Source organism: Pogona vitticeps, chromosome 2, assembly GCF_051106095.1.
Source record: "Pogona vitticeps strain Pit_001003342236 chromosome 2, PviZW2.1, whole genome shotgun sequence".
Classification (NCBI taxonomy): Eukaryota; Metazoa; Chordata; class Lepidosauria; order Squamata; family Agamidae; genus Pogona; species Pogona vitticeps.
The window spans coordinates 48,415,943-48,992,658 of record NC_135784.1 but is presented as its reverse complement, the minus strand read 5'-3'; the positions used below and the strand labels follow the sequence as shown (position 1 = coordinate 48,992,658).

Here is a 576,716-nt window from a genome sequence, read left to right as displayed (position 1 = left end):
AAAATCAAGTAAATACATTAACACAGTTAAAAGCAACAAATGTTACAGTGAAAAACTACACAGCAGGACATATAAAGTGGTCATGGGGAAGCCACTAAGCTCATTAAAGCCAGGTAGGATACATTTGGGAATTGGTATACATGAGCCTCAGGAACTTCCCTGACAAATGAGCCTTGGTGTAGTTTAAAACTTCTTCAGTGTGTGAAGTTATGTCCACCACCATTTTTTGAGAAGGTCCTCACAAGGGGAGGGACATCTCAGCATTGTAATCTTGCTTTGTGGCTTGTTAAAAAAAGTCTTTAACCTTCACTTATTAGTGTGCATATTGTCCTCAAATCCTGTTGGGAAGGAACCTTGTATTCTGGATGTGTCATTTTTCATGTGCAATGTGACGCTGATGGCTGATGTAAAAATCATTTTTCCAGCAACTCTAACAGAACATATGGTGGCCAAGGTGTATCTAGCACTTGGAATAGATGCAGATTGTATTAGCAACAGAGACCATGAAGCTCAAGGCTTATCATGGTATCATGCTTTCAGCTTTGCTACAGATATGTGCTTCACTTATTTCTCAACATTTCTAAAGTTCTATTTTCTCCAGTTAATTCAGCACATTCTATTCTGACTGAAACAAAAACTATTTTAGCAGTTACAAAAGTGGGTACAATGTGGGACATCTTGTGAGAACAAGGCTTACTCTCTTTAGTCAAGGAGATCTTTAATCAAATAGAATGGTTGAACCATTGGTTCAAACAATTAAATCAGCTCTCCACAAAATTGTGGTAAGAGAGTCTTTCTTCCGAACCGGATCCATGAACACACCTGTCACACACACCCAGCTCCTCTATATGTTCTCCCTAACAAATAGATTTGCCTTCGGGCATGACAATTTGTCTTGTCTCCACTTTCGCTGCCACCAGAGGAAATCCTTCCTCAATTACCAATTAGGACCACAGAATCAATCGTGTCAAATTTAACGTGTTTATTAACAGATTAACATATTTAAGGATCAAGGAAATCCTAGGTGGTATTGTATTTGATATTCATTAAACTTCATTTAAATTAGAAATATGCTGGTTACTTTGTATTTAGTTTCAATCACTTTATAACAGTTACATTCACTTCTCTTATACATTTCTTTTCAAGTGTTTCTTTCCATACCAATTCTTCAAACTACTTAACTCTTTCCCTAACTCCTGACTAACTGTCCTACCTCATGACTAACCAACGTCCCTGACTCCTGGCTAACTGAAATCCTAACTCTAACTGAAACTCTAACTGTCCTCCATTCTCTTCTTATATTTCCTGGTTCCACCCTCCTGCGCAACCATTGGCTACTGAATCAGTATTCCATTGTGATGGACAGGTGTGGTTTTTGGCCTGTCTGTCACAACACCCTTGGCTAACTCCAAAGTAGTTCCAGCATTGTAATCAGTTTAATATGTACTGAGAACACATTTTCTACGTGTACGTGTAGCCTTTCAGCCTCATGGTCCCCAAGGAGCTCAATTCCAAGTAGGGCAGCTAGAAGAAACTATAAAGAAGATTATTACTAGACAGTCTACAGAGCTGCCAGTCCTCAGATCCACTCTGCGTGAAGATATCAGGGACTGAAAACCAGCAAGGATAACTGTGTAGCACCATGTCCATGTTCCAATTATATTGGAACTCTGATAGGAGACAGGTGTTAGCACAGCAGAACATACCTGAGGCTAACTAAGCAACCTTGACACATTCAAAGCAAATAGCAGATTCTGAGACATAAATAGAAACTGAGCCTCAAGCCCAACAGGTCAGCGGCAACTACAATGTCTCCTGTGACTCACCTTGCCCTGCAGCCACTGGAATCAAATACAGCATGCATCTCCCCGCAGAGGATAATGAACCTGGAGAGCTCCTTAGAGACTTACTACGGTGCCGGTAGTAAAATGCATATTTCTGAGCCGCCTAGGCAAAGACTCATCATTGCTGCAAGACAGCTTGCTACATAAAATGTTATTCTAGTGTGCTGAAGAATGAAAGGACAGAGATGTCACATGTGTTTCTGTTCCTTTAAGGATAACTCCCAGAGAGACGATAGTCATGTAGCTGAAAAGTGGCAGAAAACTGCAGTACAGTCTGACGTGTACAATACAGTTCATCTGAATTAATCAGCTGCAATATTTCAATTAATAAACAATGACCAGCTTGCTTCCATAATTGTTTTCTGATGTTAAACCCACTGTCTATAAACTTATATCCTGCATAATTTGGGTTTTTATGCCGTCCAAATCTATGTAAATTTACCCAGATGAATCAGAAATAAAGGCATATTTTCTGTCTTCTCCCCTGACTCTGTTTTATTGAGCACTTTCCTCTGGTCTCCTGGTGCTGAATTATAGATCACAAACTCTTCAGGACAATTTGACAGGGACCACCCATCCTATACTTTAAAAGCTACCCATCCTAAACCTGCAGCGCGAGGCAACTTTGAGGGTGTGTATTTGGGATTATTTTATTTAATTAAAATCTGACGTTAGCCCACATTATCACTGGTTCAGTCACTAGGTGACAGATCCCCTCCAAAATTATGATAAAGCTCCTAATAATTAAAGGAAATCCTCAAAAGTAAGGCATCTTCCCAGGAGCAGGGAGTCTTGAGGTTTTGTATAAATGCTTGCTGAAGGTTTGGGGCAGGAACCAGAGAATCAGGTTATTTAATTCTTCACCCTTGGTATTTCTCACTCTTTGAGCTTCCACTTTTCTATAAGCCAACCATTTGGTAAACCTGGACTTGCTTTTGTTTTCAAGTATGCGTACATGTGTACACACTTATCAAAGGGGAAGAAATAAACTACTCCTTGATACATAAGGTGAAGTGAAACTGGGAAATTACAATGGCTAAATATAGTGGAGGAAGAGGGGGGGAAATAGTAGAAGGTACAGTTGCCATGTTGCTCTGCTAGATGGATTTGACTTCGCTCTGCTACCTGGTAACTATTTATGCCATTAACTGGCCAGGATTCCCCATTTCACTTACAAAGAATATCAATTGAAATAAATGCTAGTCATGTGGTTGCTATAAAATAAAATGTGAATGCAAAAATAGGCAATACCTTTACAGACCACTAAAAATCATCAAGCTTTTGCGAATTAAAAAGACTACGTTATTAGGTGCGTACTGGTATGGAGACCTATAAGACCAAAAATTCACAGCAAGATGGATTTTGCCAGGCGCCTCTCTCTTAGAGATAGGTCAGGAAATATTACAGTTGTTTTATGGAATATCAAGTTATATCTACAGTTTACAGTTAGTTTGCTTTCCTATAATTTTGATCATTATGACTCTATCCTAAGCAATCAGGATATGTTGTTCTTTGAGTTATTTATTTAAAATATTTTTACCCTGCCTTTCTCCTTGAAAAACCCCAAGGTGGCTTACAATAATGAAAGACAAAAACAATGAATGTACAACAGTGATTAACATCATTAAAAGGCAATATTTAAAACTACAAACAATGAATAAAGAGGCACCTTACATCATTAACAGGCAATATTAAAGCAAAGATCAATAAGTATAATTTTTTTTTAAAAAAGTCACTCTGAGAAATAGAAAACAGATGTAGTACTAAAAATCCAGTCAAAACAGTAATGCATAACAAACTGTCTTAAAATCATACACAGGTAGCTGGTTACTGAGGGAAGGCTTGCCTGACTAGAAAGGTCTTTGCCTTCTTGTGGAACAACAGCAAGTATGAGACCAGTCTGGCCTCTTGTGGGAGGGAGTTCCAGAGTATGGGAGCAGCAACAGACAAGGCTCTCTCCTGTGTCCCCATCAGATGCACCTGTGAAGGTGGCGAGACCGAGAGGAAGGCTCATAATGGGAGATACAGTCTTTAAGATAGTCCAAATCATATCAGATAATGTTCAGTCATGACAATGGAATTACTGAAAGTTCCTCTACGCCCAGGTCACCGATATCTACACCGGTACAGAAGACTATGTCTAAAGTGTGGCCTGGGGCAGGGGGCAGTTACCATTTGGGACAGACCCATGGTTGTCGTGGAGATCATGAAGTCTTGGGACACCCCTGAAAGAGCTGCCTCAACATGGATTTTACAGTCCCCCAGCATGACAAGTCGAGGAGATTCCAATACCAATGTTGAAACCAGCTGGGTTAGCTCTAGACAAGATCTCTGTTGCACAGAGAACTGGTGGACAAAGTTGAGTGAGGTTAACACCCCCAGTCTCGTTGTACCAGGTCTCTGTAATGTAAGTAAGGTCAGCATGTTCATGCAGGATCAGGTTCTGCATGGCTGTTGTTTTCCCATTCACTGACTTAGCATTTATTACCATTATTTCCAACCCTGGAATCTTGTCATCAAGGCTACCCAAACAAACTGAGTTTGGAGAATGCTTAGGGGCAACCAAAACTCTGTTGTTCATCCATCTAATATGGTGCTGAGGTTGATTACGCATGGCATATCTTCCTGTTCCCTGAACAATTCCAATGGGTACTCCCTCATTGCATCCATTACTCTTCCTCCCATAAAAACACATTCTTCCACAAGCAGCCCAAGACACAGTTACAAGTTTGTATACTGCTACCAGCTATTCCTCCTGCGGCTCCAAGTGTGGTGCACTTAGTGCAGCACTTCATGTGTGCACAAGTTACTCACAAGACGCCAAGGTACCCTGAGGAGAGAGGGACTGAGATTAAATCAGTTGAAATCTACAGTGTGGTCAGAAGTTCAGGTTATTTTGAAGGTTGTGGGACAGGGGAGTGGACTCCTCCCTGCAAAAAGGATTAAACGCTTCCCCAAATGGTTAAAATGATGCCACGACAAAGTGATGTAAAACTGATGTTCCTGTGCAGTAGAAACACAACTCATGTCTTTGGCCCTCAGAGAATCCAGTATTTCAGCCCAAATCTGTAATTGCTACTTTGCGACATTCTTCCTCAAGGAAAAAGGAAACCTGTTGCTGCTTTCCATTGAGACAATCAGTGAAGTTACAGCTATCACATGTTGAAGACTTAGAGAGTTGAATTTGCACTGGTGCATGAACCTTTGCACATGATGTTGCAGCTTTTCAAAAAATCATCATTATTAAACCCTAAACTGACAGTCTTCCAATGTGAATGCTAGAAAAGCCCAAAGGGATGGTGGTGGCTTTTTCTATGTTATAACTGTGTTTAGTTTTTTTGCAAGCATTAGGAGTTGAGGACTAGGAGAGAGGATAATGTGTGAGGAGACATGGAGAAGCAAGGAGAGAGAATGGAATTAAGATGAAGGCCACCTTTATGCATTTTGACAGAAGTCATAGTATCATAGAATCGTCATAGGGTTGGAATGGACCTTGGAGGTCTTCTAGTTCAACCCCCTGCCCGAGGCAGGAGACCTAATACCATCTCAGACCTCATATTATCCCAGACAGATGGCTGTTCAATCTTTTCTTGAAAACCTCCAGCAATGGGAGACCCACAACATCAGGAGCCAAGCTGTTCCACTGATTAATGGTTCTCACCATCAGGAAATTCCTCCTTATTTCCAGGTTGGGTCTCTCTCTGATGAATTGGTTCTTGTCCTACCCTCAGGCGCAATGGAGAATAAACTGATGCCCTCTTCCCTGTGGCAACCCTTCAGATATTAGAAGACTGTTATCATACCTCCCCTCAGTCTTCTCTTTGTTGAGATAAACATACCTAGTTCTTTTAGTTCTTTTAACATGGAAAAGACTAACACAGTTGTTTCTTAGGAAATTGGTCACTTTCTAGCATCACTTTGTTTTCAGGCTGAAGTCTGTCATATATTCTTGAGTAAGTGCCAATGAATTTACTACTATTTTCTCCAGAGTAGTCACATATAGTGTTGTGCCATTAAATGCCTTTTTAAAGAGAAGGTGCTTTGCCACTCTCTCTTGGTTCATCTGTTTTCACACATTGCTTGGTGAAGTTCTCTTGAGTTTAGAAGCATTTACTACTCAGAAATGGCTTTTTGTGGCAGCTGTTCTTGTCCACGTCTTGAATAGCCTTTGTGTGCCTCAAGCAAGCTGAAAGCCTCAAGAGTCTGAAAACATTTTCCAGGTCTGAAATTGGCTATCAAAACTTATATATTTTCTCAATACAAGGGATGCAGTATATACTGAATATCTGCACTTCCTACCACTGTTACGAGACCGGAAACCTCAGAAGCAGAACATATGGCAAAGAAAAGAAAAAAAAAACACCCTGAGCACAAGTCAGACAACCAGCAAGGAACTGAAGGAACCCCAACCTCCTGTTTCTGAGCTGTCAAGTACTGTACTGGTTCTTAACCTTTGTTACTCAGATGTTTTTGGACTGCAACTCCCAGAAGCCTTCACCATCAGCTCTGCTGGCAGAGGTTTCTGGGAGTTGCAGTTCAAAAACACCTGAGTAACAAAGGTTAAGAACCACTGAAGTACTGTATCATTGAAAGAAGTCCCTCTAAGTGCAAATTAGGAGGAGACAGTTGCAAATGAGCATTGATGGGCCCACTTCAGGATGTGAATAATGACCAAATAATTCACATAGTATGAAAATCTAGCCGCCTGGATTTGGGAAATAGAATATGGCAAACTCCTTTCACCTGGTAAGGGTGGAGAGAAGAGTCAGGAGTTGTGAAGACTCAAGGGACAAAAGGAGAGAGAGAAAGACCAACAAAAAATAAAAGTGTGGGAGGAGAGAAGAAATAAGTGGAAAGGAAAAGAAGTAGGGGGTGAGCTGATAAATTACTAATCTATGTGAATCTAGTATAGAAGAAGTACCAGGGCCCAGAATGATATGTACTGGAGAAAAAAAAGGCGAGAAAGCTCTGAGGTGGTGGTAGTACTAGTAGATTTTTAACATGAGTGGGTCCTGTCATTATTAGTAATAATATTTATTTCATTATTTTATTTTATTTTATTTTGTATACCACCCATCTGGCTGGGAGCCACGCTGGGTGGTTCACAAGAGAATACAACAATAGACAGCAATTATAGTAAAACATTGCATGATATCAACATACATTACAAATTAATATTTAAAAAAACTAATTAAAAACTATTAAGCATACATTTCAAATTAATATTAAAAAACTATTAAACTATTAACTTTAAAAACAATACAATAAAACATTCAATAAAGTAGTAGCAACTCTTCACTGCATTCAGCCCCAAAAGGTGTCCATTGGCTTGAGCCTAAATTCTCAATTTCAACAGATCGCTTTGCAGATAAAGGTGTCTAAATAGCTCTGCAGAGATAGTGCAACGATACTGGTGAGAATTATGCAACATCTTTTATCTTCATATACACAGGAAAATATTCCTTTTGAAAAGAGAAACTGTAGCACGGAAGGGCCCCTGTGTACCAGCTACATAATCCCAAGTCATTGTAGCCTTTCATTAACAGCACAACCATGTTCTTGGAAGGTTTTGAGTGTCCCCCAGACACTTTGATAAATGCCCTTATGCTGCATACATTCGAATAATAAAATATTGTAAATCAAACTCTCTCTCAAAAAAAATCTTTATCCAGTTTCTCAAGGTAAGAAATATCGGTGGTCTTTTTCAATCAACCTACGGCAGCTTTGCCAAGTTTTTCCCCCCTTCTTTTTTGTCTCTGTTCTTCAGCAACTCCTTCCATATTCATGTCAGCACAGAAGCTTGCAGTGGAGCTACTGGTGTATGAATAAAATATTCTTGTGTGTTAAAATATATAGCAACCCTTCACCTCCTTAGAGAGGAAATGCAGAGGGCAAGAAGGGAAGGAGGGGGGAAAACAGCAGCCAAGAGATTAAAATTTTAAACTTCATCCCCCATCATTTCACACACAACATCAAACAACGTTGAGTATTCGCTTAGCTTCTGCTGACATACTGCCAACTATAGTTTGTGTCGTTCAATCCTTTTCTTACTCTTGATTGGTTCCATCTGAACGATCCAGGAAAGGCAATATTTATTTTTTTAAAATTAGGAGGTGTTACTTTCTTCATCATTTCTCTCCAATATAAAATGTCCTTCAAACAAAGGTTTGCGAAAACAGACCTCTTGAGAATCACTTTCCCTGCAGGTCTGCCTATTTTGCCTTCAGGGTCACAGTCAGATGGGTGCATTCCAGGCTTCCCTTGCCACTCGCCTGGCTTGCTTTCCGACCTGGAACTTCAGGCTGAGTGGCCACAATTGCCAAGACGTTGACTCTCTCGCTATATCGCTGTTGTAGATCCAAGAAACAGTGTTGACGTTTTTAGGTAGAATCCAATGACTTCATTGCATGGCATGGCAAGGAAAAGAACTCCCTCATTGTCTTCTCTTTTTGCAGGTTTCCAGAACCAATGAAGTTACATTTTAAAATATAAAATAGTATAGACTTCATTATTACATCCAACCACCTCTTCTGGTATGTTACTTAAACTTTCCTCTTTTACCAGGGACAGAGATTATTTCTTTCCAGTTCCAGAAGGTGTGGTTCCATACTTTTAAGCTTGTTCCAAAGGTCCCTTTGGTACAATAGAACCAATTTCAAATTTTAATGAGATCTGGGCATTTGCCTACCTTGGAGTACTTTCATCATTTCTGGCATTTTATGCTGACAATTACAGACTTGTAAATTTGGCCCCATTTTCCTGTTGGTATAAACTGGTAAAATATTATGCTATAGGTATTAAGAATCTTTCTCAATATTTTTCCTTCTATCAGATTATTTTTCAATGTTTATTTTTTTAAAAAATATATATCTTGAAATAGCAGTTCTTGAAAGTGGTTCCAGATTTCTCTTGGGGAGATCTTTCTTGGGAGAATAAGTGGACTTTGACCACAATTGTCATTTTGCTTAAATCTTTCTATTTATCCCAGAATAGCAATTTTAATGACATTCACACAGAATGTAACCTTTTAAAAAGCAAATATTTTTCGAACAAAAGCATGTGTGACTTTGTCATGCACATCAAATACACGGGGACATTTAATTGCATCTAACAGTAAACAATCTGTAATTTTAATGAGCTGGACAGAGATAAAAATGCTGCCAAGAAATAACTCTGTGAGATCTCATCTGGAATACAATGGGAGTAGTATACGATAGATTAGATTAACGAACATCCAGGGTGATGAATTGTCATCTATTAACAATATCACATTGTGCTAAATCCTACTTTATACATTCTCCCCAGGCTTCTCAGTGCTCTTCTTCATAAATTTAATGTCTTTTTAAAAACTGGATAATGAATTTTAAACAGTTCGGTTAAGCAGTAAAGCTCATAGAATGCATTGGTTTTGTGATAGCAAAGCTAGGGCCAGGGAGAAGATGGTGAAAAGAGACCCATCCTGAGGGCAGGTGGCAGGAGAAAGAAAAAAAAGACTGAAAATGAGATAAAGAGACAGGCAAGAGAGCGGCACAAGGAAGAACACATGAAAAAGTAGAGGGAGAGAGACAGGCAGGTGTCAGACAGATAGAGCTGAAAGAGAAATTCTCCCACAGTTCAGTGACTGGGTACTTCATGGTAACATTTCCCAAGTTCTGAAGTTATTTGAAGAGAAACTGATTGAAAGGCTAACTGTGCATGTGGAGAGGGGACCAGAGTTCAATACGTGGGGAAGACGCACACACACTATCAAGCTTTGGTGGAATCAAATGTAGCCAAAGCTTTAAGGGTTACAGCTGAAGAGCCTTGATGCTGTCTCCCTGGAGGACAGAGTAGAGTTGCCATCATTCATAAAACCCACTGAGGCCTATCTCTTTCTTCTTATCCACGTGGGAATAAATGACATAGTCAAGAGGAACTATAAAGAAATCGTAGCAGACTTTGAAGCTTGGGGAAGGAAGCTCAAGGATTTTGTGGCCCAAATAGTTCTCTTGCCTACCCTACCATTACTGAAAAGAGGAAAGGAAAATACAGTGGTGCCTTGCTAGATGATTGTAGCGGAACCAAAAAGATGATGTCATTCCTGCATGTCAATCAAGGGATAGAGCAGGAGGGGCGGAGTCAGAGTGGCAGTTGGACAGTGGGAAGAGACAGTTAGGGGGTTGGTATAAGATAGGGATAGAGAGAAGTAGGGGCAAGAAGATGTGGAGAGAATGCTAGGGTTTAGGAATAGATAAGAAGGGGTTAAGAAAGGGAATTGAAAGATTGAAACATGTGGAACAAGCAGGAATGAATCTATAAACATAATATGAGAAACACCACTGAATTAATACATGAAACAGTTATATATTTAATTCTCCTTATGATTTTGTTCATTAATAAAAGAATGTTTGATTAAACCCTTTGATTCCTAAATTATATGATTGTGTGTGGGATTTGAATTGGTATTAAGAGAATACCTGGTGGCAGCGAAAAGGGCGTATTTACCTATTTACCTTTGTAGAGCCCAAAGATATAAAGGGCACAAGGCAGATCGCCACAACGATGATAATCTGTTCCACTGAAATCGCTGTTTAGCGAAATCATTGTCTAGCGAAAAGCATTTCCCCATTGGAATGCATTGAAACCTGTTTAATGTGTTCCAATGGGGAAGAATCATCATTGTCTAGTGAAGATCGGCCATAGGAAAGCCGCTTTGCGAACTGCCGATCAGTTGTTTAAATCGCTATCTTGCGAAGCTTAGGTCCCGAAAACACCTGTTTGCGAGTGCAGAGGGAGCTGTCAAAATCATCATTTAGTGAAAATCGGTTTGTGAAGCAGGAACCAAACATTGTTCAGCGAAATTCCCCCATAGGAATCACTGTTTTGCCAATCGCTATAGCGATTGCAAAAAGCCAATGTCTAGTGAAAAAATTGTCATGCGGGGTAACTGTCTAGCGAGGCACCACTGTACTTCATGTGAGCAACTAGCTATGAAGATGGTGCTGATGTGAGGGATTTGGATTCTGGGATCACAGGATATGATTCCTACAAAATGGACTGCTGGCAAGTGATGGGTGACACCTCACATTGTTTCAGAAGAATGTGTTTGGCCACAGCATGAAGAACTATACCAGGGGGGCTTTAAACTGAATTGGGGTATGTACACAAGTCAGAGGTAAAGACATATGAAAGCTTATGCACAATAAAAGGAAAAGAATGAGCAGCTCTTACAGGCCCAATAATAGTCTGCATGAAAATTGTGAAAAAGAAATCAAATGCACAGTTACGAGATGGGGACTATTTAGCTCAGTAAATCTGTGAGTGAGAAGGATCTTGGAATTGTTGTAGATCACAAGATGAATATGAGCCAACAGTGAGATGTGGCTGAAAAAAGACCAATGCTATTTATGCTAAATTAGCAGAAATACTAGTTCCCCTTTATTTGGCACTAGTTGGTACTAGTTCCTCTCTTTCTGGCACTAGTCCAATCTCATCTTGAGTACTGTGTCTAGTTCTGGACACTGCACTTTAGGAATGATGCCAATAAACTGGAATAACTTCAGATGAGGGCAACAAGAATGATCAGCCTGATGAGGAAAGACTGAAAGATCTGGGTATGTTTAGCCTTCAGAAAGGAAGATCGAGGAGACATATGATAACACTTTTCAGCTACTTGAACAATTTTCATACAGAGAAGAGGCAGGATATGTTCTCAATCATAACAGAGTGCAAAACATGTAATAATGGTTCAACTTACCAAAAACCATGTTGTGTTTGAATATTAGGAAATACTTTGTAACTGTTAGAGCACTACAACAGTGGAATCAATTCTCTCAAGTGGTGGTGAACACTCCAAAACTGGAAATATTTAAGGAAGACGCAGGTGCCACAAAGGTGAACACCGCAACCCTGAATTGTACCAGGCCTCCCATCAATCTCCTAGGGGTTCAGGTTCTTCAGGAGGATCTTACTCCACCTGGAAAACCTTGTTGGCGTCTTTAGGGCTCCATCTTATTCTGCTTCCTCTATTACCATGTCTGGAAAAAAGTCCCCTGTCTGGACCCCTTTCCCATTCTCTCCTTCTCTCCTCCCAATATCTTCTCCCCCTCTGTCTCCAGGATTTTAGACAGAGAAGGTACATCTCACGCCACATGTCCATGGACAATTATGCTCCCACCTTACATTCTCCAAGTGGCCTGGGTGGTACAAACTGCCTTCCTGAGATCAATATGCTAAACATCTAATACAAACTTTGTTAAATTATACCTCTTGAGTTTTATTAGAACTTTTAAATGCCCGGTTGTTGTAAATTCTGATTTTCCTCATTTCCCCTGATTTTCTGTCAATCTGGCTTAAATAATAAGCCAGTCTTCCATATGGAACGAGTTCATTGTATTAATTTAGAAATATCTGAAATCAAAGAGGAAGACCTATTGCACTATTAACTCACCGCTCTTCCTTTTTCGGTGAGTAACATAAATCCAACCTAATGCTATATTTTTAATTTTATAGCTTTCTCTTCTAAAAAGATTGCATTACTGACTGAATTAATTTGGTAATCATTACAAATATTGTAGAGATCACTGAATCCATTAAATTTACACTGGCTTGTCATATGTACTACTATTGTAATTTCATTTTAATTTAACTTTATTTAATAGGCTCTTCAATGATTTCTGCTCTTAAATTTAATAGGAGAAATCTATCAATATTTATAATAGAAAACTTTTCAGCTTGTGTATGTATACTATGTTAAGAAGCACTGGGGTCATGCAGACCAGTTTTCTAGCTTTTAAAAAGAGGAAGAAAGAATCTGCATATTTTGCCGAAAATAAACTTCAGATGAAACTTCAGGCCAAATTTAGGATCAAGAGCTGATTGAAATAGTGAACATATAAGTTCTTCTCAGCATGCCTCCCTGAAATAAAATGAACTTCCTCCAAAATGACAAGACAACTAGTTAAGAGTCATGCCCTCTAACATTTCAAAGAGGGGAGGTTTTTTCTATAATGAGTATGAGGATATATCTGTAGTCATTTTTTGAAACCAAAGATCACTGCTCATACAAGTCAGCCGTCACCTCTGTTTCCTTTTAATGAATACAAACATTAAGGAGCAGTGTTGAGACTTCCATCTGAACATGCTTAAGGAGAAATTGGGACTAATAATTTGTCCTCTCCATCTAAAAATGCCTACACATCTCTTGTTTTTTAAAAAAACCTAACAACAACATTGTGGCCAGGTTATGCCTGTGCAATGGGAACAATGTTATTACTAGCGGTAGATTGCTGTTGATAAAATTCATTTTTCCATTTGGAGATGCATTGGATTTCATCACATTGAAAGAGAGCTGTACAGACCCCAAAAATGAAAAAGAAAGTCTTTAATCAGCAACAGTCTGCCAATGATGTTGACATCATTCCTGTTGCACAAGTGGAGCTGCACAATAGGACTGTGCCCAATTTATGGCCAAACTAGCTGTGGTGTCAGTTATCTCAAGAATTTTTTTTAATTTACAAACAACAACAGCAACAACACACAAACCAAAACCCAGACACCATGCTCCAGCCTTATCTTGGCTTAGATTACTGTGCAATGAAGAGATTCTTTGAGCCATTGCCCCTATTGTGATCCTAACTCTGATTGCCCACAACCTGAGGGTCACTATTTTGAGTCAAGAAGAATATTTCCATTTCAACCAGGGAACCATTGCTCCCAAAGTAACCAAAACCAAGAGCAGGCACCCACAGAAAGTAGGAGAGCTGAAAAATGACATCCTTTCTCTGTGCCATGGTCCCAGTCCCAAAGGCCTAACGAGTTAGTGTAGTAAGTTGCATTAGAGTAGGCCCATTGAATCGAATCCCCACTGATTCAATCAGCCTACTCTAGTGCTGTTTATTGTTCAAAGCAATAGGATTTCAGCTTCTGTCTAGAACAGGAATATGCCACAGATCTCTCTCTCTCTCTCTCTCTCTCTCTCTCTCTCTCTCTCTCTCTCTCTCTCTCTCTTTCTCTCTCTCTCTCTCTCTCTCTCTCTCTGTGTGTGTGTGTGTGTGTGTGTGTGTGTGTGTGTGTGTGTAAATAATCCTTCAGGCTACATGCCAAGCAGGGACTGAGGCCAGTAGTGAGATAATAGGATAATGATATAACATGAGATTGTTTCTTATGTTGTGATTTCCAAGAATTCCAGCCCAGTTGGAATGACATAGCTTCAATAGCCTTTGGCATTGACAGTAAAGATTGCTTCAGTGACCAAACTCAACAAACATTTGCTTTTGAAAATTAAAGGTGGTTTAGAACCAGAAACCAATTCTTTCCCCACACAAGTATCATACAACCAATTATTATTAGGGAGCCAAAAGTTGCAAAATTCGCACTATGGCAGGAGTCATATCCTGCAAGCAGTTCTGCAGATGCAGTTGTGTAGCCAGTTGCTCAATCAGTTGCATAAACCAAATACATAATCAGGCACACAGATGTAGCATCATAGTGAGCCAAGCATAATAGGATTTCTGCTGGGCTGTTCTTTAGATTGAAACCAAGCCAAATTGGGTCCCTTCGGACTCATTTTGGACAGGCTCTACAGTCTCCAACAGAGTTTAAAATCAGGCCAGGTGTAGAGGATGAAGTAACACACTAGGACCCAGAGCTGGGCTGAAATCCCCACTTCAACATGAAAGCTCATTGAGGGTGGCAGTGGCTTTCCACTTATCTTTACATTAGTTGGAGTTGACTTGATGGCACATAGCTCACAAAGACACACAAAGCCCAAAATTAATTTGATCTGAATTAAGGTGTGTTTGCACATACCCTTTCAACCAACAATAATATGTTTACTGTTTCTTGGTCATTGTGAACATTGCTGAGAAATGTGCTAGTTTTTCTCTCCCTATGAATCAAACAAGTAGATACCTTTAGATCAGGAGAACGGCTAAGTCAACGAAGATTTCCAATTCTTTTCCTGTCATGGCTTTTGTGCCATTAGCTGCGTGACAAGCAGAAATTCAGAAGGTGGTTATTTTTCCTGTTCTGCAGCTGCAGTATTTCAAAAAAAGCCTATTCTGATGGATTTCTGTCTTTGAAACAACTAATAAAGCTAAAAATTCATGCCAGGGACCTCTTTAGAGCTTTTTATAATAGGGATCTGAATTGACATCTGTTTGGCATTTATTCACCTTTCTCTTAAAAGGTGATACTCTGGTTTGGATTGCCTGAGTCTAACCGAAAAACCACTAGATGCTTATTTATATGAGGTGGGCAGGGACCGTTATGTCATGCACACCTATCCATGCTGTGTTTGCTAAAAAGATACTTCTTACTGCTCTCATTGGAAGCTTTCATTTTGACAGCAAAAAAGAAAAAAGAAAAAAAAAGAAAATGCCCTACAATCAAGCACTAATCACAGTTACATTTGTAGGAAAGCAGGGGTATAAGTGGACTTAGTAAAATGGTTATTGACAAATTTCTTTTGTAAATAACCATTTTCTTTTTCAGAGGTTTGTTATCTAGTGGAGGGAATTCTACCTATTAAAAAAAGAGGCTGTAGTGGACCTTTGTCAATTCCTTTACCTCTTCAGTCTTCTGTTTCCCTCCCCTTCATAACTGCTCTGGAGGATTGGGGAAAAGTGGCATTGATGGCTGGGAATTACCCTGGGAAATCTCCCATTGGCAAGCAAAAGCATTCTGAGTGGAATTTTGGCTGGGGACCCCTCTGCTAAAGGGAACAAAAGCAGGCTCAGTCTAATGTTCCGTTAGTTGATTGTTCCTTTTTGTGAAAGGAATGGAAGATTGTCCCTTCAATAGACACAAAATCAAATAAATAAATAAAAAATAAATAAATAAACACAACAACATGCTAACATGGATTGTAACTTACATAACTTTAAGTGTTATAGACTTGTATTGGTGACACTTGAGATATTACTTGTTTGTTTTCTCTGCAATAATTAACATTTGATTAAACTTATCACTTTTATCACACCTGTGTCCATAAACCACCCTGTTTATTGCCTCCTAGACAGTTGGTCGGACATGGTGGTGCTGCGGGTTAAACTGCAGAAGCTTCTGTGCTGCAAGGTCAGAAGACCAGCTGAATTCACGCAACGGAGTCCCAGCTCCTGCCAACCTAGCAGTTCAAAAGCATGCAAATGCAAGTAGATAAATACGTACCACCTCTGTGGGAAGGTAACAGCGTTCTGTGTCTAGTCGCGTTGGCCACATTACCATGGGAACTGTCTACGGACAAAAACTGGTTCTACGGCTTGGAAACGGGGATGAGCACCTCGCCCTAGAGTCGGACACGACTGGACTAAATGTCAAGAGGAATCTTTATGTTTACCTATGTCCATATGTTTCTATCCTTCTTTCCATAAGGAAGGACTTTGGGAGAGTACTCCATTTGTCAGGAACCAATGAAGCCTGATCCTGAACTCTGACCAACATCCAAAGGGAGTGAAGTCCGTTTGCATTATGCTTGAAGAGGGTAGAGGAAAGTCGGTAAGAGGCACAAGAGGCAGAAAAATCCCATGATGCTCTCCCTAAATCACTGGCTTTAAAAATACTGTGATATCAATTTAAACACCTTATCATTTGCTGCCCTTTCATGACATCCAAAAGTTGCTGCCTGAGGCAACTGCTTCACTCTGCCTAATGGTAGGATCAGCCATGACTTTCCTTGTAACCTTGTGTCATTCTGCACTTTGAGTATGTGGCAATGCTGAAGAACAATAAAAGTGCTTTTATGCTTCTTTAATATGTTTTTGTTATGCTTTTACATTAGTTATATTGCTAACATAATTGGCATTCTACATTTTTCTTGCAATTCAGATTTCTTGCAAAAAATGGTGAACAATAGGAAAAAACATAGTAGATGAGACCTTTTTGATATGCACTGTTTGGTCCATTACGAGCAGTTTGCTTCAATTGTGTTTTTGATTATCCAGGAAAAGAACCCTCCAAACAGACAACCAAATAAAGAAAATCACTTTATTGTGTTTATTCTTGATAGTTTTTGAACCGCCAGAGTAACAATACTTTTCCAAGTACAGAATGATAATATAAGAGTTGAGATAAATAGTGAAATATTCATAGCTATTCTATTTTTGCTTTCTTGGCTCACCAGCACATTTTCTTCCAGCTGTGTATTAAAGACAGTGACCATAATATCTTACTCTTAAGAGCTTCTAGACTAGCGTAGTAATTTAGTTATATAGCCCCCAGTGAGTTTAATAGCAATGTAGTTGCATTTGTCAATTGGCGATACATACAACCCTCTAAGAGGAAACTAACCTCATATTTTAAACAAACACACACACACACACACACACAGAGAGAGAGAGAAAGAGAGAGAGAGAGAGAGAGAGAGAGCTTCCTGACATTGTACTTTTCTCAGTCTATCCCAATTTTACAACCAATTTACTCTACAACCTGATTAACATACTAATAGCATTCTCTATAGCTCCCAGGAAGAATTGCAGTTAAGGTTATCCATTAAACCTACCATGATAGTGTCTGCTAGTCTTACTAGGGAAAGCACTAACTTGTTAAAGGCTTTTTTTTTCCTTATTTAGCTTTAAGTACAAGCACAAATTGGAGGTGTTGTTATTCTTATGTGCTCTCAAGTTGCCTCCCAATTACACAACCAGACCTATCTCTCCAAAATGTCCTGTCTTCAACATCTCTGCTCAGTTCGTGTAAATTCAAGGAGATAGTTCAAACTTGGTTTGTTCTAGAACCCACTTTGTCTTTCAGGCAGTCCAGGGTATCCAAAAAAAAAAAAAAAAAAAAAAAAAAAAAGCTCTTTTCCAGCACCATATTTCAAATGAATCAATTTTCTTCCCGTCAGCTTTCTTTACTGCTCAGCTTTCACACCCATTCATGGTGATCAAGAACATAAGAATGTGGGTGATTTTGATCTTGGTCTCCAGTGCACATCCTTACACTTGATGATCTTTTCTAGTTCTTTTATTGCCGCCCTTCTGCCTCTTAGTCTTCTTTTGGTTTCTTGGTTGCACCAAGGTATACCGCCTTCACCAATGAAGGCTGAACCATGGTATACAAAACCTTTAACAATTTCAGTTTTTTTCATTGTCATCATTACAAGTGTGTAGTTCTTCTGTAGTCATGATTTGGGTCTTCTTAATGTTCAACTGCAGCCCTGCTTTGATACTTTTTTTCTTTCATTTTCACTAAAAGACATTTCAAGTTGTTATTGCCTTCTACCAGTAAATAGTGCCATCTGTATATTCTAAATTATTGATATTTCTTGCACCCGTTTTCACTTCATCTGAATCTTGTTTGACTTTCTGTTTATATATTGAACAGATAAGGGGATAAAATGCACTCTTGTCCAACACCTTTGCCTATAGGAAACAACTCTGTCTCTCCATATTCTGTCCTAACGGTAGCTTCTTGTCCACCATACAAGTTACGCATCAGGACAATCAAGTGCTGAGGCACACCCGTTTCTTTCAGAACAACCCTGACAATAAAGCTCAAACTGGCAAATAAGAGAGTCTCAAAAATAAATCAGTTCCTCTCATTGAAATCAGTTGCTGTGGGATGGCAGTGCAGAAAAAAAGCAAACTCCAGCCTGGAAGCCTAAAAATAAAACTTGAATTGCCAAAGAACAGGCAGAGGGGCATGAAGGAGTAAAAAAAAAAAAAGACCCTACACACACACACACACACATACACACACACACACACACCTTCTCAGCCAGGAGAGATATTTTAGGGGGGAAAAGCTAACACAACAATCACTTAAAGATACTCTCCCCAGCTTCACTAATTACTATCTTATTCCATGGGCTGGCTAAGATTAAGAAAGTCTTCTGTTCGCAATGGCTGCTGCAAAAGTGAAATGCCTGCCATGCAGCTCCTTGTAGAAGCAACTCCCAGAGAGCACTTGGAGCTCCATGTTCAGCTGCCTGACCTGACAATCAAATTTTCTCTAGGTCCATCCCATTATTGCTTAGGGAATTTGATTGACAGCAGACTGTCTGGCCAGGGGGCTGAACCGCCCCCAAATGATCCAAACGAATCAAAAAAGAGTGAAAAAGTTCATCGGTTCCATTTGTTGTGTTCCCCGAACCAGCAACAAAATGAACTGGCAAGCAGGCTTTATTTGTGGGATTCTTTTGCTCATTGTTTTTTTTTATAATGTCCATCTCCAATCACAAACAAAGGGGCGCCTGTGTCAAGGGGAAAAAAAGAAAAGAAAGAAAAGCACATGGCACATGGTAAGCAGACTTTGCTGAGCAGAGCCTCTTTGCCCTCCCTCCTGGAGTTTGCCCAAGAAGAGTAAATTGCATTTCTGCAATCCAGGAGGGGAGGAGGAAGAAGCAGCCCATTTATAGCTGCTCCTTCCCTACATCAGCCCCTTTTGAGGCTTGCAACCTTCCCGCCAAGCCTCAGTTTTAATGGGAGTCTTACTGGTCACCTTCGGGGGCTGGATAGGAATTTTTGACCCACTTCCTGATTGGCTGGTGGGAGTGGAGCTTTTTCACCCATCCCACATTGGTAGAGGGCATCAGGGATGCTAGTTATGGGTGGAGTTTGTCTTCAGTCACACTGAAGTGCAGAATGCAAATGGATTGGTGAGTTTCCCTTGGAGCACAGGGCAGGTTATAGCCTATCCAAACTTCCAGCGCTGCAGATTGTGCAGTGCAGGGGGGGGGAGGATGGGCTGGGGCCACCTGTAGGCCAATGGCCACCAAGAGGGCTCAGGGCCCAGAGGTGGTCAGATCAGGGCCAGCCAGGGCTGCACTGTCTTCAGGACTGGGTGACCTCGGGGCATGGGACTCGCCTGTTTTTAGGAATAGGGGTCCAATGAGACCTCTGCTGCACACCTGATTCCGCACTATGGCTGGCACCTATTTTGGTTGGACTCTGGCGTTAATAATATGGTTAATGCTTATTTATTTATTTATTTATTTATTTATTTATTTATTTATTTATTTATTTATTTATTTATTTATTTATTTATTTATTTATTTATTTATTTATTTATTTATTTATTTATTTATTTATTTATTTATTTATATATCCCGCCTATCTGGTCATTGCCAGATCTTTTACATCGTCGGAATACCTCATACCTCATTTGAGGACCCACATGAAATGACTTGTTTTTTTAATATTGAAATTATATTTTAATCTTTTTGTATTTTGTATTTAACTCAGCATTTTGGAGAATGTACGTATTTGTACTTTTTAATCTGCTAGCATTGTGTCTGTTCAGCTGGCAACATGCTTGTATATATATTGGATGACCAAAGTGGTCAAAACAATATACTCTAGAGAGAGTCTATTGTTTTGACCACTTTGGTCATCCAATATATACATTAATATTAATAAATGTTTACCCCTATTATTAATATTAATAAAGTGTCACCCTAGTTTACCCCATCACCTGTGTCTCGTCCCATTATTCTGGGATGAGATGGGGAGGCAAAGGTGGAAACCTTAGAGAGATTCCTTTTGGAGAGAGGGCCTTTGCTCTTTGAGGGAGCACCTCCAATTCCACCTATCTCCTCAAGCCCACTTCTTAAAAAAGGAGGGGGAAAACCCCTCCAACAATCTTGCATCATGAGTGGGTCAGGAGGGAGGTACTGCTTGCCTGCCATGAAAAGACTGAAGAGAAAGCTCCTGAGGGGACACTGCACATTTCAGGAGCATGCCTAGAGTGGGAAATAACCTACATGTGAAAACATGTAAATTAGAGAGACCTCCATTTGGTGGTAAGGTCCATGCCTTGTATGCAAAAAGATTCTGAATTTGATCCATAATGTCTCCTGAATGGGTCAGATAACAAATGGCATGAAAGACCTCTCCCTGAAACAAGAGACAGCCACTGCCAATCAAAGCACACAAAATGGATCCTTATGAACAAAGCAATACATTTTTGGCAGCCCTTAAACAAGAGAGGGAGACAAATGAAAAATGATTTGAAAGGGTTTGTAATCCCTTCCATGTGCGCTGCTCCTCTGCGCCAAATCACTCTGTTCTTTTTCCTTCTTTGACAGTATTCCAAACATATACATTTTCTAGCGCCTTCAGAAACACCTGATTATACAGCTGCTTGGCACCCCAGAGGTTTATTGGAGGGGGTGGGTTGCAAACAGCTGGGGAGACAGAAGTGCTGCAACTTGTTGCCTCAACGTTTCCTAGGGAGAGAAAATGCCATCACATCTTACCACAATCTGCGGCATGATTGGAGGCCCCAAATCTCACAAGCTGCATGATTCCCTGCCTTCTCACTACCCTGGACAGCCAGATAGCTTTGATTTGCTCCCTTTCCATCTTAACAGGAAGCATGGCCACCCACTCATTTTTAATGACTTGGTGCTCCAGGCATATGTTGGTCATGCTCAAAGGCCAGAAATAATTTTTTTTCAGGTCTACTAGATTGGAGCCTAATAGTATGCATGTTTTTCACCTCCCTTGAGGTACTACTACTATTCACTCCCTCCATTTTTGTTTGTCTGTCTTTTTATTTGTTTATTGTGATGGTATGCACAGATTGCGTCCTGCACCCATTATTTACAGTATTAGTTCCTTGTTACTTCATTGCCTAGTTCTCATTGCTCATGATAAGAGGGCAGCAATGGGATTGGGGAAGTCAGTATTAAGTTGAGCAACTGAGTCAGTCATGTTAACAGGGACAGATGCATAGGAGCAAGCTTGGTAGTGGCCAAGGCTTTAAAAATAGCACTAGGTCTCTTATGGGAGAAGACTGATAAATCCATTGGCTATGACTGACTTACTTCCAATATATGGTGTTGAATATGTTGCATATTTGGTGCCCTCTTTCTTCCATCCCTGTTTTCTTCATGCTTGCCTTTCTGGTCTCAACAATATTGTTTACTCTACCCAACAGAGACTTCCGCACATCTCTTTTGCAAACCCCATGAATTATTACAGCTAACTTTAATACTAAGCATATATAGTATTATATAGACACTCACTTGTATATCTATTCCATTTTTTGTTCCAGATAATGACTCCAAGGTGAGAAATAAATAGCACCTGTTTAGTAATTTATCTGTTCAAAACATCTATCTATCCATACAGATAAAAAATGTTCTAGACAACATGAGTCTATTTTTTTAATCAGCTGTAAAGACGTTCCCTGGGAGACTATTCAACAGAATGAGCAGCAGAGCTTCATGTAATAAATCCTTCCCACACAACCTTGTTCCCTAATGGATCTCCTTGTTGACTTTCTGACATTATTCCTCATGGAAAGAGAGAATTTTTCAAAGGATAATCTACTGAGCCTTGTTTCTCCAGCACTATCAACACTAAATGTGGTGGTCATTATGTCAGACCAAGTTAAGCCAATTTTGAAAGCTGACCCTTGCACCATACACAGCCTGTGTATGGTGCAAGTCTGTCAGCCATGTCTGTTATCCTCATGTTTTTGGAGAAAAGGTGGGCAGATCCATTGTCACATAAATTAATCCAAAGGCTATTGATTCTCCTTCCCCCTTCAGCTATCTATAGCCATGCTCAAAGTACAAGTGGGCAAGGAAGAAAGGAGTAGGCCACTTAATCTTTATGATAGTTCACCTGGCCTCTTTTAGTTTCCACTTCAGTTTCCTACTGCCGACAGTGAGTCGAGTGAACGGGTGATGACAATTTCTCCAGACAGCAGTGATCATTAACACTGGGCCATCACCCTGAACCCCCCCCCCATTTTTTTAGGTTTTTGCATCTCATTGGATATGGATTCCCACATAATACAACATTCATTGGATATCAAGGAGCCTCTCAAAAACCTGAGTTCATCCGAGTTGTGTAGGTCTTGTGGGGAGACCAAAGCACACAGGCTGGCAGAACGTAAGAGATGGGGGACATTAGGTTCTCTCCCATTGCTGTTTTAGAAGCTGAGCATCCAGATCCCTCTGCAATGGACATACCTGTGATGTTCCAGTGCAGCAGGGGTTGAAGGTGGCTGCAGCAAGCGGGGTTGCGGGGTTGCAGGTAGCTGCAACAAGCTTGCACATGCAGCAGGAGGGAGGCAGTGTTTCAAGAGGGAGAGATACAGTCCTAGCACAGGTGGACATGGCAGTTCCAGGTGAGATAACTGCTACACTGGGCACAACACAAGTAGGTATTTGGCCTCAGACCAAATGCTGATCCCCACACAAGTGCCTGTAGGCCAGATGCCACAAGCATACTAGCCAGGGAAAGCTTCAGCATGATACCCACGCCTGGGAGTGCTCAGCAGCCTGGTGGAATGTTAGGATTGGATAGAGTGGTCAATAGATTTATTCCTGATATAAGTTACAATGTTGTGCCTCGCCATGCACTTCCTGAGGGTGATCAAGCCTTGCCATTAGGTGATCACCTCCTTCTGGCCACAACTGATCAAAAACTGAAAGGGAAAGTATGTAGATGTTTTGAATTATAGAATAGGAAGCTGGAAGAGAAGAACAATGACAAAAAGGAGGATAGGAAAAAGGAACAAATGTGTAAGCACAAGCCGGGCCAATTGGACAGAAGCACAAGCTGAGCCAATTGGTTGCCGACCTTTTTTATTTAAAAAATAAATCGTCCTGCCCAATTTTGGGAAGAGGTTCAACAGTGGCCACTTGGTGCAAAATGTTCCCAGTCCAGCTTTTACTGCACTTGGTGGGACAGGTGGTTTATTCCCACTTAGTATGCTGGGAATTTAACACCCGGGGATCTTGTAACTGACACCCCTGTATGTTTCGCCACCAATGTGCCATATGTGGAGGATCTCATGCATCGGCCACATGTCCTAGGGGAAGACCAGGGGGAGCTGGAGGATGAGATAGTGGAGGTAACCAGAAGATGGCTCCAGGGTCTGCCAACCCTCCAAAAGGGCCCCAGTCCAATTAAGGTGGAGGTTTTGACAAGTGGCATCGAAGTTATCCAGACAGAGTGGTAACCAATTATGTTCCTAAAGGGTTTTAAATTTGGAATGACATCCCTGCCACGGGGGTTAGGGTGGCCACTTTACTGGAAATGTGATGTCAGTCAAGGGGCAGGAATTAGGTGCTGTATGGTTATGGGCCAAAACATGGGCCAACTTGGTGATGGCCTTCTGGTGGACAACCAGGTAGTTGTACACATAGTGAATTCACTCACATTCAGATTCCAGAGGGTAATGGGCCTGGTTAGGGCCCTTACATTGCATTACCTGCAATTCAGCATAGTCTTCCATTCCAGGCATGTCCCGGGGGTTGACAACACACTGGCTGATGACCTGTCCAGTCAGCAGTCGACCTCTTCAGGGTGTTGACACCAGGGGCAAGGCTCAACCGGAAGTCCCCCAGATGAGGTATGGAATTTGGAAGGAAGAGGCCAACAGAGCCATGAGCCTGCCGTGGCCTCTGGCAGTTGTAGTAATTTTGCTGCAGCATGCACCTTTTTTTTCTCATTTCGGCAGGAGGAAGAGCTGCCCCAGGGATCATTTGGTGTAATTCTGTGTTCAACTGAAGTGAGAGGCACCCAATGCAAGGGAAAAAATGACATAATCAGCATTTTTATGCTAAAACCCAGAGAAACCAGGACACCACTGGGCCTTTTCACATTAGAAAGATGCTGGAAGAATTGAACAGGGAGTGGACTGGGGCCAAAGACACACACACACACATACACATTTCACCAGATATATTAGTCAGGCTTGGTGAGGTATGGTGAACGGTGTGCTCTGATCATTTTGAGGCATGCCTTTTACAGCAGCGGCTTTTTGGGGGCTCTCTAAATAAGTGAGCCGGTTGCAGTGAGCAAAAATGCTATCTCTCTATCCTCTTTGCAGAGGAAGGATGTGTGGGTTGCTGAGGAACAAATAGTGAGTTAATTGCCCCGAATTATACAGGGGGGATTGGGTGTGTTTGTCAGAGTCAGCGCTAGATTGGTACCTCCAGGATTTACAAGGAGGCCTTAGCGCCAAAATTTTCAGCTTGGTGGGAGGCCTGGGTCATACAGTGTAGCCTCTAGGCCATAGCAGATAGTGCGAAGCAGGATAGGATCATGGGAATATCAGGGGAGACACCCAGCAGGTGCTAGAAACTTCTTCTCTCAGAATTGCAGTAAAGAGGTGTAGCTGAGGGGAGGGAAAAACAGGGGACCCCAGGGGATGCTGTGCGCCAGGGGTCCCGAGGCTTGCCTTGAGGGCAGCCTCCGGTGTGGAGGACCAAGAGGGTGCTGTGCTGGAAGACAGCACTTTTTCAGCACAAGAACTCACTGGGAATAAGTCTGGACCAATCAGGAAGGATTGACGCTGGTTCCAGACCCGTTTTGTATTATGGCAGGCCCCCTTGTAATAGGGGAAGTTAAAGCATTAATAAGTTAATAAAGTTCTGGCCCCAGTTTAACCCATACATATTGTGTCTCATCTCATTATTCCAGGCTGGGCAGGCAAAGCCAAGTATCAAAGTAATAGAGAATAAATCCACTCCAAAAGCAGGCAACAATAATAAGAAAGAAAAATCATCACCAGACCTATGTAGCCATTAATGTATATTACCACATGCAAATGGCTCCTTGGTACAGTGGCACAGTGAAAAAGTCCATCCTGCTGGTCCATTAACACTCCCCCCACACACACAGAAACAAAGAAAGTAATCCCCCCAAAAAACTCAAGAAAATATACACTATTAACAAAATAAGTGCACAGTGACTGTGAAAATGAGTGTGAGACTTAGCAAGTTAGTCTATCAGCATTCAACTGTTGAGTGGTGATTTTATTCATTATTGGTGTGTCTGGAGATAGGAAGATGGACTGATTTTCCTTCAAGATCAATTAATCCAAAAGTCAAAGTAGATAGTGTGATCTTGTAAATGGTTCTTAATTGGAACTTCGTGCCTTAACACATTTCATGGGATTTGAAATCTTTAATGTTTAATCTTCTTTTGCATGAACGGAAATGCTGGCCTCTCTGAGATCTATGAGAGTTTAGTCATTGGCTCCAATGGACTCAGCAAAGTCTCTTGTTCTTGGCCCTAACTAATGTGTGCTGCATGCTAATAAAGTTTAATTAAATTGATTATTTAGTGCATGCAGCTGCCTCTGTTTAGCAACCCAGTTCACAGCATCTGCAGCATGATTCCATGATACATACAACAGAGAGTTGTTTGGGTAAAAAACCCATAGGAACCAGAATTTCACTAGGTGAGTCATATGGGAATAACCAGCTTGTAATTAAAAGAGATAGATATCTTCAAGTCAAAGGAATGTAGGCTCATTACTTTTCTTAGTCTCATGTGTAAAACAGTCTCATTTATCTTGTCGTGAGAACAATGTAATCCACAACATCTGCCTTGTCTTGTGAAAAAGATACTTTAAAGGAGGACATTCAACTTGGGAAAATATATATATTTTCTGCTAAAGTTATGGGTTTCCTCTAGATGCCCTGAAAGGGAAGCCTATAATTGTCTAAACCTGTTCTCTACTTCAAAACTTGTCTGAAAGCAAAATCCATTCGTAGGTGATATGGAGCAGTAAGATTTTCTGACAGAAAAATGTGAAAATATGATTATTTCTTTTCATATATAAAATGCCAGCCACAAGCAAGACATTAATGATGTGCATGGCTACTTCTAGCTCATATCTCTGCCCCAATTTTCATGGTAAGATCTTGTAAAAAATGTTGTGTGATATGACATTGTGGTACTCAGTGTCTCTCCCTTGGAAGTAGAAGTCAGTGATGTGTAGTAGAACAGTGAAGTAAAACTATTAGTCCAACAGCATACAGTTATGCCTGGATCTGGGGTTTGACAGCAACAGCTGTGTATCACCCTAATATATAGTTTGGGCCTGAATGAAATGCTTTTCTAAATGTTGCTTCTTTAACTAAGATACTACAGAGTTCTGCTTCTATCAGTATAATTTGTTAGTGATGGGGTGTTGTAGGGAAGCCTTTCACATTGAAAAATCAGCTCCATATCACCACTGGCAGTCCTGATCCAGTGGCAGGACCACTGGAGGTGATTTTCAAATATGGAAGTTTCCCTGTCCCTCTTCCTGAAGCTCCTCAGGGCTTCCTCAGTACACAAGGGATTCCTAGGGCATCATAGAACCTGAAAGGGGGTGGAAATATAAATTTTCAGATTAAATGAAGAGCAACAGGATTTCAGCTATGATGTGAGATTGGCTTCTGTGAGCACTAATTCAGTGTAGAATTATATTCTTCTACTTGCCTTATTACAGACCAGCTCCTATTACTTTGTTTGGTAGGCCTTGGAGAAAAAGCAAATACAAAGAAATTATGGCTTTCCCAGTTTTTAGCAAGCTGTCTTCAAAATGCAATAAAGATTTGCTTGACTATTCATTTCTACTTTAATTTCTTGCTTTGTGCTACAAGTCATCTTTTTTCACTTCTTTTTGTATTTTCAGGATATGATGAGGCTCAGTTGACATGTGGGAGCTTCTCCTGGTGGCTTGGTGAGGCTCATGACCATATTCATTTCTTTGTATTCTTGAGGTCCAGAGACCCCAATGAATACAAAACAATGAATATAACCCTTTTATGTCCATTCCTTCATTCCCTATTATGCGCTCGTGGATCAACTGTTCCAGAGTGGGGCATAAGCAGAGAGGTATTTTCCCTTCCAGCTGCTTGTTGAAGCCTGCCTGAAGGGGCTGGGGGATGGCTTGGTTCCTCTTTCCTCCTCTTCCTATGCCTGCGCAGCACACCCAGCTTCTGTGCGATTGTAGGGCTTAGCAAGAGGAGGAGCAAAGGGATCAAAGTGCTGCAGGGTCGCTTTGATCCCTGCATTCCCCCTTCTTTCTAAGCCCTGTGGGGTTTAGCAAGTGGAGGGGGAATGGGATCAAAGCAGTCCTGCAGCCACGGCTTCACAATCGCTTTGATCCCTGCTTTCCCTGCTCTTGCTATGCCCTGGGGCACAGCAACAGGAGGGAAAGCAAAAATATATATTTTTTTTAAAAAAATGACCCTCTGAACGATGAATTGATTCATTGTTCCTTGAGACATGAGGGGCAATTCATGGTTCATGGCTCATCAAGTTTGAGGACCCATGAAGCAAGACAAAGTGCTGTTTTGGTGCTTCATCCCCATCTCTAATTGCAACCCATGGCCTAGTAAATAATTCAAAAACAAACATAAACTTACTTATCAAAGATCTGACAGCTTTAGAGCATCACAGATCAAGTCAACCATTAGGACTGGATTCCAAATGTCGATTAAATACATTAAAATATAGATGGGCAAAAGCTCATAGGTTACCCCCTTTTTTTTGTGGCACAGATCCACCACCACCCCTTGTGCAGAATCATCTGTCATCATTTCCCACTAAAATATATTTCCTCCATTTTCTTCCCTTTCTCATACTTCAGGAATGCAAGTAGATGTTGTGGTCAATGGTCTCGTGGGCCTTTGTGTACTGGGAGGATGCATTAGAATTCTGCTGCACCACAAAGAATGTCTGTAGTTGCCTCTAGATTTCATCATAGGATAATTGAGTTAAAAGGGGCCTATAAGGCCATGGAGCCCAACCCCCTTTTCAGTGCCAGAATCCAAGCTGAAGTATACCAGACAGATGGCTAGTCTAATTTTCTCATGAATGCCTCCAGCACTGCAGCATTCACCAGCTCCTGAGGTAATTGATTCCATTGCTGTACTGCTTTAAAGCTAGGAGTTTTTTTTTCCCAATATTCAGTCAAAATATGGCTTCCTGTAAGTTGAGCCCATTATTTCATGTCCTGCACTCTGGTTTTACGGAGAAAAGATCTTATCCCTCCACTGTAAGACTGCATCATATCTACTCTCAGTATTCTTTTATTTTGGTGCCACATGCAAGGGAAGCACCAAAAGTAGTGGTGATGTGGGATTAAAATTCTATTTTAATTTAGTTTTAAATCTTGATTGATGTTTAATTGTTTTAATACGGTTTTGTATATTTTAACCTGTTATTACTCTACAGTATTAATTGTGAGCCAACTTTGGTCCCCTATAGAGAGAATGGTGGCAGATATATATTTTGTTCATTCTAAGGGGTCTGGGTGGCATCATGGAACTCCCTTGTTGTACAAAGTTGTCCACCCCATTCTAAAGCAAAAGTAGTCTAGACAGATCTAGTCTGTCAAGGACTCTTATTCCCAACTTCATAGTTCTGAAGATAATGTCAGAATGAACTGTACTATAGAGTTAACAGTGTTCCATAAGAGAACTACATCAGATGAAAGCTCAGAGGTTACTGCTAATGTTAACTAATCTGACCATGGGGAAAGTGATAAATAAGCATGCTACAGACATAAAGTCAGACCACAGAACACAATGAACAGCAGTGTTCACACAAGGGAACGGTATGGATGAAAGGCATGGGAACAGGGCATGACTGTCAAAGGAATGAGAGTGAAACAGCAACGATAGAAAAAGGGTCAAAAGACTGGAGACATAGGGCAGGAAAAAAGGGTACAGGATAAGACCATAAACTACATCTAAGTCTAGCTTTAAGTGAATGTTCTCACCCTAAAGAGAAACAAACATTCAAATGCTATGTATATGGTAAACACATCTTCTCTTGCCACTGGAAAATTCTGGAAGGAAAAGCAGTATTTGATGAGGTCTTTTTCTGCCTCAGAATCCCTAAAAATGTTACCTCACATAAAAGAGCTGGCCTTACAAAATTTCAGTGTCTTCAATTAAGGACATTATTAAATATGGAAATAATTCCATAGACATGCTCAGATCGAGTCCTATGTGGCAACAATCACATGTCTTAAACATTGTGTTACTATTCATAATTCTTAGGTGGCAACAATCACATGTCTTAAACATTGTGTTACTATTCATAATTCTTAGTAAAGATGTGCTTCAGATTTGGAAAATATACAGAATCAGAAGCAAAATTGAGATATTTATCCACTTCTGAACCAATCTGATGTGAACCGAGGAAGCCCAATGTGGTGCTCGAATCAAATGGAGGTTCTCCAGAGACACTTTCATGGATACTGGGGTTTTAAAAAACCTGATTTTTTTTTTTAAGGACCTAGTGGTGGGAGCAATGGAGGCAGTACTGTTATAGAAAAACAAGGAACCTCAAAGCAGAAGGAGAGATTAACAGTTCCTGCACCAATAATAAGGCCAAGCTGTCTTGGAAATCACAGAACTCCCAAGAGAATTCCTCATCCCTGTGATTAGTAGTTGTTTTGGATAGCAAGGATATTAAAGAAAAAAGAGAGGTTGCTAAAATCACTTTGAATTTCAGGAGGTAAGCTGGGTGCGCATTGCAGAAATTTTTCTTCTTTGCTGTTTGGCAGCTGCAGATTTCAATCCAATCAACTGGGTGCCTGTGTGTGTGAAATGTCTACTATTATGTGGAATTTGAGTTGAGCAGCAATAGCTACAGGACCTAAGGCCTTGCCCACACAACCAGCCCCCACACCTGTGTTCCAGACAGGGTGGGTGGCACCCTTGCTACCCAAGGTAGCAATCAGGTATGCTACTCAGTGGGATAATGAAGATCCCATCCCCTTCATCATTTTTTCCTGAGTAAATTAGAGTAAATCCCATGGCTTCTGGTGGGGGTGGGAAAGGAAGAAAGGAAGGAAACTATTGGGAGCTTTGCGTGAACATTGGACATTGAACAGTATTTAATGGCATTGAGTTACACGGAGAAGACAGACACATACACACACATAACAGAAACGTCTTTCAGGTTAGAGCCCTTTATTAATTTATTTTCCATTTTCAATTTTCCCCCACGATTTGGATAAATACAGATATTTACAAATATTTTGAAATATTTGGTTACAAATCAAATTGGATGTGCTAGAAGTCACCTTGAAACAATCAGTTGTGATGGGTAAGACAAACTGTTTAGTTTTAATCAAAGTGGATGGTATTTGCACACCTCTCATTCTTAGAAATATTCATTGTGATATAGTGGGTAGAGTGATGGACTAGGACTCTGGAGAACAGGGTTCGAATGCCCGATCAGCCATGTGAACGGACTGGGGGAGTGTAACTGGTAAAACCATTCCTTAGGTAGCTCATTTACTTTGCAAGCTCAGTTAGGGTCACTATAAGTAGGTTCCGACTTGACAGTACAAAACACACAATTCTTAGAACTATACAGAATTGATCCTTAAAAAGATTCCCAATATGCTTTGTTTATTCTTAACAAATCCAGAATCTTTTGATCAATTCTGTAATGCCTTTCAGGGGGTGTGACCTAAGGGTTAAAAAAAAGGGGGGTGATAGAAATATAAATACATTTATGAAGCTCAGATTAGATTCTATTAATGGTTTTGCACTGTGGGCAATATATGCAGAACAACGAGTCTTTCATAGCATTTCACCTTCATGTTCAAGGAGATCAGTGTATTTCTTTTTAAATTAGATTGTTCTGTTTGATTTTATTTATACTGCAGATATAATATCAACTTCTAATATCACTGGCATTATCCGTTTTTTCTTTACATAATAGTAGAATTTTGTATGAGATCAGTTTATATTTTACTTTTATAATTCCAGTTCTCAGTGCTCTATTCAGACCCATGACATCCCAGTCACACTAAGTGTGATTTAATTGCGTGCTCTGGGCAGATTTCTTTCTTTTAAAATTTCATTCCACTGAATTGCTCCAAATCTATGTTTCTATGGCAATGAGGGTGGTCTCTATTGTTTTCCTGTGTCAATCAACTCAGCAGTGTTTGTGTTGAAGGCCTGTGTAACTCAGTGGGAGAGAGGAGGTAAGACCAGGATATTTTCACAAGGCTGGAAACTTTGGATTCAAGAGAAGGGATGACTCAAGACTAAAAAGCAAGTTGCCATAGTAACAGAACTTGTGCCTATTGTTTTCGGTTTGTCTGTCATCCTAGTAGTGTGTGTCTTGGGAGGAAGTGTGAAGATTGTCTTGCCGCTTTTTAACTCGGAGTCCAGAATGCCAGTTTTTCAACTTCCACAGTAAATATAGGCTTCGGCAGCCTTTTGCGACTCAATCTCTCCCTGTAGGTGCTATATATGTGTTCCATTAGTTTTTGTTCCAATTACAAACTCAAACATACTTCAAAAGTATTTTACAGTTGCCATAATATGGGTCTCCAAATCCAGGTAACATTATTGGTATCATATGCAAGTGTTCATATTACAGTATGCAGATGAAACCATATGCTTATTTTTTTTTTGTAACAATGTTAGACATGGGTGACTAAGCTCACGTACTTACTTAGTCTCAAAGTTTACTTGGTATCTTTGAGTCAATTATTATCTCTTAGCCAAACATATATTTTGGGGTAAAATTCCAGGTGTGTACATTACTGGTGCACATAAATAAAGAAATGATTACATTTCACCACACAGGGGCTTCTGGCAATACTCTTTCAAAATGTTTGTAGGTGTTTGTTTTTTTTTTTTTTTTTTGCCATCAGTTCTTATTATTTCTGTATGTTATTGAAACCAGATTTTCTTTGGTTTAAGCTGTGAAATTACTATTTTTCACTTTGTGACTGGCAATGGTCTTACCCAATGTTAGCAGAACTTTGGTGCCTGTATCTTGTGATAGTCTCAACCATTCCACCCATCTTGGTACTATACACTTGTATGGTAATTTTAAAAAACAGCCATCCTCAAAAGATGTAATGTGCCATCACTTCTGACATGCCATGAGTATATGAGACAATGAAATCCTCAAATGCTCTGCTCAGATCTTGCAAACCAACAGCATATCATATTAGATTATTCTCCTTTCCTAGCACTATTGTCTTTTCCAGTGAGTTTTGCTCATGTCTTGCAAAGTGACAACTGTGGATTCCTTTAGTAAGCCAACTCAATTCATGTTAGGTCTTTCTCTTTTCCCACTCCCCCCCTTACCACCTTTCCTAAAAATATTGTCTTTTCTGGTCAGTTCTGTATTCTGATTATATGTGCAAGGTAGGAGGGACTCCATTTATTCATTTTTCCTCTAGTAAAAGTCAGGGAAGGGGACTCGTGACTCACAACTTGCGACTCACTGTCAAGTCTGACTTAAATCACATCTGTGACTTGACTCAGAGTCAATTTGGGCCTTTTTTAAAAAAAGACTCAGGCTAAACTCGCAACTTGGACCCATTTTTATGAGTTGCCCTCTCGAATCCCACACCCTCCATTTCCCTCTCTCCTTCCCAACAATCAAGAAACAATACATGTGGGGGAGGCGATGGGGGACAACATAGAGGAACACACTCCCATAGTTACGCTCCCTACTCCAGAGTCCCTCCTAGCTCTTCATCAAGGGCCCTGCACCCAGACCCATGTGCATAGGCAGCTTCTACAGCAGCTGTGAAGGGACATAGAAGTTCAAGATGGCAGCTGCTGTTGCTGGTGCCCCTAGCAGCAGTGGTTCCTCCCCAGGTGGTGTGGAGAGTAGCAACTGGGTCAGCATGGAGGTGGACTCAACCAGTAAGGGGAGAAAAGTTGCACTGGCAGGAGGGACTTTTCATTTGAATTTCTTGGCTTCTTCCGTCAGCATTGCCTAACGTGCTTTTTCTTTTTTCTCTTTTCTTTCTTTCTTTCTTTCTTGCTCCCCCCCCCCCCAATCTTTTAATTTGTGGAAGAAAATTTTTTTTCAGGCAGTGAATTGCCAAGGAAGGGATGTAGCTTCTAACTTTACTGGGTATTTTTGGGACTATAATTTCCAGAATTCCCCAGGTACAGATTTGTGACTTGGACTTGAGACTAGGGACTCGGACTCTAAGACTCAGACCCAAAGACTCAGATTTGGTCTTGGGACTCGGACCCAAAGACTTGCCCACATCCCTGATGAAAGTTCAGACTTGATTTGATTGAGCACCTGTTTTTCTGCCTTTTTGGCTGTCTGTTTTGGGCATCTGTAAGGCTCTCATCCACCACCAATTTTCAAATGACTTCACTTCCCCTCCTTCCTTCCTTCCACTGTTCTGCTCACTAAACAGAGCACTTGAGGGGTGGAACAGAACTCTTCTCCCTTCCTATCTTACTACAACCTCTCATAATTTAGATCCAGTATCAAATGTGAGTTTTCGTGGAGGAAAATCTTCAAATAGCTAAGCATGCAAAATGGGGGAAAGAGCAATTTCACTGCCACCACCTTGTTACCCATTTAAGTATAGAAAACAACCCTCACCTTCAGCTGTTTTCTTTGTGTTTTTATTTTAGCCAAATGAGCTAATATGTGTTTAGCAAACATGCAGTCTCTGATTTGGTCCTCACTTTCTTTCAATAACACACACATGCTCTTCCTAGTCTTTTCCCTAGTATCACTTTTCTATTTTCTGCAACATCCTTTCATTTACCTTCTGCTTCTTTCTGTTGTGAGCCAAACTGCTGTTGATCAGAGAGATAGAAATGTCATGCTATGACACAAAAAAGGCTTTTGCCCCCTTTGATGGCTCAATGTAGAGGGTTATAATGCCTTCAGCATAGACTCTTGTGCTGTTGTTGCTGTTGGTTTTTAAAGAAATATGCACAAGTAATTTGAATACATGAAGTGGGTGCTGTTTTATTTTTTTAGAAAGCAGGTACTTAGCTGTTCATTTTCACATTACAAGGGGCTGCTGCTGAAAATGTTTAAGTAAATATTCATCATGGCTGAAATCCTGTTGCACAACTGACCACATGATGTCATCAGTTGCATATATTAATTTTTGTTTTAAAGCTTCCTATCCTCCCTTCCCCGATCCTAGTGGTGGTGATTTGCGGGCATTAAATCCTTCCCCAGCCCCCAATCCTGAGATTCCTAAAGGCTTCATGAGGTGTAAAAGGATCCCTAGGGAGCCTCAGAACATGGGAAAGAGGCTAGGAGGCTTTAACATAAAGATTAAGGTCTGCAACTGATGACATCATCAGGAGTTATGTGCATGCAGTTTTGCAGCAGGATTTCAGCCATTGCGTTATTCCTAAGGGCTAAGATGAAGTATCAGAGGCTCCTGTTGGACAAGAATCCTGTCTGGAGCCAATTAAACTTCTCCAGGTACCCTGTTACATTACTTAGGAGTATGTCCAAGAGCCGTTAGTTAAGCAGGTCAGTGGGTTTATTTTATTTATTTATTTGATTTATATCCTGCCTATCTGGTCTACCTGACCACTCTAGGCGGCTTCCAGTATAGGATAAAACAATAAAACACAAGAACATTACATAATCATTTGATACAGTTACAATAAAATGGAATGAGAATAAAATAAGAAGGAATAGAAAAGAAATCAGGTATTCACTGGAGGGAAGGCCTGGATGTACAACCATGTTTTTAAATGGGTTTTAAAGATTCCCAGCATAGGGGCCACACAAATCTCTGAAGGGAGGTTGTTCCAGAGGCGAGGAGCCACCGCCGAGAAGGCCCAGTTTCTTGTCTTTTCCTTCCGGGCTTCTCTCAGCATCAGGCTCCTTAGCCTCACCTCCTGACTCGCGGGGGTGATCCGGGTAGACCTTGGTGGGAGCAGGCGTTCCGCCAGATATCAAGGTCCTAAACCGTTTAGGGCCTTGTAAGTAAGCATTAAGACTTTGAAGTCGACGCGGAAACAAATGGGCAGCCAATGCAATGCAGCCAGAGTTGGAGAAATACGTTGGTATTTTCTCACTCCAGTGAGGATTGTGGCCGCATTCTGCACCACCTGAAGTTTCCACATCAGCCTCAAAGGCAGCCCCACGTAAAGCGTGTTACAGTGGTCTAATCTTGAGATTACGAGCGCATGCACCAAGGTAGTGAGTGCCGCCATGTCAAGATAGGGCTGCAGCCGGGCGATCCGCCAGAGGTGGAAAAAGGCGGTGCGGACTACCAACGCCACCTGGGTTTCATCTGGAATCACTTTTCATGGTGAAGCAATGAGTATGTCCAACATGATATAAAACTGATATTTAGTAATCCACTGAAAAGATCCAGAAAAGCAAGACATGAGTAACATATAAATGAGAAGCAGGATAAAGAAACCCTAGGTGTTAAAAAAAAGCAAAGTAGACCAAAATCAGTGGCTGAAATGTCCAAGGTTGTGCAGAAGTCATTGAAACTGAGCATAATAGATGAGGATTCCAAAGGATCGAAAGGCAGGGCTGGGAACCAGAGAACTTGGATAATCCTTGGAGGGAGAGGAAAAGCCATCTGGGGAAGTTTTCATTTGCAGGAACAGCTCTTCGCTGCTTGATTAAAGCATTTCCCTGAGAAGCCCAGGCCTTCATACTATGGGAAGGGATATCTCATGCTAACTACTAGTATCTGCCTCTATAAAACAGGCAGGGGTTGTTCTTATATCCACCATGTTCACCTAGCACAGTGTTAACTTCTAGATATATATTCCCATCCACTGGGGGAAGAAAAATCAAAATTCTATTAACAAGCTCTGTCGGTGTAATGATGAAAAGTATCATCTGTTTTACAACAGATGGTATTGTTCTTGGGGGCATGATTCATTGTTCACTGCTTTCTGTGTCACCATAATATAGAGAAACTGTATGGTATCAGCAGGATTTACTAACTTCATTTTTCTGTTTCTTTTGAATTTGGCTGCTTTCATATTTCAGCATGAATTCCTGAACAAGACAAAGTGATGTCTAGGTGGCATAGCACAGAAATGAGGAGACCAGAGATGGAATAGGCAGAATAAATGCCCTCTATTGTAGATGTGAAGAACAAAAAAATATATCTTTGGGCCCAGTTAAAGGATGGGAACGTTACATGCACAACAGGGTTGTTTGAGGAATTTTGTCACTGGTGAGGTGCTATCAATAAATTAAAATAAGACATTGTGGCAGTCTTATGGAAGCACAGCAAGGCCACAATATGTAGGAGAAGCATGGTGAGACATGTCTGGATAACAAAAATATGCTTTTTAGCTTACAGGCAGAGGAACAGGAAGCCAAATGTGGAGACTTGTTAGCTATAGCTGCCATGGGAAATTACTTAGGGTAACTTACATATTTTGCTCATGGCAGAGACCTGGTACTGTTGCTGCAATATGTCTCTGGACATAAGAACATTAAAGTTGGGTCCAGTCACCTGAATCAAGCTATCTGGTGTCCAGGAGCATGGTGCAGTAGTATCCAGACTCACTCTGCAGAAGAGATTAGTAGCAGAGGGTCCAAATAGAGAATCAACCAACATTGGTAGAATGAAAGCTAGGGAACCTTCCTTGCTTGCTTCATGAATTCTTATAATCTCTCGAGTTTTCTGCATGTTTTGGAGTTCTGAATGATGTAGTCCTGCTTCTGAAGTGAAACAAAGGCATCAGAAATTTTCTCCCAACTTTTTCTTTGTTTCCAAATGTTGCACATAGCATTTCATGTTTTGTTGTTCGTTATGCTTTCAAGTTTTGTCTATCCATGCTGCCATGAGTACTTTGATAAAACAATACAGGGAAAAAGGCAAGTTTGATGTGATTCCACAAATGATTGCATCTGGATTCCTTTGTACGGTGTCCCATGAATGTGTGTGTGCACTAGAAACCATCACTTTCATCTACCAGGATGTTTACAGAGTTGTACTGAGGCAGTTGTGAGGTATTTTCCATGCTAACTCCAATACACTGAGGATTAACAAAAAGATTAAAATAAGGCTCAGTTTGTGGTTAAATTTTCATGCCTTTGTCTATTCTTTCCTGAATTCACATCCAGTGTCCCTCCTGAGTGAGACCAGTGTTATATAAGTTAACGGTTAACCAATTGCTGTTCCCAGTTCTCCAAATCACATTTACATCATTCCCCTTAACATCTTAAAGAAATATTGACCAACAATCTAAATGCTCCAAATTGTTTTCCAAACCATGTGGCATATTTTAATAAGGCCTTCCAATTTTCAGTGAATTTAATGTGCCTTATTTCTCCTCTTTATAATCTAACTTTATTAGTCATTTTTTCCATCAACATTGTATGCCATATCTTATTTGTAAATGCTTGTAATGAGAGATCTTGAGCGTTTTTCCAATTTCTAGTCATCTCAGATCTTGTGGTGCCTATAAGATTTGCAATTAATTCTTTGCATCTCTATCCATCTAATTACCTCGTGCCAGAATGCTTCTATTTTGGGGCAAGAAATCCACATATGTTCCAAAGTTTCTTTTTGTCCACAGTTCCTCCAACATTTATCCGATATATCTTTATTAATTATATATAACAATATAAGATGACAGTTTACTATGTTAAGCTTTGTATTTTATTATTTGCAATATGACAGATTATCTTTTCTTTAGAAATATGAGAGAGAGAGAGAGAGTGGGGCCAGTGTACTAACTGGTAGGGTATGGTACTTCTGTTCCTAATTCTACTGAAAAACGGATTGTGGAGATCACATTACATTACATTGGTTCACAGAAGAAATTGTTGAAGACAATGAAGAAAAACAGGGACTATTGGGTGGTATATAAGTTAAATAAAGAAAATAGATTAACAAATGACATTTAATTATATAATCACCACACATCAAAATATAATCACCACACATCAAAACTGACCTGATGGTACAAAATATCTTTAGGGTTTTTCTTACTTACCAAACACTTGTATAGGGACGAGTTGAATTGTTAAGTCTATGACATGACATAAATGCCAGAACTCTACCAATATCACCTAAGACCATTCCCAGTCACAAGGCAAAAAACCCCCCACAAAAACAAAATCATAAATGTGTCAGCTTCTGAATATTTGTTCTCCATTCCTTTTTTAATATCTGTAAAAATATTTTACAGCCATATACAGAATCCATTTGCAAGCACAAATCCCTGTTTTGGCCAGGAAGGAGTTAAAAATTCAACTGGGTCCTGATTGTCAGATTCAGAAGTTCAGATTGCTTCATGCCTGGAGCTGATTTCCCCTTTGAAGACTGGTGTCAGAAGCCTAGTTTCAGAGATCCAGACAGAATGTTTACTGAAAGCACTCAAGACTGGGACAAGCACAACTGCTTGTGCTTTTGTAATGCACATGCCTTACAAGACTGTATGCTAATTCCCTGGAGAAACATGGCAAAATATCCCCCTTTCTGGAGGACTGTTTCCTTTAAAGCAAACCCATTTTTAAATAATATCATCTGTCTTGTAAACCTTACCACACATGTTCAGATTATAACAAAGTCACTGTTTTCCCCATATGAAATCCTCTTTTGAAGATTAATATTTCAACCTATGCAGCCTGGATTATTTCCAAATAAAAATAGCAGATGGGGCCAACTATTCTCTTTCAACATAAGCAAAATTGGTATTTTCAATTTATATGAAATATTTTAAATCTCTTTGCAGCTCTTTGGGTCTCCTATTTCTGAGGGACAGTTTTACTTTTTAAAAAATCGTAACTCAAAAACCATATATCAATCTTCCCCAAATTGGCACAGAGCAAGAGCTGACTGTTGGCTATACCTGTGGCAGATTTGGTGCTAATCCAAAGACCAGTTTCAAAGTTATAATTTTTGTTTGGGCTACTGCCATTTTTAGAACTGCCTTGTAAAATGTTGTTTTGTTCTGCTGCACAGTAACATACTGCAGCTAGAATGCAGTGAAATGGGAACTGTAATACTCAAATACCACACAAAGTAAACATAAGACATTCACCAGTATAACTACATCCAAAATGTTTTTCTGTATTACTTTATCATTGTGCATGTGTGCACAAAGAGGAAACTGGAAATTCTGGATGAACGTGACATGCTCTGATTCTATTTTTTTTTTTTTGTATTTTCTAAAATGTTTTATTAAGTTATAAAATCAGGTGTAAACAACATCAAACACATATCAATATTTATAGAACAACAACCATGGAGTAGTTCTTATAGTTAACACTGGAGCAAGTTAAAAAAAATATTCTTGGAACAAAATTTAGTGCTGCTAATTGCCTTTTTAAAGACACCCATTTAAACTAGAATTCAAGAAGTCCAATGCAGAGCATAGAGAAACCCAATCAGTCTTGAATGTTCTCTGGAATCAGGTGATCAGATCATCAAGCAGTCAGGGTCATAACCCCTTGATAAACAGTCTTCTTCTTGTCTTCTTCATGTGCTCATCAAGTGCTTTGGAATGATTCTAATGGTACCCTGAAAAAAATAGTAGCTGCTAATTATACCTTGAATCTCCCCAACACACCCTTTGGGGGAAATGGGGTAGTGAATGTAGAATGTCAACTGAACCTTGTCATGACTGTCATGTAAGTGGAATATTCCATATTTACAAAGCCATATTTCAAATCATTCCCCAACATGATCTCTCTGAGGGCTGTGTTCACTGTAACTGTTTTTCATTAATTAGCTACCTCAAGGCTTGTGGGGTGATGTTTTATGTCAACTTGTGTGCTCATTGCTTGAATCTGAGAGCTTTTTCTGTTCTAAAAATGCAATGTCTCAGCTCCTGCTGAGTACACTGTGAGGGAAATATATTCATACTTTTTCCCCTCCCTCCCTCTCTCAGCTGTACATCTTAACAATTATTCTGAGAGCCAATGAAGCCAACTGTGGGGAGAAGAATGCATGAGCTATGTTTTACCCAAGCTGCTGGTCTCATTTTATGAGGGAATACAGAGTATATTGTGCATGAAGGTGGCTTGTAGGTGTAGGATCTGCTCATTTCACAGTTGATTTTCCCGTCACTGCCTTTCGCCCTCCTCCCCCGCCCCCTGCCACAAAACCACTGAGGATATTCACAGAGGACAGAACTTTTGCTGTGGATAAGAATTTATCTCGGAGTGAGTTTCTTCATTTCGGCAGAATTGGGTTGGGGAAAAAGAGAGGGTGGCAGCATGACAAAAAAGATGTGTGGTGGTGGAGACAGCAGGGAAGAAAAGAGCTACAAAATAGTTCTTCGAAATGCAAAAGAGAGAGCAAGCAGATTTCTTAATGCATGTTGGAGCACTGAAAAAATAGCAAACCAATGTCGGCAAGTACTAACAATGAAAACTGTATAGGATATACATAGGATGAAATCCAACACTGCATTGGATATCATAAACAACAAGAGTGAAATGCAAGAGCCTTTCTCTCTTTTTTTAATGGGCATTCTCCTCTTCCTTTTTTCTTAGGGAAGCTTGTGTCCCCACCTCGGGGGGGGGGGCAGGGCATTTGCCCCAGGTGTCAAGGATTCTAGCTACTGTGACAAACCCAGACCTACTGGGATCTGCCACACGTTAACTAAGCTGCCACCAACCATTCCCTTTAAGAAGTCACACAGACCAGGGATGGATTTTTAAACAAATAAAGAACAAGGTTTATTTAAAACACACACAGGGAAAATAAAATGATCAGGTGAATAAGATATAGTAACGTGGCTTAGTTTCACTCATACATACACACAGTTTGGTTCACACAGAACCCTTAACTTGAAGCACAGACCCTGAACCTATCAGTTCTGGCTAACCATACAGACACCTGAACCTATCAGGTTGGTACTCTGACACACAGTAGTACCCTGTCTGACACACAGACTCCCACACCAGCTTCTTCTTCCCAGCTGCTGCTTCTTCACATCCCAGCGTCTCCTGAACTCTTCACACACGCTCCACATATATATACAGTACAGCCCCTCCTCCTGATGTCCCGCCTTCCACTCTCCATAGGATGGAACTTTCCCTCCAAACCCATGACAGACAGGTAACATCAGTGCTGTATGTAACACCTCCCCTCTTTATAAGTTGTTTTGTAGGGGGAAAGCTAAGGTGCTTTTCACCAAAAAACAACCTGGATAAAATACACAAAACAGTTATACATACAATATCATACTTACTTATACTTACATTCTAAGTTAACCATAGCAATTAGGCATTTAAACATTTACCATATACATTACATCAATTTACCTTTATTCATACAAACCAAGTTCAAAAAACAGGTACATTTTAACTTTTTGTCATCAATATATATACATAGTCCATGTTTCTTTCGCCGTCTTCATTCTTCAGGTCTTCTTGACAAGGCGTCAGCAACACAGTTCACTGACCCTCTGACCACCTTCACTTCAAAGTCATAGTCCTGCAGGTTTAAAGCCCACCTCATAAGTTTGCTATTGTGGGTTTTCATCGTCTTTAACCATTGCAGTGGTGAATGGTCAGTGCACAGAACAAAATGTCTTCCCCAGATGTAAGGCTTGGCCTTCTGGATCGCGTAGACTATGGCCAAACACTCCTTCTCCACGGTTGCCAAATGTCTCTCACCTTTTTGAAGTTTCCTACTCAGGTAGGACACTGGATGCTGGTCACCATTCTCATCCTCCTGGCACAGAACTGCTCCTACCCCGCTGTTAGACGCATCGGTGTAGATGATGAACTCCCGGTCGAAGTCTGGAGCACGCAGCACTGGAGAGTTGATGAGCGCCTGCTTCAACCTCTGGAACGCCTCCTCACAGTCGCTGGTCCACGGGATGCGGTCATCAGCCTTCTTCCTCGTCAGATCAGTCAGCGGAGCCGCAATCTCGCTAAACCTCGGGATGAACTTTCTGTAGTAGCCCACCAACCCAAGAAATGATTTGACTTTTTTCTTGGTGTTGGGTCTGGGCCAATCACGAACAGCTTCTATTTTGGCCTCCAGGGGTTTTATCACTCCTCCCCCTACCATGTGACCCAAATATTTTGTTTCTGGGATACCCAGCTGACACTTGCTCTCTTTACAGGACCTAGGCCAAAGCACTTCCTCCCCTGGGTTAAAGTGCCTCTCCCCGGCTCTCTGGACACACCAGGCTTTCTTTCTGACCTTTTGAGCTTGCAGGGTCTCTGCTGCTAGCTCTAGGTTTCTCTTTAGGTCATTCATCAAGGTGTCTCTATCTGTCACAACGTCTTGTGGGTCATCCTGGGTGATCTGCTCCCAATTTTGTTTGATTAAATCAAGGGGCCCTTTCACCCTTCTCCCAAATAAAAGTTCAAATGGACTGAACCCGGTACTGGCTTGTGGCACTGATCGATAAGCAAACAAAAGGGATTGCAGCTTCTGGTCCCAATTGTTTGGATTCTCTGCCAAGTAAGCCCTAATCATGCGCATTAGAGTCCCATTAAACTTCTCAGTTAACCCATTACTTTCAGGATGATAGGCAGTGGTTTCCTTGTGCTTAATTCCACAGATTTGCCATAAGCGCTTCATGAGCTTCGATGTGAACGATGCTCCCAAATCTGTGATTATTTCTGAGGCAAATCCCATCCTGGACATATACCCCACCAAGGCATCTGCCACTGTGTTAGTTTCAATGTTAGTCAAGGGTATGGCTTCAGGGTACCTCGTGGCATGGTCCACAATGGTGAGAATGAACCTGTTCCCCCTCTTTGTGGCCTTGGGCAAAGGTCCCACAATATCCACCCCTATGCATTTGAACGGAGTGTCAATCACAGGCAAAGGGCACAACTTTGCTTTGGTCCTGTCGCGGCTATTCCCCTGCCTTTGACACACATCACATTGTTTACAGAACTCCCTGATCTGCTTCCCTATGTCAGGCCAGTAAAAATTCTGTGTGATTCTCTGCTGTGTTTTGTTCACCCCTAAGTGTGCAGCAAACATGTCAGAGTGCCCCCTTTGTAAGATCATGGGGCGATACTTTTCAGGTACCACCAGCTGACCTCTGATCCCATCTCCCCCTTTTGAGATATTCCTCAGGGTCTCTCTATATAAAATCCCCTTTTCCTCCAGAAATCTCACTGGGGTTTCAGGTGTTAGCTGGGCGTCAGTCACCTGTTCAAAACACTTTTGGAGAGTGGCGTCTGCCTTTTGCTCCTGTCCAAATCTGCTGTCTGTGGTTAAGGTTTCCACCACAGCTTCTGAACTCCCCCCACCTGCTTCCGTCTCTGGCTCATCAGTACCCCCCTGAACTGTCCCCGTGGTGGCTTGTGAACGTGTAATCACTAGCACCCATTTCACATGTTCAGCCAGGTCATTTCCCACGAGCACGGCTGCTGGCAGAGTCGATGAAATTGCTATCCGCCAAACTCCCCTCCAGCCTTGAAAGTTGACAGGTACCTCCGCGACTGGCAGTGAGATCACCTGCCCCTCAATCCCTGCCACCTTCATGCTCTCATTTGGGATTAGATATTCCCTAGGAATAATATCTGGATGGCACAGGGTCACCTGGGAACAAGTGTCCCGCAGCCCCCGATACTGACGGTCAAGTATTCCTACGTCCACCCCTGCTGTCTCAAACAACTGAGAATCTGTTCTCACCAGTAGGCAGCGCTTTACCTCCACAAGAGGACCATTTTCCTCAGCCTGATCAGCAGATGTAACTGTTCCAGATTGAGTAGCCATGGCAACAGGCTCCCTCAGTGACAATGAGCCTTGCTCTTTCTGGACACAGAACACAGCTTTTGGCTTGGTCCCACTCGAATCCTGAGGCACAATTCCTTTTAGCTGCTTTAATTTCTCACACTCTGAGATTAGATGGCCCTTTCCCTGACAGAAATAACATTTTCTGGTGTATTTTGAGTCTTTCTCATCCTGTTTTGGTTTTCCCTCCAAAATCTGAGGTCTTGGTTTCATGTCTGAGGGCTTCCCTGCACCATGGGCCCCTCCCCCTTGCTGGTTTTTTCCTGGTCCCTGAGAGTACTTGCTGTAGGTTTCTTTGGGTTTACCTACAGATTTCCCCTCACCCAAGGGCTTTCTTATTTGGGAAATAAAATCTGCGATCTCGGCTGCTTCTGCCACAGATTTTGGTTTCCTTTCCCTCACCTGGAATTTCAGTTCCCCATGCAGGACTGAATAGAACTGTTCCAGCGCTATCAAGTCTTTGAGCTGCTGAAAGGTCTCTGTCCCCTCCTGAGATAGCCATTTCTCTAGCAGCCTCACCAATTGGGCCCCCACTTGGGTAAAAGTCTGCTCTGGTTTCTTTGTGAGGGACCTGAATCTTTGCCTCAGCTGTTCCGCATTTATCCCATGTCTTGCAAACACCAGTTTTTTAAACTCTGCAAAATCTCTCATCAGTTCCTCTGGCATCTCTGAATAAACCTCAGCCAGGCTACCACTGATTAAAGATCGCATGATGGTCATCTTCTCAGTTTCCCTCACTGAGAAGTCCACAAACGCTCTTTCCACTAAGGAAAAGAACACCTCAGGACAATCTCCCTTGTGGTACACAGGGAATTTCTTCAGGTCAGCCTTAGACAATTGGCCTCCCTCAGAATCCCTATTGTTATTATTGTTCTGGTTCATCATTTCCAATTTTCTTAATTCAAACGCCATTCTTTCTTTTTCCAGAGCAATTTTCTCTCTCTCTAATCTTTCTTCTTTCTCCATTCTCTCTATTTCAAATTGTCTTTGCCTTTCCCTTTCCTGCATTTTTTCTCTCTCTAATCTTTCCTCCACTTCAAATTGCCTCATCCTCAGTTCATGCTGTTGGGCTATGAGCAATTTTCTGAGTTCTGGGTTCTGTTCTCCCGTGCTGTCACCTTGCACTGAGCCAAATTCATCCTCAGAACCTTGGTCTATCTGGGGGTCTTTCACTTCACCCATTTCTGCTACTTGGCTTCGAGTCAAGGGCATAATCCCCCCCCCCAGAACAGGCTGCTTCCAAAAAGTCAAGCCTCAAAATAAAACGACCACTTTTTTTTTCTTTTGCCTCAGAACCAGCTTTCCCTATAGATTGCTGCTGTCCTTTCAGCACTAACTTGCAACAGTTGCGAGCTAGAGTCTACCCCCCTCTGCTGGGCCTCTCAGCAGACAAGCTAGCTCACTTCTACTTTACAATTTTGCCTCAGCTTTTTCCCGCCAAAACAGGCTGCCTCAGAGCTCCCTAATCTAGTCCCCAATCTGAGGTTACACGTTCTTCTACTAGTGCACCCCCCCGTGAGGTACACCTAGAAGATTACCTACGTGCTCTCAGATTGTCCCTGACTAGACCCCCCTTGCTCTGGGCACACTTGCCAAGGCTTTGCTGGACCGCTGGACAACTGGACCAGTCGTATCCCACACGCTGGACACCAATCAATGTGACAAACCCAGACCTACTGGGATCTGCCACACGTTAACTAAGCTGCCACCAACCATTCCCTTTAAGAAGTCACACAGACCAGGGATGGATTTTTAAACAAATAAAGAACAAGGTTTATTTAAAACACACACAGGGAAAATAAAATGATCAGGTGAATAAGATATAGTAACGTGGCTTAGTTTCACTCATACATACACACAGTTTGGTTCACACAGAACCCTTAACTTGAAGCACAGACCCTGAACCTATCAGTTCTGGCTAACCATACAGACACCTGAACCTATCAGGTTGGTACTCTGACACACAGTAGTACCCTGTCTGACACACAGACTCCCACACCAGCTTCTTCTTCCCAGCTGCTGCTTCTTCACATCCCAGCGTCTCCTGAACTCTTCACACACGCTCCACATATATATACAGTACAGCCCCTCCTCCTGATGTCCCGCCTTCCACTCTCCATAGGATGGAACTTTCCCTCCAAACCCATGACAGACAGGTAACATCAGTGCTGTATGTAACAGCTACAAACCTTGATCCACACCAAACTTGGCCAAGGGATATTTCTTTCCCCTCCTCCATCTTAGAAAACCCCTTATCAGATAACTTGTTTTTCCAAACTATGTGTATTAACTATAGAGCTGTGCTAGAATGAAATGTGTGGTGGGGAGGGGAGATCACCAGGCAAATGTACTCTTCTACCATCTTCTTTGAGTCAGTATAATAAATCATGCACATTCTAGTGTCCATTGAAAATAAATTGGGGTGTGGGGGCACTGAAGCCCTTGCAAAACATGACCTTTAGAGTGCACAAAGGAATGGTTTGAGCTCCTCAAAATGTGTGGTGGTTTTTTTCCCAACCAAATAATATGGAGGGTAAGGGTTCCCAGGAGAACTTTTGATTGGAGACTTTTTTGGGCCCCCAGGGAGCTATTTTGCCTATCCCTGCTCTAGTAACATATTGAGAAGAACTTAACAAAATTAAACGTAAGTCTTAACAGAGGAATTCATATGAGTTATAAAATATTTTTGGTGACAGATGCTGAAATTTGATCATTGCAAATGAATAACATCAATCAATTTTGTCATTAAAACTACACCTCACATTTTCTTTCTGTAGCTGCTTAGTGATAGAGGGTCAGGACTATGCCATTTAGAAAGAGTTGGAAAATATTCATAAGAACCATACCTGAACATTCAGGGCCTCAAAATCTTCCATTTACCTTACATGTACCGTGGTGCCTCGACTTACAACTGTCTTGACTTGCAACCAATTTGAGTTACAACCAGCTCCAGTCACAACATTTTGCTTTGACTTGCAACCGGCGCTTTAAGATACAACCGGAAAAAAAGGCCTCTTTTCCCCATTGTTGCCTCCCTCCCTCCCTCCTGTCCTGTCCTTTTTTTAACCTTAGAGGTCATCTTAGGTTAAAAAAGTTTCCCCCTAGTGGTAGTGGATGGATTAACCACTTTTGCATTAGTTCCTATGGGAACTAATACTTTGAGATACAACCAAAAAACAGCCGGAATGGATTAATTGCTTTTCAGTGTGTTCCTATGGAAAATTGTGCTTTGAGTTACAACCAACTTGAGTTACAACCATTATCCAGAATGAATTAAGTTTGCAACTCAAGGCACCACTGTACATCGTACACATGTACTTTTCTTCCCAACCCCCCACATTTCTGTAGCCTCCACAGTTTCTAATGAGCAATTCCTGCCATTATCAGATTTGGCCTTAATGCTACACATTAATGTTTTCCAGCTTAAGTCTCATGACCCCTAAGGGGGTTGAAAAGTGTTTTCTGGGTGTGTGTGTGTCCTACATTGCCTTATATGTGTAGCCCTTGTTAAATAATTTCTTCTTTGACCTTTCAGAGTGGGATATTAAAGTTCGTATGTACCGTATATGTATGTATTAGAAGTAGCCTCTACCTTCTCAGAAGAGATTACTTTACCCCATTAAAAATGTATCTTGATGCAAATATGGCAGGGGTGGCAGGTTACTTGGCTATTACAGAAGGGGCTCATGATTCAAAAAAGGATTGGGAATTACTTCTATACATCATCCAGCATGCTGGCACTTGGCATGTAATGTATACATATTCCTCCTATAGCCATATGTCATTTCATTTCTTAATGAGAGATGGGCAACCTGCAGCCAACTTAAACACCAAGGGAACCCTTGATTGCTCTGGGCTTATTTTCCCCCACTTCCCTGCTTATTAGCTGAGCAGATGTGGAGGGATTTCAGTTCTAATTCTGCTTTTAATAGAAGTAGAATAGCAACCTTACTGGCGAGTCCTAATGAAAGCATCTCTTAATCAAAGTGATGCTTCCCCACCCACACACACAAAAAAACTGCTGCTTTCTTATCACTTCTAGTAAAGCAGAGGCATTGATGTTGGAAACACAGACCTAGATTCAAATCTCACCATCCCCGTATGTCGGGATTGTGTATGTGAGAAAAAGAGACAGAGTTTGCATGCAACCTTTGGCTACACCATGTTCACTTGATGTGCCCCTTGCGGCTGAAAAGGATGCCCACTCTTATCTTAAACTTGTTCTTCAAACATGGATGCTCTTTGCTGATTGTCAGAGCATCTTTGCCCAGCCAGCCCGGAATAACAAAGGAAGACACAAGAGGTGGGTTGAAAACTGAGCCACACTTTATTAATTAACTGAAAAACAACATCCCCTTAACAAAGGGACCTATGGAAGTGTGGAATCATGATTTGAATCTGGGGCCAGCCTTACCCCAGACCCAGATCTCCTCCTGTTGAGTTCCCATAATGCCGGGGTATCTGCAGAGCCCAGGCTGCCCGAGGCTGCTTATTCTAAATCACTGGTTCTTAACCTTGGGTTACTCAGGAGTTTTGGACTGCAACTCCCAGAAGCCTTCACCACCAGCTGTGCTGGCTGGGGTTTCTGGGAGCTGCAGTTCAAAAACATCCGAGTAACAAAGGTTAAGAACCACTGCTCTAAATGTTCTGAGCCCTGTAGATCCCTTTGCTCCTCCCCCTCCCAGCCCGAAACCTCCTGATCTTCAAAGCTGAGAAGTGGACCGGCTTACACCCCTCTCAGGTGCCCCTTGTAACTCACCTAAAAACACATGCCTGCCAGTGTGATCAAATAGAATGCTTGATGAAACAAGAACCCTTTGACAAATACGTCAACAAAAACGGGATGGCCGAAAACATACCTGCTCCCCTTTAAGCCAATTCAGGGGCAGGTCAAAAATTCCTATCCAGCCCCGAAGTGACCAGTTACTTTTGTTCTTACATGGGTGGATGGGTGGGTGATGCTTCAAAGAAGAAGGGGCAACGCGCTGGGTGAGCAGCCTAATAAAGGCTTGCTTTCGTGCTTTCCTCTTTGGCCTCCATACCGGCTTTCCTGATCCAGCCATGCCCCCGCAGCCACAAACGGTCAGTTGTCAACTCTTCATGGAGAAGTAACATCATTACTACCCACCACCAAGTGAATGTTTTTCTAAGGCTTATTCTTTAGCACTGAAAGATCACAGAGACATGTTGGCATAGGACTTGCACACTGTATGTCCTTTCCAACTGCATTATCCTACTTTCTTTATCAGGAACAAAGTGAGACAATTTTCAAGTTACAAAATAATTATTTCCTACTATAAATAAGCAAATGCAGCCTGGGCCATCTGAAATTTCAATTAATTCCTTTGGAAATCCTTGGATACTCTGCCTGCGCCTTCATATTTGTCTTGATATCTTTCCCGAAGTTGTTTCATTCATCTCTCTTTCCCTTTTTTTAAAAGGGTTTTTTTTCCTAGTAATAAAAATATTGGTATGTTTTATTCACCCAGGAACCTCTATTTTCATTTCAAAACTTTGCTATAGGCATAATTCTCTAGCAATTCTAAACAATCATGGAAAGGCATATTGTTGTATTGTTTTTCTATGCTTATTTCTGTGTCAGCCTGAAATTATTTCTGAAGACTAGGAGAAGGATTTCTATGACATGTCATATTTTCCCCGCAACCTATGTTTGACCTTATAGGTGGGTTTGAAAATGTTTATGAGTAATCTGGTGAGAAAGGCCAGATTATTCATAAACATGTGTGAACTTTCTTATGGGTTCAAATGCAGGTTTCAGAGGAAATGTGAAATGTTGTGGAAATCCTCCCCTTACTGATGACAGTAAATTCAGGGTGTGACTACACTGCATTATACTCAAGGTTTTTTTCATCAGAGTTGGCACAGTTAAAATGATATATTTTCTGTCAAGCACATGATGAAAAGCTAAACACGCAGAAGGCCGGTGTATTTCTACAGAAATTGTTTTCTTTTTGGAAAGGTGGCAAGGAGTTGTTTATATTGTGTAGATTCCCCTCACATCACCTTTTTTTTTGTCTTTTCTGGTGTGAACAATTGCCTGCCTTGGTCCAAGAAAAGTTCAGTAGTGTCCTATGGTTACATTGACAGTAACATATTAAGTGAGATGTACTATATCATCACAGCAGTATAATTCCCCTCAAGTGAATGCCCATGTCCTCTGAACATTATTCCTACTTTTTAAAAAAAAACTCTGGCTGTCAAATGTAGCGCTGTGTCAGATAAGTGCCAAAGCTACAGTGCTGAGGCTGCCTTGTTTACTCGTCAGTCTGATTTCTTCCTGTGCCTGGTCTTTCACTGAGACAGTTACAGTGTCTATCCTTCTTTTATATAGAGCCTCGTGGCACAGTGGTTAAACCGCTGTACTGCAGCCAAAACTGTGCTCACGACCTGGGGTTCAAATCCCAGGTAGCCGGCTCAAGGTTGACTCAGCCTTCTATCCTTCCGAGGTCGGTAAAATGAGTACCCAGCTCACTGGGGGGGCAATGTGTAGCCTGCATAATTAACTTGCAAACCGCCCAGAGAGTGCTTGAAGCGCTATGGGGCGGTATATAAGCAGCACGCTTTGCTTTGCTTTTTGCTTTTACCTTCCTACTTTTAACAGCACTGTTCTTAGTTCTTGCGGGAGGCTGATAAACATTTCAAAGTAGATCGATGTCTGTTTGAAAAAAAGAAAATTAAAAAAAAAGATTCCAGACTGTTTGGAACAGACTCTTACACATGAAGGGTAAGGATGAAGGGAAGGGGTGTGGAAGAGGGCAGCTGGGGAATGCACTGTGGAATCCTGTGAACAGCAACAGCAATTTGGACAGTGGAAAATAAGAGGGGCCCAGTTTTAAAACATGTGAACTTAGCCAACTTAATCTACTCTTCTTTCCTTGCCTAGTCACCCCAGAAGATTCAGTTTTTAAAAAGTTTCAACCCTATTGGTTCATTAAAGACTGTATTCATTCCTTCATACAAAGTGTTCCATTAACTAAATGGTAGCTTGATGCATGGATAATTTTACATAAGTATATACAATAAAATGCAATCCAACCATTTAAAAATAGTTATTTTTTTCTTTGTTTTGTTTGGATTTCTATTCAATCCTGATTATTGTAGTAAACAGACATGACAGGGCCCATGACAGGGCCAGACCAAGATGCTTTTGATGCCTTCCCCATCTATGCTTATCAGCAGAGGGTAGACAATTATATAGTTGTATCTCAGCCACTGATAGATCTTCTCTGAATCTAGCTAAACAATATTCAGACCCTTCAGTACCTGCAAGGAATGCTCAGGAAAAAATGAGACTGCTGTTTTATCTTTCTGGGTGTCTTGCCACAAAGGCAACTACTGATAATGTGTGTGTGTGTTTGTGTGTGTGTGTAAAGCTCTTGTTTTAACTTTCAGGGACACAGACTTTAATCATAGCTCTGAAAGTCACTGTTTGTTTACACTGTCTGTCTTCCCTTTTTCCTACCAGATTATTAGGCTGTTCCCATGAAGGCCCTGGTGATCGAATCCTCCCTGCTTCCTATGAATATTAATGTCTCTGTTTATCCTGAGGGTGTGCTGTGTAATCACTTCAAAAGAAAATTCATAAAGGACAAACCCTCTTCCCCAAAGAGGCTAAAAAGTACATGGTGCAGAAAACATCAGAACAGAAAGAAGACCATATAACTTCAGGAGGAGGCAGATAAGGGTGACTGGGGAGTGACTACAGATTAGAAAGACAAGGTCACTGTATGCCATTTGGGAAGCTGAATGATTTTGTTCACAGACAAGAAAAGGACATGTCCCTCTTCTGCTGTATAGATGTATAGTACATGGAAAGAGTGGGTGTTTGTCATAGGACTTAGATAGTTGCTTCATAGTTTTTCCTGTACTGCTTCTTGCACAAGTAAGTGGTAAGATAACATCCTGCTATTCTCACATAGAAGTAGGGATGCTGTTTTGTACAAAATGGAAGCTTTGTCTGATGTCTTTCTTTCCACTTCTCTCCCTAAATAGGCTACTGTTGAAACATTTAGGAATAAATTATTTGTAGTTGTTGTTTAGTTGTTAAGTCATATCCAACTCTTCATGACCCCATGGATCAGAGCATGCCAGGCCCTCCTGTCTTCCACTGCCTCCCAGAGTTTTGTCAAATTCATGTTGGGAGCTTCAACGACACTGTCCAACCATCAAATCCTCTGTCATCCCCTTCTCCTCTCGGTTTCAACATCAGGGTTTTTTTCAAGGGAGTCTTCTCTTCTCATCAGATGGCCAAAGTATTGAAGCCTCAGCTTCAGATCTGTCCTTCCAGTGAGCACTTAGGGTTGATTTCATTCAGAATGGATAGGTTTGATCTCCTTGCAGTCCAGGGGACTCTCAAGAGTCTCCTCCAGGACCACAATTCAAAAGCATAAATTCTTCAGCAGCTGCCTCCTTTATGGTCCAGCTTTCACTTCCATACATTGCTACTGGAAAAACCATACCTTTAACTATGTGGACTTTTGTGGAAAGGGTGAGGTCTCTGCCTTTTAAGATACTGTCGAGGTTTGTCATCGCTTTCCTCCCAAGAAGCAGGTGTTCATGGAGTCCAAGAAGGTAAAATCTGTCACTGCCTCTATATCTTCCCTTTCTATTTGCCAGGTGGTGATGGGACCAGTGGCCATGATCTTAGTGGGTTTTTTTATGTTGAGCTTCAGACCATTTTTTATGCTCTCCTCTTTCACTCTCAGGGATGAATTCTAGGAAGGAATAAATCCTTTACAGATTTGCTTAGGATGATATTTTTGTTTTAACTAACTGTGCCGCTTTCTGAAGTTAACCCTAATGTGCATACCAGAAATGAAGAATGTTGTCTGGCAACAAGTTTCATGATCCCCCATTACTGGCTATAAGATAGAGGGAGTGGCAATGCAACAATACCCAATAGATCACACATTCCCTGACCATCATGTAAGCCACATATCTATATTGAACTGCTTCAACCTCCTATAGCTTGTTAAAATGATGAGGAAAGTAGAGTTCTGGATTTCGTTGAGAGAACTCATATCTTCCCCTTCTATTTGCCAGGAGGTGATAGGACCAGTGGCCATGATTTTCATTTTTTTTATGTTGAGCTTCAGACCATTTTTTGTGCTCTCCTCTTTCACCCTTATTAAGAGACTGTTTAAGTCCTCCTCACTTTCTGCCATCGGAGTGATATCATCTGCATATCTGAGGTTAATATTTCTTCCGGCAATCTTAATTCCGGTTTGGGATTCCTCCACTCCAGCCTTTCTCATGATGTAATCTGCATATAAGTTAAATAAGCATGGGACAATATACAGCCTTGTTGTACTCCTTTTCCAATTTTGAACCAATCAGTTGTTCTATATCAAATTCTAACTGTTGTTTCCTGTCCCACATATAGATTTCTCAGGCGATAGATAAGGTGGGTCAGCCACTCCCATTTCTTTAAGGTCTTGCCATAGTTTGCTGTGGTCAATGAAACAGAAGTAGATTTTTTTTTCTGGAACTCTCTGGCTTTCTCCATAATCCAGTGCATGTGAGCAATTTGGTCTCTAGTTCCTCTGCCCCCTCAAATCTGGCTTGTACTTTTGGGATTTCTCAGTCCACATACTGCTGAAGCCTACCTTGTAGAATTTTGAACATACCCTTGCTAGTATGTGAAATGAGGGCAATTGTTCAGCAGTTGGAGCATTCTTTGGCACTGCCCTACATTGGGATTGGGATGTAGACTGATCTTTTCCAATCCTCTGGCCACTTCTGAGTTCTCCAAACTCTCTGATATATTGAGTGTAGCACCTTAACAGAGTCATCTTTTAAGATTTTAAATAGTTCAGCTGGAATGCCATCACCGCCACTGGCCTTGTTGTTAGCCATGCTTTCTAAGGCCCACTTGACTTCACTCTTCAGGATGTCTAGCTCAAAGTCAGCAACCACACTGTCTGGGTTGTCCAGGACATCCAGATCTGTCTGGTATAATCCCTCTGTGTATTCTTACCACCTCTTTGATGAGGTGGGGAACAGTCCTTATATAGCCTACCATTCCCCCTTGTCCAAAACCTCTCTCACGAGATACCAGCACAGCTTCGTGTCATCCGGGGAATCTGGGCAAAGGTAAGCAGTGCTGCGGAACCCTTTGCAGCTACTTCATTCTTGCCATCTCCTGTTTGACCACATCCAGCTTACAAAGGTTTATAGATCTTACATTCAGGGTTCCTATGCAGTATTTTTCTTTGCAGTATCAGACTTCCCTTTCACTTCCAGGTGCATCCACCGCTGAGCGTTCTTTCAACTTTGGCCCAACCACCTCATTAGCTCTGGAGCTACTTGTACTTGTCCTCTGCTCTTCCTCAGTAGCATGTTGGGGGCCTTCCAATCTGAGGGGCTCATCTTTTAGTGTCATACCTTTTAGCCTTTTGTTTCTGTCCATGGAGTTTTCTTGGCAAAGATACTGGAGTGGCTTGCCAGTTCCTGCTCCAGGTGGATCACATTTAGGCAGAACTCTCCACTATGACCTATCCATCTTGGGTGTCCCTGCACAGCATAGCCCATAGCTTCTCTGAATTACTCAAGCCCCTTCACCATGACAAGGTAGCAATCTGTGACAGGGGAGAGAACAAGTAGCAAATAGGAAAACTGGTTATTCATCAAAATGTTAATATTTTTTTTTGTTTAAGATTGCATCCTATCTGGATAGCATTACACTCCACCTGCTTTTCAGAGAATACTCATCCAAAGGCCCAAGTAGCTACACAGACACTGAATACCTTTCAGCAGCTTTTCCTAGTTCACTAGCTATGACTTTTCCTGGGAAGAGGTAGTCTATCCACAGTGATCCATACTGTGGTAATCTCCCATATGGGTTATTTGCTCTTCAAAATAAATGAGAAGACCCAGATATTTTAAAATGCTAGAATTTTAATTGATGATTGAAACAGGAGATCAAAGGTCATCTAAAATGTTTTTAATAAATAAATAAATATATACCATTACAGAACATATCATCTCAGACAATCATGGTGCCCACTGCTGTCAAGACTTCCTTATAAGAGTAGTCACCAAATGACCCTTTGTCTTGACATGTTTGTGCTACTCTGAAATTTTTTCTTGGTTTTTTTAAATGAACTCTTCATTGAATATGACTTCTGTATAATTTGTATGAAAATGTAGTGGACAGTATTATCCAGCCTGATCTCACCAGAAGCAAGAAAGAAGTGCTGAATCAATGTACTGAGTGAATGAAGTTGTTTCTATGGTTACATTCAGGCCTTCTCCAATTGGCCCCACATTGGCAGCCATTTTCACTTTCATACAGTTTACCACAAACAATACTATGTGTTCAGCAAGCTTATGTGTGAGGTGTAATTCATAGCTGCTTGATGCTGCTTTTAGATTTATAAAAGTTAAAGTGAAGATATTGGCTATTAAACAACAACACAACAACCATTCCTAACTGGGAATTACTAAGTACCAACATACAGAAAAGTTAATTAAATTACTCCCTCCTCAAAGCAATTACTAACCTTCCCACTTCACCTTTTTGGAAAAGAATTATTCACTAAACATAGAGGAAGGAAGATTTGCACAGCACAAATAATTTTTACATTCTAGTTTCAGTTGTTCCTCAAAAATCAAAGTGTAAGACAAGAAAAAGAACATTCTGAAAAATTTAATTTGGAGAAAAATGAAAGGTAATCCTTCTGTAATAGAAAGATGAAGAAAAGAAAAGTAAGGTATGTCAATGGAAGGTTAATTTGGGATAAAGCATATATAGAATTCAGAATCTTACAAGTGGAAAAGAAGCCAATACTATAAGCATAATTTAGAACAACATGATGCCAGCAAGAAAGACTGAAAAAAATAATAATAAAGTTTCCACTCAGTGTTAATAAAACATGCTTTATGGCCATATGGTGCAAGAACCTTGAGAATCCAAGGCCTCCAGGAGATAGCTATGATAATTTATTGACAGCAGAAGCAGTCCTTAATAAATAATTAGCAGGATTATTTGCCTCATTGGGCACAGGGGAGCTTGAGGGATAGATGCCAGAACTGGGTACACGTTTATCCAGGACATAGCAGGAAGAACAATATGTGAGCGTATAGTTGGAATATGCTGTCAATGCAGCTTTTCTCATCTTGTTAGTTCAAATTATAACATAGAATATGAGAATTGTGGGATGCTTTAAAAAATCAGGAATATCCCCACATTAGATCTGAAGAGGTATGACCTTGAAGTCTACCACTTTACTACTTTATAATAGTTATTTTCAGACACTGAGAAAAGTGATTTTTTTAAGGGTGTGATATTTATGCATCCCTGGAGTCCCTCCAGGAAACCGGGAACCTGGAAAAATGTGGGTCATAAATGACTGGGTCACTTCCATGTCTTCTCAATGGACTGAGGACATCCTTCACTTTAGAAAGCTGAACAATAGAGAACAATAGAGAAGGGCCCCAGCATGATCTCCATTTTCATGAATTAGTTGTAAAGGGATTTTGAATAACTGAAGGGGTCTATTATATTGGCTAATTGTTACCACTTGTGGCAAACAACAGCCATTGAAGCAATGCATTATGTAAGTTCTTTAAACAGTAGAGTAGAGAATGATCCTTTCTTGTCCTCTATCAAGCAACTTGAATTTGACTTCAGGGGAACTTCCCCACACAAACATTTTAATGTGAAAAGAAAGAAAATATGTATTCCCGAAGGCTTTCATGGCTTGGATCCCATGGTTCTTGTAGGTTTTTCAGGCTCTTTGGCCATGTTCTGAATTTTTTTCCTCCTAATGTTTCACCAGTCTCTGCGGCTGGCATCTTCAGAGGACAGAAGTTAGAACTCTGTCTGTGTTCTAGTGTACTGTGTGGGATAGAACAAAATGGTTGTTCCATTTTGACAAATACGCAACTATCCCACACACTACACCAGAAGAAGCTTAGAAAATCCTGATAGATTTTGTGATTCTGACTCTTCAATCTCCACATTCTGGGCTGCCCAAATCAACTATGATGTTCAACATTCACATTTCAAGAATTTGCAGTAAGAATTGTACGCGAGTTACTGAGTTACAGCTGCCTTATAATGGAGCAATAGTTAGTAATTAATTAGTTATAAAGAAAACACAAATCATTATGAAACAAAAATAACAACATACAACAAGGTGCATTTTGTTGCACAACTTTTCACTTATCTAATACGTTTGAAGATCCTTCTGCTCCCCTCCCCTGCCTAACCCTTATTTCTCTCACTCCTTTGAGCTTCACCAGCAAATCATTCAAAAGCTGTTTGAAGGCATGACCTCCTTCTGCCTGTAATTGTTAGCAAAGGCACTGAGCAATCTCATAAAAGATAACTCAGAACACAGCAGCCATTCCAGCTCCATTCTCTTTCTTCCATTTAAAAAAGCATCTAAGTTGTGCTGTGTCTAGATGTCATTCAATAATGAAAAGCAGGTTAGAAGCTGTGACTTTCAAAATCAGCAACCTTAAGGCTGAGGAAACTGACAACATTTTTTTTAAAAAAATCCAGTTTCTAGCTCTGGCATGGTATGTTCCTCTTTTTAAAAAGCTGCTAATACTGGAAAAGTGCATATTTGAAGCTGAGTGCAGTATGACTAACCCAAATGTTCACATGTTTTGATTTTTCCATGCCCTCTCATTGCAATAAAAATCGCATGGCAAGTTAAAAAAAAAGTTGAGATTTTGATGTGAAAATGTATTAAATATTAATGTTATATAGTTAATGGCTGATTTTACTTGAGTCACTGTACTGATTGTGTGGGTATCAAGGATTAAGACTTAGTGTTGTACAGCTGCATACATGATGAAACTTGATGTAACAGAAAATGAAGTAATGTATTTTCTGATTGGTCACAGAACTGTACATAAGTCATGTGTAAAATGAACATCTTACTCTGCTATAAGATCACTTTTTCCTATGCTGCGTGTTGCTTCATGTCATGTTATGCTGCCAGAAGAATGTCTATTCTCTATGTGTATATGTAAATAGATTAAGTTGGTTTTACTCTCTCAGTGTCATAGTTTCATAAGTATCTCTGCTAACCAATATCTCCTTACTCTGCTGATGTTATGAGAATACATGTTATAATCAAAATTCTCAACAGGGTTATGTGCCCAGAGGAAATTGTTTTTCTAGCAGATAAGTGATGAATGTCTGGGAGGAAGAAACGCGTAAAAGCTAAGGCTGAATTTGGAACAGAGCTGAGTCTGACTGTGCTGAAGTAACTGAGAATGGAAGTACTTCAGAGGACGAGGAGCAGACTGTAACAGCAAGTTCCATGATGCAACAGGCAAGTGGAATAATGTGTACAAAACTAAATGACACTAATTGCATGTCCTGGTCTTTTAAGATGGAGATGTACTTGAGGAGAGAGTCACTGTGGCAGTATGTTGAAAATCCTCCTGATGATGATGATAATAATGATGATGATGATGAGGGACATGTAAACAATGATAAAGCGAGAGCTGCAATAATATTGTGCTTGGAAGATTCGCAACTGACTTATGTGAGGAATCTGAAAACAAGCCAGGAGTGTTGACAGGCACTCAGGAATGTCTATGGACGAGATATAGTCAGGTCCAAAATGGCTGTGGCATGTAAGCTATATTGCAAACGTTTAATGCCTGGAGAAGATGTTTCTAACCATATTAAAGAGATGTTAGATTTATTTCTCCAGCTGCAGGAGCAAGGGATGGAGTTTGAGCAGTCACACCAGTGTTTCGTGATTTTGAGCAGCCTAGATGACAGCTGGGAGAATCTGGTGATAAGTTTGGAAAACATGCCAGAGAAAGGCCTGACAATACAATATTTGTCCAGGAGACTTGTGGGGGAGGACCAGAGGCAACATGATAAGGCAGCAGAGAATGTCATTTATCAGCGTAAACTGAGAGGGTCCATGGATGATGACTTCACAGCCAGACAAGAAAAAGTTTCAGCTGTTAAATGTTATAATTGCGGATTTACTGGACACATTTCTAAAAACTGTCCCAGATGTGATGAAGTGGAGAAAAGAAAAAAGATGTTTAAAGAGCAAACGTGGAAGCGTGAAGGTTATTTGGCTATCGTTAAAGCTTGTGAAAACACACAAAGTAATTTATGGCTTTTAGATAGTGGAGCTTCTCAGCATGTGTGCCAGAGAAAAGAGTTGTTCACAAACTTAACCCCTTCAGCTCAAAAGATAGTGAAGCTAGCAGATGGAAAGTCAGCATCTGTAATTGGAACAGCTTCTGTGTATGTAAACTGTTTAAAGCAAACTCTAAAAATGTATTGTGTGTGCCAAGCTTAGAGAATAATTTATTAAGTGTAACAAAATTAAATAAAGATGGCTACGCTATAATTTTTGAGAAAGGCAAATGCAAAATAATGAAAAATGGTGCAGAGGTGGCAAATGGTTATCTAAAGGATCTATATGTGATGACTCAGAGCCAAAGGAATGAAGCCATAAATGTGGTTAAGAACTCAGAACTACATGAAAAGTGTGTAATAGCCTACATAGAAAGTTAGGTCATGTAAGCTTTGAAGTTTTAAACAAAACTAAAGAAGTAGTGTCTGATCTTTATTAAAAACTGTGAGAAATATTTAGGTTGTAACATATGTTAATTAACCAAGTCAAAGTCTTTTCCTGTGAGGAAGAAAAGCAAAAGAGTCAATGAAAAGATTTTTCATTTGGTTCATCTTGATGTTGACCACTGCAGCCCACAAAAGGTGGTAATAGGTTCTGTTTAACTATAACATATGACTATTTGCTTTCAATATCTTCCTTAGTTAACCTAAAATCAGTTTTTTTTTACCAAAGCAAGGTTTATAGTGGCAGAATCCTGCAGTTTCTGAGGAATCTGCAAAATATTGCTCAACAAACCAAAATTAACAGATTTTAACAAACCACCATGCTGAAGTCACAAGGCAAAAACTAGAGTTAAGGCACATGAGCTCATTTTCTACAAAGGATCTCCAGCAAGCATGAGCATAACTTAACATTCTGAAACTCATGTGGACATCTTATTGCGCTTTTCAGCGTCTACTTTGGCTTTGTGGTAAATAGGAATAGAGCTTCTCCAGACCTGCATTTTCTTTTTAGCTTTTCTGGGTCTTCAGGAAGCCCCCCCCCCCGAGACTTGAAGTGTCCCTAAGGGGCACAGGGTCATGAAAAATCCACAAGCCCCTGGTAGCAACCTTGGGGGGGCGCAAGTGCCCTGGTCTCTGCAAAGAGCTGAGATCATGTGCAAAAGGTCCCTGAAATCCCCACTGTGGAATTTCAGCTGCAGGCGGCCTAAGGGCTTGCCGAGGCATGCCCTACGGCCAACCCTTTTCTAGTCAAACCCCTTCAGCCTTGCCCAACTTTCTGCAAATTACAAACAGGTCTTTAAGTTGCAAGCTTTGTTGCTGCACATTCTCAAGTGAAACCCTTGGGGTATATTTGAGTTGCTGAAATGAGAAATCCTAGTTTTCTATATAACACAAGATTGAACTGTAAAGTGGAAATCATGAAAAAGGTTTATACAGCTATTTCATAACAGAAAAGGTTTGTTTGTTTGTTTGTTTTAACCATTGCTTTAAAATTGTCACCTATTTAGAAGGTCTAATTATTTAATTTATTTTTACAGTATAACAGAAGGGCCTCAAAATTGAAGGGCCCCAAAATCATTCATAACAGAAGAGGCTTGTTTTTTAACCATTGCTTTAAAATCGTCTCCTATTTTGAAGGTCTAATTATTTAATTTATTGCTACAGCATATCAGAAGGGCCCCAAAATCATTCATAACAGAAGAGGCTTGTTGTTGTTGTTGTTGTTGTTGTTGTTGTTGTTGTTGTTGTTGTTGTTGTTGTTGTTGTTGTTGTTGTTGTTGTTGTTTTTAACCATTGCTTTAAAATTGTCTCCAATTTAGGAGGTCTAATTATTTAATTTATTGTTACAGCATATCAGAAGGGCCCCGAAATCACCGCTGTGGAATTTCAGCCTCAGGTGGCCTAAGGTCATGCAGAGACATGCCCTACGGCCACCGCTTTTCTAGCCAAACCCCTCCAACCTTGCCCCATTGGCCTACAGGGCTGTGGGATGGCACTTCCCTTTGGAGGGCCAATCCTGAGGCCAGGCTCTGGTCACGGGGGATCCAGAACTCTAGGAAAACCCCTATAGGGCCACGGTGACTTCCACAACTGATTACATCACCCCTAGACCCACACCTTCTGCTGGAAGGGGCCAGGGTTGATTCCTGACCGGAAGACCTGAATGCTAGTCCCTTATACTACTAAGATGGACTGCCATTACTCATATATACTTTAATTTGGATTCCTGAATGGATCAGGGAGTTGGACTTCATGACCATATAGGCCAATTCCAACTCCAGTTCTATGGTTGCATGGTTCTCTATCTGATGACCAGGTAGCTGATCTTGGAAAAGACCTTCAACTGTGTCTATTGGGAAGCATTTCCAGTCAAAATAGACAATTTTAGGCTGAATGGACAAATAGTCAGATCTGATCTAAGACAGCCTGTTATATTCCAATTTAACTTACGCTAAAATCAAAAAGCTGCAAAAACAACTTTTAATGCATTGGGTTACTTCTCATGTAGGAACTCTATAATCTGCAGTGATAAGAGAAGTGGTGGAGAGAGATATTGTGATGGATTCCTATGATGCATAGTGTAGTGGATAGAGTGTTAGACTAGGACTGAAAATACCTGAGTTCAAATCCTAGTTCAGCCACAGAATCTCATGGGAGTGTGTGATACTGGTAAAAACTGTTCTTTAAAATTTTTGTACATACTTGGAATACCTCATGAGGGTCAGCATACCTTGGATGAAGCTTGACAATAAAAATATACCGCATTTCTTTCATTGACAAATTATCTTTGTACTGTACAATTGACAGCTTAAAGAAAGAAATCTAATGTGGAGCTGTAAAATGGTTTCAAAAAGTTGCTAATACGAGAAAAATGTATGTTTAAGTATTCATGTGGCAGGATTAAACCATGTGTTTCTGAGTTGTGATTTTGTCATGCTCTTTGATCAAGGTATTTTTAAAAAGTTATATCTACGCACTTTTATAGGAGCAGTTCTACAGTTTTGGGGCCATATTCTCTCTTGAGAATTTATACTGCCTAGGTAAGATATTCAACCAAGACTTTAAAAACAAGTTTTGGAAACATCATAATCTTTGCCCCAATTAGATGTCCCTGCAGTGATTTGAGGTAGAAACCCTTTTTTTAAAAAAGTAGAGCATGAGGGGGAGGAGAGAAATAAGGGGAAAAAAGAGAGGTAGTATAGTAAAGAAAATGTGGTTTTTGGAATTAGTGGTTAGTCTATGCTATTAAATGGTAAAATCCGAACAGAATCTGGTTCGAGTGGATTGTCACAATAAGAACTCTGATGTTTATATGGCCTCATATTACAGATTGCAATTTGCAACTCATGCAGATTCCATGGCCAGCCATAGCTGAGGAAGACAGAGCAGATCAAGGGTGTGAACCAACATCATAATTTCACATTCATCAAATTATGGCTTCCACGGTGATATTTATTTTTATTTATTTAAAATGTTTTTATCCCACCTTTCTCCAAGGATCCAAGGTGGTTTACATAATTAAAAAGACAATATTCAAAAGCTAAAAACAATAATTTTTTTATAAATTATATATAATTTGTATATATATTAGGCAAGTATATTAAAAGTGGTAAAAAGTGGTAAATAAAATTAATACAAAATACATTTTAAACCATAGAGAACAACAGTCCATTTAAAAACCCTTCTCAGACCATCATGAGCCTCCCTGAAGAGAAAGCCAGATTTTAGCTGAATATCAGGAAAAACTTCCTAACTGTTAGAGCAGTATGGCAGTGGAACCAATTACCTCAAGAGGTGTTGAGCGCTCCAACACTGAAGGCATTCAAGAGAAATTTATCCAACCATCTGGCAAATATCCTTTGATTTGGATTCCTGCACTGAGCAGAGGGGTGGACTCAATGGCCTTATAGGTCCCTTCTTACTTCATTATTCTTTGTTTCTATGACCAAATGCCCAGTTATGTGTTGGAAGCCGCCTAGAGTGGTCGTTGACTAGATAGGTGGGATATAAACGCAATAAATAAATAAATAAAATAAATAAATAAATAATTATCATGCTGGATGGGAGATTCTTGTAGGTTTAGTTTAATTTTTTCTCTCTCCCATCTCTGGTTGCCTGCTGCCACTGATATTCTCTGACTTGACGGCTCTCTAGTGTCTAGAGAGAGCATATTGTGGAAGAAGCTAGCTGTGGTTGCCTGTGAATGACTTGGGACTGCGTTATTTCTCAATGCCTTATCAGAAAGCTGGAAAAAAGGAACATTTCTATGTTCATGCTCTGTCTTACTGAACTGTGGACCAAACAATGGAGATGAAGTTGGGTGAGAAGAACTTGACTGAATACAATGGTCAAATGAATTCACCTGAATAAGTCTTTGGATTTCACGAACCCTTCATTGCTCGTGTTGCAGACTGAGGACACTGATAGCTAAATTACTTTAGTTCACTGAATGAAATATATGTACTAATGACACTAGTGGATGATATCTTCAGCTCTAGACTGTATATCAATGGGAAGACAGCTTTCCATGTTGTTTCCTCCTGACTAACAAAGATTTGTGCTGCAAGATAAGAATCACTTATTTTACCTATGGCTGGATCCTAGTTAAGATTTGCTTCTTAGTGTAACATATCTGTTTCAAAACATTTTAAAAAAGAGAACTGTTCACACTTAGCTACTTTAAATATGAATTATGTAAGAGGTGCTGAAATGCCTCACAATAAGCTTTCTACATAACAACCCCACTGGGACTCCCACCAGGCCATGGGGTACCACAAGGCTGTCATGCTGCTTTGTGTCTTGCAGATGCCTCTGTATTTTTATTATGCTTTAATTCACAAGTTGCATGACTTTATGTCATACTCTGGTTAAGTGGCTGTGAGTTGCTTTAAGGGTCAAACTGAGTGATAGCTCTTGGCACATTTAAAGCATATAGTGAAAGTTTCTCATACCACATGCTACTACTCAAACTGTAGTTTCCATTCAGCAATGTTTTGTTTCTTGATTGGTCACTGGAATGTAAACTTGGGCTTGCTTTGCAACACTGACTGTTGAGGCATGCATTTCTAAGGAAATCTTACTACAGGGAGGAAAGCATTATGAATGTCTCTAACTATCTACTTTGAAGTGGAGATATGCCCATGATTTGCAAAGGTGGGATATACAAAGCAATTGTGCACACAAAGGGGTATCCTGCAGACCATCTTGACTACTGGCATGGGTGTCATCAACATTATGGCTGCCCTTTGCAACATATTGTACAGCAATATCAGGCAATTCTGTGACATTTTGAATCATGGACACAAAAGCACAATATTCCAATCCATAAACCTGAGGTTTTTGTCTGGTTTTTTTTTTTAAGAATTGAATTTGTTCAATTCTCTAATAATGCTTACTGGATTTCCTTCCACATTCCATGAATTGTACAGTATTTGTACTGGATAGTTCGTGTCACTCAAGGCCAGGCTCACTTTCTGTTGGAATTCTACAATTTCACCCTTTTCTCTGAATCACCCCCTCTGCACCTACAGACACCAAAATTGCAGGGAACCTTCCTCTGACTCTCCTCCATAATCTCTCTAACCTTAGTGAAGATTGGGTTTCCCTAAGCCAGATGCTAAAGGTCAGTTTCCTGGGGGGGGGGGACACATTTTGTGGGTGTAATACCTGGATATCTGAAATCCAATCTTCAACAAACTTGGAGGGATTGTAGAGGAAGCATATCTGTGGTTTTGGTGTCTCTAGGTGCCAGGGGGGATATCTTGTAGGGTTTTTAAGTCAAAGTTACACCAGCTGCTCGGGAGATTTAGGAGGTGTCCAGGGAGCACAATGACACCCATGGCTGCCAGGCTGCCTATCCAGGCACAGATCTTCCTTGCATTTCAAATATATACAACACTGTTCCAACACTATTTTCTCAATAACACCAGTTCAGACCTAACTGACTCTGGTCAAACTGAAACATGATACATGTCATGTTTCTTCATCAAATATTGCATCAGAGAGTGTCTGATGCCACTTTCAGATAATATCTAAAAATGGTCAGTTCTTCATTTAATATAAGGATGCTGCAACTGCTAGAAAAGCATTTCATTAGCAAGGATAACTCAGGGGAACAGTGGCTGCTTCAGCAACACTACAAAACATTGTACATCCTTCACACAGATTGACCATCAGCTACACTTTGGAATCCTCCTTGGCAAGCCAGGATATTCTCTACTCTCATAGATTCAGGTAGATTTTAGTTCCAATCCAGACAATACTGTCTACATTACTTGGGACCCTGAACACTTTTTGCTTTACATCAACTATTGTTGTGGCGAGGATTCGGGCAAGAGATCTCTTCTTCTTGGTTGGGAAATATTTATGGAAGTTTTCCAAAACGACTTGCAAAATTCAGTTTCCCTGTGGAAACTGAAAGCACAAGGGGGGGGGGACACCAAATAGAGACACTTGCATAGCAGCCAGATGAGCAGAAGCTTGAAATTAGTCTCCTCTCTCTAAGATTGCAATCCAGGTCAAGAATGGTAAAGGCAACAGGCTCAGCATACAAGCATACTTTGTGAGAATCTGCATTCCTATTCTGAAATCAGTTTTTGAGAAATTCAGAATCGTTATTACTCTTGCATATTGTTACTCTGCCATAGGAGCAAGCCGTCTGGTAGATAGCTGCCATGTGTCTCAGACATTTGCTTTTCTGACTAGGGCTTGAAGAAGCTGCTCTCCAAAATATCTTTTGAAAAGTGACAAGTTGGCCATCCCTGTTCTTATATCTCATTTCCCACATACATGCTCCAGTTCAGATACTACTGCTGTAGATCTGCATAACGTATTTTAATGGTTTAATATTGAACTCTGCAGTATATTTACTGGCAAGAGCACAGCACAAATACCTACTGAATTGGAAAGCAACATAGACAGGTCCTGTTCTGCATCTGGCATGCAATCCAAGTGCAACTCAGTTAAGCCAAGACTGCGGGCATTGGGGACATCCTAATTTATGTTCTTACTGTCTGATCTCAGTAAGCAGAAAGAGAAAACTTCACCTGCTAGGCAAGTCCTAAAACAAATCATTCCTGAATGACTGCAGTATGACTAGAATAACTTTGCAGTGTTGATTAGAGAAGCAGCCAAAAATGGGTGGCCATTTCACATCAAGCTTACAGCTTGGCTGTTGCTGCTGCTCTTGGATCTCAAAGAACAACTCAGCAACAAAGCATACAGTGGATGCTGCTGCTTTTCTCTGTGAAATTAGCAATTTTAGCAATAGTTTGTGCCACAATTCACCTCTTGCTTCCTTTAAACACCTAATTACGCACAACTATTTCTATTAGCAGAAGGATATCTTTCCCCTCCATCCTGGAGGTTGGGACGTATTTATGGGTGCATCCCTAGGACTCTGGGAAACTAATTTTCCATATGCAACTGACTAGACTTCCCAAGATCTCTGTACCCCGGTTATACCATTTTGTGAGGGGAGATTGTTACCCATATCAATTTTATGGTGGAACCATATTTGTAATTTGAAGATATATACATGTTATAAATTGCTTACCCACTTCTAAGAAGTTAACTAATGAGTCACATATGTTACTTTCCCTCAGTAGCTGAATCCTCTGAACCAACTCACCAGCAGCCAATCATTACCAAGGGCTCTCTCTGCTACACAGCTCAGCAGGAGATAGACATGTCTACTTACTAAATATTCATAACACAGAGAAATCTACATCAAATGGCAGGTTCCAGTTCTCTAGATATTATGAGTGTGATTCAGACACTGAAACATTGCCCATTGAACTTGATATATGATATTCTTCTGAGGTCATTTTTTCTAGAGGACCAACACTGATGGACAAAGGCATCACCATATTCAATAAGAAAACCAAGGCATAGTCAGTCTACTGGTTGTAAATGCAACATAAGCTCAACTGAGCCAGTTATTTCTTGCATACTTCCATTCTTCCTGTGCTGTTGACCCTCCCCTAGATCTTGCAAAATTCACATTTTAGGCTGCAACATCCAGTATTCCCTTGCCAGTGTAGTCAGCACTGTGGTCAGGGAATTCTAAGTGGTAAAGTCCAAAAAGTATTTTTTTTCCCCCTTAAGTTCGTCCCTCCAGCCTGTCTTGCAAAAGGAAAATCTTGGTCTTCAGTTTTTATAGTACATTTTTCCAGTTTGGTGGTTTGTGCCAGTTTGTTTTTCAGCTCAGCAGGTATTTGGCACTTTATAGTCCTGCCTCTGGTGGGTGCTCACTCAGAGGCAAGACCCCAACTTCCTCCCCCACCTCCTCCAGGTGCTCCCTCTGAGTGGGTGCTCACTGGAGAAGGCGTGGCTGGGAAGCTCTTAACACTTGTTCAGCCAACAGATGAACACTACAAACTGTTGAACCCATCTCTACGCTTTTCCATTGCGTTCCCAAGCATACAAATTCCTTCACATGCATTATTTTGTTGTAAACCATGCTACAATAGTGTTAAATAGGATATCATTCTTATCCCTCATTTTGCTGATAGGGGAACTGAGGCTGAGTAAGGCTGGTCTGAGGCTCCTGTATAAGGCTATCCTCTACGTTCAGACCAATTCTAGATTCCTAACCAAATCCACTTGACTCTGCTTTGAAGATGGTATGAACTGAATCAAAATCACCAGAAAGCAAAGTGAATGTACAAATCAGTTCATATCCAGAGCTCAACTCAAATGAGATGGGACACAAAATGCTTTAATGTTTACCTTGCCTTGCCTTGCCTTTCTTTGAGAAATGGCAAATTGAAAGATACTTTTTACACAAGTTCCTGAAGCTAAGCTTCTAGAAAGTGGTAGGTTTAGTTTCCTTAGGTTTCATGTATATCAGCACACACAAAAATAGGATGTTGCAGCCATTTGGAGAGGCTTTTAAAAAAAACAACAGTTGGATTAATGGCACAAATCAAATTGGGTGAAGTAAAAACACTCCAGATGGAATCAGAACACATTCCAAAGTCCCAGCTGGCCCCTACATTGAATCCAGTACTGGGATACTTCTTCCCCTCCAACCAGCCATCCTGAAAATTATACTACTATTCTAGCTACTGTGATTTGATGCCAAGCTTCCTTTTATAACTCAAGAACAAATGTATTTTTTTAAAAGGGGGGTTGGAAGCAGCCAATGTTCTCCCTCTTGTGCATAAAACACCAGAAGTAATAATAATTAAACACAATCAGATAACAAGATTTTGAGTCAGTGTTTGATGCTATCCAGAGAATAGAAGTGGGGGCATTCATCCACAATCTCAGTCAAGTAGGTAACCAGTGTGGTGTAAGTGGATAGAGTGATGAACCAGGACTCCATTAGTTGGATGGGTAAAATATCTGGGGAGTAAACATATGCCTTGGATCAGAAAAAAGCTAAGTGCTGCTGTTGCTGTTATATGCTATCAAGTTGGAACCAACTTAAAGCAGCCCAAATGAGTCTTTCAAGGTAAGTGAGATAGTCAAGAAGTAGTTTACCAGTTCCACTCCCTCAGTGAGTTTCCATGGCTGTCACCAGAGTCCTGGTTCATCGCTCTATCCATTACACCAAACTGGTTATTTCACTGAAGTATAAAACCCATCATTAATGTTTTGGCTTATTATACAGACTGTTTGGAGACGGTAATTAATGAAATGAAATGACATCTACAGGAACACAAAACATCCAATGATTTCTTGCCTTCTTGAGCCTTTCCAATCAAAAGACAATGCAGTTACAAAGCCATGACATACAAGTCAATAACAGGGGATGCTATGGCTATTTGCCTCCTGAGTGATTCCAGGAAAGTTGCTTAGTGCTGTCTGCTGAAGCTCTAGTCCTAGTCTCCCTAATTAGTCCTCCTGTGCTATTGCAGGCCTCTCTCTTAAAGATGCTATCAATCCTCCTTCCTCCTATTCTTTGGTTCCAACAGTTTGATCCTAGGGGAACAGATTGCTGGTGAACACAGAAATCTGGCTGCCTCATGTTTGTGCAAAACCTGGGTATTTGATAGCTATATGGGTTTTCTTATGCTTGTAAGTAGCTATGCAGTTATTAATCAAAACAAACAGACAACCTGAGCTTAAATCAGATCACAGCTTCTTTGCTCAATCTCTACAAAGACTTTCTATAAAGATCTATAATCCCACCTGCTATTTTAGTTTTCAAAAAGAAGAAAGGAAGAGATGAAAGGCTAGATTTAAGTTCTGGCACTTTGCAAATGGCCAACAGGGAATCAGAAGGGCAAGGTGACTAGGGCACGGAAATTTGAAACACAGACGTGCATCTATTGGAAGGTGCTAGGAAAATACATGGCAATACCTCCTGGAACTATACACTTTCCCTTTTCTGAAAGCATAAACTTTCTATTTCTTTTTTAGTGGGGGACTTGATGTTCTTGTTCATATTCCAAGGCGGAGTTTATATATACCCTCAGGGCAAAATGGGTAGGAAATGGTGCCACTTGCCCCAGCCACCAAAATTGCTAGTTATGGCTCTGATAGCCAGGGAAGCAATGTAAAGTTCAGTCAAAGAAAACATTTCATTCAAATGGGAGTATCCTTTCTTAATCATTTCAAAATTACACCACATTTCCCAATAAAATGTGTGATGTGCTCATTACATACTTCTCAATCATCCCTCTCCTCCTTTTAATTAGTGTGGTTGAAAATTGAGCTAAGAATATTTTACAGGAGAGGCACAATTTACATGGCTTTTTTTATGGAAACAAAGAGCCTCTTCCATTTCCGGGGGAGGCATGTTAGTAATAATAATATTAGAACTGCAGAGCTGGGAAGGACTTTATGGGTCATTGAGTCCAACCTCTGTCAAGGATGAACAGAGGAGGATCAAACTCCCAACCATACCTAAACCTCTGAACTATCCAACAGTTCTTCTGCTGATGCAAAAACTGAGAAGATTATTGAGTTAATTAGGTGCTGTTATGTCAGAACTTTGACCATCCAATACTTTGGGTATCTCATAAGAAGAGAAGACTCCTTGGAAAAGACCTTGATGTTAGGAAAGTGTGAAGGCAAGAGGAGAAGGGGATGACAGAGGTTGAGAAGGATGGACAGTGTCATTGAAGCTACCAACATGAATTTGACCCAACTCCAGGAGGGAGTGGAAGACAAGAGGGCCTGGCATGCTCTGGTCCATGGGTCACAAAGAGTCGGACATGACTAAACGACTAAACGACAACGATGTCAGAACTGACTTATAGCAACTGCAAATGGGCGGTTGAGCTAAGTGAGATACTTAAGGAGTGGTTTTACCAATTCCACATCTCCTGTTGAGTTTCCATAGCTGAGCAGGGATTCAAACCCAGTTCTCCTGGCTGTAACCAATACATGCCAGGCATGCTTTTCCAAGACATAAATGCATGGGCACCAAGCCCCCAAATCATTCCCACATAGGGAAGATGCAGCACCACATGCTGCCCAATGGACGAAACTGTGCCATTAATCATGATGTGTCTTCGTCACTCCAGGGTTTCGCCACCTGAAATGATATAAACATCCTCTGCCATACGTTAGGTAGTGTTCTGATATATTTGTGGTAGCAGCCAGATGACCAAAATCCTAAATGCTTAATTTGTTCTGCGTTACCCCTCGTGGCAGCTAATGTTGAGGCATCCTCCATCCTAAAGTAAGGTGTTCCATATCTCATATTTCAAACCCCTACAATTTATATATACTGTATATGATACGGGTAGGGCTCTAAATATAATGTATTCTGCTCCCTCTCTCCTTGGGTAATTCACTAATCCCTCCTCCCAGTTCTAATTCAAATTGGCATGGGTCCCCTTTCCCTGAACACCACTACCCCCTTCCAATTTCTTGTTGGGTCCCCCTATCTTGTTTTGCTGCTGTGTCCCTGCTTTAAAGCAGGTGATTTTAGGGTGCTTTCCCCCACATGCAAGGCAGTCATGGGTAAACCTGCATGGGGACCTTGCGTAGGAACCTCTGTTATTGAATTTGTAGCAAGGCAGCCGAGGCTGGCCCTCCCCCTGACGGGTATCAGTGGTCTCTGTAGATTTTATGTTCAGATGCCCGCTATCAAATCTATCACCTAAATTGCTTTTGGCGGGAGTCATGTGTTGCAACCAAAGCCCCAGGTGTGTCTCATCCCATCTCAGCTCGGGCCTGATTACGCTCCTCATTCTAAGTGCTTCGTCGTAACGAAGCCAAGCCAGGCCTTCAAATTCTATTTGTGCTCTACGAATTATGTCAAAATACTGGAATAGAGCTGATGCCCTCCAAGGTTGCATTTTAACCAGTACCCCCGAATATATAGTAAATCCCGTGACCCAGTTGGTCCAATTTCTATCGGGCCTCTTTCGCCTGTACTTCTCCTTCAGCTTTTTATCGTCCTTATCGATCACCTTGATCTCAAACTTCCGATTAAGGAGCTCATAAAAGTCAATGTATTGTTCTTTCCAAATCTTCTCCTTCACCGGGGTCAGATGATCCCCCAATGGCGTACTATAGTCTGAATATGAAAGTGCCACTATCGGAACTGTATTGTAACCCGTATCAGGCACAGAAGGATGTTGTTTCGCTCCAAAATTCTTACCCTCGCTAGCCTGTGCTGCTTTAGTGGCATTTGCATAGGGCATGCCCCATCCAAATCATTGTGGGTTTATTGGGGGCCAAAAGACACCAGGCCACGTCATGGGAGGTGATGTACAAGGATTGGGTGAGGCAAACATCTGTTGTAAGCATGCAGCCCACGGCCAAGTGGCCAATTGACCCTGCGTGTTGTGTGTGGCTTCGTACTCACCATACGTGGCTCCAGATGTTTCTGGAGCCTCAATAGCATCTTGCAAACTTGTAGAGGGTTCATCAAAGGGCTCATGCCCATATGAAGTTCTCTCTTCAGCATCCTGGCAATCCGCTGCCTCCATCCTCTTGCATTTCTGCCCTCCTGTCCCCATAGGTGCTGCTGTTGATCCTTTATCCATCTTCTGTCCTTCCACCTCGTGATCCTGCTCAGATTCAAGGGCATCAAAACACCTCATTAAATCTTATGTAAGTGCTCTCATTTCAGCCCTACGTCTCCCTTTCGTATCTCTGGCAGAGCGACGGGTCCCTAGGTGCCTGCCTTTCTAACTTTTTAGCTTCCAAGTTTGCAACTTTTGCCTGTAAATCCCTCAGCATAGTCCATGATTCCTTGTCAGAAGATGATTGAGGCGGAGACACCTGTGGAACTTGTTTCTTCGCAGGGGCCTTGCCCTTCTTATTTCCGCCTCCTTTCTTGGGAGGCATTTTAATTACCTAAGACCCCGGCGTACTATTATTCCGATTCCTAAATGTCCAAATGTCTTAAACCGGCCGAGGGCTAACCCCCATGGAGCCTCCTCTCCCAAGGGGAGCTTATTGACTTTTAACTCTGTTTAGTATAACCTTATGAATTATGAATTTTTATTGCAAATCCAGTAATCTGTCAGGTCTTTGATTAGCCCTAATGAATTTTAATTGAAATAAATCAATTCTGAATTTTTTAATTAATTAATTCATTTATTCTATTAATATTTTTATTGTTATTATATATTTATTCTTCAATGAATGTAAATTAAAATATTCCAATCCCCTTTTAAACTTAACCTATCCCCTATACCCTAAAACGGCCTTATTGTTTATCTAGGTTTTATTTATTTATTTATTTATTTATTTATTTATTTATTTATTTATTTATTCATTTATTCATTCATTCATTCATTTATTTATTTATTTATTTATTTATTTATTTATTTATTTATTTATTTATTTATTTATTTATATTTTTATTTTTTAATAATTCCCCCCATTAGCCTAGAACCCCCACTTTGACTCACCAACCCCTTAAATCCTATCCCCCTAGCTGGAGCCAAACAATTATACCAAATCCCCCTTCTTTACTGTTACTTACTTATTTATTCAATTTATTCTTATATGTATATATTTCAATTATGCTTTAGCAAAATGGCTGACAGGGCTAAGCAAGGCGTGCTTCAAAACAAAATGGCACCTGCTTGAAAACACCACCCCCTGATCAGCTGCACAAGCAGCTCTGCTTGAAACAACACTGTGGGGAGAGAAAGAAAGAATCCCTCACGATGGGGGGTGGGGCTAAAGGGAAAAACACCAGCTAAAAGGAACCCCCCACGTCTTGCAAAGGAATCAATAACAACAAAGGTGAGGGTGGAAGGAAAATATGCCAGCAAATGAAACTCCCCCCGAAACTCCCCTCTCTCACTATCAATCAGCCCAGGAGGGCAACTGGACGCTTCGCCTGCCTTTCCCCCTTTGCCTCAAAAGACCAATCACCCTGGCTAACTGGAAACGGAGCCCCACGGGAAGCCCGGAAACACAATCCCTGCTCAAAGAAGCATAATTCACCTGTGAAATGAAGGGGAGACTCGGCTGATGACTCTTGGCACGCGATGGGGCACCCGCGCCTGCCATGTGCTATCCTGCTTGCCCTCCTTGCTCCCTTATTGCCTCCTGTTCACCCTAAATTCCCCTCAATCAGCCACCACACAGTCCTTAATCCACCAAATAAAGAACTGGAAGGGAGCACAAGGCTACCCCCCCTCAAACCGGCACTCCAAAGCCTTGACAACCAGCCAAATCCGTCCGTTTCTTTTTGCTGCCAAAAGCAAAAGAGGATAAACAAAGGGCTGGCCCTTCCATATAAGGGCCAGCCTTCACCCTTGTCACGTGGCCAAGCTGGCTTGCTTCTTCCGGGGCCGGGAGAGCAAAGCTGCTGCTCCATTCGAGGGTGTGGCCATGCCCCTCCTGCATGCGAAACCTTCTCCTGATAAGGGGAGGCAAATCACACAAATGCCCATGGCTGGTTTTTGCCTCTTTGAAAGACATGCTCTTTGAAAGACATGCACTGGTGTATATTAGTTAGTTATGCAGCTGTTGTCTTTATTGCTAACTTGCGCTGGATTACGGAGAAAGCCAGAGAGTTCCAGAAAGATATCTACTTCTGCTTCATTGACTATGCAAAAGCCTTTGACTGTGTGGACCACAAAAAATGATGGCAAGTTCTTAAAGAAATGGGAGTGCCTGACCACCTTATCTACCTCCTGAGAAACCTATATATGGGACAGGAAGCAACAGTTAGAACTGGATATGGAACAACTGATTGGTTCAAAATTAGGAAAGGAGTACGACAAGGCTGTATATTGTCCCCCAGCTTATTTAACTTGTATGCAGAATACATCATGCGGAAGGCTGGACTGGATGAATCCCAAACTGGAATTAAGATTGCCGGAAGAAATATCAACAACCTCAGATATGCAGATGATACCACTCTGATGGCAGAAGGTGAGGAGGAATTAAAGAACCTTGTAATGAGAGTGAAAGAGAAGAGTGCAAAAAACGGTCTGAAACTCAACATAAAAAAAACTAAGATCATGGCCACTGGTCCCATCACCTCCTGGGAAATAGAAGGGGAAGACACGGAGAAAGTGACAGATTTTATTTCCCTGGGCTCCATGATCACTGCAGATGGAGACAGCAGCCACGAAATTAAAAGACGCCTGCTTCTTGGGAGGAAAGCGATGACAAATCTTGACAGCATCTTAAAAAGCAGAGACATCACCTTGCCAACAAAAGTCCGAATAGTCAAAGATATGGTTTTTCCTGTAGTGATGTATGGAAGTGAGAGCTGGACCATAAAGAAAGCAGACCGCCGAAGAATTGATGCCTTTGAATTGTGGTGCTGGAGGAGGCTCTTGAGAATCCCCTGGACTGCAAGGAGAACAAACCTATCAGTTCTAAAGGAAATCAATCCTGAGTGCTCACTGGAAGGACAAATCCTGAAGCTGAGGCTCCAGTACTTTGGCCATCTAATGAGAAGAAAAGACTCATTGGAAAAAACCTTGATGTTAGGAAAGTGTGATGGCAAGAGGAGAAGGGGACGACCGAGGATGAGATGGCTGGACAGTGTCTGCGAAGTAACCAAAATGAATTTGACACAACTCCGGGCGGCAGTGGAAGATAGGAGGGCCTGGTGTGCTCTGGTCCATGGGGTCACGAAGAGTCGGACACGACTAAACGACTAAACGAACGAATGACTTTGTCTTTAATTTAATCAAATTTAATTTGAGTACAGTTTTATTCTGCCCAACTAATGGTGAATCCACTACTTTGGGAAGCTAACAAAGCAAGGTCAAAATAACATAACATAACATAATAATAATAGAAGCAACACAAAAAAATCAAAAAGGCATCATAATGTTCTCCCTGAAAATATGATATTAGAAAGAACAATAAAATTATGAATAATAGACAGCCAGCACAGAGTACTACTACTACGACTACTATGACTACTACGACTACGACGACTACTACTACTACTACTACTACTACTACTACTACCACCACCACCACCACCACTTATCTTGGGCGTGGCTATGAAAGGCTTGCAAGAACAGCCATATCTTAAATTGTCTCCTAAAACCAAGGAGACATGGGGGCAGTCACACCTCTCGTGTGAGAGAATTCCAAAGTGATGGGGCCACCACAGAGAAGGCCCAGTTTTGAATGACAGATTTCCAGGCCTCACTTGGCGTGGCCACTCGAAGCATACCAGTATAAGAGGGGTGGGTGGGACATGTGGATGTTTTGAGGGAGAGGTGCTCAGACCACAACTGATCCTAGGAAGGGAAACAGCAATCTTTTGCAACAGTGAGTTCATCAGCTTATAACTCTAATTTTACACTGTTGCTTGTTTTTGCCAACCATGTTTACATTTATCCCTCTTAATTCTAATTGGTATTCAATATCAGACCAATATGACCTTTTAAATTATGATCACAATTTCATTGTTCATTACCCAGTCTTTAGTCTAATTCATTTGATCCAATCTCTGTTGTTTCTTCATTGAATAAATTTCCCACATATTACCTGTTCCACGTGTAATGAAGCCGTAAGGAAGATTTATCTGAGCTAGAATCCTTATTAATCCTAAAAAGTTCTAATTCTTATATTGATCTTTGTAACATTTTTCTTCTTTTCCTGCCAGTATTCTAACACATATCCACTCTGCCTTCAGTTCAATTGCCCATTAAATACTTCCTGCTTATTGCTCAGATCTTTGCTTTCCTATTGTATCATTCTTCTCTCCTGTCCTTCTGTCCTTGTTAAGCTCATAACTTTTAGCTTCAGAAGTCTTATCTACCTCTTGTATTCTATATGCTTCTCCTTGGACTTTGTACCCTATCATCCTTGCTCCCAGTTTGAATCCATTTTCCCCTTCAGCTCCCCATCACCGAAAGGTGTTTCCACCCAACACTGAATCTTCTTCCTTTATTTTAACAGTCAAACAACCTCTTAAGATGAACCTGCTAATCCCAGCTTTCCACGTTAACTTTCCTTGCTTGCATTTTGCCTCATTTGCTCATAGAGGTGTTTCCCCCCTAGGTATAAATTGCTAAATTTGAAAATTAGTTGTTAAAGGGGGGAATTAATTATTGTCATTAGCACTGGGTGGAGGTATCAGTTTAACTCATTAAATTGTTGCTTGATTCATTAATCAAGGAAAGACCCTCTGCGACATACACAAATGAAATGTGACCAAAGAATGTGGATGTGCACACAACATATGTATGTGGTGATTGAAAGAAGACGTATCTGTAGAATATTAGTTTTTCTAGATGTTGAACCTTGTACATCATTTGGAGTAAAACAGTATCATATGCATGAAGAGCTATAGAGAAAAAATTATTGAGGATTCACATATTCTCAAATCCCAATATAGGATTTACAACGACTGCCAAGGCTCAATCTAAGTTTTTATATTTATTGGGTCATCTAGAAAACAAGCTTGTTAGATATGAAGGCTATAACCCTATACTATAAATTAATGGACTAGGAGTCAGGAGGGCTGGATTCAAAATCCCACTTAGTTTCACTGGGGATACAGAACTGTTAAAACCACTCCTTCAATATCTAACAACTTGAAAGCCCTGTTAGGGTTGCTATAATTTGGTTCTGACTTGAAGGCACATATAAAAGTCCCACTCCATTCAATGGGAGTTACTTCTGAGTATGCAAGTATATTACTGTGCTGTCCTTCCACACACTTTTTTTAAAATGAAAGAACCAGACAGAGACACGGCATCTCTTTTATCCTTTGCCTCCAAAATCTTAGGATCTGGACGTTATATTTAAATTGATTAATAAGAAGGCAACATTTTATTCTGTACACAGATATTCAGGGAGTTTTTAATACTGTACCTTAAAAATAACACCATATATTTGTAGTGTGTAGGAAACAAGAATCAACTACTTCTAAATGTGGCAGCAAACATCCAAGAAAACAAGCAGGGGAGGTTCTACAGCATGCATGCAAGTCTTCTGTACTCAGCCACAATCCATTCCAAATCAAATCACAGAAAGAATTTCAATTTAAACCCCTGACTTTTATCCACCATACTAGTTTTCTGACTGCAGAGTGACTTATTTCAATCCTGGATTGTAATACAGTATGTCAAAAGAAAAGGCCCTTTTGGTTGGAAACTAGTAGAACTGCCATGTCAAAATAAAATTTTAACAATAGCATAGCTAATGATTAACAACTGATGTGGGGGAAAAAAATTCTTAATTCCATACAAAGGTTGTTAAAATCTTGTTAACTTTATACAGAGATCATTAGTTAACTCAAGTCATTAATTTCATGCACAAATAGTTAATGTACTTTAAATAGAGTTAAATTGTGAAACATATGTCCCCTTAAGCTAAAATTTAATGGATTAAAAGTAACAAATTATTTTGAGGCTTTGTCCCCCTACCCCCCAAAGTTCATTAAACTGGATGATACTTTTATCCTGTGCATTCCAAAAGCTGTCACAGCCTGTGATTCCGTATCTTGCATTTAGTGCACTTTGCTTTGTGATTGGTCATCAAAAGATACAGTAAGTATGGACGAAACCTGCATGTCTGCTGATGTGATTTAGGAAATCCTATTGTGGAAATCTGTGTAATTGTTGGGTATATGCATCCCTCTAAAAATCTAACTTGACCATTGTTTTATTTGGGGGCAGAGTTGATAGCTTATTTGGTTTCTTGGTTGGTTGATTCCTCCTTTGTGCTTTGCCTAAGCTGTTTAACAATCTGAGAAATTGCATTTATCCCTCACTTGTTTCCATATTCTCATGGGCTACTGTTGACCTCAGGTGTACCATTTACTTTTCAGGCTCAGATCATAGTTCTTGTATCAAACTTTAAAGCTCTAAATAGTCTGAGGTTGAAAGAATATGATCATTTCCATAATCTCTCACCCCATCTGCAATGTTTCCAATTAGTATTGCATGCACTTTACAGTGCTGATTTTCTATTGTAAGATACATATTTTATGGATAAATTTAAACTTTTTAAAGGGTTTATTTTAAATTGTTATGTGTATTTCATGACTCTATAACTTATTCATTGCTTTACTACTTTTAATTCAGCCTCCCACAGTTCATAGCACATGTAGGTCAACCGGTGGAGAGCTTCGAAGTTCATAATTTCCTGGTTCACAAAACAAATTTGGCTGGTTCATCTTATAGCTGGAAGAAAATCAAGGGCTGTTTCTTAGCACCAGTAATATTTTTAACATGCATGAAAAATAACATAGATGATGTACACAAGATGTTAGCAAATGAATTGAATGAAGGCCATGTTTATTGTTATAGGCATGAGTATGCAAAGGAGTGTCAGTGTAAATGCCCTAACATTAAAAAAAGCAACTGTCCTGATGGTGAGCTACTCCCAGGAGAGGGATCGAACATCAATCACCTCTCTGTTGGCCTCCATTAATTTAGGAGTAATAAGACCTTCTCATATAGCTCACTTCTATAGTCTTAGACTTCTAAGTAGCTCACTTGATTGGTCCCAAGAGTAATTTCTTCAGACTCATTTGTCCCACAGCCCTGATCAGTCAGCTTCAGGAATTATCAGTCATTGTAATGGAGCCCCTGGGTACCCACCAGTTTTTTAATCCCTGAATCAGCAGCACATATATGCCAACTGAATATGATCAATGCAACCTCATAGATTCAGCCAAATTAACCTATCCAAGACTCCCCAATATTGTATTTGTGGGCAACAAGTGCTGGGCTGTTTATACAAAATTACCACAGTTACTGAAATAGTGGCCATCAGTGTCTGTGGGTCAAGCTGAAAAGTCTGGCGCAAATAACTCATCACCTGAAATCACAGAAACAAGTTATCAGACATCCCAGGTTGTAAATTGTTCTGGGGAGCCCAGGAAAGGCAAAGAGGGGCACATGGGAGATGATGAGTTGTCCTCCCACGTGTCCGCAGAGTCTTCAGAATTTATAGCTCTCGGTATGCCTCACCTGGGTGTTCAACTGTTTCCAATCAGTTATCAAAAGACCTTGAGACACCTGTTGCTGCTTTTTCTTGAATCTTCTTATAATCTTACATCTCAATGGCAGATCAGGCCGCTCTTCAAGGGCCCTGGCAGCTGGGCTACTGAATCCCTTCAATTTATTTATTTAAAATAAAATAAATAAATAAATTGGCCTCCTCTGGCTGCAAAACATCCTCTTCCCCTTCTGAAGACAGCTGATCAAAGTGAGGCAAGACACCCAAACTTTAATTTTACACAGCAGAGACAGCAAAGGAACCCAACCTGACTAATCCCATGACAGGCCAAGAAACTCTACTTGGACCTCAACCAACCCTCAAAGTGCATGCTGAAAGATAAAAAAGCGGCGGGTGGGAACTATAGCAGGAAAGAGGCGGGGACAGGCTTACCTGTCAATCATCAAACCGAATGTTCCCTTCGGTATACAGCTGCAGCCCTAAGGTTCCATCTCCTTCTTCTCCAACCACAATCTCACCCCCTCCCCTTGCAGGTGTACATTGGAGAAGGGCCTTATTGTGTTCAGTGGTACATTCCCCCAGAGGACAACTGCTTATGTGGTAGAGGAGTTAATTTTACCCGCATCCTTGGTGATACTCGAATTGTTTACTCTAAAACTTATATGAAACCCAGAAGTACTAGCTTACATTGATGTAAGGTGTATTTATAGTAGGGATGTAAAAGAAATCTGATTGGTCTGCATTTCCATACAGAAACTGACAAACTCTGGGGATTGGCAACAGAAGCAAGCATATATTATTTCATAAATCTGTTTATTTCCAAGGTTTGATGTGTCATGGTAGAAAAAAATGTGCACAGATCTTGCATGCATTTGGGAAAAGCAGTGAAAAGGGGGCTGATTTTCACATTCCAAGTCCTTACCTCATACCTAACTACATTTCCGGCTATAGACATTTTCTTGAGTACACTGAAAAATGTACATTTTTGCTATGAACTTGGGAAACGAAATTTCTAGTTCCCCTTGATTCAATACATTGAAGCAATAGTAAAAGGCAAATGCAGAGCCTAGACTTACCTGGTTTCCTGAGTTGTGCCCAACATGGTGGGTCTACAGTGAAAGTTACTGTGTAGTCAATGACTGGCAGCATGGCAGCCTCTGAATGAGCATCCTGATGTAGTCCAGGGAATGCTGGGATGTGACCTGCTGCAGTGGCCACCCCTTGGCCTCCAGTTGGTCAGCTGTGGCTAGGAGGCAGGGAGTGGGTGCTGGCAGACCACAGTAGAGCAGGAAGCAGGTGTCATTCCATTCTTTCTGCTCGCTATTTAAGAAGATGGCAGTTGTGCTGCTGGCAGAATCCTTCCTTTCTCTCATCCTGCATATCAGTTATTGGATGACGTAAAGTTGCATTTTGTTGTTTATACAAGTTTGTTGTTGGATTTTGCCAATCATAGTATAATTTCTGTCACAATTTGGAGTGTATAGTTAAGGGGCACTGGGTAGGATTGGAGGGGTGAGGCAGAAGATGTGGTCCATGCCCCTTTGATATCTGGAGAAATCTCCTTAAAGAATCAGAGGCACTGTCATCTTCACTCGGTAGCAGAAAACCCAGCTCCACCCTTAGGGGACAGTGAGACACAGAGTGGCCATACAATGTGGTCTCCATTGGACTGTCATTCCTAGATTGACCTCACTTGGTTGCTGAAGTGATTGTTGCCAGCAGAGAATTGACACCTGGGCATTCTGATTGTATGGATCCAGTCCTAATGATACAAGAGGAACACTGTTGTAACTAATAAAATTGTGGGTTATTTCCCCTAAAATATCTTGTTTGTGTTCATTTCCTTTTATCCTATGATTGCGTGGAGCTTACTAAGCATCAGAAGCACAACTATAGTTCTCAGGATCAGATGCTGAAGACTCCATGAGCAGCATATGTATTAGAGCAATGGCTCCCAACCTTAGGTCCCCAGATGCTCTTGGACTAAAACACCCAGAAGGCTTCACCACTAGCTGTGCTGGCTAGCATTTTTGGGAGTTGTAGTCTAAGAATCCGAGCTCTCTAATAGTTGCCTCTCTCCCATTAGCACAACCCACTATTATTCCTGTCCCAACTTCAAGGATAATATGCAGGGTGAGGGAGGATCAAACCTATGATAAATCCAAAGTCAAAATGTTGGTGGGGGATTGGGTGTGCCTATAATAGGTTTGAGTGAAATGGGCGACTTCCCAATACAAATTCCTAGGGCACAATTCCTAGAGAAAGACATTTTTTAGATCTCACTCCAAGTAAGTGTGTCTAACATCGCCATCTTTGCAGAATTATTTATTTATTTATTTATTTATTTATTTATTTATTTATTTATTTATTTATTTATTTATTTATTTATTTATTTATTTATTTATTTTATACCCCGCCTATCTGGCCCACCGGAACACTCTAGGCGGCTTCCAAATATAAAATCAAATAATAAAACATAGACAAATACATAATAATCAAACAAGAACAGCAGTAAAGATAAAAAGGAAAAGTAAGAAAAAAATCAAGAGTTGGCTGGAGGGAAGGCCTGAATAAACAGCCATGTTTTTAATTGTGTTTTAAAGGTGCCCAGCGTGGGGGCCGCGCGAATCGCCAGAGGGAGATTGTTCCAGAGGCGAGGAGCCACCGCCGAGAAGGCCCGGTTTCGTGTCTTCTCCTTCCGGGCCTCTCTGGGCGTCAGGCTCCTCAGCCTCACCTCCTGACTCGCACGGGTGATCCGGGTAGACCTTGGTGGGAGGAGGCGTTCCGCCAAATATCGAGGTCCTAAACCTGAGTTTCCATGGTGAGCGTCGGGTCCAAATATATGCTGAGGCTGCGGACCCCACTCTTCGCGGCCAAGGTGGTCCCCCCAAATGTGAGAGAGCCACCCAAGCCACCTACCACGGGGGCACCCACCCTCAGAACTTCCGTCTTATCCGGATTCAGCCTCAGTCCGTTCTCCTGCATCCATTGCAGTACGCCCCCCAGGCAATGCTGAAGGGAAAGGACAGCATCACCTGCACTTGGTGAAAAGGAGATGTAGAACTGGGTGTCATCGGCATATTGATGACACGAAGCCCCACATCCCCTAATGACCTCACCCAGAGGCCTCATATAGATGTTAAACAGCAGGTGATTGGACAATTTAGTAAGAATCCCAGGCCATGGTCACTGATCCATAATAACCAAGCATGAAATGAAACCTTGTGAATGGTAATGGAGGTTGATTGATAATAGGAATGTCTAGACAGTGAAGGGATTACTTAAAATAACAAAGCGTGTTTGGTCAAGTAGTGAAGATTGGTAGGTAACTTTCAGTATATTCTCAATGATGATGATGCTACAGTGGCTATCTTCCTTGATCTCTTTCTCCCTCTTTATGGGATAATTTCTGAAGCATGAAATGTTCCAATACTCAAGGAATTTATTATTTATTGGCAATGTATGTTCTTATGTACTTAAAATCTTTGTATTACATGCTGTAATAACCTCATAATTACATCATTCTGCCAGATAATTGAAGAGTTTTTTTAGGAGGGGGTCACCACCTCCTTGTGAGCAGTGATTTAATTTACCACATACAACTTGATAAGAGATGATAACAACTGCAATTTACAGGAACTGATGGGAAAGAACACAGGACTCTTAAAGTACCTTGAAAATACAGCTGAATCTTCTTTGAGGAAATTGGGAGGTTGAAATATCCATCATCAATCATATGTTATCTTAAGAATATAAACATTATGTTCCTGATTTTACACACTTAACATGAAGCAGAAATGTGACTAGGCCATGTTCTACTTTCAGCTTGACATGTTGTCAAAGGTTTAGATAGTATATAAACTGTTTGCTGTCCCTGTGAAGCATTTGGAATTTATATTTTAAAAGTATAGAAGCCCAGTGCTTTAACATGTGACTATTAAGGAGGAATAACTATGTGAGCAAATAGTTAACATTTTATGGAACTACTATGGAATAGTTAAGAAAAAAGGTAAAATGCTTTTGTTTATTTCACAAGAAGTTATTTAGGGATGGCAAAGTAGGAAAAGATGCCTAAACCCATTACAGAAGACCCCAGGAAATTCCTTTTTTGCTTGCAGGGTCTGCTGTTAGCCATTATGGAGAAACCATCTTCTGCTGCCTTTATCTGCCTAGGAGAGACTGAAGAAAAAGTTACAGGAAACCTAAGAGTACCTGCTTTCTGGAAAAAAGGAGGGTGAAAACTTCTTGGTCTATCTGGCTGTCTTTCTGTTTTCCCTTTTCACTGCCACCGGTCACTTGTTGCAAATGCTGACACTGTTTCCATCAACCATGCCATGTTTCCAATCCAAAGGAGTCCTTGGTGCATCTAGTAGCTGCACCAAAGAACAGCTATAGCCTCATCCTTTGGCCTGTCATGTCAGAATTTTTAAAATAAGAACCATCCACAGTTCTTTCTAGGAGTAGCCTAGAGCAGGGGTCAGAATACAGCTCCACAACTCTGAAAAAAAAAAGTCCATCCCCTAGAAAAGTGGGACAGAAGTGTGGATGCTCTCAGGGACAGTTGAATATATTCTAGGAAATAGTCATAGTGTTGACTTCCCTTCATTTTGCATTAGTTGACTGAAGATTCCTTCACCTCTTAAAACCAAACTTTGTTTGCAGCCTCTCATAAAGAATTGTTCAAAGATAGAATAACTGAGTTGGAAGGGGCCTATAAGGCCATTGAGTCCAAATAGTCGCTCAATGCAGGAATCCAAATCAAAGCAGATCTGACAGATGACTGTCCAATTTTTCTTACATACCTCCAGTATTGGAGTGCTCACCACCTTCTGAGGTAATTGGTTCCATTGTCATACTGCTCTGACAGTTAAGACATTTTTTATGATGTTTAGCCTTAATCTGGCTTCCTGTACCTTAAGCCCATTATTTCATGTTTCCTGAGATTACTAACCACAGGGATTGAGAAAAAGGAATTTCCACAGGAATGGAAAAAAGGTATTGTGTCACCTCATACAGCAGGTAAACGGGATCCACAAATCCTGCAAATTCATCTCCACAAATTCATCAGAACTTCACCACCCCTTATTCCTTAAAACTTTGCCAAAAACACTAACTTAGTCATGTTTCTAGCAGGGTTTACCTTAACACGTCAATAGTATCTGAACCGCAAATACATATATTTGCTCAAGTGTTTGAGTTTAAGGAACGAGAGTGTAGGGTTTACTGGGGACTTAGGCCGCAGCCCATGAAAATGTATGCTAAATAAATAAGCAGACAGATAAATAAACATTGTTCATTGTTAAAGTGCCTCAAGACTGTGAAGGTTTTGCTGTAGCAAACCACAGATTAGTAGGGCTAGCCCTCTGGAAAATCCATGGCATAGTATTCAAATTGTTCAAGGAAGTACAAACAAATGCACCTTTTAAAAAATATTATACCATAACATTACAAATAACTATGTCAAGTGATATCAATTCTGTGAGATTAGCTACTGTAAAAATATTCAGTTTTTTTCTTATGCTGTCTCAAGAGCTGTCTATACTTCTAAAGCACTGACTGTGTTTAGAATATTGGATTCATAAAATCAGCTGTGCAACAAAACTATTTTTCATTTACAGAACCCACAACCAAGAATGTACTGTAGAAAATTTGCCACTGACTCTCCCTCGATGGGAGAACATGGACACTTTTCATTACAGAAAGTATTCCTACATGGACCTCCAGAGTCAGATGCAATGCTCCGAATTTCGGCCATTTAGCATTTATAGCAAGAAGGCACTCCTGGAGCCCTTGGGAGATCTCTAGATGAATTGCAATGCAACAGGAAGGATTCATGGCTTCCAATTGTTTAAGAATAGCAGCAACACAATTATTTATCTTGACTCATTTTAAATTATACTGGTAAAACAATGAAACCTTAGGCCATGAGAAGTATATACTTTGCCCACCCTACATGGAAATCAGGAGATGAGACAGAGGTGATGGGTTTAACTAGGCCCAGAACTTTATTAACTCATTAACTATTAACTTCCCACATCTTGCAGAGGGGCCTAATGTAGTGTGGATGCCTGAGGCAGGTTTTGAGGTACCTGTTTAACCCTGCCCTGACTCCCAAGGTGAGTTCTAAGCCCCAAGTCCATGCAGTCCTGTTGACAGCCCATTCCCAGCCTGCTAATACCCGTATGACCCTTCTGGACACCAGTTGCCCAAGCCTTGTGACCTTAGGTGCTCTGTGGCCATGATTGGCCACTCATGCACCACCACCCCCATTCTGATAACAGAATCTCAGGATCTACTATGCTGAGACATTGGTTGCAGAACCACCCCCATGTGACCCTCGGGAATTCCCCATTACTCACCTGCCTATCCACACTAGACACTATTGCAGGGGGCAGCCCTCAGTAAGCTTCCTGCCCCCCACCAAGCTCTGAATCCCAGCTCGTAGGTCCCATTGTAGGTCCTGTAAAAGCATGTTAATATGAAAGTCAGACAAATGTAGCCCATCACCACAATATAGTTCGAGATGCTCTAACCTAATGTCCGGGTGCTGAACTACTGAACTCATCCAGCCAACATAGCCTTAGATAGTTCCCTATTAACTACACTTGGTGCCTCATCAATACACCTAGGACCACACCCAGCACTCCTGACCACCTGGGATATAATGGCTGTCCAGACTATCCGGGTCCCCAGCCATCTTTCCTTTCTGGCTTGCAGGACAGTTACCACTTACAGGGTAAGTGACTTGCCCTTTCTCTGGCATTACCTCCAGATGAATCACCAAGAAATCTGATAGCAAATCCACATTACCTTGAAAAACCAGGGACAGCAAAGTAGGTCCCATTTTCCTTTACCTGTTGGAGCACCAACGACCATCCTTTTAGATTTCTTCCTTGACATACACCAACAGAGCCAATGCAAAAGCAATGTGCTCCGAAATGCCAGCCTTGAATTCCAACACTTTGGAGGGCCCTATCAGTCACTTTCCAAAATTCAAATCTGATCATGGAGCGCCCCCTGTGTGAATAAATAATGGTCCGCTCCTCCACCTGCATGTAATGAAGCATGGCACAACAAGGCACAGACTATCTACAGAAAAAAATCCCAAAATAATATAAATGCCCCTACCACATTGGTCAATCTTGGGAGTGGCGTAAATGGAGCTGCACATTGGTGTCAGTGATCATAGCATCCACGAACATTAAGGCCCTCCCTGAAGTGTCTGGTTGTGAAGTGAATACAAATTTGCTGGCAAGGAAAGTTCCAGAAAAGGCCACAAATGTGGCTGGTTGATTTATGGTGGCCTCATAATCATCCCTACAGACAAAGCGCCAGGTTTGTGCCAATTTTTTTCTAATATAGCTGGGGAAATAAAAGTTGTAGAGCACCCTGTTCCCTTGACCAGCCTTCAATCATTTCACAGCTCTATAATCACTCATGTTACCAGCCAAACCATGTGCCTGGCATCCTGCCCTGTATAGATTGAGGAGCCAAACCTCTACAGTGAAAATGTCCACCATTCTGTATGAGGTGATCAATCAGAGCAGGCTTTCTGGTACAGACATTCCCAACACAACAGTTGGAGTTTAACAGTCTGCCTCACAAATATGTAGGATGTGTTGGGTGGTCCACTTTTTGAATCAAGTACCCATTGTCAAACCACTCTCCAAGCACCAGTCAAGCAGGAGGTCATGATTTGAAGCTAAAATAGCGGGTTCAGTTCACCCCACCTCTAGGTAGGGTATATGGCAACATGCATGCAAAAATTCTCATCATAAATGAGTGAGACATGTCCAGGAAAATCAACATAGGCCCTATATATTATGCCCAGATAACCAACGAGACCACCTGCCATGGCTGCACCTTAAACAATAACCCTCATAAAGATACGAAATATTGGGAGCCAATCAGCCCAGAACTGATCCAGTTTGCACTGCTACAGTGTTTCCTTGTCCCTCTCCTCCTCCTTATCCTACTTTTCTGCTACCTGGTAAACAGACTAAACATGTCAACGTACATACCTCACCAAATCTTCTCCTTTGTGGCTGGCAATAAGTGATCACCTAAAGTTAAGGAGTAATTCCAGATGGCAAAGTGTGAATGGGAACTTATTTATAGCCATTGTTAGAAAGTGAAGGGCAGGGCCATGTCTGCATCGACTACTGTGAATCGACTACTGTGGCCAGGGAACGGCCACTGGGGGTAGGGCAAATTACAATTTGTCATTACAATTGCTTTGTGTTTTGTGTGGAGTAGTAGTAGACTGATGAAAAGAGGAGTCAGCTTCTGGGATTTGTCCATGCTTGATGTCGAGCCAGATAAATGCATTGGCAAAGCAGCTACCATGCTCTCTAAACTCACAAAGAGAGTATGGCTTGATAAGAAGCTGATGGATGCCTACAACCGGTGTCAGTTTGTGAATGATGCCTGAGCACTAAAAAGTATCCTGTAGACCAGGGGTCCACAAACCCAGGTCCGCAGCCCGGTGCCTATCCATGGGCTTCCTGGAACTGGGCTGCAGAGATGGATCTCCACCCCCCGCACGCATGCACAGTGGGTGTGTTGCCCCTCCATGAGCACGGCATGCCCCTCTGCAAGTGCAACACACCCACCCGTGAGTGTGACACACCCACCCGTGAGTGCATGGGTGGCCCTGCCCTCCCCACGCATGGAGTCCACACACCCCAACCAATCCACAGTCCCAAAAAGGTAGACCACCTTGACTTCTGCCACTGGTGTTGTCAACTTTCAGGCTGCTCTCTGCTATGTAAAGTCTGAAATCCCTTTTCCTGCTTGCAGCATGTGTAGCAATAATGGACCATTTTCTGGTGTTTTGAATCGTGGGTACAGGAGCAAAATATCCCACATTCATAACCCAGAAGGGTATTTTTGTTTGTTTATTTTGTTTTTGTTTATAATAATTGACTTGAAATAAAAGACAGATGCATCATGGCAATCCTGTGTGAACTGAAGAAAAAAATAGCACTAGTAAATTCTTCAGAGGGCTTGAGGGAAGAAACCTGAAAACCCCACTGTAATATTTGTGGGATTGAAATTTTTGAATGGTTTATTAAGCATGCAGTTTTTCAGTCCTAAAGGAATTTTTTTACTGAGTGCCAAAGTCATCTGTTTCTCCCCCCTCCCCCCCTTATTTACCTATTAGATATTCCAGAAGTTTTTATTAATGTGAAATTTATGTTGGGAAGCCTCAGAGACCAGAGACATACTTGATATCTGGGAATTTAAGAATAATAGCAATAATAAAAAGCAGGAGATACTAGTTTAAAATCTTATGGAAATGCTGCTACCCTACAATACTAAATGTGCCTCTTGCAGCTGTATCTTGTTCTCCTCAGCTCCTACGGCCCTACTTATTTCTGCTTCCAGAGTCAGTGCAGGCTTCCAAAATGAAAAAAAGAATCCCAGCAAAGGTTAGGACTGTGTGTGTTCTCTCTGCTTTACATGCATAGAGTCTGGGTATATCAGCTTTCCCAACTTGTATACATTCAGGCTATGGATAAACAGGAAAAAAATATACTTTATTTACCATTAGAGATGGGCAAGAACCGAACCACCAACCAGAAAACCTGATGAACCGGGCTGGTTTATGGTTTGTTATGGTTTGCCAAAGCAAAATTAAGTGCCAAACCTTTACACCCCCCCTCGGAGCTTCGTTTTGTTTCAGCAAAAAAAGATGCCTTCCTAGCACCTTCCCGCTGCCCTTGTTGCCTCACCATCTGGCCCTGCCACCACCGCCACTTCCTCCTTTCACCACCACTGCCATCTTCATTGACAGCGGGCTTCCCTTCCCTTCCAGGATCTGGGCCCACTGCCTCTGTCCATGCACCTGGTGCCCAGCTGATAGGTGGGCACATGCAAAGAGACAGCAGCTGGTGACAGGAAGGGAAGCTGGGCCGGCCGCCTCTGTCCATGCACTGACTTATCCGCTGGGTGGCAGATGCATGCTCATAGGAACAGCCTCGCTCCTGGAAGGGAAGCTAGGCCCACTGTCTCTGAAGATGGCAGTGGTGAAGGAGGCATGCATAATTATTTTTAAAACTTAAAATACCATTTTTATTTGTGAAAAGTCAATAGTACAGCAGAGCAAGCAACCAAACAAGTTACCTGACAGAGTTACCTAAATGTGGCTCACTTAGAAGAAGGGCCTGAAACAGAAGGCTTTGTGGCTTAGCTAGGCCTAGTACCACCAAACTTCCTGTTCAAAAAGGAAGCTTCCAGCTAAGCCTCAAAACCTTTTAACTGAGGCCTTTTCCCCAGCTGAACCACATTTAAGTGTCTGTCAGGTAGAACTCCAAGAATGGACAATTTTTGGATCTGTAGTCCAACAAAATCCAAACAGCCAAGCTGGTGATTTTAATAGCCTGGGGGAAAATAAAATCTTTATTTTTAAATTGACAACAAACTAACCAGAATTGGTAGCGCAAAGAGATGCGTTCAAGGAAATCAGCGTGAGGAGTAAGGCTCAATCTTTCCCTTGAATTGCAACATTAATCTGAATCCTTTCCAACCCAGTTAGTAGAAAAAGAAGGCAGGGGAGAAGGAAGGGAACTTCAGTTATGAGATTCATAGAGGTGGCTGATATGAAGTGCAGTTTGATCTCAGGTTTGTGTAATGTCTACCATAGATGGTACCCGTGCATGGTTCACATATGACACACACACCATACGGTATCACAGAATTGCACATTGGGTATTTTCCTTCATCAGTTATAGGCAGAGGCTTTTTTATTAAGGCTTTGTCTACTTTAAAGAGTAGACAAGTAGCTAATCTTTCCCCATTCCAACCACAAAGCTCCCACTGGTGCCTAGCTAACTTTTTAAAGTTAGCTAATTAGCAACAAAAATGAAAAGTTTCACAGCCTCCTTAAAATTTCAGTTTTTAAGCAGCTGCAACAATCAGCTTCAGGAAGGGAGTTCTAGTGGGAAACTGTTGAAAGGTTATCTTTATCTTTTGAAAACATATATAACCTGGTTTGTGTGTGTGTGTGTGTGTGTGTGTGTGTGTGTGTGTGTGTTTATGTATATTTATATGTGTATGTGTATGTGTATGTGTATGTGTATGTGTATATGTATATGTATATATATGAAAAAAAATCGTTCCAGTCATCTAAGGAAGTGTTGCAAGAATTTATCATTTGATTCATAGCCACTGGGCTATTAAGGCTATTAGAGTTAGTGATAGCCTCAGTGAAGAAATCATGACCATTTTTACAGCAGTAAGTATCTGTCAGATCCAAAGTTTAAAATATGAAATGGGGATTTCACAATGAGGTTTGAGTTCCGAAACAACTGCTACCCTGCAGGGTGGTCACTAATCAGCTGTTATTATTTTGAGCTCCGGCAGTATCATTAATCACATTAAATGTTAATCTTTAACACTCTGAGCTCCAGCTAGCAAATGGGACAGATGACAAATGGCCATTTCAGCCGAATAGGGTTCAACTTTCTATCAGCTTTATGTAACTGATTTGATATTGTGGAAGCTAAGAAGAGACAAATGCTTTACTGCAATGGAACTCATTTACTTTTGGATAGCCAGTTTTGTTTTTTAAAGGATTTAAATAAATGTATTGGATTGTAGATTATATTTCTGAAATTTACATACGTATGATAAGTGACTATGGATCGTTTTAAGGTGCCTGAATCAGAAATCATGCAGGGCAGACTGTTACTTGGTTTTAGGCATTTTCAAGAAGAATCATGGAAATTGTCACTGCGAACTGCAGCTACTTCATGAGGTCCTGGGTTCAAGGCATACATATGAGACCAGGCAGGTGGCCATTTTAATATTTCCTTTATTGTCTGCACTATAATGTTTTCTCAATAGGATATATTCTATATGCTGCAAACATCTAAGATGCTGGCACACATGTTTTTCTTGCAATTTATTTTCTTCTATTTTATTTATGAGTCCAAAACATGAAATGTGAAGATGACTGTTCCAAGGTCTTGTAAACCATTTCATACTGGTTCAAATCATATCAGTTGCCAAACAGAAGATTTATGGTAACAATACATCAGTTGAACTGTATACTGGAAAAGATGACTCTGAATCAAAAATAAGAGACCAAAGGGGATAATTAAAACTTTGGATTCAGTTATTAATCAATCTAGGGCTAGTCTTTAATGAGGAAAAATTCCTAGCAGACCCAATAAGGACAGAACAACAAGGTGTTGTATCTTCTTTTTTTTTCAGATGTCCAGTCCCATCTGATTTATGGCTATCATATGAATTAATGATTTCCAAAACATCCTGTCAGTAGCAGAAGTGTTGCAAACTATATGTCCTGAATTCTTTTACTGAATCGATCAATATAGGCAACACCAATATGAATACAGGAAAAAGGTTGAATAGTGTGCAAAACAATAAATACGTAGAGGAATTGGGAAAATAGCACTTCGTCTTGTTGCCTTGTGTGGCTTGCTGATTATTTTTGGCTAAGATTTCTTTCTGTTTTCTTTTTCTCCTCTTTGGGGAGATTACCTGCTGAATGGTTTCCACAGCACAAGCTGCTTGTTAGAAGACTCAAAGGCCATAATTGGATTTTGTTTTCCTTTCTCATACTTTTGCATGAACTGAAGTTTGGCTTTTCAGAAACCCTGTTTCCTTTAGTCTTGAGCATTCTTTTCTGGAAACTATTGAAATGTTTTATTTCGAATTTTTGGCACTGGCTGGCATCAGAGGAACTTCTTGCACCTCATGCTAGGTAGAATAGTATTTCCACAACTTCTTTGGGAATCTTTTGGTTGCACTCCTGCGCATGCTTGAATCAAGAGAAGTCCCAAAACCATTGCCCTAAAGATAGTTAATATATTACAAGTGAATATTTTTCAAGCAATTTTAAAGGTCTTGCTTTGTCAGGCAGTCCCTCTACTAAACATACCTTTTCTAGGTATAAAATCTAATAAAGTGTGTGTTGTGTGTTTAGTCGTTTAGTCGTGTCCGACTCTTCGTGACCCCATGGACCAGAGCACGCCAGGCCCTCCTGTCTTCTACTGCCTCCCGGAGTTGTGTCAGGTTCATGTTGGTTGCTTCGCAGACACTGTCCAGCCATCTCATCCTCGGTCGTCCCCTTCTCCTCTTGCCATCACACTTTCCCAACATCAGGGTCTTTTCCAGGGAGTCTTTTCTTCTCATTAGATGGCCAAAGTACTGGAGCCTCAGCTTCAGGATCTGTCCTTCCAGTGAGCACTCAGGGTTGATTTCCTTTAGAACTGATAGGTTTGTTCTCCTTGCAGTCCAGGGGATTCTCAAGAGCCTCCTCCAGCACCACAATTCAAAGGCATCAATTCTTCGGCGGTCTGCTTTCTTTATGGTCCAGCTCTCACTTCCATACATCACGACAGGAAAAACCATAGCTTTGACTATTCGGACTTTTGTTGGCAAGGTGATGTCTCTGCTTTTCAAGATGCTGTCCAGATTTGTCATCGCTTTCCTCCCAAGAAGAAGGCGCCTTTTAATTTCAGGGCTGCTGTCTCCATCTGCAGTGATCATGGAGCCCAGGAAGATAAAATTTGACACTGCCTCCATATCTTCCCCTTCTATTTCCCAGGAGGTGATGGGACCAGTGGCCATGATCTTAGTTTTTTTGATGTTGAGTTTCAGACCGTTTTTTGCACTCTCCTCTTTCACTCTCATTACAAGGTTCTTTAATTCCTCCTCACCTTCTGCCATCAGAGTGGTATCATCTGCATATCGGAGGTTGTTGATATTTCTTCCGGCAATCTTAATTCCGGCTTGGGTTTCTTCCAGTCCAGCCTTCCGCATGATGTATTCTGCATATAAGTTAAATAAGCTGGGGGACAATATACAGCCTTGCCGTACTCCTTTCCCAATTTTGAACCACTCAGTTGTTCCATGACCAGTTCTAACTGTTGCTTCCTGTCCCACATATAGGTTTCTCAGGAGACAGATAAAGTGGTCAGGCACTCCCATTTCTTTAAGAACTTGCCATAGTTTGCTGTGGTCCACACAGTCAAAGGCTTTCGCATAGTCAATGAAGCAGAAGTAGATATTTTTCTGGAACTCTCTGGCTTTCTCCATAATCCAGCGCAAGTTAGCAATTTGGTCTCGAGTTCCTCTGCCTCTTCGGAATCCAGCTTGTACTTCTGGGAGTTCTCGGTCCACATACTGCTGAAGCCTACCTTGTAGGATTTTGAGCATAACCTTGCTAGCGTGCGAAATGAGTGCAATTGTACGGTAGTTGGAGCATTCTTTGGCACTGCCTTTCTTTGGGATTGGGATGTAGACTGATCTTTTCCAATCCTCTGGCCACTGTTGAGTTTTCCAAACTTGCTGGCATATTGAATGTAGCACTTTAACAGCATCATCTTTCAAGATTTTAAATAGTTCAACTGGAATGCCATCACCTCCACTGGCCTTGTTGTTAGCCAGGCTTTCTAAGGCCCACTTGACTTCGCTCTCCAGGATGTCTGGCTCAAGGTCAGCAACTACATTGTCTGGGTTGTCCGGGATATCCACATCTTTCTGATATAATTCCTCTGTGTATTCTTGCCACCTCTTCTTGACGTCTTCTGCTTCTGTTAGGTCCCTCCCATTTTTGTCTTTTATCATGTTCATCTTTGCGCAAAATGTTCCTCTAATATGTCCAATTTTCCTGAACAGATCTCTGGTCTTTCCTTTTCTGTTATCGTCCTCTATTTCTTTGCATTGTTCATTTAAGAAGGCCCTCTTGTCTCTCCTTGCTATTCTTTGGAAGTCTGAATTCAAGTTTCTGTAACTTTCCCTATCTCCCTTGCATTTTGCTTCCCTTCTCCTCTCTGCTATTTCTAAGGCCTCGTTGGACAGCCACTTTGCTTTCTTGCATTTCCTTTTCTTTGGGATGGTTTTCGTTGCTGCCTCCTGGACAATGTTACGAGCCTCTATCCAAAGTTCTTCAGGCACTCTGTCCACCAAATCTAGTTCCTTAAATCTGTTCTTTACTTCCACTGTGTATTCATAAGGGATTTGGTTTAGATTATACCTGAGTGGCCCAGTGTTTTTTCCTAATCTCTTCAGTCTAAGCTTGAATTTTGCTATGAGAAGCTGATGATCAGAACCGCAGTCAGCTCCAGGTCTTGTTTTTGCTGACTGTATAGAGCTTCTCCATCTTTGGCTGCAGAGAATATAATCAATCTGATTTCGATATTGCCCATCTGGTGATTTCCATGTATAGAGTCGCCTCTTGTGTTGTTGGAAAAGAGTGTTTGTGATGACCAGCTTATTCTCTTGACAAAACTCTATTAGCCTTTGTCCTGCTTCGTTCTGAACTCCAAGGCCAAACTTCCCTGTTGTTCCTTTTATCTCTTGGCTCCCTACTTTAGCATTCCAGTCCCCTAGAATGAGAAGAACATCTTTCTTTGGTGTCAGTTCTAGAAGGTGTTGTAAATCTTCATAGAATTGTTCAATTTCAGTCTCCTCAGCAATGCTGGTTGGTGCATAAACTTGGATTATTGTGATGTTGAATGGTCTGCCTTGGATTCGTATTGACACCATTCTATCATTTTTGAGATTGTATCCCATTACAGCTTTTCCCACTCTTTTGTTGACTATGAGGGCTACTCCATTCCTTCTACGGGATTCTTGTCCACAATAGTAGATATGATAATCATCTGAGCTGAATTCGCCCATTCCTGTCCATTTTAGTTCACTGATGCCCAGGATGTCGATGTTTATTCTTGCCATCTCCTGTTTGACCACCTCCAGCTTCCCAATGTTCATAGATCTTACATTCCAGGTTCCTATGCAGTATTTTTCTTTGCAGCATTGGATTTTCCTTTCACTTCCAGGCACGTCCACAGCTGAGCGTCCTTTCGGCTTTGGCCCAACCACTTCATTAGCTCTGGAGCTACTTGTACTTGTCCTCCGCTCTTCCTCAGTAGCATGTTGGACGCCTTCCGACCTGAGGGGCCCATCTTCCAGCGTCATATCTTTTAGCCTTTTGTTTCTGATCATGGGGCGTTCTTGGCAAAGATACTGGAGTGGCTTGCCATTTCCTACTCCAGGTGGATTGCGTTTAGTCGGAACTCTCCACTATGTCCTGTCCGTCTTGGGTGTCCCTGCACGGCATAGCCCATAGTTTCTCTGAGTTACTCAAGCCCCTTCGCCACGACAAGGCAGCAATCCATGAATAAAGTAGAAATGCTATTTCAAATTCATAGAAGATATTTATGACTCTTGTCCTGATTTGTAATTCAATTTCAACATACAGTACATTGAAACAGATGATGGCTTACCGTACCATCTCGTTACTGTATGTGAGATCAGTGAATTTTAAAAAAATAAGGGGGGAATGGCAGTGCCATTTAATTCATGCCACATAGGCTCAAATTAAAATGACATCAGTATTCTCGTACACAAAACTGTGTTGAATTGAATCAGTTTTAGAAGCAAGATCTTTTTAAAAAGCACCTGCCAGTCAGCTGGAAAAACTCACTTTGTCGTCCATATAAATCGATTCCACCCTTGCATCAAGTTAGATTATAAAATCTAAATCTATTTAAATGATGCTTAAATGCAGTTCATATTGCCAGCTTGACCTCGGCTTTATTCTTAGGAATATAATGGGGGTGTAGATGCTGGAGACTGTACATTTAACCTGGGGGGGGGGGAAATGCTAAAATTGTTGTGAGGAGATGCAGAAACCATTCATAAGCATGTATACCATTCCTGTTGTAAACAGTTTTATATCAAGGAGTAATACAGAATCAATCAGTTAATTACTTTTTACAGGTAACCCCAATAGAAAATGAGATTGCCACAACCATACATAGCATTCACAGATGTAGGATGTTTTATACATAGTGATTGGGATGGGTATTTTCAGCTGAGAATACACCGTTCCCATCTTTAGTGAAGCAGGAAGAAGTATTGCTGAGATATCTAACTGCATAAAAAATATTGCCTTTCAACCGATATTCAAATCAAGCACAGTGCACACTTTTTCCTGATTTGGGGTATTGTAAATCTCTGAAACTTAGTGGGAAAACTTCTAGCTAGAAGAAATAAATCCATCCAGAACTCCATAAACCATGCAAAATAGATTCCTACTGCAGCAGATCGGAAGCTAAATTTATACAACTTTGAGCACGGTTAAATACAATCTATGAATATGGAGAGAATAAATTGGCTAGCATTCCAGTTAGATACCCATTCCCTTCACTTATCAATCAACACATTAGTGCTGTCTTAGTTCTAACTGTCAAGTGGAACCAGTTTGTACTGCTTCAAAGCAAAGGAAGAGAGGATCTGGGAGGGTGAGAATTCATGCGACTGAATATTCCGCACTAAAAAATTCATTCATATAGAAAATTAAATGTCAGAAAGAAGAATTCCAGGTTGCCTTTCCCCTTTCCCCTGACTAGTTGTCTGTTGGTAGAGTCCACCCCACCAGGAAGGATTTGGCAATGCAGATCTCTAATCTGTCTCAAAAGCATTGAGATTATCTCTTTAATGGGACTGTTCCAGCATCTCCTCCATTAGTCCCATGCTTTGGATGTTGGGCAAAGACATGAGTTTGATCTTACTCAATTCTCCGTGTCTTCTCTGTATGTTTAGTGTATGAACCATCTTTGCTGTATCTTCATATAAGCCATTTGTGTGATGTGACTATCGAAGCCGTAACTAGCCATTTTGGTTTTGAGCATAAAACGTGCCCTCAATACAGAAGGCTGACATTACAACCCCAGCAGTGCTGCTACCATGTAGGTAGTGCAGGGAGAGAAAAAGGCAAAAAGAAAGGGGTGGAGCAGAAGAAGGCAGACACTGGGGTTAGTGTTGGTGGGTAGGCTATCATGACAAGGTGGGTCTGCTCTCAGAAGAAGAAACAGACAGGATAAGAACAATAACAATAAAAACAGCAGATACAATAATAAAGGAAGGGTGGGGAAAAAACAGCAGTCCTAAGACTCACACTCCTTATCAGAGACCAGATCTGCTGGATCTTTACTCAATACTGGGCAGTTCTTGGTCCATTTGCTCTACCTAAAGAATTCTAGTCAGATGTTCAGAATAATACAAAAATGTCTTGGGGTGCACAGAGAGAGAAATAATCAGTTTTTTTTTCCAAATTAGTTTTTTATGGTTTAAATATTGGCTCACACCCATCCTTTGCCAGTTGTATTTTTTGTTCTGTCAATTCATATTCCATCCTTTCAACTAAATTCTCTGTTTGGGGGGAAAAGACAGTTGATTTTTTAATTCTTGATTTAATTACCAGAAAACCTTGAGGTTTCATTTTTTAAAAATTTAAAAACCAAACAAACCACAAAACCTATTCCTTAAGTCAGATTTATGATTGCACTGTCCACATTTTAAAACAGGATGCAGCCCAGCCAATGTCAGTTATAGACTGGTGAATGTTTTGACTGTCATGTTCATTGTCTCCAGTGTCTTACAGGACATCATCACACTCAAGGGCAGGCTGTGTATCTCTTATGGTGTGCTGAAGTTTGGGATGAGAAAATATGTCAGTTTCACTTTACAAAGCATTCATCTCTTTGAGTTCCTTTAACTCTCCTTAAAGATAAATATATTTGTGAATGTAGATATATTCCCTAAAACCAGTTTTAAATTTCTTTCAATTCAAAGAAAATTCTCCTGTGTTTTCTATAACTGCTTTCAACTGTTTGTCAATTTAGTTTAATTTAGCTTAAATTTAATTGCATTTTGATTAATTTTAATGTTATTGTGATCATTGTGAATTACCTAGATTTACCTTCACTCAGATGAGAGATACAAAAATAAAATAAACAAACAAAGAAACAAGTATATCCAACATGGAGAATCTACCTGCTGTACAGGCTTTAAACATGAGGAGCCTCTTGCAAAAAGGAAGGAAGGAAGGAAGGAAGGAAGGAAGGAAGGAAGGAAGGAAGGAAGGAATTTCTTATTCAGTCTTATTATGAGGTGGATAAATATTTAGTTTTCAGTTTTTTCTCCCTTAAGGTTTTTCAAATCTCTAGCTTTCCCATCCCAAATGTGAAAACAAAAACTTATTTTGATTATACTTGTTGAATTCTTATCAAAAACAAATTGAAACATAATTCTCAGCCATCCCTAACTGAGGAATAATGAAGTTGCAATTACATGCATAGACAGAGGACAACGTTTTTGCTTTTCTTATTTTATTTTTGTAGATATTTGTCATTGGCTTTGATAATGTTCTTTGAATCTCATCAGGAAGAAAAGACCATTATTAAAAATAAAATAAAACAGATAATAGTTAGAATTCCTATCACAGGGTTAAATACTCTTGTTATTAAAATATAGTACAAACATAACAATCAGTTACTCTGATAAGGCTAGAAAACAGTGCTCAAAGGCTGTTATGTTGATCAACCCCCACATGCTTTTAGAACCGTAGCTAATGTACATTTTATTTGCAACTTAAATCTTCTAAATGCTTTTGTGTTGGGATACTAATGGTTTATCTTTTTTTCTCACCACCCCTACAGTGGCTCTGAAGCTGAACAGACTTGTCATTAGATCACCTTGTACACCAAATGTCATCTCAACCCAAGGAAGCCAGTTGACTGAAAACTAAATTTCTCCTTCCATGTCTCTCCTCACCCCCCACGGCGACAGTGATGTCTGAATCTGGCAATTACATTTGCAATGTATTAAGTGAGGAGTGGAATTCTGCGTACTCAGACGTGCCCCATTTCTTCCACCAGAGCAGCGTGGGAAATAATTATAGTCTTGGGGTAAGAAGGGAAATTCTTCAGATACTGTATTAAAACTTTTCTGAAACTCTTTGACAGCAGTGGGGATAAAGTGCACATGAAAGGGTCTTTGCAGAATTCCAGGGGGAATCTATCAGGCCTGGCTTTTATTAAGTTTAGCACCAACTATATTTCTTAAGGAGTTATTCTCTTCTCCAGGGATAATTTGTCAGAATCCGACAGCCTATTCTTTTCCTTCCTGCTTGTAAATACCCTGTATGTTCTCCATCACTTGCTGACTGGTCCAAAGTGCAAAGGAGGATCATAAAAATGAGCAAAAGCCTCATTAAAGGCCAAGGGACACTTGGGGTTCTCCCTCCCCACCCCACAGTATTTCACAACACCAACTGGGTTCCTCCTCCTTCTCGTTTGTCATGTCTGATTGCTCAAAACGCAGCCATCCATTTCACTGAAATGTAACACTAATTCTGTGAGATGTTGACAGTCCCGATAATGTAAAATATCTGACATAGTTGATATTATGGAATGTCCCAGCAATAGAAATCCATTTTCTGGAGCTAGATGGCATTGTCAGTTTTACTTTATAAGGATTATGAAAAAAAAAAAGGAGCCATCATATTCTGTCTGAGAGGCCCAGAGATGCTAAACTACCTCACAGACCCCAGGAAAACTACAAAATAATTTGCTCACTAATGAAACTGACAGGCGAGGCATATTTGGGCTGATGTGCTGAGCTGAATGCACCACCTTTTGTTGCCTATTGACTCTGGGTCAGTGTAGCCTGCTTTTAAAAAAAATTCCAGCCAGATTCTTGACAAGTATAAATGTAGAGGCCATTGTCTATACTTCATACCCAATCACACAAGTTTTGAGTTCATAGTGATTTGGATGACGATTCCAACACTTTATCCAGAGAATAACACTGCATTTTTCTGCATCACTCGCAAATGTCAGACGATTAGAAGCGGAAAGTTCTTCCACTGTTTATTTAGCCATTGTTTGTTTATACCTTAGAAAAGGATATGTCTGTAAGATTCACAGTCAAAATTATATCTAAGCTTTGCTGTCAGATTTTGCTAAGTCAAAGAATTCTTTAGTGGAAAAAAAAAGAATTCTTTACTGGAAAAAAAACATTTGGAGACTTTAGTAAATTATGGTCCAAATCCTCCTATCTAATTATACAGCATAACTTTTTGAGGTGAATTACCATAAGTTAAGAAAACATTATAGACATTATCACTTGTCATGTCTATGGTGATTTCTTAACTGGGGGCAATTTACCTTCAAAACCTATGCCTTTTGTGTCCCTACTCAAAAGTGGTGAATGATGTCACTGGCAGTGGCAGACAGGTGCTGATTAAAGGCTTCTTTTTGTAATTTCGGGATATGTAAAGTCTGCATACAATGCGACAAAGTTGCATGTACCCCAGAATTGCAAAAAGGAAGACAATTAGTGACAATTGGTCACTACTGCTGACGTCATTCCCATTGTGCAGGCATGGTTTAATTAGTCATAAATATAAATTTGAGAAATACACCTTACAAAGTTCCTTAGACATTTCTCACAGTTTCAGTACTGTGAATTAGCTAGTTATTTGTCTGTAGCTTCCCCCCCCCCAACTAATTAAGACATAATTATATCAGTTGTAACTCAGGGCTTAGTTGTAACTAGAGCTAATTTCAATTCATTTGTGGTGTACTTCCAGTTTTAAAAACTACTTTTACAGGCAGGGGGGTTCTGGCTTCACTCCTTGGTGAAGTAGGAATACCACATGGTTCAGCTTCTGTGTCTCATGCTGTGTTGTGAGTGTTCAGGGAACAATGAAGTGGACAGGAGGATATCAGTAACACATAACATTCAGGGTTTTTAAAATATCAATATAAAAAAAACTAAAAGTAACTTTACAGTTACTTTACAGTTACTTTTGAGGACAATGAAAGTAAAGATTTACTTTTTTAAAAAATATGGAAATAAAATGGGAACTACGTTTTTGAGGTGCTTGGAACTATAAACATAACTGATTGCTTTCATCTTGACCACCTCACCATGTGTTCTCTATTGCCACTAATATATGGCAGGAATTCTTTCCTAGCCAAAGATAGCACTTTCATAACCCAAATTTTACTGCAACACCTTTGATTACGTGATCGCTCCTTCCAGCTGAATCACTGATACTAGCTACTAAAGAAAGTTAGAAAGGGTTAGTCTCCAAATTATATGCCACGTTGAAAGTTTGTGATTATGGATCCGCCTAAGCAGGTAAGTTTACATGTGAAAGTGATCTTAATCTCATCACTGACACCTGTTGGAACTCTTAAGTGAAATAAACTCCTCTTTAAATGTATTTCTGCCAAAATTAGAGATCATATGTGTATCAACATATTACTTGGGTATCAGTGGTATCTCATTCCAAAATGTCTCAGGTGTAATACTGGGTTCTGACTATGACATAGACCCCTTTATATCAGGTAGAGGAATAAGATTATGTTGTATGTAGACATATACAGTATATTATGTTAATATATGTTATGTTCGTGTATGTGCACGTGTGATTTTTATTGGAAGGGTTTGTGTTCTTCTCTAGTAGAATCAAATGCTGTTTTTGTTTGAGTAGAATCTGCAGGCATCATGAAACATGGATGTGGTAGTAGAAATAAGCACTTAGGGATGTTTGCAGGAATGCTGCCTGAACCCACTGTAAAAGCTTCTACTGAAAAGAGTGGGAGAGGAAAAAGATAGTCTACAGCTGCTATTATGGGCCTGCCCGCAAATAAGATCTGTCACCCAGTTGCCTTGTTCAGCACTGACCATATGAAGGAGCAGCAGGCAGCAGTACAGGGTATGTGTGTATCTGCCAAGAAGGTGGCAGAGCACCCTCTGTTTTAAGGTCAGACAGATATGAATGAACATCAGACATGTTCCAGTGACGTCTGCAGCAAAGGCAGCAAGAGTCCAAAAGAGATAATAAAGAAGGCATTTTTCTCCCAAAGATCTGATGTACCACGTGGTAATTTTTTTAAATTATATTTTTAAAAAAGTTAAAATCCTACTGGTGTTCACAGAGGGATCATATAATAATTAGCCACAGCTAATAGTGGCTAATGAGCAAGTGTTGTTCACATTCCTGATGATGTGCCCCAGCCTCTCACCAAGTAGTTACGATTAACTGCAACAACTTAACACAGTTCCCCCACTAACACTGTTATGATTTTGGCCAATGGTATGTTTATTTTTGTTTTTAATCTAAGAAAGTCACAAACAATACATACAATACGGCCATTCATAAGATGAACAGATACACCATTAATTATTTTTAAACTATCATGAGGTCATTCAGAGGAAGATACAGCATTACATCAATTGATTGATACAAATATAATTTTTACCTTTCCGCATGATAATGCAACCACTTGGTAATGCCATTACCTGTGTAGTTACACTATCGAGGCTCAGAAATCTATAGAAATCTGTTGTTTAAAAAGGATGACCAGATGGTTTTCAATAACCCAAGAAGTCTCAGAGTACCAGCTGAAATATCAGGGAATTGCTATGCTTCCTCCGGTGTATAGATGAAAGATAAAACTCAGGGTGAGAGAAAGTGGAGAAAGCGATAGTTTGATTTTTATTTGTGAAGTGTTTTTAAATGCTGAACATACACGTCCATCCATTCCCAGCTGATGCAATGGGTCACTGTTTGTAAGGGGTGAGTATATATATTGGGCTTCTAGAACAGAAGTGCATCAAATGGCCAAGATTGGAGGGAAGGGCCATTGGCCATTGGAGCAACTGTATAAGTTGTCACAGCCAATTACAACTACTTGGTGAGGGGCTGGCACACATAATCAAGAATGTGAACACGTGCTCATTATCTCATCGATTAGCCACTATTAGCTGTGGCTAATTATTATGTGATCCCTCTGTGAACACCAATAGAATTTTAGCATTTTTTAAAAATACCATAGCTGTTTTACTACAAGAGTTTGGATACATGAACAATAAAGATAGTGAATGAAAAGGTTACTGAAACTTTCCATAAACCCTTCAATGACAGGATGGACTACTTTGCCTTCCGAGATTTTTGGGTTGCAGCTCCTATAATCTCTCCCCATTAGCAATGCTAACTAGGACTGATGGGAAATGAAAACCAAGCACATCTGGAGGATCGCAACTGGTCACTTTGCCATTAAATGCAGAAAATAACAGAGAAAACTCTGTCAGAACCCGTATAAGTTGCTTGGCTCCCTCAGGAGTCCTACAGAGATACATGGACTCTGTGGGCAAAGATCGAAAGCCTGTTGTCCATCACAGCAGGCATTTATCCAATTAAGGGTTAATCCCAGAATGAAATCAAATAATCACAATCATATCAGTGTTCATCTGATCATCAAGATATAAGTCTTTTCTCTGTTTCCATAATTTTAGGCAACACCAGCTTGCCTATCTATCAAGCTTTACTTATATTGTTTCTAGATTCCGTATGCACAAAATTACTTCAGAGTTCTTGTAGCATCCCAAAGTCTTACAGCCATTTAACAGCTGTAGACACATATGCTTAAAAATATATGAAAACTGAACTTAATCTTTAGGCAGATACTTAAGTCAAAAATACAGGAGCATCTCTTTTAGAGTAAAAAAGAACAATGGAAGTATTTCATGTTACATTATAAAAATGCAAATGTTTAATAGCCCATAATGACAGAGAATACATCTCTAAGTAGTAACATCAGTAAAAGCTTAAAAAAGCCTTATTTAAAAAGCATGGGGAAATATCAAAAATTTTAACAATGAAAATATATAAAGTATATAAAGTCGAAGCCCAGGTCGCCTTGTGGTACAAGGAGATGGCCCGGGCGGTTGACACGATCGCACCTAGGCGCCCTCTCCCTGCCCGCAGAGCCTATAAGGCTCCATGGTACACAGAGGAGCTTTTGGCCATGAAACGGTTGGGGAGACGGCTTGAGCGCAGATGGAGGAAATATCGCTGTGACTATGACCAAACACAGCTTAGAGCCCATTATCGGGCCTACTCTGTGGCAATACGGCTGGCGAAACGCCAGTATTTCTCCAGCCGTATCGCTTCCTCGGTGTGTCGTCCAGCAGAGCTATTTCGAGTGGTCCGGGACCTTCTTCAACCTAATGGTTCGGTGGAGGTCCTGGACTCCTCAGTGGCTCGCTGTAACGAATTTGTTACGCACTTTGAGGGAAAAATTGCTCAGATTCGCAAAGATTTGGACTCCACTGTTGATGCAGAGCCCATGGTTGTGTCCAGTGCTCCGGACTTATGTCATAATTTATTGGATGAGTTTCAGTTGTTGCGACCTGAGGATGTGGACAGGGTGCTTGGATTGGTTCGTGCCACCACTACACAACTCGACCCTTGCCCATCATGGCTAATAAAGAAATCTGCCAGGGGAGTTTGCACCTGGATCCTGGAGGTCATCAACTCCTCGTTAAGAGAGGGAGTGGTTCCTGCCCCATTAAAGGAGGCAGTGATTCGCCCGCTCCAAAAAAAACCTAATCTGGATCCAGGTCTAGTGAACAACTATCGTCCAATAGCAAACCTCCCTTTTCTGGGCAAGGTGTTGGAACGTGTGGTGGCTGAGCAGCTCCAGGCTCTCCTGGATGAAACGGATTATCTAGATCCATTTCAATCGGGTTTCAGGCCGGGTTATGGGACGGAAACTGCCTTGGTCGCCCTGTATGACGACCTTTGCCGGGAGAAAGACAGGGGTAATGCATCCCTGTTGATTCTCCTGGACCTCTCAGCGGCTTTCGACACCATCGACCATGGTGTCCTTCTGGACAGACTGGCTGGGATGGGAATGGGAGGCACTGTTTTACAGTGGTTCCGTTCCTACCTGGCTGATCGAGTCCAGAAGGTGGTGCTGGGGGACAGTAGCTCTGACCCATGGCGGTTGCGTCATGGGGTTCCTCAGGGCTCTATACTGTCCCCCATGCTGTTCAATATCTACATTAAACCGCTGGGGGAGGTCGTTAGGAGGTTTGGGCTGAGGAGTCAGCAATATGCTGACGGCACCCAGCTCTACCTCTCATTTTCTACCAATCCAGGTGTGGCAGTCACCATTCTGAACTTGTGCCTGGACTCGATAATGGTCTGGATGAGGGTCAATAAACTGAGGCTCAATCCAGACAAGTCTGAAGTGCTGCTGGTAGGTGCCCCGCCAGATAGGTTAAAGGGCCATCTCCCTACCTTAGACGGGATCACACTCCCCTTAAAGGATAGGGTCCGCAGCTTGGGGGTGCTCCTTGACCCCAGTCTGACCTTGGAAGCCCAGGTGGACTCGGTGTCCAGGGGTGCCTTCTTACAGCTGCGGAGAATATATCAACTTCGCCCTTACCTGGATGAGCGGAGCCTGGCAGCAGTCACTCATGCACTGGTAACAACCAGACTGGATTACTGCAATGCGCTATACGTGGGGCAGCCTTTGAAGACGGTCCGACGACTGCAACTGGCACAGAACCGGGCTGCGCGGCTGGTAAGTGGTGCCGCCGCACGGACTCATATCACGCCGGTTCTGAAAAATTTACACTGGCTGCCGGTTGCTGCTCGGGCCCAATTCAAAGTGCTTACTTTGACATATAAAGCCCTAAACGGCTTAGGACCTGGTTACCTAAAGGACCGCCTTCTTCCATATGTGCCTGCCCGTCCTTTAAGATCAGGCCAGGAGGCCCTTCTGAAGGTGCCATCCCTGAAAGAGGTGAAGGGGATGGCATGTCGGAATAGGGCCTTCTCGGTTGTTGCCCCCCAACTTTGGAACACCCTCCCTAGAGAGATCCGCCTGGCTCCGACACTCTTGGCCTTTCGGCGCCAGGCAAAGACCTTTCTGTTCACTCAGCATTTTAATTAATTACTTTTAATGTTTTAATTGTTTTAAGAAATATTTTAATATATGGTATTTTATACTGTTTCTTAAAATGTTTTTAATGTTTTTAGGTTTTGATGTTGTATGCCGCCCAGAAGCCACTGGCAATGGTGCGGCTGAAAAATATTGTAAATAAATAAATAAATAAATAAAAAACATCCCTTAGCTTCTAAGCATATTAAGAACATACACAGAAAAACATTTTCTCACCTAATGTAAAATCCATTTGGAGATTGTTGCCAGCATCTTGGGGGGGGGGGGGACAACTACTGCTGAACTGCTATATCTTCTTTAGTGGCTACTACCCAAAGTGGTGTGGGGTTGTGATAAGTGTTGCTATGAAATGTTCATTCATTTTGTTTCTGCCTTATTGCCATTTATAATTATTTTCAGTTGTTTTTATTTCTTCTTATCTTACTTTGCTAACTTAGGATTTTTAACTTGTAGGAATTCTACATATCCTCGTTTAATACACATCTCCGTCAACTCAATTCCCATTCTGTTTCCTAAAGTTGACAAAATTATTCACACAATATTCATTATTTAGACTGTCTTTTAACTTTAGGATAATAGTAGCTTCGTTTTTGGTGCTTAACGCATTATTGAATTTTCCAGGGTTCAAATATTTATACTTTTCCAAAAAAAGGCCCTTCTTCAATAAAAGATATACAACCATTTAGCTGTCATTGTTTATAAATTCTGTAACCTTGCTGTGTGTTCAGTTGTTATGGTGTACTCAGAGTGTTATGAGATGACTCATAGTAGCAGTTCCAAACTGTAGTTTCAAACTGCACTTTACTTTAAAGGCTATTTTTTTTCATACACATACCCCTCCCCCATGATCTTTTTAAATTCTTAGAGAACAGGAATTTTCAAATATTAACAACTTCACCTAATGCCTGAAGGATAAAAAAAAACCCACTGGTACTGAGTGAGCACTTAAGAGGAGACTGGGCTAAAGATGTTAGTCCCCATAGAAAAGAAAGGTTGATTTCTAAGGCAAGGATATTTGAGAAAGAGTTCAGAGGAAAATCACAGCTGGAAATGAAAGTGCTTTAAATGCATTCTATTAAAACACAGTCATCTGATTTCTCTGACATGATTAATTCTCATTTTCAAAGTACTACTATAATTTAGACTGTCATATAATAAAGGGGAGTCTTTAATTCCTAGTTTTGGATGAATCAATGTAATGCATATTCAGAGTGACATTTCACCAGCACTGCATTGATCTCTGCACTTTTCACAGCTGGTTTTACCTAGACTGACGCTGTATTACTTGCTTCATCTCTAGGCTCTGCTAAACTTTCCACTTATTTTTTTTCCTGAATCTCCTGGGCCAGCGTGCCCTGCTGCCAGTTTCCATTGCTTCAGCTTTTTTTCTTCTTAGCCTTTGATGGCTTTATTGGCTTTAGAACCTCACACAAGAGAGAAAATCCCAAGCAACCTTTTTCTTGCCTATTTAACAGTTTGAATACGATAGAGCAGGGCCACTTAACTGAGCCTAGGCGCTTATAATGGATTGCTGCAGGGAGAGGGGGACACTGGGAGGAAAGGAACACTGTTACCAATCCTTCACTCTAGTGAGCTATGAGGTATTTGCTGAGCCCATAAGAACTCCAGTGATCTGAAAACTAGCAATAGGATTACATTTAGGGCTGGAATTATGGTTTAATGTCCATGTCTTGCCATTTTAATGGGGGCAATCCATTCACATCCACTAGAATATCCACTTTTCTCACCACTATGATTCTGCCTCCTCCTCCCTCCCACTCAATGGCTTTGGATAATTTTGTCTCCCAATATATTACATTGGCTAGGACAACCAACCAAGAACCTAAATAGGAAAAATCCAATAGAACGGTAGGGACAATTTTTGTCCCAGTTTTTTTCCTCAACGAATTGTACATGGCAAGTGGCTGAAGATTGAGGACATTATTTACAATTCTTCCAGTGACAATGTTGCAGAATGATGTAGGGCTAATACTGTATGGATTTTTCAATAAAATGTGACATTGGAATCTAATGTCATGTCCTGGTACATGACTTAGTCTTGCTTTCAAATAGCTTCACAATTCTTTTCTTAAAAAAGAAGATCTGCAAACTATTTCATTCGTATTTGCAATGATAAAAAGAATTAGTTTGTTAGTTAATACTTTAGTCAATTGATTGAATCACAAAATTTAAGAATATAATTTAGAGATGTGGATACACTGAGAAATCTTAAGACAGCATTATTGTACATTTACCAACAAAAAACAGTTCTCAAATGTTACGAAAGGGTGCTGATAAGTACTGAGCCTTTCCCAGAAAAAAATGAGCTAGGAAGCTATAAATTGCAGGTTGTATTGGTCAATTTGTCTGTATTCAATGATGCAAAAATCAACTACCTATGATTTTAACTGAACTTTCATTTTCCGGTCCAAAGTGAACATGGCAGCACCTCCAGAAAAGTTCAATGTGGAAGAGCATAGGACCATAATCAATTTCCTGTTTCTCCAAGGGAAAGGTACAAAGCAGATCCATGATGAAATGTCACAAACTATGGGTGACAGTGGCCCTTCATATGCAACAGTTAAACGTTGGGTTGTCAATTTTAAAACTTGCCATTTCGGTGTGGAAAGTGAGAAACCCAGTGGAAGGTCTGTTTCTGTCTCTGTGCCTGCAAGTGTGAAAGCCATCCATGACATGATCATGGAGGACTGCCAAATATCAGCCAAGAGTAATGCTATATATCTGAGAAAATCACGTGAGAGAGTTGGTGCCATTATACACAACGACTTGGAAATGAGAAAGCTGGCAGCAAAGTGGATCCCCAAACTTTTGACAACCGAACAAAAGAGGAAACATGTGTGGAGTCATCGGTGGCTGTTTTGGAACACTTTGCAAGAAATGAGTCAGATTTCCTGGGCAATGAGATATGGATCTAGTGTTATGGTCCTGAGACAAAGGAACGGAGTCTACGGAATGGAAGTTCGAAGTGCAAAGGTCGGTACAGAAGCAAATGGCAACATTTTTTGATAAGAAGGGAGTTTTTGTTTGTTTGTTTGTTTGTTTGTTTAACTTATATGCCGCCCACTCTACCCAAAGGTCTCTGGGCAGCTTACAACAATTCTGCTGGTGGACTACCTCCAACAGGGTTCACCCATCAATGCAAAATATTACTGTGCTTTATTGACGAAGTTGAGGCAGAACATCAAGGAAAAATGTCAAGGAAAGCTCTCCAAAGGTGTCATTCTGTTGCATGGCAATGCCTTGTCACACACTGCAGGTGAAACAATGGCAAAACTGACATCCTTAGGCTTTCAAGTGATGCCCCATCCATCCTATTCTCCCAGCTTGGCTCCTTCTATTATCTGTTCCCCAAACTCAAAATACACTTAAAGGGACAATGATTTGGGAGTGTTCTGGAGGCAACTAATGTTGCAAATGAGTGGTTATACCAGCAGTCAGAAGAATTTTATTTGCAGGGACTTAAGAAGCTGCAGGACAGATGTCGCAAGTGCATTGACTTCCTGGGGGAATATGTAGAATAGTGTGGCAGTTACAACTTCCTAGCTCAATGTTTTCTGGGAAAGGCTCAATGCTTATCAGCACCCCTTCATAATGAGTCATAGTAACAAATTAATTTTTAACATAGTGTACTCAAGGTTTCTTTTGTCATACCAATACAGAATCTGCCCCTTGTTATTGAAGGCTGGAGCGCTGAACACAGGATAGCAATTGGCTTGGAGGTTGTTCTAGATCTGCCACTGAATCATGGATCTAGCCTTCCCAGGAGCATCCAACTCCTCAAGAATAATTCATTTTTACTAGTCCTGGGAGTTACAAAAAATGTTATATACGCAACAATGATATAGACGTACACGCACAGAGCAGCTGCTACCAAGTATTACATCATATTTTGGCTTGGACTCACACATTTTGTAGCATTGTTGTTACATATTAGGGTGTGTGTAAATACTATTGACTTTGATTCAGTCTGAATTATTTGTCCCACAAATTGCTGCCAATTCACTTCAAACTGTTTTATAGCTTGTTGGATTTCATTTGTGTTGTAATGTCAGTCTGTAACATGCTTTCTCTTTAAGGGTTAACACTGAAAGAACCTCATGTGTTTCCTGTGACTAATTAGGCTTATAAAATCTAGTCTGTTTTACCCTCTTTCACACCCTCTATCTTGATGGTGCAAAGCTACGGAGCGAGGCAGAAGTTTTTGTGTTTGCCTAATTATCGGCATTACCTAAACTGCCGTTGCTTACTCTGTTCAACTATTTTGGTATGTAATATAGTTTTAGTGCCTTGTTTATTTCTTAGGGACTCCCGTTTACCCTTCCCTAAGAGATCTAGATAAAATATATATCAGCCTCTTATCTCAGTGTCTCGCATCCTCATTATTTTCCCAACAATTTGTACAAATATTCCAAAGCATTTTTATTATCTGAATGGGTAGCGCGTGCGCGAAGGGCGCTGTTTTCGCGCCATTGAGCCCCGCGCGTTGTTTGCTCCCTTGGCCCTGGGATGACGCAGGGCAGCCTGGGTCTCGCGTTGTTTGAAGCGAGATCAAAGGGGTTTTAAGGGAGCGTTGAGCTCATCCTGTGCCCTTTCGGTTTTGGCAGAGAGACAGGAAAGATGGAGTTGGCTGGCTGTTTCGCAAGGCTTGGATGACGGTTTGAGGGGGGTAGCCTGGAGCTCCCCCCCTGTTACTTATTGAATTTAGTCTGGGGCTGTGTGAGGACTGTATTGATTTAATTGTAGATTGCGACCAGGTGGCATTAGCTGTTTAAGGAGAGCGAGGGTAGCTCACGGTGCGTGCGTGCATGCGCGCGGGCGCGCGTGCCCCGCCCACACACAGAGTCAGTGGCTTAGCTCGTTACCTCCCCTCCTCCCTCCATAGCGTGCTTCAGTTCCTTTAAAAAGAATAAGGGAGCAGTTTTTCTGGGCTTCCCCCTCCTGTATGTGGGGGGGAATAGAAGGAGACAGAGGCTGGGAGGACGATTAGGCGAGGCGTCTACTTTTCCCCACCGGGTCTATCTTGCAATTAACAGAGCTTGTTACCTGGATTGCTGGTGGCTTAAGCTTGGGGGCTGGCAGTGGCGTCGCTTCTGTAGGGACATTGGGGAGCTTCAAGCCCTGGCTTTATTTTTCTTAAGCACCTCCCTGGTTTTTGATTTCTCTCCCCCCCCCCATTGTTGCATATTCCACTGCCGTTTCGTATCTTAAAGGGTTAGAGAGAGAGAGAGAGAGGGAGATCTACGGCAGTTCTACTGTTCGCTTGGGCAATTGGTAAAGAACAGTGGGGGAAAATTTTTTTAAAAAAAGAAGCAACGGGGATTGCATAGCTTGGGGCTCTTGGAGCCGAGGGACTGCAGGCAGGTAGGGGGGAGTAGTAAAAGGACCGGGTGTTGGAGGGCAGCGGGCTGTTGCTCATCTCATCCCCCAGCCCGTTTGATCGGTTCTTGGGGGAGTAAAGGGGGTGAGGTTTTATATTACGTTTGCCTGGCCTCAAGTTGTTCTAATTTTCCTGCCCCCCCCCCAGAGTTAGGAGGAACGGAGTGAGGGATCGTCCCTTAGCTGGCCGGGTCTTTTCCAGGCTGGGTTTCAGTTCCTTGAAATAGAAATAAAGGTTGGCTAGAGGCGGCCATTTTGTGAGCCATCGGGGAAGCCACATGTGGTAGCTCCGGCGGCCATTTTATGTAGTGGTTTCACTTTTTAAAAAAATAAAAAATAAAAAATAAAATGTGTGGGTGCTTTACTAAAACTAGGAGGTGAATTGGGCACTTGGAGTTCATCTGCCTTTAAAAAATAAATAAATAAATAAATAAATAAATAAATAAATAAATAAATAAATAAATAAATAAATAAATAAATAAAATATTGAATTCCATTAGGCCAATTGAATGCGGGCTTATTTGGGGAACTGATTTAAATATAAATTATATTTTTTTTAAAAAAAAAAATTCAAGTTAAGGAATTGATAAGGCGGCATCGAAACAAAGGGGGTAAAGGGCCTTAGAGAGAGGTGGAGGATTGATTATAGGGTGGGCATTTGCCTGCTGACCAGAGATTTGAGTTTTATTTCACTGGGCTCGCCTTGGTTGTGGTAAGCAGTGTCTGGGTAGGTTGGCAAAGTAGACCTGGGGTATTATAATTTAATAATAATAATAGTAATAATATTAATAATATTAATAATTCAAGAGTAAGAAAGTTTCTGGTGGAAGAGATGCCTCTGAAAAAAGGAGGGGGAAAGAAGAAGGGAAAAGCGTCAGTGAGGAAGCAGACAGTTTCCCAGCTGCCCCCCTCGCATTCATCCTCTGATGAGGAATCCTGGGCCATGCTGAAAGAATTGCAGGCCAAAGTGGCAAGCCTGGAGGCCAAAAAGTTAGAAAAGCAGGCCCCAAGGGGCAGTGCTGCTGCACCACGCCGTTCTGCTAGGGAGACAAAGGGACAACGTAGGGCAGGAATGAGAGCCGTTACACGTGATTTAATGAGGCATTTTGATGCTCTTGATTCTGAGCAGGATCACGAGGATGAAGGACGAGATCTGGAGGAAGATTCTACAGGAGCACCCTTGGGGACTGAGGGGCAGAAACGCAGGAGGATGGAGACAGCAGACAGCCAAGATGCAGCAGAGGGGTCATCAGGCAGGTACGGCCCATATGATTGTTACGCCCAACAATTTACCTTAAACAAGAGATCGAGACACGAAGGCTATAAAAGAAAAGGAGGTTTATTTTTCTTTCGCCTGCTGCAGAAAGCGGGGAGAAGAACATTCCTTGCCAAGTGACATAGGAAGCGGTTCTCCGAAGGCGTGGCGTTTTTACATACAGTTTTTATAGTTTGTCCTTTCCGGGCAGTCCGGTAAGGCTCACAGTCCCCATATATGGGCATTGCATAGGCTGGCAATACATGATTGGTTACAGAGAAACAAGAAACTTACATCGCACCGGCGCAACAGTATCCTTCCCATGAAAAATTCCACCTCTTACAAAGTTGCAAGGAAACGAAACTTAAGTTTGAGAACAATGCCCGCTTTTACGGGGCTTCACACTGAATAAGACAAACCGGTTTATTCTGGTTATCCTATCAATTCCCCCCTTTTCTTTTTACACAAACTTTGTCTTATTCACAACTTATTAGTGACCTCATACTCTTGATCAGTTTCCGGAATTATTCTATATTTTATTTCGGGAGCCCTAACAACCATTTGTGTTTTTGGTATTGCCGCTTCAACTGCTGAATTAATCATATTTCTTATTAATGGTATGACACAAGGCAAAATCATTAAGCCCACCATGAATATAGTGAAGAAAAACAACGCCTGTTTCCAGTTATTAAAGATTCCTCCTAACCAACCTGAATCGTCCAGCATTCCAGTCCATTTCTGTACTGGAACATGAGCAAGTTTCCGCATTTTTCCAGTTATTTCAGCAATAGCTTCCTGCGTATCCCCTATTTCCAAACAACAATTTGTGAGGTTGAATTTCCCACATACTCCTCCCTCCGCAGCTAGCAGGTAATCTAAAGCAAGTCTATTTTGATATATAGCGTTTTTGATTTTCGTATTTTGTTTAGCTAAGAGTAGCAAAGCTTGTTCATTCTCCCTAGTAAGTAATTCTACTACAGCCTGTAATCTAATCAGTCTATTAAGCATATAAATTGGCGTTCTATATCCATACGCACCATCTTGCGCCCACGTGGCAGGGTCATAATAAGCGATGATGCGTTCCGGCGGCCATTCATCATCTTTCCAGTTTCCAATTTTCAATTCTCTTTTTTCTCTTACCATTTCTTCCCCCACTTGGCCCAGGGTTGCTCCTTTGTCCAACGGAATCATGAAAAAGAATGGCTTAAGATGTCCCAGAAAACACGTTCCAGTCCAATTGATTAACAAATACGAATAGGCTACTTTACCGCATATCCAATATAAACCATTTGGAGCCATTACTTCATTTTTCATGCTACCATTGTGCCAAAGGTTGGATACTTCCCTAGTCAAATTCATCCAAGGGTTGCCTGTTAAATTTCCCCAGGTACTCATACTTGTACCATTTATGACTCGGACATTTTGACAATTTGAATCCCCTATGGGTATTGGAGCACTTAACCTGTCAGGAGTCCTTTGAATGCATGCTGTTCCTACCAGATTGTTAGAGAGGTCCCATCTGGTTCGGCCTGAATGTTCAGGTTGCCCTGTTAAATTATACGGGGTAGTAAAATTCCACTCGATAGCCTCCCAAGGCCACTGGTCTCCCAAAATAGTTCCACCACAGATATAACAATTGGAAACATTCAAGGTGGCAGCTATGGTTTGGGCCAATTCTATAAACAAGTTCACCGTAGCGGTAGTTAAGGATTGCTCCCAAGGGTCCGTGACTACTTCCTTCCAAAAATCCATATACCGCCTCAGGTCTTCTCCCACTCGATATTCTTTCACTTGGACAATTTTAACGGGCGCCCCAGGGTCTTTTCCTTTACCATTAATGAGTATACTGAACGTCTTATCCCACATAGATTTACCCCATTTGTCTTTCTTATCCCACTCCTCGGGCTGTAATATGGTAAAGTTGACGAGATTACAGGAGCCCCAGGTGCAATCCGATTTAACGGGCACTTTTCTTAGGATGGCGGTACGATCTGTGGTAGACCATGTGGCCCATCTTACACAACTCCACGCGGGAACAAACAAATACGTTCCAGACCCACACTTGCTACTATCCCCCATATACTTGTGCTGTACCATATAATGGTGGACCCACTCTATCCCACCGCATTTAATTTTAGTCCAGTCCCCATGGCTGATTGCTCCACACGCATCAAAAATTAAAGAAAGAGGGCGATTTCCTTTGCGTTCAACCCGTGTTATTAGCTTACCATTAACGCGAAGTTCAACCCAGATCCTCTCAGGGTTTTCTTCCGGATCATAACAAATCGGGTCCTGGCCGTTTATTCTACAGATCTTATACTCTGTTCCATTAAAATGGCAACCCTCAATAGCTCCCTGACACTTATAGGTAGACTTATAGACAAGGGTCTGATGTATATAACTACCTCTTCTAGTGGTAGTGGTACATGGGCAGGTGGTACTGGCCACCACTGTCAGTGTGAACATAAATCCAATTATAGTGACCATTTTGCCGTTAACCCTTGGTCTGCCTGCCAATATTTGCCAAATATGTTTCCAAGACACCAAAGGGGTGGACCTTACCGTCGTTGGTAGTGGGCGTTCCATTCTTCGTCTTCCGAGTCGGGACCGGGCGTGCACCAAGGACTTCCGCTCTTGCACTTCCAGCAGGTCTCGTGGTGCACCAAAGATGCGTCGCGGATCCATTCCCCTGATACGGGTTCAGCCACTGAAACACTATGAGAACTTACTTTCCACTTAAAGCTTGTCGTTGGCGTTTTTACAGCCCACAAGCTCTCGGTCCACAGCTCCTCAGGGTACCCCACTTTCAATACGTACCACCTTAGTGTCGGACCTCTGTCAAATTTAGTCACTCTAGCACACCAATGATAAGGGCAAAATGGGTACCACAACAAACAGTGTATCTCAAAGGGGTTTAGTCCTGTCAAGGGATCTTTTAGATTTCTTATATCTCCTGGAATCCCATACTCATGATTAGGGGGTGAGAGTATTAGGGTGGAAAGGGTTTCCTCTGACTCAGCCAGGATCCGATCTCAATCTCTGCCAGCCCGACCCTTATAGCTTCAAAGGAAACGCCTTCTCCAAGGCCCACTGAGAGCCCGAGGCACATCCACACCCGTCCTCAGACTCTGAGTCTGAATCCCCAGACTCTTCACAAAGACGGTAGTCTTTGGTAATTGGGCAAACTCTACAGAGTATGGTATGCCACCACCAGGGGTCCTTCAGACCAAACACAGGGCCATATAAGATCCTTTCCACTAGTGGCTTCTTATGTGCTTCTTTTTCTTCTACCACTACTTGGTCTCCAATCGAATACCCCTTATAGATATACAAGTCCCTCCGGCTTCTTTCTGGTTTCACTACAACGTACCACACCTGGATCAGGTTAGTTACTTTCCTTATATTCAACTGTACTTGAAAGAAAGGGCAACATTTGTGTATTAGCCACTCATCGGTCATCACTTAAGTTTCTTAAAAACAGTTTTCAGGCCGTTTCCCGATACTGGCGTAGCTTCCCAAAGTTCCTCAGGGTCGGCGGCGTGTTTGGCACGAGTATGATGTGTCCAACCTAGTTCTTTAGTGCGTATTGCAGTCTCTGTTGTAAGGAGTATCTGGAAGGGTCCCAGCCACCTCGGGGTAAGGGGTTCGGTCTTCCACGTTTTGATGTATGCCCAGCCTCCAGGTTGAAAGGAATGTACCGCTACCTCCAAAGGTGGCCTCTGCACAGAGATCCCTTGCTCCCTAATGTCAGAAAGGATAGAGAACAGTGCCAGCAAATACTTTCTTATAAAGGCATCTTTAAACAGTTCCAAGTTGGGGCTAGCTTTTTGCACACTCACGTCCCAAATTCCCATCCCATACAAGCTCTCAAATGGGGACAGTCCTGTCCCACTATGTGGTTTGGTTCTGATTGCAAAAAGGGCAAGAGGTAATACCTTTGGCCAAGGCAATTTGGCCTGCTGTATTAATTTCATAATTTGCTTCTTTAAGGTCTGATTCATCCTCTCAGTCTTTCCGGAACTCTGCGGATGCCACGGGGTGTGAAGTTTCCACTTAATACCCAGGACATCCGCTACTTTCTGCAATACCTTCTGGGAAAAATGTGTACCACGGTCGCTATCCATGGAGTATATTATCCCGTATCTACAAACAATTTGTTCCAACAGCAATTTGCATACTACACCGGCCGTTGCCTTGGCTGTAGGGAAAGCCTCCACCCATCCCGTTAACTGGTCTGTGATTACCAAACAATGATTCCAGGGACCTGATTTCGGCATGTCTATGAAATCACACTGTAAATGCTCAAATGGATGGATAGCCAGAGGCCGTCCTCCCATTTCTGCTTTCTTGGGATTATTCTTGTTCACTTTCTGGCATGCAACACAGTGGGCCAAAATGGCATTGGCATGTGACCAAACCTTCCTGGCTGCATACTTCTGTAGGAAAGCTGCAACCAAGGCCTTAGCTCCCCAATGTCCTCCCTCATGTAGGGCTTTAAGAATTTCTCTGGCTGTGCCCTCGGGCAGCCACTGCCTTCCATCTTTCAGTTTTAGAATACCGTTTTCCATTGTGGCTCCCTGTGACTCCGCCATTTCCAATTCTTTTTGTGAATATGCCAGAGGAGCAGTAATTTCCCTACAAGTTGGAATCAGAGCTGCAAGACGGGCAGTATCAAACTCTCTTTCAGCTGCTCTTCTCGCCAACTCGTCAGCCAGACGGTTTCCCACAATTTCTGGGGCATTCCCCTTTTGGTGTCCCGGAATATGTATTATAGCTACCCTGGAGGGAAAACTCAGCGCTTCCAGGGTATCTAATACCAACCGATGATGGGCCAGATTCTTTCCCTGTGAGGTCAGGAGGCCTCTTTCACTCCAAATTTTTCCAAACACATGCACCACTCCACAGGCATATTTCGAATCGGTCCAAATATTCACATTCTTTTCTTTCCCTATTTCTAGAGCTCTTTTAAGAGCATATAACTCAGCAGTTTGTGCTGACATTGAGGGAGGGAGAGGGCCAGTCTCCACTTCTAGACCCCCGTCCTCTACAATGGCATATCCAGTAATCCTTTTCCCATTTACTACCCGGGAGGACCCATCTGTGTACAAGTTCCATGCTCCTTCTATTGGCTCTTCCTGAAGGTCTTCCCTGAATTTAGTTTGCAGATCGGTAATTGCAATGCAATCATGTTCATTGCACATCTCTTTTCTGACTGCCTCTGATAGGCCTCCTGCTGGACCATAATGGTCGGTGGTGGTTAACAACAAATCAGGCTTTTCTAGTAATATCGCTTCAATTTGCAAAAGCCTGCTGTCAGTCATCCACCGTCGAGCAGTGTGAGTGAGTATAGTTTTGAGCTGGTGAGAAGAATGCAGAACAATCGCCTCAAAGGGGTACAGCTTTCGAGTAAGTTTAACTAATTCGGCCGCCGCCGCACACGCCTGAAGACATGTGGGCCATCCCAACACTACCGCATCCAAATGTTTAGATAAGTACCCAATAGGTTGGTATTGTCCTGCTTTCTTCTGAGCCAATACCCCCTTTGCCACCCCATTTCTAGTGGTGACAAAGAGATGGGTGGGCTTGTTTGGGTTTGGAAGTCCCAATGCTGGGGCTGAAACTAGTATCTTTTTGACTCTCTCAAATAGTTTGTAATCTGCTTTTTCCAAAACCAATGTTTCTGGTTCTTCCTTCAACAACTTCTTAAGGAATGGCTGAATTAACTCGGAAAATCCCTCAATCCACTGTCTACAAAAGTTAATAGTGCCAATGAAACTCCTCAGTTGCCTTTTTGTCTTTGGCATTTCCAGATTTTGAATTCCCTCTAGCCTTTTGGGATTTATACATTTAGTTCCCTTCTTCAAGATAAGTCCTAGGTACTTGACCTCTGGTTCACAAAACTGTAACTTATCCAGAGATACTCTAAGCCCCTTCTCTCCTAGGAAGTTCAGAAGACTTATGCTAGCTTTCCTGACCTGTTTTCCTTCTTCTCCACTAATAAGTAGGTCATCCACATACTGAGTAAGGAGTGTCCCCTCTGGTGGGGACCATCCCTGGAGTAATTCCTCCAGGATTTCTCCAAATATAGTGGGGCTCTCACAATAACCTTGACATAATATTTTCCATTGAAAACGAGTTAGTTTTCCCGTTTCTGGGTGTGGCCATTGAAATGCAAATATCGGCCGGGACTCCGGGTCTACCGGCACACTGAAAAATGCTGACTTTAGATCTATTACTGTGTACCACACATGAGTATCAGGGATTCTTCGCAGAATCGTATGTGGGTCTGGAACTATTGGGGCTCTCGGAATCACTACCTTATTTACCTCCCGCAGGTCTTGGACCATGCGCCAAGTCCCATTGGGTTTCTTTACTGGCAAAATAGGTGTGCAGTAAGGTGAGTCACTAGGTTCGATGAGCCCATCGTCCAGCAACTCCCTCACAACCGGTTTGAGTCCTTCCTCAGCCTCTGGCCTGATCGGATACTGTGGACGGTAAACCGGTGTATCTGTTTTCAAATGGATTTTAGCTGGTGTAACATTCATGAGGCCGGGATTCCCTGGCTTTGCCCATACAATTGGGTTAATTTTCTTTTCATCCTCCTCCCTGAGGACAGCCAACCGGACTTCACAAATGTTTTCTTTAAGAAATATCTGTATGCCTAATTTAGCCATTAGGTCCCGGCCCAGCAAGTTCACACCAGCATTCGGGGTCCACAAGAAATCATGCCAAATTTTCTCCTTAGTGTCAGGTTTAACTACTACTAGGGGTTTCAGAATGGCTACTTGTTGGGATTGGTTCTCTATCCCTACTACGCTAACACGACCTTCCGTAAGGGGAGGCTTTCCGGACCAAATTGACTGACTCAGGGTAGACCGGGTGGCCCCTGAGTCTACCAAAAACTCTACCATAACTTCATTGGTGCCCACCCGCAAAGTTAACAAGGGCTCCGAGCAGGCGGGACTTTTCAGCAGGCAGCCCTGACCCCCCTATTCATCCTCATAACAGGCGGCTAACCGGGTCAACTCCTCCTGATCATTTCTCCTTGCATTTCTGCATTCTCGCTTCCAGTGGCCAACCTGGCCACAATTCGCGCACACATCATGGGGTAGCGGGGTCCTTCGTGGACCTCCCACCTGATTCTTCCCATCTCCGTCTCTTCCCCTACCTCTCGCGTACCCTCCTCTACTTCCTTGGTTCCTATACCCACCTCTGTCTCCTCTACCAAATCCTCTTCCCCTGGGTCGCTCCCAAGAGGGGCCGTTGCCTGGGACTTTCCTCTCCACTACCTTCTCAACCATTTGAGTCATTAACTTCAACTTCCGTTTTTCCTTTTCATCCTCTCTTCTTGCAACAACTTTCTGAGCCTCAGTCAATAATTCACTCATAGGTTTTGTGGTCAGGTTGTCAAATTTCTGTAATTTCATTCTTATATCCGGGTAACATCCGGATACGAACTCCAGCCGCAATAGGTTTAAGTTGGCCGGGTCGTCTGGATCTAATCCAGTGTACCTCCGCATATTGCGTTTCAGCCTCTCCAGGTATTCTACCGGGGTCTCATCTTTTCCTTGAGGTTGCCCAAAGGCAAGCTTCATGCTAACAGTTTTAGGAATTATTGCCTCAAATCCCTTCAGTAACAGCTGCATCATTTTGGCGCATTGCTCTCTGGTATTGGGGTTTTGGAAGTCCCAGTCCCCAGGAGTAAGTTCCGGGAACCTCTCTCTTGCCTGGTCTTCTGTTCGTGCCGCTCCAACAGCCTGCCCACGCCACAGCTGGCGGGCTTGTTCTAGCGCTTGATTAGTATATGTTGCTCCTGCCAGCTGCCTGCAGATATGTAGAAGCTCTGTGGGTTTATAAATCATTGTTCCCAGAGCATCCCGGAGACCGGTGACAAATCCAATAGGATCTTCCGGAAGGCTGGGGAGGTTCTGCTTTATAATTCTTACATCCGAATTTGTTAACGGAACTTCCACGTATCCAACAGCAGAGCCCATAGGCACCTCTCTTAAGGGGCATTGGAACACACCTGGACTTCCCTCTCCTAATTCTAGCATTCTACTTCTGGACCTAGTGTTCGGTCGGGGAGGGGGCGACGTGCTGTAATCTACAGTACGATCGCTGCTAATGGGGGAAATAGGACCTACGGATTCTTCACCTACTGCCCCTTCTAGCTGCCCTTCTCTCAGGGTTTGGTCATATGTTGGCGGCTGTAAGGCTGGGTAAATTTGGGGTGTCTCTGTTTCTGGCGCATTCAATGGAGGAGCGGTAGGAACCTGTTGCTGCTGTTGCACAGGTGGCGGGGGAGGAGGTGGCTGATAGTTAATAAATTCCAGGGGGTCAAATTTAGACATCTCCTCCCCCGTCAGTTTAGATTCCACCAAGTTCCTACTTACAGCCAATCTCACTCCTTCTCCGAATTTGATCAAGTACCAAAACCAAGAGTCTACATACACTGATCGGAGCGGGTGAGAAACATAAAAATCATCCACTAGTTTAATGTCATCAAAGTCATTGGAACCAAACTGTGGCCATTTGGGTGTGATATTAAACTGAGGCCACACTTCTGTACACATTCTAACCATCTCCTGCTCTGTCTGAAAATCCTGCACTTTCACGGAAGCCCAATGAAGTAACAGCCTTGCCAACGGGCTATTACCAGGAATTCCTAACTCATTACCACCCCTAGAAGGGCCTGGAGTCGGGGCGTCCCCCTCGAAATTCCTCCTGAGGTCCCCACCGGACCTTTTGTTTTTCTTGCTTCCGCCCCCACTAGGCTTTCTTTCATTCCTCGATGTTTGGTTCCCCATCCCGCGGGAGACAAAAACACTAGGGAAGGGGATTTGCGCCAAGAGTAAGGGGTCTCTTGGACGCGGACACGTGAGGATTACAGACTGTCACTCGCAACGACCTGACCCAGGCCACCGGATCACCCAACGGCTGGCGTAGGGAGCTGCAGGTCCAAACACTCTCACAGTCACTCAACAACGACCACCCAGATTACCCAGATTATTTCCCCAAATAATATACTCACCAGATCTGTGGTCGTTGGTCGGCCGACTGAAGAAACCTCCGCGTTCGTGTCTCCCTCCGGGTTCTTGATGCCAAACAACCAAGGCCTCGGCACAGAAGCGGCTGTCGGAAAATAAACGACAGGGGCCCCCCGGTTCACGTCGTCGCAGCCGTTGCTTTGTTTGGCCTCAACCGGACCGAAGCTGGTCCCAACCGGAGACCCTTTAAGGATCCCGGACGAGCCCCCAAATTGTTACGCCCAACAATTTACCTTAAACAAGAGATCGAGACACGAAGGCTATAAAAGAAAAGGAGGTTTATTTTTCTTTCGCCTGCTGCAGAAAGCGGGGAGAAGAACATTCCTTGCCAAGTGACATAGGAAGCGGTTCTCCGAAGGCGTGGCGTTTTTACATACAGTTTTTATAGTTTGTCCTTTCCGGGCAGTCCGGTAAGGCTCACAGTCCCCATATATGGGCATTGCATAGGCTGGCAATACATGATTGGTTACAGAGAAACAAGAAACTTACATCGCACCGGCGCAACAGTATCCTTCCCATGAAAAATTCCACCTCTTACAAAGTTGCAAGGAAACGAAACTTAAGTTTGAGAACAATGCCCGCTTTTACGGGGCTTCACACTGAATAAGACAAACCGGTTTATTCTGGTTATCCTATCATGATGAACCCTCTACGAGTTCTCAAGGGGCTGTTGAGGCATCGGGAACAGCGAGGGCAGTTTCCGGTGAGTATGGGGGTGCACACAACGCGGCCAGTCAATTGGCATCTTGGCCATGGCTTGGAGGCTTGCAGCAGCCATTTGCCTCACCAAATGCTTGCACAACACCTACTATGGCCTGGCCGGGCGGTTTTTGGCCCCCTATGGGCCCACAATAGTTTGGTTGGGGTATGCCGGTCGCCACCCCATTAAAATCAGCATCAGCCAGCGACGGTAAGAATTCAGCAACGCAGCCGCACCTGGTGGTGCCCAATACAGGTTATAATACAGTTCCGATAACTGCGATTCCGTATTCAGATTATAGTACGCCACTGGGAGATCATTTGACCCCGGTGGTGAAGGAGAAGATTTGGACTGGACAGTACATTGATTTTTATGAACTCCTTAACCGGCAGATTGAGGTCCGGGACATAGATAAGGACGACAAAAAAATTAAAGAGAAACACAGGCGAAAGAGGCCTGATAGGGATTGGAATAATTGGGTCACTGGATTCACTATATATTCAGGGGTACTGGTTAAAGCACAACCCTGGAAGGCGTCAGCTTTATTCCAGTATTTCGACATAATCCGTAGAGCACAAGCTGAATTTGAAGGCCTGGCTTGGCTTCGATATGACGAAGCGTTTAGAATGAGGAGTGCAATCAGGCCTGAGATGAGATGGGACGAGACACACCCTGGGCTTTGGTTGCAACACATGACGCCCGCCAAGTGCAATTTGGGGGACAGATTTGACTGTAGTCATCTGAATATACAATCTACAGAGACCACCGATGCACAGCAGAGGGAAGGTCAGCCTCGGTGGCCATGCTATGAATTTAATAATAAAGGTACATGTGTAAGGTCCCCATGCAGGTTTAACCATGTCTGCATTGCATGTGGGGGAAAGCACCCTAAAATCAACTGCTCTAAAGCAGGGTCGCAGCGGCAAGACAAAATGGGAGGACCCAACAAGAAATCAGAAGGGGGTACTGGTGTTATGAGAAAGGGGAACCATGCCAACTAGAATTAGAACTGGGAAGAGGGATTAGCGAGTTTACCAAGGAGAGAGGGGTGGAATACACGATATTTGGGGATGAAGCAACACCGGTTATCATAGGGGGTAATGCAGAACAAATTAAGTAGTTCAGATTTTGGTCGTTTGGCTGATAATACAAAAGTATCAGAATACTAACTAATGTATGGCAGAGGCAGTTTGTATCATTTCAGGTGGCGAGACCCGGGAGTGTCGAAGACACATCATGATTAGTGGCACATTTTCATCCATTGGGCGGCACGTGGGGCTGCATCTGCCCATGTTTAATGATTTAGGGGCTTGGTGCCCATGCATTGGAGGTTTTGGAAAAGCATGCCTGGTATGCATTGCTTACAGCTTGGAGGAATGACATCTTTGAAAACGGGCCTTCGGGCTTTTTGGTGGCACATTTGGATGGCAGTGGTTGGCGCAGTTCACCAGTAATGGCACTGATGTCTGGTTATACTGGAGACTGACTGAGTCTATTGTAAGGCAGGTTTGGACATCTGCTGGAAGATGGAGGGGGCCTGGTTTTTGAGCTTGGCGGCTCGGTGGGAACATGGGACATAGCTATGCTAGTCCTCATGCTTTGGCGGGTAGTGCGGGAATAACTGGTTGTCACGGTGTCTCCCTTTGGTAATTTGCATAAAATAAACAGCGCTCCAGTCCTGACGGCACTGAGGATCGTGCGGTCACAGGGCCGAAGGTGATTGAGACGCTTGACCACTTACGGGCCAAAAGGTCATCAAATGCGATGGCTGGAGGTCCGGGGTGTTAGTGAAGGCCTTATAGGTTCCTGCTGTCGTTATCATCAGCCACAGTGTCCTCCTTCTTGAGTTTGGTATTGGGGGCTCTGTTTTGCAGTGGCTCTCATCTTTTTTGTGTTGCATAGAGAACATAGTACTGAAAGCTATGGTTTCCATACCATGGTCTCTTACAAATTGCATCCCATAGGGTTGTGTTCTCCTCCACATGATTGAACTTCATCCAGGAGGAGTCAACTGTGAGATGTCATTAAGAGCTTTGGAACGACACGTCACCAAGATACTAATGATTCTCACTTATTCCTGGTCCTTGTGACTCAGCATCAAGAAAACAATTCCTGATCCTTGTGACTCAGCACCAAGAAAGCAATACTCTCAGATGCTGTTTGAGCTCTATAATAGTCTGGATGATGGTTAACAAGCGGAAATTAAATTCTGACACTACTGGTTAGTAGAAAGCCTGGTCTGGAGATTGATCTAGAAGGAATTACACCAGGAGCATTTCCATCCAAAGCATATCATTGATCTGATACATTTTTTGGCAGGTGACGCCTAGCTTGGTCCCTTTCCTTCCACCTGACCAGGCATTCCCCCTCAATCACGGTGTGACTACAGTGGCAGCCCATTGTTGAAAAGGTAGCGTTGCTTTCTGTTATCTGCTGCTGACATGGCATATGAAGGAAGGTAGAAAAGGAGGTAGGAAAACGAGAGGTCCTGATGCAAGCACCATCAGTACGGTACTCTGGAGTGGCAGCATTTGGCTCTCTTTTAAAGTCTAAAGTCCTGCACCGATCTCCCTAAAACATATTGTTGTAATTATTAGCAATGTACAGAATTACACTTCTTAAATAGGAGATACAGTATATCACAGAAGTGTGTGTTTGGGGTCATTATCATGTTGGAATACTGTTCTACATCCCAGTCTCATGCCGTGCTTCAGTATGTCACAGGACATGTTGGCATTCATGGTTCTCTCGATGAAATGTAGCTCCCCAGTGCCTGCAGCACTCATGCAGCCCCAGACCATGACAGTCCCACCACCATGCTAGACTGTAGGCATGACACACTTGTCTTTGTACTCCTCACCTGGTTGCTGCCACAGACGCTTGACACCATCTGAACCAAATAAGTTTATCTTGGTCACATCAGACCACATGACATGGTTCCAGAAATCCATATCTTTAGTCTGCTTGTCTGCAGCAAACCGTATGCAGGCTTTCTTGTGCATCATCTTTAGAAGAGGCTTCCTTCTGGGATGACAGCCCTGAGACCAAATTGATGAAGTTGCTGGTGTATGGTGTGCGCATTGACAGGCTGACCCCTGACCCCCTTCAATCTCTGCAGCAATGCTGGCACCACTCATACATCTATTTCCCAAAGCCAACCTCTGGATATGACACTGAGCATGGGCAGTCAACTACTTCGGTCAACCATGGTGAGGCCTGTGCTGAGTAGAACCTGTCCTGCTGTTTGGTCTTGGCCACCGTGCCGCAGCTCAGTTTCAGGGTTTTGGTAATCTTCTTACAGCCTAGGCCATCTTCATGTAGAGCAACAATTCATTTTTTTAGATCTTCAGATAGTTCATTACCATGAGGTGCCATGTGGAACTTCCAGTGACCAGTGTGAGAGAGTGAGAGTGATAACACTTGCTCCCCCTTCACATCTGAGAGTTGTGACACTGTCAGAATCACCTCTTCATAAAGAGATAATGATCTAGGTTGAGGAGTTGCTGTAGGTGCAATACTACCACTTTTTGTGCCTGGGTAGGTTCTTTACTCCCCAGAAGTGCATAGTCCTTGCCCTATGAACAAGGACTTAACCCAGTAGAAAACTCTTGCCTGCTTACAAGGCAGTAAATCACTGACTGTGTGCTTCCTTAGATAGCACAACAGACTGGTTAGGTAGGATGTCTCTGTTATAGTAGCAATGAATGACCTTTTCAAATCGCCACTGGATTTAGGTTTATATCCTGCTGTTCAAGATACAAGCCCTTCTAGTAAAGAATAATTTTTTTATTAAGAAAATAAGTAGTTTTATTAGAATACAGTTGTAGCATTAATAAGGCATAAAACATTAAGCATTTCCAGCAGTCACCATGATTCAAATAAGGTTACTATTCCTAGGTAAAATAAGAAAAACTGGAACTATGCTAAGTAATCATCTTTGCTCTCTCTTCATAATAGCTCTCTAGAGAAGCTGAGCTAACTCTTTCTCCCTTCTCTTACCAAAGGCAAACCTCTCTCCTCTCACATTCCACAACATCCACAATCACCATAATCTGTCACATACATGAATACCCATATTTCCACATGTCTTAGACCTCCCTCTTTCTGACACCTTCCAAGTTGTCATCCAATTAGGATCAAGTGGGTGTAACACAGTCCGCTCCCCTATTTCACATTTAATCTTCCAGGTGGCTTATCTTGTCCCAATTAAGATGTATGTATTGTTTCGGCTTCCCCCCTCTTCGGCCTGCTTTTTATCTCTGTACCAGGCAGAGAGAATTCTGAACAACAATCTAATGAGAACACTTCAGTGCTTTTAAATCCAACTTACACAGAACCTGACTCCATCTTTGTATGACTACAAGTTCCATTTTCCTTTTATTTCCTTATAGACACTAATGGGTCTCATGACACTAGGGAGGGAAAACAGCTGCTTCGGCCCAATTTGGACATTGTCACTTAGAGGTGTACTCACTTTGTTGCCAGTGGTTTAGATATTAATGGCAGTGTGTTGTGTTATTTTAAGGGGACAAAATAGCTCACTCCTTTACATTGTAGCCAAGTGTCATTTCTTCTGTGTTGTCACATGAAAAGATATACTAAAATATTTATGAAATGTGAGGAGGTGTACTCACTTCTGTGATATACTGTATCATTTCTCTGTAAGGTTTTTGCCATATTTAAGAAGCCACTGTTGAATCTCAACTCTGTTCTAGCTCTGGTGCAAAAAGAATAGGGCCAACAATTTGTCCTGGGAATCCTTGCATCAGGCGAAAAGGCCAAAAGAAATCCTCTGAAGCTGAGGAGAAGTTTTTTTTTATGAGGTTAGAATAGAAGGGATGAAACTTTATATTGACAGAATTTAATTGAAAGGACTGATAGTAGAAGTTCTACAACTGGATCAACAGTGTTGTTAACCCGGAGGGGTGGGGATAATTATGTCTCAGCTCGGCAGTGGTTTTCACAAAACTTTCTCCCAATATGATATAGATGAGGGTAGAACTCAAGAAACAAGAAATAAGAAATTAATTCAATTAAAGGCAACATGGGTCCCAAGATGTTTTGACATAACTTTTTCAGGTGCTCTATAAATATTGGTAAATACATGATACAATCAAAGTGAGAGCACCAACAACGACCAGTATAAAGTAACACTCACATTATATATATTGATAACTTACCCATCCTTCATCCTTCATTTTAAATGCCCTCACACATCAAAGAACAAATGTGTTTAAAGTTACAAGGGACTGCACAAAGTTTTATCATGACAATAAGGATTTTCTTGAAGATTAAAAAAAAATCTGTGTTGCTGATTTTTGTTAGAGTCTTAACTTAGTGAATCATAGTGAGTCACAGTAGAGTAGGCCTATTTGAATGGATGGAATTTCTGGAGGAGTTATCAAATCCTCCCAGCTTCAATTGCTCTGCACTATTGTGATTTACTACTCTCAGCAGCAGGATTTCAACCAATGCCTAGAACAGTCCCTTTGAATTAATGAACTTGTTAAGTCAAAACTTATGTACATTGTATTCGCGAAGGCTTTCACAGCCGGGATCTAATGGTTGTTGTGGGTTTTTCGGGCTCTTTGGCCATGTTCTGAAGGTTGTTCTTCCTGACGTTTCGCCAGTCTCTGTGGCCGGCATCTTCAGAGTCCTCTGAAGATGCCGGCCACAGAGACTGGCGAAACATCAGGAAGAACAACCTTCAGAACACGGCCAAAGAGCCCGAAAAACCCACAACAACCAGTTATGTACATTCCAAAAATAAGATAAAAATACTATTGTTGGGACTAAGAACTGGATTTAGCCCATGGATATTGTAATCGTCTGCTGAGAGATTATAATAAATAATCATGTCAAGTTGATTCTGACTTTTGGTAATTCTTTTCACGGTTTTCTAGCTGTAAAATACTGAGACGTGTTTTGCTATCCCCCCCCTTTTTTTTTGGCAGGGTACTCAGGGAGAACATGGCTTATTCAGAGTGACAAAAGCTGATTTTTCTCCCAGGCAGCATGATGAGGAGCTAAGTACTCCTGATCCTGCGCTCTGTAGCCAGGTACTCCAGTGAGAGGAACATAATTGCTCGGAGGTAAATATGTATACAGCTGCAGCCTAAAAATCCTAGAATACTTTTAAAACAGCAAAATGAAGAGAATGCTGCAAGATCATTAGACACAGAGCAAAGACAAAACAATGGAGCAGTAGTGGAGTAGGAAGAGGAATGGTTACTCTCTTTTTTTTTCAGTGCTAGCTGTGGGTTTCTGGAACAGCAGTCCAAAATGTAACTCTTCCAAGGATCTGAGGCTGAGGAAGGAATGAAATTAAATTAAGGAGAGGAAAAATAAATCATTGAAATGTGGCTTAAACAAGCAAGAAGGAGTGCAATGCCTGACCAATAGAACTGAAGTGTATAAGACATAGGTTAATCAGCTAACAAAAGGAGAAGGGAAAAATTGGAAAAAAGAAAGGAACTATATATAAAATGATATATATTAACAAATTTCTTATTGCATAAGTATGCAACAGAGTAGCAATTAAGGCTTCTGGAATAAGCAGAGCTCTGTTGTCTCTGTTCAAGGGTTCCTAATCGAGCACCTTGAGTATAGCAGTGGCCAGCCAGAAGTTCTATGGAAAGCGATAAGAAAGGTATTAAGACAATAGCCTTCCTCCAGTCTTTGCCTATCTTTTATCCACATACTGACTCTGAATATGCCTTCTCAAAGACTGCCCTAAGCTTAGTTGTGACCAGCAATGAACTAAGTTACATATGAACTGTGTAAAAAAAGTGACAAGGGGATGTTTATAGTATATATAAAGTCAATTTTGATTTCTTCCTCTTTTTCAAAAGAAGATTCATTCTTTAAATTTACTGGGAAAGCTGACACTAGGGGTATTCCACAAAATTCAATAAAATGGAATCAGTTTACCAGAAGCTTAATATAAAATGTGGTTAAAGCACTTACAAATATTACATGTTTAAAATTGGATAGGTACACACAAAACTTAATAAAAGAAAACAAGAGCTGAGTCTCTGAAAGCACAATATATAGTTTTTAAAAGGCAGGAAGCCAGCAAGGAAAGGAGATGAAGTTCCATACATAATTCTCTGTCAACTGAGGCTGCAGTCCTGTGTATCCCACCCCGTTAAACACAGTGACACTTACTTTTGAGTATCCATGCATTTAAAGTTGGTGCACGGCATAATGGGAGAATTCTCCAATCCGTCCTCTGAGCATAAAGCATTTGGCAAGTGTTGAACAAAATGCAGAGGTGGATGAAGAGAGACTAGGCAAGCCCAACCCACCAGGAGCACATCCTCTGAACACTGTCAGTTTCATATTCATTTAGAAAGGATTCTTCACACATACACAGACATCCTATGCATGAGGAGAGACCCTTGCCAATCACGGTAATGGTGCATAAGATTTTGTTTGGGTAAGAATTTAACAAACGTTTCAAAAATTCTTCACATTTTGGATGGAAGGCACTTAAGATTTTTAAAAACTAAATATGGGGGCAGGAGACAGAAGGGGTAGGTTTGTCCAGATTGGGTCCAAGGCTTTGGAGTGCTTAACACTTAAATGTCTGAGTTTGAATCCCTGTGTATTCAGCTCTGTGACTCCAGCCTGTGTATTCTCTTTTACAGATGCAACCTCTTTTTTTTTTGACACACTCCCCATCTATACATTACACTGGAGAAAGACAGTCCTTTCCATTCTGAAAATAGCTTGTAAGTATTGCACGTGACTGGCACAAACAGGAGAGATTTCATATATGTTGTACTTTGAACAATTTACCCACATTTACAGTGGGGTCTCGACTTACGAACTTAATCCGTATTGGAAGGCAGTTCTCAGGTCGAAAAGTTCTTAAGTCGAATCTGCATTTCCCATAGGAATGCATTGAAAACCATTTAATCCGTATCTGCTCTTTTCGTCCATAGAAACCAATGGGAAGCTGCTATTCCGCCTTCTGCCACTAGAGGGGGATATTTTTTCTTTTAACCTAAGATGATTTAGCTTAAAAAAAAAGGGAAAAAAAGAGTTCGTAACTCGAATCTAAGTTCGTAAGTCGAGTCCGTATATTCCTATGAGAGTGGTTCGTAAGTTGAAACGTTCGTATGTCGAGCCGTTCGTAAGTCGATACCCCACTGTACAATTGTCATATGTGAGGTTTAAAATACTGGATGACAACTGCCTTCCTGGCTAGCTACCTTTGCAGTATTCTTTACTGTTGGTCTTGGGGCAGCTGATGGCTTATGAAAATCCTTTTTACATCCCTAGCTGTCAACATGAATTTCCTTTGTGTAAGTTTATGTTCACTAAAATACATTTCATTTGGTCAAGATTCCTGAAGGAAGCCTTTCCCTCCACCTCTTCCTTCACACTGCTCATTACCCCCTAATTATCTGTTAGATTTCATACTTACTATCTTGCTCTGTAGTGTGAATTCTAGTTGAGCGTTTATTAATGTGGCTTTAAATAACACCCCAAAATCATGGAGCGATGGACCTCTTTGTATTTTCCCTTAAACTTCTTATTTACATGTTTTCTCATTTTACAGTATTCTCTTTGGAAGTCAAATAAGACCATGTTGCAGTTTCCTGGCACTTATCCATTTACAATTAAATGAAATAAATTTTATAGTTTTCCAGTGCCATAACCCCTTCTACACAGTGGGATAGATACACTGTGGTCATATGATTCTCCTCAAATAAATATAAATTGTAACACTGGGCACAAAGTTATCCTAGCACCCATTCCTTCTAGAAGGCATGAAAATAGAAACCCACCAGTATTTATCAATTAAGAAATCTACTTATGGTTTGAGAGGGCAGAGCTCAAAAGTTACATGTTTGACTACAATTCCTAGAAACCACCCCCCCCAGCTCCCAGGGCCAGGGGAGAGAGAGGATTCTGGGACTCCATGGATTGTGGGAAATTTCAGTATTATTATGCCTTATTATTGAAATGGATGGATAGCTCAATAGGTTAAGTACCTAGCTGCAGAGCCAGAAATGTGAAGTTCAGTTCCCACTGTAAATCCCAGAAAAGCCAGCCTGTGTGGCCTTGGTCAAGATGCACAGTTCCACAGTGGCCACAGAAGAAGGGAATGGTAAACCATTTCTGAGTACTCTCTACCTAGAATACAGTACCATGAAAAGAATGGCCATAAGTGAGGATTGACTTGGTGGCACACAATTACTATGTTTCATTACATCTAGACTAATTTGTTTGATTGATTTCAAACAATTGTCTCCTTTTGGTGTTTCTGTGTAATATCAGCAGTATTTAGATAAGGAGTGAGATCATCATAGCTCACAATCTGCTTTTTAAATTTTTCTGTTGTATTGTTTTTAGTTTAATTCTGAAAGTTCAGCAGTGATAACACCACCCCACTAGAGGGTACCATGCTCATTTAGGGGTCAAAGAATGAGCACATAAGTTTTGACCTCTGAGGGAGGGAAGGACCAGTAGATTGAGGAAAGGCTGTATTTCTTTTAGCCATGTGTGGACTTTCTACTCATGTAAGGAGGCCTGGACATGTTCACTGACCACTTGACAAAATGTGCCATGAGGACCCAAATACTCATAAGAGAAGTTCAGTTCTACTATTAAGTAGTTAGTCAGTGGTCTCAGGTAAAAGATGCTACTGCTATCCAGCAACTCCCACCTGAGACCTAATAGTCAACCAGTCAGAAGATCCTTACTTGAGTAGAGTAGAGAGTCCACGCACGGCTGAGCAACTGAATGGAAGTAAATGTAGGATTACAAAAAAAGAACATTATTATAAAGAATACCATTAGACTTAGTAAAGGTGAGCTTCAAGTAGTGAGCAAAGCACTTTACAACTATTGCTTCATCAATTTTCCAATTTTTTTGCACATGAGGGGTTCCATGATATAACTCTCATCCGGCAGTGGGCATCTGAGCTGGAAAGATGTAAATCCATTATTTGAGCCTGACTCTCCTTTATGCCCAGGTGACATGATCTACCAACTATAATACATCTGTCCTTATATTAACATGCAGAACAGAATTCTTAACATCAATAGTCTTGTAGCAGGGTCTGGCCCCATTCATTCTGAATATAGATAGCTTTATAAAAGAGTTGTTGTCTTTTTTCATTTCCCTTTTTAAGATAATTGTAACTGTATACAAAATTTAGAAACTGAGTTGTTCTTGTATGCAGCTCCTCTTGATTACACCTTTAAAAAAAAAAAGGAAACGGAAAGACATTTAGGAACACAGACAAAAATGGAATCACAATAGACCGGTTTGAAAAGGTGTTCTATTTGTGGCGCCTTTCCACTGCTACCCAGATACCTCACAGTATATCTTATTTTTAGAAAGGATGTTAACAATAGGCATAAAAAGCAGACACTGCACAGGTGAGATATCAAGTGATATTCCAGCCAGTACCTGTTTTTCTCATATCAGGCTGCTTTCAGAACAGATTTTTGTTATCCACCTTTATAGTATCAAAGAGAGAGAGAGAGAGGTAACAACAGAGAAAGAGAGAGAAGAAACAACAGAGAAAGAATTATGGCCACACAAAACATGAAGGAATTCAGAAGTGCTGTGAAGGGAAGGAAGCAAAAAAGAATACTGAGGGATAATTTGAAGTTGACAGCTCTTTCAGCCAGTTCTGCCTTGAGAGATATTCACCATGGTTCTGCTTTAGCACCACTGTAATTCAAGAGCAACTTCACTGCTGGTGAAGTAAGGGTAAGAGAAACAGAGGCGAGGTGAAACATTCTTAATGAAGAAAACAAATCTGGAAACATACAGCCTTGCATACAGAAACCTGCACCTACTGTGTTTCCCCGAAAATAAGACATGGTTGCTGCACAGTGGTGGAGGGCGGGGTTTCACTTAACTAGGGCTTATTTTTGGGGTAGGGTTTATATTACGAGCATCCTGAAAAATCATACTAGGGCTTATTTTCAAGTTAGGTCTTATTTTAGGGGAAACAGAGTAGTCTGCAGGGGGCTGGCCTTACTGAATGCTTCTCCATACTAAGAAAAGAAAAGAATCTCCACACCTAGAAACCAGCATGTTAGCAGAGAGCTAGACTAAAAGCCTTCTTCCTGACGTACAGTTTTCTGTATGAGTAAATGTTTTAACTCCTTCATGGATTGCTGCCTTGTCGTGGTGAAGGGGCTTGAGTAACTCAGAGAAGCTATGGGCTATGCCGTGCAGGGACACCCAAGACGGACAGGACATAGTGGAGAGTTCCGACTAAACGCAATCCACCTGGAGTAGGAAATGGCAAGCCACTCCAGTATCTTTGCCAAGAACGCCCCATGATCAGAAACAAAAGGCTAAAAGATATGACGCTGGAAGATGGGCCGCTCAGGTTGGAAGGCGTCCAACATGCTACTGAGGAAGAGTGGAGGACAAGTACAAGTAGCTCCAGAGCTAATGAAGTGGCTGGGCCAAAGCCGAAAGGACGCTCAGCTGTGGACGTGCCTGGAAGTGAAAGGAAAGTCCAATGCTGTAAAGAAAAATACTGCATAGGAACCTGGAATGTAAGATCTATGAACCTTGGGAAGCTGGAGGTGGTCAAACAAGAGATGGCAAGAATAAACATCGACATCCTGGGCATCAGTGAACTAAAATGAACAGGAATGGGCGAATTCAGCTCAGATGATTATCATATCTACTACTGTGGGCAAGAATCCTGTAGAAGGAATGGAGTAGCCCTCATTGTCAACAAAAGAGTGGGAAAAGCTGTAATGGGATACAATCTCAAAAATGATAGAATGATGTCAATACGAATCCAAGGCAGACCATTCAACATCACAATAATCCAAGTTTATGCACCAACCAACATTCCTGAGGAGACTGAAATTGAACAATTCTATGAAGATTTACAACACCTTCTAGAACTGACACCAAAGAAAGATGTTCTTCTCATTCTAGGGGACTGGAATGCTAAAGTAGGGAGCCAAGAGATAAAAGGAACAACAGGGAAGTTTGGCCTTGGAGTTCAGAACGAAGCAGGACAAAGGCTAATAGATGGTTGTTGTGGGTTTTTCGGGCTTCTTGGCCGTGTTCCGAAAGTGGTTCTTCCTAACGTTTCACCAGTCTCTGTGACTGGTATTTTCAGAGAACAGCAAACTGAGAGCACAGTTTGCTGTCCTCTGAAGATGCCAGCCACAGAGACTGGCGAAACGTTAGGAAGAACCACTTTCAGAACACGGCCAAGAAGCCCGAAAAACCCACAACAACCATTAGATCCCGGCCGTGAAAGCCTTCGCATACAAGGCTAATAGAGTTTTGTCAAGAGAATAAGCTGGTCATCACAAACACTCTTTTCCAACAACACAAGAGGCGACTCTATACATGGAAATCACCAGATGGGCAATATCGAAATCAGACTGATTATATTCTCTGCAGCCAAAGATGGAGAAGCTCTATACAGTCAGCAAAAACAAGACCTGGAGCTGACTGAGGTTCTGATCATCAGCTTCTCATAGCAAAATTCAAGCTTAGACTGAAGAGAGTAGGAAAAACCACTGGGCCACTCAGGTATAATCTAAACCAAATCCCTTATGAATACACAGTGGAAGTAAAGAACAGATTTAAGGAACTAGATTTGGTGGACAGAGTGCCTGAAGAACTTTGGATAGAGGCTCGTAACATTGTCCAGGAGGCAGCAATGAAAACCATCCCAAAGAAAAGGAAATGCAAGAAAGCAAAGTGGCTGTCCAACGAGGCCTTAGAAATAGCAGAGAGGAGAAGGGAAACAAAATGCAAGGGAGATAGGGAAATTTACAGAAAATTGAATGCAGACTTCCAAAGAATAGCAAGGAGAGACAAGAGGGCCTTCTTAAATGAACAATGCAAAGAAATAGAGGAAGATTACAGAAAAGGAAAGACCAAAGATCTGTTCAGGAAAATTGGAGATATTAGAGGAAGATTTTGCGTAAAGATGAACATGATAAAAGACAAAAATGGGAGGGACCTAACAGAAGCAGAAGACGTCAAGAAGAGGTGGCAAGAATACACAGAGGAATTATATCAGAAAGATTTGGATATCCCGGACAACCCAGACAATTTAGTTGCTGACCTTGAGCCAGACATCCTGGAGAGCAAAGTCAAGTGGGCCTTAGAAAGCCTGGCTAACAACAAGGCCAGTGGAGGTGATGGCATTCCAGTTGAACTATTTAAAATCTTGAAAGATGATGCTGTTAAGGTGCTACATTCAATATGCCAGCAAGTTTGGAAAACTCAACAGTGGCCAGAGGATTAAAAAAGATCAGTCTACATCCCAATCCCAAAGAAAGGCAGTGCCAAAGAATGCTCCAACTACCGTACAATTGCACTCATTTCACACGCTAGCAAGGTTATGCTCAAAATCCTGCAAGGTAGGCTTCAGCAGTATGTGGACCGAGAACTCCCAGAAGTACAAGCTGGATTCCAAAGGGGCAGAGGAACTCGAGACCAAATTGCTAACTTGCGCTGGATTATGGAGAAAGCCAGAGAGTTCCAGAAAAATATCTACTTCCGCTTCATTGACTATGCGAAAGCCTTTGACTGTGTGGACCACAGCAAACTATGGCAAGTTCTTAAAGAAATGGGAGTGCCTGACCACTTTATCTGTCTCCTGAGAAACCTATATGTGGAACAGGAAGCAACAGTTAGAACTGGTCATGGAACAACTGAGTGGTTCAAAATTGGGAAAGGAGTACGGCAAGGCTGTATATTGTCCCCCAGCTTATTTAACTTATATGCAGAATACATCATGCGGAAGGCTGGACTGGAAGAAATCCAAGCCGGAATTAAGATTGCCGGAAGAAATATCAACAACCTCCGATATGCAGATGATACCACTCTGATGGCAGAAAGTGAGGAGGAATTAAAGAACCTTGTAATGAGAGTGAAAGAGGAGAGTGCAAAAAACGGTCTGAAACTCAACATCAAAAAAACTAAGATCATGGCCACTGGTCCCATCACCTCCTGGGAAATAGAAGGGGAAGATATGGAGGCAGTGTAAAATTTTATCTTCCTGGGCTCCATGATCACTGCAGATGGAGACAGCAGCTCTGAAATTAAAAGACGCCTTCTTCTTGGGAGGAAAGCGATGACAAATCTTGACAGCATCTTGAAAAGCAGAGACATCACCTTGCCAACAAAAGTCCGAATAGTCAAAGCTATGGTTTTTCCTGTCGTGATGTATGGAAGTGAGAGCTGGACCATAAAGAAAGCAGACCGCCGAAGAACTGATGCCTTTGAATTGTGGTGCTGGAGGAGGCTCTTGAGAATCCCCTGGACTGCAAGGAGAACAAACCTATCAGTTCTAAAGGAAATCAACCCTGAGTGCTCACTGGAAGGACAGATCCTAAAGCTGAGGCTCCAGTACTTTGGCCATCTCATGAGAAGAAAAGAGTCCTTGGAAAAAACCTTGATGTTAGGAAGGTGTGATGGCAAGAGGAGAAGGGGACGACCGAGGATGAGATGGCTGGACAGTGTCTGCGAAGCAACCAACATGAACCTGACACAACTCCGGGAGGCAGTAGAAGACAGGAGGGCCTGGCGTGCTCTGGTCCATGGGGTCATGAAGATTGGGACACGACTAAACGACTAAACACACACACACAAATGTTTTAAATTTAAAATTATGAAGGCTGTACTGTGGGCTGAGTTTTAGGTGGGACTGCTTCATTTATTAATTAATTACTATATTTATACTCTACATTTCCACTAAAAATATATTCAAAGTATATAATAAACAGAGAAAACATATCTAATCTGTAGGTCTAATTTAGGGACTCCGGGACTCTTTGATGAGGAATCTTTAAATCCCACAAGATTTCTCACCTCCAGGTATGAGCCAGACAAGAGGTGCTTTTTAAAAACCTCATCAAGATCTTGATAATTTGTGCAAACTGTCCCTGTGCAAAACTGGTGTCCCTTCCCTTTGATAAACACAATAACCTCCTTTGTGCACTTGTATTTATGCTTGTGTATGAGAATGAGTGAGTAGAAGGCTGTATATATGAAAGAGAAGTGAGTTCATACCTGTGTGGTAATCGTACAAGGAAAAATCTGAACATAAAGTACATACTCATAAATGGGATGCCACTGATTATCCTGCATGCAAATTATTATAACATTTCTTTCGATGGCTAAACAAGTGTAATATGAACTTACAGTATTATGTAATTATATCATTGTAGTAAGGATGTATATACTATCATGGCTGAAATCCAGTACTAATTCACAACTAGAGTAGGCCTATTTAATAGGATTTAATGGCCTACTCTAGTTGCAATTTTCTACTGCATTTCAACCACTCTCTTTCTCGCTATGTAAGGAACTGGCAGTAATGGTGTCTTCTTACTAAATCTTGCTACTTTTCTCTCCTGCTCCACATGTAATCCTGTACATGTTTGCTTACATGCCAGTTTTTGCTCTGTTCAGAATGACTTGCTGCCAGATATGCTACATCTCAATCTCCAAAAACACAGAATTTCATTTGCTTGAGAGATCCAATAGAACATCTGGGGACCCCAGTTTGAGAGCCACTGTGCTAAGAGGTGAATTTGAAAAGTTAGGGAAGCCATGAGGACTAAGAAGCACTGAGTGAGTGTGTGCCTCCACACAGATGGGCACACCCTAGAGATGTAAACCTTCATCTGTTTCCTCCTTGAAAGTGAGGATGAGAAATTGCTATCTTCTCTTCCACATCTGCGACAACCAGCCAAGATTTCCTGGTCCTCTTGAATCATCTCTGTAATTGCATATTTTTGCACAAAACCCAACAATTTGTGCAGATTAATTAAGCAATCTAAGAGTACCTTAATTTGGGGCAATTTGGCAATTACAAGTCTTAAACTTGATTTGATCCTTTCTTAAAAACAACCAATACTTCCCTGCTTGCTGTGTCTGTATAGTTTGGTTTTTATATGGAAAATATTTTATGCCGTTGTCTAAAGAATGTAGATAGAGACCGAAAGCCCACTGTCTTGCTATCAGTCGGATACGAGGAGCTGCTAATGTAACACTTTAAAGTTCTGTGAGGCTATTTGCTTACTACTGATGAATCTTACAAACACAATTTGACAAAATGAGTTTCTTCTTATTTGTAGCTGTACATACAGGCAATATGAGCAATTATAACAACAACAAAACTCCACAGTTTGTGCACCCAAATCCTTGACAACAGCACCAATCTAGGAGTTGCCTGTAGAATTTGCGAAGTGCAAGTGTCCCTTTGATTTCAAGGTCAGACAGAAATCCAAGATATCTTTCTCAAGTTGGTTGGTTATCCGTAACACAGGAGAACCTTCAAGACCCTAACATCAAATATCAGTACAATTGTATGCAATTCATGAATTCACAATGTGAATGCATCTCTCCACCGCAAACATCTCTCTACCACAAAGCTTTTACTCACAGCCCATCTCTTTCTTAGTCAAACCCCTTTGGCCTAAATCAGTATTTCATAGGGATTACACTAACAGCTGTCAAATATCTTATGGGGGCACCCTGTTGGATCAGGACAGCCAAATAAATATGGGGATGAGCAATTTTGTGAATGTTCTTTGCAGGCCCCGTGCTTGTATGTGTGCACACACAAGGATGAAGGGAGAATGGGACATTTTGTGATTTGCCCGTTTCTTTGCAGCACCCATTGCAGACACAAAACTTCTTCCAAATTCTAAGGCTCTTGCCTTAACAACGGGTGCAAACAAAACCACCTAAGTCTCCCTTATTCCAATTCCAGCAATTTCCTCCTTGATCAATCAGGGTGAGAATGGGCACAAATGTAGAGTCTGCACTTATGTAGAGACATGGAAGCATACTGCTATAATTTTCCCTTCTGTTAGGCAATGAGTTACAACAAGCCTAGATCCTGAAGCTGACGTTCCAATACTTTGGCCATCTCATGAGAAGAGAAGAATCCTTGGAAAAGACCTTGAAGTTAGGAAAGTGTGAGGGCAAGAGGAGAAGGGGACGACAGAGGATGAGATGGTTGGACAATGTCATCGAAGCAACCAATATGAATTTGACACAACTCTGGGAGGCAGTGGAAGATAGGAGGGCCTGGCGTGCTCTGGTCCATGGGGTCACGAAGAGTCGGACATGACTGAACGACTAAACGAATGAACAAGATTTTCTAGATACTTCCATCTCTTGTCCTTCTGGGTCTGTGCCACTTCCAGACCATGTCATCTAAACAGCAATTGCCACTGAATAGCTTGTTGTACTACATAATATGGCAATTTAGGTATGCAGCTCTTTAAGAAGTTAAAGCGTTGTGAGAAATCAGCAGCATGTACAGCCATTGAATAGGCCCCCACAAATGTATCATCAGGTAATTATTCATTAAAAAACATTGGAGCAGATGTCCACTAAATGAGTAATTTGCTGCTTGCCAACAGATACTGCTGGCAGGTTGTTAAGCAGGTAAATAGAACGAGGTTAAAAACATGAATAAAACATGAACAGAGCAGCTTAAGATACTTTGATCCTTACATAAATTTGAAGGATTTATGCAAGTGAGGCAAACGGAACAGGATGTTTTGTGACAACTTGAAGACTGCCAATGGTCCTGATCAGGGGGGAATCTATTCTATCATCTGTGCATTTCTGCAAGCACTATTTCCTATGCCGAACAATCACTCAAAGAATAAAGAAAAACATGGTTATTACTGATAGAATGGTCACCTTTTGCTCCAGGTTCCCCCCCCCAAATGTCAGGTTTATACCATTGTCCCACCAGGCCGGAATAAAGAGGCAGACACAGATTGTTGGGTTAAAAACGTGGGCCACAACTTTATTAACTATTTAAATTAAAAAAACTAGTCTACAAGGAGGCCTACTGTAGTGCAAGATTATCTCCAAATCCGCTGTAGCCTTTGCATCTGGATCATTCAAGAGCAAGGCAAGTTCCTATTTCTAAATTGTGCTGTCATATGTATTGAGTGGTCTTAACTGACCAGATAGGCGGGATATAAATAAAATAAATAAATAAATAAATAAAATAAATATTGAGGTGCCTGGTGATAGGGTTACTTCCCAATGCTCCAGCCCACTGAGACTCATGACCCTAGGTGAACTGATGCCCGGGAGGTCTCCCTGATGGGTACCTCTGACTCCTTTCAGCCAAAGCCTGCCATGGCACAGCCAACCTCTGGCTGCCGTAGTATCAGGCCTGATGCCCCTTTCAGTGCTGATTTTCACGGTCTGATGACCATCGCCTGCTAATTCCGTCAAAGACAATCTTGGTGTTGCAGAACCCTCCTTCCCTGTTGCACACTCCTTTTTTTAAAAAAAGCTATTTGTGACAACATTATATCAAAGAATTAAAGAATGAGATATCTCAACCATTAATTTTAGGCTCTGCTAAAAATGAACGCATGCCCTCAAGTGCATTGCAACTTATGGCAACCTTTCCAGGGCTTTCCAGGTGCAAGTACTCAGAAGTGATTTCCTGCTTCCCTCCCCTGGGGGTTGCCACAGAACTATTGTGCAGCCCGCCCAAGGCCAAGCAGGCCAGTTCCACTCTCAGGAGGCCTCGTGGGGAATTGAACTCCCAACCTCCGGCTCCCAGCCAAACTTTAAGCCACTGAGCTAGCCTTCCAGCTGGCTATAGGTTTTAATATTATTATTATTATTATTATTATTATTATTATTATTATTATTATTATTATTATTATTATTATTATTATTATTATTATTATTATTATTATTATTATTATTATTATTATTATTATTATTATTGTTGTTGTTATTGTTATTGTTATTGTTATTGTTGTTGTTGTTTTGTTGTTTTGTTGTTTTGTTGTTTTGTTGTTTTGTTGTTGTTATTGTTATTATTGTTATTATTATATACAATAATAATAATATATATATAAAAACCCAGGAGGAGCTCAGGCGAGTCCTTAGAATTAATAAAGCACACTATATTTTAGCTCCACCTTCTTTTTTAAAAAAATGCGAATTAATCATACCAGTTATTTAACAAATAAATCTAATGTCTCCTTCCTACCAATTGTTCTCTCTCTCTCTCTCTCTCTCTCTCTTTTAATCCACTCTACTGAAAATAAATGCATTCAACAATTATAATGAATAATTGATAAGTCACCCCCCTCAGGCTTCCCTTCCGGATGTGACTAATTATTAAATATTTCCTCTCTTTTTTTAAAAAAACACACAAAATTGCCAGAGGGCAGACTGTAAATCCACAAAGACACTACAACAGTTAATAAAAATTTTAAAAGGGGGACATCCAGGGGTCACACCAATGTGCGACCATAAAAATCTGAGGCTTCCCTTTCTGCTGCGTGCAGGGAAAGCGAAACCCCTCCTTCAGGGCAGCATGGCTTCCCTCTTGCTCAGCCAATGCAAAAGAGACCGGGCAAAGAGGGACTCTTATTTTTAAGAGTTCTATCCCTCAGCCCTCCTTGGGGGCGGCCTCATCAACCTGATACGATCTCTGGATGGGAGGACAAAGCACTCCTGCCACAGCAGCTTTGCGCCTGGCAGAGCAACCAGACTTGTAGCTTTGCCTTGAGTGCTCCGGCCAAAGGAAACAAGGACCCATACAGTGGTGACCCCTGCCTTTGCAGCAGCCTTTCTTGAGAGGCTTGCCTGGATGCTGTATTTTGTCAGTTCTAGGCAAAGGGCTCTTAATGTCTCCAGGTCTCACAAATAATTGATACTTTTTAAAAAAAACTTTGGTTCCTCCATTCTTGCAAAAAAAGTGTTTTAGTATCAATATATTTGCGAAGGCTTTCACGGCTGGGATCTAATGGTTGTTGTGGGTTTTTCGGGCTCTTTGGCCGTGTTCTGAAGGTTGTTCTTCCTAACGTTTCGCCAGTCTCTGAGGCCAGAGTCTTCAGAGGACAGCATTCTGAACACGGCCAAAGAGCCCGAAAAACCCACAACAACCATGTTTTAGTATCATTTTTAGTTCTAGTAGTTATTGTTATACACTGCATTTTAATGTTATGCCACCTAGTGAATCACCATAAAGATCTGTGGCTTAAATCCTGTTCCCACATAGCATAAGACTGGTAATGTATGTACATATATATATAGGAAAAACTACCATGGCTGATGATATCATGTGTGTGTGTGTGTGTGTGTGTGTGTGTGTGTTGTCAAGGGGTAAAGTCCTCATGGGTTCTTTTTTATATACAGTTTTTATTTTTTGTAATAACTTGAGATAGGGTAAGGGGTACAGAAGGTAAAGGGGGATATGAAGGGGAAAAAACAGAGGAGGAGGAGAAACACAGAATGCACTGACATCCAATCTGTTCATATTACAATATCAAATCAACTTTCTGCTTTTCTATAATTTTATTGCTCTCCAGGTTTTAACTCACACTTACATCCTAATTTCAATCTATGTTACTCAAGAATTATCTGGTGATTCAAGTCATTTATATAATAAATTCCATCATTCAGTTGCCTTTTGTATTGGACAATCTTTCAACACTTCTGATAAGATATCCTTTTCTACCACTTCCCGTATCTTCTCAATAAGTTCCTCTTCTTTTGGTATCATCAATTTCCTCCAATTCTTGGCATAAAGAATTCTGGCTGCAGTGACTATATATATATAACTAAGCATTTCTTTGTCTTGTCTGTATTATCTGGTATAATGCTCAATAAAAAGAGTTCTGGGGTTAGTGGAAACACACAAAGCAATTTTTTGTGACAGAGTATGTACTCCTATCGAATATTGTTTCGCTATTCAGCAAGAATAGAGCAGGTTTTGGTCTCTCAGATTGGGTTTTGTTCTATAGAGCCTGTGTATTAGATTGGATGAAGGAATTGATAACTTTAGAAAATGATAGACTACTCAAGTTGGAAGGACATGATTTGCAGTTTGGTTGGCATGCTTTTCTATGGTACAAAAAAAAAGATAAAAGAGCAGAAATATTTCAACTCGAATATGATAAGAAGAGCCCTACTATGGACTTGGAAAAAGACTATGCAACAGATCTACCAAAAACACCAGTCTGGGTATCACCTATAAAGGCCTTTACACAACCTAATCTCATGACGGAAGCAAAGTCCTCAGGGTTTCTAACTGACACATGCATGAATCATGATAATTATACCCATAAAACAAAGTATTTCAGACTTCTTCATGATCTGGACTGGAGAAGGCTATCAATATTGCTGTCACAGAATTTCAGAAATACAAATACATTTCAGTATACAGACAACTAACTACTTTTTAGACAAGCAACCGCAAGCAAAGCTGATTAAAGAAACATGCTTTAAGTGTGTATGTGCATGCACACAATTATTATTCAGTGTAAGTGAATGAATCTTACCAATTGCATGATATTAGTTTCACTTAATGGGACAATTATAAGGTGCCTACTAAGATCGTAAGATTGAATCCATGTGATGGAGTGAGCTCCCATCGCTTGTCCCAGCTCCTGCCAACCTAGCAGTTCAAAAGCATGTAAAAATGTGAGTAGATAAATAGGTACCACCATGGTGGGAAGGGAACGGTGTTCTGTGTCTAGTTGCGCTGGCCACGTGCCCATGGAAACTGTCTATAGACAAACACTGGCTCTATGGCTTGGAAATCGGGATGAGCACCACCCCCTAGCGTCAGACATGACTGGACTAAATGTCAAGGGGAACCTTTATCTTTACCTTACTAAGTCCCATCTCAACCAGAATCTTATGCCATTTTGCAGTGCATGGAAGGGAAACTATGAAAGCTATTGAAGCTGATTGACAAGGTGCCATTTCTATACTGGCACATGACAAGACACACAACAAGCATGTGACCTACAGCATGACAATCAGCCACAGTAGCTTCCTTGTTTTCCCTTTTGGGAGAACAAGGATCCCATAGCAGAAAGAATACCCATTCTGGCTTTTCTTCTGCAGTATGTGCATTAAAAAAAACTACGAACAAACCTTGAAAGATGTTCTGCTAAATCTCTCCTATCTTTGAGTTGCTACTGTATATGCAAATGGAATCATATTGAGGGAGTTAAAAATATGGTAGAAAACTAGCTTTTTAATACATTAGATTTAATACAGAAGGGATAATACAAGGACTTTCAGCCTCAGTAAAGCCACTTAAATGACAGTAAATAGTTCAGATGTTGGTTCTAGTCAATATCATAGAAAGAAAGCTGAAACAAAACTTTTCTCACAAAGGCCAGGCTTAGTACATTCAGCATAAAATGGAGAGAAATGTGACTTACAAAAATAGCCAGCCTACAATCATTAAAGAATCTTCAATACAAATGGGATATTCATGTTTGTCTCCCAGGAGAGATGAATACAAATATCACTATCAAAGTTTTCTTGGCCCATTTGATCCTCACACCAAAAATTACTAGTCTGCTTGCCACTTGCAGCATGGCATGTGCATATCTCCTCATTCACACTACGCCAATCACAAAGTAGTCTGGCTCATGCTTCCCAACCTCCCTGCGCTGCTGGTCACTTATCCGCTGAGCAGGGAGACTTGTCATCCTGCCTCCTTGCCAGAGTGGTCAGTAGTGCAGGGAAGCAGGAAGCCCTAGCTGGTCTACTTCCACTACTGGCCCGCTGCAAATGAGGACAGCCGTGTGTGCCATGCCACAAACATTAAGTCAGCTGGCTGGTTCTGGGGGGAAGGTAAAACGGGCCAAGACACCTATGGCAACAAAATTTGTATTCATCTCCCCTGAGAGATGAAAACAAATATCCCATCTCTAATCTTCAATTGTCTCATTGCTTGTTGGTGAAAGTTTTATTTTTATCTCTTTTTGTGAACTGTTTCACCTTTTTCTTTACTTGGCCTTCCCCAAGTAGAAAATACATGAGGCATGAAGGACAGACACACCTAGAGTGACTAGAGTTAAGGTCAGGCAGGTCTTCTTAGCTCGCGACTCCTTCAGCGCTGGCTCCATAATTTTAATTATCCTCTTGGAAAGTGTATTGTCAATGGGCTTAGAATGGATAGGATTTGCTTGGAACAGGTTGGATTTACCTAGATTACGTGGGATTTACCAATCAAGAATTATTTCATACCACTTCTGATATTTTTTGTGTTCCAAGCAAGGTAAGATAGATGGACAATGGTAGATCCTTTGATAACCTTGGAGCCTGAGAAAATGGGTCAGCCTTAATACCTTCTGGGCCAATTTCTAACCCTGGCACAATTCTAATTCAATGTACTCACTAAAACTATCAGGAGGTCCTGAGTCTAAAGCCCACCTAAATGTAAGATAAGGCCATCAAAACACATTGTGGCTGTTATATGCTTACTTAAACCTTGACCTCCAATTACTATTGAGTACTACTGAGTTACCTGAAAGTGTATCATACAGCTTTATTTCTGAATACAGTTTTATCAGGAAGTGACATATAAATGTTGTTGCCATTACTGTACATGGACTCAATTGTGTAATTTCAGATGCCTCAAAATAGGATTGAAAACACTGTGGAATTTCCACCTTTCCTGGGAAGACTTCACCTGTTAAATATCTGCATTCCTTGCAACCATTTAAGGTTTAATGGTTTGAAGAGAAAAGGTGGTAAAGAGAAGGATTTGTCAGAATTCTACAAAACACCTTAGGCTGGAACTTGTTCACCCATACATTATAAGAAAAGAAGTTAACAAAACCCTACTTTCTATAAAGCAAATTTTAACTGACTGCTTCTGAGCATATGTGGATACATATGTGGGTGGGTGTGCTAGCCAACCCTTTCATTATCCACTGTATGATTTGCATAATATGCAAATTTGGCTGAATTTGGGGAAGTAGTATATAGGAAGCTTCAGGGACAAAAGCCTAATGAAGCCTAGTAAAGTAAGGGAGGACAGCTAAGAGGTGAAAAAGCTGAGTACCATGTTTGGAAGGAGACAGAAAGAATCAAGACAGAAAGAGTTGAGTGGGGTGAAATGAGGCAATAGGTACTGGGTTGAATATGAGATTAATGGGTTTTTAGGCCAGGCAAATGGTTTGCTAGTATCTCTATAGCAAGAAGATAGCCACTCACAAGTGTTCTATCATTTCATTTCCATCTTACATTCTTTAATAAAGACAGATTTATTTTCTCACACCTCACAACAACAAAATGCTTTGACACATAGTATGAAAAGTACAAAAATATTTATAGTACAAAGAAAACATAGGTAAGTTTTATATAATGTAAAAAGATAAAGATACATGCAACAAAACTTTAAAATCAATCTCTGTTTTTATATACAGTACATAAAACATAAATCAGTTACAAGGGTGAAAAAACTATGTGGGTCTACACATCATAAATGCGTATGATTTAGTTATATCCCAGGGCAAATTGTTGGTGCACATAATAAGTGCACAACAGGCATCCAGGTAATGTCCCATTGACTATATGATTTTCTTCAAAGGCCAATCTTCAACTAACCATTTTCAATCCCCAGTAGCTATGAAGCCATCACTTCTAGTCATACAAGTATGTATTCTCTTCTTCTGGTTCCTACTAGCTTCCAAGGAGACAGCAATACTGACTGTGGAGTCAGATAAAAAACCATGTTTATTTTCCCAACATTTATCCTGTTATATTTCAAAAATCAATGACATTCACACACACACACACACACACACACACACACACACACACACACACACACACACACACACACACACACACACACACACACACACCACACACACACACACACACACACACACACAAATCCCTTCAATCTGAAATAGGAAGTTATATCTCATTGAAAATAAAGATTTTGGACCCATATCAATTGTTTTGTTTTATTATATCATTTTTAGATTATTAGATCAATTGCTCTCAAGGCAAACTCTGAATGTGGGCACTTTGATGGAACCTTCTTATACTTTAATTTCCATTCCCCCTGAAGAGCAAAGCACCTCAAAAGGAAGGAAATTTAAGCTCCAATTCAATTCCAATAGGAAATTCTTATCAAGAGCACATTTACAGTCCCTGCTTCCACCTGAACTTCCATCTTAACTAACATAAAAGGTGTGTCCCATTTTTTAAATATTATGATTATTGTAAAATTTACAGATACATATGTGTTCGTGTTTTGTATGTATAAAAAATTGTCATAAGGGGATAAAGTGAGTTGTTCATAATACAGTAGCACAATCATCAGCACACATTTCTTTGCCTTGCTGAATGTGTCTTTCATGAGAGGAGGTTTGGCTAGAAAGAGAAAGAAGCAGATAAAACAGACAGTAGGATGGACTCTGAATGGTTCAGGGTGCAGTCCTATCTGGAAGTTACACCATGTTTACAAGTGAGATCCTATCTATCTGTCTTACCTAGGACTAAGCATATTGAAAGCACAGGGAATTCCTTTCAACAAATATATATAATTTAGACTGGATTCATGAAGATGGCCTAACTATACATAAGATTATACTACAAAACTACTGTCTGGAGATACTGATACTATCAAAGTCCATGCATTAATTCTGATCTTCTGAGTGATGCCCACTGTGTAAAGAGTGGGATACCTAGTGGAATTATATTATGGTGTTTACTAGGTGTGGAAGTTAAAGGAGAAGAAGGATTTATCAATGTGCTTATACGGTAGGTTAGCCTGAGAAACAACTGATCCAAATTTCCTTATTTTGGGCCTATCTTTCCAAACTATAATATCCAATTTTAAACAGAAGTGCGTTTTTTTCTTTTGCACTAGGAATAGTTTATATGACAGATATTCATGTCTCTCTAGCCTGCAATATTGAATGCATGTTGTTGTTTAGTCATTAAGAGCCTCGTGGCGCAGTGGTTAAAATGCTGTACTGCAGCTAAAACTGTGCTCACAACCTGGGGTTCAAATCCCAGGTAGCCGGCTTAAGGTTGACTCAGCCTTCCATCCTTCCGAGGTCGGTAAAATGAGTACCCAGCTTGCTGGGGGGGGCAATGTGTAGCCTGTATAATTAAAAATTGTAAACCGCCCAGAGAGTGCTTGTAGCGCTATGGGGCGGTATATAAGTCCAATAAATAAATAAATAAATATAAATAAAGTTGTGCCTGTCTCTTTATGACCCCATAGACCAGAGCACGCCAGGCCCTCCTGTCTTCCACTGCCTCCCATGTTGGTAGCTCCAATGACACTGTCCAACCATCTCATCCTCTGTCCCCTTCTCCTCTTGCCCTCACACTTTCCCAACATCAAGGTCTTTTCCAGGGCGTCTTCTCTTCTCACGAGATGGCCAAATTATTGGAGCCTCAGCAACAGGATCTGTCCTTCCAGAGAGCACTCAGGGTTGATTTCCTTAAGTGTGGATAGGTTTGTTCTTCTTGCAGTCCAGGGGACTCTCAAGAGTCTCCTCCAGCACCACAATTCAAAAGAAACAGTTCTTTGGCAGTCAGCCTTCTTTATGGGCCAGCTCTCACTTCCATGCATTGCTACTGGAAAAACCATAGCTTTGACTATGGTGACCTTTGGCGGCAAAGATGCTGTCAAGGTTTGTCATCGTTTTCCTCCCAAGAAGCAGGTATCTTTTAATTTCGTGGCTGCTGTCACCATCTGCAGTGATCATTGAGCCCAGGAAAATAAAATCTGTCACTGCCTCCATATCTTTCCCCTTCTGTTTGCCAGGATGTGATGGGACCAGTGGCCATGATCTTCATTTTTTAATGTTGAACTTCAGATCATTTTTGCTCTCTCCTCTTTCACCTTTGTTAAGAGTTTCTTTTATTCCTCCTCACTTTCTCCCATCAGAGTGGTATCATCTGCATATCTGAGGTTGTTTATATTTCTTTCAGCAACCTTAATTCCGGCTCGGGATTCCTTATGATTGTGGGGAAATTGTATGCCTTTAAAATGTATATATCTATGGCAGTAGCAAATGTATATTATAAATGTATATAAATGTATATATCTGTATGCTAGTAGCAGGCATCATGCCCTAGCTGCAAGACACGTACATAACTGCTAACTTCCAGTAACGGATAAATCATTAACCTGCTCTCTATTGTCTCTGGATAATGTAGTTAAAGTGTTCGTGTATTCAGGAACTTGTCTGTGTATTTGGATGGTATCTGTGTCTGTTTACTATTAACTGTCTGCTTACCAGCCTGTCTGTTTACCAACCACTCTGTTTACTGATGCCTGTGTATTCAGGAAATTAGTTACCTCTGTATTGATTAACTAGAGCAAATGTAGTAGGGGGATACAATAAAAGAAGAGGAGGCGGGGGAACAAGAGATTCCGCCTCTGAACAGCTGCCATACACTCGAGTGTCCCGTCTTTTCTTTTCCCCCCTTGCTGGTCAAGGGGAAAGATCCCTGCCCTGAGGCTTCATCTGCAAGACCCCTACTTCCCCTCATCTTGCAGATCCCGACAAAATGGTGCCCTCTCTGAGGTAATTCACCTCTCTGAGGTCCACTCTCGAAGACCACCTACTCATCACGCCCGGTATGGAAGGGCTACAGCGCGCGCATGCATCCTCTGGATCCCGATGAGTAGGACTGAGGTCAACTTTCGACAATTCGCACTCATCTCGCCTGGCACAGGCCCCAAGACGCGTCAGTCATCCGCAAGGATCCCTCGGGTGAGTGGAATTTGTCAAGTAAGACACCTAGAACCTACACCTTTAGCAACATGGGGACTTGTTTATCGAGTCTGCAAGAATATGTACAGGACCAGGAATGGTCTAAAATAGACAACTACTTTCATGAACAGACAAGAGTTCAAGCAGAAGTGATTTCTGAACAGCCTAGGAAGACTTCCTGGAAAAGCCAGGATGCCTTAAAAGCATTGCCATCTCAAGCAACTGAGATTGATAACCATCCTTCAATGGATACAACAGGTGCTTGTTCAGAAAATTGTCCAGAAACTGGCTGTGCAATTTCTGCTGTCATGCAAGAATCTGCCATAGCAGTTCCTGTTGGATCTGAACTGCCCCCATCTCAAGGCATTCGCAAAATGCAACTCAGTCTTAAAGACACAGAGACAGAGGCTCTCCCAGACTTCTCATCCGTCCAATGGCTTGTCTCTAACGACTGCAAGGCCTTGATAAAAGATTTTTTTCCACCAGCAGAAGGACTCATTTGCCCTAAGCAAGTGGACATTAATGCTGGTGCATCCCCTGATGGTCCTCTAATGTTTATGGGAGGAGCTGCATTTGCTACTGCTGTTCAGCAAAGCTTCATGACAACAGCTCTAACTCAAGCAGCAGGAGTATCTATAAACGCATTCCAATCAGCAAATCAAACTGCATGCCTGACTCCCTTCCTTGCTGGTCTGAAAGAAGCAGCAGCTACCTCAGTATCTCCGCCGGTTCAGCCAAAGTTGCATTATGTCCCAGTGAATTGGGACCCAGGCCCAGATTTCTTTGATATCATAGACTGGGGGTACAAAAGCAGCTTTACAAGCATTAGATGCATCATATAAGGAAGGGGAGGAAGAAGCGAATCTAAGGGGGGTAACTGCTACACCCAACATGAAGCTTGTTTTGAACTGCTTTTTCCATGTGCTAATCCTGTTTGAATGAAAAGTCCTACTCAGCTGGACATGGCAGTTATATAGATCACCAAAGAATGCCTCCCACCTGGACAGTAGAGAGACTAATGCTGCATATTGGGGTGGGAGGAGGTGAACCAGAAAGTTTTTCCCCATCACCTTCCAATTTGGAGAAAGCATTGTTTACACTCAAGCCACTTGAAAGGATCCAAATGATGTCCTGCACACTCTAGGTTCCATGTTCTTAGAACTACAAATCCTATCACACCTTGCATTGCTGTGAGCATATGGGACTTCATACAAGCCTGCATTCCTGTCTCTGCCTTCCAGGAGTAACAGTGTCACATCCCTGAGAAAATGTTTGTTGCAAATGCTGTAAATTGTCAAAAAAGTTTGTTTTTCTTTCTGCAGGATAAGAGTGCATGACATGTGTTTCCTCTGTTAGCCAGATCTTAAAGTATTGAATTTTAGAGAAGCAATTCTTAGTTTTATGCTCAGAATTAAATGCAGTTTTAGCCTTTGAGTTTTTCCTAATATGAATGTAATTTTGTTGTAGACACTGTATGTTTATTCTTTTACATGTCACAGTTTTCCTTGAAAATTATTTTCTAATGTAATATGAAAACTTTGTCTGTTTATCCCTGAGACAGAGAAGCATATTATTCCCTACAAGTAGGCCCCACAGTAGGCAATTTTGTACACTGTGATGCTGATCCATCTGATATGCTTGCCTGTAGAAACGCATTTTCAGTCCAGGGGAAATTTAAGGGCACTAGCAGACAACGTTTTTTAATTCAGTCAGTTGTACAGTTTAAAAACTTTGCCCCGAAGCCAGGCAGATGCATACAAGCACCATTCTTTACTACTCATCCCTCAAAATAAGTTGCTGTTCTGTTGCCAAGCTCTATATGTATCTCTCCAGTCAAGTGTCATACAAGAAATTCATGGTGTGTGTGTCTTCAGTGGGGAAGTTGTCTGTGTCACATATTTCTATGCAAAAAATCTGTATACCTTAAAGTTTTTTGCTTTTGCCTCTTAGCAGTATGTTGTGCTTATATATCTGTATAATATGTTTTCAATATGTTTTCTTTTCCTGAAAATTATTAGGTACTCTTGTTATGCATATCTTATTATAATTGTAATTTTAGCTATCCAATATTGTGTTTTCTTTAATCTACACTGTAATGTTGATGTCATCAGAATATGCCATCTAATTCTCTTGCAAGATTCCAGGTTTCATTCCATCTGAACAATGTTTTAAAGTTGTAAAGAATGAGTTTTGCCTCTCAGTGCAACAAGGAAGCAGGATTGGCTATTTAAATGCTTCCCTTATTCCCAGTGGCCTGGAACATGCTATGCCACCCTCTGCTGAAGATGAACCAGACTTTCTGCTATCATGCCTGCACCAGAACCCCCTGGATTCAGATTTTTCAAGAGTCTACAACAGCCTTTGTCTTCAACAAAATAAATAAAAAACGGTTGGGATGTGGGGAAATTGTATGCCTTTAAAATGTATATATCTATGGCAGTAGCAAATGTATATTATAAATGTATATAAATGTATATATCTGTATGCTAGTAGCAGGCATCATGCCCTAGCTGCAAGACACGTACATAACTGCTAACTTCCAGTAACGGATAAATCATTAACCTGCTCTCTATTGTCTCTGGATAATGTAGTTAAAGTGTTCGTGTATTCAGGAACTTGTCTGTGTATTTGGATGGTATCTGTGTCTGTTTACTATTAACTGTCTGCTTACCAGCCTGTCTGTTTACCAACCACTCTGTTTACTGATGCCTGTGTATTCAGGAAATTAGTTACCTCTGTATTGATTAACTAGAGCAAATGTAGTAGGGGGATACAATAAAAGAAGAGGAGGCGGGGGAACAAGAGATTCCGCCTCTGAACAGCTGCCATACACTCGAGTGTCCCGTCTTTTCTTTTCCCCCCTTGCTGGTCAAGGGGAAAGATCCCTGCCCTGAGGCTTCATCTGCAAGACCCCTACTTCCCCTCATCTTGCAGATCCCGACATATGATGTATTCTGCATAAAAGTTAAATAAGCAGGGAGACAATATGCAGCCTTGTCGTACTCCTTTCCCAATTTTGAACCAATCAGTTGTTCCATATCCATTTCTAACTGTTGCTTCCTGTCCCACATATAGGTTTCTCAGGAGATAGATAAAGTGGTCAGGCACTCCCATTTCTTTAATAACTTGTCATAGTTTGCTATGGTCCACACAGTTAAAGGCTTCTGCGTAGTCAATGAAGCAGATGTTTTTCTGGAACTCTCTGGCTTTCTCCATAATCCAGCGCATGTTAGCAATTTGGTCTCTAGTTCCTTTGCCCCTTCGAAATCAAGCTTGTACTTCCGGGAGTTCTTGGTCCACATACTGCTGAAGCCTATCTTGTAGGATTTTGAGCATAACCTTGCTAGTGTGTGAAATGAGTGCAATTGTACGGTAATTGAAGAATTCTTTGGCACTGCCCTTCTTTGGGATTGGGATTTAGACTGATCTTTTCCAATCTTTTGGCAATTGGATGTATACTTTTTGGTATTAATAATTATTCTTGTTATTTAAATAAATGGAATCCACAGTGACATATTTCAATTACCCCCAGAGTGTAAAGTCAGATGTTTCTTCATTCTAATACCACTTATTTATTCTGAACTTTCCTAACTGGCCTATGTCACCAATAAAGTAAATAGAGAAGAAGACAGCAGATAACCTTCAATGACAACCATAGACTTTAGAATTATGCTGGATACACAGAAAATCACTGCAGTTAAGGGGCTCTTTGAAATCATGTGTGCAGGTTACATCGATTTGCTACCAATTACTAACAGCTAACAAGAAACATTTAATGACCTGCCACCCTACCCACTGTGCAAAAAACAGCATTGTTTGTGTAAGAGGGAAAAGACCCAGCAAAGAGTGAATGGCCAGGCTGTGTTGAAAACTCAGATTTGGCATGCTGCTAAAGGGCTAGCTGGATAGCTCAGTGAATTATATACTGTATCTGACTTCAGAGCCAAAGCATAGAAGTTCAATTCTCCAATGTGCTGTCTGGGAAAAGAGCCATCCTGTGTGGTCTTGGGCAAGCAGCACAATCCTAAGGACAATGGTAGACTACTTCTGAGTAAAGATGGGCACAAAGTACTTCCTGTCCCTTCATCATAAGTTGTCTGCATGGCAGCACTGTTGCTGCACATTTCTTCCTTTCCCCTCCCCGCTCACCAGCATATCCACTCGCCAGCCGGCACATGCTGCTCCATTCCTACATGATCTTCCAGTCTAAGCAGGAGCCTGGACTCCTCTGCCTCCTCCAGCAACTGGCCACAAAGGCAACACTGCAGGAATCCCTAACCTGCCTCCTTGGCTGAGTGGGCAGCTGCTGGAGGGGGTGGAGAAAGGAAGTCCAGGCTTCAGCCCAGGTTGATTGAGTGACTGGGAGGGATGGAGCAGCACATGCTGGCTGGATGAGTGGAGGTGCCTACGAGTGGGGAGAGTAACTCACAGCAGCTGTTCTGCCCCGCAGACAACTTATAACAAAGGACCATGAAGTACTTTATGCCCATCTCTATTTCCTAGTACTCTCTACCTAGAAAATCCTGAAAAGGGTCACCATAAGTCAGAATTGACTTAACAGAACAGAATTATTATTTTATGCTGCTAAAGCATAGGACTACATGAGACTACTTTTTACTGAGTCACATAATTGATCCATTTAGCCCAGTGTTTTCAACACTGACAAGCTGCAGCTTTCTGGGAATCCAGGTGGGATCCATTCCTATCTAAAATCATTGAAATAAAAAGGAGCCATGTGGTCAATACAAAATAAAATACAAACAGAAGAGGTGATATTTTTATATGCCACTAAAAAAAATCATCATGTAAAACATGAGCTTTCACGGATCAACACCACTTGTACCAGGCTTGTACCAGTGTGCCAGGAAAGTTCCTCTTAGATGTAAAGTGCAACAGTTCTTGGCAAGACATATTTCATGAGGCATGTCTTTCTTAGATGTAAGTCAGGAGAGGTGCAGGAAGCAGTATGGTTGCTGTTTCAAAGTTACAGCTGAGGCACTGGGTTTCAGGCCCCAGTTTTTCAAAGAATGGAGAGATGTGAATACACACCTGGCTTGTGCTTCTTTGTTCTTCACACTGGTACAAGCCTGATGAAGTGGTGTTCATCCACAAAAGCTACACATTGTATGATTACTCTTTTTTTAGTGATCTTTAAAGATATTATCTCTTCTTGCTCCTTAAATCAGGTATTCGGAATGATCATGTGGCAGGGTTGGGGTAATTTGGAATGTATTTTCTTGGTGAAAGAACTGTGTGCTATTGCTTCAGTACTACAATGACTGTAAACTCAGAGGACAAAAAAAAGGTGTTCAAAGAGCCCTGGTTTCTTAAGAAGCAGCACCCATCCAGACAATATATTTTGTTCCCATTATAAAGGTATTGTCTGTGACTCGCTTAACTGAACATAGAAATGAAGATGGCATATTAAAACTGGAGGCCTGTTCTGGCCTTCCTCTGGACTCAGGGGCTGACCTTGAACAGTGGCTTGTTTTTAATTTCATTTTCTCATCAATAAATGGGAGGATAGATTTAGTAATGACATCCTTATGTTATGAAGACTACCAATCTGTATATGTGCTAACAGTTAAAAAAATCAGTACAGTGGAAATTACTGTACAGATGGGAAGCAAGGATGCAAAGATTTGAGCTCATGTAGTGGGATTTTTGACAATTTTCTTTAAACAGCAGCCTCCATTCCTTCTGTTATACCACAAATCTTCTTTGACCTTAGTATAGTTGTGAATCTCACAGCCTCTCACTTTTGGAAACAAATAGAGGCAAAAAAATCCATCTCCTCCCCTCACAGTAAAATGATTTCTCTGTGCAAGATCCTCCTCTCTCCCTAAGAAATCTTGCAGGAAATCTTAGATTTGTCACATTCATTTTATGTTGTTGTAGTTCAAGAAAAAAAAAAAGCTACGGAGGATTATTACAATTCCTGTACAGAATGTCACCTTTCCTGTGCAGAATTCAACAAACATGGGCATTGTGAATTTGGCAGTTTACTGCACAGAAGAAGGAATGTAACACCACTAAAAGGGTGGGGGAGAAATGAGATTGGGTCTTATTTTTGTGGGAGACCAGTAAATCTCACAGATACAAGCAAGATGTCATCTTAGGGAAGATAGCATGGTAGCTCAGTGCAAAGAGGGCAAACCAAAGATGACTAGCCCATATGTAAGGACAGCCAGAAGAAAAGCATATCATAATGAGTTTTGGGCCCCACAATCTTGCCATGAAGATGTGATGAGATGAAGATGTGATGAGATCTGGCGAGATTTTTTCACTGGCATGGGCCACCATTAACCCCTTCATGAGCAACCAGGAGGGGGGGAGGAGCAAAGCATCTAATGAGAGTGCCCACCTTCTTTTGGCCTCTTCGGTCACAGTCCACCTGCCCACCCTATATACTAGTGTGAGTTTTTACTGGTCAGCTTTTGGGGCTGGATAGGAATTTTTGACCTGCTTCCTAATTGGCCTTTGGATATGGGCTTTTTTTTTGGCCTATCCCACACTAGTCAAGGAGTGTTGGCATATTGATAGGTGGTTATATTGGTCACACAGGTGCATACTGTGGATAGAACAGGTTTCAGTGAGTCCCCTCACAAACACAGGTAAAGTATAGCTCATCTGATCTCCCAGTGGTGTGGATTGTGCAATTACAGTGCTTGGGGGAGGGGGAGAGAGCCAATGGGGCCACTCCCAGACAACAGACAACAATGAGGAGGGGATTGGAGGGCTGGGGGTGGTCAAATTGGGGCTGGCCAGGTTCTTGCTGTCTTTGCAACCATGAGTACTTGGCGCTCATCCATTTTTTTGGTAGGGGTCCATTGAGATCCCTCTGCAGAACCTGATTCCGCACTACCGCAGGACCTCCAATTTATTAATGAATATTTAATAAAGTGTGGCCCATGTTTGATCCATAATAATGGTCTTGCGTCTTTATTCTGGAGTAAGGGTAATGTCCCTTTAAAAATGTTGGTGTAGCTGCCAGCTTCCCAGTTTCCTATGCAGCCTGCTGGTTTCTCTGTTCTCTTTGCCCACTTTTGACTTTGTTCCACAAAATGCTGCTTGCAAAGGAAAAGTGAGGACAAAGAAAGGAAGGGAAGGAAGTTGGGGAAACAAACTGCTTGACTGGTCATATCCTCCCCTTCTCTCCTCCACCCAGGGAATCACTGGAGTATTCTTAGAGCGACATAAACAGATTCCTAAAGGGACAAGCAGCTTTAAGAGCAGACCTGCCTTCTCCTGCATCAATCCATCCCTCCTTCCTTCCTTCCTGCCACCTCTCCCACTGCTTCCACTGACTACCCAGAGGCATTATTTGCAGCAACAGAGGGGTGTACATATGCAGAAAAATGGAAATAATTCAAGTTTCATGTGGGTGCTAAATTAAACAACCCTCTGGCAGAACAGCATTTTAACTGGCTTTCCAAGCAGAAAAAAATGCTTCCCTGGTGAAATAATCTGTTTTTCTGTTTACTTCATGGCGACACTTTATTTTAAACCTTTTTTAAAAAGCAGAACATGGTACAAAAGTGTTCCTTTTTGTCAGTGGGGTCAAGCCCAAGTTATTTTGTCAGTGGGATCAAGTCTAGATGGTGAGCTTTGTCCCCGTTGGAGTTTTTGGTATCTTTGCTCCACTCATGACTGTCAGAAGCAGACATTTACTAATTATGTACAGTAACTGTCAGATATAAATGATGGCTTCAGTGAAAAATGAGTGGATGATAGTAGTCTTTCTTTCCCATCAGCACATAATATCTTGTTACATGCTTCATTGCAGTTAAGAGCAATTATGAAAACAAAAGTCACTGGCAATTTTGAAAGCAGTTTCAATTTTTCTCCAGAACAGTGAGCATACTGAATGATTTCCACATCTTTATGAAGTCTATGAACTCTCCCCCTCTTCCTTTTCAGCACTTAAAGAGATTAGAACTTTCTCCCCGAACAATTCCTCCACAATTATGATTTTTTTATAGTTTCACATTTTTCTTACAATAATAGTTGAGGGTTGTACATACCATACAGACCTCTTTCTTTCTAGGCCAGCCAATTCTACTGTTAAAAATCCTGGGTTGTAACACTATGGTATTTGGTGTGTATCCATCTTTTTGCAGTCTGACTATTCCTATAAAAGTGTGAATTACCAGGTAACGTTATAACAAACTGTAAGCAGCCTCCACGCCCCACTCCATGATGACATGATGAGTGCTTGCAGACGCAAGCTCTTCATTAGAGCAACGGAACTCTTTACAAGGACAACAGGGCCAAACAACACAACTTAGTACCTTTAGGATGCTAGAGAGTTTATTTATTTCAGCTGAGGCTGAACCCGGACAAGACGGAGGTACTAAGGGTGGGCGCCCCCACAGTCTGGAGCTTGGGAAACTCCCTCTCTTTTGGGGGGGTGACCCTTCCTGCTAAGGATGGGGTCCGCAGCTTGGGGATCCATCTGGACCCGGCGCTCACTATGGAATCCCAGGTGGCGTCGGTGGTCCGAACCGCCTTCTACCATCTTAGGCGGGTAGCCCAGCTGCGGCCCTATCTCGATGTTGGGGCGCTCACCACTTTGGTTCATGCGCTCGTAATCTCAAGATTAGACTACTGTAATGCGCTCTACGTGGGGCTGCCTTTGAGGCTGTTGCGGAAACTTCAGGTGGTGCAGAATGCGGCGGCCAGACTCTTCAGTGGGGTGAAAAAATTCCAACACATCTCACCCACTCTGGCCGCATTGCATTGGCTGCCCATCAGATTCCGCATCGACTTCAAAGTGTTGACGCTTACGTACAAAGCCCTAAACGGTTTAGGGCCTCGATACTTGGCGGAACGCCTTCTACCACCAAGATCTACCCGTGTCACTCGCGCGAGCCAGGAGGTGAGGCTGAAGAGCCTAACGCCGAGGGAGGTCCGGAAGGAAAAGACAAGAAATCGGGCCTTCTCGGCGGTGGCTCCTCGCCTCTGGAACAACCTTCCCCCTGATATTCGCGTGGCCCCCTCGCTCGGTATTTTCAAAAAGCAATTAAAAACATTGATGTTTCGGCAGGCCTTCCCTCCTAGTTAATTCCTGATCCCCTTCTCTTTTCTTTCCTAATGTTTTAACCCAATTGTTGAAAGTTTCTATTATGTAATTCTGTTGTTTTTATAGTGCTATCCCATGTTGTAAGCCGCCTAGAGTGGTCTGTCGACTAGATAGGCGGGATATTAAATAAATAAATAAATAAATAAATAAATAAATAAATAAATAAATAAATAAATAAATAAATAAATAAATAAATTTATTTATTTATTTATTTATTTATTTATTTATTTATTTATTTATTTATTTATTTATTTATTTATTTATTTATTTATTTATTTATTTATTTATTTGATTTATATCCCGCCTATCTAGTCGGTTAGGACCACTCTAGCCGGCACTCCTAAAGTTCTTCGAGGAAGAGAAACTCCTTACCAGTCTTTCACTGGGAAGAATGGAGCTCCACCTCCTCTGCCAACTCAAAGACACCTCTCAGGTAGGCCAGACATGGAGTGTGGCGACAGGGGTGCTATTTACTAGCAGACAGTTTTACTGGGAGGTTACTGGAGTGTACCAAGAAATTTCAGAAGAACAGTCTATGTTTTGTAGTTTTCATGAGAAGCAATGGATTGTTCTGAAAGAAATTAGTGTGCTCAGCACTTGATTGTCCTCTGCATAATCTGTATTGGGGACAAGAAGCTACCATTAGGACAAAATATGGAGACACAGAATGTTTTTTTATAGGCAAAGGTGTTGGATAGGGGTGCATTTTATCCCCTTCTCTGCTCAATCTGGTCAAAACAGAACTGCAATCAAACATTAAGAGGACAAAAAACATGACTACAGAAAAACTACTGAAAGTTAATGTTGAGAATAAAGAAATTGAAATAGAGAAAGGTTTTGTATACCTCGGTTCAGCCATCAGTTCAAATAGAGACTTAAGCAAAGAAATCAGAAGACTGAGACGAGGAAGGGCAGGGATGATAGAATTAGAAAAGATCATCAAGTGTAAGGAGGTACCACTGAAGACCAAGACTGAGAACATCTATGTTCTTGTGTTTCCAATTACGATGTACAGGTGTGGAAATAGGACAGTAAATAGCAATACCACATCTCTGTGTGTAGGCTAACAATATTTCCCCCCAATATTCTTTTTAACACAGAACCAAAATTGAACCATACCTGAGACAATTTGTGGTGTATTTTTGTGAGAACTATATTAATCAGCTATATTGCTCAAAGCCAGTCCCTCACTACAGCTCAGTTTACACCAAATTCATAGGGACAACAAGCAGGATTCTTATCCTTTGGGGGAAGAGCAATCTTATCCAAGCAAAATACTACTTTTCCTAACTGAGGTGCCACATAACTAGAAAATTTATACCTTGTCTATTGGCAACATTACCTTTCAGATATATGAGTTTGTATCATAGATTTGAATCAGATATAATCATAACAGAAAAGCTAACCATCATAATTTGTAATTTATTCACTGAGTTATGAACTCAACACTAAAAACTCAGACTAAAGATTATGTTGCAATCACTTTGATTTTTTTTTGCATATGCATTACCAAAATCCACCTTGGAAGCCTGCCATTCATTATATTCATCATACTATTCATGATTTATGCTCCATCTTAAAATGGAATGAATGCCCAGCCATGAGTGAGAAACACTGAACAAGAGGCTGGTACAAATCAATATGACAGTTTTCTGAGAAGTGATTGGGTCTTCTGTGGTTTTAGATCCAGACTTCTAAATTGGTTTCTCTGACAAGAAGCAACTAAAAGATTAATAGAGAAAAGCAGCTGCGTGTGATTCATCCACTGAAGCAAAGTGCTAGTTTGAGTAACACCTTCACTAAAAAGTTACAAATAAGATGTGCTTTCAAGTTCTCCTGTATTCTTTCACAGGCAAATGAGCTAGAAAATTCAGAGAATGTGATGCCCATGACTCTTGAAATAAAACTGCAGGCAAGGTCAGATGGGGTTTTTCATATTCCACGTGAGACGTACCCATTGAAGTCTTTCTCTCTACAGACAAAAGCTTTGCTTGGACAACTGTAGTTTTGTCCACTGCCTTAAGATAAGGTTCACAGATCTCTTTTTCTTTTGAAAAAATCACATGGGTATGCTTGTAGTGCACCAACAAACTGCACTGCAACTGGAAGTGCACATAGATGATTGACTATGGCTGCTGAAGTCATGCTTGCCAATTATATACAGACACAGAAATTATAATTTACAAACAGTATTGGTTTCAATTATTAAAGTGTTAAAGTTCACTGACTCAAGATCAGGGGTCACTATACCTTTGAGAATAAACAGACTCAAAACTATGTTTCTCATCAAACCACCACAAACTCACCTAGTTTTGCTTGATCTTGGAAGCTGGGCTGGGTTAGAGCAGGTTAGCAGTTAGATAGGAGACCTCTAGAGAAGCATCAGGGATTGCCAAAGGAAACTAGCAAAGAATCCTATATAAAATTATCTGTAGAGCTTCTGCCAGTCACAGATGGCAATATGATGCTAGATGGACAAGCGATTTGACTAATTATAAGGCAGCTGCCTATCGTCTTAAATTTTCTTCATTTCAGTGATATAATTCGGCATAGACATGTGGGAATAATTACCATTCAGATGAATGTCTATAGAATAGTGGTATTAATTACATATTTTTTTCACTGTCTTTCCCTGCTTCTACTTCCTTGGATCCCACAGTATTGGATAATTACTGGCCAACCTCTAATGTTCTATTCTTGGGTGAGCTGCTGGAGCAGGTTGTAACTTATCAGGTCCAGGAGATCTTGGGTGAGACAGAATATCTAGATCCATTTCATTCTGGCTACAGACCAGCTTATAGGGCAGAGACTGCTTTGGTCATCTTGGTGGATGACCTGTACCAGGAAGTGGACAGGGGAAATGTGTCCCTCTTAGTGGCTTTTATGACCATCAAGCAAGGTATCCTTTCTGGAACGCAGCTTGAGGCACTGTCTGGGGGACTTCTGATGGGCACCCAGGCCATTGGCCAGTAGTATCCCTCAGGATTCTGTTTTGTTCCCTGTGCTATTTAATTTCTACATGAAACTGCCGGGAGAGCAGTTTTGGGGTTCAGTGTTGCCAGTATTTGGTTGCAAGAGTGGTCACAAGACCAGATAGGCGGGATATAAATAAATAAAATAAAATAAATAAATAAATAAATAAATTTGGATGACATTCAACTCTATCTCTCCTTTCTGTCTGAATACAAGGAATCTGTTTCAGCTCTAGATCTGTGTTTAGTGTCAGTAATGGACTGAATGAGGGTGACTAAACTGAAACTTAATCCAGACAGGACAGAGGTGCTCCTGTGCCAAAAGGCAGATCAAGAAATAGAGATTCACCCTGTGCTGGACAGGGTTACATTCCCTCTGAAAACACAGGTGTACAGCTTGGGTGTGCTTCTGGATTAGTCTCTGAGCCTGGATGCCTGGGTTTTGGTGATGGCCAGGAGTGTTTTTGAACAGTTAAAACTAGTGCACCTGCTGTGCCTGTTTCTGGGAAGGTCTGATCTGACCACAGTGACACATGCCGAGGTTAATCTCAGCTAGATTACTGTGACATGGAAAGTATTTGGAAAATTCAATGGGTCCAAAATGCTGTAGCCAGATTGTTAACTGGGGCTGATTGAAGAGATCACATAGCTGCCCTGTTACAGCAGCTCCACAGGCTGCTGACCCATTTCTGGCCACAATTCAAAGTGTTGGTTTTCATCTATAAAACTACACAGTTTGGGTACAAGCTGTTTCAAAGATTTCATCTTCCTTCATGAGCCTGACTGGCTGTTAAGATCTCAAGGGGAGGTTGGTTATTGCAGTTCCACCATCTTCATACATGCGTTTGTTGGGGATACAGGAGAGGGCATTTCTCTGTTGCTGCTCCCACACTCATAGGAGGCCAGCATAGCCCCATCTTCCCAGTCCTTCTGCAAGCAGACAAAGACCTTTCTTCTCAGGCAGGCTTTCCCTTAGTGATTGGCTGTCCAAGAAGGATTTTAAAATGCATTGGTTTGGCATTTTGTTGCTTTTAAATCTGTTTTAGTTATGTTTTATCTAATATTTTAAATATTTGAATAATTTACTATTTTAAGCTTTCAGTATTGTATTTTTTGATGAAAAAAGGACCCCACCTTGGGTCCTTTTTCAAAAGAAAGGTTGGTAAAAATATTTTTTAAAAATACTTCATGTATGTATGTATGTATGTATGTATGTATGTATGTATGTATGTATGTATGTATGTATGTATGTATGTATGTATGTATGTACGTATGTACGTATGTACGTATGTATGTATGTATGTACAGGAAGTATTTTATTTCATGTATATATATGAAGTAGGATATGAACACTCTCTGTGTATATATACACACATACTTATGAAGTAGTATCTGAACTAACCCAAAGTTTGTATTTTATCTTTCTTTTTTCATTTGAAATCAGTGCTTAAAAGATTACAGCTGCTTTTTAAAATTAGAACATTTCCTGTGCCATCTAAAAATAACAGATAGCTCAGCTTACTAGAGTTCCAAATAGATCGCTGAGAGCTGATAATGAAGTTTGACAGTCATGTCACAATTCTTAGTGATAATATTGGAAATGTGCCAGCAGTAAAACATGGTCAGAAAAAAAGAGAGAGAAGAACTTGCTCTTTAGCTGTAGCAGCCTATTCATAGTGCTCCAAAGTGAGTCCAGCTACAATACGAACAGTGACACAACTCCTGTAATACTCATTTCCTGTACAGTATTTTAATCTTCCCATGGTAGAGCTAGAAAAACGAGGAGACTAAGAAGGAATTCAAACTGGAATTTGAGCTAGTTATCATTAATATTTTCAACATTTCCTTGAGATTTTCAAACCAAAATACTTTTTTTGCAGTAAATCATTCCCACAATTTATGTGTTTACTCTGAACTGGCCAAATATTCAACTTGGAAAGATACTTTATATAGGCCAGTATATTGTTGTGTAACTCTGCCTGTACTTTGGGAAAAACATAATAATCAATAGCAGAGTGCTGTTGATTTAAATTCTTCCTTGTTCACTTTTGGATGTATTTCATTCAAGCACCCCCTTCAGACAAGAATCCTTTCATACAGTCAGATATGTAGTATTTACTGGTCTTTTGCAAGTTAAGCCCCCATTTATTATATAATAAATATCCTTTGAATCTGAGATCATGAGACTTTTTCTGATTCTTCTCTTGGCTCATTTCACTCCATCTTTTCCATTCTTGAACATAAGTAAAGGACAGAGGTCACTTGAAAGAAGTGTTGTTCTCTTCTCCTTCACCTTTCTTCCCAGCTCAATTCTTTATGAACCCTAAGTGAGCAGAGCCTAAAGACCTTGGAGACTTCAAGCACCAATGCTCAGCTCAGCCTCCTTGACTGGGAAGAAAAATCACAGGAAAGGGAATTCCAGCATTAGGAGAAATTTGAAATACGGTAGTAGAATCTGTTCAGCAGGGGAACAGACTACCACAGGATATGTCAAATTCTCCTTCATTGGAAGTTTCCACAAAGATCTGAATGGATATTTCTCTGCAGAATTTCTCTTGATAATTAGGCAAGCACTATGAGAATTAGACAAGCTAACCCCTGGAATTATTTCTGATATTCTGCTGAATCAGGCTTCTTTCAAGGTCTGACTATGAACCGCTATGAATTGTAAGTCTATGCACTATGAATTGTAGGTCTTCCTTTTAACCTTCTGCCTTTTCTCCTGTTCCACATGCTTTCTCCTTGTGAGTCTTGTTTTTCCTCCAGTTGGCCTATCTCTCCATAGAGATTCAGACATGAGATGTGATCAAATGTAATCTCAAAGCTTCTGTTTTGCAAATGTAATCTCAGTGATTATCTGTAATCTTTGAAAATTAGAGAACAGAAGTCCCTGAAGTTAAATGGAGAAAATGTCAGCCCCACCTTCAAAAAGGAGAAAAAAGACCCTGGTAATGACCACCTGGTCAACTTGCCATCAATACCAGGAATGTTTCCAGAACAGATCATTAAGCAGTCAGTCGATGAACAGTTAGTGTGACTTCAAAGCCTGGGTAAAGTAATATGGAGGATAGGCTGTTACCCAAGCAGCAGATCCTACCTCTCCACATTGTTGAAATGGTCCAATGGAAAGGCAAGAGCCAATACAACTGGTTCCAGCAACATCGCAGGAGTTGGCAGAACGACGTGAACTGCCTTCGGGAGTCCAGCTCCGGATTTTGCCTCTAGGTTGACTCCTGAAGCCTTTTCCATGAGTGGACATAGCCACAAGGTAGTGGAGGTTTGAAATTGGAGTTTTCCTTCTTCTAGATGGGCTGCCTTCCATGGCTGATAAGCTCCACCTACTGTACTACCCTGACAGACTAATAATTGAATAATAGAGTTGGAAAGGGCCTATAAGGCCATCAAGTCCAACCTCCTGCTCAATGCAGAAATCCAAATCAAAACAGATCTGACAGGTGATTGTCCAATTTTCTCTTGAATGCCTCCAGCGTTGGAGTGCTCACGACTTCCCAAGGTAATTGGTTCCATTGTCATACTGATCTAACAGGAAGTTTTGCCTTATATTCAACTGGAATCTGGCTTTCTGTAACTTGAGTCAATTATTATGTGCCATGTACTCTGGAACAATTTAGAACAGATCCTGTCCCTCCTCTGTATGATAAACTTTTTTTAATGAAGTGGCTAGTTTTATAGATGAGGGGAGTGCTGTGGATATACTATATCTTGCTTTCGTCATGGCTTTTGGCAAGGTCTTCATGATTCTTGCAGCCGAAATGGTAAACAATGCTACTGTTAGGTGAATCTGCATCTGGCTCACCAGCTGTAACCAAAGAGTGCCCACTGATGGTTGGAGAGAAGTGGGAAGTGGAACAAGCTTGTCTTTTATAGTTCCTAAAACTCACTGTCAGAGCTGATTGAGAGTGGAATGGACTGCATCAGAGGGTGGTGGACTCTCCTTTAATGAAGGTTTATAAACAAAGGTGATCTGTTGCCCTATTAGGGATGCTTTGGCTATGGATTTCCTGCTCTGGCAGGGGTTATACTTGATGGTTCTGTCCAGGTGTACAATTCTGTGATTCCTCCTATGGCTATATGGCCCTCCATAGACAAATATGAAACATTTCATAATTATAGAATGTGCTGTTCAAGTGTCTGTCCTGCCTGCTCTTCATTCCCCTCAGAGTTTTAAAGGATTCAGTCAGACAAAAATACAAAGCTTTATTTTGTCCCTTTTAAAAGAATTATTATTCAGTGCTTCTAGGAAAGGCATCCTAGATCCTTGATTGAAGGTTCACATTTGCATTTAGTCATTAATCTTTCAATGTTTTCAATATTTCAGGCTTTCAACGAATTTGGGGGTGGGGTGGGGTGGAACTAGCATGAACCAAGGCTGAATCAGATGTATCACACACCAAACATCAGATGCCCGAGGCTGCTCGTTGCTGTGAATTTAACAAAGCCAGAACATATTCTTTCAAAAATGACCTTATCTCGAATGCTAAGAACAATCTTCTTTTTTTTTCTTTGATGAACTTGCTCACTCTAGGTCATGTTACATCAGACAAAAACATGACCAGACCTTCAGTGAATATAAACAGAATGCTTCAGAGTAGTACAGAATTTGGAAAAGTTTTTTTAATGAGAACTCCCAGAATATCCTAGTCCATATAGTCATCCCAAGAAAGTATTCCAGGATCTGTGTGGCACAAGCACCAATATTTCTGGAGGCTTTTCTGGCATTTTAACTACTTTTTCATCTAGATTTTAAAAGCTGTTACAAGATTGGCATATTAAGCAAGGCCATTCTTTCTTGAGTTTAGTTAATGGTTACAGCAAATTTATTGCCAATCTGGATACAACATCTGCACTGCTAAATGACTTGTTAAAGAAAAAGTCATTTTGTCTTTCTGCCAGAGTTTTGGGTGGCTTAAAGAAAGGTTTAACATCTGTACAAAAAAGTGTGCAAGTCTAATTCTTGTGCTAGCAAATTTTAGGAAAACAACAGTGCAATGTTAAGCAGCCCTATTGAGTTTCATGAGGCTTCCTCATATGTAACCTGATAAAGGACTGCAGCCTACATTGAATATTGAAAAACATATATGAATATGGATTCATCAAAGAGCAACCATAGATAGCCACTCACTTGCACAAGCAGATGGCACATTTGCCCATTTTTTCTAATTGCTCCATTTTGCTGCTAACCCTTAACAACATGTCCCTGTAGCGGATAGCCCAGACGTCACCTGTCCATCACTGTGGAACCTTGATGGGAGAGCCAATAGAGAGACCAGAAGGCGGGGCCAGAGGAGAGTTTGAGGGGTCGGGAAGAAGGAGAGAGTGTGTGCTGGAAAAGGGTTGGAGAGCTGTTGGCTTGGGAATTGGACCAGGAGGGACATAGATAGATATATAAAGTTCAAAGAGTGATTTGAAGGAACCAAACCTTGTTTAATATATGTGATTTGCTTCCTGTGATTTATACTGCAATTTCCAACTGATTATTAACCCCACCCTGTTCAATAAGCTGATTGTATTTGGCAGCATAATTGTCCAGTACTTAACTGATATTCAAGAAATAACATCTGGTGGCAGCTTGAAGAGGAGGAAGGAGTGCAAGCCTTTGTGAGGAAGGAATAAAACAGGGGCTACAAGGGCAAACGCCACAGTCCCATTCTGATCTAGGAATAGAAGCTCAGAGAACTATAGTTAAGTATGTACCATTAAGTAAATTCTGACTTATGGTGACCATTTCTAAGGTTTTCTAAGTCAGGAATACTCAGAAGTGGTTCCACATTCCTTTGCATTGTGGGATTCAAAACCATTTTCTTTTGAGCAAAAGGAATCCATTCCTTTAGAAATGTACAAGCTGAACACAGGAGAAAGTGGTTCACTTTTAGAAAGGTGGTACTCCTTTCCAATGGTTCAAAATTGGGAAAGGAGTACGGCAAGGCTGTATATTGTCCCCCGGCTTATTTAACTTATATGCAGAATACATCATGTGGAAGACTGGACTGGAGGAATCCCAAGCCGGAATTAAGATTGCCTGGAGAAATATCAAAAACCTCCAATATGCAGATGACACCACTCTGATGGCAGAAAGTGAGGAGGAATTAAAGAACCTTGTAATGAGGGTGAAAGAGGAGAGTGCAAAAAACGGCCTGAAACTCAACAACAACAAAACTAAGATCATGGCCACTGGTCCCATCACCTCCTGGCAAATAGAAGGGGAAGATATGGAGGCAGTGATAGATTTTACTTTCTTGGGCTCCATGATCACTGCAGATGGAGACAGCAGCCATGAAATTAAAAGACGCCTGCTTCTTGGGAGGAAAGCAATGACAAACCTCGAAAGCATCTTAAAAAGCAGAGACATCACCTTGCCAACAAAAGTCCGAATAGTCAAAGCTATGGCTTTTCCAGTAGCGATGTATGGAAGTGAGAGCTGGACCATATAGAAGACTGACCGCCAGAGAACTGACACTTTTGAATTGTAGTGTTGGAGGAGACTCTTGAGAGTCCCCTGGACTGCAAGGAGAACTAACCTATCAATTCTAAAGGAAATCAACCCTGAGTGCTCACTGGAAGGACAGATCCTGAAACTGAGGTTCCAGTACTTTGGCCATCACATGAGAAGAGAAGACTCCTTGGAAAAGACCTTGTTGTTAGGAAAGTGTGATGGCAAGAGGAGAAGGGGACGACAGAGGATGAGATGGCTGGACAGTGTCATCAAAGCAACCAAGATGAGTTTGACACAACTACGGGAAGCAGTGGAAGATAGGAGGGCCTGGCGTGCTCTGGTCCATGGGGTCACGAAGATTCGGACACGACTAAACGACTAAACAACAATGACGACTCCTTTCCAAAATAAGACTACTCTCCAAAAACAAGAAGATTGCTTTGGGTAGCTATCCATGAGAAATAAATATCTTGAGTTTCTCTCCGTGGTTAAATTTTATGACCTGCATTCAGAGCAGGGCTGAATTTCACATTAATCAGCATTCATTGCAGGTGCCCCTAAATGGAAATCATGTGGCCGATACCACTATTATTTAATTTATGAAAAATGTCCTATAGATTTAAAATCTGTTCTTTTCCTCATTTGCACAGCAATTTTCAGTGTGTGCTCTTCATAAATTACGTTACATGCTGCCTAATAACAAAATGGTCATTGTACGGTGAACTCAGACTAACAGATAATGCCTTACCCAAAACACCTCATTAAGTTCATTGCTCAGATGTTATTAAATGATGACTAACCAATTCCACATCCAACATTATATCATTAGATGTCTTTAGCTTGGGGTCAGAGGAGTTTAGTCTTGAGAACATGTGCATAAGATTGGTGTTACAAAAAGGTAAATCTCTAGGATGTAAATCATAAATAGGCTAATGATGCAATCTAGCCCAAGTGAAACAATTTTTAAATCCCATTGATTGCAATGGTGCTACTATGCATGTCCTTATTTATTTTCATTTACCCATTCATTCATTCAATTTCTATCCTGTCTTTACCTCCAAAAGGAACAAAAAATAACAGTATCCAGAAGACAATATTCAAAAGCTGAAACAGTAAACATCCTTAAAGCTTTTCAACGGAGAACAAATTTGTTCAAATTGCCACTTTGACTCAACCAAGTGGCCAACCAAGTAGTCATTTTTGCTTCTCCACTGGAAACATTTTGAGAGAAGGAAATGTACAGGCAATACATTGCATTTATCAATGTCCACTATTCAACTGCTTTTGGACATCCTAAAATTTAGATGATTTCACTCTGTGGTGGTGTGGGTTGGTGTCGTCGTGGATTGCTGTCATTGTGTTGCTGTGCTGGAGTATCCTGGAAGAAGCTGTGTCTTCGTGCTGTATATCGGAAGAATAACTCTGGCTACTGGACTGAACATATGGTATTTGACTGCTGAACTAATTTACAAGGACTTTGACTCTGATTTATGCATTGAACTCTGTGGAAATGGCTGTGTATGACTTCGGGACTGGAAACAAGGACTAAGTTGTACATGTATGTATATATCCTGTAAATAATTCAACTGCTTTTGGACATCCTAAAATTTAGATTATTTCACTCCCCTTGGATAATTTTTAAAAGTCAAAAGGTACTTATTGACCTTATAGTATTTATCTATGTGGAGATGTTGCAAATTATGCACACTCAATGTCTCCGTACTGAGAATACTATTTAATATATATATGTACCCATGAACTGTTGCATATATCTCCATACTATATAGTTTTTTTATAGATTAAAATGTTCTATATAAAACCTGGAGAACCAAGGTCTTTTATGCATTAGGTTATAAAGCTACTAGACATTTTGTTTATGTATTTGTATGTCATTGAACCAGAGAGAATTTCAGAATAATAAATTAAATTCTAGATATAGGGTACTGAAATTCCAAATTAAATAACTGGGTGGGCCATATCTTGACTATTGGTGCTGGATGTAGGATTCTAGGCACTGTAGACCCTTACTGTAGACACTTATTGACCCACATCACTCAGAGCTAGAAATATTTTGCAAAGGGAAAGTAAAAATGATTTTTCCAGCTTAAATAAATTAGATCTTGGTTGGTTATGCTGCCTGAGACATTCTAAGAGGTACTTCTTGGAATTCTCTCATCCTAAAAAACCTCTGAAAAATGTAAAACCTAAAAGTAACAAAATTCTGCATGGATGTAACTGAGGTCCACAGCTTAATAACTAGACAGCTTACATCACAACTGGCCACATGGGTTGGGGGAATTCTGGGCATGGCATTCCAAATGAGGTATATTTCTTTCTCATGAGTGCTAGGTTGAGTACCAGACTGACTACTAGAGTAGGAAAAAAAAATATTTTAAAAGCAGGGTTGGAGCATAAAGAGAGAGGGACTATATGCTAAGGTCAGTGGGGGTGATGTGTTTCTGACCCTGGTCAAACTGAATAAACCTCAGGGGGAGGAGGAGAGAGTGAGCTATGGAGAGAGAGAGAGAATAGTGCTAAAAATTAATTTTGGTTGATGGAAAGGGCATCAATAAGGTTGGGACTCATGAGTTTTTAACCCAGGCACAGCCAGGTATACTAGCTGGTACTGATATAAACAGTATCTGTAGCAGCAATGTAACCGTCCAATACATAATTGCTTAGAAGTAAGCCCTATTGTGATAAGTGGGAATTGGTCTCAGAGAAATTTCAGGTTGGGAACATTTGTTGAACCAGCTTCAAACACATGCTTGGGACTTGATTCTCTCAAGATGAATTTGGACCATTCACTATTAGCCTAACCTATCTCACAATCCTTCATGGATTGCTGTCTTGTCGTGGCGAAGGGACTTGAGTAATTCAGAGAAGCTATTGGCTATACCGTGCAGGGACACACAGGATGGACAGGTCATAGTGGAGAGTTCTGACTAAACGCGATCCACCTGGAGCAGGAATTGGCAAGCCACTCCAGTATCTTTGCCAAAAAAAAAAACCATGAACATAAAAAAAGGCTAAAAGATATGATGCTGGAAGATGGGCTCCTCAGATTGGAAGGAGTCCAACATGCTATTAAGGAAGAGTGCAGGACAAGTACAAGTAGCTCCAGTACTAATGAAGTGGTTGGGCCAAAGCTGAAAGGACACTCAGTTGCAGACACACTTGGAAGTGAAAGGAAAATCCAATGCTGCAAAGAAAAATACTGCATAGGAACCTGGAATGTAAGATCTATGAACCTTGGGAAGCTGGAGGTGGTCAAACAGGAGATGGCAAGAATAAACATCGACATCCTAGGCATCAGTGAACTAAAATGGACAGGAATGGGCGAATTCAGCTCAGATGATTATCATATCTGCTATTGTGGGCAAGAACCCTGTAGAAGGAATGGAGTGGTTCTCATAGTCAACAAAAGAGTGGGAAAAGCTGTAATGGGATACAATCTCAAAAATGATAGAATGATGTCAATACGAATCCAAGGCAAACCTTTCAACATCACAGTAATCCAAGTTTATGCACCAACCACCACTGCTGAGGAGACTGAAATTGAACAATTTTATGAAGATTTACAACACCTTCTAGAACTGACACCAAAGAAAGATGTTCTTCTCATTCTAGGGGACTGGAATGCTAAAGGAGGGAGTCAAGAGATAAAAAGAACAACAGGTAAGTTTGGCCTTGGAGTTCAAAACGAAGCAGGTCAAAGGCTAACAGAGTTTTGTCAATCACAAACAATCTTTTCCAACAACACAAGAGGCGACTCTACACATGGACATCACTAGATGGGCAGTACCGAAATCAGATTGATTATATTCTTTGCAGCCAAAGATGGAGAAGCTCTATACGATCAGCAAAAACAAGAGCTGGAGCTGATTGTGGCTCTGATTATCAGCTTCTTAGAGCAAAAGTCAAGCTTAATCTAAACCTTATGAATACACAGTGGAAGTGAAGAACAGATTTAAGGAACTCAATTTGGTGGACAAAGTGCCTGAAGAACCATAGTTGGAGGCTCATAATATTGTACAGGAGGCAGCAACAAAAACTAATCCAAAGAAAAGGAAATGAAAGAAAGCAAAGTGGCTGTCCGATGAGACCTTATAAATAGCAGAGAAGAGGAGGGAAACAAAATGGAAGAGAGACAGGGAAAGTTACAGAAAATTGAATGCAGACTTCCAAAGAATAACAAGGAGAGACAAGAGGGCCTTCTTAAATGAACAGTGCAAAGAAATAGAGGAAAATAATAGAAAGGGAAAACCCAGAGATCTGTTCAATAAAATTGGAGAAATTAAAGGTACCTTTTGTGTTCAGATGGACATGATTCGTTCAAAATTGGGAAAGTAGTACGACAAGGCTGTACATTGTCCCACTATTTAACTTATATGCAGAATACATCATGCAAGAGGCAGGACTTGAGGAATCCCAAGCCAGAATTAAGATTGCTGGAAGAAATATCAACAACCTCAGATATTCAGATGATACCACTCTAATGGCAGAAAGTGAAGAAGAGTTAGAGAACCTCTTAATGAGGGTGAAAGAGGATAGCGCAAAAATTGGTCTGAAGCTCAACATCAAAAAAAAACTAAGATCATGGCCACTGGTCCCATCACCTCCTGGCAAATAGAAGGGGAAGATATGGAGGCAGTGACAGATTTTACTTTCTTGGGCTCCATGATCACTGCAGATGGTGACAGCAGCCACAAAATTAAAAGACGCCTGCTTCTTGGGAGGAAAGCAATGATAAACCTAGACAGCATCTTTAAAAGCAGAGACATCACCTTGCCGACAAAGGTCCGCATAGTCAAAGTTATGGCTTTTCCAGTAGCGATGTATGGAAGTGAGAGCTGGACCATATAGAAGACTGACCGCCAGAGAACTGACACTTTTGAATTGTAGTGTTGGAGGAGACTCTTGAGAGTCCCCTGGTCTGCAAAGAGAACAAACCTATCCATTTTGAAAGAAATCAACCCTGAGTACTCACTGAAAGGACAGATCCTGAAGCTGAGGTTCCAATACTTTGGCCATCTCATTAGAAGAGAAGACTCCCCTGAAAAGACCCTGATGTTCGGAAAGTGTGAGAGGAGAAGGGGATGACAGACAACGAGATTGTTGGGCTGTGTCACTGAAGCTACCAACATAAATTTGACCGAAGTCCGGAAGGCAGTGGAAGACAGGAGGGCCTGTTGTGCTCTGGTCCATGGGGTTACAAAGAGTCAGACACGATTTAACGACTAAACAACAACAACAACAAAATCTCACAGGGATTTATGAAGATAAAACCAGTGAGAAAATCAGAGGAAAAGTGATAAATTATGACCAAGTCAGGAATAACAAGTTGTCTTATATTATGTTAACTAGAGCCATGAACCTACTGAATGTTAATATAATAGGATATGCAATAATTAAAAGAATGTGCTGGATATTATTAATGTGGGAGTAGCTGAACAGTTATTCTGGAATTTGGATGAGCAATATTCTTCCACCAATAGGAAACACTATGACAACTATGCACTCCTGGGAACACTAGATAAGCCCACAAGTGTTGGGTAGTGAAACAGGTTATTCTCCAAAGGTGGTATCATGCCCACCCAGGTGCTATGACTCTCAGAGGAAGAGGCCTAAATAGCCCTCCCAAACTCCGTCTCCACCAAGTATTAGGAGAGGCAGACTAATGCATGGTTCAATCTGAAATAGATTTGTGGGCACATATTAAATTCTATTAGTCTCAAAATAGATCTAAGCCATACTCCCACTCAGTTTGTGCCGAAGCTCTAATGGTGACTAAATAAAAATCTGAAATATAAAAGCAAGAAAATTGCAATTTTTGGATCCTGGATGATGAGTTCTTTCAGTTTTCTATCATTTTGTGGAGATGGTCAACAGCACCTAGAAGATACCACAAACATAAAGATCTGGCACCTGGATATCTCAACTAGTAATATAGCCAACTAAGAGAAGTATATATTTGCATAAACCAATGGAACCTAATTCTGGGTGCACATTATCAAGATAATATAATCAGTATAATTGACATTGTATTTCTCGCAGTGGTCAAGATGCTAGTAGTATTTAATTAAACACACACACACACACACACACACACACAAACTAGCGAAAGCCATTTTGGGACAGCTTTGTTTTAAATTGCATCATACAACAACATCGTTTAAATCAACCAGGTGTCACTTGAAAGAGGAAAAGGATTTTTCTGTGCTTCAATATCTGAAGCCTCTTCTTTTCTTGGCAGCTGGGAGTAATTGAGTTTTAATAGAGAGAAAGAATGGGAGGGAGAACACACAAACACTTTCTTGCTTAGCTTGGCTTCAGGTGCATTGGATGTTCTTCGATTTCAATATATAAAGCCCTAAAGCTGTTTTATTTACTCTGTTCTAGAAGAGCAATAATAACAAGATGTTGCATTATTTGCCAACCTGCTGCTTCTGCTTGTTATTACAGAAATGTGATTGCAGCAATCATTACTGTTTGTGAATAGATGGCAGGGCTCCTTGTTGCTCTCTTTATACATACTTTATGTAGTAACACAGGAGGCATGTTTTTTCCTCCTTGTCATGCAATGTCAGACTTTGTTAACAGGCTGGAAAGAGAGGTATCAGGCTAGAATGCTTAAAATGTAGACCCTCTTTTCATCACTTATAGTTGTACAGAAGGTACACCCTTGGTTTGCCATGTAATCTCAGACCTGTTAGCAAAAATTTTAGAATACAATGAGCTGAATCCAATGGCAGCTGGTGTCTCCAGTTTTGGTGGTAGTTGCTGTGATTCCATTCTAGATTTTAGACTGCACTTCGCAGCAGCTATCCCAGGTGCTGAATTCACTCCGCAAAATAGGTCCAGCACCTCAGATAACTCCTGCAAGTTGCAGATTAAAACCCAGAATAGATTCACAGCACCTCTGAAAGTGGGATTATTGGCCGCCACTCCTGAATGAGGGTAAGCAAATTGCAGCCCTCCTGACATTGTCAGAGTCCATTCAGCAACATTCCCCCAGCAGTTCTCATTGTGGATTACTTTGCCTAGAGCTGATGAGACAGTTCTAGCCCACTAGCATATGGAGAGCCATACTCTGCTCACCTCTGCTCTTTGCCTGGAGGACGCCTGCTAAATTAACGGGATTTATCAATTATATTCACAATTAACTGACATTCCATGAATTTTAGTATGTCTGCTCTTGGTTGGGCAAAGATAGGATTTAGCACAAGACTCTGAATTACAGCCTATATTATGAGTACTTTGAGGAGGCAAAACTTACTAAACAAAGTGGGTCATTTTCTCCCTACCACAGTGCAAAAGACAACAGGAAAACACATTCTGGGACAATAGTGCTTAAGCAGTCTGAGTGGTGAAATTGGCCCTTGCACTCAGACAGCTTCGCATATGTTTGACAATCACTACGTGGTGTGGTCAGGAACATAAGAAGTTGATTTGTACAAAGGCATCAGTCCATCAGTATTCTTGATACTGTACAATAATTGAATCTTGGAAAGGTCATCTGTTTTTTAATTACTCCACCTCAAATTCTTCAGCTTGCATGACTACTGGCAGTTGAAGTTCAATGAGTTAACTTTTGCAAGCTCTTACCCTACCAACAGTCCTGGTCCTCCAGGATAAAGGCAGGGGTCCTTTTCAGCATTATCAGAGATACTAGAGGCTGAACTTTGTATCTCTGTCATGAAAAGCATCATTCTAAAACTGAGCTTTCAACAAGGTACTACAATGTGTCTTCCACGCAGGAGCCATAATATGTGTATATTAAAATACTTGGAATACAAAGTTTTCAATAGAACTGGTACTGAGAAGCTATTTTAAAACTGCAAGAAATCTGTAAGGTGCACGTAGGAAGCTTTCACAGTACAGGCAGTTTGCAAAAATCTTTTGTGAGAACACCATCTGATCAATAAAATACTGTGGCTCTTAGAAATGCTGGTGATTCTTCTTATTAAAGTTTGGTAAAAAGCAGCTGCAGGGTAGTCTAGCATGAATTAAGCCATAGCATGTAAGGGTTGCTTTCCCTATGAACCCTTTTCCCAATTAAAATCACCCCCTACTCTGCTAGTACAGAAAACATGCTGCTACCAAATTATCAGACCAGGCTTCTAGAGTATAGCTGCTGAATTAGGAATCCATCATCCATCTGTTCATGCTTTCTGATGTTTGTTCAGTATATGCGCAGTTTGCCTCATTTTCCAATTCACAAATGTTCTTTCATGTCCCAATATGCATAGAGCATATGCACCCCAATTAAATCACAGCATAAAAGGGAATCTTCCTTGATCGCATTAGGATCCCTTATTTTCTCCTGTGACCGAATCAGTATACATATAGAAGAGAAAGATACTGAAAAAAGAAGAAGAAATCGCTTGTTAAACCTCCTCCTAGAAAAACCATTTTCAAAGCTGCTACAATAATGGGAAAGATCTTAGCAGAATTACAGAATCCGTCTGGCTGCAATGCCACCACTGAAAAGTCTCTTTACCTTTTACCTAGCAAAAGATCGTTGGTTCTTTCCCTCAGGCAGCCCCTCTGTTTAACATGAACATTGGAACTTTTATTCAACTCCACTTCCACCAGGACATCTTTGAACGGGTTCAACGGTGTCAAATTAGGCAACAAGCCATCCTCAACAACATTTAAACTCTGATCAAATTCCCATGGTGTTACAGGCAGCAGACCCCACATGGTCCCCTCGGCTCCCTCTGAGGAGGTGGGAGACTCCTCATTGCGCAAATGGTCCCACAGCATTTATGTCTATACCACCCTCTTTCGTCAGGACCTTCGTGTTCTTCAGCTGTCAACCATTCACGTTCGCGTTGTAGCTCTAATTCTCTGGGTGCCACAATCACATTCCATTCCTTTACCAACTTACGCAGAGTAGTCTCTGTCACACTTGGAGGACTGGGTAGCAGGCCACCTTCTTTCAAATGGGGAAAGTCTCTTAGCAACCCCTGGGTGCGGACCTTCTCAAATGCCCTACGTCTTTCCTCCCTCTTCTTTCTCTCATAGTCCTCTACCACTGAACTAAACCACACTACCCCCTCCTCGTTCTTATAACCCCCTCCAACTGTCACTTCAGACTCCTCCCACTCCTCGTCTGCCAAGCACACTTCTACTTTCACCTCCCCCTCTTTCTCTTCCGTCTCCTTTCCCTTTTCTTCACTTTCGCCACTAACTCATCGACTCTTTTTTCCATCCTTTTTTTCCATTTTTACTTCTGCGGACGGCACACTCTTATTTTCTGCACTTTCACAATCATATTTATGTTAACGATCAACCAGAGAACAAGAGTTTTAGATGATGACTTAAGGGCTCGGATTGGTCCATATGGATAGGTGTTGGTGTCCTCAGCAAAAGATTGAAAGCACAAGTAAGTTAAGAGGAGCTTGAAGAGGTGGGATGCTAACCAGTGTAATATGCATGAATTTCATGTGTGCCGATTGTCTTACTTTATTCTAGGAGCACCACAAGGCTCCTCCCACCATATTAATTTCATACATGGAATTGTTCATGGGTGTGTTTATTCATACGCCCAGCTGTATGGAAGCTATTCTCTGAAATAGACACATTCACAAAAAACATTACTTTAATTGCTACTTACTCTAGTATAGTAAATCAGTTAGAGTAGGTGCATTTGAATCAATGGAACTTATGGAGGACCTGACTCACCAAATCCTGAGCATGATTTACAGTAAGCAACCATATTTTTAAGGCCATGGACTATGACTATGGAACAGGATTGTATACAATGAAGAAAGCCATTTATGATTATGAATTATGAGAACCTGACTATTGATTGACTAAATAGCATATTTGTCCAAGGTACAAGCCCTACAGGAGATGCCAATCTTCCCAGAATCATGGATATAGCTATTGGTGCTTCTCCCTAGTGAAACAGGAGCATATTGCTGTTCCTGGTGTCATTTGCTCTTGTTACACCACTAAATGCTAACACATAACTGATGAAACACCTCTAAATCGCAAGGAGATAAGGGCATGCAGTTGGTGCTAGGAAGAAAGTCTGCCATATCTTATCCCCATAGAGCTCTATTGGCGAGAAAATAACACCTCCTTGGCACCATTCAGTACACCCCAAATCCTAGTACTAATTATTGACACTGATACGGTGTTCTTCTCTGGCTACAAAACGTATGCATATTGAGCTCTGGCATTTATGCACAGGAATACTAAGCATGCCTCTGTCTTCCTTCAAGGTGAAGTGCTGCATAGACAGACAGATACAGAGAGATTGTCGCCGCTTTTCACATGGGTGCCACATTTATTCAAAGAAGAACATTTATTGGCACTACGTTGAGTGGGTTTTATATGGTGGTATAAATATGTCAATTAGTATTTCATTTAGCATCTGTGACTAATGCTGCCCACGCTGAAAAGTTATAGCATGTGAGTTTCTTGCTGGAGGGCATCTTTATTATTCAAATAGAATGCCAGTGGAAAATTTCAGTAGCGGGGAATAGGACAGAAAATTACAGGGTTTCTTTCTGTTAGAAGACCAAGGATTGGTTAAAAGCCTTTAAGTGGAAGCTTAGATCTTAATTCTCTTTACAGTATGGAATTCAACATCCCACTCTGCATTTTGTATCAACTCCTACAATCTTCTGCTTGTGAATTTTGTACTGAAAAGGTTGTTTTGTCTTTTTTTTTTAAAGCAATACTTATCATGGAGCTCAGAATACAACAGCAACAACAAAAACAACAGCAGCAGCAGCAACAACAACAAAAACAACATAACAATCTTAGAACTGTAGAGCTGGAAGGGACCTAATGGATCATCTAGTCCTGACCCTGTCAGGGAGGCACAGTGGGGTATCAATATTGGTTTATTCAGAGGTGTCCCATCCTATTCAGTGTGTAGGCCCTAATTAAGTATGATTGAAACATTTGTAGAAATAGTCATATAAACCAATGTGCAATTACCACTTCAATTATAATAATCAGGGATTAAATGTATTTAACTTACTGTCTATTGAAATATACAGTCACTGAGGAAATATTGTCCTTCACCTCTCAGATACTGTACTACATAATCGGGTACATGAGAAATCAGTGCTAGAGCCATCTTACAGGAGCACTGCACAAAAACTTATCACCAGAGATAATGGCGGTTCCATTGGTGAGGATCCTTCATCACGTAGGGCTTGTTTGCTCTTCCTCCTGGGATAGCACAAGATATGCTGATCTTGCAAATGTGACCTGGGAGGGAAAGGGGAAGGAGTGCTGTACACCAGAAGACTCAACATGTGCCTGTTTGGGCTGGGCGGCTGCAGCGGCACCACACACACACACACACACACACACACACACACACACACACACACACACACACACACACACACACACACACACAGAGGCAACACACACACACACACACACACACACACACACACAGTTTGGAATAAAAGGGGTAAGCACCTAGGTGTGCTCCCTGTAGCATTGGATGGCTTCAGCAATTTAATAAAGAATCTTTTAAAAAAAGAAGGGAAAAGGAGGAGGAGTAAGGACTCTAGTGGGGGGTGTTTTTGGAGGGGTGGGTGGGCCTTAGATGCTGGACCCCTATCAGATAGGGCTCCCCCCTTAAATACAGAAATAAATAAGTAAATAGAATAAATATTTTTTAAAAAATACTAATAATAATAATAAGTAAGCAAGCAAGCAAGCAAGCAAGCAAGTAAGTAAATAAGTAAAAGAAAATAACTAAGTAAACAAATTATAAAGTTTGAATTAGTGGAAGGGGTGACGGAATAGAACTCCCCCAGTAAACTCAAAGGTGAGGCATCAAGGGTTTAGGTCTCTTGCTGCTACCAGAGGTTGGGAGTTCGAATCCCCACTGGCCCTCTTGGCTGGGATGGGATTGATGATCCAGAGGATCCCTACAGCTCTCTTGTTCAATAGGTTATTGTTAGCACACACTTCTACACACCCACACGCATGTGCGCAAACAGCTGCACATATACTATTGTTGCAAGGCGGTAGATTAAAAAATAATATTAAAATTAAATAAACCTTTTTTAAAAAAAACTGGAGGACACAATTCACCATTGGTAGCAGGTGGGCTACAAAGGGCAGGTACTACAAGAGCCTTGGGCTCAGTAGAAATTGTTAAAAGACATGGTTCCCAAAAAAGGGCAGGGAAAGAGAAAGGGCAAGCAACCTGCTAAAAGGTGCCCTGTTCACCATCCCTCACCATACCACTCATCTTTGAATGAGGAGAGCTGACTAATTTGGGAGGAGCTGAGAGCAAAGATCACTGCAATGGAGGCAGAAAATGCCTTACAGGCTCGGTCAGCTTGGAAAAAGCAACAGCCACAACGCTCTGCCAGGGAGTCAAATAACCGCAAACGGGCAAAACTTAAAAGTTTAGCTGATTATCTTATGTCTCGTTTCGCTGTGCTAGAGGCAAGTCAGTCGTTGGCTCCACGGACTTCACAATTTGAGGACAAATCACTGGTGCACGGGCCCCTGCACCAAGTTCTGGAAGTGATGTGACTCCTCTATGGCAGGGACAGCCAGTCCACCAAGACGTAATCGATAGACATGTAGAGAGACAACAGTGGAGTTGAACCTCATGAGTAAGGCAAGTAGACCAGTCCAGGAGGCAGAACAGGCAGGGACATCAGGTGAGCTAGCAGTCGCACCTGACACCTACCAGCCTATGGTAGCATGGCAATGGGCTGGGATGGGGCAGATACTTGCCTCCAAGAGCTACACTCCAAAGTACAGAAGGGAGTGAGTTACATGCTAGCCAGTGGTCAGTTTGCAGGACATCATCAGGGAATTGGACTGTGCATTACCTACAGGTGTCATTCCAGCCCCAATTGTCTTAACAACAGGAGTGGGAGTATAGCCCTACCCATCTGTCCCTTATACAGGTTATAACTCTGTTCCTTTGAAAGCTCTGCCTTTCAGAGATTATGCTATGATTCTAGGGGACCACTTGACCCTTGTTACTAAAGAAAAGAATTGGAGGAGTAATTACATTGACATTTTTAACTGTTAAATAGAAAAGTGGATAAGAAGGAATTGGAGAAAGAAGATGACAGGGACAAGAAAAGACACAAACAACAGAAGCTTGAGCGATCTTGGGACAACTGACTTCCGGTATTTTTTATCTAATGAGGGTCATAATGAAGGCATAGAGAGCCCACTTGTGGTTCAATACCTGGACCTGATTTACAGGGTGTGCATAGACTACTCAGGGCATGTGTGGTTTCTCTATGACAAATCATTTTGTATGAGAGCAGCAATTCACTCAAAATTGCATTGGGATGAGCCACAGCCTGGCCTTAGGCTTCAATATATGACCCAGGCCAGACCCAATCTAGACAATAGATTTGACAGCAAACACGTCATTCATAAGGATGGTCAGAACTTTTCCCCTCGTATGAATACGGGCAGGTGGTTCAGCCCTGCCTGCTCTGTTGGGAATATCATTCCTGGAAACTGTGTTTGTGTAAGGCATGTAAATGCAGACATGACTGCACCTTATGCTGCGACCAGGAGCCCAGCGTGAATTGCTTTGGAACACAGCCACAAAGATGTTGGAGGAAGGACTCCACCAGAAATAAGAAGTTAGACAGGGGACCAGGAGCAAAAAAGGGCCCAGTCCAATTAAGATGGAGGTTCTAGATGGTTGGTTGAAAGTTAACCCCCCAAAAAAGGATGCCATGTATGTAAGGGGTGGTTTTCAAGAAGGTTTTAGGATCCCAGTAGTAGGAGCAAAGGGCATAATTTGCCCAGAATCTAAAGTTGGTTACAGGCTTGGAAGTAGTTAGAGCAAAAATTGATAAGGAAGTTAGAGAAAGACAGGTATTGAGGCTGTATAAGTCCCCTTCCTGTACAGTGGGGTCTCACTTACGAACTTAATCTGTATTGGAAGGCAGTTCATAGGTCAAAAAGTTCGTAGGTCGAATCTGCATTTCCCATAGTAATGCATTGAAAACCATTTAATCCATATCTGCTCTTTTCCGTTCATAGAAACTAATGGGAAACTAATGGGAAGCTGCTATTCCGCCTTCTGCCACTAGAGGGGGGATATTTTTTCTTTTTTTCTTAGGTCAAGAAAAGTTCAGGAAAGGAGGGGGAGGCAGGGAACAGTTTTAAAAGCACTTTTGAAATCTTTTTTTTCAACGAAGCCAACTTTAAAGTATGTTTTAAAGCATGTTGTGCTGATTTTTTCAGCACAAAGACACACAGGCAGGCTTTTTAGGTGCTGAGCAAGCCTCCCCAAGCCTCTTCAGAGCCAGCCGATCAGCTGTTAGGCGGGAAGAGGAGGGGGCAGGAGCAGAGAAAAGCACAAAATGGCTGCCAGGCTCCCTTCTGGGTGTCAGCTTTTATCTGTTTGCTGCTCTTTTTCCTGCAGTTTGGGGGCTACCAAGGCCTGGTAAGTGACTTTCTTTTATTTATTTTTAAGTTTCTGACCTTTTTTCCCCTCCAGAAGCCTCTAAGGGGGGGCACTTTTTTCCTGTTCATAACTCAAGGGAAGTCCGTATGTTGAGTATGTAATTTCCCTATCGGGCGGGTTCGTAAGTTGAATTGTTCGTAAGTAGGGCATTCGTAAGTCAAGGCCCCACTGTACCTCACCTTAGGATGTCATCATTGGGGGTGGTCCCAAAGAAAAATAAGGGTGAGTAGAGCCTAATTTATCATACCAGGAGGGCGATTCAGTAAATGATACCATACCACCTAAGTTATGTTCAGTGCAATATACCTCTTTTGATTCAGCTGTTTGCACGTTTAGGTCATGTGGCCTGGGAGCTGATATGGTTAAATGTGACATTAAGTCAGCTTTCCATCTCCTTCCAGTCCATCCAGATGACTTTGACCTACATTTTTATTTTCAAGGAGCGTACTACATCGAACATAGGGTGTGGTTTAGGAGTATGTCCCATTATTTGGATGACCTTTTTGCGAGAAAAAGGATCAGGGTGCTGCAGATTCATTCTGGAGTCATTCCAGGCAATGGCCATAGAACTCGGGTTACCGCTAGCTGAGAAAAAAATGGAGGGTCCTTCATTCTCCTTGACATTTTTGGGAATTGACATCTTCAGGCTTTTAGATTGCCAGACATAAAGCTAAAGGAACTTAAAACAGTGCCTATGTAATATGATTTGAGTGAAGAAAGTTTCACCCAAAGACTTGCAGGTTATAGTGGGGCACCGAACTTTGCCTGTCAGATAGTGGCACCAGGCAGGCCCTTCTTACATAGGATATGTGATGCCATGCATGGTATCAGAGAGTGACCTCTGACATGTGGCAGGATTTATAAGTTTGGAGCCAGTTCCTGGAAGGTTTTAATGGGATCTCATTCTGGAGGTCAGAGTTGTACCTCCTTGGTGAGTTCCAAAGAGAAACAGATGCAGCTAGTTCATCAGGTTATGGGATTTATTTCAAAGGACAGTGGTGTTTTGGCATCTGGCCTGAGGCATGGCAGCAGACAGGGATCATCTGGGATTTGACATTCCTGGAATTCTTCCCTATTCTGGGAGCACTCTGGTTGTGGGTGTATAACTGGACTAACACAGTTGTGCACTTCTGGTGTGACAGTCTAGCCAGTGCCCACATCATTAATAACCTTACATCGCGCCTTGAGTGTGTGATGCATCTGGTGTGAACCTTTACTTTACGTACATTACAGTTTAATGTTATGGTTCAGGCTAGGCACATCCCAGGGCTAGACAATAGTTCAGTGGATGCACTATCCCATCAACAGATTGAGCAATTCAGAGAATTAACTCCAGGAGCCAATGAATTCCCTGAGATACTACCTCCTGAGGTTTGGCTAATTGGTGGGATAACTCTGAAAGAGCGATAGGCTTGGCATTGGCCCTTCGGATGCACAAAGGATATGTGGCAGTGAGTATAGAATTCCAGGAGTTTAGAAACCTAATAGACCTGGACCGGTTATGACTGCCACTGGTAGAACATCTTCAGCAATAGGTGGTATACCTTCACAGGAAGGGATCTTCACTGGGTTCAGTTCAGAGTAGGATGTCAGCCTTGCCATTCTATGCTAAGATTCATGGTTATCAGAATTTCACTTCTGACTTCCATATTCAGAAGATGATAGAGGGCTGGGGCAAAGAAAGGGTATGAACACAAGGGCGCCTTTTCTCCCAGCAATTCTGGAAAGGATTAGTACACTATGGGGTATCATATGTAGAGACAGTCGTGAGACGACCTTATTGAAAACATTGTTAACATTGTTAACATTTTTGGGAACATTGAGAATAAGTGAGGTAGTCGCGAGAAGTGGGATTCCTCCCTGATCGCTGTACAGAGGCATGACATGTGGTTAAATGATAACACTGTAGTGACGCATGTATGCAGGTCCAAGGCAGATCAGAGTGGTAAGGGAGTCAATATCACATTGGCCCCTTGTTCTATTGGCTTACTTTGCCCCGTCACCTTTGGCTCAGGGGGGATCAGCAGGCTTATTTCTTTTTGCATGAAGATGGTTCCTCCTTGATGAAATGTCAGTTTTGGAGGTTGACGGATCAGGCCCTTCAGAAAGTGGGGGTTCAGGGATGTCATTTTGGAATTTATTCCTTCAAGATAAGGGTGGCTTCCACTGCAGCAGCCCTAGGCCACTGTGCTTCCAATAACTGTAAGAGGTATGTCAGGACCCTTCCACCAGTTTTAGGTTTCTGCTGGCTGTGTTCTTTTGTTGCAGGTTCTGAGGTTTCAAGGAGGCAGCTGCATATCCTTTTGGGCATAGCTACATATTCTGGGCTGCGTGCTATGCGGCTAGAACACCTTGGGGCTCCAACCTGGGACTCAGAGCCAGTTTGCAAGTTGAGTGGAATGGGCACACAGGCATTTTATGGGACGAGTTCCATAAAATGGTTCGCCAGAGTGCTTCCTAGCCTTCCAAAGGCCTGTTAATCCATTTGGGTGTTAATGACTTGGCCAAACACAGCGGCAAGTCTTTAATCATTGATATAATCCACAACCTCCAGTCAATGAAGGCTGAGCATCCTTCCATGGATATTTTATGGTCCACAATAATTCCTCAGATGGCATGGAGAGTGGATTGTTCCCCGCAGTGTATTAACCCGGCACGGAAGAGAGTGAAAAAAGAAGTTTGCTGCACAGTTTGTGGTGGTCTGGGGGCAGTTATTGGTCACCCTGGCATTAGAGTGGACCACCCAGAACTGTTTAGAGTTGATAGTGTACACTTGTCTGACCTGGGTTTAGAGCTGTTCTTTGGGGATATAAAGGGCCTGCTTTTGGAGGTTCAATGAGTGTTGACAGGTATGGGACTTAGTGGCTATTCTCAGTGCTGTGGCAGGTAATGCAGAAAAAAATGGCTTGGTGAGTCCCCTGGTGAACACAGTGAAAGCTAATAGCTCATTCGACCTCCCAGCGCTGCTTATAGTGAGATCACTGTGTATGTGTGGAAGGATCTGCTGAGGCCACAATGGTGTCCAATAAGATGAGGGCCCAAAGTCCAGTGGTGGTCAGATCAGTGCTGGCCGAGGGCCTGCTGTCTTCAGGACTGTGAGACCTCGGGGCATGGGACTCATCCATGTTTGTTTGATGGGGTCCCGAGAGACCCCAGTTGCAAATCATTCCACACTACGGCAGTGGCTCTCCTTGATTTCAGGCAGGATTCTTGCTTCACTCTACCTGGGGATGCTGTAGACCTTCTGAATGCAAAGCCAGTGTCCTGTCACTTTAGTGGAACTCCCCCTGTGTCCCCAGATACATGACTGTACATAGAATAAAATGAAATGAAATTTATATATTCCTTCAGAGAGCTTCCAAGGGCTGGGAAAAAATGGACAGGAGCTTGCATGCAGACAGTAGATCATGTGAGTCCCACCTTTGTTCCAGTGCTGCTTCATAGCACTACAGTTATATAGAAGTATTTCCTATGAAGTTCTTTTTGGGGAAACAAATAAAATTTCTCCCACTTTATTTGCAGAAAGTTTGTCTGTTCCTATTTATTGTTTTGCAAATGTACTTACATACGAACAACTGAGACAGAGCCAAAATACTGCTAGTTTGGGAAGAATCAGATCTGAAATGCTTTGTATATCTCATCTTCTTTTCTCATTAATATAATCAGGCCAGTAGAGGGCAGAAACTGTTAAAATACATTATTATAGTAAAAAAATGTTGATAATACAAGCATTTTCACAGTGACTAAAGGCAAAGAGTAAACAAGCTTTTCACATTTGTCACAGGAAAAGAAAATTCTATGGAATTTGGCTACAGTGATTCAAAGCTGATAGTCTCAAGAAAAGTTTTTCTCATAATTTTACACTTTTTGAACTTGATTCACTCTGTATGTATTAAGGAATGTGTTTATTAAGGAAGGTTGTTTGGACTCTGGGACTAAATTTAGGAAGGCTAATAAATAAATGTTAATTAGACCAATTAAAGTAAAAGCAATTACTTTTGTTATTTCAAAGCTATAAAACGCTCAAGGGCTTGTCTTTTAAGTAATGGTTATTAGAGCCACTCAGTGTTAATAGCTTTTAGCATCCAGAAGTGAAAAACGGGAACATTGACTCAATCAGAAATTGGGACGATAGTGTGTCCAACTGTGTAACTTGAGCCTTTCCAAGCATAAAAAGTTTCCAGCAGTGAATGTCTTCAAATGCAGCCTTTCTTCTTCCAAACGATGCATTCTCAATACACTTGGGAATAAAACACAGCATCAAATGAATTCCAACAACTGGTTGGCTATGAAGATTTCTTGCTTGTCTTGGAGAGGAATAACTGTAAGTTGTTCCACACTGCATTGTTGTTTTTCTCCTAGTGATGTTGATAATGACAATATTAGAAAATTGTGCTATCCAGGAAGTGTGACTTGATATCACTCACAGAGAATGTGTATCAATATATGGTTCTCTCTCCAGGAACATAGAAACTCTGGTCGACCCGGGTATTCCACATTCATGCAGAGAGCCTGAATAGCCTGTCCTTGTACTTCTGAACACATATAGGTTTGCTTTGATGCAGATCAAATATTACTGCCCGACAGTCCATTCAGATGTTCATTGCCCATAGGTATGGAAGTCATGAATAATATAGCCTCACACCATAGATATTTAAACAGCAGTCTAATTATGTATTTGTAGTTTAAAAAGTTTTAAAAATTGTAATTATTAACCAGACATATCTTGATTGATTAATAGCATAATTAAATTGCATATGGGCATTTAAAAAGGTTCTAAAACACAATGTTTGAAATCCAGTGGCAACTACAAAATGCCATTGAATTTATAGAGGAACTGTCCCAGCAAATTCTCACTGATTCAATGGACCTGCTCTATTTTCTGCTTACTATTTTCAGGCAAGGCATGCTTTGTTATCGGATCACAAACACACGTATCCCTGTAATTGCCATTTTACAATTCTACTGTGAGAAACAATCAAACAAACAGTTGCTATGATCTGTTGTAAGATTGTTTTCCTAAATATCTACTTCCAGATACTTGCGTGCCATCAAATCACATCTGGATTATGGCAACCCTATAAATGACTGATCTGAAAAATGTCTTGTCTTCAACAACCCTGCTCAGCTCTTGAAAATTCAAACCTGTAGTTTCCTTTAAATAATCAATCCATCTCATATTTGGTCTTCCTATTTTTCTACTGCCTTCAACCCTTCCCGGAATTATTGTCTTTTCCACAGAATCCTGCCTTCTCATGATGTGCCCAAAGTAGGACATTTAGGGAACCAAATTCAGCATATTTTCAAGTCTCATAAAGTCCAACTAAAATGCAAATAAACCAGCTAAAATTCTTTTTAAATGGAATTACTTTTGTTTAGAGCTTGTTAAAATTAACTTATTGGATTTGAGTCCTTTTTGTTCACTGACATCATGAAAAGCATACGGAGTTAAACTGTGTTCTGGATCAGTCTTTGAAAATTGTGCAACTCACTATAAACTAATAAGCCCATCTTGGCAAAGGAAGAATGGTACATTACTCTCCAGCTATCCCTATTACATAGAATAAATTGTAAACTTCCTCCTTATTTCATGATTGTGGTTGAAGCAGATGTAATTCAATTGATTTTGATGATGTTCCATCAGCAGGATTGGAGAGCTACAAAGGGTAAATAGGCCTCAAAACTGACAAAAATAACACCACCACTGCATTTTATAAGTATGTTGTACTGTTTACTCTCACTCAGGTTTTAAAGGACACCAAGTGTGATTTATTAAGGGCTTAATTGCCAGTAAAAAAATAACCCAATAATTAACATGAGAAGAATGTAAATTAGGACATCTTTTCAACAAATATGGAGTAAGTACAGCAACAGGTATGTACTCTTTTAAAAAAAACGTAGGCCAATGTCAGTAAACATTCAGAAATAATCTGGTGCTTTGGGGGGCAGCAAAGAACATATTAGCATACCAATGAAGCTGGAGATGCTGTTTCTTAACCAGCAGCTTCCTGGAAAAAATGCCTTTCAGAATCATGGAACAAAGTGAGAAAACCTGAGACGTCTGCATTGGGTGAGCCATATTGATAAGGTTACATGGACATTTTGACACAACTAAAAATACAAACATCTTCCCAAGCAGTCTTAACCAAAAGTAGGTTCAAATCTTTCCTCAGGCTTCTACTCCATTGCAAGTAGTGTTTATTTAGGAGATGTGTTAAAGTAACCACATGTCTTTTCTTATGGTCAGTGTTCCTTTTGGAAGATTGCTGGAGAACAATCCTCATTTTGAAGGTGCCTCCATTGCAAAGGCTGTCCAGTCAAAATCTGATTTAAAGACTATAAAAAGAGGCATTAGGATCCTTGAATTGCCCCATCTACAATTAGCAACATTTGGCCAGCAGGTTCGCACTTCACCTGATCTTCTCACACCGACCAAGAGAGAGAGAGAGAGAGAGAGAGAGAGAGAGAGAGAGAGAGAGAGAGAGAGAGAGAGAGAGAGAGATTATACCTATGCATATGTGAGGAAGACAGGGGCATGAACATCCCTGTTGGTATGCTGTTGCAGTCCAACCAGGGACCCGAAAATTTCATGTCCTGGCTGAGCCTTGTGGCGCAGTGGTTAAACCTCTGTATTGCAGCCAAAACTGTGCTCACGACCTGGGGTTCAATCCCAGGTAGCCGGCTCAAGTTTGACTCAGCCTTCTATCCTTTCGAGGTCAGTAAAATGAGTACCCAACTTGCTGGGGGGGGGGCAATGTGTAGCCTGCATAATTAACTTGTAAACCACCCAGAGAGTGCTTGAAGCGCTATGGGGTGGTATATAAGCAGCACACTTTGCTTTTGCTTTTTTTTTTTTTTTGTCATAGGAGCCAAGGGGCAATTCTAAATAATTGAGGGGAATGGGTATGCTCCTGGAGGAGGAGAAGAAGAAGGTAAAGGAGGATGTGGTGAACAGGCATACTCCAGGGGAAAAGAAGTCCTTTCCTCAGAAGGAAAAATATCCCCCCAGAGAAAAAGGAGGGACTAAAATCCCAGACTAAGGCAGAAAGGTGGAAGTCTGAGCATCAGGAGGGGTACCCATTTTTTTTTTTTACCAACAGAGGGAGGCATATATCTTTAGATTGAAAGAGAGTCATCAGAGAGGGCAGCCTGTCTGCCCATTCAGGAAACTGAAGCCCAATGTAGAGGGACCAAGGAACGATGCGAGCTGAGATACGACTAGGTACTCCAAACAGAAGAGGAGTGGAGCAGCATTCTCAAAGAGTGGTCTAATAATTATTGGCTGAGGAATTCTCAAAAGATGAGACCCCAGGTGAGTGGGAATATATACATTAGGAATATCCATGGCAGGTAGTATGGATCCAAATAAGGGTGCCTAAAGGACAAGCCTCCCTTTCACGGATTGCTGCCTTGTTGTGGTGAAGTGGCTTGAGTAATTCATTTTTAAAAATTTTTTTAGAGTTTTAATTGTCTTCATCCTTTATTTTTTCTTTTTATTAAAACAAAAACAATTACAACAACAAAAATACAAAAATATAAAAATACAAATAATACTGCTGTTTGAGACTACATTCTAACGTGCACCCCATACCGATGGGACCCAACTGAACAATTTTTATTGCAAATTTCCTTTCCAAAATTGTATGGATTGTTGTTTAGAGGCTTTCCCCTTTCCTTTCACTAATACAAATTCAACAAATCTACCCCAAAATGCATAAAAAATATTAAAACTTATTTCCCCTCTTTTAATCTTGAGTTCTGTAGTCAAGTTATCATTTAATGTGATGTCCCATACTTCACTGTACCAATCTTCTAATTTAATATCATTTTTGTCTTTCCAAAACCTAGCTGTTAATATTCTAGCACTTGTCATAAAATTGTTGATCAATTCTTTCGAATAATAATCCAAATCTGCATTGTCAAAAATTGACAATAAAGCAATTTTAGCATTAAATTCGATATCTTTTCCAAATATATCACGTTTCCATAAAAATTAGTTTCCAAAATTTCTTAACATTTTTGCAATCCCACCACATATGATAATAGGTACCAATTTCCTCATCACATTTCCAACAAGCTCTAAGGTATGCTGAATTTATTATATTCAATTTTACAGGGGTCAAATACCATCTTAAACATATTTTTAAAAAGAATTCCTTTATTCTTATTGACATTAATCTTAAAACTCTCATCCTCCACATTTTTATCCAGTCTTCTGTTTTAATTTCTGTCTTTAAATCATTTTCCCAAATTAATTTCAAACCTTCTGTTCCCCATTCTTTTTTGTCTTGTTCCAAAATTATGTTATATATTATACTTACTACTCCCTTAATAATTAGCTCTTTCTGCATATCTTCATGTGATGGCAGAAATTGTTCATACTTAGTACATTCTCTACATTTACCATTAATTTTCAACCAATCTTTTGTCCAAGTATCTAACTGAATAAAATTGTACCATGATAATTTATTAGTTTGAAGTTTAACCATAATGAACTCCTTCGATCTCATTTTACTCATCCAGTCCTTCAATCTTGCAACACTTTTGTCCTTAAATAATTCTAATAAACCCTTTAAATTTGTAGGAAAACTTTCTATTTCAGTCACTAATTTTAATGGTAAAGTTGAGTGACATAGTTTCTTTTTATATTTATTCCATATATTTAACGTATTTCTTAAAAAGGGGGGGTTTCATCTGATTTATTGTATTTCTCTTTACTACATTAAACAAGTACCTTTCAACATTCCCATTTATTTCAGAAGATTCCATTTCCCACCAAATTAATTTTTCTTTATTATATATAATGTCTGCTATAAATCTTAATTGATTTGCTATATAATAATTTTTTTTAATTAGGGATACCTAAACCTTATTTTTTTAAGCCTTATACCAATATCTTTTATTTATTCTAGATTTTTGCCTTGATTACAATATCCATTAATTAATCCCTGCCAGTACTTAAAATCTTTTTCTTCTAATTGTATTGGGAGCATTCTAAATAAAAAGGTAATCTTTGGTAATATTTTCATGTTTGTTATAGCAATTCTCCCAAACCATGATAATTTCAATTTAGAATATTCTTGCAGTTTATCTTTAATACCATTTTTTTTCTTGTTGTGGCGAAGGGGCTTGAGTAATTCAGAGAAGTTATGGGCTATGCTGTGCAGGGACACCCAAGACGGACAAGTCATAGTGGAGAGTTCTGACTAAACGCGATCCACCTGGAGCAGGAACTGGCAAGCCACTCCAGTATCTTTGCCAAGAAAACTCCATGGACATAAACAAAAGGCTAAAAGATATGAAGCTGGAAGACAACACTGTTAAGGTGCCACATTCAATATGCCAGCAAGTTTGGAAAACTCAGCAGTGGCCAGAGGATTGGAAGAGATCAGCCTACATCCCAATCCCAAAGAAGGGCAATGCCAAAGAATGCTCCAACTACCGTACAATTGCACTCATTTCACACGCTAGCAAGTTTATGCTCAAAATCCTACAAGGCAGGCTTCAGCAGTATGTGGAACAAGAACTCCCAGAAGTACAAGCTGGATTTCGAAGGGGAAGAGGAACTAGAGACCAAATTGCTAACATGTGCTGGATTATGGAGAAAGTGAGATAGTTCCAGATAAACATCTACTTCTGCTTCATTGCCTACGCAAAAGGAGAAGCCTACTGGCATGAATGTAAACCAGCCTCTCAACCCTCCTACTGAGGCGAGCAGGGGAGAGAGGAGAAGAAGAGGAAATATGGTGATCCAGTGTCCTCCACAAGTAGACACTGGCAGAAAAGGAAACGTCATGACTCTCAACCTCAAGAAACAAGGAAGCCCATGTAAGCAGCCCCTTATCTCCAAGAAGATTTATGGGGGTGCCGGAGACTGGGATGAGTACGAAATCCAGACAAACCTCTAACTGCTGAGCAGAGCCACTTAGTTCCCAGCCAGGTCTTGTCTAAATTTCTTCCTCAAAAGCCAATCCAGACGAAATCCAGACAAACCTCTAACTGCTGAGCAGAGCCACTTAGTTCCCAGCCAGGTCTTGTCTAAATTTCTTCCTCAAAAGCCAATCCCCTTTTTTTAAGAAAGTAACACAGACATAACCATGAGATATACTCAGATTAATCTGGGCTCTAGAAATCTTTGGTAGCGAACATATAAGGCCAATTAATATTCCTCAGCTAGTCTGAACAAGAAACAATGCTTCTAGATAGAAATCAATCATTACTGTTTTATTAAAAATAATTGCTTTAGAAAAGGCTTCAGTTGATAGTAAAATAGTTCAGTAGGTACATTTTCATTCAAGACCAACGGAACACTCCACTCCCCCCCACTCCAGCTGAAAAAATAAAGAAATAGAATTATGCTAACTAACAAAAAGCATAAATGATCCATCTCACGTGTCTTGGGTCTTCAAAGGCTGATGTTAGATGAAAACCTGTTGACTTCCATCAGTCCAAGGTAGGAAAAATAGTCCATTAAGGGAAAAGCACGTGTCTGCCCCTTTCTCAGGCAAACTCCATCTTTTTCTCCTCCTCACTCACCCTTCTTCTTCCCAGAATGCCTCCTGGGTCTTGTTGTCCCGCCTAACTTTCTCATGGAGCTTCAGTTGTTATCATTCCTTGTGGCAGAATTATTTTGACTATGAAAGTCTCTGCTCTCTACTCAGCTTAGCAACGAGATAACCAGAGAGCGAAGCTTCTCTGAAACAGCATGTAAAACTTTCCTACTACAGAACAGACTTTAAATCAAAATGGATGCTATTGGGACAATCTTAGGACTACATATCACATTCTAAGACACATAAAAACACAAATCATCACAGCCCATACCATGTGAGGGGAAATATTACCATACCTGTCCTCCGTGTTGACATATCAGCCCTTGCTCTCAGGAGCAGCAGTAAAGGAGAGGAAACTTGATCTTTGAATTGAGTATATTGACAAGACTGGCAGTTTAGTGAGTAGCACTGAGTTCTCTCAAGGAGAACCAGAGAATGGCCATCTGCTAAAGAAATAATGGGAGTAGTGGCAACTGGGAGTAAGACTTTGCATGTAATGGCTTGTTATCCTGTCACCCTTTCTAAGTTTCAATAAACCTTGTTGAGTTTTATTCCTTGTCTCCTTATTGTATGGATATAAGGTGGGAAACTAACCAAAGATCCTAAGGCTACTGGGGCTCACAACATATAAATTAAACTGCATCATTTTAAGCAAATTAGCATCTTATTTTGTTCTCCTTTTGTGATAGTTCAATTGCCATCCTAGAATATATAGATCATACAGCATTCAAAATTAGGTAAACTTTTCACCATTGCTTACTAGATGAACTATGGAAAGGGAGATTCTTTTGTCATTTCTTCACTGTCTAGTCTTTGTATAACAAGATATGCTAGCGTCAATAGGCAAAGGCAACTTGTAGCTATTCCGGTGTTGGCCAGGCATAAATATCAGTGTAGCCTGGGCCAGTGGGAGTTTCAATACAGCACAATCACTAAGACTGCAAGTTGCCCAGATCTGTAGTAAATCCACTGCCACTAATAGTTTAACCATTAATAGCTATAACGAATACTCCGATGCCACTACTGAATTCCTCTTTCAGACACAAAAGTAGCTATTTCCAATCAAAATTCATGTTATTCAATGGGATAAAGTTCCAAATAGAGTACTCCTAGAAGGAGCTGGAATTTTTAGCATGTATACATTACTGAAACAGTGACATCTGTGTTGGTTCGGGCATGTCATGAGAATGGCCTCTCCCAATTTGAAGAGACACTTGTTCAGCAGGCTAAGGCAAAGAGGCAGTCCCGAAAGCAGCAAAATCAGGGAGCTGGACAGGGGACAGATTGTATTTGTCTTCAGTGCGGAAGGGACTGTCACTCTTGAATTGGCCTTCTCAGCTACATTAGATGTTGTTCCAAGACCTGTATTCAGGGCACGTTACCATAGTCTATTGAGACTGGAGGATGCCTACAAGTGGGGTTGATTTTAAGGAAGGGGCCATAATATTGATGGAAACTGGGATAGCAAAGGAAGCCAACAGAAGATAAACTATGTGGTAGCAGAATGGCGGGGGACGCGCATAAAAAATATAAGCTTTTATGTAGCAAAGGTTGCTATATATAAAGGTGCAGCTGTAGTCCACTGATATGAATAGTAACATCCAAATTTCCACTTGCCTCATGTAGATTTACATTCTGCTCAGTAAGCAAAATCCAACTGAGTGCAACTGAATTTCTTGTCATACAACAGGGCTACCTCTTCTTCTCTTTTACCCAGCAGTTCCCATATTTTCTAGAGCAGGTTTTGAGTGTGTCTATTCCTCTCAACTACCATATTACACATAGAAGTTATTCCATCAGTAGTAAACGTGAGACCTGCAGAAATGATATTTAGGAAGAAGAAAAACTAAATGTTTATTATCTTTTGTTGTTGCTGCTGTTCTCATCACTCTCCAGAGTCTTATACTGATAATATATCCGAAGCTTTTTACTTTCAAGAACATGTTTTCACATATCATAACTTTTAGACTGCTTTTATTAAATGTTACTATTTTTGTGTTTTATTTATAAATTTATAAGGTTTCTAATTTATGATCTTCAATACCTTTTTTCTTTTATATTATTTTGATGTCTATTTTATTTTAGTTTAATGTTGTTTGTTATAGCTCTTTTTTTGTAAACTTCACAGAGTGGCCTTGATAGCCAGATGGGTGAATAATAAATAAAATATATCAACAAAATAAATAAATATATACATTTTTAGTGTTACATTGTGGCTATGAAAAGAAGATTGGTCTAGCACTTGTTTATATATAACAAACCTAGTCATTTACATGTACTAGTTTTGTGTCAAGTGAATTTTCCTTGACTTTATGTCTAATTACCCAGAAAACTGCCTATTGTTAGTTTTTGCTTCCTGTTTTTCTTCCCTGTGCTGGAAAGTAATCTAGACTAATTTTTTCTAATTATTTATTCTCTCTGGCCATTTTCGAAACTAATTACAAAGGAAAAAAGTACAAGGCAGTTTACCACCACTACATATATGTCAATACTGGATGTTCAACATTGCAGTCTTTTGTTAATCTAGGCAACATATTAGATCCAATAGAGAGACAAATACTGCAGAAAGGCAATCCATTGTGCACACGCACACACACAAAACAGAATTCTGGATGAGGGAGGGAGAACACATTAAACAGAGAGTAGCTAATACTAAAAATAACAGTCTGTGTACTTCCACATACAATGAAAACTACAGCCTAAAACCCTAGAAGAAGAACAAAATTGATCACATTTGAATGCCTAATATCTACCGATTTCCACATTAAGCATTCAGAACCTGGTTTAAAATTACACAGTTTGTTAATAAAGAAATGTTGAAATAGAAGAAGCAAAAGGCATAAAAACTTATCAGTGGTGGTTATTTCACCAGTCATTTATCTGATATCCAAATAACCAAGAAGAAGAGGGGAGGGTGTCAAAAGATAGTGCTATCATCCTCTCTCCTCTTACAGTCCCCTGATTGCTTCTAAATTTCCATCTAACAGCCCATGAAATCATTTCACCATTTTCATTTATTTTTTCGTGTGTGATTTCACAGTGTCGTATATCAGTTTTCAGCATATAGCCTTCCTGGCATCTTCTTTCTGTAACAAATTCTGCTGCACATTATTCCAGCCTTTTCATTTATTTTTATGGTAGTCACCCTGGCCTGATCTATGGGCTGTCCAGGAAGGTCATTTCTTCTAGTTCTGCTCTCATGGATTAGTAGCACCTCTGAAAGTTCACAAATCTTCATTGGACCAGCTATTGGATCATGGCATTGGAAGAGTACAGAGAACTAGTGATCTATGCAATTATTTGATGCTGCACAGTTTACTTTTAAGGTCACACTACAGTGGTGCCTCGACTTATGACCGTCCCTACTTACGACCATTTCGAGTTACGACCAGCTCCACCTTCAAAATTTTGCTTCTACTTGCAACAGAAAAAGGCACGGAAGAAAGGCGGGAAACTTAAATTGCTAACTGTAGGTGGTGACAAGGCTGCTTCTTTGTAGCTCTTTCGCCCCAGCAGTTAGAGAGTGTGCGATCGAAGGAGGCTGCCTGGTAAGGTAAGGTGCTGTTTTCTGTTTTTTAAAAACTGTTCTGGGTGTTTTTGTAGCATGGTTTGGGGCTGGGGGGTTATGTTTCTGTGCTGTGATGGGTCGTCTTGGGGGGTTTGTTTGTTTGGTTGGTTTTCCCCCCATTTCTGATGAGTCTTGGGGGGTTTGGTTGCCCCCCCATTTCCGATGGGTCTTGGGGGTTTGTTTGTTGGTTGGTGCTTTGCTTTTTCCCCATTTCTGATCTGTCTTGCATGCTTCACTTGCTTTTTGCTTTGCTCTTTCCCTATTTCTGATCTGTCCTGCATGCTTCACTTGCTTTTTGCATTGCTCTTTCCCCATTTCCAATCTGTCCTGCATGCTTCATTTGCTTTTTGCATTGCTCTTTCCCCATTTCTTATCTTTCTTGCATGCTTCACTTGCTTTTTCCATTGCTCTTTCTCCATTTCCGATCTGTCTTGCACACTTGATTGCTTTTCTCCCCCCCCCCCTCGTCCAGAAGGGATTAATTGGTCTTGCAGTGATTTTTGTGTGTGACTTTTTTCTTTGCCCGGAATGGATTAATTGCATTTCAATGCATTTCAGTGGGAAATGGTGCTTTCACTTACAGCGATTTCGACTTATGCTCATCTTCTGGAATGGATTAAGTTCATAAGTCAAGGCACCACTGTATACAGTATTTAATATAGTTTATTGAAGTCACTTATGGTTAATCAAAGGTATTACCAGTTTTAAATATATTATAGATTAGACCTAAAATAATTACTATTATGAAAGACACCCACTGGAGAGACTCTGAATGCATAATTCCAAAACTCTTAGTATATGGTGTTTAAGATCTAATTCTATTCTCTAATATCTTGCTCTTTTGAATAAGTCAAGGAGCATGTATTGGTTTATTCCTGTAGTTATCACAGACATCAGAAAGACAGATAGACCAGAAATCCTTCAGGTTAGGTAAAGCTGATAGTTGAGCAGCCATGGAATAGGCCAGTGTTTGGTAATGGGAGAGTTGAACCTGATTAGTGTGTCATTCAAATGCACATAGTACTTCCAACAAATCTTTCAAGTAAAACACAGAGACTCTCACTCTGCCATTTTTCATCACATTACAAACGAGCCAACCAAAAATGCCTATCAGCATTCAGCTGTGCATCCAACATTCTATCACCTTTTTGCTAATCATACTAGCATTCAATCTATGTATGCTTACCCATTATGCATTCACATCTATACACATATAGGCCTGTAATCAAACTATATGCAAAGCTAGAATCAGCACACAGTTACTAACAAAACGAAATGTTTTATTACGGTCATAGACCAGCTACACAGTTACTAACCAATTTTACTGTAGAAGGGTACCATAGCTTCTGTGAAGATGTTTTCAGTTAAGATTATCCTAATTATGCAATACATTTTTCTTTATTTTGTATGTATTCTATATTTTTGTGTCTATTTTTCCATCTATTATTCACCCAGCTATTTGTTTTACAATGATCAGACTGGAGAAAGTGAACTTGTTCTGAAACTTGTAGGATTCACTAGTATCTCTTGTGAAATACTCTTCTTGCACTGAGAGGATAAGTTGTGGAACATGATTTCATTTAATGCATTAGACTAGATACATGGGCTTTCTTCTGTTCTGCTTGCTGAGAAATTCAAGATGAAGACCATTCTCAGCAACCAAACTGTTGACATTCCTGAGAAAGTTGACATTCTTCTGAGGGGGCGGACAGTTATTGTGAAGGGCCCCAGAGCAAGTCTACAAAGAGAGTTCAACTATATCAATGTGGAACTTTCTCTTTTGGGAAGGAAACGCAAGAACCTGCATGTTGACAAATGGTGGGGAAACAGAAAGTAGCTGGCAACAGTCCGCACAATTTGCAGTCATGTGCAAAACAAGATCAAAGGTTTCACATTGGGCTTTCGCTACAAGATGAGGCCTGTGTATGCCCATTTCCCCATCAATGTAGTTATACAGGAGTGTGGTTCACTGATGGAAATCTGTAACTTCCTTGGGGAGAAGTATATCCACTGGGTACGCATGAGGCCAGATGTAACATGTGCATTATCTCAATCCCAGAAGGATGAGCTGATCCTTGAAGGAAATGACATTGAATTGGTATCTAACTGCCTTGATCCAGGAGGCCACCCCAGTCAAGAACAAAGATATCAGGAAGATTTTGGATAGAATCTATGTTTCTGAGAAGGGAACTGTCCAACAGCCAGATGAATAATAAAAACAATAGATTCGCGATGACAACCTGGGCTTCAGTACACATCCTACCTTCAGGCTCCATCAACTTCAATGTTATATGGAGAAAAATAAAACCATCTGACTAGATACATGGGATGCATGTATGATTAACTTTGCTCTCACCAAACTGTAAAACAAGTGAAATTCATGGGCAGTATATATCTGTGAGGATTCTCAGTCATCCAGGTGAGGATCTGGAAGATGAGTCATGGCAACTGGACTTCTTTCTTATTAAGTTGAAACATTTCACTACTCATCCAAGTAGATTCTTCAGTGTGAAGAGAGTTGGTAGGAGACCCCTGATATATCCTCCACATTGGTTTTGCTTCCCCCTTCATAGACAGTATGTTTCAGTGCAGTAAACTTCATCAACTTCCAGCTGCCATGCAGGCTGTGCTAGTTGTAAATCATTGACACTATTTATTTGTCTCATGTTTGGTTTAATCTCAGAATCATTAATTAAAAGAAGATAGTAACAGCATATACTCTTGGGGATTTTTTTTTGGTTGATGTCCAATGGCAAATGAATGACAGCAGGGTTCCTTGAAAGATTCTGTACACTAGGAAGTGCATCACAGACTTTAACTTGAAATATTTGAAATTGAAATATTAACTGTTTGTCTTGTAAGACTATAAAAAATTCTCAAAATTAAGATGTAACCCTGCAAACTGTCATACAAATTGCTATCCTCCAAGAGTGTAACAACACTTGTAAAATGTGTCTGGATAAGGAGAAAATAGATGTTCCTTGAACTGCATACACAGATGCAGCCACCTGACCTCCAGCATGTGTACCCATTATAGCTTTAGTTGCTACCTCATTATTCCTAGACATAATGAAAGCAAAGACAACATCAAATTCAAAATCTACATCTCTCAAGAAGCTTTATGTCCGAGATTAGTACTTGAATATTTAAATTCTCATTTACTACAACCAACATCAACATTTTTTTTACTTCCAGCTGAGCATTTTCAAATTGTTATTAAAAATGCCTCTTGCGTTGTACTTATGCTTCCCAGAAAGAAGCAGGTATATTGGAGAAGTATACAAATATGACAATCACAAAATCCTCTGATGTAATCTCTCTAGGATTTACCTTTTCATTCCAGAAGCTTGCAAATCTCAGCCCTCCAAATACTGCTGGACTACAACTGCCAGGATGCTATTGCCTGTACCAGCCAGAGGTATTTAAGCTGGATTCAGAAAAGAAACAGGCATTAGAGATCATACTTATATGTTGGTTACTAGAGTGTACCAAGGAATTTGAGGAGTAAATCAGTTTCTCCTAGAAAAATTACATCAAAGTCTTTGACTGTGCAGTGGATCGTGATAAGTCATGGATCTTTCATGAGAAATAAGCTTTCCACAACATTTGATTATCCAGATGTATAAAATATATTCTGGACAAGCAGCTACAGTTAGGTCAGAATATAGAGAAACAAAATGGTTTCCCACTGGCAAAGGTCCCATACAATGATGTATTTTATCCTCCTCTCCTGTGTGTAGAACAGCTTTCTTTACATAGAAACAGTAGCAATTTTGAAAGCCATGTTTTCACCAGACTTTTCATGTAATCAGATAAGGTTAGTACAACCCCATCCATTCCCATCCCCATGCAGGGTATTAAGTGAAGTCCTTATCTTAGAATATATTTTTTAAAAATGGAGATGGAATATATTACATGCACATATGTATGCAATGCCTTGTTTAGTTTGGCCCATGATGGCGCAAAAAGACCAGCTATAAACCTCTGATATGCTATCCCTGAACAATTTTCCCTTTCCTGCCAGGGAATTGATATCTAATAAATCCTGGCACCAGTCTAATTTTGTTCTCCTTCTTGCCAATATCATGTGGACCTTGTCAGGATTTCCAGTCCAGTGTCTATTATCTTCTAGCTATTCAACATCGTAACTATCCTGACACCTGAATTCTGTCCCACTCAGCTTTTCTGTTAAGCCTTCTTCTATAGCTCATTCTACTGTATCTCTATATCTGTATCAGTGATACAGTTTCATTTTTATTGGCCTAAATAAAAGTATCACTTCTACTTTTGAATTGCGTAAAACTGTTGTTTACTTTCCCACTGTCTTTGAAGAAATGAAAAAAAAAATACTATCAAAGTTTTCTTCAATTTCAGTTTATTCCAAGATTTCCCAGCAGAGATTCTGTTAACAGCCACAATCAAGAGTGCAGATTCCAAGGTATTTTCCCATCGCCTTTGAAAATCTGAAGGCACATTAGGACAGATTTTAAAAACACAACAACCTTGAAACTTAGATTATGTCATGACTACCCATATTGAATTTCACAGCCCTTATCATCAGGCTCGAGGGAAATATCCTCTTTCAAGTGACATGAGAAGCTGTGCTTGAAAACAAATTTGTGGATTGCATCCTATTTGTACTTTGAATAAAAGTTATGTACTGAAAGCACTTATCAAGTTCCACCTACGCTACTTTGGTCAGGAGAGATATCCCATTACAAACAAACAAATAAATCAGCTAGAAGCCTTTGAATACCCGTGTTTACGCTGAGCTCTTACTTCTCTTGGTTGAAAAGTGAATCTTGTGTTTGCTTAAATATAGAGATCTCTCAAATGTGAATGATGTAATGCATTTTAGTACGGATGAAAACATCAGAAACTTGCTTGAGGGAGTATACTAACTGGCAACTACAAATGGCACAACCATGTGTGTAATAGCAGAAGATATTGAACAAGAAGCAGTCAGTACATGAAGTATGAAAAGAAAGACCATGTATTCTACTTGCAGACAAAAATAATAATTAATGTTCTTGTAATGGCTTTATTGACTACAGGAAAGCCTTTGACAAATACAAACATGGCAAGCTGATAGAGTTGTTGATAAATAAAAGTCTTGATTCAGAAAATACTGTATTTGTATGATTGGCAACAAAAAGCTGTAGTAAAAGTTGAAGAGCAGGGGACACAGAAGTACAATGAGGGGTTCAAAAGAGATGTACGCTCTTTCCATGGCTTTTCAATTTATCCTCTGAGGAGGTCTTTAAAGAAGTACTGTTCTTATTCAAACAGCAGTATCATTTTCAGTGGATAAGTTACCAACAACATTCAACATGCAGATGATACAGTATTGGTAGCTAACAATTCAGATGGCCTTGAATAGCTATACAAGGAACTCGATGGAGGCTATATGAAGCAGTCTATTCGGAAAAATCAAGTGTAGGATTAGCAACAGAGTGAAGATGAGCAGCTTCCTTAAGACAAACAATGTAATGTGCCGCAAAAGGGTAGAGAACATAATTTATGTGGTGCTATGTATATTCAGTTCTACTATGTAGCATGGAATCATGAGCCTAAATTCTGTTGTTAGTGCTAACTAGAGAAGATCCATGGACTCAGTTGTTGAATGGTGAAATACAATGCTGCTATAAATTTCATTGATTCAGTGGTTCTGCTCTTGTTGTGACTATCAGTAGGATTCTGGCCACTGACTTCAACATGGGCTACCATAATAAAGACAGAAGCAGTTGAAATATGGATTAATCACATTATGCTAATAATTCTAAGCTTAAAAGGAGGACCATCAAAGAAGTACTGAATTTAATAAAGACAAATAAATCATATAATATTTAAAATGTAGAAAGCTAGGCTACTTCAGTCATGTAATGTGAAATGAAAAGCAGAGAATGCTACGTGTGATCATTCAAGGTAAATACATGGCAGAAGAAATGCAGGAAGGAGAACTTACAAGCTAAAGGACTTTGGGGACTGGTTTCCATGTACCTTAAACAACACTGTTTAGAGTGGCCTTGTTCAAAGTTAGAAATGGCAGACAATCTCAGCTAGAACACAAAAAGAAAAAGAATAGCTCTCCAGGAAAGGAAAGTATCAAAGAGATGTTTTTTTAAAAAAAACCCAAACATTTTCTAGTTTTAAAGTTGTTATGGAAAATGAGGGAAAATGAGATAACTTGAACTAAATTGCAGGTACGCCTTTACCACCAAATGCCCAGCCAATGAATCATTTTGGATCAGGAACACATCTAGTAAGTACACTTTTGATCTTTCCTATGCATTGGCTTCATAGATCTCACAAAGGCCTTTGATTTCGTTAGCAGGGATGGCCTTTTTAAAATACTTCCCAAGATTGGATGTCCACCTTGACACCTTAACATCGTCAGGGCCATTCATGAAGAAATGAAGGGCACTGTAGTTTTTGATGGCTCAATATCAGATCCCTTTGACAGTGGAGTGAAACAGGGCAGTGTCCTTGAACCAATCCTTGTTTGGGATCTTTTTTGCTGTAATGCTGAAGCATGCCTTTGGAACTGCAACCGAAGCTGTCTATCTCTGGATTAGATCAGAAGGAAAGCTCTTTAATCTCTCTAGATTGAGAGCAAAGACCAAAGTCCAACTGAAATGCATGTGGGACTTCCTCTTCGCTGATGATGCAGCTATTGTTGCCCACTCTCCTGAAAACCTCCAACAACTCATGAATTGTTTTAGCAAGGCCTGCCAAGACTTTGGATTAACAATCAGCAAGAAGAAAACACAAGACATGGGCCAGGGCATGGACTCATTCCCTCTATTACCATCTCCACACAAGAACTGGAAGTTGTTCATGACTTTGTGTACCTTGGCTCAACGACCTCTGACACTCTCTCTTTAGATGTTGAGCTGGATAAACGCATTGGCAAAGCAGCTACCATGTTCTCTAGACTCACAAAGAGAGTATGGCTTAATAAGAAGTTGATATACCAGGATCCAGACTTATAGAGCCTGTGTCCAGAGTACACTCCTGTACTGCAGTGAGTCCTGGACCCTTTGTGCATGGCAAGAGAGGAAGTTGAAGACGTTCCAGATGCATTGTCTCCAATGCATTTTTGGTATCACCCGGCAGGACAAAGTTCCAAATAGAGTAGTCCTAGAATGAGCTGGAATTTTTTGCATGTATACATTACTGAAACAGCGATGTTTACATTGGCTTGGGCATGTCATGAGAATGGCTGATGGTCAGATTCCAAAAGATCTCCTGTATGGAGAATTAGTGCAGGGAAATCGCTCCAGACCACAGTTGTGATACAAGGATATCTGCAAGCGGGATCTGAAGGCCTTAGGAATAGGCCTCAACACATGGGAAACCCTGACATCTGAGCATTCAGCCTGGTGACAGGCAGTGCATCATGGCATCTCCCAATTTGAAGAGTCCCTTGTCCAGCAGGCCGAGGCAAAGAGGCAGTCCCGAAACCAGCAAAATCAGGGAGCTGGACAGGGGACAGATTGTATTTATCCTCAGCGTGGAAGGGATTGTCACTCTCGAACTGGCCTTCTCAGCCACACTAAACGCTGTTCCAAGTCCTCCATAGAGCATGTTACCATAGTCTCTCAAGACTGAAGGATGCCTAATCAATCAATCTATTGGCTCCATGTTGCTTTCTCTAAAGACAGATCACATGTTAAGGCAAAAGCATATTTCTTCTTCTTTCTATGTTTTCCTTCCAGTCAATGCAGATTTTCTCAATGCTTGAGACATCAGACATGCAAACAAAGCTGTGCTATCTTTTATTGATTGGCTACAGAACAAAAGCTACTTATTTGCCAAATGCAGATTGGGGCAGGTTTGTATTGCTGTAAGCAGACTCTTATGGACGCACTGTTTCTGAATGCAGAATCAGTATCTCATCTACTGAATCCTTATTTCTCTATAGGTTTAAAATAGAATATCATCCATTACAGTGTTCTCTTTCTGGGAAGAGTGGGATTATTTATACTAATATGACATTTAATGTTGAAAATGTTGCCCTTTTCCCAGACAATTCATTGATCATTTTAACCCCACCACTGTTAGATAGACGAGTATCAAGGAAAAATAAGTTTTTCAGTGGTGTTTTTTATCCAAGAAATCAGTTATGTTCATGTACCCAGTGTTTCCTAGGACATCAGGCATGTTCATTTGCAGCATACTTTTAGTTAGGTATGTGAACAAATAAGTGGGCATCTTTTATAACCTGGAAAAGACTGCTAAATACAACTAGAATGAGGCATATTGAGTGTTGGGATAGTAAGAACAGACAAAAGAAAATATTGCTTTTGTTAGTCTGGGGAACTCCTTGCGATAGGATGTGGTGATGGCATCTGGCCCAGATGCCTTTAAAAGGAGATTGGATAGATTTCTGGAGGAAAGGCCCATCGCAGGTTACAAACTATGATGGGGAGAAGGAAGGTAACTCAAAATGCCAGATGCAGGGGAGGGGTATCAGGAGTACTCCCAGAGGTCTCGTGTACTCCCAGAGGTCTTGTGGTCTCGTGTACTCCCAGAGGAATCTGGAGGGACCACTGTGAGATACAGGAGGCTGGACTAGATGGGCCCTTGACCTGATCCAGCAGGGCTCTTATGTTCATATGTTCATATGGGGTTATTTGACTGTTCCCACTGCTAAGATTTGCTAACAACCTAACCTCTTTAAACCAGGCAGCAGTTCTTATATTCAGTCTTACCTTAATTACCCTAATGTTTGCCATAACACTGTGCTGTGAACACTGGGAATCAAAGTGTGTAAAATCTTTATTTAACTCCAACACCAAAAGCGATGCTTACAAACTTGGCACTTTTTTCTCTGGGCTTGAAGCCCAGAAATTGGTAGGAGCTTTCTTTAATTCCCAAAGTGTGAAAAGTTTAGACACACATGCATACACGTGCATGCACATGCATGCACACACACACACACACACACACACAGAGAGAGAGAGAGAGAGAGAGAGAGATGTACACAAACACATTCAAAGAAAATTATGATGTTTAATTTTTGCTTTATTCTGTCTTTAATAAGTGATTATGATGAATCAGACAGCCTTCTCTCTCCTACAAGGAATTGTTTTCCTTCTAAACACATCATTTCTGTCCATTGCACACTGACTAAGGTAGAAAACATATTTACTGGATTGGTAAATTTTAGCAAAGCTAAAATGGCTGTGGCTATCACATGTGCAACTGCATTAAATCCCACCCAAGGCTAATCAGCTTTTCACAGAACATGTAAGGCAAAAATGTAGCTGCAGCTCCCTTATTTTCTGCACAGCTTGAATTTTACTTTATTTTTTTCTATACGGCAACACTGCCTGCCGTTTTAAAAAAACTCTCCTCTTCCCTTTTCGATATGCCTTTAAATGGCTTCAAATAAATATCCTTTCTAAAAATTTAAAGAATATGGAAACCGCAAATCTTAGGACTTTCCCTTCAAATACGGTTTGCACTGAAACAGTGTCTCATATGATTATACACAAGGCACTAGGACTACTTCTATAATCTGAGTTTGCCAAATTTCCTCTTCCTTGGTGTGAGGGGGGTACTTTGGCTGTTGCTGGTGGGTTGTCTGACCTGACCTCATGTTCTCTGGGAAGGCTTCATGGAGACCCTGGCAACAGGGCAGCCAGAGGGTGCTGAGAGCAAGAAAGAAATGCTAAGGGGAATGAAGGAAGAGGTGGCTTGTGAGCCACACCCAAAGGTCTGTGGCAGAGGCTGGGCTGGGCTGGTAGGATCCTGGCTTTAAAGAAGAAGGGGAGGGGGAAGTTAAGCTCAAACTTGACACCCTCTATAGACTTCAAGGAGGCAAGCAGGTGGAGGTTGTAGAAAAACTGGTCCCCATATTCTGTGCCTTTGGGAAGGAATGGTCATGGGATAGCCAGAAGTCCTGCTAAGGGAAGAGGATGTGGAGGAGCTCTTCAACCCGTCTTTAACAATGACCCCACTGAAGACCCATACAAACTTCTGAGCACCCCAGCCTGACCTTCAGCCAAAGCAGCAAAAAGAGTGCCTTTGACAGAGCCATTGGAAGTAGGATTAGCCTAGCTAATAAACAGAAGCAGTGGGGCTCTAGTAAAGTTAGCCTGCCTGTAGAATGCTGTGACCGGGAGATCTGGGAGCAAAACCATCCCCTGTACCCCATTCCCCAACTTTGATAAAAAAAATAGTTCAAGTCATGATGAAAGTCTGGATTTCATTGAGTCCATGGTTAAAAATACCCTCTTTGCTACCCCCAGCCAGGGGAGGGAAGGCTGTGGCCACACCTGGCATGTTATATTGTTAAGCACATGGAAAAGACTACCGAAGGACTTCTAATCAACACATTGTACAGCTGTTTACACCAGCTGAAGTCAAGCAACACATTCTAGTTGCATATATCAACCTTGTAAAAACAACCCTATGCTACTGCATTTTGTCGTTGCTGTTGTTTAGTCTTTAAGTCATGTCTGACTCTTCGTGACCCCATGAGCCAGAGCATGCCAGGCCACTCCCTCCCAGAGTTGGGTCAAATTCATGTTGGTAGCTTCTCTTTTTTAAATATTTTTTAATTTTAACTATAACAAAAACATAAACATAAAATACATTAACCGAAATACAAATTAACTGTGTTCCCCACCACCATAGACGGGACCTCTTGCAATAATCTTCCATATTTCATTATACCATCCATCCATTCGAAATTCAGATTTTGATTTCCATTGCCTAGCTATTATTAGTCTAGCTGCTGTTAATAAATTGGTAATCAATTATTTAGTCATCTTATCATATTCCACATTCTCAAATATTAATAACAAAGCAATTTTAGGATTAAATTCTATATCTTTTTCACATATGTCATTTAGTTCTTTAAAGATTAAAATCTTTGTACTTTTTCACATTCCCACCACATATGAAAGTATGTACCAATTTCCTTCTCACATTTCCAACAGACATTCAGATAACTAGCATTAATTTTATTCAATTTTGTTGGTGTTAAATATCATTGCAAGCCCAATTTTAATTTTTTTCCTCGTATTCGCACCAACATAAATCTTAAAACATTCATTGAGAGACAGTAACTAAAAGGTTGTTAGCTAGAGCACAGCCAGAGAGAGCTGCTGAGTGAAACACAACAACATAGTTACTGGAATTAACAGCAGAAAGACAGGTCCTTTTCAAAAGCAGTACAGACATTTAAGACTAATTCACTCAGACTTAAACATGCCACCCAAACGTAGCCAAAAAGGGAGTCAGGAAGCACAAAGTTTACCTCAGGAAGTGAAGGGAAATTGAGACCATCTAGCTCCAGTGGAACAGGAAGAGACTGATGAGGGTGCCTCAGAAAAACAAGGTGTTCTAAGCGCCCAAGATTCTGAAAAATGGAAGTTGGAACAGGAATTCAGACTTAGGGAACTAGAGCTCAAGGAGAAAGCTGAGGCCAGACAAAATAAAATAGATTTTGAAATGGAGAAAGAAAGGGCCAGAGAAAAGGAGAGGGTTGAGGCCAGACAAATGGAATTAAGACAAAGAGAATTTGAGCAAGAAAACAGACAAAGGAAAATGGAATTTCAAATACAGATAAAAAATGGAATTAGCTGATAATAATAATAATATTGAAGGAAATCAAGCCTGAGTGCTCACTGGAAGGACAGATCCTGAAGCTGAGGCTCCAATACTTTGGCCATCTAATGAGAAGAGAAGACTGCCTTCACACTTTCCCAACATCAGGGTCTTTTCCAGGGAGTCTTCTCTTCCCATGAGATGGCCAAAAATATTGGAGCCTCAGCTTCAGGACCTATCCTTCCAGTCAGCACTCAAATCGGGATATTCTTCATTGCCAAATATACAAGACTTTGTCCTATCTCATTGACTAAGTAAAATAAAAGGGCTGTGTGTTTCTTCTCCCTCTATTTCTCCCTCTGTCCCTCCCTCTATTTTTTATTATCTGAAAAAAAGAAATCTTGATTTTGAGACTTTTTCATCCATAATTGGAAAGTATATGGGCCTATGCCACAATGATTTTAAAAAAATCAAAGTGCAGTGGAACTAAATGAATGAAGGAATGCCATGTTTTGGGGGAGAAAAGTAACAACAAACCCTTTTAACAAAAAAAATTACTGTTGTGAGAATAAATCAGAATCCCATTGAACTCATGGGGAGTAGAAAGTCCTGTTAACACAGCAACATGGGATCCTGGCCCAACAAATAAATGATGATCTCCATAAAGAAAACCCACTGTCAACAGCAATACTTGCACAAGCAGCATTCCTACACTTGTAGGACCTTCCAGCTGAGTAGTTATGTTTTTATACAATTCCAAAGCAATAGCATGACTCAAAATGAATACATCTTAGTTTGAGTTGCTATTGAATTGCTCTGATATGATATTCAGCAGATATATGTGTGAGACATGTATGGGAATCTGGGAGAGAATTAAAATAATTTCCATAAAATAACAACCTTTCTCAATATAAGGGTGTTATTTTTACTGTGTGTTTGTATGTTTTGCAAGTCTCTAATCACAGAACTATGCCTCTGTGCCATTTTGTAGTGAGGGTCAAATGATCAGTTTAGTGGGCTGAACTGAGAAAAATATAAGAAGTGTATGAGTGTGTGTGTGTGTGTAGGAGGAGGTAAAGGATTAAGGGATGTTGTGAGCCACCCAGAGACCTTAGGGTAGTGTGGGCAGCATATAAGTTAAATAATAAATAAATAAATAAAATGGATGGGATAGGAAAACTTCATGTACCTGTCAGATCAGAAAACCTGATACCTGAACATCCGTTAAAGAGCCCTATAGAGCTTTATAAACCTTTAGCAAGAATCAGAAGTCTGTGTTCATCATAGCTGGCATTTAAGGTTAATTTGAGAATGAAAACAGATAAACATTTCCAATCTTATCAAAATTCATCTGGGTATCAAGGTAAAAGTTGTTTCATTGTTGCAATAATTACAGGCAACATCAGTTTGCCAATTTCTATAAGCTTTATTTTTCTACCATGCTTTTATGAATGTTCCATATGCACAAAAGCACTTCCAACTTCATGAAACAAGTCTTCCTGTTAAGGAAAACTGGACACACATATGCTTAAAGAGAAATCCTTGTGAAAAACTACGTGTGTGATAGTCATTCTTACAGTTATGAGACATTACAAACAAAAGTACATTCAAAAACAAAACCTATTGTAGGTTGTAGGCAAATACTGAAGTGTGAAAAAAAAATTCAATCCAAAATACAGGAACATAAAAGTTGCAATGAAAATATCAAAAAGAATGTTGTACTTACATTCTGGTCTGTGTCTGTGACATTTTTTCTTGCTTCCCTATATTGATATTTCTCTCAGCTGTTTACATTTCCCATCAGCAGTAAACAACTGAATTTTGATGAGTCAGTAAGTTACTGTTCCTTATAAACAGTCAGATTTTTTTTTCCAATAGAAATCTCTATTGCTTTTACCAGAGTGGCAAAATATGACTCTTGCAATTTAGAAGCCTGGGAAGTTGCCCATAATTGCTATTATTTTTCTGCACTTGCAGGAATGGTACATTGCTTGGGTAGCATTTTACCAGGTAGGCAAAACGCCACGGGTGTAAAGTGCTGGTAGACTATGTTGATCAGTTACTAAGTTGCTCTGTCTGCACTCTCGGACTTTTAGAATTTTTTTCTCCTCAATTGTTTTGCATTTCTTATCATTTGTTTACACATTCAGCAGTCAACCATGAAACATATTATTTTGCAAGGCAATGTATATTGACCTTGTTTCCAGACTTGGCTGGAGAACTGGCTGCCAATTTCCACTGTGACTTTTGTAAATTACTGTGCAAACCTCACTTTTAAAGCACAATGTACACTTTTAGGATTGCATTTTTACACCCCCTTAGTTTTTTTTAGCACTCTGTATGTACAAAATTTCACATCTTGACATATCCAGCTTGCAGTTCAGCTCTATAGAGCACAACTGCCACATTGTCCCAAAATGGGTTTGGCAGTGACATGGTAGTGTGGGTTGGGAGACAATGTTATTGCTTCACAGTGGTCTCTGTCCTCCCACATATTCAAGGTACTTCACCAACTGGGACACAAAAATGATTTCACATGTAATATTTATGATTTCACATAGGCTGAAGCCATTAATGAGAAGTGATGGCTTAATAACTGAAGAAGTGAACATTTCATGGTGTGTGCCACAGATTCTCTCCAAGTTTACATACCCTGTTTAGAGATACAAAATGAACTTGGAGCTGATATACTGCACACTGGCGGCTGCAGCAAGCCAGGCAGATTGGTTTCTATAGCTATGCGCTGTTAAAGGATGCAAGAGTTCCTTTCAACTCCCTGGCTGTAGCCCAAGCCCAGGGCTTCTTCAAGCAGGCAAGCTGTTTTACCAATTGCTGAAACGGAAGATTATTTATTTAAAGCAGCACTTCGCCCTGCTTGCTCCTCTCCTCCTCTTCCTCCTCCCCCCCCCGCTGAAAATGGGAAGGAAGCAATACTAAAGGGAAGGATGGCAAAGCTCAGCGTCTCCAAATGGAAACACAAGCCAAGGGGTAGAGAAATGCCCAGAAGCTTCTCCCCAGCCTGTCAATGACAATAAATAATTGGCTAAGGAGATGTTATTGCAAGGTGCAGAGGAGGTAGCCTCTCTTTGAAAGTTTTCCTCCCGTATCATTCTGAAGCAATTGCTCAGTCTGCATAGAGAGTAAACCTTTCCTTCCGCAATAACACCCCTTGGGAGTGCAGGTAATCGTAAGCATGTTCACAAGGCTGTGCTGGAGGGAAAGAAAGAGGCAAAGGCTGAGACAATTTCCTCCGGCGGAAGCCGAGTAGTTAAAAAAAAAAAGGACCTGGGCAGAATTTTCAAAAAATGTACATCTACTTAATAGGCCATTTTTGTTAACCAGGAAATAAGATATTTCCGTATACTTTCCAAGGGGGCGTTTCAGGAATGCAGAGACTTTTCAACAGTAAGATCTGCCCCCTTGTTCAGCTGCAAACATGTCCCGCAGGAGTCAGCCAGCGGAGAAGGCTTCAGTGATCTTGCGCTGGTTGAAAACGAAATGCTTCCTTCTGAATAAACACAGATAGGATTGCCCTGTAACTATGATCAGGATTGCAGCCTAGGTGGACTGTGAATTCCCCTCATGCTTTCTTAGTTCCAGGTATCAGGCGGGAAACAATTTCTAGAGGGATGGGTTCTTAAATTAGGCAGGCTTGAGTCCAGAAACTATTTCCCATTGGTAGGAATTAAGTCCTCCTTTTAGAGTCCGCCTCTCAGTTTCTAACAATGGAATTTGGTGCCAATGATCTTAACAGCGCGAGCTCCTCAGAAACACGACTTGAGGCGTCTGGGTATTGCAATGGCAGCACCAAAAAGAGAGAAAAAAATAAATAAAACTGAGAAATCACAGATAGGGCAAAGTGCATAGCTGGAAGGGAGAGAGGATGAGCGTAAGGAAAAAAAATGCCTTTCCTTCAAAGCACCACGGGGTCCTGTGAGGGAAAAGAGAGGCGACGGGGGGAGAAAGCGACCTATTTGCTATCTCTCTCTTTCTCTCTCCTCCGTCGCTGCCTAGGGTTCAAATGGTAATAATTTTTTTAAAAAATAATTAATTAAAAAAAAAAGCAGCCACGGTAAAGCAACCGTGCAGCCTCTTTCTTGCGAGAGGATGGGCGCCGCGCTCACCAGAAGCCTCCTCCTCCTGCTGTCCCTATTTCGTTTTCCCGTTTAATTTTTTTCTGGGGGGGAAAGCAAGGTGACTCCACCTTGTAACAGGGAGGAGGTGGCGGCATGTGTGTGTGTGTGTGTGTGGGAGGGCTGCCGAACGGCGGGAAAAGAGGCCGGCAGGGGAGGTGGGCACGCGCCGGCTCGTGATACAGACCGCGGCGCGAGCGCCAACCAGCCCGCCCGCTCGCCCGCCCGCCCGCGCGCCTTTGATGCGCCCTCTCGTCTCCGCCCCGCCCCTCCTCCTCCATTCTCCCCGCCGTCGCGGCGTGTCGGCGAGCAGCGGCGCTGGAGGCTTCAGCAGAGGCGGCGGGACGCTGCGGGAGGAGCCGCAAGGATTATTAGACTCGAAGCTGCTCCTCGGCAACGGAGGAAAATCAAACGGGAGACGCGCCCAGTTGGAGAAGACCACCAGGTGGGTGGCGGTTGTGGTAGAAGCCGACGGGGGAAAGCGGCGGCGGCGGCCACCCTGACGAGTGCTGGGAAGGGATAGGAGAGGACCGACGGGGAGGGTAAGGGAAACTTTGGGCGCGTTTTCGTTAGCTTTTTTGCTTTGTTTTCTACGGGGGGCGACCTCTAGTGGGGTCACGGTCCCGTCCGTCTTGCATTTTTGATTCCCGTCGAGGTGCTGTCAAGTTCTTCTGGAGTGCGTTTGGGGCTCGTTTTGGGTGCCGAGGGGGCTATGACGTTTTTTAAAGAACTCCCTCTGTTAGCCTATCTGGCTTTTTAAGAACTCCCTCTTTTAGCATATCTGGCAAACATAAAAAAGAAAAAGAAAAAAAAAAGAAGGCAAAAACGTTGTGGCGTTTTAAAGACTGACTGCTGTGTTTTAAGGTGAGCTTCCGTGGATCACGTCCACCTGTCTCTTTTAGCTTCTTGTAAACTTCGGGAAGGGTGATGATGGTACTTCATGCCGGTCCTAGTCGCTTGGACGACTTACTTATTTGCCTACCCAGGTTCAGCACGCCGGAAAGCTCCGCAACGTTAGCTTCCCGGTCCTCCTGCTTATGGTATAGACAAGGGCCCCGATTCTTGCTCGCTTGCTTCTTTGTAAAGCTTTGCGCTCAACTTTTCTCCTCTCGGCGTCAGGCTTTGTTTTTTTTTTTTATGGCCGAGATCGTCTGCGGCTGCACGGTTCCTTTAAGAAAAAAAACCAATAACAAATCAGCTTTCATCTTTTCACTGGCATTCGCAACATCCCTTTAGCTTTGCCATGGAGAAATGAAGTCTATAAATTCCTTTCAACAGTTTTGCCTGCCTGCTTGCTTGCTTGCTTCCTTGCGGGAGCTCCAGGGGCTGTTGTCGAGGCAGCCTCTGAAAGCAGCTGTTATTGCTCCTACCATCGGTTCTTTTCCGTTTCTTCTCACTTCATTCTGTAAGGATAAATATGTATTTTTTAAACAAATCCCCCAAGCTTCTGTGTTGGTCTCAGGAAGCACAGAACAGAAAATATGTGCCTCAGAAAATAAAGCACATTAAAAAGCCGGATATTGTCTACATTTTAAAGAGTTTGCAGCATCTTAAGAAACAGCTATAGTCTTGTATACATTTTTGTTAGAAGTAGGGTAACTCATATATATATATGAATACAGCTCAGTAGAGTTATAGCTATACTAGGTTTTGTGGACCTAGAACCCATTTCACCAGATGTTTTAAGTGTTTTATCCTTGTAAACAGTGGGGGGCCAAAAAATGACTGGAATAAAAAGGGTACTGCTCTCTCCTTTTACAGAACATGTATCTTCACTACAGTACTTCCATTATCATTTACTTCTGTAAGTTTTAATAGGAGCAGTGGAGAAAGTTAGCAGTGTGCAGTGTGATTATCCTGGGTACCTATTAAGAGGGTGAAATCTTAGCTATTTTGTATTGCAGCAAAGAGATGAAGACAAAATTATTCATGAAATCCCATATGGGGTTGTATTACTCCCATAGAAGTTGATATTGCACTAAGTATGCATTTGTGTGCATGAGATATGTGTTGATATATTGCTGTTATGAACACTATAAGTGACTCATAGAACCTGCGTTACTCAGGGGAGTTTATATTTAAACCTTCTGTGTAAAACTACTGCATGCTTTATATTTTCATCTCTGTTACATTGTAATACTGAAAGGCTTGGCTAAAATATAAAACACCTGACTTGGAGTTCAGAAAATAGGACTCTTTGCCCCTGCAGTCCTCTTCAGCAGAGTGAGCAATGAAAAATGCTAATGCTGCTGTCTCTGAACTCATCCATAATGTTAGCTTTGCTGACTGAATATATCCTTTTGCTCTTTTTCTGAGCACTAGGGGTCAGGTGCTTTCTGCTGGTGATACAGGAAACACTTTCCTTGAGTACTGCTTTATTTGTGGCTGTTTTATACAATCCAATTAGAAGTGTTAGAAAGGTGTAACCTCCCTTTCAAACATCTCCATTAACAGGGCTACTCAGAAGCCAACTTATTTTGTTTCATAGGAGCAGTTTTAAAACAGGAGTAAAATATTAATGGAGTTCCTTTGAAAATTATATAATCATCCATTCTTTGTATAGTTTATTGTCTCATATTAAGCAACTAGAATAGATGTCATTTAAATATCAGTTAAACTGACTAGTTTGTCTAGATTAAGCAGGTCATTCTGCTCACCCAGAGCTGTTCTTTATAAAGTGCTTCTTATCATACTATCCATACTCGGTAATTCTACCTTCTTTCCATGTGTTAGATACTGTTTGGTAATATGATATATTAAATTCTGTGTTTGATGCTGTGAAGTATTGATTGTTTCATTGGATGTTTTATGGCTCCATTTAGCATGTTCTGAACCACTCACACATTCTTGGATTAGGCCATGTTTCACATTCTGTGACATTTTGGGCTGCGATGTTATATTCATTTGTAAAGGAATAAGCCCAGTTGAACTCTGTGGGGGTGATTTATGAGCAGACATGTACAGAATTGCAGATCGGTTCCATGCTTGATTATGGAGAAATAAGACTGAGAATTAACTAGGACTTAATTCTTTGTAGACATCCACCAGAATACACTATACACCAGTGTGTTGTTTTTCTTGTCCATTCACTTGGCTTGGCTGTAGACTCAGGAGTGTTCCATATCTCTCTCTGTGTTCAGAAAGCTTTGCTTGCAGAAAGCCCTTAGTTTTTATTGTTGCAGCTTATCTAAAGGTAGAAAGATGGTGTGACTGGGAAAGGGGAGGGGGGACACCTTTGCCAGCCAGGAGCCCTGGACTGATTGAACCAATGATCTGATTATGTACATGGCAGCTTCTTGTCTGACAGATGGTCAGGAAGACCAATGGATATCTCATTCTGCATTCAACTAGGCTTGTAGTTTAATCTTTTTTAACAGCATGTGATAATGCTGCCAAATTCACCACAAGCTGTGTTATCCAATTTTGAGGGTTGTGGCTGAAGTTTTATAGGCACTTTGGAAACTTGTTATAAAAGAAGTCTGATTTCTGACTGGGGCTCTTGCATGCAGAGTTTCAGACAGGAATGACTTTTTTTTTCACAGGCAGAGCTATAAACAAGAAATAAGGATTTATAACAGAGGGTCTATCTGACTTTTATGGCAGTGCAAATAACATTTCTGGGGATGCATGCAGACAGGTGTGGAAATATATTCATTATAAATGAAGCTTGACTTTAGAGGCATTTGAAACAGATGCTCTATAAAGAGTGACAGAATTATTCAGTATGAGCTTGTAATATTAACAGCAAAAATGCTGATAAATTCTGGATCTTGAAAAAGATGTTACATTTTGATGGCCTTAAATGGAACAACATTTTTCTTTTCTTTTTTCCTTTTTATTAAAATTCAAAGATTATGTATGCAGATGCTTTGATATTTCCAGGTCTATAATTATCTGATTTCTGAGTATACCATTGTTTAGAAATTTGTGGTATATAAACACTCTAATCTCCTACAATAATGTATTCACTGGGCAGTATTATACTGTTGTTTCCAACTGAAGCAGAACATTGGCTCAGTGCAACTTACTTAACTGTTGACTTATCAACCATTCTAATTGAGAGTAGCAAAAGGATACTAGCTTGTACCTTTAGAGAGCATAAACCCTTGCTGCAACTTTTTGATTAGTCTAGTAAGTTGCAGCTAAAATAAGCCCATTGAATCCTTTGTAAGTTCCATGGATCCAATGTTTTGGTTGAAACTTACTTACTACTTCTGGTTGAAACTTACTATGCTAAGCAGCAGGATTTCAGCCAGTATAAATCACATGGAAGTAAGCAGATGAATTCTTGGAAGATACCAATTGTACTGATCTTGTTTTAGTGGACATCCTTTCAAACCAGTTTCAGAGCACATTTCAGTGGATGTGAATGGCTTTTGGAAACCAAGCCGTCTTCCAGTGTACACAGTTGTTTTTCACCTTTAGCTCTATAGCACTCCAGAACCCAGCTATCTGAAAATCTTAGCTGTTTTTTCTAAAACAAGGTTCTAGTCCTTATGCATTGGCAATGCCTGATTGAAATCTTATTTCTGAAGCTAGAGGAAATTGAGTTGAACAGAATTTCCAGTAGTTAGGGCTGGAGTTTCAATGCAATGCATAGCTCTCTACCTCTCCCATCATCATTAGTATAGGAAGTTTCTGGATAATATAATTTCATTTTTAATTATATATAGATCTATGATAAACTTTGTGTACCATACAGTAGGTTCATATTCTGTGTCACACATCATGATGAGAGAAGGTAACCTGAAAGTTGAAGATTTATTTGAAAGATGCTTGATGTTAGATTGAATTATGGAAGGTTATTGACAGTGAAAGAATGATCTGTTATTCTGATATCAGGATTCTCAGTGAATATTAGTAATATTTGTTTGCAATTCTTGCTAATGCTAGAGTTTCATAATTTGTATTATACTACTCTGCAATGCACGTCAGTAAAGCCAAGTGTAGCACAAAGACTTGTACCTGTTGTTTGCTTGAATACATGGTTTATAGCCCTACACGACCTTTCATTAAGCCACTTATTGCATGCATGCGTATGTGGCATGTACTGTCTATGAAAACATCATAAAATAGTTTGTGCCTGAGTTGGGCTCCGAATGCAGGAAAAGCCTTGATCTATAGGGCTTGAGTCATGTTCTTGTCTACTATTATTTTAGAGAAGTGCTGAGTAGCTCCCTTTTGGGTAACTGCTGTGAGAAAGCAACAGTTCATTCCATCAAAAGGTAGGTGCCTGCCCAAAGACTGGAAGAAGCAGACTTCTCCCTCCTTTTCTCTCCACTGCTGTCCTTCTAGTCCTTGTATGCTACTTTTTCAATAAGCCTCAGAAGATCATTGACCCTCAAGGATGGAATGGGTGGAATCCTGATTGTCTCACAGAAGCACTTTCCATGAGTGAGAATAATTTGAGTTAGCCTATGATGTTTATTGTACTTATGAATTATATAAAGTGTTTTGCATACTTATGCATTTATTTAAATATTTTAAGTCATTTTTAGGATAATAAAAAAATCTTCCTCAACATCTTGCAGAAAATTCAGCAATTCTGTATAGGTTTTCTCTGTAGTGAGATGCACTCTGCTTATTGAAGCTTATTCCAAATTAGCATGCACAGTATTAAAGCCTCAGAACTGTAAATTGCCTTAATTATATACAATCAAGATTGCAAATGTACCCAGTACCCAAGAGAGAGAGAGAGAGAGAGAGAGAGAGAGAGAGAGAGAGAGAGAGTTTTAACCCATAGTATTATTTGCTATCTAAATGTAAATTATTTTCATTTTATTTTAGGGGGATAGCTCTGTTAGTCTAACAAATTGTATTTGGCAGCCTACAAATTTAGAGGCCTTATCATTTTATCTTAGTTATTAATACCTTAGTTACTGCCATCTGAGAAGTAAGAAAAAAATATTTGAAAATTGATCCTACAGATGTTGCAAAAACCATCAGTAAGTATATTTACCTACAGTACCCTCACACAGATTTTTATAATATTGAAACATTGCAAGTTACAAATATCTGCACTAGACACAGGAATAATCATTGTCTAATACTGTACATCTTAACTTTATGCATTTTAGTGAATAGAACTTTGCTTAAAAACCATTTAACTGCATCCCAAAGGGAGTGGGGACATTTTCCCCATATTTCTAGGTTTTCCACTGTGGGGAGGGGGAACCACAGTCCTCAGAAAAAAAAAGGACAGAAAATGTCCCCCTACTCTAATATTTCCCAATCCATGGGTGTTTTCATCTCTGGGACTTATGCTGCATTCCTATATCTATGCAAATAAACACTATATGTTCTATTCAGCCATAATGTGATTTGGAAATCTTTGGTTTTATAATGAAATGGCAGTGGTAGATATAGCAGTTCCTGGAATAGGTATATTGCAGCTGCTTTTAAGGGAGTCTTAAAGCAATGAGCTTTCAACATTTTCCATATAACTGCCAACAGTTTGGTTATACTGAATAAAATGAAAGTAGAGTCAATCCTTCCTAATGATAACACTTGATGGCACTCTTAGCAAGAATATCTTTATATCTGACCTGTTACACAGGGCAGCCTTTACGTTTGCTGTGGCAGGCAGATACAAAAGACATAGGCTGTCAATAGTTTCTCTTAGTGGAAGATAGTAATATGACCTCCACAACTGTCCATTGCCTTTAAAGGTATTCTGGGTTATTTTTTTCCACTTGCAAAATATCAACAACAAAATAAACCATATTATAAATGGTGATGTTAGAATGAGTATCAGGCATGTGATGCTTTGCCATTTGTAAACTATGGTTTATTTTTATCTACTTTTCATTTATTTCATGCTTTTAGGAACCGTCTTTTAATCATAGGGCCCCATGGGTAGTTCGTCTGAAAATAAAATAATACATCTATATAAAAGTAATCCATATGCTTAGACCCAAGATTAAAGCACTTTACAATAGGACCCAAAAGTCAAAAGCCTGGTAAAACAAGATGGGAGCAGAATAGATATCCAATGAGCCTGTGTGGAAGAGGAATTCCAGAGGCTTTTGCTATAGCTGAGACTTCTTTCCTCAGTCACTACCTGAGGGCACGGAGGGAAGAGCTTTCATCATTCATATCAGTATATGAAAAAAATTATATGGACACATGGCTGCATTCCTTTATCTGGAAAAACATTATGTAGGGCTTTAAATGATGTTAATGTTCCTATTGTATCAGTGGAACAAACATAAGTGTTGGCTTGTTTACCAGTTTATAGGTTAAGGTTAGAGATGGAGGTATTCGTATACGAATACCCCCACACAGATGGTGATAATGAGGTCCCAGCCCTATGGGGCCAGATGGTTCACTCACAATTCCGCCGCTGCCACAACCTCCATGGAGCCTTCCAATGGCTCCAGAGATCGTGATCTGTGAGCCACTATTCAACCTGGCAGAGAGGCTTGTCGTACCACCTCCTCCCAGGAGTGCCGAGCTGATTGCAATCTCCAGAGCCATTGGAAGGCTCCTTGGAGATTGCGGCAGTGGCAGAATTGTGAGTGGACTGTCCGGTCCCATGGAGCTGGACCCTCGTTATCACCACCTGTGTGGGGGTGTTCGTATACGAATAGCCCCATCTCTACTTAAAATCTCAGAGTCTCCCAGGTTCTTAAAATCAGTAGGTCTGCTATAGTTCAGACTAATAATTGTATTTAGGCTCAACTCTTTGCATTCATGCTCTGAAACAGACCAACTATCAGTTCAGTTTTAAAGCACTGGATCTATATATTTCTTGCATCTAGTCCTAGTGAGTAGCCAGAAAGCTGTATTTTTTTAACTAACTGTAGTTACTGTAAATAGTCCTAGATATTATTACAGCATATGGATAAATAAATCCAGGCTGCCTTTGTCATAAGAAGCACATAACCAGAAGTTTCCAGTCATGGAATATACTCTCCTGGGATCATTTGTCTTAGTGACAAAAATGTAAAGTGGGTTTTAGGGAGATTTCAGGTTGATTTAGAACAGGCTGAACACTTCTTCCTAAGGATCCACAATGTCTTTGTCTTTTTTGGATTAAGCTTCAGGGTTCCCCCCCCCCCCCCGCCCACATATCTAGGTTCTATGGAACTCTAGAAACGAGTTTCATCTCCTTGCCTAATTGAATGAGAATATAGAAGTGAGAAATACTTGGTAATACATACTTTTTGCTCCTTGGATGACCCCCCTAAGGACTTTCTTGTTGATACCATGATATCAAAAAGAGAGAGAGAGAATGGAATCCTGTGAGATATAGTATAATTGCGGTGGCTCAAGTGGAAGTTTTCCAGAGGAATCTTTCAGAAGCTTTTGACTTAGAGGAGAAACTTTGGACTACCATATCTCTCACTCTCTGTTGAGAAAAGCTGTCCAAAAGGATACCCTGGTTGGTGGTATTTGAAGTCACTGAGAAATCTGAGAGAATCGAGGATCATAAGTTCCTTGTCTGTTTACCAACATCAGAATGCCAATGCTTTTTCTGTCTAGAACTGGGCTTGAAATTGGACTGAAATCCATCTAGTAAAATCTCAGCAAATAGTATGTTGAGTTGTCTGGCTCCCACTTGCTCAAACACCTTGTCTATTTTTTATATATTTAATACAGCTGATAGTTGTTGCAGTCTTCAGGATCCAGGATAGCTTTTAAAGGAAGAGCCACTTCTTTGGGGAAAATAGACAGACAGACAGACAGAGACATACATCATAATTTTAACAATAACAGATGGTAATATCTTATAAGTTTGAAAGTTCTGTATTCTTAATATGTAAATTAAAACTTAAAATGTAAATTAAATAAAATTTAACTTGTATTGATACATCACATGCATAGAGATGGTATATTCAACTGTTTCACTTCTGTGTGTAAAAGCCAAGGAAATTATTATACGAACATAGCCATAGGATGGTGTTTCATATCTTTAAAATGTTGTGTTCTTCTACTTCCTGCTATCTTCTGCTTCACCTCCCAAGGATGTCCCATGAGGGATTTCAGATCCCTCCATTTGAAAATAATTGGCAAACTGTATTATAGGGCAAGAATTTATAAAACTCCTTTCTAACCTCAGGTCAGATTTTCCGATTTGTTCAGGGCTTGCAAAATGAATACAAAACATAGGTTTTAAACTTAGCAGGAAAACAAATGATATTGAATTCAGTGGCTGAGTATTTTTCTATTTTTAAAGAGCATTGTAACTTCATATTGCTACATTGTAGGTTAAATTTGATTGGAAAAACAATCTGATACAGATTTTGTAAGAACATGGGAATAGTGTAGCTTCAATTTGCATTCTTTTTCTTTATACTGTACATTCACCTGAGAAAGGCGTTTATGTGACTAGATGATCTTGTTTTATTTGCAATAGGAGAGCCCAAAGGTACTTAGAGAAATTCAGTGCTGGTTACCCTTAATATGCCTCTTCCATAATCCCTGGTCTATGATCTAGACCAGGGATTATGATCTAGATCTTTCTTCATTTTTTCAGGAGTGGCTTTTCAAATAGTTGAGATGGTAACAGCCATAATCTTGCTTAATCTTTTCAGTTGTTAGACATGTAGAGCAACCATAAAAATATCATGAAATATTAGGTGCATCAGACTGAGTCCTGGCTACTCAGTTCCCATCACTACACACCTCTTTCAGTTGGAGAAATGGCATTCTGGAAGTCTATGCAATGATAATTCCTTATCCTTCTTCGTTCTAAATAACCATTCACAAACCATGATGAATAGTTGAGTCCTGATGCTGCTCCAAGAACAGTGCATCAAATTCTCAAACAGTATACCTGACATGGTGTTGTTTTTAAAGTACAGTACATATCAATTGTTTGTTTATGGATTTGATTTGGTGGCTGTGACACTGATCATGGAGGGGGAGAATGGTAGAATAAAGAAATTATTCCATGGTTTTCCAGATTCTCCAAAATACCAAACCCATAGATAGTCTTTGGTATAAAATGTACACATGTCAATAAATTATGTATTTCTATGGATAATTCTTTTGTTTTGCACCATCCAATGCATCTGACATTCTGCAAGGGTTCTGTTTCCTCTACCACCTTTTATATTGTAAATGTCCTTGTGATAAGTATGTATGTACATAACACAGCATCTGCTATCAAAGTTTAAAAAGATATATCATTCCATAGTAGTTTTTTGGGAAGATAAAAATAGTTTTTTTTCCCAATTACCAATGGGGACAGTCATTTTCCTTTTCAGAAGATGCTTTTGGTAGCCTAACTCAGGGACCATACAGAAACATAGGGATGCTCATCTCACTCAGCAGCTTCTCACCTTATCACTACTGTAAGCAATTTTAGACCATACAGAAAGAGATAAAAAAGGAGACAGATTACATTGCAAGTGCTTAACTTTCAAACTTAGATTTTGAAAGAAAATCAGCATGGAAGGAGGGTATAATAAACTTACTTAGGGACATAAGTGGCTATTATAGTTAGTGAACTGAGTCTGTGCATCGATGTACATCTTAGAACTAGATTTAAATCATTATTATTTTTAAACTTGATATTTAAGTACCAGACTTGGTTTTATTGGCCTAAATCTAATTCTAAGATCAAATCCATTGAATTATTGGGATTTACATAGGTGTTTGATTACCCTTCAGTAATTGATTTAATGACATCCAGCAGTGAGGTAGATAGGGTAACCAACTAGTTCCCAAGGAGACCTGGATTTGAATCCCTACTCAGTTATGGAAATTCACTGGGGGTGTAGAACTGCTAAAACACACTTTAAATATCACACTTACCACAAAAGCTTTATTAGAGTTATATATATGTCCAGAGAGCAGCAACAACAATAATAATAATAATGGGGTAGTAAAGAAATGGAAGTCAGTCAGTCAGTCAGACCAGACTTGAAAGCACATAACAACAGCAAATGATTTAACAGGTTTACTCTTGCTGGAATGAGCAAGGTTTACTCTAGCTGGAATGAGCAAGAGGATTTAGGCTGTTGGTTTAAGTTGCCTTTAGTTGAGGGTGAGAGATCTTTAAAGCAGCCATTCTCAAAAAAAGAAAAAAAAAAGAAAAAAGAAAAGAAAAGAAAAGAAAAAAGGGGGGCATGGCCCCTTTAGGAGCTCTTCTCAGGTTCTAGGATACAACATGAACAGATGAATAGAAAAACAGATTAGAAGAAAAATTCAGTTTATGCCCCCCTTCAAATGTGCCAAGGCCCCCAGGGGACCATATGGTCCCCATTGAGAATGGCTGCTGTAGAGTATCACTTATTGGTAATTTAGTCAATAGCTGTATTTTCTTAATTTTTAAGTGTTATTGTTTGAAAGGATTTGCCTTTGTTTCACCTATCAGACACCAAAGGAATTCAGAACCTCATGGCAATATTACATTTGCTAATATGTGCAATCTGCTATGTACTTCAGTAACCACATCTGGTGGTACAAGCCAGTCCTTGATTTGGTTCAGAGTCAATAAGAAATATGGATTGAGGCCCTATTTCATTCAGAGTAATTTGAACCTGGTCTGAACTGATCGTGATTCTAAATCCTAACTGAGAATGGGAAATCTTTTTCGGAATATTTCCCATTGACAAGCAGTGGGAAACCAAAAGAGCTATAAATTTTTGTTATTTTTTAAAATGGAAGTGGATGGAATTCGGAGATGGGAATCTGTTCAGAGCAACAAATATGTGCTGAAACCCCCCAGTTGCTGTTTTCTCTGGGTATATATACATATGCTGTTGGAAAGTAAAAGATTAACTTTGGATGTACTTATATGTTATTAAGGCACACTGGACAGCAAAAGGCACAAAACTGACAATGAAGTCCATGTAGGAAATTTTGTGGATGTATTGTGTCATGATTTCAGCTAGGCTTTTGACAAAATACCATATGAATATTCTGATAGTCAAGTTGATAAAATGTGAACTAGATTGTACTACTGTTAGGTGGATTTGTAGCTGATTGATAGGCCACAACGAAAGTGTTCTCACCAAGGGTTTCTTGTTGTCCAACAGAAAAATGACAAGTAGGGTACCACAAGATTCTGTTCTTAGCTCTGTGCTGTTGAACATCTTTATAAATTATGTGGATGAATCTGTGGATGGGATGCTTATCTTGAAGAACTGGGCCAAAACAAAGAAAATGAGTTTCACATGGGAAAAAATGTGACGTCCATCATTTAGGTCAGATCTGGTTCAGAATGAGGCCAGTTGGTTGCACATTGCTACAAATACTACATTTTTTCCAGGATATCAATCAGGGTGTTTAGAATGTTCTGCTATGATAATTTAGTTGTGCTTGAGAATAATTTGTTAAATGTAATTCTTTAAATTTAATCTTAGAACTGCAGAACTGGAGGGGACCCTGTGGATCATCAAGCTCAGCCCCGGTCAAGGAGGCACAGTGGGGAATCAAACTCCCAACTCCTGGCTCTGCAGCCAGAGACATAAACCACTGAGCTGTGCAGTGTTTTAAAATTTTTTTATTTTTGCTTAATAGGCCATAATGGAAATAAATTAACACTTCAGCTTAATTTAAAGATTTTATTGCAATGATAATGAGATTTTTTTCCACTAAAAAATGTTATTTTTTGCTATGCAACCTAACTGGCCAAATGATGGGTAATCTCTCCTTCATTAAAAATATTTATTTGTTGTGCATTGATTCCTTTGATTTAAATTTTAGTTTATTTTGAGTTTTGACTATATTGTGATCTGTCATGCAAGACATGCATTCATGCTATACTTTTGAGACAGTTCATCTGCTGGCTCTTCAGCCTTTTTGGAAATGCATTTCCATGTTCAGAAGTAATTGCCTCCCCCACTCCCAAAGATATCCAATATACAGTTTTATTTATATTATATTTTACTTGTTTTTTTTTTTAAATAACATCCTCAGCTGTTTCAAGTACTGTGTCTGTGTAGTGATTTTAGAGGAAAGGCAATATAACACATGTCCAACCCCTCCCTGTAACTTGTAATTTAAAAAAATGTGAATATGCAATACTGTAGTATACATGGGTGTAAAAATACAGAACAGTAATGAACATGTTTACTCAGAAGTAAGTCCCATGGAGTTCAATAGATTTAGTCCTAGGTGAGTATAGGATTTACTTGCAGTAAGTCCATTTTTCTAGGTGATGAAGCAGAGATTTTTATTTATTTTTTAATTTAATTTAATTTAATTTAATTTAAGGACCCTAGATGTGAATCTTGCAGCTGCATGCCTTTGGCAAGAAACTGAGGGGGTTGAAATCCTTTTTTTCTCTTTTTTTAAGTGATGCTTCTCTGTGCATGCTTTTTTTTTTTTACCGCTAGGAAATTTCATTGGAAATGTGTGGTTTCTGAGATGTTTCATGGTCTTTCTTTCTGGAAGAAATACTACTCCTATACAAAATGGTATTTTTCCTAGGCAAGACTTTCTGGAAAGTGCTTTGAGCTGTACAGAATTTGGCAGTTGCATACAAGAACTGAGAAGGAAAAACAACAACAAAGAAAACCTAGACAAGAATCTGATTTTTGCAGGAAGCTTGGAAATCTCGGCAGTGCAGGAAGAATGTTGGTAAGGAGTAAATTGTGGAAGAAAAAGAGAGCAGGGTGCCTATTTTATGTATTTCTTAATTTTTTTAAAAAAGAAACCCATGGTTCATGCTTCGACATCAGTAAATGATGATGAAGCAAAGGATACACCTAGTTGATAGGTGTGAGTGTAGTGGAAAGAAAAGCAAGAAGAGTAATAAATATAAATTATAAAACATAATAGAACATATAGTAAGATAAGATCCAGTGTTTTATGATAGACAGCCTTCTTTAACCCAGCAGTTTCATTTTGTACTGGACTCTACCATCGCTAGACAACAAATGGGATTTCTAGTCCATTTGAGAAAAATTTCCAGATTGGGGAAGATAACTTTGAAGTGACAAAAAAGAGACAAAAAAGAGAAGAGAGAATGCTTTTGAAGGAACGAATAAAAAAACCAGGCCATACTCTACTGGTAGTGACAACTCCTATGACGTTCTTTATTAGCCCCACTTTTTATTTCAGAACTAATAATTGAGTTAATTTAATTAATATTAATTAAATTATTCTAATGCTGAAATTATTGTGGAATTTAGATATGGAAGAACTGAAGCTATAATATGTATGGTTATAATTTGTGTGTGTGTGTGTGTGTGTGTGTGTGTGTTCATGCAGCCTATACTACCTACATTTCTGGTATTATATTCTTTGACACCTTCTCTTTGAAATGTAAATTGTGCACATAGTGAGCTGCAAATATTCTGTACAGACATTTAATGAACTGTCCTTTATGAATACAATATAAATATAAATTAAATTCATTTCCCTCAGTTTTACATAACTGTTTTGGTTATTGAAGCTTAGAGGGTCAGTTTCCTACACGTGATCTGTATAAGCTAACTAAAGCAATGAAGTAACAAACCACTGTAACAATTGTTAACATATGCAGTCATGAAAGTATAATCTCTCCAGGACTAAGCTGCTCTTTCTGAATACTATATAGATATTAAATATATATTTTTGTAGTTTTTCATTACAAGGTGCTACACAAGGGCATTTTTCTTGTCTACATTTGTAAATCATATATTTTTTACTTCTTCCACAATATCTAAAGTCTTTGTGACAACTAAATCTATGCTAAAATGGAATGTACATTTTTTCCATCTCAGAAATCTTAAATGTTAAGAAAAAAAAGATGAACCCTTGCTAACATATTCAAATCATCTTCTACATATACAATGCCCTTCTGTGAAAGCTAATTTTAAAATATCACATATAAACTGAATTGCATTGAAATTGCAAGTAAGTTTTCTTGTGTTTGGATACATTGCAGTGATGCTCATTCACACCTTAGATATTAATTACATCCCAACTTTTATTTGGTTCATTTGGGGGGGGGGGGGGAACACTAGCTCCCAGTTTGCACCACAGGAAAGAGTCCAGTCCAAATTTTTAAGAACTAGCTTACAGGTCCAGATAGATGGATGGATGGATGGATGGATGGATGGATGGATGGATGGATATAGATATAGATATAGATATAGATATAGATATATGTATGTATCTATATATAGATATCTAAAACCACAAGGTCTATTTCCTCTAATATTTCATGACAACGTCCAATCTAACTGGGTCAAGTCTGTCCAGAGCTATTTGTTCAAAATTGGCCTTTCCCTCAAGTGCTTTTCTCTTATGGAACAGATCAGGCAAAAACAAACAAACAAAAACAAAAAACTAGTAAAGCACAAAACTGAGGATACAGAACATAAAACTGACCTTTCATGCACACAAAACTCTGTGGTGAGGACCTACATAAAAACCTTGGGGAACCAGCAAATTATTTAACATCTCTGGCAGTGAAAGAGTTTAGAAGAAGCTTCACCTTGGCAAGGTGCTTGGCCCTCCCTTCCACTATACTTGAAGGGAAGTACGAGAATATCCCTTTCACTGAAAGGCTTCATACTTGTTCCATAAGGGAGGCTGAGACTATAGGGCACATGTTCTTCACCTGTCTGCATTACGAGGTGGCCCATAAGGAGATCATCACCTCACTGACCCCAAAAAGTCTATGCTCGTCAGAAAAAAAAAGATTTGGGTTTCTTCTTTCTAATATAGACTCCAAGATCACTTTGCCAGATTTTGTATGGCAATACTCAGGTCTCGGAAATTCCACAGTAATTAAATATTAGATTTTGAATGCCAATTTTTTTTACAAAGTAACTGAAATTCTGAAATTTTATGGTAACCAGATACTAGATTTTAAATTGTCTTTTAATGTCAAATGCTTTTTTTTTACAAAGTATTTGGAATTTTGAAAACTGCAAAAGTCTATGTTTTTTACTCTGTGTGATTGGTCTAAGGCACACAACAATAAACTGTGCTGTAGTATATTAAATTATTTGCACTAATACTAAACTGTGAGGTTCACGTTGGTTGAATTATGGCTACAATCCCATGCACACCTAGTTTGAAATATATTTTATTGTTATAAGGTTGACCCATTTGGCTAAGTTTTACCTAGATTTTAGGTATGCTGTTAGGTCCTGTTTAGCTCATCACCGAGTACAAGCTTTCATATCCTTTTTAAAGGGAGGTAATTCTTAAGGCAAAACATGTTTTGGCCAATACCTTTGTGACGGTTTCCATGTGATTTTCCAGTGTGTAAACTCATACCCAGCTGAAAAGGATCTCATAGATATATAAACCAAAGAATCATAGATAAATATTGCAATTGTGGGTGTGCCTACTCCTGGCTGGTTTGCAAAATAAATAAATAAATAAATAAATAAATAAATAAATAAATAAATAAATAAATAAATTTGTTGAGCTGTGTTTGCAGCTGAGCTAACAGCAAGGCTTCTGAAAGCTTAACTAGGTGCTGCCCTGAGAGAAACAAGAAGAGAAGAGGAGGAAGTATAAATTATTGGTGGAAATCCTTTTGGCATAACCATGCTTGCTGAAGGATTATGATGTCATAGGCAGAGAAGGTCACAGCTTCCATGTGATGAGAAGCTGCAGGATAGGAAGAGGATATTTTTAATTACTAAAAATCTTCGACTGCTGGTGTTGTATGACCCTTTCTCCACGGATAAATTATTCAACAGGATATCTACATTATGCTTCTGCTTCTTTTTACTAAGCTTGTTGGGTTTATGATAGGTATATCATAAATTTCTGGAAAGAAATTGCCAACAATGATAATGAAAGTGTAATCACAGAATCATAGAATAATGGAGTTGGAAGGGGTCTGTAAGACCACTGAGTCCAGCATGCTGCTCAGTGTAGGAATCCAAGTAAAAGTATAGCTGACTGATGGCTGTCTGAATTTTTCTTGAATGCTTCCAGAGTTACAGTGCTCATCACTTCCTTTTTGAGGAACCAGTGTACATCTATGTGTCCATATACGGCCCTGAACTATTCAGAAACATGTTTTTCAAAGATAAATGCATCTAAATACTTAGTAAATCTGCATAAGGGATTGATATAATTGTACTCAATGAAAAGTAGAGATTGGCAAAGTTATTTTCTTGAACGACAACTAGCAGAATTTCCCAGGCAACATGGTTGGTGACAGTTCTGTCTGAGATGCTGATTGTTTAGTTTGAAAAGTAAATTGGCCAAACTCTACTAGGCATTTTATTCTCCTCTGTAATCATTCTCATTCTTTGCTCACTGCTATAATATACGTAACCAAAAGCAATGAAACAAAACAACAGCTGGCAAAGAGTAGGATTTGGAAAGGATTTAGCCGCCTAGAGTGGTTGTTCGACTAGATAGGCAGGATATAAATGTAATAAATAAATAAATTTATAATTTGGAAACCATGAGAGGTGAATTGGTACTTACTTAAATGTATGTGTAGAGTTCAAAGGTTAAGTATGATTAAGAAAATGTTGTGTAGTTATAATAAAACATTCAGCCACATTCTCCCTAATTTTCTAGACTGTCCTCACTCCTCCATCATTCCGCCCCCCAATCAGATATCTGTGTGCCAATTGAGTAAGGGTTGCAGTGGTATCATCATGTAGGATTATGAATCTATGTGCTTCTCAGTCCATGTGGGATTTTCTGGCCAACAAGATGTTATCAGTTTCTTCCCATGAAATATTGTGCATAATTAGATTCTATACAGGAAGTTGCAGAATTTATCACTATCAGCTTATATCAATTTAGTGCACTCTTATCTTGGTCAACACACTCCTTCAAAAATGACCACTGTGATAGTCTGACACTGACAAAAGTGGCAAAAAGATACAAAAACCCTGTTTAGGATGATAATACTTTGGGCTCAAGCAGTGTCAAACTTAATCTTTCAAAGGAAATTGGTGATAAATTGGGACCAACCACTGCTCAGCAATTCTTCCTACTTCTGCTCTGGGAAATGTGTCAGTCTTTATGGGAGTCCCTTCTGGGGCAAAATGTCAAAAATCTCTGGGATATATATTCCTTTATTTCTATGCACCAGAAATAAAGTACCACGGCTGCTTTATCTGGTCTCCCTCTTCCCTTTTTATCCAGAAAATATTCCTTTAAAATAGGTTTGGCTGAAAGAAGATACTGATTGTCTCAAGGACACCTTGCAAACTTTATGACTAAGTATGGATTTGATTCGGTCCCTGGGCCAGCACTGTTATCCATTACACTGTACTAACTTTTCAGGTTAGTGACTGAGGCATATCTGATGCTAAAGCTTCAAACATATTGGTGAAAAGAATGCAAATAACAATGCAATTGATGTTTATCAAAATTTATGTCATGAGCAAATTTGGTTACTCAGGGTAGGAGAATTACAGTACGAAAACTATATGTTGCTAGCTGATTTTGAGTCCTGTGTGTGAAGCTGAATATAAAATAAGTGAATATACTTATTCACAAGTCTATGCCTTTATACGTGCCATCAAGGTGCTTTTTTACTTATCACAACACTATATAAATATATTTTTTGAGTTATGTGAGATATTCCAAGATTGGTTTACTGTAGTAACTCTCCACTGAGTTTTCATGGCCAGGCATGGATTTGGACCTATCTCTCCTAAATTATAGTCCAACACTCCATCTGCTATGCCACACTAGCTCTTCAAATCTTCCTAATAGAGAGACTTGGGCAGTAAGACTGTGAGTGTTGTATGCAGCCTTTTAAGACTTTTAAGACATTACTATTAGGAGCATTAGACTTGAGCATCTTATTTGAGGTTAATGTTCACTTTCATAAGAATGGTCCCTAAAACTGAGGTTGATATGCTACAAATATGAAGCACATTTTTGCTTGTGCAGCTCTTCGGGAATTACATTGCCACTCTGGTAGTTTTGAAATCCTGTTTCAGTACAGGAGAGCCTGACATTCAAAAGATGTTTTATGACTATGTGTATTTATTTCCTCTATGGTATTAAAATATAATACATTGTCAGTTTCCATAGTTGTAGATTTCTTCACTGCAATAAATCAGTGAATACAATCAAGAAGCTTTACAAACTGGCAGTGAAATAAATCCATGATGGAAGGCCTCTGGAAGTGAATCCAGAGCAAGACATTAGATTCATTGTTGCTTATCATAAAAATTAAAAATTACCTCACAGACCTTTTTCAGAAATCTCCATTATGCACAAGTATTTATCAGTTTAGTGGAGAATATAAATTGGGATTTTATCACATTTCAATATTCATTTTATTTTTATTTTAATGTTTTGCTACACAGCCTCAGGAGACGTTTTGTATAGGATACTTTATTTAAAGATTAATACTCCTTTGGCAAAATCCTATTGTTAGTTCCAATGAGACGAGGCCATCAAATGATGTCAATGCATATATAAGTGATAGAATCATAGACTTATGGAGGTTAGAAGGGGCCTTCAAAGCTATTGAGTCCAATCCCCTGCCCAGTGCAGGAATCAAAGTTAACGTATATATAAACAATGGCTGTCTAATTAATTTTGAATGGCTCCTGTGTTGGAGCACTCACCACCCACTGAAGTAATTAGTTTCATTGTTGTACTGCTCTAACAGGATCCCCCCCCCACATTATTCAGCTAAAATCGGGTTTCCTGTAACTTGAATGATTATATTTCTTGCATTATAGAATGATTGAGAACAGATCCTGTCCATCCTCTGTATGACAACTTTTCAAGTTGTCTTTTCTCAAGGCTAAAGATGCCTAGTTCTTTCAGTCTTTTCTCATAGGGTTTGACCCCTAATCATCCTTCTTGGCTTCCTTTGAACCTGCTCCAGTTTATCTGAAACTAGACATCATAGTCAATATGAGGCCTAACTATACCAAATAGAAGGGAACTACTACTTCATTTGATGTTGGAATTATATTTCTGCTAATTCAGCCTGAAATAGCCCTTTTCTTTTCTTTTCTTTTCTTTTCTTTTCTTTTCTTTTCTTTTCTTTTCTTTTCTTTTCTTTCTTTCTTTCTTTCTTTCTTTCTTTCTTTCTTTCTTTCTTTCTTTCTTTCTTTCTTTCTTTCTTTCTTTCTTTCTTTCTTTCTTTCTTTCTTTCTTTCTTTCTTTCTTTCTTTCTTTCTTTCTTTCTTTCTTTCTTTCTTTCTTTCTTTTTCCGGCCACATGGCACTGTTGGCTCATATGCAGCTTGTGATCTATAACAATTCCAAGATTCTTATCAAATGTCGTGTTACCAAGCTACGTATCCTCCACCATGTACCTCCCCCCACTAAGAATAGAACTTTGCACTTATCCCTGTTAAATGTCATTCTTGTTTTCAGCCTAGTCCTTGAACCTATCAAGATTTTTTTTTTGAATTTTGTTTATGTCTTCCAGGTCCTATTAGTCCTATTCCCTCAGTAGGTTAGGACTAGCCATTGGATATAGCCCTGTCTCTTTTACCTTCAACACACTTTCTTTTCTTTTTTCCTGGATGCTTCTACTTTTTCATTAATTGTACTTCAAAGCTGATTAAAAATAGCAGTTTGAATCTAAATAGTTTTCTTGTGTTCATATTATATCACAATGTTGTCCTAAAGGTGTTTAAAAACTCCCCTGCCTATGGTTTGATAAAGCTGATATTTCATGAGTTACAGAATATTGCTATATGATTGCTAACTCTGTGGTAACAACCATGAATTCAGTGGGATTGCTTTCCAGTTAAGCATGCACAGGATTGCACTGCTTGTGATTTTATTTAAATATCACCAAATTGCCACTACAAGAATGAGCAAATCTGGATTTTGACTCTTTCATATGACGAATCTGTTGCATCATATTTCTGCATTAATTTTTCATGTAAAAGTTCATGTTTCGACATACACTCAGAAACACAGAATACATTTTTAAATATGTATTTTCTTTTGAAATGTGCATTTCTAAATGCATTTTGAGAAACTGCTGAGAATTATACTTTACTTATTGGAGAAATGAGAAATCTTGTGGAAAAGTGTAATCAATATGTTTCTATGAGATATGTAAATCAGAGCAGTTTGTGCTGAAATTCATAAATATTTAAATATTTATTTTCTCTTGAAATATTCCTATAGTAATACAAATAACCAGTTTTCTGGAGAGATAAGACATGGTAGTGGATTATATAAAAAGTAGGGCTGAGGAATATTTGTTTGCTTTGCTTCTAAATTCAAATTGGAAATTAATACTATATGTATGATGCATTACTGAAATGGGTGGACCATGATTGTGGAGGGAGACTAGAGCATATGAAGCCTGGTGTAAGTCTTCCCGTGTACAGCCAGATCAAAGGAGAAAAAATTCATTTATTAAAGCCAGTGAGATACATATGGATGCAAAATAGCCATGTAAGATCTGACACATTTTTGGATTATACTTTATTTTAAAGCTTTCATTTTTTCCACAGTTCTTCTATGAATATATTCCCCCACAACTAAACCACAATAGATGTTTCTGTTAAACATTTATATTGTTCTAGGATGATTAAAGTGGACAATATGTTGTTGTTGTTTTTGCACTCCGGTGAGCACTACCTGCATGTTTTTTCGTTTCTTTAAATATATATACTTGTATCTAGTGGAAGGCATTCAACTTTTATTAGGATAATGACAGGTATTTCCCCCCCCCCCAGTTCTCATGTATCCCAAATGCAGTTCAGACTGGCTGGAAATTCTCTTAAACTAGCTGTAAGGAAGGAGCTAGAGGGACATGGTGGCGCTGTGGGCTAAACCGCAGAAGCCTGTGCTGCAGGGTCAGAAGACCAGCATTCGTAAGATCGAATCCACACGATGGAGTGAGCTCCCGTCGCTTGTCCCAGCTCCCTCCAACCTAGCGGTTCAAAAGCATGCAAATGCAAGTAGATCAATAGGGACCACCTCGGTGGGAAGGTAACAGCATTCCGTGTCTAAGTCGCACTGGCCATGTGACCATGGAAGATTGTCTTCAGACAAAAACACTGGCTCTATGGCTTGGAAACGGGGATGAGCACCGCCCCCTAGAGTCGAACATGACTGGACAAAAATTGTCAAGGGGAACCTTTACCTTTACCTTTAAGGAAGGAGCAGAAAAAATTATGTTGTGCTGCTGCTGTCACACCAGTTTAATATTGACTTTTGGTTTCAAATGCCACCTATTGGACATAAGGTGAGTTACAAAAAGGAAGAAGTCAATTTGAGCTTATATTATGCAATGGCTTGACTACGAATTATGTATATAATTGTAAATACACTCTCCAATTAGAATGTTTTGGTCCCCCCCTTTTTTCTGTAATTAAAAGATATTATTGGTAGGGTAGGTGTGGCTGAATAAGCCATGTGTGACTGGGGGAAAATTGAACAGTATAAATGAATAAGCATAAATAATTTATACAAACTCTTAAAAGTAAAATGAAATAGGTAGGAAGCTGCAGCCGTTTGAATATTACAGAATTAGATAAGAGTTAATATTTTAACTGCAGACCATACTTTTTTATAAGAGGAGAGATGCTGCATTTTAGAGAATACGTTTTTGAAGCTGGACTTTGACCAGGAGTTAAAATCACACTCAGCAATGAAATGCTGCCTAGTGCTATTTAACATGTACAGTATATGAAACCGATAGGGGAAGTCATCCAAAGGTTTCAGCTGCAATGCCAGCAGTATATGAATGACACGCAGGTCTTTTGCTCTCTGTTTCTTTGGCTGATCCCCAGGAGGCTGTGGAAATCCTGAGTTTAAGTGCTTGGGGTGATCATTGGATAGAGGGGAGGGAGATAGAAGCACTTTTTAGAAAATATAAAAGTGCTTTGATGTGGACATCTGCTTGCTGTTTCAATTTTAGTTCTTTATTGTAGAGTTGTAGACCAGAACAAAACATTCAGTAGGAATTGGATGGAGTTCTGTTTCTCCTGAAATACTGCCTTCATAGTTAGAGGGTTCTTCTGGACTAGCCTCTGGCTGTAAAAGCATAGGTTGTAGCTAGGAATTGGTTTTATTATCAGTTGTTTTATTTTATTGAACAGTATTTTAAGTGGATATTTAGAAATTGCATAAATTTCAAAATCTTTGAACTGTTTGACACTGTAAGTTATCATGGGAAGACTATGACTTTGAAAGGTGATATATAATAATATATCGAATAAATTAAGTAGCTTGAGATTTTAGGCTGAAAAGCTGATTCTGCCATTCTGAAAATGAAACATCAGAAGAAAAATGAAACAGTACTTTATAATATATTTTAATTGCTTATTTGTGCACTTGCAGATTACTCTGCATTCAAGAGTCCAGTTTACTTGTCATAGCAAGAGCTCATACAAGCTGTGGTGAATTAAAGGTGTTACTGTTTCCTTCCAACTTTTGAGCTGCAAAACAAGGCATGATCCATATATTTTAGAGAACCATCATGAGGCCATAACCAGAGCCTTGAGGGATGACAGTGATCTTGATGATTGCAAATGTTTGGTTCAGCCACCAAAGAGAGGCAGATTTGGAGCAGTCCAATTATCATCACTTGTTTGCACTGCTGCATAGTTATCTTGAGGCTCTTCTAGCTAGATGTTGGAAGAGGCATGATCTCTGACAAATTTCCACCCTTACTATTTCTTGGGAATTTTTAATAAGGGAAAGAAATGTGAGTCTATGTAGTTTTATGCACAGATTTACTGTGACATCAGAGCAAAGGTCTGTATAGTCTATCAGTCATTCATCTAGCAGCCAGCTTGACATCTTAGAGGATTCTACAGGTAGGACGTGAATGCAGTCTGCCCTGGAGCTAAGGCTCAAATAGAAGCACTTTGCAGAAATAATATATGTACAACCATCACATAATGACTTTACAGCCTTATCCTCCATATTTACTCTAGTCCCCTTTTGTAGCTTTCCATGTTGCTTGCCATTAGTAATAATGAATTCCAGAGTACGATCTTTTGCTTGGTCATCAGCTTCTACTGAGATAGATACAGTTGCCACTGCTTTGATAATGAATTTCATGGCATCTTTAGTGGTAACGGCAGAAGAGTGGATATGCAGAGACCTTCGTGGCTTTAATTTTATGCATTGGAAAACAGTGATACAGAATTAGAGTTGGCAAACCCCTGCAAATCCGAAGAGTTTGATGATGTTAGAAGAGGAGCCTGTAGAGCCTCTCTGTAATTGCTTGGTGCTGGCTTTGGCTTCTCCACATCCTGGAAAGGAAAGCTATTCTTCTCTGTTGTGACCACTGATAAGGTCACTCAATAATTGGCTTGCAAGCTGCTGCTACACAAGAAACATACTTCTATTTTGTTTTTGTAGAATTGGAGGGAAGTTGGAAATCTCTGAGAGCTGACCATTGTTTGTTTAAAAACCTTCCTTGAAGAAGTGTGATCCTTTCCATTGCGATACAGCACTTATTGTCAGCAAATTCTTTTTTGTGTGTGTGTGTGATTAACTGGAATCTCACTTGTAGTTTCAATCCATTGGTCCAGCCTTTACCATCTGGAGCTGTATAAAACAAGCTTGTTCCATCTGCATTTTATTAGTATTTCAAATATTTCTCTTTTCCTATTCAATCTATGGCCAAAATTCTCTTGCGTAGCTTACATTGATGTAGGGCACATTATATCACCTGTAGTGCAAGATTGCCACTAACTAGAGTGCTTGCTGTGATTTCTCACACAATCTCTCACTACATACAATTCGGGTGGCTTTGCATGCAACCCAGAAACTAAGCAGGAGCTCTTTAATAACCGAATAGGTGCTGTGGATGGTAATTTGCTGCAACATATTTAAGACTGAGAGAGGAAGGAAGATGAAATCTATACCTTTACTTCTGAAATGCCTGGGAATCATTATCATTACAAAGCAGAAAAACAAAGTAAATCTAGAAGTGTATAGTGTTTGATTAGAGTGTTAATTGTCATCAGAATGTGCACCTTTACTTTCTTTACAACACCTTTTCTATGAGAAGAAAGCCTGGAATTTTACTTTCAAAATCTTACTGTAGCTTAGGTTTTAATCAAGATGTTATATTGTCAAAGATTTCACAGCAGTTGTGCTTGTTTCTCTTTTAAAGGGACAAGTTCTTTCATCTCTTATTCCTTCCTTCCTGTAATGGCTGGTCCTAGTTAGACATACTGGCAGAATTCTTCTGAACTCTCGCAATGGCAGCCTCATAAAAGTCTGTCACAAATATGCCACAGCTTTTGACGCTGCCCCTCACCCACCCACTTCTCAATCCGCACTGATTAAAGTCAAAGTAGGAGAAGGATTGCCAGTTTACTTGGTGGCAGATTGTTTGGATGGATTGTGCTATTAGTTTCTCATGGAAATATGAAGGCCACCAGGGTGAGAAGTAAACAGTGATCATTTGGGAAGGACTTGGATAATTTCTCAGTTACTCCAAATGAGACTTTGAAAAGTTCACCCACCCTTATTCCTTTATGACACTTTATGGTACAACTTGATTATTCCATGAATACGTGGACATAATAATAAATACAGACATGACAATAAATGTTGAAGAGAATTAGAAGATAGGCAGAATCCCTATCATGGATTGCATTACATGTGTCTCCCTTGTATCTCCAACAGTGCCCAGAGGGCTCAGCTACCTATTAGTAGTGTCTATGGCATGTGCTTAAACTTGTGTGTTCCTGTGCTGCTATTGTTTTGAAAGTGTTATACATTCCAGCTAAGAAGTGTGCCTGAAGAACTTTGGATAGAGGCTCGTAACATTGTACAGGAGGCAGCAACAAAAACCATCCCAAAGAGAAGGAAATGCAAGAAAGCAAAGTGGCTGTCCAACGAGGCCTTAGGAATAGCAGAGAGGAGAAGGGAAAGAAAATGCAAGGGAGATAGGGAAAGTTCCAGAAAATTGAATGCAGACTTCCAAAGAATAGTAAGGAGAGACAAGAGGGCCTTCTTAAATTAACAATGCAAAGAAATAGAGGAAAATAACAGAAAAGGAAAAACCAGAGATCTGTTCAGGAAAATTGGAGATATTAGAGGAACATTTTGTGGAAAGATGGACATGATAAAGGACAAAAATGGGAGGGACCTAACAGAAGCAGAGGACGTCAAGAAGAGGTGGCAAGAATACACAGAGGAATTATATCAGAAAGATTTGGATATCCCGGACAGCCCAGACAATGTAGTTGCTGACCTTGAGCCAGACATCCTGGAGAGTGAAGTCAAGTGGTCCTTAGAAAGCCTAGCTAACAACAAGGCCAGTGGAGGTGATGATATTCCAGTTGAACTATTTAAAATCTTAAAAGATGATGCTGTTAAGGTGCTACATTCAATATGCCAGCAAGTTTGGAAAACTCAACAGTGGCCAGAGGATTGGAAAAGATCGGTCTACATCCCAATCCCAAAGAAGCGCAGTGCCAAAGAATGCTCCGGGTACCATACAATTGCACTCATTTCACACGCTAGCAAGGTTATGCTCAAAATCCTCCAAGGTAGGCTTCAGCAGTATGTGGACCGAGAACTCCCAGAAGTACAAGCTGGACTCTGAAGAGGCAGAAGAACTAGAGCCCAAATTGCTAACATGCGCTGGATTATGGAGAAAGCCAGAGAGTTCCAGAAAAATATCTACTTCTGCTTCATAGACTATGCAAAAGCCTTTGACTGTGTGGACCACAGCAAACTATGGCAAGTCCTTAAAGAAATGGGAGTGCCTCACCACCTTATCTATCTCCTGAGAAACCTATATGTGGGACAGGAAGCAACAGGTAGAACTGGATATGGAACAACTGGTTGGTTCAAAATTGGGAAAGGAGTATGACAAGGCTGTGTATTGTCCCCCAGCTTATTTAACTTATATGCATAATGTATCATGCGGAAGGCTGGACTGGAGGAATCCCAAACCGGAACTAAGATTGCCGGAGGAAATATCAACAACCTCTGATATGCAGATGATACCACTCTGATAGCAGAAAGTGAGGAGGAATTAAAGAACCTTGTAATGAGAGTGAAAGAGGAGAGTGCAAAAAAAAAAAAAAGGGGGGGGGCCTGAAACTCAACATCAAAAAAGCTAAGATCATGGCCACTGGTCCCATAGCCTCCTGGCAAAGAGAAAGGGAAGATATGGAGACAGTGACAAATTTTATTTTCTTGGGCTCCATGATCACTGCAGATGGACACAGCAGCCACGAAATTAAAAGACAGCTGCTTCTTGGGAAGAAAGCGATGACAAACCTTGACAGCATATTAAAAAAGCAGAGACATCATCTTGCCAACAAAAGTCCGAATAGTCAAAGCTATGGTTTTTCCTGTCGTGATGTATGGAAATGAGAGGAGGACCATAAAGAAAGCAGACCACCGAAGAATTGATACCTTTGAATTGTGGTGCTGGAGGAAGCTCTTGAGAGTCCCCTGGACTGCAAGGAGAACAAACCTATCAATTCTAAAGAAATCAACCCTGAGTGCTCACTGGAAGGACAGATCCTGAAGCTGAGGCTCCAGTACTTTGGCCATCTCATGAGAAGAGAAGACTCCTTGGAAAAGACTTTGATGTTGGGAAAGTGTGAAGGCAAGAGGAGAAGGGGATGACAGAGGATGAGATGACTGGACAATGTCTGCGAAGCAACCAGCATGAATTTGACACAACTACAGGAGGCAGTAGAAGATAGGAGGGCCTGGCGTGCTCTGGTCCATGGGGTCACGAAGAGTCAGACACGACTAAACGACTAAACGACAATGAAGCCTACACAATCAGTACAGCAGCTGTAGTGGGTTTGGAATAAATAGAAGTCTGTTGGGCTGGTATAGTTGCCCTTGTATGCTTGCTGATTTCAGATCTGCTGCCACACTTGGTTCTGCTGGTAGAACTAGTGTATTGTTTAAGATTTGCCAGCAAACAATCCAGAAAAAGGGTGTCCTGGTTCAGGACCATGGTATGGTGTAATGCAGTAGTTACCCAACCTTTGGTAATCCTGGTGTTATTGGACTGCAACTCCAAGAAGCCTTCACCACCAGCTGGGCTGGCCAGGATTTCTGGGAGTTGCAGTCCAAGAACATGTGGGTCACCCAAATTTGGAAAGCACTGGTGTAATTGATAGAATGATTGTCTAGGACATTAGAGACTTGGGTTCAGTTCTCCTTTCAGCTATGAAAGCTTACTGGACAAGTGAACTGGTAAAACCATTCCTTAAATATCTCACTTACCTTGAAAGACTTATTAAGTTTCAACTTGATGGTGCATAACAATTCAAACAACAATACAAATAGTCCTGAATTTTTCTCATGATAATTTCTCCAGAATTTCTCCTTCGCTGAAACTTTTCTTGAGAAGCAATATATTTTATTTCACAGTGCATGAGATTAGTTGAGATTTTCATAGGATAAACATAATCTGCAACACTACAATACTCTGTAAAGTATTACCCTAGGGTTTGTTTCATGTGCATACATGTAATCTTTTAGAAGAAGGCTTCATTAAGGCTGCAGTTCTGAACATAGTTCAAAGGTGTTAAGGCCAATTTGTCATGGTGGAACTTGTGAATAATAAACATGTGTAGGATTGTTCTGCAAAGGGCTCTCAGATAATTTCAGAGGTAAATAAACAACCAAGTAAATGTGCATAGAATTGCGTTGCTTGAATATCAAGATAATTCATGCTCTGGTTCTCACACTTCCAACCAGTTTCAGGCATTTGTTTAGTTTGTTCTCCTGGTGTTAGGAAAATTATCCTAAATATCTTATCAGGAGGTTAACAATTTTATGAATTTACATCTAATCATGTCCTGCTTCAAACCTATTATACTTCTTGACCTTTAAGTATTATCCTATTCAGCAGGTGATGAGCTAACAATTCTGCTCCCAGAGAAGTCCCAAGAATCTTGTCTGACTTTTGGACTATATATAATGCTACAACATAAAATTAAATTCAGATTGCTGAATGAGTAAAAGGACGAGTTATAGAACATTCTGAAAATCAATTTGATGACCTGGTGAATAGCAACGGTTTTGAGTTTTGACCTACACACAAGAAATTGAACTTATCTATTGAAAATAAGTTATCACATGATGATTCTGGTTCGATATGGTTGATGACGTTCTCATACTATTTTACTTGCAAAAATGAATGGTGGAACTTTAAAAAAAAGACATCCCTACTCTTCACTTTGCTGAAGTTTTGCTTCCTGGTATTGTCACTTTCTTGAAGTTTCAATTTATACTCTTTAGTCAAGTTGACAATGTGCAGTTACAATTGTGGTTTTCTAGTCTTTCTCCTCTCTTCTCCCATCTTTCTTTCTTTCTTTCTTTCTTTCTTTCTTTCTTTCTTTCTTTCTTTCTTTCTTTCTTTCTTTCTTTCTTTCTTTCTTTCTTTCTTTATTTATTTATTTATTTATTTATTTATTTATTTATTTATTTATTTATTTATTTATTTATTTATTTATTTATTGGACTTATATACCACCCCATAGCGCTACAAGCACTCTCCGGGCGGTTTACAATTTTAATTATACAGGCTACACATTGCCCCCCCCCCCCCCCAGCAAGCTGGGTACTCATTTTACTGACCTCGGAAGGATGGAAGGCTGAGTCAACCTTGAGGCGGCTACCTGGGATTTGAACCCCAGGTCGTGAGCACAGTTTTTTAGCTGCCGTACAGCGTTTTAACCACTGCGCCACGAGGCTCTTCCATCTTTCCCAGCATTGTTGTCTTTTACATAAAAACCCACCTTTCTCATGAGTACCCAAACTTGTACAGCCTCAGCTTTAACATTTTTGCCCCCAGAGATAGTTCAGGCTTGATTTGAAGGGCACACTAGTTCATCTTTCTGGCAGTTCCGGGTATCTGCAAAACTCTCCTCTAGCACCACATTTCAGAGAAGTCAGTTTTTCCTGTCAGCTTCCTGTCAGAATGCTGTTATGCCAGTTATTCTATAGAGACACATTTTCATCTCCAAACATTTATGTATGTGAGTTGCTTCATTTAAAAATGCAGGGAAATGCTCCACTATAAGAGGAGAGCTCCAATTTGTTATTCCTAAAGAGTGGGGGAAGCACCCTCTACTTACCAAGGAATGAGACCATTAAGCACAGTGAGAATACCTTTCCCAAGTAAGGAACAATAAGGATTAAAGAGGAGCAAAAATTATAACTGAGGATTGAGTTCTTTTGCAAGTCTGCTATTTCAGGGTGCTTATACTTAAAAGCATATGTTGCATTTCATCTTTCCCATTCCACTAGTGATGAACTATATAAAGACTGAGGTGGCTAGTGATATTATGCTGTAATGTTTACTTGTGAAAGTTGTCTTGCCACACACAAGAGGTTCTTTTGGATCCAAGATGATTGCACACCGGTGAGGAAAAAAGACTGCAGGACTTTATTGAAAGGATGGGAAAAGAGAAAAGCATAGTAATATGAGCAGACAATAGGAAGCTATAATATAAAAAAATAATAATAATACAAAATCAAATTCTAATGCAAAAAGACAGAACAAAGGAAAGACATGATCTGAAAACCCATTCTACCACTGGGACCCCCTGGAAACAGTAGCGTTCTCATTCTGTTAGAAGTGCCTGTATTGCTTGTGGGCCCACAGCCAAGTGGACTGAACAGCACCATTTATGAGCTGTCCTCCTCAATAATCCTGGCCTTTTTATCCTTTAAGATAACTAGCACCTGCACATTGGCTAATAGCCGCATATTCCTTCTTAACTGGCAAAACATTTGGGCAGTAACTAGGAGGATTATGTGAGGTATATAGCTATGTATATGCAGATTTCAAATTTGCATATTCTGGGATATGCAATCTATCAATTCGTGTTAGGTACATTTAATATATCGACTCCTTGCATTGTCTAGCCATAGTGGAAAGTTCCTAGTTTACAGGACTGTAAAAATGTATAGCAATCACATATTCTCCCTTGTTGTCTCCCTGTCATTAAATCTTTCCCAGTCTTCTTTCCAGCATCTTGATGAATTAAAGGAACACGACACTAATTCTATAACGTCTGCTTGCTAATATTAAAATATCTTCTAAATCATATAAGCTATATACCTTGCATGAACTAATCCTTTTGTGGATCTGTGTCACTAAACAATATAAATCACTTTCCTGTGTAAGATTAATTTTGGTAATAATTATTAAGATAGCATGAGCTGATTTCATATAATCTTTTCTGCGCTTTGGGGATTCTTATCCGATAATGCTTATTACCTTCTCTGAAAGCTGTTTCTCTTTAAAGCCACATTTCCAGAAACAATAAGAGGATGTAAATAAAGTCTGCATGAATAGCAAAGGAATTTGGTAGTACTAGGCTTTATTAGCCAGCTTTGTATTGATGTTTGTGTGATATTTGTGTTGCGGCTCATTGTCATGTTGTGGGGTATGTCTTGGCTACATGTCTATTTATTTATTTATTTATTTATTTATTTATTTATTTATTTATTTATTTATTTATTTATACCCCGCCTATCTGGTCCGAGAGGACCACTCTAGGCGGCTAACAACCATAAAAATAATACAAGACAATGTAAATAGACAGTTCTAAGAGATAAAAACACTACATTAAATCAAATAATACGTAAGACAAACAAAAAGAAAGAGAAGAGGGGGTTCAAGAGGTGTATGATGGAAAGGCCTGCCGGAACAACCATGTTTTTAATTGCTTCTTGAAGATACCCAGCGAGGGAGACCCGCGGATCACAGGAGGTAAGTTGTTCCAGAGGCGAGGAGCCACCACCGAGAGGGCCCGATTTCTTGTCTTCTCCTTCCGGGCCTCCCTCGGCATTAGGCTCCTCAGCCTCACCTCCTGGCTCGCACGAGTGACACGGGTAGATCTTGGTGGGAGTAGGCGTTCCGCCAAGTATCGAGGCCCTAAACCGTTTAGGGCTTAATACGTGAGCATCAACACTTTGAAGTCAATGCAGAATCGGATGGGCAGCCAATGCAGAGCGGCCAGAGTGGGTGAAATATGTTGGTATTTTTTCACACCACTGATTAATCTGGCCGCCGCATTCTGCACCACCTGTAGTTTCCGCAGCAGCCCCAAAGGTAACCCCACGTAGAGCGCATTACAGTGGTCTAATCTCGAGATTATGAGCGCATGTACCAAGGTAGTGAGCGCCCCCACATCAAGGTAGGGCCGCAGCTGGGCTATCCGCCTAACATGAAAAAAGGTGGTACGGACCACCGATGCCACCTGGGATTCCATAGTGAGCGCCGGGTCCAGGTGGATCCCCAAACTGCGAACCATATCCCTGGCGGGCAGGGTCACTCCCCAAAAAGAGAGGGAATTTCCCAGATCCCGAGCTGTTGGGGCGCCCACCCTAACACCTCTGTCTTGTCCGGGTTCAGCCTGAGCCCGTTTTCCTGCATCCATTGCAGTACAGTCCCCAGGCAGCGCTGAATGGACGGAACGGCATCTCCTGCGGTTGGCAAAAAGGAGATATAGAGCTGGGTGTCATCAGCGTACTGATGACACTTGACCCTACACCCCCGGATGACCGCTCCCAGCGGCCTCATGTAGATGTTAAACAACGTTGGGGAGATAATCGACCCTTGCAGAACCCCACAGTTGAGGATCCACGGGGCCGAGACACTCTCCCCAAGCTGAACTCTCTGAGGATGGTCCTCCAAGAAGGAACGGAGCCAGGACAGTGCCAGGTCACCAATTCCCAACTCAGAGAGCTTCCCCAGGAGGATACCGTGGTCAATGGTATCAAAGGCCGCTGAGATATCAAGGAGGACCAACAGAGACACTTTGCCCCCGTCGGCCTCCCTCAATAGGTCATCACACAGGGCGACCAATGCCGTCTCTGTACCATGGCACGGCCTGAAGCCCGACTGAAATGGATCCAGGGTGTCTGTTTCATCCAGGAGGGCTTGCAGCTGATCGGCCACCACCCTCTCCACCACTTTGCTTAGGAAAGAAACGTTGGCGACGGGCCTGTAATTGCCAATTTCGTCCGCCGCCAAACTAGGTTTCTTCCTGATGGGCCTAATGAGTGTATCCTTCAGGGCAGATGTAAATCTGCCCTCAAGGAAAGACCCATTAATTATAGCCGTGGCCCATTCCGTTGTTAAAGGCCTGGCTGATTTGATTAGCCAGGCTGGGCAAGGGTCCAAGGAGGAGGAGGTGGCACGGCAGCGATCAAGCACCCTGGCCACAGTGTCAGGCGTAACAGGCTGAAAGGTATCAAGAATTACCGGGCAAGACGGAGCGCTGGACATCTCTGCTCGACTCACTGTATTCAAAAAAGGAGAGAGGTCCCGGCGGATGGCCTTCACTTTTGATTTAAAAAATGCTGCAAATTGGTCTGGCGAAAAACTAGAGGGAGGCCCATCGCTCTGACCAACTCCGGATAGGTCGCGTACTAGGTCTGATTGCATAACCAGCATGCACCGATGCCTTGTCAGTTAGCTGCAGTTGACTGTGACAAGTTTTGCAACCTTATGCAAGTACCATACACTTCTAGCCATTCAATTATCTATGGACTTCCCATACCAATAATGGAAAAACCCATTTCTAGCAGGAAGATGCTACTACATTAAAAAAAGAGAACATATATATCTGTGCTAGATACTAGACTAGAGTTTCTCCAACCCAAGTTTCTCAGTACTGCTGGGGTATAGTTATCATAATTCACATATGGCATGGCCAGTGGCCAGAGGTCATGCAATCTAACAACTCTGGGAGATCCCACATTTGGTAAGATTGTAATCCATTGCTATTCAAATCCCTGGTTATGTTGAATTTAGGCAAGCTTCTTTTTTCATGTTTAAATCCTAATTAGTAGGTATGAGACTAATTGTGGTTTACTTCAGTTTGTAATTATAGGAATGAATGAGAAGAAAATGCTATTATGCTCTCAGCTATATGGGCTGTACATTAAAAATAGTAAGCAGGATCTAATGGGGTACTAGGAATGTCAGATATTGCTTCTGCTAACTAACACCATTCCTTTGTGTAGCTCCCAGTGAGCCTTAACACTTATTCTGGAGCACTGGGAAACAGAAAGCTGAAGAAAGTCCTGTTGCACTAGCACACAATTGGATTTAAGCCAATTTCTTTGATGTCTGGTGTTGTTGGTTTTGGTTTGGTTTGGTTTTTGCACAATATTCTTCTTTTGTACTCTGCTGTTGGATTGACATCATTTAGTAGTAACACAAATAGTGTTTACTTTTTTACTGTTATGCTACTGCAAGTTCTGGATGCAATTATACCTTCCAAATTGCTAGGTTGTGCTGTTGCAGTTCTTTTCTTTAGTAAACAATTTCATATTCTGCCTTGTTTCAGAGAAGGCGCTAGTGATGCAGAAATTATGATGTGCTACTCCATGCACCTACCTTGTGTCAGATGAATGTTGGATTGTGTCCCAGATTTTAAAAAGATAGAAATACTCTTTCTAAACTATTCCAATATGCATTGTTTGTGTTCTATTCTTCATGTCATACTTTTGTTCTAATGAAATTTTTTTCATTCCAGTATGTGTAATTCAACATGCTCAAATAATTAGATATTATAATATCCTTCATGTGGAGGGCATATTCTTTTCCTCTGTATTCAGACTATTGTAATCACATTAAAATTACATTTTTTAAAAAACCCAAGATTTAAAAAGCATGTGCATGTGCGCTTTTAAAAAAATCCAGTGAGGATACTGACATGTTTGGTATTGGATCATAACAAGCATTGGGCTCTATGTTGGATTTGTTGAAGTTTGAATTGAATCAGAATTATTCAGAGAAATTTAGATGTTCAGATTAAAGTGGGGCTCCTGCAGAAATTGAGTGCTATTCCAAGCTTGGTTCAGAATTCAGACCTGGTAGAATACAAAGACCCTCATAGTTCATCTGCAATAGCTAACAATTTGTACTTTTGCAAACTGACATAAAGGGGTATCAGGAATACTTGCTGAATTCTTAGTTCTGGTCAACTTAAAATGTCTTAACTGATGTTGCACCAGGCATTTTTATTTTCATAATATAGTATGTATGAACTGTCTATGTGCAAAATTAGTCCTCTTTCACTCCAAGGACAATGGGCACCAATATGGAATGCTGGCTGATGTTTTAAAAAAAAGGTGAACTCCTTTCCCAACCCTTTTTGATAAAAGTTCACAGTTTATAGTATTAAAACAATATTAAGAATGTAGGAAGCTGCTTTATTTTGTGTCAGATCATTGGTCTGTCTTGTCCTATATTGTTAGCTAAGATTGTCTGCAAAGGCTCTCCAGGATTTCAGACAGTATTCTTTTCTAGAAATCCCTCATATTCTATGGTGGTCTTGTCAAGGTTTATTTAAGACTGTTAAAATGACTTTGTGAATTACAGAAAATTGCTTTAAAATTGCCCTAAGTGGGAGTACTTTCAAGTTTGTCATGTGAAGAAATTGTTTACTATAACTGTTCTGAAAAAATGAACGAACTCCAGTTGAAGAGGTCATAAAAATCATAACATTTATTGTCAACTGTCTTGTTTGTTTTGCCTTTTGGTTTGTATATAAAGATATGAATATAGTAAACATTTGGCAGCTGAGAATAATATTGTTCTATAAAGACATTGAATTTATATGTTGTCCTGTAGCACCATCTCATGACATTAAAATAAGCTTCAGGAATAGGGCACCCACTGCCAGTCACATTTAGAGCTAACGGTATCTATCAGCTCCCACAGTGGTCCGCTCCCATGAAAATCTGCTTCCCCTGTGAGATAAGAGAGAGGAAATTGTTTGGTTTTCAGGGAGAACACAGGATCTTAAATTATCTAGTAATTTGAGATTATGAGGAATGAATCATACATTTGAGTAAGGAATCTTATCCAAGGAGGAAGAGATACATAATGAAAATGATGCCAGGTGAATGTTGTTAGTACAGCAATGCAGCACCAGATAATCAACAATGGACTTCACATAGACTTTAATCTTGCTGGGTTGGGTGATAATATTTTGTACTGATTTGTACTGATTGTCTTTAGGATCTGACAGTTTCCTAACCAGGCCAGATCCTGTTTAGCAGCTGATATAAGATGAGATCAGAATATTCAGAATGCAGACTACGTATAATAGATAGCAATGGACTTAGCCACCATGGTGTTGAAATTTATTTATTTATTGTTTGGTATATATATATATATCATCTCATAGTGCTTAGATAACTCTCTGGGTGGTTTAAAACATGACACAAGAAACACTTTGCCCTGAATTCTCAGTTTACTCACATCAGAATGTAAAGTCAATCTTGAACTAGCAACCTGAACCCATTGAGATTGAACTCAGGTTGTGAGCAGAGGCTTGATTACAGTATTTCAGTTTAACCATGGGCTTGCTCATGGGAGTGATTTAGAATGAAAATAAAACCAACATACCTGAGACTGCAGTTGGGACATTTTAGGCTAGTAATTTTGGACTTGGATGAGAGAGGCAACCTAGAAATGCATTTTTTCTTTAGCAGTTCATTTGTGATCAACAATTGCCAATGAAATAAACAAACATAAAATGCTGCTGCCTAAGGGCAGGATATGTGTATGTAAGGTCTGCTAACACTGATGATTTGTCATCTGCATGGTAAGGTTGGATATGATACATTTGCCAGATAAGCACTCTAATCTCAATGTGTCCTCCCCCCCCCCCTTGTTGAGTAGAAATGTATTGGCAGTGAGTTTCTCACAGCACACACCACAGTTTGGGAATATGAGTCTCATCCTTGCCTTTGGTGTATTCCGTAATTTTAGACGTTTGTGTGTGTGTGTGTGTCAGTTACACCACTTTAAGAAGGAGCATGTGTCTGAAAGGTTCCAGGCACTCAGCTGCCACTTTCTACATTTAAGTTATGCAAAAACTGCATTAAAGAGACACAACACAGGCATTCTGCCTATGTCACCAGCTTTTGCATAACAAAATGAAAAATCTGTCATCTTTCTAAACTTGTCTGTGACTGACATGAAAGCTATGGAAAAATTCATGTGGTGCCCATCTGTTACAAGTGAATTGAAGTGTTTAGCTTGAGAAAATCTAGAAAAATAGATCTGTGTTTAGGAAATTTCTTAGACCACTGGCATCACACTAGAATAACATTTCGCAGTGGTATGCAGCATTTCTCCCCTCATCAATTAAAATAAAATATAAGTCTTAACATTAGTGATGTTGGACAAATGAAAGATTTTAAGGGTAATACCATATTTGCTGGCATACAAAATGACTTTTTTGGCCAAAAACACAATGGGGGGTCGTCTTGTACACCGGGTGCACTTCATTTGGGCCAGGAAGGAGCTGCCGTCACTGCCGTTGAGTGAGTGATGCGGGGCCGCGCCGGCCGGAGAGGAAGGCAGGTGGTCGGTCTGGACGGAGGGAGGGAGGGAAGCAGAGCCGGCCATGCCTGAGTGGCCAGAGCCCGCCGCCCCGTGTTGCTGAGCCAGTTCGCCCGCTCGCATGCACGCCACCGGAGAGCTGCTTCTCCTTCCCCTCCTCCGCTCGCCTGCATCCCTTTCCTTCTTGCCCTCGCAGCTGAGCCAGCTCGCCCGCTCGCCTGCGTGCCACCAGAGAGTTGCTTCTCCTTCCCCTCCTCCTCCTCCTCCTCCTGCTTCCCTTTCCTTCTTGCCCTCGCAGCTGAGCCAGCTTGCCCGCTCGCCCGCCCGCCTGCCCGCCCGCTCGCTTCCCTTCCCTTTCCTTCTCGCCCTCCTCGTCGCTGGCCATGAACTCTATATTTTGAGTGGAAATGTTGAGGGGTCGTCTAATATGCCCAGTCGCCTTGTACACCAGCAAATACAGTATGTATAGATCTTCTGTTTTAGCAGTAACTTACTATGGTATACAGTGTGATGTTATGACTAGGACTCGAGACCTGATTTCAAATCCCTAATTCAGAGTAAAAAGTAGCTAAGTTTTGCAAAATGGGTGTGTGCTGGGATTCTGTTGCATTAATCGTGAGTGAGCAATGAGTTATTCCATTAGTACTGATTTCCGTATTCTGTAATCCCAAGTGCTCATTGAAATTTCTACAGCCACTTCCACAAATGAGAAATCATTTGGCTAGCTGCTACAATTAGAAAACTGATGTTATGATACAACAGAGTCAAAAATGTTTGTTTATTTAATTTAAGTGGAGTGTAATGCTACTGGTATGCCACTTGAGGCAATGCTCTTATAGATGCTGAAATTAATTTAAAAGTTTTTTTTAACTCCAGCTCCTTTCCCAGTCTTCATCTCTAACAGTAAATGCAAAGTATTTTTCCCAGGATTCTTTGAGCCTCTTCACATTACCATAGAAATTATTTTGTTGTTATTTAGTTGTTAAGTAAGGTCCAACTCTTTGTGACCCCATGGACTACAGCAGTGGTCCCCAACCTTGGGCCTCCAGATTTTCTTGGACTTCAACTCCCAGAAATCCTGGCCAGCAGAGGTGGTGGTGATGGCTTCTGGGAGTTGTGGTCCAAGAACATCTGGAGGCCCAAGGTTGATGATCACTGGACTAGAGCATGCCAGGCCTGCCTGTCTTCTAGGAATTATTAACACAGCATAAATCGTAGCATTTAGGCCTTATGCTGAGCCAATAAATTAATTAATTAATGATCTTTCTAATCAGAGATAAAAAATTTCTAATTGATCAAAAAGAGATTGAAGAGGATACTTGTTCTTTCTGGAGTGGCCTGTTGATTGTAATAACAAAGATGTATTTTTCTAATAAAGTTTTCAATACTTTCTGGGGAGCCTTTTAAAATACTATGCCTTTTAAAATACTATGTTGAAGTCTTAATATATAGTAGATTCAATTAAATTGAATTAAATGAGTAAGAATGTAGGTGGGCACATGCAAATGTTTAACAGCCAGATCAGTGATGCCTCATGAAGATTTTGATGCTTAGGTTTCAATCTTGTGCAGGGTACATATTTAAATACACTAGCAGAAATATTTTTGTCCGGTCTTGATGGTCAACAAAATTCATAAACAAGTAGGTACTTATGGTATTTCTCAAATATGAAGAATTAAACAAATTAATGGGATCAAAATTGATTTCATTTTCAGCTAACAATAAAAGGAGTCCAAGAAAGATGGGAGCTTCTAAAAAACGAAATTCTAAAGGCACAACTACAAACAATTCCAACAAGAAAAAAAAGGGGGGAGGTGGGAAAAAAGGCCAGTGTGGCTTCACAAAAAAAGAGATGTAAAGGAAATGGAAAGAAGGCCAGGCCACCAAGGAAGAGTACAGACAAGTAGCAAGGAAGTGCAGGGATGGCATTAGGAGGGCAAAAGCTGAGAATGAGCTGAGGTTAGTTAGGTACACTAAAAGCAATTAAAAAAGCATTCTTCAGGTATGTAAGTAGCAAAAGACAAACAAAAGACATAGTAGCACAGCTCCACAATGGAGATAGAAAAATGATATCAGAGGACAAAGAAAAGGCAGAGCTGCTCAATTCCTATTTTAGTTCAGTCTTTTCCCATAAGACAGACTATGAACTTCCAAACAAATTGGAAGTGTAAGTGTGTGTGTGGGGGGGGGGGAGCAGGATTGCAGCTGGAGATAGATAAACAAATAGTCAAGGAATACCTTACCACTTTGAACGAGTTCAGATCTCCAGGGCCAGATGAACTGCATGTGAAAGTACTGAAGGAACTGGCTGAAGAACTCTCAGAACTGCTATCCATTATTTTCTTGAAATAATGGGAAATGGGGGAGGTGCCAGAGGATTGAAGAAAGGCCAGTGTTGTCCCTGTCTTCAAAAAGGGCAAAAAAGAGGAACCTGGGAACTACAGGCCAGTCAGCCTGACATCAATTCCAAGAAAAATTCTGAAACAGATCATAAAGCGGTCATTGTGGAAGGACCTAGAAAACAATACAGTAATAACTAGAAGCCAACACAGATTTGTCAAGAACAAATCCTGCCAAACTAATTTGTTTTCTTTTTTCTTTTTTAATCAGGTCACCTCCCTGAAAGACAAAGGGAATGCTATAGATGTGGTATATCTTGACTTCAGCAAAGCTTTTGACAAAGTGCCCCATGATATCCTGATTAGCAAGTTAAATTGGTGTGGGCTTGATAAAATAACTGTCAGTTGGATACATAATTGGCTATAAATTGTACTCAGAGGGTTATGATTAATAGCTCTTTCTCAAACTGGGAGGAGGTAACAAGTGGGGTACCCCAGGGCTTAGTTCTAGGCCCTTACTCTTCAATATTTTCATTAATGACCTGGATCAGGGGATACAGGGAGTACTAATCAAATTTGTGGATGACACAAAATTGAGTGGAATAGCTAACACCATGGAAGACAGACTAAAAATTCAAAATTTTCTAGATAGGCTTGTGCATTGGGCTGGAAACAATAGAATGAATTTCAACAGGAATAAGTACAAAGTACTAAACCTTGGGGGGGGAAACAAAACACACAAGTTACAAGATGGGGATATCTGGCTTAGCAATACTACGAGTGAGAAGGATCTTGTAGTACCTGTACATCATAAGCTGAATATGAGCCAACAGTGTGATGTGGCTACAAAAAAGGAAAATGCTATTTTAGGCTGCATTAACAGAAGTATAGTCTCCAAATCCTGTGAGGTACTAGTTCCCCTCTATTTGGCACTGATTAGGCTTCATTTTGAGTACTGGGTCCAGTTCTGGATGCTGCACTTCAAGAAGAATGCCAACAAATTGGAACAAATTCAGAGGATGGCAACAAGGATGATCAGGGAGCTGGAAACCAAGCCTATAAGTAAAGACTGAAAGAACTGGGAATGTTTAGCCTGGAGAAAAGAAGACTGGGGGGGGGGGGGGGGATATGAAAACACTTTTCAAATACTTGAAAGACTATCATACAGAGGAGGGGCAGGATCTGTTCTCAGTCATCCCTGAGTGCAGGACACGCAACAATGGGCTCAAGTTACAGAAAGCTAAATTTAGATGAATATCAGGAAAAACTTCCTGTTAGAGCAGTACAATAATGGAATCAATGACCTTGAGAGGTGGTGAGTGCTGCAGTATTGGAGGCATTCAAGAGAAATTTAGACAACCATCTGGAAGATATCCTTTGTTTTGCATTCCTGCACTGAGCAGCAGTTTGACTCGACAGCCTTATAGGTCCCTTCCAACTTGATTCTATGAGGCTGTCCTACTTTGGGCATACTTTGTGCCCTGCACTTTTTGTAGCTTCAGCTGTTCCTATCCTCCATAAAACAGATTCATATTTAACAAGTTACAGTGCAGTCCTGGGTTTGCTCATTTGTTTTGCACATCCTATGACATCATATCTTCTTGCAAACCAAAATGGAATTGAACCCAAAGAATGGCAATAGAACAGAATACAAAACCTTAAAAGTACATTCTCCCATACCATCTCTTGCCTGTACTTTTATTACATCATCCACTGAGACATTTGAACCATATTTCAATATGTGTGGGGACCTTATGGGTTTTGACTTTGGAGCACCATTCCCAATGGTGGCTCAGCTAGCAGACTGTTTTCTTGTGGATGCAAAGCTTATTCCATACCCAGAACTTTTAATTAACTTTTAATTGATAAATTTTTCTCCTGTTTCTTTTATTTATCTTACCGTTCTTGTATCTTTGATTTCAACTACGAGTATATATTTTTTTCAGTGGAAAGTGACATAAGAAGGGTGATTATAACAAATACACAAAGTCTTGTGCTGTATTAGAGCCTTCTGTTGGAACATCAGGAGTGTATTTTATCTTTAGGGGTTCACCAAAAATTTGTTAAACATCTGCATTCCTGTATGAAAAACACAGTTTTTCTTCTGACCTCTCAATAGATCTCCTTTCTAATAGACTTATTGTGTTTTGATACATTATATTTGTTCATTAAGTCTTCCCTCATCAACCCCAAATAATATGTGATCTTACTTCCTTTCTGTGATTCTGGAAGTTGTAATCCGAAAAGGTAACATTTTCTATCTCTGTGTGGGACTGATTTAAATATTCCTCTGTATTAATTTTCATATCTGACTGTTGTCAAGAGACTGTGATATCTTAATAGTTCTTGAATATAGTTCAGACTTCACATGTCCTACAGATTCTATCACTTAGTAATTATTAACCTTTTCTAGTTCTTAATGAATACATTAAAGAAGAACATGTTTCCTTTTAGACATTGAGTTCTATATCTACATTTTTGGGGGTTAAGTCCCTGTAAATTCAGTAAGACTTACTTCTGAGAAGACATGCTTAGGATTATTCTGTTAAGAAATCTGTTTAGCGGCATCTCATGTGACCATGTCCCTAGTTTTTAGGCCTCTGTAAACTAAGAAGAAAACCTTGAACCAGTGCATATGGCATTCCACGGTGCGATCAAAAGTGACAGATTGTAACTATAAGAAGATTGCATTTTAATTTCAGCTTAGTGAGGTGAAAAACAAGGAAAGAAAAGAACAGATAAACAAATACTTAAATTAATGCCAAGATGACATAACAATATGTGGGAAAAGCTACCTCTGAAACTGTTGAGAGCCTGAGCCAGATTGACCCATGATCTAAATGGTATTTATTATTTATTTACTTTTTAAATATGCCACCTTTCTCTCCATAAGGATATAAAGACAGCTCAAAGTCAACTATACAGTAAACACCATTAAAAACATAAGATATAAAAATTAAACAATTAAATGTGTAACAATATTAAATATTACAATCAAAACATTTTTAATGTATCTTTAAAACATTTTTTAAATTTCTGAATTTTGCATGTTCCTACCACTTGTTTTGAATCTTGAAGAAACAGTTTTGCTCTAGTTACAACCCTGGATGTTTAAGCACATTGATTTCAGCAGGCTTTAGCATGCCTAATTAGTTCTTGATTGCAGCCTTTATTTATTTATTTATTTATTTATTTATTTATTTATTTATTTATTTATTTATTTATTTATTTATTTATTTATACCCCACCTATCTAGTCATTTCAATCACTCTAGGCGGCTTGCAACATAAAGGATAACAAGTTCAAGAAAAATTTATAACAATTAATTAATTAAATGATTCTGCAAGATGGGAAAAATACAGGAATTAACTGGAAGGGAAGGCCTGCCTATACATCCATGTTTTTAGTTGGTTCTTAAAAGTACCCAGCGAGGGTGCAGCGCGAATCTCCAGAGGTAGGTTATTCCAGAGGCGAGGAGCCACCGTGGAGAAGGCCCGGTTTCTAGTTCTTTCCTTCCGGGCCTCCCTTGGCGTCAGGCTCCTCAGCCTCACCTCCTGGCTCGCGCGGGTGACACGGGTAGAACTAGTTGGGAGTAAGCGTTCCGCCAAGTATCGCGGTCCTAAACTGTTTAGGCTTTATATGTAAGCATTAACACTTTGAAGTCAATGCGGAAACGGATGGGCAGCCAGTGCGGCATGGCCAGAGTAGGAGAGATATGTTGGTATTTTCTCACTCCGGTAAGGAGTCTGGCCGCCGCATTCTGCACCACTTGAAGTTTCCGCATCAGCTTCAAAGGAAGCCCCACGTAGAGCGTGTTACAGTAGTCTAATCTAGAAATTACAAGCACATGTACTAAGGTAGTGAGCGCCCCTGTGTCTAGGTAAGGTCGCAGCCGAACAATCTGCCAAAGGTGGAAAAAGGCGGTGCGGACTACCGACGCCACCTGCGTTTCCATGGTGAGCATCGGGTCCAGGTGTACCCCCAGGCTGCGGACCCCACTCTTCACGGCTATGGCCACCCCCCCAAACATGAGGGAGTTTCCCAAGCCACCATCCACAGGGCCACCCTCAGAACTTCTTTCCTTCCTTCCTGACTTCTTATCAAGCCTTCTTTCCTTCCATAGACTCTTGCTTTCAGAAATATTGTATTTAGGCGAGGATATCCATAGTTTGTCTCAAAGTCTAATTTTTATTTTCTACTGACACAATCAAGTTAGTACAAATTAAGTTAATCTGAATGGTGTAAAACATATTTCAGCATGGACCACTATTCTTACTTTATAGTCTAAGTAATTTTTCCCCACATCCCTGAACTATCAATGAATCAGGCTTTCTGAAACAAGCTATGGCCTTTATCTGTTTGTCAGAATAAGCCTTATTGACCAGGGAGTCATAAAACCTTGTTGTTTGCATTCAGCCATATCCACTGAGAAACAGATAAGTCTGAAACATTTAGGATTCTATACCGATTTTCCTGAGAATTAGCACTGAAGGTGTGCTTCTACTGTATGAAAGTGCTCTGTCTCTCAACCTGTTCCTGCTTTATGTTTGTGTGTCTCACTGCAACACTGGATACAAGATGTCCTCCTTTCTCTTCACCCACTATTTATCCCCTTATTTCTGCCAGCTAGCATTTTTTTGGTTATATATCTACCTAACAGAACAGTTGTAGGCATAGCTGGCTAAGTAAGTTAGCAGATAAAATTCCAAACAGGGTGTCTAAATGTACTCTTGTTCCAGAGAAGCAATATATGGACATATTGACTTCTTATCAAGCTGAACAGTAAGATTATTTATATTTTGAATACAGGCATGTATCGAAGGCAGCCCTAGCTAGCCACCTTTTGGGCTCCCAATTTCATGGGTGCATAGAATAGCCTAACAGACAAGAGATGGGGAGTAGTAAGGTATAAGTACAGATGAGCTGCAAACCAGTATCTGCCTATTTTTTTAAAAAATATTTTTCTTATGTACATTTGGAGGATAAACATAAAATGTATACTATTGCTGCATGAGAGTGCAGCAATTGATACTGTGCAGCAGAGCAAATCAGTATTCCATGAGGCAATTCTAAAACTGAGGGTACCTAAATAAAAATATATAACTTTGAAACTGAAATAATTTTGGGGAGGTAGGGGGTTCGTCACAGCGAGACCGGTCAGGTTTCAGGAGGGCTCCTGAAACTGACTGTGACCATTTAGTTTAGAAAACTCCCCCAAATTGGGGGGGCACTTTTACTGGGAGAAGTGAAAGTATGAAATAACAGAATCTGACTGAGAAGGGAGCAGTACCGAAAAATGTCTGGGTTTTCTTCTCTTTGAAGTCTCATCTGAATGCAGAAATTGAGTGGGTGCCATCTTGGCAGAAAGCTGTGAATGCCACTGGCAGAGAGTGGAAAAGTACAGAAGAATTTTGGAAAATAATCTTGACCAGAACTTGAAGTGAGCTGTTTGTTTTACATATGGAACTCTTAAGGAACTTACGTATGGAACTCTAAATAATGAAGAGCGTGGGTGCAATCTGTCAGAGAAAGTGACTAGATCTATATCTGGCCAGACCAGCGAGCACTCTCCCGCCTCTTCATTTGAGGCTTGACTGGGAGAAAGAGAAAGAAGGAAAAAAGAAAAGGAAGGGAGAAAAAGACTTTGTATTGGTGTAATAAGACTAGTTTCTGCAGGGCAATATAACCATAAACTACTGAACTACAAAGTTGATTGATTTAAAGCTGTGAAGTAGCCAGAAACAGTATTTGGAAAAGATTTGAAAAGGAGGAAAAGCCCTTCCCCATGCCATCCATTGCTGATTATGAAGACTGGAGAGAAATATTAAATTGAGAGAAAGATTAAATTGTAAATGTTATTTGCCCCTTGTGAACATCTATTATGTTTACCACCTGCTGGAAATTAATCCAGATAATAAGTGCAAATAGGCAGTAACTGCTTGAATCATGGAACAAGACGTTCTCAAGAATATTCAAGACATCATATGGAATGGATTACAGCAGATAAAAGGAGAGATTGATCAGCTGTTTGAACAAATGAAAGGCCTAGGGACATAAATGAAATCTACAGTGAAGACAGAGAAAAAAGCAGAACTGCAACAGGAAACCAGCTTACTAAAACCATGAATAGAGAGAGACAATTTTACTACTAGACTTCAGAAGCAACTGAGAGCTAATTTGTTAACTCTCCTTATGGAGATGTCACCAGTAGAAGTGTAACAAATGGTGAACTTTACTATGAAAGGGAGTGGAGTGGAGACGATGGGACATATGCTGTGGCAGATGGGACAAAGAAGGAGACAGTACATGGAGTTGATGAATCTCTTGGGAGTGGATCTAAGTAAATATGTGTGTTTAGTCGTTTAGTCGTGTCCGACTCTTCGTGACCCCATGGACCAGAGCACGCCAGGCCCTCCTGTCTTCTACTGCCTCCCGGAGTTGTGTCAGGTTCATGTTGGTTGCTTCGCAGACACTGTCCAGCCATCTCATCCTCGGTCGTCCCCTTCTCCTCTTGCCATCACATTTTCCCAACATCAGGGTCTTTTCCAGGTAGTCTTTTCTTCTCATTAGATGGCCAAAGTACTGGAGCCTCAGCTTCAGGATCTGTCCTTCCAGTGAGCACTCAGGGTTGATTTCCTTTATAACTGATAGGTTTGTTCTCCTTGCAGTCCAGGGGATTCTCAAGAGCCTCCTCCAGCACCACAATTCAAAGGCATCAATTCTTCGGCGGTCTGCTTTCTTTATGGTCCAGCTCTCACTTCCATACATCACGACAGGAAAAACCATAGCTTTGACTATTCGGACTTTTGTTGGCAAGGTGATGTCTCTGCTTTTCAAGATGCTGTCCAGATTTGTCATCGCTTTCCTCCCAAGAAGAAGGTGCCTTTTAATTTCAGGGCTACTGTCTCCATCTGCAGTGATCATGGAGCCCAGGAAGATAAAATTTGACACTGCCTCCATATCTTCCCCTTCTATTTCCCAGGAGGTGATGGGACCAGTGGCCATGATCTTAGTTTTTTTGATGTTGAGTTTCAGACCGTTTTTTGCACTCTCCTCTTTCACTCTCATTACAAGGTTCTTTAATTCCTCCTCACTTTCTGCCATCAGAGTGGTATCATCTGCATATCGGAGGTTGTTGATATTTCTTCCGGCAATCTTAATTCCGGCTTGGGTTTCTTCCAGTCCAGCCTTCCGCATGATGTATTCTGCATATAAGTTAAATAAGCTGGGGGACAATATACAGCCTTGCCGTACTCCTTTCCCAATTTTGAACCACTCAGTTGTTCCATGACCAGTTCTAACTGTTGCTTCCTGTCCCACATATAGGTTTCTCAGGAGACAGATAAAGTGGTCAGGCACTCCCATTTCTTTAAGAACTTGCCATAGTTTGCTGTGGTCCACACAGTCAAAGGCTTTCGCATAGTCAATGAAGCAGAAGTAGATATTTTTCTGGAACTCTCTGGCTTTCTCCATAATCCAGCGCAAGTTAGCAATTTGGTCTCGAGTTCCTCTGCCTCTTCGGAATCCAGCTTGTACTTCTGGGAGTTCTCGGTCCACATACTGCTGAAGCCTACCTTGTAGGATTTTGAGCATAACCTTGCTAGCGTGCGAAATGAGTGCAATTGTACGGTAGTTGGAGCATTCTTTGGCACTGCCTTTCTTTGGGATTGGGATGTAGACTGATCTTTTCCAATCCTCTGGCCACTGTTGAGTTTTCCAAACTTGCTGGCATATTGAATGTAGCACCTTAACAGCATCATCTTTTAAGATTTTAAATAGTTCAACTGGAATGCCATCACCTCCACTGGCCTTGTTGTTAGCCAGGCTTTCTAAGGCCCACTTGACTTCGCTCTCCAGGATGTCTGGCTCAAGGTCAGCAACTACATTGTCTGGGTTGTCCGGGATATCCACATCTTTCTGATATAATTCCTCTGTGTATTCTTGCCACCTCTTCTTGACGTCTTCTGCTTCTGTTAGGTCCCTCCCATTTTTGTCTTTTATCATGTTCATCTTTGCGCAAAATGTTCCTCTAATACCTCCAATTTTCCTGAACAGATCTCTGGTCTTTCCTTTTCTGTTATCTTCCTCTATTTCTTTGCATTGTTCATTTAAGAAGGCCCTCTTGTCTCTCCTTGCTATTCTTTGGAAGTCTGAATTCAAGTTTCTGTAACTTTCCCTATCTCCCTTGCATTTTGCTTCCCTTCTCCTCTCTGCTATTTCTAAGGCCTCGTTGGACAGCCACTTTGCTTTCTTGCATTTCCTTTTCTTTGGGATGGTTTTTGTTGCTGCCTCCTGGACAATGTTACGAGCCTCTATCCAAAGTTCTTCAGGCACTCTGTCCACCAAATCTAGTTCCTTAAATCTGTTCTTTACTTCCACTGCGTATTCATAGGGGATTTGGTTTAGATTATACCTGAGTGGCCCAGTGGTTTTTCCTAATCTCTTCAGTCTAAGCTTGAATTTTGCTATGAGAAGCTGATGATCAGAACCGCAGTCAGCTCCAGGTCTTGTTTTTGCTGACTGTATAGAGCTTCTCCATCTTTGGCTGCAGAGAATATAATCAATCTGATTTCGATATTGCCCATCTGGTGATTTCCATGTATAGAGTCGCCTCTTGTGTTGTTGGAAAAGAGTGTTTGTGATGACCAGCTTATTCTCTTGACAAAACTCTATTAGCCTTTGTCCTGCTTCGTTCTGAACTCCAAGGCCAAACTTCCCTGTTGTTCCTTTTATCTCTTGGCTCCCTACTTTAGCATTCCAGTCCCCTAGAATGAGATTGCTCATGGATTCATGGATTGCTGCCTTGTCGTGGCGAAGGGGCTTGAGTAACTCAGAGAAACTATGGGCTATGCCGTGCAGGGACACCCAAGACGGACAGGACATAGTGGAGAGTTCCGACTAAACGCAATCCACCTGGAGTAGGAAATGGCAAGCCACTCCAGTATCTTTGCCAAGAACGCCCCATGATCAGAAACAAAAGGCTAAAAGTAAATATAAATGGTTGATAAGATGGAAAATGGAGCATTGTTTAGAATCTTGATGTAGAGCAGTGAATATAACCCTGGCAGAATAAGAAAAGATAGATAAGATGTTCTATAGATGATCAAAAGCTGGAAATGTTAAATTTAAGAGGGTATTTTGTGGTGAAAGAATATATGATAAAATGGGAACAAACTAATGGTTATAACATTGATTTAGAGCAGTAGATATAAACTTGGCAGAATAATATCAAACCTATAAAATTTGTAAGTTTAATGATAAAAATGAAAAGTCCAAGAAAATGGAAGATTAGTAACTATAGATATCCTGGAAAATTGCTATATTGTTTTTCTCTTTATATGATTTCCCTTTTTTAATATAACTGTATAAGCAGATGTGAGAATACTTTTTCACTTTCCTACCCTTCCCTCCTCTCTTCTACCTGATCCCTCTATTTGTACCTTAACCCCTATCCCTATGAAAAATGAATTGAAAAAAGAAAGAAAGAAACGGAATCAATTTTGGCACAGATGTAGCAGATAGTGTGCTCTGGCTCTGTTTCAAATTTGAGTATGGTTGAGCAAATGGTTTTTGATTGTGATTTTTTAAAAAATATAAAACTTTTACCTATCATGCCACCCCCATGCAGACACTGGGTGACCTTTTCTATTTGCAGATTTAAAACAGGTCATATTATTATTATTATTATTTATTATTATTTATTTAATTTATATGCCGCCCACACTACCCAAAGGTCTCTGGGCGGCTTACAGCGTTTAAAATACAATAAAGATATGTACAATTAAAATACAATTAAAATATATATAAAATTGCCATCAGACCCACAGTTAATATTATTTCAGTTAAAAGCCTTCTGGAACAGGAAGGTTTTGACCTGGTGCCGAAATGTCATCAGTGTCGGCGCCAGACGAATCTCAGTCGGGAGGGCATTCCATAGTCTGGGGGCAGCTGCCAAAAAGGCCCTTTGTCTGCAAGCCATCCCTCTTACCTCCTTGAGGGATGGCTCTTTCAAAAGGGCCCCCTGGCTAGATCTTAACTGCCGGGTAGGCTCATATGGAAGGAGGCGGTCCTTCAATGTATCTCATATACATTGAAAACACAAAATCTGCTGATTTTGAAAGAGAATGATTCATCCCAGCCACTTTTTTATTTCAAAGAGAAAATCCTTTGATTTTCTGGGCTTTCTTATAAACTGGTTATCAGTACAAATATTCTAAACATAAACACTGAGAGTTAGGAAGGGAGATATGATTTTTGATACTGCCGGTCAGGACCAAATTAAATGACTTTCAGGATGAGAAGTTTTTAACTTATTCCTTGGCAAATAGGCATGAAAAAGAAATTCTGTATCTGGTGTAAAAACATTTTAAAAATATAGAGAATAAATACTTCGAAGCTCACACAACTGTTAAATTGCTGTTTTATGCTTTGTGGCTGGGGATGGTCTTACAGAGCTTTGGTGCCTATTCTACTCATCTTGTCACTATACTATTGTTCAATAATTAAGAAAAAGAACATCCAAAGATGCTGTGTGCTACCAAGTCACTTCTCATGTGTGTTGACTATATGAGTTACTGACTTCCAAAATGTCATGTCATGAACAGTTCTGATCAGATCTGGCAAACCAACAGCATCTCAAGTTAGGTTTATTCTCTATTCCTACCACACCCTCTTCCTAGCAATTATGTTTTTTTCTCAAATCTTGCAGACTAACAGTTGTGGCTAGAGATGGGCACAAATAATAATTAAAAAATGAACCAGCAAATTTGTATGAAATTGCTGTTTCAGTGGTTCAGGTCCGTTCTGAACTGGAGAACCTGAACTAACCCGAACCACAAATGTCTGAAGCATTTTCCTGAACTTCCTGGTTCCTTGCTTGAACTCCCATGATTTTCTGGCGGTCTTTCATATCTGTACTGACACCACATTTCAAATGAGCTGATTTTTGTCCCTGTCTTTCTTCACTGTCTTTCTTTCACATAGTACGGATGATTTTGATCTTGCTTTCCAGTCACATTCTTTTCTAACTCCAATCTATTCCTTTAAAAAAAAAAGCAAAAAGCAAAGGAACATCCTCTGGAAAACATGCACACAACATGCCCATAGAGCTTTTAGTCAAATATACTTCTTTCCCTCATCTTGCCTAACTCAAAGAAAGGGATATGAAATTGGAACATAACTTTTCATTTAGTGGAGCAGGCATGGCAACATTAGTTTAGCAGAGAGGTTAAAGGGTGCGTATATTTCTCCATTGTGTATTTTGTACCTACTTATACCTTTGCTTCACAGTTTTATAAAGTCCTAAACAGCCCTTCAAAATATTTGGGCACAGAGAGACTACACTCACATCCAAGCTGTTCTCACTTCTGTCTTCCCCCATTTCCTAGGACAGATCATATGCTCATTTTCTGGAATCCTCTACCACTGGGTATATATGAGGAAATTTCTGATTGAAATTGTATGTGTGTGTGTGTGTGTGTGTGTGTGTATTAAAAGCCAAGAAATTCAATTCTTCAAAAATCCTCTGGTTTATGTATGTGGGATATAGTGCCGCACAACATAATGCCTGAATTGCCAGCAGTAAAAAGGATGCAAAGCAAAGGGTTAAGTGCTGGCAACATGAATGGCAGCATTCAAGATTGTCTATAGCCGTGGTCTCCAACCTTGGACCTCCAGGTGTTTTAAGACTTCAACTCCCAGAAATCCTGGCCAGCAGAGGTGGTGGTGAAGGCTTTTGGGAGCTGTAGTCTAAGAACATCTGGAGGCCCAAGGTTGGGGACCACTGGTCTATAGGATACCCTGTTGTTCTCACTACCATTAATACTTGTTGAAAAACAGTCCTGAGAATTGCTTTGTGTTTGGGTGAGAAGTGATGAAAGAAAGTCAGCTTCAGGGGTCTTCCCTTGCATGGTGTCACTTTGTGAATAATGCATTGATATTGAAGCCATACTGAATTCAGTGGAATTTACTTTTGAGTAGGCACAAATAGGATTGCACTGTTAATTGAAAATAATTCCTAATTTCAGTAATTGCATCAAATATGAAACATATGTCAGTGTTAAACAGTCCAATTTAGAACCTTCCCCCCTCAAAAAAAGACTGTACATGGAAAAAGCAAACGGTACATCTTTCTATTTCTATTATTTTCACTGTTCAGCTTCTTTGAAATTGCATATGTGTTGCAGAGATCCCAAAAGAAATACAGTACTGGATCAGCCACAGGCATTCCTGTAACTGTTACCTGCTAAGACTCTTTTCTAATAAGCAATACATAGCAAAGATCTAATGAGATCCCCAAGGAACTGAATGTCTGGTATGCCATTCCCCCTTTTGCCCTTTTTGTTGTTTTTGTTGGCATTGACATTATTTTGTCAAGCATGCAATTAGCTTTCTGCTTCATCATACACTTCTGATCACAAATCATCTGTTCTGTTTTCGTGAGGGACAACATGGTTACAGATACTGGCATATAATGCAGTCACATAAAAGTCACAGATAATATCTTGGTTTTCGTGACTCTTACATAACACTTCATGAATTAAATTTACACATTGATGTGCAGTATAATTCATGCACCAAATTTCAACACTGTATTTGATTCTATAGTTTAAATAGTACTGAGCCAAAAGACAGGTACTTTTCATAAGTATTTGTATCCTTTCATCTTTTTATTTGAGAGATTGCCAGGATTTGTGGGGAAAGAGGATTAATGTTCATAATGAGAACAAACCATGTGTGTATTAACTGGGTTGTCCCTGTGACTGAGGCAGAAAGCACTGTCTTCATCTTTAAGTGTCTTTCTTTGACCTCATTACGCAAATCGAATGGCAGCATAGCCTGCAATGTCATCACTTTCACTAGTGATCCATGATTCACTGGAAATACTGCAGTGAGGAGGAACAAGCTATCAGTAGATTAAAATGTTTCAAGATAGTAATGCAAAGGGTAGCAAATTGGCATTGGCATCGTATTAACTGGCATCGTATTAAAGAGCTTATCTCAGTATAGGATAGAAGGAATAATTGTCCCTCTCCTGTGCTCTCTTCCTCATAACCTCAAACGGTTTTTCAAAGGACAAGCCTAAAGGCTTTCACGGGCAGAATCTGGTTGTTGTGGGTTTTTTGGGCTCTTTGGCTGTGTTCTGAAGGTTGTTCTTCCTGACGTTTTTCCAGCCTCTATGACTGGCATCTTCAGAGGAACAGGAGTAGGAACTCTGAAGATTCCGGCTACAGAGACTGGCAAAACATCAGGAAGAACAACCTTCAGAACACGGCCAAAGAGCCTGAAAAACCCACAACAACCGACATGGGGATCCTCAGGAATAGATTTGGGTGGGTGGGGCATGAGGTGGAGGAGAGGAAGGGGAAATGCTCTTGTGTGGGTGTAAGTCTGCTTGCCTGACATTGGATATCAGCTTTATTTTTTGACAGACCAAGAAGATATGATACTTTTTTTCTTGTAATCTGAAAGTCTACATATTTTGAACTGATTTTTCCTTTGCTAGAAGCAGAAATGTAAGAATATTCCCAACTTGTGGTAATGTTTGCTTTCAAGAAATTCTACAGACTTTATAGTGTTGGCTAGTAGGAACTTTAGACAATAACTGGGACACTCCTGTAATGGACATTTTTTATTTAAACCAATGAAATGCATAACTACACCACCTGGTTTAAAAGCAGAAAGAAATTGTCTCTTGTCTTTTCAGTGAATTTTTCATCCTATCTTGTGGTAGTGATAATGAATTTAGGTAGAATCGTGTCTGATTATAGAAGGATTAGTGGTCAAAGTGCAGCATATCTAGTGGGTAAATTTGCCTGACTGCTTTTCATGCCATTTTTGGAATACGTTATAGTGGACTGATATTTATATTACGGTTTCATGATCTGGAAAAGTGAAAAGAAGTGTGTTAAAACTCTAGAAAGCACTTAGTAATTTTAAGGAAGGGTGTTTGGAATCAAAGGAAAATAAATATTAAATGATACTGCAGATAGCTTGGAGTTATATGTGTAAATTGGAAAGCTTTTGGATGGATTTAGCAGTAAAAATAAAACGAATCATGAATATCTCTATAAACAGAAAATGGTATAGACAGTCAAAAGCAGTGGAAGAGATACAAATTAATTTAGCAGAAATGGTTATTTAAACATTAAGTCCCATACCTAGGAATAAACCTTAATAGTCTAAATCCAATATTAGATACAAATACAGTGAAAATATAAACAATTAAGTGTAATGTTGCTAGAAAATGTAACTAATACCACTAAATGAAGACGAAGATATCTACAAATCTCAAAATAAAGAGTCGTTGTTGTTTAGTCGTGTAGTCGTGTCCGACTTTTCATGACCCCATGGACCAGAGCACGCCAGGCCCTCCTATTTTCCACTGCCTCCCGTAGTTGTGTCAAATTCATGTTGGTTGCTTCGCAGACACTCTCCAGCCATCTCATCCTCTGTCGTCCCCTTCTCCTCTTGCCATCACACTTTCCTAACAACAAGGTCTTATCCAAGGAGGTGATGGGACCAGTGGCCATGATCTTAGTTTTTTTGATGTTGAGTTTCAGGCCATTTCTTGCACTCTCCTCTTTCACCCTCATTACAGGGTTCTTTAATTCCTCCTCACTTTCTGCCATCAGAGTGGTATCATCTGCGTATTGGAGGTTGTTGATATTTCTTCCTGCAATCTTAATTCCGGTTTGGGATTCCTCCAGTCCAGCCTTCCGCATGATGTATTCTGCTTATAAGTTAAATAAGCAGGGGGACAATATACAGCCTTGTCGGACTCCTTTCCCAATTTTTAACCAGTCAGTTGTTCCATATCCAGTTATAACTGTTGCTTCCTGTCCTACATATAGGTTTCTCAGGAGATAGACAAGGTGGTCAGGCACTCCCATTTCTTTAAGGACTTGCCATAGTTTTCTGTGGTCCACACAGTCAAAGGCTTTTGCATAGTCAATGAAGCAGAAGTAGATATTTTTCTGGAACTCTCTGGCTTTCTCCATAATCCAGCGCATGTTAGCAATTTGGTCTCTAGTTCCTCTGCCCCTTTGGAATCCAGCTTGTACTTCTGGAAGTTCTCGGTCCACATACTGCTGAAGCCTACCTTGTAGGATTTTGAGCATAACCTTGCTAGCGTGTGAAATGAGTGCAATTGTACAGTAGTTGGAGCATTTTTTGCCACTGCCTTTCTTTGGGATTGGGATGTAAACTGATCTTTTCCAAACCTCTGGCCACTGTTGCGTTTACCAAACTTGCTGGCATATTGAATGTAGCACTTTAATAGCATCATCTTTTAAGATTTTAAGTAGTTCCTCTGGAATGGCATCACCTCCACTGGCCTTGTTGTTAGCCAGGCTTTCTAAAGCACACTTGACTTCACTCTCCAGGATGTCTGGCTCAAGGTCAGCAACTACATTGTCTGGGCTGTCCGGGATATCCAAATCTTTCTGATATAATTCCTCTGTGTATTCTTGCCACCTCTTCTTGATGTCTTCTTCTTCTGTTAGGTTCCTCCCATTTTTGTCCTTTATCATGTTCATCTTTGTACAAAATGTTCCTCTAATATCTCCAATTTTCCTGAACAGATCTCTGGTTTTTCCTTTTCTGTTATTTTCCTCTATTTCTTTGCATTGTTCATTTAAGAAGGCCCTCCTTGCTATTCTTTGGAAGTCTGCATTCAATTTTCTGTAGCTTTCCCTTTCTCCCTTGCATTTTGTTTCCCTTCTCTTTTCTGCTATTTGTAAGGCCTCGTTAGACAGCCACTTTGCTTTCTTGCATTTCCTTTTCTTTGGGATGGTTTTTGTTGCTGCCTCCTGTACAATGTTACGAGCCTCTATCCAAAGTTCTTCAGGCACTCTGTCCACCAAATTGAGTTCCTTAAATCTGTTCTATACTTCCACTGTGTATTCATAAGGGATTTGGTTTAGATTATACCTGTGGTTTTTCCTACTCTCTTTAGTTTAAGCTTGAATTTTGCTTTGAGAAGCTGATGATCAGAGCCGCAGTCAGCTCCAGGTCTTGTTTTTGCTGACTGTATAGAGCTTCTCCATCTTTGGCTGCAGAGAATATAATCAATCTGATTTCGATATTGCCCATCTGGTGATTTCCATGTATAGAGTCGCCTCTTGTGTTGTTGGAAAAGAGTGTGATGACCAGCTTGTTCTCTTGACAAAACTCTATTAACCTTTGCCCTGCTTCATTCTGAACTCCAAGGCCAAACTTCCCTGTTGTTCCTTTTATCTCTTGACTCCCTACTTTGGTATTCCAGTCACCTAGATTGAGAAGAACATCTTTCTTTGGTGTCAGTTCTAGAAGGTGTTGTAAATCTTCATAAAATTTTTCAATTTCAGCCTCTTTAGGATTGCTGGTTGGTGCATAAACTTGGATTATTGTGATGTTGAAAGGTCTGCCTGGGATTCGTATTGAAACCATTCTATCATTTTTGAGATTGTATCCCATTACAGCTTTTCCCACTCTTTTGTTGTCTATGAGGGCTACTCCATTCCTTCTCCAGGATTCTTGCACACAATAGTAGATATGATAATCATCTGAATTGAATTCACCCATTCCTGTCCATTTTAGTTCACTGATGCCCAGGATGTCAATGTTTATTCTTGCCATCTCCTGTTTGACCACATCCAGCTTCCCAAGGTTCGTAGATCTTACATTCCAGGTTCCTATGCAGTATTTTTCTTTGCAGCATTGGACTTTCCTTTCACTTCCAGGCACATCTACAGCTGAGCATCCTTTCAGCTTTGGCCCAACCACTGCATTAGCTCTGGAGCTACTTGTACTTGTCCTCCACTCTTCCTCAGTAGCATATTGGACACCTTTCGACCTGGGGGGCCCATCTTTCAGCATCATATCTTTTAGCCTTTTGTTTCTGATCATGGGGCGTTCTTGGCAAAGATACTGGAGTGGCATTGCCATTTCCTACTCCAGGTGGATTGCGTTTAGTCGGAACTCTCCACTATGTCCTGTCCATCTTGGGTGTCCCTGCACGGCATAGCCCATAGCTTCTCTGAGTTACTCATGCCCTTTCGCCACAACAAGGCAGCAATTCATGAAGAAAGAGTATACAGTACAGTATTAAATTACAACATGATCTTGTATCCCTTCTCCCTAGCCAACTTAAGCAGTCAAGTTAATTCATCTACTATTTTAAGTAGTCTCAAAAATAATTAGGACAATTTTCTGATGGTAAGAGTCGTTTGGCAGTGAAATGGAGTGACTCAGAAGATTATAGAGTTTCCTTCTTTGAAAGCTTTGAAACAGAGGTTGGGTGGCCATCTCAGGAATAGTTTAGCTATGATTTTTCGGCTTTAATAGGTATTGCCTAGATCACTGGTTCTTAACCTTGGGTTACTCAGGAGTTTTGGACTGCAACTCCCAGAAGCCTTCACCACCAACTGTGCTGGCTGGGGTTTCTGGGAGTTACAGTTCAAAAACATCCGAGTAACGAAGGTTAAGAACCACTGGCCTAGATGACCCTTGGGATTACTTCTTACTAGGAATCTAAAAGTGCAGTCTGAAAACAAGAAAGGTGTGTGTGTGATGGCATAGGAGTCACTTTGCCAGGAGTGATTTCCCTTCCAAAAACCCTTCCATCCACCAGGGAATCACTACAGCCTGACTCAAAAATAAGAAAGGACCAGCTTGGGTACAGACTGAAGTCAGGCTGGAGTGCTATCATTAGGAAATATCCTGCACATGACTATGTCACAAGCTGTCCAAAACATAAGTTATATACCTGTGCAATCACAGATTCTGTAAAAGTGCTGAATAGCTTACTTCTGAGAAGACTGCATAAAATTCCAGCATAATTTTTTAAGTCTCTTCCACTTTTTTTCAATTTTCTGACGAATGGCTTCTGTTAGCTTAGATTTATACAAAATTTAAATTACACATGCTTTTGTCAATGTGTTATTGTTGCTTGTTATTACTGTGCCAGTATCAGAATGTAGACAGGATAACTGTTGGGCATCCATGATTTATCTAGTGGCACCAACATTTAAGTGAACACAAAACACAAATCTCTGTGTCTTTATGCCAAAATAGTTTGGAAAACTTAAATTCTATGTAATTGGCTAAAATCCTTGAAAATGCCATATGAATCTAAGAAGCAAGCAAACAAAAAGTTCCAACAATTTCTTGATTTCAGTGACAGTGAATAGGGAACTATAGAAAATTGGCAAGTTTCAGAATAAGAAGTGAGGCTTTGAGAATATGTCATTATTTTCTGTCATAGAGTTTTAAAGGGTATAAAAGCCCTGAATTATATGTGAACCAAATATCAGAGCTTCACCGGACTAATCAAAGGCACCTGTCATTGAAAAGCCTGAGTTCTGACAGTCTTGCTCTTAATAATGGACTGAATAAGGACAAATGAACTGGAGTATAATCCAGATAAAACAGATGGTTGATCAAAAAGCAGATTAGAGAATGGGATCTAATCAGAATCACAGCTTGGGTGTGTTCCTGAATTTATCCCTGATTTGGTCTTAGCAGCAGCTTGGAATTTATTTTCCTAGTTAAAGCTAGTATGCCAGCTGTGCCAATTCCCTGTGATGTCTGATCTGGCCATTCATATACTGTAGTTGCATCCTTCGTTGTACATTGGGGTGCCTTTAGAAAGTCTCCAGAAACTGCAATTAGATGGAAGAGAGTTTTTGCTGTTGTTTAGTCATTAAGTCTTGTCTGACTCTTCGTAACCCCATGGACCAGAGCACACCAGGCCTTCCTGTATTCCACTGCCTCCCAGAGTTTGGTCAAATTCATGTTGGTAGCTTCAGTGACACTATCCATCTACCTGGGCCTCTTTTGTCCCCTTCTCCTCTTGCCATCACACTTTCCCAACATCAGGGTCTTTTCCAAGGAGTCTTCTCTTCTCATGAGATGGCCAAAGTACTGGAGCCTCAGCTTCAGGATCTGTCCTTCCAGTGAGCACTTAGGGTTGATTTCCTTCAGAATGGATAGGTTTGATCTCCTTGCAGTCCAGGGGACTCTCAAGAATCTCCTCCAGCACCACAATTTAAAAGCATCAATTCTTCGGTAGTCAGCGATCACATAATGATGTTTTAGATGGTAAAACATCACTTTGCGATGATCGGTAAGCGTTTCACTTACCAATTATCACATAACAGTGTTTTAACAACAGCTGATCGGCGGTTCCAAAATGGCCACCGGGTGAAAAAAATGGTCACCGGCTGTGTTTTCGTTCCCTTTCCTTGCTTACCGGGCAGCGAAAATGACGGCCTCATGGAGGATTTCCGCAGAACAGTGATTTTTTGCCCATAGGAACACATTAAAGTGTTTTAATGCGTTCCTGTAGGCTTTTTTGCCCCGTATAGCGACAAATCCACATAGTGACGATTTTTTCAGAACGGGTTATCATCGCTATGCGGGGCACCACTGTAGATGTTTTTCTGGAACTCTTTGGCTTTCCCCATAATCCAGCGCATGTTAGCAATTCGGTCTCTAATTCCTCTGCCCCTTCAAAATCCAGCTTGTACTTCTGGGAGTTCTCGGTCCACATACTGCTGAAGCCTGCCTTGTAGGATTTTGAGCATAACCTTGCTAGCACATGGAATGAGTGCAATTGTATGGTAGTTGGAGCAGTCTTTGGCACTGCCCTTCTTTGGGTGGAATGTTTTCCCAACTCGCTGGTATATTGAGTGTAGTACCTTAACAGTGTTATCTTTTAAGATTTTAAATAGTTCAACTGGAATGCCATCACCTCCACTGGCCTTGTTGTTAGCCATGCTTTCTAAGGCCCACTCGACTTCACTCTCCAGGATGTCTGGCTCAAGGTCAGCAACCACACTATCTGCGTTGTCTGGGACAGACAGATCTTTTTGGTATAATTCCTTGGTGTATTTTTGCCAGCTCTTCTTGATGTCTTCTGCTTCTGTAAGGTCCCTACCATTTTTGTCCCTTATCATGTTCATTTTTGCACAAAATGTTCCTTTAATTTTGATTTAGATAATTGATTTTTATCCACCTGTATTTTGTCAAATATTAACTATTTTTTAAAATCAAATTAATTGTATTTCTGGTTCTTCATATGTGTGTGTGTGTAATGGTTTGTAAACTGTCTCAGTTCCCTTTATTGGGAGAAAAGTGGAAGAACAAATTAAATTAATTTAAGTATCTGTATTTTTCACTCAAATCTGTTTAAATGTCAGGGTAATGTGTTAATTGTTTTAAATAAGAATTACATTTTGCTTGATGAAGCATTCTTTTTGCAATTTGCCCTAACTCCCATGCTCTTTTAATTAATGTTTTTCTAGACTGCTAGGGAGCCTGGTCGGCAAGGATAGAGAATATAAATCCTAGAAATAACTGAATAAAATTAAAAAAACATTGTCAGCCATGTCATTGGATGCCAGTGCCATGAGATAATCTGAAGTGGACAAAAGAAGATCATAGGGGATAGTCTTCCTCTGCAACCATGCAGAGTCGCAGGGGTGCTTTGCCCACCTGCCTGGAAGCTGCTGAGGTAAGCCTTTAAAAGGGTTCCTGCCAGTCTCAGCCTCTTTCCAGAGGCATCCAGCCTACCCCCTCACTCTAAGAAATCAGTATGAGACTAGCTGGTTGCTTTGGGGTGATATAGGAATTTCTGACCTGCACTACCTGGAGCATTGAACAAAAGGTTGGCAGGAGGGGGTTACTGACCACTAACAGGAACTGAAGAGCTGATCAGGGTTAGGACCATCTTCAAATAGGTAATGTAGGCAGGTAGTTCAGAAGGGAAGGTGTTCAGGTGAGTTCACAGGGTAGACCCTGGTAGATATCAGCCTATCCCTCCTCTTTGCATTGCAGATTCCAAGATTTTGGTGCAGGGAGGAGGGATGCACGAGGACCCCCCCGGGCCATGATTTACTTAAGGTCACAAGGCTTGAGTGGGTCACAGCCTGGGGGGTACTCTAATACTTGGCCAGCCAAATCTGGGCTGTACAGAGGACAGAGTGCCTTTGGGGCTTGGGACTTGTCTATTAAAGGTCTGAAACAGATTTGAGGGTCTACCTGTGGCTGCAGATCATAAGTCCTCACTATGGTAGGCTCCTCTGTAAAATGGGGGAAGTTAACAGTTTAACGAAGTTAAAATCCATTACTTGTATTTCCTCTTTATTGTGGTCTGGTAAGGCAGTGTGCACTATTCTATATTGTTAATGACTGTCAGGACCTAGAAGGACTGGGATGGGGGGGGAACCTGCGGTGAGTTTATACAAATGTGCACCAAGGACACACTTTGTCAGAATAGAACATTGCAGACCATAAACAAATTATATGGGGAAAAAACTATGGCACACAACTAGAAAGAGAACACATAGGGAGGCTGGAAAATGTTTCTTTGACAAAGACATTTCCTAGAGGAACATGGCGGTTGTTTAAATCATAATAAAAGCTATCCTGAGGTCAACACAGGAGAAATTTTTGATGTATTTGGCAATCTACCAGAACCAACAGAGAATAAAGGATTTTTGCAGAAAATAAAAGAAGTGTTCCATAGAAACCTTACAAAAATTGATGGAACCTCTCCACCGTACGTTTCTCTTCTATCGAACATAAATACTAACAAGTGTGTTTATTTTGAATCCAAACCAGCTTGTGGCCTATTTTCCATATTTGTTCAGTTCAGTTAGCAGTTTATGACTTGGAGGCCAGCATCTCTGACTTGTCACACATTCAGTTAGGATCACAAAATAAAGCACTGAAGAAACAAAGTGAAAACTATGACAAGCTTAAGACAAGAGCAAGATTTAAACATCCAAATAGGTAGGCTAAAGAGGAAAACCCATTGCTTTTCTCTGCATTTGAAGGGGGGTAATCATAGGAAGGTGTGGGGTCTATCTTTAAAAAAAAACCAAACATTGTCTTTGAATTGTCATTGAATCACTGCAGCTGAATAAAGCTCACTATCTTGACTATCTTGCTGACTATTTTGACTCAAACATAAGCTTAAAGCAAAATCAACCAAGTTATCAAAATATGTGATAACCATGAAAAAGAAGCTGCAGAACTATAAATAAATAAATAAATAAATAACAAGCTGAACACCTTTTTTGTTCACAAGTAACAAGTTTTTTACATCAATGGTTTCTCAAAATATTTATAATTTTCTCAATTGCAGCCTCATCTTAACAGACTAGCAAAGAAGGTGAATTAAAACATTATATGGTTACAAAGGCTTGTTCAGTATTGATTCCTTCATACTGAATTGTCTTGAAGAAACTCTAGAAATTTATCCATTGCTTATACTGATTGTGGTGTAGTGGATAAAGTGATGGACTAGTTTCGATTCCCTGCTCAGCCATGGAAGCTCACTGTAACAAGAACACCCTGTCTTCATATACATGGTATTGGCCTGCACCAGTGGGAGCTGTTGGGAGGCAGAACCAGAGAAAGCAGGAGGGAGGGGTGAGTCAGAGTCAATTCAGTCAGAAAGACAGAAAAGGGAAAAAGTTTTGGGGGTTTGAGGCAGTGATTAGTCAGAGTGTGACCTGTATTAATTAAGACAGAAGAGGTTAAAGTAAAATATTGCAGCTTGGTGTAACTTTAAGAATGTGCTTAAGAACTATTCCTAAAACAACCTGTAATCAAGAAACCTGTTTCTGTTTAAAAGTTCAGTACTGAATGGACAGTCTTTCATGGGAAATACAAGTTGATAAAGAGATCAACTGGTGGCAGTGTGTTAAAGGGCATGTTAGGATACTCGTGTTAGCCCTGTGTTTGGTGAAACAAGCAGGGGCCATGGGGTAAACATCACACTCACTGGGAGAGCAGAAGTGATAAATCCATTCCTTAAATATTATACTTACCTTGAATATTCTGTCAGGGTCACTACAGGTCGGTTTTGATTTGATGGCATATAACATAACATATATTGAACACCAAAAAGTATTTGATTCTGTGTCCCACCTTCAGCTTCCCCAAGTTTTGAGGATTTACAAAGTTGATAATGAAATTATTACTTTACTATTGAAAATCCATGAAGTGGAGAACAAAATTAAGATGCAGAGATATTCTCTCTTACGATACCCTTATTAGAAAATATTTTTAGGGTGATTCTTTGAGCCCTTGTGGTTATGTCTAGCTTTAAATTTCCTGTCTAATCAGCTGAGTGATAGCATTAAGGGCTACAAGCATAAATACTGGATAAATAACAATGTACATGGATATTAATATAGGTCATTTGCAAATTCTCTTGATGCCTCCTGGAGTATGACCAGCCATCAGCTTGTCAACCTCAAAAATCTCTGTATGGGTCAAATAGTCAAACTTCAAAACAAACTCTAAGGGAGCACTGTCCAACTTCATGATATGACAGTAGAAAATGATACTGGGCTAACCATATTAGAATTTGCAAGTGAGAAACATACGTTAAAGTTCTGCAGTGCACTTATGCATGGCTTAAGAAACCATTACATGGACAGCACCTTAGTAATTTCCTGGATGACAGGCAATAATCATCTTAAATTAGGCTGTCTTCAGGCTGAAACTGAGAGATTCCTATCCATAATCCAAGACCAAGTTATTTGCACAGAATACGATCAAAATATATTCATGAAACTAGGTGAAAGTCATGTATGTATGAGCCTGTAATCCAGAAAAACAGTTTACCAAATCATAGATGCATGCCATAAGGTTGCATCAAAAAATTATATGTGCAGGAAAAAAGTAAGTTGCAAAAAAATCATTTTTCAGCAGTTGGCTAAATCTTATAGATTAATTGAGTCTCTTCTGCACATTATAAATGTCAGTCACTTCCAACTTTAGAAACCACAATACTTTACTGGGACAAGGAAAATATCATGGGTAAAACAGTTAACTTTAGTAAGCTGGATATTATACTTCTGGATAAACAACAGCAACAAAAATATTTATAGATGTTGAAGTTCCATGTACAAGCAACATCAAATGTACAGAAAGTACAAAAAATCCAAAGCACTAAACATTAAGGCAAGAAGTTAAATGAATTTGGAAGAAAGATCAAGTCACCCTCCTTCCCATATGCATTTTAGAACTGGAGTCATGCCAGAATCTTTGGATACAAACTGAAAATAATTGGCATCAACCACTGGTGTGGCACTTGCTGCTGGTTTGTATTTTGTCTGAATGGGTGTTCAGCACTTCCCAGCCGTGCCTCCTCTGGCAGGCACCCACTCAGAGGCAATGGCCAGGCTTCCGTGCCCCGCCTCCTCCAGGTGCTGCCTCTGAGTGGGTGCCTGCTAGAGGAGGCACGGCTGGGAAGTGCTGAACACCTGTTCGGATGAAGCATGAACCAGCATGAACCACAAAAATTGACAAGAGCTAATTTGTTTTCTGAAATTCAAAAAGCAATGATTTTTTTTAACCTCACCCACAATTTTTTAGGACTGGACTCAATTTTTAGGCTTGACCGTTTTGTCCACCCCCTGCATTATCAATGCTGAGAAATAAGAATTGTAATGTAATGATAACATATACATATACAGTATAAGTACAGTATGCATGTTTGATTTAACTAAATGTTTCTGTGTTAATCACTGCTTGTATTACATTATGTACAATGGGTGAAGAATTTGAATTTCGGTCAAATGGCTGTTTAGTTTTCTCATTTTGAGGCTGATTAATAATTTGCTGTTTCCTTTTGGTAAATCACAACTAGAGAGAATATGTAAAATGTACTTCCTTTTTGGCTGATGATGAGCCAGAAAGTAAAGTTCAGAATTATCAAATTTTGTCAGTGAATGTTCCTATGCAAACACTTAGATTTTAAAAGGCTGAATAATCATGCCAAGTATAATTGGAAAAGTAATTTTTCCTTACTTTTGTAATATTGTGTCTTGGTATACCATGCCCTCTGTCTCATGATGATAATATTCCTGTTTCTTCAACAAGTAATTGAATAATTACAATTTTTTCTTCCCTTCCATGGTATTATAGAGCAGATTTGATTATTCAAAGGGACCGTCATTAAAGCTTTTCAGTTGCTAAAAATGGAAAAGGACTGTGCGACTGAGTTTGAATAGCAAGGTTATTTTTTTAATTTTTTATTTTTTAACAAGAAGGGTGACAGAAAGGAGAAGGGGAGTTGAGGTTAAAGGGGAAAAAGAGAAACGATTACATACTAACATCCATTCTATACCTATTGCTATATCAAAATTCCATGTTACTCTATTTACTCTTTTCTCCCTTCTAGGTTTAAGTTCAAATTTCAATATATGCTATTCATACATTGCCTGTTGATTTAGTCCACTTATAAAATAGGTCCCATCTTTCTATTGCCTTTTGTAAAGGACAGTCCTTCATTACTTCTGATAAAATATCCATTTCCGCTATTTCCCCTATCTTAATAAGATCTTGTTTCGGTATCGTCGGACTTTTCCAATTTTTGGCATAGAGAATTCTTGCTGCAGTAACAATATATATAACTATATGTTCCTTTGACTTATCTATGTTATCAGGTATCATACTCAGTAAGAACAATTCTGGGTTTAGTGGCACCTTACAAAGCAATATTTGTTGCAACACAGCATGTACTCTTTTCCAATACTGTTTCACTACTCTGCATGACCACCACATATGATAATAGCTTCCCACCTGTGCTTCACATTTCCAACACATATTCAATACATCTGTGTACATCTTCGACAATTTCTCTGGCGTCATATGCCACCTTGTAAAACATCTTGTATATATTCTCTTTAAAATTAACTGATCTTGTAAGCTTTATATTATTTTGCCATATTTTCAATCATTGATCAATATCAATATTATGTCCTATTTTGTGCCCACTTGATCATACATTCTTTAACCATTTCATCTTGCATTTTAATTTCTAACAGATAGTTATACATTTTCTTAACTATTTTATCTTTTGAACCTAATAAAAGCTTATCAAACATTGTTTGTTCTGAGTAGAAACCTTTTTGTCTTTTGTATATCTAGATTCCAGCTGTGCTCTGGACCACCAGTCTATATAGATATTCTGAGACTCTAGATCTTCTTTAGACCTTAATTCACCATCTTTTTTAAAATAAATCTTGGTATCTTAAAAGTTTTGCTTTTGTCATAAGATTAAATTGTGTAAAGGCCTCTATAGGTGACACCCATACTGGTATTTTACAGTAGATTTGTTGTATAATCTTTCTCCATATTCCCAATAGAGCAAGGTTATTAATAGTCCAACTCAAATATTCCTTTTGGTTCTATTCCCTTGGGGAAAAATTATACATCTAAGTCCTGCAGCAGAGCTTAGATGCTTATATTTTAATAATTATATGTTGTGTAGGATTACTGCAGTTTGCTTTGAATGACATGATTTTTTCTTCTTGAATTTGCCAACAATATACATGGAAACTATACTGGAAGAACTGTGTGGTGATTTTGAGTTATATAATTGTCAAACAGTACTGGGGACATCCAAATTCACCACTCAGATGTCCAGTAAGCAAGTATACTTTACATGTGAGGAGTGTGCTATCACCACCTCCTGCATCATTGCTTTCCTTGCCTGAACCTAATGGCAGAAGGGGAGAATCTATTCTATCCATTGAGACTCTCCACATAAGCCATAGTCCTGACTTAGGTAGAGCTCCTGAAATGGAGAATTATAGGATTTATAGTCCATGAAATCAAAAAATGTCATCCCTAGTCACAACTCTGAGCCACCAAATCCACTTCCTGTAACAAGGATGGATTTGAGAATATCCCCAAGCTCCCTACCTGCTCCTCAAGAGGGAGTGAAAACACCTCTAGAACAGCTAGTTTACTGAATTACCAGACATAGAAACTGCCATGTCAAAGAGTCTCCATCTTGGCAGAATTTGGCTTCAGTTTATTGGCCTTCATCCAGTCCAGTAACAGAATCCAAATGGAAGCACAGCAGTGTCTCAGATGATAAGGGTAAATAGGGTTGAGTGTACTCAGAGTGAATTTTTAGAATGATTTAAAAAATCAGATTTATTTAAATCATGACTTAAATTTAAAAATCAATTTTTTTAAATCATAAAAAATCTGAATTGTTGTTTAAAATCAATTTGATTTAAATCAACTGATTTAAATCAAATCCACCCTGATTGTACTGATGTACAACCAAGTTGGAAAAGAAGGAATGCCAAGCTATAGAGGATTATTGCAATTCCTGTGCAAAATGGCATTATTTTTCTGCAGGAGTGCAAGGACAAAAGAAGTTCCAAGCTGTAGTGAATCGTTATAATTCCTGTGCAGAAGGGATGTTGCTGGCACAGTGTTGACTAAGAAGGTCATTAAGATGTAGAGAACTTACATAGTTTCTTGTGCAGAACAACACCCAGTGTGGTGTATTGCAAAAAGTGATGGTTTAGGATTCAGGAGGGCTGAGTTCGAACTCCTGCTCAACTGGTAAAACCACTCCTTAAATATTTCATTTATTTTGAATATAAGTGAAATTAGGGTTACTGTAAGCTGGTTCCAGCTTAACTACATAACAGCAGCAGTGTAGAACAGGCAAAAAAATCAAATAGAAAAATTGGGAAAACAATACTGGGTTCTTGTTTTTATGAGAAGCCAGAAAATCTTGCTAGATCAGGGGGAAAGTCTTGCCAAAATCATGGTGTGTGAGACTAGATGAATCTCCAAGAAGAATAAATGTTAGAGATCTCAGTCTTTCACAATGAACGCTGTGTGTAAACAGCTCATGGGTTTCCAGTCGTGTCAAATCATGTTTATTGTTAAAACAGTCTGACTTTCGATGGCAATATCCTGCACCATCCTAGTCAGAGAAGGCAAGATATCAACTCAGACAAAGCTAAGCTTAAATATCTGGACATATTTAAGGTTAGATTTGTGTGAGTTGATATCTTGCCTTCCCTGATGAAAATAGAGCAGTATAATGTCATTGAAAGCTTGGACTATTTTAACAATAAACATGAATTTACATGACTGGAAACTGTGAACTGTTCACACAAATAATAAATATGTCAAATGCTCACATATTAAGCAGCTTGGCTGGACAAGGAATGTTTTCTGCTGGACAGCAGTTTTCACGTACCTCTAAATTCAGTTTTCTATTCTTCCAGGCATCTAATTCTTTATCTTTGTTTTTATTAGTGTAAATTTTATGGCTGGCTTGCAACATCATGATGTTTTAATGTTTTGATACAGATTTAACTAATTCATTTGTTTTGGTTATGATTTTATTATTTAGTGTTTTTAGTTTTGTAAAGTGAGGGCATCTGCCAGTTGCATGGCATGTAAAAGCTACATAAATAAACAAATAACCACTTTCTTCACCTCTGGACTTGTTAAAATGATTCAGGGCTCCCCAAAGGATTAAGCTGGGATCTCTGGAAATAAGAATCAGAAAGTCCCATTATATCAAGAGAAAGTCTGCTCATGCAATACGAAAAAAATAGAAATGTTTTTGTCTGACAACTAAATGATAGTGATATTCTTAGCTATTTCAAAAATTGTTCTGAAAGCAGTTGATCATTCATATTTTTATAAATGTCCTCAGTAGTGAAGATCCAAAAGGTTTTCTGCCAAATGAACTGCATTACTTTTTTGGTAGAGAAGAAGGCAAAAGTTAGATTAGATTTTTGTTCAGTTGTTTGGACATCTCTTACTGTTTCAAAAGGACAGATAGGTGTCTTTTAAGCTTCTTGATACCCAGTGATGTCAGTTGTAGCAAACTGTGTGCTTCTTGAATTAAATTATAGAATATGTTCTTGAGAATTTAGCTCTGGATGTTAACAGGAATAATTTTGGGTAATGTGTTATATCCTAAACATACTTCAGACAGATGTTTGCACGCAGCAGACTGTCTGAATACTTTAGATCTGTGCCTCATATTGCTTTTTTCAACAATTCACTTTCTTTCCTTCCTTTGCTTCTCCTTTTGGAAATTTTTCAAAGCCTAATTGTCAGTATGATGACTGGTTAATATATGTTTTTTATATACCATCAAGTCTCATCCAATATATAGCAACCTTAATAGGGTTTTCAAGGTAAGTTAGATATTTAAGGAGTGGTTTTTACCAGCAAATTTATATGATGGAGCAGGGATTAAAACCCAGGTATCCTGAGACCTAGTTTGTCACTCTGCCCACTACATCACACAGGGTACGATTGTTTAGTACCTTCAGAATATTAGCTTTTCCATTGCAAATATTGTCTTCATTGTATTCATTTTTTTTTTTTTTTGGCCAGGGAAAACAACAACCAAGCATACCTTATTTATGCTTGGATGCAACTGCTCCTGCAAACCCTTAGTTCCAGTACTCAATTGTTGTTGTTCAGGCCACAGTGGAAGAACAATATATCTCCATCATGCCTGGGCTCAAGTGGTGCTGGCAACCAGAGTCTCTTAAGCTGTCAATTGCAGTTGTGTGGGGATTTTCTCACAGTTTGGAACTGCTAGCTGATGGAATGAAACCAGTTAGAGGTGTGGGTCCTGAAGTGTCATACAAAGACAAAGCTATTTGCTTGCACAACAACATGGAAAGGTGTTTAACATTGATGAGTATGCAAGCTACTACGTAGCCCAATATGAGCCTGAAAGATAGTGGAGATAGTAGGGGTGGGTTCTTGGGCTGTCAAGAAGTTGTGTCTTTGCTTTCTCACTTCTCTTTTCCTTTGTTCATCCTTGGTTCTTTTTGTGTAGCATATACACACAAGTGCATACACATTGTACATTGAACATCTACTTCAGTTTCCAGAGATTTATGAAATATTTTCCCCCAGCACTGCTTGGGTGGCAGACTTCTTAAATTATAGAAATCTACGTGTGTATACAAGAATGCTGAGTTACTTAAGTACTTCTTAATGTTCATCTGCTTAAGTATGATAAGGAGACCTCATTTCCATGAATATTATACAGTGGCTGTAGCCTAAATTATGGTTGATGAGATGTTTCCATATTATTTCCCATAGAGAGACAAATTATGAAGACTCTGTTTTTTCTCCTTTTGGCAATCTTTTAATTGCATCAGTTGTTTCTAGTATTGAAGTTATACCTCTCATGCTTGTCCTTTCTAAGATGACAATGTAGAGTGTTAATTATAAAGTCAAAGTTATAATTTTCTAACACAAAAAACTTTTGTGTACAACTATTTGTACACAAATATGATCCTGGAATGTGTTTTCTGTGGAAAACAGCACAACATATGCCTTTGTAACATGTGAGATTTGTTTCTTTGAATGATGGGCTTACGTAACAGCTTCTTCTCCTCTGAGACTTGGTGTGGGTTCCTTGGAGGTCAACTTAGAACTAGTTGAGAGAAGTTAATTCACTTCATACAGTGAGTCTAAAATGCAATCTTGGTATTGACTCATTGGCTGAAATCCTGTTGTTTAGTGTTAGTCAGATTGTAAACTTTAGTCTGTTATTCTCTGGCGGACGCAGCATCTCCTTGCACTTCTTGGGGTATGCATATGTTTTTCTCTGTGATATTTCTTAATTCACTTGGTAGAGTTTATCAAAATAATGGATAGATGTTTCCTTTATTTCTATTGAGACTGCTGTCAGGCAAAGGTAAGCTACAATGAAATTATGTCGAAAACAACACATAAAACCTCACAAATACACTAAAGTATTGAGTAAATTTACCACACACCTGTGGGTATGTTGTAAATTGCAGTTGCACCAGATGTAATTTTTCCATGGAGTTAGCCTAAGCTTAGGAAATCTTGAGTAGGTCTGTTGATGAGATTATATATGCATTTTAAAACTCGGTCTTTGTTTTCCTAAATCAAGAATATTTTTTCATGCCATTGGAATCCTTTTTAGATTTGAGAATTAATATGCTTACCTAGATTACCTCTGTTTTAGATCCAGTTTGCTGATGAACTTGTCAGTAGAATTACAGTGCAGATATATTGAACAGAATACAATGTTTACATGGCAGTTAGAAAGCTGTTCTACCTTCTGCTGGTTTAATGGATCCCAGTCTCATAATTTGGCCTTGGGGGTTCCCACCAAATTATGTGATTGAGAGTTTGTTAATTCCAGATATCCCATCCCTACTGAAAATCTTTGAAAGCCATGTCTCCTCATCATTTTTTTTATTCAATTAAAAACCTATAATTGAAAATAGGATATTGCATCTCATATCAGCTCACAAGCAGGTAGCACTATTATTGTGGGGGGAGGGCTGCAACTGCAGTAATTCCAATATGCAGGACCAATATTTTCTGAACTCTCCTTTATTATTCATGCCGAACAACTGGCCAAAATGTTGACGGTGAATACCATTTTATGAAAAATGTTGAAAAACAAAGCATAAAATCTATCCATGGCCTTACAACTGAATCTAGAAATATATATAGTGCTACCTGCTTGTGAGCTGATATGAGATGCAATACCCTAGTTTCAATTATAGGTTTTTAACTGAATAAAAAAAATGATAAGGAGATATGGCTTTCAAAGATTTTCAGTAGGGATGGGATTTCTGGAATTAACAAACTCTCAATCACATAATTTGGCGGGAACCCCCAAGGCCAAATTAAACCAGCAGAAGGTAGAACAGCTCTCTAACTGCCATGCCATTCTCATGCTGCTGCTTCATACCGATAGAAGAGCGCCCTGCTGTACTGTGGAAGTCATAAGGATTCCCTGAGACTTGCAAAGGTGAATAAGTGACTAAGTTCTGATGGAGGCTTCCATTCAGTCTGTTGTTACCAGAAGTTCATATAACAGGCAACTCATGTTTCATGGGGTGAATTGTATCATTAAATTATTATTTCTTTTTTTTGTTCATGTTTAACAGATTAAAAGGTTTTCTGTGGACAGTTACGCGTACTGCTCATTTGAGGCTGGACAAGAACTTCCAACTTTTGGCAACTGAAGATGTCGTTGCTATGGAAACAGATCTTCCTGCTTTCCTTTGTTGGCTGCCTTGGAGGTAAGGATGTATGTAAATCTATAATTTCTAAATTAAAGCGGCTGTTCCCTCATTTTTTTTGTCACATAAAATCCTTGAATAGTAAAACTGTGGTGGGTGGAAGAAAACAACTAGGTGTCTAAAACAAAATGAATGCTAATATCCTGGGTGTGTGAGAGTATTTTAAAATATGGCATCCAAACTATTGTGCAAATAAATAAGCTATATGTTGCTCTTTGCTGATCTGATTTATCATTTTTGAGATTTCTTGAACATAAGCAGAGCTGGATCATACTTCACTGATGAATTCAATACAATGTTCTTAAAAGGTGTGTCAGGATTACTACTGCTGATTAGATACATTTTTTATGTTTTGCATCCAGATAAAGGTCTTCTTAATATTTCACAAGGTTGTAAAGAAAAACTGCAGATGTGTGAATTCAACAGAGCAACAGCACTACCTTGTGCAATCTATAGGTTCAACACAGAAAAAATATCTTTTTTTAAAAAAAACATAGTTCATGAAAACTGAATTCAAATTGTGAAAGACGTCATTCATATGAGGAGAAATCACCTACATGCAGCTACTTAAAAATTCAGTTTACAAGAATGTGAGTTACAGTGGTTATAAAGAGCAGGCCAATTTCAACCAGTTATTTGGATCAGTAACATAAGCTGTTTGACATGTGTCTAGAAAGTCTGATAATGTAATACCTCAGTGCCATGACCATCTATTTCTGGGAATGAGTTTGTGCTACCAGTCTAGAATATGGAGAGAATTATAACTGGAAGGAAACAGGCTTCCCATACAGGAGATCCATGATTTAACCCTGGACCACCTCTAAATAGGGCAATGAAAGATGGCTGCCTGAAACCCTGAAAATGTGCTTTAAGTCAGTGTATACATAGTTGAGTCAGATAGACCAAGGCTTTGGATCGGTGTAAGAAAATTTCTTATGTTCAGAAGTCCAAAATAACTGGTAGATCTACACTTCTACATTTACCTACATTTATTTCGCTGTTCTGTCACTCTGGCTCTAAGTTTTCTTATGATTTTTCGAATTTATAATGATCAGTAGGAACATTGATCAGAGTGCTGTTGCCTTTGGACATCTTGGCTGTGTGCCCATTTGCAAAACTGAGAGTTGCCCTGGCATCTCACCAGTTAGATGCAAGTGTCCACAGCAAGTTATTGCTAACCTTATATGGTTATAAGGTTCCAGCCAATCCTTTCTGTTGCAGTTAGATAAATATAACAGCTTGCAATATCTATGACCTTGCACTTACATTCATACCCATGATATATTGGAAGTATGTTGTCACAGTATTGTGTATGCACAAGATAAGTAGAACTCCATTTGTGAGATAGTACTGCAGGAACTAAATGAACTGTCTAAGAACTTTACTCAGCCCATCTCACCTTGATTGATAAAGAAGACATATGTTGAGTCACATATTATGAATTCCTTTTCTTTACCTCTTGTAGATCAAGATGCTAAGGCTTTTATTATTGTACAGGATGGGTGCAAGACACTTTGCTTCTTGAGGCAGAGTGACAAGTAGCGCCCGATCACTACCTTTGTCCATGACACATAATATCCAGGCCCAAGGCATACAAGCTCCTGTTGCAATATTTGGAAATACATGTATAGAAATAAGAACTTAATGATTTAATTTATTGTTATTTCATAATGCCCAAAATATACTGTACCGCCTTAGGAATTTGTGGAAGACAGATTCAATGAGTACAAAAAACATTTTTTTCCCCAATCCCGACCATTGTTGATATTTTGCCTTAGGCAAATCTCTGCAAAAGACTGGCAGATTTCCTGGAGCAGTAGCAGGGAGAAATGCTGAGCAGTATATTTTGTTTTGCCTTGTTTTATGCCCTTCCCAACTGTCTACACAAGATTAAATTTGACAGTCCTGTACTGTTGTGCCTGAAGTACTATGCAGTGAAGGATTTCTGTATCTCTGTGGCGCTTCTGTTAATTTCAGATTGTTAATGCTGGTCAATTTCAAATGCCTGTGTTAGTCAGCCTTGTATTGGTACAGTGTCATTTATAAATGACCAAGGTAAGACCATGAAATTGACTAGAACATAAAGGAGTGTAATATGTCAGCACAAGCAGTGCAAGACTGTCAAACTCAATCTTGAACAGCAAACAGCAGTAAGGATAAAATTGCTGTTTTTTAACACCAGAGAGTAGGGAATACAGTAACATAATTGTAAATGCAGAATGCTATATGATGTAAGATAATCGTGGCCAAAATCCTGTTTATATTCAATAAGGTTAACATGCAGTTGTTTGCATAGTAACAGGTGGGATTTATCTAGGTGCTGATATGAATCCTATGACATCAGTCCTACACAGTATTCATGGAATTATGCACAGGTCTGTTTGCATGGATGCCTTGCTGAGTTTTTTTTCCCCCTGCGCTTTCTTTTTGTCTCCTGAGCACATGGCCTGGGGGTGGGGCCTAGGGGTGGGACTTCCTCCTTTAAAAGAGTGTGTTCCAGGACCTCAAATTTTATATCTGGCCTTAATATGGTAAATAGGAAAGCCAATGAGATTTGCATAAGCCGGGTAGTCAGGAAAGTTTTAAGGATCAGATCATACTTTTGCACTATTAAAGAGCAGGCCGGGTAGGTGGGGCTCGTCAGCCATGGAAGGCAGCCCATCTAGCAGAAGGAAAACTCCAATTTCAAACCTCCACTGCCTTGTGGCTATATCCACTCATGGAAAAGGCTTCAGGAGTTAACCTCGAGGCAAAATCTGGAGCTGGAGTCCCGAAGGCAGCATGTGTCGTTCTGCCAACTCCTGCGACATTGCTGGAACCAGTTGTATTGGCTCTTGCCTTTCCATTGGACCATTTCAGCAATGTGGAGAGGGGGGATCTGCTGCTTGGGTAACAGCCTATCCTCCATATTACCTTACCCGGGCTTCATGCTCTGGAGAGGACACTCCTCGATTCAGAGCATGTTACCATAGTCTCTCGAGACTGAAGGATGCCTATGCTGCACAGGATTGTGGAGGGAAGAGACTGAGGATATTTTGATGGCTGGAAAATCCCAGGGAAGGAAATTTAAAAAGTGAGATAATCCAATAGAAAGCTATGGGACTGAGAAGCTTTTAGATCCACAGGCCTATATGTAACATACAGTAATATGCAATGATATGCTCTAATTATTTAATGATTATTATTATCTGCCTAATGGTAGAGCCATTCTTGCAACATATGTAAAAGGTGAATCATAGCTCCTATAGGCTCCTTATTCTTGCTTATTTGCTAAGGGAGGGATTTGGCTGGGGAGTCTGCAGAGCTAGAAACCACAAAAACAGTATTGGATTGCCAACCATCCTGGAGTAATCAGTGTGCTGAGAAAGCCAGAAGGAGGCCAAATAACAAAATACATTTTAAAATATTCCGTTACTGCTGATTGTTCTGTCCATTAATTGTTTGCCAAAGGTTATTACTTCCAAAGGTGGGAGAAATGTGATCAGGATTATCAGTATTTCACAAGTGTTTAAGTCTATGATGAGCAAAAGAGGGGAAACCAAGTTCTCTGACATTTTGTTACAGTCACTGGGAAAGTTCATGAAGACTTTTTTTAAAAGGACTGTTTAGAAGGCTAGGAGGTAAGACCACATTACTCTGAATTTTTTTAGGTGATGAGTGCATTGTTGATTAATTAGATATCTGACATGATTGTACAGTACATGGGGTTTGCTTCCTTCACATTTCAAGTGTGATTTCATAGACTTCATTTCTTGCGAATCTTGTAAAAATCAGCAGGCTAGATTTTAAGAGATATGTATTCTTTCTGGTTACATGTTTTTCTGGCAAAATGACTTTTACTCTCAGAAAGAAAAAAATGTTCCAATACATGAAAAGGCAGCTTTGAACAAAAAAAATCAATAATGGTCTCTTTTGACTTAGACATAAGAAGAGAAGAATCTTAGGTATGAGAAGAGAAACTGTGCATTTGTGAGGAAAATGACCTACACAAGTATTTGTTCACTATCAATACTGAAGCTCTATCTCAGAAGAAAAGAATTCCATACCACAGTTCAACTCCTGCCCTGCTTGTTAAAAACAGAGGAACAGTGTTGCACTCTTCTTCTGCTTTAAGAAGACAGATTCTCTAAACCAGCTCTTCTATCTTATGTCTCATCAAGTCACGTTCAGAATTTAGTGATCCTTAATGTAACATACACTTAAGAATTAGTGACTTTCAGTCATACTAGAAACAGGCTTGTTTATGTCTTCCAAATTCAAGGCTGTGATTTTCTTTGAGTCAATTTATCTCATGTTAGCTCTTTCTCTTCCTACTGCTTTCCACTTTTTTCAGCATTATTGTGTCTTCCATTAATGCTTATCTTCTCATGTTGCATTCGAAGTACAATAGTTTGAGCTTAGTCATTTTAACTTTTAGTAAGAGTTCAAATTTTGTGTTATACAGCAACCATGTATTTGTCTTTGTAGTGGACCACTATACCCTTCCTTCCAGAATCATGAATGAATGATTTCCCCCCTTTCTTCTGTGTCGAACTTTCACATCTATATATAGCAATCTTCCTTCCTAGCTGCCGTTCCAATTTTCAGTCTTTTCCTGATTTCTTGGCTGTAGTCTCAATATTGTTTGATGATTGAACCAAGGTACAGAAAACTTTTACTCGTTTTGATTTCTTCATAGTCAACAGTAAAATTGAAAATTTATTTATTTATTTATTTATTTATTGGATTTCTATCCCGCCCATCTAAACCAAAGGTCTACTCTGGGCAGCTTACAAATTTAAAAACAATAAAACTATTATTCTGTAGTCATGAGTTTGATCTTCCAAATGTTCAGCTATATCGTAGTTTTGTATCTTTTTCTTTAACCTTCTTCAGTAGTCATTTCATGTCGCTGCTGTTTCCTGCATGAAGCAGGATTGTCTTCCATCAATTTTAACTTTTCCTTTATATGAATGTAATCTGTTTTTTTAATGTTATTTGCATACAGACTGAACAGAGAGGAAGATAAAATACACCTCAATACCTTTTCTGACAGGGAACTATTGTTTCACCATATTCTGTTTAAATAGCAGAATTGAGGTTACATATCATGACAGTGAAATTTTGTGGTACACCTATTTTAGAATAATCCATAACTACTCATGATTTCTATAGTTGACAGATTTGTTGTAGTTTATAGGGCATAGATTGAGCTTCTGAAATTCTATGGTACACTTCAGTAGGCAATGCATATTCGTAATATGATCTCTAGTGTCTCCTCCTTTTCATTTTTAACATCTGATATTTCTCATTCTATATGTGATGTGATAAAAATTTTGTTCCAAAACCTTTTCCATCACTTTGTTTGCATGGGAAATAATGCAATGCCCTATAGCTACTGCAATATTTGGTGTCTCTTTTATTTGGGATTGTATTGTATGTTGAATGCTTCCAGTCCATCTTTTGTTTTCCTTTGTTGGAATATTGTTCTTATGGATTTAATAGATTCAGCCTCTGTAATTTGAAATAATGTTAGAGTGATATCTACTATAGCAATTAATTTCTTCCTATTTGTTTGAGTGCAGCTTTCACTTCACCTTCTAAAATTATAGGTTCTTTATCATAGGATACCTCTTCAAAAGAGTCACTTGCTCATAGTTGTTCATTGCTCTTTCCCAGAAGATATGTGTCTTTCCATCTGGGGGCCGCATTTTATAGCACTGTCTCTTCTTTTGGTTTGGATTGAAAATATTTGGAAAAATATTTTCAAAGTAGTTTGTCATTGCCTTTTAAAAAACATAAACATCATAAAGTGCAGTAAAACAAGTACAATACAATAAATTACAGTTAAAAGCATAAAATTATTTTTATTATTTGTTTGATTTTTATATACTATAATAAATCACACCTTGGTTTAGCAAGAATGTGCAGGTCCTATACAGTGGTAAGGAATGAATTCTTGCAACTGAAAGCAGAGTTGTGTACTGACTGAGGCATTGTTTGTACCCAGAAGGTGATATTGCTACACTGCATCCTTCACCTGTTCATAATCTTCTGAGTTCTGTTCTGTCCACTATATGTTTAAATTTCTGAAACAACTGGGAGAGGTCATCTAGAGCTTTGGAGTGAGTTGCCATCAATCCAGAGGCACCACCAGTTTGTTTATAATAGTCAACTCTATAGTTGGTTTCTGACTCCAAAGAAGTATTTGACATACACTCTTCAAATAAATGGAAGGTTGCCAAATGACATAATCTGTTTTCAATAATTCCAGATTGCAGGACATGTTATTACAGGCTCAAGTTACAGGAAGCCAGATTTCAGTTGAGTATCAGGAAAAACTTCCTAATGTTAGAGTGATATAGCAGTGGAACCAATTACCTCAGGAGGTAGTGAGTGCTCCAACATTGGAGGCATTCAAGAAAAAAACTAGAAAACCATCTATCAAATATAATTTCATTTGGATTCCTACATTGATCAGTTGGACTTAATAGCCTTATAGGCCCCTTCCAATTCCAGTGTTCTGTGGTTCTGTCACTGAACATTGGCTGAACTCAATAAGTGATTGGATAAAGATGGTCTAGCTAGATATGGATGAGATGGAGGTGTTGCTGTCTTGTTCTGGATGTTCTGGATTAAAAAAGCATTGTGGCATGTGTGTTCTTCCTGGAGAATCAGGTTCAAGGTTAATGAGTGTTCTTGGATCTTTTCATCTGATCATAATGAGGATCATGTTTGCACAATTATCTTTAGTGTGCTAGCTGGAACTATTCCTGATTTAGTTTGATCTGGCAGCTGTTAGGTGCTATTAGTCATACCTCTGTGAGATGACAATTTGACTATAACCATATGCTCTTTATGGAGCTGCTCTTGAAGACTGTTTAGAATTTAATTACTGTAGGTGCATAGTATCATGATCATATTACCTAAATATGAAAGATATGCATTAATTGTCAATTGTGGGCTTAAATCAAGGTAGAGGGTTTTAATCTCCAAATAATATAGGGCCTAGCAATCTAATGTTCTCAACTTTAGAGATCAGAAAATGCCTTTATTGAACAATGCCCACTTCTGTGACAAGTAAAAAAAAATCTTTCTAAAACACTGAAATAGAGTTTTAGACTATGTCTTTATTTAGGAGGGGTGTCAAGACAAATATTTACAATGTTGCTTTTAAATTTAATGGTGTGCTACTGTTTTACTGTAATTCCCAGTTTGGTGGGTGGATACAGTGACTGACTAAGACTCTAGAGGAGAGGTCCCCACCCCCTGGTCTGCAGCCCAGTGCCAGTCCATGGCCTGAGCCAGGCTGGGCCACTGAGACAGATCTCTCCCCAACCCCTACACGTGCTCCCACCCCTGCACAGCCCCTTTGTGCCTCCGCACCTGCGCGAGCACTCCCCCACCCCTTCACACATGTGCACGAGTGCCCCACCATCCTTCGCGCATGAGCATCCACACTCCCGCACAAGCACCCTCCCACTCCTTCGCACATGCACACAAGTGAGGGCCCATTCCTTTGCACATATGCACGAGTGTGCGCCCATGCGAGACAGCGCCTGCTCCTTCGCACATGCACATGAATGCGGTGGGGTGCCCCGCCTTCCCTAACCGGTCCACAAGGATTGCTCTAGAGAATGGTGTTCACATCCTCCTTCAACCATAGACAGTCACTGAGGAAATAGAACTGGTAAAATCATTAATCTGATTACAGTTTGTGTATTTTTAAACTTCATGCATTGGGGAAAAATATGTTGTTTTCTCTGCACAATTATAATCTGTTCTTGAGCTCTAGGAAATACCAAAGCAGATTTTAAAATGATGCCTAGAGCTGTTGGAGAGAAAAAAAATTCCTCTTATACTAGGCTATCCATACTAGCACAATGCCAGATTTAACCCCAAAAAGCCATAGAAGAATAAATGGATATAATTTTGCTTTGCATCATGGAAAATATCCTAGTAAAGCATATATAATTTAAATTATGAATAGACAGCCAAGAAGTTTATAACGTTTGAAAATTGATTAAAACATAATGTAAGGATAGTTTGTATTTGTAGCTGATGCTTTAATGTAGAAGCAGTTGATGCTTTCATGTATAAACTAATACTTTCATATATAAGTTAATTTATAATTACATCTCCTTAAACTGAAAATTTTAATTGTAAGCTAGAGGAGTGGAAGTGGCCAGGCTCTCTGGAACTCGTAGTCCCAGAACATCTGGGGACCCAAGGCTGGGAACCAGTGCTGCAGAGCATTTGCCAGTGCTCTGGTGCTACATAAAAGCCTATTGAGTGTGTCAATCCCTTCCACTAATTGCCCTGCAAAATAACTGACCGACATTCCTGTTGTGGCAACAGTGACATGCTTTGCGGTACATAGGCCTTCTCTGAAGCTTTCTGACTGTGTTCAGATATAGTTTGAAGGTGGAGGCAGCATCAGCAGATGGAAGTGAAATTATGGCATCATGTTGGCAGCTTCCTGGACCCATTTTGCCTCTAAATCTCCTACTCATTACCTTCCCCCTTGTAATAAATAGTACTTGCTCGTGCATAAAAACATAAGTGAACAACCAGTATAGCTTCTCAACCTGCATCACGAGTGTGTGGGGTTCTTACTGTCAAAGCAGGACTTGTCTTGACCATTGTTTATTTAAAAAAGGGGTTTTTTTTTGGTACTAGCATGGACTGTTTTCCTTTTTTGCTATTCTTCCTACACAATAATTTCTTATTGAAAATTGGCACTGTTTACTTATGTCAAAATTTTACGTAGGTTGTTGACAGCTCTCTCATCATGGGAGATATCTCTGGCCCAGGAACCTAAAGATTATGCTGTTAGACATCAAGTACTGTACCTCAGGAAAAAAAACATGCAAAAAAGTGAGCCATATTTAGGTGTATATGAGGTACGCACAATCATAAGAATAGAGAATTATGGTATTCGTAGTCCAGAACGTTCATAGTCCATCCTTAGTGACTTGATTGGCACATTAAAAAACGTTTAGTATAGGCTGAAATACTTCCCAGTTACCACGAATTATTCAGGGCAGAAAAGCATGTTTTTCTTTCCCATCTCAATATATACTAGCAGTGGGAGATATCTGGCTCTCCAGATAATTTGGATTTAATCTCTCTTCAGCCCCAGCCAGCATAGGCAGTAGTAAGGAGAGACTGGAGAGGATGCCTATTAATCTCTAGTTCTACAACCTTGGTCCTCACCATTCATCAGGTTTGTACATCCCTGGTCTATGCTCTCTCTCTGGAACAGCAACTGTGGAGTTAAATGATGTCATCATTTGTGTGGCTGAGGGTAAACTTAATTGTTCATGTTGCTTGAGGTGTTTAAATGTAAGCATGGAGTGTCTAGTTTGTGAGGTGATGTGAGCAGGATATGGTAAAAACAGAATAGTCTGTGGTGATTAGCAGTCAAATTATTGAGACATTATTGGATGGTAGTGCCATGCATATGTCATGGAAAAATGTCTTGCTGCAGAATGGTAGTTGTGACTGACAGGATGTTATTATGTTTTAAAATAGAAGCATGATTTTAATCACATCCTAGCCATTAAACCTGAAAATATATATATACTGATGTGTTACAAAATCTTTCAACTTTTGTGATATGGTTCAGGTCACATATGGATTAATGTTTGTAGTCTTCGTTTAGACTCCTGACCTCTAAACAGGATGGATCTTTTCAAGTTAGCTTTGCTGATGTATTATTTTCTGTCTTAGAATTGCATTTGGTTTTGTCACTTAAATTTTAGTTGCTTATCAACATGAAGATAAAAGCATTCTCTGACTTCAGAAATGAAAAGAGGCTTCTTAAATTAGAGAAAACCTTGAACAGTCACTGGCTGGGGTGAGTGGGTAAGCAGCACCACTTGAGAAAAATCTACAGCATTCAAAGGTGGCTAATGGATGCTGCAAGGCCAGATAAACATGTTGCTTCTCCTTCCACATGTTCACTTGTAACCCTCTCCTAACATTACTGTTCAGCTCAAACAGAATATAATGCAATGCAGAGTAAACTGGGATCAGGGGCACCTCCCAGTCTTTCACAATATTTGTCTGGTTTTTACCCTATCCCAAATGTTTTATACAAACTTGTCTCGTACAGTCTTTAAAAACAGATAATTTAAGCTTTAGAAGAAGGGTATTTTTCCTTGTTTGCTTTTGTTTGCTCTTTTACTTTTAAATAATGAGAAAAAAATTGTGGCATGTGTATTCACTTGCTGCCAACATATCAGTGTACATTTAAGGTTTCTGGGAGAAAAACCTGAACAGCTCTTTGCAGGTGCAAGCAAATAAAGCTGAGGTGAAGGTTAAACTTATTTGCACATATGCTTCTGTTGATAGTGTTCTTAGCTGTAAAACTGTCACAGAACAATGCCAAACTGATATTCTAATCATTAAATTACATTGAAGGATTAAAATGGGTTAACTTGAGTCACAGTTAGAGTAACCTCATTTGAATCAATAGAATTTATAAAGGAGTTGACTCACCATATCCCTGCTGATTCAATGGGCCTACTCTTGTGTACATTAAAGAACAGGATTTTGTCCAGTCTAGCATCATGTATTATTGTTAAGTGGACCAAACTCTAGATACTTTTAAAATTATTTCAGTGCCTTAAATTGTATTTCAAAGCCTCATTTCCTGATGTGTTGTTCTTTTTAAAAACATATATCAGTATGGCCTGCTATAGAGGTCTATAGAGTGTTTGTCCTGAGTACACTCCTGTACTGCAGAGAGTCCTGGACCCTTTGTGCATGGCAGGAGAGAAAGTTGAACATGTTCCATATGTGTTGTGTCCAACACATTTTTGACATCACCTGGCAGGACAAAGTTCCAAATAGAGTAGTCCTAGAATGAGCTGGAATTTTTAGGATGTATACATTACTGAAACAGCGACTTCTGCATTGGCTTGGGCATATCGTGAGAATGGCTGCTCTCTCCAAATAAAGCAAACTGTTGCACACTGCAACTCATCATTAATCTTTATTTTATTTTATATATTTTTAAATAAATTATTGGAAATATCTGAAAACTAATGAATCTTATTTTCATTTAATTAGAAAGCTAAGTCCTCTCATCCAAACAAGAACAGGATCCAGCTCACAGCAACTATTGTCTTGTTACATAGCCCTGGCTCATAACAGCATAGCCAGGGTAGTGATGAAAATTATGAGAGGGAATTATCTCTGTGTATACAGTTTTTAACGGAAAGTTAAATGGAGATACGACATTTGTAAAAGAAAAAAGACACAAATAAGAAATGCTGTATACTTCATGTGCCTGTTTGTGCCAAACAAATCTTATTGCGTTGGTTGCTGTGGGTTTTTTGGGCTCTTTGGCCGTGTTCTGGAGGTTGTTCTTCCTAACGTTTCGCCAGTCTCTGTGGCCGGCATCTTCAGAGGACAGCAAACTGTGCTCTGGTGTAGTTGGCTTGGGAGTGGAGTATTTATGGCTGTGAGATAGACTTTTGTCTTCTTTCTGTAGATGGGTGATTAGCAGGCCACTCTCAAGCCTCTACCCATCCAGGCCTATAAGAGTGCCCACTACTTCTCTTCAAAAACTTGCTGCCACCAACCTATCCTTTAAGTCAAAAGGACAAGGGTTTCTTTTCAAAACAAATAAAGTATTTATTGATTACAAGAAATAAAATGAGTAAATCACAGGTATAAATCAATTATTCATTCACTGTTTCTCAGACACTAGCTCACAGACTTTTTCCCTCACTGACAGGCTCTCTCACTCTCAATCAATCTCTTTAATCATTCATCTCTCAAACTCTGATCTCTTCAAACTCCTCACACACACCTTATATAACCCAGCTCCTCCCACTTCTGCACCACTCTCCGGCCTCTCATTGGCTGAGGTTCCCCTGCCCAGCTGTGACGGACAGGTGAGAGCAGAGCTGAATGCCACATGTGTGTCTTGTTGTGGGTGTATTGTTGTGATAAGAAGGAGCGATTATCTGTCACTGTGGTTGATGGGTGTCATTAGCTGGTCTTTTGTGTGTAGTGATCCCCGGTCCTTGTGGCTGGGTAGAGTTCGTTGACCTTTTGCAAACTGTATTTTTGAGAGCTGGGAGTCAAGTTTTGTTGAGTTTCAAACTTTCCTCTTTTCTGTTGAAGTTCTGCTGCTGCTTGTGGATTTCAATGGTTTCCCTATGCAGTCTGACACAGCAAAATCAGGGAGCTGTATAGGGGACAGATTGGATTTGTCTTCCATGTGGAAAGGATTGTCACTCTCCAATTGGCCTCCTCAGCCACACTAGACACTGTTCCAAGTCCTCCATACAGAGCACGTTACCATAGTCTTTCGAGATTGAAGGATGCCTAATGGGAGCATTAACTTGTACGAATCAATAAATGAGTGATTTTTGAATGAATTTGGTGATTGATTTTTTAATTTGTGCCCACCTCTAGTTATAATTAATGAAACAGTTAAATAAGTTTAAATGGTTCATTTAAACGGGTCATCTGAGTCCCACTATTTATATCGAATGGAATATTTCAGAAGTGGGTCAGTTTTGGAAAGAAATTATGTAGTATATTACTACCACTTGGAGAACTACTTCTTCAAATATTTTTTTCAAATAAGAGGCAAAACATAAGATCCCATAATTCCTTTATGGTGCTTTCCTTGATAATGCAATTAAAGTAGAATTATCCTCTCCTTCCCATTGAAATTTCATATGTCTGATATACTTTCCTTTCCCCTAGTTGTATTGCAAATTTTTCCTCCTTCTTTAAACCTGACATTTTATAATTCTTTGAAGTGTACCCAGTACTGTTTTCCCAAGGCACCTTCCACTTGAAGTGTGAATAGACTGGCACACAATGTCTGTGACTGCATTAGATGTTGAGAAGTTTTTTATATTTAATGCAATAAGCTTTATTTGGCTGCCTCTAAGAAGGCTGTGATCTTTATTCTAGATTATGCATTCAGAAACTTTGTTCAGATCTCTCCTGGTATTATTTCCTATAAGACACATTGATTAAACTTTGCTCTGGTTTTCAGTTAGAAGCTGTACAAACCTCTTTCACTACTTAATGGATAACAATGATTTCACAATGTATCAATAACTTGGAGAAATCTTATATCTGTGGGCATTCAATAGCACCCATATGAAGACCAAAGTTTCATTTTTAATTTGTTAAGACCACGATCCAAAGTATGTTGTACGAAATAAAAAATCATTGCCCTCTGATCCCAGAATAATGAGGCAAGACTCAATGATGGGATAAAAACAGGGCCACACTTTATTAATCATATAATTTTTTACTTTCAGGGAGGTTACCTGATCAAAAAAAAGAGATGAAATTAGTTTGGCAGGATTTGTTCTTCACAAATCCGTGTTGGCTTCTACTTATTACTGCATTGTTTTTTAGGTGCTTGCACAATGACTGCTTTACGGTCTGTTCCAGAATTTTGCCCGGGATTGATGTCAGGCTGACTGGCCTGTAGTTCCCAGGTTTTTCTTTTTTGTCCTTTTTGAAGATAGGGACAGCATTAGCCTTCCTCCAATCCTCTGGCATCTCCCCTATTTCCCATTGTTTTAAAAAAATAATGGGTAGCAGTTCTGAGAGTTCTTCAGCCAGTGCTTTTAGTACTCTCGGATGCAGTTCATCAAGCCCTGGAGATGTGCACATGATAGGGGACTTTGTGGTAGCAGGCTCACCAGGTCATTTTTATCTACGACAGCTCAGACTGTAAGAAATATGTTAATTTTTAAAATGACACAGTATTTTGCATTTGGCCCCCTTTTGTCAGCATCCTGAGACAGACTAACATAGCTGCTTCTTTGGGAATTGGTGTAATATTTGTGTGACTAATATTCATTCATTCATTTATTCATTCATTCATTCATTCATTCATTCATTCATTTATATTTATTTATTTATTTATTTATTTATTTATTTATTTATTTATTTATATCCCACCTATCTAATCAATTGACCACTCTGGGCGGCTAACAACTCACTAACAATATACAAGGTCTTTTAACTAGATCTTTCAATTGAAGTAGATTTGATTTTGGACTACTAAGAGGAAGTAGAAGACATTAAACATCACTAAACAGTTTTTTTATGAAGTTATAAACTTACATTTGTTGGCTGAAATACTATTGTGCAAATAGTGTAACCTTTAAAAGTGCCATAAATTAAGAAATCTCCATAAACATTATCTGTTGTATACTGATAACACAGTGCCAGCACAATTTCTTGACTTACTGCAATTTCTGCCTAGAAGCATGCTGTTTGTCTAATTTTGCAACAGAATTTTAGCCATGTTGACAAAATCATTGGACAGAATCATGTTGATTATTTTTATGTTGGCATATGCACAGTGGTATTGGCATGCGCCAAGAAATGCAAGAGGCAACTTGCTAATTGGGGGGTTTGGTGCTGCATTTTATGTCACTGTGCTTAACACCAGTGCAAATAATAGCTAGAATTCTGGCCACTGAGACACCTCTGTTGGTCATCATCTCCCAGCATTTTTTAAATATACAGGAAATAACAAAATATAGAGCTTATGCTTTGCATTCAGAGGGTCAAGAATTCAATCCCATCTGGTGATTCAAGACTCAGAATATAACACATTTCCTTTCTTCCTTTTTTTTTTTTTTTTTTTGACTGATTTTTGGATCCAATCTGTTCTTTGTTCTACTCCACCTTAATTCCAGTTCAAGCAAGGGAATTTTGAAAATTAATTCTGTATTTGGAATATACTGCTTTAGTTCCTTCAACCAGTTCCCCCCCCACACACACACACATTTCTTTGTTGAATCATGAAAATGCTAAACACTTCTCTTTAAATAACTCGGTTTCAGAAAATGCCTAATATTTAAAAACAGGCAGTAGAAAAAGAAAAAAATTATTGCAGTTTCATCAAAATTGATAATAATTTGCTTCCTCTGTGATCCTGCATCTCAAAGTCACAAGAATTGCATGAACTATAAAGGGAGGAATCATATTAGATATTTCAGAGCATAGAGCAACAGAAGTTTTGTACTTATGATATATGCAGCTTTTTCAGTAACGTTTGCAATATCCATATTGGTTTTCACCTCCTCGACATTCAAGGTATTACATAATAATAGAGAGGCAGTTGGATGATTTTTTCTCTTTATGGGTAAATAGAAGTATTGATCTTCCTTCCTACGCTGTGTTTAGTGTGAAATGCTTTCTGAAAAACAAAGCAGAAAGCTGAAGCACATAAACTTCAATATCCTAGTACTGATTTTTTTGTATGTGAAAAAATGATATTGGACAGTTCAGATGATCTTCAAAAATAAACAGTTTGATAGTGCTAAAAACAAAAATAGTAAGTAAAACAGGGAGACTATGTAGCACAGATAACAGTTCATGGTGTTTCATACAATGATAAAAATTAAGCAAAACTGAGGAACCAAATATCACAGACTAAAACAAATAAAGTCATAATTGTGAGACTCAATGTGAGAGTATAAAGGCTCTTGCCAGAGTGTTGTCCTCCCTCCAAAGAGAGCAGGAGGCACAGACAAACCCACCTACACCACCTATCCAAACAGCAGGGAGTTGACACCCAGGAGTTGGAGTGGGAACCTTTGAAAAATGACAGTGGCCACACAAAGGGAGGTGAATTAGTGGGAAGAGAGGAAAGGGGGAGGTCTGCCCTTGAGGCGGGAATGGGAGATATAAAAGGACATGTGGACCAGATACTGGGAGGTTGGGAGATGATATGGGTGGAAGACCCATGGACTGGTAAATGGGAAACTGTGAGGGTCCCTCGGGAGGAGGCGAATTACAGAAGGAGAAGAGGTCTGCTGCAGTGTCCATCCTATTAAGGAGAGTCTGAGGCTTGAGAGTGGTGCAAACATCTCCGGGAGGAGAAAGAAACTGCCTCTAGGGAAGAGAGAGAACACCGGACATGGTGTTTAGAGGAAGTCCGGAGGAGGGGGCTACTTAACGGGCCCTGGACCCCTCTACAATAAGAGGATGATGTCTATGAGGTAGAGGGATAAGATGATGAGACCACCCCACTTTTAAACCCAGAGGTGCATGACTTTGAAGAAAGTAACCCATTTTTGAGGGGACCTTGGGGTGAGTTAGTTAATCATCCCTTTGTTAAAGATGTTTGGATGCCCTCATTGGACCCGTTGGTGATGAGAAAGAAGATCGAAGCTAAGGTTGCACAACAAGATTTATTGTTAAATGTTCCAATAAAAACTAGTTATGATTTTTCAGCAGATGTGTCTCCAGAGTCTCAGTTGGACACCGGGGAGGTAAAACATGAACCCTCAGAATAATTTACTGCTATCCACAAAATGTAGTGTAGTGTAAATTCACATTCCGAAATTACACCTTTTTGTCTTTTTTCAGGACACATTATGTAATTTTTTAGAAATAGCTGAAGACTTTGTAACCCCAGAGAAACAACATACAGCAAGTTTCTTAACCTGTGGTTCAGAGAAATGTTATGATCTTCTGCAGTTAAAACAGAAAGAAAGAATGAAGGAAAACGAAAAAGAAAAGGAAACATAGAACAAAATTTCCATAGCTTGTTTATTTTCAAGGAACAGTCCCTTTCAAATTTCTCACCTACAAGCAGATTTTCCAGAACTATCGAAGAGGACTATGAAAGGATTGATGCCTTTCATAACAACATATTTGTATGAAAAGTCATTCTGTGCTCTCATTTATCTAGAGGCAGAATTCAGTTTCAAGAAGATTCAGCTATTAATCCCGATATAACAAGGCCTCTAAGTAAAATGCAGCACAAGCCTTTCCATTAATTACAATTATATAAATAAAAGATGCTCCTTTTTTTATACCCCTTGTTTCTAATGATGCACATTTGTTAAAGCTCTGATGGTGTTATGTCTGTGATCTGCAACTGGTTATATAATAATAATAATAATAATAATAATAATAATAATAATAATAATAATAATAATAATAATAATAATAATAATAATAATAATAATAATAATAATAATAGTAGTAGTAGTAGTAGTAGTAGTAGTAGTAGTAGTAGTAGTTGTTGTTGTTGTTATTATATTGAAACATTCCAATAAAGATATCATAATAGGAATGTGAGCATTAACAGTTTTACTTATTTCTCCCTCCTCTCCAAATTTGAAGACCCTTCATGAGAAACTTTAAATAAATATTTGATGCACTTTAGGGTTTTAATTCTTGAGTTAAGTCTTGTGGTCCACGACCACCTAAAGATATACTGTATAAAGGAGGTCTGTGCTAAAGAAAAGTTTAAGAACCACTGAAATACACTGTTCCTTTCAGGACCCTCATTTATAGTTCTATAGTTCAATTAACACTTTTCTCCAACATTAACTCTGTTATAGATATGCAGAAAAGTTCTGGATAGATCCATACAGAAATTTCTGAAAAAGGTTAACATACTTTTAAAATATATGATAAAAAAAACATGGAGGAAGAAAAGAAGTGTTTGGGTTTTTTTGTTTTTTGTTTTGTTACTAAATTCACATGTACTGTAAAACAAGCTGTGCTTTGGTTCTTAAAATTCTTTAATTCTTTAATTATTTAATTAGGGCACAGCAATTTGATTGAGAGAAATTGCTCCATAGCATTTTCATTTGGCATTTCTGGCATTAGAATTTTCATTGGAGTAGCCCATAAATGGTTGCTTTAGAAGATGTAAATCAATACAGTCAGACTTTTGTATTCTTGCAACAATGATATTTTTTGACATTTAAGGAAGTTTATGTATTAAAGTGGTTTTTATCCGGAAATCCATTGGATATTATATTGGTAGAATATTTACATAAATTATGAACAACATCAACAAAAACAAAATGTATCTGGTTGCCATTATGAGCAGCATTAACAGGCAAAAAAGTATCTGGTTGCCATATATGATGCCTAAATAAATAATAAAAAATTGTATGGCTCACATATGTTATTGTTTGCCCAGTTCTGATGCAAATTGGAGGCTGCTGTTAGAACTTGGGAGTAAAAGGTGAAATTGAAATACGCAGGAGAAGGGAAGGTGGTGTCAATGTCAATAGTATGATACGCAAACAATGACCTCAGAACAGTATACAATTTTGTAATACCCCTTGGTAATTTGAGTCCGTGGTGATCTGTCACAGCTGACATTTATCCCTGAAAGAGTTAACTCCAGTATACCTTAGAAACCATATCAAAGTTAATTTGAATATCAAGATATTAGTATTTTCTGATACTGATAGTCAAGGGCAAGGCCTCTATTAGAGTGTCTCCAGGTTGTGCTTTGGCTAGGGATATGTATTTACTTGCCTGATTCACTTGGGGAGAACTTGGACTAGACAAAGCATCTGTCAAGCCATGTGGTGTAGAACAGTACTCTTTCAGATACAGCTGAAAATAGGTTCAGTAGGAAGATGGTTTCAGTTCTCCCTTATCATTTATAGTCGTGGAAGAAGTACTGGGAATCGTTACTGGCGTTTCAAGTTACTGAACAATGGGCATTCTTCCCTCTGCTGTGGAAGAGGATGTTGGAGAGATGGCATCCTGTTGGGGGAACTTCCATTCATCAGTTTTGGTCAATGGAGGTTCCTCAACATTGTGTAAAGCCAATTGCAACATAGTTGCAAGTCCCAAGAGAAGTCCAAATAATCTACTAAAGCCTAGAAAGAAACCTGTGTGTTTTGTCCGTGGCGGATGTCAATGCATGCTACTACTGACTTTATTTGCTGAGCAATGGAATCACCATCTTTTTTTCTGCCCATTGACTTTGGCAAAGAAAGCAGGGACGGAGGACATCTTCTAAAATTTTGGGGTGAGGTACCTCCTGTCATCCTGGTCTATGAGCCACCAGTAGCCAGATATCATGTGATACCTGCGTAACACTGTTATTCACAAAGCTCTATTTTCCAAAATAGAATTTGATTTGAGTTCAGTTCCCCATGGCTTTAAATCCTTGGTCATGCACTTGGACTTCCATGATTTTCTTTCTGCCCACAAATTTTTATCATCTAGCTTGATGAAGAGTTATATAGAGCCTCGACGCTTGCATTTTTGGGCCATGTCCTTTTTTTTTTTTTTTTTTTTTTTTTTTTTTTTTTTTTTTTTTTTTTGGTAATGAAGATATTGCCTATCTGTGTTATGGAGTTTGGAATAAGTTTGCAGAGAAATAAGCTTCTGGACTCTGTTCATAAATTTATGAACAGATGTTCTCTGTGGATAATAACTACTTGCCTGCCAGTGAAGGGATTCCCACCCTCCAGATAGGATTGATGAGTCTGCGTCACTACAAAGTTCCATAGCTTGGAAGCAACGACTGAGAAATACTACTTTGAAAGTGCTTTGCATGTATTTTCAAACATGCTTTAAATGTTGGGTAATTGAAAGTTGAGCCTCCCCAAAATTTTCCCCAAACCACAGGGAGGATCATATGGCTAAATATTGTCTTTCTAGTAACCTAGTTATGAGACATGTAGACCTTTGTACGCCAGCTCAAGAATGCTGGCTTTTGTCCGGTGGTGGACTGATATAAGTGATGCTCTTTCAGCATGGGTATCATAGGATAAGTGGTTCTCATACAGGCGAAATTTCAGAACACTTTTGAAAGGCAATCCTACATTGATATATTATATTGGTCCAAAAGTATGTGATTAAGGCATATATCAATATAGGATGATGGGATATTTCCAAAAATACTACAGCTTCATTCTATAGGTAAAAATGTTTATGCCTAGTGCCTAAATCTGGGCACCCAGGACACTATTGTCCAAAGATAGTTCAAGGACCACAAAACAGAAAGGTGGCCATATGTATGCCACAATGGACAACTCTCCCTTAGGTTATACAGTTATATCTTTAGAAGACCTAGCTGTGTTAGTCTGTGCAAGAATTTCAGGCAAAATCCAAAGAAACAAAACAAAATGAAATTGAAAAAAAAATATAAAGACTAAAACATGTGGCACCTTTAAGACTAACTATTATATTTTAATGTGAACTTTTGTGAATAAGACCGCTTTATCAGACAAATGGGTGAAAATGAAAGGCTGGATGAAATACCATTTACATAACATACATTTAGACACCCAGACTGGTCGACCAGACCAGATGGGCGGGATATAAATCAAATAAATAAATAAATAAATAAATAAATAAATAAATAAATAAATAAATAAATAAATAAATAAATAAATAAATAAATAAAATATGTAAAACATACTAAATTTTAATTGGGCTGGGTATTTGGTTATGTCTCACATGTGGTGATTTAGGTGTTAGGTTGTAAACATTCTTCTAGTAGACAGATGACAGGCATGAGCAAAATGGAGAGGGAAAAGAGGTTTACTGTATATCTGCTTAAGTTAAAGATCTTTGACACTTTAAAGATTGATAAGGGAAGCAAGGGAACTATAAAAATGCCAGGCAAAACTTTTCAAGACTCTAGCAGAGTCACCCATAACAAACTCCTTGGCACAATTTTCTATGCACAGATTAAATGATTGCTAATGTGAGATATATGCATGAATAACATTAAGTGATAAAATATAGTGGGAGGAGTTAATTTCAATGTGGATACAGTAGTGCTAAATTGCTTCTTAATTTAATACAGGTTGTGTCCTTTAGAAGTTATATAGTAGTCTCTGCATACATTCCAATTCCATTATGCACAGAGGATGGCAGTTCCTCCGTAGTCAATTTACATTCTCTACAGTTTTATATTTTTGAATTAATGAAATGTTCATGTTGAGTCTCTAATTAAATTTAAGATAGGAAAATGTTCACAATGAAGACAAATAGAGTAGATAGCCCAATAATCTATTTCGTAGTTGTACGTTAATTAGTGCTGTGCCTTAGATTTCTCACATGTGAATATCAATCATTCTCATTCAATTCAATAAAAAATAAATCCTCATCCAAAAGATTGTCAAATGAGGTAGACATTTCAAAGAAATTCTCATGGGTGATGTTTGGCATCCTACTACTTATCTTATTCATGAGGTCCCTGAATATGTGATTTCCATGTAAAAAGTTACCTTTATAGAAGCCAACAGCACCCTATGTCTGAAACTTTCAGGAGTAGGAATACTTCCTGTAGCTGTTGTCACCACTTACAGTTTCAGTGAAAGAAAGAAAGAAAGAAAGAAAGAAAGAAAGAAAGAAAGAAAGAAAGAAATATTTGGAGTGAGGAAGAACAAAGATGTGTTATAATTACTGGTAATGCTGGAGAATTTTTTCTTCCTGGGAAAAATCTGCTGAAGTCTCATAAACAGGCTGAGAATTTTGCTTGTGCACAGCTGTAGTATCAGGGGAAAGGGAAGGGGGGAGCCATGTGTAATTACAAAGAAAATCCCTCCTTTTACACATTTTGAAATTAAACAATTTCCCCCTAAATCTTTCTGTGGCATTCAGCAAATGCCAGAAAAAAGTTCCTGAGATAAAATTGTTGCTTCAGGAGATAAAAGTGGTTTCAAGGACTCCAGTGTGACGGTAAATAATTCAGTGATAAAGTGCTTTTCACTTAAAGTAATGCTTGAAATGCTCAGGCTGATTAGGAAGTTGTAAGTCCCCTTTTTCTTTTAAGCATCTGAAAAACCAGAGGGAGGGGAAAGTATACATGTGAGGTCTTCATATGTTCCCTAACACAGAAGGATGCTTTTGAATTAAGTTCAGATTCAAGTCAGCATGCTGTCCTTCCAGTATCTTCTTCAGTCCTGCTGAGATGATGTCCTAATTAACCTATGAATAAAACTTCTGGGCATGATTGCAGAAAAACATGACAGAGATCCAATGACACATCTAATTAAAAGTCTCAAAGGGCAGATTCCTCTTGAGACTCTCTGAATTTTATCTGAAGAACAAATTCAACCAATTAGGATTCTCTTCATTCAAAAAGCCACTGAAGGTGAGCTTTAAGTGCCATTTTATTAAGATTATTAAGTTCATATTTTGAACATTATGGGAGTCCTGGTGGTTACTATTGGCCAACTTTATGCTACATATGAAAAATTTCCAATTCTCAAAATAACTTGATTCTCTGTGCATAAAACGGATGTAACAAAGAGCCCCCATCAGCTCACTATGCAAGTACTGTATCATGTGTTTTAAGTTTGGGTTACATTTTATTTGATTTCATATTTTTTAAAAACTGATTTGCAGATTTACATCAACTTTACATAAAAAGGAGGGTTTGTGGACATGTTCAGAGCAAGAAGCTGAAGGAGATGGTTGGTTCATGTACAGAGAAGAGGGAGAGATGCTAATGGATGAAATAGGAAATGCAGAACTATACCATATATCCTCTTGTCTTTGTTTTCTCCTAAAAAGAAAACTGTGCTCAACCTGGTGAAAAAACCCCCAAAATGATGCAGTGTGAAGTTGATAGTCAAGATAGGTAGTTAGGTGATATGGGGACATTTAGGTATTTTAAACAAATTAAAGGCTGCAAGGCCCAATGAAATTTATCCAAGGGTGCTAAAAGAGCTTGAAGATGTAAGCTCAGAGCCCTTGCCTATAATATCGAAAATATATGAGGTCTTCAAAAATTGAAAATGTGTAGCCTCTTTCCCTCAAAGAGGATTAAAAAAGAGAATCCAGGCAACTAAATGACTGGTTGGTCTGATATTAATATCTAATGAGGTAATTAAACCAGTTGGTAGATTAAACAGTTGGCCTCTGAAAATTATTCTTTATTTATAGTATTGTAGCCACCATGGGTTTCTCTAAAACAAGTCATACCAGACTACGTTTGCCATTATAGTCTTGCGAAAAACCTGGCACAGTGGATCCTCTACTTACAGAATTAATCCATATTGGAACAGTGGCTGCAGGTCAAAAAGTCTGTAGGTCGAGTCTCCATTGACCTATAATGCATTGAAAACTGATTAATCCATAACCAGCCGTTTTTGTTCTGTTTTTGTTCCATTTTAGTTTTTTTCTGGTCTGTAGGTCGGTTTTCTGGCTGCAAGTCAAACCTAAATTTTGCAGCCAGAGAAGTCTGTAACTTGAAAAGTCTGTAAGTGGAGCCGTCTGTAAGTCGAGGGTCCACTGTAACATGTGGGCTAGGCAATGCTGCTGTTAGGTTGACATGTAGCTAGTTGATGGGCTAGCTACAAACAATGTTCACCAATGATCTCCCACCGTCCTGGAGAGACCTAATGAGTAAGGTGCCACGGGTTCTCTCCTAGGTTCTTCAATGTCTTAATACATGGCTTTGATGAAGAATAGAGGGAATGCTCATCAAATTTATATATGACACCTCTAAGGGTCAATGATGTCAGCTGTGCCATTATGGAGAAGAGAAAAGTAGTTAGCTAATTAGCTAGTTAGGTAGTTAGTTTCATTTCTGTACCACCCCATTAGTTTTCCACTGTCTGAAAAATCATACACTGAAAACCATATAATAAAATTTTTTAAATACAATAAAATGCGATACACTCCTTTGAAAGATGGTGGACTCTTCTTCATTTGAGACATTGAAGCATGGTTGGGTAATAATGTGCCACACATGCTTCAACAAGGATTTTCTGCAATGGAAAATGAGTCCCTGGGGACCCTTCCAGTTCACAGTCCTGTGATTCTGTCTAAGATCAAAGAAAGTGGGAATGGAGAGGGCGGGAAAGAGAAGGAATTGAAGAAATGAATGGATAAATGAATGAATGTGGGAGAAAAGATGAACTAAAGGGTCTCAAAAAGTGCTATATAAATGCCTTGTAGTTCTGTAGTCTAAAAATCTAACATAAAATGGGGGATAAGACACATAATAGTTGAAGATAGTGTAGCATAAACTTGCTCATGTGATGAAAGATTGGAAATAGAACTATTTTTGCCATACTTTTTCCTTCCAATAAGCTGGATTTATTGCAGTGTAAAAGAACAATATCGTTCAAGCATTTGAAGCAATAAACATCTGAAAGTGAAGAAGAGCTTGACTATATTGTTCTCTTTTGTTGCACATACATACATAAATACTGCAGACACAACTACAGGTTGTATAGTGGGATGTAGAGTGAGATACATACAGTAAAAAGAAAAGCTTGCCATTTGTTCTGAAAGGCTGTTACTATGATAAAAAGAAGGTCAAAATGAATACCTTGTAGAAACCAATGCTGATGTTGTGGAAGAAACCGCTGATCTTCATTTTTAAACTGCAATAGCAGCATAATTAATTTCTCTAACAGAACTAGCCATAAAAACTACAATTCATCAAACTCGTATCTTTTATAGTCGTCTGTCTCTCTGGCTCATCATATTAAAGATATACCGGTTAGGACACAATTGTATATGTCTACTGGTGGAAAATGCCCCATCAAGCATGAGAAACTAATTTCATCCTGTCCTTAGCATCTGATCTGGAGAAGTGGGTTGGAAGTGTCATGCAGTGGTTTGAGAAGGAGAATTTCATAGTCATAAGTGCAGATAGGCTTGGTGGAGAAGGGAGACCTTCATGGACGTGTTTGGATACTGGCCATTGGTACATAAAACACCTTAATCTTCAAGAACAATTAAAAATGGGTGAACCAAAAAATTTCTGCTGAGAAATTATGTGGGGGCATAAATTTGCAAGTTTAGAACGCAAATGTCTAAACTTTGCAAGTTTAGAACGCATGCAGTATATGAGTGTGCAAATCTGTCTCCAGATTAAGCCAAATGCCAAAGATTAATAGCATCTAGCTGTCCTATAAAATGGATGCCACATTGTGATATGCTACATTTTGAAATAATAATTTTTCTCTATCAGCTTACCTCATTGTCCAGCTTTCATGGATAAACTTGGTCTCCAGTAACATATCCTTATTTAACAAATATTTTCTGCTTCCTTCCTACATGCTCAATATTCCTATTCTGAAAATATCACCTGATGTGTAAAACCAGTTCTTATAGAGAATCCTTGTTTTTTTTAGGACATTAATCAAGTTTACTCAGATAGCCATGCCAATATTAATAAGCACAAGATTAAATATAGAAATCACTCAACCCAAAAAAGCTGATTTAAAATATTCCCATTGATTATGCCATATAACTTAATGGGCTACATTTTTATTTTAAGTTTAATACATGCAGCAGCTGAGAATACATCCAAATGTCAGTCAAACTACAGTACTAAATTATTTAATTTCTGGCTGAGATCCTGCTGTGAAGCTCAACATATACAATATCATCAGCAGTTCCAAATTGCTGCTGATTAAAATGCTCCCTTTCACAATTTTGAGATGTGCATATCTATGTTGCATTGTGAAGAGTTGCATGCATCCCAACATTGTCATTAACCAGCAGTGATTTGCCATTGCACCCAATGTCATTCCCATTGCACAAGTGGAGCTCTGCAACAGGATATTGGTCATTAGGTTTTTTTATAAATAACTTTTATCATATAAGGATAGATTTTTAAAAAATACTGTAGAATAACATTACAGGAGAACTTTGAAGTGTGGCTGGTAATTATTAATACCTTGTTTCCCTGCAAATAAGCCCTAGTATGATTTTTCAGGATGTTTGTATTATAAGCCCTACCCCCTGAATAAACCCCAGTTAAGTGAAACCCCACCGTCCACCATTGTGCACCAACCAGAAGAAGAGGAGAGTCCCCTGGACTGCAAAGAGAACAAATCTATCAATTCTGAAGGAAATCAACCCTGAGTGCTCACTGGAAGGACAGATCCTGAAGCTGAGGCTCCAATACTTTGGCCACCTCATGAGAAGAGAAGACTCCCTGGAAAAGACCCTGATGTTGGGAAAGTGTGAAGGCAAGAGGAGAAGGGGACGACAGAAGATGAGATGGTTGGACAGTGTAACTGAAGCTACCAATATGAATTTGACACAACTCCAGGAGGCAGTGGAAGACAGGAGTGCCTGGCGTGCTCTGGTCCACGGGGTCACGAAGATTCAGACACAACTTAATGACTAAACAACAAATAATTTTGTTGTACAATTTGTGTCACATTTTGTGTAATTTTGTTGTACATTTTGTGTCACTATACATGTTGAAACGGACTGGCATGGCTATTTTTTTGAAAAAAACTGAGAAATATGGTATCGTCATTGGATTGGTGAGGGAACACAGACACTGAAGAAAAATGGGGAAACATATGTTCAGATCCCACTCAGTCATGAAACTGTAGATATCATATCAATGTGCATTTTCATAACTCTTCCTCCATCCTATAAATGAATGTGGCATAATTGTTACAGTTCTATACCATGATGTTTTTTCTCCTGAAGGTCTATCATACACTTCAAAAAACATGAAGCCAAAGTTCCTGTGAAGGCTACTAGTTAACAATGCAGTAAATATTAAAATATCCACAACTATGTATATTCACTTCAGATTGTGCTGATGCCTCTTCCATTAAATGGTCCTTAGGAATGCTTTTCATATTCAGAATAAATCTCTGAGAGTGGGTCTAGAACTCTCCAGTTCATCCTTGTATGTTTGTTTACTTTATATTGTTGAGTTTTACTTTCATCAGAGACTAGATATCACAGTGCTGGCTACAACTAAACAGAGTTATAAGATTCTTTGGGGCAGACGTGGAAAATAAAACTGGCCTAATTAGGATCATTCATGGTGCTACAAGCGCTGAGAGCAGGGCCTGCTGTGAAACTAGAGTGATGCTTCCCTCAACAAGGCAGCTAAAAATACAAATTTAATCTTTAGTGTTTCTTTGATGTGACTGGAAGCTTAATTTATTTGAACTTTTTTTCCTTTAATTTTCATTGCATAAGTAGAATGCTAAGGGTAGAATGCTGCCCTTATGTGTGAACTGCTTCTGTTGAAACTGAAATTTCCATTATAGAAATGTATGTAATTCATAACAAGGAAAAAAATAATTACTCCTATTTTAAAGATAGTATGGATAATATAAATGTGGTGCGAGATAGTATTATTGTAAATAAGGCTTTCAAAATGCTTTAGTATTTAATTAAAGATTGCCAAACATGGTATGGATCACCAACCAAGGAAGAGAAATACCTCGCCCACCATTTGGGGAGTGCTCTGTAGTCATCACACCAGCTGCCAAAGCTACCAGCTGTATTCCACACAATTTTGTGTGTTAAATTTTAATTTCTTTATACTTTCTTTTAATCCAATGTTTTCTGAATTTGTATTTGTATTTGTACTTTTTAATGTGTTAGCATTATGTTGTCAAGCTAACACTCTGCAGATGTACATATTTCTAATTGTATTTATTTTTAATTGTAATACTAATAATGGTTGAATGACCAAATTGGTTAAATCAACAATAAAATAATCAACAACAACAATGCAGTTTGTGTAAGTAATATTTAGTCAACAAACCAAAATATGTAATTATCCTTTGATCCTGGCTTGATATCTTGGATTGTTATTAAATGTATGTGTAGAAATCACAATTTCCTGTATTTGCATAAAATAGGAAACCGTGGTTTGTTGAGGACCACAGCCCAAGTGTTACCTTTTATTATCTTCTGTGCAAGAATGGGATAAAGGATGGAAAACATATAAACCAAAGTACCTCTTTGGGCCAAAGTAATATTAACTATAACAGTTACTAATATTCGTTTCAGAGGCTTTTGTGTCTTCTTGCAGAAAGTTAATGTCATTGCCTCTGTGACATGAAATAGTTATATTGGTATTCCATCTACCATTGGAATTTGTAAAAATCCTAACAAAAATATTTGAACACATATGAAAAACAAAACAATGGCTAACAGACTGGAAACACTCAATTTACATCCCGATTCCCAAAAGAAAGAGATGCCAAGGAGTGCAGTAACTATAGGATATTTGCTGTCATTTCCGATGAAAGCAAATTAAGATTCAGGACAAATCCCCCTTCCGATATTGGGGAAATTTCTTTAGGTTGATTTTTGAGAGTCTTCCCATACTGAAATAATAATAATAATAATAATAATAATAATAATAATAATAATAATAATAATAATAATAATAATAATAATAATAATAATAATAATAATAATAATAATAATAATAATAATAATAAAAATTGTTGTTGTTGTTGTTGTTATTATTATTATTATTATTTTGAGCAGCTAATTCCAATTTATTTATCTCAATCTGGAATTGCATTACTCTTTCTCTTGGCTCAAATTCCCTTTTCCTTTTTTCTCTTCCCAATTCTAATTTTTCTTTTTCCAATTCTAATTGGTTTTTCATAGCTTGCTTCTCTAATTGGTTTTTCAAAGCTAGTTCCTTCTCCTTCAGTTTAAATTCTTGTTCTAGTTTCCATTTTTCAAAATCTTTGGAGCTTTGAATATTTTCTCCCTCTGAGGCAATCAATACAGGTTCCTCAGTTTATTATTATTATTTATTATTATTTATTTAATTTATATCCCGCCTATCTGGTCGTGTCAGGACCACTCTAGGCGGCTAACAACAGAGGATAATACAATAAATCTACATATAAAACAGTTTTACATAACACAAATATTAAACAAATATTAAACAGAATGGGAAAGCAGTAGGAGAGAGGAAAAAGGGCATCAGGAATTATCTGATGGGAAGGCCTGCCTAAACAGCCATGTTTTTAATTGTTTCTTGAAAATACCCAGCGAGGGAGCCACGCGAACCTCAGGAGGTAGGTTGTTCCAGAGGCGAGGAGCCACCGCCGAGAAGGCCCGATTTCTTGTCTTCTCCTTCCGGGCCTCCCTCGGCGTAAGGCCCCTCAGCCTCACCTCCTGGCTCGCACGAGTGACACGGGTAGATCTTGGTGGGAGAAGGCGTTCCACCAAGTATCGAGGTCTTAAACTGTTTAGGGCTTTATACGTGAGCATCAACACTTTGAAGTCAATGCGGAATCGGATGGGCAGCCAATGCAGTGCGGCCAGAGTGGGTGAAATATGTTGGTGTTTTCTCACTCCACTGAGTAATCTGACCGCTGCACCTTTTCCAGGAAATCCCAATGTTCTTTGTAGCTGCTCTGTTTACATATATTCAGTTGCACCTATTAGAAATAGTACAATGTTGTTGTTACACTAGACAACCTACATACGATTGGTTTTGTCTATAGGGTTTGTTAGCATTTTTGTTTTAAGTAAGGCTGTTGCAGGGAGATGAATATCCACTATTTCGCTTATGCATCCTTTGAATTGTCACGAACATTATTCCCATATGCTGTTGACAAGACGCATTGTCAATAGCTTCTTGAAGTACAAAAAGTACTTCTTTTTCTCTGGTGCTGCCTTGCCTGGGATCATGCACTAAAGCATTTTCACTCTTTTTTATATTGCAAGATTTTTGTTTTTCTAAAGCTCAAAGGTTTTTATCATCATCATCATTATTATTAAATAAATGTTAACAGTTGTTTTTGAGGATTATACTACTCAGTGTAGAGCAATTTCACTTACAGGAGAGATCAGTCGGCACATAATAGATTAATCACTTTAAAAATCTGTATCAATGGCAGTAGAAATATTTTTGATCCTTGGAGTGCTTGATTTTCCTCTCACTATGTCATCTTTCTTCATAGCAATTTATTTGTGGAAATCTTGAGTCGCGAGAAAACTATTATGTAAGTACAGATAAAGTAAACCAATCCATTGTATATCTGGGACATCTTGATGCCGTGTTGATTCTTTTCATTTTTCCCTCAGCATGAATAGTTGCTATGTTCAGATGTAATCTTATATTCAAAAACATTTACTGATCCACAGAGGGCTTACACAGTGGATAATTTTGGTACAGTCTACTTTTGAAAAAGACAGTTTGATCTCTGACTTTTCCATATTTTATATAATTTTGCTTTCATTTCTGTGTGGCATTATTGTGGGCCTAGGGCTGAGCAGTCCCAGGCAACCCCACCAGTTACCCTAATGACCACACATACAGAGTTCTGGAAGGAAAGGACACAACTTTATTGGTTTCAGCAGCAAGTTGCTAGCCCAGCATTGGGATGGGTCGGGTCTGGGTTATCTGCCTGGGGTGACAGACCATGGAGACCACATGGGCATACAGCAGTTTGTAACTCCTTGCAATCTGGGGACACTGGTGGGCATATGGTCCTAAGCTAGGCCAGAGCCTGCCCCATCCCCAGCTCCCTTTTATGGGTTCCCTTACTTCCAGGGGCTCCAGACCTTGCCTGGAGCCCATTAACACCACCGAGCCTGCCCAAGAAAGTTGTGCCAAAAGTGTGCAATTAGCAATACCATGAACAAGACTTTTCTCATCCATACCTCTGGGACATCTTGATGCCGTGTTGATTCTTTTCATTTTTCCCTCAGCATGAATAGTTGCTATGGTCAGATGTAATCTTATATTCAAAAACATTTACTGATCCACAGAGGGCTTACACAGTGGATAATTTTGGTACAGTCTACTACACCAATAGAAATCAACACAATGAAATACAGTACCAAAATGTGGAGAGAGGGGAAGCTGCTGAGCACAGAATGGCCTGGTAGCCACCACAGCTTCTGTTTTAAACTGGGGGGGAGGGCAGGCCAGAGTGAAACATCATAACTACAGCTGCACACCAAGGCCCTTTATTTCAAAAGTTTTGCAGGGGACCAGTGGGAAGCAGCTGCATCACCAAGGCCCTCCCACCAGCACCTGTGCTTGGCCAGTTGTGGCTCTGGCACCATTTTAGGGAGCCCTGAGGCCACATGGGTGACTGATTCAGCAACAAAAGGACACTTGGTAAGTCAGAGGGGATCCTTTTATTGTCAGAAACTGACGCAATTTGCCACAACCCTGTCTCATTCTTCTCTGCAGTTTTAATGTTACAAATCATCTCATTAATTTATTTTTCTGTTCTTTGCAACAATAGGGCAGACAGTGCAAGAGAGGATAAACTGTGAATTTTTAAAACATTTTTCAAGAAAACACATTGTTTATATAACACTTTATTGTATAGTACAAGGAGTCCCCACAGTTCAGTGAATGACTATTCTCACTGTTTTTCTAAAAAAGATCAAATAATGTCATCCTCCCTGCATGCAGTTGTGTAACTATCACGTGTTGCAGTATTTCTAAGAAAGTCTGGTATGAATTTAGACTTCAGTGTTTATACATTTTAATAGTAAAAATGTATTACTATTTAACTGCAACTTCCCATTTGAAATCAGTATTGTATACTCAAGGAAACTGTAACCTAAGTTTAGTTTCTGAAAAATGTGGTTATTGGGGCAATTTCCATAACTTTACTGTTAACATGAGTCCCAAACAGTCAAATGTGTCAAAGCAGTTTCTAAATTTCTAGGAGCGAATTCATATCTTCTCTTCCATTCATGGAAGGGCTATCATCTTTGAAAGAAGTGGATGATACCTGTGAGGGAAGGGAAGGGTGATTTTGTGAAATTTTTTTACCTTCTTGTCTGTTTACAAGGGTGTCAATAGAAACCCTCTGGTGGGCAGAACCTAATAAAACTTCAGGTGTTGGTGTGATGCTCCTTCGTGAGGTTTTAATGAAAAGTGAAATGCCAGTTTGGGTGGAAACATTTGAATAGGTCTCTTAGGCCATCTGTACCAGGACCCATGAGCTCTCAATAATAAATCTAACATATCAAGCAGGGTTTTTTTTCTTTTTAAAAAGAAAGTGCTTAGATTTTTGTTAAAAAAATAAAAATAAAAATCTGGTACTCTGTTTTCAAATATATAATGCCAAGGGTGGGCAATTAATTTCTATAGGGGGGCCACATGAAAAATCTGGACTGTGTTCGGGGGCCGACCCAGTTACTTAAAAATAAATTGAAACAGTGATGTTATGATTGTTTTTATTTTAAATTTGTTAATCTTCACAAATACTAAAGAGGTTTTTTGTGGTATGTTAAATATAAGCAACTGATCAACTGTAGACAAAATGCTATAAATGGTTTTGATGTCCGGTGGGCCGGACAGAAGTGGCTCGCAGGCAGTTTGTGGCCCTTGAGCCACACTTTGCCCAGGTCTGATGTAAGGCTATCAACCCCTTCTCTCTTTTTTCTTTGGTGTGATCCCTTGTCCTTCCTTCTGTCAGCACCCTTCATTAAAAAACTGAAAATCTCTTTTATTGTAGAGGTCAATAACCTACAACAAAGTTCGCCATTTATTTTTTCCACATTATCTGTATTTTGGGTGCTGAAAACCTTGTTGCTTTATGTTAGTTACTATTGCATTTGCCTTCTTGTAATTGAAACAATTTCCTCTTTCTTCCTTCCATGAGCTGTTGTTTTGTTCTTGAGCTTAAAAAAAAACTTAACATTGGCTTTTAAACTATCACTCTATGACTTGGTATATTTTGTCATTTTTAATACAATATAAACATATTTCTTCAGTTTCTGTTTTTCAGTTAATAAACTGACTATTGCTGTGCTTCATGATTTGGAATAGCGTTGAATTATTTTCTCATTATGTTTTAGGACTTCTTTAACCATTTACCCAATTTAAATTGGTTACTTTAAATGGGACATACTTCTAATCCGGATATTATTGAAACCAATGTAAGTGTTTTTAATCCCATTTATTTAAATTGGTGTTCATAATTACAATCAAGGAGAACACTTTCTTGCTACACTTTCATAAAATGATACTACTTCAGAGAATCAGCATTTTATTGTTTAGCATTATGATATGCTTCAGTTGGTTTGAATGTATGTAGCTTGTGCTTTACTGAAAAAAAAAGGTGTACCATTATATAATCCAACAGAGAGGATCAGCCCTTCAATTCAGGATAGACTAATATGTAAAATATTTTTACTACACTGTATATTGGAATTGTGAAACAATAAATTCTCCCCAGTCTATAGGTGAGATGTTTTCAAAAGGATGGAGGCTATGTGACTACAAATAATCTTGTATGATGTTATTTAGATCCATTTTGTTCTGTCCTCAAACCTATGTTTCACCACCTTTGTGTGACTGTGACTCAAATAATTACTCTGGGTCTTGTTGGCTTTTGATTATGGCCATGTCTGTCTGGAACACAAATTGCACTCCGTATATTTCAGCAGCTCCATTCCTGTTCTACTATTTGTTTTCTGTCAGTGGTTCTGGGGAACACTTGTGCTCCATTTTGCTGGATATGTTGTTTGTTTATCTTATGTACTTTCCATTCAAGTCAGAATTTATGGATATCTAGAATCCATCTGTGGTGGTGGATTGGAAATTTTTCATATTGACATATATACAGTACCTTCGTATCAAACTTAGTTATTTTTCCACTCTATAAATGTATTATGCATGTTAGATTATCTCGAGAGACTATGGTAACATGCTCTGTATGGAGGACTTGGAACAGTGTCTTGTGTGGCTGAGAAGACCAATTCAAGAGTGGCAGTCCCTTCCACACTGAAGACAAATACAATCTGTCCCCTGTCCAGCTCCCTTATTTGGCTGGTTTCCGGACTGCCTCTTTGCCTCAGCCTGCTGAACAAGGGACTCTTCAAATTGGGAGAGGCCGTGATGCACCACCTGCCTCCAGGCTGAACACTCAGATGTCAAAGTTTCCCATCTGTTGAGGTCCATTCTTAAAGCCTTCAGATCCTTCTTGCAGATATCCTTGTATCACAGCTGTGGTCTCCCTCTGGGGCAATTTCCCTGCACTAATTCTCCATACAGGAGATCTTTTGGAATCTCACCATCAGCCATTCTCATGACATGCCCAAGCCAATGCAGACGTTGCTGTTTCAGTAATGTATATATGCTAAAAATTTCAGCTCATTCTCATCATAGGCATCCTTCAGTCTCGAGAGACTATGGTAATGTGCTCTGTATGGAGAATTTGGAACAGCGTCTAGTGTGGCTGAGAAGGCCAATTCGAGAGTGACAGTCCCTTCCACACTGAAGACAAATCCAATCTGTCCCCTGTCTGGCTCCCTGCTTTTGCTGCTTTTGTGACTTCCTCTTTGCCTCGGCCTGCTGGGCAAGGGTCTCTTCGAATTGGGAGAGGCCGTGATGCAGTGCCTGCCTCCAGGCTGAACGCTCAGATGTCAGGTTTTCCCATCTGTTGAGGTCTATTCCTAAGGCCTTCAGATCTCGCTTGCAGATGTCCTTGTATCGCAGTTGTGGTCTCCCTCTGGGGCGCTTTCCCTGCACTAATTCTCCATACAGGAGATCCTTTGGAATCCGACCATCAGTCATTCTCACGACGTGCCCCAGCCAACGTAGACGTCGCTGCTTCAGTAATGTATTCATGCTGAAAATTCCAGCTCGTTCTAGGACTACACTGTTTGGAACTTTGTCCTGCCAGGTGATACCAAGAATCCGTCGGAGGCAACGCATATGGAAGGTGTTCAGCTTCCTCTCCTGCCGTGCACAAAGGGTCCAGGACTCACTGCAGTACAGGAGTGTGCTTAGGACACATGCTCTATAGACCTGGATCTTCGTACGTGTCGTCAGCTTCTTATTGAGCCATACTCTCTTTGTGAGTCTAGAGAACATGGTGGCTGCTTTGCCAATGCGTTTATCCAACTCGACATCTAGAGAGAGGGTGTCAGAGATGGTTGAGCCGAGGTACACAAAGTCATGAACAACTTCCAATTCTTTTGTGGAGATGGTAATAGAAGGAGGTGAGTCCACCCCCTGGCCCATGACTTGTGTTTTCTTCAGGCTGATTGTTAGTCCAAAGTCTTGGCAGGCCTTGCTGAAACGATTCATGAGTTGTTGGAGGTCTTCGGTAGAGTGGGCAACAATGGCTGCATCATCTGCGAAGAGGAAGTCCCGCATGCATTTCAGTTGTACTTTGGTCTTTGCTCTCAATCTAGAAAGATTAAAGAGCTTTCCGTCTGATCTAGTCCGGAGATAGACGCCCTCGGTTGCAGTTCCAAAGGCATGCTTCAGCATGACAGCAAAAAATATCCCAAAAAGTGTTGGTGCGAGGACACAGCCCTGTTTCACTCCGCTTCGAATGTCAAAGGGGTCTGATGTTGAGCCGTCGAAAACTACAGTGCCTTTCATTCCCTCATGGAAAGATCTGATGATGTTGAGGAGACGAGGTGGACAACCAATCTTGGGAAGTATTTTAAAAAGGCCGTCCCTGCTAACCAGATCAAATGCTTTTGTAAGGTCTATGAAGGCCACAAGGAGTGGCTGTTGTTGTTCCCTGCATTTCTCCTGCAGCTGTCGGAGGGAGAATACCATGTCAGTGGTGGATCTATTGGCTCGAAATCCACACTGTGATTCTGGATAGACTCTGTCTGCAAGCACCTGGAGCCTCTTCAGCACAACGCGGGCAAGCAGCTTCCCTACCACGCTAAGAAGAGAGATGCCACGGTAGTTATTGCAGTCGCCCCTGTCTCCTTTGTTCTTGTACAATGTGACAATGTTTGCATCCTTCATGTCCTGTGGTACTCCACCTTCCCTCCAGCAGAGACGAAAGACTTCATACAGTTCGGTGGTGATGATCTCCTTACAGCATTTCAGCACTTCAACAGGGATGTTGTCCCTTCCAGGTGCCTTGCCGGAGGCGAGGGAATCCAAGGCCGCATTTATTTCTGCTAGGGTTGGTTCGCTGTCTAGCTCTTCCAAGACAGGCAGGCACTCAATGTTATTTAATGCTTCTTCGGTTACTACATTCTCTCTGGAATATAGCTCGGAGTAGTGCTGTACCCAGCGTTCCATCTGCTGTACTCGGTCCTGGATGAGCACACCTGTAGCAGACTTCAAGGGAGCAGATTTCTTCTGTATTGGACCTAAGGCTTGCTTGATACCGTCATACATTCCTTTGATGTTACCTGTGTCCGCTGCTAACTGTATCTGAGAGCAGAGCTGGAGCCAATAATCGTTGGAGCATCTTCTGGCTGCCTGTTGCACTTGGCCGCGAGCAGCTCGAAGAGCTTGCAGGTTGTACTTGCTAGGACAGGCTTTGTATGCTGCTAGAGCTCTTCTCTTATCCTCGATGGCTGGCATTAACTCCTCTGAATGGGCTTCGAACCAGTCAGCCATCTTTTTGGTCGTCTTGCCAAAGGTGGATAAGGCGGTGTTATAGACAGTGTTCTTGAAGTGTTCCCATCGTTCAGGTGCATTTGCATTAGCCGGACCTGGAAGGGCTTCCTCAAGTGCTTGGGCAAAATCCCTCACTTTTCTTTGATCGCAAGTCTTGCTGATGTCAATACGTGGTCTTCCTTCCTTTTTCGTGTGATATACTCTCTTTGTTCGCAGTTTTACTCTACTACCTACCAGGGAATGATCAGTATCACAATCAGCACTCTGGTAACTGCGTGTGATCCTAATACTAGGAAGGCTGGAACGTCTAGTGAGGATTAGATCGAGCTGATGCCAATGCTTTGATCTTGGATGTCTCCAGGAAACTCTGTGTTGCAGCTTCGTGTTAAAGAATGTGTTGCTGACACAAAGACCATAATAGCAGCAAAACTCCAGCAAGCGCTGGCCATTTTCATTCATCTTTCCGATGCCAAAACGGCCTAGACAAGTGGGCCAGGAGTTGTGATCAGCCCCAACTCTAGCGTTAAAGTCTCCAAGAATGAACAGTGCCTCTCTTTCAGGGACTTTTTTGATGGTAGCTGCCAGATCATCATAGAATTTGTCTTTCACTTCTGGAGTGGATGACAGTGTTGGTGCATATGCACTAATGAGGGTTACTGGTCCTGCTGATGAGTGGAGCTGCAGAGACAGGATTCTTTCACTCCCCACAGTAGGTGGAACAATGTATCTCAGAAGAGTATTTCTGACTGCAAAGCCAACACCATATTCCCTGGTCTCATTCGATGGTTTTCCCTGCCAGAAGAATGAGAAGTCTTTTTCTTTGACAGATCCCGAGTCTGGCAGTCTTGTCTCTTGGAGGGCAACAATGTCCATCTGCAGTCTACTCAGTTCCATGTCAATGACAGCTGTCTTGCGCACATCGTCTATTTCTTGCAGGTCGTTAGGAAAGCCGTAGTCATGGAAGCCAGGGGTCATTGTCCGTACATTCCAGGTGCCCAGCTTTAGGGCAGAAGTTTTCTTACGATTGTTGCATGGTGCACGGTTATCGATCTGCTTGTCGGGTTTGACCCTAAACCCCACGCACCCCGTGAAGTTAACAGACCGTGGCGAGGTAGCACCTTACTGGCTGGGGGCTGCCCAGCTTAAGGCGGGCGGTATCTACCTAGTGAGGTGCAATGACCTCTCCCACCGTCAGAAGTAGCCCCTGGCGTCCTGCTCTACGCCAATTGAGCAAAGACTTATAACCGGTAACTGCTACTTCCCGTGTTGTTTCGACGCTGTATGCGAAGCTGGAGTGTCCTCTCCAGAGCACGAAGCCTGGGTAAAATAATATGGAGGATAGGCTGTTACCCAAGCAGAAAATCCCCCCTCTCCACGTCGCTGAAATGGTCCAGTGGAAAGGCAAGAGCCAATACAACTGGCTCCAGCAACGTCGCAGGAGTTGGCAGAATGACACAAAGTGCCTCCGGGACTCCGGCTCCGGATTTTTCCTCGAGGTTATCTCCTGAAGCCCTTTCCATAAGTGGATATAGCCACAAGGCAGTGGAGGTTTAAAGTCGGAGTTTTCCTTCTCCTAGATGGGCTGCCTTCCATGGCTGACGAGCCCCACCTACCCGGCCTGCTCTCTAATAGTGTGGAAGTATGCAATGTTGATTGGCTCTCTAATTTCTCAGGTTAGGGTAAGAAATAGGATTAGAGAGTTTCATGCGCCATTAAACATGCTCTCTTGCTCATACACCATTAAAGGTAAGAACTCTGCCCTCCCTCAGGCCACTCATATTTACCATATTAGGTTTTGAGAATTTCGCGCGCCGTTAGGCGCGCGGTCCAGGAAAATCACAAAATCAAGGCACCAGGCTCCCCCCCTCTAGGCCCATGTGATGATTGAAACAAAAACAGCACATTCCTTAGCAAAATATTCATGGAGGCCTACCCGGCTTTCTTCCCCGAAGCCTCCAAGAGGAATGGGCACAGTTTCCAGGAAAATCACAAAATCAAGGCACCAGGCTCCCCCCCTCTAGGCCCATGTGATGATTGAAACAAAAACAGCACATTCCTTAGCAAAATATTCATGGAGGCCTACCCGGCTTTCTTCCCCGAAGCCTCCAAGAGGAATGGGCACAGTTTCCAGGAAAATCACAAAATCAAGGCACCAGGCTCCCCCCCTCTAGGCCCATGTGATGATTGAAACAAAAACAGCACATTCCTTAGCAAAATATTCATGGAGGCCTACCCGGCTTTCTTCCCCGAAGCCTCCAAGAGGAATGGGCACAGTTTCCAGGAAAATCACAAAATCAAGGCACCAGGCTCCCCCCCTCTAGGCCCATGTGATGATTGAAACAAAAACAGCACATTCCTTAGCAAAATATTCATGGAGGCCTACCCGGCTTTCTTCCCCGAAGCCTCCAAGAGGAATGGGCACAGTTTCCAGGAAAATCACAAAATCAAGGCACCAGGCTCCCCCCCTCTAGGCCCATGTGATGATTGAAACAAAAACAGCACATTCCTTAGCAAAATATTCATGGAGGCCTACCCGGCTTTCTTCCCCGAAGCCTCCAAGAGGAATGGGCACAGTTTCCAGGAAAATCACAAAATCAAGGCACCAGGCTCCCCCCCTCTAGGCCCATGTGATGATTGAAACAAAAACAGCACATTCCTTAGCAAAATATTCATGGAGGCCTACCCGGCTTTCTTCCCCGAAGCCTCCAAGAGGAATGGGCACAGTTTCCAGGAAAATCACAAAATCAAGGCACCAGGCTCCCCCCCTCTAGGCCCATGTGATGATTGAAACAAAAACAGCACATTCCTTAGCAAAATATTCATGGAGGCCTACCCGGCTTTCTTCCCCGAAGCCTCCAAGAGGAATGGGCACAGTTTCCAGGAAAATCACAAAATCAAGGCACCAGGCTCCCCCCCTCTAGGCCCATGTGATGATTGAAACAAAAACAGCACATTCCTTAGCAAAATATTCATGGAGGCCTACCCGGCTTTCTTCCCCGAAGCCTCCAAGAGGAATGGGCACAGTTTCCAGGAAAATCACAAAATCAAGGCACCAGGCTCCCCCCCTCTAGGCCCATGTGATGATTGAAACAAAAACAGCACATTCCTTAGCAAAATATTCATGGAGGCCTACCCGGCTTTCTTCCCCGAAGCCTCCAAGAGGAATGGGCACAGTTTCCAGGAAAATCACAAAATCAAGGCACCAGGCTCCCCCCCTCTAGGCCCATGTGATGATTGAAACAAAAACAGCACATTCCTTAGCAAAATATTCATGGAGGCCTACCCGGCTTTCTTCCCCGAAGCCTTCAAGAGGAATGGGCACAGTTTCCAGGAAAATCACAAAATCAAGGCACCAGGCTCCCCCCCTCTAGGCCCATGTGATGATTGAAACAAAAACAGCACATTCCTTAGCAAAATATTCATGGAGGCCTACCCGGCTTTCTTCCCCGAAGCCTCCAAGAGGAATGGGCACAGTTTCCAGGAAAATCACAAAATCAAGGCACCAGGCTCCCCCCCTCTAGGCCCATGTGATGATTGAAACAAAAACAGCACATTCCTTAGCAAAATATTCATGGAGGCCTACCCGGCTTTCTTCCCCGAAGCCTCCAAGAGGAATGGGCACAGTTTCCAGGAAAATCACAAAATCAAGGCACCAGGCTCCCCCCCTCTAGGCCCATGTGATGATTGAAACAAAAACAGCACATTCCTTAGCAAAATATTCATGGAGGCCTACCCGGCTTTCTTCCCCGAAGCCTCCAAGAGGAATGGGCACAGTTTCCAGGAAAATCACAAAATCAAGGCACCAGGCTCCCCCCCTCTAGGCCCATGTGATGATTGAAACAAAAACAGCACATTCCTTAGCAAAATATTCATGGAGGCCTACCCGGCTTTCTTCCCCGAAGCCTCCAAGAGGAATGGGCACAGTTTCCAGGAAAATCACAAAATCAAGGCACCAGGCTCCCCCCCTCTAGGCCCATGTGATGATTGAAACAAAAACAGCACATTCCTTAGCAAAATATTCATGGAGGCCTACCCGGCTTTCTTCCCCGAAGCCTCCAAGAGGAATGGGCACAGTTTCCAGGAAAATCACAAAATCAAGGCACCAGGCTCCCCCCCTCTAGGCCCATGTGATGATTGAAACAAAAACAGCACATTCCTTAGCAAAATATTCATGGAGGCCTACCCGGCTTTCTTCCCCGAAGCCTCCAAGAGGAATGGGCACAGTTTCCAGGAAAATCACAAAATCAAGGCACCAGGCTCCCCCCCTCTAGGCCCATGTGATGATTGAAACAAAAACAGCACATTCCTTAGCAAAATATTCATGGAGGCCTACCCGGCTTTCTTCCCCGAAGCCTCCAAGAGGAATGGGCACAGTTTCCAGGAAAATCACAAAATCAAGGCACCAGGCTCCCCCCCCTCTAGGCCCATGTGATGATTGAAACAAAAACAGCACATTCCTTAGCAAAATATTCATGGAGGCCTACCCGGCTTTCTTCCCCGAAGCCTTCAAGAGGAATGGGCACAGTTTCCAGGAAAATCACAAAATCAAGGCACCAGGCTCCCCCCCTCTAGGCCCATGTGATGATTGAAACAAAAACAGCACATTCCTTAGCAAAATATTCATGGAGGCCTACCCGGCTTTCTTCCCCGAAGCCTCCAAGAGGAATGGGCACAGTTTCCAGGAAAATCACAAAATCAAGGCACCAGGCTCCCCCCCTCTAGGCCCATGTGATGATTGAAACAAAAACAGCACATTCCTTAGCAAAATATTCATGGAGGCCTACCCGGCTTTCTTCCCCGAAGCCTCCAAGAGGAATGGGCACAGTTTCCAGGAAAATCACAAAATCAAGGCACCAGGCTCCCCCCCTCTAGGCCCATGTGATGATTGAAACAAAAACAGCACATTCCTTAGCAAAATATTCATGGAGGCCTACCCGGCTTTCTTCCCCGAAGCCTCCAAGAGGAATGGGCACAGTTTCCAGGAAAATCACAAAATCAAGGCACCAGGCTCCCCCCCTCTAGGCCCATGTGATGATTGAAACAAAAACAGCACATTCCTTAGCAAAATATTCATGGAGGCCTACCCGGCTTTCTTCCCCGAAGCCTCCAAGAGGAATGGGCACAGTTTCCAGGAAAATCACAAAATCAAGGCACCAGGCTCCCCCCCTCTAGGCCCATGTGATGATTGAAACAAAAACAGCACATTCCTTAGCAAAATATTCATGGAGGCCTACCCGGCTTTCTTCCCCGAAGCCTCCAAGAGGAATGGGCACAGTTTCCAGGAAAATCACAAAATCAAGGCACCAGGCTCCCCCCCTCTAGGCCCATGTGATGATTGAAACAAAAACAGCACATTCCTTAGCAAAATATTCATGGAGGCCTACCCGGCTTTCTTCCCCGAAGCCTTCAAGAGGAATGGGCACAGTTTCCAGGAAAATCACAAAATCAAGGCACCAGGCTCCCCCCCTCTAGGCCCATGTGATGATTGAAACAAAAACAGCACATTCCTTAGCAAAATATTCATGGAGGCCTACCCGGCTTTCTTCCCCGAAGCCTCCAAGAGGAATGGGCACAGTTTCCAGGAAAATCACAAAATCAAGGCACCAGGCTCCCCCCCTCTAGGCCCATGTGATGATTGAAACAAAAACAGCACATTCCTTAGCAAAATATTCATGGAGGCCTACCCGGCTTTCTTCCCCGAAGCCTCCAAGAGGAATGGGCACAGTTTCCAGGAAAATCACAAAATCAAGGCACCAGGCTCCCCCCCTCTAGGCCCATGTGATGATTGAAACAAAAACAGCACATTCCTTAGCAAAATATTCATGGAGGCCTACCCGGCTTTCTTCCCCGAAGCCTCCAAGAGGAATGGGCACAGTTTCCAGGAAAATCACAAAATCAAGGCACCAGGCTCCCCCCCTCTAGGCCCATGTGATGATTGAAACAAAAACAGCACATTCCTTAGCAAAATATTCATGGAGGCCTACCCGGCTTTCTTCCCCGAAGCCTCCAAGAGGAATGGGCACAGTTTCCAGGAAAATCACAAAATCAAGGCACCAGGCTCCCCCCCTCTAGGCCCATGTGATGATTGAAACAAAAACAGCACATTCCTTAGCAAAATATTCATGGAGGCCTACCCGGCTTTCTTCCCCGAAGCCTCCAAGAGGAATGGGCACAGTTTCCAGGAAAATCACAAAATCAAGGCACCAGGCTCCCCCCCTCTAGGCCCATGTGATGATTGAAACAAAAACAGCACATTCCTTAGCAAAATATTCATGGAGGCCTACCCGGCTTTCTTCCCCGAAGCCTTCAAGAGGAATGGGCACAGTTTCCAGGAAAATCACAAAATCAAGGCACCAGGCTCCCCCCCTCTAGGCCCATGTGATGATTGAAACAAAAACAGCACATTCCTTAGCAAAATATTCATGGAGGCCTACCCGGCTTTCTTCCCCGAAGCCTCCAAGAGGAATGGGCACAGTTTCCAGGAAAATCACAAAATCAAGGCACCAGGCTCCCCCCCTCTAGGCCCATGTGATGATTGAAACAAAAACAGCACATTCCTTAGCAAAATATTCATGGAGGCCTACCCGGCTTTCTTCCCCGAAGCCTCCAAGAGGAATGGGCACAGTTTCCAGGAAAATCACAAAATCAAGGCACCAGGCTCCCCCCCTCTAGGCCCATGTGATGATTGAAACAAAAACAGCACATTCCTTAGCAAAATATTCATGGAGGCCTACCCGGCTTTCTTCCCCGAAGCCTCCAAGAGGAATGGGCACAGTTTCCAGGAAAATCACAAAATCAAGGCACCAGGCTCCCCCCCTCTAGGCCCATGTGATGATTGAAACAAAAACAGCACATTCCTTAGCAAAATATTCATGGAGGCCTACCCGGCTTTCTTCCCCGAAGCCTCCAAGAGGAATGGGCACAGTTTCCAGGAAAATCACAAAATCAAGGCACCAGGCTCCCCCCCTCTAGGCCCATGTGATGATTGAAACAAAAACAGCACATTCCTTAGCAAAATATTCATGGAGGCCTACCCGGCTTTCTTCCCCGAAGCCTCCAAGAGGAATGGGCACAGTTTCCAGGAAAATCACAAAATCAAGGCACCAGGCTCCCCCCCTCTAGGCCCATGTGATGATTGAAACAAAAACAGCACATTCCTTAGCAAAATATTCATGGAGGCCTACCCGGCTTTCTTCCCCGAAGCCTTCAAGAGGAATGGGCACAGTTTCCAGGAAAATCACAAAATCAAGGCACCAGGCTCCCCCCCTCTAGGCCCATGTGATGATTGAAACAAAAACAGCACATTCCTTAGCAAAATATTCATGGAGGCCTACCCGGCTTTCTTCCCCGAAGCCTCCAAGAGGAATGGGCACAGTTTCCAGGAAAATCACAAAATCAAGGCACCAGGCTCCCCCCCTCTAGGCCCATGTGATGATTGAAACAAAAACAGCACATTCCTTAGCAAAATATTCATGGAGGCCTACCCGGCTTTCTTCCCCGAAGCCTCCAAGAGGAATGGGCACAGTTTCCAGGAAAATCACAAAATCAAGGCACCAGGCTCCCCCCCTCTAGGCCCATGTGATGATTGAAACAAAAACAGCACATTCCTTAGCAAAATATTCATGGAGGCCTACCCGGCTTTCTTCCCCGAAGCCTCCAAGAGGAATGGGCACAGTTTCCAGGAAAATCACAAAATCAAGGCACCAGGCTCCCCCCCTCTAGGCCCATGTGATGATTGAAACAAAAACAGCACATTCCTTAGCAAAATATTCATGGAGGCCTACCCGGCTTTCTTCCCCGAAGCCTCCAAGAGGAATGGGCACAGTTTCCAGCTCATTCTAGAACTACTCTATTTGGGACTTTGTCCTGACAGGTGATACCAAAAATGCATCGGAGACAATGCATATGGAATGTGTTCAGCTTCCTCTTCTGCCGTGCACAAAAGGTTCAGGACTCACTGCACTACAGGAGTGTGTTCAGGACACAGGCTCTATAGACCTGGATCTTGGTATATGCCAACAGCTTCTTATTGAGCCATACTCTCTTTGTGAGTCTAGAGAACATGGTAGCTGCTTACCAATGCGTTTATCCAGCTCGACATCTAGGGAGAGAGTGTCAGAGATCGTTGAGCCAAGGTACACAAAGTCATGAACAACTTCCAATTCTTGCGTGGAGATGGTAATATAGCAAAGTGTGCTGCTTATATACCGCCCCATAATGCTTCAAGCACTCTCTGGGCAGTTTACAAGTTAATTATGCAGGATGCACATTGCCCCCCCCCCCCCGCGAGCTGGGTACTCATTTTACCAACCTCGGAAGGATAGAAGGCTGAGTCAACCTTGAGCCGGCTACCTGGGATTGAACCCCGGGTCGTGAGCACAGTTTTGGCTGCAGTACAGCAATTTAACCATTGTACCAGGAGGCTCAGTGGTTAAACTGCTGGGGAGGTGAGTCCACACCCTGGCCCATGACTTGTGTTTTCTTCAGGCTGATTGTTAGCCCAAAGTCTTGGCAGGTCTTGCTAAAACAATTCATGGGTTGTTGGAGGTCTTCAGCAGAGTGGCCAACAATAGCTGCATCATCAGCGAAGAGGAAGTCCTGCATGCATTTCAGTTGGACTTTCGTCTTTGCTGTCAATCTAGAGAGATTAAAGAGCTTTCCATCTGACCTAGTCCGGAGATAGACAGCTTCTGTTGCAGTTCCAAAGGCGTGCTTCAGCATGACAGCAAAAAAGATCCCAAACAGGGTCGGTGTGAGGACACAGCCCTGTTCACTCTGCTTCGGATGTCAAAGGGATCTGATGTTGAGCCATCAAAAACTACAGTGCCCTTCATTTCCTCATGAAAGGAGCTGATGATGTTAAGGAGTCAAGGTGGACATCCAGTCTTGGGAAATATTTTAAAAAGGCCATCCCTGCTAACCAAATCAAATGCCTTTAAAGTTGTACTATTTTGCATATTTATGAAATATACAAAATTATGGTTACTGATTCATTTGTTTAAATTTTTTTACACATTGGGGGAGCCTCTCAATATGCTTTACATAAAATAATACTGTGTATATTTGTTCAGAAGTTAGCTCACTCTGTCTAGTAAAATTAACTCCTAGATAAACATTTGGCCTACACTCTTGATAATGTTTATCTAGGAGTACTTGGTGAAATTGAGAATTTGGGAGTAATAGATAAATTTGAGAATTTTGGTTGTATAAAATATGAAACTCAGTTGCTGGACTCTTCTATGCTTCTATGAGCCTGGAAAGCTGACTTCACATACAGAGGTCATTCACACTTGTTGAAATCAGCCCTGACATTTGCTCTCTATTTTGGTGAGAAGTGATTGTCTAATGGTGGAAAAGTTCAATTTAAATAAAAGGGGTGAGCCATTACAAAATACAAATGCAAGAATAGTCTATACCTTTATAGACCATTATTAATAAAAAAATTAAAAATTGTGTTATGCAAGCTGAGCTTTCATGGGTAAATCCCACTTCTTCAAAGCAAGGACCAAAAGTCCAAACTTTTGTGGTAAGATGGGATTTTCCATGTAGTTCTTCTTAGATGTAAAGTTCTTGGCAAGATGAATTTTTGCCAGGCATCTCTGTCTTAAATGAGGTAGGAAGTTGTTTTAAGGCTACATCTGGGTCAGCTGTGGGTTGGGTTTCACACTCCAGATCTCAAAACAAAAGGGCACTGGCTATGCATGAATACCCACATCTTGTTCTCATTTGGTTCTTCTTCAAAACAGACATGTTTCTGCTTGGCCAGAAAAGCAGGGGTGGGGCAGAAAACCCATGTCCTCCATCTGGGAATCAGGGTATAATTTAGTAAACCCACAAGGTATAGCCAATAGGGGTCAGATTTGTGGTTATCCCTAAATTGGGTTTGATTATTATCTTTTCTTGCATTTGGTTAAAAAAAAAGAAGTCAGCTTCTGAGATGTTCTCCTGCATTATGTCACTTTGTGAATGATAGTAAGCAGAAGAGGGTAGGTATCCTGTAGGCCATCTTGACTGCTGCCATCGAATGTTGTCACCGTTCAGGCTGCCCTTTGCTGTGTAACGCTTGGGGTCCTCTTTCCTACTGACAACATGGGCACAATATTATGCAGCAATATTGGGCCATTTCCTGATTTTCTGAATCGTGAATACAGAAGCACAATAATCCACATTCATAAACCAGAGGATTTTTTTAAAGGATATTATTTGCTTTGGAGACTGGATCTCCCCCTTTTATTTACAGGGCTAAAGTAAAGTATGTCTGATAAACCTGCATAGCTTAAAGACCAAATTATATTGCTTCAGTCAGTGTTTACTCCATGCTGTGTCTGGTCAAAGACTTCTCAACTGCCGTTGATTGCACTGATGAAGGAGAGCAAGAAGAACATTAATTTGTTTATTGCATACTTCTGCTTTAGCTGATATGGGCAAAGCAGTTAAGCTGTCTGAATAGACTTGCTGTGTTTGTTTAAAAGAACTGTTGCTCTTCAAGCCCCCCTGGTTAACAAGCTTCTTTAAACAGCTAACCAAGAGACGAATTGGGACCTGAGCAAAACAGTGTGGCATGTGGTGATATCAGTTCCTCACGGATTATATATCGGCATGAGGTACCATACAAGTGAATGTTTCTTACTGAAGTTTGATTCTTGCCAATCAATTTCATAATTTCAAACCAATTAAAGTAGAGAAGACAAAAATATTAGTACTGAAACAGGCAATTTACTGGTTGAGCAGCAGAAGAATTGCACATACAAAAATTTCCTGTCTGCATTGTTAAGAAGTTATAAGAAATATAAAGATTTGTGTCAACTGGGAGACTTTCTTCATTCAAATATCAAACATTTATCCAGTATGTGTTTTTATGTAGAATATTTTTCTTTAACTAATTTTAATGTCAGATATTTACTAAAAAGCCTTTTACCATACACAAAATTTCACTGGGCAATTATCTGTAGAAAAGTCTTTGAATTAGTCTTTCCAGTGAGATCTAACCTATGTGTTATCGTGGCCTGTGGGAGGGGACACTCAGCAGGGATGGTGTTGTGCTATGCCCCAACACAGTGGAGAGAGTTATTTCAGATATACAGTAGATCTTGCTTTCTGTTTATCCTCTACAATGTAGTCTGCTCTACGATTTAAAATTCTTCTACTCTTCTTACTTTTAATTTTTAAAAAATCTCTAGCATTTATCATGGTTTTCTCTCTTTAATTATTTGATTTTTGTTTTAGCATTTAAATTCTGTCTTTAAATTTAAAGTTCAAGGTGGCTTACTTTAAAATATGTTAGATATGTCAGATATTGGATATCTGAGGATGGATCTCAGGATCTTGTAACAGCAAAAAAGGCAATAAATCTTGGGACCAGAGAGGGGGCAGGACTGTTTAATATTCAAAAGTCACTGCTTAGACTTGGACTATGAACATATTCGACGCTTAAAGGCTTCTCTCCTTTCCCATCCCAAGAGCAAAAGGATGCTCTAGGAAACCTCAGAACTTAAAACATAGGGATCAGAAGCATCCAATCTCTATAAATTAAACATTACCAGTGCTGGATTATGATACCATTTTGCTTCATGGAGTAACTTTACACCAACAGGATTTTGACCCTTATAAGAGTCTTCTTTTTATATAATATCTTCTTTAATGATGTAAGCCTCCTTGAGTCCTTTTTAAGGATAAAGGAGGGGTAAAAACCTTTTAAATATATAAATAAAGTAAATTTCCTGTTTCCATATCCTGTTCCCATCTTACATCCTCTCTATCTGCTTGTTTATTTTGCATACATTCAAGCAAATTACATCTATTCTTCCAGTGTCTTGCTTCTATTAAATTTAACCCTCCCCTTTTTTTATTTCATGTTTCCAACATTTCCCACTTCCCAGTACTCTTGATAAATTGTTATCTTGGTGTGTCTCTTATAAATAAAAGTCTCTCTCTCTCTCTCTCTCTCTCTCTCTCTCTCTCTCTCTCTCTCTCTCTCTCTCGGGACATGCATACATTGATTCAGTCCTTTGTTTCCTTCCTTTTATGATTGCTATGTTTTCCCAATAAATGGTGAGGCAGCCTATTGTTTTTGGAAGGGATTTTATACATAAGAAACATTGTGATTAACCCCACCTCATCTCCTGGTGCATTGGTAAACATATAATAGTAGCAAGATTATGTGCTTTGGTCCTGGACTTTGCAAAGTCAGAAGAACGTAAAGACATGTTACTGTAAATAACACTGAGCCTATAATATTAATTTATGCAGAATGCTTTTCAGAAGAACTGCTACTCCACCATTCATTAGCATTTGAAGGTAATTGTTTTCTTTCTTTTTTTAACTAGCCTGCTAAAGGTGGTTGTGCATACCAATCAGACCATATTGTTTTTTTGTTGTTGATAAAGTCTTTGTAAGTTAGAAAATGCTTCTAAACAATGCCATGCCTTTGTCAAAGGAGGTTGCCTTGTCTCTTTAATCAGTTGTATAGGTTATCTCTCTGTTAGCTGCAATTAAAAGATGCCCTTTGGGTGCCTGTTAGGAGTCTTGAGGAGAGGCCCATTTCCATTAAACAGAACTTGGAATTAATTCACAAAAATCAATCTTTTCCAGGAGTCACCTGTAGTTTCAACAGTACAATTAGCAAGGACTTCTAAGACACTTTCAAAACAATTTGGATGCCTATGTCTCTAGGTTGGACCATTTACCTGACTCCTATGAGCAGGCAAGAAGTCTTATGTCTATCAACACTAGTTTTCATTTTATACCAAGGATGCAGAGCTCTTTCAGTTTTCATGAATAATTCCTTAATAGCTGTGAATGAAATACGTTGAGAGGGTGACTGGCAACATACACTGGGCTTGACCTGACCAGGAATGAGGTCATGCAGGTGAGCTACTCTGCTGTTGTTACAGGCAGTGTGGTGTGACCTTGTTGGACTAGGATTCACGAGACTTTGGTTGAAATGCCCACTGCGTCCTAACTATCAGTAGGTGACTGTGGCCCGACTTACCTCATCACAGATAAATGCTGAAGATAAATTGAGGAGAAAGAGGTATAAGCCATGCTGAGTTCATAAGACCAAAGGCAGGCTATAACTAAAACAATAATGCATGTTCTGTATTCTGTTCGGTGTTCCTTTCTTAGCAATGTGCTCACCAGTCGACTTAGTTTACCAAGCAGGAATATCAAGATCTTGTAAACTTCAGCTCCCATTTTGCTATTTATGTTATGGTTTTAAAGATAAACACATTTATACTTGCTTTTTAGGAAAAATATGTTTCTGTCTTCCAGTAACTTAATCCCGTTTTTCTTATACTATTTTAAAACACTGGCATAAGCATTCCAAGTAATCAATACTACATTCACTGCTTAAAGGAAATGGAAAGTGGATGTGTGTGTTATGATGGGAAAGTACAGAAAATTACCATTTCAGAGTATTGGAACATACACAGCTTCCTCTTTTCTTGGCTGTTGTTCATTTTAAATGTTCTTCAATTTTGCACGTAGTAAAAAAGCAATAAAATTCTCTCCGTCTTTCACTTTGAATTTTCTTTATTTCAGCATTGTAGTTTAAACCCAGGAATTTAATAATAAAGAGAGAAAGAGAAGGATTTCCCCCCTCCTCTTGGACACACTTACTGATAATGACCCAAGACAGCAATGTTGTTTTTACAACTTCACTCTATTAAATTCTTAATTCTCTGCACTTTTTCATTATATTTCTCATCATTCGCTATATAACAAGTACATTTGATTTCCACTTTAGACAGAGAAGCTTCTAATTCTGGGCCAGAGAACTACTGCATTGCAAGCAAAAAGCTTACAGGGTTTGGGATAATTCCAGACTTTATCTTCCATATAGAGAGTTGGCACATATGCTGAAGATACCTACCACAAGTGCTCATAGGGCAAGTGCCACCACCTTCTTGGAAACTTTCAGCCACAAAGCAGCTCTAGAGAACCATCCTGATTTTTTAATCCTAAATATAATTTATAACTTTGGGGAAATAGTTCACTGTCACAGATGTGTTTATTACGCAGCATATTATTTGGGCAGTTCTTATTTGCTGGATTTCCTATAGAGTTCTTTGTGAACCTTTATGTCTATAGTTAAAGTGACTTCCTCTTTGTATTTGGGGGTGGGGGTAGAAACAAGCATCACATCCATGAATGGAAATATGTCACTGTTCACCTAATATGAAGGGAGAGTAACCGCCTCACTGAGAACAGTACGAGAGGTTATCTGGTTTGGGCTTACGGCAAGAATAAGCAATGAAACTGCTTTGCCATGAAACTACTTGAGGCATTGTCTTGTGTTGTCAAAACAAGAGGAAGGTCTTTCCTTTATCATTCTACAAACTCACACCAAAGGCAATGTAATATAAGAGGTAGCACTCACTGGAAGGACAGATCCTGAAGCTGAGGCTCCAATACTTTGGCCATCTCATGAGAAGAGAAGACTCCCTGGAAAAGACCCTGATGTTGGGAAAGTGTGAGGGCAAGAGGAGGAGGGGACGTCAGAGGACAAGATGGTTGATATATATATATATATTCTAAAAGCTTTGGAAAAAATAACTTGAATGAAGTAGAGTGGTAATGTTATATTATTGCATTCAATAGTTTATCCTTTAAAATAGTGAATGAATAAATACTAAATTACTGTTGTTAAGTGGTTTGGGCTGAACATCTGTCACTGTTTTTTTAATGTTAGAAAGGAAATTACACTCCGACAATAACTATTTTTGGTCAGCTTAGCATTTTCATTATGCTTTCTATTTATGGCAGTTTGTTTTAAAGTGCCCTTTGAGTGTATCAGTGAACATCTGTACCTAGGCAGCTGCACTTTATAAAACTGTAAACAAAAATATACTTGTTAAGTGTTCTCTTTGCAGCTATCTGAATTGACTTCTAGTTATGGATGAGAGGACTTCTTCTGCTCTGGTTTATAATTCATTTGGAGAAAACAAGATAGTGCATATGAAAGGAGAAACAATCTAATCAACGCTGGAGAATGTGTGATATATGTAGAATCTCCTGGGTCTTACGGCATGCAAACAGTACCAAAAGATTTTTTTTAAAGCAAAGACAAAAAAGATGTGCCAGAGAAATTTTATTTTTATCTTAATTGGTTACCTGTTACATCCTGAATCAGGTTCAAGGTCTTTATACCTACCTGTAAAGCCCTCCATAGTTTGAGACTACACTATCTGTCGGAGCAACTTTTCCCCACCAGACCATCATAGGCAATGGTCGTCTGAGGGAGGTCAAGAAATGTATGATAAAATGTGTCTTCTTTGCAGTGGCACCAACTCCAGGTAGAGCTGTACCTGGTCCTTTCCGGATTCTAAAAATACTGTTGTTTAGAGAAGCTTTCTACAACCCCACCCCCCGCCTGATTCCATTTTTGATTTTATGTCTGTGTTCTGTCTTATCTGATAGTAAGCTTCTTGTATTATGTTTTATAGTCTTTTGGTCTTATATATAATCATGTTATTGTGGGGTTATATTTTATCATGTTGTAAACCACTCAGAATAGTGTGCTACTAATTGACTGGATATGAATTAAGGAAATAAATAAATAAATAACAAATTAATTAATTTAGGCACAGTTGGTTAATTGGTATCCATACTCGTAATTCTGACGCACCATCTCCTATCAGTCTACAATCCTTCATGATCTTCCTTCCTTCCTTCCTTCCTTCCTTCCTTCCTTCCTTCCTTCCGAGCATGTGCATTAATAATGTATTTCTAGTTTGCAATGTATTCAACAATAACTAATTACTGTTTTAAAATGTTGAACAGAAAATTGCAGTACTTTTGATCACAGCCCAGCCTGTTGGGTTCCAGAGATTGTCACTAGAATATGCAGACTTCATGTGCCTTCTTAGCACTTCCCTGAGCATAATCAGAGCGCCTCACAGCTATATTTCTCCATGTTCTCCAAAGCTCATCTGGCTATGCAATAAGGACTTGTAATGAAGATGGCCAAAATCAGGGCCTCTGTAATACCCAAGAATGTTGCCATAGAAGTGTTCAGGATCCCATAGCTTTATTGGAAGTTGTGGCTATAATAATGCTATGGCACATTCTTGAATATAATGATACTTGGTACCAAATGGCCCCATTAGCACAGCTAATGTGTCAGACAAATTTGTGTGAGATAGGCAAGGAACAGAAAGGCTGGTGCCAGCCAGAAGTCTGAAAGGATATGAGATTTTGTTCATAAAGAAGTTTGTAAATCTGAAATATGCTGGCAAATTTCTTAACCCACAAAGAGGGAAAATTGTGGTTTATGGGAGGGCAATTTGCAGCAGTCCATGAGCTGCCCATGACCCACAGCCATTCCAAATTTGGTCGACTCACTAATTTCAGCAAGAATATTTTAGACAAATGTTGAAATACTATGTAAAAAAGTGTATTCTGTCAGTCAGCAGAAAATATAACTATTTCTCTCTCTATCAGTATTCTTTTTCTGAGATTGCTCTGCTTGGCTAGTTAGATAATTTACAGTGCTTTGTGTCTTGTTCAGGAATTTAATTAATATACATACTCCTTAAAGCTGGATAGGTGGGGACACTGTTAAATGAACCTTCCCATCATCTACAAAAGACCAATGCTTCATTTTAGAGGCAAAATTTTATTCTAGATTAGGTTCACTGTAAAAATTTGATTGAATTACGTATATTTTGAGCGTACCGTAAGTACAATTATGTTTGTGACAAGGAAGGTGCCCTAAAATAACATGCCAAGAACTAAGATTGAACTTGTCTATTTCATACTCAGTTACTGTTTTAGTAAAGTTACTACTTTAGTTGTAACTGAATATGAACTCTAGTGTTGCTGGTGCTTTAGTACCCGGCATGACAGGACTTCCTTTCATGTTTCAACACTGAAGCCACCCAAAAACCAGCTTTCCAGAACAGATTTTTGAGTTGCACAAAATATGGTTTTGAATTGCAGTGCAGAAAAGAAATGGCACTACTCCTGATTTTTCTGGTAGAGCAGATTCATAAGGGATGCCTCCCATTACACTGAGGCCATTATGTCCAATTATCACCGATTTCCCCCTTTGTAACAGGGATATAGATTACCACTCTGAGGAACTTATATAGTGGGAATAAGCAATATCTATGACCCCTAACTCCTAGCATTGTGGGACACTACAGAGTCCAGAGTTTAGAAGAAATACTTTTTTGGATTACAACACTCTAAATTTCCTATCTATGTAGTTAAAAACAATCAAACAAGATATTTTCTGACCTGCAACAGAGTCTCTGCTGAAGTTTTTAATGGTATTACTTAAGAGAATCTTTCAGATACTCTGGCTCTCAAACTCACTGACTGAAATTGACCAAAATCTACAGAAATAGAATTTGGGGAAAGCGAAAATAATAGGATTGCGCTTTTTGTGTAAGGAGAAGGAGAAACAAAGACTTCCTCCCTGCCTTAGCACACCACAGAAGCAGCAGTTATATGTAAATGTAAATATGTATATTTATAGGTAAATATATGAGAAGTGGGAGAAAGGGAAATATTTAGGATTCAGTACTGTGTTGAGGGCTAGCACATACACAGAGCTTGAGTCATAAATATTCTTCTGTTTTCTAAAGCAAGAGTTTTTGGACTTTGGCAGCATCACCTGTCGTGATTGAGTTCTGTAGAGATTTTTAATAAGGAGTTTGTTTGTGAATAATCATTTAAATGAATGGGATTTAAAACTGTGGTATGTTACTGGTATTAAAAGAACAACATATCCTTCCTTTTAAAATAAGATAATGGTTCTTATTAATAATTGTACATCTTTTCCTTTTGGGGGAAACCCCTCTATAGATCTTGAAAATTTAAAGACAAAAATGAGAAGTACTGTGTCTGTGCGAGAAGGCCAAGGGGTTGTTTTGCTGTGTGGACCACCAACTCATTCTGGAGGTAAGAATTTTTGAAAAAACAACATTAATCTATGGTTCAAAAACATTAATATTAATATATATTTTCAGCCAGTAAAAATGATGAAAGAATATCTATCCAGTGTGGTGTAGGTGTAGTGCACAGGGAGATGGGCTAGTACTCAGAGAACCTGGGTTTGATTCCCTGCTCAGCCATGGAAGCTCATGGGGTATATAGAACTGGTAAAACCCCTCCCTAAATCTCTCACTTACCTTGAAAGTCTTATTTGGGCATCTCTAAGTCAGTTCCAACTTGACAGCACATAATATAACAAAAGATGACAAGAAGGGCATAATTGCAGTTTGCATAGATTAAATGTAATTCCTACTACACGTATAGTCTATCAATGATGATCATAAAGACCTATGTTGCTATGAAAGCCTACATTTCAGGGCAAAACTAGACGTAATTCTTATCTTTAGCAGAAGGAACTATGACCTTTGGATTGGAGTGCACCACAACTTGTGATAAGGCAAAGTGTCTGCACCAAATATTTTTGGCAGGGGGAAGTATCACACATGCTAAAAAGAATCTCATGTTCGCTTTGGCTTTCTTTTAAGTAAGATGTGAAAGTTGGAGGGAAACAATACAGTCATTGAACTGGATTCTTAAAGGATTTGCTACAGCCTCCCACTGATTATAGACATGCAATATAGCCCACTACTGTAATATCTACAATTGTTGAAGTTCCTAATTTAAACCTAGCACCAGCATCAAAATGAGAAATGTAACTGCATAAAGCTGGTGTATGCCTTTAAGAAACCCAAGGCAGATTTCAGCTAGAAATATTTATTGATTTCAAAATCCTAGATTGCTGCCTTCTTTAATTTTTTCAAACCTGCAATGCTTATAGTCACCGCAGAACCAACAGTGGAGGAAAATGCAAAGAGGAAAAACAGTTTCCTTCCTTTTGTTGTTCTGTTTTCTTTTGTTTCAATTTGAATGTTGCTAGATAGTAACTTTTGTCTCCTTGTGATGCTAGACTGATACAATTGTTAGACTGATACAATTCCTATTTTTGTTCAAACTAATATGTCAAGGTTCTGACACTAATACACAAAGCCCTCCATGGTTTGGGCTCATGTTACTTGTGGGAGCGTCTCTCCTTAATGTTATTTGCCTGATCCACAAGGTCATCCAAGAGTCCTCTGGGTGGCCACCTAAGGGAAGCTCGTAAATCCTCTGCAAGAGGTAGAATATTCATTGTGATTGCTCCAACTTTATGGAATCAGCTTTTTGACATAGCTTTTCAGGAAGGCTTTCCACACTATCCCCAACTGACCACCTTCTCCCCTCCTCTTTTTCCCCTTCCTCTTCTTCCCTCCCCTCTTTTCTTCTGGGGATTAGTTGGTGTCATCTGTTGTTGTTGGGTGGTTTTTTAGGGTTATTGTTGCTGGTTTTAATGTTTATATTTTTATTTTTGTGTTCTATTATATGTGTTGTAACCCACCCATTAAAGGGAGTGGTATACAAATTGAAATAAACAAATAATTTTTTAAAAAAGGTGGGGAATATTTAAACCCCTCTTTACAGACCAGAATTTTGCTAGACATGCTAGACATGATTCCTTAGATGCCTCAGTCACCTTGAAAGCCCTATTAGGGTCAATATAACTCAGTTCTGATGTGGTGGTATAACCCACATAGATATGACTTTTGGTTCACCGTAAAATCCAGTAGAAGTCTGATTACAATTAAGATACAGCAACATGAGGAGGCCCTGCTTACAAGTAAGTGTATTATATGTTGCATACTCATGCTTCCTGTCTTAGATTTTTGAACAGTTCAGGTATTTTTTTGACATAGTCTGTCTCAGATAGAATGAAAGCTAATAGTGAGGCTAAGCCATGTACAGACACATAGGTAGTATGATATTGCAAACAAGAAATTGGATGGATACCTGCTAAATTCTCTATCTTACTCAATTCAGTCTATCTTAGCACAACGAGATAATTTGCTAAATAGTTCCAGATCTTTGGAGATTTTTTGTTCCAGAATGAGAGCAAGACAAGGAACTCTTCTGTGAAAAACTTTGTGCAAAATTGATGTCATTTCCTTAAAAAGCACAGAAGATCTGTGAGATTGTTCTTGCAGCCCTGGTTGATCTCTGGAATGGTGAAATTTTAAAAGCCATTGCTTCTAAGCGCCTACCTCTACAAATTAGAGCTAGACTGGCAACCTGGTTTACCAGGAAGCTGGTGACAATGAAACTCAAGGACAGAAACTTGAGTGGTAGAAAACGTGTAGTGAATCTGACCAAACATGGGCTAGGGTTTATTGGAAGGCCTCTTCTGTGGCAGTGGGAGTGGAAAAGAAGTCATAAAGTGATGGCAGCTGTGAAGACCTTTCTCTTCAGAAACGCTTTCCCACAGTGTCTGGGAACCTGAACTGGAGCTATAAGTCAAGTATTGTACCTTTCTGCCTTGAATGTGTTTTGGGTGTTGCTTCTGTTCAATATTTTTAATGTGGCATTTGTTTGATGCTTTTCATCATTTGCATACTTACTCTTTTTTTGCTTTAAATACTGTCTTTTAAGGATGTAAGCTACCTTGGGTCCTTTTTAAAAAGAAAGTCAGGATAAAAATATTTTAAATAAATAAAATAAATCAATTCTTCAGGAAAAAAAACACCAGATAATGTAACCAATACATATAGGTTTTACAAAGTTCATATACCAGAACAGTAGCTATTGTACTGTTCACAACTGGAGAATTGTACACTTTTATAAAAATTGCAGAGAAACCATTCTCACAGCTGTGAGAATTCTCATTGCTATCATCAGATAATGTATCGCTCTCTCCCAGAAAAGAAGGTTAAAGTTCCTCATTGTATCCATGATGTTGAGACAAGTGAGGGATTTACATGCATATTATATTATAAACAGGTAAAGAACACACAGTTTCATTTATCAATATAATTCATAGAAACATAATGGAATTGTAAAACTAATATGGGCTCAGACTTGTTTGTTTGTTTGTTTGTTTGTTAGACTTTTACCCTGCCCTTCTAGGCCAAAGGTCTACTCCAGGTGACATTACAATTTTTAAAAAACAGTGAAAACAATAAATGTATACTATGAATCCAAGATGGCAAAAATGTCAAACTTTAAGGAGGAGGGAAAGCCTGCCCAAATAGGCAGGTCTTAACTTTACTCCTGAAAACACCCAGAGAAGGAGCCAGGTGGACCTCCTTGACCAAGTTGTTCCAGAGGCAAGGGGCCACTGCAGAAAAGGCCCAGTTCCTTGTTCTTTCCTTCTGGACCTCCCTCGGCGTTAGGCCCCTGAGCCACCTGGCCTGGCTAGAACGAGTGACTCTAGCAGAACTGGGTGGGAGGAAGAACTCTACCAGATATCAATGTCCTAAACCATTTAGGGCTTTATATGTCATTGTCAAGACTTTGAAATCAACGCGGAAATGAATGGGCAGCCAATGCAAGGCGGTCAAAGTGGGGGAAATATGGTGGTATCTTTTCACCCCTGTAAGAAGTCTGGCTGCCGTATTCTGCACCATCTGGAGTTTCCATGTCAGTCTCAAAGGCAGCCCCACGTAGAGTGCATTACAGTAGTCTAATCTCGAGACTACGAGCGCATGGACCAAGGTGCTGAGAGCCCCCACATCAAGATAGGGACGCAGCTGGGCAATCCACCGAAGATGGAAGTGTGCAGAACGGACCACTGACACCACCTGGGTTTCCATAGTGATCATCGGGTCCAGATGTACACCCAAAATGTGAACCTCACTCTTAGTGGTAAGAGTCACCCCCTCCAAAAGAGAGGGAGTTTCCCAAACCACTAATGTCTGGGCCACCCACCTGAAAGACCTCCGTCTTACCTGGGTTCAGCCTCAGTCTTAGATTTTATTTAGAACTGGGGAAATGTGATCAAACGTGCTCACACCAGCCACCAGTCTGGCTGCCACATTCTGGCCCTGCTGGATTCTCCAAGTCAACCTCAGGGAAGTCCCAAGTAGAGAGTATTGCATTAGTCAATCTGGGAGATTTGGTGACCTAAGTCCAGTTACAGTCCTGAGTAGAATACATCCTTTGAAACAATAACTGACTTACCAAAGTCTTATTGATTCAATGGATCTACTCTAACAATTGAACCTAGTCCTATAAAAGGATCACAGACTTTTCCTCTCTTTTTTGGCACTTAAGAGCACTTAATACAATAAAATTGGCTTAGATTAAATTTCCAAAGAAATAATGTTTCTACAGCCATGAATATTAAATGCTTCCTTTCAAGCATGTTAACATTCTTGTACTATATTAACTTTCACCCAGAGTGGGTGGCATATGATTTCTTCCATTCCACTAAGTAGCGAAACTCAAAACCAAACATTTTAAATTATTTAACGTAAGACCAATATAAAACATATGTCCACTGCTTCAGCATTTTTGGAGCAGAAAATATATATGGACGCATCTGAAGTGAGTTCTTATTGATACAAGACATCGAGATATGGGCAATTGGACACATCAATGTTAAGTTCATGTTATAAATTGTCATTTTGTAGCATGCAGTGCAAAAGATCATATACCCATGCAGCTGCAGCCACATTTCCAGCTCCATGTGTGGGCAGAAGGGAGGACCTCAGCTCAAAAGTTAGGGGTGAGGCTTCCCCCTTCTCAGATCACAAGCCATCACAGTTCCATGAACAAAATGCCTTTCCTTGTTTAGGATACACTATGAATTCTTGCATTACTCATAGAAGTAGACAACTAGCTGACACATTACAATGCATTTTTATTATGCATATGTCTGCTTGTGCAACAGTGCTTTTCCAGCTCTTCCCAGTTCTGCTTCATGAACCTCCATAAAATCCCTCCTAGGTGCAAGGACTTTTAAAATAAACTGGAATGGACTATGATTTACAGGTTAATTATTTATATAAAAGTTTCCTGATTGTGATATTTCTGTGTGGTTGAAAATGTTAAATGTGGTAATTGTAAATGATAAGGTAAAGTATATTATTGAACTGTAGTGAAATGTTTGGTGGAAAAAGTATTGTGGTTGTTATATTAAATGTGGTATTGTGGTAAATAAAGTTTCATGCAATTGTGCCTGTTTGTTTGGGAGGAAAAACACGTTTCCCCTCCCAAACAAACATGTTTAAGGGGGCAGGTATGTAGCGTTCATCCTTATTATGTTAAGTAGTCATGAATATTCATGCTGCAGGCTAATGTTGCTGAGAGGCGGAGCCGAGAGATATGTAAAAGAGGCGGAGTCAGAGAGTGAGTGAGTCAGAGTCAAGAGGAAGATGAGAATGGAGAGGGAGAGAGAGTGTGGTATTTGGAAGATCTGAGGTGTGATTAGTGAGAAGAGTGAATAAAAACTGTTATAACGAATAGAAGGCTGAGATTAATGATAAATAAACCTGTAGAAGTTACTTATGATTAATTATAAAACACCTGCAATCAATAAACTTTTTTTATTTAAAAGACAGTGAAGTTTGGACCTTCCTCTTCATCCTTCCATAAGTAAAGTATGTTGATTTAGTGATCAACTGGTGGTAGTGTGTGAAAAGGAGTATTGGTTTGCCTTCGTGTGCTCTGTGTTTGGGGAGTCAGGCAGGGGCCACGAGGTGCGAACGCCACAGGGAATTCTTAAGAAAGGCCTGGAGATGGGGACTTCACAGGGAAGAGAAACACTGGAGATTGTACAGTCATGTACAGGCAGCTGATATGTGAATGAAAAGATGGGAAAGTTCTAAGGAGTGACTGGAGCTCCATTTTACAATTGGGTATTTAGACTGATGTTATTACAGTGAAAGGTCAGTGGGTATTGATTTAAAAAATGATTGTTTCTTCAGAATAAAAAGAAATGCAAATTCATTTATTTCAAAGAGGATTTTTTAAGGTTGATAAATTTCTTCAGTCATTGTAAGTATCCACAGGAGGCTAAAACTACAGACTGTAAATCCATGTAGGTATAGCTGATGTTCTCAGTGTCATTATTGTTTAGGCCTAAACTTTATTGTGACCTTTCCCCATATCTGTCACCAATTCATTGATTTTTGCAAGGATGGAGTTTGTGTTTTATCTTTCTCCAGTGTAATGCATCAGACCTGTGTTGATAAGGAATAATTAAAGGGACATGACCTTCAGTTTTCATTTAGTCTAGTTGTCACTGGTTGTTTTATCGACAACTTTGTAATGAATTACTGTCCTCTGGTTGTACATAAAGTAATCTGAGCCTTAAAATTAAGACATAGTAAAGATCTGCAAATGAATCAAAAGTCTTCATTTACAGCATAAAATATTAGTTTTTCTTACTGATTATAATTTAATGGGAAATTGGGGGAAAGACCAAACACATACATATTTTTGGTCTTCTACTATTTTGGGGCCAGGCTGAAGCATTTCCCCAGCAAATGGAAACTTCACTTTATGGGAAACCACTCCTGTTAAAGTGATCCTTTCTGGTGCAATCAGGTATGTGCCTCTGCAGCTGTCTGATCGCACCCAAAGAAAGAAAAATAGGTAAAGAGGGGAGGGAGGACATTTATGTCTTCATATATGATTAAGCAAATAGATTATGTATGTATGTATGTATGTATGTATGTATGTATGTATGTATGTATGTATGTATGTATGTATGTATGTATGTATGTATGTATGTATGTATGTATGTATGTATGTATGTATGTATGTATGTATGAGAGAAAGCTGAAGGGACAAAATAGAACAGAAAATGACAGGATAGTGAAGGAATGAAGAGAAATAAGAATGAGGTGCCCTTATTCTTATTTCTGTCACTACCTGTTTTTACTTTTATCCCATCTGCTACCAATGTGAGGCCTTTGACACCTTTCTTCCCAGGAAATGCAGTGAAAAGTTATGCACATCTGTATATACTGCAGCTGAACTTCTATTGTTCCATACATTCAGAGGGGGTTTGATTACCTTGTCACCCCGACCTGTCAAAATTATTTTCAAGTATTTTTATTTAAATTATTTATATGCCACCTTTCTTCCCATGAGGGGACCCAAGGTGGCTTACAACAGCTAAAATAACTGATTTAAAAATACTATATAAATATCATATATTTAAAATAACACAATAAAACATATATTAAGATTAAAATTCAATTTTTGCCTTTTAAATAAGTTTCCTGTGTTAAAACTTAATATTATAATCTTAGAACTTTAGGGCGTGTATAGCTGACATTTCCAGTCATGTTGTCTTTTATTCATGCTTTTACATCACAGTTAATTCAGTGGGTATGAGCCAGTTTAAGCAAGTCAGAGCCACCTTCGGTATTTATTTAATTAAAAATATTTTTAAACCATGCCTTTCTCCTTAAAAAGGGACCAAAGCAGCTTATATCATTAAAAGATAATATTGAAAAGCTAAAAACAATAAATCTACAAATATTTAAAAGAATGAAACAAACACCACACTCAGAATAGTAAACAAAGTCAAAACCAAAAAGCAGATTCAAATCAACAAGGCACAACATTTAAATCCCTCAGAGACAGCCAATTATTAAGGGAAAGCCTGTTTGAAAAGAAAGATCTTTATCTGCTTGTGGAAGGATAGCAAATATGGGGCCAACCTGGCCTCCTGTGGGAGGACGTTCTAGAGTCTGGGTGCAGCAACAGAGAAGGCCCTCTCTTATATACCCACCAAATGCACCTGTGAAAAGAAAGGACTCCTCTGATGATCTTAACACCCAGGCAGGCTCAGAAAGGAAGGCAACTGGCAGGCAACTGCATCAGTGTTGTATTACCTATGTTGAAATCAACTGCAGCAGTCCTATTAGAGATCTGGACCCCAAAGTACCTGGAAGAGGGAGAAGAAGAGCTTAAAATCACCCCCTTCCCATAGTCTCAGTTTACATTGGGATTCCACCCTTGCAGTACTCAACCCTGCAACTATTTTAAGGCTTGAACTTTTATTAAGCAATGAAATCTATCTTAAAACATGTCGGAAACAATATTAAATACTGGTACGTATTTTCATATGTGGTGGGAATGTAAAGTGGTTAAGAAATTTTGGGAATTGATTTTTAAGGAAATGTGTGATATATTTGGTAAAGATATTGATTTTAATGCCAAAATTGCTTTATTGTCAATTTTTGATAATACAGATTTGGACCATCACTTGAAAGAATTAATCACTAATTTTATGACAGGTGCTAGAATATTAATAGCTAGATTTTGGAAAGACAAGAATGATATTAAAATTGAAGACTGGTATTGTGAAGTATGGGACATTGCATTAAATGATAAATTGACTATGGAACTTAAAATAAAAAGAGGTGAAATAAGTTGTAACAATTTCTACGATATTTGGGGTAAATTTGTGGAATTTGTGTTAGTAAAAGGAAGGGGGAAAGCCTCTAAAGAATACTCAATACAATTTTGGAGAGGTAATCTGTAAAAAAAAATTATTATACTAAATTGAGTCCCGTGGGTATGGGGTGCATGTTAGAATTTAGTTTATAATAAGCACTATTACTTATATTTTTTTTGTATTTTTGTTGTTATGTATGTGTTTTTTTGTGTATTTTTTGTATAAAATAAAAATTTTTAAAAAAGGAAACAATATTAAATATTGAACATATGCTTTCCTCTCTTCTCCCCACATCCTTTATTCCATCTGAAGAATTTAGGTAAAGAATAGGGTATTAATGCAATAAATTTATTTCATTTATTTATTTATTTTTATTTTTATTAACCCCCACCCCCATTATTGCAGTGCACTAATGGGGTGGTATGCAAATTAAATAAATAAAGGGGAGCTGGTTCCAAAGAGTTGATGCTACCACAAAGAAGGCCCAACCTCTCTTTGATGACATCCAGGCTTGCATGTAAACATTGCCTGGGAGGATCTGATGGAGTGGGCAAATGGCCATGAGTGAATGAATGAATGAATGAATGAATGAATGAATGAATGAATGAATGAATGAATGAATGAATGAATGATGTTGCCATCCATCCATCCATCCATCCATCCATCCATCCATCCATCCATCCATCCATCCATCCATCCATCCATACATACATACATACATACATACATACATACATACATACATACATTAGACCATAGTGGGATGACAAAGAGTTAAAGCACCTATCCATATATGCCAATGTGTCAGTCCATATCATACCTTGTACATTACATATTTGACTGTCAAAACAAAGCCAGAAGTAGCTGAATGCTACATTTTAAAGTTCAAGTTCAACTTGCTCATAAGTTTAAATGTTTTGTTTTTGTGGCCTAGGCATCTTTATTAACCTATTAATAGGTTCAGAATTGTTCATATAGCCTTTTTGGTGTCAAAAAGACAATAACTACTCTGTCTTTTGAAATATCTTTGTAGTTATCCATAAGCAATAGAGTGTAGCATAATATTTTGCCACATGTACCTACAGATAGGTGATTGTCAGTCATTTACTCACATCATGTGTGTGTAGGTGCCTTGAGTTAGAAGCACTGAACTGTCTCAGGAATCTGGTATGTGCAGTGCCAACTGGAAAAGAATTCAAAAAGCAGGATTAAGTGTTGCAACCAAAAAGAATAACACATCATGAAAGGTGAGAATTCTTTCATCATTTACACAGATGGAATGTCATGAACACCCACAACATAAAGCTATTTGTTCAGCCAAATTCTTCAAGGGACCATCTGAACACATTTTTTTCTTCCTTGGAAGAAAAATCTCAATCACCAGTGTTTTAGAACAGGATAAGTGAGGAACTAGGTCTATTTGGCAGTATAGTTACAAAAATATCTGACTTCCAATTGTTCAACAGTAACAGCAATGAAGTGGCTCTTCGAGCATGCAGATAACATTGGAATTAATTAAGAAAGACAGGGACACAGACAGTGATGGCTGACGCTGGCTGGTTGGGCAGAAGGCACAGCAGCCATTCATTGGTGCAGCCAAGGGGTGACAGGTAGGATTGAGGCAGAAGTGAGCATTCTAATGTGTGTGTGTGTGTGTGTGTGTGTGTGTTCACTGCTTACCTGCACATAAGCAAGTATTTGAATATATGCTAATATAAAGGCGGGAGGGACTGTTTGTGGGCAGACAAAACTGGGAGCTCGGTGCTGCCTCATTTGCCCATGTGGCTCTTCAGGCACAAATTGTGTAAAATAACTGACTGCTGCTTAGTTGTATGACCTTCTAATGATTAGGAACTTTGGTTTTCTTGTGTGTGTGTTTTTAACAATCCTCTAGATGTTCTGCACTTGCTGTGTGCATGCATGCTTTGTTTCTCAAAGGGAATAGAGACAGTGGCCAAATCCTGTGGCTTAGTGTAGTAAATGGGCGCTAGAATAAGCCTGCTGAATTATTGAGGACTTATAAATCCTCTGTTGATTTACATGGGCCTAATTTTCTGTTAGCTAAAAAAGCCCATAGAAACTATGAAGAAGAAACCATGGATATGAGTTATGAGTAGCAGAGTGCATAATGAAAGTCATTGCAAATACTGGCTTTTTGTTTAGTGAAGTTGTTATATCTTTGTTGAATGTTTTATTGTGCTGCAAAGAATTTCTTTCATGAGAGCATGACTGGGTAATGAAGGCATTATTAAGTTTTTGCCACTTGTGGCTGGAGTTTCAACATTGTACATTGAACTGGTTTCTTTAGCTCCATCTGCACTGCATGCCAACTGGCAAATAAAGGTAAAAAATAAAGGCAAAAAAAGGTAAAATGCATCCCACAACCTGCCAAGTAAATAATTTGCACTACAATGAGGAGAGTTATGTCTCTGTTTTTGACATATGCTGTGGATGAAAAATTCCTTGGTGTCCTGCATAACATTTTCAACAGTAGCTTTAAAAAAAACTGCTGGTCTCTTTTCTTGAGAGTCAGAACATCCTGTTCCTGTTGGTGTAAAATATTACACATTGCTCTTGTTTTGCTTTCTCTGCATGTAAACAGATTTATAGTGCTATACTGAACCCCTTGTGCCTATATTAAATGCATAGGAACTTGCCTTATATCAGATAAAATTATGGCCCTTCTCGGTACATATTGTTAAGCTATGGTCCTTTCTATGAAAAACTTTATATGTAGTGAAGGAATTTCCTCTTGAAAAGGGGTTAGTGAATTGTGCACACAGTAGAAATTATGTAAGCCTATTCACTTATACTAATTGAAATACTACTGTTGCTATAAATTACGCCATGTAAGATGAATGATGACATCAGCCATGGTGATTTTTCATAAATATAACATTTCCTATTTCTTCTTCAAAGGTCCTGACACTCCCATGGAAAGTGCATCTGTTTCTTTACACATCTCCATCCCATTCACATATTTATTAGGAAGTCTACTGATAGAGGAAGATAATGATACTGTATTTTAACATAGTTATTACTATCAACTGTATCAATAAACTTGAGAATCTCTTTTATGTACTAACATCTTGTTCACAATGTAGCTGTAACAATATTGTATCTCCACTGTATCTATACCACAAACACTCTGGATGTACAGTACCAGTTATGGTTTTATACACTACCTTAATTTTGTATTGTATCTTAACTTCCTTAATGCTGTATATATTTTATACATTCTCCAAATGGTATTCTGATCCTGCCCCTCAGTCTAGGGAACAGGAGAGGCCATTCAGGCCCCCAGGCCCAATAACCAGTCATACCTGATGGGAGTCTTTAAGGCACATCCATGGCCCATCTAAATAAACAAAGAACTTTAAACATCTAAATAAACAAAGAAATAAACAGGAACTGACATTGTGGTGGTAAAGTATGGCCAGATGGCTACACTTAGAATAACAAAAGGGCCCTCTATATCCTGGCCAAAGTGGCATTGGAATGTCAGGGGAGGAAGGCAGCAATAATGGATACTCTTGTTCCCAGACTTTCAGGCAGCATCTGGGGCACAGGTCAAAGAAACATCAGGGCATAAAATTGATGTTTTCTTCTGACTAATAGATTGGCTAAGTTAGCATCTCAGATCCAATGAGGAGCAAGATTCATGGCTGGGGTACAGATGACCAATAAATAGGTCAACTGCAGAAACACCTGAAGTCCAATCATGGCCGAGATCCAAAAGTTGGGATACAGATGACCAATAGCAATGTAGTACTTTTATGGCTTTTTGTCTGTAACCATTATAAAACATAGGCTCACTCTTTGCTCTGGGTCTCCCCCTGCCTTTAAGATGGGAGGCCCAGCTGAACTTCTGTACTTTTGTACTTAAATAAAATTGGCTTGTTCAGATGTCTTGTGCCTTAGCCTGTGGTCCTTGCCGGAGAACTCGAACCCAGCACTGGTATAACCTGATTTCAGGCCGGTAACACTACAAATGGAAAAATGTGTGACACTGACCCCTTCCCTTCCTGCACTTTATTTCACTGCAGTCCATTTCACTAGCTTTCATCATGTTCAGTTTCATTCCAGTTGAGAAGAAAAGAGAGACATATTGCTGAAGCCACTGAATGCAAGCCCTTAACCCATGATGTGTGCAGGAATAGGAGGGTGGGTTTCTATGCCCCTCTCCCATATGTTGCTTTAATTACTGAAATAGCACTTTGTATGTTTTACTTCAGTTTCATCCCATCTAGCATGATGTTGCTTAGCTGCTCAACCTGTGTTTGGACTGTGACAATAGAAAGTGGGGATGGGAGGAGGAGGCTGTATTTGTTTAATTACAATATTTGTAAATTGAACTTGGCAGAACTTGTGGACTTCCCACAAGCAGCTGCTTGGCTATTGTGTGAGAAGAATGGTGGTGTAGATTGGCCTTTGGTTTGATCCAGCAAGATTCTTCTTCTTTTCTTACCCACCATATGTTTTTTCCAACAGATCCCTAATTCCCAGACTAACATAAAGGGTAGCTTTGGGGACTAAAGGGGGACAAATGAGAGAAGGTTGTGTCCCACTCTGTTATTTCAGTGCCAGAGAAACTCTGCTGAGCACAAGTCTGGGTGCTACCCATAAATTCAAGAGGTCCTCTCACATACAGTAAGTAGAAGAAAGCAGAGCAAATCAGCTACATTGATGGAGGAGAGGAGCCAGTGTTCTGTTGCTGCCACCAGAATATAAAGTTCTGCTGCCATAAATGTGCTTGGTGTTACACCCAGCAAGATTGGATTGTGCCATGCAATTGTCCCAAGCATGAAAGAATCTGTGGTGCACTAGCAGAAGTGCCTCAGGGATTACCCTTCTGTCTCAGCCAGTGTGCAGCTATTGCAGGTGCAATATCAAATTGTGCATGCGTGGTTGCACAACAGGATTTTGGCCAATGCTTTGGTTGTATAAAGAAACAAGAAACTGAGATGTGAATGAAAGAGAAAAATAAGCAATTTTATAAAAGAAATAAAATAAGAGAAAAGGAAGAGGAAATAGTAGCAAGTAAAAAAAAAAAGCTTGACTTTGATTTTAACTGTCATCTTCCTCTCTAGTACTAATCAAACTGCCACTGTGTCAGAAATACATCACTAGGCTCCAATTATAAACAGGCTACTTCTCTGAAAAACTACTTTCATGATTCTCAGTCCCTTTGTAACCCTGAAAATGGTGATCAAAGTGCCTTATGTGTGGTGCTTATCCATACACTATACATAAGGTACTTAGGCCACTTTGATAGGAATGAGGGGAGATATGAGAGGAAAACAGTTCTTATCTGACCCTTGGACATCTAGCATTACCTGTTCCTGAACATGTAATGTCCTTATTCTGTTTTATTTGCAACATTTAATGAGGATTGGTATGAACTCCCAGAACAAGGATTTAATACAACCACTCATTCAGGAAGATTTTTTTTGTCACAATCTCAGTTTAATGACACAGTGTGAGAAAATGTTTTCATACCTTTTTTTCATTTTAGTAGGTTTGTGTTGATTTTACTGTCATTTTATTCTTTCCTATCTCTATTTTTAACCTTCCGTAGATTTACTTAAATTGACAAAGGCAAGATATAGACTGAAAGAGTGAAAAAAAAATGCCTAACTCCATCCTTATAAACCATTTTCTGAAACAGCTGTAGTCAGAACAAGTACTTGAGTATTTAAATAGGAAAGCAATAGCAGGCATAATCTTGAAGCAAAAGACCGTGGCAAAAAAACAGAGTGATTGCAACCACAACCTTACTTTTGAGGATTGTACCTGCAGTCTTCTGAACCAAGCCACAGTTTCTGATCTGAACATAATATTCAGCAAAACCTAACACGTCTGTGAAAATTCACAGCATGTATGGTTTCTGCTTTTTAATTAGGCCATTCGTGACTGGCAAGTTGCAACCCACAAAAGACTGATTACTTTCAACAAAAGGCTTAATGGTTTTTTAATGTAAATTTTGTTCAGCAGAATGTTAAACATTTTACCCTTAGGTATATTTTATAAGTTTTATATACTAGTTGTTTTGATTTTATTTTTACGTTCTTACGTTTTTAATATTTTAGTTAAGATGTGATCAAAACTATTGCCTTTTTCTAATGTTAAAAATCATTACATGCAGGAGGCAATTTGTAATACTTTCAACTATTAAAAAAGACGCAACAGTGTTGTTAAAAATGTTCAAAGCAATTACATGCAAAGTTCTTGGGAGTTGATTAAAAGATCCATTTGTCACTTGAAATGGGATATGGTTAATGGGAATGTATTTTAAAAATTGCTTCCCAAAGCAGTTTTTAACTTTATGAATACTTTCAGGGTAAGGCAAAAATTGATCAGAGTCATAACACTTTGAAAGACATTGTTAGTCTGAAACAATTAGCCGAAGAGTAAGATAAAAAGGAGCTAATCCATCACATCCTTCCAGCTACAGGGGAAACTAGATGGACTTTTTGTTCGTTAGTTGAGTCCAAATGTGTAAAAGTATTCTGTAAAAGCTTTCTATTTAGAACCTTGGCTTCACTCAAGCAACAAGGGACATTTAACCTGTCAGCTAAGGAACACTTTGCTATTACAAGGTCACAAGTTCCTTTGCTGTTTTGCACTTAGCTTTTATCTTAATGATTGTTATGGAAGAGCTGAAAACTCATGGAGCTATTAAAATAAAGGGCAGGGGTAAGACATTGTTGCACAAATTTAATTTGAAACTAATGGCTAACTAACCATAAAATCTCATGTGTGTTGGAAGAATGAAAAAGTAGAACAAATGCTGGCAACGTTCCAGTTTCGGACAGGTGTTATAAAAATTAACAATTGCCCAGTAATTTCTTCTGATGAAATCTTTACTCTCAAATGAGTCTGTTGCTTGTTTTTCTGTATGACTTGTACAGATCTCAGCTAGTCTGGAAAATGAAACAGACAAGAAAGAGTGTGGCATGTAGGGGAGAGGTTATCAAAATAGTTCCAGAGTTCCTGATTTCAAAATGTGCCAGATTTCAAAATGGTGTTATTTTATCAGCTGATCAGCTTTTAAAAGTTTTCATCTGATTTTAAATAATTTTTCTGATTGGGAGAAGAGAATGAATGAATGAATGAATGAATGAATGAATGAATGAATGAATGAATGAATGAATGAATGAATGAATGAATGAATGAATGAATGAATGAATGAAGGTGGATTTGAGACTGACCTGTGCATTCATCATTGAACATTTTCTATATCCCTTGGACACACAGTAGTGTAGAAATCAATTCATTAATCTAGTGAATGTAATGTAACATCTCTTTCATTAGATCCAATGAGAGAAGGGTTAAACATATAGCTATTGGGGATTTTTGACCTAGTTTGGGTACTCTGTGGCACATAAGAGCCTGCTCCTTTGTCTTCTCCCTGTATCTTCTCTTCTCCGTGCTTTGGAATCCAGTAAAGAGTTTCATGTGTATCTGCAAAGATATTTGGTCATTATGACAGTTAAGCCAATTCCTTAAACTTCAGTTGAACCTACATGTGTTTCTGCATATATAAGCTCTTAATGTGTAGTAAAAACTAAACCATACTTTTAGTCTTAGTAAAGACAAAACCAAGGATCTTTTGCTTGCTTGCTTGTTTGTTTTCTCCAGCCACTGTATCTAATTCTGGTTTTAACTAGTCACGTGGAGTAGCTTCTGTGTATGAATGCTTCCAAATAATTTGTCTGGTTTTGCTGAAAAACAAAGCAAAGCAAAACAAATCTTTTGTATTAAAAAGGGCCCTTAATCCAACACCTTCATGATCATCATATCATGTCGCCTCCTGGTGACTGATTAGCAGATTGGAGCCAATATCCAGTGGGTGGCTGTATGTTTACTTACGAGGTGAGCTCCTCAACTTTATCCATAATCTGCAAAGAATTCCAGGAACTGCAGTCTTGCCCCACAGTTGGACAATGGGTCTTTAAGGATTTCCCAAAAGGTGGGTTGCACACATAGTAGTGGCTGTGTCAAGGGCATGATTGATGTTCACATTATCTGCTACCCAAAGTTCCCTCTGAGGTGCATGCCTGCATGACTCCACCTCCCTCCACGCAACTTTCCTCCTCCGTGTTGTGATTGTTTTCAGCCCCTTTGGTTACAGTCATGATGGAACCCCCACATAAGGGGTCAGAGCTGCACACGCACGTAGGGGCAAAGTCATGTGCAAGAGAGGTGGAACCCAACCCAGCAGGGCAGAAAATTAGAGGGTACCCTGTTTCCATCTCAAGACTTGGACTTTGAATCCTAAAAGTACTGTGATAAACTCTAATTGAAGCATTTTAATTTAGTGTAGTGACAGTGTCCTATGTCTTCTGTTTTATTCTCAATGCACTCTGCAGATTAAGGCCACAGAAAAATTGTGTTGACACGTGTGCCTTTTTCTGCCATTATTCAATTTATTTTATTATTTTAGCATATCTAAATGTTCTGGTTCATACCATAGGTTGGGAATCACTGCTCTAACACAATTGTATTATTTATTGGTATTTAATTGAGCCATTCTCCCTAGTAAGTGTATTTAATTATTATTGTAGTGAACTTTTTTATTTCTTAAAAAACAGCATGCAAGCCAAGCCCACACAGGTTTACTCCTATTTCAACTTTATTTATCCAGCTTGATTCAAAGGTAAATGAGCCATAAAAATTTCAAAAAGGCCTTGCTGTATTAATCTGCTCCACTATAATAAATGAAATTCCATGGGACCTTAAAAACAACAACATTTATTATTGGAGTAACTCATCACTCCACAGTAAACTCAAACATGCATTGTGAGACATTGAAAACAATTGGGGGCTGTTTCGTAGATCTGAATAGGACATTGAGTGTAATGAGGTGGCAAACATTTGATGTCAGTAAGATTTGCTTCCAAAGAAGAGCACTGTTCGTAGGGGTGATCTTCCTATTTTTTCATCCAACATAAATTACAAGGAATTTGTAGGAAAGGAAAAGCTATTTGTCCCTCTTGGGTGGAGGTGAGGAATCCCGCAGGATTTCTGGTCAAGGTGTCTCATCATGTTGAAATAGCTTAAACCAATGAGAATGAGGAATCTGGTGAGGGATTTTTCATCCCAAACTGTACTGGGGAGTGTTGTTCCTGCCGAGCTTCAAAGTGTGTGTTGTGTCAAGCAAAGCCACTGCTTTGAAATTGTTCATCCAAATGTGAAGTTCTCCGGCAGCTCCAGTAGACCATGAGATGAACATGATCTATTACCAGTGAGGAGAATAGGAAATAATAGGCCTTTGGAGAAGGAGTGGAGTTTAATTTTGATTTACAGATGCACATTGGAGGGCAAGCTACAGAAGGTACCCTGCTGGAACACTGTCTCTGAAAGTAAGGAGCTATAACCCACTACGACCTCAGGAAGTCAGAAACCTTCAGCCCCATGGAGATTATTGCAGATCCTATGTTTCACAAGTCTAGTCCAAAGAGAAGGCTGGACTGATGCAACTGAAGTAGTTAGAATAATATCATCTACAAAAGGCATGTGGGTGCATTCTTCCAACTACCTGGCCAGGCTGGCCTCCTCCAGATCCAGATGCTGGGAATGTCTGTCATCCTAGTAAGCATAGCCAGTCATCCAAGACTGTGGATACTAGAGAGCACTGGAAAGGAGAATCTGTACTGTTCTAGAAATAATAGTGTACCACCTGTAAGACTAATTAGGTTTTAAAAATGTTTTTATAAGCTTTCATGTGTCCAAGCACGCTTCTTTTTCAGTCTTATACATGCAACATTTCTATTTCTAGTTTCTCCTTTGTTACAAAACAGACTAACACAACTACCTGCTACATTAACTTCTCTGCTCTTTTCTGTTTCCAGTATTACATAACAATTTGAATGTATCTGCTATTTTATTGTACTTGGAAACAAAGCATGAAGCAGAATTATGTTCGCTTCAAAGGAAGAAAAACTCAGTCATTTGGAGGTTAATTTTTTCACATTTTAGTGCACATTATATAGGTAATTGCTCTCATAACTTTCATTGTTCTGGTTCTTACAGAAGTGACATGCATTTTCATCTTCACACAAGCTAGAAAGTCACCTTTTTTGGATTTTATCTGCTGAATAATTAACCTTTTATGCCAAAAAGATTAATGATTTGCACTGGTTTCAAATCAAAATGGGATTGCAAGCATTTCAGAAGGGAAATGGATTTTGCTCCTAGGCTCACTATTAATTTCTTTTAGGGCACAGATATTTCACATATGAATTTTCATGTTTCTAAATTATTTCACATCCATAAGAAGCTTGAAGAATTATTTTTACAAAATAAGACTACTACTGTATAAGGAAAACAGTGTTGCCTATAAATAATTTGATATTTAGGTTCTATATATCTATCCTGAGTTTTGTTCTCAGAAATAAAGACAAATATAATTAGGTATCCCATTGAGTTCAGGAATTTTTTCTCAGGCTATCTTTCCTTGTAACATTTTTGTAAGAATAAAGAAATTTCTTTCTATCAGCAAAGGTAATCAGTTAGGGTCACAAAAAGCTGCTAATTGTATACCACCCCATACTGTCTAAAGCATTTTATGGGCAGTTTACAATTTAATTATATTGGCTACACATTGCATCCCCTTCAAGCAAGCTAGGTACTCAATTTACTAACCTTAGAAGGATGGAAGGCTCAGTCAACCTTTATCTGGCTACTCCAGCCCATTAGAATTGAATTCAGGATGTGAGCAGAGTCTTGACTACAGTACTGCAGTTTAATCACTACACCACAAGGTCTGAGCCATACACCACAACAATATATAAGCCATTTTAATACCAGATTCCAGGCCTGAGCCAGATTTTAAAAGGACTGTGATACACTGCTTCCTCCAAATGCATTTCAAGTTGATCAGCTACCCATTTCTCCAAGACCCTACCCCAAAAGAAGACAGCACCTATATAATACAGTTATTATTCCGATATGTTGTGGTGGAGAAGTAGGACTGTTTTGCTACAGCCATAGTAACAAAGTAGACAAGTTCCCTGGTTATTGACTCCAAATAGCCAGGCATCTAATTGAGTGAAGAAGATACTTGGGAGCAATCATGTCAGTGGCCCATTCTGTCTCATCATACCACAGTGAAACAGGCACACCAATTGTATTAACCAGAAAATTACCAACAACATTCAAGATTCCATTACTCTCCTGCAGTGGGTCCAACATATTTTGAGAGGGTAATGGTTACTGTAAATCTACATTGAAGAGCCTTGTGGTGCAGTGGTTAAACTGTTGTACTGAAGCCAGAACTGTGCTCACGACCCGGGGTTCAATCCTAGGTAGCCGGCTCAAGGTTTACTCAGCCTTCTGTCCTTCTGAGGTTGGTAAAATGAGTACCCAACTTGCTGGGAGGGGCAATGTGTAGTCTGCATAATTAACTTGTCAATCACCCAGAGAGTGCTTGAAGTGCTATGGGGCAGTATATAAGCAGCACACTTTGCTTTGCTTTGTTTTTTACATTTCACTAGGAAATTATCTCACGATGTCAATGCAGTTACAGAGAATCCCCAACACAGTTTAAAACCTTAAATTTCACTAGGGATGAGACTCTCACAGCCTCTCATTTTAGGAGAGAAACAGAGGGTGAATATACCACTATTTTCTCTTCACGAAAAGATTATTTGTCTAAGTTTTTTTGCATCATTATGTGTCCTACTTCCCATCCTAAAAAAAAACTATTCCCATAAAGTATCACAGACAATTATGTCAAAAGCCATAGAAAAATTGGGAAAACTAATCAAGAAACTTGGCAGGATTTCTCTTACTTTTTGCAGTCATTTTTTAAAAAAGTTCTTGCACCAAAAGTCATCTCTTCTACACAAAAGTCACTGAAAGGGCATTAAGCTTCACTTTGCTTTAGATTAAAGGCATTCTAGATTCAGTGAGATGGTTATTAGGAGATGTGAAATAATAAAATAATTGTTTTTTACTCTGGTGGCATATATACGTCTTTTATTAGTAAACTCAAAAAATGCTGCAGCTTTTTTTCTAAGATGTAAATATGGATAGCATTCATCCTCAAGCCTGTTCTTTCAGTTTATGCAGTTAGGATGGGTGTTGGAAGTTTTCAAAAAATTCACAAATTGTTTCATTCGTTAATGTTACATTTTTAATATTATTAATCTAAGGGTTCTAAGAGGATATTGTCAGTATGTCAGTATGTTTTGCCATTTGGTTCCACCTCTGAGACTAAACTGTTCCCTCCAAAAATAATTAGGCTCCTTATTAATTGCCTGTTTTAGATACTTATTTTGCCACTGATCTCTATAATTTGAGATAAGTTGGAAAATAAGTATCTAAAACAGGCATTTAATAAGCCGTCTAATTATTTTTGGAGGGAACAGTTTAGTCTCAGAGGTGGAACCAAATGGCAAAACATACTGACATTATGGGAGGCTAGATGATTTAGAAAGCAATCCCATTAGATATATTTCTTGGAATATTGCGGACTGGTTCAATAAATTGATGGATAACAGTTTTACAAAATATACCGTTTCCCCGAAAATAAGACCTAAGCTGAAAGTAAGCCCTAGTATGATTTTTCAGGATGCTCGTAATATAAGCCCTGCCACAAAAATAATCCCCAGTTAAGTGAAACACCACCCTCCACCATTGTGCCGAAGATGATATGACTATATTTGAATAAATGTAGATTGTTGTACATGAAAAAAATAAAATGTCCCCAGAAAATAAGCACTAATGTGTTTTTGGAGCAAAAAATAATATAAGACCCTGTCTTATTTTCAGGGAAACATGGTATACAATAATTTCACATAATTTGCTTTCATGAAACTTGCACAAAAGAAATTTCCATTCAAGGATTTTCTTCATATTTTTGCACTGCCATTAGAGTTAACAGTAAAGAAAGAAGTAAAAGTGAAATGGCATTTTTTATAACAAGTTTAAATGTGGAAGTACAAGTGCTTCCAGTATACTCTCCAAATGCTTTCAGCAAGTCAGTCTGCATAACCTTGCTAATTGTAGCTTAATTTGTATTAATGTCTATATTCCACCTAAAGGTTTAGTGATGGTGATAGTAATATCTGGGCTTTGTTAGATTCCCAGCTAGAAAAAATTACATAAGAATACCCTCAAACATCCATGATTATCTTGAAGGATTTCAGTGCTAGAAAATAATGTTGTTGCAAAAAACAAAAACAAAAAAACACAAAACATTGGTCTACTGAGTGAAGATTTGGAGAAATTTCTTCCAAGAAAATCAAGGAATAAGTACTTGAATAAATCTGTCTTAAAGTTGTTTAATGTTATTTATAAATACCAACTGGTCATTTTAGGTCATGGTGACCCAGAAGGGGAGTTTACTTTCTCCTGTTGTAAAGGAAAAAGTACAGTTGACTATATCCTGTTGTCAGGAGTCCCATGGTTGAAGAATTTTTCTGTGGGAAAAAGACCTGAAATCAATCATCAGTCTCTGCTAATAAAAATGACTGATCCTGGAGTATCACGTGCCCTAAAACATAGATTTTTATCCACACATACAATATAAACATCTGCTAAATTTTGCTGCTAAATTTTGGGCATTAGTATCACAAAAAATCTAAGCAACCAAAATTTTAATGGTGATGCAAACATAGTGTATGATAAATGGGAATAGTTTTTACACAGATATTTAACTCAAACCTTCCCAATCATGAAGCTGTGCTATATAAGTATCCAGAGCTAAATGAAACAACCCATGGCGTCCAGTGACATCAGCAGAGAATTAAAAAAAACTGATTAAAATATTGAAATACAAGAAAGCTCCAGGTGAAGATATGTTATTACCTAACATTTTCTTAGAAAATATTAATTAGTCATCCCCACTGCTGCCAAAATTGTTTACCCGTATTTGCCGGCATATAAGACGACCCCCCAACATTTCCACTTAAAATATAGAGTTTGTTATATACTCACCGTATAAGACGACCCCCTCTTCCGCACACCTTCCACACACCAAATAAAAGGTGCTATTCATTGTCACCATTGTACGGCCACAGCGCGACCACAGTGCCTCCAGCCCACCCCTGCATCTCCCTGTGACTGGCACTAGTGTGCAAGTGCACATGTGTGAGCTCTGCGTAGACAAGGGGCGGGCTGGAGCACTGCTGCTTCCTGCTGAGCAGAACGGGCCTGTCAAGTTGAAAAGGCTGGCACCCCTGTCTTGCTGCTGATGCTTGCCGCGGCCGTGCTGGATACCACGCAATACTGGACGGTATGTAGAATGAGGTGGGCAGGCATTGGGAGGCTACTATGGACACCGGGCGAGCATCGGAAGGCCACTATGGGCAGCTATGTCTAGCCCAACTGAAGTGCACCCGGCGTATAAGACGACCCCCCCCCCCACTTGGAGGCATGTTTTTCAGGTCAAAAAAGTAGTCTTATACGCCATCAAATACAGTAGTTATGTAAATACAAATGACAAGCTCCCTAAAGGCAAGTATAATTGTACCAAATCTGCTACCCTATAGGACCTCATGGGGAAACTTTTGAAAAAACACAACCTACAAACAGTATTCAGGCCCACCACAAAAATACAACAAATGTTACAGTCAGCAAAGGACAAAAGGGACCCCCTCACCACTGCAGGAGTATACCAGATACCTTGCAGTTGTGGCCACATATATATTGGGACCACAAAATGCAGCATCCACACCAGAATCAAAGAAGATGAGAGACACTGGAGACTAAAACAACCATAAAAATCGGCAGTAGCTGAACATGCCCTGAAACAAGATGGACAGGAAATCCTATTTCAAAAGACAGAAGTACTGGACAGCACTAGCAATCATTATGTTAGACTACACAGGGAAGCCATTGAAATCCACAAACCCCTGCACAGCTTCAACAAAAAAGAAGAAAGTTTAAAACTTAACAAATCTTGGCTCCCAGTACTGAAAAATTAAGTTTTATTATACAGTCATAGACCTGAAAATTCAAAGCACTGAAAAATACAGCCTGCCAATGTCAATGAATTCTACCCAGCCACAAGGACCGGTGCTCAATGCACACAAAAGACTAGCTAATAACACCCATCAATCACCCCCCCCCTTATCACAAAAATACACCCATAACAAAAAAAAACCTTAATCACCATAATCACCCTATCTCCTGAAAAGGACAAAAAGCTGATACCAAAGCTATAAATACTCAACTATCCCACACACTACACCATGACACTGACAGAGTTTTAACTCCTGTCGTCTGAAGATGCCAGCCACAGAGACTGGCGAACATTAGGAAGAAAACCCTTCAGAACATGGCTAAACAGCCTGAAAAACCTACAACAACCATCGGATCCCGGCCATGAAAGCCTTCAAGAATATGAAGATAAAAACCTTTTAAGTGTGAACCAGACTGCTTCAGTTTCCCCTGTCTTAACAGATCCTTAAGTCTCCTCATGTTTCAGTAGGTCTGCCCTAAGTACCACTATATCTGGATCCAACCCAATAAAAACAGAGAAGAGCAAACATGACAGTGCAGAAATCAGAATGCAGTTGAATAATTCAGCTAGGTGAAGATGTGCCAAAATCTAATGACCTGAAGGCAAAAGGCCAGTAAAGGAGCATTACATGTGGCCGGCTGTACTCAGCAGTCTGGCTATGGTATTCTACATTGGCTGCAATTCTGAAACATTTTCAAAGACAGATTTACCTCTAATCCTAATGGGAGTAGTACGTTATTAAATCTAGGAAGTGTTCATCCTAATCAGTACGTAGATAGAAACTGCTTGAAACTTGAGATATTTTACTTGGAGTCTCCCAAAGGAAGAGGAGGGCATAAATTATGAAATAAATGGTGAAATACCCAAAAAGAAAAGAAGAAAAAACACTAAGAAATAAAGGATGAGTTCTGAAAACAATATGATTGAATAGTGTATGTCAAATCCCCATGCTTTATGCTTCTTATGGCCTGAGGAAAATTAAAATATGTCTAGTTGAAGTAAAGAATTGTGTTTCCCAGGATATTATTGAGAAGTATTACTTCTGTGTTAATGGAAAATCAACTGCAGAAGTATAATTCAAAGCAGAGATTTTAATTTCCTTACAAAGGGGCTGTGAATCTCACTGCCTCTCATTCTCTATGAGAAATTGGGGAGAGTAAAATTTGTATTTCCTGTGAATGAGATTTATTTATTTTATTTATTTATTTAAAATATTTTTATTTTTATTAATAATATATATTATATTATGAACATATAATATATTAATTTTGTTATTATTAATATATTTTATTCCACCCCTGCCCCTCAAACAGGAAATCTTTCAGAATTTCTCAGAAATGTCTTGATTTTTTTTTTCCTGGCAAAAAATCCAAACTGCAAAAGATTATTAAAATAATGAAATAAAAATTAAACAGGAAACGAAAAGACTGAGTTCTGATTTTTTTTTTCCAGACAGTTAGAAAATCTTACTGCCATTGGTTAGAAGTCATGACATGGCAACACTGAGCAAAAGAAATGTTTTGAGAACTCATCACATCTGTACCTTAAAGTAATATTACAGAAAGGGAAAATATAGCAGACAAAGGCCATGCAAGGTATTCAATACTTATTTATTTGGGAAATAACTCAAGTTTTTTCTAACTCTGTCTATATACAGTTATGCTTGCAATAGGTTGTAAAAGGAGCACTGTGCTCTGTTTTCAAGATGATCAGTGAGCATTTTAAATAAACAGAAGGTCCCCTCCCTTAAAAAAATCAGAGACCTCAGGCAGAAAATAGTAAAAAGACAATTTGGAATTTTGAGATGGCAGTACAGTATGTATAGAATGGATATTAGTATGTCATTGTTTCTCCCCTTTGACCTCAATCCCTTTTTCCTTCCTGTTACCCTTTGTTAAAAAATAAAATATTTTTTAAAAAAAGAAGAAAAATCAAAGAACTCCATAATGTGAGGCCTGAAGCGATAGATTATGTAGTCTGTGTGTGAATCTGTTACTGTACTGGTTTTATGAGAACTAAATCTCATCCTATGAACTCAGATGCAAAGTGGTAGCTGAGGTAGCAGAACCTTTTAATATGTGTTGGACTATAATGGCAACATCTGCATTCTGAAATAGAAGTCTACGTAAATGTTACTGCTGTTCAGGGATTCTAAGAATTTAATTTCATTCTAATATTTATATTGTTCAGCAATAGGGAATGGAGGTTCTCACTGATCCACCTTGTAAGTGTGTATAAGATTGCAGTTGTAGGTAAGGATGGGTGGTGAAATCTCTGTTATCTTTCACTGCTGCCAAAGACTTGCCAAAGCACACCACCTCAGGCAGAAAGTAGCTGGATGTACCTTATTTTCTTTTCCAGGTTCTTCTTCTTTTCTCTTTGTTCTCCTCACTGATTTCAATATGGGGAGGAGATAATTATGCTACTTTCAAATTGCTTTCTGAGATTTTCACAGGAGCAATTGAACTTTTGGCATGAATCCACCCACAATTCCCAAAAGCTCTTTACTACCTCAAGCACACCTGTGACGTTTACCCCATGGCCCCAGTTTGTTTCACCAAACACAGAGCTCATGAAGGTATCTCAACATGCCCTTTTACACACTGACACCAGTTGATCTCTTTATCAACTTATATTTCCCATGAAAGACTGTCCATTCAGTACTGAACTTTTAAACAGAAACAGGTTTATTGCTTACAGGTTGTTTTAGGAATAGTTCTTAAGCACAGTCTTAAAGTTACACAAAGTTAGTATTTTACTTAAAGTTAGTATTTTACTTTAACCTCTTTTATCTTAATTAATACAGGTCACACTCTGACTAATCACTCCATAAACACTCTCCCTGCCTCAAACCCCCAAAACTCTTTCTTCTTCTCTGTCGTTGACTGAACTTCCTAGACTCTGATTCACTCCTCCCTTCTAGTTTCTCTGGCTCTGCCTCCCAAATGCTCTCATTGGTACATGCAAATAATCTTCTGCCTGAGCCAAAGCAGGGTGATCGCTACACCATCATATTCTCTTTAGCTTTGGGAGAATTAGTATTGGTCTTTTTCTTATCAATTTTAAAATGTCTTCAACATGCACCATTATTTATGCTCTGATATTTAGCAGCTGTTGCTCAGTCAGCCATAACATTAGTCATCGTCTTCGTGTTGCTTGCATTTTGACTGGTTAGTAAAAGGGAATGAGAGTTTTGATTTGGTCATCGGATCCAAGTGCTATTGATATTGCATCAGCACAAACTTGTTTTACACCAAAAAATAATTATTTTCTTCAGTTTAGTAATAACTGAAATGCTACTAAGGTACACATATTGTATTTGTTTTATCAAAGAAAGGATATAGCCCAGGATAGCAGGAAAGAACAAACAGGAAAGGAGAAATACTTAGGAAACAAAAAATGCAAGTTTATTGTGGGAAGAATTATCACTGTAAGAAAGAGATCAAAAACCAAGACATCATTTTGGGAAGTAATTAAGGAAAACAGAAAAATATTAAGCATCAACCTTCATGCTTCTTCTCTTCTGAACTCTATTACCGGCTATAAAAAGCGTAACAGATTTGTTCAGACTCTGTTTATTTTCTGGGTATATTTATATTGTTCAAGCTTTATGTTATCCCAGAGAAACTAAATAGGGGAAGTGTCTACTTTGTGTTGTCCATACGATGGATTTGAAAATCTTTTGGAATCTTACAATTGCTTCTGGTACATTCCTTAGTATCATATATGGAGCAGGCTGACTCTTTTTTTGGCCCAATTTAGAAGTCTGGCTATTAAGCTAAACTGGTTAGGAGCTTAAATGAAAAACTACCTGCTTTCATAACAACTTGCCTGATTGATTAAATGCTAGTATTTCTCCTAATACCTCATTTTTCAAAGGTGAGGCAACTTTGAATTGATGAAGTAACTTTTTAAAAAAGACGTAGTATTCTAGGTATGAAATGTCTTCCCCAGGTAGATGTACCTTTCCAAGTACCAGTACTGGTATCTCTGTGTCAGACAAAAAGCTTTCTGACATTTGAAGTATAGGTTATCTCTTTGTTTCATAGGAACTGTGATTCTAGTTATTGCACAATTGTGGAGGAGACTTGCCATGTCTGAAGGCTTTAGCTGAAATCTCAGAGAATTGTTTTGTTCCTCTGGATGTCTAGTAATGGAGATAAACATTTATTATTTCAAATAATAAGGGAAAAGAAATTTTCATTTTTTTGGTATGAAGTTGCCTAAGAGCCTGTGCACCTATTCCCAGCTGGAATCAGAGTTCACTGCCTCAGGTTCAGGGTGTTTGCGTGAGTATTATGCTCACCCATCCACCCCTGAGCCCTTCGCCTGTGCTGCCTCGGAGGTGTCGCCAGGACCCGCTCCTGTGACATCAAAGGGACTTCCTTCTGTGTCACACTTTTGATGCTGTGTATTTGGCAATGGAGTATAGACTGTATATTCACTAATAAATATCAAGTCTGCATTACAGCACACATCCTATGTTTAACACAACATCTTTAGGGTAACAAGGAAACCAGGAAAACCACTGGGACAGTCTTTGTTGACCTCTCAGCTGTCTATGATACTATTTACTAAAAATAAGTGTGGAATGCTGGTTCAATAGTTCGTGTTGGTTCATTTACCACCACAACAGGTGTTTAGCGATGCCCACTTGGCAGCAACATCCCAGCTACCTTTTGCCCGCCCCCCCCCGCTCCAGGCACTGCTTCTGAGTGGGAACCTGCCAAACACCTGTTTGTACTATTTAAAATATTTTTATCCCACCTTTCTCCTTAAAAAGAACCCAAGGCAGCTATCCATCATCAAGTACTACTGTGAAAATTCTAACCAAGGATAATAAGCTAACTAAAGTAACAGCAACCTTTTGCAAAACCACAGAATGTTTGCCATATTTTAAGGACAGTGGTGGCACTGCGGGTTAAACTGCTGAAGCCTCTGTGCTGCAAGGTCAGAAGACCTGCAATCGTAAGATCGAATCCATGTGATGGAGTGAGCTGCTCCCAACCTAGCAGTTTGAAAGCATGCAAAATGCAAAAATGCAAGTAGATAAATAGGTACCACCTCGGTGGGAAGTTAAACGGTGTTCTGTGTCTAGTCAGGCTGGCTACGTGAGCACAGGGGATTCTCTGCGGACAAATGCTAACTCTATGGGTTGGAAACGGAGATGAGCACCACCGCCTAGATTCGGACACAACTGGACAAAATTGTCAAGGGGAATCTTTACCTTTACCTAAGGACAGTGCAGTTGGTGGAGGACTCAAAAGAATGATGTAACCCAGAACAGCTCCTGTTTTATTCAATGACCAACCTTCAAGGCACCAAAAGTTTTATTTATGCTGATGATCTTGTGCATGCCACTAATCTGACAGCTTTCAGATGATAGAATATCTTTTTAACAAATGCATTTAAAAAACTTATATGTTATCATAGAAATTAAGTTAAATCCAACCCTACTAGGACTCGGATATCTGCCTTCCATCTCAGAAATCAGGAGGAATTTCAGAAATTTGAGGTTACTTGGAAATGTGTCTAGTTAGACCACCCAGAACCTTTGGGTTTATTGTCTTCTGTACATTGAAGCCATTCAGACTTGTATTTTATTAATAAATTACCATTCTTGCTTTATTTATTTCATTTATGTGCTGGCTTTCTGAAAAGAAATTTTATCGAAAGCAGCTTGTATTCGTCAAATAAATGAATCAAATAATCAAATAAAAAATAAATAAAACAAAAAAGTTGAGAATATATGAAAACACAGTGAAAACATGTGTCGAAATTGAACAACGTTGTGCTGAACAGAGTCCTCCTCCATCAATAACAATGATTGTTGTGCCTTACTGCTTTTAATGTGTTTTTGGTGTTGCTTTTGCTTTCCATTTTTGGTATTTCTGTCATCCTTTTTATTATTTGTAAATGTATTATTTTTAACTTTAAGTATTGTCTTTTAATGATAATAATCCACCTCAGATCCTTTATAAGGAGAAATGTGGTGTAAAAATACTTCAATCAATCAAATATTATTTGTGCATGGCAGTAAATAATTCCTCAGGGATTCAACAGCAACATGTGGACTTTTTTTCGGAATTCTGTGCAAATGGGTAACTTTGGGATTCAACTGCTTATATGCCTCATAATTTGTAACTGTTTTACACCACAGAAATTCAATTCTATGCATGTATTTTTGATTTGTTGTTTTAGAAGTCTCTTATGCTTGGATCTTCAATGAATATCCTTCATTTGTGCAAGAAGACAACCGGCGATTTGTTTCTCAGGAAACTGGCCACCTCTACATAGCCAAAGTTGAGCCATCTGATGTAGGAAATTATACATGTGTTGTGACAAGCACCTCAACAAATGCCAAAGTTCTTGGCTCACCAACACCTTTAGTGCTACGTAGTGATGGTATGAATTTCTTCTGTTGGAGTATGTGAAGTAGAAAGAGTTTAAAGTTGCAAAAGTTAGTTCTATCACATGTGCATCTTTTGGAACACACTGTTGGTGGGAGCGCACTTGTTCTCTGTTACTAGTTGGCCATCTTCTCCATGCAGCGACCTTATCATCATTTCATTGTTTTTCCTTTTGCTGTGGGCATAACTTTAAAAAGCCCTTTTTATTGTTTTTAATCTGTCTGGCAATCCTGAGTTCATTCTGCACTTTTGCTTTTCTTACCTTCCCCGTACATACTGTATATTGACTAGTTGCTACCTTCCCCATTGACTAGTTCTTACCTTCCCCATACATATATTGACTAGTTCCTCTTTGGTGTTTTCCTCATTTTTCCATTTCTTGTACATTTTTTGACACTTAGCTCAATTGAAAGTTCTTTAGTCAACCATTCTGGTTTCTTTAGACATATCCCGTTTTTCCTTCTTATTGGAACAGTTTTAGATTGTGCCTTTAGTCTCTTATTATTTATTTATTTATTTATTTTATTTGTACCCCGTCTATCTGGTCATTGCAACCACTCTAGGCAGCTATCTCCCTTTTAAGAAATTCCCATCCTTCCTGAACTCATTTCTCTTTCAGTATCTTTGCCCATGGAGTTGATATGATATGATAAAACTTTATTATGGCCAAAGACCAGCCATGTCCATGGAATTAGAGCCAGTAATTCCCTAAGTTTACTGAAATAGGCCTTCTTAAAATCTAGAATGTGTGTCTGGCTGCACTTGGTTTCCCCTTCCCACTGTATAACAAATTCCAAGAGAGCATGGCCACTCCTCCCTAAGTATCCCACCACTTCGACCTCATTAACAAGATCATCCCTGTTGCCTCTTCCACCTTCTGGACCATGAAACTGTCTGCAAGGCAAGTGAGGAATTTGCTGGACCTTATGTTCTTGGTAGAGTTTGTCTGCCAACATACATTGGGATAGTTGAAATCTCACATTACTACTGCATCTCTCCCTTTTGAATGTGTAGCCATCTGCTCCAGGAAGGCATCATCCGGGATCTGTAGTATACCCCCACAATGACATCCCTCTTCTTTCTCTCCCCCTTAATTCTTGCCCAGATGCTCTCAACCTGGCTTACAGGATTTAAGTCCTGGATCTCTTCACAAGTATAAAAATCTTTGACAAATAAAGCTACTACTCCTTTTTTGCTAGGTCTATTGCTCCGAAATAGTTTATACCCCCCAATAACTACATTCCAGTCATGAATTTCATCCCACCAGGTTTCAATGATGCCTATTATATCATATTTATTTTGCTGTATTAAGAGTTCCAGTTCATCTGTTTATTTCCCATGCTCTGTGCATTAGTGTAGAAACATTTGGTACCATATGTGTTTTCTTCCCCTTGTTGGTCTCTAGTACTACTTGCCCTGCTGGACCTTTCTCGCCAGCACTTGCTGAATTTCTGCCCTGAAAACTATTGTCTCCCTCCCCTCCCCCAGAACTCAGTTTAAAGCTCTCCTGATCAGATTTGTCAGCCTCTTAGCAAAAACATTACTGCCAACAGATGTGAGGTGCACCCCATCTCCTGCTAAAAGATGATCTTTGTGAAATAGCATAGTCCAAGAAGCCAAATCATTCCTGGCGGCAACATCTGTGGAGCCAATTGTTCACCTCCGTTATTCTTCTCTCCCTTCATGGGCCATGTCCTTCAACAGGGAGGAGAGATGAGATTACAACCTGCGCACCAGGCCATTCAGTTTCCTACCCATATCCTCATAATCCTTTGTGATGTCCTGAAAGCTATGCCTTACAGTGTCATTGGTTCCCACATGAACCAAAAAGAAGGAGTAAGAATCAGTGGGCTTAATGAGTCTTGGCAGTCTCTCTGTTACATCATGAATTTTGGCTCCAGGGAGACAGCACACCTCACGATTCATTTTGTCAGGCTTGCAGATTGTGGCTTCTGTTCCTCTGAGCATGTTCCTCTGACCACCACAACTATCTCCTCTGAAGCTTGGTAGGGAACACTTGATGTACAGATTGTTCCAGGGTCCTCTGGATATTCTCTGCAGGATGACACTGCTGCTCTTGCTGCTGTTCAATTTCCTGATTAACAAGGGACAGAAGTTTGTAGCTTCAAACTCTCTCTGTAAGGTTCCTGGGCCTTCCACCTCTGTGTGTGACGTTCCTCCACGTGTCTGCCTCCTGTATTTGTGAACTGCCTTCCTCCTCAATGATGCTTTCCATGTGTTCCGTATTGAAGATGGTCTTCATTGCCCCATCCAAGAAATCCTCATGCTCCCTAGTATTCCGAAGATTAGAAACATGGGCCTCCGACTGCCGGACCTTATCTTCCAAGTGGGCCACCAACTTGCACTTGGTGCACGTGTAGCCAAGCACATCCTTTGGCAAGAATACAATCGCATGCCATTGCAGGTGACTGGAGCGACTCCATCACTCTCCATATCCATATTGAACAATTAGGTCAGTCAATTTAAAAAAGAAGAAGAAAGGAGGTCTGATCCTCTCCCTAAAACTCCCCTGCTAAATACCATGTTGCCTTGCCTGTTTGCCAAGCACTGAGAGCACACGGTCAGAAACAAACTTACTCATGGAAACCTAAACACACACACACACACACACACACACACACACAGATTGAGAGAGAGAGAGAGAGAGAGAGAGAGAGAAGGATGGCGTCCTAGGCACAGCCTTCCTTCTGCTCCCACTGCATGGATTGAGCTTGAAAGCTGCTGGAAGTATTTGCATGGAGCTAAACTGCTAGCTCCATACAAATACTTCCAGCAGCTTTCAAGCTCAATCCATGCAGAGGGAGCAGAAGGAAAGCTAAACTGCTAGCTGGTTAAGGGACGTGGTGGCGCTGTGGGCTAAACCGCAGAAGCCTGTGCTGCAGGGTCAGAAGACCAAGCAGTCGTAAGATCGAATCCATGTGATGGAGTGAGCGCCCGTTGCTTGTCCCAGCTCCCGCCAACCTAGCGGTTCGAAAGCATGCAAATGCGAGTAGATAAATAGGTACCATCTCGGCGGGAAGGTAAACAGCATTCCGTGTCTAAATCACACTGGCCATGTGACCACGGAAAGATTGTCTTCGGACAAACGCTGGCTCTATGGCTTGAAGAGCGGGATGAGCGCCGCCCCCTAGAGTCGGACACGACTGGACAAAAATTGTCAAGGGGAACCTTTACCTTTACCTTAAACTGCTATCTCCACCCCCGTCAATATGGAGAGTGATGGAGTTGCTCCAGTGACTCAGAAGAACCCCCCCCCCGAGCATGTGCTCAGGTCAGAAACAAACTTACTCACAGAAACCTAAAAAAACCCCACCCAATAAGAAGTTACTTATTGTTTTAGAACTCTATTTAATTTTTAGATACACCTATATTAGACCTATTGAACCACCGCAACTTACCCATATTTTTCGCTCCATAAGACCCACCTTTCCATAAGACGCACCAATTTTTTAGGAGAAGAAAACAGGAAAATATAATCTGTTTTCTTCGCTCCATAAGACGCACAGACTTTCCACCCCCCTGTTTTGTGGGGGAAAAGTGTGTCTTATGGTGCACAAGTACTGGCATTCAGCAGGTCTACTTTAGTTAAGACTAACAATTAGGTTTAGTCCAGTTACATATTTGTGAAAACCTTTTTTCTTTGTCATTTCTTAAAAGTAACTAAACTGTTATTTTCCATTATTTGAAAACAACTTGTTGTACATAATACAAAACACACTCTCTTCCATCCACCTTGTAGTCATCCTAGCACTGCCAATAAAGTACAAGGCAGCAGCTTGAAGTTCTATATTTGTTGATCAGGATTTAAGACGCTATTTCTAAAGACCCTTTCCTTTTCTGGAATAACAGGTATAATGGGAGAATATGAACCCAAAATAGAAGTGCAGTTTCCCGAAACAGTTCCTGCTGCTAAAGGTTCGACTGTAAGATTGGAATGCTTTGCCCTTGGAAAGTAAGTTTATAATAATATTTATTAATATTATGATAACTGCAATAGTTTTACAATAAACACAGTTTGTTTTCTTGTGTGTAAACCTCTTACTTTAGCTGTACTTCTTCAGCTGTATACAAATAGTGTCATATTCATACTCGATTATAAACTAAACAATACCTTAAAAGTACTACAAATGTGTTACAGTAATAAGCTGACTTATTGCTGCCTTATATAAATGTCATATGGTTAAATCTTACAATTTTAAAAATATTTATCAATTTTTTAGTTTTTTTCACAATAATTCATCATTCGTTTTAAAATTCTAGGCAGTTATTATCGTTGTTACTACCAAAAAGAGATTGAGAGAAAGAGAGAGAAGATCAATCCTCTTGCATTTAAAAGACTATAAACCCTGTGATTCAGTGTGACTCTTAATATGAGTATAACAATGTCTTGGACCTACATCACAGAGAATAATGACTCATGGGTGCATTTGTGATGCTGGTCAAATTACAATTCAGTGGTGGATTTTCCATGGAATCTTTGCTGCTTCTAGGTGGAAACTAAGTTATTAAAAATTCGACTAAACGTAATTTGCTGAAACAAAAGAAGATAAAATTAGAAATCTTCCTGAAATTGTTAACAGAATAAACATTTCACATTTTAAAGTAACTTCCCCCCCCCCCATCTAGAATTACTGTTGTCAGGATTCCTTGTGTTAGGTGTTCTGAAGGAGCTGCGGCTAGGGCGAAGTTGCCTTTTCTTCCCTTCCTTTCCCTTTATTTCTCTTTGTTCCACAATCTCCCAGCCATTATGGAAGGTGATAGTGGAAGAAGACTTTTAATATCAAGCAATCACCAGTGGATTACCACATTCCCTAGGGAACTTTAGAACCTGAAGTGGGGGGGGGGGGGTCAGGGTAGGAAATTTTAATTGAATTGAATTAAATATATCTTTTGCTAGATGATATCATCTGGCTTGTGTCAACAAGGTTTCAGCCAATATATATATTAGTATTCCAGATTTTTCTACAGTTTTTTGTATAGCTGTAATTAAGAAAGTGTTGATCTTGACATGATGCCACGTCAAAACAATTGACAATATTAATTGTTGATAATGGAATGTCTAGGTAAGCAGCACTTTGTTAATTACTGGACCACTATCATCCTAAAAGACTATCAATGTAGATATCACCCTCTTTTTCCAATTTCACGTGGTCCCCACCCTTTCACCATGTCCATAAAATTCTGGCCTAACTATTGTAATCCATGTGTCTTTGGGAGTGATGTGATGTATGAAAGTTCACACCGAAATAAATGTGTTAATCTGTAATGCACCACAACTTTTATGCTTTTCTTTTTGCTATACATGCTATCTCACTGGAAAATAGACATTGCCACTGTATCAACATATACAAAAATGTACCAAATGCTATAAAAATTCTTATATATATTCTCTTTGAAATTTTTACTTAGGTTGTTTTTTTAATGAGGAAGTTAAGCATTAGCTTAAAATTGCTTAGTTCAATTTTGTTGCTACAGCCCAGTGCCTCGGATTAACTGGAGAAGAACGGATGGAACACCATTTCCAAGCAAAATAACATTGAAGAAATCCAACGGTATGATTGAAATTCCCAATTTCCAACAAGAAGATGCTGGCCTTTATGAGTGTATTACTGAAAATTCTAGAGGAAAAAATGTTGCAAGGGGGCGCCTCACATATTATGGTAAGGCTTGTTTATAATAAAGAAATGAACTAGTCACAGATTTATAGAAGAATTATAATTCCTTATACATGCGTTCTAAGAAAGGCAGGGGAACGATGAACATTAAAATACACTTTAAGGAAAACATTATGCTTGCTAACCACCAGTTTCAGAAGGTACGACTTCAAAGCATAGGAATGTCAGAGGTAGAAATACCTCAACTAGTATTTTTGAGGAATAAAATAAAATAAAATAGCAAGAGAAAGAATGAGATCTTGTGGTAGGTTACTCAAAGTGAAGACTTGTTATGTTTAGTTGTTATTCTGAGGTGAATTCGCACATGCCAGCAGCCGAAGCATTTAGCTATTGTTCCACTCAATATTTTATTCTTGCATGGTTGTTTTTTGAAAGTCTTTTTTTTAAGTTCAGGACACTATTTAAATTTCTTCCTGAATGTATAAGTCCAGGAGGATTTTTTTATCAGACTCACAATTTACACATATTTATTTGAGGAAGCCTGAAGTCTCTGTGTTGCATTTTCTAGTAAATTCCCGACTGGAATGTTGTCCTCTTTCTGAACTCACTGTGTCAGTGAGTGTAATGTACAAGCCATTGATTATCGCCTGATTTAACAGACTCACCATTTATACCCTTACTCAAGGGAAAGAACTTGGGTTTCAGTGTTTCATTTCCTGGTCAGTTGCTGACTGGAATGTTATTCTCTGTCCAAAGTTAGGGGCAAAAATATTTTACAGCAAGACCCATGATATTTCTTTACCTTTATTTTCTGTATAATATATATAATATACATATATTATAACAAATTGAAATTTGCAAGTCACATAGATTCCAGTAAGCAGAGAGAGTTGCCGTATCATTGCAACTAATGAAAATAAAAATTATATTCAATGGCCCCTACCTTATTGCTTAAATGTGGAATGGAAAGGCAATGTCCCCCCAACTTCGTCGGGTTCCCTGTTGCATGGCCAGCAGCACTACCACAATCTCACATTCAGTAGTAGAATGGGTACATGATGGGAGAACCTATTCGAACAGAATGAAGATGCTTATTCGGCTGTCCTTCTGCTCTGCATTTAGGTGACCGGATACTGACCAATTTCTTTGAAATCTGTAAGCACAGCAACACACAGTATGTTTAAATAAAACAGATTAGGACCAAGGAGTCACATCATACCAGCGTAGTAAGCAATTATTTTGGCATACATCCAAGAGAGCTAAATACAATCAAATGTTTTCAGCACTCATATGTGCTGTAAAACATCATAGTATGTGGATGTAGCCTCCAACCTACTGCCCATCAACCCAAGCTGAGACAAAAACATTATATATGCCTGCTAGACCTCAAGTATTTCAGAGAGTGCCTTCTCCCAGGTATACCCTATCACACATACTCTTTAAGATTCAGTCAGTTAAGCTTGTGGTCAGTGCAGGCCACTTCTTTGTTTTAGTCTTCTCCTGCTTGTACCATCTGCTTTCTCTTGAGGCTCAGAAATTTGTCATATAGGCTCATTTAAAATGAGCTGTTTTAAATGAGCTGTAGTGTTTTTATAGCTCTTGTGCCTATTTGGTTTTATTTGTCTCTGGCCACCATATAGTTTCCACTCAGCTTTTCTTTTTAGTTAGTTTTATTGATTTTAGAAGCACTTTGATTTCACAAGTAATCAGAATCTTTGTTGGGGAAAGGAATATGTAATTTCTTCTGAAAAATAATGGCGAATTTAGAAAGTGCAATATCTAGGGAAACTGTCAACTGTTCCCTTTGGTTCTGCTTTAACTCCTCTATACCAGAAAGTCTTTTCTCTCTGGTACAAGAAAAAGATGACTTTCATGTACTGTACTTTTATTTTGCAAGAAAGTAGCTTTCTGGGTAAGTTGCCAATAACTGCTCAACTCATTCTAGAATGAAACTGTTTCTCCAGCAGCATCAGCACTCTTTTGCTGCAAAATAAACTGACTTTGGAATTAAAAGGAGTTATAAAAGCAGCTGGCAGGAAGACACAGCACTCTGCTGTTCAAGTGGGCAAATTGGCAGAAGCCATTGGCAATGGTGCGGCTAAAAAATATTGTAAATAAAATAAAATAAATAAATAAATAATGCATTTTTTAAACAACTGCAGTGGGCGCTCCCAACGTCTTTTGTACACCAAAGTTTGCTCTCTGTAAAATGTTGTTTATTCTCATCACAACAAATCACAGAACAATCTTAAGTGTACTTTTGGACTTTAAGTTGTTCACACTGGTACAATCCTGATGAAGTGGTGTTTCATCCACAAAAGTGTGGTTTATTGTATGAGTTTTTTTTTTGTAGTTTATAAACATATTGCCTGTTTTTGTATTTTGTAAATGTAGTAAACCCAGGTGCTCTTCCCAGAAGCCTTCAACACTGGCTATGCTGGCCAGGGTTTCTGGTAGTTCTAGGTTATGCCATTCAAAATAGAATAGGGAAACCTGCTGTGTTCTTCTGTCCAGTGGATCTTTCCATTTGTATTTTTCATTGAAAGTAATGGGGGGGGGGAGGTAGAGTTGGGAAAAATTGTTGAATTCAAGAGTCTCAGTGAAACTACAAGACAGATTGCAAGAAGGCTTAAGAGCTATTTGGAAAATTATTTGTGCAGAAAATTGTGCATGCCGATTAGAACATGAATAATTAAGATGTGAATAACTAAAAAAATACACACAAGTACAGTACTTTTCTCAATACAAAAATTATGTGCAGTTTGTAAAAATATATGTATATTAGCTAAATTATCTTAATAAAAACACATATGCAAATAAGTATTTACAAATTCCTATGCAAGAAAAAAGTAAAATGTTACAATCCAATTGTAACAACCTCCTTCTCTGTTTCACCAAGGAGGCCTGTTACACTACATCAACACTCTCTCACACTTCAGGTAGACTGCCACCAACCATTCCCTATAATGAGTCACACAGACAGGAATGGATTTCAAAAACAAAAGAACTAAAATTTATTGATTGGTACACACTTGGATTGGTAAACAAATAAAACAAGAGACTATTTAAATCAAGCCACTAGCATAAACAGATTCTAAATGTTTGTTCCTACAGAACACAGAGCTCACACAGAACTCCACAAAACTCAATACAGAACTGCTCCAGCAGAACTTAAAACACAACCCCCTCATGACACACTTTCCCCAATATATATCCGTCCCAGCCCCACCCACTGATGTCCCGCCTTCCTCCCACTATTGGATGTTAAACTCCCTCCAAAACCTTGAAGGACAGGAGACATCATAGCTGGCTGTAACACCTCCCCCCTTATATGTTGTTTTTGCGGGGGAAAGCTAAATTGCTTTTCTCCCAAAAACAACCAGGAGCAAAATCAACAGGTTAACATTGCAATACAAACATACTTACTTCCATAAATCACTTATTATTACAAAACATAAAAAACACATTACCAGCTTACCTCTATTTCAATTCACTTACCGAGACTATGCAACCTATATTTAAGTTATTCATTTCATATGCAAACACATAACAACATTTTAAACAACACATGTTTAGAAACATTTCAACCATTTTTGCCAAGTTGCACAGTCTATTGTCCATCCGGTGTCTTCATTCTTCTGGTCTTCGGGATAAGGCATCAGCCACACAGTTCGCTGTCCCTTTGACGACCTTAACCTCAAAGTCGAACTCCTGCAACATCAGAGCCCACCTCATCAGTTTGCTGTTGTGGGTTTTCATTCTCTTTAACCAACTCAGTGGGGAGTGATTAGTGCAAAGAACAAAATGTCTTCCCCAGATGTAAGGCGATAATTTCCGAACTGCAAAAACAATCGCAAGACACTCCTTTTCCACGGTCGCCAAGTGTCTCTCTCCTTTCTGCAGCCTTTTGCTAAGGTAGGACACTGGATGATGGTCTCCGATGTCATCTGCTTGGCACAAGACAGCTCCTACCCCGGCATTGGATGCGTCGGTGTACACGATGAACTCCCGGTCGAAGTCTGGAGCACGCAGCACTGGATGGTTGATTAGCGCCTCCTTCAACTTCTGGAATGCCTCCTCACAGTCGCTGGTCCACGGGATGCGGTCATCGGTTTTCTTCCTCGTCAGCTCGGTCAGCGGTGCCGCCATCTCGCTGAACCTAGGAATAAATTTCCAATAGTAGCCTATCAGACCAAGGAATGATCTGACTCTTTTCTTTGTGTTGGGTCTAGGCCAATCACGTATAGCCTCTACCTTTACTTCTAGGGGCTTGATTATTCCTCCCCCTACAACATGACCCAAATACTTGATCTCTGGGCTACCCAGCTGGCACTTGTTTGCTTTCACTGTCAGCCCTACTGCACCTAACCTCTGCAGTACTACTTCTAGGTGTCTTAGGTGATCTTCCCAGGTGTTGCTGAAGACCCCTATGTCATCGATATAGGCTACTGTAAACTCGCTAAGCCCTTCTAAGGTTTGGTCCATCAGCCTTTGGAATGTAGCTGGTGAATTCCTGAGGCCAAAACTAAGGACACGGAACTCAAACAAACCAAAAGGGCTGCAAAAAGCGGTCTTCTCTTGATCCCTAGGATCAATCTTCACCTGCCAAAACCCTTTAACCAGGTCTAATGAAGAGATATAGCGACAACCCCCTATGGTCTCAATCAGGTTGTCCAGCCGGGGCATTGGGTAGGCATCAGGTTTGGTCACCAGGTTCAGCTTCCTATAGTCAACACAAAACCTGACACTCCCATCTGGTTTATCTACCAAAACTATTGGAGCGGACCAAGGGCTTGAAGATGGAACTATAATCTTCTCTTTGAGCATCTCATCCAGCTCCTTACGCACTTTGTCCCTATAGGGTCCCGTCACCCTGTATGGGGATACTGCCTGCGGGGGTGCATTTCCAGTGTCAATCCTATGCATCACTCCCTTAGCCTCCCCAGGTTTATTTGAAAAGACTTTATAGTATTTGGTGATTAACGATCTCAGTTCTCTCTGCTGATCCAGGGTGAGTGCAGGGCTGATCTTCACCTCTTCTGGGTTGTATTTAACTTCACCCCTCCCTTCCCAGAAAGGCAAGTCATGCTCCTCCCTATCAGCTGCTTTCATGGCAAATAAAACTCTCTGTTTCTCCCTATAGTAAGGTTTCAAAGAGTTAACATGCACCACCCTCCTGCCTTGGTGTTCCTCATTCTCTATAATGTAGTTCAGGTCATTCATTTTTGAGATGACCCTATATGGTCCTGCCCAATTTAATTGTAACTTGTTCCCTTTGAGAGGCTTTAACCACAACACCTCCTCTCCAGGGCTAAAGTGTCTTTCTCTCGCCTTTTTGTCGTACCAGGCTTTCTGTCTAGCTTTCTGAGTATGTAGATTTTCTGAAGCTAGCTCTAAGTTCCTTTTCAGGTCATTCATCAGCGTGTCTATGTAGGTAACTACATCCTGGGAATCATCCTCTATGATCTGTTCCCAATTCTGTTTGATTAACTCAAGTGGTCCCTTCACTTTCCTCCCAAACAGAAGTTCAAATGGGCTAAAACCAGTACTGGCTTGTGGTACAGATCTGTACGCGAATAACACTGACTGCAATTTCTGATCCCAATTGTTTGGATTCTCTGCTAAGTAAGCCCTGATCATTCTCATCAGGGTCCCATTAAACTTTTCAGTTAACCCATTACTTTGCGGATGATAGGCGGTGGTTTCTGTATGCCTGACCCCACAGATTTGCCATAGACGTTTCATGAGCTTTGAGGTAAACGTTGTTCCTAAATCTGTAATTATTTCTGAAGCAAATCCCATCCTTGACATATAATTTACTAGGGCATCAGCTACTGTGTTGGTCTCTATGTTACTCAAGGGAATAGCTTCTGGATACCTCGTGGCATGATCCACAATAGTGAGAATAAATCTGTTCCCCCTCTTTGTGGCCTTGTGCAATGGCCCTACAATGTCCCCACCTATGCACTTAAATGGAGTTGAGATCACGGGTAAAGGGCATAACTTGGCTTTGGTTCTGTCGTGGTTATTTCCCTGTCTCTGACAAACATCGCATCTTCTGCAGAACTCTTTAATTTGCTTCTCTATTTCAGGCCAATAAAAATTCTGTATGATCCTATGCTTAGTCTTGTTTACTCCTAAGTGTGCAGCAAATATGTCAGCGTGTCCCCTCTCCAAGATCATCTGGCGATATTTTGCTGGCACCACTATCTGTCTTCTAATCCCATCTCCCCCTTTTGAGATATTCATCAGTGTCTCTCTGTACAATATTCCCTGTTTGATGTGGAACCTCTCTGGAGTTTCAGGTGATAACTGTGCTTCTGTCACCTTCTCAAAGCAATTTTTAAGTGTAATATCTTCTTTCTGTTCATTTGAAAAGGTACTGCTCTTGGGCAAATCAATTGTAACTGCTGCTGCCCCTTGTCTACCCTCATTTGCTTTCTCCTCATTCACCTCAGCAACTCCCCTGTCTGTCTCTGTGGTGTCTTGGGAACGTGTAAGAACTAACACCCTCTTAACATGTTCAGCCAGGTCAGTCCCCACGAGCATGGCTGCCGGCACCTCCGATGAAATTCCGACCCGCCAATTACCCGTCCAGCCTTTATAACGCACTAATATTTCAGCCATTGGCAGGGTAATCAACTCTTCTCCTATACCTTTAATCTTCAGGGTTTCATGGGGGAGTATACACTCCGTAGGAATAATATCCAGATGACACAAAGTCACCTGAGAACAGGTGTCCCTTAAGGCCAGATATTCATGATCTAAAATCCCAATCTGATCTCCAGCTGTCTCAAAAAGTTGGGAATTAGTCCTAACCAGAAGACAATGTTTGATTTCAGCTAGGGGGCCATCTTCCTCAGAGCAGCCCTCAGCGGATGTATCAAGTTTTGCTGGGGATGCTATGGCAACAGTCTCTTTCAGAGGAGAAGCTCCCTTATCCCTTTGTACACAATACACAGCTTTTGGCTTATTTCCACTCAAATTTTGAGGCAAATTTCCCTTTATGTGTTTTATTTTATCACAGTTTGAGATTACATGCCCCTTTTCTTGGCAAAAATAACATTTTCGGTTATTCACAGCATATTTATCATCAAATTTTACTTTTCCCTCCAAAACTTGAGATCTCTGCTGCTTTTGTTCAGAGGACTTCCCTTCAACCTGGCCACCTCCACACTGCTGGCTCCTAACCTGTCCCTGAGAGAATCTACCATAACTTTCCCCTGCCTTCTTCCCATATTTTCCCTCAGAATATATGGGCTTTTTGATCTGGGTTATAAAATCAGCAATTTCTGAGGCTTCTTTAAGGATTTTCAGCTTCTTTTCTTTAACTTGAAATTTTAAGTCCCCATGTAGGATAGAATAAAACTGTTCTAAAGCTAAAAGATCCTTCAATTGCTGGTATGTCTCTACCCCCTCCTGAGACAACCATTTATCCAAATATCTAACCAAGTTGGCACCCAACTGTGTAAAGGTTTCATCAGGTTTCCTGGTGAGAGATCTGAACTTCTGTCTCAGCTGTTCAGCATTGATGCCATGACGGGCAAACACAAGCTTTTTAAATTCTGGGTAATTTTTTAATAATTCGACTGGCATCTCAGCATAGACTTCCGCCAGGCTACCACTAATTAGTGACCTCACAAGGGTCATTTTTTCCGACTCTTCCACGGAGAAATCTATAAATGTCCTATCCAGCAGAGAAAAGAAAACCTCAGGACAATCTCCCTTTTTATAGACTGGGAATTTCTTCAGGTCAGCCTTTGACAGGCGTCCCTCAGAACCATCTGGACTCAAGTTATTATTGTTATTTCGATTCAACAAGTCAAGTTTTCTGATCTCATATGCCATCTTTTCTTTTTCCAGAGCAATTTTCTCACTCTCTATTTGTCTTTGCCTTTCTCTCTCTCTCTCCTCCACTTGTCTCTGACTCTCTCTTTCCCTTAAGTCTAATTCCCTCATCCTAAGTTCATGTTGATACGCTAAGTGCATTTTCCTATATTCTGCTGTCTGTTCACCACCAATATCCCCTTGCACAGAGCCAAAACCATCCTCAGACCCATTATCCACTAGTGTTGGGTCTTCCTGGTCCCCCATTTCCACAACCTGACTGCGGGTTAGAGGCATAATTTTCCCTCAGGCTTCTGTTCCAACTTACAGGCCTTGATTTTAAAAGGTACACTTTTTTCCTGTCAGTGGGTCTGTTCTACAGTTACTGCTCTACCAGCACTGGCAAGCTAGCTACTGTTGCCAGGCTTCAGCCTCCAGCTAGGCCTCTTAATAAACAGAGTAAAATTTCTTTTTCTCCGTCTGTGGTACCAATCGTAAAATATACAGCTCTGCCTCTCTTTTTTAGGCTTACTGTCCAAAATGGAAAGTTCCCTCAGCGTAGCTGTCTCCTGGCTTCTGCTCTGCCCCCTAAGAGTTACACAAACTCAGGACAGGCCAGCCACACCACAGCCTCTGCCCTTTTGGGACGCTTTTCCCGCCAAAATGTCTCCTCAGAGCTTCCCTATCTTTAGTCCCCAGTCTGAGTTTCAGCGCGCCTCTACTAGACGTTCTCCCCGTGAGACACGTCCTAGAAGGTAACCCACACCTTCACTCAGACTTCCCTGACTAAAACCCCTGCTCTGGGCACAACACAGCCAAGGCTTCACTGGATCTTTTCGAATCCCACAACACTGGCACCACTTTATCATGTAACAACCTCCTTCTCTATTTCACCAAGGAGGCCTGTTACACTACATCAACACTCTCTCACACTTCAGGTAGACTGCCACCAACCATTCCCTATAATGAGTCACACAGACAGGAATGGATTTCAAAAACAAAAGAACTAAAATTTATTGATTGGTACACACTTGGATTGGTAAACAAATAAAACAAGAGACTATTTAAATCAAGGCACTAGCATAAACAGACTCTAAATGTTTGTTCCTACAGAACACAGAGCTCACACAGAACTCCACAAAACTCAATACAGAACTGCTCCAGCAGAACTTAAAACAGAACTCCCTCATGACACACTTTCCCCAATATATATCCGTCCCAGCTCCACCCACTGATGTCCCGCCTTCCTCCCACTATTGGATGTTAAACTCCCTCCAAAACCTTGAAGGACAGGAGACATCATAGCTGGCTGTAACACCAATAATAACAGAAATGGGAAGAAAATTCACGTGGAGTTTGGAGAAGCACAACTGTAAAAATGCATTCCTGGGTAAAAATCATTGTACTTACCAAATTCATTCAGTACAGATGGGTGAATATTCTATTTCAGTTGTAAATTATGAAAATTTAGAAATCTCCTATTTCCTAATATGTATGGGAAGAACATGAGGTTTTAAAAATTCTGCTTTAGTAGAAAATGATTTTCTCGTCCCTTGTCAGCACGGCCAGCTTCAAGAGGGCCCAGATCAAAAACTGCGTTGAACCTGCCCCAAAATATCTTTTTTGCAGCCTTCCACTTGATACCATGGACAAGAACACTGCTGATAGTAGCTTTTTCAGCATGGAGCTCTCAGTGGGCACAGCCAGGGCCTCTGCATCTGCTGGAACTCTTCTGTGCCTACAAAAGAGCCCCCTTTTAAAATGGCTAATCCTTTCAATCTAGTTGATGAATCGCTGTGTAAAGCAGTATTAACAAATACAACAAGTTAATTAACTTCTGCAAGTGAATACAAGTCTATCTGAAGCTGGCACCTTGAGTAACCTAGGTGATTTTGGACTGCAATTCTGTATGTCTGTATCATTCCCTGTTTATAACCCATGCTTTTCAGTGGTTGTTTTATATGAAAAGGATGGTTTCTCTGGAATCCTGAAGTGAATTTTATGAACATGTTGCTTTACTTTACTTTTTAAAATCATCATTCTTTTGAGAGAAGCTGGTATGAGAATGTTGTAATGTAATGTGGGAAATAGATGCAGAACAGCATAAGAATCCCTTGTGCGTTCCAAATTATGCACCCGTTGAATGCCAACAGAGCATATTGCTTCTTTCTTAATATCAAATGGTTCCACCAGTAAATAGTAACTGACAAAAAATTACTCCCAACAAATGTAATTTTCTTTTTAGAAATGGCAAGTTAAGAAGCATTTCACTTCTCATCTGGAAAATATTTACATAACATCAACAAGGCATACAAGAAGATACTCCAAAATATTTTCATCACATACTTTTATTTCAATAAAATAGTATGCTATCATACCTTGTACAGTTTTCTCTACGTTTAAACAAAATTAAGACAAATAGGTTCGCAGTAAGAAATAGAAAAACATATTCAAACCTAGGTACCATTAAATAGCTAAAAAAATTGTTCATCTGCTGGTTAACATAACAAATTAGACAATAAATATACAATGCCATGCACTGAAACTAAGATGAATTACCAGGAAATCAAAAAAGAAAAGAAAACAAAAATAGTTTCCTAACTTAAGTATACGCACATATATATCTACAGTATAATTTGTTTGTATGTAAATATTTTTATAATGATATCATAGATTTACCATTAAGCTGCTAAGATTTTTCTATAATGTATATACACATAGGCCACATATTCATGTATGCCACTGAGCTGGATTAATTATGTAGTTAATGACCTCCTCATACATTAAAGTAACACAAGTTTATTTTATCAGTCTTCCACTGTAATCCATGTCATGAGATTAGCTGGCTCTATTTAATTTTTTTCCTATGCTGACATTTACTTGGGTGATGTATGTAGAATATCAGTCTGTTTATAGTTTAAAATGTACTGTATATTTATAATAAGGTTTTTATACTCTATCTGCAGACCTGAATATTTTCAGTAATGCATGTTAAATATTAACCTGTCATGAGTTGAGATCTCAACTTAGATATTTTCTGCATAAACTAAAATTATACGTATATTTTCCTGCAAAATGGAAATGTTTATTTTTCTGAATTTCTTGTTAGAACTTAATGTGGGTAACAGTACTGGTCACGTTAAATCCCTTCAAATGTCATGCAACTTCTACTAATCAGTATATGCTGATGCTGATGTTTGTTCTTTAGTGAAAATATTTTCCTTTGACATAAGGATCAGCCCAGTTTAGAGGAAACTAAAGTGCACTAATCTAGAATTGAAGGAACTTGAAAAAGATTTAATAATAGTGTATATTTCTGCAAGTGTAGTAGAGCTCCCACATTTCTCAGATTAATTATATCAGATACAGCATCCATTGAAATAAGATTAAAAGATAGTGCTGTACCTCTTTTAAAGCTTGCTAGTTTGATGGTGATGATTAATCCAATGAAAGAGATACTGACTCATGTTACTATATTTGCAGCCTATATGCATAATTGTATGAGAATGTTCTTTTCATATACAGTACAAGTACTCACGTAGGGATGCCAAGTAAAACCATGCAGCCTTTGTCAGGCCTAAATGCATCCAAATCCATAATCCTGAAATTTGAGCACAAAAGTGTCCCAAATGTTCTCCATCTCAAACAATGGAAGGACGTTTTCTCTGTTGAATGATGCCCTTTTCGTTGTAAACAGGGAATCTTCGGGTTTAACCAAGTGTAGAGTGGTCTTAACCGACCAGATAGGCGGGATATAAATAAAATAAAATAAAATAAATAAATAAATAAATAAACAAGGAGAGTCTAAATGTTGTGCTATTCTCACACTGAGTACACTCCCTAAAATCAGTGGAACATACTGGATCTTTGCCAATCAGGAATAATAATATTAGATTTAGCCCAATAAAACTAAGATCAGCAGACAGGAATCAAAAGCAGCATGGAAAAAGATTTAAGCCAATGTTAAAAGCTGCAAAGTACAACAAAAACTTGTACAAATGGAAATGTTTTAGACTAGCATCTGAATGGTCTCAGGAAAGATACTGAGAGAATAGTCTGGAAAGGACTTTCCACAGATATAGCCATATTATGCAATGCCAGTGGATGATGAAATGCAGCTAACTTATTTCCCTTTGCCATTCACAACTTTAAGCAGTTATGCACAAATTTGGATAGTTTCATTACCATCATTGGTAGGAGTGATTTAAGCAAGTATTGAAGCATGAGGTTAAATGTTAGTATGGGCTTACTTGCCCTTAATTCCACCGAGAGTTTTAAAACTGACCACATATTTGAATACTTTATTGAATAGGCATTATGGCTTCTTAACTTTCAATAGCACAAGACCTTTGGATAACTGGCCTTCTTTCCCCACTGTTTCAAAATGCTGTGCACACACCAGGGATGCTGTAACATATGCATAATTCAGAAGTCTTTCTAGTGCAGCTTTGGATTGTTAGCTACTCCAGCAACCTCAGAAATATTAATTAAAATATATATTTTTGCTATTTTGCACAATCACTAAGATCAAAGTAATATTATAAATTATTCCTGTCCAGACACTCTGATAACCAAATTAGCAACAAGCACACTTTCATTTCATTTTCTTCACATTTAAAAATATGACATTTGCTGTTTTATATTTCTTTTCATTTGTTCCAATGCATGTAATGAATTTAAGAGGCAATCAATTATGAGAGTTCTGTAGCTTTGAGAAGTAATGGTAGCAGAATGGATTGTTCATATTCTGTAATAGAGAACAGCAGTAGTTGAAAAGTACCTACATTATTGGCACTAAACTAGCATGGATATGGCTTATCCAGCATGCAAAACATGAGAAACCTTCTGTCATGGATTCAAGCTCAGGATGTAGTGAAGTTTTAACTGTGAAAGTAAAGATCAGTGTGCTTGAGCCCTCTTGACTGCACAACTGAGAAATGGTGAGGTAGAGTTGTCCTTGGCTTCACTTTTCCGTAGAACTTGTTATGTATATTATTTATGCTCCCTCTTTTTTCTGTTCCCAGTTCTCATGATTTTTGCTAATAGGCATCAAGTTCATACTGCCTCCAGCATTTCATATTTCTGGCAATATAGCAGGTACCAGTAGCTAGGTCTCTAAATCCAAATATGTTGCATCAGTGCACAGGGGTATAAGAAACTGCAGATGTATTCACCTTGTTCATACATAGGTATTGCAACACTATCGGCAAATGAAGAGAATGAAAAGAAGGATTTTTTGCACAAATTAAGTGACAGTGCACAAAATGTTTAAAGCTAACACCACAGTTCACACAAAATGGCACAGGTTGCTGTTTGGTTGCATTGACTTTTAAAGCATGAGATGAGTTTTGTGTACCTTTCTAAGTAGTCTTAGAAGGGCAGCAATCCCCTTCATGGATTGCTGCCTTGTCATGGCGAAGGGGCTTGAGTAATTCAGAGAAGCTCTGGGCTATGCCGTGCAGGGACACTCAAGACAGACAGGTCATAGTGGAGAGTTCTGACTAAACACAATCCACCTGGAGCAGGAACTGGTAAGCCACTCCAGTATCCTTGCCAAGAAAACCCCATGAACAGAAATAAAAGGCTACAAGTTATGATGCTGGAAGATGAGCCCCTTGGGTCGGAAGGCATCCAACATGCTACTGAGGAATAGAGGAGGACAAGTAGCTCAAGAGCTAATGAAGTAGTTGGGCCAAAGCCGAAAGGACGTTCAGCTGTGGACATGCCTGGAAGTGAAAGGAAAGTCCAATGCTGCAAAGAAGAATACTGCATAGGAACCTGGAATGTAAGATCTATGAACCTTGGGAAGCTGAATGTGGTCAAACAGGAGATGGCAAGAATAAACATTGACATCCTGGGCGTTAATGAACTAAAATGGACGGGAATGGGCGAATTCAGTTCAGATGATTATCATATCTACTATTGTGGGCAAGAATCCCCTAGAAGGAATGGAGTAGCCCTCATAGACAACAAAAGAGTGGGAAAAGCTGTACTGGGATACAATCTCAAAAATGATAGAATGATTTCAATACGAATCCCAGGCAGACCTTTCAACATCGCAGTAATCCAAGTTTATGCACCAACCACCAATGCTAAAGAGGCTGAAATTGACCAGTTCTATGAAGACTTACAACATCTTCTAGAACTGACACCAAAGAAAGATGTTCTTCTCATTCTAGGGGGCTGGAATGCTAAAGAAGGGAGTCAAGAGATAAAAGGAACAACAGGGAAGTTTGGCCTTGGAGTTCAAAATGAAGCAGGGCAAAGGCTAATAGAGTTTTGTCAAGAGAACAAGCTGGTCATCACAAACACTCTTTTCCAACAACACAAGAGGCGACTCTATACATGGAAATCACCAGATGGGCAATATCGAAATCAGATTGATTATATTCTCTGCAGCCAAAGATGGAGAAGCTCTATACAGTCAGCAAAAACAAGACCTGGAGCTGATTGTGGCTCTGATCATCAGCTCATAGCAAAATTCAAGCTTAAACTGAAGAAAGTAGGAAAAACCACTAGGCTAGTCAGGTATTATCTAAACCAAATCACTTATGAAAACACAGTGGAAGTGAAGCACAGATTTAAGGAACTAGATTTGGTGGACAGCGTGCCTGAAGAACTATGGATAGAGGCTCATAATATTGTACAGGAAGCAGCAACAAAAACATCCCAAAGAAAAAGAAATGCAAGAAAGCAAAGTGGTTGTCCAACGAAGTCTTAGAAATAGCAGAGAAAAGAAAGGAAACAAAATGCAAGGAAGACAGGGAAAGCTACATAAACTTGAATGCAGATTTCCAAAGAATAGCAAGGAGAGACAAGAGTGCCTTCTTAAATGAACAGTGCAAAGATCTAGAGGAAAATAATAGAAAGGGAAAGACCAGAGATCTCTTCAAGAAAATTGGAGATATTAAAGGAACATTTTGTGCAAAGATGGACATGATAAAGGACAAATATGGGAGGGACCTAACAGAAGCAGAAGACATCAAGAAGAGCTGGCAAGAATACACAGAGGAATTATACCAGAAAGATCTGGATGTCCTGGACAACCCAGATAGTGTGGTTGCTGACCTTGGGCCTTCCTGGAGAGTGAAGTCAAGTGGGCCTTAGAAAGAATGGTTAACAACAAAGCCAGAGGGGGTTATGGCATTCCAGTTGAACTATTTAAAATCTTAAAAGATGATGCTGTTAAGGTTTGGAAAACTCAACACTGGCTAGAAGTTTGGAAAAGATCAGTCTACATCCCAACCCCAAAGAAGGGCAGTACCAAAGAATACTCCAACTACCGTACAATTGCACTCATTTCACACGCTAGCAAGGTTATGCTAAAAATCCTACAAGGTAGGTAACAGAGCTGGAACAATAAGGCTGGCAGGCAAAGCAGGAACAACAGGGCAGGAACTAGGAAAATTTCTGGAAGAAGACAAGGCTGGAGCAAGGCTGCACTCGCAGGCCAGAGCAGAAGACACATGTTGCTGAGGTCTGGAAAGGAGAACCACTACTTAAATAGGCCTTCTCTCCAGGCTTCCAGGTGGTCCCCTCATGAGTAACCTAGTAGCTTCTGCTCAGGCCAGAGCCTGAGTCTGCAAACACCAGGCAATTCCTCAGTCAGGCTGGCCCTCATCCTTCAGTTACCTTAGCAGGTCCATGTAGGCCAGTTCCTGACACAAAGTTACAATGTTAGAAGTCTGTTTTTCCTGTTGGTATGCTGGACACTGAGTGAGCTACTAGCACCCCTGCACAGTCTCATTCTCAGTGGACAACTGAATGGGACAGCCAACATGAACAAGACTTGGAAGTTAGACAAGAACCATCACGTGAGTCTCCGCAGACCGTGGGGTAGTTAAACTTAACAGATTCTAATTTTGTTTTATTCCCAAGATTAATGTATGTCATTAACCTCTATCATTACTATTATTATTATTTTTACTTCCACCGAGGTTATGTTTTTGTCAGAGTACATGTGTGTTTGGCTTTTTTTTCTGACACTGTAGAGACTGTATACAAATTTCACAGACTGCAAAGAAAATTCCCCCTGCTTTCATTTGTTGGGGTGGGATTCCCCCCCCCTTCGATTTCATGATCCTTGATGGAAGTCTACAATCTCTCATTGCTCTTGTTATTATTGTATATATCTGTAATTTTTTCATGGCTGCACCATTTGCAGTATTGCACCATATGGCCCTGGTAAATTCCGCTATGGAAAATTTCTGTAGTGCCCCCTCTTCCCTTGATGACCCTAAGCACATGCTTAATGGTTAATCCACCCCTGATCATGGGCCATCACGAACTCCAACTTACTGCAACCCTTTCGAGGGTTTTCTCAGTATAAAATACTGAGAAGTGGTTTACTGTTGTCTTCTTTTAGGGGTGTCCTGGGACTGTGCAACCTACCCAAGGCTATGCAGGTTGGCTCTTCTTCCGGGAGGCACAGTGGGGAATTGAACTATCAACCTTTGGCTCCTCAGCCTTGTGCTTGACTCATTAAACTATCTTGCCATCTACCTTGGGAAAATAAGGACACAGATAGCATCCATACTGTTCAGAATTTGAAGGGAAAAAATGATACATAATAGTATACAACATGATCTGTGTCATTGTATGATCTGTGTCATTAATGGGCAAAAATTAATGCTTAGATCTCTATGCTGAAAATTTCTACCTTGTGAAAACTGTGTTTTGTTTTTTTCTAATATGTAAAACTTCAGTGTTTATACTCTTTTACTAGGACTGTAATTTCATTCATAAAATTATTGCTGTTCAACATGTTGAATCAACGCTGAAAAGCAAATTCAGATGCAGTAGCTCGTAAATGTTAAGTTTTTGACAAGACAGCGCTAAATTATCCACATGATTTTTTCCTCCAAAACATAAATTACAATTGTGCAAGTGTTACGCTTCAGTAACCTGAAACACACTCATTGCAGTGTTTTTTGATCATCTATTTAATGGTTTAATATATAATGAAAGGGAGATAGTTAAGTCTTATCTGTTACAAAACACCCCAGTGATGCAGGAAATGGTACAAGGAAAGAACACCTAAAATATTTATTGACCTATTATTTATAATTTTTCCCCTGGGTTATACTACAGAAATAGTAAAAGGTAACTCTGAGATAATTCGGTACCATGATTAATATCACTGTTGAATTCCAGACACCTCTAGTTCAAATAATGGGAACTGAAGTGGACAATATACTTATGCCTTCAACAATGCCGGGGTTACGGTTCCTGAACCCCTATGTAGTTCAGAATCCAGGTATAACTCTTACGCCTCCAGAAATGTAACTGCAAAGCACAATGATTTCACACACACACACACACACACACACACACACACACACACACACACACACACACACACACACACACACACACACACACACACACACACACACACACACACACAGAGAGAGAGAGAGAGAGAGAGAGAGAACAGCTGAGTTTATTTATTAACGGTACATACCAGATGATGATTACAATACTGTACTGTATGTACAATTTATATTTACAGAGATGTTCGTCCTCATCATCACATTAAGTAGGTTGGGGAGGAGGAAATGTTGCTTTACAAAAATGAATTGTAATCTCAATTTTAGATTTTTCACTTTTTCATTTCTCTAAAAATGTTTCTGTACAGTACTTGATCTGTTTGATTTATAGGCCACCTTTCTCCCAATAAGGAATACCAAGGCTGCTCACAGTATTAAAGAACAGAATTAAAAACATGTTAAATAGTAAAAAGTAAACTATACACTAATTAAAATATATTTAGAATTAAAATACTTAAAAGCAGGTAACATTATGCTCAAAATCCTCCAAGGTAGGCTTCAGCAGTATGTGGACCGAGAACTCCCAGAAGTACAAGCTGAATTTCGAAGGGGCAGAGGAACTAGAGACCAAATTGCTAACATGTGCTGGATTATGGAGAAAACCAGAGAGTTGCAGAAAAACATCTACTTCTGCTTCATTGACTATGCAAAAGCCTTTGTTTGTGTGGACCACAGCAAACTATGGCAAGTCCTTAAAGAAATGGGAGTGCCTGACCACCTTGTCTATCTCCTGAGAAAATTATATGTGGGACAGGAACAAACAGTTAGAACTGGATGTGGAACAACTGATTGGTTCAAAATTCAGAAAGGAGTATGACATTTTGTCCCCATGCTTATTTAACTTATATGCAGAATACATCATGCGAAAGGCAGGATTGGAGGAATCCCAAACGAGAGTTAAGATTGCAGGAAGAAATATCAGCAGCCTCAGATATGCGGATGATACCACTCTAATGGCAGAAAATGAGGAAAAAAAGAACCTCTTAATGAGGGTGAAAGAGGATAGCGCAAAAATTGGTCTGAAGCTCAACATAAAATTTTAAAAAACTAAGATCATGGCCACTGGTCCCATCACCTCCTGGCAAATAGAAGGGGAATATATGGAGGCAGTGACAGATTTTACATTCCTGGGCTCCATGATCACTGCAGATGGTGACAGCATCCACGAAATTAAAAGACGCCTGCTTCTTGGGAGGAAAGTGATGACAAACCTGGACAGCATTTTCAAAAGCTGAGACAAAGGTCCACATAGTCAAAGCTATGGTTTTTCCAGTAGTGATGTATGGAAGTGAGAGCTGGACCATAAAGAAGGCTGACCGCCGAAGAATTGATGCTTTTGAATTGTGGTGCTGGAGGAGACTCTTGAGAGTCCCCTCGACTGCAAAGAGAACAAACCTATCCATTTTGAAGGAAATCAACCCAGAATGCTCGCTGGAAGGACAGATCATGAAGCTGAGGCTCCACTACTTTGGAGTGACATCATGTGGCACATCACTTAGAAAAGAAAATCTCTCTTCTATTTATGTATATCTCCTTTTCATCTCAGTTTCAAGTTTGTCAACAATAGTTTAAAAAATGTTGATATGGAATTTATCTCTGGCATTCAAATATACTTCTGGTGCATCTCTGTCATTGGGTACCTTTGTTCTGGTATGTTTGCGAGTTGTAGCTGCCTTGTAATCAACATCTGGTAGCATTTCCTTTGCAGCTGCTTCATATCTTTCACATTCATCTTGTGACTTGTAACAGTTGGTCAGCTAATGATACATACAGTTCTGCACATGTTTCCAAGTTCACATTCTCATTTTGTAGAACTTGGCATACTCTGTGCAAATTCTGCAAAATCACATTCCAAAATTCTATTTAAAAACAAATTCTAGCTCTTGCATCTTATCTGCAATATTATTTGCAGATAAGAAAGTGTGAAGGCAAGAGTAGAAAGGGACGACAGAGGACGAGATGGATGGACAGTGTCATTGAAGCTACTAACATGAATTTGACCCAACTCCGGGAGGCAGTGGAAGACAGGAGGGCCTGGTGTACTCTGGTCCATGCGGTCACAAAGAGTCGGACATGACTTAACGACTAAACAACAACAAAGCATTGAAAACTATCTTAACTTAAAAATGATATTCAGGGACTCAATCTTGATTGTTAAAAGCCTGCCTGAAAAGATGGGTCTACAGATGTAGGTGGAAGGATAAAAGGAACAGGGGCAGCCTGATTTCCCAAAGGAGAGCATTCCATAACCTGGGAGCTGCCATAGAGAAGATTCTCTCTTGTATCTCCGCCAACCATTCCTGTGCTGGTAGACCAAGAGAAGGGCCATCTCTGATTATCTTATATACCAAGAAGGCTCATATGAGGAAATATGGTCCCTTAGGTAGCCAGGACCCAGGCTATATAGGGCTTTATAGATAATGAAAATCACTTTGAAGTGGGCCTGGAAATGGACTGGTAGCCAGTGCAGTTGCTGTAACATAGATATTATATGCTCTGTGTACCTGGCTGCAGAGGTTTTTTTTTTGGGGGGGGGGGGTTGTTGTTTTTTTGCTGTAACCACATTCTTATTCATGATTTTCTTGAATGCCTCTGTATTATGCCCAGACAAGTCATGCACAAAATCTGGACCCAATTTTCACTAGCAGGAATTTATTGTTTTGGGCTTGATGTTTTTCATGTTTTTTTTTCTATGGTGTAATCCTTCCAGGCTGTCATGGTGTTCTCTCTGTTAGGGTTCTCTTCCATTGTGTTGACAATCTTTTCCATATAGTACATATAGTACCATGTGTTTGATCCTTAAAGGTCTTTAGGACCCCATGAGCTACAGAATGAAGTAGAGAAGTTGTGTTGAGGGGGAAATAGACCATTGGCATTGAACTCATGGGGTTCTAGGTGTGCAGAGTCATTTTCCAATATCAAAACAACTTTTTTAGGCAGTCTCTTACTGACAAGGTACTTCCTGACTTTGTGGAAAATCATCCATGAAATCATTTCAGAAAAAAGAGATCTGCGTGTTTTGCAACAAAAAATCTTTACCTTTCATAAACTTTATGTTTTCCCTTCAATGCTTGGGGTTAGCAGCTTTATAGATAAATGCAGTCCTGATCATTTGTTCATTCACACAAAACAGTAGAGTTAGCCTATCCTTTTCTGTCTTAAATCCTGGTGTTTATTTCTCCCTTAGTAATAAACATTTTTGTGTGGCATTTTTCTGTCCCAGAATAGAGCAAGTTTTATTTGCATTGAAAATCTGTTCAGGCACATATCCTTTCTCCTCAATGGTTTTCTTGGTGGCATCTGGGAAATTGTTTGCTGCCTCTTGGTTAGCAGAAGCTGCTTCTCCTGTTAGCTAGACATTTTTTAAGTGTAACCTCTTTTTTGAAATTTTCAGAATATCCGTGAAGGCTTTCACGTCCGGGATCTAATGGTTGTTGTGTGTTTTTCAGGCTCTTTGGCCATGTTCTGAAGGTTGTCCTTCCTAACGTTTCGCCAGTCTCTGTGGCCGGCATCTCCAGAGGACAGCACTCTGTGCTCTGGTGTAGTGCTGTCCTCTGAAGATGCCAGCCACAGACACTGGTGAAACGTTAGTAAGAACAACCTTCAGAACACGGCCAAAAAGCCCAAAAAATCCACAACAGCCATTTCAGAATATCCTTTGCTTGCATAAAATGTTCCATCTTTAGATCCTTTAGAGAGCATGAAAGGAAATTCTCGCTTGTACTTTATAATATTTAATGTTTTACAACTGAATCCATTTAATTTTAAATTTTTTAAATCATTTTTGAAATTTTAAATATATTTTGAGTCAGTGACCGCAAAATAAATACTACTGCTGCTGCTGCTGCTGCTACTACTACTACTACTACTTTAGATCCTTCACCTTCCTTTTGTTTTAAGATGTCATATAAGGGCTTTGCTTTTTCTCATATCGAATTAGAGTCTATAGCTATGCCCAGGGCTTCAAAAATCCACTTGTCCCCTCATCTGTGACGAGTGCAAAAACACTGCTTGACCAGCCACAGCTCCTTCCATCTCTCCCTCCCTCCCTCCTTACCCTGAGACCCTCTCTCTCTTTCTCTCTCTCTCTTTCTCTGATCCTCTCTCTTGCAAGAAGAGAGTTCGAGTGGCACATAGATATATAGCTCTGCAGGAGAATGTAGAGTAGTCCCATGCTGGAGAATATGGAGATTCCCTGCTCCCTATTTCATCCGAAAGACCTGGCTCCTTAAGAGGCCAGGCACTTTTGCTTTCAGTTTTATTTTTTCCTGGAGACATTCAAAAGAAAGGCATTAAAAATACAGGCTTCATGACCCCACAGGCACGCAGGTAATAAAACAGCCTAAGTCTGAGTGTATATTTATTTTGGGTTTGTATGCATTGTTATGTAGAAAGTGCCTAATTTAAATTTACATTTAAGTTTAAACATAAGTTGCAAGGCTATAGTTCGGTCTGCTGGCTTGTGAACTTTTTGGTTGACTGGTGAGACATTGTAAAAGTTTTCAAGCCCTGACTGTGCCTTTCTTATAACAATCCAGCATCCACAGAAAAACTTCACTTTCAGTACATCATAATATGCTGTCTTGCAAAAAGTGCAAGTTCTTCATGCCTGCTTGTGTTACTGCAGTGATGGCTTCACTAATTTCTTTTTTTTTAAGACACCCTTATGCTGGATGCATTGATCTTGAAATGAGGGGTAGACATGGTCTAGAGGGGCGGGGTAAAAATAAAATAAATAAATAAAATAAATAAATAAATCGCAGCTGCAGACCTCAATCTGTGATACATACCAATCAATTCAAGCCTTACTTGCAGAGTCATGACTTTCCTCTGCTTCTTCAGAGTACTTCAGGTGTCACCAGTGACACTTCATTTGGGTCCCATGGTGTTTCCATGTTTTCAGCACTGAACTTCTTTAACAGCAGCCAAAGGACAAGAAAAGTCTCTATCAGAAGGGGGAAATGGAAAAACAATCTCTCCTCCCTCTGTAGACCAGCATGCCTCTGTGACCTTCCCCAGCCCATGTCAGCCACCTGTAATGTCCCAACACCTTCCATGGCTACAACATGGAGCTGACATGTCAAGAGAGAAGGCCAATCAGGCAACACCATCAGACCAGGGTGCTACACCAACAAGGGCCTCAGTAAGTCTAAAACTTTCCTTCCTCGGCCAATTCCTCAAAATGAATATCAGCACAGTGTTTGTTTGTTTGGGGAAAAATCTGTATAACCAAAACTGTACTGCTCAGACCCATGCAATTCAAGGGAGAAGTGTAGTTGATGTCTACAGGGTTCTAGAAATTATTTATCAGAAACATTTTAAAAGAGTTGCAGTACATTGCCAAAGTAATCCTAACTATGAATTACCGACTTATGACCACTGGGAAAACTACTAAATTCACTGCATTTATAGCACGCAGTGCTACAGTAGTATGAAAAAGACAGATTTAGTAGAATTTGAACTGAGGATGGGCTATTTCAAAGTTGTCATCTCAAGAAGGAAAACTGAAGTGTGTTAGGAAAGAAACAGACGACACTGAGAAAGACTCATTCAGAATTTAATCTCTCTTTCAAGGAACAGAAATATTATACCTGCAGAAGGAGTGATGTAACATTGAAGGGGATACCCAATGTGGTGTAGTGGGTAAAGTGATGTATTAGGACTCAGGAAGCCTTGGGTCAAATCCCAGCCCAGCCATGGAAACTCACTGGGATGTGGAACTGTTTAAACCACTCCTTAAACATCTCACTTACCTTGAAAGCCCTGTTATGATTGTTATAAGCTGGTTTGGACTTGATGGCACATAATAACAACATTAAATATTTCCATATTGGAGCCAGTGGAGCGCTCCAAGTAACTGCCTCCATAATTCTCAGGCTATAAGGAAAGATAAAATGAAGACTCTAACTAGTAAATATGTAGCAACTTATACCTATAGCTTCTGGGTCATAAATTCCAACTAGAGAAAACAAATCTCTTCTATCAAAGTGGGGAGGGGGAGGTCTGTGAGGCTACATCACTCTCCCTACTCTATCTAGATTCTAGAGAACTGCAAGCACCCAAGTGGAATTGCTAAGGGGAGTTTAGTGGGGAAACAACTCTTTGAATGGATGGTGAAGGTGGGGATCCTTTTCACCATATCTGTCATTTTGGGGGGGGGGGCGAAGTAATATCCCCATTCATAACTCTCAAGTGATCTTTTGAGTTTTCACTATGAATATTCAAAAATCTCAGTTTACCAGGAATTCCTCTTCAGCTGAAAAGTAATCAATCACCCATCTACAGAAAAGACAAAAGCCTATCTCACAGCCATAAATACTGCACTCCAAAGCCAACTACACCAGAGCACAGAGTGCTGTCCTCTGAAAATGCCGGCCACAGAGACTGGCAGAATGTCAGGAAGAACAACCTTCAGAACACGGCCAAAGAGCCCGAAAAACCCACAACAACCAATCAACAATGGACTGTTCTCCTGCCTTTTGATGGATTATCATGGGTATACTGATGAAAACCCACAGTTGAGGATGCAGAAACTGGTAGATGAAGGCACAGATAAAGTAGAGTTCATGGACTGTAACATACATATCCAGGAACATGGGGTGGCACTGCTGTGTGACATTAAAGGGTCTGCACAAAATTAGCCTACAGTAATATTCCAAACATTCAATGTAAAAATCACAGTCAAGTTATAATACTTTTGTCTTTATCAGTTTGTTTCTCTGTGTCTAGTAGAACAAATGGCTGTCTCAATGGGAATGTTATGTACAGTGACATTGCCTGAGAGAGAGAGAGAGAGAGAGAGCTAACTAAGCCTCACTAAACAGATATCCATAGTTATATGTGGCCATCAGGAAAGCTTTTTTCTTTCATCCATCTAAATGGCTTGCGTCCAGGAACAGGTCATTAGCTTGTGTACCTGTAATTTTGTGGTTCAGATAGTGTTTTCTGAACTAGAAATTCTTGTTCTGTTGCAGGTCCTTTCCAGCTGAAATAATTATTGCTATCCCTCTCTAAATGTGCCCTTTGTCTTTTCTTGGAGAAATCATTAAGATGGGGTTCAAATGCATGTTTCCTGTTGACTGGTATGTCAGCAGTGTCCTTTTGCACTATAGTACTGACAAAGAGACCTTTGGGTAGAGTGGGCGACATGGAAATAAATAAATTAAATTAAATTAAATAAATAAATAAATACATACATACATACATACATACATACATACATACATACATACATACATACATACACGCACACACGCACGCACGCACGCACGCATGCATGCATGCATGCATGCATGCATGTATGCATGCATGCATACATAAAACCACAGTGGCCTCTATTGTACAAATGCTGGAGAACCTTGCATTCTTGCTGCAAAAATTACCTACATGCCAGTGTATTTCCACAGAAGGAGTTAAGGTCTTCTCCTGTGGAAGCATCTGGTCTTTCATACAGGTCTTCTACCAGCAGTGGTATGTGGTCTTCTTCAATCTTTCTGCTAATTTTTAAAAAGTGCACACTTCCCAAATGCTATGAATTCATTTGACTATCACTATACATTAATTGATGTATGAGTAACATGAGCTACTGTGCATGAGTAACATGGGGATATCATTCTGTAGAATAAGATTACAGGTGTTGTGGTGGTGTCTATGTAGTTCATTTGTTCAGTCTGCAGCTGCTGGCTGTGAAGCTGGATCTGTTACAGGAGGCACATTATAACTTTCTTATTTTGCTTTTATGCCTGGCATAGCAACTGCCCTTGTAGCAGGACTGCAGCAACAACCTGCTCATCTCAATTCTACATAACAGCACTTAGTGTGTAGAACAAACTTTTATTGTCTCTAGTCCACCCTCTGCCAGAATGACTTAAAAGCATCCTAAGCTCAATAAATTGAAGAGACAAGAAATTATTATGGAGGGCAGGGAGATTTCATGGCTGCACTCTCTACTTTTTATAGAACCTTTCCTCCTGAATGCTTATGTATCAGCGATGCATGACATTGAAATTAGCACCTTCTACCATACTGTTAGCAATGTTAACAGGCTCGAGTGACTACAATGTGACATTAACATATTATTTAAGGAACAGTTGTGTGTCCAGCACATTCACTGCACTACAGTCAATTGCTTCACTAACATTTTACAGCTTATTCTAGCTTGAAAAACAAGATTCTCTTTATTAAGGCTTTTCCCCCATTCATTTTCTTTTCAAGCAAAGCCTCACTGGGTTCAACTGATAAAAGATTTTGAAGCTGCAGTAGAGGACAACTTATACTGGGAATGCAGGGCAAGTGGCAAACCCAAGCCATCATATAGGTGGCTGAGAAATGGAGAGCCTTTAACACTGGAGGTAATTTCTTTGTTGTTGTTGTAGCAGTAGTTTGGGGAGGTTGTTTGCTTTTCATTGTAATCATACCTGTGCTTTTCTTCCCTTTGCTGCTCATGCAACAACATTTCAGCTTCCTCTATTCATTCTACCATATTGCCCCCCCCCAATATCTTCTGGTGAGAGTTGCAGGAATGAAGAGGAACTTATTTCACCAGCATTGCCCATTCTTCAGGCAATACAACCCAAAGACTAGAGGGCTCCGTGTGCTTGTACATATCATATGGATCCCAAGAGTTCCTTGGTTGCTGAAAGCATCTCATTTCCTCTGCAGGAGCTCTTTACAATTCTCACAGTTTTCAAATTATTAATTTGCTTTGTTGTGCAAGTAATTATCTAGATATAAACTTGGCTTTCATTTGCAAATCTGATTTATTATAGGACCTGCTGGAATTATGTTTTGAAACACTAACTAGAATCTCAGTTTACATGTAATGTATAATTTGGCCCTAAAGGCTCCAAAGATCTGATAGTAAACCACGAGCCTGCATGATGATACATGGACAGCTTTATGGTGGAAGCTAGAAGCATACATTTGTGAATGAGAGTCAAATCTTAGCCCATTGTCCCTTAATCTTACACAATGGCTGATATCCTGCTCGTAGCATAAACTGGATTGTAACTTTCTATCCATTCCTCCCTGATAAATAAAACACCCATGCCATAATTCTTGGGAGTGTGCATATACCCCACCCCCCAAGTCATAGCTGGGTGCTTTGTTTACCAGGGAAGAATAGATGGGAAGATACATTTCGACTTAAGCTCTGAACAGGATTACAGCCCTTGTAAATTTATTCAGTGGGATGCCTTAATGTTTTTCTTACATTTATTGCAGCATACAGTAAGATACAGTATGTTTCACGGTGCCTTTTTTGCAACAAGAAGACTGTAACGTTTCTCCTAGTGCACAGATGAAATACTGTATCAGGGAAATGAGAGCTTGGAATGAAATTGAGGATTGTGGACAAAGAAGCAGGAATGCCTCTCTCCAAACCCAACTGGAGAGAGGCTGTTGCATAACGAACAAATCTAGTCAGAAAAGTCCTAGCCAACCAGATAATTCTCCCTCCCTTCCAGTACTGTAAAAAAAGAGATGGAAGTCTGTCTCTCTGTCCTTTGAACAAAGGCAGATTTTGCCTAGGGATGAGAGAGAGAACCACAGCATATGCATGGAATGGGAGCCAGAGGCTATTACAGCAGGACTTGTGTTTTGGCTTAGCTCTAGTCCATATGGCAATCCAGGAAAAGTCATTTCTAGATCCCCAAAGAAGAAAAGGTGTCTACCACATAAGTAATTCCATCAGAAAAGACTAATGGGCCTTATAACTAAATGGTTGTTGGGGTTTTTTGCAAAAATAAAGACGATAAATGACAGCTACCAAACACACAATGTGTTTTCTATTATTGGAAATGCTTCCGTAAGTTATGAATCATGGTGTTAATTGGTACTGACATATTTAACACAACGCCATGTGTCTTCCTTGAGAGAGAAGGATAGACATTTGCACATCTATAAATAAATAAAAGGCTCATTTTTCAACTGCTACTCACTATGACCTAGGATAAATTCATAAGAAAAACATAAGGAAATCCATAAGGAATAACACAATTATTATTAACTGCAGTTTGTGTGTACTTTTAGAAAAATATATGCCACTAACATTTTCACTAGCTGCCTTCCATGCTGAAAAAGTATCTATTACTACTTTTCTTTTCTGCTCTTTGTCTCTTCCCCATATTGACAGGAGGAATCCCACTATACTTTTGCAAAGATTTGTCAAGTTCCTTAGTGAAAATCATGAACTGAAGTATAACATTTATTTATCCATGCAAGGTAGAAACCGATTGATTATGATTAGCCAAGGACTTGCAGTCCCCTTCCACACTAGAAAATTACATCAAACAAAAAACACAAAACAAAACCCACCAAAGCCCTACTATTGTAGTCAAGGTTGATGAATGTTTGTTAAATCCCCACTGATTAGTGATTGCAGAGAATGTTCTCTAAGTATACAGGCCTTTAACACAATGGTCCTCTGAATATTAAGAACATTTACCTTGTTAATGGTAATGTGAATGGAACTGGGGTAGAAACTCCTCTGAGATTATAATTCTTGCAAATAGGATGGAAATATCAGTTAGTACTTGCCTTCCTGTCTTGTTTGTTCTGTGTTAGAAAAGGAAACCTCTCTTGCAAGCAGTCCTTTATTCTACCTGTGTCCCCAGGAGTGTGTGTTTGGGTTGTACTATTATTTCATATAACAGTTGGGATACCATGTGCTTGAATGCTCTTTATAACAAAACAAACAAAAAAGTCTTACAAGGAACTGTACAGGGAAAAGGTTAGGAGGAGGTGCTGATAAATATTGAGCCTTTCCCAGAAAAAAAAAATGAGCTAGGAAGCTGTAACTGCCACACTATTCTACATATTCCCCCAGGAAGTCAATGCACTTGCGACATCTGTCCTGCAGCTTCTTAAATTGTATTGTATTTTAATTGCTGTAAGCCGCCCAGAGACCTTTGGGTAGTGTGGGCGGCATATAAATTAAATAAATAAATAAATAAATAAGTCCCTGCAAATAAAATTCTTCCAACTGCTGGTGTAACCACTCATTTGCAGCATTAGTTGCCTCCAGAACACTCTCAAATTGTTGTCCCTTTAGGTGTTTTTTGAGTTAGGGGAACAGATAATAGAAGGAGCCAGGCTGGGAGTATAGGGTGGATGGGGCATCACTTGAAAGCCTAAGCACGTCAATTTTGCCATTGTTTCACCTGTAGTATATGACGAGGCATTGTAATGCAACAGGATGACACCTTTGGAGAGCTTTCTTGATGTTTTTCCTTGATGTTTTGCTTCAACTTCATCAATAAAGCACAGTAATATTTTGCATTGATGGTTGAACCTGTTGGAGGTAGTCCACCAGTAGAACTCCCTTCTTATCCCAAAAACTGTTGCCATTTGCTTCTGCATCAACCTTTGCACTCAGAACTTCTTTGGCCTGGGGGAACCACTGTGCCTCCATTCCTTAGACTGTTCCTTTGTCTCAGGATCATAACAGTAGAGCCATGTCTCATCACCAGTTACCAGTTTGCCCAGGAAATCTCACTCATTTCTTGCAAAATGTTCCAAAACAGCCACCGATGACTCCACACGTTTCCTCTTTTGTTCGGTTGTTAAACGTTTGGGGATCCACTGTGCTTCCAGCTTTCTCATGTCCAAGTCGTCGTGGATAATGGCACCAACTCTCTCACGTGATATTCTCAGATATATAGCAATACTTTTGGCTGATATTCATGATCATGTCATGGATGGCTTTAAGATTTACAGGCACAGAGACAGAAACAGGCCTTCCACTGGGTTTCTCACTTTCCACACCAAAATGGGCAGTTTAAAAATTGACAATCAAACGTTTAACTGTTGCATATGAAGGCCCACTGTCACCCACAGTTTGTGACATTTCATCATGGATCTGCTTTGCATCTTTCCCTTGGAGAAACAGGAACTTGATTATGGTCCTATGCTCTTCCACATTGAACTTTTCTGGAGGTGCTGCCATGTTCACTTTGGACCGGAAAATGAAAGTTCAGTTAAAATCATAGGTAGTTGATTTTTGCACCATTGAATATAGATAAATTGGTCATTACACCCTGCAATTTATAGCTTCCTAGCTCAATTATTTCTGGGTAAGGCTCAATACTTATCAGCTCCCCTGTGTATGCTGGAACTCTTTCCACTGCCTTCTAATTGTGTGAAGAGAATATGTTTCTAGGAATGAACATTAAATAATCTGAGGCGTCACCTGTAGTCTATGCATCAAAACTGATCCCATGTCCGTGAAAAGAACTAGACCTTCTTCACCCACACATTATACCCACTCTCAATTGTTATGTTCTGAAATGTCATTTTTTAGGAATGAGTGGGATTTTTTATTACTCTGCACAAACAATGAGCAGAAATAGACATACTTGTAAGGACCAAAATTAAAATGAGCTAATCCCAGGATTGTCAGGAATAAATCATGCTGGCTGTCAAATCCAACTCAATTTTCTTAGAATTTGAAAGAGGATTTTCATAGCTGGTGTTATAGTTTTAGACTTATATCTACTGGATAGCACTATAGATCTTGGTCTCTCATAAATCCTTTATTATTATATTACACACTTTGGTCAGATCATACCGAAAACTCCACAGCTGATGTACACATCTGTTAAGTTGCATTTAAACTCTTCAAATGAAATTTGCTGAAAGCATGGGCTATAGCTGTATAGCCAGAATATCCTCCTGTGTTTATTTCATCAGTCAATGAAAGGGTATTTATTTTTATAACTTCTGTTTTTACTGCCCAGGGAAGAATACAAATTGAAAATGGAGCTTTGATCATAACAAACCTAAACTTGTCAGATTCTGGCATTTACCAGTGTATAGCAGAAAACAAACATGGCACAATATATTCCAGTGCTGATCTCAGAGTTGTAGGTAAGTCTAAACATTCCTGTCTGGTTTGTATTTATTGTCATTAAATTGTCTTTCTCCCCCTACTCCCATGCTGCCATGGTTGTCATACTAACAAGAACCTTGAAAAAGTGGGGAAAATAAAATATTATCACAGCAAGCAACTCCTTATCTGCATTGCTGTTTTTCTTTTTTTAACTCACATGCATCTGGAAGAACTGCTGATGAGGGAAGCAACACCAGCCCAATGTGTTTTACAACCCAATCATTCACTGTTTTAAAACAAGGACACCAAGATAAATTATTAATTAGGGGGAGAGGAGAGACAAAGGCTTGGATGTCAGCCCAGAGATTAAAACTAATCACACGATCTGGAAGGAACGTCGCCTTGGCACATTACTCAGTAGCTCTGACCTTCTGCATCAAAGCCCTAGTATTCCTTGGAGAGCAATGTCGTTTAAAAGAAACAAGGTGGCTTCCTATGACCTCTTATTTGATTATGGACAGAAGGGGCAGTCTTTTAGTCATGGAGGTGATGCCAGCTTGTTTTTAAAAACAAACGGTTAATGCTGACCAGAAAGGAGTGCTGGAGTGTGGCAGAGCTCCTGGTGGATTGAAATAGCAAGCACCTTTTTTATGATAAAGATAGTAGCGAGGGAAACCTGAAGATCAACTTGTATGGCTTTAAACAGCTTGATCACCCCCTCCCCACTCATTGTTAAGATCAACAGAAGTGGCAGCCACAATGAAACAACCACCTGCCCCAACAAGCTCTGGCTAATGGAGTCAACTATTTGAAGCCAATGCTGTCAACATCCAAGATTGCATTTAGCTCCTCACCAGTAACATGATCTGTACTGTACTGCTGAAAGTCCACTCATTGTCTGTTCTAAATAGAAAGTAAAGTTTTTCTGTGTTGTTGCCTATTGAAATAAGCCCTACACTGCCCTTACTTACTCTACTTGCCATTGGCAAGGTGAAAGGGGTGATTCGCTCTGCCGTCATCCTCATACAAACAGAAACAAGACTGTAGAAAATAGATTCTTGCTCATGTGTAGACTCTTATCTGTGAACATGAATCCTGGAAAAATATGGGTGTTTGCTCACTTCAACAGTTTATACATCTTCAGGAACCTCTCCTCTTCAGAGGATGTGCGACTGAATGTGATAATAACCAAACAGAGCTATTTATTTCTGCATGAGAAGAAAACCTGTAGATGCAAATCTAAACAGAGTTGTTAATTAGAACATTGATTGCATGGTTATCAGTTTGAGAGCTTTCTGTGCAGAATTCAGCATCAGATATTTGAACACAATAAAATTGTGCAAGTCACTTAAATCTAGATTGAGCAGTGAATGTGAGTCCCAAATCAAATTAGCAATCTGTTTATATAATAACATTTTGGATGGCAGTATTTCTCTTGTCTTAAGCTACGTATTGCTAAAGAACATTATTCTCTCTCCACCCCATTCCTCTTGCAAACACTTACATTCAAAAGGTTCATTTTTATTCAGAATATTGGCTGGCATGGATTAAGCAACATAAGGCATAATGTGATAGAGTGTTTCCCACTTAGTTGTGCGAATGATTAAGATAATGTCTTCACCTTCTATTAAATGCTCAGTCTGCCTCCTTTTCGCAACCAAAGCTTCCTAAACAAAACAATATTGCGCAATCTATTAATTCAGTACAGAGAGTCCTGAATTATAAGATTCTTTTGCAAAATGTATTGTAAACATCACCTAAAATGGTTGGGGACAACATGAGGCTTGCTTACACCTTGTTGCCTCCTCATTTTTGTCCCTGCCACTGCCACCTTTTGGTAGCACAGCACTGATAAAAAAAATGTCCACAGTTTTGCATGAAAACAATGTGCATGGGGCAATAAAGTCAATGACTGAATATTTAAAATTGTAGAACAACAGCAGTAGAAAAAGAGTTTTATCCTCATGTCCTAAGTATAAATTTCCACTAGATATCTGTTTGACCACAGTGGGAAATAAAGATGCTCAACTATCTACAGCAGTGCTTCCCAGCCTTGAGTAACCCAGGTGTTCCTGGACTTCAACTCCCAGAAACCCCAGCCAGCATAGCTAATGGTGAAAGCTTCTGGCAATTGCAGTCCAAGAACACCTGGGTTATCCAAGGTTGGGAACCATTGATTTACACCATTAGTATGATCCAATACTGCTTTTATATGCTTTATTGAAGAGAAAGCATGACCTTAATTGTAGATGAAATAAGTGGCATTTTAGTGTTTTTAGTTCAGTGTTATATTAGCATTTTTAAATTTGTTGTTAAAATAAAGATGGAAAATAAAGAAAGACTGTGGAAATGCAATGGAGGACATGAAAGAGCAGCCGCATTTTGTAATTAATGTTTTTTTTTTTCTTATGCCAGCTTCTGCTCCTGACTTCTCTAAAAGTCCAGTGAAGAAACTGATTCAGCTTCTAATGGGCAGTACAGCTCATTTTGAGTGCAAGCCAAGAGCTTCCCCTAAAGCAACAATTACTTGGAAAAAGGGAGGTGAGCTGCTCCAAGAAAATGAAAGGTATCATGTAAAATTGTGAATGTTTTCATATGACAGTTCAATTAATATTTTTAGTTGCTGTCCTAAAAACCAAAAAGGAGTATGCACACAATTTGTTTTAAAATTAAAATCAGAAAGCAACAATGCAAAGGACTTTAGTTCCAATTAAACCAGCATAACCACTCACCAACTATCCTCTCTTTTGTTTGTGGGAGGTTGAAAGGGGGGGGGTAAGTCAGGTCATCTTTTTTTGCAGAGATGAATGGAGAGGATCCATTTCTCCCAGATGCATTGTTGTTTTAGCAAGAGGTTTCATTTCAGTCAGGTTTCTGCCACTGAATAGGCTATGGACATGTTTAGCCTGGATGTTGGTCCTATGCCACAACACTTTGAGCTATAATAAAGTGAAATTGTGTTCATTTTACACCACAGCATGTCTTCTTCCCATCCTCACCCCTTCTTACGCCGCTGCCACATAATTCATGCAATTATTCTAAAAGTGATTTGGCTTCTACATTTGCCCATTATTGGATTCTATGCAAGACCACGAAAATCACATTTAGTTGTCTTGTCTTGTCTTGTCTTGTCTTGTCTTGTCTTGTCTTTATTTATTTATTTATTTATTTATTTATTTATTTATTTATTTATTTATTTATTTATTTATTTATTTATTTATTTATTTATTTATTTATTTATTTATACCCCACCCATCTGGCCTATAAGACCACTCTATAAATAAATAAATACATTTATTTAGTATATTTATTTAATATATTTAATTGTCTTATTTCACAAGATAATTAAATATACTAAAATTACAATAAAAATCCTAATCGGTGATTAATCTCTTAACATTACATATAGAGAGACACTTATATGCAAAAAACAATTAGGAGGGAAGCCTGACTGAATTCAGTAGGGCCTCCTTGTGAGTAATTAGTAACAGATTAATCTTAAACAGCTAAGACTGCAGTGTGAACACTTACTGGAACATTACAGCACAAATACTGGCTAAAATCCAGAAGTACGTCATAACAACAGTAGGCCATTTTGAATCAGTGGAACCTATGGAGGAGCTGACTCACCAAATCGCTATTGATTCAGTGGCTCTACTGTAATATCACTTACTGCACTATCACTTACTGCATAGGATTTCAGCCACTGAATTGTGGTTGCTGCTGCTTTTTGATGACAGAGTAGAACAAATTCAGAGGTGCACAGATCCACTTTGTCCCCTTAGATCCCCTGAAATTTCATGTCTCACTGCTGAATTTCATCCTCAGCAAGACATCACTGATGTTATCTTTGCATAGGTGCCTGCTTCACTTTCATTTCACTGCGTTCACTTTACTGACTTCACACACCATGGTGGGCATTATATAAACCAGCATTGGGAAGCATGAATCTGTGGGTCACATATGCAACTTGTCTGTTCTTGCACACCTCAAGATATTTGCCCAAAACCAGAGCTGAATTACATATATAATGACATCAATATATGATTATGTCAGGAAAAGGAAGCAAGAGCGAGGTGGGGAAAAATAGGATAGTGAAGGAACACATGGGGACACGTATAGTTATGCAAACTTAAGCCATATTTAATTTGGTTGTGTGACTGAAGGAATTATGGCAATGGGATCCCAGGTCAGTATTTTCAGAATATAATGACGTCAATTGCTTACTGTTCAAGTTTATATGAAGATATACTGCAGAAGGCTTGCATTTCTGTGAATGTGTATCAAAGATCAAAATATGTACAACAGCTTTCTGCTGTCCTTGAAATACAAAGGATACAAGTGGATATGACAGAATCATACCTAGCAGCTTTCCTCCTCAGTTCTTGTTCACTATCCTGCATATCACCACTGTTGCCTTCCTTTTTTCCACATGAGAAAGTTAACAAAAAATTCCCTGCTGCTGAAATGAAGAAGCTGCTTGAAGTGTCAGAATCAGCTTCTTGCCATTGTCCACTATACTTTTCTGGGTGGGTGGGTTGTTTTGTTCTGTTTTGTTCTGGGGGCCCTTCAAGCACAGACGTTTTGAGGAAAATGACATACATACAAATATTTAGAAGGCTTTTAAGAAATAAGAAAATAGGATACAGTGGCCAGAATCCACACATAGAGCTATCACTGTGAAAGTGGCGGCGGCTATTTCATAAAGTGCCAGGGGTGTTCTGTGCACACAACCAATAGCTCACTAAACAGCCTTTTCTGCAGTAAGCTGTACCTGCTGCACACAGTAAATAACAACAGAATTCTGGCCAAGGGAAAACATCTCAGTATCCGTAAAGGTAAGTATTTTATGTATCTCCTACTCACTTTCACAAAACTATTTGTTAGACATAACAGGTTAGGGCAACAGATGATCCTCTTAGTTGTAGCAAATGAACCTTTTCCCATCCGAGGCACCTAGGTTGCAGATACATAGCTTCATCAACTTACTCCTACCAGAAGCAACATAACAGTGTCGTAGTGATTGGGGAAGTATTGAACAAACTCATTTTGTATGCTGTTTCTGTTCTTTAGGTAGTGAAGCTCATAGGACAATTGAAGCATGTCCGTATTTCTATTACAATTATCTTCAGATAGTATGACTGATATCATTGAATATATTGTCTAGATCAGTGGTTCCCAATCTTGGGTCCTTAGATGTTCTTGCTCTAAAACTACTCAAAAGCCTTCATCACTATCTGTGCTGGCCAGGATTTCTGGGAGTTGTAGTCCAAGAACATCTGGGGACACAAGTTTGGAAATAACTGATCTAGATCTATAGATCATATAGATCTATATTTAGAGCAAGTTAGAAATATGTGAAACTAGCTTTCTTATTTCCATATAGTTTTCTGCTTTGCCTCTCCATAATTCTATTTGGTGACATAAGGTTGTAGTTGTGAGGCTACATTTAGCCCATAAAGGTATTTTTGTGGTTCCTGGTCTCCCAGATTTCCTAGCCAAAGTCACCTGTATCAACAAAAGCTTTGCTGTTCCTGGAAGCATCAAGAAATGGTGGTTCTCCTTTCAAAATCAAGGGTAGATTTTATCCCTTTTGTTTTTCATTCTTCTCAGGTTTGGGAATTTTTGGTGGTTCGTATAGTCCATGGAGAACCCAGAAGCACAAAATTGGCTCTTAGACACACTCCAGTTATCCATCCTTTTTTACTGGAAAGCAGCAGAAAGTGTGTATTTTTCCAAACAACTTACAGGCATAAGGTGTTCTCCCTTTTTTTATTACATGGAACAGCAGTTCCTCCTTTAATGGATAATAGCCATAGACAAGTGAATATATGTTGACTGGTTCTGTATGAAAAGGCACATTAATATGCAAATCAGAATGAATGTCCCATTGAGCAGAGAAATGGGTACTGATAAACAACTGCAGTGGATTGTGCATTCCATTCCACTTCCCAATACACATTCTGATTATATTACCCTCCTTCTAACTCAAGTGTGAGATGTTACATTTAGCTACGATTTCCTTTAACCTCAAATATGTATATTGAATAGATGCAGGAACTATTTATTTTAGGAAGAAAGGGGCAACTAAGGGAGAATGTTATAGAGGTGAATAAAATAATGCATGAAGCAGAGAAAGAGAATAGGGAGACCACTTTCTCTATCATAAAAGTAGAACCCTTCATCATCCACTGATACTGAAAAGAGTGAGATTCAGGACAGATATCCTTCATACATCACATAACTGATGTATTTTGTTTTACAAGTCATGGTGATAGTCTCATTCTCTATGAATTTGTTCAGTCTACTTTTAAAGCTCCCCAAGCTAATAGCTATTGGGCTATTAGTCCTTGTCACTGACAAGATCAAAGGTAACATGTCTCTGAATACCAGCTGTAGTGGTATTTTACAATCATGTCTTGCTTGCAGGTTTTGCATCTAGTTGATTTCTTTGTGAATCAAGAAGTTGACTTGGTAGGCATTTTGCCTGATCCAACATGGATCTTTTTCTGTTCTTATAAAAGAAGGCTTGGGATAATATTCAGGAATGATTGCCAGTATTGATACCAAAAACTGAAGATGGTGGACTTCCAAAGCATCCATAGAGTAGATAACTATATACAGTGGTGCCCCGCATAGCGAGGTTAATCCGTTCCAGATTAACCCTCGCTATGAGGAAACATTGCTAAACAGGATACAAAATGCTATTGGAACGCATTAAACTTAGTTTAATGCATTCCAGTGGCTTCTATACTCACCGTTAAGTGAAGTTTCCTCATAGCACCGCCATTTTCGCGCCCTCGGTAAGCAAGGGCAGGGCGCGAAAATGGTTGCGGCGGCCATTTTGGGTCATCCGGAGGCCATTTTGGAGCCACCGAGCATCTGATTTCCCAGCGTCGCAATGCGAAGATCGGTAAGCGAAATGCTTACTGATCTTCGCAATGTGAGTTTTGGCCATAGAGGCCATCGGTAAGCGATCGCATTAGCGATCTCAAAAAAGAGATCGCTATGCGATTTCGTCGTTATACGGTGCGCTCGTTAAGCGAGGCACCACTGTACAGCTACCACTGTAGTCATAAAGTTGAGAACATATGTATTGGGTAGCTGACAGTGGTGGCAGGAATTATGAAAAGCATGTAGGAGAAATTGTATGAACTGGACAAGAAGACAGTGTTTAGATAATACTTCTAGGCTACATCAATCACACACAGATATGCATATAAACCCACTATACAGTATTCAAATACAGTGTGTTACAGTGTATAGCATAAGCTTCATAGGGCTCACTAATGACATTTGTTGAAGAACTAATGTCAAGTCTGGAAATGGGAAGACAATTTGCTAAAATTTTGCTCTTTCTGAATTAAGCTGTCTTGATTTGATAAGCCATTATCAAGCAATTCTCAAGGTCCATGAGATTCTTCACCTCCAGGCAAGAGTGAGAAAAACATTTTTTTTCCTCATCAAGATTTTTTGTCAAACGCACACAGACTTTATGCAAAACTTTTGTTCCTTCCCTTTCAGGAGCAAAACATATGCACCACAGTACAACTTTTTTATTATTAAAAATTACAACAAAAACAAAACAAAGAATATGAAAAACAAAGAATATAAAAAGAAAAACCATGTAACTAAAAAATTAACATAAATCCATTTAACCAGTACAAGAAAGAACAATGTGCTCTCCTCACAGGAACAATTTAGAGAAATGATGTTCTTCCCCATATGGAGTCTCCTACCTGTTCCAGAACTGCATTGATTCCAGCAAAGGTGTGCAACCTTTCCCCTTTATTAATGCACAGTCAGTAAATTGTGCCCGGATATCTATTAAAACATCCTTATTTAACAAACCATTTTAAACTTTGAGATTATACATAATGGCACAGATTTCATTGTACCATTCATTTACTTGGAAATCATATTTTACTTTCCAGTTCTTTGCCGTTATTAATCTTGCCAATGTTACTACATTTAATAATGTTTCTTTTGTAGTTCATTTCCATTGCTCCTTATTAAATATCAGTAAAAGGATACAACTTTCTATTTAACTTATTTCATTTATTTCCTTAAAATATAACTGCCAGATTTTGCTATATTTTTGCATTTCTACCACATAGGAAAATAACACATCTTAAAAAAAATAATATGTATTTAATTTAATTTAAGTGGAGTTAAATTAATATAAACTAATTTGTACAATTTTTCCTTTATCCTTATAGACATAGACTGCAATATACTTATATCCCATATATTTTTCCACACCTTACTTCGGTACGCACTTCCTCTTCCATGTCATGTTCCCTCATTAATTAAAAAAAATCTTGTTCATCATCGGCTTCTAATAGTATTTTATGAATTTTATTTGTTAAACCTTTTATTATCTTTTAAATTTATTTTTTCCTTCTGCAGTACCATTTCATCAAACTTCATAAGCTTCCTATATGTACTATATTTAACCTAATATTTAAGCCACTGCTCTAATTGAATAAGTTTATTTTCTCCATTCCTATTTGCTCTTTAATTTGTTCTTTATTCACAATCTTTTCTAACCCATCTTTTATCCTACTAACTTGTTTCATCCACCAATATTCCTTCTAAATTCCACTTCGAGTTTTCTGGAAATTCCTCCAGTTCTACCACTGGATGTAAAGGGGGAATTGATGGAATCAACATGTTCCTATACTTGTTCAAAATTATAGGAATATTTTTAAAAGGAGGCTTGTCAATTTTTTAAACATGTTCTTATTATATTGTCTAAATAAGGTATTATCAGAGTCCCCACTATCCTGTAAGTCTATATCTAACCATATTAAATTATTAAACTGAGATTTTATATCAACTATTTGTCTCATTTGATTACATATATAATAAAGTTTTAAATTAGGAAAAACATAACCCTCCATTTTTTTTGATATTTATACCACCTCTTCTTATTTAGCCTTGCTTTTTATATTCATTACAAAATGCATTAATCATATTTGCCAATCTTTCAGCTCTTCTTCAGTTACCCCTTTCCATAATAACCTAAATAAAAAATTAATCTTAAGTAAAATCTTCATTTTACATACCATTATTCTACTGAACCATGAGAATCCAGTCTTTCTAAAATCATCTAATTATATTTTTTTTGTTTCAACTGGTTTAAATTTACTCCTTTCAAACATTGTAAACTCTTCTGAATATTTATACCTAAGTATTTAATATTTTTAAAAATATTAACTTCAATTTTTCTCCTAATTAATTTTCACAGAACAATTGAGAGTTTTTTAAAATTACAAACACTCTCTCCACTGACTCTAATCCATGACGATCCATGCACAAAGTAGCATTGTTTTTATTTTGTGCAGTTTCTATGGAGACATTATTTGCATTTCAGTATTTGTGAAATGTTGCTTCATATGCACGAAAACCGATCTCATCTCCTCTTAAAAGATCAAACAAACAAACAAACAAAAAGATCCAAAACATTCCCTTGTCCTTGTGTCCAAGGATGACTTCTTGCTGTCCCCTAACAGAGCAGAGCAGAAATGTGTATAAAAATATTCTTACTTATCAACTTCTTCCATCCTGATATATGTTGTGACACTAAAAGAAATAAAAAGCAAAAGACATAGAAAAGAAACAGTTGCTCAACTACAGTGGTGCCTTGATTTATGACGATAACCTGTTCCAGAAGATGGACGTAACTTGAAATGGCCGTAAGTCGAAGCACCATTTCCCATAGGAATGCACTGAAATGCAATTAATCCATTCCGGCCAAGGAAAAATATCACAAAACAATCACTGCAAGACTCATTGGAAACACGATTAAGCCCCTCCAGCTGAAGGGGGGGGGGAGAAAAACAATCAAGCATGCAAGACCCATTGGAAATGCACAGAAAACAAATGGAGCAGATCGGAAATGCACAGAGAACAAAGGAAAAAGCAAGGAAGCATACAGGACCCATAGGAAATGGAGAAAAGCCCCCCCAAAAGCAACCAAAGCCCCCAAGACCCATCTGAAATGGGAGGAAAGCCAACAAACAAACCCCCAAGACCCATTGGAAATGGGGGGGGAGCCAAAAAACAAACAAACCCCCAAAGACCCATCAGAAATGGGGGGAAAACCAAGAAACAAACAAAGCCCCCAAGACCCATCGGAAATGGGAAAAAACACTCCAAAAAGCAACAACCCCCCAAAGATCCTTCGGAAATGCGGGGGGAACATCCCAACCCCCCCAAGACCCATCACAGCACAGAAACATACCCCCCCCAGCTCAAAACCATGTTGCAAAAACACCCAGAACAGTTTTTTAAAAACAGAAAATAGCACCTTCCCTTATCAGGCAGCCCGAAGCCTCCCTGCAAACACACACACACACATACACATGCTCACCCAGAAACAGAAGGAGGCAGTCCCAAGCCTCCCCCAATAACGTACGCTCTCTAACTCCTGGGGCAAAAGAGCTTCAAAGAAGCAGCCTCGTCCCCACCTACAGTTAGAAATTTGAATTTCCCACCTTTTTCCCCTGCCTTTTTCTGTTCATAAGTGGAAGCTCCGGTTGCAAGTAGAAGCAAAATTTTGCAACTGGAGATGGTTGAAACTCGAAATGCTCGTAAGTAGGGATGTTCGTAAGTCGAGGCACCACTGTACTTAGTTGGGAATGGAAAAATGACAACAGATGACAAAGAAATGGCAGAAGTGCTTAATTTCTATTTTAGCTCTATCTTCTCCCAAAAGATAGTCTATGATCATTCAAGCAAATATGAAGTATAAGTGGAGAGAATAAGATTGCAGTTCAAGGTTGATAAACAAAAAGCCAAGGAACATCTTATTACTTTCAATGAATTCCTATCTCCAAGGCTGGCTGAACTGCATCGAAGAGTACTGGGAGAAGATCTCAGAACCAAAGTCTATTATTTTCAAGAAATCATGGAAGATAGGTGGAATGTCTAATGATTGGCTAATGTAATCACTATCTTCAAAAAAGGGGAAAAGGAGAAACATGGGAACTATAGACAAGACAGTTTGACATCAATCCTGAGGATAATTCTTGAGCAGATCATAAGTGGTCACTCTGTAAGCACCTTGAAAACATTGTAGTAGTGACTAGACTCTAAGATAGAATTGTCAAGATCAAACCCTGCCAGACTAATCTTGTCTGACTTTTTTGATTGGGTAATATCCCTGGCAGATGATAGGGATGCTATAGACATAATATACCTTCACTTCAGCGAAACCACTTGTTAAGTGCTGTATTATGATTAGTAAAATAACTAGGTCTGAGCTGGATAAAACAACTATCAGGTGAATCCACATTTGGTTAAGGAATCATACCCAGAAAGAATTTAGCAATGGCTCCTTCTCAAACAAGGAGGAGAGAGCAAGGGAGTACCACAAGGCTTAGTCTTAGGCACTGAACATTTTTCTTCAAACTTTTTTATTATTGACTTGGATGAAAGAGTGTGCATAATTCTTATCAGATTTGTAGATGACACAAAATTGAATGGAGTAGCTGGAAGGCAGAGAAGAAATTCAAAAAGATTTTAATAGATTCAAGCACTGGACTGAAAACAACTGAATTAAATTTAATCTGGAGAATTGCAAAGTTATACACCTCAAGGAAAAAGAAACCAAATGCTCCATTACAAGGAGCAGGAACAGTACTGAGCAACAAGGATCTCAGAATTGTTGTAGATCACAAGCTGAATATGAGCCAGCAATATGATGCTGCTGCAAAAAATACAAATGTTATCTTAGACTTCAATAACAGAAACACAGTCTCCAAATTACATGAAGAGTACTTTAGAGTAGTTTTCCTTTACTTGACTCTGGTTAGGCCTCATCTTGAGTACTGCATCCAGTCCCAGATAAACTGGTTCAGAGGAAGGTAATAAGAATAACGAGGGGAGGGGAATGCAAATCCTATGAGGAAAGACTGAAAGAGCTGGAAATGTTTAGCCTTGAGAAAAGAAGGCTGAGAGGAGATATGATTGGACTCTTCAAATACTTGAAAGGTTGACATATAGAACAGAGGAAGGACTTGTTATCATTCATTTCAGGATGCAAGACATACAATAATTGGATCAAGTTACAGGAAGCCAGATTTTGGTTAAATATCAGGAAAAACTTCTTAACTGGAGCAGCATGACAGTGAAATGAGTTATCCTGGCAGGTGGTGAGCGCTCCAATTTCAGAATCATTGAATAGAAACTTAGACAGCCACCTGACACATATACTGTATTTTTCCGTTTACAAGAAACCCAAAGTATAAGATGAACCCCCCTTTTTGCTAAGCCCATTGCCTTGGCAAAAGGCAAGGAAAGTGGCTGTCAAATTGACTGAGGCTTTTTGAGAAGGAGGTTAACAAAAGGCACGTCTTCTCAAAAGCCGAGGGCATGCTGGGTTTAGCAGAAAAGCAAGGAAAGCCGTTGCTCCCTTTCCTTTGCTAAGGAGGCAGGAAGAGGCGCCCCAGCACACGCCTCCTGCTGCCTCCACCATGGGAGGGGACAAGGCAGCAGTGATTGGGTGGGGCAGAAGGCAACAGCCAGAGGCGCCGGAGTGCAGGTGAATGCTCCTTTGCCTATGCCTCCTGCTGTCTCCGCCCATGGAGGGGACAAGGCAGAGACTGAGTTCGCTGGGGGTGGTGATCAGGCAGGTGGGGGGGGGGAAGGCAGCAGCAGGAGGTGCCGGAGCGTGCGTGAATACTCCTTCACCTATGCCTCCTTCTGTCTCCACCCCTGGAGGGGACAGAGGAAAAGACTAAGCTGAGTCCCTCAGTCTCGCTGGAGGTGATGGTCGGGCGTGTGGGGGGGAGGCAGGCATCAAGAGGCGCTGGAGCCCATGTGAATGCTCCTTCGCCTCCATCTCTGTCTCTTGCTGCTGTCTCGGGCACGGAGGGGTCAAGCTGTGAGCTCTGAAAGAGGCAACTGGGCGACAGCAGCAGCAGCAAGAGACACCCGAGCGCACACACGTGCAACTGCTTCCTTCCATTTATAAGATGACCCTCAATTTTTCCTCTAATTATTTTAGGAAAAAGTGTCATTTTGTACATGGTAAAATACGGTACTTTGATGTGGATTCCTGCATTGACTGGGAGGTTGGACTCAATGGTTTTATAGGCCCCTTCCAACTCCATTATTCTATGGTTCTGTGATGGGAAAAGTGAGTATTTATATCCCTATGTCCATGATACCTGGGATCACCTGTTTGATATGTGCCATTATCAGCAGTATTATAAGGCAGACATGCACACAAAACAAGGAATGCACCACAGATAGTTAAAATGACTGCTACTCAGCAGTGGATAGTTTGTTGTTGTTATTTTTCTAAAAACACATTGTGAAGAAATGAACCTGTTTCATAGCAAATCTGCCAACAATACAAATTATCCTGGATAGGTGAAGTAATACCAAGGAGACTAATAAAGTCAGGCAACCTAGCAGTACTTTGACAGATAGAATAAATGCTGACAAAAACAAGGTAATGTCTCTTGGAGAGGAGAAATTGAACTACTCATGTACAAGACTGGGTTGTTATAAATTATGCTGCAGATGCATAGACTGGAGCATCATTTTGTGCAGAGTTCAATGAATACATTTTCTCTGTCTGCAGCAGCAATCAAACTAAACTCAGGTATGAAAATGGGATAGAAAATAATACTTGTGATGTTGCTACAAAAATCGATGTTAATGCCCTTAGACTTTGAATGTTCCATGTTGCCCTGATCATCCTTTCTCAAAGGCAGAAGGGAAGTGGAGGATGTCAGGTGAAGATGTAAAAGAATTGAGAGATTTCCCTCTAAACTGTAAAAAGGATGAAGCGGTAAGTAGTTTTGTTTGAGAGGAAGAGTAATTTCATGGGAATTTCTTAGGCACAGAAAATGCTTGATCATGTATCTAAATCCAAATTTGATAGTTCCCAGTATCTCTATTAATGATTTCTAATATTTTGAGTCCCATTTACACCTATAGATTAGAAAACAAAAGGCCAGGTTTCTGCGTGTTAGAAGAAGTAAAAGTGAGAATTATTTATCAGGCCTCTAGGAGTGATTTCTTGAGAAATGAAACTTAAAGATACTCAGGCATCAAGGGTGCCAGAGTATCGTTGCATAGCAGAGCATGGTGCCTCCTGATTTGGATTAGCATAGGTTTTTCAAGTACAGGGGTCTGAGGTGAGAGTAAAACCTCTAAATGAGGTCTGTCTGCACCACTGAAATCTAGAAACTGGCACTCGAATGTATTTTTTCACATTAGTTTATTCCAACTGAAATGTGGTCATTGTTGCTTATAATCTCCTGAGCATTTGCCATTAGAATAGACTCTGGTACAAGCCTGCACTGCAGTAGTTTTCCATGTGTTCTTTTCTGAACTCTCAACTTAATTTTGCATTCTCTACACCTCATTCTATATTGTTTACTTAATTTAGTTAGGAATAGATTTAAGATTAGTAGAGTCATAGGTTAATTTGTTATAAATCAAAAGGGAAATATTAGATTAGAATCAGACCCCCTTCAGTATCTAGGAGACAGCGTAATAAGATTCTGTCAAATATTAAGTTAATAGATTTTATATGTATTTCTCTGTGTGATTTTCCTTGGAAAGGTTAGTGTTCTCTTCTAGCAGAATCAGATACTGTACTTCTTTGGATAGAATTGCAGACAGTATGAAATGTGGGTGTGGTAGAAGAAGTAAGCACTTGGGGAAGGCTGCAGGAAAAATATAGCCTACAACTGATATTTTGAAACTCTCCCCCCAACAAAATCTGTCATCCATTTGCTTTTTTCAGCACTGACACTATGAAAGAGCATCAGGCAGCTGTACACAAGGTGTGCATTTCTGCCAGGGAAGTTTAAGGTGGGACAAATATGAGTGAACCTCAAACATGTTCCAGTGATATTTTTTGCAATCAAGTCAATGCAAGGGGCCAAAAGAAAGGGTAAAGAGAAATGTTTACTCTTTGGGTAAACATTTCTCCCAAAGAGCCATTGTGCCAGAGAAGGATGGCATCAGCTCTCAAACTGACCCTGTTAACCTGGGCAACAGCAGTGCTGAGAAAGAGATTTATGAAGATCACTAGACTTTATCTTCCGTATCCATACCATGAACTCCATCCTATTCAAGGAAGGGTTCACCCCCAGCCTCCATTCCCAGTCAGCCTCTCCTATGCAAAGCAATATAGTGGTGCCTCAACTTACGAAATTAAGACGTATTGGAACAGTGGCCATAACTCGAAAATTTCATAAGTCGAAGCACTATTTCCCACAGAAATGCATTGAAAACCGATTAATCTATTCCGGCCAAAGGGAAAAAAATCACAAAAAATAAAAATAAATAAAATACTCCAAGCCCCTGGGGCTGCAAAAAAAAAGATCCAAAACTTTGCTGCAGAGGCTTCCCGGGCTTCCAAAGCACTGGCACCCGGCACGGTGGTCAGGGCGGCTTTGGAAGCCCGGGAAGCTGAAAGTCGCCCCGACGTCCGTGCCGGCTGCTGGCTTCCCAGGCTTCCAAAGCCCCCTGCCTGCTGCCTCCTATCCCTGTTGCCCTCTGCCTCCCATCCCTGCGGGGGACAGGAGGCAGAGGGCACTGGATGCAGCTTTGGAAGCCCAGGAAGCCAAAAGCCACCCCAACCTCCATGCCAGGTGCTGCCTTCCCGGGCTTCCAAGCCTCCCTGCTGCCCTCTGCCTCCTTCCCCTGCAGGGACAGGAGGCAGAGGGCAGTGGAGACAGGAGGCAGAGGACAGTGGGGATGGCTTTGGAAGCCTGGCTTCCTGGGCTTCCAAAGCCGCTCCGACCACCACACTGGGTGATAGCTTCCCTGCATGGCAGTCAGGGCGGTGTTGGAAGCCCAAAAGGCTGAGCCTCCCTTTTCCTAACTGTTGGGGCAAAGAAGCAGCCTCTTCACCACCAATGGTTTGAATTTCCCGCCTTTTTCCCCTGCCTTTTTCTGTTTGTAACTGGATGCACTGGACGCAAGTCGAAGCAATATTTTGTGGTCGGAGCTTTTTGTAACTTGAAATTTTTGTAAGTAGGGATGTTCGTAAGTCAAAGCCCCCCTGTATTGTGATTGAGGAGGACACTGGAGTGACTGAGGTGGACACTGTTTCAGAAGCATGTGACATTGAATTCACCTCTGCCCCTTCAGCTGCATTTGCCCCACCACTTGCCAGAACTAGTAGTGATAATCATTTAGCAATCCCTGTTAGGATGCAATCATAAACTGAAGTTCCCAAGAAGACGATAAACTGAAATCATTTTCAAAAGTGTGCAACAGATGCTTGAATTGGTGAGTGTATGCTCTGCAAAAAGTTTCTTCAGCACCTCAGCATGTTCAGCATGAGGCATTGCTGCTGACAAATGAAATGGTTATTGTGGGGGCAAGTAGTTTCCTCACTGTGAAAGGTTAGAGTCCTTGGAGGCTGAGCCACCAGGCCAGGGATGCAGGGAGGTAGATGGGCAAATAAAAAGAAGTGGGAGGCAACAAATGTTAGACTCACATGAACTCTTGGTAACCTGGAGGAGCTTGAAAGTATGCAGCTATTCATTCAAGCAGCTTACTCAGTCTGAGGAAAATTGGTAGGACATCCCTGATATATCCTCCACATTGATTTATGTAGCAGGCCACTCTCAAGCCTCTACCAATACAGGCCTCCAAGAGTGCTCACTACTCTTCTTCACATGCTGCCACCAGCCTATCCTTAGTACTCACAAAGGACAAGTTTTTCTTTCAAACAAATAAAGTGTTTATTGATTTGTACAATATAAAAAGGGTGAATCACAGGTAATAGATCAAGTTGTTAATCATGTTTCTCAATTACTAGATCACACAGACTTTTCCCTCACTGACTATCTCTCTCAAATCTATCTCACTCTCTCAATCAACTTATCTCATCTTTTCAAACTCTCCAAAACTCTCTCTTTCACACACCACACACACCTGATATAATCCAACTCCTCCCCCTTCTGCATCACCCTCCGTCCTCTCATTGGCTGAGGTTCTCCTGCCCAGCTGTGACGGACAGGTGAGAGCAGAGCTGTATGCCACAGTTTTACTTTCCCCTAGAAAGGCTCATTAGAAGAACAAAGGATTGGAGGGTGAATGAAAATCCTACTTCTGCAGTCCTTCTCCACCCATTGTAATCGTGTATGTAGTCCTAATCTTCCTGGGGATGGATGAAAGAGCAGCTTTATAAATAGGAGCTAGATTGTATCTAAGGCTCTACCCATGTTGAGTGAGGGATTTTCTATATGGACATGTATGGCCTCCCTGACCCCTATCTCAAACCACATATCTTCCCGGTTCAAAATGAATACATCTTTGTCATTAGATGAGTGTCCTTTGTCCTTCAAATGAAGAAACATTGCTTATTGTGGTCCTGAGCCATTGCCCTTCCTGTGCTGGGCCTTTCTCCTGTTTAGTGGCTATTTGGTTTCTCCAATATAGAGCTCTGAACACTCCTCTTTGCATTGAACCACATGAGCTTCCTTTTGAGCTTCTAACGAGCCTATTCAAACAAGAGGGAAGTGAAACCAATGTGAAGGATATATCAGGGGTAGAGATGAGGCTATTTTTATACAAAAACAAATATCCCCACACAGCTGGACTTAACAAGGGTCTGGCCCATGGGGCCGGACCGTCCACTCACATATCTAGCGGTGGCAGGAGCTTCAGCCAGTCTTCCAGTCGCTCCCAGAGTGCCACTCTCCGCTCATCTAGCAACTTGGCAGCCATGCAGGGAGACTCATCCTCCCTCCCTCTGCCTGGAGTTGGCAGGCAGGGGGGATACCCCCTGTGACAAACCCAGACCTACTGGGATCTATCACACAGTTACTAAGCTGCCACCAACCATTCCCTATAATAAGTCACACAGACCAGGGATGGATTTTTAAATAACAAAAGAATAAGGTTTATTTTAAATACAAACAGGGTAAATAAAACAATCAGGTGAATAAAATAAAGTAACGTGGCTTATTCTCACACACACAAGCATACAGTTTGGTTCACCTAGAACCTTTAACTTAAAGCCCAGACCCTGAACCCATCAGTTCTGGCTAACCCACAGACACCTGAACTTATCAGGTTGGTACTCTGACACACAGTAGTACCCTGTCAGACACCCAGACTCCCACAACAGCTTCTTCTTCCCCAGCTGCTGCTTCGTCCCAACCCAGTGTCTCACAGTCTGTCTCAGCATCTCCTCTTCACCACACAGGCATCACATATTTATACAGTACAGCCCCTCCTCCTGATGTCCCGCCTTCCACTCCCCATAGGATGGAACTTTCCCTCCAAACCCATGACAGACAGGTAACATCAGTGCTGTTATGTAACACCTCCCCTCTTTAAAAGTTGTTTTGTAGGGGGAAAGCTAAAAGTGCTTTTCACCAAAAAAACAACCTGCATAAAATACACAACAACATTTATACATACCATATAATACTTACATATACTTACACTCCAAGTTAACCATAGCAAATATGCATTTAAACATTTTACCATATACAGTACATCAATTTACCTTTATTAATACCAACCAAATTCAAAACCAGGTACATTTTAACTTTTTGTTTTCATTATATACATATAGTCCATGTTCTTTCGCCGTCTTCATTCTTCAGGTCTTCTTGATAAGGCGTCAGCAACACAGTTCACTGACCCTCTGACCACCTTCACTTCAAAGTCATAGTCCTGTAGGTTTAAAGCCCACCTCATAAGTTTGCTATTGTGGGTTTTCATCGTCTTTAACCATTGCAATGGTGAATGGTCAGTACACAGAATAAAATGTCTTCCCCAGATGTAAGGCTTGGCCTTCTGGATCGCGTAGACTATGGCCAAACACTCCTTCTCCACGGTTGCCAAATGTCTCTCACCTTTTTGAAGTTTCCTACTCAGGTAGGACACTGGATGCTGGTCACCATTCTTATCCTCCTGGCACAGAACTGCTCCTACCCCGCTGTTAGACGCATCGGTGTAGATGATGAACTCCCGGTCGAAGTCTGGAGCACGCAGGACAGGATAGTTGATTAACGCCTCCTTCAACCTCTGGAACGCCTCCTCACAGTCGCTGGTCCACGGGATGCGGTCATCAGCCTTCTTCCTCGTCAGATCGGTCAGCGGAGCCGCAATCTCGCTAAACCTCGGGATGAACTTTCTGTAGTAGCCCACCAACCCAAGAAATGATTTGACTTTTTTCTTGGTGTTGGGTCTAGGCCAATCACGAACAGCTTCTATTTTGGCCTTCAGGGGTTTTATCATTCCTCCCCCTACCATGTGACCCAAGTATTTTATTTCTGGGCTACCCAGCTGACACTTGCTGGCCTTTACTGTTAGCCCTGCTGCACTTAACCTCTGCAGCACTAACTCCAGGTGTATCAGGTGATCTTCCCAGGTATTACTGAAGATCCCTATGTCGTCAATGTAGGCCACTGTAAAGTCACTGAGCCCTACCAAGGTCTGGTCCATCAGCCTTTGGAATGTGGCTGGTGCATTTCTGAGACCAAAGCTCAGGACTCGAAACTCATAGAGACCAAAAGGGCTGCAAAAGGCAGTCTTTTCTTGATCCCTGGGATCAATTCTTAATTGCCAATATCCCTTTACCAGGTCCAATGATGAGATGAACCGACAACCCCCTATGGTTTCAATCAGGTTGTCTAGCCTGGGCATTGGGTAGGCATCAGGAGTGGTTACACGGTTTAATTTCCTGTAATCAACACAAAACCTAATGCTCCCATCAGGCTTGTCCACAAGGACTATCGGAGAGGACCAAGGACTAGAAGAGGGGACGATTATGTTCTCCCTCAGCATCTCGTCCAGCTCCTTCCGCACCTTGTCCCTATAGGGTCCCGTTACTCGGTATGGGGATACTGCCTGCGGGGGTGCATCCCCTGTGTGGATCCGATGCATCACTCCCTTCACTATCCCCGGCTTGTTGGAAAACACCTGTTGATATTTGCTAAGCAGCATTTTTAGTTCTTGCTGCTGGTCTTGGGTGAGTGCAGGACTGATCTTTACCTCCTCTGGGTTGTATTTTACCTCCCCTCTACCCTCCCAGAAGGGCAATTCAGCTTCCTCACTCTCAGCTGCTTTTATAGCAAATAGAACCCTCTGTTCCCCTCTGTAGTAGGGTTTTAGGGCATTCACATGAACCACCCTCCTTGCTTGGTTCTCCTCTTGCTCTATTAGGTAGTTCAGGTCTGACATCTTGGAAATGACCCTATATGGTCCTGCCCATTTGAGCTGCAGCTTATTCTCTCTGCAGGGCCTAAGCCAAAGCACTTCCTCCCCTGGGTCAAAGTGCCTCTCTCTAGCTTTGCGGTCATACCATGTTTTCTGTTTGACCTTCTGCGCTTGCAGGTTTTCTGCTGCCAGCTCTAGATTTCGCCTTAGGTCATTCATCAAGGTGTCTATGTATGTCACAACGTCTTGTGGGTCATCCTGGGTGATCTGCTCCCAATTTTGTTTGATCAAATCAAGGGGCCCTTTCACCCCTAAGTGTGCAGCAAACATGTCAGAGTGACCCCTTTGTAAGATCATGGGGCGATACTTTTCAGGTACCACCAGCTGACTTCTGATCCCTTCTCCCCCTTTTGAGATATTCCTCAGGGTTTCTCTATATAAAATCCCCTTTTTCTCCAGAAATCTCACTGGGGTTTCAGGTGTTAGCTGGGCGTCAGTCACCTGTTCAAAACACTTTTGGAGAGTGGCGTCTGCCTTTTGCTCCTGTCCAAATCTGCTGTCTGTGGTTAAGGTTTCCACCACAGCTTCTGAACTCCCCTCTGCTTCCGTCTCTGGCTCATCATTACCCCCCTGAACTGTCCCTGTGGTGGCTTGTGAGCGTGTAATCACTAGCACCCGTTTCACATGTTCAGCCAGGTCATTTCCCACGAGCACGGCTGCTGGCAGAGTCGATGAAATTGCTAGGCGCCAAGCTCCCCTCCAGCCTTGAAAGTTGACAGGTACCTCAGCTACTGGCAGAGAGATTACCTGCCCCTCAATCCCTGCCACCTTCATGCTCTCATTTGGGATTATAAACTCCCTAGGGATGATATCTGGATGGCACAGGGTTACCTGGGAACAAGTGTCCCGCAGCCCCCTATACTGACGGTCAAGTATTCCTACGTCCACCCCTGCTGTCTCAAACAACTGAGAATCTGTTTTTATCAGCAAGCAGCGCTTTACCTCCACCAGAGGACCATTTTCCTCAGCCTGATCAGCAGAGGTAGCTGTTCCAGACTGAGTAGCTATGGCAACAGGCTCCCTCAGTGACACTGAGCCTTGCTCTTTCTGGACACAGAACACAGCTTTTGGCTTGGTCCCACTAGCATTCTGAGGCACCATTCCTTTTAGCTGCTTTAATTTCTCACACTCTGAGATTAGATGACCCTTTCCCTGACAGAAATAGCATTTTCTGGTGTATTTTGATTCTCTCTCATCTTGTTTGGGTTTTCCCTCCAAATTCTGAGGGCTTGGTTTCATGCCTGAGGGCTTCCCTTCACCATGGGCCCCTCCCCCTTGCTGGCTTTTCCCTGGTCCCTGAGAGTACTTGCTGTAGGTTTCTTTGGGTTTACCTACAGATTTCCCCTCACCCAAGGGCTTTCTTATTTGGGAGATAAAATCCGCGATTTCTGCGGCTGCTGCCACAGATTTCGGTTTCCTTTCCCTCACCTGGAAGTTCAATTCCCCATGCAGGACTGAATAGAACTGTTCCAGGGCTATCAAGTCTTTAAGCTGTTCATAGGTCTCTGTTCCCTCCTGCGACAGCCATTTCTCAAGCAGCCTCACCAATTGGGCCCCCACTTGGGTAAAAGTCTGTTCTGGCTTCTTGGTGAGGGACCTGAACCTTTGTCTCAGCTGCTCTGCATTTATCCCATGTCTTGCGAACACCAGTTTTTTAAACTCTGCAAAATCTTTCATCCGTTCCTCAGGCATCTCGGCATAAACCTCAGCCAGGCTACCACTGATTAAAGAACGCATGATGGTCATCTTCTCAGTTTCCCTCACTGAGAAGTCCACAAACGCTCTTTCCACTAAGGAAAAGAACACCTCAGGACAATCTCCCTTGTGGTACACAGGGAATTTCTTCAGGTCAGCTTTAGACAGTTGGCCTCCCTCAGAATCCCTATTGTTATTATTGTTCTGGTTCATCAGTTCCAGTTTTCTTAATTCAAACGCCATTTTCTCTCTCTCCAATCTTTCTTCTCTTTCCAATCTCTCTATTTCAAATTGCCTTTGTTTCTCTCTTTCCCTTTGCTCCATTTCAAATTGCCTTTCCCTTTCCTCCCTTCTTTCTCTCTCTAATCTTTCCTCCATTTCCCTCACCCTCAGCTCATGCTGTTGGGCTAGGAGTATTTTTCTGAGTTCTGGGTCCTGCTCTCCTGTGCTGTCACCTTGCACTGAGCCAAATTCCTCCTCAGAACCTTGGTCCATCTGGGGGTCTTTCACTTCACTCATTTCTGCTACTTGGCTTCGAGTCAAGGGCATAACCCCCCCCTCAGAACAGGCTGCTTTAAAAAGTCAAGCCTCAAAATAAAACGACCACTTTTTTCCTTTTTGCCTCAGAACCAGCTCTCCCCAGAGATTGCTGCTGTTCTTCAGCACTAAATTTGCAACAGTATCGAGTCAGAGCCTACCCCCCTCTGCTGGGCCTCTCAGCTGGCAAGCTAGCTCACTGTTGCTACGCAGTTTTGCCTCAGCGTTTTCCCGCCAAAATCAGGCTGCCTCAGAGCACCTTAATCTAAGTCTCCCCAGTTGGCACGTTCTTCTACTAGTGCACCTCCCCGTGAGGTACACCTAGAAGATTACCTACGCGCCTCAGACTGTCCCTGACTAGACCCCCCTTGCTCTGGGCACACTTGCCAAGGCTTTGCTGGACCGCTGGACAACTGGACCAGTCGTATCCCACACGCTGGACACCAATCAATGTGACAAACCCAGACCTACTGGGATCTATCACACAGTTACTAAGCTGCCACCAACCATTCCCTATAATAAGTCACACAGACCAGGGATGGATTTTTAAATAACAAAAGAATAAGGTTTATTTTAAATACAAACAGGGTAAATAAAACAATCAGGTGAATAAAATAAAGTAACGTGGCTTATTCTCACACACACAAGCATACAGTTTGGTTCACCTAGAACCTTTAACTTAAAGCCCAGACCCTGAACCCATCAGTTCTGGCTAACCCACAGACACCTGAACTTATCAGGTTGGTACTCTGACACACAGTAGTACCCTGTCAGACACCCAGACTCCCACAACAGCTTCTTCTTCCCCAGCTGCTGCTTCGTCCCAACCCAGTGTCTCACAGTCTGTCTCAGCATCTCCTCTTCACCACACAGGCATCACATATTTATACAGTACAGCCCCTCCTCCTGATGTCCCGCCTTCCACTCCCCATAGGATGGAACTTTCCCTCCAAACCCATGACAGACAGGTAACATCAGTGCTGTTATGTAACACCCCCCATCTCTAATCAGGGGTCTCCTACCAACTCTCCTCAGACTGAAGAAGCTACTTGGATAAGTAGCTAAACATTTCAAACTAATAAGAAAGAAGTCCAATTATCATGATTCAACTGCCAGATTCCCATCACATGCAGTGGCAGCTATTGAAGCTAGCACTGAAGAGTCATACAAAACAGAAAGTTATTGTATCACCCAAAACAACACTCCCAGCAGTTATATTCAAGAGTCCAAGTCCCTTGTCTCTACAACAACAGGGCATGCTTCCTGGAGCACTGCCTTGACAAGCTTGCTAGCGGTCTGTCCTCCTTAGACATCACCTCAGAGAAAGGGCACAGCAGAGAGAAAGGTACAGGTGTACATGCAAGAGTCCTGTAAGAGGCCATTGTGTTACTGGGCTGAGAAGGAGTCTGGTTGGTGAGATGTGGCCACCAACTAGTAGGTCTAGTGAAAGAGTGTTATCTCAGGCAGAAGATACTGTCAGTGCCCCCCCTCACACCTGGAACTTGGATATATAGAAAACCTAACTTTCCTGAAGGTCATGATGCTATTGCTGGGCTTCCCTGAAGTACCCTTTAAGTAACAGAAAATGGCTCAGTTTATTCACAGTAATAGGTATTCCATGTTCCAGTTTGTTGCCCGCTCCCCCTGTCCCTTTCCATCTTCAAACTGCTAGTCCAAGATTGTGCTCACTCACTCAATTGTGTTGTGCCACATGCTGTTGGTACAGTTCCCACCCACCACAGGCTATCTGCTACTTTAATCTACCAGCCAGTGCTGCCCACAGTATTTGCCCAATCTGTCCTTTCCTTTCCCTGTGATACTGGCATTTACTGATAATATTCTCACTGTTCACGGTCATTTTGTTACAGTCATTTTGTAATACCTAAGCACTGCTGGCTGTTTGGCACAATCACTTGGAAGGTGTCAGAGGACACAGGAAAATCATTTTAAAGTGTCTGTGTTATTAAAAGGGGGAAATAATGACTAGATCTTATTCATATTGACTGCAACAGTATTCCAGATATGAAATTCCAAATTTTTAAAATTCCACATTCCCAATTGAAAGGGCTATGCTTCCATTCTGAATCTGAATTTGGTGCTCGCAAACATCCCAAGAAAAATACTCAGTCAGCAAATTGTTTACACTGTCCATAATTAGGATAATTGCTCTGTATAAGAGCACTAGAAGGGTATCTTGCTCTCACCTGGAAGCAGAGTTTTAAAAAATTCTCATCAAGATGTCTCATGTTGAGTCATCCTAAATCAAGAAAACTAAAAAATTTTTAAAGTATATATTTTAATTGTATTTTAATTGCTTTATCTTTTTTATTGTATTTTAATTGTGGTAAGCCACCCAGATACCTTTCGGTAGGCATATAAATTAATTAAATAAATAAATAAATAAAATTTGCTGAGCAATCTTTCCTTCTTTACAAGAAGATCGTATATCAACAGTCATAGTCAATATGTGTGTCACTGATTTTTTTTATTAGAATCATCTTTGTAGCATTGACGGTAAAGAAACTGAAATAGTTAGAGACTTTGTATACCTTGGTTCAGTCATCAATCCAAATGGAGACAGCAGCCAACGAATCGGAAGTAGAGTGAGACTTGGAAGGGCAGCAATGAAAGAGTTAGAAAAGATAATCAAGCATAAGATATTACTCTGGAAACTAAGACCAAGACCATTGATATCTTTGTATTTCTGATCACCATGTATGGATGTGAACAGTGAGCAGTTAAGAAAGCTGACAGGAAAACAACTGATACCCTGGACTGCCAGAAAGATGAACAAGTGGGTCCTAGAACAAGCCAAGCCTGAACTGTCTCTGGAAGCAAAAGTGTTGAAACTGAGACTTTCCTACTTTGTGCACATCATGAGAAGGCCAGATTATCTGGAAAAGACAATAATGTTGGGAAAGGTGGAAGGCATCAGGAAAAAAGGGTGAGAGGCAAGATGGGCTGACTCCCTAAAGGAATCTACAGGTTTGAGTTTTTTAAAAAAAAACTGACCAAGGCAGTTGAGGACATTTTGGAGACTGCTCGTTCATAGGACTGCCATGAGTTGGAGTGAACTTGACAGCACATTGCAACAAGCACAATTATATTTGTAAGAGAACAATTTGTTTATATATTCCCCCTCAGTCTCAATCAATTGGTTGGACGAGACAGTTGGACAGTGTCATCGAAACTACCAACATTAATTTGACTCAACTCCGGGAGGCAGTGGAAGACAGGAGGACCTGGCATGCGCTGGTCCATGGAGGTCACGAAGAGTGAGACATGACTTAATTACTAAACAACAAATTCAATCAGTTATTCACATAGCCTCAATAGTTAATCTTTATGCAGTGAAAAACTAAATAGAAATTGTAAAAGAGTCTCTGTACTTGATACCCTTCTTCCTTGATATAAACCTCCTGATTTGGAAAATTGTTTCCTCCCAAGCCTTCCTGTCCTTTTTTATTTTTTGGTTCAGACACAGATGTGCTGACTTGCCTTTTCCAGGGACTTACTTACCAGTAAATGAAAAATCATAGGTACAAGTACTTCCTTGGAGTTTTGTCCTAGCCATCGCAGTCAGCTTTTTTCAAATGTACTATTTTCAACAAATTGAAAAATTAAGACCAGGGGAAAAAGAGAACTTCAGAGCCAAAAGGTTAAATAAAGCCCTCGCTGAATTTTTCTGAAGTGAATTGTGAGTCCTCTGTGCTACTAAATAGCGTTTCTAAATCAGAAAGTATGCTTATCTAGAATTAGCTGCTATTGAATTTGATTGGAACTTGCTTCAATGTTCTTAAGTTACGTAGTATTGATAGTCAAAATTAGTTTATGTTTTTAGAGAAGGCAAGGAAATTTACATAAAGAAGCTATTCAGCATGTTTTGAAAATGACTGAACCCAGAGTGTTTGAGATATATCTGGTTCAATGTCCCATTAGCAAAATACAATTATGTTTTTAGAAAGTCTTTGCAAGATTCAGGCACTTGCATGAACTTGCATTGTTTTGGAGAGGAAAGCAACTGAGAGGAAATATATTTTTTGAAACTACAACAGCCCAGTTGCTGACCTAAATCTTGCAGCAGCATCTAAACCAAATGTATTAGATTAACTCAGGATTAGAGACTCAATTAAATGAGAAGTGTGTTCAAAGCAGAATAAAACTGTATACATTTTGATGGAAGTACTCTAATTCTCATCTGCCTTTGAAGTAGGTGATCTGAAGACTGGGTTATATATGGTTCCCACACACACACATTTTGGGTAACTGACTGATCTCCTCTCAGCAGAAAAGAAGCCCAGCTCTGTCCTGCCTCTCTGTTTCTTCAGCCAACAAAGCAGTTAGGCTTTTGCCAGCTTCTTGCTTCATTTTTCGCCCTTGACATCCTCCATTTTCTTCTGTTGCCTCTACTATATATATTTACCAATGAGCAGTGAAAAAGGAATCAGACTTCTAATCCCATCATTTATGCACAAGACAGGTGGTAAAGAAGATGAAGGGAGATGAACTCAGCTTTTCAATTGACATTTTAAGTTTCTGCTAAGTTCCAGTTAACCTCAGTGACTAATTGCTTGGTGTGTGTATATGTGTCTGAGCACATGCTTGCAAACATGCCCTGATCAGGCATTTGTTCAGCAGAGTTAGAGTGACCTTTTCAGACCTTCACACTCAGTGGCTGAAAGTCCCAACTATAGAAGGTCCATTGAGTCAGTGGAGATTTGGTGACTCAGCTCCTTAATATATTTCATTTGAGTCAATGGGTCTACTCTAGTTGCTACTTACTGCTGCATTTCAGCAAACACGTGAAGATCTTGGGGTGCATTATGAATCACAGGGAAGGCTTGCAGAAGCACATGTCCCCCAGGCTCACCCTAACTCCAACTATGTTTTGGTGAGTGCTTGAATAGTGCTATAGTCAACAAGCCTAGTGATGCCCACTGCTTTATACCAAGCCTACCAATGCCCACACTTCCCTAAATTTTAAATTTTATCATGCCAAACATATACAGGGAAACAGTATCTTCAGCTTGGCTTTCAGGTTCAAACACATCAGTAACAACAAAGAAGGTTACCAAACAAAATGAAACAGAACAAAATAACTAGAGAACTCAAGAAACCACTTCTTCATGGAGGACACCCTCCTCATATTATTGATTATAATATCAGTCTAGCAACTACCATTTCAAAAGAAAAATAAATCTCTATTAAGTCAAGCAACAAGGGACAACAGACTGCATTGTCATTAGATTTCCATCCAGCATCTCTTAACTGCAACATGGCAACTAGAGAAAGTTATCCATGGTTAGCCATATGTGAACCTCTTACTAAAGCTCATTAAGGCTATCAGCAGGCTTCTTATGGTAACAAAGTTTGCAGTGATTCAAGACCATTAGAAAAAAAAGGGAGAACTACAGTCTGGCTGCAGCATTTGGAGCAACCTGGGGGTTATGAATTGTGTTCAAAGGCAGCCGAAATAGAATGCATTGCATTATCCAGACAGGATATAACTAGGATATGTTATTGTAGTTCATATCCTAGTTATATCCTGTCTTTGGCTGTACCAGCTGGGGAATTGTGGGAGCTGTACTTCAGAAGTAATGCTCCCAACATGTGATCTATCATGCCCACAGTAATATGTTTAGAAACAGAGTAGGATGAAAACCCAAACATCACAACCACTGGAAAATATTGTTTCTCATCATTTTATTTATTTATTTATTTATTTGTTTGTTTGTTTGTTTGTTTGTTTGTTTGTTTGTTTGTTTGTTTATTCATTCATTCATTCATTCATTTATTCATTTATTCATTTATTATTGTTGCATTTGGTTCTCTACTGTATCACTGCCTCATATGGGGGCTGGGGGGCATGTTGGACAATGAATGTAGAGGAGAGAGTGAGATCCCCCCCTTCATTGCTCTATTCCATGTGAGATTAATGAGTGACCTTTGTATCCTGAGTGTGTGGAGATGCATAAGTGGGAAAGGAGAATCATTGCTGATAATGGGCAGGCCAGCTTATTTATGTAGCCCTAAATAGAATAAGGTTAAACTATCAAGTCTGCCTTTTACAGAGATATGCATTATTCTATCCCACCACCCACTCCAACACACAACAAAACCTTGGCTAGGAAATCTTGTCAAAAATGTTGCAAATTAATTATGTTTAAGTCATATCAGATTTAAAAGAAAAGGATAGTATGAGTTCTGCTGAAAACTAAGAGCCTTGATGGACATCACTGGTTGGATAAGCCATGGCTAGAATTAAAGTGAAGTTCCTTGTACTTAAGTTTGTTTTATGTTTTGAAACAGTGAACCGGAAAATAGTATATTTGCATTTTACTCACCACTGCTATCAGTAGGGGATTAGTAATGTAGCAGCCTTTATTCTTGAATAGTGGAGCTTAATTTGGTAGGCATTTGACTGATGTATAAAAAAGCAGCTTCAACCTAGCTTTCCACTTATCCTGTCTGTTGAAACATTGTCAGCTGGAAAGCAATACATTTCTGTTTATTATCATATCAATGAGGACCTTAGTTTGCCAGCTTCTTTGAAAAAAGGCCTAACAAATACATAAAGCGATTTGAGTTACCATGAATATGTTCTGAAAATAAGGTGATGTTTATTTTACTCACCAGAATGTCCCAATTTATGCTCTTATATTTGTTTTGATTACCAGATTTTACTTTTTTTTAAGTGAGGATGCTCCGTTTTATGATATCTATAATTTTGAACGGAGATAGGAAAAATGTAAATCAATGCACATGAATGTTGCCAGCCCCACATTTAACATTGTAGAAGATTCCTTGCATATGTCCAGTAGTGTGCTGAATTAATGCCATGCCTGAACCTCTAGCACAGTAGAATCATAGAATAATGAAATAATTGAGTTGGAAAGGGCCTATAAGGCCATCGGGTCCAACCCCCTGCTCAAGGCAAGACTCCAAGTGAAAGCAGATCTGACAGATGATTGTCGAATTTTCTCTTGTATGCCCAGCAGAGGGCAAAGTATGGCTTTTGGGCAGATGCAGCCTCTCCAAAGCTCACTTTCCCAAACCCCCCAGCCCCATCCAATTCTTGTGTAAAAATATAAGATATTTTAGTTGTACCATTTGTGATCTCCCAACTTCAACAAAGACCTCTAGAACACAGTCTACTAATAACAGAATACTTATTGAAAATAATTGAAACATTTTCTTTTTTTAAGGAAAAAACACAAATCAAAACCAAAGTGAGGCAAGACTAGTTATTGAAGATTTAACCTATTCATATCCACCAAGCATTCAATATTTACTGGACAGCTGATGCCAGTTGGGAAGACAGGAATTTGTGGTATATATACACACCAGCCTCAAATTTAGATGCTACATTGGGAAAGTTCTGAGCATTAGTCTCCTCAAGACCAGCTTTTACAGACTTACTTTACATGTAAATGTTAGCCTAGTGGTTTCCAACTAAGTGCCAGCAATGCACCCATCCTTCCTTCCACATGAACAATACATAGGGAAAGCGACTGTCTGTTTAGCAAGTGTCTCCTGTCTAGGGGTAACCAAACTGTCACATGCTGGGGACCTGGAGGTGTCTCTTCTCCTTTCTTCTGAGTTTCCCCTCTGTTCCTAGTGTCTTCAGTCGTCGTCGTTTAGTCATTTAGTCATGTCCGACTCTTCGTGACCCCATGGACCAGAGCACGCCAGGCCCTCCTATCTTCCACTGCCTCCCGGAGTTGTGTCAATTTCATGTTGGTTGCTTCGCAGACACTGTCCAGCCATCTCATCCTCTGTCGTCCCCTTCTCCTCTTGCCGTCACACTTTCCTAACATCAAGGTCTTTTCCAGGGAGTCTTCTCTTCTCATGAGATGGCCAAAGTACTGGAGTCTCAGCTTCAGGATCTGTCCTTCCAGTGAGCACTCAGGGTTGATTTCCTTTAGAATTGATAGGTTTGTTCTCCTTGCAGTCCAGGGGACTCTCAAGATCCTCCTCCAGCACCACAATTCAAAGGCATCAATTCTTCGGCGGTCTGCTTTCTTTATGGTCTAGCTCTCACTTCCATACATCACTGCAGGAAAAACCATAGCTTTGACTATTCGGAGTTTTGTTGGCAAGGTGATGTATCTGCTTTTTAAGATGCTGTCAAGGTTTGTCATCGCTTTCCTCCCCAGAAGCAGGCGTCTTTTAATTTTGTGGCTGCTGTCTCCATCTGCAGTGATCATGGAGCCCAAGAAGTAAAATCTGTCACTGCCTCCATATCTTCCCCTTCTATTTGCCAGGAGGTGATGGGACCAGTGGCCATGATCTTAGTTTTTTTGATGTTGAGTTTCAGTACCGTTTTTTGCGTCTTCAGTCGTTTCGTTTCGTTTAGTCTTTTAGTCGTGTCCGACTCTTCGTGACCCAATGGACCAGAGCACGCCAGGCCCTCCTATCTTCCATTGCCTCCCGGAGTTGTGTCAGATTCATGTTGGTTGCTTCGGTGACACTGTCCAACCATCTCATCCTCTGTCGTCCCCTTCTCCTCTTGCCGTCACACTTTCCTAACACCAAGGTCTTTTCCAAGGAGTCTTCTCTTCTCATGAGATGGCCAAAGTATTGAAGCCTCAGCTTCAGGATCTGTCCTTCCAGTGAGCACTCAGGATTGATTTCCTTTAGAATTGATAGGTTTGTTCTCTTTGTAGTCCAAGGGACTCTCAAGAGCCTCCTCCAGCACCACAATTCAAAGGCATCAATTCTTCGGCGGTCAGCTTTCTTTATGGTCCAGCTCTCACTTCCATACATCACAACAGGAAAAACCATAGCTTTGACTATTCGGACTTTTGTTGGCAAGGTGATGTCTCTGCTTTTCAAGATGCTGTCAAGGTTTCTCATCACTTTCTGCCAAGAAGCAGGCGTCTTTTAATTTTGTGGCTGCTGTCTCCATCTGCAGTGATCATGGAGCCCAGGAAAGTAAAATCTGTCACTGCCTCCATATCTTCCCCTTCTGTTTGCCAGGATGAGATGGGACCAGTGGCCATGATCTTAGTTTTTTTGATGTTGAGTTTAAGACCGTTTTTTGGACTCTCCTCTTTCACACTCATTACAAGGTTCTTTAGTTCCTCCTCGCTTTCTGCCATCTGAGTGGTATCATCTGCATATCGGAGGTTGTTGATATTTCTTCCGGCAATCTTAATTCTAGCTTGGGATTCTTCCAGTCCAGCCTTCCGCATGATGTACTCTGCATATAAGTTAAATAAGCTGGGAGACAATATACAGCCTTGCAGTACTCCTTTCCCAATTTTGAACCAATCAGTTGTTCCATATCTAGTTCTAACTGTTGCTTCCTGTCCCACATATAGGTTTCTCAGGAGATGGATAAGGTGGTCAGGCACGCCCATTTCTTTAAGGACTTGCCATAGTTTGCTGTGGTCCACACAGTCAAAGGCTTTTGCATAATCAATGAAGCAGAAGTAGATGTTTTTCTGGAACTCTCTGGCTTTCTCCATAATCCAGCACATGTTAGCAATTTGGTCTCGAGTTCCTCTGCCCCTTCGGAATCCTGCTTGTACATCTGGGAGTTCTCGGTCCACATATTGCTGAAGCCTACCTTGTAGGATTTTGAGCATAACCTTGCTAGCGTGTGAAATGAGTGCAATTGTGCGGTAGTTGGAGCATTCTTTGGCACTTCCCTTCTTTGGTATTGGGATGTAGACTGATCTTTTTCAGTCCTCTGGCCACTGTTGAGTTTTCCAAACTTGCTGGCATATTGAATGTAGCACCTTAACAGCATCATCTTTTAAGATTTTAAATAGTTCAGCTGGAATGCCATCACCTCCACTGGCCTTGTTGTTAGCCAGGCTTTCTAAGGCCCACTTGACTTCACTTTCCAGGATGTCTGGCTCTAGGTCAGCAACTACATTGCCTGGGTTGTCCGGGATATCCAAATCTTTCTGATATAATTCCTCTGTGTATTCTTGCCACCTCTTCTTCATGTCTTCTGCTTCTGTGAGGTCCCTTCCATTTTTGTCCTTTATCATGTCCATCCTTCCACCAAAGGTTCCTCTGATATCTCCAATTTTCCTGAACAGATCTCTGGTTTTTCCTTTTCTGTTATTTTCCTCTATTTCTTTGCATTCTTCATTTAAGAAGGCTCTCTTGTCTCTCCTTGCTATTCTTTGGAAGTCTGCATTCAATTTTCTGTAACTTTCCCTATCTCCCCTGCATTTTGTTTCCTTTCTCCTCTCTGCTATTTGTAAGGCTTCCTTGGACAGCCACTCTGCTTTCTTGCATTTCCTTTTCTTTGGGATGGTTTTTGTTGCTGCTTCCTGTACAATGTTACGAGCCTCTATCCAAAGTTCTTCAGGCACTCTGCCCACCAAATCGAGTTCCTTAAATCTGTTCTTCACTTCCACTGTGTATTCATGAGGGATTTGATTTAGATTATACCTGAGTAGCCCAGTGGTTTTTCCTACTCTCTTCAGTTTAAGCTTGAATTTTGCTATGAGAAGCTGATGATCAGAGCCACAATCAGCTCCAGGTCTTGTTTTTGCTGACTCTATAGAGCTTCTCCATCTTTGGCTGCAGAGAATATAGCCACCTACAAAACGAAGAAGCTCAGCTATCTGTTATTGCCATCCTTGTTGACTTCCTTGTTCTTTATAACTCATTCTGGAGAGAGAAAACATTTGAAACACATGCCGTGGTTACAAAAGCTGAGATACTATGCATTGTGGTAAAATCTTCCAAGGGTGAATACTACATCAGCTTACAGGCAAAAGTGGTTTAATTCAGCTTATTTATTAACACCAGCAGAAAACACCTTGCTCTCTTTCATGCAAGGAAATTTATTTTGGCAGTTACTCAATCTTGTGCACAAAAATAAGGCAAGCAATGACTTATATTCCTAGTCATGGTGCAAACATATGTAGGGCATAGTGTTGTCTACACAAGAACTATATGAAATAATGGTTTAGTTTGCCTTGATTTCTAGAAGATTATTGAAAAATTTTACTTCACATCTTACATAGTTATCACAGTTCAGAGATATGTTATGTCCCCTATCTGTCATGTTTGCTGTATGCTGATTATGACAATGTTAAAACAAATACATATATTTCTATAATATTATTTCCCCACTACCCATTCATCATAGCTAGTTGGAGGGAGGGAGGGAGGCAGAAAGCAATTTTCTGTTTCATTGGCAGCTTTAAGAAAATATATAACTTCTTTGCATAACTGCATGCAATAGGTTTTTCTCAAGAGCCTATTTATAGTTCATTATTACTCTGCAGGCAGCTAATAAAAAGATAGATTTTCTATTATGTTAGTCCACATGCTCATTAATACAAATGTGCAAAGCAGTGCTTCTCCAAAAACAGTGGTGACAACAAAAAAACGGACTACTTTTGAACATCACTCACTTTGTAATATGTATCACTTAATTTCTTGTATTAGGAAAAAAATTCCACTGGGCTTTGGTTTAGCTGTACTCGTTTTTCTTGCATATCAAATTGATCTAAATAATATTTCTTTTGTGAGGCCTAACTGACATCCTGGTCAAGCCTGACTATCTGGCAAATACTTATACATAGGATTCAGGTATAGATATCAAAATATAGAGATCATAGTTGGTTGGTAATTCAGTCAGTGGGTGCTAAACATTGTGATTAATGTGCAGGTCTTTAGTAGAAGCTTGTGCTGTAAAGAATGTGAGAACCTCTGTCATAAATTAACAATAGTAAAATAACAATGATAGAGTAACATGCATGTTAATTGGTAGGATATTTACAGTCCTTGATGAACTTTTCCCTCTACAGGCTTTACTTTGTAATCAGTTGCAATAGTGTGTGAATCACCCCAGACAACAGATGACCTCAAAAGCAGAGTAGAAGCTATTTTGACTTAGAAATTTCTAAGGTGGATCTGTTGGCGGGGGGGGGGGAGTCTAGGAGATGGAATACAGTATAATATTGTACTGTTTATATCCAGTAGTGCCCAAAATGTCTTGGCTTATATTAAGTCCTTTCATATGCATGTCTAGCATGCATATATATATTTTAGCTCATTAACATTGGTAACATTGGTAGAGGAACAGGTTAAAGTGCCTTTGATATTGTGTGTGCCATTGTTAGGTCCAGTAATTGTGTTGCTCGAATAAATGTGGGGATAGACCTGGAATCTGGGTTTGTAGCAGGGTTTTGTTCCCATCTCTGTGTCAGTGTTGCTTAGTCCATTGTGTATCAATAGTTGTTTGATATCGGATGGTTGTGTATAAGCAACCCACTAAGTGCTTGGGAGAATGAAGTGTTTTTGACAAGGATGGAGTGGAGATCACTTATGATGCATGTGAGTGGTCTCAGTTGTGGATTGAAAGGAACAACTGGTGGTGATTGATTATTATCTTTTTGGGGTCTGTCCTGCAGTAGGTTGCTTCTGGGTGCCTGCCTTGCTTTATTAATTTGTTCCTTAATCATAATGGGTGGGTATAGTAGTCTGAGGAATTTTGTAAATCCTTGAGTTTGGAGTCTCTGTCTTGTGGGCCCAAGCAGATGTAATTGTATCTGAGGGCTTGACTGTAAACAATGGATTTGGTTGTATGTTCAGGATGGAAGCTGGAAACGTGCAAGTAGGTGTCTCAATTGGTGGGTTTTCAGTACAGCATGGTGATAAGATGTCTGTTATGGTCTTATAGTAGACCTTTGGTCTAGATGAGCAGGGTATAAATATAAATAAATAAATAAATAAATAAATAAATAAATAAATAAATAAATAAATAAATAAATAAATAAATAAATAAATAAATAAATAAATAAATAAATATTATAGTAGTGTCTAGAAAATGCACTTGTTGCATAGATTGTTCCAGGGTGAGGTTGATGTTCAAATTATTGAAATCTTTGTGGTTTTTTCTAGAGATTCCTTTCCATGGGTTGAGAAAAATATCAGTGTTCCTCAAACAGAGGAGCAGTTTTTAGGTGCAGTGGTTGAAACGTTGTTCTAGGTCAGCCATAAAGATGTTTGCATATTGTGGGGGCCATATTTGTGCCCATCACAGTTCCCTTAATCTGGAGGTAGGTTTTATTGTCAAAGGTGAAATAGTTGTGTGTAAATATAAATTCATAGAGGGTGGTGATTATGTGAGCGTGTTCCTTGTTTGTGATAGCCTGTAGTCCATCTTTGTGTGGGATGTTGGTGTAGAGTGCTTCTAAATCCATTTTATCTAGGATGGCATTGTCTGGGAGGTTGTGTGCATATTTAAATTTTCTTAGAAAGTCTGTGATATCTCTTCCATAGTTAGGTACACATGACTTGAGGATGCAGTCTAAGTATCCTGATAACCCAGCCAGCATACAACCTGATAGAACAGGTCTTTTTGGGGTCTTCAGGTTTAGGTAGTAGGTAGAAGGTGGCTATTTGAGACTCCTGTGGTGTGTTCTCCAGGATTTCTTCATGTGTGTCTTCAGGGACGTTTTTCATAAGGTTTTGATATTTTGTGGTTGGGTTTGTGGTTAGGGACTGGTAAAATTTAGAGTTGGACTGCTTCTCAGCTTCTAATCTGTAGCTTGATTGTCCTTGACTACCACAGTGCCCACCTTATCTGCTTATGTTTATCTTAATTTAATAATAGGCACTGTTTTACTGTGTTTGTTTTTGTTTTCTAATGGAAAATCAAGCCAAACACATTCAGGGGAGGCCCTTCTCTCAGTCCTACTGTCCTCACGGGCATGTCTGGTGAGAACATAAGGTATGAGAGAGAGAGAGAGAGAGAAAGAGTGAGAGAGATCCCTACAGCTGCTCCTAGGTTTTGGAATGTTGTCTCTCGGGAGGCTATAGGCTGGCCCTCCCCTTTTTGTCCTTCCAATAACAGGAAACCATTCGTTTTAAGTAGGCGTGTAGGTACTAATTGGGCAGTGAAGAGTTCTACTTTTGGGTGCTGCACATTATTATTAAACCATGTTTTCTGAAAGTATTTTTAACTGCTTCAACTAGTAGTTGTAGTACTATTATATGTTTTATTGTTTCTTAATGCAATAATTTCTTGTATTACTCGGTTTGTTTTTAGGTTTGGGTGCCATCACTTCAACAAAATAAAATAAATGAATAAATAAATAAATAAAATGGAGCTGTCAGTATTGTTTTGCACTAATGTGGCAATGCAATAAATGTGCCACATTACATTAGAAACCTCAAAAAAGAATTTGAGGCTATAGGGGGCGTTAGTTGAACAAGCTTATATAATAACCACTGTGTGTAATCTTCTTTGCTTCCATTAATGTTTATTGTACTAACCAAACTGCATACTGCTGTAATCTGCAAGACATATGGCATATATCAGTCATTTTTTATCTATTTTATAAGCTGCTTTTAAAGGTGCCCTTGAGGGTAAAAGATGGATCTTACAGCATATTCTGAAGATGACAGCTGTAGGCTAGATTTTGTCCTTTAAGCAACTTTATTATGGCTTTACCAAATGTTAATCAATGCACTTGATTAAGATTTAAAATTAAGTTTCAGTGGAAAAGAAAAGAAGCAAGGAAGCACCTTTCAAATAGATTTAAGGAGAGTAACATCATACGAAAATGGTTGTTGTAAATTTTTCAGGCTGTTTGGCCAAGTTCTGGAGGTTTTTCTTCCTAATGTTTTGCTAGTCTCTGTGGCCGGCATCTTCAGAGGACAGGAGTTAGAACTCTGTGTGTGTTCTGGTGTAGTGTGTGGGATAGTTGAGTATTTGTAACTGTGGGATCAGCTTTTAGTCCTTTTCAGGAGATTGGATGATTATGGTGATCAGGTTGGGTTTTTTTTGTTATGGGTGTATTTTTGTGATAAGGGGCAAGATGATCTGTCACAGTTGTTGATGGGTGTTGTTAGCTAGTCTTTTATGTGCAGTCATCACCAGCCTTTCTGGCTTGGTAGAGTTCATTGACCTTTTTGCAGGCTGTATTTTTCAGTGCTGGGATCCAGGATTTCTTGAGTTTTAGACTTTCTTCTTTTTTTGTTGAAGCTGTGCTAGGGTTTGTGGATTTCAATGGCTTCCCTGTGTAGATGACACGTTCCCTGTGTAGCTGACATGGATAACACCTTTACAATTTGGAGCAACGGTGAAGAAAAACTGGAAGAATTTCTAAGCTATCTCAATAGCATCCACCCAAATATGCAATTCACTATGGAAAAAGAATAGAGGACTGTGACAATTGCCCACGTCCCACATGCCATTCATATTCATGAGCTGATTTGCGTGAACCTATGAGAGGACTGGAGAGGCAGAGTCAGCAGCTACATGAGGCTCGGCGCAAGAAGGAGGAGTCAGATAGGAGCTGTTAGTCAGAGAAAGAGAGAACAGATACTGAGAGATAGAGCTGGTTAAAAAATAGGTAGAGAAGGTGGTAATTATATAGCAAGAGAAAAGAAGTATGTACTGAGAGAACTGTTGATGATTTGCTTGTGTATAATGTTTATCTGCCCCTTCATGGATTGCTGCCTTGTCGTGGCGAAGGGGCTTGAGTAACTCAGAGAAGCTCTGGGCTATGCCGTGCAGAGACACCCAATACGGACAGGACATAGTGGAGAGTTCCGACTAAACGCAATCCACATGGAGTAGGAAATGGCAATGCCACTCTTGGCGTATCTTTGCCAAGAACGCCCATGATCAGAAACAAAAGGATAAAAGATATGATGCTGGAAGATGGGCCCCTAAGGTCAAAAGGCGTCCAACATGCTATTGAGGAAGAGAGGAGGACAAGTACAAGTAGCTCCAGAGCTAATGAAGTGGTTGTGCCAAAGCTGAAAGGATGCTCAGCTGTGGACGTGCCTGGAAGTGAAAGGAAAGTCCAATGCTGCAAAGAAAAATACTGCATAGGAACCTGGAATGTAAGATCTGTGAACGTTGGGAAGCTGGAGGTGGTCAAACAGGAGACGGCAAGAATAAACATCGACATCCTGGGCATCAGTGAACTAAAATGGACAGGAATGGGCTAATTCAGCTCAGATGATTATCATATCTACTATTGTGGGCAAGAATCCCGTAGAAGGAAAGGAATAGCCTTCATAACAAAAGAGTGGGAAAAGCTGTAATGGGATACAATCTCAAAAATGATAGAATGATATCAATACGAATCCAAGGCAGACCTTTCAACATCAAAATAATCCAAGTTTATGCACCAATCACCATTGCTGAGGAGACTGAAATTGAACAATTTTATGAAGATTTACACCTTCTAGAACTGACACCAAAGAAAGATGTTCTTCTCATTCTAGGGGACTGGAATGCTAAAGTAGGGAGCCAAGAGATAAAAGAAACAACAGGGAAGTTTGGCCTTGGAGTTCAGAACGAAGCAGGGCAAAGGCTAATAGAATTTTGCCAAGAGAACAAGCTGGTCATCACAAACACTCTTTTCCAACAACACAAGAGGTGACTCTATACATGGAAATCACCAGATGGGCAATATCGAAATCAGATTGTTTATATTCTCTTCAGCCAAAGATGGAGAAACTCTATACAGTCAGCAAAAACAAGACTTGGAGTTGACTGTGGCTCTGATCATCAGCTTCTCATCGCAAAATTCAAGCTTAAACTGAAGAGAGTAGGAAAAACCACTGGGCTATTCAGGCATAATCTAAACCAAATCCCTTATGAATACACAGTGGAAGTAAAGAACAGATTTAAGGAACTCGATTTGGTGGACAGAGTGCCTGAAGAACTTTGGATAGAGGCTCATAACATTGTCCAGGAGGCAGCAACAAAAACATCCCAAAGAAAAGGAAATGCAAGAAAGCAAAGTGGTTGTCCAACAAGGCCTTAGAAATAGCAGAGAGAAGGGAAACAAAATGCAAGGGAGATAGGGAAAGCTACAGAAAATTGAATGCAGACTTCCAAAGAATAGCAAGGAGGGCCTTCTTAAATGAACAATGCAAAGAAATAGAGGAAAATAACAGAAAAGGAAAAACCAGAGATCTGTTCAGGAAAATTGGAGATATTAGAGGAACATTTTGTACTAAGAAGAACATGATAAAGGACAAAAATGGGAGGAACCAAAGAGAGGAAGAAGACATGAAGAAGAGGTGGCAAGAATACACAGAGGAATTATATCAGAAAGCTTTGGATATCCCGGACAATCAGGACATCAAGAAGAGGTGGCAAGAATAGACGGAGGAATTATACCAGAAAGATCTGGTGTCCTGGAGAACCCATTTATTGTGGTTGCTGACCTTGAGCCAGACATACTGGAGAGTGAAGTCAAGTGGGCCTTAGAAAGCCTGGCTAACAACAAGGCCAGTGGAGATGATGACATTCCAGTTGAACTATTTAAAATCTTAAAAGATGATGCTGTTAAGGTGCTACATTCAATATGCCAGCAAGTTTGGAAAACTCAACAATGGCGAGAGGACTGGAAAAGATCAGTCTAAATCCCAATCTCAAAGAAAGGCAGTGCCAAAGAATGCTCCAACTACCATACAATTGCACTCATTTCCCACGCTAGCAAGGTTATGCTCAAAATACTACAAGGTAGGCTTTAGCAGTATGTGGACCGAGAACTCCCAGAAGTACAAGTTGGATTCTGAAGGGGTAGAGGAACTCGAGACCAAATTGCTAACATGTGCTGGATTATAGAGAAAGCCAGAGAGTTCCAGAAAAACATCTACTTCTGCTTCATTGACTATGCAGAAGCCTTTGACTGTGTGGAACACAGCAAACTATGGCAAGTCCTTAAAGAAATGGGAGTGCCTGACCACCTTATCTATCTCCTGAGAAACCTATATGTGGGACAGGAAGCAACAGTTAGAACTGGATATGGAACAACTGATTGGTTCAAAATTGGGAAAGGAGTATGACAAGGCTGTATATTGTCCCCCAGCTTATTTAACTTATATGCAGAATACATCATGCGGAAGGCTGGACTCGAGGAATCCCAAGACGGATTTAAGATGGCCGGAAGAAATATCAACAACCTCCAACATGCAGATGATAGCACTCTGATGGCAGAAAGTGAGGAGGAATTAAAGAACCTTGTAATGAAGCTGAAAGAGGAGAGCGCAAAAAATGGCCTGAAACTCAACATAAAAAAAACTAAGATCATGGCCACTGGTCCCATCACCTCCTGGGAAATAGAAGGGGAAGATATGGAGGCAGTGACAGATTTTACTTTCTTGGGCTCCATGATCACTGCAGATGGAGACAGTGGCCACAAAATTAAAAGACGCCTGCTTCTTGGCAGAAAGTGATGAGAAACCTTGACAGCATCTTAAAAATCAGAGATATCACCTTGCCAACAAAAGTCCGAATAGTCAAAGCTATGGTTTTTCCTGTTGTGATGTATGGAAGTGAGAGCTGGACCATAAAGAAAGCTGACCGCCGAAGAATTGATGCCTTTGAATTGTGGTGCTGGAGGAGGCTCTTGAGAGTCCCTTGGACTACAAAGAGAACAAACCTATCAATTCTAAAGGAAATCAATCCTGAGTGCTCACTGGAAGGACAGATCCTGAAGCTGAGGCTTCAATACTTTGGCCATCTCATGAGAAGAGAAGACTCCTTGGAAAAGACCTTGGTGTTAGGAAAGTGTGATGGCAAGAGGAGAAGGGGACAACAGAGGATGAGATGGGTGGACAGTGTCTGCGAAGCAACCAACATGAAATTGACACAACTCCGGGATGCAGTGGAAGATAGGAGGGCTTGGAGTGCTCTGGTCCATGGGGACACGAAGAGTTGGACACGACTAAATGACAACGATGAATGTTTATCTGAGAAACGTCTGTTATTATTCAATTTGCTTCACTTTACTAAATAAGTTTTGTTTCTGTTCATAATTCAAGTGTTCAGACAAATGGCATTTATATTGTGGATTGAGGTAATCCCCTGGTGGCAGCGAAAGGAAAATGTGACATAAGCCTTTGTGAAGGAAAACAAGCAGGGGCCACAAAGGCAAATGCCACAAGGACCAACTCCCTTTCTTAGCTGTCATGGTCATATGCAAACCTCACCTCTTATTGGGCCACAAGGTCTACAGAAAACCCACCCACACAGACCGGTCCCTACACAAAAACTCCAACCACCACCCACAGCAAAAAAGAGGCATAATCAAAACACTGGTAGACCATGCGAATCGTAACTGTGAAGCTCAATTTCTTAGCACCAAACTCAACCATCTGAATTGGGCCCTACAGGCAAATGACTGTTCCAAGAACAAAATCACAAGAGCCATCAAACCAAGAAGGTTAAAGGTAAAAGTTCCCCTTGACAATTTTTGTCCAGTCGTGTTCGACTCTAGGGGGCAGTGCTCATCCCCGTTTCCAAACCATAGAGCCAGCGTTTTGTCCAAAGACAATCTTCCGTGGTCACATGGCCATTGCGACTTAGACACAGGAACGCTGTTACCTTCCCACCGAGGTGGTCCCTATTAGTCTACTCGCATTTGCATGCTTTCGAACTGCTAGGTTGGCGGGAGCTGGGACAAGTGACGGCCGCTCACTCTGTCACGTGGATTCAATCTTATGACTGCTTGGTCTTCTGACCCTGCAGCACAAGCTTCTGCGGTTTAGCCCACAGCACCACCATGTCCCTATCAAACCAAGAAAACAGCATTAAACTGAAGAAGAAAAACAGCCACCCACAAATAAAGTATTTCTGCAATACATCAAAGGGGTCACGGACTGCACGGGAAACTTTTGAAAAATACACAACTTACAAATAGTATTCAGACCCACCACAAAAATACAACAGATGTTACAGTCACCAAAGGACAAAAGCGACCCCATCACCACTGCAGGAGTATACCGGATACCTTGCAGTTGTGGCTAGTTATATATTGGGACCACAAAATGCAGTATCCACATCAGAATCAAAGAACATGAAAGACACTGCAGAATAAAACAACCAGAAAAAATGGCAGTAGCTGAACATGTCCTGAAACAAGCTGGACATGAAATTCTATTTCAAAAGACAGAAGTCCTGGACAACACCAGTGATCATTATCTTAGACTACACAGGGAAGCCATTGAAATCCACAAACTCCAGCACAGCTTCAACAAAAAAAGAAGAACATCTAAAACTCAAGAAAGCCTGGATCCCAGCACTGAAAAATACAGCCTGCAAAAAGGTCAATGTACTCTACCAAGGCAGAAAGGCTGGTGATGACTGCACATAAAAGACTAGCTAACAACACCCATCAACAACTGTGACAGATCATCTTCCCCCTTATCACAAAAATACCCCTATAACAAAAACCAACCTGATCACCATAATCATCCAATCTCCTGAAAAGGACTAAAAGCTGATCCCACAGCTACAAATACTCAACTATCCCACATACTACACCAGAACACACACAGAGTTCTAACTCCTGTCCACTGAAGATGCCGGCTACAGAGATGGGTGAAACGTTAGGAAGAAAAACCTCTAGAACGCAACCAAACAGCCTGAAAAACCTACAACGGCCATCAGATCCCGATTGTGAAAGCCTTGGAGAAAATATTATATGAAAACATTGCTCATGTTTCACTGTGATCCTGCCTTCTGGGAGACGAACATAATGGTGAATGTAATCCTAGTTCCGACCTACAGTACAAAACTGCTACCAGAAGTAGTATTTTCTCCATTTGTCTAGCCTCCTGAGATCACCTGGCGCACTGCCTGATGTTTAGGCTGATCATGAAAATGGTGATGATTTATTAATCCCACATCAACGTCTTTGAAAAATTTTGTCCAACAATATGACAAAAATCGCCAAATCAACAAACTACAAAGATAAAAGCAATCGGAAAGATACATTACTTTAGCCTTAATTTTAAAAACCTTAATTTTTTCAGTTCTTAACTCAAATCTAAGTACTTAAGTCAAGTCAATATTTTCCTATGAGAGCGGTTCTTAAATCAAAATGTTCTTAACTCGAGCCGTTCTTAAGTCAAGACCCCACTGTATATACCTAGTTTTTCCCAGTGCACTCCAGCCACCACCTTCGCCACTGCCTCCTCTTGTGTCTGGAAAAACATAAACAAAATATTGTGAATATCTCCAAAAGTAGGGCCTTGTGGCACAGTGGTTAAACTGCTGTACTGCAGCCAAAACTGTGCTCATGACCGGGGGTTCAATACCAGGTATCCGGCTCAAGGTTGACTCAGCCTTCTATCCTTCCAAGGTTGGTAAAATGAGTACACAGCTCACTGAGGGGCAATGTGTAGTCTTCATAATTAACTTGTAAACTGACCAGAGAGTCTTTGAAGGGCTTTGGGGTGGTAAAGCTTTACTTTTTTTCACCTCATAAATGTGGCATTGGGATGCTTTGTAAGAGTTCCTGTGTTAGAATGAAGGATAGCAGAAGTCTCCTAGCATATGCATAGATGAATAAAACTTTGAACAGTTTCCTAGTTTACTTATCTCACAGACCAGTGGTGAAAAAATGAACTCTTCTGCGTGGTTGTAGAATGTATACTACCAGACAGCAAGGTCTAAACAACACCCTGGCAAAGACTTACCTCTGTGTTTGTGTGTGTATATTAATGCATCTGTTACAGAAAGATGCTGGTAAAAACTGGAAAGATGCTTGGATGGAGGCTATGGAGGCCACAGTCCCAGACCAAGGACATTTAAAACAGAAATATGAAAAAGCTAAATTTTGATGGTCAGGATATAAATTAAGGCTCCCAATAGAGAGAAAATTATAGGAAATATGACACTTAATAACCCCATTCAACAGAGTCTGTGAAAATGAAGATAGCTCAGCTGATAAGAGTTAGAGATGAATTATTCCTAAGCAGAGTTGGTTATAGCAAAAAATCCACCTAACCTCTCCTCCCAAATCTGGAATCTTATCTTTATTAGACCAAAGTAATTAAATGCAAAGTCCTCTCTGATAATCTCTCAGCATTCACCCAATTGACCTCCTAGCCTATTCTGTTGTCTCTTGACACCTTGACCATTATTAGAAAGAATTAGCTATATATGCAGGATTATGATCAGGTTAAAGCCACTTGATGAGGCAGGCATATGAATTACAAAGAGGCCTAGTCATTGCTGCAGATCAGCCTAAGAATCCCATAAAAAGGTCTGTGATGGTCATATTATTCATTTTGATGTAGACTTCCAAACTATTTCTATCTCCTCTTGAAGATTCCTCCAAACCTCCTCCTGCAGCATCCCCAATTTTACTTTGAAATAACTTCACTAAAGAAGTCTTCCAGGCCTAGTCAAATTAACATTTTAACCTCCCAGAATTCAAGGTTTAGCTGGAGAATCCTGTTAGCCTATATGCTTACATTCCTGGTTCTGGCATAGGACCTTGTTAGCTTCTTCTTTCTTGGTACCTCTGCCCTGTATTGCTTTATCTGGGTTACAGTACTCCCCAACTTCAGGACAGTTATAACAAGACCAAGGAAAGGTAATTTCTGTCATATCTTAATCTATCTTTGAGAGTACTTTGCCCATACATTATTGACTTTCCTCATCAGTCCCCCTCCTGTGTGCGAATGTGTGGCTAGGGAGATAACTTTTGGATTTCCGTTCCCTCCCCTTTCTATTACAGGCAGCAGCCTTCTCATTATTGAGAGTTTTGATTCATATGGGTTGATATTTCTTCATAATACTTCTGAACCATTTATGCTGCTTTACTGGAATTTTTCCTATTCCCTGAGAGAATCTTTTTGTGTGTGTTGATAAAACTCCCATGTTGAATATTTCTCTGTGAATGTAATATACTAATCTGTGTCATCTTGATTCACTGTTGTCATGGTTCAAAGATCCCTTGCATCTTTGTGTGTCGCAGAACATGTGTGAGTTCATACAAAGGCTCTGAGAGGCATACCGGGTGCATCCTGCTTTGGACAGTGTCTGTGTTTGTTTTCAGTATTTTGCTTTTTTCTGAGCTATGTGTATAAGGCTTGTGCAGGTCAAGAATCATCTCTCTGCTTAACCCTGAAGCTCTGGTAATGATCTGAGTGTGTTACTGTCTCTCTTACCATAACATGCTTGCAGTGAGGAGAAATGAAGATAGCAGAGGATCATGTGCTGTGCCTTGAACTGATTGGAGGACAAATATACATTCCCTACAGAAAACTAGCCCATTTAATTTAATTTAGTTTCAACCTTGATCTCTATGTGTTCTTATGGTTTAAAAAAACAGGGGCATTACCTAAAGACAAAAAGCTTTCAGTTTAAATCAAGCAAGTTACTGTTGACATTGTATGCCCAAAGAAAGGAAATTCAGACCACAGTACAACTTGCCTTCTCAATCAAAACATAGGAACATTAATGTATCCTTGGAACTTATGTTCTGCCCAAATAAGTACAAGAAGCTAGTCTACTGTTTGATTCCCTGAAAAGCAAAAACTTTTGCTTATCTAAGACTAAGCCAGTTAAACATAGTAAGAGTTCTTTTACCCAATTAAAGATCAATTGTACTAAACTAATGCAACTAAACTAAGTTAAGTCTGCTAAGCTACAGAAGCTTCTTCCACACCACTAGCAATGTGCTAGTAGGATGACCAATGCGGTTGTGCTGTAGTATTTATTTGGGGTAGAAGTTGAGAAAGAAGAAGGGTGCATCTATACGCCCCTTTAAGGAGGGAGTAGATCTGTGGTCTAGTTTCAAGTTGTTTTTAGGGGTACAACTTTAACTGCAAAGTTCTGCTTTAAATTGAAGGTTGCTTCTCTTTAGGGCAAATTTGCTGCTTTTTAAAACAAAAATATATAGATATAAAAGTTGGAAGAAGAAAATCTGTCTGTACTGAACAATGTAAGTAAGTTTTTAAAAGTCACAGGATAAATAGACAAAGCAAAGACATTTTTATTTTTATTTTGTTTTTAACCTATAATACAGTGGGACCTCGATTTACAAACGTCCCTATCTACGAACATTTCGACTTATGAATGGCATTCACAAAAATTGGCATCGACTTGAAAATTATAAATTTGGACATGTCTCATGTTAAAATAATTATGTTTACATACTAATTTGGGGAGTCATATATTTTTTCCTGCATTAAAATCTCATTGCCCCCTTACCCCGGAATAAAGACACGAGACCAGAATTATAGGTTAAACATCAGCCACATTTTATTGAATAATCAGTGTTGCCAATCCTTAGGCAAAGGGGGGTCCTGCCATAGTGCAGAATCAGGTTTAAACACAGAGGTCTCAATGGACCCCCTAACAAACAAATGGGTGAGTCCCTGGCCCCATGTTTTCGCAGTCGTGAAGACAGTGAGAACACTGCTGGCCCAAATTTGACCACCCCTGGACTTCAAGCCACCTTCTCCGTGTTGACTGTTAGTCTGGGTGTGGTCCCAGCGCATCTTTCACCCCAAGCACTGTAATCACACAATCTGCAGCACTGGGAGTTCAGATGAGCTATACATTACTTGAGATAGCTATGGGACTCACCCAAAACCTGTTTTATCTGCACTACCTGCTTGTGTGACTGAAAATTCCACCTCAAAACTTGCCACACACCTTTTCCAGTGCGGGATAGGTGAAAAATCCTCGCATCGAAAGGCCAATCAGGATACAGGTCAAAAATTCCTATCCAGCCCCCAAAGGCAACCAGATAAACTCACACTAGAATATAGGGTAGGCGGGTGGGTACCACCGAAGGAAGAGGAAGGGAAGAGGGGGAAATGGCCCTTAAATAACCCATTGTTCCCTCCTCTCCTACCCACATTGGTCATGCGAGACTAGGAGGAGGTCTCGTGACTTCTGTGGAAGGAGGCAAAGGCGAGCCACACTGCCAAAAAAAGGTTTGCCAGTGGCTTGATCATTTACTTTTAAAGTGGCACTTGTTAATCATATCCCTTATGTAGTCTGTTTTCTACACCTGTGAAGGTCTGTGTCTTAACTGTTACATGCAATGTAGAGGCTATAGCTAAGAAGATAATTTGAGGGATGCAATGCTGCATCACTCAGGACATTTGTGATGCCTATGCTCATTCTGAACAAATGAGAGGAATTTCCCCTGAAGTCTACACTCAGATAAGAACAATTAAAATATTATGACTATAAGCAGCTGGTCATAACTGTCTCCCGGCATGAAAAATGGAGCTTCCAAGGAGTGGGTATCCTATTATCCAGATTGTTTTTAGCTTAGCATTTGTAAGAGGGCTTCTGCTGAAACACTTCTTAGCACAGAGAGAGAGCAAAGCGGGCGTTTTGAAAACATTTGGTGAGCTATTAGATATTCAGTTTTGATTAAGCTAATTATAGGCATGGGGAAGGGAGTTGGTATAAAAAAACAGTGTAAGATGAGAGAATTTTTTTTTACACCCCAGCATAATCAGAATTTAAATTGCCCCACTGCTGGCTAGAATTCAGAGGGATAGGAATTAGTGGCTCCAATGAGATCTTGTGTTCTTCATTCTAGCTGGAGTGGTTTGGGGTAGCTTTAGAACCCAATCATACTTGCACAAGCACCTAAAGTCCTACCATCACTACCTGTGAATCAGGATTGTACCTAAATGAACCAGGTATATGGCAACATGCTACATATTTTCATACCATTGACCCACAGTCTCAATATGTGGGGAAAACATATTGTGGCCAGTTGTTACACTTGCCACACCTTTCTCTTGTTAGGTAAATAGATGGTAAGAGTATATTACAGAACCCATTATTCTAGTGTTTCAAAAAAAATCAGGGAGATTTATTTTGTATGTTTGTTTGCATGTTAATATGGTGAGTATATTTCACAATCAAAGTGTTTAGAAAAAATGGCTGTTTTCTAGCTGTTACATTTTCCCTATCTTATTTAATTTAAAGGATATCATTGCTAAAAGATGGAAGTCTCCGAATAGCAAGCGTGAATAAATCAGATGCTGGAAGTTATACTTGTTTGGCAGAGAACCAGTTTGGAAAAGCTAGCAGTTCAACCAGCTTATTAGTTACAGGTAATTATGTACCTAATTGTCCTGCACTTGCAAATTGTATGACTTGGTAAATTTGTGAAAGAGGTACTTTGGCTTTGAATTCTCAGCTTCATTTTGAAGAGCATTTTATACAGCATTGAAACATATAATCTCTACATTAGAGTGCTTGTATTCTATAAACTATAAGCTTTTTGCGTGAACTGTATATATTTAAGGCTTCTAAAGGTTGAATCAGAATGTTCCTTCCACAAGAAGGTACTAAATTTCAGGAAGACTTCAGGAGGTATTTTCACAATTTCATCCTTGTTCTTGCAACCTACATGTTATTTCCTACACTGTTTCAAAAAGTCTCCCAGAGCAAATTTTGCTCTCTAGACTTTCCATTTTCAAGAGATTTTCAGAGGGCTTCAGAGGGAACAGTTGGTTAAAAATTCCCTATACACTTCCTCCAGTGAAAAAAATCCTACGAGTTGGGTTCTACTCACAGAAATCTTTATATAAACCTATGTTTTTCAAATTATGAGATTGCCGCTGGTCTTCTAAGGACATTTTCTAATTCCTTCAGTTTGTAACTATATCAGATACCTCCATCTACACTTGTGGAAAGAACAATTTCAGTAGTCTAAATCCAGTTGTTTGTCTCAAATAAAACTTACTTTTACTTAGTCTTTTGTTCTATTTTCCATCTTGATCAATACTAACATTGTCGATTTAATTCATGGTTTTAATTATTTTATGAATAATTTTATTTGTGAGTTGCCCTGAGTAGACATAGTCTAGAAGGGCGGGATAAAAATCTAATAAAGAAAGAAAGAGAGGAAGGAAGGAAGGAAGGAAGGAAGGAAGGAATTGAATCAATGAGATTTTTTGTAAAACAATACTTGTAAATCAATACTTTTGTTGTGATTAAGAACTGAATTTAGCCAAGTGTTATCTAAAATTAAACTATATTTTAAATCTATCATTTCCCTTATAAAAAGAGGAAGGATCTGATTCCCCCCCACCCCGGGACAATTGCAGGAAGATGTATCTTTTTTTAAAGACAAAAACAAAGACTTTTTCTTTCAAAGTACATAAAAATAAAGCCCCGTTCCACATCTTCTAGTTGTCATTCTAGTCAGCTTTCTCCTGGTCTTTTACTTTGCAACAGATTTATGGCTGGATTCCCTCACATCACATTCATGTTTCAAGTGCAGAGTTTGCAGAGTTGCTGGTTCATCAAACTTTTATTCCTCTATTCAAAATGAGCTCCTCATATATTTGTTTCTAGCTACTTCTCTGCCAGATTTAGCAGGAGATTTAATTGGGCCATTACAGTTATTCCTTTTAACATATATTCTCTGATGGCAATCTGTTGTCAAAATAATAATCATTACACTATGGCAGAAACAGGCAGGTGGATGGACAGCAATCCAAGGTAGAGGACAGAAAAAAATCAACACATATTTATCCCAAAAGGAATAACTAAAGCAAGAACACTTTTCTCTGAGTTCCAGTCCTTTTGGAAATTTAGAATTACTGCTCATCCCACACATTCTGATTTGCTGATTCTGATATGTCAAATCACCTGAGAAATTTTTCCAATACTTTGGCAGTCCTTGTAACACTATTGTAAAAATTTCTCAAGTGATTTGACATACAAAGAGCATTGGAAGTTACCACGAAGAGAGAACACAAAAGAGGAACAAAATGGTCATGCACCGCCTTTTTGTACATGAATTATTTGTCTTTTAGAGGCTAAGAGACTTTTTAGAGCAATCACTGAAAGAACATGAGTGGTGCAAAAGTGAGACTCTTCCATGTTTTGGATCTTTTATTTAAATATGAAATGCCCATCCCTAATCTGGAGTCTATTTAAATTGAAATTCAGATAATGTTTATTAAGGTTTTTCCCATACTAACTAAACCCAGCTACCTGCATTACCATTTAAATAACTTTCGTATTAGGGATTGACAAGCCTCCTTCAAGATGTAGCTTCACCAAAGCAAAACAAAATTGTATGAAGTGTATGAATGTTTAAGTACATATAACTAGACTATCAGATTTCCACACCTTTTTCTCCACACTGTAGCCTGGGCCCTCTGAAAATTGCACATTATAGGTTAAAATGTGAGCTGCTGGACAGTCTAAACTATGATGCAGAGGGAAAGAGAGATTCACAGAAATCAGGCAGAGGTACATTCTACTAACAGAGCTTTTCCACCTATGGATACCTACATTAATTAAAAGAAAATAAAGTTCTTGCAACAGTATCTGGTTGTATAAAGGTAAAGGTTCTCCTTGACATTTAATCCAGTCATGTCTGACTCTAGGGGGTGGTGCTCATCCCCATTTCCAAGCCATAGAGCCAGTGTTTGTCTGTGGACAGTTTCTGTGGTCACGTGGCCAGCATGACTAGACATGGAATGTCATTACCTTTCCACCGCAGTGGTACCTATTTATCTATTTGCATTTTTACATGCTTTTGAACTGCTAGGTTGGCAGGAGCTGGGACAAGCGACGGGCACTCCGTCGTGTGGATTCGATCTTATGACTGCTGGTCTTCTGACCCTGCAGCACAGAGACTTCTGTGGTTTAACCCAGAGCGCCACCACATCCCTCTATCTGGTTGTATACTACAGTTGGTTTCTTTGTCAAAGAAATAATACCTGAATAGGACTTTTTTTGCCAATATTCTTTTTTTTCTGAAATGTTATTTGTGTTTGGAAAATCTTTAGGGCAGAAAAGTCATATTAGACTGTTTTCCTTAGTTACATGTGTGTGAGAGCTGTGAAGAAGCTTTTAGAATTTTTTTTAAAAAAATGTACAGGGATGTAGAACAGCAATTCAAGCAGCTAAAATCGACCCTGCGTGTTCTCCACAGAGCCCACTCGAATAACCCTGGCACCTTCCAACATGGATGTTACTGTGGGGGAAAGTGTGATCTTGCTGTGCCAAGTCCAGCACGATCCTCTGCTGGATGTAAGTTTCACGTGGTATTTTAATGGTGCATTGACAGACTTCAGAAAAGATGCCTCTCATTTTGAGAGAGTAGGCGGGGTAAGTTGTAAAGTATTTAACTTTTTAATTTTTATCTTTATCCATCAAATTCAAACAGTCCTCTTGAAAGGGAAAAACACAGTAGCCTTATATTCCTGTTACATTTTGTTTCATAGGTCAGAATCCTACTGGCAATTTGTGTTTGCATAAGGGAAATTGCATAATCTTTGCAGCAAATTGCCAATCATTAACAAGGCACTGTTGCATTCCTGGGTGCACACATGATTGTATGATTGAGCATGTGCCCAAGAAATGCCACCCACACTTCTTTAATAAGCAACAATTTGTCACTGTGACTTACATGATTTCCAAGCATACATTTCCTGTAGGATTCTGGACATGCTTTTAATATTTCCTGTAGCATTTCCTTCTCTTAACAACAACAAAATACAGTGGTGCCTTGCTTAGCGACGTTAATCCGTGCAGGAAAAAACATTGCTAAGCGATTTCATCGCTAAACGGAATTAAAAAGCCCATAGAAACGCATTAAAACGCCATTAATGCGTTCCTGTGGGTTTCAAAACTAACCTTAAGCGAAAATCCTCCATGGGGCGGCCATTTTCGGTGCCTCTAAAGCGAGAACACACAGCGGGCAGCCACTTTGTTTACCACTCATTTGCACATAAAGAAGGCTGTGTACGTGTATTTTTAAAAATTATCTTCACATGCTTCTATATTCCAGACAGCTTTCTCTAGAGTAGTACAGATGAACTGGGCTAGTATATGAATGCCAGAAGGGGTAGAGTAAAGAGATGATGCAGATGAAAAGGGTTTAACTCCACTGTTTCACATGCCTTTCCTCCTGTTTAAATTAGATTCCCCACGATCATCGCAAAGCAAATTTTCCCCATAGGAAAACATTGCAAAACAATCGCTTTTGCGATCGCTTAAACTCCGTTGTTAAGCGATTTTGTCACTCAATGGAGCGATCGCTAAGTGAGGCACCACTGTATAACTGTTAAACTGCATGATAATATGAGCTTTGCTTTATTTTGTCAACAAGTTAAAAGAACAGAGGAATTTCTGAAAAAATTGTATAAGACAGCAGTCCCATATCTTCTTAATGGGTAGCAAGCTCCTCTGAACTCAGTAGAACTATTTTGAGTAGAGAGCTATAAGCTTTTGCTTTTAATAAATGTAGATTGATTGGCTTCACAGGTGCACGTCTTCACTAGTCTGTGCTTCTTATACTAGGTTAGATCAATCCTGTTAGCCACTGTCTATGCTATGAAAGAAATCCGTAAATTATGAAAGAGTTATATGTATTTGAAAGGCTGATTTCTTTTATTTTGAATGATCTAGTCTTTGCTTTCTAAAAGCCACCAAAGATATCACAGGTCAGTCTTTCATCAGTGTACACTCATTTGCACATAAAGAAGGCTGTGTACGTGTATTTTTAAAAATTATCTTCACATGCTTCTGTATTCCAGACAGCTTTCTCTAGAGTAGTACAGATGAACTGAGCTAGTAGATGAATGCCAGAAGGGGTAGAGTAAAGAGATGATGCAGATGAAAAGGGTTTAACTCCACTGTTTCACATGCCTTTCCTCCTGTTTAAATTAGATTCCACCAACCCCAAGAAAGCAAAGTGGCTGTCCAACAAAGCCTTAGAAATAGCAGAGAAGAGAAGGGAAACAAAATGCAAGGGAAATAGGGAAAGTTACAGAAATTTGAATGCAGAATTCCAAAGAACAGCAAGGAGAGACAAGAGGGCCTTCTTAAATGAACAATGCAAAGAAATAGAGGAAAATAATAGAAAAGGAAAAACCAGAAATCTGTTCAGGAAAATTGGAGATATTAGAGGAAAATTTTGTGCGAAAGTGGACATGATAAAATACAAGAATGAACAGAAGCAGAAGACATGAAGAAGAGGTGGCAAGAATACACAGAGGAATTAAACCAGAAAGATTTGTATATCCTGGACAACCCAGACAATGTAGTTGCTGACCTTGAGCCAGACATCCTGGAGAGCGAAGTCAAGTGGGCCTTAGAAAGCCTGGCTAACAACAAGGCCAGTGGAGGTGATGGCATTCCAGTTGAACTATTTCAAATCTTAAAAGATGACACTGTTAAGGTTCTACATTCAATATGCCAGCAAGTTTGGAAAACTCAACAGTGGCCAGAGGACTGGAAAAGATCAGTCTAAGTCCCAATCCCTAAGAAGGGCAGTGACAAAGAATGCGCCAACTACAATACAATTGCACTCATTTCACACACTAGCAAGGTTACGCTCAAAATCCCGCAAGGTCGGCTTCAGCTGTATGTGGACCGAGAACTACCAGAAGTACAAGCTGGATTCCAAGGAGAACAGACCTATCCATTCTTAAGGAAATCAATCCTGATTGCTCACTGGAAGGACAGACCCTGGAGCTGAGGCTCCAATACTTTGCCCATCTCGTGAGAAGAGAAGACTCCTTGGAAAAGACCTTAATGTTAGGAAAGTGTGAAGGCAAGGGGAGAAGGGGATGACAGAGGATGAGATGGTTGAACACTGTCATCAAAGCAACCAACGTGAATTTGACCGAACTCTGGGAGGCAGTGGAAGACAGGAGGCCCTGGCATGTTCTGGTCCATGGGCTCACGAAGAGTCGGACATGAGTAAATGACTAAACGACAACAACAAAATCCCAGGAAAATACATATAAGCAGCAACCAAATTTACTTACCACTGAAAAAGAGAATATTTTAAAACTGAAAAAGTTGCCAATATGAGAAAAAAAAGACAGAGCACCTTCTTGAAAAGCCAGTGTTTGTTAACAGTAAAGTGAGGCAAATAGAGGTGAAAAGTGCAAGCCCTGGGTGTTAGGAACAATCAAAGGCAATCAGCCATAGTGTGAACTCCTTTCATCTAATAGTTCTTAATCTAAGAATGTTGATTTCCTAATGAGTACTTAAGGGTGATGTATGTTCACCACAAAAATCAGTCTGGATTTTGTTAGTTTTAATTACAAATATACAATATACTATGTGGTATGGTTTTTTTAAGTACTCTGTGCTTGCAGAATCTGAATGGTTTGGGCCATCTCATCTCTTCTTTCAGTTCTCAATCCACTTCTGTGAATGGAGAAAGGAGGCTCTCCCACTCTCCTGTAATAATTAAGATGAGGCTCTTTCAAAGCACCACAGCCATGAGACAAACTCAGGAGCAAAAGCATATCCTTTAGAACTGGGGCTTCTGGGCATGGAGCATCTTAGACCCTGAGAACAGACCGTGTGAGAAGTAAACAATTGCCTTTATTCTCATTAGATAGGTGCAAGCAACATCTGAATTATTAATGGGCTGCAGATCTTACCAGGCAAGAAAGGCTACTACTATCAGCTGAAATTGTGCAGGCATCAATATTAGAAGTGGTTACCAATTTTAATACTAGCCAGATTTGTGTTCTGTGAGTCAGCACAGTGCTCATCAGAGAAGGTGACCTTCTGTCACTGTAACTTGTCTAGAGCAGCAAAGATCTAATTTTGCTAGCTTAAGATCTGAATGAAATCTCTTCTACTGCCAAGTCTCCAAGAAACATTGACAGTTTGAGAGCATCTTCCTCCAGCGTTCTTGTTGTGCTTTCATGGTATTCAAGATTAATTTACATGAAATACGAAGGCTTCAGCCACACATTTCTAGTGGTATGATGAATGATTAATTTTGTAAGCCAGCTTAGATACAAATACACACTCTCTCTCCAGTGTTATGTTATTTGCTGTGACCAGATATGGCATGGTATTGCCATTTTCAAACATGCCATTGAAAGAACACTTTAAGGCAAAATTATTCTATTTTATAATCCTGTGGGTAAATGTACACTTCAAATGCTTCATACAAGATTAGTTTTAGTGAATATATTGCTGTGTTGTGGGGAAGGGGAATGTACTGGCAGAATTTCTGTTACTTAGCACAATACGTCAGAGCAAGAATAGGCCTGTTGAATCAGTGGGGACTTGGTGAGTCACCTCCTCCATAAGTTCCATTGATTCATTGGGCACACTCCAGTTGTGACTTACTAAGCCAAGCAACAAGAGTTCAGCCATTAAATATGCACTTTCCATCATATGTCCTCTCTAGAGTGTTGCTTTATGCTGTCATTTCTCACTGTATTCTGTAGAGTTCTATGCTGTGCTCTTGCTCTTTGGCAGAACGCTAATCTGTTTTTGAGCCCTAAACATCATAACTTGTGTTATTCAATTTATGCAGCAAAAGGACCACTTTCATATTTCAACTTACATTGCACAGAGATGGCTAATGATATCTTTTCCGTTAAGATGGCAGAAATTGAGCTTTGAAAAACCACATGAGAACTGTGTGGCTACATTATTATTGGAACTATTTTGTAATCACACATCACCAGTCTTAATGCATGCATGAACTCTCATGTATACTTGTCTCAAGGCAGGCACAAGAGCAAACAGGTATTTTCCAGAGGTGTGGCACATACACAATAAACACATTAATATTACACATACAGACATGCACACAGTGAGATTGTCTCATTTGATATGAGCATACCAGTTTCTATATAAAGCTGATGAACTAAGTACACTCTGAAGTGTGAAATCTTGAAGTAAGGAGTTGCAATACACACTTGGGCATATTGTTGTTAGCAAATTTGAAAAATCAAAAACAGCAAGAGAAAATTTCTTGTTCACTGTCATTGCAGTCATAGTTTTTAAAACTTCTAAAATCTGGTCTTGTTTCAACCCCTCTCCTTTATTATATACATTTCTGAAAGGAGGTTGGTTGATGTGCAGGTCGTATGTTTCTGGTCAGCTTGGACTTACAGTTAGCTTTTCTTATAGTTCTGAGAGGATGAGGAAAAGACATAAAAAACGGGACTAGTTTCAACTGTAGAAGTTATCTAATAAGAAAGGAATCCTTGTAAAAACAATTCTAAATGCAGAGAGTGCCCTTAGGATACTGTCAAAATTTACATATAACATTAGGACACACAACTGATCAATTGTGTGCCTTACAGATAAAAATAAAAACTACTAAATGCCTGTCTGGAGAGGAGGTTCCTTTGTATGGCATGTTAGATGCTTGTAATGAGGGTGTTAGGCAGATGACATTCCACAGAGATACAAATTAGTATGTGTTCAATGTGTTTACCTTAGAAGTACTTCAGAATAGAGATTCTAAAGCTTATAATACCTAAATACACCAACTGAATTTGTATGGCTCATTGTACTTAATCGATTGACATAGATACTGTACTTTGCATTGCAAACTGTGTGTTGTGTTTTAATACTTATTAAATTGTGACAAACAAACTGCCTGGAACCAATAAGTAGTTTTGTCCATGTATATCCAACTTATATTTCATATTAACCTTTTATTCTCTTGATGGAATTTGTCTCCCAGCACTTCTTTTGGAAATGAGAGGGTGTTGTAGCAAATGTGCCCAGAAAATTAAAGGAACAAAAAATACAGACAGGTTGCCCACTATTCTTAATTTCTTCACAGGTAATCATTGAGATTGAAACCAAATCCTTAAGGATCTCTAACTACTACTGGATCTAGTTGACATGTACTGTTGTTCTAAAGTACTGCTGTATCTATAATCAATTAACGTACTGAAGGATCAGCAAGAGATTTAAAGCTGAATAACTAAAATATTCCTTGATATATCAGTGGAATATTTCAGCTGTCAGAAGTTTCATGCACAGTATCTTGAAAGACTCTTTCATTAATTTGGGTGGAAACTGTATGATGAAATGTATTATTAGCTGATGCCAGTCTGTAGAAACACAATCAAGATTAAAAGCTTCAGGCTATATTCAGTTATAGAGCTTATGCACTCCATGTAGAAAGTCTCAGGTTCAATCCCTGGCATTTCTTATCTTTAAAAAATCTCAGGCACCATACAAAGCCAATGATCTCTTATCATTTATGAGTGTTGAAATTGACACAAAATTAAGCATGGAGGAATCTCAGGTCATAGACTGCCAAAGAATGGAAACTGTGGAAAGAAAGTTAGAAATGGGAAGACTTGTAGCTTCACTTCCATTTTGGCATTTTGGCTGTAACTTAAGAAAAGCTTGTGTTGAACTCTGTTTTCCTTATCAGTAGTTACTTTATAATAAAGAAAATATCATTTATTATTATTATTATTATTATTATTATTATTATTATTATTATTATTATTATTATTATTATTATTATTATTATTATTATTATTATTATTATTATTATTATTATTATTATTATTATTATTATTATTATTATACTTCTTGATCTAGTATGTTTATGGCTGGAGTCAAGCCCTTTAAAGGAAAGCTATTTTAAAATGTGACAAGCCTGATTTAGACTTAGTGACTGAAAATTCTGACTCAGTGAAGGAGTTTAGCATTAAAAGAAAAGTGTCTGTCACCTTGTCAGTTAACACAATCCTATGATGTAAAGGTTTGTGGTAAACTGGTAGGAGAATTTTGGGTAAAGTAAGAAGTAATTGATAAAACTTAGTCCATCAGAATAATTCTCTGAGATAAAAGTCTGAGGCAAATTAGTAGGAGAACCACTAGAAAGCTGAAAGAGACTAAATTGGTGCAGTGATCTCCTGAGGTAAAAGCTTTGGGTAAAATAAGGAATCACTGTATCTATGAAGATTCTCAGTCATCCAAGCAAGGTTATCTGGAAGCTGAGTCATGGCAACTGGAATTCTTCCTTATTAGGTTGAAATGTTTTGCTGCTCATACAAGTAGCTTCTTCTGTCTAAGGAGAGTTGGTAGGAAACCCCTGATATATCCTCCACATTGGTTTCACCTATTCAGACCAGAAGGAAATGAAACCAACATGGAGGATATATCAGCAGTCTCGTACCGACTCTCCTCAGACTGAAGAAGCTACTTGAACGAATAGCAAAATGTTTCAGCCTAACAAGAAAGAGGTCCAGTTGCCATAACTCAACTTCAAGATAAGAAATCACTCATAAAACATACTCTTGACATAGAAATAAGTGTCAGGAAGAGTTTACACTCATTTCCTGAGATGAACATTTTGAGGTAATTGTAAAGAAATACAAATACATGCCTCCTAAACAAACAATCAATTAAAAAAAATCAGAAATGGAACCTTGATTTTTGCAGCAGACCAAGCTGATGTTGAGAGAATTGAGGAGGTTACACCTACAAGCCCTGTTGTTGATGATGTTCCAGAGAGCATGGAAATAATAGAAAATAAAGAGAGAAATGGAAAAGCAACAGATCAACTTTAAAAAGTTAGAATTAGAAAAGGAAATAAGATTAAAGGAATTAGAAAAGGGAAAAGAAAAGGAACAGATAATATAAAGGGAATTAGATTAGAAAAAAAGAACCAGAAAAGAAAAAAAAAACATGAGATTAAGAGGGAAAGAAATGGACTTTCTGTTAAGAATGAGGGAACTAGAATTGGCAGGCAACTCATCAAATAATGAAAATGGAATCAATATATCTCAGATAGCTGTGAAGAGGTTTCCCAGATATTATAAAGGGGGTAATGTGGATTCCTTCCATGCAGATTTTTTTTTTTAAAAAAAAAAAACTATGTAGAATTTGGTGTTAAGTCTGAGGAAAGAATGGGATATTGTAGATATTTATAGAGGCTTAGTGAAATTTATGGAGTAATGAAATTGGAAGAGGCCCAGGATTATGAATTATATAAGAAGAGAGTAAAACAGAGGTTTGGATTAGCAGCAAATCATCATATGAGGAAACTGAAAAATTTAAGAAACATGATGAAACATACATGTAGTTAGGTTGTAGACTGGATTATTTGCTGACTGGTTGGATTGAAGTGTCTGGAGTTAAAATGAAGAAAGATATGATACATTTAATGCGACGAGAACAATTTTATAATACTGTGACCCAAGAATATGGTATAAGCAAAAAAAGCAGCCCAAAACAGTTGCTGAGGCTGCTAAATTAACTGACAGACTAGTAATGCTGAGAGAGGTAATAAAACCTCAGTACAGTGAGAAAAGAATTGATAAAAAAAAGTGACCAGGAGGAAGGGACAAAGTGTCTGAAGGCTGGAAAGTAAAAGCAGAGCAGAGGGGAAAATTTTCTCAGGAGAATGAAGGTGCGGCCAAAGACTGTTTGCTAAGGAGAAAATAGGAAATAAAGTATGTTTCAGATGTAGTAAATAAGGACATTTCCAAGACTGCTGTCCAGAAAAAGTTGTTAGGCAGAAAGTATACCCTGAGAAACCAGTATATTGTGTTTCAAAAATCTTGAACCCAGTATTAAATTGCTCACTAAATGGAGAAACTATCAAACAGGTTGCTATGCAGACAGAAATGTCAGAAGTGAATGAGGCTGGCCCAAGTCAAGAGGTAAAACATATTTTACTTGTTACACTGTATACAGAGTTAGTTGAAGAACACAGAGAGAGAATTCAGATTCAGGACAAAATTTATGGGGTGTGAGAGATACGTGTTCACATTTCTGTGTATGTCACCTTCATGTGGTATTGAAGGAAAATATTTTATCATTGGAAGTGTTCTAGTAAAAGGGTTAGGAGCACCAGCATTTTTTGTACCTGTGGCCAATGCACATATTCAGTAGAAGAACTGGGAAGGAGAATGGAAGGTAGCTGTGTGAGATGATATCCTGGCCCCATGCCTAACAGGGAATGATTTGGCAAGACATATAAAGAATGTGGGTGTAATGACCCAATCTCAGGGCCAAATCTAACCCTTGGTGTAGTATGAAACAGGAATTGAGGGGAAATATTCTGATATAAATAGTCTTCTTCAAAATAATTATCTGGAATTTGATGACTCACCCAAGCAGACAGGGAAAAAGTAATCTGCGTGTTTTTAAGGAATAAACTACCTCAGAATTAGGCATGAAGCAAAAGTCAGATGAAAGTTTGAAACCTCTATTCGATTTGGTGAGGTCAGAGCCCCTCGAACTGTCACCTGAAAATCCTAACAAGTTTATAATTGTGCAAGACAGACTGTATAGAGAAACTCTAAACAACCCCATAATAGACATGGGGGAAGACATCAACAATTAGTTGTCCCTAAAATAGCTCGTAACAGCACAGTTGGAGGGGAGGGGACACCTGGGAATCAACTACTCAGAGAGTAACCCAAAATTTCTTCCAGCCAAAGGTTGGGAAGCAAGTTAAACAATAATGTAAAACCTATGATACCTGCCAGAAAAATTGGAAATAAAAGGGACAGGACAAAAGCCAAACTATGCCCCATGCCAGTCATTAACAAAGTTTTTAAGAGAATCAGCATAGATATAGTAGGTCTCTTGCCAAGAGCTACCCAAAGAGGAAATAAATATATCCTTTTGGATTATGCTACCAGGTATCCAAAAGATGTTCCATTGAGTAATATAGAAGGAAGTGCAGTGGCTACTACCCTAGTGAACATATTTTGCAGATTTGGATTTCTGACTGAAATTGTTTCGGATTTGAGTGCAAACTTTACATCCAGATTAATATGACATATTACATTTATGCCATATCATCCAGAGACTAATGAACTTGTAGGTTTAATGGGACCTTGGGTTAGATTATTAGGGCATATGTGGCCGAAAATCCAAATGGCTGGGATAGAAAGCTACAAGCTTTGTTATATGTATATTGGGATATACACCAAGAGAGTTTGGAATTCAGCCCCTTTGAGTTGCTGTATGGTATGAGAGTATGTGGACCTCTTGACCTTTTAAGACAAAATTGGGAGCAAGAATCTGAAAAAGATCCTGAAGGTGAAGTTACGTACATAGATAATTTTTAAAATACCTTAAGATTGGCCATAAAAACTGCTGGAGAAAATCTACAAAAAAATGCAGCAAAAGAAAAGAACTGTTATGATCAAAAAGCCACATTTTGGCAGGGGAAACCTGGTATCACATGCTCTAGTGAAAATGGTACAGCCAACAGTTCCAGTAACTGTAAATCTTAAACTTCTTTGACATCTGAGAAAAATTGTTGTTTTTGTTGTTGTTTACTTGTTAAGTCATATCTGACTCTTTGTGACCCCATGAAGCAGAGAACGCCAGGCTCTCCTGTCTTCCACTGCCTCCCGAAGTTGTGTCAAATTCATGTTCGTAGCTTCAATGACACTGTACAATCATCTTGTCCTCTCTCGTCCCCTTCTCTTGCCTTCATACTTTCCCAAGATCAGGGTCTTTTCCAGGGAGTCTTCTCTTCTCATGAGATGACCAAAGTATGGGAGCCTCAGCTTCAGGAACTGTCCTTCCAGTGAACACTCAGGATTGATTTCCTTAAGAATGGATAAGTCTGTTCTCCTTGCAGTCCAGGGGACTCTCAAGAGTCTCCTCCAGCAACACAATTCAAAAGCATCAATTCTTTGGTGGTCAACCTCCTTTATGGTCCAGCTCTCACTTCCATACATCACTACTGGAAAAACCATAACTTTAACTATTCGGACCTTTGTCGGCAAGGTGATGTCTCTGCTTTTTAAGATGCTGTCTAGGTTTGTCATTGCTTTCCTCCCAAGAAGCAGGCATCTTTTTGTGGCTGCTGTCACCATCTGCAGTGATCATGGAGCCCAAGAAAGTAAAATCTGTCACTGCCTCCATATCTTCCCCTTCTATTTGCCAGGAAGTGATGGGACCAGTGGCCATATTCTTAGTTTTTTTTGATTTTGAGCTTCAGACCAATTTTTGTGCTATCCTCTTTCACCCTCATTAAGAGGTTCTTTAATTCCTCCTCACTTTCTGCCATCAGAGTGGTATCATCTGCATATCTGAGGTTGTTGATATTTCTTCCAGCCATCTTAATTCTGGCTTGGGATTCCTCCAGTCCAGCCGTTTACATGTTGTATTCTGCATATAAGTTAAATAAACAGGGGGACAATATACAGCCTTGTCATACTCCTTTCTGAATTTTGAACCAATCAGTTGTTCCATATCTGGTTCTAACTGTGGAGTGTCTCGGGGTTCCATGATTCCCCATACTATTTCACATATCCATGAAAAATCTGAAAGAGGCTGTCCAGAATTTTGTGGTCTGGTACCACCAGTGTGTGGGTGACACCCAACTCCCTCTGCTTTTGAAGATCTTCCAGGAGATCCTCTCTCAGATCCCAGTGTGTTATCACACATTCTCCCCCTGCCAAATGTAAAATCTACATGAAATGAAATATGACATTTAAATGTAGCTTTGCCTTCAGGCTTCGTTTAATCTAGAGTTAGCCTTTTTTAGAAACTGAAAGTTACCAGCCTGTCACTTCCTATTTCTGACTAGCCAATGTCTATGTGTTGCATTTAAATGACAAGTGGTTTCCCAAGGTTTCTGGGAGACATGTAAAATTAAGAGGATGTGCTGTAGCCCACCAAATATTAGGGATGGGTGGGAAACAAGGGTACCCAGCCCCTCAGAGGTTTCCTGACCTGTTATAAAACTGGCAGGTGAGGGCAATGTGTCACCTCAATAACTAAATTGTAAACAATCCAGAGGGTTCATTAAGTGCTATGGGACGAACCTGCAGGGCACACTTTTCTTTTGCTTTGCTTCCTTCTGACTGAGTTTTGAATAGGCTATGGAAAGTGCCAGGGTTAGTGTTAGGGTTGGTCACTTGCCATGGGCTGGCAGCCACTCTCTCATAGTGTGTTTTGAAGGAGGAAGCATGTGTGTGTCTGTGTGTGTCTGTGTGTGCCTGTGTGTATGTATATGTGAACCCTGTTCCCCCAAGCAATAGGTGGATCCCTTGGAGCTGCAATGGTTGTGCATCTGTGGTTTAAAGGAAGTGTGGTTTTGTTTCATTTAAGGCAGTGGTTGGCATACTTTGGTCCGAGGTGTTGTTGGACTAGATATTCCTGAAGCACTGACCATCATTCATACTGGTTAGGGTTTTGGAGAGTTTTCATTCAAAAGCATCTACAAGGCCCTGTTTGAGAACCACTGGCTTCTCTCCTCCCTAACTAGCAGGTAGACTCTCAACACCCGCCACGTGATTTCTTCACATCAACCAGAGTCAACCAGAGTATGACATTATACCAACTAAAAACATTAATCTGACTTTCAACTTGGCACAATTTGTTATTTCTACCTGGTTAATGAACCAAATTGTGGGCCATGAAATTGTGCTGAAAGCTGCTGTGTCTTTGTGTTGTCTTTCCCCACTCCACAGCTATAGGAAACCTTGATTCAAGCAAGCAGTGTGAAAGTGTGGGGGGAGGACAATCACAGGGTAGCTTGTGGCCTTTTGGTCTCAAGAGCCAGGGTGTAAAAATCCCAAACCGAGACAGTAAGAGTCCCAGCCTCACAAGAAGAACAGATAATCTCTGCCAGGTACAGTATGTAACATCCATTTTTGGACAAATTTTCTGCGGTCCATGAAGGGGATGCGCTTAAACCCTGAGGAAGTGGATTTTGACCACAAAAGTTTGCTATTTATTTTTAGTGAACCAATAAAAGGCATCACCTACGCTTGCATTTGTGTGCATGTGAATATATACTGTAATAATTGTAATATATATGTTTATTTTAATGTGTTTTAACCTATGTAAACCACCCCGAGTAGACGTACTCTAGAGGGGCGGGGTAAAAATTGAAAAAATAAATAAAATAATAAATAAATATGTGGGTAAATCTCTGTTGGCACCTATGGAGATGTCTCTGTGTTTTGTTAACTGCTGAATGGGGCACACATTGTGTGGAGATACATATAACAACTATGAATAAGTGGATTAACTCTCTCTTCCTAAAATACAGTGACACCAGTCTTAAACAGAGCAAGGGAAGTGTCATACTGAAGAATAAAACGGAAGTTCATACAAAGCATTATGCTACATTTTAACATAAGATATTTTTCAGGCTTTAAACTTTCCTTAGCAACAAAGCTCTTCACCAGAGGTCTTCTTCCTAAATCCCCTCATCTACTCATTTAAAGCAATCAGTCTGGTCTAGACCCGTCTGGCAGTTCATTCTTTCCTGCAAGGAAATTGTCCTACATTTATTAACCATGTTCAAAACATTCGGCAGGGTAGAACACAAACGTGTTATAGTTAGAAGGAATGTTTCTCCCTTTAGTGTTGGAGCCCTCTGAGCCTTAATAAAAATCCAGTTTGGGCCTTTTTGTGTGGATGGGCCATTTTATATCTCTTCTGGCCATGAAGGAATTCAGGTCATGACCTTCCACCCCAGTGGTCCCCCGGTGCCTTTCTCCATCTAAATTTAAAGGGAGTCATTTTATTGCTTTCCCCTTCAGCTTTTTCAAGTTGCTGCAGGGAATTTTGAAGCAAGCAAAGCTACTAAAATTAATTTCATCACACACATAGAACATGTGTATTGGCATTATTTCAGAGCTGATTTTAACTAGATGTCACTAGTCGTATATCTGTGATACATGTTAGTTAAAGCCTATTGCCAATTGTTGTCAGTTTTCAGAGAACACTGAGTTTCTATCGTTTTGTGCCCCTTGAGTCTATTTTTTAAAAGATGAACTAGTAAGGGAGGATCTTGAAAATTAAACAAAGTGTACTTCACAGCTCTCCACAGAAAACAGCTATTGAAATAGAGACAGTAGAGTTCACACTTGGTATGCATTGGCATGATGGGGTCTCCTGAAGTAATTAAATGCTCTGTAAATTCTAGTGTGTTCAAGACAATTCTTTTATCATGCTGGTCTCCAGTTCTTTTGGCATCACATCCTCTTTCTTATTAGGAAACTCATCTGCTCTATCTCCGTTAACCCAAAATAAGCACAAACATACTGAAATACCACAAATTGAAAAAGCAAAGAAAAACAAAGAAGCACAAATTCTTTTTCATATTGCACAATTTTTTAAATAAAAATGTAATTTGCCTTGAGAATGGCCTGGTTGACACAGCAATGTTTATGTGTGATTACAAACATGTGCAGTATTACATAGATTATCTTAAGATAATAATGCTCAATATTTTATAGTGCTGTGCAGCATTTATCTGTATTATCTCAGGATTAGCACAGCAACCTTGTAAGAGATAGGAAGATTTTCTTAGTACAGCATACTGTAAGCTGAAGCTGAAAGACACTGGCTTTCCTAGGGTAGAGACATTTGAAATGGGAACTTTTTTGTTTATACTCGCATCCCTGCACATTACTGTATCATCAGATCTCCACTATCCATTAGAGTTTAGCTTTTCCCTCTAAATTTCATCACAATAAAAGTCAGACAAGAGATCCCTATGACCTGCTGCCTGTCCTTGGAAGGCTTCTCTATCTGTAAAAGCACTCCTCTCCATTTCCCCAAACATACTCTTACCCTCCACTTCTCTTACTGTTCACTCCTTTCAAGCTGCCATATGATAGCAGGTGACACATGGACACAGGACCCCTTCACTAGAATGATATCAGAACTCCTCCTTGTCTGGCTTGTCTTCCACTATGTGTCCCTTGCTTGAGTTGCTTCTTCCAAGTGCCTCTAACCTACATTCATTTAACTGCTTGTCAGGTTACCATACTCCCACTCATCTACCCCACTTGCGCATCTGAAGGGCTCCTGTTTGTTGTTGCAGCATTTACTCTTCACCTGTGTGATTGGGAGCGCCTGTGCTGGCTTGGTAAATTATGAAGTAGAGGGAATAAGAAAGAGGACAACCCTCCAAAATATCTTCAAACCACTTGTCTTGAAAGCAACTCTTTACCATCCCCCTTTGGAATGTCTTCACATCCCCCTCTCCTTTTCTTTTGATCTACTTCATCACACACGCACACCCTTTTAATATCTTCACACACACCTACATGTGCTTTGTCACCTGTTGATTGGCTGTTATTTCAATTGCTCTTTTTAAGAATATCTGGTCCAAAACAACAACAACAAAGAAGACAAAAATGTGGCACCTTGAATACTAACTGCTATATTTTAATGTGAGCTTTTGTGGCCAAGACCACTTCCTTGGACATAAGAGTGGGACTCTTTTTAAGAAGTTCTTGAAACATCACCGAAAGCATAGAGTCCCTCATGTTAAGCTGAAACAAGACAATAAATGACCATCAAAGGGTTGTGCATTCTCTCGTCACTGCAGGGTTGCTGGTGCGGCAAACTTTCTTTGTGGAACTGGAAACCATAGTCCTAGGAGTAGTCTACCCATTTGTGAGTCTTTTCTTAATCAACTCCATATCCTGTTTTGGAAACCTGTACTGAGAAAGGCTGTCTCCAGCTGTGATACCACAGGCAGATGCTTTGCTGGAGTAGCTTTCAGGTTTCTTGCAGCACAGAACCCTGCAGTTCTAGCAACTGCAGAAGAGGTCTTCCCCAAATGGCTCTCTGATCACTCTTTTTCCTTCTATTCTTTTTAAAGTAGAAAACTGCTGGAAGACTTCATGGCAAGTGTGGAAGGGTATTATTTTAATCCTCTCTTTAATGTATTGTTGCTGGGGCACACCCTCTCTGTGGGTTTTGGATAGAGCATGTAGGAAGAAAGGCCTGCCTACCCACCTATCTACCTACCCCCCTCACTTTCTCTGTCTCTGTCCTGCTGTCTTGCCAGTTCTCATGGTAATTGGCCATATATAAACCCTTCTTAGAACCCAACACATAACTGTGCAGTCTCTTGTATTGACAGCAGCTCATCCGCTACACTTTCTTATCTCACTCTCCAATCTCTGGGACAGCATTCAATTGCTAATTATTGAATTTCCATAATAAAATCCATTCCTGGACAAAACTCTGAACTTATCTCTGTCTCCATATGTACTTTACTGGGTCACTACCTTGACTAAATGATCTCAGATTGAAATTGCTTACACTGTGCTCCTTCATATTTGAAAAATGTATGTATTTCTGAACCAGCTATATAAGGCAGACTTCTATGTATTCTCTAGCAGAAAAGAGCCAGTAATAGACACATTGTGGGAAATGAATTTCCTGGTGCATTTCATCTATATCATTCTAAGTTTTTTTAGATTATGTTTATTTTCTGGACACACAAAAGTCATTTCCATGCATTTGCAGAAGTATATATCCCAAGCAGGGATGATAACAATAGCCAAAATTGTATCATGTATTGTTACAGCTGTGCAAGTTGTCTAAAACATGGGCTGTCTTGGAAGTTTGGCCCTCTTGCCTATGCTTGTCAATATATTTCTTGCTTCTACACACATCAGATAACATTTTCTTCTCTGTTCCATGCATTATTTATCTATTTAGAGGAAAAGTGGGAAGAGAGGCAGCCTAAGGTTTTGAACACACCATCTCAACTATGTGGATATAACTGTTACAATTATTAATTCTTCTCAACAGAGTGCATCTGGTGATTTAATGATCAGAAATATCCAGCTAAAACACAGTGGGAAATACGTGTGTGTGGTGAAGACAGAGGTCGATAGTGTATCATCTTCAGCAGACCTGATAGTGCGAGGTATCTACTTTTCTGAATAATGCTATTTGCAAAGGACTGGATGAAATTTTCTAAAGCAAACCCTGAGAATGACAGGAGATGCCTTCACAATGCTTCCTTATGCACATAATATAATGTGCATCGTGTTTCTTCAGAATGCTGGAGAAATGCATAGGAATCTGTTCTTGGAAACAGATAAAGGATTTAGAATCTGGCTGCTAGGGGGAAGGAGAGAGGAGGGGGAAAAAAGTGACCATGAAGAACCTTGACACACTAGGAGTTTGATGGATATTATCAATGGCTTGCATCCCATGATGGCTTCGCATTAGAGACAGCTGCTTCCCAGGAGAAATATCCAGTTGTTGCCAATTGTCTCTCCCTCCTAACACCCTACCATTGCGGAGAAGGAGCAGCTTTTAAGGGGTCGGAACCTCAGAGTATATAGTAAATGAGTGAAAACCCACCACTGAGTACAACCTGGATGTTGGATATTTCCCGTTCAAGAAAGAGAATGTTGTACCAGTCACATGTATTTTTATTTATGTTTGTATTCCTTCTGTTTGTCATTTTTAAAGTCATGGTTAGAGATGGGGGTATTCGTATTCATATACAACTACGAATACCCCCACACAGGTGGCGATAATAAGGGTCCAGCTCCCTGGGCCAGACCGTCCACTCACAATTCCGCCACTGCCACCAGCTTCGTGATCCTTCCTGTCATTCTGGCGCTCACGATCGGCGAGCCACTCTTCGACCTGGCAGGGAGGCTTGTCGTTCCACCTCCTGCCAGGAATGGCAAGCCGATAGTGAGCTCCGGAGTGATAGGAAGGATCGAGTAGCTGGCAGCACCAACAGAATCGTGAGTGGACACTCTGCCCTCAGGGGGGTGGACCCTTATCTCCACCCGTGCGGGAGTATTGGTATTCATATATGAATACGAATACCCCCATCTCTAGTCATGGTCCCAGAGTATAAACGAATGCAGGAAAGTTGGAGCCCTGGAATCAGCTATTGTCTTCAGCATCAAGTGATAACTTGTTATCAAGAAATAGCAATTGCAGATCAACTACCATAATTTTTGTATCACTGCACTTCACAGAAAACACAATGGCTGAAATTCTGTTGCTTAGCACAGTAAGTTACACTCGATTAGACCAACTGAGTAAGTTGGGAATTGGTGGATCAACACCTCCATAGGTCTGATTTTTTTTTTCAAATGGGCCTATTCTGGTTGCAGATTACTATGCTGCAGTAAGTTTCAACTAGAGTAGGCCCATTTGAATTATTGGAACGTACCAAGGAATTTAATCATCAGATATCCAGTGATTCATTAACTCTACTCTAGTGTAATTTACTCCACTGAGCAACACGATTACAGCAATTATAGTTGAATGAAAGCAGTTTTTAAAAAAATTACCTATAAGTTACTGTGCATAATCCTCAAGTGACGCCCAGGCATTGGTGAATTTCACACTGCAGGTTTTCTTATGCAGGCATGAATATTCAAAATGCTAGAGTGAGACTTTGGAAATGAAGTGCATTTTTTTGCATTTTCCACTTCGGGCTGGTGGTAGAATATCATTTGCTTCATTTCATTATCTGCCTTATCACAAAGTTACACTATGAAAAATGAAATGTTTTAAAGCATAAAATGTTTTTAAAAAGCAGTTCATTACTGTATATGAGACTAAAGCAGAAAGAAATACGTCTTGAGCATATGTCAAGCTAAATATGACAGCTCCAGCCATGGTTAACTATTGTGCTTTAAAGAGGCATTTCATTAGTTCTGCCTCATGTTTGTAGCAAAACAGCAACAATATATTTTTGTAAATTCTGGAAAATTGAGATTTTCTGGAAAGCTGCAAAAGGCTTGCAATGTGAATTGCTGTCTAAGGTGCTGATACGGTATTCTGCAGAAGCGAGGAGAAATGACTGTGGGGTAAGAACCATGACAAAAACATGCTTTCGATAACAAATTGTCAGACCAAAAAGATGTACTATCAGATGAATGCAGGACATCAAGGACTAAGTAAAAGACACTGACTTGAAAAAGCAGAGCAATCTGGCTGAGTAAAGGTCCCTGAAAGAATGCATCATCTGCTTTCTACTTACGGAATTGCTGTTTCAGAGCTTGCTTTTACAGCTATAAAATAACCAAGCAGGGGTTTAGTAAATGTAAAAAATGGCACTTTTACTGCAGTCTAAATTGTTTTCTTCCCCCCACAGTGCTGGTGAAATAGAAATCAGTCGGTACCATGTTTAGCAATTTGTAGAGTACCTACTACCTTTACGGCAGCCTTCCCAATTGTTAAAATCTGATGTTTTATTGCATTAGGCTCACCTGGACCACCTGAACGTGTAAAAGTGGATGAAATAACAGCTAGTACAGCTCGGCTTTCTTGGCATGAAGGCTTAGATAATCACAGCCCTATCACTGGTTATACTATACAAGCCAGGACACCATTTTCGGTGGGTTGGCAAAGAGTCACAACAGGTAAAAGGAAGATTTATTGGCTGCAATTGAATGTATTAGCTCTTTCCAGAAAACCACCACAGAAATTCATGGTTTTTCTCAACGTATCTTGTTACAGTTCCTGATGTCATTGATGGGAAGACATTCACAGCTGCTGCGGTAGACTTAAACCCCTGGGTGGAATATGAATTCCGTGTAGTTGCCAGTAACAAAATTGGAGGTGGAGAACCTAGTTTACCCTCAGAAAAAGTAAGAACTGAAGAGGCAGGTTAGTGGGTTTTTTTGTTGTTGTTTGCTTGCTTCCTTAGATGTACATTCGTTGCAGCAGATACCAATACAGCTTGAGTTTTTATTGTGCAATAATAATAAAAAAATGTTATAGTAGAATCATATTATTATTATTATTTATATTTATTTATTTATTTATTTATTGGACTTATATACCGCCCCATAGCGCTACAAGCACTCTCCGGGCGGTTTACAATTTTAATTATACAGGCTACACATTGCCCCCCCAGCAAGCTGGGTACTCATTTTACCGACCTCGGAAGGATGGAAGGCTGAGTCAACCTTGAGCCGGCTACCTGGGATTTGAACCCCAGGTCGTGAGCAGAGTTTTAGAGTTTTATTATTATTATTATTATTATTATTATTATTATTATTATTATTATTATTATTATTATTATTATTATTATTATTATTAACATTGAATGACCAGGAAGATAAGAAATACATTATTTAGATAAAATCACATAATATCAGAGACATTGGTCAAGACATTACGCCATCTGGCTCTTTAATACATTTAAAGTTAAAAAAAAAATTCTGAGTTAGCTAACAGCATTGAAGGATATAAAAGCTTTTAAAACATCACAGCAGTCACATGATATAGAATGAAATTAGGAGACACATATAACCATCAATATGCCAGCCCAACCCTCCTAGAAAGTAAGTTAAACAAGACATATCTAACAATGGTGGGGGCACTCAAATACCCTATGTGGTCAGAAGACTGTGGCAAGCTATTGTGGCAGTGCAGTATTTGGTCACTTACTAGTAATGTAAAAAACCTTATTGGAGAGCAGCAAAAGAATATAAAATTCATCGGATCTCCCTGGAAATTGGGGAGATCTCAATAGAAATGACAGTATACGAGGACATCCCCCACTGTTTCTACTTCACCACCATCGCAGGGACATAAACGATCAGAACAGAGTATGCCCTGAAATTGTGCAATTACAGTGGACCCTTGACTTACAGACGGCTTGACTTACAGACTTTTTGAGTTACAGACTTCTCTGGCCGCAAAATTTAGGTTTGACTTGCAGACTGAGATTTGACTTACAGACCAGAAAAAAACCAAAATGGAACAAAAACGGCCTGTTACGGGATTAATCGGTTTTCAATGCACTGTAGCTCAATGGAGACTTGACTTACAGACTTTTTGACTTGAGAACCGCCTTCCAATACGGATTAAGTTCTCAAGTCAAGACCCCACTGTATGTAAGATTCTATATTTTCCTTTCTCTAAAAAAAGTACATAACTCAGCTAATGAATTCTTGACAGCCAGACTTAATAACTGACTACTACTTTCATGCTGTTAGTTCAGTGCCAATTTCTGTTTTTAATACACATATTTTTGAAGCATTTTCCTTACACTAAACAAAGAACTGAAGAATCTGTGATAGAGTGTTTGCTTTGAATTTTAGTCAGCCTAGGGTAAAAAGTATCACATATACATTTTTTTAAAGAAACAAAAGTTATTTTCATAACAGTATCTGACTTTGGCATAGTCTTTTGCTGGCATGACTAATGTTTTGCTTTTGACACCATTGAAGATGGTTAAGTGAGGCATAGCAGAGCATATACTGTGGATCATCACTCCTAAGATAAGGAAAACCAATTTCAGTCACCACAGGTTGAAGATTACTAGAAAAGGTCACTACATAGTGGTATCTGATGTGCAGCTCCAGGATATGTTTTAGTGATGGGGGGAGCTTATACAGGAATAACAAAATTATTTTTTTACAGTATAGTCGTTCTGTTACTAACATTTAGAAAACAGAAAGATGAATTCAAGTAAAGGCCAGAGTATCCTGTGTGATAATCAAATCTGTAGTTTATATCAGCTGAAATCAAGTAATGTAAAATTATTCCACATAAGCCTGATTATATCATTAGCCATGGCCATATTTTGTTAATAAAACATTTTGTACCCCCAAAGTTCCTGGGCTTCTTTAGGATCCCTTTGGTCATGGGGAACTCTTTGGGGACAGTGGGACAGGGAAGCAACTCTTAAATGTGTGAAAATTGCCACTTCTGGTTGCAACAGGACCACCACCAGCATTATTTGGACATTTAAGATTGATGTCCTGCCAAGTTGAGAAATTTTGTGAGTATATAGAAAAAGTACTTCTGGAAATGAAAGACTATTAAAGTTGTCTATATGTGATTTCAAAACAATTAGCTGACTGTCCAGCCAAGCAAGGATGCTGTCCCATAATAATCTTGACAGTTGAACAATGTTGTGTTACAATATGTAAATATGGAAGTGGCATTTGTAAATCCTATAGCTTACACTCCTTGTAGCTCCACTATCTTGGAGCTTCAATATTTTAACATTCCAAAGTCCTGGTACAACAGGCCTTTATTACTCCAAGCTCTCCAGGATGTTAGTCATAATGGCAGCCGGCCAGATTCTAAGTTACAAACCTCTGGAGTTACAATAAGTGCAGGAACAATTGAGATTCCTATAACATCTGCTCTCAGGTCTGCCTGGACCCTGACACCACCTTCCAACCAACCCAGTTTGTCAGGTTTGCAAAGCACAGGTTGTTCTGCAAGGAGGATGCTGGAACAAAGATGGTGGCCACAACATGGCAGCTACCAGACTGACTCAGCCTTCCAGAGCCCTGATTATGACACAAATGGCCCCCAGTAAGTCAGGGACCATCTTTTAAAAAATAAAATAAAAATAAACTATGCAGGGGAAAGCTATGTGAAAAGAATTTTTAACTGCTGCTGACCATACTGACATGGGGATTGTGGAAGTCATATTCCAAAAAATATTGATTTTCAAACTCTAGAAATAAACTGCCTAAGATCAGATCTTAAGTCAAACAATCATTTTAGTGAGTTTTAAAATATATCTCTTACCCAAAGTGTTTTTCTACTCCATATGACCACGCTCTGCATAGCATACATGTCTTGAAAAATGTGAGCTCAATACATGCAAGATAATTTTCATGACCTGAATGTGAGCTTGACAGTTTCACCTGCTTAGCTGAAATACCTGGTAACCATTGAATGAACTTGTGCCCTCTTAAATATTTTATTGTGCTACAATGTCTGGAGAGCTCAGTGAGTTAGCCATCTGGCTGCGGAGCTAGAGGTTGAAAGTTAAGTTTCTCACTGTGCCTCCAGGGAGAAGAGGCAGCCTATATGGCCTTGGGCAAGTTGCACTGTCCTAGGATGCTCCCAGAAGAAGGGAATGGGAAATCACTTCTGAGTACTGTTTAGCTGGACAACCCTGAAAAGGTCGCCTTGTCAAAATTGACTTAACAGTGCACAATCATTGTTATATTATACTTTTAATTTCCTTTTTAGTTCCTGACGTACCACCATCTGAAGTAAGTGGGGGCGGTGGCAGCAGGTCTGAACTGGTCATCACATGGGATGTAAGTTTTCTTCTTAAAATTTATTTTGCAAATGTTGATTTTTTAAAACAAAAATCACTTATTTGCATAAATTTACATAATGTTGTAAATTTTCGGTTTTGGACAGTATTTTACACAAAAATGCAATTTTAGCCCAAAAGTGGCACAGTTGGTACAGTTGCAGGAATTGTGCAGATGGCTCAGAATTGCCTGCCAGTTTATTTAAGAATCTAAAGCACTTCATAAATTGTTGCATTTTTATTTATAATTGCCAAACCTTCTGTGCTTGCTGTGCATGCATATGGCTGTGTGTTTCTGTGCGTTCTTTCTTTCTCAAATGGAAAAAAATACAAGATATTTTACACAAATTATAAACTCTGTGATGGGGGAAAAATAAATTTTCATTTCATTCTCAGCTGGAGAAAAAGAATCTTGCATGGTTTTAAAATTCTTGGTCAGTATTTCTTGTATCAAACACAAAAAACTGTCAAGAACAAACAGTTTGGAGTCTGTTCTGATCATCTTCCTATTATTGCAATGTAAATAACTTATATTATTTAGAAAATATCCCTGAGCATTTGGCCATTACCTCTTGAGTGAAAGAATTCAGAAACAGCAATAATAGTAGATATGTTCCTTAATCTTTGTCTTCAAGTTTTCTTTGTGGTTGCTTCAATGTACAGTACACAGAAACATCCAAATAAGGCCATCTATACACTGGATCAAGAGAAAACTATGCTTGAAGGCAATATAGACACTAAGATTGCCTGCTGAAGGAACAAGTAAGCAATACACGCCCGTGAAGGCATGGAAAAGAAGCTCCATGTATCTTCTGGAATAGTAACACTGAAGAGTAGAATTCTGTGGCCTCCATACACAGTGCCACAACAGTCACATGGATGAGTTGAAATACATGGCGACTCATTAAGACTACTGTCCAAAGCATAGGAGGGAACAAGGCTAAAGCCCAACAGAGCCTAATGGGCTCACATATAAGTAAATAAACTTCAAACTCCGTTTCATTCAGATAACATTTGAACCAGTCCTTAGTCTCTTCATGGATAAAGGCTGTTATAATTCTGTTTTATTTCTCATTCTCCTCTGTAACCTCTGGTTATAATCTTGACTAATATTTGTATCTTGGTCCCTTTGCCCATCCTCTTAGTATGAAATAGTCTCTATTTTTATTGTTGTATCAACTTATAAACCACTCCATAGTGCTAGAACACTCTCTGGGTGGTTTACAGCATAGTTATGCAAACAGCATTCCTGTCCTGTCCCCAGTGAGCTGGGTAGTCATTTTACTGACAAAAGAAGGGTGGAAGGCTGAGTCAAGATTGAGCTGGCTACCTAAATCAGTCAAGATAGAACTCAGGTTGTCAGCAGAGGCTTGACTACTACAGTACTACAGTACTGTCAATGGGCTCTTCATCATTCATCAAGCTGCCCATCTTTCCTCTCTCTTCCTTCCAAACAAGACATGTTCTGGCTGTTTGTAATGGATGTTATTTATTCCCTCCCTTTTCTAGTTCCCATTTTGTCACCCCTCCCTTCTAATGCACATGTAGTTATTAGATCATATTATTAAATTTCTGAACACTTTTCTGGGCGTTTGTGTTGAAGAGTTAGATATAGAAAAAGAGACTTGAGGTATTCTGTATATTCTGCATGGCTCTACGTTAATAATTGGTGCTTAATAGGTAGATAACTAAATTCTCAGTATTATATTTTGCTTTGGGTGCCATCCGAGAGCAGATGTCTAGTCTCTGTTCCAGCCTTAGATAGGAATGCCATGTTATAACACAAAAGGACTGTACAAGAAGTTGTTGTTGTTCTTTGGTACATAGCATGAATGGAAAGTACACATCCTATGATTCAAGAACACAGAATTGTTCAACCATTATGGCATTCAGATATGCCAGGAGAAAAATTGTATGAAGGAATTTGGACTGAAGGGCAGAGGGGGCATTATATCAGTGTTGGTTAACTACATGAATTTATGGAACCTCCATGCTCAAAGGCAATTTACCATTGCACAGCAGTTGCTAAGGAAGGTAATTGGCTTCATGCCCTGCTATAGGCTAGGAATGTAAATCCTCTCTTGTCTCATGCTCTCAGGCTGGGGTGAAGAATTACAACACTTTTCTCCCTTTCAGCCAGGATGGCAAGAAATTTCCTGGGCCTTGCATTTGTGTTAGTTAGAACATTATCTTGTGCAAAAGATGCCAGTTATTGTGCAAAAAGACTTGAGTATTGCCCAAGGTTTGTAGTTCACACAAATTAGTGAATTGCCCCAAATTAGACTCATTGTTGTTTTATTTAAGAAGTCGAGTCACTATATGAATTGTTGGCGTCTTTCCAAACCTTCAGCCAGTCTTTTTGCAGTTGCTAGGTGAGTGGATTTGCATGTTAAAGAGAAAGGACTTTAATGCAACTTACAGACACCATAAGGTGGGAAGAGCTTGCTGTCTTGTGCACAGCTGGAGATGAGGAATCTCACAGGGCTTTAAAGTTTCTCATCGCATAGACACACCCAAAATTGATACTGCAAGAAATTGAAGTTGTTTTCTTTTCATTCTTGCATTAAGTTAAAGGTTCCCCTTGAAAATTTGTCCAGTTGTGTCTGACTCTAAGGCAGCGGTGCTCTTCTCCGTTTCTAACCCATAGAGCTAGCGTTTGTCCGCAGACAATCATCCATGGTCACGTGGCCAGGGTGACTAGACACAGACCGCCATTTACCTTCCCACCAAGGTGGTACCTATTTATCTACTCGCATTTTTGCATTTTGCATGTTTTCGAACCTCTTAGTATAGGCTCCCAAAAATAGGGATGTCAGGAATACTTTGCATTCTCATCAGCTTAGACTTAAGTCAGTGAAACAACAATGAAGAATTTTCAAGCCCTGCAAGATTCTCTGCTTCCAGGCAAGAGCAAGCTCAAGAAACTGCATTTTTTCCTTATCAGTATTTCTTTAGGGTTCACAAATTGTGTGTAAAACTAATGCTCTTTCCTTCTGAGAAGCTAAGTATGTACAAGTGTGGAATGATTGCCTGATTGTTTAAAAAGATGCAAACAACCTGTTGATGTTTTTAAGCTATAAAAAATCATGGTCAGTATCTTGTTCTTTGGGCACATCATGAGAAGGAAAGATTTTCTAGAAAAGACAATAATGCCAGGAAAAATTGAGGGTAGCAGGAAAAGAGGAAGATGAAACATGAGATGGATTGACTATCAATTGAGTTTACAAAAGCTAAGCAGGGCTTGCTGAGGACAGGGTATTTTGGAGATCAGTCATTCATAGGGTCACCATAGTGGGAGGTGGCTTGATGGCACACAACTACAAAAACAAATATCTTCTTGGGATTAGATGTAAAACAGAAGTTGCAGACAAATCTTTGGAGAGGTGCTTGTCATATGATTGTGTTTTAAAACAAGCAACAGGCACATGGCTGGCATGTCACATAACAGACATGGCTGCCTTTACAATTTCTGTTCTGCTCATGATAACTTAAAGGGTTACTGAACCATGCAACAGATGTCTTTGGCACAATTTTAGTGATTAGCTCTATTTGGAAAACTTTGTTTCATTTGCGCAAAAAAGAACACCCAGAAACAACCAAGCACCACAAAATATCTCACCCTTTTGCATGGTAAGGAGAATAATTTTGCAGTTCCTCATCCTTGTGTAAAAAAAACAAGCATGGGTTTTCTTCCCTTGGACAAGAGCATCTAGTTGGATGTATACTTGCACCTTCATCTTTGAATATTTATTCATACAATAGACCCACTGAATTCCATAAATAATTGTACTGACACATGCAAGCATAACAGGGTTTTGATTTTCACTTAATTGCATTCCATTTTGTCTTTGCCTAATTAATGAGAAACACCAACAGTCAAACTTCTCTTCCACATAAGATTGGTTGAACAAGTTCTTTTGCAAACTCCAGCAACTCTTGTACTGGAATTTTATGTCTGTACATCTTTTAAAAATCAGTCATTTACTGGTTTTTTTTGCCTAGCCTGTTCCTGAAGAATTACAAAATGGTGAAGGATTTGGTTATGTTGTTGCTTTCCGACCTCTTGGCATTACAACCTGGATACAGACAGTTGTTACATCACCTGACACGCCCAGATACGTCTTTCGAAATGAAAGCATCCTGCCATTTTCACCGTATGAAGTCAAGGTTGGAGTATATAATAATAAAGGAGAAGGTCCTTTTAGTCCAGTGGCTACAGTGTATTCTGCTGAAGAGGGTGGGTTTTTTTTTAAAAAAAATCTCTTTCATAGCTTTTGTTAAATTATTTTCCATACAAATGAATGGAGTGGATATTTGCTTAGCTAGTGTCAGTGAACCCATTTTAATTAGCTGGCAGCTAAGATTTATCTTCCTTTTTTTTTTATCAGCGCTACTGCTTTTGTTTCGTTTTTGTTTTCTAATACAGAGCCTTCTATAGCACCTTCTGGTATGTCTGCAAACAGTGTCTCATCTTCTGTCATTGAAGTGTCCTGGAATGCCATTCCTTGGAAAATGAGTAATGGGAGACTGCTGGGCTATGAGGTAAAAATAAAATCCTGTGAAGATAACACTGTTTCCCAAAATGGCTCTGCTAGGGTTCTTTTAGTTTCAAATCATTATTCATGTGTGGGTTGGAACCAAAGCTTACTGTTAAAAATCAGCTGCTCTTTCTTTGTTTCTTTATGGGAAAATGACTCATGCAAACATCTGGTGATATATTATTATTTTTTTTTTACTCTGCTTCCACCTCTCCCCCTAAAATTTTGGTGTGGAGGTTGCCTGAGAGGCCAGCTATTCAAAGCCAGAAAGGCAGTTTTCTGTATCTGAATCTAGATGAACACATGGTAGAGTTGCAAATAATCTGGTCTTTGGGGGAGTATAAAAGCCAAATGTAAATATTCACAGATTTTTTGTGTGTGTGCAGAACTTGAGCTTTGCCTTATTTGTTGGCATTACACCAGATCAATCACGGCAAGCTCACTAAAATTGCACTGAGAATGGAAATCGGCTGGCAGTCAGCTCCTGCTGTCACTGTCTGTATATGCCTAGTTAATATCTACCGAATCTCCTGCCACTAGTGTGGCAAAGATAAGCACAGTATCTCAACCTCCATTAACACAAGCCAAACTGTATTTAAATACACATGGTTGTGTTCCATCCTTCTTTCATGAAGGCGGTAAAAGTGTATATAGATGATGCCTTTATAGCAACTGATGTTTAAGCAGACTACCAAAGGAAGTCAGGTGCGAAATTTGATACTGCCATTTGCAATATAAAAAAGTGATAGCCAGTCTAGGGTGCCCATGTAATGACAGAACACCACAGAGTAACTGTAACTTCTACCTATTAAGGCTGAGCTGTTTATTTGGGTTTTAAACAAAAAGATGCATATTTTAAACAATGAGATGCAGTGCCATTTCCTGTTATGGTGTGAAAATAAAAAGGCATTCTAGCCATTGGAAGTAAGTTGTAAGTTATTAGGATGCAGATCTGAGTAAATGGAAAGTTGAATGAATAAATAAATAAATAAATACACAATGTCAACATGTTTTAAGTAGCCTCTGATTTCGACCTGCTAGGTAAGATATTGGAATAATGGTGGAAAAGAACAGTCTTCAAACAGAGTAAAAGTCATCGGAAATGAAACATCAGTAAGAATAACAGACCTGATGAGCAACCTGGTGTATTTCACAGCCGTTCGTGCATACAACAGTGCGGGAGCAGGTCCGTTTAGTGCCACTGTGAATGCTACCACCAAAAAAACACGTAGGTATCATCAGGAGAGGAAATGATGTAATTGTGTTCCTTTACCTGCAAAGGGGGTGGGGGTGGGGATTAACTTTTTTAATAGGTTAGTGCAAGATGAGACAATGTAAGTTCCATTGTGCTTTAGAAATAGCTTATGTGTTTTTGCTAAGTAAAAAAAAACTGTCAGTAAATACCTATATCTCTTTTCTCTGTCTTGTGGGAAGATAGTAACAATACAATTTGCATTTAATGGAACACATAAAATTGGGGCTTTTGTGTTGACACAAGCAAGCAATTGGGTCTCAGCATATTTAAATCAAAGCATTCTCAGTGCAGCAGAAACAACATTTGATAATACTGATAGTAATCTAATGGTAGCCAGTTTCTTCTGCCTGTGGGAATCTAAAGCTTTGTTTCAGCTATGTGTGTAAATAGAGCCTGGTTCTGATCCCAAGGTTCAGCCCATCTCATTTTGATCTCTGCATGGAAGATTTCAAGCTGGGGATGTGTTACTGCTGTAGTAAATATTAGCACTTCTTATAGATTATTATACATGTCTACCAATATGTCTATGTGGCATGCAAATACACAATATTTGCATACTAGAAAATATAGTGAAATCTCCAGCCAAATCACAGTAGCAATGGCAAGGAAAACATCTTAATATTGTTTTAAATAGTTAAATCATTTGAAACTTCCACAAAGAAAGAGAGAATCAGAAAGTGATCCTGTTTTCAGCACTCACTGTAAAATGAGTACTGGTTCTGCCTTCCGGACTTCTTAGGGAAGAAAAGTCCAAAGAATGCATGATATTCCTGTGACAGCATGTTTTTGTGATGGTGTCTGATGACGTTCACTTGGTTATGCAGTACTTCAGTGAAGACTCTGCTCATTATCTGAGTTCAATATTGGGCTCCAGTAGCCGGCTTGAGGTTGATTCAACCTTCCATTGATCTGAGATCAGCGAATTGAGTACCCAGCTTGCTGAAACAAGGGGCAATGTGTAACCTGCATAAATAAATTGTAAACCACCCAGAAAAACATTTCAACCTAACAAGAAAGAAGTTCAGTTGTCATGACTCAGCTTCCAGACACCAAGAGAGTGTTTTAACCACTGTGGGGTGATATATAAACACCACACTTTGCTTTTTTGCTTTATGGGTCCAGTTGTTGTTGTTTAGTCCTTAAGTCATGTCCAACTCTTCGTGACCCCATGCCTTCACAGGACTTTCTCCCTGGTGAGAATTTTGCAAACCACTTGTGCAACATCAAGTTATGAAGGCCAGATATGAAGAATATGTACTTACTTTTATGTACTTTCACCAAAATAAACAAGGCTGGGGTTTCCGAAGAATGTTCTTTTATAAAGGGCAGTATGAAGTCAGCCTGTGACTGGAATTTGAGAGGCAGCACAAAAAGGTAGAAAAGGCATATGTGAGTGACTCACTCCTGTATTTGACTATGAAACTCAGGGGATGGGGTGGAAACAGTTTCACATAGATTTATCTCACATCGCATCTATGATTTATGAAAGTACACTGGTGTCTCACTTGATGACGATAATCTGTTCCTTTCAAATCACTGTTAAGCGAAATGGTCGTCAAGCGAAAGTAAAAAACGATTGAAATACATTGAAAACCGGTCAATGCATTCCAATGGGCAAAATACCTCATTGTGCAGCGAAGATCCTCCATAGGGCGGCCATTTTCTAATACCTGTAAAGCGAAGAATCCATCCTGAACATAGTGGGGAGCCATTTACACAATGGGGAGCCATTTTGAAAACCTGAGAATCAGCTGTTTTTGATCGTCGTGAAGCAAAAAATCAGTTCCCAAAGCAGGGAACCGATCGTCGCCAAGTGGATTTTCCCCATTTAAACATTGTTTTGCGATCGCAATAGCAGTCGCAAAAAACTCATCGTAAAGCGGATTCGTCGTGGAGTGGGGTAATCGTCAAGTGGGGCACCACAGTATGGATATATGTTCTGTTCTATGTGAAGGAAGCATAGATAGTTGCAAAGGACCTGGATTTTTTTATTAGTCTCAAATTCATCATTTATACATGAAGCTGCTACTTATGCACATTTGTTGTTCTTGTTTAATCATTAATTCGTGTCCAACTCTTCATGACCCCATGGACCAGAGCATGCCAGGCCCTCCTGCCTTCTACTGCCTCCCGGAGTTGGGTCCAATTCATGTTAGTCGCTTCAGTGACATTATTCAAACATCTCGTCCTCTGTTGTCCCCTTCTCTTGCCTTCACTCTTTCCCAACATCAGGGGCTTTTCCATGGAGATTTCTATTCTCATGAGATGGCAAAAGTATTGGTGCCTCAGCTTCAGGATCTGCCCTTCCAGTGAACACTCAGGGTTGATCTCCTTCAGAATGGATAGGTTTGATCTTCTTGCAGACTAGGGGACTCTCAAGTGTCTCCTCCAGCAACAGAATTCAAAAGCATCAATTCTTCAGCGGTCAGCCTTCTTTATGGTCCAACTCTTAACTTCCATACATCGCTCCTGGAAAAACCACAGCTTTGACTATGTGGACCTTTGTCAGCAAGGTGATGTCTCTGCTTTTTAAGATGCTGTCTAGGTTTGTCATAGCTTTCCTCCCAAGAAGCAGGTGTCTTTTAATTTCGTGGCTGTTGTCATCATCTGCAGTGATCACAGAGCCCAAGAAAGTAAAATCTATCACTGCCTCCATATCTTCCCCTTCTATTTGCCAGGAGGTGATGGGACCAGTGGCCATGATCTTAGTTTTTTTTTATGTTGAGCTTCGGATTATTTTTTGTGCTCTCCTCTTTCACCCTCATTTAAAGGCTCCATAATTCCTCCTCAGTTTCTGCCATCAGAGAGGTATCATCTGCATATCTGAAGTTGTTAATATTTCTTCCAGCAATCTTAATTCCATTTTATGATTCATCCAGTCCTGCCTTTCGCATGATGTGTTCTGCATATTAAGTTAAATAAGCAGAGAGACAATATACAGCCTTGTCATACTCCTTTCTCAATTTTGAACCAATCAGTTTTTCCATATCCAGTTCTAACTGTTGCTTCCTGACCCACATACAGATTTCTCAGGAGATAGATAAGGTGATCGGGCACTCCCATTTCTTTCAAAACTTGCCAGAGTTTGCTGTGGTCCACTCAGCCAAAGGCTTTTGCATAGTCAATGAAACAGGATTAGATAATTTTTTCTGGAACTCTCTGGCTTTCTCCATAATCCAGCACATGTTAGCAATTTGGTCTCTAGTTCCCATGCCCCTTCAAAATCCAGCTTGTACTTCTGTGATTTCTCGGTCCACATACTGCTGAAGCCTGCCTTGCGGGATTTTGAGCATAGCATATGGAATGAGTGCAATTTTACGGTAGTTGGAGCATTCTTTGGCACTGCCCTTCTTTGGGATTGGGATGTAGACTGATCTTTTCCAATCCTCTGGCCACTGCTGAGTTTTCCAAACTTGCTAGCATATTGAGTGTAGCACCTTAACAGCGTCATCTTTTAAGGTTTTAAATAGTTCAACTGGAATGTATTCACCTCCACTAGCCTTGTTGTTAGCCATGCTCTCTAAGGCCCTCTTGACTTCACTGTCCAGGATGTCTGGCTCAAGGTCAGCAACCACACGATCTGGGTTGTCTGGGACATCCAGATCTTTCTGATATAATTCCTCTGTGTATTCTTACCATGTCTTTCCTCTGTGTATTATTGCCAACTTTCTTTTATTTTCCTCTGTTTATTTACACTGTTCATTTAAGTGCTTCTTCTCTCTCCTTCCTATTCTTTGGAAGTCTGCATTTAATTTTCTTTAACTTTCCCTATCTCATGGTTGTTGTGGGGTTTTCGGGCTCTCTGGCTGTGTTCTGAAGTTTGTTCTTCCTAACGTTTCACTAGTCTCAGTGGCCGGCATCTTCAGAGGACAGCACTCTGTGTGTCCCTGAGAACTCTTTCCCTATCTCCCTTGCATTTTGTTTCCCTTCTCTTCTCTGCTATTTGTAAGGCCTCACGGGACAGCCACTTCCCTTCCTTGCACTTCATTTTCTTTGGTATGGTTTTTGTTGCTGCCTCCTGTACAATGTTTCAAGCCTCCATCCATAGTTCTTAAGGCACTCTGTCCACCAAATCTAGTTCCTTAAATCTGTTCTTCATTTCCATTGTGTATTCATAAGGGAAGTTGGTTTAGATCACTGGTTCTTAACCTTGGGTTACTCAGGAGTTTTGGACTGCAACTCCCAGAAGCCTTCACCACCAGCTGTCCTGACTGGGGTTTCTAGGAGTTGCAGTTCAAAAGCATCCGAGCAACAAAGGTTAAGAACCACTGGTTTAGATTATACCTGAGTAGCCCAGTGGTTTTTCCTACTCTCTTGAATTTAAGCTTTAGTTTTACTAAAAGAAGCTGATGATCAGAGCCACAATCAGCTCCAGGTCTTGTTTTTGCTGACTGTATAGAGCTTCTCCATCTTTGACTGCAGAGAACACAATCAATCTGATTTCAGTATTGCCCATCTGGTGATGTCCATGTGTAGAGTTGCCTCTTGTGTTGTTGAAAAAGAGTGTGATGACCAGCTTGTTCTCTTGAGAAAACTGAACAGTACTAGCCTTTGGCCTGCTTTGCTTTGAACTCCTAGGTCAAACTTACCTGTTGTTACTTTTATCTCTTGACTCCCTACTTTAGTATTCCAGTCCCCTATAATAAGAAGAACATCACTCTTTTGTGTCGGTTCTAGAATGTGTTGTAAGTCTTCATAGAATTAGTCAATTTCAGCCTCTTCAGCATTGGTGGTTGGTGCTTAAATGTGGATTACTGTGATGTTGAAAGGTCTACTTTGGATTCGTACTGAAATCATTCTATCATTTTTGAGATTGTATCCCACTTTTCCCACTCTTTTCTTAACTATGAGGGCTACTCCATATCTTCTAAGGGATTCTTGCCCACAATAGTAGATATGATAATCATCTGAATTGAATTCGCCCATTCCCATCCATTTTAGTTCACTGACGTCCAGGATGTCAATGTTTATTCTTACCATCTCCTGTTTGACCACATCCAGCTTCCCAAGGTTCATAGATCTTACATTCCAGGTTCCTATGCAGTATTTTTCTTTGCAGCATCAGACTTTCCTTTCACTTCCACACACTTCCACAGGTGAGCATCCTTTTGCCTTTGGTCCAGCCACTTCATTAGCTCTGGAGCTACTTGTACTTGTCCTCCTCTCTTCCTCAGTAGCATGTTGGAGGCCTTCCAACCTGAGGTGCTCATCTTCCAGTGTCATATCTGTTAGCCTTTTGTTTATGTCTCTGGAGTTTGCTTGGCAAAGATACTGGAGTGGCTTGCCATTTCCGGCTCCAGATGGATCATATTTACCATATTTTTCACTTCATAAGACGAAAAGGTGAACGGAAAGAGACTCCTCCTTCCTGCTTTGTTTCTCCAATACAGGAGCCATCTGGGTGATGCAAGCAGGCAGATGCAGTCAGGTATTCTAATGCCTGTGCACTGGATGATTGTGGGAGGAACACCCGGCCCCTGATGGGGGTCCCGCGGGGCACCCCAAAACACTGAGGAGCTCTCTTGGCCTCTGGCAGGACCGGGGCTGTGCAGCCCTGTTCTGAGCAGGAGGTACGGTTGGGGGAGTCGCCATGCCTTGGGGGAGCAGGGTGCGGGAGAGGCAGGAGGCACGGGGGCCACTCCAATTCATACTTACCTGGCAGGGGAAATACCATGATCACAAAGGTGGTTTTCTCAGGCTGAGGCTCATCCATTGCACTTCGGGTGTGCTGATCCCTGTGATTTCCCCAAATGTGGGAAACTTGACTGCATAATTTGTGATAGTGGGGGGCTGTTTTTGTGCTTTCCTGTGGTCTTTCAAGAATCACTTTGATATCTTTTCCCTTCACCAGGACTCACTGCAAAGGCAGCGAGTCCTGGTGACATCTTAGATTGCATTCCCCTCTTTTTCTCCCCAGTGGCAAAGGAAGAGAGCAAAAGGAGTCACCGTGATCAGGAGCCAGGGGACTGCTTTGAGTCCTTTTGCCCTCTTCCTTGCTGCTGGGGGAATGCCATCCAAGACCAAGACCCACTTCATTTCCAAAGGCAGTGCAGACGAAGGGATTGCTTTTCCCCGTGCTGCTTTTGCAAAGGCGGTCTCAGTGACTTGGATCTGGCATTCCCCCAAACCAAAGAAAACTATTTGCTTCAGAATTTTTTTTCAGTTTTTTCCCCTCTAAAAATTATGTGTGTCTTATAGTCAGGTGCATCTTATGGAGTCAAAAATACACTAGTCAGAACTCTCCACTATGATCTGTCCATCTTGGGTGTCCATGCACGTCATAGCCCATAGCTTCTCTGAATTACTCAAGCCCCTTTGCCACAACAAGACAGGAGTCCACTGGATCCAATACCTTTGGCTAATTGGGTTTATTATTCTTTGTCTTTCTCTGCGTATTCATGTGAAAGATTTGAACTAACATCTTTCTGTATTCTCCTAGACTGAAGCAAGTAAAAAGATTATGATAACACATATAGTCATGACAGCAAATGATACTCAGGAACATTATGATGTATGTTTTACTACACTTTCATTTTATTGCAGAAGTTCAAGCAATTGCTTAGTGAGATACAAGAACCTCATTTATATGCTCCTTGAATGTTTTGGAGATTTTGCATTGTATTGTTTTCAGACTTGATATGGGCATATGCCTCCAAAAATGAATGAATTTGTTTTTGAAGAATGAAAAACAAATTGCCTTATTTCTTGAGCCATTACAAGGAGCTTGGGACAAAACAATATTCCTCCTTTTTGCCAGATTTTTTCCTTTGAGAGCTTCCCTCCTTTTCTATTATCCTGAGGCAGAATTTCACAACTGGAGACTTCCCAGAGACTGCTGCCTTTGTGCAATCAGCTCTCATAAATGCATTGGACTGGAGCCTTCCTCTTTCTTTTCTTTTTCTTTTTTTCATTTTATTTTATTTTAGACATTTGGTGTATTTTCTGTCGCAAAAATGTGAGCATTTCTAAATTAAAATAATGTGCCCACCAACATAAGGCCTAAATGAATTAGGCAGCTCTCAAAGAATACTGTGGATTAATTTAGATTATTATTAAAAATGTTTAAGGCACCCTGTTTGAGTACCTTTTTCTTTTTCAAAAGTAGGTTCAGGAAACCAATCAGAAAGTTGGCTATAACCCTTTGATCCTTACTGCAATGCCACTCCAAATTTGGGTGCACATCTATCATTTGCATAGGGAAAAAAACAATTTCATCTGAGGCATATTTTTTTCTCATTAAGTAGATTCAGAAGACCCAGTGCCACTGTGGAGAGCAAAACATTAAATGCCTCCTACCCCTTACATTACAGTCTCTCACTGTATTAGTTCCCTGTGCTCACTTTGGACTAAGATAAAGCAGTGATGTAACTGCATTCTTCACATAAATGATGCTCTGTAATTTGGCTTTGAGGTGATGATGGTTTTGAACTTCCAGAAAAAGGGAGTTCTGCAGCAATGAAGCAATCATTGAACACACTTGTAAATAGTGTTGCTTTTTGAAGAAGATCAGTGGAAAGTACATTTAAATGGACGGTTGTATCAAACTGTTAGACCCAACTAGAATGGACCCACTAAAAGTATGGGTCTTACTGAGCCCCATCTTTTTAGTGTGCCCTCACTAGCTGGATTTACTATTGGATTCAGCCCTATATACTGTAGATTCAGCCATAGAGAAGATTTATTCTTCAATACATAGCATCAAATGCAAAAGTATTCCCAGTTGTGTTGTGAAGACCTAGTGACCTAATCTGCATTCCTACCAGCCCATCACTTTTTAAGACCTATGAAAATATAAACCTCCTAGAAGTAAGCTACATGGGCTATGTTACATGTAGCTTACTTACCTTCTTGGCCACAATCTGATTAGTTACACCAGCTGGAATAATTCAAATGATGTAAAATTTGCCTCTGAAATTGCCACAAGTCAAGAAGTCAGTGCATGTGTTTGTTATTGAGCAAATGTCTTAGGACTTTAGCAAGCAACGGCAAATACCCACAGTGACTTCTTAATTTGCCTCCAAAATTACATTGCACTGCTGTCAAAATATAGCTGGATTTTTGTAGATATGCTAGTGAAGTTCTTAGATCATGGATTTTGAACAAACCTTAAAATCATATTTTAAAATGGAAGAATTGTTTTATAAGCTTCAAAATCCTCTCCACTGAGATTCAAATCCAATATAGGGAATAATTCTACTTTGCACTTCCATTTAACTCCAGTACCTTCCCCATCCTCTAAAACCATTCTCTCAAAATGAATATACCCTTCTATTTCCAACCCTTAAAATAATGTCTGGATCAGAGGTAGAAATTTTGGGGAAAAAGACAAGGGAATCGGCTTTATTTCCTTCTGTCACCATATCACTGTGGCTACAAGGGAGATGGTGTTCATGATACATTTAATTCTCCCAAGATCTCCTGCATTCGTGCCAAAATCATCATCACCTGCCATTGTTGCCTGCAGTCTTTGGCAATGTTAACAGAGGAAGAGGGTGGAAGGGGCAAACAATTCTCCCCACATACTTGAACATATGAATTACACGAGTTGCAGAGAAGTCTCCAGTGTGTAGCAGTCAGACATGTCATCTAATATCAACCCTGCCTCGCACACTGGCACCTTTCACAAATTAATTTGGGATCACAGGACTAAGAGATCTCACAAGTTTAACTAAAAATTTTTCATATTCCCCTCCCATCATTCAGGGAAATTGAGTGGTGGAATAATGGGGTGGGGGCTTCAAATATTTATCCTTGCAAATCTTTTCTACATTAGATGACATGGTTAAACAACATATTAATACACTGTAAGAACTGTGTAAAATGTGCACTGGCAAATTTCTCTTCATGTCACAATGTCAGGAAGTTAGACTAATTAGAACTCTTAAGGGGTATAGTCAGTTGCATCTCCAACACTCTGAAATTCAGCATGAGTTTCATAATTCTCATCATAGTTTATTATCTCACAGTGGGCCAGTAATAATTGAGACTATCTCTTAATTGCAACTTTCTGATGTGATGTGGAGATGAAAATGTAAATTTAAATATAGATTTGGAAACTGGTGAAGAGCATCCCTGAAATTAAGCAAGGAGAAGCTAGTTATTGTAATTACCCTGCAGCTATTTAAGTTATAATGTTACTATTCTATAGTAATTGAAAAAGCAAAATCATTTTCAATGACCTTTGTATTTTTAATTATAATCCTAATAAAAGGTTGAAAAGTGCATGTTTAACTTGCAAAACTTGCAGCAAGTCAAGGGCAGTGCTATAGAGCTGTGTATTATAGTCCCGCGCTCCCACCTTGTTAATATGGAGCTATGGGAAATGAAAACTGCTATTTCATCTTTACTTTTCCTTAAAAAAAATCTTAAGGGTAAACTTGAAGACTGCTGCTCAGAAAGTGGTAGAAGAACATGACATATTCTTTTGGCTATTAGTATATGGGGTTCCCTCTGTTTTGTCCCTGGTCAAAGATTTACTTGAATAACGGTAAAGATGATCCAGAGTTTGAGGACTGAGTATCATCACTGTGCTGAGGATGGCCATCTCTGTTCTTTTTCCCAATGGATGCCAAGAAACCTGTAGGAGTTCTGTCTGGATCTAGTAAGGGACTAGAAGTGGGTAGATAAACTGTGGTCAAGCCCAGACAATGTCCTGCTGTGTAGCAAACAAGTCAGCACAAACTTGGGAGTTGTTCTGGATGGGGTGGCACAACATGCCCTAAATATAGTGCCATTCCTTCTGAAGGATCAGTACCTGGTAGTATCCAGGTGTACCTTTGCCTAGCCTTAACTAGTGCAGATCAAGGGCCCATTGATTCATGCCTTAATTACTTCATCTGGAAGTTATTACTGTGCAACATCCGTAGTGACTGACCTCTTCAGTGCCCAGTAAACTCAGGTGGCACAAAGCACAAGAAATAAGACTGTCACCTGGCCTTGCAGACTACGTATGTAACATTGCACTTTAAACTGCTGCTGCATTGTCTTCAGGTTTGTTTCCCTTTCCTTTTTCAAGGTAAAGAGCTTGGGGACAGTGCATCTGAAAGGCTGCCTCCCTCCATTTAAGTACATCCACCATTTGTGTTCATCCTCCTGAGCTTCTGTTATGTCTCCTGTTTTGTAGAAAGAAGAGGTTGAAGAATATTCAAGCCAGGGCATTTTCACTGCCAACATCCTAACTTGAAAGCTGCCTCCCCAGGGAGGTCAAGCTACCTTCCTTGTTACTATGATTTACACAGCTGACTGAAGACAACATTTTTCTTCTGAGCTTCTAAGAGCCAGTGTGATTCGCTATTGTCTTATTAACTCCTGGTTGTATTATGCAAGAAGTAGATTATGTCTTTATTCTTATTTATCTTATTTTATATTTGGGGTTCCAAACATATTCTGAATAAATACAGAAAGTAATGGGGAAAACAGTATAGACGCAGAACACTTTTTTAAAAAGTCCTACTAAATCGACAGAGAGACATTTGAAGTTCAGCACTGTTACATTTCAATTCATTTCTGTGGGAGAGCTGGATACATGCTTTAATCTTTCCCACTGAAATTGCTAAGATGTAAAAGTGTTTTAGTTCTGCTACTTGATTTCTATGATGATTAGCTTAAGGCCAAGAAGACTGTTTTCTCTGTCCTGGGTTTTACAGAGATTGGCATGTAGTGTTATTAATTGTGTATGTTTTTCACAACAGACTATTGTCAGCATGAATATTTGTGAAACACGGATTCCATATTTGTGTGAACAGCCATTCACAGCAGGAACAACAATATACATTTACCCACAAGGACATTTTGTCTAACAAACCACAGGCAGCATACATCATTAACATGCCTTGAAATCAGTGCCTGAAACAGCAAGGCTTCGTCATTTATCGTTTCAGTGGATACTGATATAATTATCCGGCAGTTTCAGGAGATAATGATTTGTTACAGGAATATGGTAGCTGAAAAGCCAGATGGGGTGAAGCTGAAAGTGGTGTTTTCTGCATTGCCTAAAAGCAATTCTCAAGTTTTTTCTGTTTGTTTTTGAGTAGCTGGCTAGTGTTCAACCTTCAGGAATGATAATTTTTTCTTTAGATTTACTTTGTTCACCTAGGGTAGCATAATTAAGATGACATGTGATCCATAGTTGAAGATCACATAACTGAATTCCAGTAGTAAGCTGCAACTAGAGTGTGTGTGTGTTTAGTCGTTTAGTCGTGTCCGACTCTTCGTGACCCCATGGACCAGAGCACGCCAGGCCCTCCTGTCTTCTACTGCCTCCCGGAGTTGTGTCAGGTTCATGTTGGTTGCTTCGCAGACACTGTCCAGCCATCTCATCCTCGGTCGTCCCCTTCTCCTCTTGCCATCACACTTTCCCAGCATCAGGGTCTTTTCCAGGGAGTCTTTTCTTCTCATTAGATGGCCAAAGTACTGGAGCCTCAGCTTCAGGATCTGTCCTTCCAGTGAGCACTCAGGGTTGATTTCCTTTAGAACTGATAGGTTTGTTCTCCTTGCAGTCCAGGGGATTCTCAAGAGCCTCCTCCAGCACCACAATTCAAAGGCATCAATTCTTTGGCGGTCTGCTTTCTTTATGGTCCAGCTCTCACTTCCATACATCACGACAGGAAAAACCATAGCTTTGACTATTCGGACTTTTGTTGGCAAGGTGATGTCTCTGCTTTTCAAGATGCTGTCCAGATTTGTCATCGCTTTCCTCCCAAGAAGAAGGCGCCTTTTAATTTCAGGGCTGCTGTCTCCATCTGCAGTGATCATGGAGCCCAGGAAGATAAAATTTGACACTGCCTCCATATCTTCCCCTTCTATTTCCCAGGAGGTGATGGGACCAGTGGCCATGATCTTAGTTTTTTTGATGTTGAGTTTCAGACCGTTTTTTGCACTCTCCTCTTTCACTCTCATTACAAGGTTCTTTAATTCCTCCTCACTTTCTGCCATCAGAGTGGTATCATCTGCATATCGGAGGTTGTTGATATTTCTTCCGGCAATCTTAATTCCGGCTTGGGTTTCTTCCAGTCCAGCCTTCCGCATGATGTATTCTGCATATAAGTTAAATAAGCTGGGGGACAGTATACAGCCTTGCCGTACTCCTTTCCCAATTTTGAACCACTCAGTTGTTCCATGACTGAATCAGTGGGGAATTCGATCAATCAGCTCTTCTTGTTGTGCTGTTGATTCAGTGGACCTACTAATTGCAACTTGTTACTGAATTTCAGCCCATGAATGATAATGTGGTGAAAAGTTGAAAAAAGCCAAATCAAGAAAAAATGTTTCCAAAGCCAAATGAAGCCAGTGACATGAAGCAGAATAAAAAGAGAAGTGGCTGTTCTTAGAATAAAAGCATCCCAGAAATAGCTACACATAGAAAAAAATAACCCTAATTTTTGCCCTCTACATTAAATGTGAGAATACTTTTAGATGCAGATTAAAAGTGGCAGGCAGTGGGACTACTTATGTTTCTTGCACAAGAATGTGTATCCTTACTAGGCAGTTCAAAGATCATCCATGTTCACCATGTCTTCCTGGAATTAATAATCACTAGCCAAAACAGTAGCTTAATTAATTTCAATTTCCTTTCATGTTCTTGTTTTTAAAATCACAATTTGAATAAGACCTCCTTGTAGATTTCACTTGAATATTGTTCTGCCATGATTTAACTAGCTCTTTAAGATGGTCTCTGTTGCCTATTGTACTATATTGTGTTCCATATTCAGACATTTGAAGTAGAAGGAAAAGGAGAATACACCTAACTGTTGTTAAAAGCACTTTTGCATTAGAATATGCATGGGAATAGCATTTTTTTCAATACTTTATGCTGACTTTCTTCATCATCTAATTCTCTTTGAGAGTTCTAATGATGCAATCCTATGCATGTTTGCTCAGATGCAAGTGTGACAAACCCAGACCTACTGGGAGATGCCACAGTTTAACTAAGCTGCCACCAACCATTCCCTATAAGAAGTCACACAGACCAGGGATGGATTTTTAACAAATAAAGGAATAAGGTTTATTTAAACAACACACAGGGAAAATAAAATGATCAGGTGAATAAGATTTAGTAACGTGGCTTAGTTTCACTCATACATACACACAGTTTGGTTCACACAGAACCCTTAACTTGAAGCACAGACCCTGAACCTATCAGTTCTGGCTAACCAACAGACACCTGAACCTATCAGGTTGGTACTCTGACACACAGTAGTACCCTGTCTGACACACAGACTCCCACACCAGCTTCTTCTTCCCAGCTGCTGCTTCGTCACATCCCAGCGTCTCCTAAACTTCACCACACAGGCTTCACATATATATACAGTACAGCCCCTCCTCCTGATGTCCCGCCTTCCACTCCCCATAGGATGGAACTTTCCCTCCAAACCCATGACAGACAGGTAACATCAGTGCTGTATGTAACACCTCCCCTCTTTATAAGTTGTTTTGTAGGGGGAAAGCTAAGGTGCTTTTTCCCAAAAAACAACCTGGATAAAACACACAACAACAGTTATACATACCATATCATACTTACTTATACTTACATTCTAAGTTAACCATAGCAATTAGGCATTTAAACATTTACCATATACATTACATCAATTTACCTTTATTCATACAAACCAAATTCAAGAAAACCAGGTACATTTAACTTTTTGTCATCAATATATATACATAGTCCATGTTTCTTTCGCCGTCTTCATTCTTCAGGTCTTCTTGACAAGGCGTCAGCAACACAGTTCACTGACCCTCTGACCACCTTCACTTCAAAGTCATAGTCCTGTAGGTTTAAAGCCCACCTCATAAGTTTGCTATTGTGGGTTTTCATTGTCTTTAACCATTGCAGTGGTAAATGGTCAGTGCACAGAACAAAATGTCTTCCCCAGATGTAAGGCTTGGCCTTCTGGATCGCGTAGACTATGGCCAAACACTCCTTCTCCACGGTTGCCAAATGTCTCTCACCTTTTTGAAGTTTCCTACTCAGGTAGGACACTGGATGCTGGTCACCATTCTCATCCTCCTGGCACAGAACTGCTCCTACCCCGCTGTTAGACGCATCGGTGTAGACGATGAACTCCCGGTCGAAGTCTGGAGCACGCAGCACTGGATAGTTGATTAGCGCCTCCTTCAACCTCTGGAACGCCGCCTCACAGTCGCTGGTCCACGGGATGCGGTCATCAGCCTTCTTCCTCGTCAGATCGGTCAGCGGAGCCGCAATCTCGCTAAACCTCGGGATGAACTTTCTGTAGTAGCCCACCAACCCAAGAAATGATTTGACTTTTTTCTTGGTGTTGGGTCTGGGCCAATCACGAACAGCTTCTATTTTGGCCTCTAGGGGTTTTATCACTCCTCCCCCTACCATGTGACCCAAGTATTTTATTTCTGGGGTACCCAGCTGCAGTTTGTTTTCTTTGCAGAGCCTAGGCCAAAGCACTCCCTCCCCTGGGTTAAAGTGCCTCTCCCCGGCTTTCTGGTCATCCCAAACTTTCTTTCTGACCTTTTGAGCTTGCAGGGTCTCTGCTGCTAGCTCTAGGTTTCTCTTTAGGTCCTTCCTTAAAGAGTCTATGTATGTCACAACGTCTTGTGGGTCATCCTGGGTGATCTGCTCCCAATTTTGTTTGATCAAATCAAGGGGCCCTTTCACCCTTCTCCCAAATAAAAGTTCAAATGGACTGAACCCGGTACTGGCTTGTGGCACTGATCGATAAGCAAACAAAAGGGATTGCAGCTTCTGGTCCCAATTGTTTGGATTCTCTGCCAAGTAAGCCCTAATCATGCGCATTAGAGTCCCATTGAACTTCTCAGTTAACCCATTACTTTCAGGATGATAGGCAGTGGTTTCCTTGTGCTTAATTCCACAGATTTGCCATAAGCGTTTCATGAGCTTTGATGTGAACGATGCTCCCAAATCTGTGATTATTTCTGAGGCAAATCCCATCCTGGACATATACCCCACCAAGGCATCTGCCACTGTGTTAGTTTCAATGTTAGTCAAGGGTATGGCTTCAGGGTACCTCGTGGCATGGTCCACAATGGTGAGAATGAACCTGTTCCCCCTCTTTGTGGCCTTGGGCAAAGGTCCCACAATATCCACCCCTATGCATTTGAACGGAGTGTCAATCACAGGCAAAGGGCACAACTTTGCTTTGGTCCTGTCGCGGCTATTCCCCTGCCTTTGACACACATCACATTGTTTACAGAACTCCCTGATCTGCTTCCCTATGTCAGGCCAGTAGAAATTCTGTGTGATTCTCTGCTGTGTTTTGTTCACCCCTAAGTGTGCAGCAAACATGTCAGAGTGCCCCCTTTGTAAGATCATGGGGCGATACTTTTCAGGTACCACCAGCTGACTTCTGATCCCATCTCCCCCTTTTGAGATATTCCTCAGGGTCTCTCTATATAAAATCCCCTTTTTCTCCAGAAATCTCACTGGGGTTTCAGGTGTTAGCTGGGCGTCAGTCACCTGTTCAAAACACTTTTGGAGAGTGGCGTCTGCCTTTTGCTCGTGTCCAAATCTGCTGTCTGTGGTTAAGGTTTCCACCACAGCTTCTGAACTCCCCTCTGCTTCCGTCTCTGGCTCATCATTACCCCCCTGAACTGTCCCCGTGGTGGCTTGTGAACGTGTAATCACTAGCACCCGTTTCACATGTTCAGCCAGGTCATTTCCCACGAGCACGGCTGCTGGCAGAGTCGATGAAATCGCTAGCCGCCAAACTCCCCTCCAGCCTTGAAAGTTGACAGGTACCTCCGCGACTGGCAGTGAGATTACCTGCCCCTCAATCCCTGCCACCTTCATGCTCTCATTTGGGATTACATACTCCCTGGGAATAATATCTGGATGGCACAGGGTCACCTGGGAACAAGTGTCCCGCAGCCCCCGATACTGATGGCCAAGTATTCCTACGTCCACCCCTGCTGTCTCAAACAACTGAGAATCTGTTCTCACCAGCAGGCAGCGCCTGACCTCTACAAGAGGACCATTTTCCTCAGCCTGATCAGCAGATGTAGCTGTTCCAGATTGAGTAGCCATGGCAACAGGCTCCCTCAGTGACAATGAGCCTTGCTCTTTCTGGACACAGAACACAGCTTTTGGCTTGGTCCCACTCGAATCCTGAGGCACCATTCCTTTTAGCTGCTTTAATTTCTCACACTCTGAGATTAGATGGCCCTTTCCCTGACAGAAATAACATTTTCTGGTGTATTTTGAATCTCTCTCATCTTGTTTTGGTTTTCCCTCCAAAATCTGAGGTCTTGGTTTCATGTCTGAGGGCTTCCCTTCACCATGGGCCCCTCCCCCTTGCTGGCTTTTCCCTGGTCCCTGAGAGTACTTGCTGTAGGTTTCTTTGGGTTTTCCTACAGATTTCTCCTCACCTAAGGGCTTTCTTATCTGGTAAATAAAATCTGCGATCTCGGCTGCTTCTGCCACAGATTTTGGTTTCCTTTCCCTCACCTGGAATTTCAGTTCCCCATGCAGGACTGAATAGAACTGTTCCAGCGATATCAAATCTTTAAGCTGCTGAAAGGTCTCTGTCCCCTCCTGAGATAGCCATTTCTCTAGCAGCCTCACCAATTGAGCCCCCACTTGGGTAAAAGTCTGCTCTGGTTTCTTTGTGAGGGACCTGAATCTTTGCCTCAGCTGTTCCGCATTTATCCCATGTCTTGCAAACACCAGTTTTTTAAACTCTGCAAAATCTCTCATCAGTTCCTGTGGCATCTCTGAATAAACCTCAGCCAGGCTACCACTGATTAAAGATCGCATGATGGTCATCTTCTCAGTTTCCCTCACTGAGAAGTCCACAAACGCTCTTTCCACTAAGGAAAAGAACACCTCAGGACAATCTCCCTTGTGGTACACAGGGAATTTCTTCAGGTCAGCTTTAGACAATTGGCCTCCCTCAGAATCCCTATTGTTATTATTGTTCTGGTTCATCATTTCCAATTTTCTTAATTCAAACGCCATCCTTTCTTTTTCCAGAGCAATTTTCTCTCTCTCCATTCTTTCTTCTCTCTCCATTCTCTCTCTCTCTCTCTCTAATTCAAACGCCATTTTCTCTCTCTCCAATCTTTCTTCCATTTCCCTCACCCTCAGTTCATGCTGTTGGGCTAGGAGTATTTTTCTGAGCTCTGGGTTCTGTTCTCCCGTGCTGTCACCTTGCACTGAGCCAAATTCTTCCTCAGAACCTTGGTCTACCTGGGGGTCTTTCACTTCACCCATTTCTGCCATTTGGCTTCGAGTCAAGGGCATAATCCCCCCTCAGAACAGGCTGCTTTAAAAAGTCAAGCCTCAAAATAAAACGACCACTTTTTTTTTCTCTTTTGCCTCAGAACCAGCTTTCCCTATAGATTGCTGCTGTCCTTCAGCACTACTTGCAACTGTAGCGAGTTAGAGTCTACCCCCCTCTGCTGGGCCTCTCAGCAGGCAGGCTAGATCACTGCTGTTTCACAGTTTTGCCTCAGCTTTTTCCCGCCAAAACAGGCTGCCGCAGAGCACCCTAATCTAGTCCCCAATCTGAGGTTACACGTTCTTCTACTAGTGCACCCCCCCCGTGAGGTACACCTAGAAGATTACCTACGTGCTCTCAGATTGTCCCTGACTAGACCCCCCTTGCTCTGGGCACACTTGCCAAGGCTTTGCTGGACCACTGGACAACTGGACCAGTCGTATCCCACACGCTGGACACCAATCAATGTGACAAACCCAGACCTACTGGGAGATGCCACAGTTTCACTAAGCTGCCACCAACCATTCCCTATAAGAAGTCACACAGACCAGGGATGGATTTTTAACAAATAAAGGAATAAGGTTTATTTAAACAACACACAGGGAAAATAAAATGATCAGGTGAATAAGATTTAGTAACGTGGCTTAGTTTCACTCATACATACACACAGTTTGGTTCACACAGAACCCTTAACTTGAAGCACAGACCCTGAACCTATCAGTTCTGGCTAACCAACAGACACCTGAACCTATCAGGTTGGTACTCTGACACACACTAGTACCCTGTCTGACACACAGACTCCCACACCAGCTTCTTCTTCCCAGCTGCTGCTTCGTCACATCCCAGCGTCTCCTAAACTTCACCACACAGGCTTCACATATATATACAGTACAGCCCCTCCTCCTGATGTCCCGCCTTCCACTCCCCATAGGATGGAACTTTCCCTCCAAACCCATGACAGACAGGTAACATCAGTGCTGTATGTAACAGCAAGTTCCACTGTGTTCAATGGGGTTCACTTACTAGTAAAGGTAAGACTGCAGCCTGGGTCACTTTGAAAAACAACATGTATATGCCTCTCTCCTTTTCAAAAAATACATGCACTGTATAAATGATGATGACTTGCAAGAGTGCACTTGCATCCAACATGTGATGACAGTCAATTACCTGGACAATTATTTGGTCTTGCATAATACATCTCTAATGTCAAGTAAATTAAAATTGTGTTTTCATTATATATTCCAAGCGCCCAGCCAGCCTCCAGGAAACATTGTCTGGAACGTCACAGACTCCAGGGTAGTACTGAATTGGGAGCAGGTGCATGCAATGGAAAATGAGTCGGAGGTAATTGGCTATAAGGTGAGTATAAGTAAGGTAGCAGTGATGTAGTATTGAATGCTTGCTAGAAGCAGACAATTTTGTATAAATACTAGGCACATCCATTTTCACCTCAAGGGCGGCTTTTTTGCAACCCATATGATGAATTGTTCAGCTAAACAAACAAACAAGTGCCACATTTAACCTGCCATAATCTCACCATTATGTCAATCATATTCTCACAGCTATCTTAACAGTTGTAGAAAAACAGGCAGTGCTGGAAATTCACTGAACACAATGTATGTATACTGATCTAGATAGATAGCTTCTTTAACATGTACTGCTGCTGCTATGTTAATTTATGTGTTGCTTTTGAACATGGATGTGCCCAAAGCAATTCACAACAAAAGTACAGAAATACAGTAGTAGCATTACCTCTCAAAGCATCTTTCCAGTTCCTGTCAAATCAATTGCCAATTCATTTTGAAAAGTAATATAGCAATTCAAATATACGGCAGTCCATTTTACTGTATTCTTTCAATATTCCTTGTATATCTTCAACTATTTGGAAATATCAGCTCTTTACTTGAATCTCTATATTTATCTTAGTCCTATGTAGTAATTACTTTAGTATTTTGGATAGTCACATGTATTTCAACAAATGGTCATGATTGTATTGCAGTCCTTCGGGCATTTGGGAGCAATTCCTACTGATGAGACTTGCAACGAAATGTAACAAATTGTAGTGGTTGCATTTGCTCTTTCAGAAAACCTGCCAGCAATCTATTCTGTCTTCTGGGACAATATCAATTTACATTCCCCTATTGCCCAGTATTCCACTTTTCCCCATGAGGGTCAGTTAGCATACCATATGTGCTGAGCATGCTCTCACTTATTGGACTGTTTTAAGTCCCCTCCACATCTTAGAGCTTTTTCCCTGCAATTTTTGTCTACTACAAAAATTGCATGCCTTGCGGTTCCCCCAAACTGATTGATACCCCCCTCTTCTTGGCGGATGTTGGCATTTTGGTTGCATAGAATTGGTACTTGAAAAATATGTTTGCCATTAAGATTGAAAAAAAAGTTGTACTTGTACCTGAGGAAAAGTAACTAGTAACTTAAATGCATTAAGAAATGCATAATTTCAGTGAGCCTTGTGTTACATCTTATGCTTGCATAATTGCCTATGTCTTCTGTATTACCTTTAAATCTTCACATTTGTACCTCACATTTCCATCATTGGACTTGAAACATGGCATTCCAAACTAAGAGCTGGTGGCTTATCTAGGCCACCCATTAAATTTCATGGTTGAGCAGAGATCAGATTTTTCCTGTCCATATCCAACAATCTGCTACTTATACTACACTAGTTCCATTGGTGGAACAATATAAGTTCTCTACTGGTGTACAATAATGCCCACATGTGTTGGTGTAATGGTGGAATATATTTGGAATGTTCAAGAAGTAAATTAATCTATCAGAAAATCTCTCAAAAAATACCCATCTGCCAGAAAGGGAAAAGTAGTAATAGTCATATGCTGTCAAGTTGTTTCTGATTTATGGCAGCCCTACTAATTAATAATCTCTGAAATTTCCTATCGTCAACAGCCCTGCTCAGATCTTGCAAAATAAAGCCAGTGACTTTCTTTATGGAGTCAAAACCCATGATACATAGATTTAAATCCAATCATTCATCACAACTGGAGTAGACACATCGAATCAATGGGACTTAACATACATTTTTAACTTAATCAGTTCCATTCATTCAATAGATCCACTATAGTTAAGACTAACAACAGCATTTATAAAATTTTAGGAAAATATGTCCTTATGCATATATCCTTATGCATAGTATATATTTGTCTCACTACAGTGTGTGGATAAATATATGTCTACTATTTTCTGAATGTGATCAGTACATCTTAAAGGTAAAGGTAAAGGTTAAGGTTCCCCTTGACAATTTTTGTCCAGTCGTGTTCGACTCTAGGGGGCGGTGCTCATCCCCTTTTCAGAGTCACAGAGCCAGCGTTTTGTCCGAAGACAATCTTCCAGGGTCACAGGTCCAGTGCAACTTAGACACGGAACGCTGTTACCTAGCTCATCCTATATGATTGTGTTTTCCACATAGAGATTGTGCCAAACCATGATAATTCACTCTAATCCATGCAGCAGACTGGGAACATACAGGTGGTAGGGCTCAAAATAATGTCTTGCATGAAACCTCTATGCTACATCATTACTGTCCCCTCTCTTCTCATTGTTCTCCTTGCCTTATCCACTTCTGATTAGTAATGGAGTGGGAAATTATACATGCAGTAATCTGTCTGGTCTCAGTATGTGCAAGCATCTTCTCCTACAAACTTCAGTAAAACTAATGACAATGTTTTAGAGGACACAGAATAAATCTCTTGCATAGGAGGGAGATATTCTGGTACAAATCAGTTTTCAGCTTTTGCTTTCCCTACATTGTTTACTCTATCAAGCTGCTGACATAAAAATCTGAACTGCCCTAATCCAGTTCTGATTAACGCTGTTGTGACTCCCTTACATTATTATCCAAAACACTTCCCGATGAATTGTATCCTAAAATGAAGTTTATTGCCATGGTGCTCTCTGTGTTGTTAATAGATGGCATAAATATTTAAAAGGCTGCAAGAAATAAGCACTTAATTCCATGACCACATAATTACTTGCTGCATGGAGACCCAAAGACCACAGTTGCTTGCATTTTTTTATTTCCTTTGACATCCCATTCCAGATGTGTCTGTATTTATTGCTTTAAGTGCTTAAGCCATATAATAACAAGATATAAATTGAAGAATAATTCATACAGGGCACCATTACTGAGAAACTCAATAGAATATATTATACTTCTGTTATTGTAATTTATTTTTCCATTCTAGATTAAAGCTATGATAAATGTGTTTGATAAATACTATATATTCGGAGTGACTTCAATGATGCTAGGTTTTGTTTTGTTATTTGGCTTCCCTCTCTACCCTCACCATCTTTTAAGAACCATTTTTCCTCTTCCACTTCTAAATGACATTAAAATAGTGTGGTAGATTAAATAGCATTACTAATGTAATTGCTTTTGGTTTTTTCACCAGGTTTTATATTGGACAAGCAGTCAGAACCAGCTCAGTGTCCTGATCACAAACAGAACATCTGCAGAGCTTCTTTTGCCTTTAAATGATGATTATATTATTGAAGTTAAAGCAGCCACTGATGGTGGAGATGGCATTAGCAGTGAGCAGATAAAAATACCTAAACTAGCAAGTATGTCTACTGGCACTGATGACCTCTGTTTTATCATAAATTCACTGCTCCATTTTTGGTGCTTTTTAAATCTCACCTACTCTCTTCCATGCCCTCTGTGCCACCCAGAAGCTACTACAGGGAAGTTTTCTACCCTTCAGACTCAGTTTTGATGCATGGGAGGCTACAACAAGGCGCGGGGGGGGAACCACTCCTACTCAGTTCCATTGGAAACCACGGTTCTGTCCACCATTGGATCCTGCCCAATGTACTTTCTCTTTAGAATGAGAATTGATGTGAGAATATTAATTAATAGAAGAAATTTGACTGATACTTTAACCTTAGGAAGGTGCTGGGCTGCTGTTTTCTAGAGTGGTATTATTGAGTGGTGTCTGGGTAACTCTATACATTAGCTAGAAGTTGGGAGTTCAGTTCCTCACTGTGTCTCCTGCAGGCAAAGCCAGCCTGGGTAGCCTTGGGCAAGCTGCACAGTCTTAGGGAACCCCCAGAAGAAGGGAATGTTAAACCACGGCTGAGTATTCTCTACTTGGAAAATCCTGGAAAGGATCACCATCAGTCAGACAGCATACAATTATTATTTTTTCTTATTATTAAATAACAGTATCTTCAAAATATGAGCGTTCAACTCAACGCTCTAACAAAACATCTGGCGTTTAATAATTTTGACATGTGCATGCTGAAAGAAACCAAAAGAGAGGTTCTTGCAGTACATTTTGTTTTATATGACTTTTGGAGCTCCTTAAATTAAGAGTATAGACAACAAAGAGAGATGTAGCACCTTAAAGGCTAACTAGTTTTATTTGGCACCAGATTTGTGGACTGCCATATCCATGAAGGGTTACCTACATAGGCAGATATTTGTACAAATACTTGGGTGTGGTGAGGATGAAGGGGAAAAGAAATAGAAAAAGTACAAATACTGATTATTATTGTAACAGTAGTCATTTTAAAAACAGTCATTGGGCAAGGATGAAAACATTTTCGCATAAATAAGCAGATTCAGATAGGCAATGATCAGAGTCTTTGTGCAGTGCAAATATAAGAGCAGACCAAAAGATTGAACTCTGTTCAATGGGGATTGTAATCAAAACATCCAGAAGGCATAGATCTGCAAAAACTGTCTACAAATGTCTAATTAGTGGTCATTAAAGGAACAAAGCTGGTGATGCAGACATCTCTGTATCTGGGTCCCTTGTTGGGAGAAATGCGGCATATAAATAAAACTATTACTACTACTACTACCCTGTTTTCCCGAAAATAAGACCTAACCTGAAAATAAGCCCTAGTACAATTTTTCAGGATGCTCGTAATATAAGCCCTACCCCAAAAATAAGCTCTAGTTAAGTGAAACCCTGCCCTCCACAATTGTGCAGCATTGTGCAGCAACCAGAAGATGACATGACTGTAAAATAAAATATCCCTTGAAAATAATCCCTAATGCATTTTTTTTTGAGCAAAAATTAATATAACACCATGTCTTATTTTTGGGGAAACACAGTACTGCTGCTACTGCTACTGCTACTGCTACTGCTACTGCTACTACTACTACTACTACTACTACTACTACTACTACTACTACTACTACTAATAATAATAATAATAATAATAATAATAATAATAATAATAATAATAATAATAATAATAATAATAATAATAATAATAATAATAATAATAATAATAATAATACCCAATCTGATGAAAAAGTAGTGGGATAATAAGTTTTTGTGCCTATAGAATAAATCACCAGTTTATGAAATCTTCTTCATTTGTCTCCTGATGGAATTTGTCGTGACAGTTCTTTTCTTCAAGAATGACCATTTTGACATCAATGATGGATGTCCTGGGAGACTTAAATGGCACCCTCCAGGTTTTTGAACACTGCCATTTTGGTTTTCACCCCAGCTTTATTCTTTCACATAAACAATGATCCATATAGAATGCAGCAAAGTATTATAAGCAAGTGATAATGTGTATCACAGTGGAAGCTGCATGAACCCATGATTTGAGGTATAATACAGTGGGATCCCCATATCCATTGGGAATTTGTTCCATGGGCCCCCATGGATACTGAAAACTGTGAACAACAGTGAATGATACAAGGAAAAAACCCAAGAAAAAATATTTTCACATGAATTACCAGATTTATCTACTAGAGGGCACCAGGGACCATGCTATGTATTCTTCATAGCATGGTCTCTGGCTCCATAGCATGGTCTCTGGCTCCATAGTGGCCTGTAATTGTAATGTATGTGAAAATATTTTTTTCTGGATCTTTTTCTTTTAATATTTTTAATATTTTCAAGCAGGGTTAAATGAAACTATGGATACTGATCCTGTGGATATGGCTGAGTGGGTGGGTTCCTACTGTACAAGTATGTCCTTAGTAATGTTTCCAAGGGTAGACATAGTGATGGAGTTGGCATCTGAGTCTTCCACAGGGCATATGGTTCCCATATTTGTGTTTCAGCCAAGAATGAGATATCTGTTACTGCTTGTGGTGTTCACCCCTCATGGCCCCTGCCTGACTCTCCAAACACAGAGCATACGAAGGCAAACTACTACTCCTTTTCACCCACTGCCACCAGTTGATCACTAAATCAACATTAATTATGGAAGGATGAAGATGAAGGTCCAAACGTCTTAAATATAACTTGTTTATTGATTACAGATGTTTGATTGCTAATCATAGGTAACTTCTACAGGTTTATTAATCATCAATCTCAACCTTCTATTTGTCATAACATTTCTTATTCACTCTTCACTCTAATTACACCTCAGATCTCCCTAATTTTAAACAATTTTATCAAGCATTTTTGAGTCTTTATAGAAAAGAAAAAAGTATGCATTATTCTGCTATAATGCAGTTGCCAAAAAAAAAGAAAGAAAAGAAACCAATTAGAATTCTTCATACTCCTATGCATGAAAAATTGCATTCAATTGAACTAGTAAATTACCACGTAAATTAGACACCATTATTTTTTTGAAGGAAATTAGATTTTAATTTTCAGGTGTTCGGATTTTTTTTCCTGCCTGATTAGAGACGGTTGAATCACTGTCCCAGATATTAATAGTCATATACATATTGTTGGAAAACTGGGAAATGGATACATTGCCAAGACATATAGACAACAGCATTTTTTTTAAAAAAAATGGCAAACCATGGAACAGTGTACTTAAAATTGCCAATAGGAACAAGTACAATTCTTTTCCTTAATGGCACTAGTACTGCAAATGATAGCTCTCCTAGTGGTTCTGATGGCACAAGTCACATCAGACTGTTCCACCTCTTTTACATGTTCGTGAGCCATCATGGCTGCATTTCTTTTGCAGTTATACTCATCCCAGCGTTGCACCACATATAGGCTGCCAATGTGGCTGTTCTCACCAGAGAATTCATAAACATGCATTATACAGATTCCTCAAAAGGCTTGATAGCAATTTCGTGGCATATTAAAATGCTGTTGAGAGAAGCTTGTACACAGTCCCAGAAGCAGCAGGAAATGTCAGTAAGGAGACATGTTAAGTGAGCCAAAATGTGTGAAGCTGTGAACTAAGGAAAGCATTTCTATTTAAAAATAAAAAAGACTCAGGTGAAAGCTCTATTGGGAATCCAAAATAAGTGTGGGGTAGGGATGTAGAGTCTTCTCTCTCTTTTTAATGGGAGATACACATACTCTTCTGCTAATCTTCCTTTCCCCCTTTCATTTCAGGTATGGATGCAAGAGGCTCTAGCGCAGCAATTTTGCATGGTCTGTCCAGTCTAATGCCCATGACACTATTTTTGGTTTTCAAAGCAGTCATGTGGTGATGCATTTTCATAGAGAAGCCAAGTCTGGGCGTATCATTTCCTTAAAAGTGCTTTTGAAAACAACAATAACGACAGCAACAACAGATGGTGGTTATGCATGAATCTACCACTGCTCTGAATTTAAACACATTCTATAACTTGGGATTTTTCCTTCGAAACAAAAACAAATCACACACATATTAAACAGTTCCTTTTGAAGGAATAGAAAATGCCTTAAAATGTAATGAACCAAAGGAGTTTTCACAGTACATGCTTCAGAAATGACAAGAAAAAGAGGATGAGCATTGTGAAAAGTTTTGAGAGTTCCATTTTCTAAGTGATATGAAATTATTTTGAAGCACCTTGCCCCAAAAACTATCCTGATACACACAATTCATGCAAGAAAAAAAATCTGTAAAACCTTGAACTCTTTTCGACCTTTTATACTGACGTTTTGCTTAATGTCCTTATTTACTATTAAATAAACATCAGAAGAATTGATGCTTTTGAATTGTGGTGCTGGAGGAGACACTTGAGAGTCTCCTGGACTGCAAAGAGAACAAACCTATCCATTTTGAAGGAAATCAACCCTGAGTGCTCACTGGAAGGAGAGATCCTGAAGCTGAGGCTCCAATACTTTGGCCATCTCATGAGAAGAGAAGACTCCCTGGAAAAGACCCTGATGTTGGGAAAGTGTGAAGGCAAGAGGAAAAGGGGACGACAGGGGATGAGATGGCTGCACAGTGTCATGAATTTGACCAAACTCCGGGAGGCAGTGGAAAACAGGAGGGCCTTGCAGGCTCTGGTCTATAGGGTCACGAAGAGTCGGACATGACTTAATGACTAAACAACAAACATTGAAAAGACCCAGATCACTGTAAAGCCAATCTGACATCAACACTTAAAAAAAACCTGTATCAATCAATCTAGATTTGATTGTGAATGTTCCTTTTCTTTAAAAGGTCAGCTACAAGTCTAGTTCTTCTCTATATTTTTAATGGTTGATTTCCAGAGAGGGAGCCTTTATGCTCTGATTTCAGGGCAGGGGAATGGTCTGCACAAGATTAAGATCTCAATTATCAAGATACCAGAATACTTTCTAACCTACTAGAGCACTCAGCTGGTACATTATCTTCTACTTATCCCTTCCACCTTTTTTTTTTTTTTTTTTTTTTGGAAGGGGGCTGCTTGGCTTCCTATTTATTTAAAACATGGTGTTTGGCATTTACAACCGTGTTTGGCCTTGCAATAATTTTATTATCCTAACCCCACAACAGTGTATTTCAGGCACTTGAATTTTAACTACAGTCATGTGAAAAAGAAAGTACACCCTCTTTGAATCCTATGGTCTTACATATCAGCACATAATAAAAATCATCTGATCCTTAGCAGGTTTGAAAATTACACCGCGATATATTACACCGTGTCATGATTTAACATGACATATTACACCGTGTCATGATTTAACGAAAATTAAGCCAACATGGAAAAGTCATGTATGAAACAGCTAAGTACACTGTATGATTCAATAGCTTGTAGAATCAGTCTTCTGTATGATGTATGACTGTCACACACATCATTGTGGAAGAATTCGGGCCCACTCTTCTTTACAACGTTGATTCAGTTTATTGAGGTTTGTGGGCATTTGTTTATGCACAGCTGTCTTAAGCTCTCATCATAGCATTTCAAGCAGGTTGGGCCATTACAACACCTTTTTCAGCCATTCTGTTGTAGTTTTGTTGGTGTGCCTGGGATCATTGTCCTGTTGCATGACCAAGTTTCAGCCAAGCTTTAGTTATAGGACGATGGTCTCACATTTGACTGTAGAATATTTTGGTATACAAAAGGCTCCTGATCGACTCAATGACTACAAGGTCAAGTAGCCAGAACTGGACACAGTACTCAAGATGAGGCCTAACCAGTGCCAAATAGAGGGGAACTAGTACCTCCCACCGAGATCTATCCGTGTCACTCGCGTGAGCCAGGAGGTGAGGCTGAGGAGCCTAACGCCGAGAGAGGCCCGAAAGGAAAAGACCAGAAATCGGGCCTTCTCGGCGGTGGCTCCTCGCCTTTGGAACAACTTACCCCCTGAGATTTGCGGCTCCCTCGCTGGGCATTTTTAAGAAACAACTAAAAACACTGATGTATAGGCAGGCCTTCCCAACAGAAAATCCTTGACGATCTTTTCCTTTTATTTTGTTCTCTATCTTCATTTACGTTTTAGCTGTAATGTCTTAAAATTACATTGTTGTTTTATTGTAAGCCGCCTAGAGTGGTCAAATACGATCAGATAGGTGGGATAGAAATAAAATAAAATAAAATAAAATAAAATAAAATAAAATTAAATTAAATAAATAAATAAATAAATAAATAAATAAATAAATAAATAAATAAATAAATAAATAAATAAATAAATAAATAAATAAATAAATAAATTTGGAGACTATACTTCTGGTAATGCAGCCTAAAATAGCATTTGCCTTTATTGTAGCCACATCACACTGTTGGCTCATATTCAGCTTGTGATGTGCATTATGTCCAGACATTTCCACTTGAGTCTTACCTGTCCAAAGGACATTGTTCCACATGCCCTGTGGTTTTGCAAACCTAAGCCATGCTGCCTTGTTTTTTTAGAGAGTAGAGACTTTCTCCTACTATCCTTCCAAACTACCATACTTGTTCAATCTTTTTCTACTTGTACTTTCATGAACATTAATATTTAATATGCTAACTGTAGAGTCTGAGATGTAACTCTCTTTTTTCTTTTTCTTTTTTTCTTGCAATTTCTCTGAACATTACATGGTCTGATCTTGAGGTGAATTTGCTTGGACATCCACTCCTGGGAAGATTGGCAATTGTCTTGAATGTTTTCCACTTGTGAATAATCTTCCTGACTGTAGAATAATGGACTTTAAATTATTTGGAAATGCCATTATCAGTCTTCCCAAATGGATGAGCAGAAGCAATTACTTTTCTACGATCATTACTGATGTGTTTCCTCCTTGGGATTGTGTTCACACACACCTGAATGCTTCAGAGCAGCAAACTGCTAAAACTTTGGCTTTTACAGAATGGTCACACTTGCTGACGATCAGTTCCTCAAGGGCATTTGGTTAGCAGCATCTGCCTACTTCTTAGCCTCTTGAAGTAAGGGTATACTAGGCTTCTCCATTTTGGCTTTATTGTTGTTAAATAAATCATAGCACAGTGTGATATGTTATGTATTGTTGTTCATCTGAGGCTGTATCCTACCTAATGTTCAGACCTGTTAAGGACCAGATGATTTTTATTATGTCATAACATGTAAAGGCATCAAATTCAAAGAGGGTGTCTTTTCTTTGTCGCATGACTGTATGTTTTCCCTTGCTTTCATTATAACCTTCACTAGCTCACCCAGTTCCTTATATTTTGCTACTATACTGCTCTTTATACATCATACTGGTCATTATTGTGGTTTTTTTAAAAAGTTGAAATGCCCAGAATAGAACATCACACTTTTTAATGCACCAGAGCCTTATAACCATGGAATATTATCCCCCTAAATCATACGTAATGTTTCTGGCAGCCCTAAATTCATTGTCCTTCTATATGCCACTTAGTGTGTCATTCATTGGATGCTCTTTGAATATTGATCCTGGTACAGTTCTTCATCACATCTAGAATTACTCTGGGTGACAATAAGTTCACTGCTATTTTCTACAAGCAAAGTTCTTTCTTGATGTCATTAAGTGAACTCTTTATACCCAAAACAATGTGTACAGTACATAAAACCGATCTTTGCTATATCTGATTTACCACAGTTTCAATGCTTGCACCAATTTTTTTTTTCATCCTGAAGTATGAATTCATGCTTTCTCATATTTCAACCCAAGAACAGGACCTATAAAAATGCAAACATTACTCAATATTTTATTACACATTCAGCTCAAAAATGATCTTACTACTATAACTTTGAAACATTCTCCTTTTCTAAGTATCCTAGGGAAATCTGTATATAATGTACATAGCAAAATAATATAAATAGCTGCTAGCTCTTCAACGTGGCAAACAACTGAGGCTTCCAAACAATTATCAATAGATGGGAACAAACTTGTTCTTCACATATTTCATACTCTTGCAATGATTGGTAAATCTGTTATTTCTGGTTACAACTCCTTTAGTGTTCCCTAACCTAATGCCCTCCAGTGTTTTTTTTTCCATTGTTCTCAGCCAGCAGGACCAATTGTTGGGACTGCTCAAGAGTTCTAGTCTTAAACATCTGGAAGACACAAGGTTGGAGAAGCCTATTCGACATCATCTTTCTGTACTACAACTGTCATGATCATCTTATTGAATTTACATTCTAGCTCTATTATCTCTGTGAGATATGTACAGAGTATTTTGTTTCATATTGAAAAAAAAATCCAATTTCTTTGTTAACTTTTAGCTGTTTGTGTATATCCTATGGTTACTGTATGTAATTTTTTTTATTCTAATAAAACATTTATAACATTGAAGAAAATTCTTGTCTGCTATTCGATTGTAAAGGAAACACAGGTGTATTAGAATAACTGTCAAGATATGTTAAGCTTGAGGATTAAAAAGGGGGTTTTAAACTGTGTTTTGGAGTGGGCAGATTCCTTTCAAGTTTGTAAATAAAATTAAGGTTCTGGTTCTTAAGCCTCTGAAAAGATTAAGGGCCTGATTCCCCCATTTGAGGTATCTTTAGTTGTCTGGGGTTTTAATATAAACCCTTGAAAAGGAAATCATTCAGGGTATTCCATTCTGTATCTCAGCCCAGTGTCAGAACATCCTCAGATTCCAAGCCCATCATTGTATAGGAGAGGAAGTCATGGGGCTTTCTTTCCTACTTCCTTCTTTCAGCTGAACTGTTGTCTCCCTTTTACAAGCAATAACAAGTTCTAGAGCTGATGTAAATTGCCACTCATGCTGGCAAAGTGTTTGGAGCCCTGGAGAGCATTTTTAAAGTTGGATTTCTAATTTTAAAGAGATTGCATTTGTGCTGCAGCTTTAAAAGAGTTAATACTATTTCTCCTTTAATGGAGCAATGTACATGCTTACATACATGCATAGCCTGAAAGAGCCTATTTCCATGTATTCTAGTTTAAACATTCAGTTCACGTTGAGCACTATATGAGACCTGACAGATTTTTCCAGGTGAATTCATGAAATGCTTTATGCAGTCTAAAATTTTACAGAATAGTTTGTAACAGGAAGAACTTGCTATCAGGTATTTGTTGTAAACACAGACCCTTAAACACAGGAAGTTGAAGAAATACTGTTTTAAGCCAATTTGGTACTTATCTTTATCTAGTTGAACATTTCAGAAAGCACTTTCATTTTACTTCCAAAACAAAACTAAAACTCTCCAATCAAGAAATTTCAATGGCTAAACAGCTTTTAGACAGACTGTTGCTGGTCTTCTTTTATTTATAGGGTGAACCTATAAAGGCTCAGAGTGGTCAAATAAACCAGATGGGCAGGATACAAATCAAATAAATAAATAAATAAATATGGTTCAATGGAGGCTTCCAATCCATTACAAGTACTATTATTTTTCTGAACATCCTGGCTGTAGTTTAACACTCTATACTGGAAAGTTAATTCAAAACATACATAAAGAAAGGCTATTTTAAATTGTTTCATAGTCATTTTGAAAGGATGACTCTTTTTAGCATTCTTGTTACAATTTTCACTGTAAGAAGAAAGAAAAATCCCTCTTTTCCTATTGACCTGTACTTGTGTTTCTCTAATCACTAGAAAACATGTGCATTCCCAAAACCCAGACCCACATTTTCAAGCCAAATGGGAAAGAAACAAAATCCATTTTTGGCTTCTCTACCTTGTTGTAGAGCTTAGAGTCACTGGGCAACATTTCTAAGAAGCTGCACTTCCCTTTATGTACTGCCAGTTGCCACCAAGCTCAGCATTTAGTCCATTAAAAGAGCCAATTATGAACCAAATGTGATTACATGGGCTCTACATGACCACTGTGATGCTAGTCCAAGAGCTGGAGAAAACAAGACATGAGTCCAACATCCATTGACAAATTAGCAGGAGACAAAGCACTCTGGATTCTACTGACCTGAAGATTGAGCAGAGTAATGCCTTGAATGTAACAGCACCTTAAGCTCAAGGATCTGTTTTTGACCAGCATTTGCTGCCATGGGACTTAGATCTCCACTTACAGTTCAATGGATTATGGATAAAGACAGAGGCTCAGTTTAGACACCAAGCTGCTGGCCTTAGAACAATGTTTTCTGAATGCTGGAATCATGAATCAAAATGTATTGTAATGATTTTCCAGCAACAAACTTAAACTTGAAGCACTACTTAAGAGAACTTTTTCAGTATTATAAAGGGAACAATTAAATGTCATGAACTAAATTCACTTTGGTTAACCAATTGAAATTAACTGGACTTACATTAGTAGTAAGTAGGATTCCCCTAGGATTTCAATGGGGTCACTTTGAATTGAATTTAGGTCCAAGAATTAATACTGATGGTATTTCAGGTTATAACTTAATGGTTAGGATTGTGGTTTAAACATTATGTGCTATAGCCACTTTACACACTTTCACAGATGTAACTAGTTCAGGCTAGACATTATAAATTTATATTGTGCCATCATACTGGCACTAATGCAGAACAAACTGTTGATCCACAAAAATTGGAGGATGGCATGCACCGGATCCAGATTGAGTCATGCTTGGGTGAAGCTTTGCAAAAAAGCCTCTAAAAATGCCATAAAACATGGCTGTAATTAGAAAATATTACTAATTATACCTAAAAGTAATTTTGTAGAAGTATCATTATAACTCCTTGTTGTATTACCTGGTACCCAGAAGATAACTAGTTACTTTCAGGCTCTGTCTACAAACATAATCAAATGTGTTTCCAGTCAACTGTGCTTTAATGATATCTTATATGCCTTGTATGGTTCATAGGAGGGAATAAAATAGCACACTTCTAACCTACGTAACAATGTTTTAGCCATTATGGGGTTCTTCTGCACACTGTTTAGGGAATAGAAATGCTACAGTCACATAGTGGGTACACAAATATTCTAATTGGGGCCTGCCAGATTTAGGGTGTAGATTTATAGGCATTTCAGCAGTTTCTGTAAGCTCCATGCCTACTAAGAACCGGAAATGTTCACCATAATCAATCGAATCAAACCAAAGCTGCACAGAGCCTTGGTGCTTAATGCTTTGGCAATCCTCTTTGGTTTTAGAAATACTGCCTTTTTAGTTTTACTTTCTGTTAAAATGAGGAAAGGAGGGAGAATGGTTGGTTAACCAACATCTTTTAATACTAGGGCATGTTTTTCCAGGGTGGTCAAACAGTTCTGTTTTTGTGGAAGCCCTCTGATTCACATGAGTTTTTCTTGTTTTCAAGTTCCTTGCTCAGTTTCTAAATTGCTATAGAAAGCAAATGTTTCTATACTGCTTTCTGGGAGACTGGCTGCATTAACGTTGTGTTTATGATTTCTCCTTCCCAAATGTTTTAAATTATTCTTTCTTAGATATTCTTTCAGTGGATAAATCTAAGGGTAACATACTTTGCTATTGTTTTACTTTCTTACTCTCCATCGCAGATGTTTCCACCATGTAGAATTTAGACAGTAAATCTATATTCCCTTCAATATTTAGGAAAAAGTGAATTACTTATTTGAATTCAGTTTCTGATGCCCTTTGAGAGTGTGTGCCTGTGCATGTGTAGTTTCATGATTCTTATTGTAGTACAGTGGTTCTTTGCTTAACAATGAAAATCTGTTCCAGGAAAATCGCTGTTAAGTGAAACATTGTAAAGCAAAATTTAAAAACCCATTGAAACGTATTGAAACCCGTTCAATGCATTCCAATGGGCTAAAAACTCACCGTCCAGCAAAGATCCTCCATATGGCGGCCATTTTCAGTACCTGTATAGTGAGGAATCCATCCCTAAGTACAGCAGGGAGCCATTTTGAGTACCTGGCGGCCATTTTGAAAACCTGACAATCAGCTGTTTTTGATCGTCGTAAAGTGAAAATCGGTTCCCGAAGCAGGGAATCGATCATTGCTAAGTGAAATTCCCCCATTTAGACCGTCCTTTTGTGATCACAATTGCGATCGCAAAAACATCGTTGTAAAGTGGATTCGTCGTAATGCGGGGCAATCGTTAAGCGGGGCACGACTGTATTATTCCCTATTGGTCACTCTGCTTTCTGGCTGCTGAGACAGAGGTTAGGAATAGATCCCCCATTGTTCCTCCTTGATATGGGGCTGGACTCAATGATCCATTGGATCTCTTCCAGCTCTGCAGTTCTAAGATAAAATTCTAAGATTGTTTTGCTTGGTTTTGAATGTGATGCATCCTGCCCATTAAAACCAGCACACACAGGGGGGCACTGAATCTACAAGCCGCTCCCCCCCCAAAAAGGTTTTGTTTTTAAATCTCTAATCAGTTTGTGTTCAATTCTACTTATTCTGTTCTCAGTGGTACTCTGTGGGAGATGCAAACCCAGACTTCTGAATCTTGCTCAGATTCAGGTCTTCAAGTCAGATCATGCAATCTCCAGATTGGTCTGAGACAAACACAGATCATTCTTTACGGTGCTGAATTAAGGTCTGAACTGAATTTTGTAGTCAGTGCACACCAGTGCTAGGAACAATGTAGCCTAGGGAAAGTCTCATTACCACATTTCTCCTTCGTAGAAATGGTAGGAAGAAACCGTGTGAGGAAATTAGAGTTGCCTGAAAATCTATCAAGATAAGAGAATATAGGCAAACGGGCTTAAGAAAGAACTTCTACAAAATCAGAGCATGGAATGGAATTTTCCAGTGCCAAATTGGAATTCCTAACATAACACACTGCTGCTTTACACCTTAAACGTTTATCCAGTGCTGGGGGCATTTATTATCTACCTCACCATTTTGAATATTAATAACATGCTATTTTACTTCTAAGAAAGAACAAAAATGAACATTTCTGTCCTTTAATTTTTTGGTAACTAGCAAAGTGAACAGTCCTTGACTGCATCTGTATGTACTATCTGAACAACAGGCAGTAAAACTAGCTGCTTGGCATGAGGAGGCATTAATCTGACAGTTTGCAGACTGAAATAAATAAGTATGAAATACTGGCTAAATAAAATGAGTTAGAAAAATAGGCACAGAGGATTCAAGAAACCTACTGACATCATTGTACAAAATGGTCTCCTGCACTGAAAAACAGAACAAATAGGCACATGGAATGCAGATATTTCTGCAAACATATCGCCATCATTTCATCAAAACTATGCAGTATGTTTCATTGTTTTCAGTACACACTTAGACAATCTCACTTACACAGACAATGATTTATAATTTTTTATTTGATGCTTATTTTTGGATAGCAGGTTTGCTTGTTTAAATTAATTTTAACCTGCCTTTTTCCTTTAAAAAATAACCCAAGGTAGCTTACAACAAACAACAATATGTAAGTAAGTAACAATGAGTTTATAATACTAAAAGGATCAGTGAATACAATTTTTTAAAAAAGCAACACCAAAACACCTTCAATGCACTAAGGTACAAAAATCCTTTTTTAAAAAAAAACTACTCAGTAGCTATATACTCAGAGAAAGCTTGCCTGAAGAGAAATGTCTTCGTCTGCTTGGGGAAAGAAAGTAAAGATGGGGCCAGCCTGGCCTCATGTGGGAGGGAGTTCCAGAGTCTTGGAGAAGCAACAGAGAAGAAGGCTGTCTCCCATGTCCCCAAATCTGTGAAAGTGGCAGGACTGAGAAGGCCTCTCCTGATGATCTTAACACCCATAAAGGGAGATGCGGTCCCTGAAATAGCTTGGGTCCAAGCCATTTAGGGTTTATAAGTTAGAATCATCAATTTGATTTCCGTCTCGAAATGGATTGGCAGCCAGTGGAGCTGCTGAAACAGTGGGGTTATGTGACCCCTGTAACCAGTCCCAGTCGGCAACCTGGCTACTGCATTTTGGACCCACTGAACTTCCCAACAGCACCTCCAGATAGAATGTGTTACAGTAATCCACCCAGGAATTAACTAGGGTGTGTGTCACAGTGACCAGATCAGATCTTTCAAGAAACTGATGTAACTGGTGCACTAGTTTTAATTGGGTAAATGCACTGCAGGAGTGCATCCAGGAGTGCCCACAGCCTGCACACCAGGGGTTTCAGTGTAACCTCATCCAGCACAGACTGAATCTCTGTTCCCTGATTGACAGCTTATGGCTCTTCAGATGTTCCTGGACTGCAGTGCCTGCCAGACATAGCTAGAATAGTGCAAAGTGATGGATATGGAGAACTTCAGCCTATAAAAACCTGGCAGGGATCTCACACACAAACACACGCCTTCCAGCCTCAATTTTTTGTTTAATTGCTTACAAGTTCCTCTGTACAGATACCTGCCCTGAGGCTGTTTCCGTCCCAGCATCAGCTCTGCTTCCACTATCTCCGCCCTTATTTCTGAGTTGAACAATTCCAGATGACCCCCAGTGGACTTTCCCTCCTAGCTAAAAGCAACTAGGGGGCAGAGTGGGATGGGGCAGGAAGAGACTGTTAAAAGAGTTGTGGCAAGTACAGAAAATGTTGAGCCTCAACCCCCAAATAGAGTCAACCTTAATCCTACCTTACTGTCCCTAGCATTTTCAAAACTCGGCAAAATGTTTATACCAACCTTCTTAGCATCACTTATTGTTTGGCCTGCAATCCTCTGTACTGTTGGTGTCAGGGTCATTGACCAAATTGTAGCCCTGTGCAGTTGTTTGCCTACTTGCATCCAGGTTTCGGGGGGGGGGGAGGAGTGTTTTGCTGTAATTAGATTATTTGCTCACCCTTCAACATACTTTCACCTCCAACTGCCTTCAAAATTTTCCCCATTAAGCGAAAATCTGCAAAGCACTTACAAAAAGATCTATTCAATGGGCTTATGAACCCCCACTGAACTTCAGGCTCAATACCCAAAGATTTAAAAGGCAGAGGGGGACCTTAGTGAGCCCCCTATGGGTCGCCTTTGCCCTTCCTACCGTAGCCTTATTTGTGGGCAGGGGAAATATTTACAGAGGATTTTTAACTTTCACATTGTCTGGGTACAGATTGAGTTGTAGTTAAAATGAATTCAACTGGAAGCAACAGGACTTGTTAGCGATGATGCTCAAAGCCTTCTTTTCATTTTCCACATCTCTTGTGACAGTTATAAATTTCATTATAGCGTTTCAGCTTGTTCTCTCTCCTAGCTTGAATCCTTCCCTTCTCATTCCCACCTTCTGAGAACAGAGTGTTTTTCTTAAAAGTTGTTTTTATACATATATTTGCTTTCATTGCAAATGTCAAGACTCCATTGACTAGAAAGTATGTTCCCCTCGAAAATGTCTAGTCTCTGCTTCCTAGCACACAATAACATCCGAACAGGCACACAAATCACATGTGCCTGTAGCAAATCAATGTTGTCATTCTTTACAAGAGGCTTCCTCATAATAATTGATCTTGCTCCAAAAGCACTCCCGGTTCCAAAGAGTTTACAAGGAGGCTCAGCTGTTACCCAAGCGGCTCATTGTTATATATCTTACAATAGAAACATTAATTTTTAGGTTTCATTGGATAGAATTTAGACAAATAAGCCTGAATTCTTATGAGTGGGGGAAACAGGGTTTTGAGGTAAGAAATTGGCAGATGCCACCGAACAGGGAACAAAAAGAGTCCTCCAGCTGTTTGTGATAGAACTGGAAACTCTCTCATCCCTGAATTCTTAGCATACTTCACAAGGAAGATGAAGAGAATCTAAATAGACTTGTTTGTGAGTTTATGTCTGTGGTCAGAGATATATCACTATTTTGCATTTGACCACAAAGAACTAAGGGGAAATTAAAGAAAGACAACCCACAAAAGAGACCATCACTGGTGCTTGAATTTGCTCCTGTTCCTCTTCTCTCCTCATCCTCCCTTCCTTCAGTGTTGCATCTGCGAATAGTGACTATTCTGCTTTTATTTTCTTGTGAATCACTTTGGCAATATTTTCAGCTGAACAGTGAAACAGAAAAAAACGTTAATGATTGCAGACATGAACAACTACATGCTGTTTTCACAAATCAGAAGACCCAAGTTTGGCATTTATCTTTGCCTTTCAATAAGGCTTTGAAAAAACTGTATCCTGTCTCTAATCTTGTGACAGAGATGTAGCAACTATAGCCATTTCAACTGTAACCTCTCGGAAAGAGTGTTAAACACACCAAGTAGATGACTACAGGAAATACTAAAAAATGGAGGAACTACTCCATTTGGTCTGATTCACTTTTTTTTTTCCTGTTGACCAAATAACAGCTTGGAGCCCCCTCCTGTTTCCCCAAAAATAACACCTAACCTTAAAATAAGCCCTAGTGTGATTTTTCAAGATGCTCATAATATAAGCCCTAGTTAGGCATCCTTCAGTCTTGAAAGACTATGGTAACGTGCTCTGTATGGAAGACTTGGAACAGCATCTAGTGTGGCTGAGAAGGCCGATTCGAGCGTGACAATCCCTTCCACACTGAGAACAAATCCAATCTGTCCCCTGTCCAGCTCCCTGATTTTGCTGCTTTTGTGACTTCCTCTCTGCCTCGGCCTGCTGGACAAGGGTCTCTTCAAATTGGGAGAGGCCGTGATGCAACACCTGCCTCCAGGCTGAACGCTCAGATGTCAGGGTTTCCCATCTGTTGAGGTCCATTCCTAAGGCCTTCAGATGTCCTTGTATCGCAGGTGTGGTCTCCCTCTGGGGTGATTTCCCTGCACTAATTCTCCATACAGGAGATCCTTTGGAATCCAACCATCAGCCATTGTCACATCGTGCCCAAGCCAATGTAGACGTCGCTGTTTCACTAACATATACATGCTAAAAATTCCAGCTCATTCTAGGACTACTCTGTTTGGTACTTTGTCCTGCCAGTTGATACGAAAAATGTGTCAGAGACAATGCATATGGACCATGTTCCTCTCCTGCCGTGCACAAAGGGTCCAGGACTCACTGCAGTACAGGAGTGTGCTCAGGACATAGGCTTTATAGACCTGGATCTTGGCCATTCTCACGACGTGCCCAAGCCAACGTAGACGTCGCTGTTTCAGTAATGTGTACATGTTAAAAATTCCAGCTTGTTCTAGGACTACTCTATTTTGAACTTTGTCCTGCCAGGTGATACCAAAAATCCATCAGAGGCAACACATATTGAAGGTGTTCAGCTTCCTCTCCTGCCATGCACAAAGGGTCCTGGACTCACTGCAGTACAGGAGTGTGCTCAGGACACAGGGTCTATCGACCTGGATCTTGGTATGTGCCATCAACTTCTTATTGAGCCATACTCTCTTTGTGAGTCTAGAGAACATGGTAGCTGCTTTGCCAATGCGTTTATCCAGCTCGACATCCAGAGACAGGGTGTCAGAGATGGTTGAGCCCAGGTACACAAAGTCATGAACAACCTCCAATTCTTGTGTGGAGATGGTAATAGAGGGAGGTGAGTCCACGCCCTGGCCCATGACTTGTGTTTTCTTCAGGCTGATTGTTAGTCCACAGTCTTGGCAGGCTCTCTTCTCAAAATAGGGGTATTTCTACCTTTTATTTACTCAAATCCCCCTAGAAGTAGTAGAATACTCATTGATTAAAAGCAACGTATTAAAGTATTTATTTATTTATTTATTATTACATTTATGTCCCGCCCCTCTAGACCAGGTCTACTAGTACTTCTTTCTCTTGAAATTACTTATGCCAAATCATAGAGGGAGGCCATATGATTGCCACACCATCTGTCACATATGTAATAAATCCTATTCTCTCTCAGCCTAAAGGCACAGATAACACTTCAAGGAAGGAGAGCTCCCTCTAGCAAAACATAACATTTCATACATTTAACCTGTGTTTTTGCTTCTTTTTATTTAAAATTCCAGTCATCACATTTTCACACTGGTGAATTTGTTTATGTATTTCAAGCGCCATTAAGGAAAGGGTCAGGATAGCTTCATGCCGGCACTCTTTCAAAGAGATGGAAAAGGTCAAGAGGGCATGGAAGTGACAATGGAGTGTGACTTGAGTAGAATAAACTCCCTCATCTCCTGTTCCCTTTCACCTTTCTCTTACACCGGCATGTTTTCTTTTCCTTATGAATAGAATTGTTGATACCCAGTTATCATAATGAAGTGCTTTTGCAAATCTATACTGAAACAGCCTCAGTGAAAAAGAACATATACAGTCAGAGAAGCCCTTTGCTCTTTGCCGAGGCTGCTGCAAATGGAAACAGGATGGCAGAACATTCCCTTCATCAGTGAAGAGAGCGATGAAAAAAAAAAAAACACAACAAGGCTCCATGTTTGCATGGAAGCCATTAGAACCGCAGTGCATCTGTCTTGGCTATAAAGGCAAAAGGCTCTTGTCTTAAGGAGAACAGAAGCAAAGCTCCTGGACGTCTTGTTTGTTTTTCAGAAGATGAACTTTGCTGATATTCTACCTATGCTTTCCCAAATGCACATACCTCTATCATTTATATGACTCACTCTTTCATTTGCCACTGCGCGTCTTCTTCAGCTCCTTCACTAGAGCAAACCAACAATAAAATGCAAGAAAATTACAGAGCAGCAGCAATATAATAAAAACAGACAGATACAACAAATAAAGTATTAGATGGAAACTCTTTGTGCAAGCTTCTGCCTAGAGAAGAAGGTTTTTATTGAATAGCAAAAATGTTATCGAACTGGGTGCCTCCCTATTCTGCCAGGGCAGATCTTTCTACAGTTCAAAATTACATGGGAGAATGGAATGGAATCTGAGAAGAGGAGGGAAAGAAGCACATTCATTTGCTCCGCCTGGCTTACCTACCTCCTAAGGCGGTTGTGAAGGAGAGAAAGTGGAGGGTGGAGAGTTATGCATGGCATTTTGAGCTCACTGGAGGAAAGATGAGATATAAATGTAATGAATCAATAAGATATGAGACATTGTTGTAGACTTCTAATTTTTACTGCTAGCAACTAAAAGACCATGTGGTTTTGTCCACACAGGCTTTTGGTCTGCTGAACTGCCAGGGCTCTGACGTGTCGGCCTTAGTTCCTAAATGGAGTCTCCATGTTTCAGGGCAGTGTACCCCAGCATATTGCACAGATGCCAAGAACTGAGGATAGGATAGACAACCAGCTATGTTTGATCCATGGTCGTCTGAGTTCATTCTTGTGTCTATTCTTGAGTTCAGTCTTGTTCAGCATGACTCATATTCCTATGGGAGTTTTAACAATGTAATCCAATGCCTGTGGTTCCCCTTGCACAGTAAAGGGCTTTTATCTGACAGGGCCACTCACTGAATGCGACCCATGTTATCAGAGGCATGTGATGAAATGGGGAGCATCCCAGGAAAGCTGATGCTAAATGTAATCTTCAAGATGTTACAGGACTCTTTGCTGTTGGTGGAGCAGTTCTCTAACATGGTTACCCCCTTTGAGTCTCGTTCAGTGTGTGCTTTTGCTTTTCAGCATAAAAAAGCTGTCCCTTGAAAAGGGCTGTGCTCCAGGAAAGCTCAGTAAACATTTTAACCTTTAACAAATGGCACTACCTGTTTGGAAATGGCTGGAACAGAAAGCAAGCTTTGTGTACATTGTTGATTTAGTTTACTGAAGGCTGCGTTGAGCAGACTTCAGATTGGCAAGATCTGTGTTGTCTTTATTTATTTGCCCTCTTCGTCTTTTTCTTTCTCCCCTTCCCCGCAAGGTCCTTGTCCTCCTTCAACACTCCAAACATTTTGTCCTACTGGCTGCTTCCTCTACCCAGTAGCACAAAATGTTGGGCTGCATTTCCTCAGGGATATTTTTCTGGAGCCTGCTGGTAGCAGGCAGGGTTGAAGCCAGCCTTGGCTGGAGGCATTCTTTGCCTTTCCTTCTGTCATCCCTTTCCCATCTCTTTCTCTTTCTTCCCTCCATGCAACAGATTGCTGGGAATGGGGCAGAGTCTTCGTGTCAAACATCTGAACTGATTGATTTCAGAGAACTTTCACATTTAGATGGAGGAGCACAGGGAAGGGTTTGCAAATGGCAGGGTAGCTATCAGGTCTGCCTACTGAGGAGCAGTGACCAGAACAGTAGCCCTCCAGATGTCCTGGGGATGCAAATCACTGTTAGCTTTGTTGGCCAATGCTGACTAAGCTGACAGGTACAGTTGTCCCACCTCTGCTTTACAGGGATGAGCGAAGATAGAGCTGATTTGTACATACGTTCTGTGGCTTCATTGACTACACAAAAGCCTTTAACTGTGTGGACCACAGCAAACTATGGCAAGTTCTTAAAGAAATGAGAGTGCCTGACCACCTTATCTACCTCCTGAGAAATCTATATGTGGGACAGGAAGCAACGGTTAGAAGTGGATATGGAACAACTGATTGGTTCAAAATTGGGAAAGGAGTATGACAAGGCTGTATATTGTCTCCCTGCTTATTTAACTTATAAGCAGAATACATCATGTGGAAGGCTGGACTGGATGAATCCCAAGCCGGAATTAAGATTGCCGGAAGAAATATCAACAACCTCAGATATGCAGACGATACCACTCTGATGGCAGAAAGTGAGGAGGAATTAAAGAACCTTGTAATGAGAGTGAAAGAGGAGAGCGCCAAAATGGTCTGAAACTCAACATCCAGAAAACTAAGATCATGGCCACTGGTCCCATCACCTCCTGGGAAATAGAAGGGGAAGAGATGGAGGCAGTGACAGATTTTACTTTCTTGGGCTCCATGATCACTGCAGATGGTGACAGCAGCCACAAAATTTAAAAACACCTGCTTCTTGGGAGGAAAGTGATGACATAGATAGCATCTTAAAAAGCAAAGACATCACCTTGCCTACAAAGGTCTGCATAGTCAAAGCTATGGTTTTTCCAGTAGCAATGTATGGAAGTGAGAGCTGGACCATAAAGAAGGCTGACTGCCAAAGAATTTATTCTTTTGAATTATGGTGTTGGACTGCAAGGAGAACAAACCTATCCATTTTGAAGGAAATCAACCCTGAGTGCTCACTGGAAGGACAGATCCTGAAGCTGAGGCTCCAATACTTTGGTCATCTCATGAGAAGAGAAGACTCCCTGGAAAAGACCCTGATGTTGGGAAAGTGTGAGGGCAAGAGGAGAAGGGGATGACAAAGAACGAGATGGTTGGACAGTGTCATCAATACGAATTTGACCCAACTCTGGGAGGCAGTGGAAGACAGGAGAGTCTGGCATGCTGTGGTCCATAGGGTCACGAAGAGTCGGATACGACTCAATGACTAAACAACAACAACAACTGTGGCCTTACTGTTCCTACGTCTGTCACACCTCTTGAGCCAGCCAAGTTTCCAGGCTGCTGACATGGTTGAGTTCATGGAATAGTTCTTGCCAGAGCATCTCTTTGACTGTCTTCATAGGTATTGAAATAAACGTTGCCTTTGCATATTTCTTTGTGAACAGGTCCATACTTGATGGCTTTATTGGTATGTGTGGGGAGGGGAGACTTATTTTGTGAATAGGCCTCAAGGAAAAAAATGTAATTTTCTTTTGAACATCTGTATTCTGGTTTTTGAAATGAAACAAAATGAGGTTTTTCCTAAAATGCAAAATTGCATGGCACCTGAAAAAATAATGATTTTATTCAATCTCAGTTTTTGTGAAATGCAGCCCACTATCAGATCTACTCACACCAAATTAGAAATAATTGAGAAGTATGCTTGTCTCATATATACATATATACCCTGTTTCCCTGATAATAAGACAGGGTCTTATATTAATTTTTGCTCAAAAAATGCATTAGGACTTATTTTCAGGGGATACTATAGTTTTTTTTTTCATGTACAATCTACTTTTATTCAAATACAGTCATGTCACCTTCCTTTGGTTGCTGCACAATGGTGGAAGGCGGGGTTTCACTTAACTGGGGCTTATTTTTGTGGTAGGGCTTATATTACGAGTATCCTGAAAAATCATACTAGGGATTATTTTCAGGTTAGGTCTTATTTTCGGGGAAACAGGGTATTTGTATACACATACACACACATGCACACACAGACATAAATGTATATATAAATCGAGAAAGAGAGATTAAGGGAGCTCAATAGCTCAATATGTTTCACAGTAGCTGAGCACAGCTTCTCAGCTTTTCTTTGCCTTTTCTTTGCTTTTTCTCGCAATGTCAGAGATGGTATTTGGATATTTTCCCACAAAATCTACAGGCTTTCCATGAAGCTAACACAAGTATGAACTGTTAGCTGGAAGTGCTCAACACTGTGATCACCAGCGAGGAACAGATTCACCTGAACTGCAACAGGCTTTGCAAGTACTGCATTTAATAATAAATACATAAGAATGGTTGATTTATGCAACTGTACATGCAAAGGATGTTGAAGAAAGAATAAAAGGTGGCTATGTGAGAGCAGTGGCCCTTGGTTGGTTGGTTGGTTGGTTGGTTGGTTGGTTGGTTGGTTGGTTGGTTGGTTGGTTGGTTGGTTGGTTGGTTGGTTGGTTGGTTGGTTGGTTGGTTAGTTAGTTAGTTAGTTAGTTAGTTAGTTAGTTAGTTAGTTAGTTAGTTAGTTAGTTAGTTAGTAGGCCACCTTTTTTCCAGATAAGAGGATTTAAGGTGGCTCAGAACATTAAAATAAATAGAATTAAAATAACAATATATTATGCAATAAAAAAGCAATTAAACTGAAATAATAATTAAAATACTGTGATCACTTATAGAAGTTTTGCACACCTCAAAACCTGTTATTCTTTAATATATTCTTTTGATCCCAAATTGTAGAAACAGGAGCCCTGCTCCCAACCAGTCCAACTCTATAAATTACAATGGCTTCTGCTTTTCATATATAATCAGTATCAACACTGTGCTTATTAATATTATGCAGTGAATTCTCCTGCACAGTATGAACATGAGCAATTACCCAATTGTCTTGCCATTTTAAAAACCATCTTTGCATACATCATCTCAATAATGAATACAACACCCCGGTAAGGCAGGTGGTTATTGTAAGTCCCCTGTTAGAAAAAGGAAAGAGAGTAAGGCTAAGTGATAATACTTGCATAAGCGTGCTGAGAAATTTCATGTGAAAGGAAAGGTTTGAATAGAACGTTTTGTTTCATGGTTCAGTCCTTTATCTACCATGCTGGACTAACCCTCAGTTGCTATAGTTATGCCTCTTTTCAAATTGAATCATTTTCCTTTCATGGCTAAATGTTGTTCAGCATATGTTCTAAAAATGAGACATTTCTCATTATATAGTGCAAACTCCATGAGTGCAAAAAGTTAAAACATATTTTCCCTGGACAACCTCTTGACTCATAGTTTAGAAGCCAGTTGATAGAAAAAGCTCAAGGATCTGAACATAGTTCAGTCAAGAGAAGCAATTCGTGATGGCATTGAAATGTTATGGGTCACCCAGATATGACAGGTAGCATTTGTGATGTTCCTCTGAGCAGAAAGGCAGCTAAAACCAAGACGTAGTTGTTTGAAGTGCTTCAAATATTCCTCTTCACACAACTCTCATGTAGAACTGACATCAGAGCCCATAAAAAGTTTGTTTCTTAGACCTGCACAGTACCTGGCATGGAGCCAGCAGCAGGGGGCAAGATCAGTGGGCACTGGGCAAGACTACGGATGAAAACCAAGAAGGGGGTTTCTTATCTAGTGGTATTTTCAGCTGATCCTTCTTTTATTTTGTTTTGTTTGTCATGAACATGCTGAGCTGAAAATTCATCTTGTTCCCTGCTGAATATCTCTAAGGCAAAGTACTGTCTTTGTCTGTGCCACACTAATATTACATTTATGTGCTTGTCATGTGCAAAAGAAATTCAGGGCAGAGCTCCTCCTCGTTGCACCCATAGCAATCGTTTTCAGGCCCTTTGGTTCCAGTCATGAGGGAATCCTGCATGGGGAGCAGAGTTGTGTGAGAGAGGGCCAGAACCCCATCCAGCAGGGGTGAAAATTAGAGGGGACCTTGCACTAAATACTACAAAGCAAATAGTCTGTGGCATCTAATTCCTAATAGAACCAATTCAGGCCTTGAATGACACCATTTTGGTCCCTCTGGTAAAAGTGGATAGGTAAGAAAATGTTTTTCAAGCAGTAGAAAGGGGGGAAAATATGTGAAGACCAGTTGATTACATCTCTGTTCAAAGTCATCTTCAGAGTCCCTAAGCCATATCATTAACCTTGATTCCATTAACTGTGTAGAAAGGGGTTGGATGGTTGGTTGATTGGCTGATTGGTTGGTTGGTTGGTTGGTTGGTTGGTTGGTTGGTTGGTTGGTTGGTTGGTTGGTTGGTTGGTTGGTTGGTTGGTTGGTTGGTTGGTTGGTTTAGGCCAATCTTTCTCTCATACAAAATAAAGAGAGTTTGTGAATAAAGGAAGGAAACAGATTATGAAAAATGCCCACAAATTTAGAGATTTTTTTTCCTTCCTTCCTTCCTTCCTTCCTTCCTTCCTTCCTTCCTTCCTTCCTTCCTTCCTTCCTTCCTTCCTTCCATTTGACCTATTCCTAGCCATCAGCCACAAAATACTAGAATGTTCAGTGCTAGTCCATGGAATTCCTTAATCATTCTTCTCATGCTCCCTACTTTTGCTGACAACGCACATTCTTCTAAAAGTGGACGGAAAATTTGTTGGATTCTACAGTTTTAATGAAAGTAGACTTTTCATGTACCTCTTGAGGCACATTTTATGAATGCATGCAGCTCACTCCAAGAACTTAGACATTTGTGAGCCTCAAGCAATGTTGCAAAGAAATAAAGGTCACTCTCTCTCTCTCTCTCTCTCTCTCTCTCTCTCTCTCTCTCACACACACACACACACACACACACACACACACACACACATGCACACACGCACACACGCACACGCACACGCACACGCACACGCACAGACAGAGTGTGTATTTTAAAATGTAAACCACAAGAATGCACAGATTTTTAAAAGGGTCAATGGAAATATAGGCATAGATAAAATTAAAATATGTAACCAGCTGTGTACTTTAAGGGAAAATATATAATCATTTAGAAAGTGTTTAGCAAAATTTTGTATTTCTTTCATTTTTTTTTCTCATGAGTGCCCCTTTCATTTTTTAAAATGTCTTTTGAGAGAAAGAACTCCTTTGGATTCTTTCATTTCAGGTTTTCCATTTTTTTTGTCACTCAGAAGCCCTACAGAAATCTTAAAGACTACTGCAAAAAAGCAGGAAGGCAAGGCAACAGAGAATCAATCTATGCCAAAAACAAGTGACAGTACACAAGAAAAAAATCCTCATTAGACCTATGCAAGCACTAGTTTATAGAGGGATAAAAAATTGAGACAGTTCATATTCCAAGTGTATGCCTCCACAAGTGACACAAAGATGATTCTCCAGCCAAGATACCACTGCTAGTCTTATGAACAAAGCAAAACAAACAAACAAAAAACCACTTCACTCACCCACAAACTGATTCAAAAAGCAATAAAATACTTGAAAAAAATTAGGAAAGAGAGAACCGTATGAGTTCAGGCTACCATGCTACAGTCCCTCTGAGTCTGGACTTCACTGTAGAAAAAAAAAGAAAAGAAAGAAGAAGGAAAAAAGAAAAGGACACAGCCAGCCAGCCAAGCACAGGTTGCCTGGACACAGAGACAAGCACTCACCAAAGCAATTAACAATGCCACAAAATAGTTCTCCGCAAAAAAAAAACTGTTTTAGAGACTTTCAAGAATCAATGAAAGACAAGAAAACAGTTGAAAAACAGCCCTGGAAATTGCTTTGTGTTTGGGTAAGAACTGATGAAAATGAATCAGCTTCTGGGATTTTCCTCCACTTGGTGTTTATGAATGGTAGTCAGCCTAAGAGGGTATCCTGTAGACCAGGCTTGTCCGACCACATGCGGCCCAGGTCAGCTCGTAATGCGGCCCAGTGCAATTTTTTATTTTTAAAGAAATTCCAAAGTTTCAAGATACACTGCCGGCACTTGTGGCCGGAATGTGGCCGGGGCACGTCACAACAGTAGAGGGGGAGAGAGGGAAGGAAGGAAGGAGTGGAAGGGGAGGGGACAGGGGGGGGCTGCGTGACTGCATTGCACCGTCCCAGTCAATAGGTGGACCCTCTCCCAGCCCCATAAAGCCGCCGGAGTTGAAACTGGCAGCCTCTGCTGTCTGAAATCGCAGCTGCCAGTAACCGAGCTTGGAACAGTGCTGTGGAGGACTGCTAGGGCTGCCCCCCCCCCATGCGGCCCAAACCAAATGTATGTGCAGCCCAAACCAAATTTTCATCTTCTAATGTGGCCCAGGGAAGGTGAAAGGTTGGACACCCCTGCTGTAGACTGTCTTAACTGGAGCCAGTGTTGTTAACATTCAGGTTGCTATTTTCTATATAAAGATTAGCATCCCTTTCCTGATGGCATTCAGGGCATCATATTGTGCAGCAATACTGGGCCATTGCCTGCTCAGCCCGGAATAATGAGATGAGATGCAATATGTATAGGTTAAACTAGGGCCACAACTTTACTGATTTATTAACACTTTAACTTCAAGGGGGCCTGCCATAGTGCAAAACAGGTCTGGAACCAGCATCACTCCTACCTGACTGGTCCAGACCTATTCCCATCAAATTCGTGCATTGAAAGGGCTCTGTCTTCCAGCGCAGCACCCTCTGGGTCCTCTGTGCCAGAGGCCGCTCTCAAGGCAAGCCTCGGGACCCCTAGTGCATAGCGTCCCCTGGAGTCCCCTGTTTTTCCTTCTCCTCAGCTAAACCTCTTTACTGCAATTCTGAGAGGTGTTTCTAGCACCCACTATGTGTCTACCGTGATATTCCCATGATCCTATCCTGCTTTGCATCACCCACCATGGTCTAGGGGTTACACCACATGCCCCAGGGGCCCCACCAAGCTGAAAATTTTGGCCCTAACCTTGTAAATCCTGGAGGAACCAATCTAGCCCTGACTCTGACAAATACACCCCATCCTCCCTGTATAATTCGGGGCAACTAAATCAATTGTCAGGATGTAAAATCACTGACCCACCTATGGCCCTAATGGCCCTACAAAATTCACAGGTAACCCCTTTCTGGGCTTTATCTAAGCACCTGGGGTCACATCTTGCCCTCCATACTATATGACGTATGATCACCGACCACACTATGTGTGTTGTGGGAAAGTGCACAACAAAAAACCTTCAGATCCACAATGAGCTGGAATATCATCGACTTGTCCCATGCTGGGTCAAGTCATTACCACCGAAGTGGATCAATGCAATGTCAGGGGCACATCTGGAGTACCCTGGGATGCAGATTCTAATAATTTGTCCCAGAGCACAGCTCTCCGTCCCCTCCACTCCAACATGGCCCTTGCACAAAAGCTCATGCTTCAACCCCAACTGGTCCATTCCGCGTACTTGGCTCCCCAGAACTCATCGCTGTGGCCACATAAACACACTCGAACTCAGAATGGTTGCAACCCCAAACCTGAAGCAATGAAAACAAAAACCACAACGCCAGCACCTACAACTGTGGTAAAGGTCATACGTAACTCCGATACCTGTGGTGCCTGACCCACCTTTTTAACATCCTCAGCACTGTAAAAAATCCTCAACACTATGAGAAATGAATGGGTGCCAAAATGTCAACTCTGGATCCTGGCCTTTCATAAGGCCTGAGAAGTAACTTTCCAGAATTGATATTTAGTAAGCAGAGATGAATCCTTATGCCTCAGGAACCTTCCCCCCCCCCATCCTCATCACCTATGAACCTCATGTATACTATTGCCACCCTAACAGGGCAAATCTCAGCAACTGAAACTTTTCCCAACACTATGACTTGACCTTTCCCCAACTGGTCAGTCTTGGACCTCCGTAGGTTAAACACTATTTGCTCCTCAGCAACCCACACATCCTTCCTCTGCAAAGAAGATAGAGAGGTAGTGTTTTTGCTTGTTGCAGCCAGCTCACTTATTTGGAGAGCCCCCCCAAAAAAGGCAATCAGTGTTGCCGCTATAAAAGGCATGCCTCAAAATGATCAGAGCACACATACTTCACCATACCCCACCAAGTCTGACCGATATATCTGGTGAAATGGGTGTGTGTGTGTCCTTGGTCCCAGTCCACTCCCTGTTCAATTCTTCCAGCATATTTCTAATGCGGAAACCCCCAGTGGTGTCCTGGTGTCACTGGGCTTTAGCATAAAAATGCCAATGTTGTCATTTTTTTCTGGTATTGACCTGGGTTCCTATAACTTTTGGTGCAATTGAACACAGAATTGCACCAAATGATCCACCGGGGCAGCCCTTCCTCCTGCCAAAATGGGGGGGGGGGAATGTGCATGCTGCAGCAAAACACTGTAGGCTCATGGCTCTGCTGGCCTCTACCTTCCAAAATTCCATACCTCATCTGGGAGGACTTCCAGTTGAGCCTTGCCCCTGGTGTCAACACCCTGAAGAGGTTGATCTGCTGACTGGACAGGTCATCAGCCAGTGTGTTGTCAACCCCCGGGACATGCCTGGCATGGAAGACTATGCTGAATTGCAGGCAGTGCAATATAAGAGCCCTAACCAGGCCCATTACCCTCTGGAATCTGGATGTGAGTGAATTCACTATGTGTACAACTACCTGGTTGTCCACCAGAAGGCCATCACCCAGTTGGCCCATTTTTTTGGCCCATAACCATACAGCGTCTACTATTAGAAAAAATTCCAAGAAGATGAAGTCCCTTGTGATGCCTGATATGTGCCAACGTGCCAGCCACCTTTCTGCACACCAATGTCCTCTGAAATATACGTCACACCCCAGGGATCCTGCAGCATCAGTTTGCACCTGGAAATCTGCCCCTAACCTCAGCTTGGTTCTCCAAAAGGTGATACCCTTGTAACTTTCCAAACAACCTGAACCATACTGTCAAATCCTGCCTCGTGCCAGCTGAGAGCCATCTGTGATTTGGCTTGTTAAGGTCCTTCATGGTGTCGCAAAGTATTTGCAGGAAAGCTATGCCAGGGGCTACCACCCTGCAGGCAACATTCAGATGCCCCACCAATGCTTGCATTTCCTTCACGTAACTTTGGACTGTTCCAACATCCACCCAAAGGCAGGTCCACAACCTTAGCCTCAGCCAGCCAGCTGGACTGCTTAATGGTGTCTAGATCAATCCCTGGAAATGTTAAACTCGGGACGGACCTTCTGTTTTTCAGCTGCTAAAGGCAGACTGAGCTCATGAGTAAGTTTCGGAAGGGCCCCCATGAGTTGCTAACATTGTGTAGTGCCCTGTTTCCACAAACTAAAAAAAAATCCAATAATGGACTACCTGCGCCAGCCCTACTCTGCGCTTGAGTGTCCATTCCAAAAAGGAACTTTTAAAAAAAAAGCAGATGGACCTGATACTGAGCACCACATTGGTAGTGCCATATCCATATTAAACTGCCCATCAAATGTGAACCCAACAGCTTGAAATTCTCAAGGTGTACTGACAGTAGTTTGAAAGCCGACTTGATGTCAACTTAGCTAACTCCGCTCCTATTCTACAAGCATATATCATGCACACTGCAGCATCAAATGAGGTATAGCGAATTCTACACAGCTCCTGAGGGATCCTGTCATTAACTGAGTCCCCAGATGGGAAGGACAGGTGGTGAATCAGCCTAAGTCCACCAGGTGCCTTCTTTGGTACTGCCCCTACTGGAGATACCCTTTAATGTGGAGCTGGTGGGGCCGAAAAGGGGACCAGCATGCTACCTTCTGCCCCTTCCTTACTATTCTTAGCCCAGATGATGGTTTTCTGCCCATTGACTGACATCGAATTTCTGGTAAGGTGGCCACCCTAACCCCTGTGGCAGGGATGTCACTCCAAATGTAAACCCTTCAAGCAAATAATTGGTTACCACTCTGTCTGGATAACTTTGACGCCACTTGTCAAAACCTGCACCTTAATTGGACTGGGCCCGTTTTGGAGGGTTGGTGGAACCTGGAGCCAGCTTCTGGTTAGCTCCACTATCCCATCCTCCAGCTCCCCATGGTCTTTCACTAGGACATGTGGCCGATACATAAGATCCTCCACATATTGCACATTGGTGGTGAAACTTACAGGGGCGTTATTTACAAGATCCCCGAGTGTTAAATTCCCAGCATACTAAATTGGGATAAACTGCCTGTCCCACCAAGTGCAGTAAAACCTGGACTGGGAATATTTTTGCACCAAGTGTCCACTGTCGAAAGTCTCCCCAAAATTGGGCAGGAGGGGGTCATATAACAAAGACCTAGACTGTCATGTGGCACATCCCAGCACATGTTACAGTGTAGTGCCATGTGCATTTGAAAGCCTTCACTTAGGAAAGCCACACATGCCTTGGGAAATCAACATACGCCCTGTACATTAGGTCTATGTACTGAATTAGGGAGAAAGCCCTTTCAGGCTGGGCCATAACGATAGTCCCTGCTTAAATAAAAAAGCCTGGCAACCAATTGGCCCAGCACTGGTCTGGCTTGTGCTTACACACTTGTTCCTTTCCCCTATCCCCCTTTTTGTCATTCTTCTTCTCTTCCAGCTTTCTATTCAATAATTCAAAACATCTACACACTTTCCCTTTCAAATTTTAATAGTTGTGGCCAGAAGGAGGTGATCACCTAATGGCAAGGCCTGGTTGTTCTCAGGAAGCGCATGGCGAGGCACAACATTGTAGCTTATATCTGGAATAAACCTACTGACCACTCCATCCAGTCCTAACCCTGAACTGGATTGCTGAGCACTCCCAAGCATGGGTATCATGCTCAAGCTTCCCCCAGCTAGTATGCCTGTGCAAGTCAGAGACTCCCTTACCCCAACTGTATCCCCTAATTACTCCTCCCCCAGGCCCATCAGCCCCCCCCAACTATCTGTACCAATGCCCTATCACCTTCAGTGCAAATTATTATTTTAATGTTATTTTTATTGTATTTTATTACAGAGCCCTGCCAATGCTGCCAAGGCACAGCTAAACCTTGGGGCCGTGCTGGTACACAGTCCAAATCCCACCAGGGATCTTCCAGAGCTGCTCCAGCCACATGGTGAAAGTGAAACTGCATGGCTACCAGACAGCGCTACTCCTCTTTGCTTTGCAAGCAGGGAAGAGGACAGAGCCTTCTTAAAGGCTTGCCTTTAGCCCTACCTGCCTGATGTCCTCTGACTCTTCCTGTTGATGTCTCTATTGGAGGGACAGGCAAAGAAGCCCCACCCCAGCACCTCGGCCTTGTGCCAGTGGGGCTTTTCCTGACATTATGAATACAGAAGAAGAACAAGATCTCACATTAATAAACCGGAGGGTTTTTAAATAACAACAACAACAACAACAACAACAACAACAACAACAACAACAACAACAACAACAACAACAACAATAACAATAACAACCACCACCACCACCACCACCACCACCACCACCTGTGGCTATTGTGGCATTCAGCTCTGCTCTCACCTGTCCGTCACAGCTGGGAAGGGGAACCTCAGCCAATGAGAGGACGGAGGGTGGTGCAGAAGTGGGAGGAGCTGGGTTATATAAGGTGTGTGTGATGTGTGAGAAGTGAGGAGATTGAGTTTGGAAGATGAGTGATTAGAGAGATTGATAGAGAGTGAGAAAGAGCCTGTCAGTGAGGGAAAAGCCTATGTGAGCTAGTGTCTTATAAACAGTGGTTGACAACTTGATTTTATACCTGTGATTTACTCCTTTTATTTTGTGTAATCAATAAACACTTTATTTGTTTTGAAAGAAAAACTTGTCCTTATGATTTAAAGGATAGGTTGGTTGCAGCAATTTTGAAGAGAAGTAGTGAGCACTCTTAGAGGCCTGGATTGGCAGAGGCTTCAGAGTGGCCTGCTACACCACCTGTAGCAGGTGAATGGATTTTGATTAGAGATGGGGGTATTCATATTCATATACAGTGGTACCTCGCAAGATGACGACCCCGCTATACGACAAATCTGCATAACGATGACTTTTTGTGATCGCTATAGTCATTCCAATGGGGGATTTTTGCTGGACGTTGATTAGGTCGGTGCTTCACGAACCATTTGTTTGCAAGATGATGATTTTTACAGCTGATCATCAGCTTCACAAAATGGCTGCCCTGTATTTTCCGGATCCATGCTTCGCAGGATAGCCATTTTTACAGTTGATTGGCGCTTGCAAAATGGCTTCCCTATGGGTGATCTTCACTGGACAACGAGGTATTTTACCCATGGGAATGTATTAAACCGGGTTTCAATGCATTCCAGTGGGGAAACGGATTTCACATGACTACGATTTCGCTAAACAGCAATTTCAATGGGATGGATTATTGTTGTCATGCGGGGCACCACTGTATGAATACCCCCACACAGGTGTTGATAACAAGGCTCTGGGCCCAGACTGTGCAATCACAATTCCATTGCTGCTGCTGGCTCCATGATCCTTCCTATCACTCCAGAGCTCATAATCAGCTCACCACTCCTGGCACGACAAGCCTCCCTGCCAGTTCAAAGAGTGGCTCACAGATCACAAGCTCTGAAGTGATAGGAAGGATTACAGAGCCGGCAGCAGCGAGTGGACAGTCTGGCCCCAGGGGGCCAGACCCTCATTATCACCACCTGTGCGTGGGCATTCATATAAAAGGGATGTGGTGACGCTGTGGGCTAAACCGCAGAAGCCTGTGAAGCAGGGTCAGAAGACCAGCAGTCGCAAGATCAAATCTACACGACGGAGTGAGCGCCCGTCACTTGTCCCAGCTCCCGCCACCCTAGTGGTTCGAAAGCATGCAAATGCGAGTAGATCAATAGGGACCACCTCGGTGGGAAGGTAACAGCGTTCCGTGTCTAAGTCACACTGGCCATGTGACCACGGAAGATTGTCTTTGGACAAAACGCTGGCTCTATGGCTTCGAAATGGGGATGAGAACCGGCCCCTAGAGTCGAACACGACTGGACAAAAATTGTCAAGGGGAACCTTTACCTCTACCTTACCCCATCTGTAATTTTGATCCCAGGGCCTACACATGGCCCAGGAACTAAACTTTGTTCACCACTGCTTTAGACACAGCCAATATCTTGTTCAACGAGGATTCAGGATTTACTGTGTATTTAAATCCTGTGTTCTGTCACTGACATCAAATAGAGCAAGATTAATTCATGGCAAAATGTGCTATCCGGGAGGAAAAGTGTCAGTCACCACAACTGTTCTCTATTCCCCACCCCCCAAAGACACAGTGGAGTGACACTTGCCTTTATTCCTGTCACAGACTTGTCAGGTAGGTATTAATGTTTTGAAAGTGTAATGGTTTCATGTTTATGAATATTGATCAGGAAAAGTCACTGTAAAATGCTTACAAGGATAATCATGTTTTGGTTGGTGGGGGGGGATTATTTCAATTCAAGAGAATTCAAAGTTCCTTGGAAACTGAGGCAGCCTAGGCTAAGCTATCAGGAGATGTAAAATCATGTTATTTAATCTGGATATTATCCAAAATTCAGTGGGTGGAAACAAATCTAAATGGCTGCCAAATATAAAATATAACATAAGCCTGTTCCTAATGTTTTTGAACTCATTAAACCATTTATTTGAAAACTATCTGGGAGATATGGTGACCCCAAGCAAGCCAACAAAATCCAAATGAAGGAATGAATGCACTCTTGTATAATTTTGAATAGTGTAACACTAGACATTCCCTTGCTTCCACCAAGAATGCACACCAGCTGTTTGGAGGTCATTTTGATGTAGCACACAATTGAATCCTGAAGCTTGTATTTTCAACCAGCCATCTTAAAGGAGGCAGCCAACAACGTGTGTCAGGTTGCCTAAGGGAAAGAAATGGTGCCTCCCACACATCCTAACTCTTCATTCACTTCTGTTTTTGTACTTTTCACAGCAAATACCTAAACAAGGAAACTGGAACCAGGGAGATAAAATGAGTGGAAAATAGAAGGAAGTGAAACATGTAGTCAAAGCTACATACAGTGGTGCCTCGCATAGCATAGCGATGAAAACATCACTAAACGGAATGTAAAAACCCATTGGAACGCATTAAACATCGTTTAATGCATTCCAATGGGCCCTAAACATACAGTTCAGCGAAGTTTCCTCCATATCGGCAGCCATTTTCGCACCCTTGGTAAGCGAGGGGAGGGCACAAAAACGCTGCGCGCGGCCATTTCGGGCATCCGGCAGCCATTTTAGAACCGCCAAACAGCTGATCCACGGGCATCGCAAAGCAAGGATCGGTAAGCGAAACGCTTACCGATCATCACTATGCGAGTTTTGCCCATTGGAACGATCGGTATGCCTCCGCATTAGCGATCCCGAAAAAGGGATTACGATGCGGATTCATCATTATACGGTGCGCTCGTTAAGCGAGGCACCACTGTATAGCAATGTATGGAAGTGAAAGCTGGACCATAAAGAAGGGTGATGAAGAACTGATGCTTTTGAATTGTGGTGCTGGAGGCGACTCTTGAGAGTCCCCTGGACTGCAAGGAGAACAAACCTATCCATTTTGAAGGAAATCAACCCTGAGTGCTCACTGGAAGGACAGATCCTGAAGCTGAGGCTCCAATACTTTGGTCATCTCAGTGATGAGATGACCACCTAGAAGGTGTTGTAAGTCTTCATAAAACTGGTCAGTTTCAGTCTGCTCAGCATTGGTGGTTGGTGCATAAACTTGGATTATTGTGATGTTGAAAGGTCTGCCTTGGAATAGTATTGAAATCATTTTATCATTTTTGAGATTATATCCCAGTACAGCTTTTCCCACTCTTTTGCTAACTATGAGGGTTACTCCATTCCTTCTACGGGATTCTTGCCCACAATAGTAGATATAATAATCAACTGAATTGAATTAGCCATTCCTGTCCATTTTAGTTCACTGACACCCAGGATGTCAATATTTATTCTTGCCATCTCCTGTTTGACCACATCCAGCTTACCAAGGTTCATAGATCTCACATTCCAGGTTCCTATGCAGTATTTTTCTTTGCAGCATTAGACTTTCCTTTCACTTCCAGGCACGTCCACAGCTGAGCGTCCTTTCGGCTTTGGCCCAACCACTTCATTAGTTCTGGAACTACGTGTACTTGTCCTCCGCTCTTCCTCAGTAGCATGTTGAGCGCCTTCCGACCTGAGGGGCCCATCTTCCAGCATCCTATCTTTTAGCTTTTGTTTCTGTTCATGGGGTATTCTTTGCAAAGATACTGGAGTGGCTTGTCAATTCCTGCTTCAGGTGGATCGCATTTAATCAGAATTCTCCACTATGACCTGTCCCTCTTGGGTGTCCCTGCACAGCATAACCCATAGCTTCTCTGAATTACTCAAGCCCCTTCGCCACGACAAGGCAGCAATCCATGAAGGAGGCACACTTGTATAAAAAAGTGCAAAACATATTCATGAAACTGAATAGTTTTTCTCTGAGGCAAATCTCCCCAAAGCCTGCTGTTTCATATTAAGGAGAATTTTGAGAGGAAAGCACTTCATTTGCAATGTGAGCATGAATCAAACTAGGCCTTTACCTCCCTGCTAGAAATGCAGGAAGCCACTAAGGCAGTTATCAACAGCAAAAAGTTCTTTAGTTGTTTTAGTTCTGTAGTCCTCATGGAACTGATCCCTATATGCTAACTGGTGCATGCAGACTATCAGAGGTAGTTGCACCCTTCACTTTCTTTTTAACATCTAGATGTACATTGGATGTTTGCAGGGCTTTGATAGTTCTGCATCATACATATTGATCCACCAATCAAACCTTCTCAATGAACCAGCGGTTCCACGTCTCTCCCAACTTCTTTGGTATCTGTATCTGTGTGGACACACCCTTTTCTAAACATGTACATGTGCCTTAAAAATCATTCCCTAAAACCTATTGCTCTCAAAATACATACTCATTTGGAGAGATAGAAAAAGTAATGCATGCTGGGCTGCATTGGGATTCTGTTATTTAATTTTAACTCCATCTTCCACTCAAGCATGGATTGTTAAATGAACTAACACATAGGGTTGAAAATTACCAAGCAGGTGACTGAAAGACTCCTGTAAGCAGTTTTACTATAGTGTAATTAGTGTTCAGATATATTTTACAATGCACAGTCATCATTATTTCTTCTTCATTAAGTGTTGCTATAGAATACATCTTTTTATTTTCATTTATTTTAATCAGCCATTCCTGCCCCCTAAAAATACTAACATTGATTTCCTCCCCATTGAATTCAAAGACAGTGGGAACGTGATTAATGCAGATAATTTAAATGATGTACTGTACATAAAACATTTTAAAATCAACACACTTTCAGGGCTTAATGCTCATTTGGAAATTGCCGCATTTTATTATCAATATTTGCAGGGTTTGGTATACTTTTTGAGCAAAAGCAAACAGAATCCACAACATCCCGGAATATTTTCTTCTGCAGGTCTATACCTGCAGAAGAAAACTCCATTAATATGAGCATGCAGGTTGGCAATTCAACAGCTACAATCCAGTAGAAAGTTGCAACTTAATGGCAATATCTTTCATCAACTTCTCCATAAGCTCCATTGAGTCAATAGACCTATTTAGTTTAGCAGTGGATTACAGCCACTGTAATGTATTCCCAGATGTATTTCCAGTGACCAATTCAAAAGGATACACAAAAAGAAATAGGTTCCACTAAAATATTAACATTAGAGATAAAAGCTTTGTATTCGTCTCCTGAGGGAGACAAATATGGCCAGCACAGGTGACCATCCCAAGAGGACCCTCCCTTCGCAGTAGCCCAGCTGACGAAATCCTTGCTTGGCTGGCTACTTAGCAGCTGTGAGAAGGAGGCTCATCACCCCACTCCCGTGCTAGAGTGGCCAGCCAAACAGGGAGGCGGGACAGCATGAGCCAGGCTATTGCTGTGATTGGAACACTTTTAATGATGTCAGCTGCATGCACCGTGTGGTGGGTAGTAAGTGGATGCCTGTTTCCGCAGGGAGGGTCCAATTGGGCTGGCCACATGTGCCAGTGAGCTTCACATTCATCTTCCCCAGGAGATAAATATGAAGCTCCCATCTCTAATTAAAATGCTTATTCCTGGGGCATATTCAGTTCTTTTTTAGAAAATGAATGTGGTTTATGAATATGGATATTGTGCTTCTGTAGCCACAATTCAAAATACCAATAAATAGCCCAATATTGCTGCACAATATTTTTCCAGCAGGAAAAAGGATGTCAAGCTTTATATAGCAGAGAGCAATGTGAATGTTGATTACATGAAGGGCAGCAGTCAAGATGGTTTGCAGGATACCTTTTTGTGCTCACTACCATTCACGCTGGTCAAAAAATTGCTTGGACAAAGGAGTCAGGTTCTGGGATTTCCATTGCTTGGTTTCAATTTATAAATGCTTGAATTTCAGCAGAATCAAGATAAAATATACATCAAGATAAAAATATAATATAAAATAAAAGGCTAATGCCAGTTTCCTGTGAACCATGATACTGAGAAGCAGAAATGGTACACCAGTTTTCATAAGCTGGCTTTTTCCAGAGAGATCAGGGGTCAAAATAATTCCCCACAATTCACTCAATGCAAAGTTGTTCATTAGTTGTTAATTTTTATGCATAAAGATTAAGAAAAGGATCTACAGTAAACATCATTGTACCAAAGCCCAGCTGATGGTGGTGGAGGAAGAGGAAAAGGACGACAATATTTTATACATGCATAGAATCCTAGTGGTAATTGAAGGAATTTGGAAAGTAAACATTCAAGGATTCTAAATGTCAGCACCCTGAAGGAAGAGATCATAACATTTACCCAGCTTTAAAAACTTATTTCCAGAGTAATTTTGATGTGCATGTTGATACAAGTCCTGGTGAGGTGTCCAATGCCCCATCTGACCTGATTTTTTGGGATACACCTAAAGTTGTGGACAAAGTACTTTCAGCAACACAGAAGCCACATGTCCACTTGGCTTTTATCCATCTAAGACTAGCTATAGCAGCTTGCTAGCTGGATTCAATATGTGATGAATGCATCGCTGAGTAAAGCTGTGGTGCCAGTTAGTTGCCTTTAAGGAGAACATTTGTGTCCACATCTGAAAGAGCCCTCTCTAGATTTGAAGGTTTCGAACAACTACTGCCCAGTTGCAACACACAAAAGCAAAGGTGCTAGAGATAGTAATGGTGGCAAAGCTGCAGGGTTTCTTGGAGAATATGGATTTTCTAGACTCATTTCAGCCTGAGTTCAGTCCTGGATTTGGAGTGGAATCTCCCATGTTCATCCTGACACCATGACCTTTCATAATGAAAGAAAGGAAGAGAATTTCTTATTAACATCTAAATGGCATTTTATGCCCTTGTCCAGGATGTGCTCTTCGACAGGGTCCATGAGGCAGGAGGAAGGTGTGTGGGGTTGAAATCACTTTGTTGCTAGGATTATATGATTGCTTCGGAAAAGTGACAGGAGTATATTGTGTTTTTCAACCTTCGGGATTCTGCTGTGGGAGGCTTGTGCTTTGTAACAGCTACATAAAGTCAACAGAAGAACTATTCTGGAGAAGACCATTTCCTCAGGTAGCTGGATCCTGAACTTATTAATAATTCACATTAGTAACATCTTGAACCTAATTGGGTACACAATTGGCTATCAGTGCAGGACATCACGGGAGTTATATATGTAGGAAGCCCCACTGAGGATCTTGTCTCCTGCATTCTGAAGGACCATTTTCTTCCTACTTGAGCCTCCAAAATGCCTAATATTGTCAGCAAAGCCTTTGTTTTGGTGATGCCAGCCTGCTAAATATGTTTTGTGAGGGCATAAGAAGACTGTTTTGGTGGCTGCTCCCTGGTTGTGAAACTCCCTTCCATGGAAAACTTTGCTTCACCCGCCCCTTCTATGGGCAGGCAAATATCTTTCTTTTCAAACAAGCTTTAGCCAGCCAAATTGACTCTTGAAAGAACAGTTTAATGGAGGGTGAAACACTTTGTAATGTTTTCTGCTGAAGTTTTACATAGTTTTGTATCAATTGTTTTAACTTAAGGGTCATATCTGTTTAAATGTGTCTTAGTATTAGAATCTATTCTCTCCTCAATGGGATCTTTTTTTAAAAAATTGATTATTATATTAGGAGTAAGGTAGAGTAAATAAAATTAAAAAATAACTTTTAGACTAGCTACAACTTCAAAACGAAGTCACTTAGTTCAGGAGTTTTACAAATGACAAGCAAAACAAAAATATTCTGAAATAAGCACAGAAAGAGAAAGCAAGATCAAATGTGGAGTCCACCAATATTGCCTTTACTGTACTTCTACTTGCCATACTACAGCTTATGTACAGTAGTTCCAAACATTCGCCAGTTTCTCAACTCCAAAGAGAACTTGCAGTCTGTACTGGATGAATGAGGCAAGTGTGTAGTGTGTTGATGACTGGGCACAGAAAGAGGGGGAGACAGAGAGTGAACGTGGACAATGACTGATAGAAGTGTAGTTAAGATGAAGTACTCGTCTGGTTTCCATACAGGCAAAATGGGGCCACTGCAAGAAAAGCCTTTTCGGAAGTATTTTCTATTGGACAGGGTCTAGCAGTGATGAAGAGGAAATGTGATAAGGTGTGATAGGCCCTGGGACAAAAATGGCCGGTAGCCTGGACATCATTGTGAAATACTTCAGTGCTTGCTTCTTATGGGATGGATAACGTAACCTCCATTTTACAAAGAGGGTTGAAGAACTGGCCGAACGCTGCAGCCAGGCTTCCTAACGGCCCATTTTTTCCCTTCCGCTACTGCTTCACACCCACTCCATGATGCTGCTTTGACTGAGTTTGTCAGAGAACACTTTAAGTTGCTTTCCCTTATGAAGTAAGGTGCTGACAATTCAGCATGGCAAATGGAACAGGCAAGTGTGTAATATTAAAGAAGCATTTTTGCTCCTCTCGCTGTCAGCTTGCCAGCACAACATGCTGATGCATCAGGAATAAAGACGGTGAGCCAGCTTTCTCTCTTGTTAGATTATTCACTAGGAACACTCTGAAGAATTTCTAAAACGAGAAGGTAGCCATGTCAACACCATCTCACATGAAACACATTTGGTGCAATACAACTCCAACTGTGCTTAGAAGCTCTGCTTTCTTTGTCAGGGCCTGTTTGGAGCTCAGCACAAGAAACCTGTTAAAAACCCCACAGTGCTTCCTGCCCCTTATCATGTGTTGAAGCAAATGAAAAGCATTCTAACCTGCTTGAAGAGATTACGGTCACTCCCATGATTTTTAAAATATTGAAACAACAACATATTCGTTAGTTAACTTAGTTGCCTAAGTACACATTTGCCATTTGAGTGGTTTACGACTTTACTCTGAGAAAGCAAAGTAGAGGAAACCACTGAGTGCATCAAGGTATCTCTGACACAGGGCCAGCACTGCATTCATGGAGGTAGTTCCACCAGCAGAATGATGACTCCGCCGGGGCTCCTTTGCCTTCCCTCCCAGGAGTAACGTGAGATGCAAGCTCACATCAGTTACCCTCGGGGAAGGGGTAGCATCCTTAAAAGGAAGCTCCACCAGGTGCTTAGCCTTAGGCCCTGTGGAGGGGCCTTGGGGTTTGTAGTGCCATGGGTCCTAAGAAATGTCAGGGTGAGAGTACAGGAAGGCAGCTTGTGAAGTGCAGGACTCCTAGGCCTTCCCCACCGGCGGTATCATCGTCATCAGATGGGGAAGGCTTGCCAGTTTGGGAAGAGCTTTGGACAAAGATAACTGCTCTGGATAACAAAGGGCAGAACAATTAGGAAGGGCCATGACTGGGGAACAGCCTAGCAATTCGGCAAGAGAATCCAAGGCACAAGGCGGGCTAGGCTCAAAGCACTGGCTGACAATCTTGTATCTCACGTTGCAGCATTAGAAGGCAATGTACAAGGTGCAACAGAAGTGACTGGAGCCTCACGGGAGGGGTGGCCGGCAGCCATGGATGATCCACTGGTGTATATTGAGGACGGAACACCCACCTGAGCCACCGGCAAGGAGGGAAGTCCAGAGGTAAGATGTGACAGCACATGCCAGGCCAGAGGTGGAGACAGCCACAATGAGCCATGCCATGGTCCCAGCTCAAGCCAGGTGAGCCCACTGTCACACTGGACACCAGTAGGGGCATGGTGGTATGGCCTTCGGGGCTAGAATCACATCCACAATCAACCAGGGGTCCCACCAGTTACACGTCAATGCGGGCTTACATGTCAGGTGCCCATTCCAGGGCCCTGTGCCAGTCTCTGGAACGCATATTTCTCTCCAACATCTTTCTCCGCACCATTGTGGGTATCCACTGGTGTAGGTGTATGGCCTTACCCCTCAGTTCTGGATACAGGGTAAAATCCTGTACCCCCCCCCCAGGTCCCTGCCATGTGGAGATTACTCCCTCCCATTAGGTGATCATCTGACGCCAGCCACAAAAGAGCAGAATTGGGCGGGGTAATTATGTAGATGTATTTGAATTACTGGATTCCAAGGGCTGGAGAGGAAGACGATGCTAAGCTAGATGATACTAAGCATGTTCATGGGTTAACTGGTTGCTAGGCTCCCTGATTTCTTCTGGAATCATAGTCAAGGCACAACTATGGTGCCCGGCCAGCTCAGGGCAATAGATTCGACAGTGATCAACTCATTAGAAAGTCAGGGCAAATTAACAATCCCTGTGGAGTGGCGGAACAGGTGGTTCAGCCTCGCCTGCTCTGCTGGGAATTCAACTCACAAGGGGCCTGCTAGAGGAAATATTGCTTATAAACACAAATGCTCTACTTGAGGGGATACCATGCTAGTTCCCGATGCTTCAAAGGAGACAGTAGTGACCAAAATAGTCACAAGAAGCTTGACGGATCTGCAGCTGCAGCAAAGGGGGCCCAGCCCCATTAAATCTGATGTGCTGGCAGGTTTGCTGGCTAGATACCTGAAGAGAGCCGATGCTGCCTATTTGTTATCAGGTTTTCAGATTGGTTTTCATATTCCAGTTATGGTAAGGAGGTGGCAGTTGGGAGAGTGATAGCCCCCCACTTTTTTCTCAGCCACCAGTGCCTCATCTCAGGATGTCACCTTTAGGTTTGGTACCCAAGTAGGTCCCAGGGGAGTTCAGACTAATTCACCACCTTTCATAACCTGAGGATGATTCAGTGAATGGCATACCTCAGGAGCTTTGCTCTGCGCAATATATATCATTTGACAAGCAGTGCACATTATTCGCACCTGTGGCCTAGGGGCAAAGTTGGCTAGATGTGTGTTAAATTGGCATTTCATTCCCTGCCGGTTCATCCAGAAGACTTTGAATTGCTGGTTTTTTGTTTGAAGGAGTATTTTACATGGACAGAGCTTTTACCAGTGTCCTATGCAGCCTTCAAGTGCTTCAGCTCCTTCTTGGAGTGGGACCTGCAGCATAGGCCGAGGTGCTGGCGTCCAGCTAACAAGCTGGTAGACCTTCGCGCAAAAGTAAGATACCTTGCAGGCCTGAAAAGAGTTACATTGAGGGAGCAGCAGGAGGTAGCAGGGCAGCTCAATTTTGCTTGTAGGGTAGTAACTCCAGGTAGGGCATTTCTACACCAGCTGTGTGCGGCTATGATGGGTCTCCACAGATCATTTCATAGAACTAGAGTTACATTGGGTATGAGACAGGACTTGAGAGTATGGCAGCGATTCATACAGTTTCAATGGGATTTCATTTTGGAGATCAGAGATTCAATTAAGGACAGAGCTGCAAATATAGGCGATGCAGCCGGGTTAACGGGATTTAGCATATAATTTGGGGAAGCTGGTGTGCTGGAAGTTGGTTGGAGGAATGACAGACCACAGGTTTAATAAGAGACCTGACATTCCTCAAGTTCTTTCCCATTTTAGGAGCCCTATGGTTGTGGGCAAATGAGTGGGGAAACTCGGTTATTAGATTTTGGTGTGTCAATTTGGCAGTGATACATGTCATAAACACCTTATCTTCAAGATGTGAGATGGTAATGAGGCTAGTTTGAGCATTAATTTTGCACACCTCGCAATATAGCATCGTTGTGCACACTTAGACAATAGTATAGTTGATGCCCTGTCACGTCAACAGATTGAGCAGTTCAGCGCATTGGCTCCAGGAGCTTTTGGGTGTCCTGAAGTCCTTCCTCAAGAGGTATGGATAATTGGAAGAGGGAGGCTCTGACGGCGATAGGATTGGCACTTGCCCCAATGATGGGGTTATTCTGCAGCCTGTAAAAAAATGTAGGGAACTCAGAGTTAATGAGGGTCTGGAGCTGTCATGGCCTAAACCAGTCAAGCAATTATACCAGTTCTGCATTTTTTTATTTACACCTAGTGCTATTCAAGGAAAAATGTCAGCATTGGTGTTCCAGGTAAAAGCAATGGAGTCGCAGATTCATCAGCTGACCTTAGAATATGTAAAATGATTGAAGGTTGGAGCAAAGGAAAGATAAGGACACCAGACGATACATCCCCATTTACTCCTGCCATCCTGATAAGATTAATCAAACCTCAGGTATCATATGTACGGATGTGTATGAAGCATTCTTTCTTCATGCGGCCACACTATTAACATTCTTTGGAACAATGAATCAGCGAGGTGGTTGTGTCAGGCAGAAGTGACACATCATGAGTGGTGATACAGCTAGTGGATGTGACATTGGTAGCAGGTAGAATACAGCTGAATATACACAGATCTAAAACAGACCAGTTCAGGTGAGAGATGAAACATTACACTAGAGACACGTTCTGTCAAGGAAATACACCCTGTTAGGGCATTGGAAGTGTGTTTGACACATCGAAGGGCTACACAAAGTTATTTGGCTCATCACATGGATGGAACTCAGATGACAAAATTCCAATTTTGAAAGGTCACACGTGCCGCCTTGGGGCAAGTTGGTTTATAAGGATGGCATTTTGGAACCCATTCATTCTGTATCAGGGCTGTGTCAACTGCAGCAAATCTTGGATACAGCCCAGAGGAGTTAAGAAAGTTGGGAGATGATCATCCAACAGATACAGGCTGTGCATTCAAAACCTGCCACAGTTGCAGGCTGGTTCTTGGTTCTTTGTGTTTTGTTCTTTTTCAGGAGATGGAGCCCTCAAGCGGCAACTGAGGATATGGCTGATGGGCCACAGCTTTATTTACTGGGCAAGCATGCATGCTGCCAGAATGGCTTTGGGCTATGATTTGGGACTTGGAGCTTCTGCTTGACCGGATTGGAGAGGGCAGCGAGGCATGCTTTGGAAAGACCTGGTCTTGATCCACTTGAATCAAAATGACTTGGCCAAAAGGAGTGGCAAGTCCATAGTGCTGGATATTTTGAAAGAACTTCAGATTTGGAAGGCCAAGTAGACAACACCAAGAGTGGTGTGGTCCACAGTGATTTACCGACATATTTAGAGGGCAGAACATGATCCAAGATGTTTAGATAGGGCCCATAGGAAGGCCAACAAGGCAGTAGGCTGGGTGCTTATTAGCAGGTTGGGATTGGTAATTGGACACTCAGAAATCCATCCACTAAAAAACCTGAGCAAACAGCTAGCTTCTGATGTTAATCCATCTTCCTCAGGCTGTAAAAACTCTCATACACATATAAGACTCTCAAAAATTTATGGTACATGATTGTGCCAGATTTGCTTTTTAAGAAGCCTTGTGTGGCTAAATGTAATATAGTGAAGACTCTGCTTGCAACCTGAGTTTGATCCTAGCAGTGGGCTCAGGGTGAACTCAGCCTTCCAAGGTCAGTAAACTGAGCACCCAGAATACTGCATGGCCGGGGGAGGGGGGATGTGCAACCGGAATAATTGTGAACCACCCAGAGAGTGCTTTAAGCACTATGGGCCAGTATATAAGCAGCACACCTTTTAAATATGAGTTCAAACACAAGATGCAAATACCATCGGGGGTGTGGTTTCAAACTCCACCCCAGGTAGCACTTTGGCTGGATTTCTCTTCGCAACTCTTCAAATAAAGAACTGCCAGATGATCTGCATTTACCCTCCACCTTGCTTTTTTTTAAAAAAAAATAATAATAATAAAGTTCCTATTTGGCCAAAGAAAAAGTAATATAGGAAAGTGGCAAGCCTCCAACAAAGAACTGAGATTAAAATGTTGTCTACTCAATAGGAGAAATCCAGTCAACTGCTACCTGGGGTGGAGTATGAAACCATGCTCTAGCTCTAGATCTCTCAAACAGAGGATTCTGAACATCTTACCAAACCCTACTCTGCACACGCTGTAGAACAGAACAATGACGGTTGAAGTGGTGTCTAGCTGCTATAATTGTGGAGAGTCAACACACTCTTGGTGTGCCATCTGTGGTCTCCAATAATTGTTTGTCTATAATGATCAAATTGCAGTGAAGCATGCTGTCACCTCTGACACACATCACTTTCTTCAGGTGAAAATGTCTTCCTTCCTATCTCACTGGGAGGGAGAGTGGAAACTTGTATCAGCTTCTTTAGCTTCTAAAGCCAAACAGCCCACGAAGGAAGACAGTTGTTGTTGATTTCTCTACTGTCTGTCAAGTTGCCTCTGACTTATGGTGACCCTATGAATGAGCAATCTCTGGAATATCTTCTCTTCAAGACTCCTGATCAGCTCTTGCAAACTCAAGCCTATGGCTTCATTTAGGGAGCCAATCTATCTCGTATTTGGTCACACTCTTTTCTTACTGCCTTCAATCTCTCCCAGAATTATTGTCTTTTCCAGAGAATCCTGTCTTCTCAGGATGTGCCCAAAGTAGGACACCTCCAGTTTCAATATTTTTTTTCAGAGATATTTCAGGCTTTATTTTCCCAAGACCTTATTGTTTGTCTTTCTGCCGGTCCTGGGTATCCACAGAGCTCTCTTCTATCACCACATTTCAAACATATCTCTTTTTTTTCCTGCCAGCTTTCTTTAATGTCCAGATTTCACACCCATCCATGGTAATTGGAAATATAAGTGTGGATGATCTTGGTCTCCAGTGACACGTCCTTGCACTTGATGATTTTTTTTTCTAGTTCCTTCATTGCTGCCCTTCAGAGTCTCAGAGTTCTGCTTTTTTGGCAGCAGTTTCCATTTGGATTGATGATTGAACCAAGACATACAAAATCTCTAACAATTAGAGGCAAATGTTTTCTGGGCCACCTCTGACAGAGGGCAGCAACGTGGAACATTACAATTAGGTACAGAGATCTAGAGATTTACATCACTTACAGACCTATCCCTTTGCGAGCCAGTCCAACTTCAAACCTCAAGCTACACCAAACAGATAGTGATTGTATAATTCTTCAAATCCTGTAGCAATTCCATCAGTTTAAAATCATTATTCATGGGCATGAAGGAAAGCCATTCAGTTGTGAATGTTGGTTGGAAACCTGAGGATGAAAAGTTGTAATACATATTAAAGAACAGGATGGAATAAAATTAGCAGCACATAGTAAAATGGCATTACAGAAATCTGGGCATACAGGCTAACAAATGCTAATACGTTCTTTTGTTACCATCTAATTTATATGATTTGTGTATGCCTATAGCAAGAAAACACTTGTTCCAAATTGCACAGGCACTCAAAAAAACAAAAAAGCCCAAAAAACAGCCATGCAGAGAATTGTAAAAGTATTAACATTCATGTCTAGTTGTGTTATTAAGCTGTACACATCAAATCTGGTAGTACAAGTGGGAAAATGTCATAATGAAGTAGAACAGCATTTAATCAGAAAAAAATTTCAAAAGGTCATCAGAGGATTATACAAAACCTATCCGTGCATGACAGCCTTCCAAAATAAATAACCCAAAGTATGCTAAGAATAAATGCAACATGGATGATCTATGTTGACTACATTTTTGTGAAGAATACATCCAGCTCTCATCCTAATGCTGTTTCACCCTTTGAAGATCTCAGAAAGCATTTTAAACCACACACGTACCACAGTGTACATGCATTCATATGAATCAGAGATAATCAAAACACCTCCGCATGTCTATGGCAGTTGAAATGGTAGGTGGTTTTCTTTTTTCCTCATTAGTCAGGCGACTCAAAAGCAGTACACTGCAAATAGCAAATGATTTATTTATATTTCCCCATTTTCAATAGCAATGGTCTTACCAATCTGATACATGGCAGCTCTTTGAGTCTTTTAAATATTTCATATGGAAGTTCTAAAGAGTTTTAGTTTTTCCTTCAGCACAGCCCTAGACAGCCAGAGCAAAAGCAGATATGAATTGAGGAATATATGCAGAATTCTGCTTTTCTGAAACCAGGATCAACTCAATATTTCCTTCATTCAACAGATTTGAATGTATATTCATGGAAATGCTAAAATACATCAGGCTTTCTTTGTTGATTGGTACTCAGTTTCTTTTTAACCCCAAGACTTTTTTAAAAAAGGTTTTAACTTTTTACTGTCAACCTCAATTTGCAGTTGATGTGGCAAGTTAGGAACTATATGGACTGGCCACTGAAAATGGTTTCCCTTGTTCCAGTTTCTCCCTTTACTTCTGCAATGTGTAACAATGTCCTCTTTCCCTCTCTAGTATTTGGCAATGAACCAGAGTCTGCTCCTAGCAGTGGTAGCCGTTGCTACAGAGTAGGGAATACATGACTGAAGGATGTATTTACCTCCTTCCCAGGTTGTTACATGCACTTAAGAGGGGGGGGGGCTGTTTAAGCCATTGGCTTTTTAAAAAGACGGGGAGCTTTGGAACTTTGACATCAGTGCCTCCCTGTCACAATATTTTCCCATCCCATCTTGGCTCTATTTACCATTGTGGGTGAATCCAGTTTGTCGTATTCATACAGTAGCCTTTTCCAACAAGCACTAAACTAGTGGATTCACATCTATGTGATTTCTTTATTCTTTCAATAAATTCTTGCACTTTCTATGGATAATGCTTGAGGCACCGAACAATAAATTGCAATCTACAGTCCATTGTTAAAAAATAAACAAAAATACAGCAATACAACAGGCACAGATGAAACACTCACATTAAAATGCACAGTACCAATAGTGGGAAAAACCAACTTTGCAAGAAAACAACCTGTTTAAAGAAGGACTTTACCTGCTGGTATAAGGACACCAGAGAGGTGCATATATGGGATGGTATCTCTAGAGCCCAAAGCTTGATAATAGCAGGGTTTTCTTCTATTACAACTCCCAGAATCCTCCCCTGCTTTCCGTCATGGAGAATGTAGGTGCATACAGTTGCCACTGCTCTAGAAGCAGACTAACAGTGCAGTCCTATACCTATCTCCTGAGGGAGATGTTTCATTAAACTGAGTGAGACTTACTCTCATTGAAGTGTATAAAGGGTTCTGTCTTAAAGAAGAGAAGTCCTTTCCAGAAAACACAAAGCAGCAGTTTCAGGCCACAATCCAGGAAAAGATTTTAGAAATTTTTTTTTAAAAAAATCATTCATCTTTAAAGTGCCACATGGTGTTTTATGTTGTTTTCTTTGATTTCTGCAACAGCAGACTAAAATAGCTCCCTACCCTCACCAAAAAATTTGAAAGTTGTTCCAACTTTCAGGAAAACATACACATCTAAACAGAAGTGCCAGGCAGCTTGGGCAAACTCTTGTTCCTCCTTAATAACAGCCTTCTATAATCTGTTTAACTTCCCTTCCACATAAACCCTTCCTGAAGCTGTACCTATAATAGAAAGGAAAAAAACAGAGATCTCTTCAGGAAAATTGAAGATATTAGAGGAACATTTTGTGCAAAGATGGACATGATAAGGGACAAAAATGGTAGGGACCTAACAGAAGTAGAAGACACCAAGAACAGGTGGCAAGAACACACAGAAGAATTATACCAGAAAGATGTGGATATCCTGGACAACGCAGACAGTATGGTTGCTGACCTTGAGCCAGACATCCTGGAGAGTGAAGTCAAGCAGCCCTTAGAAAGCATGGCTAACAACAAGGCCAGTGGAGGTGATAGCATTCCAGTGGAACTATTTAAAATCTTAAATTATGACGCCGTTAAGGTGCTACACTCAATATACCAGCAAGTTTGGAAAACTCAGCAGTGGCCAGAGGATTGGAAAAGATCAGTCTACATCCCAGCCCCAAAGAAGGGCAGTGCCAAAGAATGCTCCAACTACTATACAATTGCCCTCATTTCACACTCTAGCAAGGTTATGCTCAAAAACCTACAAGGTAGGCTTCAGCAGTATGTGGACCGAAAACTCCCAGAAGTACAAGCTGGATTTTGAAGGGGCAGAGGAATTTAAGACCAAATTGCTAAAATGCGCTGGATTATGGAGAAAGCCAGAGAGTTCCAGAAAAATATCTACTCCTGCTTCATTGACTACGCAAAAGCCTTTGGCTGAGTGGACCACAGCAAACTCTGGCAAGTTTTGAAAGAAATGGGAGTGCCCGGTCACCTTATCTATCTCCTGAGAAATCTGTATGTGGGTCAGGAAGCAACAGTTAGAACTGGATATGGAACAACTGATTGGTTCAAAATTGGGAAAGGAGTACGACAAGGCTGCATATTGTCTCCCTGTTTATTTAACTTACTGTAGATGCAGAATACATCATGCGAAAGGCAGGACTGGAGGAATCCCAAACCGGAATTAAGATTGCCGGAAGGAATATCAACAACCTCAGATATGCAGATGATATGTGGTAGCGCTGCGGGCTAAACTGCAGAACCCTATGCTGCAGGGTCAGAAGACTAGCAGTCATAAGATCGCATCCACGTGGCGGAGTGAACTCCCATCACTTTGTCCTAGCTCCTCGCCAACCTAGCAGTTTGAAAGCATGCAAATGTGAGTAGATAGATAGGTGCCACCTCGGTGGGAAGGTAAAACAGCGTTCCCTAGTCACGCTGGCCACATGAGAATGGAAACTGTCTTCGGACAAGTGCTGGCTCTACGGCTTGAAAAAGGGATGAGCACAGCCCCCTAGAGTTGGACACGACAGGACTAAAAATGTCAAGGGTAACCTTTACCTTTTACCACTCTGATGGCAGAAAGTGAAGAGGAATTTTAGATTAGATTAGGCATCCTTTGGTCTCGGGAGACTATGGTAACATGCTCTGTATGTAGGACTTGGAACAGCATCTAGTGAGAAGGCCAATTCAAAAGTGGCAGTCCCTTCCACACTGAAGACAAATACAATCTGTCCCCTGTCCATCTCCCTGATTTTGCTGCTTTTGTGACTGCCTCTTTGCCTCTTTGTCTGCTGGACAAGGGTCTCTTCTAATTGGGAGAGGCCATGATGCAACAGCTGCCTCGAGTCTGAATGCTCAGATGTCAGACTCTGTTGAGGTCTATTCCTAAGGCCTTCAGATCCCGCTTGGAGATATCCTTGTATTGCAGCTGTGGTCTACCTCTGCGGTGATTTCCCTGCACTAATTCTCCATGCAGCAGATCTTTTGGAATCTGACCATCAGCCATTTTCACAATGTGCCCAAGCCAATGTAGACGTTGCTGTTTCGGTAATATATACATGCTAAAAATTCCAGCTCATTCTAGGACTACTCTGTTAAGTACTTTGTCCTGCCAGTTGATACCAAAAACGCGTTAGAGACAATGCATATGGAAAATGTTCTTCTCCTGCCATGCACAAAGGGTCCTGGACTCACTGCAGTACAGGAGTGTGCTCAGGACACAGGCTCTATAGACCTGGATCTTGGTATGTGTCATCAGCTTCTTATTAATCCATACTTTCTTTGTGAGTCTAGAGAACATGGTAGCTGCTTTGCCAATGTGTTTATCCAGCTCGACATCTAGAATGAGGGTGTAAGAGATGGTTGAGCCAAGGTACACAAAGTCATAAACAACCTCCAATTCTTGTGTGGAGATGGTAATAGAGGGAGGTGAGTCCACGCCTTGGCCCATGACTTGTGTTTTCTTCAGGCTGATAGTTAGTCCAAAGTCTTGGCAGGCCTTGCTGAAATGATTCATGAGTTATCGGAGGTCTTCAGCAGAGTGGGCAACAATGGCTGCATCATCTGCGAAGAGGAAGTCCCGCATGCATTTCAGTTGGACTTTGGTTTTTGCTCTCAGTCATTTAATTTAATTTAATCTAATTTATTTTAATTTAATTTTCTCTCTTTCTTATCTATCTATCATTTATTATTTTTAGTATGTTTGTCAATAATTGAAGCTTATGGATTTACATTATTTTAATTGTATATGTTCTGTTGTCAGCTGCTCAGAGTGGTATAAATATACCAGATGGGCGGGATATAAATCAAATAAATAAATAAATAAATAAATAAATAGAGAGATTAAAGAGCTTTCCGTCTGATCTAGTCCGTAGATAGACAACTTCTGTTGCAGTTCCAAAGGCCTGCTTCAGCATGACAACAAAGAAGATCGCAAAAAGGGTTGGTGCGAGGACACAGCCCTGTTTCACTCTGCTTCAGATGTCAAAGGGATCTGATGTTGAGCCGTCAATAACTACAGTGCCTTTCATTCCCTCATGGAAGGATCTGATGATGTTAAGGAGACGAGGTGGACATCCAATATTCATAGTACGTATCTGCATTTCCTAAATACATTCCTATGACCCTGTTGCTTCTTATATGCTGTTTTCAGACCTCAGCTATCAGCCTATTGGCTAGACTTTCTCAAAACCATGATATTTTCACAAAAACCTGTAGAGAGTAGACCACCTTACATTATAAATATATGGCGTTGGCAACAAAATATTCAATGGCTTCATTCACTGGTTAACCAGCATGGCTGTAACTAAATGAGGTAAGTAAGCCTTTGGGCACATCATGCGAAGACAAGACTCACTGGAAAAGACAGTAATGCTAGGAAAAGTTGAAGGCAGGAGGAATAGAGAAAGACCAATTTTGATGTGGTGTGACTGTATAAAGAAAACAACAGGCCTAAGTTTGTAAGAGCTGAGCAAGGCTGATGATGATAGAAGAATCTGGAAATCACTCACTCACAGGGTCACAATAAGTCAGATGCGACTTGACATCCCATAACAGCAACAATAATGCTTACTAGAGATGGGGGTATATTTGTATTCGAAAACAAATATCTCCACCCAGCTGAACTTACCAAGGGCTGTCACCTGTGGCTGGCCCATCCACTCACATGTCCCCTGGCAGCAGCAGTCCTGCTCATCTTTCCAATCGCTCCCGGAGCTCTGCTCTCTTCCTGCTCACCTGGCCACTCATCAGCCACATAAGAACACTTGTCCTCCCTCCCACCGCCTGGAGTAGCCAGGCGAGCAGAAAGAGAGCAGAGCTTTAGGAGTGATTGGAAGGATGAGCAAGGCTGCCACCAGAAAACACATGAGCCCCTCATTAAGTCCAGCTGCACATGGATATTCGTATATGAATACAAATACCCCCAATATCTGATAATAACTATCATGGGGCTTACCCAGGGCATTAACATTTATAGAGGATCTTAAAAAGCCTGTGCTGCAGGGTCAGAAGACCAACAGTCATAAGATTGAATCCACGCAACGGAGTGAGCTCCCATCGCTTGTCCCAGCTCCCACCAACCTAGCAGTTCGAAAGCATGCAAATGCAAGTAGATAAATAGGGACCACCTTGGTGGGAAGGTAACAGTGTGTGTCTAAGGCACACTGGCCATGTGACCATGGAAGATTGTCTTCGGACAAAACGCTGGCTCTATGGCTTGGAAACGAGGATGAGCACGGACCCCCAAGGGTCGAACACGACTGGACAAAAATTGTCAAGGGGAACCTTTATCTTTACCTTTAAAGATGAAACTGTGGCTGAACATTAGAAAAATAAACCACCACACTGGCGAAAATGGAAGGCTTGGGGACAAATGTGAAGTAGCAAGGTAACAAACTTTATCTTAGTCTCTTAGAAAAGTATAAGCAAAATGTTCTTAGTAAAACAAACAAAAAAAACCTAAAACTACATAACAGAACATACCAAAATAGTAAAAACAAGTAGGGTGACAGCAGCTCAGGCAAACACACATAGTCTCTGCCTTGGTTTGGATCTGTGTGGTGTTTCTCTTCGTCAGGCAAAAGCAATTAACCCCTTTTGTAGAGCCTTACTGGAAAGAGAGAAAGAACCTATTGGCAATAAAGTAGGTCATACTTCCAGGTGAGGAAGCAACTCCTGTTATGACAAACATATTAACCCCATAATGACAGGAACGTATATCTTGCCATATCCCAAGGCACATCTCCTACACTTGTCTGCTTTCTTTTTCCCCCAGCACAACCTTTCTTATTTGTGAAGATGCTCAGTCATCCAGGCGTGGTTATCTGGAAGTTGAGTCATGGCAAGTGGACTTCTTTCTTTTTAGGTTGAAATGTTTCACTACGCATCCAAGTAGCTTCTTCAGTCTACCATGACTCAACCTCCAGATAACCTTTCTCATTCTTTTTACTTGTAGGGGGTGGAACATTTGTTCCACATTTTTTTCATCAGGTGGGACTTCTGCTCATGCCTCTTAATGAAGAAAGTGGGAGATGGTACCTCTTGCTCCAGGTACCCATATAACTAGTTATGACTCTATTAACCAAAAGGCACAAGGAACTCTGCAGCATTTCCACTAATTTTCACCCCTCCTTCATCTGAATCTAGCGTGGATTTCTGTTTGGTATGTTCTGCATACAGATTGAACCAATAAGAGGATAAAATGCACCTTTGTCTGACACCTTTGCCTATAGGAAAACATACTTTTTATTTATTGATACATACTGCATTTCGAAAGGAAATGGGGGAAGGCACAAAAGAGAGGTACGTACATGCTTTTTCTGAACAATCTCACAGGCTGCAGATTGGAAGAATTTTTCAAAAAGTTTATTTAATGCAGATTTCTATTCCACTGCAAATTTTGACTCTGCTGCAGTTGGGGCATAGAAGGATTATGATGCAGTCTGGCAGAAGCCCTGGAGTAATGGCAGCTGAAATATCTGGGCTAAAGCATCAGCCTCTTTCACTGAACTAGCTCCTGCTCACATCAGCAGAAGTCACTTGTCAAGTCAAGTGCTTAGGACAACGGTACAAATGCTGTTTCAGAAAGTGAGAAATATCCTTTGAAATATTGCCTAGCTAATATTTCAGAAAGCTGCTACTTGCACTCGAAAACCAGAAACGACAATTGTCCTGATTTTCAAAATATTCCCCCACCCCCTTAGTTCACACACACACACACACACACACACACACACACACACACACACACACACACACACACACACACACACAAAAGAGAGAGAGAAAGGAACAGAAGAATATAATTTTTTATTCTTGTTGCATTCCTGCTAGAACAATGTGTTTGAATGCTTACATCTTTTTTAATGGTACAATTTTATCTTACAAATGTAATTCCATTTGGTGAAAGGGAACAGAATGCTCTTTCATTGTGCTTTCTCCCTGACTTTCCCCCCCAGGTTCTTTAAGGTAGGAAGGTGAATCCCATTACAAAGCCCACATAGCAAATCCTGTTCCAAACATCCAATGCTTGTGGTGTATTTACCTTCCTTCCCATCTTTGTTTGCTTTTGTGTGGAACACATAATAGCTTCATAAAGGGAGAGAAAAGGCAAGGGAGCCACTGCAATTTCAAGATTTCCTGGCCTGCTGACAAAAGGGGAAAGGATCAAATAGAAATGTGGTAATTTCCATTCTACAATAGGCCTGCTTCACGGTGCACTCCTCCTGCCAATTGCTCTAACATGAGGATGTAAACCCGGCACAAATCCTACGTGCTTATTGCAAAGCTAGAGCAAAATGATAACTTCCTCCTAACCCTTCCAGAAAAATCTGATTATGTGCAGAAGTATCGCTGGGTTAAACCTAGTAATCAATGGTCTTTCTATGATTTCCTATAGGTAGAGTTATAAATACTTGCCCTGCTGTCTGGTGTTAAGATAGGTTGGCTGGGAGTCTCCCTAAATTTGACCTTATGATGTGAAAGCAAGGTCCTTATATTTAAGGTAGAAATTATTCACAGTACAGCGGAAAGCAGAGTTACAGTAAGCTGTTTAAATGGCTATGAATTATTGAAACAATTGGAGGAAGGGGGCAAGTGACCAGGGAGGGAGTGTCATATGAAGGCATTTGTGTGAAGAGTTAGACTCTGTGTTTCAGCACAGCAAAATACCTTTGTTCTTCCTCTGAAGGATACATACATTTTCCCTCAGGGAGACTGCAATTTTTTGAGATTATTTGGTATTCAAAGATGACATTTCTATTCATTTATTTATAGCTATTATTTAGTTGCAAATGCAAATATGCCATCTGTAGAATAGGATGAAATAGCCCTCTCAAGACAACTTACAAAATGTATAAAATATTACTCATACACAAATGAAATCCAATTAACAGTTTAATAAGTACTAAAAGCTAAAAATGTCTATAACCAAGGAAACATAAAGGCCTAGATCAAACTTGTTACCAGAACAGCATGAAAGAATTTCCTTTCCATCTTCATTTGCCCACAACCTTCAGCATCATCCTGAAAACAAACCTGCAGAATCCCAAGGCTATCTGGATCTCTCTCTTTCTTGTAGTAGTAGTAGTAGTAGTAGTAGTAGTAGTAGTAGTAGTAGTAGTAGTAGTAGTAGTAGTAGTAGTAGTAGTAGTAGTAGTAGTAGTAGTAGTAGTGAGGACAGATCACATAGCCCCAGATGCAGCTGACTGAAGCAGTTCAATCAGCAAATGTCCCTTGTTACATTCTGGCCTATTAAAACCAATCTACTGAAAACAACTCCCAAGAAGCAATCCCATAAGACCCTAAAATTAATTAAGGATAAAGGGTAAAACAATATAATGTTGCGGGAAAAGGTTTAAGGTGTAAAATGGGGACTTGCTTACAAGATCAGATCAAAGTCTGTTCATTCAATTTCACATCCTGTGAGCTGCAAGAGCTTCAAGGAAGCCCACAAGAAAGACTACCATCATCTGCACCAGGGTGGACAAAGTGTAACCGTCTGAATCTTATTAGACTAAGCTGGCTACACATGACAGAATCTGCAACAACCTCACTTTGCACACTGCTTTGCCCAGTCACCATTTGTTGAAGAGAAGCCACAAATCTTTTTTTTTCATATGGATACAATGACATTTCCTTTGCTAGGTTTCCCTCAACCCTATTCTTAATAATAGCATGTTTAATGGGGAGAGGTGAGCAGAGGGTGCAGAAAGGGAGGGCGAAAACATTGCATGGTTCCATTCATTTTCACAGAAAGTCTGTTCCTATTTTGATGTCATTTTAGCACACTTTGGTTTTCTTGAGCTGGTTTACTGGTTCTCACTTTGTCACTCTCATGGTTAAATGCGGTTGCTCATCTCCAACAGAGTAGACCCAGTGAAGCAACCAGTAGGATAACCTGCCTTAACTTATCAACAGGATTTAAATCTTGATCTATATAGAACATGAAGAATAACAAGGAAGGTTCCTCCAAATCACTGGGAGGTGCACTTGCAGCTCAGAGACAGGGAGTGGAAGACAAAGAGGCAGGATGACAATGTTAGCAGCCTTGTAGGGCAAGGCAACTCTTCACGGATTGCTGCCTTTTCATGGCAAAGGGGCTTCGGTAATTCAGAGAAGCTCTGGGCTATGCCGTGCAGGGACACCCAAGATGGACAGGTCATAGTGGCTAAACATGATCCACCTGGAGCAGGAACTGGCAAGCCACTCCTGTATCTTTGCCAAGAAAACTCCATGGACAGAAACAGAAGGCTAACAGATATGATGCTGGAAGATGAGCCCCTCAGGTCGGAAGGTGTCCAACATGCTACTGAGGAATAGCGGAGGACAAGTACAAGTAGCTCCAGAACTAATGAAGTGGTTGTGCCAAAACCGAAAGGATGCTCAGCTGTGGATGTGTGTGGAAATAAAAGTAAAGTTCGATGCTGCAAAGAAAAAATACTGCATAGGAACCCGGAATGTAAGATCTATGAACCTTGGGAAGCTAGATGCGGGAGATGGCAAGAATAAACATTGACATCCTGGGTGTCAGTGAACTAAAATGCACGGGAATGGGCGAATTCAATTCAGAAGATTATCATATCTACTATTGTGGGCAAGAATCCCATAGAAGAAATGGAGTAGCCCTCATAGTCAACAAAAGAGTGAGAAAAGCTGTACTGGGATAAAATCTCAAAAATTATAGAATGATTTCAATACGTATCCAAGGCAGACTTTTCAACATCACAGTAATCCAAGTTTATACACCAACCGCCAATGCTGAAGAGGCTGAAATTGACCAGTTCCATGAAGACTTCCAACACCTTCTAGAACTGACACCAAAGAAAGATTTTCTTCTCATTATAGGAGATTGGAATGCTAAAGTAGGGAGTCAAGAGATAAAAAATAACAACAGGTAAGTTTGGCTTTGGAGTTCAAAACGAAGCAGGGCAAAGGCTAATAGAGTTTTGTCAAGAGAACAAGCTGGTCATCGCAAACACTATTTTCCAACAACACGAGGAGACTCTACACATGGACATCACCAGATGGGCAATATTAAAATCAGATTGATTATACTCTCAGCAGCCAAAGATGGAGAAGCTCTATACAGTCAGCAAAAACAAGACCTGGAGATGATTGTGGCTCTGATCATCAGCTTCTTATAGCAAAGCTCATGCTTAAACTGAAGAAAGTAGGAAAAACCACTGGGCTACTCACGTATAATCTAAACCTTATGAATACACAGTGGAAGTGAAGAACAGATTTAAGAAACTAGATTTGGTGGACAGAGTGCTTGAAGAACTCATAACACTGTACAGGATGCAGCAACAAAAACCATCCCAAAGAAAAGGAAATGCAAGAAAGCAAAGTGGCTGTCCAACAAGGCCTTACAAATAGCAGAGAAGGGAAACAAAATGCAAGGGAGAGAAGGAAAGTTATAGAAAATTAAATGCAGACTTCCAAAGAATGGCAAGGAGAGACAAGAGGGCCTTCACTGAAAACCTATCCATTCTGAAGGAAATCAACCCTGAGTGTTCACTGGAAGGACAGATCCTGACGCTGAGGCTCCAATACTTTGGCTATCTCATGAGAAGAGAATACTCCCTGGAAAAGATCCTGATGTTGGGAAAGTGTGAAGGCAAGAGGAGAAGGGAATGACAGAGGACAAGATGGTTGGACAGTGTCTTTGAAGCTACTAACATGAATTTGACCAACTCTGGAAGGCCATGGACGACAGGAGGACCTGGTGTGCTCTGGTTCATGGGGTCGTGAAGAGTTGGACATGGCTTAACGACTAAACAACAACAAGGGTATGACAACTATCTCAGGAGATTCCAAGGATGTCTTGGGCATGAATCTTGCTTGGATGCCCAGTCAGAAGGAGTCAGACTATGGGGTGTGGAATGAGGCCAAACACACTTCACTCAAGTTAATGTTTGAAACACTTGAAAATCAAACTCAGCAGTCACTCTTTCTTGGAAATTAAATTAGCTGCCTGAGCCTGCAAAAGCACATCAAGGATCAGGAGCTGTTTCCCACACTAGCAACACTGCTGCAGATTGAGTGCTATTTAGCCAAGATAACTTTGCATCTTCTCTAAATACTAAGAATAAACCTCACCTAAACCTTGCCTCTTTGATAAAGTCAATCTCAGTTATCTTCCTGCAATCCCCCCTCACAAAAAAATAAAAATAAAAATAAATAATGACCATTAACTTCTAGGACCCATCAAATGGATCAGACACTTGAAAGCCTAAGCTTGTTTGTGATAAGTATTTTTTTTATCTTTTAAATTCTCCCCAAGCTTTGATTTGTCTTCTTTGAACATTTGCTTGTATTACTTTATCTTCTCATACGATCTGACAGCCTACTCTGCAGTTATTGTTATGCATTTCAATATGTCTCCCTTGGGATAATCTTTCTGATGGATATTAATACTAATTATTGTTAATCTGGATTTCTTCTGTCTGATTGGTGTCAGCAAGTTGATGAAACATCCCCTTTAGTTAGGTGGCATCCCATAAACCACCATAAAATGTACTTTGACCAGTTAACTCTGCCCTATAGCAGATGTAAACTGCTCATAAATGTTGAAATTAAAATTTTAGAAATTTGTAAGAGCGGACAAATCTTTTCATAAATACCAGCAAATACTTGACTAATCGCCATGTATGTGGAGATGATCCCCAAGGTCTCCCCACCCCACCACCCATCATCCCCTCTGCTCGAATATGCTATTGGAACTATAGAGTTCTGTTACAAGACAAGATTCAGCTTGTAACAAGGCTGAAAGAGTTGAAAGCCACAAAGAATTATATCTAGGGTAGATACTATTCTAGAAAACATCTGGATTTTATCCCTGCTGCAGTGCTTCCTGTAACTACCACCTAGCCTGAAGAAAGTGGGGAAACCAAGCTGCTACCTGTATTGGGGAATACTCTTTCTTTCATTGCTTAAATATTCTTGTCATGAGAACCTTCTGGGAGCAGAATTAATCTTTATCTTCAGGAAACCACAACGGAGAACAACAGAGCCTTGGTGCTCCTGAGATGTTTTGTTGTTGTTTAGTTGTTTAGGCATGTCTGACTCTTTATGACCCCATGGACCAGAGCATCCCAGGCCCTCCTGTTTTCCACTGCCTCCTGGAATTGGGTCAAATTCATATTGGGAGCTGTCCATCCATCTAGTCCTCTGTTGTCCCCTTCTCCTCTTGCCTTCACACTTTCCCAACATCAGGGTCTTTTCCAGGGAGTCTTGTCTTCTCATCAAATGGCCAAAGTACTGGAGCCTCAGCTTCAGGATCTGTCCTTCCAGTGAGCACTCAGGGTTGATTTCCTTTAGAATGGATAGGTTTGTTCTCCTTGCAGTCCAGGGGACTCTCCAGAGCCTCCTCCAGCATCACAATTCAAAAGCATCAATTCTTTGGTGGTCAGCTTTCTTTATGGTCCAGCTCTCACTTCCATACATCGCTACTGGAAAAACCATAGTTTTCAATATGTGGACTTTTATTGGCAAGGTGATGTCTCTGCTGTTTAAGATGCTGTCTAGGTTTGTCATTGCTTTCCTCCCAACCTGAGATGTTTACAGCATGACTATTCCGTCATATTCAGGAATATGTTGAAAAATCATTTCTTGTGCACTACCTAAAAACTTACACACATGAGGGTTAACAGCAAGTCAAGTCTGGCTGGAGCAGGGTTGTTGACACATGTTTGGGTGCAAGTTCTATGTCCAAGTCTGAGTCTTGGATACAAAGTACCAAATTGTAAGTCTGAGTCTCTATTAAAAACAAACTTTTTTCCTCAGAAAAAAGAGAGGGGTGGGTGAGTTCTGTGCGGAGTGAACGATCCACTTTTGGTCCCATCTGCTGTTCCCTGAGTGCCTGATTGTCACCACAAATATGGAATCATAGACAAAACCAACACCCCCCAGCCAAAAACCCTCTGAGCCTGTCTCAACTTCCCTCACCCTTCTACCTCCCTCTCAAAAAACCTTCCCTTCCCATTGCTACCTCCTTCACCACCATTTGCCGCTCTCCCACATCTTCTGATGAGTGTCACAAAGTTTCTTCCAGGTTTATGGTGTCCTTCATTAAAAGAAAAGGGACTGAAAAACATGACTCTGGAAAATGGGTCTGAGCTGGAAGTTGGGCGAGTCTTTAAAAGAAAACACCCAAGTTGAGTCCAAGTTGATTTGCTGGTGCAACTTAAGTCTTACTCTATAGCAAGTTGGGAAACTCGTATCCCCATCCATGAGTCAGGGTGGTCACCTGTCACAACTACTAGTGTGGCGCATGAAAAAGCAGCCAGATTGACTGCTGTTGTAATTCTTTTACTGGTGTAGAGGGAAAACCTTGTGTATGGGATGCTTTGTCTCAGCTGCCAAAACAGTTTGACTGATTTTGGATACAGTGTTTCTTGACCTGGAAAAATATGTGGTGGTGGCAAAAATATCTTCAGTTAGTCCTGGTGAAACGTGTTGTGGTGTGGAGGTCCACACATCTGGGTCCCTTGTAAATCTTTACAAACTTATGAAGGCCTACACAGAAACCCCTGGCATTGATTTTTGTTGTTGTTTTGTTCTTTCCATTGTCACTAGAGGAAACATTAAAAAAAAAAGAACTTTAAAAGTCAGAAAAGAACTTTTTAAGCACTTAAAACACAGAGGGAGCAAAGTCACTACCAAATGAAGAGTGCATTGTGACAGCAATTGATACCACTGAAAGTTGGGAATGGTATGGCACTTTCCTTTTGTTGAGATTGTCAATAGATTTATACAGTTCTCATCTACAAACTAGTAATCGAAATGTGCATATATATTATGATTTTCTGTGCCAGAAGGAATCCTCATATTCTTGTTAGCTCATTTGTTTTCCTTTTCAGATGATATGCATATAGACATGCTCAGCTAAAAATATTCATAGCTGAAAAAATGTAGACCTCCACTTCTCTCAATAGACAAAATGGGGAAACATATAATTACAAAATTCATTAAAATTATGTATGTTAGGAAGCGTGCTGCCCATAATAGGCATGTATTTCCGTGCAAGGAAAGTCTTTCAGTGTCATTTTAGTTCCATCTTTCAGGATGGGGATACTGTGGAGATTCTGAGAAACACAAGAGAAATAAAACTGATACTTTTTCAAATTCTGATCAAAGCTGCCCCTTGAGACAGGTGCCGATATAAAACCCAAAGTTAGTTGGAGCCCCTGAATGTAGTTCATTTTAACTTTAAATCTGCCCTTTGGGTTGTAAACCTTCCATGCATATCTGAACTACATCCCACGTACCTATTGCTGTTCTGCATCTTGTACAATAATTTGGTAGCAACGAATGCTCTGCAGAAATGTTTGCTGTGCAAAATATCTTTCAGTCAATTAATGTTGTGTGAATTTCTGTTTCTCCTTTTCCCTCCCTTCTGTTTATTCTATTGGAGAGTCAGATCTCTGCAGAAGAGAAAATTGACTTCTGCTCTTCTAAAGAGCCTGCCGCAGCTGTCTATGTTTGTTCAGTGAGAGAGCTTACGGTCCAGAGAGCCCATTTAGGATTGGATTTTCTTCACACAAGTTTCAAAACTTGCCATGATGAAAGGGAAACCAACATCCATGTGAATCTCATGAAGAAACTTCCCTGCAGTTCTGGTTCCAGAGGGTAATGTGGAAAATGGACAACTTTGGACTGTTTCTTGAATTCTCCTTCCCATCCACAACAGAAAATATTTTCAGGCTTTAGTTTTAAGATGTAGTTATTTTATTACCTTTTTCATTATAAGCATTTGTGAATTTCAACTCACCAAAACTCCTGAATGGATGTACAGGAAAGTAGATTTTATGCATTCTTTTAAAAGATATACTGGCAGAATGGCATTTTGAGGTCACTTCCTCTGAAGCCTGTAGATTATACTTCCCCATCATGGCTTGTAACCTGCAATGAACTTTCCCTCCAGGAATCTATTCAATCCCCTTTTAAAGGCATTTAGGCCGGATGCCATCACCACATCATGTGGAGTTCCACAAACTAACAACACACTGGGTAAAGAAATATTTTATTTTGTTTGTTCCAACTCTCCCAACACTCAATTGGAGTGGATGTCCCCTGGTTCTGGTATTGCGTGAGAGGGGAAAGAGCTTCCCTCTATCCACTTTACCCATCCCCTGCATAATTTTATATGTCTCAATCATGTCCCCCCGCAGATGCCTTTTCTCTAGACTAAAGAGCCCCAAATGCTGTAGCCTTTCCTCATAAGGGAGGTGCCCCAGCCCAGTCATCATTTTAGTCACTCTCTTGTGCATCTTTTCCAGTTCCAAAATGTCTTTTTTGAGGTGCGGCAACCAGAACTGTAGGCAATACTCCAGGTGCGGCCTTACCATCGTTTTGTACAATGGCATTATAATGTTGGCTGTTTTATTTCAAACCCCCCCCCCCTTTTAATGACACCTAGCATGGAACTGGCTTTCTTCACTGTTGCCGAACACTAGGCTGACAGTTTCATTGAGCTGTCCACCAGCACACCAAGAACTCTTTCCTAATCTGTCATTGACAGCTCAGAACCATTCAGCTGAAAAATAAAGTTTTGATTTTCCCCCCACTGTTTATTACTTTACATTTTCTTATATTGAAACACATTTGCTATTTTGCTGCCCATTCTCCCAGTTGAGAGAGATGCTTCTGGAGCTCTTCACAATCCTTTCTTGTCTTCACCGCTCAGAAAAGTTTCGTGTCATCTGCATACTTGGCCACCTCACTGCTTATCCCTGTCTCCAGGTCATTTATGAACAGGTTGAAAAGCACCAGTCCCAGGACAGATGCCTGGGGCACACCACTTTTCACCTCTCCCCATTGTGAAAATTGCCTATTGACACCCATTCTCAAATGAATCAGAGTCCTCATTTGGATTGCAGGTCACACACCAAGCCATCCAATTGCTGTGCAAGTAGTAATCCAAGGGAGGAACTTATTAATTATTGGCAATTAGTGGCTGTGAGTCATGCCATTACTTTTCTGCAGGCATAATTATACAATAGAATTCTGGCAAGTGTTAAATGTTATCAAAAAACACAGTTTAAAAACATATAAAAATGATTCACAAGGAATACTCCTGAAGAATTATTTTATGTGCCCATTCCTGCTTTGAGTGAGAAAGAGAAGCTTGTGAAATCCTCACCAAAAATGTGTATTTATATAATCTTCTGAAAAGGAAAGATAATGGGAACTGGTTCCAGTTCCAGTTCTACCACCTGAGAATAACAGAAGAAAATAACAGGACTCCTGCATTCCAGTCAAGAAGGCCTTCAAATACTTGAAAGCATTATAAAGAGTACCGTAGCTGAGCTGCTTGTTGAGCAGCTTTCCCAAAGTCTTGTTCAGCAGTTTGCACAATGGCGTACAGAACAGCCCATACTATGGTTCCTGTGAGTAGAATCCAAGTGTTGGATATCATACATTTGATGGATGAAAATAAGGTTTCTCAAGTGGTAGAAGCCTTTGCGCTAATGGATACCACCCAGTTCTTATACTATCAAGATTATGGCACTAAAATTTAATCTTGGGATTCTTGTTGTATTATTTTGGTACTTCATACAGCCAAATGCACTCTGCACTTGTAGACCATGGTATTAGAAAAATGACCATTGGATACAAAATGGGCACTGGCGATTTTTCTTCTAAGACAGAGGAAAAGACTGAATGTAGTCCATTATAAAAATGTCTATGTGAGCATGGTTAATGCGAACATACATACCACACTGCATGGCTGCCTGTTCTGCATCCCCTCTCTGTCCACCTTCTCCTGCAAATTGGTCCCACGGTTCCTTACAGTGGGTACCTTGGAGCCAGCATTTCAACTACTGTATGTCTTTATAGCATTCTAAGTGTTAATAGGCTCCCTTAATACGGAGCATTACCAAGATTGGCCAGTCACTCATCTCTACAGAAGTTCTTGCTGTAAACATATGCAGGATTACGAATGCTGAGCCAAAAGCTTTTTATCATTCGATCAATGAAAATCTTTCATTTCAGCTCAATATTACCTGGGGATTCACTGAGGATAAGAAGAGGTTGCTTCTGTTTGGTATGCACACTTTATGAAACAACTTTGGTTCTTTAGTGCCTGCTCAGAGGTGCCAACCACTAAAAATCACAACCAAGCGCCTTAAAAATAATAATGGAATCATCAGTTCAATGAGCCTTAGATGGCATCTAGTCTAAACATTGACATCAAAGCTGTATCCTCCATGCATTCATTGCCCCACAACTGTGCCTTGCTGACAATCTTTTGTTCCCTTGTTCCTCAATGGTCATTCCTGCTTTTTCATTAAGTCAATCACTATCCAGACTACAAGGTGAAATCTGCTTGGTGTGTTGCTTATGAAAGACTTTGCTTCGTTGTGATGTATTGATTTTTTTTTTTAAAAAAACTGTTCTGTTCCATACTCTTTAATGTTTAACAATTAATATAAAACAATAATCTACTTGACATTAAGTGTAGTTAAACTGATTCATCACCTGCCATATCTGGAAGGGGATTCAGTTCCAGGAGCTGTGTAGTGTTAGGTACACTTCTGATGCAACTGTGCACATGGTGCATGCCTGCAGGATAGGGGCTGAGGTGGCAAAGTGCAACATTAAGTCAATCTTTCACCTCCTCCCAGTGCACCTCAATGACTTTGATTTGTTTGGCTTTAATGAAGTTGTTTAGTTTCAAGGAAGTCTATATGGACAAGGCCCTCCCCACTGGGTGCTCCATTTCCTGTGCTGCATCCTTTAGAGTGAGCACTCAGCCACAGGTTTGAGCTGTTGAGCACCGCCCATTATTTCTGGAAAATGGGTTTCTGCTCACTGTTGGCTTCTCATGGAGGCCTTCCAGGGGATTACAGAGGAACTGGGTGTTAACCTGGCTGAGGAAAAGATGGAAAGGCCTTCCTCCATCTTGACCTTTTTGGGCATTGAGCTAGACACCAGGAAGAAGTCTTGCAGACCGACAGCCAAAAAGCTGATGGGGTTGGCCCAGGCATTTACAGTGTTTTTTGCGGTTCAATATTGTATCGCGCCTGGCAGAATCCTGGGCTGAATAATGATATAGCTGACACCCTGCCCCATCAACAGATCAAGCAGTTCAGGTAATTATCTCCTGAGCAGATATGACCCATATCTATTGACCACCTCAGGCAATATGGGATTCATTTATCTGAGAAAGATACTGCCCCAAAGATTATTCAGGGCAGAAAGCCAGCACTATCCATCTACACCAAGGCTCATGTCATATGTTGACATGACAGCTGATTTCTGCATATGAAAGATGATAGAAAGTTGAGGCACTGTGGTAAAGTTCAAGCAGGCATGGCTAAGCAATTGAAGAAAAAGGCTTGGGGCTTCATTGCTTCCTGCCGCATATCTCATTGCCTTCTTCAGCTTTCCAGTTAAACTCATCTCAGTCCTCACTTCAGAGATACGACCTCATAGTCGCTAAGTCCAGTGTGTTCTTGCACATCTGCAGATCCAGAACAGATCAGGTGAGCAAGGGGATGAGCATTGTTTGGGCCAATGTTCCATCCCAGAAATTTGCCTCTTCCAAGCTGTTCTGGACTATTCAGTCCTATTCTACCATAGTGACAGTTCTCCCTAACCAACCTTCAATTTTGGAAGCTTACACCCATCACCTTACACCAGGTAGGCCTTCAGAGTTGGCATTTTGGCTCCCATTCTTTCTGGATCATGGCCACTACAGCGGCATTATGGTATGATGCAGTGGGTATAAAAAGAGTGGTGAGGTGGTTCTCCCAGAGATATCAGTCATGTGTGCACTTGCTGCCCCAGAGATATCAATCATGTGTGCACTCGCTGCCTACTGCTGGCTGTTATTTCTTTTTGGTTTCCACAAGTTCTCTGTTGCCAAGGGTGTAGCTTGAGATCCTGCTGTGTGGGCACAGTGTTGTCTATTGGCTGTCCAAGTATGCTGCTCATTTTCCACGAGGCCTTGGAGCTTGTCCCCTGTTAGACTGAAGGGGATGGAGAGGCATGCTCTGGGACAGGTTGTCCAAATCAGGATCCTGCACTATCTCAGGCCCCTCCCCTGTCCATGATAGGAGGGTTCAAATTCAAGATTTTATTAAAGTTGTGGTCCTAGTTTTCATCCCATTGCCTGTGTTTTGTCCCCTTTATTCTGGGATGGATAGGATATTTTTAAATTAAAATGTTTCCATTGGTGGTTTTTCATATTACAATGTGTTTAACTGTTTTTTAGTATTATATATTTTGGTGTTCTAAATTGTGACTGCTGTGGTTTGATTAACTTTGAGCCTCTTATGGGGAGAAGGCAACATACTGAATAAATAAATGCACGTTGAGTTCAGTTGTTGGAGCAAAAGTAAGGAAGTTCCTTTTGACATCGCAGACTAACATTTATTGTGGCAGGAGCTTTCACAGGCAAGAATTTGCTTCAGGTACCAAAGGCGAGATTTTCACTTTCATCTTAATCTCTGGGCTTTGCTTTTGATAGTCATTAGAACTGTTTTAATGCTTTGCTTTTTAAATAGTGAGTGACTCAGTTACTAAGTGGGAGGAATTAGAACACACATGGACAGAGACAGAGACACAGAGAGAGAGATTGAAGAGAGAGAGAGAGAGAGAGAGAGTCTTAATCATAGTAACTTAAAATTTCTGTCTGGGTGTTCATCCTCATTATATAAAGGGGGAGCATACAGTCACCCTCCCAGTCTCATCTCTGTCGGCTGGCCATGGTGCTTGACACATGACATATGACAAGTGATGTGATCTGATCTAAATGTGTGGGTGTGATCAAACACACAGAAAGGACACATAACAAGAAAAGAGTGGGCTGAAGGACTGGGGCCATGTTCATTATACAGTTGTAATAATGGGGCTGAGAATATATGAATAAACATGAATAAAACTTGGGGAAATTGCATTAAAACTTCTATAATCGTTCAGCTCACATGGCTATAGAAATTATTTTACAAAAATTGCATCTACATTCCTATCCTACCCCTTTCTTTTTATCAGGTTGTGTCCCCCTCCCGTCCCCATGTACACAATTTGTACATATTTCCCACATTGACTAAAGAAAGGTTTGGGTGTATTTTTCAATTGTATGCACTTCAGCCATTTTTGTTTGAAAAAAATGAAGACGCAGAAATGTACCAGAAGGTTTGCAAATGTGCAGATTTCTCAGGCAAGATGTGCATTTTGGTTTTGAAGGAGGAGAATGGATCATTTTGGTAAGACTCTCAAAACCCTCAAAATTCTTTTCAATCTCTATACCTGATTTTGTGTTTATACTGCCACTGGCAGTATAGCTGAAATGATCCCCTAGGATTCTTTTAGTTCTTAAAATGTCTACAGTGCAATATACCCCCTTTGAGACAGTAGGTGCGGAGCTGTGTTTAGACTGTCAGGCTGGGACTTAAACGATACAGATTAAAGTCCCTACTGAGTCTTGAAACTCACTGGGTGCATCACATCAAAGACACATCAAGTTTACCATTTGGTCTCCAACATTCTGATTCTGGGTCTGTCTGAGCTTTTAGCATCCAGAAACACAAACACATCTGCTGTGAGTTAAATCACATTGTGTTCTATTTTGCTTACTCCCAATTTCGTATCTTTAGGTTTCAGCCTTTATCCCAGGTAACCCACTTTGAATTCATCTTTTCATCCAGGAAAATGCTGTAACTACTCTTTTAACTTTCCTTTAAGGGGTGGGGGTGGGGGTGGTGAAAGACCCCTGAATGTGTTAAGCTTCTCTTGATAAGGCAGTGTTCCATTGCCAAGATCATCCTACTCCCTCATTTTATCAGCCTTCAGACGCTTGATCTCCATCGGCATCACAAAGTTCTCTCATACTTGAAAGTAATGTTCTTTTTTTTTAGAACTGCAAAAGGTTAAACTAATATTACAATATATGCTTCTACAGTACATGGCAGGCTAGATGAAAACACCCCTATTCATCACATCTTCTATATGTGACTTGCTTATCTCAAAATTATAAATATAACATGCAGCTTATCTTCTTTCTGGACGCATTTTTCTTGGGTGGGAAGAATTGAGCTTTTACTGTAGCTTCCCTCAGGTTCTACTCATGTGAAAGCAGCCTCTGAACCCTGATGGCACCACAGCACATGCTGCTCATCCAGCCATTACACATGCTGGCTTGCCCTGCCCAGCACCGATGATTGCAAAACTTGGGGAAATTACCTTAAAGCTTCTATAATCCCACAGCTCACGTGACTATACAAATTATTGTGCAAAAACAAGTAAATAAACCATGGTAGTTTTCTCCTGTTCTGTTGCTTTGAGTATAGATATGTATACCAAGATGGCGACCCGATAGCGACCCGATAGCAGGACGCTGTGTTTTTCCTCCTGCTGGGTCGGCGTTTTTCTTTTTCTTTTTCTCTCTGGTTTCTTTCTCTCCGCTTTTTTTTTGTTTGTTTTGTTTATTTTAGGTTCCATGCCTCCCCTCTCTTGCAGCTGCTTTTTATTTTATCTCTGCTGCAACAATAACAAACTTTACAATTGTTGCTGTTCCACTATCACTGGGAGTAAGAAGAACAACAACAACGCCGCCGCGGCTGCAGCCGTTATGGAAACAGGCAGGCAGTCTGGAGTGCAGTGAGTTGCCTGGAAAGAGAAGGATTGTTTTCCAGCACAATAATTGAAGGAATTCATTTTCTTTAATTACATACATTGCAGTGGGAGGTTGCTGGTGCGAGTCGGAAGATCAGGGCCGAGGCAGCCAACCTGTTTGTAGTGAGGTGGAGCTCGGCGTTCTGGGAGCTTCCTTTTCTGCTGCAGGGTTGGAAGAGCTGAAGGGTCCTCTTTGTCTTGGTGGCCTGGCGCTGGGGTCTCGGAGACGAGCCCAGTGTGGAGAGGTGCAGAGGACCCCACTTGCCTGGATGGTGAAGCCCTGGAGAGACTGTGGATGCCAGCTGGAGGAGGTGTGGTGAGCTTGGAGTCGGGGACTGAGAGGCTGGCTGAGGACAAGTGAAGCTGGTGCCAGCTTGTGGTGGTGACTCTTTTGCGAACTTTTCTGGGGGGCTGTCTGGAACTGGGAGTCATCAATATCTATGGCCAAGGGAGGTGCCTTTCCAACAGAGGACCCTGGAATGCTTAAGGGGGAATTCTCTGACTGTCCCCCCGTTGCCATGTTTCCAGCAGCTCTCCATCAGCTCCCCCTCCTTCAGATTTTATTGCTTGCTTTGCCTCTGCTTTTGACTGCTCGGCTTGGGGCCTTCGCCCCCATAAACTCAAAACTATCTCCAACAGCCTCCCTGAGGGAAAGAAGATCTGCGGCCAGTGTGTGGTGGGACAGGTTCAACTGTGTTTGGGAGAAACTTGGGCTTATTTTGTCTATAGCATGTATATATGTATGTACATGTGTATGTATGTGTGTATATATATATATGTGTCTGTGTGTGTATATATGTGTACATATATGTATATGTGTATGTGTATATATGTATATATATGTATATATATTTTTTCCCTTTTTATTATCTCACTGATTATTTAGTTGTATAGTTGATTAATTTTAAATATTGTTAATTATTTGATTTTATGTTAATGTTCACTTAAGTATTACTTGTTTATTTTTTACTGTATTTAGTTTATTTCTATTTGACATGGAGAGGAGGGCCTGCCCCCCCAGCGAGGGCTCCAACATCAGTGTGATTACGGGGAGAGGGAGATACGGCGCTGGCACAGTGCCTACTCGTGTTAGAAGAACAGTGAACAGATGTTTGAAGGCTGTTCACTGTTCTGACACTGTGACCAACTGCCAATATCGAGGTAGGCAGTCTAGCTGGCCCTCTACTCTGAGCCTGGTCCTGTTGAATGCCAGGTCTGTATCCAATAAATCCCAGCTTATTCAAGACCTTATTCTGGAGGAGGATGCAGACCTGGCGTGCATAACTGAGACCTGGATGGGTGGGGAAGGAGGGGTTCCTCTGACCCTTTCCTGCCCTCCAGGTTATGCAGTCCAGCACCAGGGCAGACTGGAGGGGCGGGGGGGAGGAGTTGCCATTGTTTATAGAAAATCATTAGAGGTTACTAGGTGCTCCTCGGTCGTGAAGCCAGGTCTGGAGGCCCTTCATGTGCGGATTGGGGCTAGGGATGGTATTGGGATCTTGCTGGGTTACCGCGCTCCCCGTGACCCAGCCACCTCCCTACCGGAGCTGGTGGACTTCGTCTCCGCGGCACTGTTGGAGTCCCCGAGACTTCTGGTCCTGGGTGACTTCAACATCCATGCGGAGGCGGAGGTATCCGGTCCAGCTCTTGAGTTCCTGGAAACCATGGCTTCCTTGAACTTATCCCAACATGTCAACAGCCCCACGCACATGGGTGGCCATATGCTCGACTTGGTTTTTTCCACCGAGTGTAATGAGCGTGGTCTGATGGTGACTGACCTTGTGTCAGTCCCCTTGTCATGGTCTGACCATTACCTAATAAAATGTAACCTCACAATGGCGCTCTCCCCTCGGAGGGAGCATGGATCTATTTTGATGGTCCGCCCTCGAAGGTTACTGGATCCAATTGGTTTTCAGGATACCATGAGAGGGATTCCAGCAGAACTGTCTGGCGCTCCTGTCGAAGCTCTGGTCGATGGTTGGTTCTCCGCCGCTACTAGGGCTGTTGACACGATCGCACCCAAACGCCCTCTCAGAAGCAGAGCTCGGCCAGGACCCTGGTATAGTCAGGATCTACGAGCGATGAAGCGAATAAGGAGACGGCTAGAGTGCGCTTGGAGAAAGAAACCGACGGACTATAGTAAGATAGCTGTCAGGATCGCAACTAACCGTTACCTAGCCAAGGTAAAGGCTGCTAGAAGATCTTACCTCGCTGACCGGATAAGCGAAGCTTCCAACCAGCAGGCGGAACTTTTCCGTATAGTTCGCGATCTATCCGGAATTGGTCAGGGTGAAGGGCCTCCCACTAGCATCTCACCTGACCAATTTGCAGCGTTTTTTAAATCCAAAGTGGAGGCCATCCGCCGTGACCTTTCTCCTTTTTTAAATACAATGGATCGAGCAGAGATGTCCAGCGCTCCGTCCTGCCCGGTTATTCTCGACTCCTTTCAGCCTGTAACACCAGATTTGGTAGGCAAGGCGCTTGATCGCTGTCGGGCCACCACCTCTTCTCTCGACCCTTGCCCGGCCTGGCTAATCAAAGCAGCCAGGCCGGTAACAACTGAATGGGCCACTGCAATAATTAATGGGTCTCTGCAGGAGGGCAAGGTTCCCCTCGCCCTCAAGGAGACACTCATTAGGCCCATTAGGAAGAAACCAAATTTGGCGGCGGACGAAATTGGCAATTATAGGCCCGTCGCCAATGTTTCCTTCCTCAGCAAAGTGGTTGAGAGGGTGGTGGCAGATCAGCTCCAGGCGCTCTTGGACGAAACCAATGCTCTGGACCCATTTCAGTCGGGCTTCAGGCCGCGCTATGGTACAGAGACGGCACTGGTCGCACTGTTGGATGACCTGTTGAGGGAGGCCGATGGGGGCAACATGTCCTTGTTGGTCCTCCTCGACATCTCAGCTGCCTTTGATACCGTCGACCACGGTATCCTCCTGGGGAGGCTCTCCGAGTTGGGAGTCGGTGGCCTGGCACTCGCCTGGCTCCGCTCCTTCCTGGAGGACCACCCCCAGAGAGTACAGCTTGGGGAGAGAGTCTCGGCCCCGTGGAATCTCAATTGTGGGGTTCCACAGGGGTCGATCATCTCCCCAATGCTGTTTAATATCTATATGAGGCCGCTGGGCGGGGTCATCAGGGGGTGTGGGGCATCGTGTCATCAGTACGCTGATGACACACAGCTCTACATCTCCTTTACACCAACTTCAGTGGATGCCGTCCGGTCCCTGCAGCGCTGCCTGGACACTGTACTGGAATGGATGCAGTCAAATGGACTGAGGCTGAACCCGGACAAGACGGAGGTCTTGAGGGTGGGCGGCCCTTCCGTCAGCGGCATAGGTGACTCCCTCTCCTTTGGAGGGACGACCCTTGCCGCAAAGAGTGAGGTCCGCAGCTTGGGAATACATCTGGACCCGGCGCTTACCATGGAAACCCAGGTGGCGTCCGTGGTCCGCTCCGCCTATTTTCATCTATGGCGGATTGCCCAGCTGCGACCATATCTTGATCGGGGGGCCCTCACTACTCTAGTCCATGCGCTCGTAATCTCGAGATTAGACCATTGTAATGCACTCTACGTGGGGCTGCCTTTGAGGCTGACGCGGAAACTTCAGATGGTCCAGAATGCAGCAGCCAGGCTCCTTAGTGGGGTGAGAAAACACCAGCATATCTCCCCCACCCTGGCTGCTTTGCACTGGTTACCCATCCGTTTCCGCGTTGACTT

At 40.4% G+C, this 576,716-nt stretch overlaps 2 protein-coding genes, 1 non-coding gene and 1 pseudogene across 5 annotated transcripts; 3 read left to right on the top strand and 1 right to left on the bottom strand.

Annotated features, from left to right (window-relative positions):
- Positions 1-113,088: 113,088 nt before the first annotated feature.
- On the bottom strand, positions 113,089-115,293 carry LOC144586220 (endogenous retrovirus group 3 member 1 Env polyprotein-like). The gene has a single exon (XM_078384049.1). The coding sequence runs from the start codon at positions 115,291-115,293 to the stop codon at positions 113,089-113,091; it is 2,205 nt and encodes a 734-aa protein (XP_078240175.1).
- Positions 115,294-198,571: 83,278 nt separating this feature from the next.
- LOC110088885 (large ribosomal subunit protein uL6 pseudogene) lies at positions 198,572-199,259 on the top strand (annotated as a pseudogene).
- A 14,105-nt stretch (positions 199,260-213,364) lies between these two features.
- Positions 213,365-510,532, top strand: CNTN3 (contactin 3). Of its 3 annotated transcripts, none has more exons than XM_072989444.2 (21): positions 213,365-213,501; positions 283,838-283,980; positions 337,593-337,688; positions 367,175-367,378; positions 371,254-371,356; positions 372,880-373,064; positions 398,390-398,526; positions 402,910-403,039; positions 405,417-405,567; positions 451,147-451,274; positions 454,118-454,293; positions 470,467-470,584; positions 472,899-473,057; positions 473,155-473,304; positions 476,644-476,714; positions 480,716-480,950; positions 481,140-481,255; positions 482,293-482,479; positions 500,960-501,072; positions 504,141-504,309; positions 508,020-510,532. In XM_072989444.2, the coding sequence occupies exons 3-21, from the start codon at positions 337,616-337,618 to the stop codon at positions 508,115-508,117; spliced, it is 2,703 nt and encodes a 900-aa protein (XP_072845545.2). In that variant the 5' UTR covers positions 213,365-213,501; positions 283,838-283,980; positions 337,593-337,615; the 3' UTR covers positions 508,118-510,532. The 3 variants fall into 3 exon arrangements, with proteins under 3 accessions (XP_072845545.2, XP_020667159.3, XP_078241330.1); XM_020811500.3 differs by having other exon boundaries at positions 213,370-213,501; positions 283,838-283,972; XM_078385204.1 differs by lacking the exon at positions 213,365-213,501 and adding an exon at positions 272,483-272,604 and having other exon boundaries at positions 283,838-283,972.
- Positions 488,154-488,317, top strand: LOC140705337 (U1 spliceosomal RNA). The gene has a single exon (XR_012084754.1). It is a non-coding gene; the product is annotated as a U1 spliceosomal RNA (small nuclear RNA).
- Positions 510,533-576,716: the final 66,184 nt, after the last annotated feature.

What these genes read in the sequence shown, in the direction of transcription:
- CNTN3 (XM_020811500.3), top strand. Translation starts at nt 283,918, where the DNA reads ATGTCGTTGCTATGGAAACAGATCTTCCTGCTTTCCTTTGTTGGCTGC. An exon ending in AACCAGCTTATTAGTTACAG is followed by an intron (nt 451,275 to 454,117) that starts GTAATTATGTAC and finishes TGTTCTCCACAG; the next exon opens with AGCCCACTCGAATAACCCTG. An exon ending in GGAGACTGCTGGGCTATGAG is followed by an intron (nt 481,256 to 482,292) that starts GTAAAAATAAAA and finishes TCGACCTGCTAG; the next exon opens with GTAAGATATTGGAATAATGG.
- LOC144586220 (XM_078384049.1), bottom strand. Translation starts at nt 115,293, where the DNA reads ATGGATCCGCGACGCATCTTTGGTGCACCACGAGACCTGCTGGAAGTG.